The sequence below is a fragment of the Fundulus heteroclitus genome, chromosome 4, assembly GCF_011125445.2.
Source record: "Fundulus heteroclitus isolate FHET01 chromosome 4, MU-UCD_Fhet_4.1, whole genome shotgun sequence".
Classification (NCBI taxonomy): Eukaryota; Metazoa; Chordata; class Actinopteri; order Cyprinodontiformes; family Fundulidae; genus Fundulus; species Fundulus heteroclitus.
The window spans coordinates 37,350,345-37,927,060 of record NC_046364.1 but is presented as its reverse complement, the minus strand read 5'-3'; the positions used below and the strand labels follow the sequence as shown (position 1 = coordinate 37,927,060).

Genomic DNA, 576,716 nt, shown 5'->3' with positions numbered 1-576,716 from the left:
GGCCCAGGGATTGGGGTAAGCAAAGACGGAGACGGCGAGGCAGTCGAGGAGGTCTGCTGACTCCACTAAAAGCTAACCCATACAGACCAATACTTCGGAGCCTCATTGTAGCCAACGTAAGATCCCTTGCTAACAAACTTGATGAGATCCAGTTAAGAATTGCAGCGCGTAAGCTGGACAGCTGTTTAGCCATTTTTACAGAATCGTGGTTAGATGGGAGCGTCCCCGACGAAGTGGTAGGATTGGAGGAGTGCACAGTGTTCCGGGCCAATTGAATGGCAGATGCTAATAAAAACAAGGGAGGAGGTCTGGCTATTTACACCCATAACTCCTGGTACACTTCGGCAAAAGTCGTCTGAACTTTCTACTTACCTGACCTGGAATACCTTGCGGTTAAGTGCAGACCATTTAAAATGGCTAGAGAGCTCAGGTCTGTGATAATCATCGCAGTATACATCCAGCCGAAAACTAAGGCTAAGCTAGCTCTGGGGCAGCTCTACTGCTTTGTTAGCGGCCTAATGAACAATAACCCAGAGGCCGCTGTGATCATTGCTGGGGACTTTAATCATGTTTATTTAAAGGCTGTTCTCCCCAAGTTCCACAAATTCATTAAGTTCCCGACCAGAGACAATAACACATTAGATTAAGTTCACTGTAACATTCCAGGACCATACAAAGCTGCCACAGCCCCTCACTTCGGTTCATCAGATCACATCTGACCCCTGGCTACAAGCCATTGATCTACAGAACCAGACCGGCGATATAAACCGTTCAGGTTTGGACAGAAGAGGCCTGCTCAGCTCTGCCGGACTGTTTTGGAAACACTCACTGGGGTGTATTTAAAGAGGGCGATGACTTAGAAAGCTAGACGTCATCTGTGCTTTCTTATCGAGGACCACTTCCGCAGTGTAAACTTTATAGAGTTTTGGGGAGCGGGCTCTGACCTACAGTCAAACCTTTGATTCAGGAGGAGCAATTGTTTTTTATCCTGGCCGTAGAACAGACAACCAGATCTTTATCCCCATGGAATTGCTTCGGGCATCGTAGGAGTATGCTTCTTGGGTTTACAAGTGTTTCGTATATCTGCAGAAGGCTTACGACTATGCCCCCTGTGGTATTTTATTTTTTACGGGGTGATGTGGATGTGTGGGGTGTCTGGGTGGCTTTTAAAGGCAATCCGATCCTTGTTTGTCTAACATAGGAGCTGTGTTGGCATTCTCAACACAAAGTCCAAGCTGTTCCTGGTGCACGTTGGACTTTACCTGAGCTGCCACTTGTCGCCAGTCCTGATTGTGCTGTTCCTGAACAGGATCTCTGGGCATGCTTGTGAAGAGGAAAATGTTTGGTTGGGAAAGCTCTTTGGTTTTTGCAGATGGTGTGGTTCTGTTGGTTTCTTCAGGCCATGACCTCCAGCATGCATTGGAGTGGTTCCCTGCTGATTTTAAAGCGGCCAGGATGAAAGTCAGCTACTCTCAGTTTGAGGCCATGGTTCTTATGGTGGATTGTTCCCTTTGGGTTGGGGATTGAAGCTTTGTCTGCAGTTATGCGGGCACTGCTCCTGTCTGTTGTGAAGAAAGAGCTGAGCCAAAAAGCAAACAGGTTTTACAGCATTTACAGGTCTATGTCATGACCCTCACCGATGGTCGTAAGATATGGATCGTGACCGAAAGCGCAGCATCGGTGATATGAGCAGCCAAAAAGGCTTTCTCTTGAGAGTGGCTGGATTCAGTCTTGGAGATAGGTAAGCAGTTCCGTCATACTGGGGAGCTCAAAGCAAAGCCGCTCCTTTTCCGGATCGGAAGGACTCCATCCAGAACCAAAGCACAGTCTGCTGTTGTAAACTAACCTAAAAGGAAAAGAGACATATTCAATGCTTTCAAGTGAAATGTCATAAGGTAATGAATCTCAAATTCATAAAACTCAAATGAAGCAGGGATACTGGCCAAAGGAAAGGAAAACTAAATTATATGTAGACTGTTTAATACAAGTGGTACTAACCCACCCACATGCTCACCTCCCATTGCTAAAGCCGTCATTTGTACGGCACACTGTGTCCTGTACTGAAATATGGTGACTTTGAAAAGGCATTTAAAATCTAAGACACAAGCTCAAGGTGATTCCTTTAATCACTTACTTTGTTCTTAGGCTGGTGTTGCCATCCACACATTTATAGAGGAAGGTGTATAATAACACACAGATCAAAAGAAGGCATGTGCACAGCAGTGACATCCACACCAAAACCGCAAAGACCACTGAAACTTATTTATCCATTCCTTTTCTCTCACCACTTTATTCTACTCAGAGTTATAGCGTAAGGGCTGAATGCTAATAAACACTGGACAACTCACCAGCCTTAACAGGGCCAACGCAAACATATAAGTCATGGGATGTTGTCAAAAGCCCAAACAGGCATCTGGAGAAAATCCATGCTTCCAAGAAAAAGTCTGCACTCTTGAGAAATGCCTTCATTCTGATATTTTACCTACGTCCTAATATTTAAACTGCGATACAATATAATACAGCCTTTGCAGGGCACAGTAAAACAAAGACATTTTGGCCATTTCTCTGTATTTTTATTTTACATAGATGCTCAGTTAAGTAAACTAAAACAGAACCCTTTCTTGGTATCTGTCTTCTTCTAACTACCTGTGGTATGCAGTTCTCCTTTTCATCAGCAGTCGGATTTCCGAGTTCTGACTGCAAATGGAATGCAACATAAGAAGGGGAGGATGAGCCTTCACCCCGTCTGCATTTAATAAGGCGACACACACCAACTCAACACCACACACACATAGTCACTGTAACCTTGGCTTCGTAGTCTTTTTCATTTCACTACCTCACCGCAGTGGTTAAAAGGGAACCCGCCACACTTTCCTGCTCCCATGCAAGTGAAAGGTTAAACACTTGTAGTGAACTCCAAAGCAGGGGTCTCAAAGGAAACATGTTTTTTTTTTACCTGTTTCCTTTGAGATTTTATATTAAACAAAAACAAATAGACTCTAAAAAGAAAATAAAAGGGGCACATATTGTAAGAAAATGCCTTTTCACCAAATGACATCACCTGCTACATGTAGGAAAATAGGTTTTGATCATCATCTTAATTTGTATGGAATTACATAGCAGATGTGACAAAGAATAATTGCGCACTTTGTCATAATCCTGGTGCTTCTATGAGCCTTTGAGTGTGAGTGAGAGCTCCTACCCTTAGGGGATCTCCGCTGGAGAGCTGGGCTGTGGCCTGCAGGTGTTCCACCTGTGGAGAATTTCCTCATCAAGCTTCTAAGGATTTTGTCTATGAAGCCAGCATTATATTGTGTTCAAATGATGGGGTTAGCAGTAGTGTTTCTCTGGCTCCATCCGAATTCACTTAATAATAGCTTCTAGCACCTGTTTCTAGCCCCTGTTCCTTGACCTTTCACGGGGTCAACAATAAGAACTCTATCATGGGGAGGAAAGGAGCTTCGGACTGCTGTGCCAAATTCGGACTGCCTTTTCCTCCAGCGTCATGACGTGATGGAAACGCACATGGATGATGCGAGTCAAATCTGGACCTACAGCCTTCTGAAAATGGTCTACGAAGTGCGAGATCGCTTCTCTCTGGTCATTTTCATTGATGTCTGGGAGGGAGCTGTGCTGATACGTCGTGTCACGCAAAGGATTGTGGGATACCATAAGGCTTTTTTTTCATTACTTGTTGATAACTGGATTAGTTAAGAGAATATAGTGTTTTCCTTTGAGCATGCTTATCTTGATCTACACTTCTTACTGGTCCTAAGTGGGCTTGAGAATTAGCCATTTCCTGAAGACTGCACTCCACACTGAGTCTCATCCTCCCAAGGCTTTAGGGTTACATAAAATTAAATTCACAACTTCATTAAGTCTCTGTGTGTTGTTTGTTTCAAATGCTTAAAAAGATATTTTTAGATGCAGCCAGAGCAGTGGTGATATGAAACGTGCATAGCAGCAGCAGTGGTAAGAGTGTAACAAATTTTTTTGAGCCATGCCAGTATGATGGTGATGTAATGGTAGCCTAAAAATTAAACTAGCAGGGCCCAACCCTGGTTCAAATTCTGCTTACGCTTCCACACTGCCGTGGGCAGGCAACACATTTTGGATTAACATATTTTTCTGACTATAAGTCGCTCCGGAATGTAAGTCGCATCAGTCAAAAAATTTGTCAAAAGAGGAAAAAAAAACATATATGCTGTACGTGACAATACGTATTTATTTAGACATTTACTTCACACAATCCAATACTAAAAATAGACATTTAATCTTGTCAGCCAATTTATTAAATTACACAGCTGCATTTCAGTGTAATGGCCCGTTACGCTAAAAGTTATCAAAAGTATGTCTAAATTAGACCACGTTCGTAGCGGTGCTACGTGCTAACCTAACAGTACGACATGATGTTTCAGAGCAATATAAAGCTCACGTACATCAGCGAAGTTGTAACCCGCCTAGACAACAGACCTTTATGCTAGCACCAGTTGTTATTAGATTCACAGACAGCCCAATAACAGGGTTCTGTTGTGGTCTGGGTCCTTTGAGCTGCACCACGCAACACTCCCCTGCGTGAATCCATACTGAAACAGCGAAACAACATACAAGCATGTGTTCAGTCTTTGTTGTATATAAGTTAATGTTTCAATGAATTTTTAAGTTACGGTGACCAGATTTCTCTAACGAAAACTGGGGATGTCTGATGTTGTTGAGAATTTCTGTCTGGGGGATGGTTTGTTTTGCCTGATCTGCAAAGCTAACAGGGTGGGGAAGGCGTGTTCGGCTGAGCTGTTCTACTACGTCGTAGTGGCAGGACTGGGTAAATACCTCTTGTTGGGTTAAACGTTTTTATTCCATCATGATACAGTGAAATTGGGGACAGCTTTTGCCAGGGACAGGTCATTAAAAAATGGGACAGTCCCAAAGAATCGGGAACGTCTGGTCACCCTATTTTAAGTGGTACAGGAGCAGGATAGTATTTACAAGCTTAGCGAGCCCTCTTGTGGCTATAGATGGTAACGTTTACTCCTTGGTTCAATCCAGATGAATTACCATTTAAATTTGATATATAAGTCACACCTGAATATAAGTCGCAGGATCAGTCAAACTATGAAAAAAGTGTGACTTATAGTCCGAAAAAAAGGTAGTTGCTACTGCTGTCACCAGACACCTCCAGGTTTCACACACATTCTATGTGAACGCCATTTAATTTTATTACACCTGGTCACCTAGAGCTTTGAAGAAGAGAGTTATGGTATAGCAGTCAACCTTAAAAACTGTTACTACTACCTGTTTTTTAGGTTATTCCTTCATTGGCCAAGACAAGCTGATGACCCTAACCATACACAGATGCGTTTTCTGCTCACCTTACTGATATGTTTGGCAAAGGCTGTTCATTTTTTAAGCTCTAATAGATTATAATTATCTAGTCTAATAGTTTAAAAGTATTTAAAAAGTCCCTTAAGTTCCCAAAATAAGTTGTGAAATTTTTTTACAGTGTTCTGAATCTATCTTCTTGTTTTTGCGTTTGGATTTGGGTTTTTCACGTTACTTCATTGCAGTAGAAGAGGTCAGGACTACATTAGCTGAAATATATCTACTGTCAGAATATGAGAGGAGGAAGGAGAGAGAGGGACCCTAGCTGGCAGCAGCGCAGACTTTTCACCCCTAATTTTTTCCACCTTGTTAGGCACTCAGCCGTGGGCTGGGAAAATATAAACACCCTGGCAGGATGGACAGGGATGGAGGGAGGGAGTCAGAGGGAGGGAAACATATATCTGAGCCATAAAAGAAAAAGGAGTAAGAGAAAAAAAAGAATTCAAATAAGGTTCAAAGATTAAGTGATAGAGGGGTATTGATATTAAAAGCTGCACTTCCAAACCAAGGATGGAAGGAAGAATTATTATACAGGAAACAAAGAACCACAAAAGGACTTTTAGACATCCGTTCCCTTTAGTCTGATCTTGTTTTCCCTGTCTTGTCTTTTGCCCATGACTGGTAGAGACAAGAAGTTTAAATAAGCATAGAAAATGTTTGTAAAAATGGGTGATTCTTTTTCCAATTAACACATACATATGTCATGCTATGATCACTGCTTGAAGTTAAATAAATCGTATCTGATCTCCTGGTGATTGAAATAACGTGTGACAACTTTTCATCACAAGAGGCTGTGAGTAAAATGTTGAAAAGTACTCAAAATAGTCAGCTCTCAACTGTTTTTTACACCTGAAAAAAAACAGGTACAAAGGAAAAACTGCAAAGGTATGATATGGTGAAGGGCAGAACTGACCAGCACCCTTTTAACATACAATTCAGATGCATTTATTCATAAGTTGTGCCACCTTCTTGCCAGAAATTGTGTCTCAAAATGTACTTGACAATGGTCAACATACTGTTGGTTAAAGATACAGTATCAAGGAGGAATTTAGCAAGAATCTGTCATATGTTTCATTGAATGATAATGAAATGCCTGAGGCTAACTTTGGAGACATTTCACTCTCCCTGTTTTGAGCACCTGGCTGCTTGGCTTAACTTCTACACCCCTTCATTCTCAGTGTCCACAAATGCAGATTGTTTGGACCTGAAATGTATGGATTTACTCTAACATGAACTTCATAGTATCACACTTAAAACACACACACACACACACACACACACACACACACACACACACACACAAAACATCCAGAAATATTTATGTAATATCAATATAATTGTTGATGTGATAATGAATGATGGTGCAGAGAAACATACAGCAGAATCACATGTTTTTTATTTAACATAAATACAAGAAGTTTTCCCAGCACAATCCAGGCAAGCCAAATTAAAGAGCTATAAATGAACAGTTCATCTTTTAAAATATGCGTATTTGTAACATTGCTTGTCTATCTCTCCCCCTTTCTTATTATTTTTCCTTGTGCCACCCGTGGTTGCCCCCTGGTCGTTTGCTGGTTGTCTGGCAGACTTCAGCAGTATTGCCGTGGCGACAGAGACAGGAGCAGATGTGACTCTGGTTGCCGGGCGTTTGGCAGGAGCACTCATCGTCACAGTGATGAAAATGCAGCTGGACGGCACATCATCTGTAGCTTGGTGAAGAGATGGGTGCGTGCTTGTGTGTGAGTCCCTCTGTGTGCATGTGTGGGGATCATAGGGGAATCGAGGGGGTGGGGGAAGTTGGCATTGGGTAAACTCCCCTCACCGACCAGCAAACACAGATACATAAACACATATGCACACGCGCACAAACTCAGAGTGACCCCATACAGCCTAGGGGGACTGCAAGTGCACAGCCAGTAACCAGACAAGGCAGGGGGTGACGAGTGTGTGTGTGTGTGTGCGTGTGTGTGTGTGTGTGCCCTAACCAGGCAGCAAAAAGTGCTGTCAAACATACAAGATGTTTATTTTTTCACACACTATTCTTTGTTTCTTGAGGTATTTTCTTCTATTTCGGTCTGGCCGTCTGGTAAGTTGGAGACAAACGGGTGTTTGGGGGGCTAAATGTTTGAACTTGAACAAGGAGACCCAAATTGACACTCTTAAGGAAAACTGAGTCCTCAGGATAGTAGAGAGAGAAAAAAAGAGGGAGGGAGGGAGAGAGAGAGAGATTACAGATGGAAACATTACTCAAGACATCTGTAATGTGTACACACCAACAAAGAAAACAAACATAAGAACTGGCCAGTGGACATGAGCGCCTGCTGTGCCCACTCCTCCTTGAACATCTTTCTTTTTTTCCTGGTTGAACTTTCGTTATCACCTTAAATACTGCCACTCTGTACTGATAACTCCATACAAGGCCTTCTATCTGGGTTATAAATAATTTTTTTTTTCCAAAATGATGTGAAACTTTAAGTTTAATCAAATAACCCTTTGGAGCTAGGTTGTGTATACCGTTTACTGTTCACTGCTGTATTTCAGGGAGATTGCATTTCAGTACCATAAAATTTGGTCTTGTGTTGTTGCGTCCACCTAAAAGGGAATTTATGTCAACATTAAGTATGCGTTGTTCATGTGAATTTACTGTGTGTGTGTGTGTGTGTGTGTGTGTGTGTGTGTGTGTGTGTGTGTGTGGATGCCTGTCAGTGGTGTGCAGAACAGCGCTTTGGCAGTGGTCTGACATTTCCTGCTCTGACATCTTGTCTCAGTTCATCTCCCCCGCCACTGAATGGACAGAAGCCCTGGAGGGACACACTAGCACCAGCAACGCAAACTTGTCTTTTTGTCAGCATCCGTGAAGAGCTCTCCAGTACATTAGTCACAGACACACATACACACATATGCACACATACATAAGTTTCTTTCTTTTCTCCATACTCCTCCTTTTTGATGTGAAATGACACAGTGACTGTCAAGTGCAAACTGTCAGCTTTCATTTGAGACAATTTCCTAACAATTTTGAAGAACAGATAAGAACTGTAGTGAATTCTTCCCGAAGTCAATGACAGCTGAATATTTCAAGACATAAAAGGGAAGCCTTAACTTCAATCTAACATACAACTGAAATCAGATATTTCTTTACACTGTATATAAACGGTACATAACCTTTTTTTGTACTTTCTGACATAATGTCAGACTTAACTTTCCCTTTTTTGAGTAAGGATTATGAAAATATTTTATTTCTTCCAGAATAATAAAGTTCACAGTAAACTTTATTGAACGAGTGGATGGTGCTTCAAACAATAACCTACTGTGTGAATTCTATGATGTTTCTCTTTGTTGCTGTTGTTGTTTTTAGTAGGAATGAATTTCAACCTCATCCAGCCTCTGATCCCAGCAGCGCTATTGGCAAATGTTTCCTTGGCTTGATGTTAGCTGAAACTGCTGCAATTTTCTCTGTAGCCTTAATAAATTGTTGTTGTTGTGAACATTAAAGTCCTAACATCAGTCATCGTCTTTAATACATCTATGACTAAAAGACAATGCGAATCCACAAAACATGAAACACAAAATTTGTTCCTTGGGAAATTAATAAATCTCTGTCATGCAGGGATTTTTGAAGTGTTTTTTTTTTTAAAGATTTTCTATGATAAATAAAAAAACAACAACAACAATAATATTAATAATAATAATCATCATCACTGCAAGTAGCCTACAACTTACGTGATAGGGGGCGGTAAAAGACCTGGATAATGATGGGGGGGCACTGGCCCAAAAAAGGTTGAGAACCACTGGTTTAGAGCTAAACCCTATTCCTAATTAATGTGGCTTACTTCTCTTCCTCCATACTTGCAGAACAAGGTTTAAATATGATGGCTGATGAGAGCTCCTATGCATGGTGAAGCAAGGAAACACAATGCAGTCCTCTTCACATTGTTTGTTCTACAGCTATTATAGTTCACATAATCTGCTCGGTCTGAAAATCAACATTCAAAGTTTAATGTTCCTTAAGTCAGCAGCGGCACCAGCGTTTTTAATTTGAAGTTCAAAGAAAATATGAACATGGTTCTTACTCCACAATGGAAGTAAGTCATGAATAAGTTACAGAAGGCTGTTTCGGTAGCCATCAGTGAAGTAAAGTGAAAGATAAAACAATAAATAACTTTATAGTCCCACAACAGGGAAATTCAGGACACCATGAAAGATCATGGCTTGGGTTGCAGTTTGACCTATATTGTTAGGAGTTTTTTTTAAATATAAAAGAAACTATGTTTATGAAACACCAAGATGAGCTTTAAGTTGACCAGAAATTTACAAAAATAAACCCTGTAACCCTGAGGTGAGGGCTACAACTGTCCTAGTTAACTGAATCACCACTTTTTTGTTCTATTTTCTATATATATTTTATTCATACTTGCTTTTATTCTGTTTTATTTTGCTATATTTTAATCATGTAAAGCACTTTGCATTGTCTCTGTACTGAATTGTGCTATATAAATAAATTTGCCTTGCCTTGCCTTACAACCTTATTAAACAATTATGCAATAACACTGGCAGAAAAAAAAACTTAAAGTTTATCTAAACTATCTACATATCTAGTAGCACATGTCCATGGGAGCTATGCCCCTAGGTAACTTTTGTTATTGGTTTGTTTGTTTCCATGGTATTTTTTGTTGAATAGGATTCACTTATTAAGGTTAATTAAGGAAAGTCCACCAAGGATCTGCAAAATTTTCTGTTCATTACTTATGGACACAAATTAAACAGAAGGCTGATCAGCTAACACTGTTGATCCAAGAATTGTTCTGTTGTTGTATCCAGTGAAAATAACTGAGGTAGATGTAGACATAATATAAAAAAAGTCGCAAGTCCAAGAGCAAATTCTAAATCTTGTTTCCCAACCATATTCCCAAAGTTAAATCCAATGTCTGAATGGAAGAACTGCTCAATCTCAGCAGGCCTGCCATCTTTACTTATCTAATCTCCCAGGCTCTCGCATCTCCACCTCTTTTTCCCCATCTCTAGAATCTCCAACAGTCTTTACGATGCTCAGGAGAGCTTTGACATTTCTAAATGAAAAGGCTCTCTTTCCAGGGCTGCAACAGCTGATGATTTATGACAACAAGGCCTCACTGGAATCTTAGCTGCTGTCAGCCAGCATAATGATGTTTTGATATAAAGATGATTGGTGGGACTACATGCGCTGTACTGTGTATCAGGTCTGCACGTGTTTACGCCTCTATGTGATTGGGTGATTTAAGGCAGACACTTGAGTCGTTTACTTGTTATTGTTTATTGCTCAACCGTTTTCTATGTAGGAAGCTGTTTTTGTAATTTTTCTTTTTATATTTTAACCTGACATTTAGTGTACCCTTCAACCAGGCATTCCTTTTTGTCTTGCCCCTGACTTTTGCCTCTCATTGATATTTTTGTTTTCATTTTTAAGGGCTTCTTTTCTCTTTTTTTGTAGCCACATCTGTGAGTTTAATGAATTTCTAAACTTCCATTCTTTTTCTTGTCTTGTCTCTTGCTACATCTCCAGACACACATACTCACCCCTAACTTCCTTGAACCAGTCACTGGTGACAGGCATATAGTTTGCTATAGTTTCTATTAGAGGATCATTGCATGCTTGAGGGCCCCCACAGATTGGTTACATTTTGTTCAGCAGGGCATTAGTGGGGCCTGTCGAAGGGCCCCATCATCATCAGTGTGTCTGCCATCTTCCGGCGGTGATCTATGATTCAGCCATCAGACATACATAAATCAGAGTGCTAAAAGGATTTCTACTCTACCCCACAACCCCCCTCCTATTAAATTTATGCCGCTGTAAAAGAAAGGAAAATTAGTCATTGAGGTCCCCCCACCCCATCCTTGAGTCTTTCTCTTTCACTTTGTTGCTGTCTCCATGCAATGTGTAGCAGTAAAAAAATAATAATAAAAGAGGAAAGACAGGGTGAACAATCACATTCAGAGCCCATCATTTTTTTTCTGTCCTTCCTCCTCCCCCTCTTCTTTTCTCTAATATCATCATTATCAGAATCGTAAAGCGAAAAATAACATGCCAGAGGGGAAGAAAAAGGTGAAGGAAGAGGGTTTGGAGAGGGGTAAGTGTATTCCCTTCAGCCACTAGTCCCTCTTCTTTCCTCATCCTCTCTCTAATCATCTCTTCTCTTCCACACATGAAGACATACTTCCATTTGAGAGCAGTTCATAATTAGTCCAAAAACGTCTGTACCCACTCATGCGTCAATGCATGCTTGTAGCTACTTACAAGTTTTTTTTGTATATTATATTTTTTATTTTTCATTGCATGTGTGCTTTGAGACAGTGCTTGTTGGTGTATGTGTATGTGTGTCTTCACTGTTGAATGCAAATCACTGAATCGCCCAAGCAGAACGCCTTTCAAATCCCACCGCCGCTCCACTCTGCCCTTCCACTACCAGAACGCAGCACAGTAAGGCAAGCAGGTATGGAGTATGGGCAGTGCGTTGTTGTGGGTGACTGGTTATGTTATTGGCCCACAATCTACCCATTAACTTCTTGCTTTCCTCTCTGTCTATCATCACACTCTTTCCAAGTGAGGCTTTTCTGTTACTATGTTGTGTTATGTATGTAAATATATCTGCCTGCCCACCAGTTTACGGGTTTCTGGTCCAGGCTAGAATACACTGGAAACAGAATGCAAGAAATAAGTCATAAACTAAACCTAAAATAATTAACTAGTGAATCAACATCAAAAGAACATAAACAAATCCAAAAATTCAATCACCTATGGCTCACAGAAATCATCCTGTTGAGGCACAGAGTTCAGCTGGGCAACCTGGAGACCATCCCAAGGAAAAACAGAGTTCGGGCCGATGACCTGGAGCTTGCCTTGAGGAGGCACGGGTTCAGGCGGGTGACCCAGAGGTAAGCAAAAGGTTTTTTGGATACATTGATTACACTTTATGACAGTCACTGTCCTCTTAAATGTATAACTAAAACCAAATTTGGTCAGCCATGGATTACCAACGGCATAGTAAATGCTTGTAAAAAAGAAAAATCTACTTTATTGTATATGTTTAAAGTACAGAACTACAGAAACAGAACAAAGACATAAAACATATAAAAACAAACTGATACTTATTATGATATCAGCTAATAAGTATTATTATCATAGATTATTAGAACAGCAGAAAAATAATATTCAAGGAACTTGAAAGATATTAAACAGTATAATTAATGATGGAAAGAAAAGACACGAATTCCCAAATTATTTTGTAAAGGAATGACACAATGAATGACACAAGGGAAATAGCAAATGCCTTTAATGATTACATTTTCAATGTTGGACCATTATTAGCGAACAAAATACAATTAAAAGATACACAGGAATTAGCTGAAAAGAACATTCGACATTGTTATGGAACTACTAAAGATATTGAAAATATTTTAACACCATTTGTATATATTTGTAATCAATTCTTTTTAACTGGTATTTTAAAATGAAAATTGCAAAGGTAAATCCAATATTCAAAAGCGTTGATAGAAATTAATTTACAAACTATATGCCCATATCTCTTTTGCCACAACTTTCTAAAATCTTAAAAAAAGTTATTTGTAATTAGACTAGACAACTTTACTGATAAATACAATCTGCTATGTGCCCATCAGTACGGCTTCAGATCCATAAGGTCCACTTGAATGGCTATAATGGATATAATAGATTTGAATAATTTGTAGCTAACATATCCACAGCAACAAACAAAAAAAGAATATACAGCTGGTGTTTCTTTGGATCTCAGTAAAAGCCTTTGAAACCATTGACGATGAACTACTTTTAAGGAAAATGGAAAAATATGGTGTCAGAGGAACAGCGTTTGCGTGGCTGAAAATCAACTTGGTGGAAAGAGATCAGTATGTGCAGATACAGGATATAAACTCTGAGAGTAAGGTCCTCACACATGGTGTTCCATGATGCTCTGTTTTGGGGCCCACTGTGATAGATCTTCTTCCATCATTTGTCCTGCTCAGCACTCCTTTCCACAGCTGTCCAACATTGCTTTGACCAAGCTCACCTGGATCCACAACCATTCACCACCCGTCCTTCAGTACATACACTGCATGGTTTTCACTGTTCTTTACTGGTTCCTTCCTTTATTCTCCCCCTGCTTCATGTCTTATTCTCCTTTAGATCTTCCTGTAGGTTTTTCAGTTATCTTTTCATTGAATTTGCTACCATGCTGAGCTCTAAGTTTCTTCTGTATTTTGGCCCTTCTCCTAATTTGAAAAGGTTGACAGAAGGGACCTGGTATAACTTGGGCCAAGCAGACAATTGTTTTCTCATTTGTTCTCTTCTAATTTCTTGTTAGCTTTATATCTAAGTCTATTGGTGCTTTTCTGTGGGCATATATATCAATTATCTCTTATGTAAATCAACTAACTTTATAAGTCACAGTTCCATTATAAATGACAAAATGATTTACACACTACATATAGTTTCATTTAGTATGACCATCATATTAAAATTAATAGACAGAAAAATCTATTAATTCTAAAGAAAAAGTTTTTGTTTAACCAGAAACATATAGGTTAAACAAGAGAGTCTCTCTCTCTCTCTCTCCACATTGGTGTTTTAATTTTTTTTAAATATATGAATCAATAAAGAGGTAAAAGTTGTACATTTTTGTTTTGGTAGCTGTACCAAGGAGTGAGTAAGAGAATGGTGTTAACCCATGTCAAAGTTCTTAAAATCAAGACAAGGAGAACGACACAGTGAGAGGGAAAAGCAGCTTCTCAATGACTAGCAGTAATCCTGTCTTTGTATGACGCTAATCATATGTAAATCCGCGTTGTAAAGTGATTTGGTTTTCCTCGTGTTTGAAATAATTATACAGGCTGTGCTTACGGAGGAAAACCTCTTCAGTTTCAATTGGTACATGGCTTTCTGTTGTTTCAGCAGAGGAGTGTGATGACTGGTGTCTTAATCCACCAGACTGGCTTGTTTACCAGCAACGAGGGAATAATATGATTGTCATTGTCAATTACACTTATGGTTCATTTTACTCAACCAGTTTTGGGAAGGTTACTTTAAAGCAATATTTTTTTAACAGAATACTAATGGGGGGCTTAGGAGCATATTGTTTTTACCCCACTCTTGGAGCTTATCAACATCGAAGGTTTTCCTTAATGTATACAATATTTTCAAGAAATTCATTCAAAATTGTTTCAGTAAATCTACCAGTGAAAATATTCCAAGACAAACATATGAATAACTTAAAATTTATAACACAAAACAATTGAAAAATTAAATCAACAAAATTCTAGTTTATATGTTATGCCAGTATGAAGGTCAAACACACCTACCTAAAGGTTTCAGTTTCAATTTCATATAATTATTGATTATGTAACAATGTTAAATATTTGCTGTAAAAATATCTTCCAAAAATGATTACATTTTATTTCCTTTTGTTTACAATTAACTTTTTTTTTTACATGCATTTATTTTAAAACAAATAGCAAATTTATCATGGGACATGCTGAGATTGCACCTTGAATTTATAACTACACGTTTCCCCCATTGCTTTGAACAGCAGGTTTCCTCAGTGTCTCTTTATTCACAATCCATGCAGATAAAGCGCCTATCCTGCATGTCAAACAGGATAGGCGCATTAACAGAGTTATCAGTCTCCTTCAAAATAAAAGTCTTATCCAGCCCTATTTTCAAACATCAGAACAGACACCCGTCATAGAGTTAGTCATAATTTGCTGCAAATGACACCAGTCATCTTCGGCACATGTGTGTCACTTTAGGACCATAGTAATTTCACACTGGAGTCTGATGGCGGTCGCTATAAACCTATAATGTAATCCATGCAAAAGACATAAATAAAACTGATCTCAGCTGCAAAACATTGAAACTGGGCATTAAGTTAGACCTGAGTTTGGATTTGCAGACTGCCTCCCATTCTACTTATAACTCAAGGAACCTGAGGTCTGTAAACCTGCAGTGTGGGAGTGAAATGCTCTGTCAGGAACATATGGAACAATCAGATATAGAATGTATGATGGAAATTGATTATTAACCACTTAAACCCAGAGGGTTCCAGGAACAATTGTCACCTGAATTTACATATGTGATTTAAATCAAATACAACTGAAAAGTCATAAAGTGCAAATGTAAATGTTAGTTTTTGTATGACATTAGTTTTTTGTATGAATGCATTAAGAAATATTTTTTCATGTGGAACAACTATTGCAAATATCGGCATGTCCAATTTATAGGTGATGAAACAAAGAAAAAAATCTTGAAAAAGACAAAGGTTTTGCCGAAGAAGCAGGGGTCAGGGTCTGTTATGTTCCAAATGGTCCTGCAACGTCCTCCTAGTGAATATATAGAAAGGTAGTTCATTACAAAGTTTTCTGATTATAACAAAGTAAATTATATATTATAGCCAGATAACATTAAAGGCATACTATGCAACATTTTTCAGTTAATTAATATGTTCCATACCGTTTTGGATGATTAAATGAGTCATTTCAGGTTGAACTAAGGTTTTCTCGGCCGCCCTGGTGGTCTGTGGGGGAAATACCGCACTTGCAATTGCAGGAGCAGTCGGCCCGCACTCACAGGCTCAGTAGTCTCGTGTGCATCGCAAGAGTCGGTCTTGCTTTACGGCGAGAACTGCTACACGCCTGCAGTGAAAGGCATGCTTGTTGGTAGCGCAGTGGCGATATTTGTGCAGTTATCATGGCGGAACCAGCGACAAAACAGCGAAAGCCCATGTTGGAGCAGGCAAGAAAGAGGAAAAGGGCTCTGGACAGAGAGAGGAGTCGTACACGGGTGAACATCGAAGGCTGCAAGGCTGACGCGGACCTCGCGTTTCTGCTGATGCGATTGTAAGTAACATTGTAGGGTTTCCCTCACGCTACCGCCTCGCCGACATTCCAAAAAAATAATAATAAAAAAATAAAACTAACTCGATATGCGCGCCGCTCCGCTCAGCCGGTCAGCGTTGCAAAGTTTGTCTCCCCCCCGCTCCGCTCAGCCGCTCAGCGGCGAAAACGTTGTCTCCCCCCGCTCCGCTCAGCCGCAAACTTTGTCTCCCCCCCCCGCCCCCCCGCTCCGCACAGCGGCGCAAAGCTTGTCTCCCCCCGCTCCGCCGGTCGTCCCAAATTCCTAGGGGAAACACTGCATTGGAATGGTTTCTCTCTCTCTGGGTGCATGTTCATACCTTCACTGTGTTAGTCATTGTTTGTACTGCCGTTTTTTCCACTTTTGTATTTGTTGTGTTCACCTGTCTGCTAAGCTCAAAACAACCGCGCCTGGCTTGACGGACAAACCAGGAGAACAGCTGAGCGTATTTACGACAGTGCACTTTTACTTTCGCCCTCTGGGGGGAGCCTCGCTGGAAAATCAACGCCGGTTGCATAGTATACCTTTAAATGTTGTAATGCTGTGGACAATGTAAAAGCTGTATAACATATACTTATATCAAGGCCATTTAAGTATATGTGGTTCCTTTGTTCTGGAGGTGGGGGTTGGTGTAGGAGGGAATTCATGGTAGAGTTTTCTGATTACAAGATACTCTTTCTAACTGTACCACAAAAATAGCCAGAACAACCTAAAACAATCTATGTTGTTATGCTGTAACAGTAACAAGTATTGGTAAAGTGTGGATATGGAAAAGCTTTCTAAAGTTCCTTGAATCAATTCTATATATGCTGCATGTGCTTCGTTTGCTCCAGGGGTGAGGGTGGGTGGGTGAGTGAAGGAATCCATTGCATAGTTTTCTGCTTACAAGATCAGCATTATTTCCTGCTGTATTCATGTGCCCTCTTTCTGAAATAGCAGACACGTAATGTAAAGATGCTGGAAATAAAGAGTTACTGTGCAACTTACTCGTGAACCAGGTCTCTCAGAAGCATTTCCTCATTGTCAGGGTGCAGTTTTTCCTGCTGCACCCTGAACATTTCCTGGTTCCTTCCTCGTCCAGTGTAGCCCTGATTATCTTCACCTGCCGTCTCAGCTCACCTGTCAACTCTCCTTTATAAGCCTCCCTCAGTCTTCTCTTTGCCTCTGAATCGTCGTCTCCACTCAGCCAAGAACTCTCTCTCTGCTGCGCTGCTGAATCTACTGCAGCCCCTGCGTTCTATGGACTCTCTCTCTCTGCTGCTCTCCTGGTCGCTCTGCAGTCCCACGTCCAAAGAACTCTCTCTGCTGCACCTCTGGTTCTACAGCAGCCCCAGCGCCTCCAGGAACTCTCTCTGTTGCGCTGCTGGATCTACTGCAGCCCCTGCGTTCTATGGACGCTCTCCCTGCTGCTCTCATGGTCGTTCTTCTGTCCCACGTCCAAAGAACTCTCGCTGCACCTCTCTCCCATCAGCTCCAATCTGGTAACAGACTCTGGTTTTCTACCCCACAATCCATCATCCTTAAATAAAACTCTCAAACGAGCTCTGCGTGTGTGTGCTTCTGTTCGGGTTCATCAAGACAAATCATGACACTCATCTTCTTCCCTGGCTCAAGCAATCAGCAGTTCCCTTTTCATTTCCCTTTAATAAGCTGTTCCTTTAAGATGGTTTGGTTAAACACAAAACAAACAAATAAACAAACAGTGCAGTTAGTGTTCTTATCAAGCTCCTTATTAATTCATAATTTATTCCAAAACTTCCTTCAAGCATTTTCACAACCAGGTATTCCTGTTAACAATTACTTAGCTCTTAACTTAAAAATCCTGCACTGTAATCATTACATGCAAATGATCTGACATAAATAATAATAAATAAATGTATACTCAGCAGTATTTCTTAATCATCCAAGGTATGTCTTACCTTTCAATGCCTGGCAGACGGAGGTTATTTCAAACATAATTTTATGCTTCTACTAATTCCATGGATATTTCTACTCATTACGTATGTGTAAAGGCTCAAATTATTTCATTCAATGCACAGTTAGTCTCTATAAAGAATTATACTGAAGACATTATTTGGAAATTTTTGCATATAAATACTTTAAATGTGGGTTTTTAAGGACCGAAACAGTAAAATTCGTTTTTAAAGAGCTACTTTATAGATTTCCAGACATGTATTTTAAGTTAATCAGAAGCATTTCTACATATTTTGTCTTATTTTGAAAAGCTCAGCTAAGGGTAAGGAAGTGGTTGTTAAGAGCTGTACTGAGCCGTGATTGGTTGATATTCAAGAAGTGGGCGTAGCCTAGGGAGGAGAACGGAAGTAGCTGGGTGACTGGGTTAAAGCTTGACCATGCATCAAAACGAAGTGAGTTCTAATTGAAAGAAGAGGATACTTTTTATGGCTAAAGTGTACTGCAATTCTAGCCCCATTAATTGCACATTTTAATAGTCTCTGTTGGATTTTATGCTGGTGAAGATTCTCAGTCATCCAGGTCATGGTCATTCCAAAAAAAGGTAAAAAACAAAGCAACTGGACTTGTTTTCCGTAGTTGAAGACGTTTCGCTTCCTCTCCCGGAAGCTTTCTCAATTCAAAAAGTCTGGAGTAATGATGAGTAACAAGCTTTATACCATACCAAACAAAGGCCTGTAATGGCTTAGATAACATGCAAATTCAACCATGTTATGCAAATTTGCATAACATGGTTATGCAAATATTATAATATTATATTATAATATAATATAGGGTTATATTCCGTATAACCCTATACGGAATCATTACGTTAATTTTACAGTTTTATCCTGTAATATTTATAGTGATGTATTGATGTCTGCCGGTGTGACAGATTTAAGTGGAATCCTAACTTCGTGAAACTCTTGTGGATCTACCTACTTCAAGATTCAAAGCAAATGTAGCTTCTGCAATATCCTCTTTGCAGAAGCTGGTAGTGTAAATGGGTAAAGTTTCAGATTTTAGTGTGTTTATATTAGTGTTGCGGCGATGCCATTTTTTGGCCCCGATACCGATACCCGATACCTGGCTGTGCAGTATCGGCCGATACCGATACCATACCGATACCATTACTTTAAAATTTATGTGTGTGTGTATATATGAAGAACAGCATACTACTTGGATGCAAAATAATTGCTATCATGACTTTGTCAAGCTGCGACCTTATTAAAGCAGGAAAAAGACTAATACAAAGTGAATCCAGTAGAACTAGTGAGTATCGGGAGAGAGAAGGCTGCGTTCAAGTGACATACAAACATCAAAATGGTATCTGTGACCTATTTGTTGGTACTGGCCGATACCGATACCACCATTTTAGTGTGGTATCGGCGCCCCGGCCGATACTGGTATCGGTATCGGTGCAACACCAGTTTATATTGAAATGTCCATTTTATTTATTAATTTTTTATTTCCTGTTGAAGTCAACTCACTACAACTTCTTCACCCACAAGTTTTTTGTCTCATTTATTATTTATTGAATTATTTATATTTTGCTCTCATAGCTTCTGCATTACATTTATTTTTCTTGCTAATTTTCTTTTAAAGCTCCTAGCTGTATTTATACTACTGCATTCTGTCTAGATTTCCTCTATCAAACCAGTCCCATAAATTAATCTGATTAAATCAAACTTGTAATTGCTAAAATTAAAAGGGTAAAAAGTAAAACAAAGTCTGTAGTTATTGTCTATACTGCCCCTTGTGGATATGGTGTTTGCTCTATCACAAGCATTTTAGGATGAATTAATCTATGTTCAAAGTAATTTTATATATTCACCTCTATCTTGATGCCATAATTACTGATATTTTAACATTATCAACCCTGGTTATTGTCATATTATTTATGAAGATGCTCTATGCCTCTGTCAAATAGATAAATACTGTGGGAAATAGACAATCTTATCTGTTTCCCCCATTTTCATGTGTCAAGTGTTTGTTTTGTAACGCTTATTTTACTGTCATATGTTTTACATTTCTCATTCATCAATGTGTTTTGTGTGCATTCAAATCTAAAGTGAAGCTTGAGGGTATGATTTTGCTGAACTTATCTTTTTTGTGGCTGACAGGTCAGCTGAAGTTCATTCATCACCCCATGTTAGCCCTAACTGTTTCTGTTCATTTTCAGGGTCCATCTTGTTGCCTCCTCCATGTCTCTATTCTGGTCAGCTGCAGACTACCTTCTCCATGGATGCAGAATGCAAGTGGCCAGCAATTTTTGCAATGTCTAATTTAACCATTTCAATCTTCATCCATAATGTAGTGCTAATTAGTACAAACAATATTAAAGTAAAAAAGTCACAAACAAACATTTTACCTAAAAAATGAGTCATGAAAAGTTTTTTTCACATCTCCCAGGGGGAATCCCTTCAAAACCCAAATAAACTGAATTATTTTACAGTGATCTTGTTTTATATATATATCTATATATATCTATATCTATCTATATCTAAATCTATATCTATCTATATATATATATATATATATATATATATATATATATATATATATATATATATATATATCTATCTATCTATCTATCTATATATATATATATATATATATATATATATATATATATATATATATATACTGTCAAGAATTAGGCAGAATTTCTCTTTATAACTTTGTAGCCTCAGTTGTCCACCCGTAAACCTTTTTTTTTTTACAGCTTTTAGGCCATGGGCCAGAATCTGTAGGATGACTTTTCGTATGAACTGTTTAGGGGCAACTTTCTTCCACTTGGATCAGTTGCTACAGATGGCAGTGATCAAAAAAAATAAAAACAATACGCCCGCCTTTTCACTTCCACATTAAGTTACAGCCAATACAAAATATAAACTGTTCTGCTCCGGTTCAAGAGGTCACGTTAGTCGAGTTTTGCTGCTCAGCCAACCAGATTGCTGTATTGTCAGCTATGCGAGTTCAACCAGTTCATCGTGGCTGTGCCTATAAGGTGTTGCATACATCTGTTTCCGGACGAAGAAAGACCAGTAATGCTATTTTCAGGTTCCAGTTGGCAGAGATCTTCATGGCAAGGAAAAAATCCGGAAAGCTGCTGCTCGTGATCTCCCTAAAATCAGGAAGATAGAGCACATCACACCAGTTCTAAAGTCCTTACACTGGCTCCCTGTAGCTTAGAGAATAGACTTTAAAACACTTATGTGAGTTTATAAATTATTGAAAGGCTTAGCACCAAAATACATTACAGACCTTCCAGACCACTCAGATAGTCTGGTTCTGGTCTACTCTGCACACCCCGAACAAGAATCAGACATGAAGAAGCAGCATTTAACTTCTATGCTCCACAAATCTAGAACAAACTCCCAGAAAACTGCAAAACAACCAAAACACAGAGTTCCTTTAAATAAAGACTGAAAACCCACCTGTTTAGAGTTGCTTTCCACCCATAACAGGAACATTGATCGACAGTTTTGAGGTGTATTGAGTTTTTCACTTTTTCACTATAGTGTTTGTTACTGGTCGCACAACCAGTGGACGTTTCGATGTGTTTTTATGTTTTTATGATGTAAAGCAATTTGAACCACTTTGCTGCTCAAATGTATTATACAAATAAATTTGACCTGACAAATAAACCTGGAGTGTGGAGACTTAATATTTAAGTCCCCACCATTGAGACTGTGGAGTCTTTCCTCTTCCTGGGAACTAAACTAAACATCTGAAGAAATTAAACCTGCTAAGACCAATGATGGTGCAATTCTACTCCTCCATTGAGTCCTTCCTCTCCTCCTCCATCACCATCCCGTAAGCTGGTGCCACCGCTAAGGACATGGGCAGACTGCAGCGTGTCATCTGGTCTGCAGAGAAGGTGATTGGCTGCAATCTTCCATCTCTCCAGGACCTGTACGCCTCCAGGACTCGGAGGCGTGCAGGGAAGATTGTGGCTGATCCCTCGCACCCCAGTCACAGACACTTCCCTCTGGCAGGAGGCTGCGGTCCATCAGGACCAAAACCTCGCGCCACAAGAACAGTTTTTTACCATCTGCTACCAGCCTTATGAACAAGGCCAAGACCCACACGTGAATCTGGACACTGTCTCTCTCCCCCGCTCAGGACTCACAAGCTTCTGCGTTACATTGACGCACAGTCTGCTGAGTGTATACAGCTTCCGTGTATATATCCTTTTACTTCTTATTTCACTGTATTCTTATTTTTTGTCTGCACCATCAATACCAAGTCAAATTCCTTGTAAGTGCAAACCTACTTGCCGATTATACTTGATTCTGACATGAATAAACAGGGATCTGTTGGACAAAAAAGACTATGGTCCTGAAATTCAAGCCAGACACAGAGCTGGATTTAAAACCAGAAACCTGGAAGCAGTGAGGGAATCTCTGCAGGAAAAGCCAGTTTTTACCTGGCAGTAGCAAGAGCAGACTTTACTCATTGTAGACAATTCAGGCAAAATGACAGATATCAGTTCATAATCCAAGGGGTAGGTGAAGGTCATACACAGATAATCACAGGTACGTAGGCAATCAAATCAAAATATTAGGCAAGTTTGTAGGTCAGGGCAGAGAAACAATGGTTTTGTCCAGTGATTAAAAGCTTGGTAGAGGTCCGACGAGTACAAACCAAGGCAGGGAAATCCAGGAAACAAAATCGTGCTCGAAACAATCAGTCAAGGAAATTGAAATAATGCTGGACATCTACAGACGGAAGCTTTTAATAATCTGCTGCTGGCTCAGTGGTTGTGGAGTAGTGCGGGAAACAGGTGCAATGCATGAGACTGATTACAGCAGAGCAGGTGGGAATGACAGAATGCTGATGACAGACAAACTCAAATCATGATACTGTGGGTAACATTTTCAAGATCGTGTATTTGAACATGATGATTACTTTGAGTATATCACCATTTATTAGCTTATAAAGATAAACCCCAGGTCAAAAGTAGCAGGCAGGGACACATTTTGTCAGAAAGAAAGCAAGCAGAAAGATCAACATCACAACAAAGCAATTAGAGAAAAAAGAACAAATTGTGAAGATGAAGGATGAGTTGGAGGATAACTTCAAAGAACATGATTACAGGGGAATAAATAATTATATGGACTATAGATAAAATGTTGTGCGAAAACAATTTCACAATTCATTAGGACATTTAATTTGTATATAAATGTGATAACAAATGGATAGAAAAGCAAGTCTGACAAAAAATAAATAAAAAAGAAGTGACAAAATTTTATCCCGGTTGTCTAGACAAGGACAAATTTGGATGACCACCTCCAAACATACACGTTCTGTGGGGCACACACTCTATGCCCCAGTGCTCTCACACACACAGACACACACAAAGGCAAAACAATAAAAAGGGGGTAGTGTAAAACATGTGCTATAAAAACTGGGAGAGAAGATTGTGCATGGGGTTGTGTCAGTGGCACAGAAATCACAGGTGACGGAATTACATTTATACACATTTTCTATCACATACAGGGTGTGGCTTTTATTTACTTGTGAGAAAAAGGCTTATCCTGCCCACAACTGTGAGGCTAAAGAGAGGTCTGACCTCAGCTCCTCTCTGCTCCTTTCCACACCTTCTCCTCTCATCCTCCCTTCACCTGAAACCTTCCCCTGTGGATCAAGTGTGCACTTTGGCTAAGTAACGCAACAAGGGCTCTAACCTGCGACCTGGTGCACATGGCACGTAGAAATGATTCACAATCTTCTCAGTGTGGCACTGCTGAAATGTTTTTTTTTGTCTTTTAGAACTTTGTTGAAGGAGAAAAGATTTTTATCCTCTTTGAGCGCCAAACAGGAGAAACACTGATTTTCTCATTCTGCGAAACAATTTCCTGGATTCATAACCCACTATGCACTGTAACAGTAAGTTCTCTCTGTAATTTGAATGTTGGTAAACATGGGAACAACCCTGGACTGTTGTGTTGGTATTCTTTTCTTTTAACTCTGTTCCCTATCTTTAAGAGTCTGGTTTGCTCTCTCTCTCTCTCTCTCTCCCTTGCTCTCTCTCTCTCTCGCTCTCTTTCTCTCTCTCTCTCTCTTTCAGAGTGACTGTAGGAGCAATTCCTGGCCCGGCAGTGACAGATGTGCTGTATCACTGCTTCTCTTCATGAAAGGGGAAAAAGAAATCTTGTCTTGTCCTCCACATGTCTGCTCTCTTTTTAGAGCTACCGAGGTCCTGGCCCCATTACACTGATTTACACACACTCTCTCCCTTTTTGTCCCCGTCTCTCTGTGTCTCTCCAAGTTAATAGCAGAATGCAGATGAGCACTTTTTCACAAGGAGCTCGCTAACTGTGTTGGGCATACACGTGTGTGCATGTGCATATGTTTGTGTGTGTGAGTGTGTGCAAATGAGTTCCTCTGGCCAAGGGGATGAGAGGGTTGTGACAGGGGTCTTGACATGCTAAAGAGGCAGAGTAAATGGGTTTTTCTAAAGCAGTGGAAGAAATATCCCCGTTTTATACCAGGCCAATTTATGTCCCCTTATCTCTTCCTCAAACATGTCACTTTAGGTACTTCTGAATGGTAATTACCGCTCTTTCAACACTCAGTCATTCTTTAACGCACACTTACAAACCTGTAGTTGAGAACAACTTGAGTACAAACACGTGGCCGAGATGTTAAAGTGTACTCATGCGCAGTGTGTCTTAGACAAATTTCTGTACACATGACACACACAGAAGTGTACTTTAGTCCTTACACTGATCCTAACCCTGTCATCAAGAGAAGAAAACATGTTTTTCAGCAGATTGTAATGCTTTCATGTTTATCTCCTGTGGTCCAGCAAAAGCTCTTCTCCAAAATATTTGCGGCATACTGTGAGGTCTGCTTCATTTGTTTAGGAGGGCCTTACCAATCTACTAATCCACATATGTAGTGAAAAAAAACTAGAGGGATACACACACAGACACACTATGGGCATAAATAGGCATTTATACTCATCTCATTCAAATTCTGATAGCCATACCCACCCCATAAACTGTTTCAAGAATTGCATCACCTTCTGCAGCTTATGATTATGATAACATTGAAGATTGTCTCTGCTTCTCTTTCCCTAATTGTATGAAACCTTCACTGATGACCAAAGGAAGATATGACCGATTTGACCACCATGCAGTCAGAAGTAGAAAGATTCTTCATTTGAAGAATTGTGATATTTTAATAAAAGGCTTTTGTTCATGTCTGGTGTAATATTCTCATCTTAAGTGGTGTTTTAATTGACTGTTGCCTAAGTGGAAAACAAACATATTTAAAACAATTAAAAGCTTTTATAACATCAGTCTATGCATAATTAATCCATATATATTCCATTTAGTGAAATTAGCTGAACTTTTCAATAATAAATTAACTTTTCAATAATATTCTAATTTACTGAATATACCTTAGTATAGATTTTACATGTTCTTCACACTTTCCTTTTGTTAATTAATGTATTTTACTCCCACCTTTTTTTTGGTAATATTTACATGAAACAAGCCACAAGGCCAATGGCAATCACTTTCAGTGTCAGCTCCTCAACTTTAACCATGCCTTTTTTCTTGATGTTTTTCCACCACCATTAAAAACAGCAATTTTGTGACCAGTCTGTGTTCTAACTTATAAACACCCGCTTTCAACGACACATTCAAAGTTGCTCATGTTTGTGGGTAAACACTCGTTCTGTTAGCTGGCGTGAGGGCTGTCTTGCTTAAAGATATGTCTGTTTAACAATACACAAAGTATGCAATATCAAGGCAATCAATACCTAAAGAACCCAGCAAATATCAAATGATTTTCCCCCCAATTAATTAATTAAGCTGACTTTAACTAGAGTATTATTCTTTTCTAGGAGCCACATGGATTTTGGTCAGATCACCTATCAAATCTAGCTGTTTAACCTTTCAGGCATTTTTTTCATCAAAATGGTTCAAATGCTAAATTGGTGCTGCTACTTGCTTTGCAACAGTTCTTTGTGTTTCCACCGCTGCCACCTCTGGCTCTACTGATAAAATGGTACTTTCATCAAAAGCACGAGGTAGGCCTTTGGAGAACAACAGCCAATTGCAATGTTCTTAACACCATGTTTAATGGTTTGGAGTTAGTTTACTATTTGACCTAATTTCTAACAAAAAGAAAAAAAAATTCAGCATTCAATAAATGTATATTAACATCAAAATAAAATATGCTCACTGTGATCTTCTTTTAAGTTAGACAAAATTTCTCATGGAGTATAAGCAATGCATTTTCAGCTGTATTTCACAGTCAATCCATAAACACCACAGTCTGTCTTTAACAATTTTTATCAACACCTAAATACTGGAGATTGCTTTGTTGGGATTGTAAAATCTTTCCACACACAGCACTTGTTGTTTAAAACAGCTTTAATAAATTGTGGTGGTGATTTTATGTAATCTGTTTGCTGGTATTCAGAAATGTAGCATATAATTTGTGCATTTAAACTGTATTCATGTATTGTGATCCTTCACAAAAACAAGAAGGATCAAACATTTGTTGGAGGAGGTGTTTTTTGTGATACAATTATGTAGCTCCAAATCGGTTATCAGGATGTGGAACACCAAAAGGATTCTAAGAACTGGCTCTAGAACTAGTTCTGGCTAAGCACTGGAACCACCTTGGTGGTAAAGCCCTATCAGTACTGCAGCTCGTTTTCAGTTTTAAGCTTGTGTTGATTATGTATAAGTGTGCATGCTTAAGCACCTAATATTTAATACCATTATTGTTCAAAGTAATAAGTGTAAGCTTTACACTTAATGCACTTAATACAAAATTGTCACTTTATCTCTGACATAGGAAAATAAATATGGAAAAAATATAAAAGGAGAAAAAGGAAGTGCATACCCCATTATGCTTTACTTTCCTATTGACACAGACTACACCTGTCCCTGTTGACCCCTTTTTAATATGACAGCATAAGCCTAGTTATTGTACCCATGGATATGCCATGTTGCATGGCATATCCTTTGTTAATATCCTGTAATAGGGATAACATGCAAAGGAACACAATAACAATCTGGCAAACTCTGTCAAAACGTACACATAAGTCCTCCAGACCGCTAAGACAATATTATATAACTAGTTTACAGTGGTTTATTTAAAATAGGAGAACAGTAACCAAATATTTTTATAACAACTTCAAAATAACACAAGACATGATCACTTGCTAATAGTACTGGAAAGCAGGTGTCCGTAAATCTTGAGTTTTATTCTGAGACTGTCACAGCATGCATTATTTATAATGAACAAATGTTTGTCCTATGTGTTACCATGTACTCTGTTCTGTACTATTTAAACTTGTAATCTCAAAGATCTGTCTTTGTAAAAACAAGGAGCCCTCTAACTAGTAGCTTTTGCTAGTTCTTAAAGAGCGCTGTATAAGAATGTTGTGCACAGCCTGTCTGTGATGATTGTGTGTGTGTGTGTGTGTGTGTGTGTGTGTGTGTGTGTGTGTGTGTGTGTGTGTGTAGTCATGGCCCGTGGTAGTGAGTGCCCTACCTGACCTTGAGAACAGAGCACCACGTTGTCAGTCTGAGAGCTATAGCTAATGCTAATGCAGAGAGAATAGCCACAAAGAGAAGCCCTCTCATGCACTGGAGTTTTAAGTCTTTCACTCACGGAAAGGAAAAACTGCTCACTGTCTCTTTTTGTTTCTTTCAATATCTTTCTCTCATTTTTTTGTCTCCCTATTCTTAATTATCAACTTTGCCATACATCTCCTTTCCTCTCTTCATTTTCAATCCGTTCCTCTTTGTAATCTCTCTTTTGTCTTTTTGTCAGTTTCTGCCTTTGGTTTCCTGTCCTCTCTTGACTTGGTGTTCAGCCTTTCTTGTTACAAGTAATGCCTTATTTCTAAGATATGTCTTTATCATATTTAACTACAGGTATTTGAAAAGCAATATGTTTGATAATATTCTATTCATTTGTCAGAGTTTGTCACTTTTTCTTTCAGGAAGAAACTGACACAAAACCTTTCATTTTTTTTTACTCAAAGGTTAATACTTTCTCAGAATACCAACACTCTGAGGACATTTCTACACCATAGTCTTTGCAAAAAATATTTCAATTCTGTTCTTGTCTTTCTTCACTTATTTGTCTCCATCGTAGCAATGCCTGACACTAAAGCTGTAATTGGCCTTTTCTACATTGTGGTCTTTTACACTGTTTGACACATGGAGACTCATTGCTGGCTATATAATGGAAGAACTGTAGAATTAAACTGCAGCTATAGATGTACTGAAACTTGAACTGAGGATAAGACAGCCTGAGTAATAGAATCAGGGAGAAAGATGCTATATTGTGAGTAAGTACGCCAAGCAATCCTGTTAGAGACTGCGTCTACATTCCCATTCTTCTTTATTGTATTTTCAGAGCAGCCAGAGTGTCTTTCACTGAGAAATTCAAAATTTAATTTGGGCCTATTGTTTAGTCTGCTTCAAATCCACAATCCTTAATTGTATGAAATGTGGTAAAGCTGTGATCCATGATTGTGCCTGTGACTCAAATTATCTTCTCTGACCTGGCTTGGTTTTGTAGGGGCTGAACTCCATCTGCAGACATAAAAAGGGGACTTGAGGCGCATGGGTATATCAATAAATGCAGCTATTATGTGAGATAATACCACCGGATTCCATGTGGTGTCTGCATATTGTAAATTGCCATGAGCCTGTAACCGAGGCTCCGTAAAGTGCTGATAACTTAGAGGTGACATTGAGCAGAATCTGTTTAAAACTTAGAAAACTGTCTGTTGGTTTTTGATTTGCTATTGAATCTGATATTATTAATTAATTTAGAATATTGTTTTCTATAGATGATTTTGAGTATTTCTGTTGTGACAGATAGGAATGAGTGGAGAGGCTAGAAATACAGGGAGGAGATAGGGTGTGGCATGATCCTAAAAGCTGAAGGCATAGAAACTTGATGTTCTTTATTTTTTATTTTATTTATTTTTTACATCCAGGCCTCTTTTAGAAAATCTCATGTTTTTCACAAGAATTAATTTTGTATCATTTGTTCCCATTTATTAGGACCTGATATTTATTTTCTGACAAACTAAGTCAAGCAGAATGTATTTTCGGTCTGAGGTTATAAGTTAACTTTCCTCCATGTGCGTTATTGATTTTTTTCTTTTTTGGTATTATAAGGTTACAGTTCTGTTTCCTTTGAAAGTTCTGCTTGCACACAGGAATTTTACTTCAGATGTTTGTGTTTTGTGTGCAAAAATGCTTGCTGTGTTCTCTTGAATAAACCATCAAATTTCACAACAGTGGCCCATTTGGGCATTATTACTTCATGTGGCCATGAGAGTGTGTGCATCTATGTTTATGTGTGTGTTTCTTGATGTGATGATAGTGGACAAAGTGCTGGGAGCGTCAGCTGTCATCCTGTCACATAATGACAGATATGCTACTCCTACACCATCTAGGCAATGCTACACGGATGTGCACATTGTCTGTGTATGTGCATCAGTGCCCATGCGAGTTGGTCATATGCAGTCTGGGCATTGCCAGAGTACCCGTGCACATACTTTACCCTCAAACTCCTGGCATTGTTGAAGTAAGAAAAAACAATGACAGAGGTCTTAGATTTTTATTCTTTTTAGAAAATTTTTACCAGGAAAAAGAAAGAACGAGAGTACAAGAAACTTCAGAATTATTACGAAGGTAAATTAGAAAAGTCATTTATCATGAGTATTGTACTTTGATTGTTTACCTGTGGAATGACTTAGAGATGTTTTCTGTTGTGATATTTTCTGCAACATGTTACACTAACAACCCCAATATAAAAATGACAGTACAAAACTATAAATTAAAATTTCTTACTTAAAAGTATAGTGGACGATTTTGCCAGAAATGTAGATAAGAAACCCCCATGTCCCTTTTGAATAACTCGGTACATACATAAGACCATCTTACCTGCCGTTCCACTCCTCAGGGGAATCTTCCAAAAACTTATTCTTATTTCTTTCCTCTGAGCCCTTCCTCTTCTTCTTATACAATTGTAAGATAGTTTGCTTTTTGCAACTCTCAGCCATTTTCAAACTATACGGTGAGAACAGCTAAAACAGAAGCTAACACCAAAGCTAGTTGGATACATAAACACTAGAAGTGTGCATGTGTAGACAGCAAGCGGAAAACTAACAAGCAGTGTGCATGCAGATTACCCTTACGTTAGCCTGTCACAATGATTGACATGTGGGACAACGAGTACATAAGGTGATCCCCCGGAACGCAAAACCAAAAAAGATCATCCACTACACCAGTGGTCCCCAATCCTGGTCCTCGAGGGCCGGTGTCCCTGCAGGTTTTACATGTGTCCCTGATCCAACACACCTGACTTACTTCCCCAGTGTGCTGTCAAGTTCTCCAGAGTCCTCATAATGACCTTATTATTTGACTCAGGTGTGTTGAAGCAGAGTAACAAATAAAAGTTGCAGGACACCGGCCCTCGAGGACCAGGATTGGGGACCACTGCACTACACCTTTAAATTTAGATCAGTGATCACATTTTATGAAAAGCTGGTGGTCATTATTACCCCTTTACCCTTCTGTTGCAAGCCACATATCACAGAACTTTTTGCACTGTCTATCCATTAATTCATACCCACCTTGGGGGTGTTTCATATCGCTTTCATAACACATGGTTAACAAAAAATTTTTTTTAGGTCTGACTAAGAGATATATCTTGCATATTCCCTATTCCAGGCTCCCCTGACCTAAGTCCAGCAGAACATTTTTGGAACATCATGTTTAGGGCCATCTGAAACAACCAGATTGCACCTCAACCTGTCCAAGGGTCACTGTACAGACGCTCAGTTACACCCTGGGCAGGAAATCCCAGGAAACCAACTGTTACCTCATAAGGAGCATGCCCCAAAGTTGGCAGGCATGCATTCAAGCATGAGGGGGTCATCACAACTACCGAGGACAATTTTGAATTGCTGCAATGACATTTCAGCATATTACACTAGCCTACCATTTCAGTTTTTAGTTTCACCTTCTCTGTGACTTCAGAATAGGCCCTCTGTGGGTTGATAGCTTTCATTTTTATCAAATAATTTGTCATACTTTTGTTCCTAACACTTCATCCATTCCATATCTGGCTATCCAGCAAGATGTTTTTGCCTCTGAAGTTCTGATGCTTTTTCAAAGTGTACATTTCCAGTGTATCCATTAGGATACAACATCCTATACACTTTCCCCTACATGTTGCTGTGTACATGTGGGATCCATAATGTATATCTGTGCATGTGAAAAAACATGTGTGTTTGCGCTGAAAGAACAGAAAGCTTAAATGAGATGTCCAATGTGAATGGAGACATCCACCATTGAACCCTGCTTTACACACACATTTACAAAGATCCATCATTAATATCATTATCATAATGTTCTCAGTATGACACAGCCTGCCTGTCACAAATATGACCACTCCTATCATTCTCACCGTTATGCTGTAAAAATTTAACTAGCTTTGTGTAAGTAATCATTGCTGCGATCGTCTGTCGCTGTCACACCACTGTAAAAATCTGATTCAAATCTATCAGCAATTTGGTATAACTGATCAAATCTATTAAAGGTGTAACCCTAATTTAAGTTTGTTTTCCCATAATCTGCATAATTAAACTTGATGCAATATGTTATATTTCTGAAATATCGTTTGTAATTTTTGATAAGCTTGCATTTAAAGGGGATGACAGAGACCCAATTGTTCAGTACTTCAAGCAAAAAAGAATACAACATTGTATTTCTCTGACATCTAAGCTATTGTGACCCCAAAGGATAAAGTAAATAGATACATCTTAATCTTTAATTAAACAGATATCAAAATACCTTCAAATGCCTTTCAAAACTTGTCTTAAAACCAGTTTGTTATCAGAGCTTTGCATGTTTCTGAGTATTGGAACAGTGAGGTAAATTTCTTTATTTAGTTTTTTTGTTGTAGACATTAGGTATTTGGGTTACAGGTACCCAAAGTCATCAACATATGATCATTAGGAGAGAACTAAATATTTCAACTTTTATTTCAGGTTTTTACATCTACAACATGTGACTAGCAATGGGTAACCTTACCATATTGCATTGATTATCAAAACAATAAATAGTGGGGATTGGGTTTTGCCCATAAATTACATTTAAAGTAAGAGGTGTAACCAAAAGTAATACTAGTTAGCTGTGGAAGGGTATAAAACAAACAATGGCAAAACTGACGAAACAGTTTGGATAGATTGGACAGCACGGGTAGTCCAAGAGAAATATCCACAGTTGACAAAATAAATACACTGTTTAAAGGTAAAGTGTACGATTATTCCAGAAATGTAGGTGAGAAATGTCCAAGTCACTTTTTAAATAACTACTCATACGCAAGACCATCCTACCTGCTCCCCTTTGCTAGATAAACACTACAAGTGTGCAGCCAGTAAGAGGAGACTAGAAGAGAACGAGCACAGACATTTGGCATTAAGTGAGCATGTCATTGGCATGTGGGACAACCAAAAGTCAAAAAATATCATCCACACTTTTTAATGATGGTACAATATCAAGTCAGTTAATCTTCAGGACTGTTGATCTGGTTAGTTCAGTAGTAAAGGGGTTTGTTAATCGATGTCCGTTGTTTTAAAGGCAGAACAATGGGACATCCCTAAAAACAGAAATGATTTTGCATGTGGGGGTCACATACATTTTTACCTCTCTTTATTCAATGCTTTTCAGGGTTTTCCATTTGAGAAAGGTCAGTATTGCTGCTGGTAGCATACCTGATACTTGGACCCTACAGAGGTTGCACAGACTGTCCAACCCCACCAGATCAATACATGTCATTGCCAGAAGGTTTGCTTTTTCTCCCAGCACAGTTTCAAGAGCATGGAGGAGATTCCAAGAGACAAACAGTTACTCTAGGAAACTTGGACATGGCCGTTGAAGGTCCTTAACTCATCCGCAGAACTGGTACCTGCTCCCTTTGTGCAAGGAGACATAGAAAGACTACTACCAGAGCCCCACAAAGTGACCCACAGCAGGCCATTGGCATTAATGTCTCTGATAGAACCATTAGTAACAGACTTCATTAGGCTTGAGTACAAGGCATCCTCTAGTAGGCCCTGTGCTCACTGCTCTGCTTTGTGGAGCAAGACCGGCATTTGCTAGAGATCACTGGAATCAGCACTTACAGCCATGGAGCATGTTATGTTTCATGAGAGCAGGTTTACTCTGAGCTCACTTGACAGACGTGAAAGGGTCTGGAGAAGCTGTGGTAAATGTTATGGTGCCTGCAACACTAATCAGCATGATCAGTTTGGAGGCATATCCATAAAGGGATGCACAGACCTTTACAGAATAAACGATAGCACCCTGACTGATATGAAATCCTGATGAAATCATTAGAAGCATTTTTAGACCGTTCAACTGGTGCAGTTGGTCTTGGAATCATCATGTGCATGATAATGTTCAGCATCATGTGGAGGACTCAACCTGGAGGATGAAGGAATTTATTTAATTGACTAGCCTCTACGCTACCCTGACCTAAATCTAACAGAACATCTCTGGAACATATAGATGCCACCAGGTTGCACCTCAGACTGTCCAGTAGTTCAGCGATGCCCTGGTCAGGAGCTGGGAGGAAAATGTCCCATGTCACCATCCGTCATCTCAGAAGGAGCATGCTCGACATTCTCCGGCATGCATACAAGCACGTGGGGGCCATGCAGGGGCCCATGCAAACTACTGAGTAGCATTTTGAGTTGGTGCAATGTGATTTCAGCAAATTGGATTAGCCTGCAGCATTAGTGTGTCAATGTAACTTTCTCTGTGACTTTGGAATAAGACAGTTGCATATCTGCCTTGCGTTTCAGCGGCAGTTTATGCTAAAGTAAATTCAAAACTCCTCTTTGCTTTTCAAAAAGACTGAGTTGGAAAACATCAAGCTTTTATGATCATTAAGGAGGCTTCCTTGTTGTCTATAAGTATCTATAAATATCAAAATAATACCTTTGTAACATCTGCTTTTCACCAAGTATGTTCTTGTATTTTAACCCCTTAAGCTCAGCCATACTGGTACCAATATGGACAGCTAGGAGTGGGGCCACGACCCTGTTTTGTCCAGCTTTAAGGTTAGGTAAAAAAGTATCACTTTTTTTTCTAAATATTTTTAAAAATGATGCTTTAAAGTTTCTAAAACAAGTCAGCTTATAAAAGCATTCCATAAAGTGACAATATAATTCATACCTTTCCAATACAACTTCTGTTTAAAACATTGTTGGTTTATGACATTGCGCTAATTTTGGAGAGTTGTAGGTAAGGTTAGCTTCACCCTTCCCTCTCCCCACTGCTGCAGCAAAAAACTAGCATTACTTTTACTGTTGGTTAGGTTATCTAAAAAGCATATGAAATGGTAATATCATTTATACCTTTCCACTACAGCTGCAATTTTACAACAGTGTTGTGTTATGGTATTTTGCTATTTTTGGAGAGCTGTAGGTAATAATTTATGGTGTTGTGATCAGAAAGTTTAGCCCCCCCCCCCCCATCCCCTCCGATCCTGCAGACCAATGGGATATTTACCTGTGTTGCATTTTGGATGATCAAAAAAGCATTTTATGAGGTGGTAATATCATTTACACCTTTCCAAAACAACTGCTGTTTTACAGTAGTGTTGGTTTATGATATTTTGCTATTTTTCGAGAGCTGTAGGTAATACTTTCCCATGTTGTAAACAGAAAGTTTAGCATCTCCTCCAACACCAGCAGCACAATAGAAGTTCTACTTTTATTGTAAGTTGGTTGGTCTAAAAAGCCTTATAGGAAGTGTTTATATCATTTACACTTTGCTAATACAATGCTGTTTTACAACAGTGTTGTTTAATGTTATCTTGTTATTTTTTGGAGCAGTAAGAAATAAGTAATTGTGTTGTTATCAGAAAGTTCAGTTACTGCCCCTCCTCCTGCTCCTGCAGATCAAAGACTGACTGAAAAACCTTTTATGAAGCAGTTATATGATTTACACGTTTACAATTCACTGTTGTTCTACAACTCTTATTTTGTTGTTTTTTGGGGAACATCCATCCATCCATCCATCGTCTTCCGCTTATCCGGGGTTGGGTCGCAGGTGTAGCAGCATCAGTAGGGAGGCCCAGACGTCCCTCTCCCCAGCCACTTGGGCCAGCACCTCCGGGGGAATCCCAAGGCGTTCCCAGGCCAGCCAAGAGACATAGTCCCTTCAGCGTGTCCTGGGTCTCCCCCTGGGTCTCCTCCCAGTGGGACGTGCCCGGAACACCTCACCAGGAAGGCGTCCAGGAGGAATCCTAAGCAAATGCCCGAGCCACCTCAACTGGCTCCTCTCGACGTGGAGGAGCAGCAGCTCTACTCTGAGTCCTCCCCGGATGACTGAGCTCCTCACCCTATCTCTAAGGGAGAGCCCAGACAGACTACGGACAAAACTCATTCCGGCCGCTTGTATCCGGGTTCTCGCTCTTTCGGACACGACCCAAAGCTCATGACCATAGATGAGGGTAGGAACGTAGATCAACGGGTAAATCAAGAGCTTCGCCTTTTTGGCTCAGCTCTCTCTTCACCACAACGGACCGGTACAGCTCCCGCTTCACAGCAGACGCTGCACCAATCTGCCTGTCGATCTCCCGCTCCATCTTCCTCTCATTCGTGAACAAGACCCCAAGATACTTAAACTCCTCCACTAGGAGTAGCACATCCTCTCCAACCTGGAAAAAGCACTGTACCCTTTTCCGGCTCAAGACCATGGTCTCAGGTTTGGAGGCACTGATTCTCATCCCGGCCGCTTCACACACTGCTGCGAACCGCCCCAGTGAGAGCTGTAGGTCATGCCCTGATGAAGCCAATAGGACGACCGCGAATAGCAGAGACGCAATCCTAAGGCCACCAAAATGGATCCCCTCAACACCTTGGCTGCGCCTAGAAATTCTGTCCATAAAATTTATGAACAGAATCGGTGACAAAGGGCAACCTTGGCAGAGTCCAACTCTCACCGGAAACGAGTCCGACTTACTGCCGGCAATGCGGACCAGACTCTGACACCAGTCATACAGAGACCTAACAGCCCTTACTAAAGGTCCCGGTACTCCATACTTCCAGAGTACCCCCCACAGGACCCTTAGAGGCACACGGTCGAATGCCTTCTCCAGATCCACAAAGCACATGTAGACTGGTGGGGCAAACTCTCATGCCCTCTCCAGGATCCTGCTGAGGGTGTAAAGCGGATCCAGTGTTCCACGGCCAGGATGAAAACCACACTGCTCTTCCTGAATCTGAGATTCAACTATCCGACGGACCCTCCTTTCAAGAACCCCAGAATAGACCTTACCAGGGAGGCTTAAGAGTGTGATTCCTCTGTAGCTGGAACACACTCTCCGGTCCCCCTTTTTAAATAGGGGGACCACCACCCCAGTCTGCCAATCCAGGGAACTGCCCCCGATGTCCACGCAATGCTGCATAGCTGGGTTAACCAACACAGCCCCACAATACCCAGAGCCTTCAGTTATTCAGGGCGAATCTCATCCAGCCCGGGGTCTTGCCACCAAGGAGCTTTTTAACAACTTCAGCGACCTTAGCACCAGAGATGGGAGAACCCGACCCAGAGTCCTCAGACTGCCTCCGCAATGGATGACGTGTTGGCGGGATTAAGGAGGTCTTTGAAGTATTCCGCCCACCGACTCACAATGTCCTGAGTCGAGGTCAGCAGCACCCCCCACCCCCCACCCCCCACTATAAACAGTTTTGGTACTGCACTGCTTTCCACTCCTGAAACACCGGATAGTGGACCAGAATCACTTCGAAGCCGTATGGAAGTCTTTCTCCATGGCCTCTCCGAACTCTTCCCATGCCCGAGTTTTTGCCTCGGCGACCAGCCGAGCTGCCTACCGCTTTGACTGCCAGTACATATCAGCTGCTTCCGGAGTCCCACAGGCCAGTAAAGCATGATAGGACTCCTTCTTCATCTTGACGGCTTCCCTCACTGCTGGTGTCCATTAGCGTGTTCGAGGGTTGCACCAACAGCCTTGCGGCCACAGCTCCGACTAGCCGCCTCAACAATAGAGGCACGGATCATGGTCCACTCAAACTCAGTGTCCCCTGCCTCCCTCGGGACGTGTTCAAAGCTCTTTCGGAGGTGGGAGTTAAAGCTTTGTCTCACGGGGGACTCTGATCGTGCCGGACAAACCCTCAAAATATGTGTGGGCCTGCCAGGTCTGACCGGCTTCCTCCCCCACCATTGGAGCCAACTCACCACCAGGTAGTGGTCAGTGGAGAGCTCCGCCCCTCTCTTCACCCGAGTGTCCAAGACATACGGCTGCAGGTCAGATCAAACGACAACAAAGTCGATCATTGAACTACAGCCTAGGTTGCCCTGGTGGCAGGAGCACATATGGACACCCTTATGCTTGAACATGGTGTTTGTTATGGACAATCCATGACGGGAACAGAAGTCCCACAACAGAACACCACTCGAGTTCAGATCAGGTGGGCCATTCCTCCCAACCACGCCCCTCCAGGTCTCACTTTCAGTGCTAACATCAGCATTGAAGTCCCCCAGAAGAACGAGGGGGTCCCCAGGAGGGGCACTCTCCAGTTCCCCCTATAAGGACTCCAAAAAGGGTGGGTAATCTGTGCTGCCGTTTGGCGCGTAAGCACACACAACAGTCAGAGTCCGTCACCCCACACGTATGCGGAGGGAGGCCATCCTCTCATTCACCGGGGTGAACCCCAATGTACAGGCACCGAGATAAGGGGCAACAAGTATTCCCACCCCAGCTCGGTGCCTCTCACCAGGGGCAACTCCAGAGTGGAAGAATGTCCAACCCCTCACAAGGAGACTGGTTCCAGAGCCATGTGTCGAGGTGAGTCCGACAATCTCTAGTCGGAACCTCTCAACCTTGCGCACTAGCTCAGGCTCCTTTCCCACCAGAGAGGTGACATTCCATGTCCCAAGAGCTAGCTTCTGCAGCTGAGGATCGGAACGCCAAGGTCCCCGCCCTCGACTGGCACCCATTGTACAGTCCACCCGACCCCTTTGGCCCCTCCAATAGGTGGTGAGCCCATTGGAAGGGGGACCCATGTGTCCTCTTTGGGCTGAGCCCAGCCAGGCTCCATGGGCAAAAGCCCAGCCACCAGGCACTAGCCAACATGCCCCACCTCAAGGCCTGGCTCCAGAGTGGGGCCCCGGTGAGCCCCCCAACCCCCCGAGTCTGGGCGGGTGAACACAATGCTCATATATCTTACTCATCATACGGGGGGTTTTGGGCTGCTCTTTGTCTGGTCCCTCACCCAGGACCCGTCTGCCTCTGGTGACCCTACTAGGAGCATAAATCCCCTGACAGCATAGCTCCTAGGGTCATTGGGACTCTCAAACCCCTCCACCACGGTAAGGTGGCAGCCCAGAGAGGGTTTTTTTTGGAGAACAGTAGGAAATAATTTATCATCTTATTATCTCAAAACTTTGCAGTGAACTAAACTGTTATTATTAGGGAGAAAGCAGGATAATCTGGTACAGAAAGAGCTGTGCATCCAACCACTTTGGTTGAGGCCTCATGTTCTTCTTCAATGTGAGAAATCTAGCCTGCATACTATTGTGGTTCCAAATAAATAAAGCATTACGGTATTAGCATTGCATTCCTATGCTTATTATAAATCAGCGTCAGATGTGTCTTTAATTTTAGCCTGGCATTTTGAGAAACAGTGAAATCTAATCTAAAATATGTCTTTGTTTCCCCTGAGAGAACAGCGCAGCAGAAAATGAGTATCAGCCACTTACCTGTTGGCTACGGACTGCCCCAAGGCCCTTGCAGATTATGGTTGTCTCTGCCACAAGAGAAAGAGCAGTTCAACCTGGCTAATCCCCAGGCAGTTGAGTCAAACTACAGCTCCATCTATTGATGACAAGGAGGACGTGTGGCACTCTCCAGGTGAACCAGACACTGAGCCACAGACACCTATATGTTTATTAAGGCATCCACCTGGTCTCAGAATTGACGCCACAAAATCATGATCTCTTCTAAGCATTCCCAAACGTTTTTTTTATATATATATAATTTTGTTTTGCTCATGATGCTGATTTTTTTTTAATGGCCAAGCCTTTTTAAATTCTTCTTGTTTGAGACAAAAGGACACAATTGAGCTCACTTTCCCTCCATTTTATTGATATTATGCGGTGCACAACGGTATATTTTGATGAAACAGGGGGTACATCCTATGAAGAAATACATTGTCATATGAAGAAGGTGTATATGAGGCTATTATACAAGAGTCCTACAATGGAAATCAGTACTTTTGTTATGAATTTGGATGGATCCAAAAGACAACCCGAAAACAGGTCAGTGACGCTTTGATATTTTATTAAAAGAAGGGGTTGCACGGCCCTTGCTGCGTGCGGCTCACGCTCGGCGGCTGGCAGCTCCTGGAGACGAGACGACAGGTTAGTGATCAGCGGAGCCAGATAGAAAGGAGGACTAGAAGCTGGATCACTAACCTGGTGGAGAGTGGGCTTGTCGGGGTTTCTTCTGGCCCCTGAGGGCGGCAGAGTCCGTGCAGGATTATCCAAGGTCCTTTGTCCGAGTCCAGTCCGGGTCCGATATCGTGAGGGCGATTGATTAGGCAGAGGTTTCCAAGGGCAAATCCGAAAGAGGGTTCCAGGTCTAGGTCCGCGTCAGAATCCAAAGAACAGACAGTTTAGGGGGACAGGCAATCTCAGGTACTCACAGGCTGATAAGGTCGGTACACGGGTGAGCAATCCAAATCCAGAGACTGACAGGCAGAACTCAGGGCGGGCAGACAGGATCCGAAAAGGGCAGAGCTGGCTCAAAAAACAGGGCAAAAACAGGTCGGGCTTCAGACTGACAGACAGGTTATTCAGAAGGCTGGAAGTTCTCACCGGGTTGGCTCGAGACGTTCTGGCAATGGAGGCTGAAAGGCAGGGAACCTTTATAGTGGAGAGGTGGAGCCGGAACAGGTGACAGCAATTAACAGCCCCAGTACCAGGAACGTTACAACTTTTATTTGACCAGATTCCCTTTTATGAGGTGAAAAACCTATTTAGCACAGTTTTGGCCCATTTGCCAAAATCACATGTCTGCCTGCCAAACTGCTCACTAAAACCTTTGTGTAACAAATATGGTTTAACTGATTCAGTCCAGATTTATTGCAGTAATAGTCTGGATGTGGATCTATAAAGTCTTAGGTTTCTCCTATATTTTTTTGGGGGGGGGGATTTTTCACAGCTCTAGTGGCTCACTCTTTATGAAAGTAGGCTGACAGGAAGGGGGTGGAAGAGGGGGAGAGACATGTGGCAAAGGACCACGGGCAGGATTCAAACCCGGGTCAACTGCATCGAGAACTAAGGCCTCCACATATGGGTTGCGCTACCCGCTGCGCCACGAGCGCACCCAAACTTCTCCCATATTTTTTAACATGGTTTTCATGGTGTTTTACTGTGTATATTTTGCAAAAAAATTGTGATTTATTTTCCTTTGTTTAATCACCTATAAATTAAACATAGTGACATTTGCAATAGTGGTTCCATCTTAAAAATGTTCTTTAATGCCTCTGTGTCACACAGCTACTAAAATTTACATGTACACTTTATAATTTTGGAGCTGTACTTGATTTATATCAGATATGCTATTTCATATGGAAATTGCTCCTAAAACCCTCTCTTAAGGGGTAAACCTAGTAAAAATATAAGAACATGCTATTTTTCAGGAGCACAATCTTCTACACAGTTTTCGTCAAGTGACCTTGTTCCAGCAATAATTTGAAGAACTACTATCTGGTGGATTGACTGCTTGTATAATTTAAAAAGCTTGCAATAGGTGTTTGTTGGGATGACTGACTGGCCAACTGTTTCACCAGCAGAATGGTTTACATTCATGTGGATGCATACGTTCATTCTGCCTTCAAATGGGCCATAAAAGACAAATAACACACACACACAGATTTTGCTGTCCATTTAATTTAAATGGTGGTTAATATGTGGTTATGTGCTAAGGATATACAATAAAGCTATAGAAACAGAAGATATTACACTTTTGCCAACAGAGAAATACATCCTAGTGATACAATTTGTTGGACATTACTCTTTATTTGTTTAGTTGTAATGGTCTTGTTGTATGTGTGGACTGATTGCTAGTGTCTGTGAAAGTGTGTGTATGAAATATATGGATGTGTGCCTGTAACAGTGTTTTACTCATTTAGCTAGCTGGCACTCTTCTGTCTTTAAATGATCCTCTCAGCTCTCACAGTTTAAATGGTAATTAAACAGTAGTTCTGCTGTCAACATCCCACACACACAAACACACACATACAGGCAGATATACAGGCAGGCTCACAGCCCCTGCTGTTTAAATGGTAATTAAAGAGCCATTTCACTATCAACATCTGGGCATACTTATAAAGAATGACATTAAATGACACACATACACACACACACACACACACACCAAGCTGCTTTTGTGCAGGTCTTACCGAATTCTCTGTCACACAAAATTTAACCTCACAAGACTGCACAAATACAACTAAAAGTGCAGCAGAGACACATATAAGTCATTTATCTAAAAGTCTGGACAAGTCAGGACAGTTACCTAACTTTCTGGCCATGTCCAGAGATGCTTTCATGACCCTGACATACTCACACATACACACAATATTAAACATAGTCATGGTTGAGAGTTGCTCCACTGGATCTTATTAGGGAGCACTACCACATGGACATGTCTTCATTAATCACTAAATCAGACAGAAGGAGTCACAGACTCTCACATTGTGGAGGTGTTACTCAGGTGCTTGCCAGCCCTTGGGCTCCCTGCTGAACACTCAGGTTCCCCTTGTCATTCTGCTGTTTATCATCTTTCTTCTGAAGTATTCATCTATTGTTTTCTATGTAATCTTTTCTGCTAATCATTCTTATCTTCCTCATTATCTTCCGCTTTGTCACTTTCCCTGTCTTTTTTTCTAACCTTTGTTCGATCTTTGCAGAGGCATTAGATCCATATCTAGAATTTTAGAAATCTCCTATGAGGTAATATGTCACCATGGCCTCAAACCTAGATTGGTTTGCCATGATGAAACTCTACAAGTTGATCTCCTGATTCCAACTGTCAATGTTAATGTGATGAAAAAAGTTTGTTATATACCTCTCCCACCCTAATTTGGATGTGCCTTGCTTTTAAATGGCAAATAAAGACCCATGCTGTAAGTAAGATCTGATCTAGTATGGCCTTGCAACACATGTGATATGGTAGCATAGTCAGTTTGTTTGTCAGATGAAGCTATAGAAACAGTACACAAGTTTCAGTCTTCACAGACTTTGAAAAGTCTTGTAGTACACACAAACTGAGTTTGATGGCAGGGGTTGCAGCAGAACCAGAGGTGCAGTGGAGATAGTTATGGAAACACGGGGGCTGCATTAAATACAGCAGGGCAGCAGAGATAGTTTTGGAGCACTGGGGTAGCAGGAGATCCAGCAGCAAAGCAGAGATTTTATTTGGAGCACTAGGGTAGCAGGAGATCCAGCAGCAAAGCAGAGAGCTTACTTGGAGCCCTGGGGTAGCAGGAGCTCCAGCAGCAAAGCAGAGAGCTTGCTAGGAGCACGGGGGTAGCAGGAGATCCAGTAGCATAGCAGAGAGCGTTCTTGGCTGACAGACGTGGTGTGAGAGGAGAGAGCAGAGGTGAGCAATAATGAGCAGACGATCCGACAGGGAAGAGCTGACTGAGGGAGGTTTAAGTAGGAGTGATGACAGGTGGAATGAATCCTGGCTTAATTGGGCATGACAGGTGTAACTGATTATAAAGGTGGAGTGGAGAACTGGGGTGCATGGAGGGTGGAGAGTGGCAACAATATGTCCATGGTGCAGAAGGCAAAGCTGAACCATGATATTCAGATCATAAGGTCTGATTTAATGATTGTATAGATCGTAGCTGTATGGAGGAATACTACTTAGTAATTTCCCAGCATTCATGAAAATTCCTTCTGATAAGATGGAAACATATTTTGTACTTTTAAAGGTATTGTTTAAAAGCATGTATATTAAATTAACTGCAAATTATCACATGCACAACGCCTCTGTGTCACGCTCTAATTGATTTAACTTATAAAACTGAAGGGTTGTGACTAGTGGGGTTAGTTATATTTGCTGACAAAACATTTAATTTATGTACGGAAACACCCTGAATACTACTCCCCTGCTCTTTTATTCACCTAAATTATCCTTAGACTGTATACATGAAATTAAGCCTGGTTACAGTAGGCATAAAGCTTAAGAGAACCTGTGGAAATGTGGTCAAGCTCCGCTGGTATGTTTCTCCTGTATGTTCTAAAGCTTATTTTTTATCTTGTTTTTACTTATTGGTTCTTCATTGTTGCTTAAAGCCGTCTGCAATTTGTTCAGGTCCCGTATAACTAGACAATAGGTAACTCTGTTAAATTATTATTAGGCAGGTATTTCTAAGTATATATGTTTTTGACATCTTCAGTTCGTATACCATGACTGATGAAGAACTGTGTTTTTGAGACTGAAGCTACATGTCTTTCTCAATTTTACATGTACATTGTTTTTACTGTGTTTGTGCCTTCTGTGTCCCCATTCCTGCATATTTTGTAATTTCCTTTCTGACTTGCGTTAAGGGAACAATAAAGATAAAGCAGATGCCAGCAGATGCCCTGTTTAAAGATTATCAGCCTGTCTCTCCATACTGTTAAAACTCACAAGGGACAGTGCAGCATTTAACACAGGCCATTTACATCACAAGACACATGGCAATGTGGCTCCTAAAGACAAAGTAAAACAAGGAGACTAGAATAGGGACGGGGGTCGGTGAACGAGGAGATTATTAAATCAAAAATATACAGACAAATTACAGATGAGAATAAGGCTGCATGAAAAATATGCTTATTACCCTGTTGTCAGTGGAGCACTAAACCTTATTACCCTTCAAGATTACATCTTGAGGAACTACATCTATAAATTCAATTACTCGAGTCAGAATGGACATTGTGCAGATTTTACCCTGCAAGAGCTTTAGAATATTTAAATTTACACTGGAAAAGTACTTCCATGGTGTCTGAAATGTTAGCTGATTGTTTGGTAACATTTAAGTTCCTATCCTGGAGCTTATTAACAGTTTGAGTCACATGTATCATTACCACTTTGTTAAAGAAAATTATTAAATCATGCAAATGAGCTGTTAGACAAACACTAACAGCAGTCAGTGTTTTTTGACTCTAGCCAATAAAATGTTATTATACGTATGTCATGTCCTCAAGTCTGTGTGCAGGGTGCCGTTTGCATGTGTGTCTCTCCTTCCTCATACTTGCAGGACTCAGCTGCAGAGCTTCAGGACTAATCAGGAGGAATTTAAAGAGGAGCATATCCCCTGATGCAGATGCCAGATTGTTTTTGCTCACAATTTAGTGTTCCAGTCGACCTTCTATTGTTTTGCTCTAGTTCTCAATAATATTTTCCTAATCTGAGTTTGTCCTCCCTTTTGCAGGAACTATCCCCACTCATGCTTGAGTTTCTACATTGCTGTACTCTCCTTCCTAGTTCCTTCAGTTTCCGGAGAAATCCTCTCACATTCACCTGCCTGCTCAGCCTCTAACACACTTTCTTTCTTAGAGCCAAATTAGGAACCTGCTAAAACCCAGAAGACCCACTTCCCACATATTACTGTCAATACATTTAAAAAAAAAAAATCTATTGTGTCTGTAAATGTTGCCAACTCTAGTCTTTATTACTTAAATATGACAAGATTACCTCCTATAATAGTCTCATATACAACATTTTTTAGTTTTATGCTTAATAAAAACTATACAGAACCTTAATGGTATCACCGTATTTTCAAGTCTCCAAGACCAGGTTACATACAGAAATTAGTATCTACTGATTCATTCATTCACAGACATTTTTAGTTCTTTCAGCCTATTCCACTGTTCAAAAGACATCAAAGTGTCTGTCTGCCTCCTTTTCTGTCTACGCAGGCTCCCTGAGAGAGCGTAATTATAGTATAGAATGATAAAACCATTAATAACTGTGCACACAGTCAGGATGAGACAATTCCCAGTGCAAGACTCATTTCATGCTTTGACAATTCCTCCAGGAATCATGCCACACAAAGAAGCAAAGACCACTTCAGGATTTCTTAAATTCTTACGGCAGTCTGAAAAAAGTTCACAACGTTTCTGTTCACTTCTGTTACTTTTTTCTTTACTTTTTGGTTCTTTTCTTCTCTTTCTATCACTGCCTAGACCTGCCATTATTCAAACTTTCAATCTGACCATCCATTAATTCACTCTCTGATTTTATTCTAGATAATGTATCCTTCTTTTCCTTTAACTCCACCTTAACCATCTCACCACCTGTCTGTTTCTCCACATACTATATATATATATATATATATATATATATATATATATATATATATATATATATATATATATATATATATATATATATATATATATATATATACACACACACACACACACACATTTTGCTCTCCTATTATCTTACTCCTAAATCTTTTCTGCCATCATGTTTTTGTCCTTCTGTCCTTCCATCTTTCAACCGCCGTCTTAATTCTCTCATATTTTCCTGTTTTGCCCTTCCATTGATCCATTCCTCTATCCATCCATATGTCCATCTTCTAGTTTACAGGTCGTAAATCTGCAGAGCTTGTATAACACAGCACCGTCCTCTCTGTCCCTAAACAGGCCACACCACTATGAGAGTCAACTGATTGTTTGTCTGCATAAACTGTGTGTGGGCGCTCATACGTTCATCCCATCTCTCCCATTTAGGCTACCATGCTGTTAATAGTGTTCCATTCACTCCTACCACGTAGGACTTTATTCTTGGAATATTTCTGCAAATCATTTTGGCATTTTAAACAGGTACCGGCATTCTGTATACAACAGATTTTGATGAGGATTTCATTTTGTTTTATATGATTTCTTTTAATAAATGGACTTATAAGAAGTGAACTTTAAATTCACACACAATGTGAACACTTACCCACATAAATGTGTTTCCACATAAACATATGCCACACACAGCACATCCCCCCTTTGTACTATGACATGGCCATAACTCAACCTATGCTACCAGGTACTGTGAAATATGACAGCCTTACACTGCTGGAGAAGAGAGTGCGTGTACATGTGTGCATGAAAAAAAATAGAGAGTGAATGTATGTATGTGTTTACGGCAATGACAAGCGTCCACCCCAATGTCCTTGTCCGTCTCTTAGTAAACTTTTCATTGGGTCAGACATTAGCATAGGCGGCTAACTATAACCCACATGATGGATGGAGCCACAACTCTATCTGTGATGTGACCCATGTACAGAGCCTCAATGGATAGAAAGGGCACTTCTGGGTGGATCATGCTAATGCCTCTGGTGCAGCTGGGATGGCTGATGCAGAATTTCAATAATGTTGTCACTGACTCTATCTGGAAACGATGCATAATAATTCTGTCATCCAGAAATCAGGAATCCAATAAATAAAACCTAAAATAATTTAGGTGATAACATTTATGAAATCAAATATGCAATAATTTGAGGAATCTGTTAAATGTAGAATTGAGTTGGTAAAGAGTATTTTTTGCATTTTTATCTACCCATTTTCTGTACCTGCTTCTTCCTGTTCTGGGATGAGAATGAGAGGTGAGTGGCCATCACAGGGCAGACAATATTCTTGCCCGCACATACACCTCAGGGCAACATGGGATGAAACTGGAGAAAAACATGCATGTATGTAAGAACATGCACAAGAATGCAAATTCCACATAGAAAGATGCAGGCATGTTTAAAAATCTTGGACCATCTTACTGTGAGGTAACAATAAAAACCCCTGTGCTACCACATAGCCCTTCTCATACTCGGTTACTAAAAAAAAAATATTCAAAGTCATGTATGTGCACCAAAGCAAATTTTTGTTAAAAAAATAAACATTTGTTTAATTAGATATTCATGTTACCTATTTGTGAACTTTTCTATCTATTAGGTAAGACATTTGCACCTTAAAAACTAAATCAATCGATAAAGTGTGGTTTCAACTATTCATTCCCATGCAACAAATAATTTAACATAGCGTTAATCTCTGTCACTTATTTTGTATGTTTTCTCAGGCCTCAAGTTGGCTTCTACTGTCACCACATGTTTGGTCAGCTGGATGGATTGCACCAAAGTCAATGGCTCAGCATAAGTTTCTTCAAATAGATATTGTTTTACTATTTAGTATTATAAATTGGCTAAATAAATGAGAAAATTCACTGTCGTATGGCTATGTATGTGAACAGACATTTTCAGTGATAAAGTAAAAAAAATCTAGATACATACTGTTTATATTTCATAATCACTTCACAGTGCACTTCTTCAATCCCAAGGTCTGGATCTTTCCAACTAAACAAGTGAAACAGAATAACCACACTGCAACGCCCCTATTCATGATTGGTATGTGAGGACCAACATGTTAGAAATAAAATCACATGAAGCTCTGATGTATTGGCCATTTTTGTTTTTACTGTTCATTAGATCTATATGAGTCTATTCTATTAGATCTACAAAACAATTTCATGCACTTATATAAATACTGACATATTATTCTTATTCTTCTGATTATCGGCAACGGCTAATTAAAATCGGAATCAGACTGAGCTTTATTGCCAAGTAGCATTTTACACATGAGGATTTTTTTTTTTCCCCAGTGTCCTGTCTAGCAATGTGGCAATAAGAATTGATGTCTTAATGCCAAATAAAGCTCGACAGATTTTGCTTTCACAAGTGGAGCAAACAGCTTTCGCCATAATGCTCCGCTTGATTTGTGCATGTAAATAGCTTGTGATTCCTGCAGGAAGAATTTCAAATTATATGGACACTACAATGGGAAAGTGGGAGAGTAAAGGAAGAACAAGAAGAGAGAAAAAAAAGAAAGAGAAGAGGTGAAAGAAAGAAGAGATAAAATGAAGAGAATGATAAAACGTCCTCTGTCTGCTCCATCACCTGGAAAGAGACGCAAAAAGAACAGCACAACCAACAGACATAAAGCAACAGATACAATCGAGTAACACCTTGATACCATTGCTACATGTATTATTATTTAAGCTGACATGTGTAATGTGATACCTTAAAAAAGAAAGTGAAAGAAAATAAATAAATAAATTATAAGCTTTCTGTATATAAGTGAACATTTAATACCTGGGACCCAGCACCTGTGGGAGTTTGTGAGAGTGCACTAGTTTAAGTGAAAATTATACAGAAGGATATAGCTCGATAATGGTTGTGGAGAACCGAAGACCCACCTTCCCCGAGCACAGAGGCAGGGGTCAGGGGACCCATAACCCCGGACTCCCAAAGGGGCCCCCAAAGCAGTGCGCCCGAGAGGGGCCACCACAGGAAATCTGCAACCCCCCCCCCCCAAGGAAAGAGGAGAGACGACCCCGAGGAAATCCCCCAGCCACCGCAATGCCGACGCCCCCAAGAGCCACGGGGACGAGCCCGAGGTCCTGGCCATGGGCCCTGGGGGCCAGAGGCCCCAGGGGCGCCCCGCCCCCGCGGCAGGGGCCCCGGCCGCCCCCCGGGGGGCCAGGCCCCGCGAAGCCGCCCCCGGGAATGGCCCGGAGCCCACCCGGGAACCCGCCCCAAACCCGAGGACCGTCAATGCGCCAGAGGGCCAAGGCGCCTGCCAACGCAGCGGAGGAGGGCAGGACGTGGGGGGATGGGCTCAACACCTAGTGGAGACTTAATGTGTTCTTGGGAGCGCCCATACCTGGGAAAAATAAAAAAATAAAAAATTAAGACGCTGTACACACATTCCCACATAACACTCGCATCCAACACTGACGAGAGGGGGGGGGGTCACCCCAAATCGACTATACGACTGCTTGTGCCCGACCCCCGGCCCGGCCCCGCCCCCAGACCAGACGCCCCCCGGACCGGGCCCCCTAAAGAGGGCGGGCCAACATGACCCGTACGAGCCCCCCCCCCACAAAACCCCCCCCCCCCCCCCCCCCCCCACCCCCTAAATACCTAATAAACCCCCTCCCTCCCCCACCTTACCCCAGCCACCCCTGCCCCCCGCCCCTCCTTGGGGGAGCGGAGGCGTCAGCCCCAGACCTGGCAAGCCACTGACTACCCGTTGCAGCCCCCCGCCAAGACCCCGGACACAGTGGCCCGCACCTCCTCCAGGCCCCAGACTCCTTGCCGCCATCGGAGAACGGGGGTGTGCAGAAGACCCCAATCCTCCCTACGCCCGCTCAGATGTTGTATTGTTGCATGTTGTTCTCAAGTGCGTTTAAAAACTGGGAGTGCCGAAGGGGGTGCATGGCACAGCCCACCCCCCCTCTGGAAGGAAGCTGGTGCCAGCACCCCCCCTCCAAGCAACTTCCCAGAACCCTCAATGTCTAAATGCAAGAGGGAGTGAAGGGAGCCGTCCGAAGAGAGGCTCACACAACATAAGCCCCCCCCCCCAGACGTCTTCCCCCCACCCCCCCATATCTTGGCCTACATGAATGTGCGTTGTGAAAATGTTTGAAGTGAAAGTGTCTAAAATGCATGATAAAATTGGGGAGAGGGTCGTCACCAGAAAGTGGCAACCTCCAGTAACGCCCCCTCCCCAAGGACCTACATGCGTGGCGGTGTGATGGAGCAGGCAGAGGGAGGAGTCCTGGGATGGGGAGCAAATGACTGGGGAGCCAACCCAGGGAGCCAGCTCCCCTACTCACTCCAATAGGCACCCCCATGTGAGGAATTTACTTTGGTGATAAGGTGGTACACATAGACAAACATAAAGTTGATATAAGTAAATGTAGAAATATATAATTAACAAATGCAAGTGACATAAGACTGCGACAGACTGGCGACCTGTCCAGGGTACACCCCGCCTCTCGCCCAGTGAATGCCGGAGATAGGCACCAGCAACCCCCGCGACCCCATGAGGGACTAAGCGGGTTAGAACATGGATGGATGGCAGTTATATAAGAATAGAAAAACAATAAAGAAGAAGAATACAAACACACATACTTACTGCTTCTAACAATGGCAGAAAATTCATATTGACCAGAATAAAGTTCAAGTCATTGTTGGTTTGCCCCTCCAACATAGCTTGGGTTTATCATGTTACCGATTGTAAAAAATAAAAGAAAAAAATTGCCCACCCCTGCTCTACATGGTCCCTTGGTCTGGGTTAGTATCCCTCACAATCATGCAGAACACTGCTGACTTGACAGATGTCCAGAGGACAGTCATCATTAACACCCTCCACAAGGAGGGTAAACCACAAAATGTTAAGACAAAAGAAGCTGGATTTTCACATCATGGTATATCTAAACTTAATTATGGAAAGCTGAGTGGAAGGAAAAAATGTGGTAGGAAAAGGTGCGCCAGCAACAGAGATAACCGTAGCCTTGAGAGGATTGTCAAGCTAAACCCAAGCTTCATTGAGTCTGGAATCAGTACATAATGAGCTACTATGCACAGATAAATCCTACATATGGACTACAAGGGTCTTAACTGGGCTAAGGAGAAAAATAAATAGACTGTTGTTCAGGAGTCCTAAGTCCTCTTTTCAGTTGGATGTAAAGTTTGCATTTTATTTGGAAATTGTGGTCTGGAGAAAGACTGGAGAAGCACTGAATATATTTTACTAACAAAAATATTTAACTTTTCTCTATACCTGCAGCATACAGTATATACTTTGTAGACATCTGTGTATGTATTACTGATCATTGCTTTTTAGTATGCAGAGATCGTATTTATTCAGTTCTACATTTAAACGTATTTACTTTAATTTAGTGTATATTATTCATGGTGTAGAAGATGAAATGCATTCATGATCAAGACATTTACTCCTTAACCAGACCATCTGCCATTTGCAATCGTTTCATGTCGCACCTGCCGATTGCTGCTCTCCAACCATTCAATCATCCATCCAGCCTCCTGCGGGCTTCATCTCTTTCTGTATGGTCAGGGCCAATCATGGTCAGCTGTGTGGTTAAGGGATTAGTGACAGCCCAATTGGACAGCCTCCTTCAGGTTCTATCCCCTAACTCACCAGGGAACAAATAAAGACACATAGGGACACAAACCCTCATCACTGGTGGAAGCCAAATAGCAGAGGAAGTTCAAAACATTCTCAACAGGAATAAGGGCCATATTGAGGGCTTAGCTTTGAGACATAATGATGGCCTGGCTTATAGGTTTCACTGTGTGCATCTGCTGTCAGTTTGCTTTGTCATTATCAGAGCAAACAATCATATTTCCCCCCCAATGATGTGTATGCATGTGTTTATTTCACATTTTACACTGGGCATTGTAGGAGGGAGATCACTGAAGTGATGTGGAGATGAAAAACAAATAAGGACAGCAGCACTTGAAACTATATTGATTCTAGTCTTCTCATGGTAAAAAGGTTCCTATTCCACATGGTCTTCTGTGTAAGAATGATGAGTTTGTGTATGAAAAAGAGCATAGGGAAGAGTCTGTTACAAGAGTGTACTAATTTCATGCAGCTATTTAACGCCCCCCCCCCTCCCTTATTTGCTGTCATACACAATCATGCATGCCATGTCTGGTTCTCCGCAAAACCATACAACACACAAGCACCAGCATAACATCTATCTCTACACAAAGACACAAAGGTCAGACACAAAACACATACATGTTAATCAGCATGTAAAGCAAACATGGAAAAAGTAGCTAATACAAAACTAATTACATACAGTTTAGCTCTTAAAAATAAATTGTACATGCACACATACAAAAGTGTGATGACAGTGAACATAATTACCCTGTTATCAACGAGACTGCGCTTCTGCCATTCTCTGGACCACTGGAGTGTGTCATTGCATTTCTTCACAACTTCATCAGTCTCACAGAGACACACACACACTTGCACATTTACACACGCAGACTGGCACACACACACCTTTTCACCCAACTATCCATGTTAAAAATCCCGATGTAACCATGGACACAAATGATAATGGTAAACGTTAACTCCAGGATCACCAACCACAACAACTGTCCCCTGATATCTTGTATCATGATTTTGGCCATGACTAAGAAAATAAAATCCAAGTATAACATTCAAGAGTCTGTATATTTCAAGACTGAAATGACTACTTTTGTCAGAGTTGAGTAATAAAGTGTTCATGACACACACCTTGCCCCAGCAGAAGATTATTAGTGTGTTGGAAGTGTCAGGACAACATGGTGTTTCATATGGTTTTCTAATTGTTTACTTCTGCTCTCTGATGACTACTTGATTAATGAACCAAATTTACAAGGTGACATAAAATGTATTTTTAGGTTTTAAACATGTTAACATTTATATCACAATATTGTATTCATAAGACACAATATTGTGACTTTCATCTTTTGACAAAATGTGTTACTGATAAAAAAAAAGTTATTTTTTTTTTTTTTTGCAGTTTGTACTGTGTTGCTTAAGTGGAAACAGCATAAAACTATATTTTTAGTTCCAACTACATAAGCTACCTTTCTAAACACCTGCTGCAATGAGTCAAGTTCTGTTTCAGGTGGCTGCAATATTACCATTAGTGATATTGCAGCTGTACAGCTATTACAATGGCTGAGTTCAGTCAGTTTGGTTTATTTTTATCAAGGGAGCCTCAATAAGGCTGTACTTCCCTTTGCTTTGACTTTCTTCCTTTCTTCTGACAATCTCTCTCTCTCTGTCTCTGTCTCTCTCTCTTTTTTTACTGTGTTGGATCTCAAATTCTAAGTTTCTTTCAGAAGATTATGTAGGTATCTTTTGTCTTACTGTGAGTATTGAGAGTGTGTGTGTCTCTTTATGTGTGCTTGGATGTCTGTGGTCCATCCGGTAGTTTGGTGTACATTTCAGCTTTTAGTGACCTACTGAAATAGAGAGAGGCTTAGAGAGAATACATTAATATTGGATGCATTTTTACCTGATAAAAACCTTACATTCAAATACCTACATCCAGTTATTTCTTAACGTCACTGATTTTTCTACCTTAGACAAATCACCAGTAGATTTTTGCCTACCAGCCAAGGGAAGGAATTTAGCTCTTTATTTATCAGATTTTGTCTCTGCTGCTGAAGTTGTTAAAATTTTGGTTTTATATTTTCCCTTTTCTTGTTTATAGAATAAGCCTACTAGCTGCTACAGGTTAGACCAAAATTATTGACAACATAACAATGAGCTTCAATACTAAAGAGCTAGACAAAAACTAAACTTGAAATCATTTTCATTCTTGCATTCATGTGATTTTAGTTTTATGGCAGTCACTTGCACATTTATTTCTTGGATTTTACATAGGCTATATTCCCTAGCATACATAATAACTACAATTCTTGAGGTGTCGCACACTTTGGATTTTAACTTTTACGTACAGAACTTCTATTTTTCTAGATCACTTTAAATAGCTTAATCAAGTGACCCATTTACTTGTGTTTTTCATCTGAGGGTGTCTTTACATTTTGAATGTCTTTTATTCTATAAGCGTTTTTAATTTGTGTCCGCATATTACATGTACATTCTGAGCTGGTGTCTCACAAAAAAAAAAAAAAAAATCATTATGGTTACAGAATCTTGATCTTCCAGCATTTTGAATTGTCTTGTTACTGAAATGTGCTATACAAATAAAATTGCCTTGCCTTTCCTTGATTCTTGATTCTTAACTGTAAACTTGTTTATGTATCAAACTTTTGAGAAACTGTGTTTTGTTCAAAATAATCATTGCATGTCTAAACCCAATTGATGCAGCCTCTGTAATGAAATTGCTAATGTGATAGATTGTCATGTTTATCTATTTTTGTGTAGGTTTACTGCAACTTTTTATTTTGTTTTTGGTTTTTTTTTTTTTTTTTTTTTTTTGTGCACAGAGGAGAACCTGTAGGGAAGTTTCCAGTTGTCATTTTAATAAATTGTAACTTCTGAATATGAAAACATCTGAATATGAACTTTTCCCTAAGTGTTGCATGACTAGCTTTTGTCTTACTGTGAGTATTGAGAGTGTGTGTGTCTCTTTATGTGTGCTTGGATGTCTGTGGTCCATCCGGTAGTTAAGACATTCTTCCAAGTAAGAATGTCTTAACCTGACCCTAGCCAACTGAATTTCGCTCCGCCTAGCTCCACTTATATCCATCTGGGACCTCTCCCATAGAGAGTGATTTCTCCAACCAATTTTATTGTCCAGCCAATCAGGACGCAGGGCTGGAGTTTCATAGATTTGACGAAGTGGAGAAGCGGCCGTGAGACTGTTTTGATTTAGACAATGGCGGCTCGCATCGAGGAAGCAAGCGTTAACATTGATGCTGCTATTTCTTCCGTGTTGTCAAATCTACCTAATATTGTTTTATTAAACGCGAACCATATTAGGAGGGCTTTAGTCCTCGACGCAGTCGGCCCGGGATTGACTCCAACCCGTGGCGCTTTGCCGCCTGTCTTACCCCCTCTTCCCCCAACTTCCTGTCAGCTCACTGTCAATAAAACGCGTGCCACTGGAGCCGCAAACACATTTAAACTGTTTTTTCCTGCGTCGCTCTCATCAGCGTCACGGGTTAGCTTCGGTGTGAGTGGTTGAAATAGCACATCGATAAAGATGACAGACAAGTGGCTTTTCCAATCATATGCAAGGATTTTTGATAGGCCCAGCCTTCAAAAAAGGCCATTCCTATGGATCTGTCCTAGGTGGATGTGAGTGGAGCTAGGCGGAGCGAGATCCATATGGCTATAGGGTCAGGTTAAGAATGTCTAGAATGTCTGGGAGACTGTTAGCTAGCCCACCGCACACCTCTCATGTTCCTTTCCTTGTTGTGTCATGTCCTGCTACTCTTCAGTGTTTTTCCCTGTTTCTCCTGTGCCCAGCACATTAAGCAGCAGACAGTAAAGGTGCTCACTTCTAAAGCCACCAAAGAAGTGCATTCAATATCTGAGTGCAATGCTTCTCTGCACACCATTACCCAAACAAATGTGTCTATTTTACAGAAGATAATTGTGTACAATTAAAAAAAAATATGCAGGACTTGTTCCAACATTTTGAAGCAGAGATGATAAGTCAGTGAACTCAATTCTTTTTAATTGCAAGCATAAATATAGTGACTCAAGTTCTGCCAGTTTTATGGAATTCCAGGTATGCCAAAGATTCATTCTCTTCTGTTTAAATTTGGGCTTGACACTGAATGCCCTAGAATGCACAAGATGATGTCTTAAGTCTGAATGGATGCTGTTTGTCCTTTAAAAAATAAAAAAATGTATCATGTTAAAGGGAATGTCCCCCAGAGAACCGTTATTCATCAGTAATTAATTTTGATCATTATTTGACCATACAGTGGTCCCATTCATGTTATAGTATAAGATGGATTACTCATTTATGCTGTAAAGCACTGTGATTTTGAATGCTGTACATGTTTTGGTGGGTGTGTGTGGTTCAAACATTAGAATGCTTCCAACTGGTTTTGTTTTAGATGTCGCCCTCAGCCAATATGAGAAAGAAGGTTTTTCTGAACTACACACCTGCTGGTAGCTAGCCAGCTTCACAGTGATAGGACAGGTCAATTTGTACCAAAGGAAGGCGCTCAATTCTTCCTATTGTAGCTCTTTTGTGATGTTAGAAATTAAATGATCCTAAACCTTCCAACACATTTTCTGTCCTACTAGACAATAAAATAAATTATCCTTTTGATTGATCTTTGATAGATTAAGAGGATGACTTATAAACAATCACATGATTTAACACAGACTAATGCTGCAACACACAACCTATAAACAAGGAGCAGCAGACTGACCAGAACAAATTAAAGGAAACAGCACCTTCCCTTATATCAGTCTCATGTCTCAAATTTTCAGTTGAAAAAAAACATCTGATGGGACATAATCACTGTTATGTGAGATACTCCAAAAATTACAGGGGAGACCCAATTACCATCTAAAATATTGACTACCTGACAGGCAGACTGGGGTTTTATGACCAAGGGTTCATTTATGATCACATGCAACCCTCTGCATCAATGTCACCCTTCACACAATGAAGGATGTTGTGTGTTCAGCTAATTCCAATGAACTTGAGTAGAATAGAATACAAATATTTTTTATGATCCCACAGTGGGAAAATGAAGGTGTATCACCAGTAAAGTGAAACACAAATGGAAGCTTGAAGATAAACACATGGGTACAATCTAACGTCTAAAAACAAAAAGTAAATATAGGAGAAAGGGCAGTAAGGCAAATTTATACTGCAAGAAAAATACTGTACAATTCATGAAATTAGAATACTGTAAAAATTAAAGACATGTGCAACTGTATATTCATACAAAAAACACACCGACAGACTATTAATAAGAATAAAACACTGTTCAAAAAAAGATGGGAGATGAACACCTATTGTGTGTGTTAAGAGTTGTGATGGTTATAAGGCCTAACAGCTGCTGGGAGGAAGGATCAACAATCACGCGACTTTGTGCATTTAGGATACAGTAGTCAGTGAGTCACTAACAGAGCTCTCCAGCTCTACAGTAGGTTCATAAATGGGGTGGGAAACATTGTCCAATAATGATGCTACCTTTACCAAAGTTGTTCTGTCTCTGAGTCCCTGAACTGGTTCTCTCAGGCATCCTAGAACAGAGCCGGCCTTCCTGATGAACTTTTTCTTTTAGATAAGCTGTTACTCCAAAAAACTACAACTACAGAACATGGTCAAAAAAGTATTCAGGATAAGCCCTGCTCTCCAAAAGATATCAGTCTTCTCAGCAGAGTCTCTTCTGACCCTTCCTGTAAAGAGCATGTGTTGTGACATCAGTTCAATTTATTGATCAGATAAACACGCAAGTCAAGTCAAGTTTATTTGAATAGCACATTTCATCAGCATAGCAGTTCAAAGTGTTTTACATTATGAAAACATAAAAACATCCTAAGCGCATGGAAAAAGTCACTGGTTGTGAGACCAGTGACAACCATTAAATTGTATCAAGTGAAAACATCAATACACATCAAATATGTTGGTCAGTAGTACTGCATACTTATAGGACTTCACTATTCCAATGTCATGTTCACCGCTGTCAGTGTGGTGGGTCTACATCCGTGGAAATTCACAACCAGCCCGTTGGTTTTACTTTTGTTGATCAAGATACACCAAATTAGGAGGCTCTACTTGGAACCAATTCAAAAAGTCCTGTGCCATCTGTCTGTACATTGTATTGTCCTCATCTGTGATGAGACTGGCTATAGCAGACTCGTCAGAGAACATTTGTTGATGACAGCATGGGGGTTGATGGAAAAGTCTGTAGCATAGACGGTGTACAAATGACTCCAGCAGATCTCTTTCCAGGGCTCCCATACTGCAGACCAGCCTGTCAGAGACTCACCCATGTGTCCTCACACACTGTGGGGTTCCAGTGGGATAGTCCAGTAACCATTAAGACAGGTGGTCCACTAACAGCTTCAGCTTGTCCCTCGGAAGTTCTGGTTGGATGCTATCAAAAGCAGAGGAGAAATTAAGACCTTATTCTAAATCTAAGAACATGATCCTCACAGTGCAACCAAAACAAGAGCATGAAAATAGGAGCACAGAAACAGCAACAACAGGACGACGCAACAGCAGAAGAACAAAACCTCAAATACAATGGGAAATCAGTAGAAAAAATGTTCTGGAATCCCCAAGGACAAATTCCAGATGCCCACTAGTTTCCAAACAAAAAGCAACACGACCAGGGTGGGAAAAGGGGGCCTCCAAAGGATGGAAAGAGTTCATTTAAAAATAGAGTTCTGGCGAACGACCTGGAGATAGCTAAGAGCTGACCATGTGTTCCAGAGGCCGCAGCAGCAACAGAGGAACCGTGGAGGCCGGTGATGGAGACCACTGGGAATCTCCTCTGAATAACTCTGGAGACCACTGGGAACCACCTCTGAAGAACACTGGAAATCACTGGAAACCTCCTCCGAAGAACACTGGAGACCACTGGGGCCATCTTCTGGAGGCTGGAGACCCTTAAGAACTGTACAGTTGTAACAAAGCAGAAAGGCAGGGAGGCTGAGATAGACAGACAGTTCCAAAGAGCTTGGTAAGGCTTGTAGTGATGAAAGCAATCTAAGTTGTCATCCAGAAGAGAGAAGCTCAGGCAGATGTCCAACAAAGACTTGGCAAGACAGGGAAATCTGTAGAATGTGTCATGGTGAAAACATGGTAAAAAAGCATTACAAACCACTGGACCTCTGCTTAGTGAAACTTTTAATAATCTGGCACTGTTTTGCTGTCTGAATAGAGCTTATACAGAACATGAAACAGGTGTGTGGAATGAGGTTGCTTGCAGAGCAGTGGAGAAGCAGGTTCACAGGTCATGAGGCTAACAACAGAGTTCTGAAGAGTGGCAGGATGAAGACAGCAGAAATTCACTGTTACTATATGATCTCTTTTTCTCATTTTTCTTTTTTATATGTTTACCCTTGTGAATATGTGCATGCTTCCACTTGCCTGTCTCTTTGCTGCTGTTACGCCTGAATTTCCCCACTGTGGGGTAATAAAGGTTATTGTATTCTACAAGCTTGAATTCAAAAACTCAGGGTCAGTTAGTTGTAATGTGTAATAGCTAGGGCTGGGCAACGATTAAAATATTTAATCGCGATTAATCGCCCTGATTAATCGTGATTGATCGCGATTAATCGCATTGTATTTACAAATTCCAAGAATGAATTCAAAAGTAGTGTAAAGAGCACTTTTATTTTAATGTTCTGCTGCCATATGAACAAAAGTGTTGTAACATTTGTAGCACTTATCAGTAACACATATTTAGTGTAAAGCTCAACTCAAACATGTAAAACAAAAAATAGCAATAATAATAAATTAAAGCTTATTGCCACTGACAGGGAATTCTCTTTATGGGGAAAAAATCTGCCAAAAACAGGCAATTTCTGAGGTAACAGCAGGGAGCAGCATTACCATTTTATGTTCAATACCAAAGTTTAACTTGGCAGTGGTTACAACTAACTTGTTTCTGTCATATTCCATGCTGGAAGAACTTTAAACTGAAATGCTTGCTAACTCGATATGCTTGCGTTGCTTGCGTTTATTTGACGTTGACACGCGGTTTTTTGTTGTTGCTTTCTCGCGTGCATATAGTGAATGGCAGGGAAAAACAGGCAAAAACACATGGATACTTTGAAACGCGAAGCGACTTCACCGACGGCGTCTAAGCAGCCCCCCCCCCCCCCCGCTCCGCTCCGGACAAAACTTGTTCCGTTCGCCAACCCACCGCCTCGCCTAAGCAAATAGTGTACCGCAAGCGAGCTATTTTTAGAAAAGTAACGTCACATCACGTGGTACGCAGTAGGGCAAGCTTGCGTAGTCCGTCGCTGTTTCGCTGTAAAAGAGACGTACGTTACCCTTGGTTTTACTCGGCAAATGACTGCTTTTTCCAAATCTAAGACCATGGTTTTTAAACATTGTTGCTATGGAACGGGCAACAGCGACTCGAGGTACGCTGATCGGCCGCATATGAAGGATGTTTTCTTCAAGACTGCCAAGGAGAAATGTGTGCGCTGGGTACACCGGTGCGGTCAGCCTACACAACAGTTCAACCCGGAAAAAGTTACCAAATTCAAGTACATATGTAGCAAGCATTTTGTTGGAGGAAAGGGCCCAACCGAAGAACATCCTGACCCAATTCCAGCGACATCAAGTAGTGAACAGGTAAGAGTATTTTGGTGGCCGACATGTTAATAATGAAGCGCCTGCTACCATGATAGCATATAGGCTATCATGGTAGCAGGCGCTAACTTGATACCCTGCTACCAGGATAGCTTACTCAAAAACATTTCAAATATGACAAACATTAAACATATACCGATCCCTGGACGGACGCCATGATCGCCGCGCAGGAAAAAAAAAAAGCTTACCGTTCGATCAAGTCGGCCCGTTTTCCGTTTTTTTAAGCCCTCGACACTCAAGCCATCGTTTGAGCTGAAGGTTGGTGTGTTCTTCGACAGTGCGGCCAGTAATCCGTGCGCCTGGGACATCGTCTTGGGAAAGTTTAACAGCTATAAAGTCGGTCATATCGCTGTTTCTGTTGCGCGTGTAATGGCTGGTTGCTACGGGCGTTCTCTACCTGTATGCCCTACCTAGGCGGCAAAAGGGGCGTTGCTCTTGAGACGGTGACATCACGTGCGCGGTACGCTATTCCTGCGGGAAACACCGCCTTCCGCATGTCGGCTTTGTTTTTTTCCGGCCAGCACCTTTCTTACTCTGAATCCGAGGCTTGGCTGACAGTTAGGTTATTGGCGCATTATCGCCACCTACTGTTCTGATTCAAACCCCTACACCGCAGCAACAGACCTTCACAAAATAAAAGCATGTGAGCAACATGCGTTAACGCGCGTTAAAGAAAATATCGCCGTTAATAGTCTAATGAGTTAACGCTAAATTAACGCGTTAACTTGCCCAGCCCTAGTAATAGCTAAGAGTTTATGTTTCTTGATGACAATGACATTCCCCACCCAGGTGGTGAATTGATACAGTATCATGAAACCACAAAAAAGAAAACTTATTTTATTAGAAGCTCTTCTTCATATCATAATTTGTCATGGGTCCTTTAGAAGACTACCCAACCCTTAGTGGATTCAGAAAGTCTTTGCTTTACATTACAATGGCATTGCTTTACCATTCATTTATTTGTTGTTTTATTGCAGTGCTGCATGACTCATGCCTGAAGTATTCACATGGAGAGGGTCAGAATTTGTTGAGGATAAAATTAGACATTAATACTATGTATCATTCTCATGCTTAGAAATAAAGAAAACCAATCAGACATACAGATTGTGCACACTAAGTAATGACAGATGAAGTAACTGGGCTAAACAAAAACATAATACAAAAAAACCCACCAGTTTGTCTGGTATTATGTGAAGTGACAGTAGCCTTACAGATGTATATCGGCCTACAACCTGTAGGGTCTACAGACAGAGTTTCACAGATCCAGGCCAGAGTCACCAGCCAACCAGGGGCCTCATCGCATGACGAAACTCTCCTCACTGGGTTGACTGTCTCTCTGGTTTGGCCCCGAGAACTACCAGCCCTCACCTCTCTTTCTGCCACATATCGGCTTGGAGGCGTATGAACACACTCAGAAACACAGGGTAAGAGGGGTGACCTGACAGTGGAATCAGGGGGTGAGAACAAAATCTACCCAAACTGAACTGACCTCTAATTAGTGCTGCTGGCAAAGTGGCCAATCCCAAACACACTGACACATAGACCCTAGACATTCATACACATACGTTTACACACACACACACACACGTGCATACACACCACATGCTGGAGGCTGTAATGCTGAGTGTGTGATGTGCACACAAATTGGCCATGTGAACAGTCTACACACTGCTTTTTCTTATTTATCCAGCTAATATACACAGAGAAGGATGCTTGTGGATATTCAATTTAATTTAATTAATCATAATAAATACCAATTATATATATATATATATATATATATATATATATATATATATATATATATATATATATATATATATATATGTGTGTACCGTATGTTTCGGACTATAAGTCACTCCGGAATATATGCTGCATAAGTCATCGAGAGAGCACTCGGGACAGTAACCCCCACTCTGGAAGAAGTGGCTCCGAACAATACTTGGAGAGACTTTAGACATCTCAGTCCAGAAGAGCGCTATCTTAGGAACAGCTAAGATCCTAAGATGAACCCTCAAGCCCCCAGGCCTCTGGTAGCAGACCTGAACTTGAGAGATGGAGAACCACCCACCCTGCTCTGGAGTATGAGGGATTGTTGAGACAGTAGTTTTAAACACACACACACACACACACACATATATATATATATATATATATATATATATATATATATATATATATATATATATATATATATATATATATAGACACTATTGAAATTGAAAACAAGGACTGTAAATGTATCAGATAATTTCCTGTCCAATAACACCTACCAATACATTTGTGGATGCCTGATGGCTTAGAACAAACAATGGCTTATTTCTCAAACATCCCTTAAATAAATTAATAATAGTGTAAGATATGTTTTATAACTTCATTTTGTAATTATATATTTCAACTGAGTGCCATTGCTCTGTTGCAAAAAAAACTGCATTTTCCCTCCACTCTTCCGTTCTGCTCTTCTCTACTCTCTCTCAATTTTCTTCTTATTTTCAGAGACCATCTAATCTCTCACAGAGACAGGACCTGTCTTGGCTGCTCAAGCACTGACCATGTTGGATATTCATTGAAAAAACAGATCTTAAAAAAGAAATTGTGTTTATGGTGAAAACTTGAGATTGTTTATTGATTTTTATTTTGTGTTGTTGAATAAGTCTGTCTGACCGTGCTGTCCCAAAAGGGGCTTTGCTTGGGACATGGCATTAGACACACACACACACACACACACACACAAACACACAAGCCCAATAACATGTGCATGGACAGCCACAGGATGATCCAAACACAGAAATAAAACAGAGAGTTTGCTAGAGGTATTTATTATGCAAAGATCTTGAAACTTCAATAAGCTTTATGTTTTTGTTTTGTCTAGACAGGTCAAGTTTTTTTTATAGCACATTTCAGCAACAAGGCGGTTCAAAATGCTTTACACCATGAAAACATAAAGACATGAAAAACACATTGAAACAATCTCTGGTTGTGACCAGTAACAAACATTATATTTGAATAATCAGAATCAGAATCAGAAACAAGTTTATTGCCAAGTAGGTTTGCACTTACAAGGAATTTGACTTGGTGTTGATGGTGCAGACAAAATAGATATAAATACAGAGTCTATAGCTATGTACACAGTAGACTGTGCATTAATGTAACTCAGAAGGTCTGGAGATGCTACGTTGGTGTAACTTGTAGGTCCTAAATGGGAGAGGGAGAGAGGCAGTGTCAAGGCTCTTGGCCTTGTTGATAAGGCTGGTAGTGGATGGGGAAAAACTGTTCTTGTGGCATGAGGTTTTGGTCCTGTTGGACCGCAGCCTCCTGCCAGAGGGAAGTGGCTGAAATAGTTTGTGACTGGAGTGCGAGGGATTAGCCACAATCTTCCCTGCAGAGATGGAAGATTGCAGCCAATCAGCTTCTCTGCAGACCAGATGACACGCTGCAGTCTGCTCTTGTCCTTGGCGGTGGCACCAGTGTACCAGATGGTGATAGAGGAGGTGAGGATGGATTCAATGATGGAGGAGTAGACGTGCGCCTTCACTGTCCTTGTCAGGTTGAATTTCTTCAGCTGGCGCAGGAAGTACATCCTCTGTTGGGCTTTCCTGGTGAGGGAGTTGATGTTCAGCTCCCACTTTAGGTCCTGTGAGATGATAGTTCCCAGGAAGTGGAAAGACTCAACAGTGTCGATTGTGGAGTCACAGAGGGTGATGGGGATAACTGGGGCTGAGTTCTTCCTGAAGTCCGCAACCATCTCCACTGTTTTTAGAGCGTTGAGCTCCAGGTTGTTCTCCCTGCACCTGGTCGCCAGAGTGAGACTCATCAGAGATAAGTCCGATGAGAGTGGTGTCGTCTGCAAACTTCAGAAGCTTGACAAACTGATGACTGGAGGTGCAGCTGTTGGTGTACAGGGAGAAAGGACAAAGCCCTGGGGGGAACCAGTGCTGATGAGCTGTGAGTCAGAGTCATGTTTTTAGCAGCTTCACGTGCTGCTTCCTGTCAGACAGGAAGTCTGTAATCCACCTGCAGGTGGAGTCAGGCACGCTCAGATGGGAGAGCTTCTCCTTAAGCAGAGCTGGGATGATTGTGTTGAACTTAGAGCTGAAATCCACAAACAGGATCCTGGCATAGGTACCTGTGGAATCCAGGTGCTGGAGGATGTAGTGAAGGGCCAGGTTGACAGCGTCATCTGCCAACCTGTTGGCTCTGTAGGAAAACTGTAAGGTGTCCAGAAGGGGATCAGTGATCTCTTTCAGGTGTGAAAGCACAAGGCGCTCAAAGGACTTCATAACCACAGAGGTCAGGGCGACAGGTCTAAAGTCATTAAGTCCTGTGGACCTTGGCTTCTTGGGAAAAGGGATAATGATGGAGGATTTGAAGCAGGTTAGCAAGTAACATGTCGCCAGTTAATGTCTGTGAACACTGGAGACAGCAGATCAGCACAGTGCATTAGGGTTGCATCTGACAGTTTATGACTTTTAAGTATGATTGTTTATTCCAGTTTGTTATCCTTTTAGCTTTCCTTATTTCTGCCACGTATCATCACAGATATATCACAGCTATCTTCGACAAAAGGCCCAAGCTGATGCTGGAAATTGTCACATCTGATAAGGTTATGGCTAAGGTCTGGTGTGTATCACAGAGAGGTCATATGAAGGCCCTGAACACAGTTATGTTCTTTGATACGTAGAAGAGGATCAGGGGCTCTGCAGCCTTTGAAAGATGCTGGTTTAGTCACAGAGCAAGAATGGCTGTGCGGAGAGGATGTCAGATCAGTCTTAAATACCTCTTTCTTGTTTTTGGTGAAATCCAGAAACGGGACATCTTGGCTTGGTGGAGAAAAAGGGGAGGTGGGTGTGGTCAGGACAGGTGCCCATGGGGATTGAGACCTTAGGTTTTCTGTATGAGTTAAAGGGGAGTCCGCTTTTTTTCCTGTTGAGACCTGGGGTGAATCCTCCTGTAATTCTGATGTAGTCTCTTTCTATGCCATCTTTCTTGCTATCTTTATTTTGGGACAAAGCTGATGGTGTATGGTTCACAGAATAGAAAATGTTGGAAATCAGGTATTTTGCACCTGACTTATTTAGAAAGAAACCATCTCTGTTGAGCCGATGTCTCATCTCCCAAATTATGTTAATGTTGTCCATGATGGTTATAGTTGTTTATTTGCATTTTTCAGCCATTTGTTAAGCGTCAGAACTCTTGAAAATATCTCATCTCCACAATCAATTGGCACATGAGGGCCACTGAGAAACACTTTGACATTAAGGTCATCAACTAAATTTAGCAAGCGAATGTAATTCTTCTTCAATCTTTCTGATTTTGTTTTTATCCAGACAACGTTGCCCAAGGCTTCAGCTTATACTATGAGTTTTTCCAGTGTTGGGCATTCTTTTATGATCCTTGAAAGGGTTGTTTGATTTCAATATGCCCCTTTTACATCTGAATTCACTTCAAGTTGGCAGGTTTTCAGCTCCATAAGAGTTATTTTCTGTAGAAGCCTGTCAAAGTTCTCTGTGGTGAAGGGAGGTATCTTGTGCTGGTTTGGTGGAATAGGGTGGTTCCTCTCTATATCCACTTCATGTTGAATTCTTTCCCTGAGAAGTCTTTGTAACTCCATTGGGATGTAAAGAGATAAAAAGTTAAAGGCAGGATAATCCAAGCAAGCAAGAAGCAGAGGAAAAAAATGCACCCAAGCGGGCGGAGAGGCAGATAAGGCAATAACTGCTGTGATGATCATTTAGATAGTAATAGAGGTTGGGCAGACTCTAAAGATGGTGAGGGTAAAATTCTGATGAATATCCAAGGATGCTTGGAGGAGGGATACTCTTGAGAAGATGCTGATGAAGCTCCTGATTCTGAAGAAGTCAAATGCTTAAACCATGTAGAAATTGTATTCTGCAGCTCGGAAAAGTAACATGCTGTTAATCTGGAGAACTTTTGCATGATGCAACTCTGAAGAAATAGATGATTGCGGTAACATCGGTAACATCCGAGCAGTGCGCTTGCAGTCAGAGAAGGATGCAAGTATTCGGTTCGATCCTCGGTGCCGACACTCTGGGTCCCTGATCAAGACACTTAACCCCCGATTGCTCCCAGGGGCGCCGCACATGGCAGCCCACTGCTCCCCAAGGGGATGGGTTAAAAGCAGAGAACACATTTCGTTGCTTGTACTTGTGCAATGACAATAAAATTTAATTATATTCTATTCTTCTATTCTAACATCTATAGCCCCTGACTCAGGGCTCATGCTATGAAGGGTGGCACTGGGGTGGAAGAATATAGTACAACTCTTGAGATAAACATGGAGTGATACAAGATTTAGGACAGTAAGATAGGATGGAAGTTGGAAATTGAGGCACTGAGAGACAATGACTGACACTAGCAAAATACTAGCAAAAGAATGGGAATATACTGATTAACAGCGACACGGAGACAGGGTAAAGAGAGACAATGACAGGAGCTGTTTAAGTGGAAGTAATATGTTAGATAGAATTACAGCTTATAACCATTCCCAAAATGTAGTTTATTTATTTCTGTGTGTGTGTGTGTGTGTGTGTGTGTGTGTGTGTGTGTGTGTGTGTGTGCGTGTGCGTGTGTGTGTGCGCACGCACCTTCGTGCATGTGTTTAAAAAGTGAGATCAAGACATATATGGATTTGCACGGTTTCCCTGATACATCTGTTTATTTGCATATGTGCCCAGTTTAGGTAGATCTTTCGGTTCTGTTCCACGTGTTTGTTTGTGTGGGTATGTGTACAAATGTTGCTACTGTACGTGCTGTAATTTACATTCGCAGCTTGGTGCCCTGGTAATTATTCAGACACTGCCTTTTGCTCCAACATAAAAAGCTTTCATCAGGCAAACATGAAACAGCAGAAAACCCGATAAGGCTTCAAACACTGCCTGCTATCCAAAGAGGAGCGGAAAGGTGAAGAGATGCATAGAGGGATAGATGGGATTTTTTCCCCTAAGATTTGTTCTTACATTGGAATTTCTATTTCATACAACATATCTATGATTATTGGAATCTTTAGGAATATATGTCTTTATTCATCTATTTATTTATGTTTACATTTCAGTAATAAAGTAATATTACAGTAATAAATTAATTTTCACTCCTAGAACTTCACACCTGTCTCAGAAATTTCTCAAGATTTATGCTGTTTGTTAGATTGAACTAAACCATGAACTCTGAATCTGCTACAGTCAAATGTGCAAAGGTGTTGCAAATGGCAGCAACATTTCTGTAATATTTGTATGTAATATTAACAGTCGGACTAAAATTACCAAAATGAATTTAAGCTCCAACATACAACCAAATGTTTTGAGGCAAGCCAAATGAATTTATTTAGAAGACAAAGTACATTGGTCAAAACACAACAAATAGAGAGGCAAAGACTCTTGATTGTTTCCTTCAGGAGAGTTCTGGTTTCTCCTATAGTTATAGCTGCAAAAACAGTATATCACATGTTATTGCATTATTATATAAGAAAGCACATTGTGGGCATTGTGCAATGGAGAGTAAAATTCCTTGTATGTGTATACATCTTGGAAATGAAGTACATTCTGATTCTGATTTAGAGGATACTATTATAAACAAGTGATGCAATATTTAAGCTAAAGAACAAACAAATTATATAAAAATGGAGTTGTAGAAACTGGAATATTTGACTGATATAAATGTACATGGAGAGATATAAAGGTATCCTTACATGCCAAAGCCCGTAGAAGACTATTCTTCACTAAAAAATATATAAAACTGCTAGGAAAGAATTTTGCTGTTTTATGAGATTCAATTGATACAATTAAGCAAAGCAAATATTTAGCTGTTTACAAGTTATAAATATTTTTATTGGTTTAATTTAAAGAGGAGTATGATACATATCATGGTTAAAGCTGTAACACTAGGGTGCTAATATTTCTGGAAAGTTTGTCTCACAAAATTCCATTCATGGATGTAAGGGGTCAAATCCCAGCTGCCAGGCTAACAAAGAAGCAGTCTTTTCTGACCATGGCAGAACATGAAACCTTGTAGAACATGCAACTTGAGATTTTTCTTTCCTTAATCATTGACTATATTGCATATTTGATTTATTTAAAAGCCACTCTGTGACACTAAATAAAACATGCATCTCACAAATGTAGCCGTCTGGTAATAAAATGCCCTTGAGTTTTATTAAAACCAGGCGTAGACAGCAGTAGAAACAATACACTATTGCAATTTCCATTTTCGAGAACCCCTTATTTAAATTATTAAAACACCAAACAACGGGAACAAAACACAGAAATCTGTTCAAGAAATGCAGGCAAAATTTTACAAGGTACTGTTTTCTGTGTTCCCATATTTTTACTTGTTATTGTCATGTTGTCTATACATCCATATTCATTATTTGCCATTCTATGAATATTAATTGTGCCTTAAAGAGGACCATGTGAAAAGCATATGAAAATAAACGAGGGGAAAGAGTATAACAGTGAATGTGAGATGCTGAATTCATGTTCATTTCAAAGCCATCATGTCTCTATTCCTGTGGCTGACTTGTACCAACATGCTAATCAGTTTTTTCGCTGTGTCCTGTTTTAGCTAATTGTCGACAAATTATCTCAACTCCAGAATAATATATGCATAGGGCTTCACTGCTTGACACAGACAAGCTAGTCAGCTGTTTTTGTTTTAACAAGCAGCTCAATGGTAGCATTTCAAAATAGAACAAAGGTTTTACTAAGCACATTTCTGTCCCTAATTTGTTTTCACACCGCTTCTGTTTTCTCATGGTTCCTGCACATATTTGTCCACTTTAACTTTTTTTTCAACTGTCATATTTTTCATCTGCAACTTTGTGTCTGACTTTAATTATGCTAAAGGCTTGGCGCTTCTTCCAATGTCACCAACTGGTGACCCTGCATGGGTAAAGAGAAAACACATTTAGTCATTTATATTGACCCCAGAAAGTTTTGCCTGGTTTACATATTTTGGAGTAGATTTGCTGAACAACCCTCTCCAGGTCCAATCAGAGGAACAATCAAAGTATCAAAATCAATTGATATCTATCAGGATAAACTTCCATGACTTGACACTCTGAGTCTTAATATAAAAAAGAGATTTCACTGCAGACTAAAAATAACACTCTTCCTGGTTGGTGATGCCTGTTTCTTCATAGCTGCAATCCCATATTAGAGAACCGATTCAGGAAAATAATGGTCTATACGCTCTATCAGCTAAGCTATTTCAAGTTTAAGCTTTATATAAATGTGTATGTATACATATGTAATACGTGAAGGAAGAGGATGGAGGTCAGTAGCTGTGTCCAAATTCAAGGGCTGCTTCCAATGAAAGACCTGGCCTTTGCAGACCGGGTGACATGAAGCTTAAAGCTTTGAATTCAATTCAATTCAATTTTATTAATATAGCGCCAATTCATGAAACATGTCATCTCGAGGAACTTTACAAAGAGGTATAAATGGAGTCTAAACTGTTTATTAATAGAGGAACTCCAACAGTTGTTCCATGATCACAGATATGTGTTAAATATGAGCACATTATTCATTTCAGATATACACCAAACTGACAAAGATTAAATGCTGCTACATTATGAGAGCATACATGTGTGTGTGTGTGTGTGTGTGTGTGTGTGTGTGTGTGTGTGTGTGTGTGTGTGTGTGTGTGTGTGTGTGTGTGTGTGTGTGTGTGTGTGTGTGTGTGTGTGTGTGTGTGTGTGTGTGTGTGTGTTAACATGCAAACTATGTGGTATGGTCCGGAATTGTACTCACTGATGGGTGCAGACAACCACCACCATCCTCCCTCCAGGTATCAGAAGCAAGCAGAGAGGACTCAGAGACCCAGGAAACCAGCAGCCCCATGGAGCCATGAATTTCAGCACAGGGGCACCAAGCATCCAATCAGACGAGAGCCTGAGACAGAGCCATTACGGCCATGGAGCAGGGGTACCCTAGGATCCAGGAGTGACAGCCTACCACCCTCACCAGGCCCCGGTCACTCAACCATGATTCAGTTATTATTTTTTTAAATCAATTATCCTGTAATAAAGCTTAACTTCTGAACCAAAGCTGATTTACTTATTGACAAAAGAAACTCTGAAATAAACCAAACATTAACCATAAGATATCATCAAAATGAATTATTTCTGTGTTGAACTTCTGCCCATCCTTTAGATCTATATTCAAATTGATATTACACACATATGTTCTTACAAACCTGTTCTGACAAATTTTATTAATAGCCTATGCTATACTATTTTTACTCATATCTGACGTCTTTGTGGCAATAGCAATGACAACATTGGACAAACCTAAAGTTTATTTTTTTTTTTATTACAGAAATATTTAGAAGAATATTGCTGTGATTTTCATCTTAGAGAAAATTATCCAATCCATAACAGAGCATACAAGATTTGTGTAGCTCCACAAAGCAGCAGATTTATTAAATCATTTCTTACATCATTCTGCCACTCCTTCAGCAACTGTTTTTTTGACAGACAAGTAGGTGAAGCATGAGCTACTTAATACATGTTGTATGAATAAACAATGAACAGAGATTTAATTACATAAATTGTTTCTTCATGCTCTTGTTGATGGTCTGTCCATGGGCTTGTCACATGTTACTTGCAGAATTATAACAGAGTGGAAGTATCTAATAAATATGCCATGATGAGTGCAACAAATCAACTCTTACTTTAGAGGTATAGCTAGATTTGGAATAATGCTGACACTTGCTCTTTCCAGACTGAACGCAACTGAATGTTGTAAGTAAAATAGAAGCACAAACAACTGTTTTTCTTCCTTGTTTCATCTCTGACATTCTCACAGTGCCTTTCTTCATGCCCTTTATGAAACTTCAGCATCAGTATTAGTGTGTCTTCCGCTCATGAAAGCCTCTTTCTCTTGCCCTCTTTTTGAGTGGGAACCATCCAGCAGATCTCTTTTAGGTATTAGTTTATGGGCCATGACATGAGCTATGAATGAGAAACAATGAGAAAGACCTGAGAACATTAATCACAGAGCAACATAAGGTAATAGACGGTTATCAATTCCCTTACTCTCTGTGATTAAGAGTAGAGGGAGAAATTAGGTGACAAAAAAGGGAGAGAATTTAGAAATAAAAAGTGGTTGGTTACGTAGAAAGGACAAATGAGAGATACTATAACCAAGGGAAGTACTCTTTGTCAAATATGTTGAGAGAAAATGAGAGCAAGGCAACAAAATACAATTTTGTGAAAAATTACGGAAGCTGGAAACATCCAAACCAATGAAGCAGAAAAGAAAAACAAAAGTATTGTTTTATTTATTTATTTACATTGCTTGGTTTAGAGTCAGTTGATCAGAGAAATTGTGCTGGCTGTCCAAGCACAGGTTCATGGTCAAAAGGTCAAGTTTTAAATAAGTTATAGTAGTAGACTGTTTTGATTGATGTACTGTTACCTATTAGGCAAATGGACCTGACTATTCTTCTCATACCAACCACTCAAATCGCTTGAGTGTGGCATTCACCCAGCTGAAATCACAAAGTGCATAGATTTATACGCTAGATTACAGACTGGTGAGTATCCAAAGTTACATACCATGCCCAAGGGCACAGTGACATGTGTAAGGGGACAAAGGGGGTATTGCATGTCCTGACTGCTAGACGCCCCACATTTGTTTTATTCTGTTTGTGAAATTCAAACAATCTTGCTTTGGAAATGTTGTGATCTCTGGGACTTTGAGTTATAAAGGTTGTTGAGCTTTCTCTCTGTAGTTTAATTGTTTTTTTTTTCTTTTCCAGTCACATTTGTGCTTACTCAGATTCTGATTAAGTATTGTTTCTATGATCCCCTTTGTGTTTTTTTCATTGGGTGAATGCCATTTAAACCTTGACAAAGGAAATCAATGTTTACCAGATCATGTCTTGGATGTTAAGATCAGATCCACCAGTGAGAGCAGGATATGTCCTCCTCGATATGACCGATATAAGACCAACTGTGTTGCTTTGGGGCCAATATAAAACTGTCTGAAATTTAGAAATAATAATAATTGGTGTCAATATAATTTTATGAATTTCAGGGTGTGTGTGAACCCATCTATGTTTAATTACTGTATGATGTCAGCAGATGTCAATTTAAAGTCTGATCCTTATCCGTATTTCTGACCTCATTGCCTGGCATTTGCTTTGTATTTGATAGAAAAACTCCTCCCACAGCCCCTCATCAACCATTCCTCCAGGGTGATCTGTTGTATCACTGTTAAGAAATGCATGGACTCATCCTTAAAGCCAGCCTCTCTCAGCTGCTTCTAGCCTCTTGCCACCCAGGTACTTCCTCAATCAGTCTCACCTATTGCTTGTTCCACTAATAATCCCCTGAGCTTTAATACTTCACAGATTGGATAATCTGAAATGACTGAACTGTGGAGTATTATATATAGGTGGGTTCACACTTTCTGCCTCCTGTCTGCATTTTGGTCCTCCACCACCACACAATAACAGGTAAAGACTATGGTTGTGCTTCAAGTCCAACCTATCATGCGATATATTCTGTCATGATTTCGGCACTGCTGTCTGGTCTAATTTCTCATGTCACAGACCTGCTTAGCTCCACCCATTCCTCATCACCTCAGATCTGTTCCACCTGCTCCCACTAGTATATAACCAGCTCTTTGACAAGACAGCAGTGTCAGTTTATTTCAAGCAAGTGGTGAGATCTATTCCAGCATTCTTTGTTCTGATTACTTGGTCACTAACCTGCAGTCTCTGTTCCCAGAGGTCCCTGCTGTAAACGCCGACACTGCTTGCTACATTTCAGTTTTGAATAAACTTTTTTGTAGTTCTAACTGTCTGATTTGAACACTGGGTCCATCTGTTCCGATTGTAACAATATTCTAGATTTAATTATTATGCATACATACATTCAAATTAAACATGAGAAACTTATTTTTTGATGCACCTTGTCTGCGTGGAGTCAGTAACTTTTGGCCAAAATATAAAAGAAAATGGGAATTTTCTCAGATATACTCAGGACAACTTCCACACACAAAGCCACAGGAGCAGAGTGTGGCTTACCTATTATACTGTACATCATTACAGCAAATGGGCTTAGAGATTATCTGCTGCCTGACTCATCTTAAGTGGGTTTTATCCAGCTCAAACATATATACTTTGACCCCACCTGTTAAATGTGCATCAAGAAAATCTGAATCTGAACCATGCTGTGGTTTCATCTCAATAGCCAGAAAAAACCCGTCGCTATCCTGCATGATGTGTAAATATACAAAGTCTGACTGGTTTCTGAAACATAATTGTCACTCAAATATGTACATAATTTACCAGATTTCCAGGAAATGTTGAGGAAAGTGACACATTTTACCTATGATGTTTTATTTAGGTCTTTAAAGAAATTGAGAACCTATAAACAAAGCTTAAAGAGCTTTGACTGATTTGCATCGGTCATACAATCTATGGTGCATGCAATCACAGGTAAAATTAATTTGATACATATTTTTGTGATCCTTTAAAAATGGCTAGAATCGTGCTTTGCACCCTTATGCATCTGTGGAGTTGAGAATTCCTGCACCGTTCTTGAACATTTTGGTGAAGATTTTATAGACCCTTTCTTCCATCATCATATCACAAGTCAGCTGAACTGTCATTGCTCATATCAATATATCAATTACATTTGATTTAATTTTCATAAGTCTTAAAGGGAACCATTGTTAGAACTAAAAGCATTCATTGTGTGAGCAAAGTCTAATAACGGGATATGTTCACAGAGCTGTTGGCATTTTTTTATCTACAAAATCTGCTTCCATCCATCTGTTTTTTTTCCATTTACTTTTCTCTGTACCTTCTCTCACTCCCTAACTTGCTCAAGGAATTTCGATGAAGTGATTAGATCGTTTCAAAAGTAAACGAAGGAAGAGGAGGAGTTGACAAAAATGAATAAATTAGCATATCACAAATGCCTCATGCATTGTCAACCCTAGAAAACAAAATCCCCTAGCCATCTAACCCCTGCCGCAGTGCTGAAGAGCCTGGGAGAAATGAGTGCATTTGAAACCCCAGTCGACATGATAAAGAAATTCAAAGCCTGAGCTGGAGACAAAGTAAGAGTAAAGCCTTCTGAGCCATGGAGGTGGTGTGTTTGGTATCTGCAATAGGTGGCAGCAAAGATACAGTCCTCCGCTGCATCTCTGCCCATAGTGGTGCTCCGAACAGGGATTTTTTTTTTCTTCTTTTTTGGGGTCTCCAGTTGTTAAAAAGAAAAAAACAAAATGCAGTAGGGTAGTTTTTGTTTTCTAATAGACAAAATTAAACAGCAATTCTTCTATAATCATTTTTTTTCCTTTTTTTTTTTTTTTTTTAGAAAAAAAGATTCTTAAAAAAAATAACTATTTTTTATTATTTTGAATCGTCACACATCTGATCAATGTTCCCAAAATAATTTAAAAAATCAAAAAAACTCAGATTATTAAAACCTATTAATCATGTTTACTTTTCTCATGAGAGGTAGGCTCTTTCTTGTTTTAAAATGGGTTCCAATTCATAGTTTCCATTGTAAAGTATGTTAGATTTTTTTCCCCACAGATGTATCAATTACATCATGCCAAAATATGAATACCTTTGTATGTTACACTGAACCTTTAAGAATCAATAAGTGGTAATATCAGTTAAGATTTTGGTTTTGTCAAAAAAAAAAAAAAAAAATAGTTGGACATCATAGTCATTTGGTAGCACTATTATATGCTTCGTTTTTTTTGCAGTGTTCAGCAATTAACCAAGAGGCACACAAGAGATTAAAAAAATTCCTTCACTGACTCAGCCATTGTTAAATAGTGCATGAATGCTGACGGTCAAACTTTACTGGATGAAAAACAAGTTATGTGAAAACGTAAAAAAATATTCCTTTGTGGATTTCGTCATTCATGAGAAAAAATTTAACCCAAGATATACTGCAACAGCTGGCTGGAGCTGTAAGGTAACCTGTGAAAGCTCTAGGTGTAGATGAGCCAAGGAAAGTACAGCTGTTAATTTATATTTAATTCACACAGACAGACAGGTAGATGAGAGATGGACAGCTTCTTTTAAAGATGCCTGGTGAGAATAAATATTGTCTTCTGTCTTGCTTTTCTTGTCTTTTTTTGATTTTGCAATGCCAGCAGTGCAGCACATAGTTATGGTTTTGTTAGTCTGCCCTGAAGTGCACAGAAATGGTAAATGCTATAAGCTCTATTGTAGGAGGAAATCATTTTTGTGTGTGGATTGACAGAAAACCCCTATGATCAAATATATACTGTATTCTGTCTGCAGATTTTTTCTCTTTGAGGTGTTTTGGTTTTTTGTTGGGTCGGAATATGAGGCAGTTCTTTTTGTACTTTTTGATCAATAGCGGTTTTGGCATTTGATCTCTCCAACGGATGCCATTTTTGCTGAGTGGTTTTGGTGTTGTTGACTCATGAATGCAATTTAAACTAAGGTGTGGGGTCCACAGTTCTTTCAATACTGTTCTTGGTACTTTTGCAGCAATCTTGGATTAATTTTGGAAGGCTGGCCTTCCCTGGAAAGTTTCACCACTGTTCCATGAAGACTTTGAATAAAGTTTTGGATAAATCAGACTTAGCTTTACACACCAAGTTTGTGCACATAAACAAGGAATTTGACTTTGATTCAATTTTGCTCTTGTAAAAACATTTTAGGCATACATACAGGAAAAAGCCTAGATGGTTTAGTTTTGTAACACTGACTTGAAGGCAAAAGTCAAAACAGCTTTTCTCCAGGGTATGTGGAGTCTGCAGAGATTTGCAAAGGCCTTTTCCTGATCCTAGACCTGTACAAGTCCTGGTTGGTGGAAAGGCCAACCCAGATGATGCCCTCAGTAGGTCCAGTTGTTTGTTGTAGTTTGAACCTGCCTGGTTCTGTGGATGAGCCAAACCACAAAGTGATGAATGAAAACACACTGAATGATGACAGTGTAGAAGATGAACTGCAACTCCTATTCTTCTTGAGTTGCAGCAGGAAGTACAGTCTTTGTTGGACCTTCTTCCAAACAGCGTCTATGCATAAGAACTGCCTCGGGTCTTGAGAAAGAGTAGTTTCTGGGAACCAGAAATTAGCCACAGCAAACATTTTTTCTTGAGTATGGTTTGGGGAGTCAGTGTGGGAGTGTTCTTTGGATATCCAGCATCATCTAAACAGTGTTAAGTGGGTTTAACTCTAGGTAGGTTTGACTGCATCAGTTGAGTGGCCAATCCACCTACTGTCTGTGTGCAGCCTCAACACTGTCCTGAATCGTACATACAACAGTAGTGACATCTGGGAATTTCAGGAGTTTCACTGATGGGTTTGCCAATGTGCGGTTCCTTTTGTTCAGAGAGGAGTGGGGAGGAAAGGCTTCCCTCTCTCACCTCCTGCACCCAGCCAGTCATGAAGCTGTCAAAGACAGGTGGAGGCACTGTGCACTGAGTGAGCTGTCTGGGTTGATGTTTTGAAGGCCGAGCTGAAGTCCACAAACCGAATCCTGAAGTACATTCCTTGGTGGTCGAGGGTGAAGTGTAGTCCCAGCTTAACTGCATCTATTATTTTTCCATTAAATAAAATTATCATGCTTTATGTGTTTCCTCAGGTTATCTTTGTCTGATGTGAATGTTTGTTTGATATAAAATATTTGTGAGAAAGCAAGAAGAGCATAATTTCTTTTGAAGTACAAAGACAATTTCATTGCACTAGAATGCTTTTCAGGGTCCTGTGCATTTGCTGAACCCTTCCTTAGCAATCTGCAGGCAAGAGGAGGCAGTAATCCCCGGACAGGTGGCCAGACAATTGCAGGGTTAATGCAGACACACTAGAAAAACATTTGTACATGTGTGTCATGTATGCAGTTCAGGGCAGCAGAGTTGTGTTTTTTTTTTTTTTTTACCTTTCTCCTGCAGAGTGTGAGAGGTGGACACCAGCAGCAGGTGTTTTCCATCATCACCAATCACAAGAAGCATTTAAACCAGCAGGAGACAGAAGGAAGGTGTCAGAGCATTACCTTACCTAAGTGGTACCAGACCTGAACCTCGATCCGTGTTGTTCCTAGTTCCATGCTGTTACTCTCATTTAATTCTTCTTCTTACCACATTAGATCCAGCCCTGTTCTTGCACCTTCAGTCAAGTCTTTCTCCAGTCATCTTCACTGCAGGCCTCTGAAAGTTCTGAATCACTTGAGCCTTCCTGGAACTCCGGTTGAACTGAAGCTAATCCTACTTGCTAGCGTCTAGCCGAACTCCTGGCCTGTCCACCCTCCGACCAAGAACTATCCATCAGACCTGGAACCGCATCTTGGCCTGCCACTGATCACCACAGCCAGACTAACTTCTCCCGATTCGTCACTCTAGAACCAACCCCGTAATTCAGCCTCTTAGCAACCTCATTTCTGTCTTTGTTGTCAGTGCTCGCCATCTCTTCTCCCTCTCTCTCACAGTCCGACAACAGAGCCTTCCCAGCCGGCCACTATTCCCATCACATCCATGTGCCTTCTGTCCTTAGTCACTGTAATAAAAATCCTTACCCATTATCTGTCTTCGTGTTTGTTGCTTCCAGGTCACGATGGAAAACAAAGTTATGACAACGTTAAGTTCTGGAGTCATTTTGGAAGTTTGGACAGTAGTAGGGAGTAGTAGTAGGAAACTGTAGCAGTGCATGAACAAGGAAAACATGCTTGTCAATATTTATGAGATCAGACACACAATAGTAGTGACATCAGGAGTCAATATATATATATATATATATATATATATATATATATATATATATATATATATATATATTGTTTATTAGACATGCTCAAAGTAATGTCTGTACAGCTTGTGTACAATGGAGTTGCAAAGGAAGTTTTTTTTTTTTTTTTTTTTTAAATGCCAGTTCTGTATCCAATCCAGTGTCTCCAGCCAGAATCCCACTGGCGGAGCAAAGGAAAACCCTGTGCACAATGAGCTAATGAAATCAAACATGCGGTGCAGTTTTGCATGTTAATGCTGGCAGTGGGTGTCAATAGCATTTAAAGATGTCAGCAGGTGGATACCGAGATGGATGGCCCTCTGCCTGCCTTTCACTTCCCACCCCAAGGAAGTTAAACAGCATATGCCTTAAATAGAAAACTTCAATATCTATTTAGAAAGAGAGAAGGAAGACTGTTAGGGAAATATAGGAGGGAGAGCTGAAAGCGAGAGCAAGACAAGAAAAAACAGAAAGAAGGAAAGAAAAGAGAGTTGGAAAAAAGGCAATAATTCCCTGACCTCAAGTGCACATTGCACCACATTGACGCTGTTGTCATTTGTTAATCAATAGAAGCGCTATGCCAGCTTTACATTTAATGGCATGGGAGATAGCTAAACCTGCAACAAAATTAATGGAAGACTAAGAGCACAGTCTGTATTTCTGTTCAGGTTATTTACAACCTTGATGAACACAGCAGTGTCAAAAGACACATGACTTTGAATCTTAGAGCATTTGTAGTGAAACATATTCCTTCACGTTTGCTTACACTTCTTCATTTTTAAGAATATGTACTTTAAAAAAACTACTGGTAGTATGGGGTCAAGCTTAACAACAACAAACAACAAAAACAAAAACTTTGGTGCAAAACTAATCAATAAGGGCATAGGAAAACAATGGACACAGAAATGGAAAGGTAAAAGAGAAAAAAGGAGAAAAAAGATGAGGCAAAACATTAAAAGGGAGAAAAAGTGACCAAAAATAGAGTAGAGCAAAAAGATGGTACAAAATAACATCCTTGGAGTCACCTGCACCTGCAGAGAGGGAGGGAACAGCAAAACCAACCAAAAAAGTATCACAGGTACAAACAACCAATGCTTTGATAACCATCCATCCATCCATTTTCTAACATGCTTATCCCTATTGGGGTGATGAGGGGTGCTGGTGCCTATCTCCAGCTGTCAATGGGTGAGATGCGGTACACCCTGGACAGGTCGTCAGTCTATCGCTGATACCATAACTGAAAAATATGCAGTTTAATATTATAATCAGAAATACTTTAATAATCCCAGAGGGAAATTATTTTCATTACACGCTCCAGATATACAAACAATATATATATAAACAATCCACACAAAAATTATATATTTATAGTTAAATATTTAAATATATCTTTAGATCTATTTACAGATCTAAAGATGTATTTAGTGGCAGGCAAAACTAATTATATGGTTTATCTGTATAGAAGTGTATCTGTAAACAACTGGATCTACACACCTGTGGAAGTTAATCAGAGTGAGCTTTTATGTGTAAGGTTTGTCCGTAAGAAAAATACTCAATAGTGGTTGTGAGGAGCCGAAGACCTGCTCCCCAGGGTGTCGAGGCAGACACCCTGGAGACCAGAGACCCAAATGTCGGAAAGGGCCCCAAGAGCACAGCAGCCCAAGAAGGAACAACAAAGGGATAGCTGTCTCCCCATCTCAGGGAACAGCAGAGGAGAGCCCCAGGAATCCCCCAGCAGCCACATGCGGAAGACCCCAGGTCTGCAGCAGTGAGTCTGCAGGCTTTGCTGTCAGCAAGGAACGCCAGAGCAGATCATGCCATGGGCCTAGAGACCCGAGGTCCCAGACCACCACCCCCCCCCCCCCCCCCCTCAAAGTAGTGTCCTGACAGGCCCTGCAAAGCAGCCGGCAGGATAGCCCCGGACACTGACCAAAGCACCAGTGGGTCAAGGCGCTGATGGAGGGTATGTGCTCCACACTTAGTGGAGACCTGCGATGTTCCAAGAGAACGGCAGCCCAAAACCCACCCTGAGAAATAGACAAGCACATAAACACAGGTATGCCATCACGTTCAGACGTTCCCACCCTAATGCCAATACATGCAAACGCTCATAACCATATACAGGAATACATGCTGTACACACACTTGCACTCTCCACACACATCCTATACTCCCAGGTCCAGGAAACCAAAATCCCAGAGCGGCATCCAGCCCCCAGACCCAAGAGGTTATCCCTCCTGGGTTGGAAATTCCATTCTAAATTAAATTAAGCACCATTGGCAGTATGTCTGGGAATATATCTGTGCGTACGTGTATTTCTTTGTGTAACTTGCTCCCATTATGCTTCTTCTTCATTAATAACAGTGATGCTTTTTAATTTCTTTTGCAGGGCCCAAATTAAATGTGTCATCCCTCAGAATAAATAGTCTAGGCGAGATCTCACATGTCCTCTCCACCGCTCTCTTTCTCTGTCTGATCCTGCCATATATACACAAACATCCAGGCGCAAAGGGAATAATTTACAGGATAAATAAAGCATTGCTCCAATTAGTTATAAGTCAAATAAATTAGTCATAAATTTAATCCACTCAATTTTATGGCTTTAAGATTCATGATCTATGTCGCTGCAGAAATATTTGCTCGGGGTGAACTTTGTTATCTTGATATAAGGAAGTAAAGGCAATGAGATGCATGATAATCAATGCTGTGATATTACATCTACTGAATCTCTCTCCTCCACAATGTATTTCTGCGCTAAATTAACGTAAAGTTAATAAATCAAGCATGCTATGTGTGTGGTAATTTATTGAGTCTTTTACTTCAGCACCTATGAAAATGAAATCTTCAAAAGATGACAGGATAATATCACTGGTCACAAGCTTACTAATATGCTAAGTAACTTCTTCCTATATATCTTTCCTCTAGTCAATTTTGTCACCTTTTCTCCCCCTTAACATTTGCCTCATCTTTTTCTCTTCCTACCTTTTTCTTAAACCTTTATGTTTCTGTGTTTCTTGAAATAATCTCAAAATAATATCCAATAAAGTTTTTTTGTATATATATCAAGCAGCACACTATGGCAAAAGCAGTAATGCTAAACTTGTGAAAGTAAATCCGTTGGGCTCTCCTCTGCATTAAGACAGCAGTTCTTAATGCTACACAGCCAGACAGGACACACAATAAAACAAAAACAATTTGTTTTTGTTTTTTTTTACATTTAAAAAATATTAAATCAACAAGTTAACAACAAACACTACATGTAACACAAAATATTTGTATCACTACATCCTACTCAATTGTAAAAAGATTTTAAAGAGAATGCCAAATACAGGTAAGTTTGCTAAGCAATCGATAACCTGTAGCAAATCATATTGAAATACAGAAACAAAAAGTATCATGATTAGTATCATGTTTACTGAAAACTCAATATGAAGGATGAATCTTCTTTTTATCAATGAGCTAATTCATCACATATAAAAAAGGAATGAGGAGCACATTCATTGCAATGCTTGTTGAAGCAGTCATATTATATGACTACACTCATTTATTTCAGTGAACAGTTTTCATTCTCAAAGGTGCCATACCATTGCTTCCTTTTATTCAGAGGTGGGTTTGTTTAGTATTTTTCCATTCATAACCTGAGTATAACAACAAATATTTAGGAGTGAGAGGGCATGAACTGTCAAAATAAGGGAGCAAAAGAGAGTGAAGACTATGAAGCATAAATAAAGAGTGACTTAGAGAATTGTATTTTAACATTTTAGCAACGCAAACTTAAAAAGTAGGTTATCTCTTATCAGAGGTGGGTAGTAACTAATTACATTTGCTCAGCTACATTTACCTGAGCAAGTTTTTGAACAAAATGTACTTTTGGAGTAGTTTTACTACACTGCACTTTTTACTTTTACTTTAGTAATATTATTAAAAAGTATTAGTACTCTTACTTGAGTAAAATTTCTGGCTACTCTTCCCACTGTGAGTAACTTAAAGGTAGGGTCGGCGATTTTTCCAGAAGTTTACCCCAGTCCCTCTTTGAATAACTGCGCACACACAAGACTCCTTGGGGTGATCGTGTGAAAAAAAATCTCCCAAATCCACTCTGGTCTTATTCTTTTCCACTCAGGCCTTCCTCTTCTCATAAACTTGTACATGGTTTGTGTCATGCGACTCTCTGCAATGCTCAAAGTATACAGTGTGAGCAGCAGAGCTGCAATGAACAGCTAACGCCGAAGTTAACTGTTAAACTAACCACTGAGCTAACCGGATACAAAATCACTAGAAGTACGCATGAGCAGCTGCAAGCGGAAACTAACAAGGAACGAGCACACACACCGACATTACATGTGCGTGTCAGAATGATTGGCACGTGCGACAAACAATAGATAAGGTGACATCCCCAGAACTTGAGGGACAGAGGGGGTGAGAGCAGGAACAAAACTCTGACAAATCACTGCACTTCGGTGCAGATGCTAGTGATTGAGTGTTTATGGGCCTGCAGTTCCCACAGAGACTGTTTTTTTAACCTCTGTTCTCTGAAACTATTCAGAAACACTTTTTGTTAGACTGGGTAAAACGCTCCTCCCACCTTGAAAGTAGTCAATATATTATGCACCTACTGCAGGTTTAAAAAGAAGCTGTTCACCCCCTAAACCAACTTGTCCACATCTCACTCTGACACAAAGCCGACGTTGTAGAGCTTTGCCGAATCTCACCAAAGATCCCCTACTTAGATTTAAGATGTCCGTGGAAGATGTTAATAGGCTATTTCAGCGCCAGAAGACCAGGAAAGCTCCAAGACCTGACAATGTCTTTCCCTCATGCCTGAGAGCCTTTGCTGACCAATTGGTCCCCATCTTCACTTAGATCTTCAATTGGCCTTCAGGCCTGTAGCCATGATTGCTCTAGTCATTAAATACTTTGAGTGACTGGTGCGATCCCAGCGAGCCAGACAAACAGGTTGGTTGCATCATCTGCCAGCCTGTTTGCCTGGTAAGGCTGAATAACTGAATAAGGCTATACTTCATCCTGCACCACCTAGATAACCAAGTGATGTATGCAAAGTTATTGTTTGAGGACTCCTGCCCCGCTTTCATACAATTAACCCAGATATCCTCCACCAGAAGCTCCTCCAGCTCACAGGGCCGGACTTAATCTGACAATGGGTCACCAGCTTCCTGACTGACCGGGAGCTGCAGTTAAGGTTGGGGTGCACCTTCTTGTACACTAAAACCATGAGGACCTCCCCCCCCCTCACACACACACACACACACACACACACACACACACACACACACACACACACACACACACACACACCTCCCAGTGATGTGCTCTCTCCCAACTCCTCTTCTTTCCATACAAAAACAACTGCACATGTCATTGACACTCCTGCCGCTTGCAGATGACACCACTGTCAGTCTGATCGAGGACAATGATAACTCTGTATACAGATATGAGGTGGCTTGGCTGGTCTTCCTGTGTGTTGAGAACCACCTGGTGCTTAACCCTCTCACAACTGAGTAGATGATGGTGGACTTCCAGGGAACATCCCCCAGATTGCTTCCCCTCCCCATCCTTATCAACACTGTGTCTGCCATGGATCACCTCTGGTTCCTAGGAACCACCCTTTGATGACCTGAGATGGTCCTCTTACCTACTGATGGCCCTGCTGCCTGCGGCAACTAAAAAAAAAAAAAAAAAAAAAAAAATCACTGAAGATGCTGGTCAAATTTGCATTTATCACTGTATCAGGTTAGCTGCAGGATCTTCTTCAGGTTTATAAGACTTGTGTGACCTCTAAAGGATGGAGAGAAGACAGAACCTATTAGAGTGGAAGAATAAATCATGTCTTTATAGTCTGTATTCCTTGCAAAAATTATAGTTGATCTATTTATATATTTTTATTTTTGTTCTTTTATTTTTCAGGAGAATTAATATTTGTCTCTGAGGACATCCTAGGTTGGGATAACTTTGTTTCCCTATTTTTCTGCAATGTGCTCTTAGTTTCTTTCTCCTGCTCACCTCCTACTGATGGTGTTACCTCAGCTCTCTCAGCCTTTCTTCCTCAACCTTCTGCTCTCTCACTCCTGTTCTGCTCCCCCTGTGCTTGTTGTGTCTCATGGGCCCTGACCTCCTACTGTAGCCCCACACAGCCACAATGACTTTGGTGCACAATACAGTCTGCTTGGTAGAAGTCAGTGCAAAGGCTGCAGATATGAGCTGCAAACTTTTTCTCTCTTGTCAGCATAAAAGTGTGTGTGTGTGTGTGTGTGTGTGTGTGTGTGTGTGTGTGTGTGTGTGTGTGTGTGTGTGTGTGTGTGTGTGTGTGTGTGTGTGTGTGTGAATATATCCTGTTGCATGCAAGTCCTCCTTCTCCCTCAGAGTGTGTGTTTGTGTTTGTGCATCTGTGTGTGTGCATGCACGAATATGGTGGATCCTGTTGCATGGTAGTCCTCTATCAGTGTCTGCCTCCTGATCCAATTGATTGTTCTGGGTAAATTAGGACTGAGCGCTGGTGATGGGGACAGGAGTGAGTTACACTCTTCCACCCGTCCTTGTCCTCCACCATTTCCTTCTTTCCCTCTGTATACCTGTAATCTTGTTTCCAGAAGTGTTTACTTATCCAATCGGTTGTTTCAGTACTTCCTCTTTCTTCTGTAACTTTTAACGTTCTGTCTGCTCTACATTCTTTACCACCCCTACCCCCCTTCTCTTTTCTCAACATTACAAATATTCAAGCCAGATTCTTGAAGAAACCCAAATATACATGTACTGGGATTCATTTAAATATCTTCTTATGCACATTATGACTACAATATTAGTGTCTTCTTCATCTTTTGGCTTATTCCTTTCAGTGGTTGTCACATCGAGTCTTCGGTCTCCATTCAATTCAATTAAATTTTATTTATATAGCGCCAATTCATGATACATGTCATCTCAAGGCACTTTACATATATTAGTATATGTTATAAATACCTAAAGTGCTACTGGTGGGATTTGTTCAGTTTTTTTTTATTTACAGGAAATTATACACATTGCACATGTTCAGTGCAGTTATGACTGTCAGGGTATACCCATTCTAACTTTTGTCTGTAGCCTATTTGTGTCACAAACTTTTAAGAAAATGTCTAAATGCATGAAACTCCAGAACAATAGGAGAACCATGTTTATTTTAAAATATATAAAGCAACCCAGGTGATGCTTACTCTTTAACTAATACTAGCCTGATTGATCCCCTGTGTGAAAAGCCACAGCTCATGCATTGCATGTCCATTGCAAATCAATTGCTCCTTCTTCATCAGTACATTAGTAACAAGGCTTTCCTGGAACCTTGGGGCAGCATACTCTTAAATCAAACAGTGCTAATTACATTTTCAGTTATGAGATTGGCATTTCCTTGTTTTATATATAAATATATATTTTAAATGTCATGTTACTATTCATCTATTTTTGTAAATTTATTTCAAAAAGTCAGTAACATAAACTGACAATCTAATAGATTTTTCCAGCATCATATATATCTAATTTTATAATATATATATATATATATATATATATATATATATATATATATATCAGTATTCAGTATTAGTTCAAGATAATATTAAATAAAATGTACATGTTTACAAATATACAGTACACAGCTGGTTTAATCATATACCCAAGAGAAGAAAAAGAAAAAGAAAGTACATACTGCAAGCTCTATGCCAAGGTCTTAAAATGTGAAGCATTTGGTATTTTCCAGGTCTTCAAATTAGAAATAGATCCCCAAATGAACAACATGATATGGTTTGTTATATACTAATTAGAAAAAAAATAATTCTGAAGCATTAGGAGAAAACTTGAGCCCACCCCAATGTTCAGTAATTTACAGAATCTCCCTAAGTAGCAAGGACTTGTGCTGTTCTGCATTCCATACTAAACATGTAACAATTCCTCCACACCTCCTGGTTACTTTGAACTTGCCATGTGGATATTATACCTGCATATGTCATACCTGTGCATAGTGCCATACTTATAAGGTTCCTAAACTAAATCCGAAGTTACTTCAGTCAACCACAAATCCTGCTTTGTTGTACAAGCCCTAGTTCATGTAGCTGGCAAACAAGCTTATCATCACCCCTCCTCCTCTATAATTGACAAGTTAGTTAGGCAAAAATAATGTCTCTGATTTCCTCCAAAAGATTGTTTTGCTTTACAGCATAACTGATCCTGCTATACTCAGGGACAATTTCATTATCTGACCTAGAGATCATCATGAAAGACTGGAAACAGTTTTCAATGTTTATTTGCTATGGATAATTGTTTGATAGCCACAATAGCTTTTCTCACTGGGGATCACCTCCCAGTTACAGTGCGCAGACATGACGCCCGCCAAGTGAACTCCACCAAATAACTGAGAGTCCATATTGATAATGACCTCAGCTGGCGAACACAAGTAAACAGTGCTTGTGCTTGGATCCATGAGCGTCTACACTTTAATTCCAGACCCAGGTTGTTTGGTGTTTGTACAGATGTACTGATGATTTTTACGGAGCATCATTCAAGTCAATTTTAAATTATAGCATTGCATGCTAGTTTGGTAACATGACAGTAAAATCACTTTCTCAGATTTTAACTTCGATTAAGACAGAAGGAAAAGTTAAGGGTATGACAGCTCCTCTAACTCCTCAACAACTATTTGAACAGACCATCCTCAGGTAGACTGTATTATAACAGATCCCTCCCACGTTCTGTACTCTGATTATGTTCTGCTAAGCTTAAAAGTACAGAGTTCTTCTAGAGTTCTTCCCTGTAAGCTTAACCAGTACAAGCATTCCTTCCTTCATTTATCAGTTAGTTATTAATGAACACAAGATGAACATGTCAGGAAGAATGGAAAGCTACCTGGATAGCTTATTCCTTCATAGGTTGGAGGAGCATTCCTTCTTTTTATGGTAGCATGGATTTATTCAGGGTTTTTTCATGTCATCAGAAGATGGCATTGTTTTAAGTAACTTTTTTTTTTTTACTTTCAATTTTAATAAAAAAAATTAAAAATTTAATAAAACCCTGTTATTTGTGTGTTGTTTAATTAGTTGTGTTTTAAAATATTGATTTTATTATTTTTTTATGTATTTACGTAAGTTATGGAAGAGTGGCTTCTGTTACAGGTAGTGATTGTTTATTTGAATTGTTTCTGCATTGTACTTTCTTTTTTATCTAAAAACTATTTGTTTGGTGATTTGTAATGACCCTGATGAATCCCACAAGCCGAAACATGTTGCCTTGTCAAGAATGTTGGTTCCAAGTACTTGTTAATGTAAATGTAAATGTTGCTGATTTTTTTACCTCACCAAACAAATTCCCTCTAGGGAGACAAATAAAGAGACTTTGACTATTTGATATTGCCTCTGGCTTTGTTTGAACTCCTACTGATAATTAGAATAAATGCACTTGCCTGCTACTTAACTTAGAGGGAGATTAGGTTTTTCTATTACAACTTTTAACATTTTTATGAATAAAAATAGTTTTCTGCAAAAGACCCTGCTGTTTTTTCTGTTTGTTTTTTTTCTGTTTTGTTTTCTATCTGAGGTTGTCTCAATTCAAAAATTTTATTGTGTGTGACTTGGGTGCAAATCTTAGAATTGAGTGTAGGTGTATTTATCTTACCATAACTACATGCATTGTTCATGTTTTATAGTCATATTTGATAGATTGCATACAAGAAGCTTGGTTCTACTGGAGGTTCCCTGCTGTTAAAATAGAGTAACTGTCGCCACATATATCTTCAGTTAGAGGAACTGCTGCAAGTTCACATCTTGATGCAATACGTCTCCACATACTAACTAAAGAGAAAGTGCTGGTGCAAAGTCAATGATTGAATGTAATTGACTTGTTATAGCAATTGTTATTATAAATTAAATTTAACAGAATTGTGTTAACACCAGAAATTGGAACATATCTGACTTTAAATCTGTTTTTAGGCATGCATGCCAGTCCAAATCTAAAGGAATGGACCTTATCAGTCTCAGAAGAGCTTTAAATGGGCTCCATAAGTTTTGCTTCTCTTGTGCTTTTCTCTCGTTTCCTTCTTAAACACAGTTGTTATCCTTAAAGTGCTGAATAGGTAAAAGCAGCAAGCAAATGTGGTTGGGAAACTGGACCCCCTGCTGCATAAATAGATGTTTGTTTCTGCTTCCCGTGTTTGTTTGTGTTGCCTCTTTCTAGATCTGTCCCACTGGGACCATTTTTCAGAAAAGACGAGCAGTTTAGGGAGGGCTTATTTTCTGTCTTTCCTGGTCTTTCCTCCACATTTTGCCTCCAGTCTTGTCAAACCATTACTCCACACTTCTTATGTCTTTTCTCTATACTTTTGTATTGTTCAACAACATTCTCCAGTGTTCTTTTTAAATGAATGGCGAATGTTCTCCAGTTTGGCTTTTTTGAATAGTTTGTGCCTTTATTTTCTGCAAATATTGTTAAAGTTGATGTAAATCTTTTAGTTTTATTCATAGGCCACTTCTTTAACAGCTAGACTCAATCTGGTCTGAAGTGGCACATGGTCTGTTTGCTCAACATCCCCCCCCCCCCAGTCCTCTCGCTTCCTCATTCTTATACTGTCCAGCACTTGAAAAAAGAGGGAAGGTCTGCTTCATGGCAGACTATGAGCTCTGCTGCAGGTGAAAAGTAGCGAAGTGCTGAGAGCGAAGGGGAAAGAGGAAAAGGGATGAAAAATGGAGGAGAGAAAATGCAGCGACACACTTGCATCTGCTGTCGTGCAACCAAGAGGCAAATGAGAGATTGTGAGAGTCAAGGAGAGTGTGCCAGTGTAAGAAGAGAGAGAGAAAAAGAGGATCTCAGAAAGCTGTGTCCTTGAGAACTGCATCACAACTCTTTGAAGAGAGCCTGGAGAAGGTGTGAGTACCCTGCATCTCAGTGGGACATGTGTGTTTCCTGTGCTTCATGGACGTTAAAGCACAGTACTGTGTGTGTGTGTGTGTGTGTGTGTGTGTGTGTGTGTGTGTGTGTGTGTGTGTGTGTGTCTGTGTGTGTGTGTGTGTGTGTGTGTGTGTGTGTGTGTGTGTGTGTGTGTGTGTGTGTGTGTGTGTGTGTGTGTGTGTGTGTGTGTGTGTGTGTGTGTGTGTGTGTGTGTGTGTGTGTGTGTGTGTGTAAAACATGCTGCTTGGATGCTGACCTGCCAAGCTCAGAGTGAAGCGGGTTTGGCTGTCGATCTTCTCTGCTATTGTCTGCCTGCCTAAGTGTTGCTGACAGGGGATTATGGCAAATACAAAACACCGTATGGACCAAAGAAAGACAGAGCCAAACTTCACAGACACGTGCATGCATGCATGAAGCTTCATGTTGAGAACTCAGTTTGACTGCTTTTTGGTGTGTGTATGTGTGTGTGTGAGAGAGAGAGAATGAGAGAGAGAGAGAGAGAGAGAATCTGTCTTAGCATGTTTAAGTGTCTGATTTAGGTTTATCTTAAAAGGAGTTGAAAGAAATGTTCTATTACATTATTTTGCAAAAGTCTGTATGCAACAAACGTTGTTTTCTGTTTGTTTGTTTGTTGTTGTTGTTGTTTTTGGGAGGGGGGGGGCTGATGCATGGCTTTTAATATCTGAAAAATGTATTTGCAACAACACTCAAGCCATTATGTGTTGCCCCAGCTGCAAAGCTGTTATCCTGCCTGAAGGTGAGTATCCTCCAGTTAAGTCTTTTGCAGCCAAAATGTTCAACTTGAGTGTCATCTGGCTGGAGCAAATTCCTGCACATGTCTGCAGTTTGCCCTGCATGGCTTGTGGCAAACCTAAATTGGCTTTCTTTCAACCAGGTCTTTTTTCTTCCCACTCTTCTGCAAATGCAAAATTTTTGAATTGATTCTCCCGCCTGACCTGTGGATCTCTGCAGCTCCTTCATAGTTACACGAGCCTCTTGATTCCTTGTCTGATGAGTACTTTGCATCCGCAGCCTGTCACTTTAGGTGGATGTCCATGACTTGTTGGGTTTGTGCCATGCTCTGTCCATTTTCAGATGATTGGCTGAACAGTGCTCAGTGAGACGATCAAAAGTTTGGGATATGAATGTTCAACTTAACCCCGCTTTATACATATCCTTGCCCTGTCTGGGGCTATAAGTAGTCTTGCTGTTTGTTTACTATTGTCTAATATCCTCTAACAAATCTCTGAGGTCTTCACAGAACAACTGTACTGTTCACCTTTCCTGGTCACCTCTGTGCATCTGCAAATAAGTGAACCCTAGTTACTAATTACTCCAGGGTAATAAATTAAGTTGAGAGATACAGTATTTAGGGGTGCTAGAGAAAAGGGGGCACAATGCAAATCCAAACTACACATTTAAGTTTGTATCGGTGAAAACTGTCCTTTCCTTTCCTTTCTTGGTTGGCAACAGTGGCACAAGAGATAGGAAGTTTGCCCTGTAACTGGTGGGTTGCCGGTTTGATCCCTTCACTCTGACTGTCTCAGTCATTGTGTCCTTGAGCAACACACTTCACCCGCATTGCCTTCTGCTGGTGGTCTGATGGTCCAGTGGTGCCGTTGTATGGCAGCATCACTTCTGTCATTCTGCCCCAGGGCAGCAGTGGATACTAACAGAGCTCACCACAGTCTGGGTCTGAATGTGTAGGTGAATGACTGACAGTAGTGTAAAGAGCTGTGGTGTCATTGGACTATGCAAGTATAATCCATTTACCATTCATTGCCAAATTGTGTGCAATCTGTTTAGTTATTGTAGATACAATCATAATAAATTTCTCTCAACTTTGTGGTTATGCTTTTGCAAGACACAAATGTGAATCCACATAAACACACGGCCACTAATTGATAGTTCAACACTCTGCTGCTTCTTTGCTGAGTTTATTTCTTCGTTCTGTTGATCTATTTCCAACATTTGTTTAATTTTTTTACAGGCCAAAAATTTTAAAAGCCAAAAAGTATGAAACCCCATAAACACGTTTCCAAGTGAAAGTGATATTAGTACTAGTGTTGCGCCGATGCCAGTTTTTGCCCCCGATACCGATACCTGATACCTGGCTGTGCAGTATTAGCCGATACCGATACCATACTGACACCATCTGTTTGAAATTGTTGTCTGTGTGTGTGTATATATGAAGAACTGCATACTACTTAGGGTAGTATAACTTTTTATTGCCTACATGGAATGGGTGACAATAGTTGAATAAACTTTTGGCTCTCAAAGTCCAAAATAGTGCAACATTCGGGAAATTATAACATGTACAATAGTAGTGCAACAGTAACACAGTAAAATTACATTAATAATTGAATAATCTCTTTTAAACCCTGAGTTTTGGCTCTCCAATGCCAAAATAGTGCAACTTTCATGAACTTATATAACATGTATAATACTAGTCAGGAGAGAGAAGGCTGCGCCCAAGTGACATACAAACATCAAAATGGTATCGGTGCCCTATTTGTTGGTACTTGCCGATTCCAATACCACCATTTTAGTGCTGGATCGGGGCCCTGTCCGATACTGGTATTGGTATCGGTACAACACTAATTAGTACTAAATTTATTTTATCCTTATTTTAACATTACCTATATACATAATTTGTTAAAAATAAAACAATCCAAATTCATAGCTAAACAAAAAACATGTTTTACATTAAGTTATACAATAAGCTTTTCCATCTGGGGGGGGGGGGGGGGGTTATCTTAAAATATGAATATGAACAACATGGCAGATATGGAGAATCCATGAAGTTTCTAAAATGTAAATTGCTATTACTTTGCTATTTGTTTAGCTGTCTTCTTGTTTAATGTTGTTGTATCAGAATATTATAAATGGTTGAAGCATTTATTGCAAACAGACGTTTTTAACTAGTTCCAGCTAAAGAAAAATGGGTAGAAGAATTTTACAGTAGAAGAATTTCCATGATGGGTCAGAGCCAAGAAAACAATATGATGGTCTGGAAAACTTCAAATCGTTTCAGAATGAAGGTCAAGCAGGTACTGAAATATGCATTATATCGTTGCTTTTAAGTGGTTATTTGTCTGTGGAAAGTCAAACCAACCACTGTCAAATTTTTTCAGTAGGAGCCCATAACATGTGCTACAATTTCATGGGTTTAAAAAAGGGGTGAATGTTTAACAATCGTACTTTAGACAATTATTTTATGTAATTTTCTTAAGTAAGAAAATAGTATTGTGCTTCTGTATAACCAGTAAGCTTGTGGTTTGGAGGTTGTGTGTCCGAACTCTGAGGTCTCGGGATCACAGCCAAATAGTGTGACCCATTGAACTATTTGTAACTAATCATAGGCCACAAGCCACACAGCGTGCAATAGAGCCCAGTTGGGTTACACTCATCAAAATATAATGAGAGTCAACATGTCACTCATGTTTCTGAGGATAGTGTTGAAATGAATGTCATTGCTGAAGACCTGCACCATTTTTGTTGCATTTGACATGATGACTTTGGTTGGGACTGAGGGTAAAAAAAAAAAAAAGGAAAAAAAGCTTGCCTCTTACTTGAATCAGACCCTGGCAAAAAGTATCTAATGTACCAGATATCCTGATCTATAAATGCTCTGGTAGTACCATGAGATCTTTGGTATCATGTATCTTGTATCATCTACTATGTTTGATCATTTGTAACAGGACAAGTGGGACCACAGATCATTCTTTCCAGAATATATTTGGATATGAAATTAAAGCATCTGTAAATCATACATAGCATACCTAAAGATATAAATCATTTTCTTCCCTGCAACACAGATATGAACGGATATAGCGTGAGTCATGGTTCCAGTTGACTGTATCATGTTGTATCAAGACTCATATTTCATACTTTTCTTACTCTAAAGGAAACTCAACTATGACTTAATTTAGCATTTGTTTACAAGGAAGCTCTTAACTAATATTATTATACCTGGTAGACCTATTGACTTAAAATCATACTTGAATCAAATACCAGTCTAATTCATTTCTGATGCATGACATAATGCATATCATATATTCTGGTTTGAGTGGGTTGTTGTTGTGGTATACAGAGGGCCTTTATCAGAGCCATTTTCTGTTGTAAAACAACAGTAATAACACCAAACAAATTTTGTAAATTGCTTTTAATATTTTATGTTTATTTATACTACTCCAAAATATTTAGAAACTATACAAATCTGTTCTGTGGACTGAACATTTTAGCTTAACTTGCTTTCCCTGCTGTCTGTCTTTTTGACTCGAATAGGAATCTTATGAGATGCTAAGAACTAGTTGTATGCTTTAAGCTTTTTAGAAAGTGTTGATGATGCATTCAACTAATTTCTTTTAAAAAAACAAAGTGAAAGCATTATGTCTTGTTGAGTGTCCATGTTATGTGCGATCTATGTGCATTCTGAGCCAGTGTCTCACCAAAATGTTAATATGGTAACACACAATGACAATAAAGGTTCTTGATTCTTATCCAGTATCTGTGTAGTACTGTATTTAGTGTCTTAGCACATTCAGTAGTGTCATAGTGCATGTGTTTGAAAGAACTGAGAAGAGCAATGGGAAACGCTGACAGTCTGTTGTATGTATATAAAAATATTTAGACTTCAGAAATCATACCCAAGTCAAACCTAGTCAATGTTTTAAGTTACCATGGTGATGAAATGCATGGACTTGTGTATAGTAGTAATGTGTTTCTGAATCGTGCAATGTGTTTTGGTCTGCTGTAGCCAACCGATTGAGGTCAGCCGTTCAATAATTAAAGCATGTCACTGGTTAGTGCACAAGTTGGGTCAGCCAGTCAGAGGGACGGACTGATGTCTGATCAGAGTGACAGAAGTCATGGAGCCTGTGAAAAGACCATAAGGAATAAGGAATATGTGGATATGAGAGAGAGCTGAAGAAGTGAAACGAGAGAGATGTAAAGTTTATAGACTCTGTTTGCTGAGTGATATTTTGTTTTGGCGTTAACATATCAGTTTAGCTGCAGTATTTGTCTTTTTTATTTCAGTATTTCAGGAGGGAGCACAGCCCGCAGCAGACACCCGACAAGAAAAATATCAGGTAAGAGGAGCAGTGCTACACCTTTTTCGAGTGATTGTCAGATGAGGGGTTGTATGAGGAATAGGATTTATTTACTCACACATATGGAAAAGCAAAGTCTGGTTGTATATTTGTCAGATAGCAGGATTAACCAAAGACTACAAGAGCAAATTGATAAGAAATAATATTTAGAAAATATATGAATGCTGATAATCTTCCTGAAATCTATAAACATGTAACTGTATAGGCATAGGGCTGCAATATATGGAAGTATTCCTGTTTCCTTAAGCATGTGCTGGAAATAACTGGAAAAGGGGAAAGTTATCCTGTCTGCTTGAGCTCGGTTACAGCAAATACTTACAATGCTGAATCTTTAATCAGTAAGACATATGAAATACTGGGTGAATTTAATGTCTTTAAAGAAAAGTGAATTCAATTCTATGAACAGGTTAATGCACTGCCGGTGTAGCATAAGCTTCTTACAGTGCATGTATTGTATATTACAGCATAATTGCATATTATGGCTACAACGTCACATTATCATTGAGGCAATGCCAGATAAACTCTAAAAACAGGCTGTTTGCTCAGTTCTGTATGATGCAATGTTGCAAGATGCTGTTTGTGCAGCAACTGGCTTTGCAAGTTTTTTAACTAGTCAAAGACTCATGAAGACTAATACAGGATTTGTAAATGATACATGTGTACAACAGTTTTGCTGGACATCTAAAGAATCATGGTTGCTTCTCTGCTGCTGAGTCCTGACACAGCGTTGTTTTAGCTGTAAACTATGCATCATATTTTTCTGTTTCTCTTCCATAGCTCTCATTTACCTTTGATAAATCAATGTAAAAAAATTATTCGACAGATTCTTTAGATTTTAAAATGTTTGTTTGTTTTTTCTTCTATTTTCTTGTTACCGTACATTATAATTTTTATACAGTTACATTTTTGAAAAAATTTGATTACCATAACAACCTGCATGAAAGTTGTAATGTTTTTATGGCCCAGGTCTGATTGGAACTTTCTTGTCCCTAGAATTTTTCCAGACGATTTCGGTTTCTATTAATACTGTGCAGCAGTTTCTGCCTGGCAGGCTGCTTAGATTCACACAGATGCAAACACACAAAGAAACATGCACGTACGCACAGATTGGTAACTGGAGACTTGAGGCTTTTTCAGGCGCTTTAGACTGCACTCTACTTTTGGCCAAGATGATGTCACTGGGCCACCAAATCATCAGCAACATCACAGCAAACAGGAAATTATTTCTTCTGGTAATGCTGAAGACTGTATTTCTCTGTTGTCTCTTATTAATCGTGGTGTTTTTTTTTTTTAAAGGAAAGGCCTTGGTGTTTTCTTTTGCATTTCCCTTTTGTCATTTATATAATTTCAGCTCAGGTCCGGTATTTTTTTTTTTATGTTTAAATTCCACATGCTCAGTTTCTTCTTCCTCTTGAGATTTGAAGTTGTTGAGTCCATGCACCGAGGGTTCTCTGTTCTCTAGACGGTTTCTGTATTCACTGTTAATCCTTTTTATGCTTTTCTCAGCCAGAAACCCCTGTGAGATCCTGTAGATTTAGCCGGAGGTTGATCTCATGATTAGTATTCAGCTGTCAGAATGTGTCAGTCAACTTTTGGAGGCTTCTTTCAGTCTTAACATGCCCACCATCCAAATTATCTCGAAATACATGAATACATGGCCTTCTACCATGAAGATGTGTGTGTGCAAATGTATGTACCGGTGAACATGCATCGAGACGTACAGCTGCGTGTTGCTGAAGAGGACTGCATGCACTAATGTAGATACATATCCCCTCCTCCACCCACTCACCCCCTCCATTTCCCAGGAATTTGCCCTCCATCATATTAAATGACATGAAAAGAGCCTAAGACAGACATATGCATGAATTAATTGGCTTGAATAGAAGTATTTAGAAGTTTAATCCACAGAGATTAATGGAAGCAGCCCTCTCTGGATTTAAGCTGCTGTGCAGTTTTAGCCGAGGATTGTTTTATTTCAGTTTGTCCTCCTCATTCTCACACGCTGCCACCTTTAGTTCTTAGTGATTGAGCCACTAAAAAGCTGCCAAGTGCAGGATTAACAAAGTAGAAGACCACTAGATGGCTATTTGCCTTTCTAAATATGAAATATGAAATACATGAAGAAATTCCTCTGGACGTACTGTTTGATCTTCAGGTGATGTGCCTTTTTTAATTTTGCATTTGTGTTTTACTATCAGTACACAGTGTTATTGTAGGATTATTGCAAGAAGCATATATTTATTCCAGTCATGTAGTATATGTACCGTCGGGATGTGAAAAGTATGGTTCCTTGTTAGTGCTCTTGCTTGCAAAGGAGTTTATCAGATGATAACTCAGCTTTTAATGAGTAGCCAAACCCAGTATTTGCAGGTCACAAGAACAAAAATATAGAAATGCTGTTAACTAAAAGCTGTTGTTGGGCTATTTTTAATACAGTTCTGAAATATGGACGGAAATCTATTTTCAAATAGAGGGGAAGAGCGCTTTTTGGAAAGAAAGGCTGTTTTTCAGGTGGATTGATTTATCAATCTTTCAAAATGGGATAATTGGTCGTTGACAATCACTCCTTTTTTATGATCACATTTAAACTCAAAATTCACTGAAAAAATTACCTCTGGAAACCTGTCTAGTCACTTTATAAGAGTATATATCTAAAAAAAAAAGTCAGTTATCTTCCCTTAGACACCTTAAAGTTTTGGAAATCACTATTGTTTTTAATAAAAGATTATAATCCATTTTTTATCACTGATACCAATAAAGCTTATGTCTGGAAAACTTGTTGTACTTTGGTGAACAACAGTAAATGAATGCTGTTGCATCAATGTTTAGTATAAGGTATTTAAACAATACCGAATGCAAAAACAGGACTCTTCAAAATAAAGTAATCATGAATTATAGTGAAGGACCAAGTCACAATCAGGAGGCCGACAAGGTCACACTAAAGTGAGAGAAGTTAATACAAAATACAATAAACTTTGAACAAAGAAGGAAACCTGAAAGAAGCACAACTGCAGGCAAACCAAGATAAAAAAAAGAACAGGGCAAAGAGCAAGAAACAGCTGAGGGAGACTGACTTAGAGGGAATGAGAAAGACCAAAGGCAAGCACAAGAAACTTGGAAACCAAAGTAAAATAAGGTAAAAAGAATATATTTGTGTTAAACCTAAATATTAAATTGTATACAAGAAAACCACAATAAGATAACAATTAATGAATGATAAAGTAAACAGAATATCAAAGTATAATCCACTTAAATATGCAAAATTTCAAAGTGCTGTTCTCCACTCATTATTCTTCTTTCTTTATTACTACAATCCTTGCCCAAGCTTCCACTTGCCATCAGATCTTACTCTCTGCTCTTCTTTTTGCTTAGTTTTTTCTATTTAAATGTGTACCTATCCTGCTTTTTCTTTCCTTTTTCCTCTGCATTCCTTCATTTATAGGCTGTAAACTGTGAGTCTATGAGATACTGAACAGATCGATGCCTATAGATTGGCTCATTGGAAGCCATTAGTTATGGGTTTTTATAAAGCTAGTCATTACTGTGCTTAATCTTGCAGAAAATTAAATTTAGAGTTGTGTACAGTGTTTTGGTTAAAAGTTGTTGATGTATTTTTTTTCTCATTTTCCTACCAGCTGCTATTTTTTCACTGTTTTGCATTTAAAACGGTGTGTGTGTGTGTGTGTATCCTTGTCCGATGCGTGTGTTTTTGTGTGTGTAATGCGTTATAGTGCCTCCGTCAATAAGCCGCCAAGCTTCCTGGTCATGCCAAAAAAACCCTCAAGAAAACTGCCCATACAACAACATGGCTTGGCCACAGTACTGCATACCTACTGCATTTTTTTCCCTCGGGGTTGGCAAATTTCTCCATTGTTAGAGCTTTTATATTCAATATATCCACTGGTTTTAATAACTTTGAAAGTGATGAAAGGGTGTCATTTTTTTTCTTCCTGACACTTTGCTTTTGTTGCTCAAAGTGCATGATGGCTCCATCCAGGTCCAGTTTCAATTTCCAGAATTGGTCATGAAGTCCTGGACAACAATCAACTTATTCCTCCCCTCTGACTTGCCAAACATCCCCTCCCTATTTCCATTACTTTTTCCCATCAATCCAGGCCTCAACCTCCGTCTGCCATGTTGTTTGAGTTTCCCATTCGTCGAACCCTCTTTTCTTCCAGCACTCCTTGTTATTCCCAGTCCAAATTAACCCACCCTTTTTAATGCACCTTCTTCACTCCCTCATATTCATTTCCTACTTTCCTCACCTAGGGCCCTCAGCCAGGGTTTCCCCTGGCTCTTTCTTCATTCCCAGTTCTCTTGTCTACACAACCTAGTCCCCTTTTGTCCCAAAACCTTCCCCCAACGCACACCCACATCCTCTATAACTAAACAATAGGTGCCTTGAGCGCTGAAAGATCGCTTCCCATCCCAGCCCAACCCCATCAGCTCTGCCCACCCTCCTCCTCCTCCTCCAGCTCATGATGATATGCAGAGTAGGGCAGCAGTCTCCTTTTGTTAAGCTTAGCGCAAATGAAAATTGCTAATCAATTTTTACCCCCTCTTATTTCATGGCATGTAGTTCCTGCCCCTCCCCTGCCAGCTGTCGTTGTGTGGTTGTGGTGCAGTGCTGAAAGCTTCATTAGCAGGAGGACAGCATATTTTGCCCCTTAGCACTGTATTCACAGAATTGCTAAAGATAGGACATCACCCGGTGTGAGTCATTGCGTTTGTGAAAACAGACATTTTCTCATGGCTTATAATGTTTTTTTGTTTCCTAATAAGACCAGGTCATTTTATTTTGGGGGTACTTTATTCCGTTTATACCAATGGTTCCTGAAGTCTCAATTTACTTGGAGCCAAATTATTGCATTCATTTATTATGGAAAGTCAATTCTCTTGATTTCTTTTGGCCTAACTAAGTTGCTGAATGTTGAGAAATGTAAGGCAATTTTAAAGGAACATGGAAGGGGTCAGTTAAACTTTTTGCAACTATTTGATCTGGTATCTGAACTTTGGTTCTTAGAACAGATCAGATGTGTTATTAATGAGTGTATGTTTGACTGTATATTTTATTTTACTGCCGTTTTGGAATTCTGCTGCTGTCTTACCAAATCCCACTTGGAAAAGAGATTTTGATCTCAAAGAGGATTTACCTTTTTAAATAGAGATATAATTTTATCTGAGTATAAAGAAGATATTACATTTTGAGAAAAAAAAATACAGATACATGAATCATCCACTTCGAGCTGCTTTATGAGCTGATTTTGTTTGCTAACATACTGCAAGACTTCCATGGTTTTACATGTAAAACATATTTAAACTTAGACTTACACTACTGCTCAAAGGTTTAGGGTCACTTAGAAATGTCATTTTAATGAAAAGCAGCCTTTTCTTCAATTAAAATAACAATTAATTAATCAGAAATACAGTCTAGACACTGTGAATGTGCTATTCTGTCAAAAATGGAGTAAGCAGCACATTCACCAGATTTCAGCCCTATTAAGTTGTTGTGGGAGCACTGTATGGTGTGTAAGAATTGTCCATCAAGTCATTCCAACTTGTGGGAGGTGTTTCAAGAAGCATGGGATGACATAACCTCAGGTTACCTCAACAAGGTGACAGCTAGAATGCCAAAGGTATGTAAGCGCGTAATTGTTGCAAACAGAGGATTCTTTGATGAAAGCAAAGTTTGAAGGACAAAATTATTATTTCAAGTACAAATCATTACTTCTAACCTTTTCAGTGTCTTAACAATATTTTGTACTCATTTTGCAACTCATTTGATCAGCAAATTGTGAGTTTTCTTCGAAAAACATAACTTGATATCGGTGACACCAAACTTTTGAGCTGTAGTATATATACTACAGGTAAATATTAATTAAAATTCTAAAAGTTGCAAAATGTTATGTCATGTGTGGGGGCTCATCTTAGCCTCTCTTGTCTCAGACCCAGGCAAGGGTGTCATCTGGCATGTTATTAATTATTATTAAGTTTAATATCATTATTAGTAGTATATTTTCCACCTGTATGTTCACTTTGTAAAAATAAAATCTCTGGAATTGTTTTGTTTAATAACCTTTAATCTTCTTCTTGATCTCTATATACAGTTTGGACTGAGGTTTTTTTTTTTTTCCATCCCCTGCTATAATTAACACAAGCATCTATTTGTCACCCTTCTTTTCTATGTGTGGTTGCATCTTGGGTGCTATTATTAACACCAGTGATTATAAATACATCCAGGGATGGGAACACTTGAATGGTTTAGTTTAATCAAACTTCCTTGTAAACGTCTCTGTCTCTGAAAACAAAATAACTTGTGGTGTCTGCTCAGACATCGGTGTGTGTGTGAGTAGTAGTCCAAGGCAGTGACAGTCACTTGTGACTTTTTTCCTCAGGAGTATCATGTGCCAGCCTTAGTGTTTTTGTTGAAACCAGATCATCCTCGCCAATCACATGGATCACTATATGCCTAAAGAAGTAATGTCAAGCATATCCTAGAGGGAACATTAGAATGGCAATGTTTTATAATGTCATTCCAACATGTACTTTTGACAAATGTTTATGATTTTATTTTTAAATTTCGGCCAGCTTAGATGTTCTGACTTTTTTTTTTCCACATGCCTCCTCTGTCTTTTGATGTGACCACTAGATAAGACAGAATTGTGACACAAACCATGATTAGTTGCTTTTTTTACTCCATAGACTTTAATGCTACAGTACACTGCAACTGTACTCATATACAGTAATGCTGCAAAAAAATGTTTTGTGTTTTCTTCTTAAGAGCTTGCAGTTTTCAAACTGACTTTATAGCTAATTTTATATAAAAAACGTTCAATTCTTATTAATCATTAAACTTAAATGTGTTCTGTTAAAGAACTGTCAGAGATACTATTCCACCTAATAAGGATTACATTTAACATTTAATTCCCTTTTTTTCCCTCCTAAAAATCATGGTGTGTTTGATTTGTCCCAGATATCTGAATTAGGAATGGTGTCACACTCAAGTTGATCATCTTCATTTTGAAGATTGGAAAAACAAATGGTAATTGTTGTGGTGGTAACTACTATTAGCAACAGCAAACAGGCTTAAACCAGAGGCAACCGGAATTTCGCTCAGTTCTTTCTGAAAACAATTGAACACCTATCCAGGAGTCTGTTTGCTGTTGCAATGACCCGGATAATTGAGAATTTGCACATGCAAGTTATTAGCAATTTAACAAATAACAGTATGTTCTTAGTTTTTTGGGATTCAAACATGAAAGGAATGTGTTCTCAATAGAGCATGTTCAGTATTCTCATTTAATGCAATATAAACAGTAGGAAATGCAAAAGTTTGACTATGTTTTACACCCACAGCAGCCGTTATGGATATTCAACACAGAGTGGTTGGAAGTACACCAGCTCTCCAAAACAAAATTCCAACTTCAGAGACATTTTAATTATTTTTGGACATGAATCTTTAAACTTAATGTATGTATACTTTATGAACACATCAATAGGGCTCTTTAAATGCCACAGGTGGCTTGAACTAGTCCCCTGGACATACTAAATGTCTAATGTTTAATTCAACTATTGTCGTTTCTTCACCAGATCATGTCCACTTAAGAGCAAGACCATTTCTGAATATAACTTCAAAACCTTTAGCACAGAAAAGTCCAAAACATGGGGTCTGTGGACTGATTAAAAGGGAAGTTTAATGCTAAGGATAATATAAAATTGAGTTGCTGCAGATTCTGTAATTGAAACATGAATTTTATGAACAACACAACTGGTGATGATTGGTTAAATATAACTACACCGTTACGCCATCTTTCACAATGATCACCCTTAACACGTTGGAACAGGGGGAAAAAAGTTAAATCTAAAGTTATTTTTGTCATTCTTTTTGTGTGTGTAGCTATTATAAGCCTCAGCACCTTTTGTCCAGTGTGTATGAATGTGGAGGTTTGAGTTAAACTAGGAGACAATTTGTGTATCAGAGAGTGACTGAGAGAGAGAAACTGAGACCGAGAGAGAGAGAGAGAGAGAGGTGCCATGTGGTTTGAGTGTAGTGGAAAAGCTGTGAGAGCTGCTAATCCACGTGGCTGGCCGAGCAGAAAGGCCATTCATATTTATAGCTGACTGAATCACATTCTGTCAAACAGATGTCCAATACTTAGAGCAGGACCAAGAATAACCCTTGAACGAGACTGAAATAGGGCTTTAAACAGAAACTCATTTTAGAATTGTATTTGCTGCTGCTGAGTCACTATTCACAGGACCAAAAGAACCAGAGGAGGATAATTTACACCTCAGTTCAAACATTGCATGCCATTTGCCAGCCTGGATGAATTGCTGAGTCATTAGTGCATTGAAGTACAATCGCTCATAAAATAAGATTGTATGTATGGGGGAAAAAATCCTGTAATGTATATAATTATATAATTATTAATTTACACAATATAGGATATTGCACCGACAACATGAAAACGTGTAGAAAAAGGAAAGCATCTAGGAGCCCTGTTGTTGACATCCTAATGAATACATTTAATAATGATCATTATACTAATACCAATAGCAGCCCAACATTTAAAATGATAATGGTGTCCCTAAAATACACAATAAAGTTCATTATTTGCAGTGTGGGAAGGTATGCATTTCTTTACTTAAATACTCCTACATTTTGCTACAGACTAAAGTCAATCAAAGCTTTAAAAAACAAACAATGTCTTTTTTTCAAATTAGCTTTTCTTCTGAGAACTTGATACGTCACAGAAAAAGTGACTGTTTCTGAGTTTGGGACTTGTTTTCACTCACATGAATGATAAGCCCGAGTGTAAGGATATAATGTCATTGTTGGGTCCATCCAGCCCTCCAAAAAGTTCAAGGGATAAATTTAACCTCACTCATCGTGAGGTATGACAGGAATAACTGGAGCGGGAGCACTGTGTAAGGTCTGAAAGGCAGCAGGTGGCTATTGAAAGTGCAATGGGTCAAATTATCTCAACATCACAGAACATACGCGTGTGTCAGGATCCCCAGGGGTGTGATTATTTATGTTAGCTCCCTAGGGATCCTGCAGTCTGTTCGTCTGTACTTTTGTGTTGTCTATCCTTGGATCCTCATTTGTGTCACCTGTTGAGTTTTTTCTTTGAGGTTTAGATTAATGATATTCCGATATATACTAGATTCCGTTTCTGTTAGCTTATGTTGTTATTATTCTACTGGTGTACTGTTAGAATTAGTTAGCTTATGGTCCTTTATTTCTGTAGTTCTGTTATATCTTGTTCCCTTTTTGGTTCTATTATTCTCTGTACCTGCCAGTTCATTGCTCCTCCTGTACCTCAGACTACTTGTATTACCGTATTTTCCGGACAATAAGTCGCTCCGGAGTACAAGTCGCACCAGCCATATAATGCATGATAAAGAAGGAAAAAACATATATAAGTCGCACTGGATTATATGTCGCATTTTTGGGGGAAATTTATATGATAATATGCAACATCAAGAGCAGACATGTCATCTTGAAAGGCAATTTTAAATAAAAATAGAACGGAGGCAACAACAGGCTGAATAATTGTACGGTTAGCTTACGCTACATGACACAACTGAGAACGTGCCTGGTATGTTAACATAACATATTAAAAGCTATTCAGATAACTATAGCATAAATAACATGGGAAGAAGTTAACCAAAGTGCCCGTTTCACTCCAAATAACTAAAATCCAGTGAAATTGTCATCCTCTGTGTCACTTTCAAATAACTCTGTTAACTCCGGAGGTAGAAGTTGCGGCACTTCCGCTTCTACGTCGCTTACGTCTGATTCAACACAGGCCTAGAGCGCCCTCTTGTGGTTTGGTGTGAAAATAACTGGTGTAATGATATACCGGTAAAAATGTGTAATAATTTCACACATAAGTCGCTCCAGCGTATAAGTCGCACCCCCGGCCAAACTATGAAAAAAACTGTGACTTATACCTGCATAAAATACGGTACTCAGTTTACCTGTACACCCAATTGTTTCCCTCAGTTTTGGATCCATTTAAGTTCAGCCCACTCTGTCAAACACATTAGCTAAATTCACACTTCAGATATTGATGCTCAATTCCGATTTTCTGCTGAAATCTGATATTTTTGGGGTGGCCGTTCATACTACTATTAAATGCGACTGCCATCATAGTGAACGATTCAAGGGCGCAAAGCGGCCAGCGTGCACAGATAACAGAAGAAGACGTCACACAGCAGCACACTGTTTACGGAAGTAATGGTGAATGTAACTGTTTCTTTATGTGTTCCAAAACATTTAATTTAAAATAAAGTATTTGAACTGCGAATATCGGCTAGTGTCTCTCCTTGTTACTATTAGAAATCTGTTGAACAATGGGAGCCGACAATATTAAGACCACATCATAGCAAGACGAAATAAGGCAAGAAGAATGTAGCAAAGCTATTAACAATGGTCTTTTATGGAGTGCTAACTGCTACTACTGTGTGGATGTGTATTGAGAGCCAGGATAGTGATGTAAAAGATGGATAAAATACAACATGGCCATTTCAGACAACAGATGCAATTAGAGATATCCGATACTTTCTTTGAGGGGAAGCTAATTTTTTAAGGGGGGGGGGGGGGGGGGGGGAGAGATCGGAATTGGGCCATTCTCACTGCCATGAGAGAGAAGGAAATGGGTCGCATATGGGTAAAAAAATAAAATAAAAAGTATTAAAAATCGGGTTTGGGTCACATTTCCCTGTTGTGTGAACATAACCGATGTCAGTTCGTCTGTCTTCTTCGGACATCCTACCCTGTTCTGGTCACTTCCCTGTCATGTTTGTGGTTCATGTCATGCTGTAAGCCCATATTTATAATTAAAACCTCAATCATCTTCTAAATGCGACTCCGGAGCTCTTGTTTGTGTTTTGGTCCAACCTCCACAAACATGACAACAGAAAATATAATTTGTCTCCTTATTTACTCCCCATATGTAAAGATAAAGTATTGAAATGCATGCTTGGATTGTTCATTGGTATCTGTATGTGTTTGTTTGTGTGTATTATTATTCAGATAAGGTATACTCCATTCCTGTGTGAATCTAGTGTGCTATTAGATAATTTTCTGTTTTCCATTACTGCAAATGAAATTTTAAATGACATTAGAGGATAAAAACAGCTCTACATTAGCAGTCTCCTTTTTCTGTCTATTAAGACAGCAGTTGCAAGTCAGGGTTAGATAAAAGCTTTACAATGGATGCATAAAATGTATTTATATTGAGCTATTTAAAAATAGATTTCACTCAAAACTCCTCAGCATTTTCACCATCTGACACAGAAACTGGATGTAAAATGCCTCTTCTTAAGACATACAATGAGACAAGCTGTCATCAACTTTATTGGATATACTATGGTTTCAAAAGTGTATGTGGCATTATAATAACATAAAACAATGTTGTGAAAATATAATTTCTTTACAACAAGGCAGAGTTAACTCTATCACACAAGTTAAAGCTGTGGGTGCTCTGTTGAAAAAAGGTAATATTGAGCAAATAAAAAGATTAGTTGAGAATTTTTGATGAAAGCAAATATGCATTAAGTTTTGACTAAGTACATTTCATCATAGTTAGGATATTTTTAACTTAATGCAATTTAATGGTCATAGATCATATTAAACTGTATTAATAACGCAGAAAGAATCCATACAGGGAACATTTGTCTCAGCACAGAGACAAGTCTCACAAGTTATATGTCTCAATCAGTAAACGTTAGTGGTGCCTTTGGGATACATTTCAGCCCTAAAAGCATTTTCTTTATATCAAATGAATTAGGAAAACTTTTACAGAATTGGTTTAACTTGTGAAGTAAAGTCAAATGAGTACAAATCAACAATGGACTTTTTTAATTGTGCAAGTTAAATTGTGTAAGTAAGAACACTTAAAAAACTATTTCCATGGTTGCATCAGCATGATCAGAAAATAATACATTTTGTCTGGTAATATCTGTGTGATGGTCTATGCCTGGTTTGTGTTATTTTAGTAATGTTCCTGCGCTATTTACCAGAGTTTTTGTGATATCCGTTTTATGTGATCCTGTTGTTCATTTGATAAGCCGTGTTGCTTTTCTGTTGTCATGTTTAAGATACATTTTTTCATTCAGGTTGATTGTCGACACTTGATTTGAGTTTGAGTTACTTTTTAACAGACCTTCTCCTGGTTTTGCTTCTGCTCTAGGTTTTCAGATGTCCTTTTGTCTTTCATGTCCCTTTGTTCTCCAATTCCATGCTTTCATTCGACTTCCTGCTGGTCCTAACCTGTGTTTTGCTTAAATTAAATAAATTGAATTGGCTTCATAGCCTAAAATAGCCTTGTTCAAAGTATTAGATTATGATTATTCCACTGAAAGCAACTTTAAGCACTGTGCAACTTTTAGAGACAGAAGGAAAAAAAAACCACAAACACACAAGTGTTTACATTTTTGATTGTGAGAAACACAAGAAACTGTACTAAAGACTGCAATGCCTGTAGATTTTGAAGCAGGGAATTATATTTGAATCAATGTGATATATATTATCATTGAAAGCATGAAGCATCTGGATTAAAACGAAAATAGAATACAAATACACTAATTGCACACTTGAGGAACAGTAAAGACAGATTTAATCTCTTTCATTTGTCAATGTTTAACAGATCATAATCATATACCTGTTTGTCATACAATAAGTTGAAATAAATCTTCAAAAATGTTTTTTTGACAAGCATAATTCATATAATCGAAAGTTGTTCAAGAGAACAACAATCTAGAGAGAGAGACATACATCCGCTCAGTTTATCTTTCTCGATCAGCATCTTTATGTTGCCGTGTCTCTGGAGACAAATAAAAGTACATGCATGCATAAACACAAGCCTACAACAACAATACAACTTTGAGACACTACGTAGATAAAAATACACTTACAATCAACTCCAGTATATTATCGCCTGTGACAGGAGCTATACACATAGACTATATACTCCACAACTATTTCATGTGTTTTTGTGTGTCCCGTATTCCTCTCTCTCCCTTGAGTATTTTTACCTTCTCACCCTCTCAACCTTTCCACCTTTGCACATTCCCCTCTTGGCTGAAACTAGGGCTTCCTTTTCTTTCTTTTCCTCTCATTCTGCCTTTACTCTGTCTCCTGTTCTTGTTCACTCCACTTTTTTTCTCATATAGATATTCTCTAACCTCCCCCTGTATTGAGATACCCTACTCACAGCACTCCCAGTGACCCTGTCTGTGACCAATGACCTCAGGGGTAAATGCAGGGTCCCTCCTCTCCAGGAAATAAAGACATTAGCTTCCTCCAACCGTCTGACCCTGTCTCACCTAACCTCGTCTTCCTTCACCCCTACCTCCACATCCTTCTCTCTCTAAATCCCCTCTACACCACCTCCTGTTAGTTTTTTTTTTCTTATGCTACCTTGTAACCATCTCCAAAAACACAGCTTTTACACTATATTTCACTCATGTCCTTTCAAATTCCCAGTATTTCTACATTGTATCTTTAGGCGTTTATTTTGCTTTGATTAGAATTGTTTCAGTCGCCATAGACAGTAACAGCAGACATAAATTGTATGCAGGAATGTGTTCCTGATGAAATTCAAAAGCAAAGAAATTATAATTAAATATGAGGAAGGTTATAATCACTGGAAGACCAAAAGTGATGTTTTAATTGCTTACAGCTTAAACCAGATAGTTACATACACTACATAACAAAGTCGTAACTTTTTCCTCATTCTTGACACAAAAAAAATTATGTGGGTCAGTAAGGATTCCCAAAATTACTTATTTTAGCTAAATGCGAGAAGAATGAGTAATACCTTGCCTTTGAATATATATTGCATTGTAATTTACTGGGATTTATGTTTGTATGATATGAGTTATCTCCTTTGGAAAACCCTTTTTGTGCCTACAAGCCAACCTCTTGCTGTAGCGAAACATGCACACTTCGTGATGTTGTCATCCTTCTGCTCGTCCTTCGGCGATGTTAGGATATCAACTGATGGTGATGTCAAACAGCGATGGTGTACTCAAGCTTGCAAGCTCCCCTTTGGAACAATGTTTATTATGATCAAACACATCAATTTTAGTTTCATTAAGCATCAGACATGTCTTTCAATAAATAAGGTCTTTGTCTATGGCTGCATTTGCAAACTAATATTTGGCTTTTTGGTGTTTTTCTTGCCTCTTGCCCATTGACAGCTGGAGATTGGCACCAGCACCCCTCGCGACCCCGACATTATTAAGCATGTAGGAAAATGGATGGATGGATGGATGGATGGATGGATGGATGGATGGATGGATGGATGGATGGATGGATGGATGGATGGTGTTTTTCTTTCAGACAGGCCTTTTGGTCCATGTCTGTACAAGAATTGTTTCACTGTGCATTATGGCCCTCCTACCAGCTTCATCCAGTGTCTTCACAAGGTTTTATTTTCATTCTGAGGTTGATACAAACATTCTGAACCAAATGCGTTCATCCATGGGATACAGCACTTGTCTCCTTCTTGAACAACATCTTGGGTGGATATTTCCATGTCAAAGCCCACAAACTATCATGATCTTATAAGGCCATTGCATTATCAACTCTTTAAAGGCAGAGTAATCATAGTGCATGAAAACTTCTGAGGGGGTAATTGTGCCTTTTGATGCATTTTATGTAAATGTCTGGTTTCAATGTGTCCTAATTTTGTCATTAATTTGTACAGAACATAATGAGGACAAAATGTATAGATTTTAATGTGTAAATTTGTGACACAAATTTGTTTGGTTGGGGTGCATTTTGGTGTAAAATTGGACTCTTGATGTTTTCCCACAAGAGATACTCTGCCCCAGTTTTCTCCTTTCTCAGGCTGAGGTTGAAAATCAGATTTTAACTTCTGTGTATGTTCCCTTATATTAGAGTTGAAGTGAAGAATGTTTTTTTTTTTGTTGTTGTTTCTTTTTGTACATTTGAAATGTCTAATTATCTAAAGTATCAGCAGATGATTTAGTTAGGGATTTTTCTTCAATATTATAATTTATATTGTTAAAATGATACTTATTGTTGTCAAAATATTATTAGAGAGACAATTGCATTATTAACTGAATTTTAAAATGGGAACAACATTGTATCTGAAAACATACAAAGCAGCTGAAGACATGAAAAGCAAAATATTTTTAATCATATTTCCATAATGAAATAAAACCGTGTACACTATAGAAACTGCAGTTAACATGTCAGTTTTTTGATGTAAGAAAATGTTTGTGATGTAAGAAAAAAAACTGAAAAGCAAATATCTCAATGGGGAAAGCTGCAATACTCTGGTAGCATACACACATTTCCATGACCTTAAACATTTTTATAATATACATAGTGCCTTGCAAAATTATTTATTCTCCTTGAACTTTTTGGATAAAGCAAGCAGTAAATCCAGTATATTTTACCTGTATTTTATATTACAGACAAACACAAAGTTGCACTCAATTGTGACAACTTGTAAATAAAACTTCTCCAATTATTTGCCTTCAAAAGTCACATCAATTATAAATAGATTACACCTGGGGATACTTTCAATCTATGTATAAATATATTTTTTCTGTAAAGGCTCAGAAGTTTGTTAGAGTATGTAAGGCCACAAACAGCATCATGAAGACCAAGGGACACAACAGACATGTCAGGGATAGAGTTGTGGAAAAGGTTAAAGTCGGGTTAGGTTGTGAAAGAAAACTCAAAATTTTCAATGTTTCACATAGCAAAAGCCATGATGTGAATGGAAATTGTGTGGCACCATGGTTGTCCACCTTGACTACCGGAAAACATTTGTCACTGAAGTATGGTGACAGTGGAGGAGCTAGAAAGATTCACTGCAAATGTAGGGAAATCTGTCAATAGAATAACTTAATAGTTACACATTATAAATTCAGACATTATTGAAGAATAAAAAGACTAAAGCCACTGTAAGAAAAAATCTATAAGAATTCCTGTTTAAAGTTTGTGTGGGAAAAAACAATGTGAAAGAAGGTGCTATGGTCTGATGAAATCAAAACTAAAGTAAAATGTAATTTATGTGGAGAAAACAAGTAACGGTTTTAGGGTTATCAGTGCTCTTGCAATGTCATATAGATGGCATCAAAGAAGTTACATGTTTTTAACTGATTCATCTCGGTTTCGGTTTCTAAACCACAACAATCTGGCACTTTAACTATGGTGTGCAGAATTTATCTCCACTGTAGATGCAGAGCAATATTCCAAAAATAATCAGAATGAGAAGAAAAGAAGGCAACATCACTTGGATGTACCATTTAAAGAGAAACCGATTCTATGAGGTGTAATGTGTGCGAGTGTGTATGCATATGCAAGTCGTATATAAGCTCCCATCCCATTCTGCTTTCTTGGATGTGTTTTAGCATCATTAGTGTGCTGGTTTTTCATTTACAGAGTGAAAGGATTCCCCTGAGATTACTGTTCTTCTCTCCCCCATTGTCTTGCTCCCAAAGGAAAGAGAGTTGGCGAAAACATTTGTCTACTTTTGTGTTTTGCTGCAGCAACACAAGTCAACTATGTCACCTGTATGTAGCGCTTTGCTTTATGCATATTCATTTCCATTCTCATTTCAGAATATAGAATATAAAGATAGAAAACATCTTACTTACTTCAACTTGCCTCTTGAAGTTTACAGAGAACAGGAGAGATTTATTTTCGCTGCTGCGTGATCAAAGGTTATTGTTAAGCATTTGCAAAAATATGAGGAAGAATTTTTTTATTTTTTTCTATTGTCAGCAGCCTGTTGGAAATAACGATACAAAATAGCATCACAGCTTATCTTTGGTATTATTAGTGCACCAGAGAGTGCAACAAGCTCATCTAACTACTTGGAAAGGCATAATTAAACAATTCTAAAATAATTATAAAATGTTTTGGTTCCAGTCCTCCTCAATAATTTAGATGTACCTCAGGCATGGTTAACCAAAGATAAAACTACATGTCATGTTCGGTATTTGTATTAATTTTTCTTGCTCAGGTAAATTATTATCAAATAAACATAAATATGTCCTCCTAAAAACAGGTTACCACAAAAACATGCTTCTGGTGACATCACATACTGTAAAGCAGCCCTTCTTAATGTCCGGACATTGATACAGAACCGGACAGAAGGACACGTCAGTCCGGACCCAGGCCATAGTTCACACACAGGGGTTGAATTGCAGAATTTGTCATATAAAACATGAAATGGCTTAGAAATTGGTAATTTGTCCATTTGATGTATCAAACCTTTAAAGATTCAGGAATCATATAAGTGTAATTTAACACTGATGGTCATTAAATGCTCATTAAGAACATTAAAGGAAGTATATCTTGTCTGCTGCTATCTCTGTCTATTCTGTGACCCACTCAGCTTGGTCCTCCCTCAGTCCAAAAAGCCATCTGATACAGACCTGACTGCTCCGTAGCACTAATTATTAATAATCATGACTTCTAAAGAAAAGTGCTTCATTTCTGAAGCAGGAAAAGAGCTCTGATGGTAAGTTTTGTCCACATACCATTATTTGTCGCTGCAAAAAGAATGTTCCGATCCAATTTATAAACCCTAACTTATCATTACAGGACAGTTTTAGCCAGCCGTTTCCATAAACTCTTCCCTCAACAGAGGGTTGTGCCATGTCAGGTCGTCATTTAGCAATAAAAGGAGAAAACTACTTATGTTTTAGGTGATGTGTTTTGGAATATTATTGCAGCGTTGTGAAACCAAGCTCTATGCTCTGACACAAGTTCTGTTTTGGAGCAAAGAATGGTGTCCAGAAACTTTCAAGGGACAGATAGTGGTTACTTATAAACAGTGCAATATTGTTATCTTCATTATTGGTTCTCAAGTTTGGACACAATTATAAAACTTATGTGGGTAGTAGTATACTGAAGTTGTGAAATTTAAGTTTATATTTAAATACAATTTATTTATTTATTTTAACAAAAACAAGCATTTATTAATAGGAACACAGAATCACCCTAATGCCCACACATGCAGACACTCATAACCATACACTTAATGTAATAATACACAAGAATGGATGCTGTACACACACTTGCACTCCCACACCCACACACACCCTATACTCACACATCCAGGTATTAATACCCCAGAGGGGCGACCAGCCCCGGACTCAGGAGGTGAGCCCCTCCAACAGGATGGAGGTTGACCGAAAATGACATGGAATACAATTTTTTTGCGTAGATTTTGTCTTTTAAAGGCTATGGTCTTTATCTTTTAATCAGCTGATGAACAGCCTATTTCACTTAAATTATTGTTTAAAAAATAGTTTTTGTCTCTTGCTCCTATCTCTTTTTTTAGCACTGTGAGGCTCTACTTATAATCTTTTGAAATTGCAAAAAATTGTCCCTTAATGCATATAAACATACCGGGCAGTTATATTTACTGTATGATGTGTATGGATTGTGCTCTTACATAGATTCAGCACCATGGACAGGGCCCACCTTTACAATTTTGAGCTCCACCTTAAACATCTTTTGCTACTTCCTGCTTTTAGGTCCAACTCCACCACAATAAAACACGACGGTTACACTGAAACCAATGGGAACAACACAAATAAAAACTTTATATGTTTGTATAGCGCAAGCGCGCATGTGTGCAAGCATGTGTGCGTACATGGGTAAGAGAGTGAGAGAGTTAGGTTTCCTTCACTTTGTTTGATTTGGTTTGGTTTATAGCAGATGGGCCTACTGAGACCCACAGGCAACTCACTCACCCTTCTTAACACACATCATCACAGAGATACATACAGGAATTTAACGTATGTGAGGTGTTTCAACCGTGTTTATTTTGTGGTTACCTACAGTCTAAATGTCATTATTATAAGTGTTTATTTTACTGCATAATTATCAACATCCAGTATAATAATTCTATTGGGCTATTTCTGCTATGCTTTTTTTATGAGTTGAATTTACAAATTTGTTCTGTATGCTTCTTCATATTCACATTGCTGATCATCAACTGTTCATGATTACGTTGCATCATGGAGTTTCCATGAAGTTGGGAATGATATTTTACAGTACGTTTTAGAGAAATAATGTGGATTTGATGCTTTTTATTGAAAATAATTTCGGCTGAAATTGTTAGAATCAAAAACACCCTCAGAAACTATTATTTGGAAACTGGCTTGATCAATTATTTCAAACCAGTTTTGCATTGATGTAGCACCCAATAGCACCCTCCATAGCTGTGTTCTAAATATTAAACATGCAATAAATACCCACATTATGTCGATTTTAAAGGGTAAAAATGTTGTTATTCTCATAAATACCCACATGCATTATAGTTGATAAGTTAGTGACTGATTATGTAGGGAATGAATTAGTAAACCTTACAAACACACCACTACTATATGACAGCGATTCTCAAAGTCTGGGCTTTTGTCCAGGTTCAAAGTGAACAGCAAGTCAATCTGAACCAAGCCCACAATTTATTTATAGGGCACATTCAGCAGAGGCTTAGCTGGCAGCTGTGTGGAAGAGACCAAAGCACAGCACAACATACTGCTGTAACACTAGTTATAAAAAATTACAACATTTAAAGCAAAGCATTTAGTACATAAAGACAAAGGACACTTTAAGTTTTCACCACACAGTAACTGAGATTACTAACCTTTAAAAGCTGATTTATCAATAGGTGATAACAAAAAAGAGAGGAGGGGAGCTAGATTAAGTTTCCTGTTCCTCCAAACTCCTCTGTCAGTAAAGGTATAAACCCTGTCAGCGAAGAGTTGGAGCAGGAACTCAGATGGGACAAAATATTTGTCTTTATTCGTATTGGAAATATTAATTCAATTCAATTCAATTCAATTTTATTTATATAGCGCCAATTCATGAAACATGTCATCTCAAGGTTACCTGACTCCGCCAGATAGATTTGCTCCGCATATCCATCTGGAAACCTTCCGTTGAAGTAATTTTGGGAAGGGGCGAAAATACTGGTTAGCTGATTGGCCTATGTTGGTGATAGACGGGCCAAATGAACCAATCGGATTCGTCGTCGCACGTAACAGAGCGACGACGAAAACACAACCACAAGCCAAGCTGCTCTTGCTGCTGCAGGTAAAGGCTCGTTAGCTAGTTTCATCGGCTGAAGCCGCCATGTTCTTTAGACTGAACTGTCGCGCTTCCCGTTGCGTCACACCTCAACCCGCCTCAAAGCCAACGCTGATTGGACGTTCGTTTGGTGAACGGCTCCAAATTTTCTTTAACGGAGAGTAGCCAGACTGATCTGCGAGTGAAACCTTGAAAGCTCGCGAGATCAGGATGGTCTCACGAGGCTAATCTCAAGGCACTTTCCAAAGTCAAATTCAATATTATTACGTTTAAAATTATTTTCTTTTAGTGTGGGACTTTTCTAGTTACAAAATCAAATACCAAAATATTATTGGCTGGTGGCTATTTCCAGCTGTCATCAGGCGAGAGAGGGAATAAACTCTAGGCAGGTAGCTAGTCCATTAAACAGAAACACATATGCAAACAGGACAAGCAACCATGCATGCACACACGTACCTAACAGTCCAGTTTTTGGACTGTGGAAGGAAGCCAGTGTACCTTGGGAGCATTCATGCATAAACAGGGAGAACACACAAACTCCATACAGAAACAGCCCAGGCTGGGGTGACCTTCTAGGCAACTTCGCTACCATGTAGCCCAGTACTGGATGTTTATCCAAAAAGTTTGAAATATGAGAAAAAAATTAACTTCCATACCATCTCTTTGCGATTAAACCAGTAACTCCCTTACAATTTTAAAATGATGTTGGATGACAGTGGCAATTTACATATTAAGGTACAACCACGTCAGTTCAAGCTGCTCATACACTTTGGATTCTGTGTCTCTAAAACCAAACACAATAAACAATTGTACAAACCACAGATAAACAATTAAGATGCTGGATAAGTCTTTTAACAAGAAAACACATGTACACATTATACCACTATTGCCCTCATTCTGTTAGATTACTGTTTCCAATATAACAAACTTTAAGATGTTACAGATAATTTGTATCATCCGCCCACAGTTTGAAGAAAATGTCAAATTACTGACAATTTCCAATCAGTAGTTTTCTGTGGTTTTGTTGTAAAACAATTTCACTATAAAATAACTTTAACAGAACAACTTCTAAAATTGTGGCTTGTTTTATGTTTTACATCTGCATTTTATTTGATCCCTGCTAAATTGTTTTATTGACTTAATTTTTCAGTTACTTTTATTAATTTTAACCTTATTGTCTTCCTTGATATTTTTGGCTTGCTTCATTTTCATTTTTGCAGAGGACATGGTACAACTTGTGTGACAATGACATTAAATCTTCCCTTTTTCAGTCTTACTCTTATACAAACAGTCATGTATTAACTTTTGTCTTCCCATCCTCCTTCATCTAGCCTGCCCACATTCAGCAGTAAACAAGAACGTATTAGAAAAAAGGAGAGAACGAAAGAATGATGGGAGGTGAAGGCAAAAGAACAGAGTGTAAAGAAATACAATGCAAAGTTTGCTTGTCAGAATTTGTGTGTGTGTGTGTGTGTGTGTGTGTGTGTGTGTGTGTGTGTGTGTGCGTGTGTGTGTGTGTGTGTGTGTGTGTGTGTGTGTGTGTGTGTGTGAGAGAGAGAGAGAGAGAGAGAGAGAGAGAGAGAGAGAGAGAGAGAGAGAGAGATTTTTGCTTGTCAGACAAGAAGAGGATCTCTTACAATAGCATTCTGACGTCTCCCTTCTCTAATTTGGAAAACTGTTTAGATCCCTATTCCAGATATCACATGCGCGCGCACACGCACAGACACACACACACACACACACCACACAGACACGTCACAGAGATGAAGAAAAAGATGCAGCTGCCGAGTTGGAGACAGAGCTGCTGACTCAGCCATATGCATTCACAGACTTAAGACAATTATGAATCCACACTAACCAAAAAAAGCACAGGCACAGACACAAAGCTTGCACAATTTTACATGAGACTTACACTACTTCCAGTTTCATATTTGATATTCAGCTGATGTTTCAAATACAATTATATTCACACATAACATAGAGCCAGAGATGATAAACAGACAGAGAAAGAAATTAGCTTTTTTCAGCTGGAGAAGAAGACTATATGAATAAAGGGGAAGCAAAGTTTGGTTAGCCACAGACAAGAGAGGGATCAACTAATGGCTTGTGGAGGGTCTTGGGTAAATCACAAGCAGTTACCAATTAATCCGTGGCTTTGATGGGGGGGGGGACCCTGGTTTGAATCCTGGTTGTGTCAGGCAGTCCCAATGTCTGCAAGCTGAAAACTCACGGTATTGGTAAATTCACACAAACACACAAGAATCCATCTTGTCTTGCTCCCGCCTCAACCGTTCGAGGCCGACCCATTTTGGGTGACGTTGCAGTATTATGGCTTAAGACGGGACATGCAGCTGTGACGAAAGCAAGAAAACCAACCTTTTGATGGCAGAAACTAGAATGTCCCTCCTTTCCTGGAACGGCGCATCAAGCGTAAAACTCTGCCAAGTCTGCGTGTAAGTTGTAATTGTTTGCTGTGGTGACTCCTGAATGAGGGACCACCCGAAAGGACCCAGACACACAGAAACGGTTGTTGATGAACCATTGTATTGGTTAGATTTTAATATTGATTAGTAAATAATGTTTGTGTTATAATCCTTAATATAATATTAAATCATACAGAAATAAGTAAATTGGATTTAGCTTATTTTGAGCAGTAATTTATTTTAATTGCTTTTTTCTGTTCCTTTAATGTATTTTGTCTGATTTCCAATTAAGTGTTCCCAACTTAGATTTACCATTTTGCATTAACATGTATACGTCCTTAAAGGTGATTACTCTCAAGCTGTTGTGACACAGTTTCCTATTTTACCATGAATCTTTTCATGTTCCAAAAAATCTGACCCTGATTTTGAAGAAATAAAGATGATTTTACAGAGCATGAAGTCCCATCAACTCTTATATGGGTCACTTTTGATGTACCACTGCTTTGAATGGTGAGTGTATATTGCGATTATGGAGTGAGATTAATTGTTCAATTGCACCAGGAAAGGTAGCATTACTTTTGCACCTAATTTAATCATCAACTTACCATCTAGCACTTCAAAAGTTCATTGGTCTTTGAGAACCTTAACTGATGAAATAATTACCAAGTTAAGTAATCAGAGACTAAGTCAAGTTGCGGTCAGTTCAACAGTTTAGCATGCAGAGGAGAGTGAGTGAATCTTCATAGCTGCAGACAGAATGTTTACATAGCATAGCACAAGATTAAGTAATGGTATTATAGAGTCATCGGTATGACATTTGCAGAGCTTTTATGTAAATTATGTAGCAGTGGAGTACAGGTGGGGTATTTATTACATGTCAGAGTTGCAGGCTTTTTCAACAAGTCTCAAAAAATGCTTCCAGCCTGTTATAGCTGATGATCAACTTGTCTATACCAGTATCAAATGTGGATGAAATTTGTTTCTACAAAAATCAAATTAAAAGCATATCTTCCTATGCTTTTAAAAAGGAAAGCAGACATGCAAAAGTGTGAGATGGGCATAAATAATATGTCTTTGTAAAACGTTAGAGGAACACAGCTTTATCAAAATTTCTACATCTGTGAATTGCAAAAAAGGTAAACGTTTGACCTTCCATCTTCTCATCATTTGAAGATAATAGTAAAGGTTAACTTTTAACTTTAGGTATGGAAGCTATTGGAATGTAGGTTCAATGCATAGTACAATCTCCTTTGGCCTTAGCCAAGTACTGCATTTCTTTCTTTGGTGTGTTTAACATAATCTTATCACAAGTATTTTTCTGGACCCAAACAGTTTAGCAATCATTTTAGCTGCAAACTAGCAGGGGGGTTTCACAGTAGCAACAGACAGTTGCGGAAATGGCATAGACTATTGTCAGTTATGCATATGCTGTTCAGATTTGATACACTAGATGTCATTATTACTTATTCCCCATTTGAGAAAAAAAAACATATTTATGCCTTTGCAAATTCTGCAGATATTGAGGTAATTCCTTTGATACCATCTTTCTTGTAATCAAAAAGCAAAAACTCTTTCTTAGATTGTTAGCAGTATTTACAAAGCCCAGACTTTAGCAGTGGTCAAAATAGTTGTGATGAGTCTCCATAAATCTTGGTTTTCATTGTACTTTGTAATAAATGCCAGATATTGCATCTCCAAATACAATGAAAGGGGTTCCTATTAAATAAACAATTTACTAATATATCTATTTCCAATGGCAGAAATATAACTAGGAAAAAAAAATCAAAGGTTAGAGTGAACTGGAGCAATTTACCTACAGACATCTTGTAGAGCTGGGATTGAACAGTGCTTCCTTTTAACCATGATGAAAGAGGGATCAGATTTTGGTATGTACCACAGCAGGGTCAACTATTGTCTGACTGATGAACAAACAGTGGGGCGATGCCTAAATCCCAGTTGGAGTTTACACACAGACGCACGCTCTCGCAATAAAATCCCATAGTGTGTGTGAACAAACAGAGGATGAAAGGCAAGACAGCGAGGGGAAGAGCACATATAAAGAGCTGCTGTTTTATTAATGAACCTGGAAACAGGCTTGGGATTCTCAGGATGAGTGTTTGTGAGGGTGTGGATGTGTGAGGGTCTTTGGCAATGCAGGCACACAGCATCAGAAACCAAGGTGGCTGCCTGGACTGTATCGGTACTTGCACACATTCTCACACACACACTCACACAGATGCACACTCAAAGTCTCTAATAAATTCACCCTAATTCATTCTCTCTTTTCTCTGGGGAAGAGCTAGCAGTTTGCCTGATCCAAGGAAGCTTCACGTTACCTTCACTAAATAATTGATGCTCTGTCTCCGAGTTGCACTCACTTGCTCCTCTTTTTGCTTTCTGTATATCTATATGTTTTACTCTTATTTCTATACCACTGTATCTTTTCCATACTTTGTCCAACTCTGTTTTATTGTGAATTGTGAAAACTTACACAAATGTTCCCAGCTTTTTGTAATTTTATTGGAACAGCCATTTGGGAGAGTTGGTATAAACTGGTGTTTTTCATATTTTTTAAAACTCCAAGACTGCTACGTATCTTTGCGGGAAAATGAACAAGGATGAAGAGGTGAGAAGGGGACGTTTTGGATGAGAAACATTTTCAGATCCAAATGTCTCCCTGAAGGATTCAAAGATATGAAAGGGCCTGCATTTTGATGCATGGTGGGCATGGAGATTTTTTTTTTAATATATATATTTATAGAAGCTACTGTAGTGTGTATTTTGTGTAGGTGTTGTACACATCAGTATATGTATAAATATATATGTATATATGTAAATATATATATATATATATATATATATATATATATATATATATATATATATATATATATATATGCGCAGACCTTCTTCCCCCACTCCCACAGGGACCTAACCCCACTAACCAGGGGTTAAGTGCTGCCTTTGCCTTCCTCTAACATTCATCTTGTCTTCTTTCTCTCATATCTTAATGTTACTTCAATTTATAGTTTTCCAGCCTTAGGTTGGATCATTTATATTTATAAATTGATATATATGTATATATATATATATATATATATATATATATATATATATATATATATATATATATATATATATATATATATATATATATGTGTGTGTGTGTGTATATATATATATATATATATATATATATCTATATATATATATATATATATATATATATATATACAGAGAGAGAGAGAGAGAGAGAGAGAGAGAGAGAGAGAGAGAGAGAGAGAGAGAGATATGTTGGGTGCTAATTTCAGCCATTTTGTTTGTACTTGCGTTGGTGCTATGACGTGTATAGGAAGATAGATATATAAATATGTGTTTAGACATAGACAGATAGTTTTAGGCAAGACAGTATTGTATTTTGTTTTTTTTTTCTTCTGTCAAATAAATCTTGGAGAAAGGAGTTAAGTGAAATTCAAAGCATCATTTCAGGTCATGTAAGTGTGTGTGTGTGTGTGTGTGTGTGTGTGTGTGTGTGTGTGTGTGTGTGTGTGTGTGTGTGTGCGAGGGGTGAAAGGGAGAGGGGAACATGTTTATGCTGATTGGTTCTTTGCAGAGAGACTGTCAAGAGTCAAGAGTCCCTAATCCTTGCCATCAGAGACTTCTCAGCACACACATACATGTATGCACTAACAGATTCACACACATTCTTATCGGGTTGCCCAGTGAACCATTATGATGCGTGGTGTATGAGTGTGTGTGTGCTCTGATGAGGGGATACCAGTCCTCCCATGACAGAAGTAATCCTGTTCCGTGGAAGCTCTGGATATTCTGGTTTATGTGTGTGTTGATGTGTTTCTCTGCGTGTTTCCCCCATGTAGCAAGTCATGGAGTCCAAATTCACTGCCTGTTTTCATCACTGCCACTCTAGCTGGATCTTGTTCTCCAAGAAATGACTGGTAATAACAATGTTCTTAAAAAACAATTAAATATTTAACATAAATCTATATGAAGTGCAATTTGTTGTCCAATAATGTGTAACTCATTTATTTAAACTAAAGGACATTAACATTTAGTCAGAGGCAATTTTTGATTTTCACTTATTAGACACTTTATCTCCAAGAGATTAATTATAATGTAAAGAGTTGGTGATTATTAAAAGACAACTGAGGATTTCTAACATCCTTAATCCACATGCCACACTACTGCAACTCAGCTTTGCTTTTCAGTGAAAGTAAATTATGCTACAGGATCATCTTTACATGTATTTGACACTGTGGCATACACAGTTTGATTATCAGCTAAGCCAGACTGACTATGCTTTTGTTCCTGGGACTTGCTGAAATATTTTGTGGCATAACCTTTGCCACCCTAGGAAGCCATATATACCACATTTGTAGCAGTGCTACGGAATCTCGATGGCTAGTGGTTATAGCAGCACACTTGTGTTCTGAGAAGGCCACAAGAACCCAATTCGAACCTTGCAGACTGCCATTATGGGTCTCGCAGCAAGACCCTTAGCCCTAGATTGCTCCCTGGGTGCTGTAAATCCCAGTCGCACATCCCAGTGCTCCCAAAAAGGGATGGGTTAAATGCAGAAGACCAATTTTGTTGGAATATACAATTGTGATGACAAAGATTTATTTCTAAAAAAAAAAAATGTATGCAAGTTTTACTGAAATGTCACTCCACAGATTCAATATTGTTTATTCTCATTCTAAGGTATTCAGATATGCTGCATGTGGTGTTGAGGATTCTCTAACATTGGGATGTTGAAGGGTAAGGATGGCAATGTCTGACACTCTCTGACCTTCTTTCCAATTTATCCAGCTAATAATTATTTAACCCCTCGGTGGCCACACAATATATCGCAAACACATTGTCATCGCAATATCAGTGTTCGCAATATTCATATTCCAAAGGACTATCGCAATAATTGTTGGCTAATAAAGTCCAAGGGTATGTCCAAATTCAGGGGCTGCATCTTTCGAAGGACCCGGTCTATGTGGGCCAGGTCTTTTGTCTGCCGCAAAAATATGAATGCCAGAGGAGATCGGCTGTGAAATTGAATGGTCTATTTTTCATCAGAAGTACCCCCTTACCTCAGCGTAACTTATGTTATGTCCTTAAATCAGTATAATTTAGATAAAAAGCAACAACAGGTTAGGACTACAGACCTGATTAGCACAATGGGTGAGCTAATAATCTGACATCAGAGAGAGGGAGAGAGAAAGAGAGAGAGAGAGAGAGAGAGGGAGAGAGAGAGAGAGAGAGAGAGAGAGAGAGAGAGAGAGAGAAAGAGAGAGAGAGAGAGAGAGAGAGATATGCATTAACCTCCACAATTCTTACTGGAGTCACAAAGAAAGTAACGTAACCTATTCTGAAGCAGTATGACACTTTAAAGTTTATTCTCTTTATCCCAGTATGCAAACACTATACAAATTGTTGAAAGCAACAAATTTCATAGATGTGCCGGGGTGATGATTGACAAACTGGTCTTCCTTTCTTTACTTTTAGATCTTGTAAAATGCATTTTAAATATGTCAATATGCATGGCAAGTGAGGAAAACAAAACGGAAGGTAGAAAATACACTGTCATTTGAGATTTGTTATAAATATACACTGTCAACTATAGATCAGATGATTTGTATTTGTCTCTACCTGGGTACTAATAATGAACAATAATGATGTTAGATCAAATAAACTAAAGGAAGTAAGACAAACTATCATTTCTGAAAAACAACAATAACAACAAAATGAGTGTACTAAAATGCTTACATTTTCATGCATACCACATCATTCATGCGTATCACAAACAAATAAGTTGCCATTTACTTGCCTTAGAGTCACTGAAACCCAAACACAAATTAGAACTGAAGAAAATGTTACAATTGTTTATTGGTGCATATAGATATTTTTTCTGCTGCTGACTTACTTGTATAATTTGATTGTTTCAGTTAGTTTCCTCTGGAACCGTGAACGTTTAGCCGTGGACTCTGGTGTGCTTTGGGAGCATCACAGTGTCTTGTTTTCAGGACATCAGCGGGGGGCTAATGGAACGGCTTTGTTGGTTTAAAAGAATTACCAGCCTTGTTTGCCAAAATCAACACATAATCTGCTTTACTGGCACCAATACGCTCATGCTCACACCACTGACAATACCTACTAACACAAAGCACGCACTCAAATGATGGTCAGCCATACAGCAAGACGAGCTGGAAAACTCTCTTGTGAAAACGGACGTGATGAAAATAGGGAGTGATGAAAGGGTGCAGAAGAGAGAAAACCCCAGTAAGACAATAAGTAAGCGATAAGAATGAAGGGAGGTAAGAGGTGAAGCAACAGAGAGACAGGAGGACAACAATTGAAGATTGAGGATGAGACACATGGAGGGACAGCAAGAGATGACATGCTGCAGGGTTATCAGTGATTAACAGTTCCACCCTATAGAATGTTGTTGGAGATAAAAAAGAGACCTTTTGTTTCCGGGCCCTGAGTGTAACCTTGTTGGGAATGGGATGGTATTAAACATGTACATACAAGTAGAGGAAGCATCCCTTGGTAGATAGCAGGAACTGGAGTCTGTCTGTGTGGAATAATGATTTCAATAGCAGTGATGAAATAGAGGAGGAAAACTACAAAAGCACAGTAGAGATGAAAGAAAGTAATGCCATCAGAAAAAATAAATAAATTCCTAACTTTTGGTACAATAACAGCTGTCTGAATTATTTACTGCATATTTGTTGTTGTTGATTCTTTTGTTGACAAGTCAAGCTACTCTTACAATCTATTTTGTCAGAAAACCTCAGAAGTATTTTATTTGCTTAGAGTATTGTGCTCTCTAGCTTAAATGGGTCTGTTTTCTAAAATGGTGGCAGTCTCTGTATCATCTGTCATTTAAGGCCCAGCGATGAAATGCAATTAACTCCTGTTAGGCCACCACTTTCCATTTAGGTGGAATGATGTATCAGATGTAGCTATGAGGTCGCCAATGTTGCAGTTTTTATTGAAAATCTCACGAGGTCTACAAAATGTTGTCCACAGATGGAATGAGGCTTCATCTGCTGTAATCTGGACACTGCTCCAGTCTGTTATAAAGAAAGAGCTGCGCCAAAAAGCAAGGCTCTCAAATTACCGGTCAGTTCATTTTCTTATCCTTTAACTATGGTCATGAGATATGGATCGTGACCGTAATAATGAGATCCTGAATACCAATAAAATGAGCGTTCTCCAGAGGGTGGCCAGGCCCAGCCTTGGGGACAGGGTCAGGAGCAGTGGTGCAGGGGTAGAGCATAAGACCCTTGTTCTAAGGCCTTAGTCCTCGATGTGGCTGTCCCAGGTTCAAATTCCAGTCACACATCTTCCCACAACCCTAATGTCCTGTCAGCATACTACCAAATAAAGGTCACTTATGGCAAATACATTCAAAAGTATATCTGCTGCTTCTTCCCATTGAAAGGAGTCAGACCAAAGCACCTCAACTGGTGGTTTGGTAATCTGATCAGGGTGTCCCATGAACGCCTCCTCTTGGGGGTTTTCAGGGCATGTCCCACTGGAAGGGAGACTACAAGGAAGACCCAGAACTCACTGGAGGAACTATATATCCTATCTCACCTGGGAAAACCTTGGGATCCCACAGAAAGAGCTGGAAAATGTCACTGGGGAGAGGGATGTCATGGTTTCTGTTCTGAAACTTTTGCCTCCAATCTTGGATAAGTGGAAGACAAACAACAATATGTGTGTACAAAGAGTAGATTCTTTGTCAGGAACCTAAATCACAAACTCGATGAAAAAATAATAAATACATTTTGAAAACAGATTTATTACCAGAATCACAACTTTTGCACTTTGATTAGAACATGCATAGTCATTTTTGATTCTGTCACTTAAATGATCTGTTCCTAAACTATTATTGACTCAAATATATTTTAATTTAAATAAAAAACACAAACATAAATTTAACTGCTTAAAATGGCATTTTCAAATGTAATGGGTTTTCTTTAGCTAACAAACATTTAGAAAATATGAACAACAGATCACTTTCTCCCTGGAAGGGCAAGTTTTTTGCAATCACACCTATTTTGGATTTTTTGTCTGAGGGAAAGTTTAGAAAATGAATGAAGAATTTAAGAGGGGAGAGGTTCTGAAACGTGCCTTATCATATGAAAAAGTACCTTCAGCTTTAAGTCTGTTTGCTTTATAAGGACCTGCTTGGGCTTTTGCTACAGGTTCCACCAGTTATCTTTCCACAAAAGATCATCAGCACGGGGACACAACTGTTCTGTCCACCAGAGGAGTTTACTCTTTGGTTGGAAGCTTATTGGATGTCAGATGGTCGTTTCTCTCTTTGCAATTTAAAATCTTCTTGGTCCTGTGTATAGCCTGGTCAGTCCATTGTTGTGTCTTTTCATCACTTTGCTTCACTATCTCTTTGCATTCTCAAAGTGATGGTATACCAAGTTCAATAGAGAATTTATATTTTTTTAAACATGTTTGTGTTCTTTCCCAGAGACAAAGAATCCCCAAAACCTGCCTAAGAAAAACAAATCATAATCTGAAGGACTACATGAAATGTGTGCTCAGAAACAATAAATCATAGAGCTACCATTTACTTTGAAGACCATTACACCCACAGACATGCACATCCATCAATGTATCCATGTATGGAAACAAACATTACAACTGGTTCTGGTGCTTACAAACAGTGGTTCCTATTTCATTAATCAGGCCTGTCTACTTTGATGCCAGATGTAATCTTGATTTAAAGCAGAGCTGCGTAACGTTTAGCCACTAGGGGCGCTAGATGTGTAGCTTCCAGGTTTAGCCCCCACGAAGTCCACTGGCAACACTGCACTGTCGCAAAATTGAACCGTCTCCCTCCACGTTTTTTAATCTGATAAACACGAAAAATTTATTTATAATAAAAAATTTAAAGACCATTACTTTTTAGATATATTCACATGCATTCAAATGTTGCTAAACATTCTAAACATTTTATCACAATACCTTGTTTTTTTACAAGGTATTGTATTGATGAACACTGTATCTAGTGCATAGAAGATCATGGTCAATAAAATGTCATTATTTCAACAGCCTTTGTCAGAACAGAAAACAGTTTACATTTCTGTATCATGGAGTTTGTTAAAGGTCCATTTGTGTCTTTTCTTAGCATTGCAAATGTTAAAATGAAGCCTCCCACAAATGATGCCAACCACAATGAGTGGCACGCCTAGGTACAGTCTGTAAGAAACATAAAAATAAATTAATCTGCTAGTGCAGTAACATATTGTGAAAAGGAAATTAGAACATGTTTAATCTCAGCATATTTTGTCAACAGGAAAAGATCCGGTATTAAGAAATATATATTTTTTTTTTAACAAATCACTATGGACAACCTTTTTGGCACCCCTGCAGCCAATGATTTGTACAACTTCTTTTGCTAACAGGACAGCAATTAGTCTTCTGTAACATTTCCTGTGATTGGGGCATTTTGAGAGAAGGATGTTCATCCCAAGCCCTGGGTCCTTAGATATGCACTCTTCTCCTCCATTCACACATCAGGTTTTCTAAATGATTTAGGTCTGGGGATAGAGAAGCCTATAGAAGCAGTTTTGTTTCTATGAAGGTTGTTTCTGGTTTTCTGTGTTATATTAGTCATTTATCTGAGAGCATTATCCTGATAAAAGATCCTGTTATAACACATTTTTGGTTTTGTGATAAAGTCCAAGAGTTTTTTTTTATTTCTCCAGGTATTTAATAGGCAGTATAATATGCCATGAATCCTAAAGGGTTTCCAGGGTCTTTGGAAGAGAAAAAAGCCCACAGCATCACAGATCCTTCATCATAGTTAATAATGGGTATTAGGGGTGTTTCAGCATGTTATTTCTTTGTCTCATGGCTAACCAACATGGACTGTTGCCGAAATGCTCAATCTTAGTCTAATCTGACCGAAACACACAGTTCAAGTTCCAGTTTGAGTACCGTTTGGCAAACTCAGCATTTATTTTTGCAGTGGTGATAAAGAAGCAGCCTTTTTCTGACATCACTCCCAAGTAACCATTTGCCATGTAGTTGGCATGTAAAGAGTTTTATTTAGATTTAGCTTTGAATTTTTTTTATTACTGTCTTCAAATACTCCTCTTTATTCATAATAATAAGATAAACATTGGTTTTCTGGCTAGCTGCTAGCTGTGTTTAGTCATGCCACTGCATTCAAAATTATATATAGCTAATTACTAAGCGGTTGTTATACATCTTCACTGGGGGCATTAATAAATGGGGCCAGAACTGTATTATGAACAAATACTCTTGGATAAGTAAATGCCCCATCTAAGTTCAAAAAGGTAGACAAGGCTGGCCAGAAAAAGAAAGGGGGAGAGGTCTAAGATCCAAAGAAGAGAAGAACAGAACAATGACTTCATGTCTTGACAAACACTTAACGGAGGCCTTTAGACTAAAACTTTGGAGCAGACATGTCTGCCTGCATACCAATAGAAAGTGCTGTCATTCTCTATCTAAGTCAGAGTCTTTTGATGTTGCGTTCACACAGATAGAGAAAAGGGAGATAAAGGAGGGAATGGAGGTAGAGTGAGTGGGGAGAAAGAAACATGAACTTTAAATAAAAAGCCTAGGGAAAAGGGGCAAAAAGGGAAATTTAGAGTAAAGAGTTGAACCCTTAATTTCTTCAGCAAGGTTTGTCATTCTTTATTACATGGATTCTTTGCGTTTTATTTCTTTTTTTTTTGGGCTCTGTGCCTCCAACAATATATAGGTTACCACAGGAAAAGGGGATCCCCTTTCAATCATGCTGTCCAGTAAATAAACCACAAAAATAAGAGCCAATAGCAGAAGAAGCTGCATTGGCAAAGATGATCTGGCAAGTTTTTCATGGTTGTAGTCCCTTTGCTCCGCTGCTCAACCCACAAATGCATCTTCCTTGCATATGAAAATGCATATTGCATGAAGTATTGTTAAAACAAACAAATAATTGATCAAACACAATTACCCTTATGTTTTGTGCTAAGTTTATGTATGAATGTGTACATTTTATTTTATTGTCCTCCAAATTGTTTAAACCACCGTTTGCATGCACACACAGTACACATACTACCTCCCATAGAGTACAAGCATTGGCAAACACAAACAGACAAATGCACCCCATGCACTTTTAAATGCAGCACACATACACTCTCCTCTGCTTGTTGATAAGTGTGTTAGGAGGCAGGGAGAAATTATTAATTATCAGGCTAATGGGCACCAGGCTGAGTTCTGCTTCATTAGGCTCTAACTGTTTGTGAGAATCCTTGTTTGTGTGCTTGTGTATCAGAGGACTTTGGGACCTCTGAGTAACACACAAACAATAAAAGGGGTGTGTGTTGGGGTAAGAGTTAGTTAACAGCACACATGCACTTATGCAAACACAGACATGCATGAAAAATATGACAGTCGGGCTTTACAACTAAAATTTTAATGTAGTAAATGGACAACAAAGCTGTTTGTTTTCAACACATCATAAAAGCAATTTTGTTAACTATAAGACCACTGCATTAATAATGTGCAATGTTTTTTTATTTTTTTATTGCATATTTTGTGTAATGCTCTGACATGTTGATTCTGATGTTTCAAAGACACATGGGGCTTTAAAAAGTTGGGGGAAAAAAACAGAATTGTGTAGAAAAATTGTACCAACAGCATGTGTTGCTTTGTACATTCTTAAAATTGCGTTTCCACCCTGCAATGAATGGCTTTGCAGTTTGCTCCCATTCTATCGCTTGGAGGGTTGAGCTGGCTACAGTATGATAAGTAAAACCAGCATTGACTTTAATCTGTCTCACTCCCACTAGAAAAGACAGATAAGGGGGGGGGGGGGCAAACAGAGGGAGGGGGAGACATTGAAGGAAATCAAAGAAAAAAAGGCACATTTGTTTTAATCTTTTGTATTTTGATAGAATCCCAACATAATTCTAACAAATATTTTGGAAAAAAATCTGAGGGAACTGCAAAGCCTAACTTTAACTTTATATTTTCTAAATTTGAGCTACTTGGCTTACATAAATTGTTTAACATGGAAACATCACATGTTTAAGATAATAATGATAGTTTCTATTCACAGCTCTCTAGAATTTTCTTCTGAAAAAAAAAGTCTATTTTGAGAATGAAGCTGACTCTGAATGCTCCGGCGTGCATGTGCGCGAACATGTGCATTTCTATATAAATAGCTCTGATAGTAACATAAGCAGGGGCCCAGGCTCAGTGGTTTTTCCCACTGATTAGATGACCAGCTAATGCACAATCATCCCAATCATTCATGCACACGTGGACACATACACAGAAACTACAGCTCTGACCTAATGAGTTGGTCAAGACCCCCTAGGAGCAACCAATTGCCTCTTTGCTCCAAACAGGACCGTTGGTTAAGCTAGAGACAAGAGGACAATGAAATGGTGGTACAGCGGAAGAGGAAGTGGAGTATTAAAATTATGATGTAAAGACAGTTAAAGAGCAAGCAATATCCAATTGGAATATACCTTGGAAAAAAGAGTTTTATATGAAGCATAATATTATAGGTGAATGTGAAAAACAGATGATACTCCACTTAATTTTTTGTGTAAATGCACCTGTATGTGGTTAAGATGTCCCTGAGGGGTGTCTTCTTGCTGTCGATATGTGTATCCCCATGTCTGGGTGTACGTGTGTGCTAGAATTACCCTGAATGCTTTAGCGATTGACTGCCTGGCTAATGGCAGTCTCTGTTTTCCTCTGATGGTCATTGACTAGGCCTTCTCATCAATACCTGTTTTTACAGCTATTCTAGAGGTGTGTGTGTGTGTGTGTGTGTGTGTGTGTGTGTGTGTGTGTGTGTGTGTGTGTGTGTGTGTGTGTACCTGCACGCTAATAGTACTAGTGATATTATGCGTTTGTGTCTTCTATCTGTCAAAGAAGTTAACTCAGATACATTTTTAGTATGTCAGTATAATTTTACTGTACTGTGTTTTTTTTTTTTTTTTTTTTACTGAAAGAATGTTAAAACAATTATAAGATCAGCCCTAGTTTCCATTTTGCAAAAGAGCCGCTACTTGAAGATTTTTAAAAATGACCTCAATCTCCTCTTAGAGTCTTTTTCTTTTCTAATTCTTCTTATAATTTCTGTTCTCTCTCCATTATTCTTCTACCTCCACTATCACCTGAGTTTGGGAAGGACTTTGTCGCACAGACACAGAGCAAGACTATCACCACTCCACCCAGGAGACCACTCATCTCTCACTTCTCCAACCTCCCTTCCTCCTTCTATGCATCCAGCTACCCATCCATCGATTGCCACTATTCTTGGACTTCTGTCATCCCTCTTCTGGTCAGGCTCGGGTTTCCCTTTCCACCTCTCAGCTGTGTGTGAGAGCTAACCTCCATATATCTTTGCCTGTCACATTTGATTAAGTATCAAATCTGCTTCAGAATAGTTTGTTTTTTTATGCAATAGTATAAAACTTTAAAAAGCTGATAACATTTTCACTTGTTAAAACAATTAATTGAATTAACTACACCAACAGAGGAAATGGTTATTCTGCGCAGGATTTTTGTAGAATCACATAAATCTTTGAAAAAGAACTGGGCAAAACCGAAAAGGTGGCACATCACAAAGATCCCTGGCCAAACAAACAAACAACAATGAAAACTTAAAGCAAGCATGTTTTTCCTCCATACCTCTCTTCAGTACTATATATTATTTTGTAAGTTTGCAATTGAACATCTACAAAAACTTGCAGAAAATAAAATAAGTTTCTCATTAAGGAAGTTTTAAACTGTACACAAAGCACAATTATTATTATTATTGTTAATATTATTATGATTAAACATGTAAGTATGTAAATATTTTTTCACAACCAGATTGACCTTTACCTAAAAGCATAACAGAAATCATATTACACACAGTTGAATATGTCCTTCAAGAATTTAGATGCCTTTGCAGCTATACATATATATGTATATATATATATATATATATATATATATATATATATATATATATATATATATATATATATAGCAACATTCAAAAATATTTGTTTCACTTACTCACTCCCACTAGAGAAGGCAGATAAGGCAGGGGAAATCAAAACAAAGGGAAAGGGACAGATTGAAGGAAGTCAAAGGAAAAAACTTGGTAACTGAAACAATGTGTGAACCTAAAAAGAAGATGGATGGTTTCTAGATTGTGTTTCTATAGAAGATATATTTAAGTCTCCTAAGAGAAAAAACGAGAAACAGTTTCATTGCTCTACTTTTGGCTGTGCATTTGTGTGTGTCTGAAATTACATTTAAGGTTATTTAGGTGCATGTCCTCTAGATAAAATACAAAATTGTGACTTTGATGGTAGTCAGCATGGGATTGTGAGGTGGTTGACTAAAGCAGAGAAGCAGTGTCAGCTGTGTGGTTATTTTTTTCACGGTCTCAAAAGTGTGGGGAAATGGTATATGGTATTGGTTAACAACAGTTATTGGCCATAACAGCAGTATTAACATTGGCCTGATTTTAATTTTTTATTTTCAGATCTTATAAAAATTGACCATTTTCTGCAACTTGCAACATCATTAGAATAAAATTTGGTTTTCATTTTATTTTTAAAAAAATATTGCTGAATCATATTGCAAAATAATGCACTGAGGATTTTAAGACATGGGTAAAATCCCATGTATGGGATTATATCAAGATATGTTGGATAAAAAAAAAAAACAGGGTACACCCAGGAGTTCTTTGCAGGACCAACATGCAAGCTGTATGTACCGTAATCTTATTTATTTATTTATTTTCTTGAATATCCAATACCCATAGACTTCCTCATGCTCAGATGTTTTTTGGTTGTCGGAGGACATCAGACGGGCTGGAGAAAATCTAGATGCATAGAGTCTCTATAAATACATTCACTCTGTAATAGAAAGGACATGCAAACTGTTTAGAAAAAGGTTCCAGCTGAGATTAAGGGATTTTTTTAATGTGAGTTAGTGGTGCTTACAATTCCACTACCATGGTGCTTTAACTTCCGAGAATACATATTCTGTTAAATATAAGTTTTATCTTCCAAAAGATTAAAAAAAAATTGTTAAAAATAAAATTTGCAGTGATTAATGTTTTGAAATATGCTTTACTTCACAATTATAGGACAAATATACTGTCATTTACCAACTGTGATGTAAAACCTAAAAAAAGGACATTAATGTTTTAATATTCTGTGTCATTGGATGAAGTCCTCTGTGCCTGTATTAATGTTCATGTCTTTATTCGAGCACTAGATTGAATGCACTTCCACATACCTCTATGGAAATGAAGTCTCACACACACACACACACACACACACACACACACACACACACACACACACACACACACACACACACACACACACACACACACACAGTGGGACAATCAGGTCATTCCAAGGTAAAAGGACTTAGATATAGTGAAATATTCATACTTTAAGGGTGCTGTGTGTGTGTGTACTTGCATGTGAGCTGGTGTGACTGTGTATGTGTTGAGCTCATGACTGCTACAAGCCGTTCTGTTTAATTGAGGTCCTGACGCCTCAAGCAAAAAATGCTCAGGAGAAGGATAGAACCTGCATTGAGGTAGGTCCATGTGTGCCGCACACAAATGTTAAACTAACACAATACTGACCTTAAGAACTATTCTAATCAAATCTGGGTGTCACTAGTGACTATAGCTGTGGATCGGAGTTTCTGCTGATTATTAGTGGTGTATCAATTTAGTAGATTATTTGTATTTCACTTTTCTGACCCACACAAACATTTTCTAAAAGGTTCTATGGGTTATGAGAACCAGTTGCAAACTTATGTCCTTCAACTCAGGTTTCTGAGGTGTGTGTGTGGTAAATGGTAACCTGACAGAATTTATAGCGCTTTTCTAGTCATACCGATCACTCAAAGCTCTTTACAACAGAACCACATTCACCGGATCGGACTCACAGACACACACATTCATACACCAGTACGCAGATCGGCAGGCAACTTGAGGTTAAGTGCCTTGCCCCGGGGGCACATTGACATGTGACAGGAGGAAGCTCTAATTGAACCCACAACCTTCCCATTGCAAGACAACTATTCTAACCATGAGCTCCCGTCATGTGTGCATTGTATGTTTCATTTGTTGATTTTTAAATTTTGTATTCCCAAAAAAGTCAGCATTTTATTGCTGACTTATTAGGTTTATATCATCTCATATTTACTGTAGTGAATTAACTACAATATATTGGTCTAATTGTGCCTTTACATATTGTCTCATGTCATTCCTTCACAAATCTCACTTTTAATTTTGCCGTGCATTGCGTTACATAAGTCTAAACATTAAAAAAAATCTGTGCCTTTTGTGGATGATGAAGTCATGTCTTGTTAATGGTGTGTGTGTGTTTTTGGTGTGCCCCCATTTTGTACACTGTGTGTATACTGGGATCAGGGGGTAAAATGGGCTCACTGTGTTCTAATGTCCCAGGACCGGGTAAATTACTTTAGCTTTGAACTCACTATCTTATCTTTTGCCCTATACTTACAGATCAGACAAGGAATGCCCACCCAGTCTATACATGTCCTCTAGAGCTATAAGAAATATTAGCTGAAATATTCAGAAAGTAAGTCAGGGTGACCGTTTTTAGGATTCTGAGTTGAGCGAATCATTATCATCATTATCATTCCAGACCTAGCATCAATACAGCATAGCACACTATTAAATAATGTTACATTTGGTTCAATGCTGCAAAGTTTAAGTAGCACCTGTGTAAATTATCTTTTAGTGATGGATATTTGGGATGGTATTTACTGTGTTTCAGACTTTTGATGCTAATGTCGCAGAAATGTTCTACATTTCCAAAAAAATCAATGGAGCCTGGCCTAGCTAGAGATTAAATAGGGAATGCAACAGTGTCAAATCAAGGGCAATACTAGAGTGTTTAACTAAAGCTATGCAGATTCCTATACCACAGAAACACAAGGCAGATTTGCAAAAAATATGATAAAGGCTTTAGTAGAATATTTTAAAGAGCATCTTAACTCCTGAAATGTTCATGGAAGAGGATTGACAAAAGGCTATTCAAATACCACATACAAAGCTAAAATAATACACTATTTTAAACATCTTTAATGTCCAACTTACACAATAAATTACATCTATACACTAGATGCAAACAGTAGTTAGGAGATGCATGACATGGTCATCTTTAAAACCAAAGCTCCGAAGCATTAGAGCTAAACTAATGAAATGATAGTCACCTCATCACCTTATTTCTCTACTTATTTATCTTTGTCTCATCTGCTTTTGTATCTTTTGGGAAGGGCTAAGTCAACAAGAAGAGATGTAGAAGAGAGGAATCGTGGAGTTACTCTTTGTAAAATGAGAAAAGTGGAAGGTGTTGGGATATCCAGGTCTTATATCAGGTATCTGACCAGCGTCTCAATCAAGGATATTTTGATTGATATAGGAGCCACTGATTACATCTCAGCCATGTCGTAATGTCTGCAATTTGAGCATCTTGGGAGGCAGTCATGGCAAAGCTGAATTCAAGACTATCATGTTGAATAAGTATCCAATGAAACACTTCATCTGAAGATGAGGATTCACGTTAATTTTTAGCAAAAACATATATGCTTCATATAGAAGAGTGCTTTTTGAAGGAATGAAATAAGGTAAAATTATTACATTAGGTTATAAAACTAGTTACTCTGCCCTGATCCATCAGGCACCCTTCCGGAGCCGGCCCATGACATAAGCTAACTTAGCAGCTGCTAAGGACCTCCAACCCAGTAAGGGCTTCCATTAATCCTTGAATTTGATCACAGACCATGGATCTAAAATTTGTATCTTTGTTTTATTGAAAATGACAACACTATTCAATTTGATTTGAAGGTTTCAGCGCAGATACAAATAGTTTGTTTAGTATTTACATTTAATATTTAAAAAATTACTTTGTAAAAGTATAATCTTAATTGTTTGATTGTTTTTACCATAGTTACAATCTGATGTTATAAGTTTAATCTTTCCTTTGTGACACAGCTTGGTTTACTCACAAATATCTTAGTAAAGATTTATCAATTATACCTGATTCATTTTAATTTCAGTCAATGAGACAGGACCCCCTCTTCCAGATTCCACCAAATCGATGTTGAAACTCTGTTTGAGGGGCCTAAATCTAATTCTGCTTATGGCCCCATACAACTTTGGCCCGACCCCATACCCTCCCCTGCAAGTTTCACATATTCAGCTTTTGCACATCTTGTTGATGAGCTGCAAATTCATTCATTTTAATTAAATTTGTTGGCCAGGGATGTGTCTAAAACATTTAGGGCAATGAGCCTAAAAACTAAGGTGTAGAAAACTTTATGTATATTTCTGTGTGGTTGAAAAATGTCAGTGTTGACACTTAGGACTTACAGTAAGTCTTGAACTCCTGATTGTAGAAACCTGAATGCATTCCTCAGCTCTAAAAACATTATGCCACCCAAACGCTGTGAATTACATTTTTGACAATGAACCTTTTGCACGCTTACTCAAATTTAAAAGAAAGGGAGTTTGATCCAGTGGTTCTTAAACATTTCGTACCAAGCCCAGCTTCAGAGGAACAAACTCTCCCAACCAAGTTAGTTTTAAATGCATTTTTGGGATCTGTCTTAATTGTGTTCAAATTAGTATGGTTGAAATGACTTGGTCTTATTATTGGTGCCCATTATGAAGTACTTTGGGGGGGGGTTATTTGTAAAATGTGCTATATATAGAAGAAAAAAATCTTCCTTAATTACCCTACTGACACATAAAGTGCATGCTTATGTGCTAATTTAGCTCAGTTGCGCCACAGTATTCTACTATGAGATATCAAACTTCCCTTGCAGAGCACTTTTCATACAGTCAGGTGTGACAAAAATTTCTTTACATATGTTAAAAAAAGGACAGAAATTAAACCACTAGAGAAGAACACATTAACATGACTGAACACTGTATAGAAATAGAAACAGACTGTTAAATTGACTGTAAAATGATGAAGAGAAAATCAATCAAAGAGGATGAGGAATGGTTTGACAAGCAATCAAGAATATATATATATATATACACTGTATTTATATATACTGTGTATGTATATATATATATATATATATATATATATATATATATATATATATATATATATATATATATATATATATATATATATATATAACATATATGTATGTATATATTTCAATAAAGTCACACTGGAGAAATTACTATAAACTTCAGCTAAATCCCAAACTGAATATATTTATCTTAATATCTCAACTGTTCTCATGTCTTCAGGAAGGCTGTCCCACAGCTGAGGGCTGTATATAGGAGAAAGATACCTCACCACATGTTCTGGTTCTCATTCTATGTACCAACATAATACCTTTTTCTGATGATCTAGGGGGCCTAGAAGGGCCGAATAACAGAAGCAATTCTAATAGGGCCATTAACAGTTATAGTAAGAGTACCTTAAAATAAATTTTTGAATGGACAGGTAGCCATGCAGTGACTAAGGTCGGGAAGTTTGCTTCCTGGTTCTTGACAGCATCCTTGGAGATGAAATCTAAATTAGCAGCACAAGAGCTGTTGTTCTTTTAGAAAGACCAGAAATGAACACATTACTATCTTACATGTTAGTACTACCAGTCTCTTCTCTGGACTTGTGGTAAACCAGTTGTATCCTAGCAATGTTTTTCAGTTGCTAAAATGCATTTTTGTACCATTATTAAAGTGTTTTTTGAGAACTACTGTAAGTTTACATCTGCTTGAAGTCTCCATGGAGACTCCTAGTAGACCCTAGTGGGCAGGAACAACTGACACACAGGCTTTTAGGCTGAGTGGACACTAGGGGTGTGCAAAATAATCGTCATCACGATGCATCGCGATTCTAATATTCGCGATCCAATGCATCGATTCTTGACGCCAAGAATCGATTATTCATTTAAAAAATGAATAAATAAAATTTCATGAATGGTTGGCGAACATCAGCCAAAAACAAGTGGAATACAACTTCCAGTCCAGTAGATGTCGCTGCAGATGTGTTGACGCCCGCTGCCTTGTGTCAGAAGCATTTCCGGCCACGGGATACTGCGACGAGTCATTCATAAACAAAACATGGAGGAGACTGAGAACATTCGCCCGGCTCCATCACATGTCAAGTCAAATGTTTGGATGCATTTTGGCTTTAAAAACATAGAAGGTAAAAACAAAATTGATATGATGCACGTAATTTGCAAACACTGTTACATCGTGATGAAATACTGTGGGAACACAACAAACTTAAAGGCACATGCTGAGGCACCATCCAGAAAAACAAGAGCCGCGAGTGCCGCAAGCACTGATTAAACAAACATTCGATTGCAAGCTAGCCCCAATTTCTACACACGCAAACATTTGAATGTTTTCATTTCATTGGTTTAAAGGACCACTGAGGCCATGTAAACAGCACTGATTATCCTTATTTTGTTATTTTAAGTTTTATAAATCCTAAACACTTTTTGTCAGTGTGTCCACTCCAGTAATAGTAATATTTGTGTCCAGTTACAGTAATGTTTATTTTCACAGCAATACCTCCAAAAGTCATTTCAATAAATACAGCTATGTATGAATTCAGTTGCTTTCAGTTACAGTATGTATCAATTGAAGACACTATCCAGATCATACACAGCCAGTCAGCCACTGGTCTACATTGTTCAGTGAAAATATTACAATGCATTGCGGTGCATCGCAATAATTCAAGTATCGTGATGCATCGTGATAAAATCGCATCGTGGCATGTGAATCGTGATTCAAATCGAATCGTGACTTCTTTGGCAATACCCACCACTAGTGGACACCAGAGCACCTCTGAAGGAATAAATTAAATGTTACATTGAAAGCCTGATTTTTCTAACCATAGTTTAGTCATAGCCATTGTGTGTTCTGAACTGGCAGACAGTCATGACAGACTTGGATTGGTATCACTGGCAGTAAATGCCCTCTGGGACATTCCTGGTCGTGTGTTTGTAGTTAGAGATCAAACCTTTAATCAGTAGACTGCCACTCTATCACTGAGAAAGAATCAGCACATCTGAAAGAGTCACTGGACAAGACACTACCCTCCCCATTGCCTAAAAAGTATGTTTTTCAGAGTGTAAAGTGTGCAGCTGGCAGGTCGCTTTGGATAAAAGCATCAGTCTACAGTGTTATGTATTGTTTTAGTATATCGAAATAAATTATTCTGTATAGTACAACTTTCGAAAATCTGTACTTTAGATGTTCTTACATAAAGATAAGGTTTATTTTGTCATAGTAACCCAAAATTTCCCGCTTAAACTCTGAGACATAATTTTCGGTCAAACAATGCTTCTGCTTCCTCTCCATGTTACATCTCCATCCTTTCCTTCAACTGTCATCTCTGAGTCACCTAAGATACCTTCCACTCTCATAATTCTCTTTTGTTTCCTAAGACTAACACCTTTTGTATGAAAATGTTACCCATTCAGTAACTGTTTTGGCAAAGGGGCAAAGAAATGTGATGCCAATTAAGAGGTATTGTGGTGCTCCAGTCTCAGCAGCAACACCAAGATTGGAGAGAGAGGAGCTACATTCCCCTCCCTCCCTACGTTCCAACCACCTTCTAATCCTCTAAAAGCACTTAGGAGATTGGCGCTGTCCGTCTGCCTCTGCCTGCTCATCTACCCTGTTGGTCGCCACAGTAGCTGATTGGAGGAGTTGCGGCTCCTAATTGGATCATGAGAGTGTGATGCAGGCGACAGCAACCACATTATGGGAAGCTGACTTTGTGCAGAGTAACCCTGCCAGGATGACCCTTTCCCTGAGTGTGCAGGTGTGTGTGTGTTTATACTGGCTGACCCCAATGTGACTAAGAGCCTCCGTTTATCAAGGCATGTTGGCTCAGGCTGAGGCAGAGGATAGATTGATGAACAGAGCAAAGAAAATTGAGAAGAGTAAAAAGATAAGAAAGCTATGGGAAAAAAATAAAAGTTTATTAAAAATAGAGATGAGAAAAGGAAATTATGTTTAATATTCACATTTTTCCTAAAACTCTTCACTTCCTTTGCAACCGTAGGGGGTAGGGTAGGATTGATGACATGATGCAGTGAATTAATCCTCCTGAATCCTGTGTGTGTGTACGTGTGTGTGTGTGTGTGTGTGGGGGGGGGGCATCTTTCACTTTGGTGCAAAGTGACTGTGTTGTCCGTTACGGTGTAAACTGATAGCGTCACTGCTCTTTGCCGCATTATGTGGCGTGTGGATCTGTACATTCAGTTTCCTTACTGCAATCTATATCACACCATCATGAACACCTGATCCCACAGAACTAACAGGTACACCAGCAAGGGCTATTTCTAATCGTTTTAACTTGAAACCTTGATGTCATTCCAGATAAATGCACATTATTCTGTTTGAAAGACACGGGGGAAACTGGGGATTTACACAAGATTTAGTTTGCTTATAAAACTTTAATTGTCCAAATAAATTCAGAAAAAAGTATCTCGAGTGAAAATATTTTTGCTGGCAAAAGAGAAATGTGTCTGTGTTATTTGTTGATCATTTATTATTTTTTATGATATCTAATTGGGCAGCCGACAGACTTTAAGGGAAGAAAGATGTTATAAGGGTAGTTTATTTATTTTACTATTTAGAGCTAAATAATTGCAGATGACAGAGACTACGTTTTCAAATAATGCAGAGAATACAAGGGTTTGCGCATTGTCTTCCTCACCCAATTGATGAGAATTCACTGGTTGTTGAGTGTGATAGCTTTGACTCCATCCAGCTCATTGTAGGTAATAAATAGCGCCTTGGAAAAGTATTAATCTGAACTCTTTCACATTTTAGCACAAATCAATTAAATACTTTTATGTGTTTCATTGTGATTGCATGTGAGGATACCAAAGCAACATAGTGTCATGTTAGCTGAGGTGATAGCTGGACCAAAGTGCAGACAGGAACTAGGGAGCCGCATGGTGAGATTGAATATTTAATGAAAAAGGTAGACTTACAAGAATCACCGGAGGACAAGGCACAGAGAACACACAATGAACTGGGGACCATAGAGAAGATTGCATAATTGAGGATCTGACAAATGGAGAGTGTGACCAGGTGCCTTATAAACAGGAGAGGAGATGTGAGCGAAGCATGAAGAACAGGTGAGGGTAATCAGATGTGTAGTATGTGAAACAGCTGAGAACTAAGACAGAAAGAACTGAAGGAGAATGAAAGCAGAGGAAGACAGTGAGGAAACACAGGAAGAAAATATAAGTTAATAAACAAGAAAGGATAAAGAACTACCTTCCAGCTGAACTGACAAACCAGGTAAGGAGAGCATTAATCAGTGGAGTAGCCAAGAAGCCTGTGGCAAATCAGACAGAGCTGCAGAGATCCATAGCTCAGGTGGGAGCATTTGTTGACATAACAGAAAGCATTTCTGTACTCTACAGGCCTGGCATTTATGAGGGAAGGAGAAGAAGCCATTGTTTAAAAAAAGCATTAAAAAATCCCATTTGCAGTTGCAGGAGAAACGGAAAACATGTAGAAAATGTTGTAGTATTGCCTCTATATATATATATATATATATATAATATATATATATATATATATATATCATTTTGTTGATCATATATATATATATATATATATATATATATATATATATATATATATATATATATATATACACAACAGACTGGCGACCTGTCCAGGGTGTACCCCGCCTCTTGCCCAGTGTACGCTGGAGATAGGCACCAGCACCCCGCGACCCCATGAGGGATAAAGCGGATCAGAAAATGGATGGATGTATATATATATATATATATATACACAGTATATACTGGGAACACTTAAGCAACACAATGTAACTCCAAGTAAATCACAATTCTGTGAAATTGAACTTAAGAAGCAACACCGATTGTCAATCAATTACACATGCTGTTGTGCAACTGGAATACACATGTGGAAACTAGAGGCAATTAGCAAGACCCCCCAATAAAGGAGTGGTTCTGCAGGTGGTGACCATAGACCACTTCTCAATTCCTTTGCTTTCTGAGTGATGTTTTGGTTACTTTTGAATGCACTTTTGATGTGACAGAGCCTAGAGACGCCGAGGAGAACGTTCTGCTGCCTGCAACATTCACCAGCATGACCGGTTTGGCTGTGAGTCAGTAATGGTGTAGGGTGGTATTTCTTTGGGGGGCTGCAAAGCCCTCCATGTACTCGCCAGAGGTAGTCTGACTGCCATTAGGTACAGAGATGAGATCCTCAGACCCAATGTGAGACCATATGCTGGTGCTGTTGGTCCTGGGTTCCTCCTTATGCAAGACAATGCTAGACCTCATGTGGCTGGAGTGTGTCAGCAGTTCCTGTAAGATAAAGCCATTGATGCTATGGACCGGCCCGCCTGTTCCCCAGACCTGAATCCAACTGAGCACATCTGGGACATCATGTCTCGCTTCATCCACCAGCACCACATTGCACCACAGACTGTTCAGGAGTTGACGGATGCGTTAGTCCAGGTCTGGGAGGAGATCCCTAAGGAGACCATCCGCCACCTCATCAGGAGCATGCCAAGGCGTTGAGGGGAGGTCATACAGGGACACGGACGCCACTCACACTACTGAGCCTTTGTAATGTCTCATTAAGGACATTACAAAGTTGGATCCGCCTGTAGTGTGTTTTTCCATGTTAATATTGAGTTTTGGCTCTAAAACCAGACCTTCTTGGTTTAATAAACTGAATAATTTTCATTGATAATGTTTGTGTAATTATGTGGTCAGCACATTCAGTAAAGAACAAAGTATTTAAGAATATTTCATTCATTCAGATCTAGGATGCATTATTTTAGTGTTCCTTTTTTTTTGAGCAGTGCATATATATATAATTCAAATGCATTGATGTTTTGTTTGTAATATGACAAAATGTGTATACCTGAAAAGGTGGGGATACTTTTACAACCCAACCTGTGTCTAGACCCTGAAAACAGTGTATGTGTGGCAGCATTTGAATCCTTCCAGTTATGTGGGTTTCTGACCAAGCAATGAGAATGTGCATGCTTGTAGACAAGTGGTTTGAATTTTTTTATGTGCTTGTCCATGTGTGTTTGTAATACTGTGAATGTGTGTGTGTGTGTGTGTGTGTGTGTGTGTGTGTGTGTGTGTGTGTGTGTGTGTGTGTGTGTGTGTGCGTGCGCACGCGTTGTGCATGCAGTGTGTCAAGTGCGACAGTACAGCAGGGGCGTCTGATCCCTCCACCTTTTAAGAACATCAGAGGGTGTGAAAAGCACTGATTGCCCTAACCGCTCTCATTGGGACTCAAACCCCCGGCTTAGTTGTGCTTGAGCGAGTTTGAAGAGACAAGACAGAGAGAGCGAGATGTGTGCACTCGTGAGTGAGAGAGTGAGGATGAGGTAGAGAGGGAACCGAGAGAGACAGCGGGACAGAAGAGAGGGTTGGAAGGAATTAGTCATGAGATGTAGTGGAGGCACAGACAGGAAATCAAAGTTAGCAAGGGAAACATGGAGTAAACTAACAAACTGGAGTAAGATGAGTATGACATGGAAAGAAAAGGCAATGGAAGGCTGATAAAGGACAAGGAAAAGATGGAATGGAATTAGTGAACTAAGTGAAGGAAATTTTGAGAGGAATACTTAAAAACAAAATTACATTGCATTTATTTATTCATTTAGTTGATTATTTATCTTTAAGCTTTTTCTTTGGATAAAGGTCAAAGACCTATCTAAAAATGCTTTATTTTCAAAGAAACAAAGACAGGTCTATTTGTGTTGTACATTTCAGTAACAGGACAATTCAAAGTGCTCTACATAAACATAAGAAAATAAAACGGAATAAAGCACACCATGGGCGTAGGTTTGATTTCAACTTTGGTAGGGACACTACTGGTCTCAAGTTTCATTGGTTTGATGTCATTGGTCCTACGCAGTATGCATGCCCCTATTTTTTTATACTTGACATGAGCATCAGGGGACATTTCGTTTAAAGAGAAAAGCAGTATTTTTTGCTACATTAATACAAATTTTATAAGCACTATATATATATTGTATATAAATAAAAAGCTGCTCCTTAATTTGTAATTAAAATAAATTAGACATCACCTGAAGCACTGAAGGGCCAGCTGCTTCACATCCAAGCTGCCCTGCATCATTATTACTGGATATCTGTGTTTCCTATAATCATATAATGTTACTATTATACAAGTGTGTTTTTAGTATTAAAGGATTAAATGTAACACAACCTTTTATATCATCCTATGATACTTACTGTCTGAGTGTTAAAATAGCTCCTTATGTCTCTTTTCATTTTTGGTGGCATCATCTACAATCACAACACTAAGCATGAGCCTAAGTTTATTCAAATATAAAATCGCTTTTAACAATTATTAAAAGAAAATATAACACTATCTTATCCGTAATGTAATAATCTCCAAAATAAACAGCCAGATTCAAGCATTTTTACCGGACACTAATATTTGTACTAATTTACTTATGGACTGTGTGGAAATCTATGTAAAATCAAACCAATGTGTTCCTCTGTTTGTACTTTATCCTATTTCCAAAAGTAGAAATAATTAAATAGCACTATTATTATGTTGAACCCTAATTATGCTTTCTAAACAAAAAATAGCAATGTTTAGGCACCATCTCGTATTGTTATACTCTATAAAACAAATAACACCTGCTATTTATATCTGAACCGCCTTAAAGGGATTTTTTGAAAGCTTACATTCTTTGCTTGTCGATTTTTCCAGCAGTCTTCAGAACTCCTGCCTGACACTGAATATTTTTGTTGATAAAATGTATTATACTTCAGAATTAAATATTATTTTAAGATGCTAACATTGGTTACTTACATTTCTTAAGTTCCACAAATGAAAACTACTCTCTCCTGCTTCTTCTATCGCGTGTTATAGCGTGGATAATATATTTTTTTTAATCGTTGTAGTAACCGCAGTATTCTAGTGTGAATTAAATTTAAATTTCGCGCTGCAAGCATGCACGCATATGCACGCACTAGAAAACAACCAACCAGGGAGAGAGAAGGCGGGACTTAAGGCAAAACAACCAATGAGAGTGGAGTTAAACAGCACACAGCACATTTACGTGCATAGACATAATATAAGAGTCTTATATTACTTTTAGGACTTTAAGACTACTTTTTTATATATTTCTTTGTGGCCAGATACTAGGAGTGTAAAAGCACACAAAAGTACATATGCTGGTTTTAAAATCACAGTTAAGTATGATTTTAGTATGCTTCAACCAACATTAAATAAAAATGTATGATTGTTGTTGTTTTTGGTTACTTCAGTAAGAAAAGTCCCTTTTTCATTTTTTTTCAGTCCCTGAAATTAATTAAAAGAGTTTAGATCGAGTGTATATCTGTATATTTTTTCAATTGATAAAGTAGTTCAAGAAGCAACAGGGTCCCTCTGGGTTTAGTGGCTCGCCATCGATTTACCAAACTTGGTGCTCCTACCCAATTCAATGCCAAATCCCAGCATTCCACAATGCCAGATGGCCTCCAAAAATAGCGCTTCAGGTGAGTATATATATATATATATATATATATATATATATATATATATATATATATATATATATATATATATATATATATATATATATATATATATTTTTTTTTTTTTTTTTTTTTTTTTTTTTTTTATTACGGCCCAAGGCCTTTCCTCTGAGTCCCTGTGTAGAGCTTCTAATTGGTGCTGATTGGAAGTGGAGGCAGCTGGCCAGACTGACGTCGGTTTGCTCACCTGACAGTGCAAGCTCCGCTCCAGCCCAAGCACCAGATGATCAACCCCAGCTGGGAGCAGCTCAGATCAGACCAGCTCGGAGGAATTCAGCTCATTCTTTCTCTCTCTCTGCCACCTACTTCTTTCTTTCCCTCTCCTCTCCAACCAGTTATGATTTTTGTTAAATAAATCCCATTGTAAGTTATCCCATGCGGGGCTTCCCTTTGATTAGATAGATCTCTCTCATTCATATATATATATATATATATATATATATATATATATATTAAAAAAAATATTCACCAATGTCTATAGCTCTGCCTCACGGAGTAGATGCAATTTTGGAGAGACTAAGTCACAAAAACTTGGACATGTAGACATGTGTCTCTCTATCTAATATTAGAAAAATTACATTCTAATATAGACAATATCTTTTAATCTTACTTGTGAAAAGTTATCCCTCGAGCCCTGACGTCAATAGTCCGTCGATTTAAACAAAAATACGCCGCACAGTGCTGAGGTATCATTAGTGTGTTCATCTTGAATCAGCAGGTTAGGGTAGCAGGTCGACCGCCCCAAGATGGCGGCCGTAATTCCTGCGCCGCGACAGTCAATGCGGGGTCTACTCTTATATTATGTCTATGGCTGCGACAGATAGCGGGTTTGGACGTCAGCCATTTTTTCTCCAGTCGTCTTTCTGTGACGTTTACATACGTCTTGAAGTTGCTTCAGGTGAGTTATTTATTAGGTTCCGTTACAGCTACTGTACGCAGCCTATAGCCTACTTGTTGAAAATGCGCATGTCCTCTCTGTTTAGTTTTGGTGTTACTTTAAAAAGTTAAGTTAGAACGCTGTTTCCCATTTGTTTTGCATAAAACATAAACGTCCTGCATGTGTTCAGGTACTGGGTACTGAACCGACTGTACAGGTCATTTTTGGTACCACTGTACCTACCATTACACCCCTAGATATAAGGTCCATTGACTAAAACTGTTAATTAGAGTAGACGAGAATTTATCAAAGTTATTACAGTGAGAGGGGAGAGATTCATTTTTAATATTTATTTAATTTGTTTAATATTATTTAACAAGCCAATAACAACCTTCAGTCTGAACAGGTGCTTTAAAAGTATACATTTTCTGCCGCACAAACGGACAACAAAAATATATAGAGCAAAATGCATGAAAGGAATATAATTGTTGTTTAAACCACGTCTTTATAGTCAATAGCTTGACTGCATTTTTGTTTTTTAAATTATCTTTCCACTAAGAAATAAGCAAGCTGGTTTAACCTTCATATGATTTGATCAGTGTTTGCAAGCTTTACAACTCACCAGTTGTAAGTTTTGCTGGATCAGCAGAAAGTTTACCCAGCCTTTTCGTGTTACCAGCGCATACACTTTTCTCCATTGTTATTTTATTTTAACTGTTTTCAACTGTTTTAAGCACCTTCTTTCAGTATTAAAACGTGCTCTACATTTAGGTCCTCCAGCTATAAAATAGTAAAAAATTGACCACCAATCCAAAGTTTTCGCTATTCAACCATGCGCAAGCCTTTTATTGTTAAAAGCACTCTGCAAATCAGCTGTTTTAAAAACGTCCTGTCCTGAAAGATTCTAAGTCATGAGTGTTAATCTAAGTGGACCCAGTCAACACCCTATTGTTTGGGGCTTGCTCAACTGAGTCTCAACTAGCAGCATTTTGGGTGAGACCTGAGGGTGCTGCTGTAACACAGGACGATACAAATAACATCCAGTAGAAATGGCTTACTTTATGAAATGGCATAACAATTCATTAATAGGAACTGCAGGAATAAAGTAGAGTAAAATTATTAACGGTCATCAACACAGAGAGGAAGCAGATTAACGTTAGCCTAGGACCTCAGCAAACATTTTCCTGTGGAACGATCTTTATCAAAGAGCATTTTCTGAGGAGATTTTGTCATCATACGTGCTCAGCCAAATAGTTGGATGTGTGGGCATCTGAAAAACGTTTTGTTTTTTGTAAATAGGCATACCAGCATGTTGGCGTTTGCTGGTTTGAGCATGGGATGCAGTAAGTTGGTGAACTTTCCAGCTGAAGATCCAATGCATAGGTGAGTTTTTTTTTTTTTTGCGCACATTTGAAAAAGTGAGACATCCATCAAACCAGGAACACTTTTTAGCTTATTTTACCAAAACCCTAGGTGTTCCCTGGACAGAATGGATGCAAAGTCCCTTAAGCTAGTTTTGGGTCTGCCTTGGGGTCTCTTCAATTGGTAGATACTAGTGAAATATATAAAGGGAAGAATCAAGAAAGAATCATCATCAGATACTTGAAACCCCTTAACTGGCAAATTTATTTCAAAAGGAGTACAGACGACAGCAGCATTAGGAGAAATGGAGGGAGAGCTTCTTACATTATCACTGAGGTCATCTGCCACTCTACCCTCTGATATTTAAAGAGGCTAAAAATCTGGTCAACTGTTTAAGAGCCAGGGGGAAAGGCATACTGCTCCTCTGGTCGAACAACTGCTCCAAGCCTCTTTTCCAGCCCGCTATAAGCTTTCCTAGGGAGAGAAGTGTAGTCCCTTGATAAGTGGCACACATTCTCTGGTCTACTTTCTTAAAAAATGTGGAAACCACCTGACACTCCAAATGTGTTGTCCCAATCTTCAGCACAACAGTGAGGAGGCATGCTTACCACGACAGCCACATAATGTCCAGAACCTTCACCATTTTGGAACAAATCCAATCCACACTTGGGATCTTTTAGGCTGCGTTCACACTGCAAGTATTGATGCTCAATTCCGATTTTTTTTTTTGCTGATATCAGATTTTTTTAAAGGTGGCCGTTCATACTACTATTAATTGTGGCCGTCATCATACTTCTGTCTGAATGGTTCAAGACTGCAAAGCATCCCACATGCGCAGATAACAGAAGGAGACGTCAGTCACTAAGCAGCACACTGTTTGCAGAAGTAATGGTGAATGTAATTGTTTCTAGATGTGTTCAATTAAATTTTGTAAAAAAAAAAAAAAAAAAAAAAACAATTCATTGAAAAAAAGTTTGTATATCGGCCGGCATCTCTCCTTATTATTAGAAAGCTGTTGTGCAATGAGAGCCAACAATATTAAGACCACATCATAGCAAGATGAAGTAAGGTAGGAAAAAAAACGGGCGGAGATATTAATAATGATCTTTTGTGGAGCACTAACTGCTACTACTGTGTGTGGATGTGTAGTGAGAGACATGATAGTGATGTGAAAGACGGATAAAATGCAACATGACTGTTCTGACTGAGGACAAATATGCTAAATGTATTCCAATTTAGTACCACATAGGGAAATGGTACAAATCAGATTTTTTTGGGGTGAAAACATTGGAATTGGGGCATTCACACTGCCATGAAAAAGACGGATATAGGTTGCATAAGGGCAAAAAGTTCGGATTTGTCATATTTTCCTGCATTGTGAATGTAGCCTTTGACCCCTCCTTTTCCACATAGTGACTGGATTAAGGAGATTGTCTATGTGTTCCCTCCTGTGTTTGGAGTCCCAATCAAAACAAACACTAACTGGGATGGTTATTATTTCCCTTTCTGAGTCATGGAAAGTTTTTCCAGATCTTCCTACTGGCTAATTGAAGGTCCATTTCAAAACTGATCTGAATTATGAGAGCTCCAGAAAAGGAGAATCCAACAAAGGTTAAAAAAAAAAAAAAACAACAACTTGAATTGATTTCTTGTATTTAAAAACATTTCCCTCTAAAGGGCTTTCTCAATTCAAAGCTAGTGAGTGAGTATTTTCAACCTTTTCCCTGCTCCTTTATTTGCTTTGAATTGAGAACGCCCTCCTGATGAAGAGCCAAATGTTTTCAACTACAAGAACTGAAGTCCAGGGGCTCGTTCTTCGTACGTTGCTTAAAACATCCGAGATCAAATGAGACATCCAGGATAATATCGTCGTACTAATCATGATCCAGCTAATTGGGTTCTTCGAACACACCTGTTGTTTATGATTACCATCGCTGGATTCAGTTATCTGAGATAACTGCGCATTCATGCGTTGGTTTAAAAGGGGAAATGTGTCGATAGTAGAAACAATGATCAGCAACGCTGCTATTGGCTGTTCAGCATGGCCAAAGAACGCGTACAGTTTTTCTCCCAAGCAGAGCAAGAGCTTTTAATGGAAGGTTATACCGAATTTGAGTCATTAATTAAAGCAACAGGGGATTTACACAGTTGTCACAGAAAAATTACTGGAATATTACAAGCAATAGTGAATCAAAGAGTTTTAAACAACTTCAAGATAACTATAACCTGGAAAAATGTGATTTCTTTAGATACCTTCAGCTAAGATACCATTACAATAAAAATATAAAATTTTTGGAGGAGGATGAGACAGGTATACTTAAAATCTTATTAGATTCCAGCAACAGACCTCCCAAAAAAAAACAATATCCAAACTATACTCATGTCTACGAACAGAGAGAAAATGTAATACAACATATCTTAATGTTAAATGGGAAAAAGAAGCTAAAATAACAATAACTGATGATGTTTTGTTAAATATTTGTAATTCTGTGATCCACGTCAAGTTCTGACCTATGGAGGGAATTTTCCAGTATATGAATGGTGCGTTTTTTGTTACACCTAACATTAAAAGTAAACATTGTAACGACACTGAGAAGGCAAAATGTTGGAGGAACTGTGGGAATGTGTCTGCAGGACATTTTCATGTTCTTCTGGGAATGTACTAAGATTGCATCCTACTGGTCAGGAGTGATAAAATAAATCAATACTAAAATGGACTTAAATTTACGCTGTGATTTTACTACGGTTTTCCTGGGTAGTTTACCCCAAGAGCTGAGGAAGTCCGATAGACATCTCCTACTAATATTAACTCGCAGGTGGCTTGATGCGGAACCACCATCATGTTCGGACTGGAAGGATATAATTGAGGAAATTCACACAATGCATGACTTTTTAAGACTTGCCACTTATAAATACAATAAATACTGGAAAAAATTTAACATTTATGGGAACTTGACACCAACTGTATAAGTAATGTAATTACTTTTTTTCCTTTATTATTATTATTATTATTATTATTATTATTAGTCAACTGCTCCTGTCAAACTAGTTGGTCTGTAATTTTTGTTGGAGGGGTGTGCAATTGTTCTATGTATGTATGTATGTATGTATGTATGTATGTATGTATGTATGTATGTATGTATGTATGTATGTATGTATGTATGTGTATTTCTAAAACTACTAAAATGACAAAATAAAGTATTAAAAAAAACACGACAGGGAACACCTCAAAGTCTGCTAAAGCCAGGAGAGAGAGCTGGCAACAAGTAGCAGACAAATTAAATGTGTAAGTATTGTCCATGGTAGATGTTTCTATCACTTTCTACAGTGTGTATTTTTGCATTTTAATAATTTAATATTTACTTTGTTCTTTTATGTCAGAGCCTCCACGGGACCCACTAGAACATGGGGACAAGTAAAAGTGAAGTACAAGAATATTCTACAAAATGATAGCCTTTATTTATTATACTATATTTTGAAAAGCCACTTTTTCCTCTTTTTAAAAGCCACTGTTAAATGACGTGTTTGTCTGTTTATAACAGCCACCCAAAAAAATCTCTCTACAATTACACTGTTGCGCTGCGCTGAATGATCCTGTCTATCTCGCAATACGCGATTAATTTGAAAATTATTCTTGCACTTCCGCAACAGGTTGCTGTCGCAAAAATGGACAAGACATGGCTACAACAGACTTCCCTATCTCCTCCGCTTATAAAGTTGCGATCTAAACCTGTTTACATGAAATAAGCCTGCGAGCGAGCAGGCTTAAGTTTGCGCACATGTTGCTATGACAGCAAGTCCAGGATGAATTTGGAAGAACCAAATAATCCAAGATCATGCCAAATCATCAACAATTAAATCCAGCTAACTGAGTTAGCAATGTATGTATCCCCTGGTCACTGGAGTTGTTTTGTTTTTTAACCTTTTTGTGGATTTGTCATGTCCTGGATAACTGAGAATCTTTACCAGCATCTAGAAAAGGAAACTTGAGTTTCTGCTTCCACAAGCACTAAGATTATCTCCCTCTTCAGGGCTTGGTTGAAGTTGGGGTTTAGGGTGATTGCTTCCATCAATGCTGGTGTCCACCAACAGGCCCTATGGTGTGGCAAATTCAATTAAATTGTATTTGATTAGTGCCAATTCTCAACTCATGTAATCTCAAGGCACTTTACAAAGTCCATTCAATCAAATAATTTTCTATTTCTATCTAAGGAAACCAAGCAGATTGCATCAAGTCATTGACTAGCAACATTCACTCCTCCTGAAAGAGTGTGTAGCCACGGTAGACAGTCGTCTGCATTGTCATTGGCTGTGTTTGGTATTACATAATTCCCACACAAAGTTACATAAGCTCCTGATGCTGATTATAAATACCTCAAACTTTAACAAACATCATAAAATGTTTGATAAAAATAAATGAGTAAGGAAAAGGAAACTGGCCAAAAAAAATAGGAGTTATCTTCTCTATTGTCCCTCTTTGCGCAAACCTAAAAATATGTGAACATTTTTTTTTGGTGTTAATCTAATTTAACACACAAGCAACCTTGATAGAATTAACTGTAGCAAGTTTCAGAATGGCCAGAGATACTATCCCTAACTAAAAAAAAATGTCCGATACTAGACCTAATGCAAAAAGAAGAAACTGACTTTCTCACTCACACACACACACACACACACACACACACACACACACACACACACACACACACACACACTCTAGGGTGGGGGTCAGGTGTGGGGTTAGCCTGTGAGGGTCTCTAATAGGCTCCCCTGACACATGAGGTGTCAACAGTGGAGACAGAGATGTCAACACTCTCACACGTGGACATGCTTAAATAAAACCAACACACACAACCAGACACGCCCAAGTCTCCAGATGTAATTCTCATGGTATAAAGATGTAAGACAAAAAATAAAAAAAATATATAATGTGCTTATATTTAAGATCAAACTGTTTTTGTTTGTTTAATTCAACTTTTTCACACTTTCTTTGAATCTTTCTCCTCCACTGAGCTACAACAGGACAGATAATCTCTTTCATAATGCACCACACTTGCATTTTTTTAATGTGTTTGTTTAGATTTTGTGCCTGCTTGTGCTTGATCATTCCTCATATGAAGTACGTTTTCTGCATGTGTAGCATAAAACATGTGAAATGATGTGTCCAGTCTGCATGTGAGTGAGTGCGCGCTTGCGTGTGTCGTTATGGATTGCCACATTGTGGACCTGACAGGATCATAATTACGAGCAGTGATGAAATCTACCAAGTGTTTTCTCCCTGCATGGCTGCGTGTGCGTGCGTGTGTGTAATATTTGTCATCCATGGCAGCCCGCTCCCTGTTAGCACACAGTAACCATGATCACACTTCCATCTTCCGCTAATAGGACCTCTAGATAGATAGATAGATAGATAGATAGATAGATAGATAAAGTTGCTTTATGGATCAACTGCTTTGCTACACTTACTTGATGTCATGTATTGCAGTGAGTGAGACGTCTGAGTGGGTGTCAGACTCGGACCCATTCAGCACATGAAGGCATTTTACCTGTAGTAAAATCACAGCGAGGGGAAACCGTCTTGAGGTGTCAGGGTGGGGGTGGGGGGGGGGGGTCGTGGATGGAGGAAAGATGAGAGGAGTCAACAGAGAGAGGGCGAGTGAGAGAGGGAGAGAGATGGGAGGCGCTCAATTTGCCATCACGGGTGCAACGGGGCAGAAAGTATGTTAAAAAAAAAAGGGAGAGAGTATCCTTGTGTTTGTGTGCATGCATGAGAAAGGGAAAAGGGAGAGAGAAACAAAGACAGTGAAAGTGTGTGTGTGTGTGTGTGTGTGTGTGTGTGTGTGTGTGTGTGTGTGTGTGTGTGTGTGTGTGTGTGTCTAACAAGGGAGAAAAGACAACTCATTTGAATGTCAGATACAGGGAAGCGTGGCGTGCAGGGCAGGAGGAATGAGGCGAGGAGGGATGAGAAGAATGAATATGGATTACTGGGATGAAGATTCTATTATTTTCTGCCCGTTTCTCTGATCTCTTTGTCGCAATGCTATAGGCCTATGTGTGGAAATGTGTGTGTGTGTGTGAGAGAGAGTGAAGGTGTTTGTATGCATTCAAAATATGTTAGAAAAAGTACAGGTTTGCAACAGAGAAACCATATTTTGCTTATGTGATGTCTGTATGATTTTGTAACAGTGCTTGTGGGTGAAGATGTTTGACATGTCTAGTTACTTTCAGCATCTGTTTAATTTAACAAAGAAATCTAAAACACCAAGTTTTGTTAAAATTATCTTTTCAAAACTTTAAAAAAAATCAGAAAAAAATCATATCTAAATATTGAGTGACTAAAACATCTGTAAGCAAACCTCAAAATGAGGTGGCAAATAAAAAAATAAAATATTAAAGTTTGAGGTGAGTAAACGTACCTAATCAATCAGCATTTACATTACATTCTAATTTTATGATTTACAAGTCAAGGTTAATTTTAGTTCTATGGTTTATTTTATTTAATATGGAGAAAATGTCAGTACATAGCACAAATAGTGCTATGTACTGACATAAATAGATCATTTTTGCTCATTAAGAAACTTTCCCTGTCCTTTACAAATCACCTAAAGCTGTCATATTGCATTGGGAGAGTCTATAAACACACAATTTAAGTGTTGCTACAAATCCTTCATTAGATTTAGGTCTAGGCCATTCTAGCACATTAGAATTCTTTAATATAAAGCATATCATTGTGGCTCTGGCTGTATGTTTAGGGTTGTATTCCTGGTGAAAGGTGAAACTCTACCACAGTCTCAAATCTATTGCTGCATTGAACAGGTTTTCATCCAGAATTGTCTTGTACTGATTGCTATTTCTTTTAAAGGTATCCTATGCAACCGGGGTTGATTTTCCAGCGAGGCTCCCCCCAGAGGGCGAAAGTAAAAGTGCACTGTCGTAAAGATGCTCAGCTGTTCTCCCGGTTTCTCCGTCAAGCCAGGCGCTGTTGTTTTGAGCTTAGCAGACAGGCGAACGCAACGAAAAGTGGAAAAAACGGCAGTACAAACAATGACTAACACAGTGAAAGTATAAACATGCACAGAGAGAGAGAGAAACCATTCCAGTGTTACTTACAATCTCATCAGCAGAAACGCGAGGTCCGCGTCAGCCTTGCAGCCTTCTTTTTCTTTTAGCTCTCGCCATTCAGAAAAAGCTTGCCCCATGTTCACCCGTGTACGACTCCTCTCTCTGTCCAGAGCCCTTTTTCCTCTTTCTTGCCTGCTCCGACAAGGGCTTTTGCTGTTTTCTTGCTGGTTCCGCCATGATAACTGCACAAATATCGCCAATGCGCTAGCAACGAGCATGCCTTTTTACATTTTTTTGATACCGTAATTGGCTAAAACCAAATGTTGGTAGGAGGACACTGTCACTAAACTCAATTAGCTCAGAAAGCTCTGCTGAATGTCCCTCCTTTCCCTGAACAGATTCGATGGGAGCAGGCCCAGATTGATAATGTGTTGAACTAAACTGAGAGTGCTATACATGAGCAATAAAGCTTGCCAGGTTAGTGGATCACTGCAGATCCTCCAGAGTTGCCGTGGGCCTCCTGCTTCTTCTCTAATTTAATGCTCTCCTTTCCTACTCTCAGTTTACATGGGCAGCTGTGTCTTTGTAGATTTCTATGTGTGTCATACTCATTACATTTTCAGGAGATATATTAAACAGGACTCTTGAAAAACATCCACAACGTTGTCTCCCTGACCTCTCTAAGTTGTTGCTCGGGCTTCAAAAGGCTGATTGTTCTATATTGTTCTCTGTGGCCATCACACAGCAGCTGCTAAAGTATCTATACTGAAATTAAATTCTAAACAAATAGCCTCTATTTACTATGAAGGCAACTTTTGAAGACAACAAATTTTAATGGATTTTATTAGAAAAATATTTTTAAATCCTTTTCATTTTGGAATTCTGCGTTATTTTGGTCCTTCATCTAGCTCATAAAATCCCATAAAAATACCTTAATGATGTCATAGCTGGTTTATAACAAAAAGTGGAACGGTTTGAAAAATATTTTATACAGTTTGAGCCAGAAGTAGGCACATCTCTTTTGCAAAATTAGGTCATCATTTGTGTTAAGAATATCTCAGTTTGGAAGTTTGGAATTTTAAGTGAGTTGAAGTTCCTTATATAGATTTAATAATACATTTACATATACTGTACAAAAACACACAAAAAAGGTTCCCTACAACCAAGTAATAAGTGACATTAAATTAACCTTACCTGTTTTAGATAAATTAAGAACAGCAAAGTTATGTGTGCATAAAGTCAGAATAATAGGAGATAATTTTCTCTCAAATTGTTTAGATGTAGTCATTTTAGTGCATTTAGAGTTATGAATTTGAAGAAAGTAATAAAACATTTGAATTTTCATACTGCGTATGTAAATATCTAGTTTCAGCAGTATAGCTTTACTTAATCAACTATTTCCCTTATTTGTGACCAAGAAACCTCCATTGAGTCCTGGTGTCTCAAACAACAAAAACGTCCTAAGGCCCTGCCTTGTTTGTTTTTCAATTATATCTTCATTCTTACAATTTGTGTCGTTCCTCTTCTGCATTTTGTTTCTCCTGCCTCACTTTTGGTATTATTTGTTCTTTTTTTGTGGTACCTCTCTTCGGTTGAGTGGTGAGAAGACAAAAGAAGAGAGAAAAAGATGTGAATCTCAGCCAATTTGTCTTGACGCAGAGATGCTCAGGTGGGAAAGAGGTGTCAAATAACTAAGAGAGGGTGAAGCAAGTTTGTAGCTCTGTGAGAGCTGATATAAGAACGAAGGAAGATGACTAAAGAAGGCTAGAGAGTAGTAGAAGCAAAGAGATGAGCAGGACAAAGCTAACCCAATTTACAGAATTTTGAACTAAATAAAAAAAATATACAATATTAAGAAATGTTTTAATTGGATAAAGAGAATATTTTTTATAGTTGCACACTTACCAAAATCTTCAACAGGTATATCAGTATTCCCAGAAACTTTAGAAAAATAAATAAATAAATCCACTAATCTGACAGTGACCTTGCCTGGAAAGCCAGATTGATAATGTGATAAACCACAATAAGTAAAGCTAGTCAATGCACTACTTGCTCTTCTTCTTTTAAAGATGAAATTGTGGATTCTTACTAAACAGATGTGATAGCAGCAGCTACTTGTGCGTCCTCTTGCATTCCCATGTTTATGCTGGTTCGGCTGTGGACTCAACAGCTGTTGCTTTCGTCACAGGGTTGTCCTGCCTTAAATCCTAATTCTGCAACGTGAATAGCCCAAACCGCTTTTGGTTTGGTCACAAACGGTTGAAGCAGGAGCAGTACAAGATGGATACCATGATAATTCAGCTAACAGGCAAAGTTAGCAGTGACCACTCTTGGGTTTACTCTGTCTCTCACCAAATGACCGTCGGAAATGCATTTTTTTATTTAAGATACAGACAGAATGAATTAGTTGACACATGCCCCGGCAATTTTGTAAAGATTTTCCCATGATAACTTATTAATTATGGCACTTTTGGTTTTCCAAACATGATCCAAATAATGTGTATTTTAGGCATCGGCTTGTGTGACATGTTTAGATTTGAGCCCCAAATGCTATGGGCCAAACTTTCCTTTAGCAGCTGAGGTTCTAGAGTTGAATCTTTATTTCATTAAGGCCACTTAATGGCTCACTAGAATGAAACGCACTGCCTTGGCAATTCTACGAGTTGCTCCTCGTTAGTTTGACTCCATTTCACACGTACCGCCGCCATGCTTCTCTCCACTCGTATTTTTTCGTTTGAGAAAACGATGAAGAATTTCCTTTTTTGCACATGCTCAGTGCGAGAGGTTGGGCAAAATCGGCTCGTAGATACATATTCTTGACCATAATAGAAAGGCTGGAGGGCCCAGTACTGTGCCCTGTCCTCTACCCTGGACCCGACAGGTGACCCATTTAGAATGATTTTATTTTTTTATTTTAACACTAGTTCCCCATTCACTCAATCACACTGACAAGCGAACACACACATTCATACATACATCTATACACAGATCGGTAGGTAATTTCAGATTAAAGGCTCCCACATACTTGGGCGTACTGTGCGCATACTGTGAGCCGCGCAGACTCCGCGCAGACTCAGTCCGCGCTGACTCTCAATGGACATTTACCCTTCACAGTTGAGCGTACCTATTGCCTACATGTCTTGTGACAAATTTCTACAATTCCCACTCTTTCTGCCAGAGGAACAAAGCGGCGGAACGGATGGGAAAATGTTTGATTAGCTAGCTGAGCACCCTGAGTCATTTATTTTCCAGCAGGCTCCCACCGCACATCTGTCAGTGCAGACAGAGAGAGGGACTGTGATGCCGCACGTCGAAGCTTGGTGTCGCATATAAAAAAGTTTGACGTCAAGACAGTTTATAGTGTGACACGTCCAGTGGTCTATTTGTGATGAAATTACATTTCTGCTGGTTTTATATAATATGCAAATTTTCTCAGAAAATAAATATTAGGTCTTCATTAGCTGGTAGCCACAATCTAAATTAACACAAATAAATGCTTCAAAAAATCTTTTTGTAATGAGTAATTAACTGAGTTTGAATTTCTGAATTGTATTACATTGCCCCTTATTTGCTGAGCTGTCCCTGTTTGTTTTATTTTACTTTTTAAGGGTACTTTCTGTAGTTGTAAAAAAGGTTTACAGGGTAACAAAAGTTTCAGTGTTATCAATTCAAATCTTACAGAGTGGCCTGTTGCATCTATGTACACCAGGGGTGTCAAACATACAGCCCGCGGGCCGGATCCTGCCCGCCGAACAATTTGGTCCGGCCCTGTGGCTTAATGCATTATCATTATATAAAACAATTATTGAAAATAACATGTACTTCGCTTAATTGAAAATATGCAGTTCCTATATTGTCCACGAGGGGCGCTGTGTTTTAATTAGCAGATTAAGCTTCAGGTGTGGAAAAATTTAAATAATTTCTTAATTTGTATCTGTTTGATGTATTTTGTCATGTAGGACAGTGTTTTTAAGTACCAAAAAATGTGAATAAATGTTTTTCAACATTGTCCAATCACTGTGATCAGTTCTTATGCATAATGCACAAGTAAATGTTTAACTGAGTAAAAGTTTTGTTGAAATTGTACATACTTTTCTTAAAAACGCTGAGGTTATTCATAAGGCAGCGCCTGTAAACTCCGTTTAGGCGGGGTCTGGGCAGTTTGGAGGAATGTGGCCTTGACAGCTGCGCTAGCAGCGGCTGGCTGGCTGCGTTCCTTGGCAACGCAAGGCCTCAGTCAATCGTTCCGATGGACGGTTGTACTGGAACTGACTTTTCGATTGCAATGCAAATTGTAATTGACAAATAAAATTTGATTGATTGATTGATTGATATATTGTGTAAAAGTGAAATGAATTTAATATAAAAATCAACAATAAGTCCACTTTTATTAGTTCTATTTAATCTTGCAATGAGTTTACTCGTGTGGCCCTCTTGAGACCAGATAAAGCTGAATGCGGCCCCTCAACAAAAATTAGTTTGACACCCCTGATCTACACTGTCTTGTATAGTAATAAATTTATGTCTTTGGTTCTCACAGTTAAGAATCCCACAGTTTCAATTGGCAAGTAAGAAATATCATTCCTAATTAATGATGATCATTTAGGCATAACTGGTATGGAGGCTGTGTGGAAATATGGTATGTCCATACTGCACAGCCTTTTGAAACATCTGATGAAGTTAAAGTTGAACACTGACTCCGGACTTCATGTCATTACTGTCATTTTCTGTGCTGTTTATATGACATCGAGAGCCTTACAACTAACTAAACTTCAATCTACAGACATGAACAAAATTGTTTGTACCCCTCTGTTAATCAAAGGAAATCCCACAATGGTCACTAAACTAACTTGAAACTGAAAAAAGTAATAATACATAAAAATCTACTGAAAATTAACCAATAAGACATTGCTCTTCAAAAACAAACTAATAAAACAGGCCTGGACAAAAATGATGGCACCCCTACAAAAGATTGAAAATATTTTTTTTTTTTTTTTTTTTTTTTTTTTTTTTTTTTTTTTTCCAGTGTCCTGTCTAGCAATATGGCAATAGGAATTGATATCTCAATGCCAGATAGAGCTCGACAGATTTTGCTTTTACAAGTGGAGCAAACAGCTGCCGCCATAGTGCTCCACTTGATTTATGCTTGTAAATAGCTTTATTATGATTCCTGCAAGGAGAATTTCAAATTATATGGACATGACAATGGGAGAGTAAAGGAAGAACAAAAAGTGAAAGAAAAGAAAAGAAAGAGTAGAGGTGAAAGAAAGAGGAGATAAAAGGAAGAGAATGATAAAACGTCCTCTGTCTGCTCCATCACCTGGAAAGAGACACAAAAAGAACAGCACAACCAACAGACATAAAGCAACAGATACACTCGAATAACACATAGATGCCATTGCTAAATCATATATATTATTATGTAAGCTGACATGTGTAATGTGATATTTGAAAAAAGAAAGTGAAAAAACATAAATAAATAAATAAATAGATTATAAGATTACTGTATATAAGTGAACACTTAATACCTGGGACCCAGCACCTGTGGGAGATGTGAAAGTGCACTAGTTTAGGTGAAGATTATCCAGAAATAGCTTGATAGTGATTGTGGAGAACCGAAGACCCACCTTCCCCGAGCACAGAGGCAGGCGTCAGGGGACCCGTAACCCCGGACTCCCAAAGGGGTCCCTAAAGCAGGTCGCCCAGGAGGGGCCGACACAGGATATCTGCAACCCCCCCCCCCCCCCCCCAAGGAAGGAGCAGAGACGACCCCGAGGAAATCCCCCAGCCACCGCAATGCCGACGCCCTCAAGAGCCGCGGAGACGAGCCCGTGGGCTCCGCCGGCAGCTAGCCCCGCTGAAGTGGTCCCGGCTATGGGCCCTGGGGGCCAGAGGCCCCAGGGGCGCCCCGCCCCCGCGACGAGGGCCCCGGCCGCCCCCCGGGGGGCCAGGCCCCGCGAAGAGGCCGCCGGGAGTGGGCCGGCGCACGCCCGGGAACCCGCCCCAAACCCGAAGCCAACCAATGCGCCAGGGGGCCAAGGCGCCCGCCAACGAAGTGGAGGAGGGCAGGACGTGGGGGGATGGGCTCCGCACCTATCGGAGACTTGAGATGTTCTTGGGAGAGGGAGCGGACCACACCCATACCTGGGGAAAAAAATAAAAAAAATAAAAATTATTTTCAATCTTTATTCAAAAGATTGAAAATAATTTGACTATAGGGACATGTTAACCTGAGATTTGTCCTTTAAATATTCATATTATTGATAATCATAAAAAGCAAGACTGGAATTTGCCACAGTGCGTATCGTAAAGCCACAAAGCTTCTGGGATAATAACCCTTTGGACAGATGAGATAAAGCTGGAGTTTTAAAACTAAATAGTTGAGCATTGAAGTGAGATGCACTGGTTTGTTTCGTTGCTTTACTATTCATTAGCCGGCTGAGCCGTCAGCTAATTAACATTTCCCTGTGTTGATTTGTACTGCAGTACAATGGAGCATTGTGTGGTTCAGAACTGCACATTTGGGAAGAACATCTCCAAAGGGGAGCTCAGACCAACAGAGTTGTGTCATTAAGCTGTCCTTGTCCATGAAGTTAACGTTACCTTACGTTGTAGGGAGGTTTACTGCTTCACTGTTGCAGATACAGGAGTGAATTCACTGACCTTTTTAAGTTGCTCTCAAACATCAACGTTGTAGAGTTAGCATGTGTGAATTAGTGAATTTCTCCAATGTGAGATCAATAAAGCTTATCTTATCTTAGCATTCGCTTGTAGATGCATGCAGCATCATTCAGCATTTAATTTTTTCTTGTCTGTCTTGCCTCAGTTTTTCTCTTTGTCATGTTGATAAAGAAGGTGACGTATGTTTTGTTGGCTGTACTCAACATGTTAACAGAGTTTGCTGCTGGAAGAAGTGCAATAATTTGGACACATGTGAATGGGCCAGTTTGTTGATTTTGATGCAAATGTGTATCTTGATTATTCTGACAATTGTACTCTCTACATAAATAAATCTATGACAACCCTTAGCCACACTTAGACTGAGCTTAATTTAGACTAGATTGAGATTTACTGATGATTAGGTGGACCTCTTTTGTCAGTGAATCATTTAAACATCCATAACTTGTGTGTACAGAACCCCAGCCTTCTTGTATGATTTGCGTCTGCAGAGAATCATGTTGGGATGTTAAATTAAGCTAATAAAAGACTAGAACAGCAAACAAAAAGAGAAGAAAGTAAATGTCTGCAATGAGCAAAAAGCAAGGATTTGGATCAGCCAAGAGAGGGAGAGGCAGAGTTGATTCCCAGGGTGTCCCCCTCATGATAGTGGCATGTTCCCCTTGTGTCGCTACAAGAGAGAGAGTGGAATTGACGGAGGGAGAGGTGTCTAATCTTTGAGGGTAAGATAGCGGAGTCTCCTTGGGGCTTGTCGTGCTCAACACCTTATTAACCAGAAATCTCTCTTTCCATCTCAATTTCTAGCTGTCTTTTCTCTTTGCTTTCGCTTCTACATCTCTTTCTACTCATCTATGTATATGAAAAGGCAAAAATAAATCAGACATCATTCCAGATGTCTTTCTTGGCCACATTGTTTCCAGGTGATCTAGCTATCTGTTGAGCCGTCTGTCTGTTTAATGGTGCTTGAATGTTTTTTTTTTTTTTTATTATTTAATCATTTCCAGAGTTGGGCACGTTACTTTGAAAAAGTAATTAGTTGTAGTTACTAGTTACTTCTCCCAAAAAGTAACTGAGTTACTCACTGAGTTACTCCACTATAAAAGTAACTAGTTACCAGTAAAAGTAACTATTTAAGTAACTAGTTATTTCTTTACAATTTTTTTGCTGCCATGTCCTTTAATGCAACCCCCCCCCACACACACACACACACACATACACACATACTCCCCCTTTTGTGTTGAACAGTGAAGTGTGGTGAAAACAGCTTTAATTCTCCATCACATAACTTTTATATCGCGCATGCATTGACTTTTTCAACAATTTTCTCTTGCGGGTTTCAGCAGCGACAGCATTGTTTCTTATGGTTTAATATTGTCCATATATAGTTCTGACATAGCGAACATTTACCTCACATGACTGATCAGCTGTTTCTGCTGTCGGCATCCTTACGGATATTCCCATAACGGCCATAGAATTGCATTGTCCCGATCTGCATGTAACATTGGCAATACAAGTTGATATGACAGGACAACTGAAACTTATCCAATAGCAACACTGCTGGTTTGCAACCTCTACTTCCTATTTATTACAGCCAGGCATAATGTCAATTTTAGATGGCATTAGACTTTGCATAGCCTGGTTAATTTGCTCCAAACCAGTAGATTTGAACATGCCTAATTTGCATTTCCGTTTTTAAGATAAGATAGGCTTTATTGATCTCACAGTGGAGAAATTCACTTGTCACACATCAGCTTAATAAACAAAAGAAGGTGCCAAAAGGAGGAAAAGGTGCATAAGGTATATAGAGTGTGTCCACATATATGCAGTGTATCAAAAAAATAAGATAAAATAAAAAGTACAAAGGAAATAAAGCAGATATTTAGGATGACTTATGTACATTCCAGGTGACTTATATACAAGTCGATCTACGTTGTACATTAAGTGGCACCAGATAAAGAACAACAGTGAGGTAGTGAGATAACTACACAGCTGTAGTCGCTTATTTAACAGGATTATTTAACTGTATTATTGCACAGGTTATTGCACAGTGTATTAAATAGAATTGCACAGTAGTTTGCGACATTTTAAAAGTTTGGTCAAAAGTTGTATGACATTTGGATGTAAACATGGCTAGTGCCTTGCAAAAGCATTCACATTTATTGCACCTTTTTAAAAAAAATAAACTTTAATGTTTTTATTAGTACTTTAAGAGACAGACCAACACGGGTGAATATTTGTTTTAAATAATCAAAAAAGAAACTTATAAGTGTGCCATGCTTTTTTGTTCAGCCACCTTTGGTGAAAAGAGTGGAAAATATACCATATAACATCATCCTGGACTTTCTTTGGACACTAACTTTTTGTCTTATCAATATTAATATTTCCGTTACTAAAATAGTATCTATATTTTATTTTGAATAAAACTGTGTCTTTGTTTAATTTGTTTCTATATTATACATATTGTTCAGAAAAATAAAGGAATTATTTAATCTGTGATAGTTATTTGCATTTATGATCAATTGCTATGGTTCATTTCTTTTTATTACTACACCTTTGAACAACCCAGAGCTGTATGTTTTGAATTCAAACAGAAAATGTGGTAGAGAAGAGGCTCACTTTTGCACTTACTGTGTAGATGTGTTTTATTTTCACAGTTTATTGCGCGAAACCTTTTTATCCAAGCAGAGAATTGGAGTGGCTGCAGGAATGAAAAGTAATATGGTTATCCAAATCACGTTTTAATGCTTTTAGCTACTCCAAGAATCAATGCTTAGGTTTTCACCAAACCATATAATACACCTTTGTTGATTCTGACTCCGGAATAGGTGTTGAAACTTTTTCAGAAAGAACTGAGTGAAAGTCCAGTTGCTTCCGATTTAAGCCTGTTTGCACTTATCGTGCTTGTTTATATTGAGTCTTGTCTTATGTGTTGCTTTTTTGTGTTCCTAACCACTACCATAAAACTAATTTCCCCCTTAGGACATTAAAGGTCTGAACATAAAGTATAGTCATCTGTTAGAATGCCCTAACTCCAATTGAGAATCTTTTGCAAGTTATTGTTTGATTGGAACTTTGAAGGCAGCTAGTTGCACTAAAGTTTAAGGGGGAGAACAGGGGGCTAGACGTAAATGTGTGCCACACTTTCAGGTTATTATCTGGAAAAAATTATACAACATTTAAAAAGTGATTGTTAATGTATTTTTAAATGTTTATGCCTTACAAAAGCAATTGTTCAACAGTGACATAAATGCTGTCAAAACTGTCTTAAATGCCATCATGCCTTTATTTAACCGACAAATTAGTTATATTTTTGTTCTTAAATCTGTTTGTCAGGCTCATAAAAGTGTACCACTTGGAAACCACTGCTTTGGAGAACCCTAAGTGACTACTTGAGCTATTCTCTCTTCTGTATGATCATAGGGAAATTAGCTTATGGCATCCAACACATTGGTTTTTTAATTTGGTGGATACCAATTTTTCCTTATACTAATTTGTTCTTGAACGGCCTAATCTGTATAGTGCAACGGGTCCAGCTTATGAACCATTTTGTGGAAAGAGAGTTCTACACGAAGGCATCAGTGTGGGACAACAGGGTATTATACTGCTTAGTGCTGAGCTCTGAGGTTTCAGGATGCTGTAAAACAATGTGAGAAGCACTTTCTACACATTCAGACACTGCTGTAATGAGAAAATACTCTTAATCCATCTCACACATACACACGCAAAGGCGTATTTCTGCTGCCGAGTCGTTTCTTGGTGAAAGCATATTGCGAGAGAAGCAGTTTAAGGACGGGCAATTATAGTTTTGGACAACGTCATTGATTTAAACTCCTGATTAGAGGAAAGGTGACAGAGGTGGTACACACAATAGAGAGTGTTGGAGCGAGGTGAGGATGAGGAAAATCACGTATACAAACACACACACACACACACACACACACACACACACACACACACACACACACACGGCCTTAGTCTTTCTGTCAGTCATGGGAATGCCTCTGTATGGCAGGGGTCCCCCTCTCATTGCTGCTTTCATGTTCCTCACTCTGTCTCCCCCTTTCTCTGTCTCGACACACCTGACTGAAATATTGATGTCTCCCAAGCGCTGCTGTTCATGCCTAAGTGGTTGTTTTTGTTTCAAAGAACGGGTGACCGTTTCACACATTCAGACAATTAAAGACACAGAGCCATGCAGTCAAGAGTGGAGGCAAATGCATACTTTGTTTCAACTCAATTGGGTACAAATTCAGATTGAAGGCAATTACGGACTGAGAGCAATAATGGTCTGATCCACTACACTGATTCTGATTTTCTTTTTTAGGATATGCTGGACCTTCAATTAGGATCTTTCTACTTTTTTCAATTTAAGACAAATAGATGATGAAAATAATTATAATTTATTTAAGTTTTAAAGCTACAAAATAAAACAAATACTGTACATTACTAGTAATAATAAATAATGTATTTGTTATTGATTTCAAAAAGTTTCAGAGACACTTTCCTCATCTTAGTTCTGCCGATTGACATGTCCTATTGATATTAAGAAGGATTATTTGTATCTGCACCATTAACTTTAGCATATGTATATGTCTGCACACGCAAAGACCTTCTCTTAGAACCTGTAGCTGTTCATGTTCTAGAATTAGGCAAATAAATACATATTTTAAATTTTAAGAAGAATAACAATAGAAGGACAGGCTTCACATTTCTTCAGAAACCCAGAGAAACAATCTACCTATCAGGCTGCTGTTTAAACTACTAAAGCCAAGTTTATTTTTAAGTTTGTATCTTATAACAGTGTCAAGCCTCAAGCTCTTTTTCACTCACTGATTTCTATCCTGGGTCCTTGTGTTTCATCTTACCTGCTTCCTTCTTTTTCACTTTGTGAAACTTTTTTTTTTCCTCCAGTGTCCTGTCTAGCAATGTGGCAATAGGAATTGATGTCTCAATGCCAGATAGAGCTCGACAGATTTTGCTTTCACAAGTGGAGCGAACAGCTTTCGCCACAGTGCTCCGCTTGATTTATGCATGTAAATAGCTTTATTGTGATTCCTGCAGGGAGAATTTCAAATTATATGGACACTACAATGGGAGAGTAAAGGAATAACAAGAAGAGAAAAAAAGAAAGAGAAGAGGTGAAAGAAAAAAAGAGATAAAAGGGAGAGAGTGATAAATCGTTCTACGTCTGCTCCATCACCTGGAAAGAGAGATGCGAAATGAACAGCACAACCAACAGACATAAAGCAACAGATACAATCGAATAACACCTAGATGCCATTGCTAAATCATATGTACTATTATTGAAGCTGACATGTGTAAAGTGAAACCTGAAAAAAGAAAGTGAAAGAACATAAAAAATAAATAAATTACAGGCTTTCTGTATATAAGTGAACACTGAATACCTGGAACCCTGCTCCTGCGGGAGTTTGTGAGAGTGCACTAGTTTAGGTAAAAATTATCCAGAAGGAAATAGCTCGATAGCGGTTGTGGAGAACCAAAGGCCCGCCTTCCCCGAGCACAGAGGCAGGAGTCAGGGGACCCATGGTCAGGGGACCCATAGCAGGGCGCCCAGGAGGGGCCGATACCCCTCCTGGGCCCCGCCCCGGACCAGATGCCCCCTGGACCAGGCCCCCCCTGTTGTGCTGAAACAGCAAGTTCCCTCTGGGATTATTAAAGTATTTCTGATTCTGATTGTGATTTATGCTGGGTTAGATTATTCTCTGCTCCCCATCTGCTAACTAGTAACAAGCAATGTGAGCACACTATCCCCTGAACTTTTTGTCTGTACGTTTTAGGATTAATTTAAAAATGTTTATTTTGTTTTTTAAATGTTGAAGCAGTCAGGCATGTCCTTATTTAAGAGAGCTTTTACACAAGCATGTTCCCATAAGTTTGATTTGAGAGCTACCTTTCCTTTTTAGATGTTCCTGTCAGGTAGTGATCAGGTGAACACCAGAATTGGCTTTTTAAGGGGGAGCTACCTACCTGTTTTCTGTTCAGACACTGATTCCTCATGTCACAAGCTTGGATTTTTCCCGATGTTTACTCTGTTCATCCCAGTAACTGTGAGTGTTGCCTTCTCTCTGCTCCCAATCCGGTTGTGCTCTAAGCCTTCTTGTAACACTAACCTCAGTTATTAATCGGCGCTTAGTGTTACTAGATCAAAGCGTGTGCCACATCCACCCACCGCCAGCTCTCCACCGCGTCTGGGTCTAATCTGCACGCTACACTAACGCATATTTCATTCTATGTGCGTTCCATCGTCAAACTGACAGGATGTCTGAGCCTAAGGTAAACCCAGCAGAATTTGAGTGTTTGAAATCCGAGGTTCTGTATCTCCGCAGGGTAGTTGACCATCAGAGCACCAAACTGGAATCTCTTACGAAGATACCTTTTCAGCTTTCCGCCTTTGTCACAGCGCTGAGGTGAGCGATAAACCCTGGAATGGATTACCGAACAAGTGGATTGGAATTGATGGTCAGCCCAATGGTTGGCTTGTGACTCTGGACATGCTTTTTGAGTGTCAACCTTCCAAATACTTTTCTTCCCGCTCCATGGTTGCCCTGTTGACTTCTCTCTTATCTGGTTGTGCACAGGAGTGGGCAGCAGCCCTTTAACGTGCCAAATTTCCGTCATTTAATAAAATAAGACATTTGTTCCTTGTAGCAGTGAAGTAGACGTGGAAACACAACTGCTTAATTTACATCGGGGGTATAAGCTGGTATGCCATTTTGTTTCTGAGTTTCGCACATTAGCTGCTAAACTTAACTGGGAGATGCTGCTCTCCGCTCTATCTTCTTGGAGGGGTTAACTGATTACATTCGCAATGAGATGGTGGGTCGTGAGGCTCCTAAAATCTTGGATGAGACCGCAGATCTTGCTTTAAAAACTGATTGTGTTCTGTCCCAACCTCTTCCTGCCTCTTCCTGCTTCTCGCACCTTCAGTCCACTACAATTTCAGTGATCCACAACTTCTTCGTCCTCCTCTCCCCAGCTGCCACAAGCTTCTACTTTGTTAAGAACAAGGATGGGGGGGCTTTACCCCTGCATTGATTATGGGGGTTTAAATAATATCACCATTAAGAACTGCCACCTCTTCCCCTTCTTTCAACAGCCATGGACTCTTTCCCAGGTCACCATGTTTACCAACCTGGATCTGCGCAATGCATACAGTACAATCTGGCACCTTTATCACACCTAATGGTCGTTGGGAGTATTTGGTCATGCCTTTTGTATTGTGCAACAGTCATGCTTTATTTCAATACCTTGTCAATGGCGTCCTCCGTGACATGCTCGGGCGATGGGTGATTGTGTACCTGGATGACATCTTGATCTATTCTTGTTCGGAAAAATGTTCATCATGTGGGGTTGGTGTTGAAGAGGCTACTAGAAAATCGGCTATTTTGTAAGATAGAAAAGTCTGCCTTCCACCAGCACTTCGCCTCTTTCCTTGGGTTTGCCATTACTTCAGAAGGTGTTGCTATGGATTCACAAAAAGTCCAAGCTGTGGCTCACTGGCTTCTTGGGTTTTGCAAATTTCTATCACCGTTTTAAACTTTAGCTCTGTGGTTTCTTCCCTGACTTCTCTCACCGAGCTTGCCAACTATTCTAGACCTCTTAGACTGTCCCCTGAGGAAGTACAAGCATTTCATCAACTCAACTGCACCCATCTTGGTTCACCCCGATGCTGTGGTAGAAGGGGATGCCTCGGATGTGGGCACTAGGGCCATCTTTTCACAGCAGGGTCCTAACCAGAAACTCCATCCCTGCTGCTATTTCTCAAAGAAGTTCACCCCAACACAGCAGATATACAGTGTTGGAGATCAAGAACTGCTGGCCATGAAGTGGGCCCTGAAGGAGCAAATGAACCATTCCTGATCTCGATGGACCATCAAAATCTGATACACATTCAGAACTCCAAGCAACTCAATCCAAAACAGGCTCCTCCAGCTCCTCCATCTGGTGGCCCTCCGTGAGCCAGGATGTTCATGAAATAATTTCTGATTGTGACATCTGTGCCCAGGCCAAGTCTTTTACCCACCTTTCTGTTGCGGATCTTCAACCCCTCCCTGTCCCTGAACATCCCTGTTTACATGTTGGACTTGACATTGTTACCGGTCTCCATGCTGTGGATGGTCTTGACACTGTCCTCACCATTCTGGATCGTTTTCTAATGTGGTGCACCTGCTGGCTTTAAGTTGTCTTCCCTCTGCAAAATGGCCAGTGGAACTCCTGCTGGAACACGTTGTCAGGCTTTATGGTTTCCCTAAGGACATTGTTTCTTACTGGGGTCCCCAGTTCACCGCCCGGTTCTGGAAGGCTTTCTGCCGTCTTATTGGGGCCTTGTCTAGTCTCTCCTCTGGTTACCACCCGCAAAAGAACAGTCAGGCAGAAAGAGCTAACCAACAACTATGGTACTTCTTGAGATGCTTTTCCTCCACCCAACCATCCCTTTGGCCCCAGTACCTGCTCTGGGCAGAGCTGTCTCACAATCTCCACATCTCCTCCTCCACGGGTCTCTCTCCTTTTGAAGTCTTTCATGCTATTCACCCTCCCATCTTTTACCACCAGGAGACTGAGGTGGAAGTATCAGCCACTCAGATGTTTGTTCGCCAATGTTGCCTGACTAGGATTAAAGATAGAGCTGCCATTTCCCGATCTAATGCCAATTACTTTAAGCAACATAGCCACAACAGAGCTCATGGCCTTCGTTCCAGTGTACAGAAACTAGGAAGCTCACTCCAAGCCTATACTAGATTGTCGGCAGGATCAATCCCGTCACATTCCACTCATCTCTATTAGTGCCGCCTATCAGCGTGTACTCACTTTAAGTCATTCAATGTGTCAAGCTCAATTTTCAGACTCCCAGAATTGTATTTCTGCAATAATATATTTTTGTACCAATAACATATTAAACATTTTACAACTGCTAATGGAATTGTTCAAATAGTAAAACATAATTTGTAAGTTTAAGTTTGAATATTGTTCAATGAAACACTCACGTTAGCTTTGGAATAAAAAAAAATATTCTACAGAGGTGTACTAGAACCATGTAATTCACTTCTTCATAATCTGGTGATTGTCATGATTTTTAGGTGTTTGGCCCACATGCAGACACTGACGGAAACAGGAACAGTTTAAAGGATGTTTATTTAAGGCTCAACAAAGGAAAAGCACACAATGTGTGCGACAGGCGAGGTCGGAACGTCAGAGCTGGAATGACTGCGGAAAGAAAGAGGATATATCAATAAGGATCGAACCAGGAGAAAATCTTCCAGAAGCAGTGCCGCTTAATGTTTGGTTGGGAATATCTGTCCGGGGGAAATGAGTGAAAAAGGAACTATGTGACCGTAACTCTCTGATGGAAGGAGGTGGCTGAATGACAGGAGGGCTGGCAGATGTAACACATGCGGGGAGCCCGAACAGCACCACTGCGGCGGCAGGCAGGAGGAGCAGCTGGAAGAACCGGAGTGTGTCAAGACGAACCAGGTGAATCCTGGAAGGGGGTTCCCTCGCCCGGCTTGGTAACACCAAGTGAGTAGGAGTGGAGATGCCAGAGCAAAACTTGAGCGGGCTGGGATTCAGGAAACTGGTCCTCAGTGTACAGAACCAACACAGGTGAGTAAATCCAAAACACGACGAACTGGAGAAGACAGGAGACAAGATTAATCCAAAAACAGGGTTTCCAAAACTGACAGGTACGAAGCACTGGAGACAGATCTGTGGCCTAGGCATACCATGATGGGGTAACACTCTGGCGTCTTCCAGCTGTCTGTACACTCCTTTTAAACCAGAGATGAGAGTTCTAAAATGAGCCGCAGGTGCGGGCCACGCCCACCCGTCAACTGCTGCCACCTGTGGAGCAGAGTTAGAGAGCGCGGAAACACAGAACCCTGACAGTGATCATCCAGTCTACAGTAAACTATACAACAAAATAGTTTTTTCCAAATGCCTCAAAATATTTCACAATACCCATAGCCATTAGTCATATACTATGCAGGGAACATTGAGACACTTGCTATCCAGGTAAGTAAAATATCTCATGTGGGTCTACTTATGTTTAATTGGTGTTCCAATATTTTTTGCACTCCATCTAAAGCACACCAGTCAGGTTTTTAAATGTATTGGTGCCATTCAAGTGTAGAACATGACACCAACATGTACATTTGTGTTATAATTGTAATATTCTCAGTATGAGCTGAAGCTGATCGGTGCAAACAGCTTAATTCCTGGGAGCAGATGCCATTCTCCATTCTAGCTGCAAATTCATGGCAATCAAAACTAGCTACACTAGCTAGAATTATTTTTTTTTTTTTACATATTTGAGCTTTTTTGTTCAACGGTTAAATATTATTATTTGTCTTCCCCCTAGGTGCCCTTTCAATTGCCCCAAATTTAAAATAAGTTTTCAAAATCAGAATCAGAATACTTTATACACAGGTTCACATTACAGTTCACATTACACATAAAGAAGGCAAAACAAACTGACATAAACATGCAATTACCAAAAGTTACATTTAATATATATATATTTTTTTAAGCGTTCAAGTTTTTTTTGCGTTTTCCTCTATTTACTGCAGTTGCTTCTATAGACTCCTTTAGGCAGTTTATGAGAGTGATTCGGGCTGAATCCTCTTGAATGTACATGTGGGTGTGACGCACTGTGCACTTTCGTTCAACTGGCTACATTGTTGAGATTCTGACATAATTGATAACCTGAATCTCGCCAGATTTGTTCCCCAGAGCTCCACACATCCATCTGGGATTGCTCCTTTGGAGATGTATTTGAGAGCGAGGGGCCTTATCAAAAATCCTTGCATATGATTGGATAAACCAGTTGTCCGTTTATTGATGTGCTACTTCAACCACCATCAAAACCAACACGTGACACTGGCGAAAGCAACACAAAGAAAACCGAAACAGAACAGCCACCATCATGTATATATCGCACAAACTGTGTTGTTTTAAAGAATTGCCCGTTTTTCGGACCATAAGGCACACCAGATTATAAGGCGCATTAAATATTCTTTCCATATCACTCAGCTTCTCCACAGACACATACACTACCTACCTGAGCGGGAGAGCTATCTGTCTATCGGGAGTACAATATTGCAGACTTTTGATCACAGCAACATAGTTTTTATGTAGGTTAAAGCCAGGCTATAAGCGCTGAGCAGTTCTCTCCTCCTCTTTCTCTGCCACGGAAAACGAGCCTGCTCCACACACACACAAACACACACACACAAAAATAGGCGAAAGAGTTTAAAATGAACTCAAAACACCGAAAACATCCAGGCAAAATTTTACCTTTCAATATCTGTTATGCGCAAATATCACCCACTAACTTAGTAAACCCTTTATGGTGACTTTTCAGCTGCGGCAAACATGATCCAGTAAGCGGGAAATCACAGACTGTCTGGCTGAGTAATTACGCAGCCACAGCGGCCGTAACACTGCAGTCTCCCCGGCCAGGCTTGCCTGTCAGCGGGTCTCTGCTGCTCCTGACAAGTCCGAGCAGAATTAAAATTGGCTCATAATCCTGATAAATCAACTGCGCAGATGAAGTTTGGAGGTGTACTTTCTCGCCTAAAATCATCTTAAAACAACTTTTTGTGATGAAGGTTATAAAATTGATAAGATATGTTTGTAAACTCTTCATCTTCTTACTCCACCTTTGTTACTGCACACAAACCCGCTCCCTCAACGGGCCTAAGAAAGCAGAGCAAAGTACTGGATTGGCTAGGGGACCAAAGCCCAGGGAAAGCCGAGAAGTACTGGGTTGTTTGGGGGACCAAAGCCCCGGGAAAGTTAAGAGCGGGTAAATGAAATTAGTCGAACAAATGTATATGGAAATGCTACCTGCGATTTGCAAAGTCCCGCTTTTGAGTGCCAATGGAAAAGGGGTTATTGTTGCCACTTGGTTCCTCGCTGAGAGCCGCCATTGTTTTCTGAATCAAAGCAGTCGCTTCTCTGATACGTCACATCTACGAAAATCCCGCCTGGCGTTCCTGATTGGCTTGTCCATTTTATGTGGTATTGAAACGCCTCCCAATGGCAGCGAATCCTCATGGATGTGTGGAGCTCAACTGAGCTACATCCATCTGGCGAGAGTTATGTTATTAATTTATGCAATAGCAAGAGAACATGGGCTAACTTCAATATTTATTACTTTCTGACCTCAGAAGACATTATGCATCTAAACAAAAGACCTGTGCATTCCCAGCGTACCATGAACGTGTACAACACAGGTGTCATTTCAAGTTGTTTCCAGAGGGGGGCATACTTTTGCAAAGTCTCTGGAACTTGGGAAATTCAGTATACTGTATACAGTATTGATATGGTTCCATCTGTGCATTTGATATCATTACATTTCACTGTACCTTTGCACCCCCCCCCCAAAAAAAAAAACACAAAAATTGCTCCTGATAAAACTCTGTTTATGGTCCTCCCCAAAAATGAAACTGTTTATTCGCTATTGCATTGAGCCCCACAATGCACTATAGTCAATTTCTGTAGGACATAGTTCCAGGGATTAAATGTCTTGTTCAGCGGTAGTGTAGCAAGTCTTAGTTGTGGTGCAATATTATTTTTAGAATAAAAAGGTTATCCCCTGACCATTTTTTAAACAATATTTAATGCTAAGTATTTTTATAATTGTATTGTAATGACCTGGCAAATGTGTCTGGATGCCCACTCCAGGAAACATTGGCAGTGGTCCTTAATGTTTTCCAGTTGTGTACAGTCGGTAACGGCATAAAACGAAGGACTTCAGATTATTTCTAAATGGCTGTATAACCCTTCTCAGATTGATGGGCAACAACAACTGTTTCGCTGAGGTCAAACATGATATCTGTTCCCTCTAGCATTGGACTAGCACACACATCTAGACTGGTCTAGACCAGGGATTCCCAAAGCTGCTGCTAGGGGGTGCGCATGATGAAAAATTTAATGGCGGTCTGACAGTGTATACCATACCATAAATAAGTCTAAATAAACATTTAATTTCAATTCCATTCAATTTTATTTATATAGTGCCAATTCATGAAACATGTCATCTCAAGGCACTTTACAAAGTCAAGTTCAATCATATTATACAGATTGGGTCAGATTATACAGATTTGGTCAAAAATGTTCCTATATAAGGAAACCAGTTGATTGCATCAAAGTCCCGACAAGCAGCATTCACTCCTTGAGAAGCGTAGAGCCACAGGGAGAGTCGTCTGCACTGTACAAGACTTTGCTGCAATCCCTCATACTGAGCAAGCATGACGCGACAGTGGGAAGAAAAACTCCCCATTAACGGGAAGGAAAACCTCCGGCAGAACCGGGCTCAGTATGAACGGTCATCTGCCTCGACCGACTGGGGGTTACAGAAGACAGAGCAGAGACACAACAAGAGAGACAAAAAAGCACAGAAGCACACATTGATCCAGTAATCTGTTCTACATTAGATAGTAATAGCGGGTGAGCCGTCTTCTCTGGATGATGTCACAGTTAACAGAACGCCAGACCAGGTGTACCTACTATGAAGATAAAAGAGAGACAACAGAAAGTTAAAGCAGAAATGACAACACGTAATGCATAATTGAAGAACAGTAGAACTCTATAGAGTGAGAAAATTAGATCCTGATGTCCTCCAGTAGCCTAAGCCTATAGAAGTAAAACTATAAAGGTAGCTCAGAGTAACATGAGCCACTCTAGTTATAAGCTTTGTCGAAAAGGAAGGTTTTAAGATTAGTCTTAAAAGTAGACAGGGTGTCTGCCTCACGGACCAAAACTGGGAGTTGGTTCCACAGGAGAGGAGCCTGATAACTAAAGGATCTGCCTCCCATTCTACTTTTAGAGACTCTAGGAACCACCAGCAGAGCTGCAGTCTGAGAGCGAAGTGCTCTGTTAGGAACATAAGGGGTAATCAGAGCTCTGATATATGATGGAGCTTGATTATTAAGGGCTTTATATGTTAGAAGAAGAATTTTAAATTCTATTCTTGATTTACCAGGAAGCCAATGAAGGGAAGCTAAAATTGGAGAAATATGATCCTGCATATTGATTTTCATCAGAACTCTTGCTGCAGCATTTTGGATAAGCTGAAGGCTTTGAACTGCATTTTGTGGACTTCCTGATAGTAAAGAATTACAATAGCCCAGCCTTGAAGCAACAAATGCATGGACTAGTTTTTCAGCATCATTCCTGGACAGAATGTTTCTAATTTTGGCGATATTCCAGAGGTGAAAAATGGAAACTCTGGAAACCTGTTTAATATGGGATTTAAATGACATGTCTTGGTCAAAAATAACACCAAGATTTTTTACTTTATTACCAGAGGCCAAGTTAATACCACCTAGATTAAGTGATTGGTTAAGAAGTTTATTTTTTGAGGACTTTGGCCCAAAGATTAAAACTTCGGTCTTGTCCTTTGTAAAAATTAAAATCAAAAACGGTAAATTTAATAAATTTAGTAAATTTAATAAATAAAAATGTGTTATTTATAAGAAGTCTTCTTCTATGCTTCATTCTTATACGCTTCATTTTAAGATGAATATAGAGGAAATTATCTTCTATGCACTGTGCTGTATATGCGCACCTAGCTTTTGGCCTCTACTTCATTAATTCTCGCGAATATGCTCAATTGGCTGAAATCGGGAACTAAAAGAGAGAGAGGGGAATCAGAGGCAACAGACGAGAGAATTGCAACAGATCCGGGAGAACAAAGAAAAGCGGCAGTCCGAGTTTTGTGCAATTATACACTGTTTAAAGTTATTTAATGTTTCATAAATAACTCTCTGTCTGTTAGGTATTGTCTGGTGATGATCAGCTCTTAAGCTGATATCAAGACAATGGTTGAAAGGGATGAATTCAAGCACTAGCCATCTTTTAACAGCAAAACCTGCACACACATAGAATAAAGGAGTGACAACTTCTTTTCAAGTTCAAGAATTTAATAACATAAATAAAATGAACATCCAGAGAACATCCCTATGTAATGCTGTTTACCTGAATTAACACAATATTTACTTCCTGGCTTATATTTTATGTTGGCAGCAATGCTGGACTTATTGATCCAATCTATATTTTTTTCATTCATTTTGATATGAAAACTGTATTTTTGTGCTGTTTAGGTTAGATTTAGATATTTAGTTATTCTTTAGATAAGACAATTTTTATTATCTTATCTAAGATTTATCATTTAACACCCTGCACTGGAAGAAACACCTGAACTGGGGAGTAGTGTGGAACTTTAAAACATAATTTGAATGTGCAAAAATAACTGAGTCCTGTGGTTGTAATTTTTATACACAATTGAACAATGTCTAATTGTTATTTAAGGTTTTGCTAGGAAATTGGTGGATGTAGTGAATTTGTCACTGTGCTTTATTGCCTGTTTAGTTAATTTTAATGATTGTTTTGACATTTATGTTTCCTGTCATGTTGCAGAGTTATGTGATCACACAATGAAATATGACATGGAGTTAAACACAGTTCCTTGTTGAAAGGTTTACCACTATCTCCACATTATATATTACATTTATGTATTTTCTTCTGAAATGCAAATTATTTTCAATTGACTTTTTTCTAGCATTAGGAGTACCTTAAATAAGCAAAACAAAAATAAATATTTAAGGGTTAAAATGAACTTAAATGTTAAGCTTCCAGTTGTCAGGCTAGAAATGTACTGGTCAACAGATTAGGTATGTTTTGAATTGTGTGTATATGTGTTTATATATGCCGCCAACATGTCCTCTTTGCCCCTGTATTGTTCCTCACATTCGTTTTCTTCTCAAAAAGTCATGGCTTGACAAGGTGCTGTGCTCTGTAAAAATTATGTCTTGTTTATACGTATTTATTTCCCCTTGACAGTTTAATTATTTCTGGCCCCATTGGAGAAAACCACATAAAAAAAACTCCCCATGTTCAAACAGATTCTAATTAGGAATGCTGGAAAATTAAAACAGAGTTGTTTCAAAATGCTGTCATTTTTCCAGGACCTCGTTTGGAATTATGTCTCAATCAGCACAAGCGGAAATAATTACTTGTATACCTTCTAACTGCCAGCATTTACCAAATGGCAAAGCAATTTACAGCCATCATGGCCTGAGAAGCAATCATTGGGCCAACTATAAATTCACAGGCCGACGGTTTGGAGAGCTAGATTGGAAGGAAGAGTTTTAGTGGAGAATTAGAGAGATGAAGAGGAAGGGTGTGTCTTCCTCCAGAGGTTCTCCCTCATTGTCTATCCAGTGTTTTGTCTTCTGTTTTTCTTTTCATCAATTTGAGTCCTTTTTTAATGCCCTTAAACCAGTCATTTTCACTGTTTCACTTCTGCCTTTTTCAGAACTCCTCGCTCATCATGGCATCTTCCATCTTTTTTACATTGAGACCATAACACCAAGAATGGCACACATTAACACCTACACACACCTTTCGAATGGAGGAAGCGGCGATTAAGTGATTATTTTCACACACACCATTAAACATTCTCATTGCTCACACAGACAGAGCCGAAAGCCTAGATAAAAACATACATGAGCAGAGACACTTAAGCGGCCGCACACATTGGACTTAAAGTAATTACTCACACACGTCATTAGACACAGACGCAGATGAAGTGGAGTGTGTTTATGGTTTGTGTATCTTTGAGCATGGACTGTTGTAGCCCCTTTTTACTTATTGGTGCAATAATACCATCAATACAATACAACAAATCAACCTAACCTCTTTTTTTACTATGTCACACCATAAGTTCCCCCAAGTAAACACAATTTTGCTCTGACATATGTTAAGCTTTAAACTTTTTTTGGGGGGAGGGGGTTACATAAGGTTGTCCTACACGTCATGGTAGTAGAAAGGGAAAGCTAAGTCAGACTATTGTGCTTTTTCTTGACTGTCCTCCTCACTATGGAATGTTTGGCATCCATATCTCTTTATGAGCTAAATCAAAAATCATTTACAGTGATTGATCTGATGAAAGGACAAGGTTAATTGTGACAGCGGTGCACTTCCCTTAGGTGCACCAGCAGGACATAATTTTACCGGGACTTGCTCAAGAAGGCGTCATAAATGCTTGCCAATTTATTTTTTTGCTATTTAAATTTCTGCTGTTGGCCATGTTGAACAACTTGCAGATGTATCCTGTTTGTGCTTTTTCTCGCACTTAAAAAAATCTGTCAAAAACAGATTGTGTATATAGAAAAAAAATGTTCTCAAATGAAAGAAACTACTAACATCAATATGGCCTTATGTGAAAAAGGGATTTTCCCCTAAACCTAGTATGTTGCCCTTTGAGGTAACAGTTGCCATTGGCTGTTTGCAAAAACTTTTAATTCTGCCACATTGGATTATTTTATTAGTTTGTTTTTTACATAAATGGTATGTTAAAATTCAAGCCACAGCATTTCAATCAGATTTACGTATTAACTTTGACTTAAAATCCCTTTTTTTTTTTTACCCATTTAGAGGTGGACTTGCTGGTGTGATTTGCATCATTATACTGCAAGCATGCTTGAGTTATGCTGCATCAAGTACCAATGTTGGGCTCTACTCAGACAGTAACATTTATACTTGCTGATTGAGTTGTAAGTAGACAAGCCTAACAACTATCATTCACATCTGGTGTTAAAATCCATTCTGAATGTGTGGATCTCAGTTATCAACTTCTCATTGAAATAGACTAGTAGTCAACCCACCCAGCGTAGGGCTGTTCAACTCAGATATATGTGGCTGTCATGTGTTTAGTTGTTGTTGGTGGACCAAAGTGCAGGTAAGAGCTTGGGAGTTGCATGATGAGGTGAAAGGTGATTTATTAAGTAAAGAAAACCACAAAACTTAGGCAAAGCAGGAAACAGGAACACAGGAAGGCACAGACCAGAACAGGGGGTGGCATAACAGAGGACCTGACGATGAGAGTGAATGATCTGGCTGAATAAATGCAAGAGGAGACAGAGAGGAAGGAGGGAGAAGCAATTAGCACAGGTGAAAGGTGTAATGGTAATTAAGCTGAGGGAGAAAAAGAGCAATGATTTGACAGAGACAGGAGAAGAGCAGAATCTAACAAGAATATAAAGCCATGGTGAATGGATAGACCATGAGCAAATAAACTCATTTTAATACAACTGAAGACAGAGGCAGGAAAATAAGGCTTTAACTGAAACAAGCATAGCTAACCGAATCCAAAACGCACAGAATAAATGACTGGTAACACGAAGAAAGGACCAAAATCTACAGACTGACAAATACTGAAAGGTGAAAAACATAAACAGAGCTGTACAATCCCCAGGATTTGTAGCGTACCACATTAGTATCTGAATGAATGAGTGTATTGTAAAGCACTTTGGGGTCATCAGGGCTTGATAAAGCGCTATAAAAGAACAGACTATTTACCATTGACTTATTTTTAAATGCAATGACAACATTGGGTTCAATCAGCTCCGAAATGTTTTTTTTAAAAAAAGAAACAAATGGTGAGAAATGTACTCAGTGTTTTGATGTCATCTGACCAATAAAATCCCAACCAGTGAGAAAATTTATTTCTTCTAGAATACCGACAAGGAAAATCCCTAGTGTGTAAGATTTTCACACTGGCACACACACACTGGTGTGCTAAATGAATTACAATTGGCCTCGCCGTTTAGCAAGTAAGAACTACTACAGAAGCGGTGGGGTATCATAATGTGACATTGTAAACATGTCCTCAATGTATTTGGTACCAAGCTACAGTGGTCATTGTGTGAAATGGTTTTTGGCACTGTTGTTTTTTTTCTAAAGTTGCTTGTAAATTCCGTTAATCATGGCTTTTTGGGATTGTTTTTGTACGTGAAGTTGCTTATTTGGGGTCTACTTTAAGTGACTATAAACACCAGTAAAGAGATCCGCTTCTACTGTTGCACTACAGACAGTGAACAGGTCGGCTGATATCCTGCAGCATACACGCATATCTCTGTTCGTCTCCCTCACAAGCCATCTCTACAGGGAGGACAGAGTGGTTGTTGGACTACAGTGCCCTTTCTCTAACATAAAGTCAAAGTAAACATCACCATTTTATTGCATGAACTTACCTGCTGTCCAGCAGAATGCCAGCAACCTCCGCATCCGTTTTAAATCCCTGCTCCCTCATGAATTGTCTCCACCTGGTAGTAATAGCTGCGCCAATCTAGCCTCTTGTTTTCTTCCAGTTTTCACTTCTTTTACTTTTCTTGGTTACTTTCTCTTCCCTCTTGCTGGGCAAAAAGTATTGATGGTCCTCCATTTGAACACAAAATGACAAATTGAATGATCTGCAATCGTCTTTGCTTGTTTATACTACTTCTCCACCAACAGCACATTCACATATAGGACACAGGTAGGGAAAATGCATATAGCTGACAAGTTTGGCCCCTTTCAACTGCTGTAATCAGAAATAGCGAAGCAACATGGGGCCTCCCAGTGGGTGCACCAACAAACTAAGTTATGAGAATGTTTTCATTTTTGATGTAAGGTTATTCGATTTTGTCAGAATATGTATTTATAAAAGCACCACTTGATTTTTGCTAATTAAGAGCCACATTTGTTACACACTGTCCCATTAAAGGAACTATAATTGAAATTTTACCACCAGGTGGGCTGTTGAGCACTGTTTTTAGACCAAAAGAAGATGTGTGACAATTACCTGACTCCGCCAGATAGATTTGCTCCGCATATCCATCTGGAAACCTTCCGTTGAAGTAATTTTGGGAAGGGGCGAAAATACTGGTTAGCTGATTGGCCTATGTTGGTGATAGACGGGCCAAATAAACCAATCAGATTCGTCGTCGCTCGTAACAGAGCGATGACGAAAACACAACCACAAGCCAAGCTACTCTTGCTGCTGCAGGTAAAGGCTTGTTAGCTCAGCAGAGAAATACTCTGTAATTCAGATAAAACTTACTCGATAGCCACGCTAACGCTAGTTTCATCGGCTGAAGCCGCCATGTTCTTTAGACTGAACTGTCGCGCTTCCCGTTGCGTCACACCTCAACCCGCCTCAAAGCCAACGCTGATTGGACGTTCGTTTGGTGAACGGCTCCAAATTTTCTTTAACGGAGAGTAGCCAGACTGATCTGCGAGTGAAACCTTGAAAGCTTGCGAGATCAGGATGGTCTCACGAGGCTAGTGTGACAAGCAACGCCTCTCTCTACCTCCAAAATCTAAGCACTAGTTATACATTTAAGTTAAATTTTTTTTGTCAAAGAATTAAATAAATGCCCTGAATGTAAACGAGGATCACAGTGGGCAGCCCACAAGCCCACCGGGCTGCATTAAACACTACTAATTCTGTTAGCTGGGCTACCAGCTGCTCGCTTCACATAACAGTGACACCTGGCCTATTGCTGGTCAAACTCCAACAATTAACCCACATGACACAACTGTAGCATTGCGTTGAATGACATGTGAATGACAACTTGACAACTTTGCCAAAGACTGTCCTGATTGTCTTCAGGTGAACGTTTCGATCTGCTGGATGTGGTCTCCGCCATTTTTCTCCTATGCCACGCTGCTCTGGCGGTGGCCTTTTATCGGCCTAGCTTGTAAACAAGAGACTGGAGAACAGCACAGAGTGACGTCATACCATATTCCATCTAAGAAGATACCTTTAGTTCTTCACATCACTATTTTTCAGTTATTACCTAAAATAATGAATAGTTGCTTATTCCTCTATTAAATAATATTTGAAGAAATCTAGATAGCTTTTTATTCCTGTTTTGTTTGCTGACAGCCATGTACAGTTTTGCAGTTGCTGTTTACAGAAGTTTTTGTTAGTCTGTTTTAATCTGGGATGCAAAGTAACTCATGTTTTGAGTGACATTTTCTCAAGGATGCCCTTGCAGTGTCCTGGGGCACATTGCATCCAGACTGCAAAACTAATACACACTGGTGTTTTGAAGAAATTTGTTGTCAGAAATCCTCTTGAGTGCCGTTTTGCACTGTCCAGACACAATTGGACTACTAAAGATGATTGTTGTTACGAGCTCAAAATTGGGTCCTAGTTCAGAGTGACACAACCATAACTGTAACGACTAGGCATGCAATGAAATTAAACATTGGTATTGAGATTGTTGTGCACAATTTTATCCGGTTGTCAAAAGTTGTTATGGCTTTGTTAAAATGAGCAAAAAGCTGAAGATTATTCATTAAGAGCAAATGCAATGGAAGAAATGTTTTTATCAAATTGTCACTTTTATTCGTCTTATTAGCGAAATGAAAAATACATGCTTGCTTCCAAATCTAAATTCAAACTGTTTAGTCAAAGCCGCATGCTCTTTTGTTACTTTTAACTGAAATGTGTCTATGAAATCCCAGACATATGTGAATGATAATCAGTAGAGCAGATTTTCACAAGAGACCAAAAATGACTAAGAATTGAGTAATGTAATCATTCAAACCAACAATCATTTAGTTCCAGATAACAATACTGGATTTACTTCATTCCTTAATTTTGTATCAATCCTTGCAGTCATCTTGATTAAGGGTTGAAAATGTCTCCTGAAATTTTCATTCAGTAGAATTGACACCAGAATTGTATGTTTACTGAACAATAACAGTGTAACACTAATAAAGTAAAATTTCCATCTTGTGATGGCATTGCTATTTGTAGTTAGAACTGGACCAGCAGACCAGAAGTTTTTAATACACTTTTAAGTACTCTGTCATAGCTTACAAGGGCCATGTTCAAGAGCTTATGATGATATTCATTGTTAATGGAACATGTTTTACCAACAAATGTTGAAATTTTAAACAGGTTATTTAAATGAGGAACTGGTGTAAAAATGTGTATTTTTGAACTTTATCACTTTTCTTCTAAAGGTTTAGTTTTACTTTGAAGACTTTGCTCCTTCTTTGCTGTTTTATCATCCCTTTCCCCAGTTCTTGTCTGTGCAAATGCCGTCTCTTACCGTCTTTATTAGTAGTGGAATTATTCACTTGGCATGCACCTCAGTTGAATAAATTGAGTGTTGTACCATTGGAGAGACAGGCTTTTTTGGCAGGTATTCATTTATGTCTGGGAGTACGTGTGTGTGTGTGTGTGTGTGTGTGTGTGTGTGTGTGTGTGTGTGTGTGTGTGTACATGTGTGTGTCTGTGTTGTGTTAACAGAGAGACTGCATTGAGAGTCAAGTAATCCCAGTGGAATATCCCACTCATGTTCTGTTTGAGAGCGGCGTAATTAAAGGAGCGCACCTCTCCGAAGTCACCCATTTCAATACAAAACGCTACTTCATACAGGCTCACAGGCTGCTAGAAAAATACACAAAAGAAGCACACACAAACTCAGTGCTTTCTTACCCATGGAAAACTCATTCTGTGTATAATTACATCCCAGTGCTAATTTATCCCTGAGAATATATGAATACTACAGGATGAAAAGGAGGACAAAGTGGAACTACATAGCAGTGTGGTAGCCGTCCAATTTAGACAAAATTTTAAGTAAAAAAAAAAGTAAAAAATAAGATAAAATGGTATTCATGTTATCTTATTAGCTGAGACCCCTTGTTCCATCTGCTGAACATTTGTCCCCATTCTAATATCTTTTTACTCAATTTATCTGCATTTAAAGCGTGATTTTTTTTTTTTTTTACCCACATAAAGAAGATTCTTTCAGACAGAGGGTTAATGCCCAGCTGCAACTGCAGAACCCCTCAATTTAAAGTGGGAATCTGAGGTTTTGCTTGTACGGGAATGTCTGTTTTCTCACAGTATTTGTTGCATCTGGTAGTATATAGTAAATGGTCTGAGCAAGTACATCAACATAGCTTCAATGGAAACAATGTGCATGCACAGACACACTGACACACATTTTCAATGTTGACATCTATCATGTCTGCCCCGTCTGTCCCCATTTGATGAGGTCACAACCTCGGTCAAGCCCAAAGCCTATTCCTTTTGCCTGTCCCCACTTGATGAGGTCACACCTTTCACTCAGTGATGAGGTGCAGTCCAGCTAACCTTCAGTCTGACCACTGACAGCAAGGTTGAGCTGATATGACATGCTGTGCATGTATCTGTGGCAGTATGTGACTGTTTTAAGAGGGTAAAAGTCTCTATCCTTTTGCTTTTATCCAACAAATTTAATTCAAATTATGAACTCAGACAAGCTTAAACTTGAATAAAATACAATGCTGAACAGTCACCTGTGGTGTTATTAATTTTTATTTGTGGTTAATATTCTGTTTTTATAAGTGGTAAAGTCGCATTGTACACATGGCTCGTTTACTCATCTAAATATATGTGCTTTACTTGTACTGTCTGTGTATGCCACAATTAAACTTCCACGCAAACTCACACCTCATTCCTCTTAGCTGCAAAACCTACCTGACCTTTGTGCAGGATAACAGGGGGCTCTGTTCCAGAGAAGTCAGTCACAAGGTTTGTCAGCAGATATCTGTGTGGATGTGTGACAGAACTGTGTGTGTGTGTGTGTGTGTGTGTTAGGTCTTCAAACTAAATACATATCTGCAAACAAACATAGTTACTGTACTGTAGCAGTGTCTATTGGAATGAGGGGTAATTGTGATGTGTGCAGTCTGATTGCTTAGGCTGTAATGTGTTTCATGCATGTGTGCCTCCTTGTACCATGCTGTTGCAAAGGTTAACCAAACACAGTTTTGGTGACAGGCTCCAGAAAGCCCCCTAAACCCAGCAGCTTTTCCAAACAGCTGGTGCTCTCTCCTTGGCCTTGATCAGCATCTATTTCCTGCTTGGAAGTACTATACCTTGATGCTCACAGACACACATATCTGTGCACACACATAGACACATCAGGAACATTTTGCTAAATTGTTTGTTCAATTGAATTGTTGAAAGATTCATAATTCCAAAGCTGATAATCTTTTGAAGTGTTGCTGACTGAATATACATAGCCAGAACTACTGATCTTGCTGAACATGCTTAATTATATACATATGGGTTCAAATCTTTGTGAGGACCAAATATTTTCACATTGAGCAAAACAATTCTAAAAAGTCAGAAAATTTCCAGTTCGAGGACTACAATACTTGCGTTTTGTTTGTTGTTTTCCTGCACTGAATGTTTGGAACTAAGTTTTTATGAATATTTTAAATTGTTAGGTTTAGGTCAAATGATATATGATAAGACATCATAAGTAATCAAATACATAATAAGTAATCAAATATATTTGATTTTATTAATAAACAGTAAAAGCAACTGTAAAGAATGACACAAAAATACGTTTTGCTGGTTAATATTTCAATAGTACTGCTAATGTTTCTTAATACCTCTTAATGAGAATTGTTAATAATTCACATTATTTAAGGCTGTAGAAGTCCATGGCAGTGTTGCTTAAACAAGCAAAGGTAAACATGCAAAAGCGCACTAAAATAAAATAGAATTGAATCAAGTAAATTTACATTGGAGTAGAAAAAAAGCTCTGAATGTTGTCATCAGTTCTTTTACAAAAAATCTAAATCCCTCTTTTACCACCTTTTTAAAAGAATTTTTTTTTCTCTTCTTACCCTTTTCTCCTTTGAGGTTTAGAAGTTGGTGGAAGGAATTCTGGCAGACAAAAATCTAATTTAAAAAATGTGTTATCTAAAGAAGACTTGGGCAAAACTCCAATAGCTGCCTTTTCTGCTGCACTTCATGAAAACAGCAATCTAAAGACTGAACTCAGTTTCTCCTGTCCCTCATGTATCTGTGATTTTTAACGTGTGTGTGTCTGGGTTGTACTTTGTTTTGTTTTTCAATGCTTTTTTGTTAACATATTGGAACAGTTGATGATTTATTCAGATATATTTTATGCTCAAATAAGTAAAACACAAACACTCATTCACACTTAATTCAGAGGCTCCTTTGGCTGTGCATAAAAGGACCAGAGTCCACAGCTCCCTCTGTTGGCCAATAGTGAAGTACAATCAAAAGCTCTCCGTGTCATCTGTTCCTTTCCCCTTCCCTCAGAAAAAGCAAATTAAGATATTGTGTTTGCAAAACGCCATATCTATGCTTTACACTCAGACAGGAGAACAGCAAAGTACTTATGTATCCTCTATATTCGGGATGGAAGTAGTAACAACTTTATCCAACCTAATTATTGTTGAATATAAATGAGACTTGGATCTGTTTAAGACTGGCACATTTATGTCACTGGGCCAGCGGTCTTAAGTGGCCACCTCCATGAATCTGTTAAAGATCGCGTTAACCAGCAGACACCCACATACGCACACACAGGCATTGCTCTTAGTGAGCTTGCTGTGGCCTATTGAGTGCAGTGATTGATGTCAGTAAGTGTTGCAAAGGATATTTTTTCCATAGATGTCAACAGGCTGCCACCACAGGGTCAAAACACACAACCCACACAGGCTCATGCACACAATCACAGATAAAAGAGCAGAGTGGGACGTCAGCGGTGTTGCACAGTACAGCTGAAATGTACAGATGGTGCAAGCACACAATTACACATGCTTACAATTATTGGCTATGTGACAAGTTGATTAGGTCAGGTGAGATTTTATATTGCAATATCCACTGTGTTGTTAACAACTGGCTAAAGTGTTCCTAGGAATTGCACTCGTGTGAAGACTCCTTGTATTTTTACAGGGAATTGGTCTAAAGGGGTCACTGTCAACATACACACAGAGTCAGAGGCAGTCGATAGCTTTGCAGGGGTGAGCTGGGGTGGATTGGGGTCAAACAGGAGAATATATAGTAAGAGAACATTTACTTAGAGACTCAAATTATTTTTGTGACAGAAGCTTTTTTGCTATTGTGATTTAACTCTGTTTATTATTGCATGTCCTCAATATACTTTTTTGTGTTTTGTTATTGTAATTAATTTATTATTTAAATGATTAGATGGCTTTTCCCCCCCAACTGTTGTTTATTGAGAGGTTCTGGCAGTTTTCTAGATATTCTCTCTTCCTGTCACTCACTTTAGTTAATTTTAATATTTCTAAATCACTTGCAGTAAGACTGTTTCACATTTAACTGGTATGTATGTTAATTGCAACATTAGTTTAGTGTTCCTACATCCTAATCTGTCTCCACAGACTAAAGAGTGATAGATGTGCACGTGTGTGTGGGATTCCCAGCACATGTGCTTCAGAGGTTTCAGTAAAAGATTTGTTTGTGCAGCGGTGGCGGCAGCATTGATTCACACTCATCTTTGTCGATGCTTATAAGCCTCTGGATACATCATAACTGTGTGTGTGTGTGTGAGTTTGTGTGTATGAGCCTCAGAGCGTCTATGAATGTGCTTGGATTCATCTCCCTCCGTCCTCATGGAAAGCAGCGTCTGTGTGTGTTTGTGAGTTGCTTTCCTTTTGGATGCTTTCTGTGTTTTGTTACTTATAAAGTGGTTACTTATCGATGTAGTAATTAAAAATGTTTTGTGCAGATAATCACTTTTAAACTGTGTTTGGGTTTGTTTCAGTGTTGGGTGTTTGGGTTCCAAGAGTTAAACCTGCCTTTATACATGTTTGTGGCTGGAAACAATGCATGTCATAAACTCACAGAGTAACTAATAATAAATATGCATTTGATTTCTTCACTTAAATGTTAGAAGTTCTTTTTTAACCAGTAGAAATGTCAGCAATTTCAAATGTCAAGTATATAATGTAAAAAAAAAAAGGCTGAGTTTGTTGTTGGTCTACTAACAACACAAAACACACTTTCACACAAACATACTTCAAAGTAGAGATTAGTTTCAGGAAATGTTTTATTATCTGTTCTCTTCCAAATTTGCTAATTACAACCACTCCCTTTCATCTCTGCATTCCCCCCTCCCCACCCTTCTGATTCTCTTCTCAGTATCTGCCTCTTTTCAGCACACACCTCCATCTTTTGTGTTGGGGTACCAGAGCGTTGGAAAAGTCAAATGGGAGTCTGGAAAACATTAGCTAAAAAGACGTAAAGTGTGGTGTGTACCATTTTGGCAAAGAACACCCAAGTCTCAGTTGGGCTCCGATTTTCCTTTCCCTCTCTCCTCGCGTTCCCTGCTCACCATTCCCCTGTTGGCCACCCGTTTTAACTCCGAGGAGCTGTGCACTGATTCTCTTGGAGTTTCCATCTCGACGTATTTCAGTGTGTTTGCAGGCATTGGAACAAACGGCACGCTGCTGAGGAGATGTAGAAGGGTTTGACAGAAACAGCAAGCAGCAGGGAGAACCTTGTCCCAATCATGCCCAAATCATTCCACAACAAAGGACAAGCACTCTGGAATTGCCATAATCTCGTATTTTACTGCTGGGCTGTGATGGGCTCCGCTGCGCTCTGCCTGTCTGTGTGCATTTGCAGTGTGACATGTTAGTCAGGCTTTGGGTTTAGGGTCAAGCTTGCACTCGTTCCTTTGATCTAGCGATTTTCTGGATTTGATTAGGTCAATTTTGTGTCCTGCAGCCAAGCAAGCTCAAATCCATATTTTCTACCAGAAAGATTTCTTCAGACTGATTTTAGACTTATTTCTTCAATGTGGGATGTGCAAAAGCCTAAAAATCGTCTGTGTTAAAACTTTTTTAACAAAGTTTAAAGAAAGCAGAAAGAAATGTCATTTTTATGGTCGTCTTTATTTGTAGATGTGCGAGGTTTTTGTGAGTGTTTATATGCCAACATGGCCACGTAATAAGAGTGGTAGAGACCAGAAGAGGTTTTGGAATTTACTAAGTCTTAAGATGGATTAAGACAGATAAACTAACAGAAGAGAGCAGGTTGTTTTAATTTAAACCTTCTCTCACCTGTTCCTTTTTCTGTTTCCTTCTTTCCCCTTCTTCTCTACTGCGCTCTTTGTCCGATCCCTCCTTCTCCACCTGCAGCACTCCCTCTCTCTCTTCTTCCACCCCCCTTTTTCTCCACCCCTTTCTCCACCCATCCCTGCAGCCATTGGTCAGCTGTCCACCAATCACAGCAGAACCAGGACCTGAGGGACTGCATATGCAAAGTCCCGCTTAATATTCATGAGCAGCTATCGGGGCTTTAAGTCGTTGATTAGGACAGCAGCACAGTTTTCTGTCCCAACTGCCCGGCTGGCTGGCTGGCTGCGTGTGCGTCTACAGCCCCCCTCTCCCCCGGCTCTCACATGCACACAGCACACACGCACTCCCTCGCATCTATACACACTCGCAGAGCCGATCAGTGCAGCCGGCGCAGAGCCTGGTAATTGTATTGCTCCCTCCAAGTGGAAGGAAGGACTGAGAGAGAGAGAGTGAGAGTGAGAGAAAGTGGAAGATCAGAGAAAGAAGAGGAGAAAGGGGAAACATATCAAAACTTTGATATTTTTTTTTTCAAACCTTTTTGCTGTTCTTCAGAGGAGGTTGATGTGACGATGACCCGGTATCGCTGATGGAGTCGGTAGGACACCCCTTATCCGAGTGTTTTTTAATGCACTCTGAACAAGAGTAGGTAAATTTTACCTTTTAATCTTACCTTTCTGTGCATCAACCAACTTATCATCTTCATTGTCTTCCACTGTGATTGACCGCATGTGTGTTGGTGTGCTGGAATGCTGTGAAGGTGGCCGGCACGGTGTCAAGGTTGTTTCTGCTGTCAGGTAGCACGCGATCCCTGCCTCAGAGTGTGTGAGAGTGTGTGTGTGCGTGTTTGTGTGCATCTTTGTGCGGTTGCAGTATCGGGGACAGCAGTTCTTACTCTGTTTGTTAGGAGAGCCTAATTTCTGCCACCTGAAAGCCACACACACCTGGACACTCTCACACATTCAGAGGTCCAGTCTTTACTTCACTTTCTCTGTCTTCGGAAGATTGTTTTACTTTCGCTCGGATTGTTCTGAGAGCCAAACACCAAGTCAGTCAGGACCATTGTGTTGTGCATGCTCATCCAAGCAGAGAATCTGTAAGGTAGCGGGGCACTGGGGTTACAGGAATAACGTGGACAGAAGAGAGGAGAGCGGGCCATCAGAATGGAAAGAGGAGGCAAACCAGTGGGGAAGAGCTGCGCTCTTAAATGCCAGAGGAGGTTGAATTTCAGACGGGCAGCTCAGCGTGTGGCCCCGCGCAGGATTTAGAGACAGTTACACACTCCCTCACACACACATAGTGGCTCTAGCTCAGCTGCTCCTTTAGCCAACACTTTGCTCTTTTAGGTGTAAATAAAAGGCTGTTTTAAATGCAGATTAACTGATTGCGCCAGCTGACCGCAGCTTGTGCTCATTCTTTATTATTTATAGCAATCAAAATTTTAAGTTGAAAAGTATTACGTTTGAAAACAAAAATAACAACTCACTTTAATTTGAACAATTTACACTTTTCAATAAAAAAGAGGAAGCAACTTTGAAATGATGCCTTGAAGTGTGTGATCAGCCTGTGGAAAGAATTCACTTTTTACATGAATTTAAGCGATAATCAGACAAGAGACAAAGTTGTAGGGTGAGTTTGTTTGAGTTCAGGCTTTAGGGAAATACATTTATTGAAACGGGTCAGGAGTCTTTATGAGAGAAAGTCTAAGCAGAGACATAAAGGAAAAAATCAAGTGAAGTTGAGCCCTGATGTTTTACTGATGTGTGTGCCAAATATATATTCCTAAATATTTAAATGAAAGGGGGCACTTTTTGCATGTTTCAGTCGCGTGTCTGTGTGTGTATGTGTGTGTGTGTGTAGTGCGTGGACACGCTCATCTATTGGCTCATCTTACCTGCGAAACGTATCTAATGGTCAGAGGCCGATGACAGAAATTAACAGAAATATAAATTTAACCTTCAGTTTATTATTGAATACGCCTCTGTTTGACCTGCAAAGAAGTTTTGTTAAACTTAATGTGTTCTTAAATCTTTTCATTTAGTTAGGTTTTATATGTAAAGCAGCAAAGATCTGATGAATAACTTATTTTCAGCGACTTCAATATAAACTTCAGTTATGATTCCAGCACAGCTTTACAACTGAAGTTAAAAATATGTTTTTACTGTGACTTCAATTATTACAATTTGTAAATTAGTCGACTCGATGTCCAGAACTCTCTGGCATTACGGTGTTTCCGACTGCAGAAACGCAGCCCTGCACAGTGTGTCCGCACAGCTTTGGTCTGCCAGACCCACATTGGCTTTTAGTTTGAAGAATCTACACTGGCTCCTGCTGTAAAAACTTTGAATTAGATTAGAATACATATATATATATATATTTTTAAACTAGAATACTTTCCTTTTCCATGTTTTTATTTGTGTACATAGGTGTGCTATGGAATAAATAGTGAACACTGAAAAAGACACCTTAACGTCCTAAAATCAGCAGTGGAAGGCATCTAATTTGAGCTGTTTGTTTTTTTTTGCCTGGATGTGCCCTGTTCCCTCTCGCCTATTTCAGAGGACCCTCTGGTCCAGTCACCCGTCTGTCCGCTCCTTCATCCTTCCATCGATCCATCTGTCCAGTGCTCTCTCTTCTCCACTCAGGCTTTGCCTTCTTTGCTTTGAGGCACCGCTTTCCTAATTAAAATATTAAGTATAATGATGATCATACCAATAATAATAACAAGTGCCGCTTAAGCTGTTAACATAATTACAATCCCCCCATGTCACCATATACATACAATTTGCATATGATTAAAATATATTTTTCCTACCATGACTTTAGTGAATTTGATGAATCTTTGTCCGTGTATGCAACGAGGACAGACCTGTGGAGAGAACTGCACAGCGGCCGGGAAAAAATTTTCAGGCAAAAGTTTGCAGGGCGATTGAGATGAGAAACACAACAGTGCATAGATTTCATTCAGAGCTGATAAGCAAGATCTTTCTACATGTTCTTTCTTTAGTAATTTGAAAATTTTATTAAAATCCTTTTCTGATTAGTGGGTAAATCCATATTTTTTCTGTGAAATAAAGTCACTATTCGTGTTTGAGAAAATTAATGCATTTTTAATCACACAAAAAAGATACGGAATAATAACAAGGTTTTACTAAAGTGTGAAGGGATTCAATGATTTATCTGCCATGCCTGGCCATTCTGAATATTTTTACATGTGGAAGTTGTTGAATATTATTGTGCATTGAGAAAATTACTTTGAGAAGAAAACATTTTGGAAATATTTTTAAATTATTAACTTATTTTCCTGGTGAAAATCAAGCTTGAAGGCCGAACGTATTGCAAACACTAAATCTGATCATCAGCTGTTGTTATATTTCACGGTAAAGAAAAGGGAAGGGAAGGGTACCGGATGGATGAAACCTTTTTTTATGGCCCTTTTCTTTTTGCTCTTGCGGGGGTTATTTTTCCAGGCCATGAGGAAAAAAGAAGCAATACTGACAGAGAGGTAAAGCTAAATGCTGGGAGGGATGGGAGGGAGACCAAAGAGAGATTGCGTAAATTAAAATCCTTTTAATCTCCTTATAAAATCATTTACTTAATTCATCTGTCAAAGCATGTCAATATGTGCCGCGATGATTTGCAGGCAGTGTGCACGTCTGTGAGCGGGTGTGCGCACGTTTGCATCTTTTTCTTTTTTACCAAGCATGAGTTTGTGTCTGCTTGCCTGTGTGTATGTGTGTGTGTGTGTGTGTGTGTGTGTGCGCGCGCGTGACGTATTAAAGGCCTGTATGAGGAAGAGTTGTTTGTCTTTTTCTGTGTCTATATGGAATCTGTTGAAAATTCTTGCATTGTATAACCCTTCGTGGACACACGTACAGACACACACACACACACAGGCTCAGGCTCAGGCTCAAGGCGGGCCTTTCTCTCATCTGAAGAGTCCGGGCTTTCCAGCGGTAAATTTGTCCCGTAAAGAGGAAGATGCAATGAGTGAGACGGATAGAGCGAGAGGTGCGAAGTGAGGGGGGTAGGGGGTTCTGCTTTTGTCTGACACCAGCACTCAGGAGGTCCGACGGACACGCTTCTATGCATGAGCGCACACACGTGTGCACAGAAAAGAAAATTCTCATACACACACACACACACACACACAAAGAGCAGTAAGCTCTTTCTTTTAAGGAGTTGCAATTAAAACATAAACATGCATTCACCTTCCAGCATCAACAATTAAATTAAGTGCACCTATAACAACTGGTTTTAGTGAATAAAAAAACAAAAAACAGATTCAAATAAAAGGAAAGACCTTGATGATGGGAATTTCTCAGATTTATATCCAATCCATCATTGCTGCGAGTGCGTTACGGGTCAGTGCATGCCTTTATGTGTTGAAAGAGCAGTAAGAGAGACTTTCCCAGCTGTGACACTCACACACACAAACACCCACACATATATATATATATATATATATACTCTGCAATTAGCCATTACACCACACTGGCTTTGAAGCAATGTGTGCGTGTTTGTGTGATTGAATGCCAAAGTGCTGATTGAAAGGAGAGAGAGAGAGATGGTAGAAGGCGATGCAGCTCATCTCGCCCGTCCCCTCCTAGCCCCCACCCTTCTCTCTGCTGCGCTCATCAGCTCATTCCACGCGTTCCATCATCCATATATCCCCGTCATCCATATATCAAAATGTGCATTCAATTATTGTTCCTATTATGATGATCTATCAAATCATTTATGCTCCCTCTAAGAATTACTCACCACACAGCCGCTTCTGACTTTTGCCTCATTCAAGCGAGAGGTTAGGAAATCACTCTTTTTGGCCACATCAATGTAGACACAGATTTCTCTCTGCAGATTTGGAAAAGAAAGGGATTAAGATGAGCGAGCTGTTTTAAGCATGTGTACGTGTGAAGCCATTGTGCTGTGTTGAAAGCTTCCAAAGCCCTTAACCACTGCTAATACAAGGAGACAGCGAAGACTTGGCTACAATAGAGAAGAATCCGATGGAAAGAAGGTGTGCAAGCCCGTGTGCGTGTGGAAAAGTGTGTTCCGGCACGGTGTCTGCCTTGTTCCACTTTTATCCTTTTTTGTGCAGTCCGTGGGTAGAACCTATAGATTGCCTGTTTGGGTAGTCGTCGTCTTTTACGTGCTCAAGCTGAGAGTCTGATTAAAAAAAAAATTTTTGACACAGTCTCAGAGGTTCGAAAAGACAAAAAATAATGATAAAGTGGAACAGGAAAGAGATGAATACAAGGGGGAAAAAATGAATATTGAGGAAAAGAAATGAATGACCATGCCGCCTTTCGGCTGACAGTGAAATATTCCTCCTCTCATCCAACCATCATGCTTCATGTGTGTGCCTGATGAGGAGAGAATGACAGACCAGCCCACCATCCCGACACAATCTTTAGTCTTTTTTTTCTTTCTCCATTTTTTCCTCCTTCCTGACACTCAAGTGTAAATTTCCTTTATTAAACGCGCTACCTAAATTATTGTAACTTGCGAATACATCCTTTCATTGAATGAATGAATCTGATATTCATTACGTACTTCCATTTTTTTTAGACATTCAAACGTGTTGGTGCTTAACATTTTTCTCCTCAAACAGACAGTTATAAACTAACAAGACTTTTGCTCCCCCCCCTCCGTTTGTCAAAGACATACATTTCTTACAGAAAATACAAAGAAAGGACAGCTTTGCATTTACTGTTTTATCTTCAAAGTTATTTTTTTTTATATTTCTAAAGTTGTTTGTTCTCTTTCAGTTTTACATAAGACTAAACCAGCTGTATAAATGTAAATGCCAATCCATGTACCAGTTAATAAAAATTCAGGGGTGCATTATGTTCAGGGTACAATGCAGCTGTTCTTTAACTTATTTAAAATCTGCAATGCAGAACTGTGAGGGTCTGCAAACAAGTTCTATATCTGAGCATGACTCTGAAAAGACAAAACGCATCAGCAGCCAGGGTCCTGGATAACTCGGTGAACCCCTCAAATAAAGTTTTTGTAATTTTATAGTATTCAACCAAGCTTTAATGAACTCACAAACATATGAAAATATGCAATTGGCTCTATCTTTCTCATGCATGAATTTAATCCTTTCACATCTGCTGTATTGCGGTTTGAATTTACCTATTGACGCGCTATTTACTTATAATTCTGCAGTTATTATTAGAAATAATGGAATAAGTTTAGTTTAAGAAGTTGATGCTTAATGAGTGTAGCATAATATAGCGTAGTTTTATGGCAAAACTCTTCAGACTGTGAAAACATTTAAAAATAGAAATATATAAGTACATCACTAAGGCAGTAAAAAATTATAAAGTGGGCGAAACAGTTCTTGCCCTAAGGAGGTGCATTCCTTTACGCAGCTGATCCGCTCTTTTCCTCGCCCCTGCTGATAAGTCATTTTTCCTTTTATCTCTGTCTTCCTTCACGATTCCTCCCCACCACAGCCACACGCACGCTCTCTCTCTCTCCACACGCCCCTCCCTTGTGAAGCTGTCACCTTTCTGCACCCGCTCAGTCCCTATTAAGGCCGACAGCCCATCTGCCGCCTGCCCCGCTAACAGCTCCCGTCGCTAACGCTAACGTGCGCACACACACATCCGCTCAGACACACACACACACACACCCACACACACACACACACACACACAGGGCTTCATCCAACCCCACCTGCCCTGATGTGCCTGTGGTCACGCGCAGAGCAACAGAGACAACATTCAGAGCAGAATATGCTCATCCGCCCTCTCGTTTTAATGTGTCTAGACTAAAAACGTAAATGTAGATACAGGACTTCACCAATTCCCAGCTTCTGTCCAGTTATGTGGAATAAATGGCAAAGTATTTCTCTTATCAATGGAGGAAGTTTCAGAGGAGCTTAAAAAGAAACACATTTCAGTGGCCATAATTGTACTGTTAAAAAGCGCTTAATTTGGTTCCCTTTTTTTAGCAGGACACATTTTCTCTTTGCTTCTCAGGAGATCTACTGAATCTGCTTGTTGTTTTTCAGAACATTGTCACATATTCTTTATTTTTAGCGATTCTTCCAGTGTTCAGCTTCTTATATGTCAACAGTCCAAATTAGTTTGAAAACTATCTTTAAGCACATTTACGGAAGCACATCCTGGATGTGCCTGTAAGACACTGGGCTGGCCTGACTAGAAGGGGTAATTAGGTAGGGCAGTTGCAGCTCTGCGTGCGCATGTGTGCGCGCTGTGGCATTTGCTCCCTTCAGAGATATATATGTGTGTTGCATTAGCAAGACTGGTAACTGTCTCATCAATCACCGCATCACCATGTCTCACACACACAGAAACGCACTCACACACACACACACACACACACACATGCACGCATCGACTCACACAAACCTTCTTGTGGTCATTCTGTTCACAGATGGACCAGCAACACATGACTGAGTCACTGAGCATCAGAAAGACACCCTCAATCTCCCCACCTCCCAACTTTAACTCACGTACACACTCGGTGTGCGCGTGCGTTATGGCTGCGTCTGCTCACTGACAGTAGTGTGAATAAGGTTAGGAAGAATCACAGAGGTTAATGCTTTCTTTTATTCCCAGTTTTAACTTTACATTCACGATAATTGTGATCATATTTTTTTACACGGGTTACTACATTTGAACGATAATTTGCTGAATTTCAAATACTAATTGTGAATAATTGAATGAATAAGAAAAGAAAGAATATCCTATTGTTTTTGTAATAACTAATAAAGCACTGAAATAGTAACCCACTGTAGTTTTAGGTTAATGGCAGTAACGAGGAGGGGGAGAAAAATCATTGGGGTGCCAAAATTTTGTAGCAGTGACTTATCTCGGGACATTGTAAACATAGGCTTTCTTTTTAACTCGCCGTGTCTGTATTTGCGGTACTTTTGATATGAAAATTGCTTTCTTTTATCTTTTTAATCCTCTTTTTCATCTCTTTACTTTATACTGGCTTAAAGGATAAACAGTTCTCTTCATAGTAATTATGAGATAGAGAAAGGCCCTTCATACTGTAACTATCATATTGCTTTTGGTACTGACTATACTTCAGTCTGGTTACACCAAGATACACTCCGGTAAGAAGAAAAAAAAAACTGCAGTATTAAGTGTTGCCTGTCTATATAGCATTTTGACACCACAACCAAAGCCAATAAGCATCTCTAGCAGCAGTGGCAGCAGAAAGATATTGATTTGTCCTATTCACCAGAGTGGAACTAAAACCTACATATTACACACTCTGGCTTCTACCTCGCTCTGCACCAATCCTGCTCTGTGGGTGGATGGAGGGATGGCTGTCAGACATGTCATTGGTCTGTCTACTTGTCTGTCCACCTGGTTTGCTTGAACAAGTGCCAACATCCCACAACTAGACACACAATCTAATATTGGTGTGGCAGATCTTTGAAAAGAAAACAGATGTACCAACATCTAGTACTGTTTGTGTTCTATTTATTGTCATGAAAAGTGTGCAAACTAGTGGTGTTATGATAGGAAAAAATAGGCAAAACTGTAAAACCAAGATGAAAAGTATATAAATAATATATAGTGGATGGGCAGATGGTAGTAGGCCCACCATCCTTTCTACGGACAGATAAATATTTTGCTGTTTTGGCATAATGATACAAGATCAAATAAGTTATCTAATAAATTGATATAAATGGAAATTTTTCATCATCATACAAAAAATTAAAATAAAACTAAAATTAAATGTAGCAAATACTGGAAAGAAACACATGCACAGCCCATTTATATCTGCAAAAAAACACATATAAATGCACGCACACACACACACACGCACGCATGCACAAATCCATTAATATTTAAAAAACAGCATTTAAAAGGCAGTATCTCTCGATGTGCTGCGTGGAAAAACAAACATTTGTTCAGTCTTTCGCAATTTGGAAAAAAATAAGTTTTCTCATTTTTTCCCCAAAAACATTGTTGGTCAACTTGCTGTCTCGACATTTATTCAGAAATCCTGCAAGGAATAGAAACTATTTCAAGAAAAGACATGTCATTGTTCCTTACTCTTCTCTTTTTTGACGTTTAACTAAGGACATGCACTTTTTCTGCCTCATTATGTGTGATTTAATGTCTGGGTGTTTTTCTTTTGATTCTGTTGTACACCATCGACCTTATCACCCTTGCAACAGTTCTTCACCTGACATCGGGGCAGGGATTGATTGATGGATGGTAGTCCCTCCTCTGGTGCTTTAACGCTTCTCTGGCCTCATTCTGAAAGCATTATCGAAAGCTAAAACTAGTAAAACTCATCCGATGTCAAACTCAGCTGGAAGGTTCTCCGGTTAACATTCATAGATGCATATATGCTCCGACTGATTTGTCTGATTGAAGTGTGTTAACACAACAAGACAAAAGCCTCTGCTGGTTTAAAATTACAACCTGTCCTCTCCGCAGCTCTGAAGGCAGTCTGTGCATCTGCCTGTTGGCCCAGCATGTCAGTCTTTGTGTCAGTTGTGTTGTTCTGTGTGCGCATGTGTGTCTGTGAGCCTTTTTCGTTTTATGGCCTGCATCTCTACATCCAAACTGTGCAGAGCGGTTTCACACTGAGGCCAAACAAATAAGCAGAATTAGCACGTGGGATGTGGTTGTCTGCATGTTGTGTCTATTAAATACATTTCAACCCACATCCATTTGTCTCTCATTGCATTTATTGTACTGGTGTCCTTGTGAGTTGAGGTGTGTTGAACAGAAAATGATTTGTTAAAAATATTTGTACAGTTGATACATTTTTTTTTAAGTATTAACAGATTTTTGTTTAAACTGTTTGATAAAAAGCTTCGCTATACCTTCTGCCATTTTCTGTTTTTTTTTTCTCTTCCCCATTGGCTGTTTTTTCACTGCTATCATTCTCTTTCTCCCCTTGTGAAATGTCCCACCGCACAGAATGAACTTATCGAAGGGGCCTTTGGTGAACAGCAGCAGCGAAGAAAACTCCAAGTCAACATATGTTAAATGCGGCGCTGGCGCCTGGAGGATGCACCAGAGCTACGATTCACTAGAAGCCAACCACATGAGAGACGCACATGCCCTCTACAACCCCAGGTAAGACAGAATTACAAAAGATGCAAGTGATGGCAAATCAATGAGCCTGTCCTGTTTAAGTTTTACACAAAAGTCACTGTGTAGCTGACACGAGAGGGAAAAGAAAAGGCAAGCATACCTATGCAGTAGTGAGAAAAGTAAAGCCTTCAGTTGCCGAAATGACTGGATGCTCATTCTGGGCGTGTAGATGATCTCGTTAATACTATCCTGCTGTATTTCCTGCAATGCAACTTCAGCACAGAAACTTTGAATCATTCAATCTCGTTGGATGAGTTTTTTATTTATTTTTCTCCAGTGCAGTTATCCTTCTGTTGCTGCAAGCAAGTTTTATCAAGCGCATCATGGGTGTATTTTTAGAAACGTAACTGTAAATAAGCGGATTGTTTCATGTTAAAACACAGGACACGGGTGGCGAGTGAAGTAAAGTCAGACATTCTCCGTCTTCATGCTCGTCCTTACAGTCTTCCACTTTTTTATCCGTCTTTTGAAAGTTCAATATTTCTGTGGATAAGAAACGGTGAAAAATGCTCAGATTTCAAAATTGTAATAGTAAGTATAAGTTTTATTTTTTATTACAGTAAATACAGTGCGAAATATACTAATGGAAATTATCTACATGTTCAGTATTTCTGTTATATCTGTTGTAATTTGTTAGATCTGAATGCATTTTCCTCTAATACATTAAGATTTTGTAAACTTTATTGATGCATCCCACATGAAAAGAAAATTATTTCAACTAAAAATTGTCAATTTTTTAGGCAATTTTTTTTTTTTTTTTTTTGCGTGTGATCTTATGTGATTACCTGATTAAGTATCGCAGTCATTTATAATGCTGATATTGTACGGTTTTCAACAACTTATTAGAACACAATTGATTAGCTCATTGTTAAGCTTTCACAAAGCTTTCAAATGTTAAGTGTGTGTGTGTATATTACAGTGTGTACCATAGACTGGAAAGTCTTAGTTCAATAGGATTTTAGGGTTAGTCTGGGTCAAGCCAATTAGAGGTCTGGCAAGCCATTCTCACGCCGACCCCTGGCCAATCAGCGCAGCGTTGGTGTGTTTGAGCATATTCGTGCAGTATGCAGTTGGGGTGAGAGGTCCAAAGTTTTGCCTTGAGGTCACTTGCCTTATTTAACCATAAATAAGTTAAATATGCCTTCTCACTGAGGAGCAAAGCATCAGGTTTTAGTCGTAAGTGTCGGTCGATCAGTTACAAATGGTAACCAGTCATGCCTAAAACTTTGGGATAATGACGCCATTTAAACTGCTTCGAACCATGAGTCAGATTTTAGTTCCAGACTCAGTGTGTGTCGGTCATATTTATACAAAAACCACTTTTTTCTTTTTTTCTTTTTTTGCTCAAATGCACATGGAAACTTGCCGTGTAAGATCACTTGAGTACTTCCACAGGATATCCGACCTCCAACTGTGTTGATGCGATTTGGACAATTATATACTCACTTTCTTATAAACACACACACACACACACACACACACACATTCTAAAATGTCTGGTTGTTGTGGTAAATTGTTGAAGTACACATTGTTAAATATAGTATTCAAAGCAAAAATTAGCAGTACTTAATTCATATTAAATTAATTTTGTTCCAGTTTTATCCATGTAGTTGCTGGATACACAAAAGCATTAAATAAAAGAAGAAGAAAAACCATAATGTTTTATTTTATAAAAGCTTTTCTCAGGCCTTTTCTCGAGGCACACACAATATTATAACCTTTTTTATATTTAGGCCATCAAGCCATGGGAATGTGATTAATGTCAACCAGCTACTGTGTGCATGAACACACACACACACACACACACACACACACACACACACACACACAGACGCCCGCCACCACATCATTGTATACTGAGCCCAATGTAATCATAATGATAAAGCAGATTGCCTTAACACACAGATGGGCCTCCCAACAGCTTGTGTATATGTGTTTGCGAGTCTGTGTGTGTGCGTGTTAGTGTAGACAACACTGATTGGATTGCAGATTTATAGAAGAGGATTACTGCAGAAGCAGCGAGAGAACGAGAGAGAGAAAGAGGGAGATGGTTTCAGACACTCACCTCTCATTAACTTCCACCCCACTTCACCTCGGCTCCCCTTATTCTCAATTATGGACGAGAACTCGCATATGCACACTTATAAACGTACACATTTAGGATCGGATGTGGATCTGGTGCTTAATAATTTTAATGCAGTGTAACCATTACAACATTCATGAAGTACTTGCAGGTCTTTTTCCTTTATGGAATAATAACTTGAGTTGAAAAGTTTAGAACAATATTAAAATTGTTGACAAATATGAGGAAAAACAGCAAAGAAAAGTAATTTTATGTTGCTGTGAAGTGCTCCAAGCAGACATGGCGCAAAAGTTTAATGGGAATGACAGGAAGATGTCGATGACTTGTGCAGGCACACAACATATTTTCAAGGTAGAAGGGCGAGAGCCCTGTGAAAAAGAGGCAAGGGGGATTTTTTTTTTTATTATATATTTTTAGTTAAAACTGACAAAAATGGGCTGTGAAATAGATAGCAAAGAATTCAGGCAGAGATAGACAGAGCGACAGAGATGGGCAGAGACAGTGGGCACTCCAGCAAACCTGATTATGACTGGATGTGAATTAGATTCCCTAACAGATGGTCCAGGAGCGAGGCTGTAAGGTGCATGAGCCAGGAGTGAGGGGAGGGGGCGAGGCGGAGGAAGGAGGCCATGGGGGAAAGATAGGCAAAATCAGGCGAGTAAACTGAAGAGACAAGTGTCAACTGCAGCTTGTGGCAGGGTGAAAATGTGCAACTGTGAAATGTGTACATTTTCAGTGGTTTGGAGCTAGTTTGCACAATATTAATGAATAGATATTTATGACGCGAGATGGTATTAGGTTTACTGTAAAGTGATTCACTCACGCATTTCAGCTTTAACTTTCTCTTTTTTACCTGAAGCAGTTCATTACATAAATGTAACAAACTGATCTGATCTCTACAAATATGTGGACCCTTGATACAGAGAAGAAAGATGCAGCTAAATTGAATAAGATTTTCTAGTTCTTTAAAACCGTTGTTTGTAGAATGCTGTAGAGAAAATTGAGAAGTAAGGGCCGCATGCTGCCTGTTAAGGATGGATTTCTTCCATTTTTCCAGCTGCTGTGCATTATTCTGCTACTCTTCCTCTTACAGTGATGGATAGGTGTAAATCATCACAGTCCTGTAGTGACAGCCCAATTTCCCCAAATCTGATCTGCTTAAAGAATGCAGCTTTGACGCTCCATTCACTCCTGCACCCTTTCCTTTCCTCTTGTCTCTTCCGCCCTCCTTTCCAACATTCCTTTTCCTGTTATATTTCACTTTTCCCCCCTCGTTCTCTATGATCAAATACCATTTAGCTCTTCACACTTTCTCCTTCTTTCTTTATCTTTTTTTCCTTCCCTCTTCCTTCCCCTCCTCCCCTCTATCTCCTCCTCCCATGTCACATTTGAAAGCCCTGCCATATTTACTAGAATGAAAATCCCCTTTCACCATCTGCTTAATAAAATGTGCTTTTAATCCGATGGAGGGATATTTTGTTCCTAAACACTTTATTATTTTTATTTCCTCATGGTTTCATTGGATGTGGCACCTTGCCCAGGTTGCTGTCCTTCTCTGTATAAGAGGCAGAAGTGGGAGAAGTAAACAATATATTCTAGACAAAATGATGAGTTTGTGTATGTGTGTGCTTTTATGTGCACTGCACTGACAGTGTAAGAATTTGCAGTCTTTTGCACACCTAATGCTAAGCGGTGCCACTTTTCAGCCGCACAATTTCACACAACCTTCATCAATGACCTTTCTTTTATGAAGGAGTGAGCTCAGCCTTTATATCCCTGATATCACGTCACAAACAGATTCCACCAAAATCGTGTAAATAAGCAGTATCAGTTTGTATCTGTTGTAGTTGTCTCAATTTTGCATATAATTTCAACAAATAGAATAAGGAATTTGTGATCAGTATCTTTCTTTTAAAAGAATGATTTGTGGCCGGCCACATCCAGCATCTTCTATAAAGGTTTACATAACAGGAGGATGCCTGGAGTAATTTAATTGATTTTCGCTCTGCAGTCTCTCCAGTAAAATGCTGGAGGTCACTGCAAGTACATAGCATGCGATTTAGGCGGCTCAAGTGTTAAAGCGCAGCTGGTTTAAATTTTTGTATGTATTTATTTTGCAAATAAACATTTTCATGTAAATCACAGATTCCTTGTTTTGACCAAAATGCTTGTCTTTGGATAGACTTGAGCTGTTCTTTTTTTTTTTTTTTTTTGCCTCATTTGTTTTGTTTTATTTGAAGCACTGTTCGCACACTAGACAACCACCACAATGACACGAAACAGATAAAGGAGACAGAGAGAGAGAAGGAGAGGAAAGGAAAAAGAGACACGGTGACAAAGATAGTGCCTGGCAGCAGCGCACTTATCAGGAACTGTTCCGCAAGAAAATGACCTAAATCATCAAGATTCCCATCGGAAACACACACGCACAAAGCCGCACGCTTTAGCCCTAAATATCTTCATTGTATTAGCTTTTTACTTCAATAACTACACTAATACCCATTAGACTTTCAAATCTGAACCATCTGTTCTGTAGATCACACAGGAGCATGAAAGAACAACAGGGAAAGGTTGTCACCAGACACAACATGAGATCCCTAAGCAGTTCTCAAAATGAAAAGCACAAATCTTTTAATATATACGGGGAAATCTAGATTTTCCCGGTGTCTAGAGTGCCTTTCTGCTATCAGTGTAAATCTGTGGCATTCGCTTTGTCAGGTTATTTCACAGTTTTCTTGTATAAAGATTCACACTCACTGTATCACGAGTCATGAGTTTGCACACACACAATCTGACATACTATTCAATACCTAGAAATATAGTACGCAAACACTGATATTTCCTCTCCTTTCCGCAGTCTTTACAACCCATAAGCCCATTTGGCAAAATGTGTTTTAGCCATTATCACATTGATTGTATGTAATCAGGGGTTTATTCTGCAGCCAATGAAGTGAATTACAGGTTTCCTGCCCAACTAACACTGTTGCAATTGATCTGCTGCTCCCTGGTGTGTGTGTGTGTGTGTGTGTGTGTGTGTGTGTGTGTGTGTGTGTGTGTGTGTGGGTGTGTGTGTGGGTGTGGGTGTGTGTGTAAGGTGGTCTTTGAGGGGGTGTGGATGCACCAACAAGAAAGAGAGGGAATGATAGGGGGTGTTTGTATGTGAGAAGTAGAAATGATGACAGCGAAGGATTGAGACCCAAAGAGAGAAGGAAGGAGAGGGAAAAAGAGAGCTCGGTAGGTGGGAGAGTGCTTCAGATTGACTGTCACAGTTGGAGTCATTTCTTCCCTTTGTATTCATTTTTATCTTTGAAAACAACTATAATCACTGACTCACTGTGATTCTGTGCAGCAAACCCAAACCACATGCATAAACCCGCACCAATAATTCAGTGTATTAGACCTCCAGTTCACTGTCTATAAGTTGGTTAGCCACTGTAGTTTTTTAGTTTTCTGCACTGGATTCACAGAGGAGGTCACACTAAATCCAGTAGATGTGAGACATTTTCTCCATTTAACCACAAACCCAGCTAATGCAGAAGTAGTGAGAAACATAAAGAAATGTCCTACTTTTTTTATAATAATTTTAATTAACATATAATTCCAGGTTCTAACCTGACAAGACATTACTTGTGACTTTTAGAAAAACATGTAACTGGAGAAATCACATCAGAACGTTGTTTCTAAAACAAAAAATCTCCCCACACCCTGTGTGCCTCCACATGGTTGGTTATACTCCTCACCCATGTCACACAATGCACACAGATCTTTTTTTTTTATTTGAGTTCTGCTAATTATTCTTCCTTTTCACATCAGTAGAAAGGTTTCAGTCCTACGTAATATTTAACAGCATTAGGTTAAACACAATTTAGACAATATATTTAATTAGAATGTATCAATAAAAATATTGAGCACACGTCATTAGGAGAGAGGATAATTTCACATTTTCTGGCATCCTTGACCCGTCTTTTGTGAATCCAGCTGCTTCCAGGTTACTCTTTTATTCTCCTTATCCGGTGCAGAAATTACCAGCAGCAGACCGCATTTTTTCTGCACAAGCTGCGTAATGCAAATAGCTCTTCTCTTTGAGAATGTGATGTTTTTTGCTCTGGCTGCATTTTTATATAAATATACATACATACCGTATAGGTGGACTTTTCCCAAAATGCACGTACCATGCCTAAATAAAACCTGGGCTAACCTCATCAGCACCGACAGATTGTCGGTTGTCAATGTAATATTTTAGGAGCAGATCTTCCCCAGTGTCTAGCACTCATAAATATATTTGTTGATTTATCCTACACAGAGCAGTCTTGCTTTAATTGTTTGATTACACAATATCATTTGATAAACAGTTGACTAACAGCTCAACAACTGTCCATACATTATACAGTCCCTAAAACAGAGTGAAATAAAGCTAAGATGGTTTAAAAAAAAGATGTGTAAGGACTGAAAAGGCAATTTAGTCCATTGATGAAATCACCTGTATTCACTAGACTATGGAGATGTAAATGCATTTTGGTTCTTTTCCTCCTTACTCAGTTCTTTAATTCAATGTATTTTCTTTCATGTTGCCTATGCTTCCCTTTATTTTCTTCCCTCACTGAGCATTGCGAGTATTATCTAGATAAAATTGTGTAAGGTCTTTTCTTTCTTTTTTTTTTTTTTCTTTTTGCTTATTGGACTGTGCGTTCTTATCAGCATTGAAAGCACAATGCTAGGTGTGATGGAAAGGTATTAACAGACCCGTTGTAGCTACACTGTCAGCACTTCTCCCCTCTCCGTCTCAGCTGCCACCCTTTATGCTTCCTCTCTGTTTTCTGTTTTACACGCCTAATTTTTTACCCCCATAGGAAGTAACTTTAAACAAAACAAATGGTAAAGGTTGTAAAAGGCTTTATCCTGCTGCACCCCATGGCACTAAAGTTCATCGGGGATGTTTCTGCTTGCTAAATGTAATGGGGTTTTTATAACAATAATTTTAAGTACATTCATCAACTGGTAGACTACATCTATTACACTTAGTAAAATATAAATAAGACAAGCAGATTTTGTAGAAACATTTATCTCTGTTTTGGTATACATATTATTTCCTTTCTAAAACAGAAAGGCTGAATAAAACCTGTCTGGAGTTATGTGAGCATCAGTGAGTGTTTATTGCTGCTTTCTAGGGAGACAGTTTTACAAAGATTGTATATAATAAAGAAGCAATAGCACAGATGCAGACTAAAGGAGCTCATAGCAAACTGCACAGAACAGACAAACACAATTTAAGGCAGCCATCCCTCTAATACGATGATTGCATGTTTGTCCTGGCCAATTCTCAGTCCACCCCTCTTATGATAGATGTCCAACTAAAGGTGGCCTAGCTTCTCTTTAAAACAGGCTATGTACATCTCGATATGCTTCCCTCAACCTTTCTTCTTTTCTGTGTCCCTGGGAGTTCTTTCATGAAATGGGATATCAAAAAAAATGGAACTGGGACTGAGGAGAAAACAGGAAATGACAAGGATTGTCTGAAATGAAGTCGAGAGAAAGTAGCAGTCTCTCAGTGCGTGTTTGTGTATGATCCCAGTGAGAGATGCGTTTGTTGAATATTAGATTTCTGAAAGTACTAAATCATAACATCAAGTTGAATGGGGCATCACAAACATTATACTTGAGACCACTTGGTTCTTTTTTTTTAGGTTATCAAAACTAACCCATCATTTCTTACTTTTAGAAATATATTTTCCCAACTTTTATTTATACAGGATTTTTTTTTATGCAGCACATTTTTAAAAAGTTATTACTGACAAGTTTAGTGACATTTCCAAATGTTACCGGAGTCTCACCTGAAGTGCTTATCGTAGTATTCTCAGCGAGCCTCGGGAACAGTTCCAAAGCCTTCGCTAATGTACACTGCATCAACAATGCACTGATGTGAAAAACAAAAATTAGCTGTGTCTACGGACCTTTAGGACTTCCTTTAGTGAGGAGTTGGCAGCAGTGGCACCCACAGTTATACAGCCTTCTTTGAGTGTGCTATTGTAAGCAGCTCTGCATGGCCAAACAGGGAGCGATTGAAGCCACTGTAAGAAAAAGAAAGATTGTTACAGAATGTGGAGTTTTGGACATGGTATGAGCTAAGGAATACCTACAGAAGTCAACATTAAAGCGGGGCCCTTGGTTTGTGAACAATAGGATAAAGACGTATTCTGGGGAAGAATGACCCGAATTTAAATGATCAGACTAAACATGCAATGAAATGCAATACCTTGCACATGTTTGTAAAAGATCATTATGTCTACTAATAAAGTTTGAGTTGGTTGGCTAACATTTGTTGTTCAGTTGCAATGGCTATTGTTGCCAGTAGAAGTGTATATATATATATATATATATATATATATATATATATATATATATATATATATATATATATATATATATATATATATATATATATATATATATATACATACTTGGGGTAATTGTGATAAGTCAATGGTTTGGCCATGAAGAAACTTTGGAAAAAGGTACATGCAGAAAAGCCAATAAGCACTCAACCATGTGGGTTAATGCATTTATTCAGTAAAATAAGGTAAAATAACACTTTTACTTTTTTATAAATGCCTCAATTGAAATGTCAAAACTGCTGAAATTATAATTTTTGGTAAGAAACACTTTTAAGTCCCTTTTAGTTTCAAAGAATAGTTTTCATGGTATTTACACATTTAGTTAATTTTGACCTTTGAAGATTATAAAAAAAAATACTTATTTAATTATATTTGCTTTATTTTTTCCCAAACTAAGTATATTTTGTGGATCTAGGAAATAACCTTAATCAACCCATCTGTTAAAAACACTGCTATCAATTACATTACATATGTTGTTCAGTTCTTTCAAATGATTAGTATGTCAAAAAACTGACATAAAGGTGCAATTACTCCTATTTACTTTATCATCGATATACCTTACATATTTATATATTATAAGAAAAGGAAACATTAAATAATTTTTTCCCACTTTTTATACATTTCATGGAGCACAGGAAAACAGGAAGAACTAAGTGAGCCCCGGCCCTTATGTTCTCTCTTCACACTCATCTGAAGAGCAGAAAGGTACAATAGGACTGCTCTTTCAGCACTGAGCCGTCGCTACATTGCGCCGTAATTATACTGATAACATACATACATAAATGCATTCAACCTCTTACTTGGCACAGCGCACTAGCTGTGATTTCTTAATCTTCTTTCCTCCACGCCTCTCCTCTGCACGCATGTCTTCTTTTTTATTCTTTTTTATTTCTCCCCGTGCGATGGCAATTATTTTTCATTCATAAGCAGAGTAAGAGTGAGTAAGGGAGCAGGAGTAAGACACGATAGAGGAAAAGAGAGACTCGGATGGAGAATGGAAAGAGATCTTTTGGCACTTAAACTCTCTTGCTTAATGGTACTCAGAGGGATTGACAGTGGAAAAGGAAGGGGGACAAAAGCGCATAAAGACGGGAAAAGGAGAGATTAAATCATCACCACCACATCATCTACTTAAATGAGTCTGGTCGCTTTTTCCTGCCACTGCTGTTTTCAGTCACCCCGCTGGAGCACAGACAACTTCATGTCATTGCTTTTCTTCCCGTCACTCGTTTCCACATACACTGTGTCTCTCTTCTGTCTTATACTAGCACTTTATGTCCTCGTGTCCTCACAAGCTCTCTTTCCTGTGTCTTTCAGCTACTTTTCACAGGCTTGATTTGTTTCCACACCTTTTTCACAATGCTCACCACCACCCCACCCCATCTTGAACCAAAGGCCTGCCTTAGTATCAGATAAATGGATTTATAGACATTGGTGTATGCCACAAAGGCACAAATAATGGGATCCCTTAATTAGACTTGCAGGGATGGAGTGGAATAAAATGCATGATGAAAAGGGTGAAAGGGCCCAGGTACCAGACAACATAAATGTCATAGCACTTCATGAAAATAAAAAAAAACCTTTTTAAAAAAATCACAGAAGTTTTTTTTGTTGTTTTTGTGTAGATTTAGCACATTAAATCTCAGCTAGAAATAAACAAAAACTGCTTTGAGTCAATCAACTATCATGAGGTTCTGCAAGTCCAGCAATTCCTCTTTTTTTCCCCCTATTCTGCCCATCTTCTTCATTTGCCTGTCTCTCTTCCTGTCTGTATTCATTGGCCATTCCCCCACCTGAGCAGCTCTCCATTTTCCGTCGGAGCGCTGTCTGTGTTTTATGGGTCCCAGTGGGATGGGGATCTTTTACAGGCCGACTGGACTTTAGAAGTCCCTCGTTTAGCAGCATCCTGCCTTAATTAAAAACCCCTTTTGTGCTTTCTGCCTTTAACAATGAAAGAGAGTGAAGGGAGGGAGGGCAGGGTTAGAGGGACAGAGACTAGTAATGTGAAGAGAAAGAGAAGGCGAGAGAGAGAGGGCAGAGAATAAGAGATGGTGCTGAATGGGAAGTGATAGGGAGACAGACAGATAGATAGTAAGGTAGACAAAGGGACGGAGGGAAAGATATGGACAGAGAAACGATAGCTTTTAATTACAACTGCCATTAACAAGACACCAGTCCGCCTCCTTAGGGAGAGAAGGAAGGAAAACCAAGAGAAGGGAGAGAAATAAGAGAGACACTGAACAAAAGATGAGGAGAGGACTACAATCACAAAGTGGTGCTGATCAACCTGCTCCTTTTTTTCTTCCAAATGCACACTTTTTCTGTTTGACCTGCGGTTTTTAAACCTGTATGTGAGTGTGCCTCCGTATAACTATGTATGTATCTGTGTCTGTGTGTGTATGGTGTGTCTCTGGGATGACTGAGTGTCAGAGGGGCTGCTTACTGATTACCTTCATGTTGAACAAGCTGCTATTGACTTGAGAGTGACGGATGACCTCACCCCCAAGCATGTGAAAGTGGCTGTGTGACGCTGTGCTGCTATAAACATACCTCTCTGCTCTCCAACCAAGGATGTTTCTGATGATCCCCGATAGGTTTTTGCTTTTGGTGTGACTTAAAGTTTTTTTTTTTCAAATGTCTGTATTTGCAGATCTGAATATTAACATTTAAATTTATATTTTAACGTTTTCTTCCTACTTTTAGAAAAAGCAAGTACAGTAATATCAGTTCTTTTCATCACTTTCTTGTACCTTTCGCCTATCTCTTTCTTTAGGCTTCTCTGCAGAATGTCCAGTAAGGAGCGCCACCTAGAGTCGAATTGTCCGTCCTCTTACATAAAGACTGAACCATCGAGTCCTGCCTCTCTGACTGACAGTCTAAACCATCACTCCCCTGGTGGCTCCAGTGACGCCTCTGGCTCATACTCGTCCACTATGAACGGCCACCCCAATGGCTTGGACTCCCCAAGCCTTTACGGTTCCAACGCAGGACCCCTGGGACCTGCTGGAGGCCCCGGATCAAAACGTTACGAGGACTGTTCATCAACTATTGGGGAAGATTCACAAATTAAGTGCGAGTACATGTTAAATTCCATGCCGAAGAGGTTGTGTCTGGTGTGTGGGGACATCGCGTCAGGGTACCACTATGGAGTCGCATCGTGTGAGGCCTGCAAGGCTTTTTTCAAGCGCACCATCCAAGGTGGGCTTCCATTTTTTTAATTCAAACTGTCTCTCTATTTGTGGTCAAACCATTGTATTTTTTTTCTGTTTTGTCTTCTGCATTTTACCCTCAAGTAGTTTTATCTCAATTCACTCGTGCTGGTGTTATTATGTGACTGCTTGCGAGGCAGTTGTAAAGACTTTGCAACACTTTTTATATTTTTATCAAGTTTATTTGCTTTTTAAATTAACATTTAAAATTTCAAAATGGGTAAAAAAGCAGAGGCAGGCTACATTGATGAAATTTTTTGTGATATAAAGGTAAACGTCTAGAGTATTCAACGTCTGTCTAATATGAAAAAATACCAACCAGTCAAAAAATACATACCCTATTTAAATCTTGATTAGGTTATTTGTTCTTTTAATAAATTTACCAGAAACTTGGAATTTGAAATTCACTTACGTACACATGCACCTACCATCGTGCAAATCAAGGATACATAATGAAAGACCCAAGATTAGATGTAAACCCATATTCTTTGTAGCTATATTCCCTGCAAAGTGAGCCACCATGACTTTCTTCCTCTCACACCATTTCTGTTTTGATCATTTAATGCACCATCACACACACACACACACACACACACACACACACACACACACACACACAAACACACAGTCACCTAGGGCAGTAATATACACATCGGCGGTTTAACATCACTTCCTAGTTTCACCCACAACCTTGACCATTTATTCGTCAACACCAAAAAATCAATTTCCTGGGAGTGTTTGCATTCCCAGATCTAGCTGCTCATGGCCGGAGACTGTTTGGTATAAGTCTGTTTTCTAGGAGATAACACAGTGTCAGAGCAAGGGCAGAGGTCACGTATACGGGTCAGGAGTCCACGCAAGGGGGTTGAGTAAAGAGAGAATCGAGCAATAATCCACATGATGAAAAGAGCATCAGGAATTAGGCTCTGTAATCCTTTGCTTATGTCTTGTTAGGGCTCCTATGATTGCAGAACGTGTACAGGTATTTAGACTGTACTCTACAAATTGTACAGTTATTCAATAGTCAGCTCCCAGCTTGATCACCATTACACCTTTTATATTCCCCATGAAGGCTCAGCGTGACCTTAAATTCAGCCTATGTGAGGCATGTTCATGTAATTCATTCATTAACTTAAAACAACCTATGTTGCACTAAAGTGATGTAAAAGTAATTTATAAAGTAATCTAGCCTAAGAGAAGGAGCTAGTAAATAGTAAAACAGTGTAGAAAACCAACCAGTAAGGAAAAAAATATCAACATTTTTAAACCAATTAGAAACCAGCATATCATAAGGGTCTCCCTAGCATGTGTTGCAGTTATATCATTTTGTAAAATGTATCGCAAAGATTTACACTAGGTTAACATTTTGTTTTAATTTTCAGTCTAAGAGTAATTCTATATATAGAGAGCATTAAATATTCTCAAGGGCAACATAAAATGCTTTTCAACAGGTGAAAGCATGAGACAGTGGAAAAGAAACAATAGGAATAAAGACAACAACATTAAAACTGACATGAAAAAAGTAAAAAAAAAAAAAAAGTAAAAATGTACAGAGATGTGAGTTTAACAGAAGTGAGGTTGGTTTGGAGGACTAAAAAAAAATCCTTGTTTTTTTATATAGCATAGACTCTAAAAATCCAGATACAATTGTCAAGACCAGCATTACAAAGGATTAAAATACAAATAAAATTGATAAGTGATAGTAATTTAATACATAACATTAGAAATTGTTAAGAAATAGTATAAAATAAAACATTTAATTCCATCAATTAGTATAAATTAAATTAAATAATTGATAAATCATAAAAGAAAATATAATTAAGCCTCAAATTATGTATAGCTCTGAGTGGTTTAGTTTTAGAGTCCCCCGTGTTAATTTGACCACCATTTATCTTCTCCCTGGATGTAATACTAGGGTTCTAAAGCAGACCGGCAAGAGTCCTGACTTAAATCTGATATAGAATTGGTGGAAGCAGCTGGAAATTAGGTGATTGCAATGTAGGCCTCGAAAACTAAAGGTATCGGAGCTCATCACCAAAGAAAAATCGTCAAAAGAAAATACACTGTTCAGCAACCAGAAGCCGAGTTTGATTTCTGTAATGCTAATAAAGAATTTTCCACAGACTATTCAGAAGGGTGTGAATGATTTTTGGCTCCCCGGTTTGTAGTAAAATGTACATAAAAATCAATACTTTTTTCTTTAAAATTGAAGCTCCTTTTCACAACCATATTATCAAGGTTAAATATTAAGTAAGACGTTTGATATAAAAACAAATAAATCAAATTAAAGCATCAGAGTAACTTATTAATCAGTCAAACTTTTGCTATATATACTTGTCAGTGATCATCAGTCTGTTTTAAACTGGTTGCAAGTGTCAAGATAGATGATTTATATGAACTCTTGAATAATTTTTTCATATCTAGGAGATCCAGGTTATATGATCCTGTCGTTCAGGACAGTTTGATATAGACCTCACACTAAACAGGTATGGTAAGTAGGACTCTTTTTAACAAATAAACAGACATGCTTTAAACGACCTTTAGCCAGATGTTCAGAGAGCCTGCTAAGGTATGTTTAGTTAAAATAGCCCCACCACATTTAATATTGCAGGAAAACTAGTTTACAAGGAAGAAAACATGGGGTGTGAAGGTTGTTTAAAAAACAACTTGAATGCTTGTCTTGGTTAACAAGCTACCAGCCAGATATTATTGATCCATTCAGTCAGTCATCTCTGGCAGGATTCATCTATCTGCTTTTTCATCCTTTTAACTATCTGTACTTCCCTTCCTTTGCCTCTGATAAGCAGCTTTCCCAGTAAAGCCCAAGAGAACAAGGGAAAGAGTGAAATGTGGGTGGGAAGTAGTCTCACATTCCTACATGGTCACCACCACCTGGAGATGACCTGTATGTGTTTATTATGGGATGACATAATGGCACAGTGAAATCCCGATTAGATCTCAGCACACACACACACACTCACATACCGCAATAAAGGCAGACACACAGATGTACACACTGCATATACGTGAATAGACAGTCACACACATAACCTTGTCGTGACTCTATAGGTTTAACCCGTCATTGTTGCGGGGTCAAATGTTCAACCACTTTCACTTGTTTCATTTTATTTAGAAGGCTTGTTAAAGATTACATGTATGGTAGGTCAGGACACAGCTGCAAAGGAAATACAATATCTGCAGTAGCTGTGTTGACAGCAAATCTTTTTGAGCATGAACGTGAAAAGCCGTGAATAACGGAACATTGCTGGACTTTCAAAATGTATTTTTCTCTGGGCTTGTAATCTACCCTTCTGAAATATAGTCTTTGTTTTACCAACACATGAGGAAACGTTTCATTTTTAGAACAGTTGTTAAAGTTTGTAAAGAATATTATTGTCAAAGAAGATGGTGATATAATAGTTTAATGATGCAAATGATAGGAGTTCATATTGAACATTAACTTAGCGTTACATTTTTTTAAAGAAAATTGCATAAAGATTTTAGTTCAAGTGGTATTAATGTTTCTTGCACCATTTACTTTGAATAATTGTTCAAAAAAGACAGAAAGCATTCTTGGACCCACTAAAAAAGTGGACTGTGACACTATATTTGGCTACTCAATGCAGACAGAGTGGATCTTGTGTCTCTGTGTGGGCTCCACGTCTGAGTGTTCATCCAAATGTAAATGAGCGAAGGTTTATGTGCACGTCTGGGCACATGTTCCTGCTGCGTGTGTGTTGGTTTGTTTGTCCTGGCAGGAAAGCAGGGCCAGCCTCAGATGGGTAGTGGCAGACATATTGGTGTGTTTCAACCCATTAGCCAATAAAACCACAGGTAATCACCAAAAAAACACCTCCAGCTGGACGGGGAGGAGAGCATGGGGTAGGAGAGGAGAGGAGGGTTAGGGGCAGATAAACAATAAAACGGGGAAAGGAATGTGGGCAAGGAAGGAGAAGGGGGAGGATGGACTGGGCACATAGATGTAGGAAGGAATTAGTGCTATGTGTGGGCTGGCGTGCTTTTGCACGTGTGTGTCGCAGTGTGGAGGAAGTGGCTCTGGCAGCTGCTGTTTCTGTGGCTTTAGTCCAGTAACACCTGACAACCTGCATCTATCACTCCCTTATTGAGAAAGAGGGATAAAGAGGAAAGTAGAGGAGGGCAAAGTATGGGAGATAGGGGTGTGGGGCTATGAAATGGCAAGAGAAAGTCAAACACTTGGACACAAAAGATGAACGAGGGCTGGAAAAGTGAATCTGAGGCATAAAGTGAGGGAACCACTGAGACAAATATTAATGGCATTCTAAAAAACTCCTAAATGGCATTCTAAAAAACTCCTTATAAAAAAGTATTCATAAAACTTAAAAGATTCTAGGATAAATTCTTGAGTAGTAAATCGTTTTTTTTCTATTTACTCAAATGGTTACTTATATTTTCATTTAGTGAGGTGAGTTAATGATTATATCTTTTGGCTCTAGTCATATCATTATAGTACATTTCCTTTTTGTTTCTCACCAGTTTAAGGTAAGAATCAGAAAAGATCATCAATTTCCGTTATCAGGGCAAAAGAACTGTGATTTATAATGTGAATCTCTATCAGAGTACCAAAAACTGGTTTGGATAGTTGCTTTAGCTCTGAGCTGTTTTTTTCCCCCTCCCGACTCCATGACATCATTGGTAAATATGAGTGTATTTAAAAACATGACTAAATGCAGTTATTGTGTGCTGCTTTGTGATGCAATTGCACAACTTAATGCAACTGATGTAGTGAAGTAGTTTCTTTAAGAAAAGAGTACAATACATTGTCAGAGAAACATTGGAGTTCCAGGGTTTGTGACTGCATGCAGTAACAGAAATATTATCAATCTCTTACCGTCACTTTTACTGGCATCACAGTGAATACCACTAAATATCATGATAAAATGTCAGCTCAGTTGTGGTACAAACATCACACATTGGAGGTGCACAGAAACTGTAAGACTTGGATATAAAGCATAGTATTTCAAATCCGAACTAATACTCTGTCATACTGAGAGACATTATTGCATACATTCAGTGTGCTATGTGACGAAGTAGTTAAATATTCACATCTCAGACATGAGATGCACTTTAGGGTAACATGACCCTTTTTATTTACAGGCACAGTCAAATCAAGGTTCACTGCAGTTTCAGCACCTCTTATACCACTGGCCTGTAAGCTGGAGATTAACAGTTCTGCATAGATGTTACATTAATTAAAATATAAAATCTGTTACTATGATTGCCTCTAATATTTTCTGCCATTCTATTGAAATATTACCCTGTTTTTCTTTTTGTATAAATATGATTTTTCTGGATTCTAGGTTTTCACATCTTGTATTAAGTCTCTACGCTGCAAGCTTTAAAAGTGGCTTTTGGTGTACAGCCCGTGCAGCTCATCTGTTTCTTTGAAATTACAAGGCCTTTTACTCAGTGCCCATTAGGCCGCGCGGATTCCATGTCATTAGCACATTTAGCCTTACTGCACAGGAAGCATCCTGCTTAACTGCAGAATTAATCTAGTCGTCCTGTAACATCAGCAAATAAAGGCTGGGTGTGGGCTAACTAGTCCCATTAGCAGCATCTATTAGGATGTAAAAGTTCCTTCAGCATTTAGAGTGTTTAGCCTTTAACTAACAGGGCCAATTAATGGGTGTCTTGTTACCCATTAGGAAGTGTTTGGGCATTTAGCCTTTTCCCAAGCTAACTAGCTTCTTAATCAGTCCAGTAATGAGAAAACATCCTCTCTGCTGCAGCAGTCAATAGTAATCACTGTTTACTCTGTTTCAGTGGGAGATGTATGGGCCTGCCGGAGTACTGTAGTTGTCAGGCGGGTATGGGAGGAGAAGATAACTTTATTCTGTTTAATATACTAACTTGCCCAATGCTGCAGATACATAGAAACAAGGTGAATATGTTTCAGTTTATTCCAACAAATCCAAAGCTGTGGATATTATTACTAAAGTTAGCTACGATTTGAAGGCTCTGCCTTGATGGGCATAGGTGCAGCTCAATTGATTAGAATATAATGTGAATTGTATTTTTTTTAACAACTCAGTTCAAAAAGTAGAACTCTTATTGCTTAACAAAACAAAATATCTCTACTATTATGTAATAGTAAGATCTTTCTGACCAAAAAAACCTGATGTTGGGCTTTTTATTGGCTGGAATCCATCGTCATCACACTTGCCAGATATAAATGAGTTTCCATTGTTAATTTAAATTACCCTTTAAACGATTTTTAAATGTATTGAGAAGCACTGGTATGTTTATAAAATTGGTGATACAGGTGCCACAGTCAAAGTCTTAATATCTCATGATACAAGACACGAGACTGCATTTTTTTTAAAGATGTATGGTGAAAGAGAGTAGAAAAATATTTGCTGTAGGGTGTTTAGCCAAGTTAAAAAGGTTGGTTAGAAAAAAGTAACATAGGGAGGAGAACAAATATAAAGTAGGAAAACATTTTCAACATAGACAATACTGATTTTAGATTGGTCCTCAGTGTGTGATTTTCATTGCCTAAGGTTGTGACATCAAAGGTCACAGTTCTTGATTTGTGTGTCAAATCCTGTTCTACCTTCACACAGCCTTAACTGATCCACATATAAACAAGATGTATTTTAAATGAATAGCCTATATGCATTTTATCTTCGTAGAGAAATGCTATACACTGATACACCTAACTGTTTTTAAAAAAGGATATGCAAAATAACCTGATAACAAAATAAAAACGCCTACAAGAGAACTAATTTGCTGTGGTGATATGTTTAAAAGACTTTGGTTTTGGTTCTTCTTTTGAAATAACCATTACCCCAACGGTGACCTTATTTCAGTTTCAAAGTCTAATTTTACAGTTCAATTTTGCAAATGTTTAGTTTTATTTATGCCCTTGTTCATCTACAACTTATCTTTAAGCTTTTTGCTTTTATTCATCTTCATGCCGTGGGTTTCTGTTGTCTCTCAGCTAGTCTGCCTGTCTAGCTGACTGTTGACGTACTCTATCTGCAATTAAACATCTCCTTCTGTCTTTCTATATCATGTCTGCATGCCACAGGCAACATTGAGTACAGCTGTCCCGCCACCAACGAGTGTGAGATCACCAAGAGGAGACGCAAGTCGTGCCAGGCCTGCCGATTTATGAAGTGTCTGACTGTGGGCATGCTGAGGGAGGGTAAGGGAAAAGGTCTCTTCTTACCATTTTTTGTTAACTTGTTTACTTTTGGCATTTTTAAGTGTGTTCAGACATACTAAGGCTAAATTTAAGAAAACAATGGGCAAATGCATTTTAATTTATTGTCGGTTTAATCTAAAAACCATAGCGGCTCAAACATACACCCCGACTATGTTGGGTCAAATGTCCCTTAGCAAGTTCCACTTTGACCACACACTTTCTGTAGCCATCAACACGCTTCTGGCATAATTGTGGCTGAATATTTGACCACTCTTCATGGCATTACTGGTGCCGTTCAATTAAATTGGTAGGTTTCCCTATTGGCTTTTAAACTTTGTATAGTTGAAGTGAGGGCTTTCCATAGTTCCGTTAACCTGCTTTTCCATTCCCAAAGCAGTTTTTATTTATGTGTGAGATGTTTGAGATAGTTAGAACTTCCACCTGTGTCCAAGTTTCAAAGCTCTAGATGGTTCTAGGTTTAACACACTGATCATGATTCCTCTTAACATGCTTGACCCTGTATAGCTCAACCACTTACTTTTCTGACCATAACATTTTTCGCTTGTAGGCCAGAATGATGGTTAGGAGGGTTTCCATTTAAGTCTCATGGCTGAAATGTGGACATAACTGGAATGGGGAAACCATCAAAACATACTTAAAAACAGGTTTTAGATTGTATAAAGTGAGCTTTAAAGGCAACATTATCCTTCTGGACAAGCCATGACCTCAATCCTGACGAAAACATGACTATGCGAAAAGGTGGGTCTGTGCCAGGAAAATATAATCATGCCTATCCTGAGTGTAGATATACAAGGTGTATAACCATCCCTTAATGATTTAGCTATAGAATTTAAGTATTATTTGTAGTGAAACCCTGATATATAAAGAGATCGGCTTGTATAGCTAATATGAAACAATCTTGCAGTGAACATACACATAAATGGCTTTAAACCTCTAAAAATAGGAGTTGCCGTTTGCTTTCCAGATTCATTTTCCATTGTTTAGTGTTTATTTACTTTTATTGGTTTATATTTTAACGCCTTGTCTAACACAACGTACAAGAAAAGCTGTGACCATGTTTAGAGAACAAGACACTTAATCACAGGTCTTAAATGATGAAGATTAGGCTGCATAAATGTTAATTATTCAACCTATCTGCACAAGAAACAAAAATAATTTACCCAAAAAAGGTAAAACGGAAAGTAAAACATCAACCAAGACTTTTGCCCAGAAATGGATAAAGCCAAAAAACAATAGATTGTATCTGCCCCAACACCACTTTGATTAAATACACTCACTCTCTCATTTTTACATTCCCTTGTTGCCTTTTGCCTCTTTCACTCTCTCCTGTATGCCCACCTTTGACCTTTCTACTCCCACTGCACTTCCAGCGATGAAAACAGGCAGAAGAGTGGGGAGGGATGACAACGAGGGTAGATAGAAAAGAAAAAAGGGAGAGCGGGAGGGTGAAGGTGGGAGAAGCCTTGGGGATGGGATGGAGGGACAGGGGGGAGGGAGGGAAAGAGATTGATTTATAGGAGCACAGGAGGGGGACCTAGGGAGGATGAGAGGCAGGGGGAGGATGGTTGAATGAGGCAGAAAGTGTGTGAGAGACGGCAAGAAAGGAGAGGAGAGAAGGGTCAAGGTTGTAATTGATGGGAGACCTGGCCTACGCCCCATTCCTTACAGTGGTCAGGGAGCGTGCCTGCGCCGACACCATGCCAGCCCTCCCCTTCATTCCTCTCTTCTTCTCTCCTTATGCTTCTTACCACTCAGAATTATTTCACTCTCTCTGATCCTGTTTTGTCTGTCATCCATTTATTGTTCTTCTTATTCCCTGTCAAAAAAAAGTGTGCATACTCAGCTCTGACTTATTAGTTCAGATGTGACCATATTAGAGTGTTGTAGCAAAAACAAAAGTTGAACATCCAGATCCAGGTGACGAAAGAACTAAATATTCAGTATTATAAAATATTGTCTTCCTGCACAATTAGCTAGATAGTAACTACTAAATTTTAATTTAAATAAATATTAGAAACCAGTGTCATTTACTTTTGATAATGATGAAATTGCAATAACTGCGGGGCAACTAAGTTTGCTCTGTCTCTCTCCACCCCCTTTTTTTGCAGACACACACACACACATTTTTCTCTAACAAGCTGCTGTCGTAGCATTTGTCCTCCCAGTTGATCTGACATAGCAGAACCCATGTCTCATCTCTAGAGTTTTTTATCTTGTGCATGTGGCCACACACGCGCACACATACACACACACTGACGACATCAACAGGTCCTTTCACTCGGCACAGAAACGACATGGCTCTTGTCTATGTTGCTTATAAAGTCCCATTCTTTATTCACAAGTGTTAGTTGGGAACATGACGGTTAAAGAAAGCAAATCTTGTCACTTTCATGAACCTTCATGTTGAAAAAAAAATGTCACATTTCCTGCCCACTAAAATAAAGCTGCATGATCCTCAGAAATTACATGTTTTTTTACTTAATTCCAGATTCTTGTAGACCTTGTAGTTCTAGTTTTCTGTCTCAGTTCCTCTGCTCATAGTTAAAACTGACATTTCCAGAGAAATGTTGTTAAGTCACTGCTACCCTAAAATCAGCTGCAAGCAAGTCACTGTAAAAGACTAAATGAGCTTCAGTCATGTAATCTTGTTTTTGTTTGACCAAACCATGTTACGTAGATGATTTTAAAACCTGAAGATTTTGTGTCAAATTGTACTGGTAATACAGGGAGGAACTACAGAAATAAAAGTAACAGTCACAAAATAAAATGACCTCTTTTTCCATTGGAAAAAGAGGGAATGTAACTGAGGGACATATGTTTGTGCGTTTCTGTCCAGAGCAGGCAAACAAATAGCTGCCTTTTGTTACAACTGCCCCCCTGCTCTACACACATATATCATGCACATACACATGAGGCCGCATATCTATACATCAACATGACAGACCACAGCCACCCCATTTGTTGAGCAGAGTGTGAATTTAATACAAGGGGTTCCACTCTCCATATGAATAAGGCTCATTTGGAAACCCGAAATATCCATTTTCTGTTTGGTAATCTTAATTCTTCTTAGACCTTTGGGAAATACCAATAGATTCATTGTAAAGCAGAGCTAAATAGTTTTTCCACTTTTTAATGTCTGCTGTGTTAGCATCCACTAGCATAGAAACCATTCAGCTATGACATTAGGACCACTAATGTAATAAATTGGGGACTCATTTTGTTACAGAGCAATGTTCTTCTGGGAAAACCTTTATCTTTCATCCAAGGTCTGCAATAGCCTAAAACTTTTAGATTTATAACCTCTTATGCTACCATTTGTAAGACAAAGTCTGCCCTTGTCGGCAAAACAGCTGCAAAAACTGTTAAGGAAAGGCTCAAAACTCATCTATATTAAACGGGTTTAATGTGTGTAAATAATTTGTTTGAGGGTTGAAACTTTTTACCTAACCCAGGGCTTTATTACATAAAACATATAAAGAAGTTAGGAGATTTAGGATTTTGATTTTAGATATATTTTTCAACCAATTAATTACACTTAATAATGGATTTTGTCTATCAAATGCATTGACTTTTGAAAGATTAATTTAAATAGAAACAAGATAAAGCAAAGCTGCTAACACTAATTCTATGCTAACACTTCCACGCTCTCAAAGGGGTTTAAATCAAGGGTTTCTCGGCCTAAAACTCAATTTTGAGGGGGAAAGTTTGAGAGAGAGAAAATGTTTTGCTTACATCTGGGCAAAAAGCAATTCCCAGCCTCAGAAAATCGGCCATGCAATGCTATATTGTCGTATGAACCTTGCTCTGTTACCCCTTAATGAACTGGTCTGTGTCTCTTGTTTTCTGTGTGTTCCTCTGTGGTTTGGTCTCAGAACTCAGCTGCTGTGTGTTTTTTGGCTGACTATAAGAGTCCAACCTCTCCATTGTCAAGAAACTTGGAGGAGAGCAGTTCTTACTGGTGATATGTGACAGCTAGGATGTTTGTCATCACTACAGTGTTGGCTTCTAATCCTTACATATTTCAATCCAGTGAAAGCCTCTTTTACAACCTACTGTTGGAGTTTGACCATGTTATGACTAGTAAGCATATATTAAATTGTATTTTTTGTGTTTGTAACAAATCCAAATTTATTTTTAGATTTTATGTTTATTCTTCTAGTCTATAGCTTATGAAATTATATCTTATATTTTATTATAAAATATATATTTTTTATAACCTACATCTTGAAGCCCTAACTTAATTTTACATAGCTAAAAATTTTACTATATTGGTCAAGACGTCCTTAATACGCTCATTTGTGAACTTTACTTAGTATGTTTCAGTCTTCTCTTCTTGGTGTCAACAGTGCTGCTGCAAAATTGCATAGATGATGATGGTAAGTGGCTAGATCAGTTAGCGTCAGTGCTAACTGTGGATGTCAGGGGGTAGCTCACGGCAGAAAGGTGAAGATAAAGTGGTCAGGGTGGAGTGGGGAGGAGGACATGGAGGCATGTGTGTGTGGATGCTGCAGTTTACCCCTTAGGGCAAGATCTGCCTCAAATTAGCTTTGTCGCCCTGGGAGACAGAGAGGGTGAGATGAAGAGCAAGTGAGGCAGTAAGGAACAGTATGTGAGTGTGTGTTTGTGTGTACCTGAAGAACAATGGGCCAGGGGGTCAGGAAACCAACTCAGAACAGATATCTTTCTTTATATGTTCTCCTAAACACATTACCTGATCTATGAATGACACAGCTCCGTCTTGCATGTACACATCCACTACTTTCAGGCAAAAGAGAAGAGCAAAGCAGTACATGAACAAACAAGGGGTCAATCATGAAGGAACAAACTGTAGGAACCCACCCACAAATATGTAGCAGCTAATTTCTGGAGCGAGACAATTAAAATACGTTCTTATTATATTATGAGAACTGCCCCTCTGGCAATGGCTGGCTGTCCATTTTTAATGGGGCCATAATGATGCGTCAGCTGAAGACCAAAAGGTCATTGGGGTGGGGCTTAAATCTACTGAGAGATGGTAAGGGGGGATGAGAGAAGAGTGACATCACAGGTAAGAGCCATACAAGCAAGATTAGTGATGTCAATTAAAATTAACTCTGCAAACATTGCATAGAAGACAGACATGACATGTTTAACATCAGTTGTGATTTGTAGAATTATCATGATTAGAAAACACAGATTAGACATGTACATATGAAAGGAATTGGCAGAGTCACACAGCGAGGCAGCCAACAGCATTCAGCAGACATATATACAGTACATATGCTCAAACTGACAAATTTCCCACCATCCAGCAGCGACTTTGATGATCAATCCTGAATAAGCAGGCAGAATCCATTGCCTCCATCTTTATAAAGTCATAAACGGCCAGCTGGATTTAGATGGTGACGCTTCTAGAGGGACAAGTCCTCAGATTGCAGATATAAACCTTGGCGCCGTGCCCCACACACGCACGTATGCACACACAAATTAACACCTTGTGCCAGCGTTGGCCCTGCTCCCCATAGCCTCTAAGACCTAATGAGTGAGATCAGGTGGAAGGCCCCAGTCTGTGTGAGTGTTGCTAGTTGTGTATGTATACAGCTGGTAGTGTGCATGTGTAACTCTTCTCAAAGCTTAGTGATCTTTATTACTGGCATCCACTGTCATTGCCCTGCATACATGTAGACAGTCGCAAGACTGAAATGGGTGAAGAAAAGCAGAATCATATCAACTAAGTAAAGCACAGAAATTTGACTTAAGTATATGTTGCCCATTATTCATTTAGGTATGTGATGATGCAGAAAAAAATAAAGAAAAGATGTGTTATTAAATAGACTAAAGGTGAGAACAATTTAAAGATCACTGGAGAGGTGGACTGGGGTGGTAGAGAGATGCAAGGAGGCAAGAATTGAGGAAAAACAAAAGAAGGGAGCGCTAGACAACTGGTGGCGTCTGGTGTTTCCCTCTTGGGAGCTTGTATCTAAATCTGGCCCTGGAGTGTCTGTCCTGCATGAGTGTGTGTGATTGTGCAACGGGCATCTGGTTGCATCCCTGCTAGAAAGAAGTGATAATGGAAATGGAGTGACGACCTAAGTGGTCCGCTCTTTTTCGCAAACACTTTCTTTCTGAGGAGAGAAGAAGGGAGGTATTTTAGCTGGCCAAACACCAACCAGAAATGCTCTCACACAATGAATAGACAGAGAAGGATGAAGGTGGACTAGTTTTGAATATCTTTTATCTCAATCACAATGTCATGCTTTTGTCTTGCGTTTCATTGACATTGGAAGATTCGCTACCTTCTAACCCATCTAATATTGTATCCTATGAAATTTGATTTGACCTCTATAGCTTGACTGTCTCAACTTTAAGACATGGTATAAACCTGCGACGTATGTGAAAATTCTGCAAATGTGATTAAAATGTTGCAGCAATGACCTGCTGATAAAATTGTGTAATCTCATGCTACATCATGCTGATGCTCTGTCAACACTGATGAAAGGTTACTCATCTCACCTTGCCCATTAGTACAACTGGTGACATTGGAACTTGCTTTTTTACTAATTTAGCTTATAATTATTTGACAATTTTGGCCCTCATAGACTGTGAAAAGAGTACAGAATTATCATCAGGTGATAGAGTGTGGTAAAATGGAGATGATAACTTTAGGCAAAAGAACCATACACTATTCTGACACAATAAAAACATGGGAATTGTCCAGCCTTCACCTCAATACATATATAGATTATATAAAACAAGGGTATGTCATAAACAACACATACTACATAGCAATGACAGGACTTTATAAATTATTGCAGTTGCAGTTGTTTTTAATAATTTAGACCTGCTTTTAGACAATGCTGATTTACTATTAGTTCTATAAAGGTATTTTTTAGCCTGTCTTATCTTAGATAGAATATTTAGACTATAGTTTCATTGTGTTACATAAGCAACAACCATAGCAAAGGAAGATCAGGCTTATTCTGGTACTTTACTCGATCTCACTCACACACAGTCACAAATTCACACTCCAGTGACAGCCACCTGCCCACTGCCTTAGGCACGGCTGTTCAGATCTGTTCTGGTCTAAACAAACATCACTGCATGACACCACGCACATTGTCCTCTCAACCTCTCTCATACCTTCTTCATTTTTTTCTTGCATTGGATTACACAATCAGAGCCTTCTAAAAATGTTTGTTGTACATAAAAAAATTATTTTCACTGGTTTGTATCTTTCTTTGCATTCCACTGATGTTTATTCATGCATTAGATCTTTATATAATTTCTCAATATTAACCTTTAAACTTTAGGAGTTAGGCTCAATGAGGTATGCATTTTACTGTTTTATTCATGCTGGAAAGTTTTACGCTTTGCAGCAAAAAGGACATGTTAATATTGCTGGCACTCGAGTGCCAGCAATATTAACATGTCAGCAGATTTATGTCCTCAGACAAGAGTAATACAAGTAGCAGATACACACACTAGATTTAAATGGGACTCTTGTCTTTCCCCTTGCACTCACCCATCAGTCCATAAAGCCACACAGGAAAAACTGTAATTTTATAACATCCACACTACAGCTTAACACACATATTAACAACATCTAAGTCTATGTGTCTAAAACTAGTTTAAGGTGGGAGAAAGACTTTAACATGGTTACTGCTCTGAAAGAATATGTGGTCTCTCAATTCTCTGTTTGCCTCTGTCTCCCACAATTTGCCTTTTTAGTGTCTATCTAGAGTTCCCTTTGGCTGAGATCTACCAAATTCATTCATTTTACTTGTCTATCCACTCCCCCCTCTGCTCCTTCCCACGACTCTCACTCTTATTTATCCCCCAATTCTCTCACCATCTTCATTGACCATCAGAAATCAATCTGTGTTGTTTTTCTTTCCATCCCCTTCTGTCTTTTCCTCTTCCCTCTGTCTTTTCCTGCATGTGCATTCAGGTGTCAAAGGCATTTCGCTGGCAATCCTTCATCTTTCCTCAAACACACACACACACACGTTTGCTGATACAGAGTGACGCCAGCGCAGTGTAAAAAAAATCTATCCTGATGCGATCAGTGGAGATCGGGGCTATTGACAGACAGCAATATTCCCACGATAGAAATGATCCACCTTCATCACTGTCACAGTGTTTGCGGGCACACTTTGCTGGATGTGCACACATAACTGCATGTATTAAAAATAACAAAAGTAGCACGATATTGCTAAATGAACAAAAAAACATGACAAAACCCACCAGTAACAGTAATACAGCTGTGTAGATTTATTTATTTTTCATTTGTGAGCCTGAGGGTAGAACGTAAGTTAAAGTCTATTGTTAGTTAAAGTTGTGTTCTTTTAGACATTACTTTGATTTAAACGCCTCTGGTCTCTGTCATTTCTACAGTCCTGTACAAAAGTCTTCTTTTTTCATTTAAAAAAATGTCTCTTTTTTTACAATAAAACTACAAATTTACAAAAATGGGGAAGTGCAAAGAGACATCATCACATAACCTTCATATAATCAAATTGGTTTGGTTTGGTTTTCTGTATAATGCTGTGCATGGTTATGCAGTGTTACTTCTTTGTCACTCATGGCTTTTTGCATGAGCCACAAACCTTGGTCTCATCTGAGAAGAAGACATTTATATTATGTTTTCTGTGTCCCTTACATATTTTGTGGCAAACTGTAAAGATAAATGAATCAGGGTTTTCAGTTATTTTCTTTTTCAACTAATTGGTGTCCTGTTAACTATAGACAAATGGACTCTTTACTAGTAAGGTGATTTGTAAAGGGTAATTGGTTGCACTGGATTTCATTTAGGGTTTTCAGATTAATAGTGCCAAATCCATACATGCACACCAAACCTTTTAGATTTTTCCATATCAAAAAGATGAAACAATGTATATTTTTCTTCGCTTCATAGTACTGTACTGCTTTGAGTTGATCTGACACATAAAATCCCAAATAAAAAACACTGAAGGTTGTGGTTGTACGGTAACCAAATGTCAAAATGTATTCCTTTGTTATTTTAGCACATATGGTTTTCTCTTTTCTACACTTTCTTTCCTGACATTGCATGATTTACAATGCAATCTTTTTTTATTTATTTTTTGGTTGTTTATTTCCCTCTTCATTCACATTCAGTTTTGTGCTCATTCTTTGTCCTGTTGGCTTGTATTTTTCCTCTTACATTTCAATATTTCTTAGTTTCACATTTACTCCCCCATGCCCCTCTTTCCTCTTGTCTTTCCCCCCTCTCATCCCCTCTCCTCGTTCCCTCCTCTGTCGCCCATTCTTTACGATTTGAAGGCTCATTTGTTAAGAGGAGGTAACGCACTCTCACTCTCCTACGAGCTTCCTCCTGTCTCTTTTTTGTGAGCTTTGGAAATATAATTTTCAATTTTTAATTTGATTCATTTAGATTTGACCATTAATCAGTGCTGAGAGAGAGTTAATTTGGTGGAAAATAGATGAGGTAGTTAGAAGGAACTCTTTATGAAGTGAATTCAGGGTCTTTTAGGTGTATGAAAAAAGAGAAAGAAGAAAGTGCAAATGTAAAAGAAAGCAATTTAAAGATGATGCGAGTTTAAATTTAGAGTTTTGCTGAAACACTGACTTTTTATGAGAGCTAGTTGTTGAAGTCAGCTTCTACTCTAACTGAAGGCTTCTCTTCTGGTTTATCACAACAACACTATGTGGTTTACAGCAAATGGAGTACCGTCTAGATACCTTAAAGAAAAAGTTATGCAAAACTAAACATTTACGGTACTCTGAAAAATGACAAACAATATGATATTCCAACCACTTCTTTGCAGAATGTAAAACTATACATATTTTATTAAAATGATGAATGGACATTGCTGATTAAGAAAGACAAAGTTCAGCACAAAAATTGTTTGAGATTTCTCCATCTGAATTACTGATATATCTGTTACATTAAATTATCAACTATCCATTTAAATTACCATTTTGCTAAAAAGTAAAGTATTGAAATAAGAGTCCATATCATTTCAATTGTTGATAGATTATTTTATTAAACAGTTTTATTCAATAATTTTCTTACCAGAAAGTCAGGTGTTAGGAGAGTGTACATGTACTACATAATCTAGTAATTGATAAATAAAGCACTTTGGTCTGGTTTTTGTGCTGGACTAAGAAGGTAGGAACTTCAGGTGAATAGGTTTATTTGTAGACACTTGCATTAATTTGGCTTCCTTCCTCCGATAAATAACTTTACAGCAGATGCTCTCAGTGTTTTTGATTCTATTTCTGTTTTTGATGTCATGCTGCCTTTTAATTTTGTGGCCACGCTGGTGGTGTCACGACTGTGTTTTACGGTTCCCTGCCGTTTTTCATGCAGATTTTAGACCGATAATTTTTCTTCAGATCAATGTTGGTTTAATATTAGCTAGAAACAGAAACTCTAACTGCACCTACTTTTGCTGTCTCTCTCCATTGTAAACCATCACTAAGTCGGTTTTTCTATTTGCTCACCCTTCTTCTCCAAATAACCGGTGACCCAAGTGCCGTACGAGCATGCTGCTTGTCACGGCTTACAAACACAACAGGGGAGTGTGGGTTAGAGAAATATATATGTAGTTTTAGTGTGTATGTGAGAGGAAAAGGTAAAGACGAAGTGTATGTGTTGGTTTGTACCTCCTGATGTTAAGAGTCTCTTGACCGTTTGTTGACACTGGGCACCCCACTGTACCTGGACTGTCAGTCCGTCTGTCTCGCTATCTCTGCCTCAAGCAGTTGCACACATGAATGCACACACACACATAGTTGAGGTAATGTTCTTTTCTGAGTTGTTTTAATTTTCCATAGGAAAAACCTCTCTTTATATAATTACACTGTATACTGTGCATCTATGTGTGCAACTCCTTGAAGCAGAGATAGCGGGACATACAGTATATGTATACCATCATATGCAAAGCGTGGTGCACTGTTTAAATACACCAGATATAAGGCACATTCATAAGTACTCACCGGTTTAGTTTATTGCAGGAAAATCCTCTCTGGCATCTTTCTTTGCTGGCAATAGAAATCTTCATGTTGAATCTCCGTGTTTTCTTGAATGTGGTCAGCATATTCCACATGATTTCAATCTCTGAGAGTGAGCAAATCTCTTTCTTGCTTTCACATCCTTATTGGTCTCCTTTGCTTCTCTTTCTCTGTGTGGATTTATAAAACAGTGGAACATTTTAAATTGTCAATGTGTCAAAAAGCATTTCAAACTACATTTGTTTAATAAAAACTAATAAACCTATCATATAACTAATTTCATGCCTTTTTTCAACATATTTTACAGAGCACTTGATTGAAATTGCTTTCCACTGCATGACAAAAACAACAAAAAAACAAAGGAGCTTTTTGTGTCAATACACTGTATGCACAATATTAGACAGTTTTATTTTTTTAGGATTAATTTTATTATTGAACAACTACATTAAAGACAATAATTCACTTTGTCTTTGACTTTGTACAAGTTAAACATACCTGTCACCATTTGATGCACTGTACCAGATGACAGCTTTTACCTAATTCACATCTGCAGTAACTTGTCAGGTCAAGATCAGAAGAGAGAGCCTCAGAGTCATTAGGATTCGAGATAGCAATGGACAATAAAATATATAAGACAAATATAATGCACAATGACAAACCTTAGGCCAGAACTTTTTGGAAAGTAAAAGTGAAGTTTAAGCAACTGTGGTGTACAGAATTATTAAGCAACTAAATGAAAAATGTCCTACCTCAGTTGTTTATTTTTACCAGTAGAAGTAAGAATAACCTCTTAAAGTTTGCAAATAAGCATTTCTGACATGTCAAACAAAAACATCAATGACCAATATACCTAAACGTCTTTCATATCAATAGTATATTAAACAACCACAAGATTCCATGAATGGAGTCTCTCAGTTACTTGACCTGTTAACGTCCCTTTTGTTTGTGGCACAGTTGCCTCTCAGTCCACCTCAGAGAGGTTTCCTTCAGTTTGAAATCTCCTGTTTATGGAGAGTCCTCAATGTCTTTGTGGACTTTAGGTCAGGTGAGGAAGGCGGCCATGTTATTATTCTTTCATCTTTAAGTGTTGTACTTCTATGTGCATGATGGAGGGTTGTCCTGCATAAAAATCAATGTGTTGTTGAAGAATGTAGGCTTTTTCCTGAAGAACTGTTTGTATAAAGTTTCTGTTAAAAATTGCCATGAACCCATCCTTGTGTACAACCAAGATTCTCCCTCATCTCACGTGTCGATAAAACTTTGTCTTTTGTTACTTCTTCAGATGTTTCCACTTATGCATCTTGTTCAGTGCTAGTCGGGTCTCAGCTTTCCTTGACACCACTGAAGGAGAATGGCTTCCTGGTAGCTTCATGTTTGCTTCTTCTCAGATTCTTGGCAGTTAATTTTCCCATTTGTTTTCAGTGACAAAAGCTGCCCTGTAATCACGCACACCTTGATACAAGACAATGATCTCTGTAGGCCACACCCTCCCTTATTGCACAAATACACATTACAGTACCTGTTACGACTAAATTCATTATATTTTTATATTTGTTTTAAATTTAGATATTTAACTTTTTAAAGGGTTGCATCTCTAGCTATGGGGTAGGTAATGCTCCAAAAAATATCATCTTATTCAAAAAGATGTGCTTGTTAGCTATCATTTAGTTTGTATTTCTTTCAAGAAAATTCCTGCTGATTCAGTCGGAAATACAAAATGTAACACTTGTTGTAGTTTTCTTATCTAATAGGAACTACAGGTTTCATCTCATCCACTGGGTTTACTCAAAGATTTATGTATGTGTTCTAACACGTTCTCTGTAATGGCCATTTTTACAGTGCCATGAACCCTTGCACATTTGCTTAGCATAAAGCAACATTTTGAGGCATTAGGAATAAACATATTTTGGACTCATCTCTGCAACCCTTCTATACAAGTATTTTGGCATTCCCAAGTTACATGTTTTCTTTCTAAATTGTACAAAAAAATACAAAATAATTCTGTGCTTTAAAAACTTTCAGAGCTTTTTAGGCCCTCTTCTTCTTTCTTCTCTCCTCTTTTTGTCTCCTGTCCGTTTCTTTCTTCCTCTAAAGCACATAACACCTCTGTCTTCTTCATCCACCTTTAAGTGGTAACCACGGTAACATCCAATCCCTTGAGGGATAGTCCTAATTCAATTAGGACTCCTTTGTGTCAATTAATTAACAAGACAGAGAGGGAGACAGCAATCGGGAGGCAGAGATTGGGCAACATGGAGCCAGAAAACCGGTGAAAGAATTTGGAAAAGACTGAAACTTAAATGCTGTCTCTAGATTTCTGTGAAATATAGAAGTCTAAAAGTTTAGAAAATGGTGATAGGTAAGAAGTATACATTGCTTTACATTATACTTTACTTAAGACATCTTTTCTCATCTGTTTATGCTTGAGTCAGTCTGCTTCTGTTTCAGAGTATAGCCTACCATATTTATTTTCTTTTGTTATCAGTGTCCCTTTTATATTAATAAAAATAACACTTATGTCCTTTATTTGATATTTCTTCCAGGTGTTCGTCTGGACAGGGTTCGTGGTGGAAGACAGAAATACAAACGCAGGATAGATGCAGACAACAGCCCGTACCTGAACCCACAGCTGGCTTTGCCCCCAAAAAAGCCATGTAAGAACACAAACTTTCAGAATCATTTCAGATTTGACTCTGGGGTAAAACTATGAAAAGCTTGTGTGAGTATGTTTCATTATCCTTCATCCTAACAGAGACAATTGGAAAATAAAAAATGTTTTAAGTGAGAACTCGCACACAAATACACAAACATGGGTTGTAGAGAAACCCATTTGCTGGAAACCATGTTTATCTTTCTTGTTTTCTACTGCTACCAGTTTGGGATCATAACATAATATTCTACCATAAAGGTATTCATTTAGCTTTTGCTGGATTGGCTGCTATTTTCAAAGAATGAAAAGTAAAGCATGATGACTGAACACCTAACAAGGGAGAGTGGGCGAGAGTGACGGAGACAGGTAGAGACCTGGAGGGATTAAACCTAAATGAGTGTGTTTCTCAGACAGAGAGAGGAGGAACAGGGAGGGTGGGCAGGAGAACAGCCGTAACCCTAATCCGGATTAAATCCAATCTGGCAACCACATAAAACTAGAGTTAGCTCTCTAGCTAACTGCCTGCTTGTACACGCAACATACACACACAGGCAGTACAGATTGAGCAGTGTTTAGCAGCTTGCTCCCAGAAGCCCATTTTGCTTAAAGCTGAAGCATATTCTGCTGTGGGCCAATATGCTGAATGGCTGCATGACAGCTTACTGGGACGTCTGCAACACTAATTACTGAAATGATGGGATAAACTGAAATTGTGTATAGTGTTTATGTTGGCATACTGAGTGCGTAAATGTGTATTATCTTAGTGAGCATTTCAATGTAAAGTTTTATCTTTGGCACTTTTAATATAAGAAATAGGAAAAGGTTGTCCTTTTGTAATAGAGGACAAGTCAAATGTTCCTTTTTTCATTGTTTTCTACATTTGTTTCTGTTAAATATCTACTTTTATTTCTGTCTTACACACAAAATCCTCTTGCGCCTCTGTCATCTGTACACTCACACAACCTATCTGTCTGTAGTCCAATCCCTAGCCTCACCGTCCCAATTGATTGTTTGAGAACAGAACAATAGCCCAGGGTTTGGAAATGGGCTTCCATTGATTCTAATTAGGGAAACATTAAATAAGATTTACTCTCAGATACAGCAGTGTGACTCGGAGTGGTGAGGCTCAAATGACCCCGGAATTGGACAATGCGTGTGTGGATACATACATTTCATTTGTGTGAATATAAAAGATTTGGGGGTGGTGGACTGTGTTAAATCAATACACAGCTTATCCTCACAACTCTGTTTCATTCCCTCTTGTTTATATCTACCTAGTTATCACGTCTCTGGGCGCTTCCTGTCCGTCTTTTACAATCTGTCCATGGCTCTTTTCTACCCGTCTGTCTTTGCCAGTTTTTCCTTTGCTAATCTCCTCCCACTCTTTTTCAATCTTTCACTCTGCTCTTGCTCTTCTATCCTTCACCAACATCCCCATGCTTGATTAGTCTGTGGATTAATTTGGAAGTAGGATATCAGTCTGTTACTAATGGGCCATAGAGGTCTCATCACCACATGTCACTTTGGCCAGTAGAGCTGTTTAGCTTTCAGGGTTATCCTTTCTTTCTGTATGCACCCGCAAAGCCTTTCAAGGCACGAGTGCAAAAACAAACATTTCAGGTAATTTAAATGTTTTTTTGTTGTACTTGGAAATCTTTCAATGAATGTTTTGATTTTTGGTACCTGCATTTTTTCTGTTTGACATCAATGACATTTTTTCAAAGGATACAATATGAATCTGCTCTGATATAATTTTTTTAATCCATTTCTTTTCTTGTGTTTTATGCTGAATCATTTGTTGCTACATGAAAATACTACAATATACAATATTGGGAAGAAATATGTGCATGCCTAAAGAGTCCTTCTGTTATTTATTGTCACATTTCAAATGTGTTGGATCAAACAAATTCTGGCACTAGACAAGAATAATCTTAGTGAATACAAAAAAACAGCTTTTTAAGTTATAATTTGATTTATTAGTGGACAAAACCTATCCAAACCAATCTAACCCTATGTAAAAATATAGTTTCCCCTTCTGTTAAATCATAAATAAGATGTGAGTTACCATGTTTCTGCTTAGATTTCACTAACCACATCCAGGTGTGATTACTATCTGAATTGTAGAAACAAGAACTTTCCTAAATAGAACCTGACTGACAACGTGAAGGAGGCTAAAATATTTCAAAAAGCAAGATATCATGCCCTGCTCAAAAGCGATCGCAAAAAGAATTTAATTGACCATAACCACTTCTGAAAGACTTCCAAACCTATTCTTGAGGCTGCTTTGGGATTCCAGTAAATGACACTGAGAGCCATGCTCCACAAATGGAGAAAACATGGAAAAAGTGGTGTTTTTTCCCAAGAGTGGTCAGCCTAATGACATTATACTGCCAAGGCTGCTCCCTAAAGTTAGGTGTCAATTATTCAACTATAAGAAAGGGGTGAGACATAATTGGCATCTATTAGAGTTGATGTTGAGCCAGGTGTGGCTCTTCCAGTTCTTTTTGGTTTAACTATGACTTACTTGTTCTCACTGGGCCAGGGTAGTTTGGATAGTTTTTTGTCCAATTAGGTGAAATCCTCGTCTGAAAACTGCATATTTTATTTATGAAGATTAATAATATAAGACATTTAGATTTCAGTTAAAAAGAAAAACAAGAACAGAAGAAATCTGCTAGGTGGTAAATAGCCGTGTTTAGTGACAGCAGATGTTTCATTCAGGACTGTGCCTATGACCTTTCACATTTTTGCACCTGAATGGTGTGGAACACTTTGTACCCTATCGAGACAAAAATTTCACTATCTCTCTGTCTCTGTGTCTGTCTCCTTGTCTGGTGGTCATGTCAGTTGCCTTTGGCTGCCTTGCAGATAACAAAATCGTCTCTCACCTGCTGGTGGCTGAGCCAGAAAAGATTTACGCCATGCCTGACCCAACAGTACCAGACAGCGACATCAAGGCCCTCACCACACTGTGTGATCTGGCGGACAGAGAGCTGGTGGTCAACATTGGTTGGGCCAAACACATCCCAGGTAGGAATTCCAGTTCAGTTGCAAGTTTGATTCAATCCACTTTTTTAACACAGTCAGCACCCAGAGATGCAAAAACACACATCCAAACCTAATCTGCAACTCTTTCCTTTTAGGTTTGTATGTACATTTCTGCTCATTTGATGTTCCTAATGCAATATTTACCGGCAGTTATTACCTTCTTTGATTAAGATTTAAAGATCTATTTTATTTAACATAGATAGATAGATAGATAGATAGATAGATAGATAGATAGATAGATAGATAGATAGATAGATAGATAGATAGATAGATAGATAGATAGATAGATAGATAGATAGATAGATAGATAGATAGATAGATAGATAGATAGATAGATAGATAGATAGATAGATAGATAGATAGATAGATAGATAGATAGATAGATAGATAGATAGATAGATAGATAGATAGATAGATAGATAGATAGATAGATAGATAGATAGATAGATAGATAGATAGATAGATAGATAGATAGATAGATAGATAGATAGATAGATAGATAGATAGATAGATAGATAGATAGATCCACAGAGAAAAGTACAACCCCTAACCTCTTTTCTCTCTTAATCTCTCTTGATCTGCAATACAAGATGAAAATAATTACCATAATGGCACAAGCAAAAAATTGATGTTAAAAAAAAAGCCAAGAGTGAGACAGTAAATAAGAAAAAAGTGATAAAGTGGCCAAACGGATTTTGGCATTTGTGAGAGATCCTACAGCGAAGAGCAGAATATCAGATTAACAAATTCACAGAACACGTTGACCTTTTTGTCAGGGAAAAATAATTACACAATATAAGAAAAGAAAATACTGTTGTGCTTTGCTTCAGCAAAAACAGCATAGCGGGGGCTGTAAAGCACGGGGGGAGAAACCAGATTAGAGACATAAATATTATTTAGTCATGCTGCGTAAATCTATACCAATAAAGTTGGTGGCGTTGGATAACAGGGTCCATGAATGATGCGTATATGATATCAATAATGTGAAAATAACGGTAAGAAGGAGAGATCGAGATGAATTGAGTGAGTGAGATAGGAATACACATTGCCCCTAGTAAGTGTATTGATCTCTGTGCTGCCAAATGGACAATAAGCAGACATACATATTGATCCATAAACTAAGAATAACACTAAAAATGGGTTTTTCCCTTTTCAGGACAATATACCCTATTTCCCATACTTTGCTATACTTATCTCTTTTCCGATGTTTCTCACGATTTCCTGTCTTCCTGTGGGGTCTTTTTAAGTCTGTATTCCCATCCTTCAGAGTTTGTAACATGCTTACATGTCTAAAGCCACACCAGGTATAGTGCCTTAGTAAAACCTTTCATACTGCCTTTTCACATCATTTCACATTACAATAGCAAACATAAAAATATGTTTTGGGACAATGGCTCAGTCAAAGTGCACACCTGAATCAAATACAGTACTCTCCATCCGATTTGACCGTGCTGAGCTATCAAGCAAAAATCCCAGTCTCTAAACGTATAAAGCTGGAAGAGATGTGTCCGAAAAAGATTTGCAGCTGTAACTGCAGCGAAAGGTTGTTCTTCAAAGTATTGAGTGTTAGAGTATTGCCCACCCCACTTTTCATATTTTTATTTGTAAATATCTTTGAAAACCATCTATTGTCTTCAATCCATTTCCAAATATGCACTACTTTGTGTTGATCCTTTACCAGGGTTTCCCCCAGCGCCTTATAAGCCTGGTGGGCCGCGTTATTTGTGCATTCGAACTGTCTCCATATTTGAGACCGACATTAAAGTTCCCGCCTGGGACAAAACCTCCTGGTGCATATAGGCTAACGCGCTAGCCTTTATTAGCTCGACACACTACGTTCACGCTCTCGCTTCCCCGTTCCGCTACCCCATTTTATGGGGGAACCCCTGCTTTAATAAACCTCAAATAAAATATATCAAACTTGTTTTTATTGTGGTTGTAAGGTGTCAAAATGTGAAAGAGTTCAATACTTTTTGGAAACACTGAAACACCTCCACGTGTTGTCCATGTAATATACTTGTTTTGCACCGCAACTGCTGTTTCTTTTCTTTACTGTTCTTACAAGTAAGCAGGCAAAGTTAGACAGGTTATCTGCTGAGTGTAGTAACTGTGTGTATGTGTGTGTGTGTGTGTGTGTGTGTGTGTGTGTGTATGTGTGTGTGTGTGTGTGCGCGCAGCTTTCTGTAGAAAAAGCGAGTGAAGCGCAACGATTGCTTGGAGGAGGAGAGAAGATGGTGTGATTAGATGAACGAGGAAGGCAATCCACTGCTCAGAGAGAAAGATAGAACTCTTCATCTTCCAAGCGTGTGTGTGTGTTTGTGTTTGTGTGATATGAGCACCCTATGAAATCCTCACTGTTTACAGCACTGAACAGTGATGTCCTCACAGAGCATGATCTACTGTTCACTCACAGTGGAGAGGATTGTCAGAAAGAAATACACCTCTTCAACATTCTTTATCAGCTCCTGACATGCACACACACACACACACACACACATACGCTCACACCAAGAACAGCGGATAGACCTGTTAACCTGTTAGCAGCCATCTTGTTTCACATCTTGTTGGGCGCGCGTGCATGCTAGAGACGACTGTGTTCTGAGTGGGCGCACATACACAAGCCTTTGCTCGCCATGGTACAGTAATTTTTTTAATCAAATTGATGGAGAGAGACAGAGAGACAAAGGCAAAAAAAAAAGACAGAGGCAGAGAGAGGGGAGGCGAAGCCAATTTATGTTTCATGATATGGCTGCGCAGCGCTGCACATACACACATGCACATCCACGGCGCACGCACACAAAGGCTCCTAACAGTGGTAACAACGTGTCAAGGCGAGCGCCATGCAGCTAATTTGAAGTCATTAGATGTCTGCCGTACTGGCAACAATTTGTTACGCTCTCACACGCGCAAACACACAGGGAAAAAAAACACATCACAAACACACACTGAGTTAAGAGCCGTCTGCGGATAGCGAGGAGCCTAAATTGTAAACTAATTTAAACATCACTCAGCGTTAGAGAGGCTGCCTGCAAGACAGGCCCCCGGATAACAAGACTAGGGCTCTTGTGTGTGTGTCTGTGTTGCTGGCCATGTTTGACACACAGAATCACCTCATCTAAGACACTTTTGACATTATACAAACACACATATCTCTCTGATTGGTTCTTAGATTCTAAGATATAAGCATGTGTGTTCATTTTCACACTGATATTGCCCTGTGCAAAAACATTTGATATGTCATTAGGAAAGGAAAATGGGGTTTCAGCAGCAGTGTGCCTCTTGTTGTCCCAAAAGGAACCATATGCCTGTACTTTTAACACAAATACATAGGCACAGGTGAGGCTTTTGCTAATTCAAACTGAGAGCAGATCCCCCCGCCCCACACACACACACACACACACCTGTTCACAGTGCATGGAGCATGAAGAGTAAGCCGTCACACTCTGGGAACTGTGCTTATGTGGAAATATCAGAAGTTATTATTCAAAGGGCATGAAAGGCCTTACCGTCCAATAATATGGATTAGTGACGAGAAGATCTCATTTTAATAGCTCTCAAAGAGGCAACTCCAGATGCATATTAGACTGCATGTCATGGTTATGCGTGCATTTGTGTGTGTGTGCGCGTTTGTGTGTGTGTGTGTGAGGACCAGCGTGCAGTCAGGTGGGAAGAGGGAGGAGGAGAACAGCAAATATTTGAACAGAGAAGAATAAGGGAGTGAATTAAAGAAAGGAAAGGCCATTCAGAATGAGCCGTTTATCTGTCAGTAGAATTAGTCTTTTCATCCTCTTTTCTCTCCTCTTACTCACTCTTTCTCTCTGCTTCCATAATAACTAAATGGCTACCAGGCAGTCATACTAGCAGCTCTTATCTAGACTTGTGGGCACAAAAGAGAAAGACAGACAGGGCGAGCACTTGACTTGACGAAAGACCCAGGAACGAACAAATGAATGAATCAACCAATGAGAGCCAGAACCTATAACACAGTCTTTTTTTCTTTTTTTTTTTTCTTTTTTTTTTTTTTACCAGAACCAGGGGCCTTGCCATTAGTATGTTTTTTACAACCCCCTCCCATTTTCTTTCTTATTCAAGAAGAAATTGCTCTTGGGCCTCCCCCTATTCTTTTGCCTCCCTATCTCCTTTTACTTGTTCTGTCTTTTCTTACCGTCTTTCTCCCTCGCTGTTCCCCTTTCAATTTTGACACTCAGGATAAGCGGTCTATGTGTCGGCTGTAACGTGGCATGATTGAGTTGTAAAAATGGGGGATGGGAGGGGGAGGGGCGTCGCCATTGGTCCAGCCATTTGATCAGTCTCTGTGGAGATATGGGGGTACGGGTTTGAGTGCTGGAGGTGGTGATGGGATAAGGAGACAGGGAGGAAGTCCACCATGTTGTCTGCTCACATCATGCATTACCGTTTAGAAATTTAACTACAGAGCATTAGACGGTAGTTGGATTCAGAAAAGTTACTTCTACCCAGTTTAGGGTAGAGTTTAGGTTTATGCTAAATTTACTAGTGTTATAGAGCACCAGATCTGAATTTTGAGGGAGTCACTCTTTCTACACTGTTCCACTTTGACATCAAACAAACCATTTTTGCTCTTAAATTGTCATGAGAGCTTTGAAATTAAGACATTCCTAAACATATGTGCTCTTCCTTAAAATCTTTTTAATTAGAGTTGTCTGTTTTTAATGTTTTATATCTTGCAACTATTTTTGTATTCTCTATCTTTGTGAAGCCCTTTGTGATTTTATCTGTGAAAGGTGCTGTATAAATAAAATGCAGTTACTTGGATAAATATAAAGTCAAGTACCCTAGTCCGTCAGTTACCTTAAAGCTCACTACACAGCCTTCAAGACAGGAAATATTATGAATGATAATAAACTAAATTTCCTCTGACTCATATGTGACTTTATTCTCCATCCCGCCCTTTCTATGTCTCTGTCTTATGTTCGTTCATAGTCTGAAATAACCTTCCACCTGCTCTAACTCCATGGTATCCTTAACCTCTTCATTATCCACTTCAGCTCTCAACCTCTGTCTCCTCCCACATGCTTGCTGTCACATTGTCCCTGTCAACTAGCTTTTTTTTCTTTATCTTTGCTTAAATGGGTTTGTTTCTTTCACTGCAGAAACAAGACTCTTGAATGTGGAGCAATGAGGTGAACTTCTTAGACCAATAAAATAAATGTATTTCTCTGCCCCAACAATGAAACTTTGCACACAGACTTTTGTATTTAGACCTCCTTTACCCTTTGCGATTTTTTATTTTTCAAATAGAGAATTTAATATCAGTCAGTCAGTCGGTCAAGCCTATTAAACATTTCTAAAAGCAGACAGTAGTGGGCAAATATTGAATAAAAGAAGTACTGCTCATTTTACCAAATCAGATGTAGAGACTGACTAGCCCAGCTAGACTTCTAGTCACACACAAACTGGTGCGTGTATCCATGACTTTGATTGTTTAGCTCACAAGATTAACACTAGAATATACTTTACAAGACGTCACAATAAGCTGCATATGATACTTTCAATGAGCTTGTGCAGCAAAAGATGAATGCTTGAACCGGCGGCATCACCTCATACTCCACAGCAGAAGGTCAGCAGAAAGGTTTGTTATTCCATTTAATTTAACAAATATGTGAACTCTGTTTGAAGGAAACTTCTGAAACCACACAGTTATTTCTTTCTTCAAGTCATAATTGATTCCCTTCCTTTATTCATTTGTATTGCTTTTTTTAATCCATCTTGTTATGTGCCCCCCTTTCAACGCTATTAGGTAGTTTAATAAAATGTCAAGAAAACACATAGGGTTAAATATGTCAACATACGTAGACTCAGACTCATACTGACACCGACACATTTGCCCTCATTCTGTCTGTGAACACTGGCTCACTTCGACAGTGACAGCATGCTAGGTGCCTTCTTGACCCACAAGAAAACTGACAAAAATACTGAAAAAGTTCAGATTTACACAGTAAGCTACATACATACACTGTATAAAAACAGGATTTTTTTCATCACTGTCTCTTATATATGATTAAACCTCTTCTGTTTTAAGTCAAGATCACCAAAACTATTATTTTGCAAAAGACCAAAAATAATGATGGAGACATTTTTTTAGAGGTTTTATTTTGTTTCATCAAAACATTTATAAGAACTATGGGCAATCATGTGGGTGTATTATTCAAACAAAGTCTTGTATGTCTTCATTAAGAATCAAGAAGCTTTATTGACATTATGTGTTACCATAATGACATTTTTGGTGAGGCAGACACCGGCTCAGAATGCACATAGTTACACATAACTTGCAGACACAACAAAACATAATCTTCCATTTTTCTTTTTTTCTTTTTTTTTTCTTTTGATTGTTGTAAAAAAAAGTTGAACTTGATCTTTACACACAAAGATTTCTAACAAATTAACAATATTCCAGCAAAAAGACAGCAAAGTCAATGTTTGGGAGTGGCCGTTACAAAGTTCAATCTCAGTGCCATAAAACATTTTGTGGGCATGGTATTTGCCAAAAGTCCTGCAAACTATTGTGGGAAGCTTGTGGAAATATTGTCAAAATGTTTCACCTAAGTCACTTAGTTTAATGTTAAGTCTACTAAATACTGGAGGAATGTAGTTAAGCATCTGATTTCATATTCAAAAACAGATAAACATAAACAATTCTGTCCTTCATTATTGTGGCATCTAGCAAGCATAAATAATTTTTGTAAGTCAGATTATAGTGTCAGAGGGGAAAGTGGTCTTGTCCTCATTATTAAAGTGTGTTTGAATATCTGGTTTCAACTGCATATATAAATAAAAAAGCTCAGATAACCAAGATCACAATATTTATTGAGAAACTCACATTATACCAATAAAAACCTCCAAGGTTTCAAAGAATATAACTTTTTTGAACGACACCATGGTTTGAGTGGGGTTCACTTTCTTTGATGTGATATTATCGACTACCATTCCCATACTGTAATGATGTCTAGCTTAATCTGACTTTATTGGAATCTGATTTGCATTTAGAATCCCAATCTGATTTAGTTAATGGGCCTTGGTAGATTTCGATGGCTATCTGCAAGCGTGTGCTTCAAGTCTCTGTTGATTTTCCTTCAGCGCTGTTCACCGTGTTTGATTTCCATTTCTGCTCATCCCCGAGGTTTAATATGTGTCTGTTTGCTTGTGTGAGAGAGTGTGTTTGTCTGTTTTATTGTCCACATCCATGCAAAAAAGATATCTTATTTTCCATTGCACCTCCACCACCATGAATTTCGCTTGCCGTACAAACAAACACATCCTTGTTTGCAGATGAAAACAAATATTGATGAAATCAAATTAGGAAAATAATATTTGATATCTGATTCTAATGTTTGGATTAAGTGGGGCTTCTCTTATTGTATTAAGCCCATGAGAGGCAGAAGCATATCACCATTATGAGAAAACAGAACAGTTTTCTTGACTGTGCTTATTCATATTGTTTTTATCATTCAACAACAGCAAGCCACACCTTTTTTACCTTTTTAAAAAATGCATGTTAAGCATATTTGTTGAATTTTTGCATGTTACTTTTCTCATTTTATTTTTATCAACATACTCTTGAGATTGAAAACATACTGTATCTGCAGTGACTTCCAAAAGTATTCATAATCCTTTATATAATAGTATATAATACTTTTTCACATTACAAACGTCATTGTATTTTTTTATTGCAATTTTGAACTGGAAGGAAAATGATTCATAGCTTTGAAATTGTTCTTACAATTAAACAATTTGATAAGTGTGGCATGCACTTGAGTTCACCTCCCTTTACTATGATGCCACTTAACAAATTACCTTGGAACTAAAAGGCTACAAAAGCCACTTCATTTCTAAAAAGTCCCCCTGTGTGTTGTTTAATCCCACTATGATACCAGTTGTTCTGTGAAGGTTTCAGAAGTTTTTTTAGAGAACAAACAGTACAATGAAGTTGCAGCGAAGTTGAAAGCCTGTAAATAATATCCCAAACTTTGAACATTTCAGTCAGCTTTGTTCAGTTGATCATTTAAAAAATGGAAAGGTACTACCTCACACCTACCAATTAAAATTATAGGGCGGGCAAGAAGAGCATTAATTTTCAAAGAAAATAAAAAAATTCTGGCTCGGGATCCAGATCTCCGACTGTGTTGGAGATTCACGTTAGAGCAGGTCAACAATACCAAAAATACAACCAGAGCTGCAATAGAATGGTTTAGACCAGGGGTCGGCAACCTGCGGCTCCGGAGCCGCATGCGGCTCTTTGATCGCTCTGATGCGGCTCAGGTGTTGAAAATAATTATGTCGCGGAGCCACAGGCAGTCGTCAATGCTGGCTGACCAACACTCCTCCTCACCAGTTAGTGGTGGTAATGCACACTGAAAAGACTCACTGTCAAACTCAAAAAGAAGAAGAAGAACTGGTAGTTCACTGGCTGCAGTGACATAAACACAGCGAGGCGGAGTTGAGGCGGCATTTTCAAATGCTGCTTTTTTTTTTTTTATAAATTGTTCAAATGACAAACACGGTGACCTAAAAAAACATGGAGTCATTGATGAGGGTGAAGAGAGCTGAGCAGCAGGGTAAGAGTCGTTACTATCTCTGACATTTGTTCATTTTCAAAGTGAGGAAAACGAACTGCGCTTGGCTCGAGGCTGTGAGCGGAGTCCTGCGTAGAACGTCTGATAGCTCGTCTAATGCAGCTGTTAGCTGGTTAGCTGGTTAATGACAGGAGCTCGTTCACTTTCGCAGATGTCATTAAAATGTGTTCGGATTAAAAGGACAATGAACCATTTATATGGGCTGAAAATAAAATAATCCGACCATGATGTACGTTTACTCGCACCAAGCTTTATTCAAAATAAAAACTCTGACATTAGCAGAGTTGATGATTTCCATAAAACAACAGTAGAAGTACAAACGCATTGGTTCTGGTGCGGGTCCATTTTGTTGCAAAAAAGCCCTTATGTGCAGCGTTATTTCATTTAAAATTTGAAAAGGATTTTGTGGCTCCCAGTGTTTTCTTTACTGTCTGAAATGGGTCCAATTGGCTCTTTCAGTGGTAAAGGTTGCCGACCCCTGGTTTAGACTGAACCATGTCTGTTAGTATAGAGAATGTGTGGCACAACATGACAAAGGAACAGTTTAAAAACATACACATTTCTGGAGAAGCAGCTGTACGCACATACGGAGGCTCACAGGTTTATAATACGTAAAAACCAGACAAGCAGTAACAAATAAATCAGCAGACCATCTGAGCCCATCATCATCTAAGTCATTACTAGCAAACAGTCAGCTTTTACTACTTTCAATTTGCTTCTGTGTTTGTGAGTTTGTGTCTGTGTGTGTGTGTGTAGTTGTGCAGTTGTCTTAGGCGGAATAAGAGAGAAATGATATGATGTGATATGATATGCTGGCGGGGCATAAAGATAGATGATCATAATTACGCACAGGCCAAACTCCATTTCAAATCATCATCATCCTGTTCTATCTGTTGGAGAGCACACATGCAGATACATACACACACCAAGTGCTCATACAGGGATTCATCCACCTCAACACACACACACACACACACACACACATATCACACAACTAAGGTATGCATACTGCAAATCTAGCGGAAGGAGGGACAGGCTTGTCATGGCTTCACATTATTTTATCTCGGTTCATGCAAAGTTCAGAGACAGGCATGAAATGGTTATTCTTTCCCTGCCTCGCTCCTTCTATCTATTCCTTTCTCGCTTTTTATTCCTCCTTAGTCCGCTTCATTTTACTCTCCTCTAGCTTCTCCTTCTTGCTCATCTTTTCTGTTCTACCTTTATTTTCTCTTGTCTCATTTTTTGCTAGTCAACCTTTTTAAACAGCATAAACGAGGGTTTCCATCAAGTTCTAAGCAGATGGGAAAATGGATTTGAAGTATGACAGCCACCAGCTGTAAACGATGCAACAAGTGCAAACGTTCTAGGGATGTGCAAATGAAAGCATCCACAAGCGAACAGCAGGACTAAATACAGATGTAGTTGACTCTTTGCTTTTGCACACGTGATGTAATTCCGGCAAAGGTTTGCAACTTTCCATCTGGTGTGTAGGGAAGGGCTAAGTCTTGTCCTCTCATTGGTTTACAGGGCACCCAAAAGTAAATACAAATACAGACACACACAGCAGTAATAATGTGTATCTCTGTGTCTGCTTAATCTTGATTGGATGTTTCATCTGCAGGCTGCTATCCCAGCTGGCTGCCTTATTGTCTGGGTCAGACTGATGGGCCTGTGTTAAGTGCCTATGAGTGTGTGACTGTGTTTGTGTGTGTCAGCTGTTCATTATATATATATTATTATTATTATTATTTTATTTTAGTCTACATATATCCTTGTACATTAGTGCACAGCTACTTGTTCTGTAGTATAAAATATAGTGCTTCCCTAGTTGTTTGACCACTATATTAACACATTGTTTGTGTGTGTGTGTGTGTGTGTGTGTGTGTGTGTGTGTGTGTGTGTGTGTGTGTGTGTGTGTGTTGTCTTTCAAGCCACACACACAGCCGAACCAAACCATTGGCTTGGTTGCTGATGATGACATATGAGTTCCTGGCCTTGGTAATGGCTGTTAAATCTCATAATTACACGCTTCTTTATTGCAATGCATAATGACCCCACAGCACTATTGGACAATTAATTAAGATTTTCAGCCCAGGCTTTTTAAGGCCTAGATGAGGAGCTGGAATGAGGTCTAATGTTCTTGTCTTCAAGCTACGACATTAAGACATGGTGCTTCAGGAAAGGAGGCTCCGTGTGGATCCCTTTTTATCTTTGCCGCTGTATCCGTCTGTTTATGTCTTTCTTTCCCTCTCCTTCCTTTTTTATGCATTGCATTAGTGGTTGAAGCCTATCCTCCAGCTGACTGGGTGCTCGGTGGTGATTTTGGCAACCATATCTCTAATCTATGAACGGTAAATTAATCCCTGTGGAGTTTCAGTGGTGCTTCCTTTATGGAAGCTACGGGGGATTAGGCAGATAGAATCAACACACCCGCATAATCTCATATAGAGACACCAGGCCTGGATGACGACCACTGAGTTTGTTTTAAAGCCACAATCAGCAAGATTCTGCTGATACTCCAATTATCCCGTGCAGAGCATCCTGTGGTGTTATTTTTTTATTACTTTTAATACATTTGTAATCAGAAAAGTAATATTAGATCTTTTTTTTTTTTAAAGAAAAGTTGTCCTGTATTAGTAAAAAGGCACACATATAGATAATCTACAAATCACTTATGAAATGTCACAGTCATACCTGTTAGGCAAACCATTATGACCACTGACAGGTGAAGTGAAGAACATGTTTTTTTCATTATGGCACCTCTTACTGGGTGGGATAAATTGGGCGACAGGAGAATGTTTTGTCATCCAAGTTGATGCAAAAATTTAAACAATTCCACAAGGGCCATACTATGATGGCCAGACAATAGGGTCAGCACATCCCCACAAATTAAGCTCCTTTCGGGTTTTCTTGAACTACAGCAGTCTGTACCTACTGAAATAGATCCGAAAAAGGAACAGTCAAAGCTCAATGATGCTTGTGGAGAGCAAAGTTTAGCCTGTGAAGTCCAAACAGACAGATGAACAGACAGCTGTTGCTAAAATTGCTGAAGTATTGAATCTTAGTTCTGATAGAAACAAATCCAATTGTTATGGTTTGTGTGTATAGGGCAGCAAACAAGCAGACCAATCAGGGTTCCTATGACATCCCTGAGTGTTGATTTGGGCTCCCCTTCCCAAGATCTCAGGTAAATCAATGAGGTGCTGCACAAACAAGTCCAATCTATGAAGGCCTAAAATCGCAACCTACAGGATTTAAAGGATCCGCTGCTAGCATCTTTGTGCCAGATAGCACAGCACAACTCAGGGATCTGGTAGAGTTTAAGCCTTGAACGGTTAGGACTATATTGGCAGCAAAAGGTGGCCCAACACCATATTAGGTAATCAGTCATAAGGCTATATCCAATAGGTGTGTTATTAGAATGGCTGTGACTCAGTGGAATGTGTGTGAAGATCATTAGATGCTGATGTTGAGTGTTGATTTTTTTATGAATTAACCTTTTTTTCTTTTTATGGTATTTATTGGACATTTTAACATTTTATTCTGTGGATTATTATGACAGCTTTCCCATGTCCAGAAATAATTTCCCAAGGGAGACTAATAAAGAAATCCTGAATCTTGAATCATCAACAACTACTTTTCTGTTGTTACGTTTTAAGTTTGTAACCATTAATAATTGCCAGCAGCATTACACATGTTTATGTATTTGTCAGAAAGAGACAGACAGGAAGAGTTACTTTTTAAGCCGCTCAGCTGTGTCTATACACAGTTAATTCCCAGGACAGATCTGTGCACACATGCACATGCTCCCACACTCAGAGTGGTCAATCCGGCCTGCGTCAGCGTTATATTGATGGAGGCAATGGCAGGATGCACAGGTGGAGGATGAGGGAAAAGAAGGATGATCTAAGTAAAGGAAAAAAGTGAAAGAGTATCAGTAGTAAGAGGCTGAAAAATAAAATGTGGACAGTTGCATTATATTTAGTTCAGTAAAAAGTATTAAGTAGAACTGAAGGTTATCCCTTGAGCAAGTCTCTTGTCTCTATATGGAGTCAAGAACATTTGGCCTCAGTGGAGCTTGCAGTGCTCCTACTCTTAATCACACACATACACACACTCCTTGACTCTGCCCTGGTGGAGCTAGAAGTGGGTAATTAAAATGTAAATATTGATATTTTATTATTTGAAATGGCTCCACTGCGATGCTCTTAATGTCACTCCATCTGTCGTCTCCACGGAGACTTGGGGTTGCCCTCGACGACCTCAACGACCAGCTGCCCCCACCCAAGCAACCCCGCTACGGCAACAGCTAAAGCGCTAGACAACGCCTTCGTGTTGAGACAATATCATTTTGGGTCTAATTAAGTGTTAAATATTAGCACCCGCAACCACAGAGATGGCACACATACCAAAAAAAAAAAAAAAAAACCACACACACACACACTGTGCCTCTTCTCTTCTGCGTCTGTGTCTTTCACACACACACACAGAGCACTCATCTTCACTACAGCAATGGGAAGATTTTAAGTGTTAATCTTGCAGTGCTGCTGATGGTGTCTAATGTATGCAATTAACAGTCAGGCAGGGCTGAGGGTTTGGTAATTAGCTGGCTGTTCACACTGATTAGAGGCTACCACAGCCCTATGACTACTCTGCTCTCCCCCAGGCCACATGGAGAAAAGGGGGGTTGGTGAAGGAAAGGGAGCACAAGGGGGGAAGGGGGAAGAAAGGGAAGAAGATATTTTAACCAAGAATCTTAGAGAGGATGAGGATCCAGGCGTATAATTGTGTGCAATATATCTTAGGTAAATAGGACTAAAATGGAAATCAAATACAGTTTTTAACTTGGATGTCCGAGTCTTTGTATGAAGCATTGTTAAGGAAGAGTGTTAAAATCAACGTTGGTTTCTTTTGCTGTGGTTTACTATTTAAAATCAGCAGACTAATAATAAAAAGAGATTCTTCAATGGTCTTTAGCTAAACTTAGAAAAATCCCAATTTTTTCCACTTTACACTAAGGCCAATGCTTGTTTAAAAATGTATTCATCACCGTAGTTTTTTTAAATTATTTGTTTGTATCTTGAACTAAAGCTGGACATTGTTGTAGAAGAGGTCAGACGCTCCTTTATTTAATAAGATTTGATAAAAGTAGCTTATAGTTCAGAGAAGAAACTTTTCCAGCTTAGAATAACCATGTGTCACAAACTTTGAGGGTATAAATCACCTACGGTCGGTCTATGGTTAAAAATATGTCATGGTGGGACGACAACAACCACAACTGAATCATGGAAATATTGTATTTGACCTCTGGTTAAATATAGTATTTCTAACCTTGATCGTCGTGCCTGGATAATATTTTACCGTATTTTAAATTAATTCACAGCAGTTCATTTGTTTCTACATGTTGAACTAAAATATTCTGAAAAAGGTAAAGATGTTAAAAGATTTATGTGTTAAACTAGACCTTAAATGATAATGATTTAAATTATTAACCTATAGACTAGATGGTGTGTATTCATTGTGATTTCAGTGACTAGAAACTTTAGACACCACAAGGACATAAGAATTAAGTTGACTTGAGAAGAAACTCGCTCAAGGCTGGGACTTGTCCTTCACTGACTCAAAAGGGAAAATTGACTTTTTTAGATCTCCATAAATCAAATGTGAATATAGATATTATATGCTTTTATTTATTTTCAGCAGAGATGCATTAATAAATTAACACGTGATCCGTATCTGCAGGTTAGATTTGCAGGTCAAATCTGAAAAATACAATTTTATTCCCTAATCGTTAAATATTTTCAATACTTATAACTCCCACAATTTTCAGTCTTTGCTGCACTTTCTTTTGAGTTCAGTCAAACTCAGTTAAAGATTAGGGGCATTAGGCTTAACTGAGGACATGTTTGGTAATTATTTCTTCATTTTCTTTTGGATTCAGAACCATTACCTCTATCAAAGAACTTGCAGAACTCTTTTACAGTCTGTCAGGAAGAATCTCCAGATCAGACCTCGAATAAAACCGAGAATTGGTGTTAACCATGAGAAGCCTAAATGTTGGCACTCTAACTCTAAAGGGACATTGACCATGAAGGCAGAAACTTAGCTTATGATTTAGAGGTCTATGTTGAGTCAACTCCAAACACAATGTGTGTCGACTCAGAGGCCACAATGTGTACACATGGATGTGTGTGTAGGGAGGAGAATGTGCTTCCTGTGTGTGTCTTTAAGCTCTTTTAAATTAACTGGTTTTCTGGGTAGCTTTGTTTCCATCTTGTTGCGCATCTCTGTGTAATTGGGTCAGCTGGTGGATGTGCGTGTGTGAGAGTGCAAGACAGTTTGCGTTCTGCATATTTCGTGTGTGTATTGTTTCAGCCTGGCCAAAGCCATCACAGGGGGCCCATGTTCATTTTGGTTGTCGTCTGTCCGTATGGTACGGAACAGTTTGAGATGCTGGCACACAAACATAAACAAGCGCGCACATTCAGAAAGCACCACAAGGGAGCATTTGCATTGCCTTGCATGAAACAATTTGCGCACATTTAAACACAAACACATACAGAAAAGACAGCGAGAACGAGCACTGGAGGTTCATGCAGTCGCACAGTGTGCACGCATAACAAAAACACACACTGAGATACACACAGGGCAGCGATGAGCTGGTAACTGTTGGAAACTTCACGCGTCCTCGTGCAATCTCGGTCTCAGTGGGCCAGTAGACTTAAATCTGTCCCCTGCAGGACACAGTGCATGCACATGCTGAACATAGACTATCCACTGTTCTCAGATGAACAATGAGAAACTTGACAAGCAAAAAAAAAAATCTCCACTATCCTCATTTTCTCTTGTAAGATGTCTCCTTATAAAAACAGATCTGACACAGGGAGTGACTGGTTGTTCGGGTTGTTTTTCGGAAAGAAACCTCTGAACCACGTAAGAAATAAAAATTGTGTTTGTTTGTAATAATAATATTTTTCCTTCCATTTATTTTTCCATGAATATGCTAGTGCACGGTATGAACATAGGACAATCTAGAAGGTAAAGCATCTTTAAAAATGTTTTTATTCAATTCAGTTTATTTATATAGTGCCATTTAACTACACATGTAGTTTCAAGGCACATAACAAAGTCAATTCAAAACTTTCTTTTTTGTGGCTCATCAGTGGCTCCATCAGCCAAACAGGCAGGGCACTTGTGCCACTGCAGTTCTTAACAAGACATTAAAATGTGTCCACATCTCTGTTTTTTGTCCGCTAACTTGAGTTTTTTTCCATACTTTAGACCACTTTGAAAACACTTATAATCCATCACATTTAGCAGTAATCAGACCCTTTATTTGCCATGTTTGTTAGAAAATGATAGTCCAGAATGAGCAAACCTTGTGCCAAACTTTGATGACAAGTGCTGCATTCCCACACACTCAGACGCACATGTACCACTGTAGGCAGGAGCCAGGGGGCACCCCTCACACACAGCAATTTGGAGGGACATTTGTGGTTTTTGCTAAAAAGTATTAGAATCAAAAAACAAAACACATTCATAAATAATATATGTCATCTAAGAACATTGATGTCAACATATTAGCTTAAGCAAATCATGGCAACACTTCACTTTGTTGGGAATATAAAAATACTAGGTACCACAAAGCTTTCTACTATTAAAGTTGAAAGTAAACTTTACAGATTGTTAACAACCCACTGCTATCCTCGGGATCGAAAGAAAAGAAAAATATTTTTTAAAGTTTTAAATGTTCATATCCCAATAACCCATATGGCACAGAGCTTGCCTCAGTGATGTTGGCCTATTTTATCTAACCTACAGTCTCACACTGGGATTAAGTTGGAAGTTGGCTCATTTTGATTAGATGTAGCCCAGCAGCGCTGATTTGACCCGCGGCTCTCTTGGCAGCACACCGGCCATGTGCACACAATTTCACAAAATGTATAATATCCTTTTAGAGTTGTTATCCACTGTGAAATACCCTGAATACACTATTGTAAAAACCGTTTGGGGAAAAAAAACTGTCCTACTGATGGGAAACAGTCAAACAGTCTTGTAAAAAAATCTGACACTATGTTAAAGCCTGTGTATTTTTCCAGGATATTTAGACGGATGGCTATTTGATATCAGTTTTTTTTACAATTCTGAAAAAAGTTTCCTTAATATTATTCCCATTTAAAATGGCTAAAGTTGCATACAGTTGTATTGTATTGTTACGATATAAAGAAAACATTACTCTGTTTAAACTTAAAATTTTGTTTGGTGTGCTTCTGGTCCATGAAATTAGAATAAACACCACCATAAGATCAAGAAGGTTTTTGATGGCCCCTACAAAGATTGATGTATCACGTTATGACTTTGGTAAGGAATTTAAAGAGGTCTCCAAAAACCCTAAATGTCCTCCGGGGACTTACAGCAGGTTGATGCTGTTATTGATGTAAAAGTGCATGCCTCTACAAACAGAAAGAGATAAGTTTAACTTTCATGGGAAGTGTGCAAGGAAGAAAGTTTAGCTGTCTAGGAAAATGATACAACCAGACGAAAGTTTGCCAGAGCGAATGTAGACAAAGACCAGGAACTTTGGAATAATGTTCTTTGGAAAGACTATTTTAAATTTGCCACCAGAACAGAGGAGATGGTAAACCAAGGTCATGAAAACAATTTCAAACCAAATGTGAAGCATGGGGATGGAAGTGCCATTATTTGTGGATTCTTTGCTGCAGCAGAACCTGACCAGCTATAATTATCATAGGATCCACCATGAATCCTACTGTGTTCAAGAGGTTGCTTGAGCAACAAGTGTGACCATCTGCAAAAAAAAAAAAAGAGAAGAAAATTAAAAGTTGAGGCAGAGGTGGGCCCTGCAATATGACAATGACCCTGAACATATCAGTAAATTAACTAACAGTGTGAAAACTAAGAAATGGAAAGCCCTGAGCTGAGAAAAAGCCCAGATCCTGAAATGCTCTTTGGGACTTTAAACAGGCTGTGCATACAAGAAACTCCTCAAACATCAGCTGACAGCTGAAAGTGAGTACAGTGAAAATTTCCCCAGGCCAGTGTCAGAAACATCAGTTTCTAAAAGATGGCTACAAGAAGCGTTGCACTGCAAGTTACTATAACTTTTGAAGAGGGTAAGACTAGGCTCTCTTTTCATCAGCTAAAAACACATTTTGCTGACATTTACCTTCGTAATTTAAACAAAACCAGTTTTTGTTGGAATTAAGTCACTTCCTTTCGCACATATAAATAATCTTAAGTTATCATTGAGATGTGAACATTTCTTAATAAAGAGCTAGATATCACCTGGGTGTAGACATCAACATCCTCTTGTTTATGTTCTATGAAAAATAAAGGTCCAAATGCAACCCAGAAATTTGCTGGTTGTATTACGGCAGGGTCATCATGTGTTAATAATGGGGATCTGATCATCATCATAACACCTTTATCATTAAACTACACACACACACACACACACACTTATACAAATACACAAAACAAGTGTCTTTGCTTGATGCAACAGTTATCAAAAACACAAGCAAAGTATGATCATACATACACTATATCGCGTTTACATGCTCATAAGCGCCAATCGTTTCTCACACTGACCATTTGCCCTGTAACCACACAAAAACAAATATAGGGCTCCGAGACGTGTGTTTGTGTGCATCTGCGCGGCAACTGGAGCATGAGAGAGGGCTATCCTGTAGGTGTGTGTGTGTGTGTGTGTGTGTGTGTGTGTGTGTGTGTGTGTGTGTGTGTGTGTGTGTGTGTGTGTGTGTGTGTGTGTGTGTGTCTGAGCCAGGCTGTTGTGCGGTCTCCGGTGTAAACGTGCAGTCAGGACTCATTTGGCAGACAAACAGGCCGCAGGGTGGCTGGGGAATCGACGTGTGTTTCTTTGTGTGTGTGCGTGTTTGTTTTCATGTGGCTATCTGATGGAGAAAAGTGAAAAGAAAAGAGAAAGAGAGCACAAGAGCAAGCAGAGGAGGTTAAGTTTGCATGACTGCACCATAGCCTCTTTCTGTCAGGCGCGTGGCACATACACAGAGAAACACACACACACACCGGTGAGCACTTGTGGTAAAAAAAATACACTAAAACTCAAGAAATGGCATAAAACAAAAAACAAATTTATGCTCACAGGTAGAACCATATTTGCCTCCTCTTACCAAGCACCTACATAAACTAATGTTCATGCTTCTGAGCAAATGTTTAAAGTCATCATGATGTACATCGGTCCACACACACCTAAGCCAACATAACTTCAAACCAGCTTGCAGCATACGTTACAACATCCTTACAACCCGCTCACACCTCCTCACTCAGTAAGAGATGCCTTATCAACAATGGGCAGAAAGGAAATGTAATTAGAGTCAAATAGGAAACCTTCTTTTTTCAATTGAAATCACAGGTATGAAAGAAAGGTCTCCACCCCTCCCACCTCCACCATCAGCTCTCCTCTTACCACCTCTCCCCCTCTTTACTTTCTTCTCTCCTCCATCTCTCTCTCTCTTATACTTTCTCTCCCTCCATCAATACCCCTCTCTCTCCATCATCAGCACTAAATTCCCATTGATGTTTCTTTTCTTCTGCTGTATCGATCGCTCCATGAGAAGGAGTGGAGGAAGGGTGGAAGAGAAGAAGGGAGAGATGGTGTTATCTGTTAATTAATTTGTCCTGAAGCTGGCCGCCTATTAATCAGACAGATAAGAGGCATTGGATGGCTGAACGGCGCAGACAGGCCGGTGAGGCGGAGGGAGGGAGAGGCACACACACAAACACACAGATAGGTGTTCACATGCAAAGACTCATGCATGGGAATTTTGTGTATAAGACAGAATATAGAGTAAATCATAACAAGCCAGCACCCTGACAGTGCAGTTTTGTTTATTACATACTACTTCTGATACTTGTTCACACAACTACACAGAACGGTCCCAGACAAGACAAAGGGACCTAATTCTGATAAAAATCACTGATGCGCCTCCAAAAGAAAAGCTGCACTTTCAGCTCAATAAATTAATTACAGGGTTTTAATTATTGGTCTTTATTTGCATGCTGTGTGTGCGTGACTTCGTACATGTGTACACGTTATTTGTAATTAGGAGGGATGTGTTTGTCAATGACCGCATTCACAAACCCACTTATCATGTCGATATTTTTTGATGATGTACACAATTTTTGTTCCTAGCATAGCTGTGTTTACTTGACTTTGTGCTCCAAGTTGTTTTGACAGGGGGGGTGGAGGGTGGGGGGCTGCTAATACCGCACTTTGGGTAAAAGCTTTTCAGTGATGGGTAAATATCACAAGTTGGCTTTGAATTCTTCAAATTCAAAAAAACTGTGACCTACTGCATTAGAGTTGGTGATACATGATGCTTTCTGGACACGTGTGTGAACATGTTTACCAAATCATTACATGAGATGGTCTCAAAATCCTCTTTGCCACACTATCGATATTATAAATCTGCACACAGACAAGTTAAACAGACAACAGCTGACAGAGAATCATTTTAACTCTTAGTTTACATCATCTGTTGACTTCATTTTAGGACGAAACACATTCAGTTTAAATTTCTCCTGATCAGAATGATTAAAATAATAAATGTTGTGAAGACGTCTGCTCCGGTGAATGTGTGCATGTTTAAATACACAGGGAAAAAAAGTAGCTGATCTATTGCTTCCTGATGATTTTTTAATGAGTCAAAAGACACTTCTGGTTACAAACAGTAATGCTCCCTTTGCAATTTGTTTTGCATGTCGTAAACATTTGGAGGAATTCTTGTGTATTCCTGTGCATTCATGCACATTTTTAAATTTTGCCTTCCAAAATTATGAATACCTTGTTGAACCTTTTCACATTTTATTATCTAATATCCACAAAATGGTTGTATATATTATTGTTCTTTGTGTCTGCATCCAAGATGCTCTAAGGAGCACTTCCGCAGGTGGTTCCTCCCAGCTGCTCTTAGACTTTATAATCTCTGCTTCTCACAACAGAGTCAATAACTGTTTACAACATGCTAATAGTTGCACAGGTTCTGGTCTTATCAAGAGTCAGATACACTGTCCCCGAGATACTAAGGTAAACTTACACACGCCTTAGCTACTTCGAGATACTGCTGTGCTATCATGAATATTGCATACTATCTCAAGTTCTGCAAATAGGCTGGAGTTTTCTACTCTTTAACATGAATATTTAATCTGTTTTATCTGAGTATGCCATATTATCAATAATTGTGCAATATTTACTCTAGTATTTATTTTATACTTTTACTCTTGGCATTTCTGATTAAGATCATCCGCTGTTGCTTTAGAACTAACTTTAGATTACATTAGCTTTTTTTTCATTACTAGAAACTGTCATGCCCAAATTTCCACATTGTGGGACAATAAAGAAATGTCTTTTCTTATCTTGTCTTAAAACAAAAAAAAAAAAAAAAAAATTAGTGTATAAATATGTTGTTGAACGAAAATTATATCAGTTGCAACAACAACTTGCAACAATCCCCCGCAAGGCTGGGTGTCTTTCTTGTAAGTCAAAGAGTTCATCATTGGTCTGATCTTACCCGATCACCTTCTTCCACGTTTGCTATGTCCCCTAAATTGCTTATAAGAAATTCCAGGGTGACCTGATTATGGTTTCTTTCAGCAAGTCATCTCTTCTATAAAGGCCAGATTTCTAAAATGCACAACTTATAGTGTATTGTTAATAGATTTCCCACATATTCCATTGGCATTTTTGCTGCTTCACTGATTGTTTGTTGTCAGTTTAAGGGGACCATCCTATCTTGCTAGGTATTTCAGTTTAGCCACATTGTTCCACTCTTAAATTAATCTAGCAGATATTGTTTTATTACATAAACCCACTTCAAACATCTCCACATGTCTGGTGCATTTCTTGGTCCTCATGATGCAGTTTGTTTACTAATGTTTTCTAACCTTCACAGAATGGCAGGATTTATAATGGCATTAAATCACACATAGGGAGACTCTATTTATTAACTAGGAGTTTCCTAAAGCCAATGGGTTGCACTGGATTTATTAAGGGGTAAAAGAGTTCAAGGAACTGAATACACTGATATTTTTTTTAAACTTTTAACAGATTTTGAACAACATACATCTTTGTACTTTAACTTTGCAATGTTGTAATACTTTGTGTTGGTTTATCAGTAACAAATCGTAATTTGAGAACATCCAAAATGTCATTTTTTGCTATGCACTGTAAGTTAAAATCACCATGTTTGTACAGAAATGTATGTATGTCGTTTTTAAGTATTTTTGTTTAAGATTCTAGTAATTCAAGGATACACAAAATCAAAGCACATTACAATCAACCATAGCTTACAACATTCTCTTAATGGGCCGCCTGTCCCTAATACACATTCACAAACTGTGCCTCATATATCCAGCATCTCAAGAGGAGGCCCATTGCAGCAGATGTTGCTAAAAGTTATATCTGCCTTCTCATCTGCCTGTTTTCTTGGCAGGATGCTCTATTCCAACACACACACACACACACGCACGCACGCACACAAATGAACAAACTGGGGGAAGTGGCTTTGCAATGAGGTCTGACAGGTGTGCTCTCATGATTCGCTGTTGCTGCATTCTCTATGAAGGTTTGCACTCATAAAAACGCAGTCATGTAGGCAGACAGGCAGGTGTGAATGGACAGGTGTGTGAGGAAGGGACAGCTGTTAGAAGAGGTGTGAGTGGGCAGGTGTTCCATTAAAGAGAAAATAGAAAGGAAAGACATAACTATGAGCTTGTCACACTAAAGTAAGACAATTATTAAAAAGATGTAAACACGTAATAATCAAAACACAACTGGGAGAAAAAAAAAAGTGTGAAGCTTTTAAATGGGCAAGATGCCTCAAGATTGTGCAAGAAAAAGACAAACAAGACGACCGGTCATAGAAAGACAGATTCAGACATAAAGGCACGGGCCGTGGAGAGAAAGACCGATCTCCAAATGAAAGGACATGGATTGACCACTAAAGAAACCAGCAGTTTTAAGGCCGTCGCAGCAATTAGTGTGTGTTTTGAGCAGCGCCGCAGCGATGGCCAGCATTGATCCATGGAGGCTGTGGCAGGCTGAGATAAGGCTTAGCATCCCCCAGGGAAAAGCCCTGAGCGAAGGGGACAGAGGAAGTGGAGGAGGAGAACTAGGTGGAGGATTCTGGTCAAGTTAATGGATGAAGGGTAAAACAGAAGGATAGGAGGCAGTTGAGCTTTAATCTTTTATCTTGTCTTTTGATTACCTTCCTTTGTGGTTTATCTTTTGATTACTTATTAATGTAAGCTATGGGTCTGATTACTCACTATTAAAGTATTACTAATAAGTAATAGATAGTCCAGTCTTAGACCAGTTTTTAATGTCCTGAAAAAGCGTTCTTTTCTAAAAGTTGCTTTACAATATATTTTTATTTTCTCCTTCCTAAGATGTTTATTTCGCCAAAGTAATTTGCTATAATTAGAAGAGGAGCAGGAATTGCTTGAATTTTAATAGGCATTTGCACTGCATTTGGTTATGTTAAGAGATGACCCATCCTTATGTTCTTCTTTAACCTGTCTAATTTTTCTACAGGTTTCTCCACACTATCTTTGGCAGACCAGATGAGTCTACTGCAGAGTGCATGGATGGAGATCCTGATTTTGCGCGTTGTGTATCGCTCACTCTCCTTTGAAGACAAAGTAGGAGGCAACATTGTTTTCTTCTTGCTCTCAAGAAATGTACCGATTCACATCTAAGTTGAAGTTGTGTCTATTTTCTTTGCTTCTTTTTAGCTGGTGTATGCTGAGGACTACATAATGGATGAGGACCAGTCCAAACTAGCTGGCCTTCTGGAGCTGAACAACGCTATTCTTCAGCTGGTCAAGAAATATAAGTCTATGAAGCTAGAGAAGGAAGAATTTGTCACTCTCAAAGCCATTGCTCTGGCTAACTCAGGTTTGAAGCTGTTTTTCTCTTTCTGCACACTAGTGTCTATCTCCTGAAAGAGAGTTAATCCCAGGAATCTAGTCTATTCCCGTGGGGCTCATTTAGGAGGAAACACCAGAGCCTGATTTCAATACCATGCATACAAACACACAACCCTCCTGTGCATGTTTGATGAAGTATGCTTACACATAAAGGGTATTTTTTTTTTGTTCTCAAGTTTACCACTTCCACTGTTACTGCCACGCACATTTGTCTTGTTATACTCCAATTGTCAAAAGTGTAGCAAATGCCCACACATATTTTATGCATGCACACTCACATGGGGTGTAGTACAAACATGCACAGACATGTTCAATCTGAATTCAACCCCCAGACAAAGTGGCAATCCCTTTTATAATTAGCATAGTCGTCCTTTCAGATGCCTGTTAAATAAAGTAAAATCATTAGGCTCCCGAATCTGTCAATAAAGGCCCGTCTCTGATGTGTCCAGCTGCATCGACAGCTGACTGACGCACATGCACTCCCTCACACACACACCTTCTTCCTCTCATGACCTGTCTTTTGAACTTTGTCTTGGAAGCCGGCCAGCTCCTCAGTACTCTTTAATTACAAGGGGGAAGCTGTCAATACGATGTGTTTAAATGGGAGAATGTACTGCAAGGGCTTTAAATGGGTGAGGAGGGGCCTTTTTGGTGGCAGTCATCGTCTGCAGCATAAACAAACCAACATCTTACACACAAATGTACGCGCCGATGTGTTTTCACTGATTTACCTTTGTGATACTAAAATAGAACATAATATTTAAAATCAGGGACACACATTTAAAAGTAATTTAAAATAGTTTTGATAGACTTGCCAGGTTTGCATAAGCAAATATCATGGATATCTAAGGGGATCAAACCAATACAATCCAAGTCTACTCTTTTACTTGTGAGTGTACCTAATGTCAAAATAAGTCAAAATAAGTCAAAATCCACTAAATGTATTTCCATATGATCTTAGTTAGAATGCAATTCCATCAAATTAGTTGATCCCTCCTCCTAAGCAAGCGTATAGTAACATTGACAGTAACCGAGTTGATTTAAACAGCCTTTATGTTATCAGCTATGACCCAACTTTAAAAAAGATCAAATCAATGCACCATTTCACCATAATAATAAAAAACAGAAAAGGGCAGTATATAACAGCTTAGTAAAGCATAGCCATATATTTTACATAATAGAAATTAAAATAATATTTTAAAATGGCAACACAGGTTTAAAGGCTTCATATGCATAATTTTGTGTGATTTAGGAATTTGGTCCTGCGGCAAGCCAAAAGACCATGACTTAATTGATTTCACCAATGTAAAATGGATACTTTTTGGTTTTCTGTAACATGAAACCAAAATCCAAAGTTAGCTAATTTACAATCACCATTTAAAAGCCGCAGATCGTACAACATATGATTTGTTGGTTTGTGAAATCACAATTTTGAACAAAACTATATTATGTTAATTTGAACTATATATATTTTTATTGCCAGTTACAGTAAGATTTAGTCTCATTAAACATCTGATTATCATCTTCTTGTGATACTATGCCACATAAGTCAGTAAATAAGTAATCAAAAGAGCAAATTCAGATTGAAAATCTCCTGGATAAGCACCTCCTGCTGAAGTCCAGTTGTACCTTTGGGAGATTGTAATGACAGGCTTCTAAACTCCACGGGAAGTTCTTTAAATTGACATGACTGGCGTCCATTTACAGTAAGAACTTTGTATCTTTGCCCAGACTCTAACTGCTCTCCAAGACAACAGAATGCTAGCATTAGCATTTTGAAGGGCACTGACACTAATTAATTCACAGGATGCTAATCGTCTGCATTAATGAAGCCAAGCCTTAAGAAATGTTAGCAAACGTGCCCCACATGTAAAGAAAGCTAAACCGGCCACAGGAAACAAGAGACACATGTGTGTAGTAGTGTAGGTGTGTGTGCACTCAGTTGTGTTTTCCCTCATTTATATGTGTATTAGTTCCATGTTAACATGTACACTTTAACAGCCTTATGTGCCTATGCTCATTAAAGTCTGCTGTTTTACTTGTGAGTGTACAGCAGGTCATAGTACAGGCAGAAGCCATGTCTAGCAGCTTAAACTCTACACTAATAAAAATAATGTGAAACTCATTAAATTTCCATATAACTTCAGTACTGGTTGCACATCATGAGGGTCCTTACTTTCAATTAAAGAATAAAGAAAAATACAATTGCTTTTTTAATGGTTTATGTGAATAGTTTCTTAACAACTTGTCACCAGAAGCTATGACATGTTAATTCAATAAGAAGAACATTTACTTAATATTTGAGCTAAAATTATCATCAAAAATAAACTAACATTTTCTGGGCAGTTTTATATGTAAAGAAAGTTATGTGTATGAATTAACACCACTGCTTTTCTTTTTGAGAAACTCATTCTTCTTCTTTCTTTACATCCACCTGTCCTGCAAACAATCATTAATCTACAAAGAATAGAAATACAAACAAACAAACACAACAGCTGATCTAAACCCAAAAATATGATAGACTGAGCTTTCTATTGATCCCCCAGAATACATCCTGACCGCTCTCGTCCTGCATACTGATATTTGTATTACCCTCTATAGATTCAGGGAGGTGTATTTGATTGTGTCTGTGTGTGTGTTAATGTACAAATCTTTGTGTAAATGTTGACTTGTTTTGTCTGTCTGGACATTATAATTTTTGTGCGTTTCCTCTGTTTTTTAATTTCTTGGCCCAGGTTCCTTTGGTTTTATTTACCTCTCAGAAAGTGTGGCAATCTGGAAGATGTTTGAATTTAGAAAGCATCAAATGAGGAGGCTTTGGTTAATGAGTTTCCACTCCTAAATGTTATACGCTGGCCTTTTTCCAGACACTAGTACCAAAAAAACAACTCAAAGTCTTTACTGCGATATGTTAAGTTTTTTTTTTTTTTTTACCTCATGCATGCATCTTCATGTGCAACATGAAAGACATAACATTATGTGGAGGAAGGTGGGTGTAGCAATAGTGAAGTCGAGGTGGCCATTGATAGTTGGCTTGTGATTATTATTTAACATGCATGTAATCATTGATTGGTGACATTGATCGGAGGTTGGGAGCTAAAGGCCAGCACACATTAGGACTTTGCCTCCCTGAGGGGCAATAGGCAGCATTATTACTGAGAGAGATTCTCATCCTTTACTTCTACATGCAGAAACATGCCAAGTGAAGGAGAGACTACAGATGTGTTCAGATACAGAGTTTTGTGCACGCACAGATACTGTGTTTGATGTTATTGCGTCTCTTCATCGTTCTAAGAATATATCTATTTTTTTCTCCTCCCACTCGTCTTTACACCTGTCCATTCATCACACCCACAGATGCACCCTTTGGAGACATTGAGAAGAGTAGTGTCTGAATTTGTGTGGCTATAAAACTACATCCATGCTTTTAGTTTTAGCAAGATTTGAGACATATAAATGCTGCTTTTAAAACTAAATCATTATCCTAGTGATTATCTTTGATTTTACTACCACTAAAATATGCTGTTTGACTAAATGCATGCATGCTAAATCACATGTTTTATAATAAATGTTCTTTCAGTTTACTCTTTCCTGCAGACAATAATATCGCTAGAAATTCATTAGAATTTGTACCTATTAGATTTTGAATTCTGATGTATAAATCTCAGGTTTTAGGATCTTTCTGGTGAGCAGACTCACTGACAAAGAAAGAAGACAGACTACTGTTACCGAGATTTAAAAATATCTCAAAATTTTTGTTATCCTGCACTTTAAAGCCTTTTGAATGAAATACCAGAGGAAGCATCGGAGTATCTAAAGGTGTCTACAAATGCCTTGAGCATATGTAGTGTTTCCTATCCCAGAACTTTTGCTGCACACTGGCGGTTAGCTAGCTAAACAAAGGCTACTGTCACCATCCCACACTTGCAAAGAGGACATATTTATTTTAAGTTCCTGTGGTGACACCATAATACAATTAAACCCTGATTAATTGTACTCAGGTATACTGGGAGCATCTAATACTAGCACATGCTGAGTTCAGACCAAAACTTGTACAGTACCTTCAACACATCATCAAGTTAGTGGGAAATTTCTAAAACACTAAACCCATTTTAAAATGTTTTCTGTCTTATAAACCACATTATATTGGTGCTATATTTACTATTGGATGATGGGTTGAATTTCATATGTGCAGTGCTTTAAAATAAGTATTTGCCCTCTTACTGATTTCTTCTGTTTTTGCTTTTGTTGATATTTAATGTAATTTATCAAATTTAAACAGGAGATAACCCATATAAATAACAAAAAAAAATGTTTTCCATTTTATTCATCCAGATACAAAAAACTATCCAAACCAACCTGACCGTATGTGAAGAGATGTGGATGTGAATAAAACCACATCTAAAGTGCTGCAGATCACATTTGTAAAATGTTCCGCGTTCTTGATTCAACAAAACCAAAATGAAAATGGCATGGGAGATGTCAAAGAGAAAGACCCCTATTTCACACCTACGAAGAAACTGATAAATTACTTGACTTTTGCTAAATATTCTGTGGACTGATGAGACAAACTTGGAACTTTGTGAACTTTATGTATCCATTTAAATATGATGTTAAATTAATGCTGCATTTTGGGAAAATATTATATCAGTCAAACCACGGTGGTGATAAGGGGCTGCTGCTTATTAAGAACCTGAACAATTGCCGTAATTTATGGAACGATGAGTTTTGCTCTCTCCAGAAAATCATGAAAGGGCATGTCCAGCCAGAAAAGGACTCAATGCGAGTTTTTACAAATATCTGATGGCGGATGTTGCCCCCCCCCCAAAAAAAAAAAAAAAACAGTTATTCTGTTTAACTAAAATTCGTTTTTCATGGCTCCAGGTTTATTTTGAAAGCATTTTCCATTAATAAATAAATCATCATGAAATGAGAAGGTATTATAGCTTTAATTTTATCCTGACATTGACTTTCCTCTCTGTCCAGACTCCATGCATATTGAGGATGTAGATGCAGTACAGAAGCTCCAAGATGTGCTCCACGAGGCACTGCAGGACTATGAGGCTTCCCAGCACCAGGAGGATCCTCGCCGGGCTGGCAAGCTGCTTATGACTCTCCCCTTACTCCGTCAGACCTCCACCAAGGCTGTGCAGCATTTCTACAGCATCAAGCAGGATGGGAAGGTCCCAATGCACAAACTCTTCTTGGAGCTGCTGGAAGCCAAGGTCTGAGGGCTGGGACTGGATCGAATGACAGATAAACGCCAGTCTGAACGACTTAAGCTTCATGTCATGTCAAACTTTGATTAACAACTTTAAATGACCTCTTGTTCTTTTACATGCAGACACTCCTATACTTGCATACACAGACGCAGATATGTTCTTAAGGGTCATTGGCTGACCTATCCCCTACAGAATTGATCAAATCCTTATACCTGAACCCTAAAGCACTAGTTGTTAAATAAAGAGCTTTCGCTGGAATCGGTTTTGATGAAGACAGGGACAGGAGTACTCAACCCTTACCCATGACCAATGACAGAAGACTTGTCAGAACAGGTATTTAATGACAGCTATTTGACAATTACAACAGAAATCCAGATTTTGACAGAACACTTATGTATCTAGTTACATTTAAAATGTTAATGAACGACAATTGAGGACACATTGCAAACAATAAAACTCTCCATATTAGTTCTGAAAGACTCTAAGACTGTACCAACACTTTCTTTCCCCACTCCTATTTGATTTTAAATTTTTTTTGTTTAATTCAAGACGAACTGAGTGGGGAAAAAAATCAACATTTAGAAAATATCATTAACATTTGTTTTGAGTGTACATGTACAGAGAAGTTTGGATGGATTAACTGGAAGAAAAGAAGAGGAGATTTGCCCTGCCAAAGAATGGAAACACCCATTCAGAGGATGCCAGCAAACCTCACAGTCAAAACCTCAATCAGTTTCAGTTTTAGCTGGTTTCCAGCCCTGGACCTAAGAAGGAATGGTTGTTCTCTGATCTGTCAGTAAATCTTACAGTCGTTGCTGGGTTAGAGCACCTAGGACCAGGAAAGGAAGTACCAACGTAACCATTTTCCGGTTCCCTGGTTTCCCATGACTCCCCTTTTTCAGTAACACCCGCATAGTTGCTTCTGTTTCCTGAAGACGATTGATTCTGGTCAACCAAAAATTGTCTGCTGTGTTTGTACTGTTGATTAAGCTAAACATTATTTAAAAAAGAGCAGCTAGACAACACTTGTGTGTGCTGGTCTGTAAGACTGCGTTTCAGCCTAAACACTTGAGTTGTGTTGGTATTCAATAACAATCAGATTGGCAAAAAAAAGTCTGTCTTCCTAAAAATCACCCTTTTTTAAATAGTTCACACTGATTTTGGAGTTATATACGCTGTCATTCACTCCTCTTGTGTTTGGATACGTGTTTAAAACATTTTTACCTGTTTAACAGCCAGGGTTGCAGCTCTGCCCACATACAATATTAGTTGCAGTTTCACGCTCTCAGTGTGCCATTTGAAATGATCTGACACAACATCGTCTTCCTCACTCCGAAGTCTCACCTCAGTACTACGCTCGTCACCCCAAAGTGTTCACAACTTCCAGCTCATTTCTTGCGGCGGTGCAGAGAATTTTGTTGTGACTCACTCAGGAAATGTAGCAGGAGATTCAGTCACTGGACAAGCTACAAATCAGAAGGAAAGGTTTGCTGACTAAACTAACTTAAGAACAGCTATTGTTGATTTAAAATTCCTTGTTTTTTTCTTTATTTTCACTTAAGAAAAGAATCATAATAAGAATGCCAATTTAAGTGTTGTAAATATTGTCATCCTGTATATGACATATAACCCAGCTTTGGTTTAGATTTTAAAATTGTCTTCTTAAAAGTGAATAAGTCGATGTCTTTTCTTTTTTTCCTCCATCAGCCTAACCACTTTCAACATTATCACACATATGTAGCAAATATCACAAGTAACCTATTAACAAATCAGTTTCCCTTAGAAACTCTGAGCAATAGTGGTGTTCAATGGAGGGATTTAGGAATTTGGACAGAGCCTGCAATATTAAGATTTGTGCCAGTCATAAATTTGGAAAAAAGATGTATTCAAAGATAAAAATGCTGCTTTCTCTTTTTCTCTGTATAACTTGTTATAAGCTGTGGGAAGAAACTCAACACTGAATTTGATAAAGACTGTTAGTCACAGGCAATGTGTAGCAGGAACTCCTGGACAAGGAGCTACTTTTCGTTTCAGGATCATTGATTTTAAAGTCACAGCATGCACTGTTCTTGTCATGTTTGTGGATGAAGTCAATCAGAATCAGCCAAGGCAGGTTGTTCGTAACCAAGAAATACATCCGGCTTACCCGATTTGAACCCATTTCTTTGGAGTCAGCTGAGAAACCTCATTATATCAAAGCTTGTTTGGAAACATAATGGTGCAAAAACAAACCATCACTTTGGTATAACGGCATAATCATGTACCCTATCTTTATGATTACGTCGTTGGGGGGGGGGGGGTATTGGCTTAAAGGGCTCTTGTGTGTTTTAAACCTTTAAGTTTATCATATTAGATGCTGCTAAATATCCTGCTCTGGTAGTCATTTCAATCTAAATTGAAGCATAGTTCAATCAATGTTGAATATGTTAAACTATAGAATTTCAATGGGAACATTACATGAAACAATGTTTTCTGAGGTTAACAATATGGTGAAATGCAATGGCATTTTGGCGCTGGAAAGTAGCTTTCCTTAGCTTTAACTTTGAATTGGAAACTATAGTTTCTTTCTTGTAATTGGCCAGTTAAATAAAGAAAAAAATCTAAATCATAATACATCAGAAAGGGTACAGATGAATGAAAATATGCCTACAGACAAAAGGGGATCGAAGAGTTTATCAAATGCATTTTTACTAATATTCATTAACGTGCCTCCTGTCTGGCTAACTACCTAATTAGCTTGTGACACGTCCTTTAAATCTCCCTCTTTAGCTTGTGTATACTGGACTGTTAAGGCCTTGCAGAATAGTAGTTTAAGATGTGAGTTTTATCTAACTAAGCTACACTGTAGCTTTAAATGGCTGAAAACAAATTTAAAAAATGTATGACGGTAATCCTGACAGTATTTTGTTTACCGTAAAGAACATGTCTTGTTTGAATTCACACAGTTTCTCTAGAAGAAAGAATTGGAAAGGCTAGGGTGAAAGACAGTTGGGATTTATTATAAACCGAGATGAAAAAATAAAAAAAGTCTGTTATATCACAGTTGTACCAAGATGCATACGGTGTGGCTAACTGATCACAGCTTTAACAGGTAGACAGTTGACATTTACTTCATTTTTTTTATTTTATTTTTTAACTATATGTAATTCTTAAAGCCAAATAAGAATGCCAAAATATGTATTGTAGATGACACTGTAATCTAATGTAAAACAGCAACATTTCAGAGCTGAGGAGCAGTTTAAGCGTAGTTGACCTCTAACAACACATGTCCTGTATCAACCATCAGTATTTTTAGTAAGGGGGCTTTCCTCTACCTTCTTTAACCCTGCTGTATATTGTAAATTATGCAGATTATAATTCTTGCATTATACATTTTATAGTAAAGAAAAATTCAGAAAAAAATATTTAAAAAAAAAACGTAGTTCAGCTTGTGTGTTTCATGTTTGCTGTTTTTTCTGTCAAGAAAAAAAAGCTCTCTCTATGATTTAATCAGTTTTCGTTGGTAAGACGTCTCTAATTTCATTCTTTCCTCCTGCGTTGAGTCTTCTTAAGACGGTGCTGTGTACTTTATCTTGTGGTGATTTGTGCCGTGTGCTTCTTCTTTAGACAACAGAGTAGAGTAGGGGCCATGTTGTTTGTCTTTCTGTCAATCAGTCCTTTGGGGTCTGGGCACTGGAGTTGCTCATAATGAACCAAACATGACATAATGCTCTTTAACTAGGCTAACAGGATCAAATTACAGCATTCATCTCTGCCAAACTATACATAATTAAATATCAAGTATCTAAATGAAGAAATACCTTAACAAATATTTAAAAAACTGATAATTTGTGTAACATTCCTGTAGAATAAAATATACTGTATATCTTAGGAAAATAAAGTTGAAATGAAATGACATTTGAGTAATTCATAGGTGACACTTTTTTGATAAACTCACTGTACATATCTACCCTCTGTAAAGCTCAGCTCAGTCATTATTTTTGCTGTTTCAAAAGAAGAAAATAACAACAACAAAAAAATCAGGATGTTTTATGTTTTGTTTGTTTTTTTCCTGATGAAGAAACATCCATGACATTGTGGAAACATGGTACAGTCCAGTAAAATTAAGCAGACAAATCCAAAAATACATAATTAAAACCACACCATCACCCACATTATCATATGTTGTTTTAAGAGAGTAAAATTTGCAAAACACAGACAAAAGATTTGTAAGCAAAGTTATATAATAAAAGAGTTGACTTTCCTGTTTTGGTTGTAAATTCTAATGCGCCTGACCACTGACCGGTTGTCAGGTAAATTGTGTTAAATACTGTCCACTGTACATTATTCCACACAGAGCTTTTGGAAGAATGGTGCTCTCTTCTGACTGTTCTTTGTCTTTTGTTACTGTCTTTATTTATTTGTCAATTGTCTAAGCAGCCCTGTGAACTCCTGACCTGTTCAACACACTGAAGGGTGTTTAAACGCTCTCCGAGATGATTAACGCTGAACTGAATCTGTGTGCTTGTCACTGGAAATGGTTTACACAGGTGACTCTTATTCTGGCCAAGGCTGTTTGGGATAACTGAAGAAAACTATTCTCTGTACGCCGATGCTTTGTCCAGGTCTTGATCTAACTTAAAGCCACAATTTGTGTGGAGGGAAGCATTTTACCTATTGCACTTTTTTTCTCATTAGGATTATTCTGAAGACAATGCAAGATGATGAAGCTAAAGTTGCACTTTTTTTTTGTTACGTTGTAGAGCCAAATGGTAACATCTCTGTTATTAGGATCCTGCAGTTAGGATTAATCCGCATTTATTACAACCACCAAAACTGGCATTTCCACAAAGAGCAGTGGAAGATAGACTATCTAGGTTTCTGTTGAGCCTCTGATACCAAGATATTGGCCAGTTTGCACTTCAGGCATCCTATTGCCCTCATTCGATGCTTAGACCTTCAAATACTTCATTTTAGAAGACGTTAACTGGAGCAAAGGGAAAAACGGATTGACCCATGGTAGCAAACCTGGACTGATGGCTCCGCCTAAAGTCTACAAAGACCAAAATTTAGCAAACCTACAGCTCTACAATATTTGCAATTTAGTTGTATTTAATCCCAAAATGTAACTGGCACTTATGCTGCAGCCTATTTCCAGTCTGAATTAGCAAAAGTGAGACTATTTAAGGGAGCGAGAAACTTTGGGAACTTTGGGGAAAAAAATGGATAACAAGACGCTTGAGTGGTGGAGAAGAATTCCTGACGAGAGAAGACCTTCTAGTATTACTGAAAACATGTCCGTAGATTTTAGATGTGCTTCACATCAATAAATAGAAGGAAAAAAAAAAAGAAAAACAATAACCTGTATATTTTTGTGATGTGTATCATACAAGTGTGCTCCAACAATAATGTCCATTTGTGTAAATGTATTTATTTCACATTGTATATATTGTTCATTGCAAAAAGAGAGACCTATGATTCTGTAACTTAAACTATTATGGGTTAAAACATTACATGTGTTACTCCAAACTATGCCTTTCAGGATTATTACTGTAGAGCAATATCAATTAAAACCAGGCTTCCAGTTTTGAAATCAGCGTCCTGTCTCTGATTTTTTTTTTTTTTAAAGCAACTATCTGCTAGTTATCCTGATAGTTATCTTTAATGTTCTGCATTGTTACCTTGCTCTTCTGGATGGGTAACTGCTGTCCAATCTATATGACCAGGTTTCAAGCAAAAAATAAATACATACATAGATTGCGTTTCTTTTATGAAAATACACCTACAGACGAAATGTACACAATGAGAAAAAAAAAGTTAAATCATGACTATAAAACAGAGGAGTAAAGGGTTGGAGCCTTTTCCACCAGATGAGAGGTGGGGTACCCGACAGGATGTTAATTCGTCATCAAGTGCATACTCTGAAAAAAAAAACAAAGAAAGTCAGATCCATTATCTCATGGTAGTTTGGATAACTAACATACCTATGTTTAAAAAAGAAGTGGTTCACCTTATCTTTCTGTTCCTTATATCTTAGTCTTTCATTTAAGATCACATCTTTTTGAACCAATGGCTCGCCACCCTCATACCCCGTCCTCTCCTTCCCAATGCCCTGCAACAGTAAATGGGATGCAGAGGGCAGACATTTAATGTGGCATATAGCCGTGAAGGGTTTTAAGAAGCTTTCGCTCTAACAGGGGGGAGCCCTGACCTGCAGGCAAATATTTTTCAACCAGATGACATAAGAAGATATTAGTCGTGCGAATCATTTTTTATAGCCTTCTTGCACACTTTCTCCTCACTCTTCTGTTTAAGTTTCTACCCGCTCACTCAGCCCTCTGCACAGATGTTTTATTTTACTTGGTTGCCTTTTGGAGTTCATTTGTTTTATTTTATTTTTGATTGATTATTATGATATAATAAAAGCTACTTGAGCATTTCAGCTGCTACAGGGCTCTTATCGTTAACCTTGTGGAACATATGTTAGAGTGGTTTCCACATGCTGCATCGCTAATGCCCACTTTAACTCTTTTATTTCTTCTCCTCTCCGCCCTCTGGCTTCATCTGGATTTCTCCTTGCATCTCTGCTTCTCTAAGTATCTTTCGTGTCTTTTGCCTGTTCTTGCGCAGTCTCCTCTCGCCACTCGTCTCTCCCTACCGTATTTATGTTTACTTTTTTATTACATGACTCATGGCTTTATTACACGAGGCACACTGTACAGATGGACACACCACCTCAAGTGACTCCTTTTGATGCAAAGTCCAGCCACCCAACGGAGAAAGAGAAACGAGTTCAAGGGACTAACACACCTGAGCTCCTTTGCTTGAGGCAGTAACTGCTCCAGAGCAGAAGCAACTGGTGCACTATACTTCCAGGTACACATTTTCTAGAGTGTCTTCATTCTTCATGCTGTTTCATACAACATGCAGTACCAAAGCCGAGTTAATAGGGCCACTTTCTCCAGAAATACTGAACTATTTATTTTATTCGATGTCCAAACAAGTAAGAGTAAGTTGGATGGCAACGTGAAAAACTTTACGTTTTCTTTTTAGAGGGCTCCTTACTGGGTTGAATAAAAAGTCTGGGTCAGAGTTCTCACCTCCTAATCCAGTGTGAAGAAGATGAGTCGCAAAAAACATTTTTTTTTTCTTTGGCTATGTGACCTGCAAAGTGGTATTGTGTGGCAGTTTTATGCTGATAATACAGCTGATATTTTAGTTGGCTGTTTTGAAGCTATTTAATCCCCCTTATTCTTTTTTTTAATCCCCCTTATTCAACAGAGACACGAATAGAAACTTTCAAATATCTAGATCTACATATTTGTGTAACAGCAACAGCTTTGTGTGTGTTTGTGTGTGTGTGTGTGTGTGTGTGTGTGTGTGTGTGTGTGTGTGTGTGTGTGTGTGTGTGTGTGTGTGTGTGTGTGTGTGTGTGTGTGTGTGTGTGTGTGTGTTTTCTGCATATTCCCTAATATCAGTGGTGGAATTCCCTTGGGTTTCACAGGCCTACTGACTTAGTCTAACGGTGGTAATGGCCTTTCATAGCATCCAGCTCCCCTGGTACATACTCGGTGCAACCTGGATAAGACGAGTAACACCACAAAGGGACAAATGCACAAACAGGACACAGATTGGGGGGCGAAAATATAAATGTGCCATATATATACACTGGAGGGAAATTAACATGATGGAAATCTAATTTTTAGTTCTGAAAAAATGTTTTGATGACATGGACTACTTTAAATATTCGAATCTGCTGACATTGATATAATATTAGCTTCAGTTTGGTGTCTGAGAAAGAGTGTCCATTACATATTAAACCTCCCATCTATCTAGTAGTCACTGTTGGGGGATTTAAAGTGCCACTAATTCACTGGCCAGTGACACGTCAGACTATTTATTAAAGTACACTAACCTAATAAATGGCCCATAGAATGGAGAGTTAAAACATTTACTGTCCTGAGAGAGAGATAGAGAGCAATCTATACAGAGGGAAATAAGAGGAACGTGAAGAGAGAAGAGATAGAGAAAGGGGAGAATGAGAATAAATGACCCATCGTATAGACTTAAGACATTAAAAGTGCAAATAGACAGCTGACCCTCATATATAGCTTGCGCATGCAGCACAAATGCATGCCGTCACCAAAGCCATTTACACCTTGTGTAATAGAGGGATGGGGGAGAGGATGAAGAATATGATGACAGTAGAACATGGGATTTTTGTGAAATAAAAAAAAGGCAACCAATAGTAGGGAGATCACTGAATATGGATGAATTGCAGTAGTAGGGGAGAAAAACAAATGGATGGAAAAACAAAGGTTACTAGAAGAATCAGAAATGAATAACAGTAGAAGAAAAGATAAAAGGAATAACAAAAGAAAAAGGAATTTCTAAATGAAGGTAAATAAAAACTACAAAATCTACATAAATCTTACTCTACAGATACATTGCTACTACTGGGGATTTTCTGTACTGTAGAAAGTACCAAAGTACCCCCAGGCTGGTGCATCTGTGTTTCTGTGTCTTCTCTGCTCTCTCATACTCAAGTCAGTCAAAGTTGATGGTGGTTTTCACTGAGATTGATTCTGCCAGAGATTTCTTACTGTTAAAAGGGAGTCATTCATATCCTCTATGGCTACATGCTTGCTCAGGAGGCTCCGTACAAATTTAGCATTGCTAACAGAATTTTAGCAAATTGTACTATCACTATGATCAAATTGAAAAGCATTTTGTTGGATATGATTCTGTTGCATGACTGGATAATTTTCTAATGATTTGATTGTATGGAATGTCTTCTAAAGAGCCACAAAATGACATTTGTTTGAGTTTGTTCATTATAAACTAACTCAATTGAAGTACTTAATACTTTTTCAAACTGGAATATTTGCACAAAGAAATTCAAAAGCTACACAATAAAAACTAAATAATTGAAAATTGCACAAAAAAGAAACAAACCCCAATATTTTACCCAATTTAAATATTAAATCACGTCATCAATTAAATTGGTTATGTTGATATAATACACTTCCTTTTGTGTTACTTTCATTGATTTGAGAACTAAAATGTTAAAAGTAGTTTTAGATTTGTACTTATTGATTCAATACTGTGATTGTTTCTGTTTATTCAAATTCTGTCTTGTTATTTTCAGAAGACTGTAAAATATCTACCCAGCAAAACCTTATTTAGCTTTCGTTGCTTGCTGGTCATGGTGCATCCCCAGATGTGGTGCTCAGTCTTTGTTTCAGTGTAGTATAAATCAAGATTTCTGTAACCATTTAATGGGCCAATTGTCAGGGGAGAATTTAAGTGGAGATAGTTTTCAAAGTGCCCCGAGCTACTACTGCAGCCTTGACAGGGGAAAGGTGATTGGCATAGACAAAGTATATGTATGTGTTTCTGAATTTGCTGCTGGATGATGATATGTGTATGTGCATTGTCAAGAGAGGCAGGAGGTTAATTCAATCCTATAGAAAAGCTGCATGGAGGTGATTGAACAGCACAGCCCTGGGGGTGTCACTGGCCTCAACCCCAATAGGGGGCAGAAAGCGTGCCCACACACACACACACACACACACACGTGTGTGCATACACAAACTCACAATATGGACCATATGTCTTCAGGGTGTAAAGTCTGGAGCGTTAAGGAAATGCCAAATTGTTTTTATATCTGGGTTCTGGTGCATCTTATTTGGAGCCGAGAAGGATAAACGATGAACACGGATTAAAAAAAAGATATACCTTTAAAGGAAAGGCTGCATAAAACAAGGACAAGAAAGAAAAGAACATTCAAAGAGATTCAGTGATAGAGGACAGTAAACGGGTTTCAGGGCAAAGAAAGAGGAGACAGAAATGGAGTGCATAAAAAAGGAGTGGTACTTGTGGAGAGAGGGATGCGTGGGATAGTTCAATAATTATGGGACAAAAATGCCTGAAATGGAAAGTATGTAGACAACAGTGTCACATGGTGTTCAGAGGGGAAAATGAAGACACAGACTAAAAATAAAACTGACATCAGCACAGCAAAATACGTGATGACTCAAAATGGCACATTTGCCAACCATGCATGTTGTGTGTTTCCTAGGTCTGATGGATGAGCCTGTTTTAAGACAGCTCCTGCAACGTGTATATGAAAGTTCATAAAACCACAAATTAGATTTCCCAACACAGTCCTGACTCAGACAGATATCTCACATATCGACCATTTGACGATAACAATTCACACATGCATGTAGGTATAAAAGAGAAAAAAGTCCATAAATAAAACTGACCTTGATTGTGTTGAATATTTTTATGGCTTTGTAGTCATACTGAGTGTATGGCCAAGCTATTCGTAAAATTAAACCTAAATGTAAAGGTGACATTTTCTGTCTTCTTTAGGTGTTTGTTTGTGAGCCTTTGCCAGTACAATCCATGCCGGAGGAATCTTAATTCAAGACATGACAATGACAGAATGTGCCAAAAGATTAAAACATTACCAGTAAATCTACAGTGCATTGTGCGGACAAAAGGCTCAGCACACAATGATGCCTAATAAGCCAGGATTTTGAAATGTTGAGGTTTTTTTCTTTGTTTGAAAAACCTTCATCTCATTGGAATTTTATCAGGCCTAAACATTATCCTTTTTATGCATCAGATCAAATCTAAGTCCACTGCCAGCCAGAGGTTTACATAAATTCATCATCTGCATAAATGTCATTAATTTTGGGGGGTTTAATTATATGTTGGAGTTATTTCTTCTACAGCTTGTGTGATGCAAGAGACGATTTCAAAGAAATTAAAAAATGAATTTGGTGTATACATTTGAATCAACTTTAAGAAGTTATACATACAGACTCAAACATTATACATATACCCCACCAGTATTTTTGTTAAATGTCTATAGCAAGTTGTAAAAATAAACCATGGGCTTTTTTGTGGAAATCAACAATGTTTTTTATCAGAAATGGCAAAACTCTATTCGAGTTTGCTGGTTTCTCAGCATGGACCTAGCCTTTAGGCATACACCATCAATTTTCAACAGGGTTAAGGATCATTCTGAAAGGACCATTTCAGAAACTAAATATCAGCCTGCTTTATCCATCCCAAAACCAGTTTTGGGTGCTTTTAAACTCACAACCAATTTGAAACATCCAATTCTAAGCTTCAAACATTTAGTTGTTGCTTTAAAGTGAGGTTCTGTGTATTTCTCCAGATCAGCACTCTCTTTAAACACTTCCCAGCCTGTGTTTTCAAAACAGTCTTGTAAAGCTGAGCAGACCTCCTCAGTCCAAACCTGAATGGTTCTGATGATGGAGTCTGGTTCTGCAGATCAGTGGTTTGTCGGCAGGGATCAGGCCCACAGAGATGTGCCGCCTTATATGATCCTGGGGTATTGCATTAAACCCGGTCTAATATATTTTTGTCTGTGATTGGAAACTTTATGAATATGTGGTATTTGAGGAGCACAGCTCTTAATTCAACATGCTAATTCAACATGTTTAAACTCCCTAGCTATGATCACAGCTACTTCTGGATTAGTGATAAAACAATGGATCTTTTCTAGGGCTAATTTAGCTCTTGGCTGTATGTAGGCTGCAAAAATAATCCCAGAACTGAGCTCTCTAACCAGTTAAATGGTTTGCACTTAACTGGCAGATATTCCAGATTGGGGGAGCAGAAGGTTCTAATAGTTTTTGTAGCTGTGCACCAAGAGTTACGAATATATATATTGCCAGACCTCCACCTTTGCTCTTCTCTGCCGCTTTAGTCCCATCGGCTCTAAAGAAAGAGTGGCCTCCTAGCTCCACTGCAGTGTTGGGGATGTTGTTGTCCAGCTACATCTCCATGAAGATTGCTACACAGCCGTCCATCTTACCTTGTCCGTTTTGTTAGCTAGTAATCTAATATTGGCCTGGAGGACACAGGGGAGAAGTGTTCTGTGTGGGTTCATGTTGGTCCGCACTCTGCTTCGGCTACCTCAACTTCTTTTTCCTGCAGGTCTATGCCTCAGAAGAGGGTTGATCACAACCTCTGTTGTCTATTGCAGTTCGGGCAGAATAAAGTGTGGTTTCGGTGGTCGGCAGGAACTTTTCCCCTAGTTGTAGCAGCTCGGCTTTTCCATACCGGATTAAAGCTTGGAATTGTTATAATATGAACAAGACATACCAACGTACCTCCGAGATGGTTATGGAATGGATGGATCAGGCTAACGTTGAGATTCTGGAATGGCCCCTTCTCTATTGGTAACATATGGACCATGCTTGAAGCTGAGTGCATGGCAGAAACCTAACCAAATTTAACATGCTTTATTTCCCCCCTGAAGGGTGTTCAACTATGCAGCCTGAAATATACCAGGATTGCATCTCTACTTTTTGCAGATGATGTGGTTATTTTGGCTTCTTTGAGCTATGATCCCCAGCGTGCACTGGAGCGGTTGGAACGGCTGCTGAGTGTGAAGTGGCCAGCATGAGCGTCAGCTCCTCTAAGTCTAAGGTCATTGTCTTCAACCAGAAAAAGGTGGATTGCTCCCTCTGGGTTGGGGGTCAGTCTCTGCCTCAAGCAGAGTTTAGGTATCTTGGTTGTCCATCCTACCATCCCTTGTTCACGAGTGACAGTAGGATGGGACAAGAGATGGACAGACGGTGTGGTAAAGAAAGAGCTAAACCAAAAAGCAAAGCTCTCATTTTACTGGTCCGTCTACGTTCGAACCTTACCTATGGTCATGAGGTATGGATCATGACCAAAACAATGCAATCACAGAAAAAAGTGGGTCAAATGAGCTTCCCTTGGAGAGTAGCCGAGCTCAGCCTTAGTGATAGGGTAAGGAGCTCTGTTATCCAGGGGGAGTTCAACGTACCGCTGCTGCTTCTCCTCATCAAAAGGATCCAGCTGAGGTGGTTTGGACATCTAATCAGGATGCCCCCTGGGTGCCTCTTTTTAGGGTTTTTCTTGACGCGTCCAGCTGGGAGGAGACCCGGAGGAAGACCCAGAATTCACTGGAGGAACTGTATATGGTGTCTGTCCCAGGAACGCTTTGGGGTCCCCCAGAATGAGCTCGAGGATGTTGCTGGAGTGAGGAATCTCTGAGTTTCTCTCCTGGACCAGTTCCAATCTCGGATTAGCGCAAGACAATGGACAAATGGATGGATGCATCAATGGAAAAGTAACAGAGACTTAGTGATGGGTAAAACTTGCTAAGGGGCATTTATACAAATATTAGAGGAGTGTTATGGGAGTTTTGGGTGGAATTCTAAGCAATAGTAACTGAGTTTCCATCTTTACTAAATGACGAGACGGTGGTATAACGTTCCAGCACTTTTATCGAGAAACAGAGCAGAGATTTTTTACTTTTACTACCTTTTAGGTTTACAGTTTTAAATTTTAAAATTTCTTGAGGTATACTTTAAAATGGGGTTTAAAATTTAAAAGCTTGCAAGCATTTTTGACCAATTGCGTTTGTTTTTAAAAGAGCTGGAAAATAATCCCCTTACCGTCTCATGAAAAAAAGATTCGGATCTTCGCGCCGACGCCCACAGACGCTCCGAGACCAGGAGCTCCTCCACATCCTTTGAAAATCCATTCGGGGTACCAGAGGCCGGATAACCTCTCCGGGCCAGCCAAAGCAGCTCCTGTCCTCGGACTCCCTCGCTCGTCGGTCGGAGATCTTGTTCGTTTACGCCAAATTGTTATGGGAGTTTTGGGTGGAATTCTAAGCAATAATAACTGAGTTCCCATCTTTACTAAATGACGAGACGGTGGTATAACGTTCCAGCACTTTTATTGAGAAACAGAGCAGAGATTCACATAGTTGGAAAGTAATCGCACCCCACGGTTCCGCTGCAGTCTCTCACAGTTTTTCTGTGTCGCTTTTCGGGCTTCCCCTAATACTGCACCGTGGCCTTCCCATGAGACAAAACAAAGACAGTCTATCGTAAACAATCAGTATCCCTCAGCAGCTGCAGCATTTGGCCTTGCAATCAGAAAACAGTGGATCTTATACACAGACATCAGGTCTCCAGGCCTCCTCTGTCCGAGTGGTGTGAGGCCATAGTGACTTCAGAATAATAATTCTTATAACAAGGAGCTATATGGATATATTTAACCCCTGTATGTATAATTCTGATCTTGAGTTGTGTAGAGAAAATTAATTGTAAACCTTAACCTTTTCACCCTGTAATCCAAAGAATCAGTGCATTCTATCATTGTTTTTTGCTGCAAAAAGAACTGTACAAAGGCAACATCAAACCCCAAAATGTAGGTATGTGAGGAGTGTATGTAAACTTCTGACCACCTCTACATGAATGGGCATGTGTGCTAACGTCTCTCTCTGTGTAACATTTTCATGTATTAAATCTAATCTAAAAACAACACAAAAAAGCAGGGGTGCACCAATTTATTCCACTTTTTCTAATCAGCAGCAGGGGCAAAGATGTCGCCATACATATGCATGCCACTCTAAAGACGTGGAGGCACATTACATTTACAGCCCAACATTTACTATATTAGTCTTAATGTTATTAGACTAGATAACGTAATACAGGGAAATATAAATCATACGCAAGTAATCCAGAAAGTCAAGTAATATTAATGGTGAGATCGAGTTTTAAACTGTTTCTTTGATAGCTCTTCAATCTGTGGAACTGACTGTGCTTGGCTGAATAAATTAGCACAATCAATGTATGACTAGATTCTTTGTCTTGTGGACACACTTCTTACAAATCTATGCAAATGTCTTGTGAAGAGTGGATAAGAGGAACTCTTCTTGGATAACAAAGCTCTTGATGATCATAGCCTGACGCCATGGTGTAATATTTTCACCCACTCAGAAAACAGAGAAGGAAAAAGATCGGAAAACGTGATGAAAGTTTTAATACGGAACAGCTTCCTGATGATTACCTAGTGAAATTCCAAGTTATTTATTTGCTTGTTTGCTTTTGTATTAGTGAAAAGAAATCCTCTACAAAAAACTTTGCCTTGGTTTAATTTTGGCATGGCCACGCTTTTGGATACATGGGAAACCCTGGAAGAATAATCAGTTTCCTTTAGAATATGGATCAATTGATTAACTTGTTTCAAGTGGGAAAAAAATTATACTAACTGATCAGTCACATTCTGATTTTTAAATACCTTCTTTCCACTCTCCATTTTCTTTCTACATCAATTTAGCTTTCATGGGATTCCTCCACTACCTTGTTTTTTTCCACACCTCCTTTCTCCCCACCTCTATCCTAGCCCCTAGCCACCACCCTTCTCCTTCATTCCCCTCCCTCTGCTACTCTCTGCCTGGTATTGATTAGAAGGCAAACCTCTAATCTCCTTAAGGTCATTAGGAACACTTAATTAAAACCTAGTTAGAATGCCTTTGTTCGACCAAAGCAAATTGCAGCTGTTCAAACGAGATTAGTATGATAACGTTAAAAATAAAACTGTCTTACTAGTAGAAATGTTTGCATAATAAAAATACAGAGAATCTTAACACACATTGGAATCTGCACTTATGTGTACTTCTGCCTGTGTTTCTGCTTGTTTGTGTGTTTAGATGCACAAAAATTTGAATTATTACATGCAACTCTGAAAGAAAGTGTAAGACTGTTATCTAGAGATATTTATTTGGGGTTGAGTGTGAGGAAAAAACTTTAAAGAGGACAGAGTTCAAGAAGGTATAATTTATTGCTTACGTTCAGTCATTACTTTACAAAACAGAAATCAGTCTTCAAAAAGACATGGGCTTTTGCTGTTTTAATTAAGGAATTTAAAAAAACCTGCATGGAATAGCACATTTTACCCTGTAAACATATGCCTTACAAAGACTGAATTTGTTGCGTTAATCCTAATTGTAAAAAAAAATATTTTGCAGCATATGTGACCCTCAAGATGTAATATTTCAGACAGATATTTAGGTTCAGTCTAAAAACCCACATAACCATCTTCCTCATGTCTTACATTATATCAGACAAAATAATTTCCTGTTTCAGTAACAATTACCAAGGTTACTTCTACATGTTAAATGCCGTAATATATATATATATAAAACTGTCTCTGAAGTCAGAAGTCCAGAGGTGCGGGTGTTTTTTGTTGGCAATAAATTGGCCTCCTGTAATAATGTAGAGATATTTGGTATGATATGTGACCAGGACATGACATTTAAGTCAGATATTAAACTGGTCTCTGAGATTTTTTTTTCACCTCCAGAATATTGTCAAAATTAGAAATATCCTGTCTATGGGTAACGCTCAAAAACTAGTACATGCATTTGTTAGTTCAAGAGCCGATCCAAAATGCTGCAGCAAGAGTTTTGATGAATATTAAACAAGATCATATTTCTTATGTTTTAGCTTGCTTTCAATGGGTCCCTGTTAAAGTAGAAATTAAAATGCTTCTTCTAAAGCTCTTAATAATCAAGCTCCATCATACATCAGAGATCTGATTGCTCCATATGTTGCTAACAGAGCTCTTTGCTCGCTTACTGCAGGTTTACTAGTAGTTCCCAGAGTCTCTAAAAGTAGAATGGGAGGCAGTTATTTTAGTTATCAGGATCCTCTCCTGTCAGACCAACTCCTAGTTTTAGTCTGTGAGGCAGACACCCTGTCTACTTTTAAGACCAGGCTTAAAACTTTCCTTTTTGATACATTTAACAGAGTGGCTTAGGTTATCCTGAGCTATCTCTGTAGTTATACGGTAGGCTTGGCCTGCTGGCAGACATAATGACCACTTTTCCTCACTCTGATACATTCTCCTACATGACATATATATGTCTGTGTATATGTATGTGTGCATGTGTCTGCATATACATATTAATTAGCTTTTGTTTGTTGATTTGTTTTATTTTATCTATATATCTGCTTCTTTCTTAATTTTGTTCTCTGTTTCCTAACTAGTTTCACTAGAGCTGATGTAACAGATGTCAGATCGCAATCATTTCTGCTCAAAACTCAGATGAAGTGGCTCTTTTAGCACCTAATCTGCACAGCAACTGCTCTTTTGCCTATAGTTGATTTTGGAAGGTTTAAAAAAGCCTGATATAGAATCTTTAAACAGGGGTTTTACTTTCAGCTGTTCATCATGCTGCCAATCAAAGCCTCAATGCAATCTGCCAGGTTTCCTTAGACAAAAAACTTTTGAAACAATGCTTTGTTGATAACTTTTATCTTTCCGAGGAAGAGTTTTCCTTAAATGACGCCACTAAGAGCTAATTGTAGTTTTAGGATTCTTTGTGTATATGGGCACTGTAGACTAAGGACATGGATTACTGGAGCAATGTCTTGTGGTCTAACTAGACCAAGGTAATGTTATTTGGTGTAGATGACATCAAGTCACAGAGGTTAAAACGGCATCCACCTAATTTAAAGAAATATGTGTAAACTTCAACATTTTGTGAAAGGAAAATAAAATCTTAAAAAAAAACATCTCTTTTCTCACTACCTTTAGAAACTATAGTTAATTTTGGCAATCTTGGCTGATCTAAAGCAGGAAATGTTTGGTCTAATCTGGTATCCCTTATACAGCACATGTAGACGCCTGGTTTAAACTGTATTTTGTTTTCATCTCAATTCACGGACAAGATGTTATTTCCTGTGGTCTAGTGGGGAGCAGATTGATTCAGGAATAAAATCAAAGACCTTGTGTTTCTCCAACCTGTAGGCCAGAGTTTCTGTGTCCTGCACACATACAGTCTCTTCCTGTAAATAAGAAATGTAGGCAATTTGAACTATTTAAAGATTAGCTGTAGCTTTAATGATCATTTGATACCGTTTAAATGAAGTTGTTTATTTAATGATGTGAGCTTATGCTTGACAGTCATTTCAATCATACTTCATGTTTAAAAGTATTGTTGAGCTGCTATTTTTGTGGTTTAAGCACCATAGATTTTCTAGGGCCTTGAGAGACTATTTTTGGAAAATAATTGATTCATGTTGTCATTTTGTGGCATGTGTGTATCTGCTTGTGCAAGTCTTGAAAATGTTTCTTAACCTCCACGCTTTCCCGGTAGACACTACCTGGCATCTGTTTGAAAAATGTAGCTGCTGGCCATTATCTGTTTCCAGAAAAAGATCCTAGGGTGTAAGTGAGGGGTAAAACAAGGGTAAACACAAGATGAAAATGCACAAATATGAATAAAAACAGCAAGATAATATTTTTTTCAAAGCTTTTGCTCATCATTGTTTTAACACTTGTTGCATGTATAAATGGTGTGGGACTTTCTTTAGGGACTGCATATCAACAATTAATCATTATAGGTAGCAAATAGGTGCTGATCATTTTACACTAAAACCATAATTAGTAACATTTGTGCCATTAAAAATATTTCTATTGCTTTTGTGTGTATGCATATGTAGCGCATTTTGTCCTATCCCAGAAATTAGATGATTGCCACATTTTGACTGGTTGGAAAGCCACTGGTCTTCTGTAAGGAAATGTGATTATATGACTTCAACAAAAGACACCAGCTAGAGGTCTCCTTGGGTTATTTTAGTATGATCAGGAGGTCATATTCTGGTGGAGGATCAAACCCATAATAATTAAAACTATTGTGTAATTTAATGCTTTTAGATAAGAATAATCAATTAAATTGTAAAAGAAGATAATTGCTCTTGCAGTTACTGACCACAGAGTTGTTTCCGACTTCCTCACAAAATGCAGCATGTTACCTAAATAAAATAATACTACAACAAACTGCTAAGGCAGCCTCAAATTGCTTAAAGGGGAGCTCCAGTCTGGCTGTGAGGACCAGGCTGGAGCTCCTAGGGAAAACATTAATCATGTTGGAATGGCCTAGTCAAAGTCCAGACCTTAATCCAATTGAGAGTCTTTGTTAGACTTGCTTGTTTCACAAGCAAAAACCAAGGTGGCTTAATAAATTACTAAACTACTGGAGTGAACAGTTGTTTGTGCCATAATAAACATAAATCTTCAAAGTTCATTGCATGTTCTGTAAGATAAGATAAGATAAGATAAGATAAGATAAGATAAGATAAGATAAGATAAGATATGCTTTATTGATCTCACGTTGGAGAAATACACTTGTCACATCGGCTCAGTAATCAATAATCAAAAGAAGGTGCCAAAAGTAGGAAAAGGTGCATCGGGTATATACAGTGTGTCCCTATATATACAGTGGATCACAAATGAAGGAAAATAAAAATACAAAAAGGAAATACAGCAGAGATTTAGGATACCTTATGTACATTCATGGTGACTATATACATATGTATTGACGTACATTAAAATGTGGTAATAACAGCAGAAGTCACTTCTATTCAGGATTATTGCACAGGTTATTGCACACCATGTCTTGTAAAAGAAATGGTTAAAATCCTCAAACAATCCGTTTTATTTCCAGGTTGTGAGGCAAGGGGAAAAAAATAAAACATGCTTAGGGGGAGAATACTTTTTGCAAGCGCTGCAGTTTATTTGATGGATGCATGCTGGTTTGATCAAGGATGTGCATTAATTGCATTCCTGAAGGATGATAAAGTGTTTGCATTGTTACTGATACATAATTAAATGATTTTCTCCAACGCTTTCTCAGTGGCTGCTGCTGATCACCGTTGCTTAGAGACGGAAGTAGCTTTCGTCTTTAGTCCTGAGAGCCACTTGTCTGAAACCCAGACGCGTCCCACGTAGGTGGGGGGTAAAGCATTACAAACCGCGCAGGGAGGGGGTCATTATTTCAATCCCATGCTTATGTCTCGCAGTTTCAAAACAATCTTTGGTCTTCTGGTTCTGGTGCGAAATGGATCTGTCGCACAGCTTTCCCTCATTCTGCTTGCAGGGTTCTCAAGTTTCCGTTACTCGGTTCCAGTCAGTGTAACGTTGCAGCGGCGTTACTTTGTGGCCGGTATCCTGCCGCCACGAGCGCTGCTGGGCAGATGGCAGCACGAGGTAATCTTCTTTAATGCCGCGCGCCTCATGTTCTGAATGAGAGAGGTAAGAGAGAGAGAGAGAGAGAGAGAGAGACAAAAAAAAAGAGCAGCTTCAACAAGTTCAGTTGTGCTGTCATTCATTCCTCTCCTCCCGGTAAACCCGGGGCTTTTTTAAACGACGGGTGAAGTAATTAAGTCATGTTCTTAGCGGACTACTTTTTGGGGAGCGGTATTTGTTAACGGTGACGGACAGGTGTGCGGGGCAACCTGTTGGGGACCTGCTTTCTTTGACTCACGCCAGAACAACAGGTTGAAAGCATGTCGACGCCGCACTTGTGATGGGGAGAGAGGCTTGTGCGGGTGGTCCACAGCAGGTAAATATCCCACTACATATTTAGAATGTTTTAGTATCTGCATAGATTTATAAATTTGCTCGGCGTAGAGAGGAGTATGCGTTATTAGATACAGAGGAGGCTTTTCTATTTTCTAACGGACTATACAGCCAAGAGCCAGGGCCATGTAATATAACACTTGAGATGACTACACGGCTGGCCCCTTTTTTTGTGTGTGTCAAAATGTGAAATTGAAGCTGCAAAGTATTGTAATAAAGAGAGCTTTGGCCTAAGCCTCAATTTCCAACAAACTTATTTGAGAACCTGTTTAGTTGGATAAAACCTGGGGGCCAGATGCCAGAGGAAAAAGGGCATGTTTAATTCAATGGAAAATGAAGAAAAGCGAGAGGCAATGTAGCAGTATCAGTTGAGCTGTGCCTCCATCAAGCTGTACATGATAGTGTGGGCTTTGGCCGGGGAATAGCCTGCATGGCATTTCACTCTCCTCAGATTTGTCTGATGTTGGATTTTGGTCTGACCAGTTCTCTCTTTTTTTTTTTTCCCCTCTTCTTCCAGATTGTGAAATCCTACCTATCATGTGAAGGCTTTGGTTGTGGTTTGCCTGAGTGTGCGGGTGAGGGACAGAGACTGTGCAACAGAGGACTAATCTTGGTAGCTTCCCCCTAGGGGCCCTGGCCTGTAAAAATATCCCCGTAACCCTGGAATCATGGAACCATGACAGTCATCACTTATTCAAACGGTGTGGGGAGGCTTCAGAACCAAATTCTGGTTCTTGAACACCCCTCAGCCTGCGGGAATGTTCCCGAACCTGTGTCTGGGTTTCTAGAACCTGAAACCAATCTGGACTCCTTGGAGATTCAAGAACGCTATGGGATCAAACACATAAAGGCGACTGAGGAGAAGAACCGTAATAAAGAACAAAGCATTCGAAGGAAGCTCCAAAGACCGGGCCGAGAGGTCAACAGCGACAGAAAAGAACATAGAAAAGATGTAAAAGGATGTCCAAAGTTGGAAAAAGGAGATGACAAGAATGGGACAGATCTCACAGTGACGTGTTCATTTAGAGAAAATGGGAGTGAAATCCTGCGAAGAGAAAAAATGACGCAGAACAAGCACCTCAGGCTTGTGTTTGCATTTCCCCATCAAAGCTTCGATGAAGAAAAAACTGTGATGAATTTCATGGGACTGAGGTGGCATAAAGTCTTGCTCTGGTTACCTCTTCTCCTATTAAGCCTCTGTCCTAAACCTGCTTCATCACAGGTAGGAGTGTTTTTTTCAGAGCCGTGCCTATACTGTGATTTAGTCCTTGATAACGGTACACACTATTAGACTGAAACATCTGGAGGAGAAGGACAGTTGTCCTATTTAGGTGTCCAGCATGTCATGGCTGGGATTGTTTATTGGTAGTTATTTCATTATAAGTTTAGTTTATGCTTTTCTTAACACTGGTTTGTTTTTGCTACAAATTCTCTAAAATTACACTTTAGGAAATGTTATTAAATGAAATGTGTTTTGTGTAGAAAATATAGATAACTAAACAACAACAACAAAATCATTGGAAGTTATTTTCCATAGCAGTTTGTTTTAATTGTATCCGCCTGATACTCATCAGCTCTCCATGCTCACTGATATCATAAACAAAGTATTAGCTTAAAGAGCTGTCCTCACACCTTCTACATCTTTCACAGGGACATTTCCCACGAATGGAGAATATTGCAGCCTTCAAGCCTGTGTCCACCTCGCCTCCACGGTCCACCTGTGGCGTTCCGGAGCAGAGCAGCTACTGCCAGTCACCTTCCTCACGGGATGAACTTAATTTGTGTTTTCAAGCCATGTGTGTCCAGGAGTGCCCTTACAGATCCTCCACACCACCTTATGCCCCACTGCTGTTTGCTGCTCACAGGTAGCTGGTTGAGGTTTTTTTGTTTTGCTTTGTTTTCTTTGGATGTTATTACAGTGTCAAAATTTGTATATTTATTTACTACTTGTGTATTTGACTTGTTTACTTTTACTATGTAGAACCAAGGCTTTAGTTACTGGCACTATATTTAAAATGTGTTGTGTACTTTTCAATTAAGTAATGTAGAACATATACGTTAAAAGATCTCTTAAAAGAAGAGAATAAAAGGGGATTATAAGAAAAAAATAACATGGTCCGTTCAACAAAATTGTCAGAAAAAAAGCCTGCCTAAACAACAACTACAAAAAAATGTTTTGGTTACTTGAGGAAATATAACACTCTTAAGGTCCCTGTATTGACACATATAAACTTGATTCTACCAGGGGTAACTGCGTAACTGAAGACACGGTCGACACTCGTCCTGGGACCCAGACAGAGGCTGGAAGCACAACAAGTTCAGGGGGACTGTCTGCTGGACCTGACAGTATACTGTTTCAGCCAGGCAAAAATGGATGTCTGGTCACGCCTCCTTCACAGGCAGTGGGACCACGTGGGTCCCTCACCTTGGCAGTGTGGTTAAACCCAAGCTCCACTGGAGAGATGTGAGTTTTATGTTCAGAATTTCTAGGTACCCTGAAAATTTGTTCAGCTGTATAGTTGAATGTCTTAGGCTTGTTTTTTTTTTGTTTTTTTTTTTGGAAGGATGGATTTGAACGTTTGCTGCCGCTTATTAGAAACTTAAAATCTACATGTATTGATATTTATAAATTACGTATTAGCTGAGGTTCTTTTGTTCTCAAACAAAAAGTAGCTGAATCCTTGTTATATTTTACACATACATAGAAAATGTTGTGAAAACTTATTGTATAGATCTAACAAATACAACATATTTTAAGCCACTTTATTCAGAGAAGTGTTCAAAAGCTTTAAAAGAATGTCTATTGATAGTTACGTTAGCATTGCCAAGGGACATTGTTTCAAACAAGCTGGATTTCAGAGGATTGGTGTTGGGGGATACACAACTTTTAAGTACCCCCCCCCCCCCCTCTCTGAACTGACTAATCAGTGTGGCACTTTAACACAAAGGAAGGATTTGTTGAAAGGTAAACCGCATCAGTTGACATTTTGAGTCAGCGATCAGGTAGCTAGACAGTGCGATAATTAAGGCCAGAGCTGTTGTCCAATAAAACCCTATCCCTTACTGGGAAATGGAATACATAGAAATGTAAATGGGTCACCAGAAAATACAAAAAATATAAATCATTTGCAACATGAAACTATGGGAAGCTCATGTGACGTAACAAAAAAAAATCCTCATCCTTATATTGGGGAATTATACAAACTTGTTGGCTGGATTTACCAACAAGGACACAAAATATTATTTTCACTTAGCTTGTCGGTTCATATGAAGCTTTATCATTAAGGAAAAAAACAGCTTTTGTAATACAAAACACAACAGATGTGTTTGGGTAATTTATTAGGTTTTAACATGCCTACCTTTCTGCCTGTTTGCCTGCTTATTTTACAGCTGTAAAGATTTAGCAACAAGCTAGATAACAGTTTTAAAAATAGGTTTGAGCCAAATCAGAGCTACAGAGTAAAAAGAAGCAGAAATATAGCAGCCAGATGAAAGGACAGTTCAGATATTTTTAACTGGGGTTATGTTGAGTGGTTATGAATTTTCACCACCTGTGCGCTGGTTGGTTATCCTTAAAGAAGACATATCATGCATATTTATTTTAGATTTTAGATACGTTTTGTTATGTATTTGGACTCTAAAAATGCAGAATTTTTTAATATAGTCTGTCCAGGTACTAGATATTATATTACATAGATATTTCCTATTATGTTTTTTGAACAATTACATCAAATTTTTTTCTACAGAACTGCTAAACAAGGTCATGGACCTCTAAATTTACCACTTTTGCATATCCACCATTTTTATTTTATTTTTTTCACTGCAATTCTGTAGCCCAAGTTGAAGGATGCAGAAGCTACAAGTGGATCAGTGAAAATGTTTGGTTGTTGGGTGTATTAACCCACACAAAAAATGGCCACACGAGGTGGAGTGGAATGCTCTGCGACCTGCTGGCGGCGGGGTGTGTGGTGCCTCCTTTGCTGTGGGGCAGCAATAACAATCAGACCAAAGTATTGCGATTGCACTTTATATAGACCGTGATTGAATTATTTAAATGTGAAAAGGAAGACATTAAAAAGCATATGTCTTCTTTCAAAGGTTTTGTCTTTTTATTTGTTGTTTGGAAAGTATCTATGACAGACATTGACATACCATTTGTTGTAAATACCTTTTCAGGTTTAAAGTGTAATTTTGTAATGGTTGAGATATTGTAAAGTGGGTTAAGTCTGCTATGATTCTGGCCTTGCTCTAAAAAGATGTGGGCTGGGAGACTTATTTTAGTTTCAAAGTGAAGACTGAGATGGTTATCTGCTGCAGGTAAATGCCTTATCACAGTATTACATAATCTGATATGCATTTCAATGGCATTTAAAGATATGCAGCTTTTAGTAAATGATGCTTCAACCGTGCCATATACTGTACATATATGCCTCTTGTATGAAATTGACACTATTGTGACAGAAATGTCCCAGCGATGTACCACTAATAACACTCAAACTTATTCTATGTTGTTCAGATGCAGTTTCTTCAACAATGATGATTTAATCACCTCTGCATATTTAATAATTTAACGGAGTCAGAGAACACTGTGAATTCTAAAAAAATTATCAGACACTAAATTAGGGTGCATTAAAAGTGACACTCAAACTTAAAGGATATGATGCTCCACAAATGTTCATATTTTGTTCCTGTTTAGACCCACGTAATACACATTTTTTTAATTTGACAGCACACATAGCAAGGTGGGACACAATGTCAGAGAAGCTTAGGATACTGACAGGTCAGAATCTATAAACAGATTAACTGCTTCAAACAATTTATACATATTAGTCATATCAAGTATTGTGTTGTAAGCTGCACCCAATATTCTTTGTTATCAAAATAGCACCCTGCAGTTTTTTTAAATTGAAAACGGTCTAAACTGATGTCATATTGAGCATTTTTCTTTTGGAAAAACCTTACATAAACAAGCACACTCTCACAAACACCTACAGGTCCTTGGATTCAGGTGTTTACAGATTCACTTCTATACAGAACACCCCTGTTATTATCTTTAGCTTTCACTTTATACATCTCGTATTAAATAATACTGTATATTCATTGATGGTATCAAGGCGTTGGTTGTTTGTACCTGTAATACATTATTGGTTGGTTCTTCTGTTCTTTTTATATCTCTCTTTGCAGAGGTAGAAGCAGACTCAGCGGATGTTATATTGCTCTCTCCCTTTCGTCTCCTCTTTCTCTTTCACCTTTCCCCCTTTTAGCATTTTGTCTCATCAGTTTCTCTCTTGTTTCCCCTTCTACCGTCCTGTTTCAATGTCCATTGAACATGAATAGTCCCAGCGTAAAATCTAATAAAGCTTCTTGCATATATTAATCAAGGGGAGTACTATGGCAAAAGCAGTAAGGCTCCACTTGAGATAGTAAAATCTGTTGGGCTCTTTTTGGCATTAAGACAGCAATTCTTAATGCCACACTGCCATACAGGACACAAAAACCCCATAAAACTGATGTCATAAGGAACATGTCATGCCTGTTGAGGTCAGTTTCACCATCAGAAACAACAAGCTGCCATGTCCTACTTAGACTCCTTGAGTGTTAGAGAAAGGGAGAGGGTGTACTGGTATGTTCCAGGCCTTGCCAGTGTGGTGCAAGGTTACAGAGGCTCATATCAGCTTTCAATCACATACACCGGTGTATAAACAAGGGGAAGGCATGTACAAAAAAGATCTGTTGACTTATTTTGGCAACTCTATAATTTTTTCTTAGAGGAATCTGATATATTAACAAGTATTTATTTTCTGAGTCAAGTCTTTGAGAGGCAAGTCTAAGCAGAGTCTTAAGTCTTTTGCCCCAAGTTGGTTGAAATTGACATTTTCTCATCAAATCCTGGATGTCTATTGCACATCCAACCTTGTTTTGCTGTAGCAAAGGATTCTAAACCTGCACTGTTTTTGTCTAGGCCAAAAATTGACACATAACATTTATAGATTATTTTTTAATATTAAGTTATGTTTTAATAATTGTACATACATCATCAAAAAACAGCTTGAAGTTGCCTCATCATTTTAAAAAATCGAGTTTAAAATGTGCAAAGAAATATAAATAGGCATCTATGCTCTAAAAAAATACTAAAGGAGATTGGTCCCTGGTAATGTTCAATTTTGGAGTAATCAAAAATAATGTGCTTTTTGGTCTTTGTAATGATAATATATCCAATAACACGTTTTTACAATCTTCCTCCACTCCTTCACCATATATTGTACTAAATAGAGTTGGGGGGTTTCTCTCCTCACTCTGTGCTGTAGACTTTAATATTCATAAACCTCTGTTCTCAGTTCTGAGAAACTCTAGTAAGGAGGTATAAATGACATGAAAATGAGAAACAGTGTAGTAATTGAGTGTTCTGAATAAATGGATCAGGAAATGCTTTTATTTTAGCAGAAAGTGTCTTTGTAATCTCACAGCTACCTTAAAAGTGAGAGGTAGGTTATGTTTTTAGTGTTCTGAAATGATCCAATCGAGAGATGGTCATGTGGTGATTACTGTAAAGCTAACACGAACAGATTATTATTATTATTATTATTATTATTATTATTATTATTATTATTATTATTATTATTATTATTATTATTATTATTATTATTATTATTATTATTATTATCAGCCATTAATTAATTATTAACCCATAATCCACAAAAGTCACTTGCTACTAATCAAAATGATCTTTTAACAGTAAAACATGTCTGTAACTCACACACTGACTTATTTCACTCATAATTTAATGAGAATTTTTTTTATTAAGACTTAACGACTTGAGACTTGAAGTTGACTCCTGGTCTGAGACTTGAGGTACAAGTCTAAATTAAGTGCCCTATACAAATAAAGCTGGTTCTGATGCATTTTATTTTTGCAACTTGACTTGCCATATCCGACAGCAACACTAAGGTTGAGTTTCTCGAACAGCTTTGGATGATGGCAGTTTTAAAATATTTTTGTTTTAGTATTTCTGAATGAAATTGCCATTTGAAACTAGATTTTGTTAAATGTTTTGTGACAATTTTTTTTTTTTTATTTAGATCACTGGAAGTTTTGTTTTGGTTCTACGTTACAAACCACTTTTATAAACAAGTTGAATTACAGGGCATAAAAATGTTTAGAGGTTTATTCATCATGTTTTTAATTTTTCTTTTTGCAACAAAGTTATTCTATAGAACTTTCATGATTTTTATTAATATTTTTCTTAAGATAAATATTAGATTTAAATTTATTAGATTTATTAGTTATACAGCTTTCTCACTTATGTAGATTTAATGAAAAATGTAGCTGAAGTATCTATGGTTTGATGAAGTTGGTAAAGTAATTTTATTGCCAATTTAGCTTAAAACAAAGTGTAAGATGTGGTCAAACAACGACACCCATCTGTGTTAATTTGATGTTCTTTTTATTTAAGCTGTCTTTTCACTTCAATTGTATTTCATGGTTTATAATTATTTATATTAGCATTTGTTCTGCTGAAAATATCAGCTGGTATGACTTTAGGCATCAGGTTTGGGGAAAGCTTGGGCACAACACATCAATATTCTGGTAATGCATCAGATGTTATTGCTGTTAGTAACATTTAAATGGGATTGTCAGATTGTTAGCTATTTCTCCATGTATTTATGAAGTCGTCTATCTGGGGAGTCAGATGATGGAAAACTCTTGTTGTCTCGGCCTGCCGAACATGACACCTGTACGGCTGAATGCGTCTCAATAGAGTCATATCTCCCCCTCTCACTCACTCACTTTCCCTGCCTCTGTTATTCTTGCTCGTGTTCCCCATCATTCTTTTGTTGTACTGATGATCATGGCTGCCATCAAAGAAGCCAGATGAAAGGAGGTCTCTGTCTTCAACTCTGTCCATCGCTCCTCACCCCATGTCTTTGTCTCTCCCTTGCTCTCTGTGATTTCACATCCCTCCCCTCATTTTGAACAATGGACAGAGCTAACCACCTGTTCTTACAACCCATACTATTTTGTTACATCCAAACTGAACTCCCAGAGTCTGATTATGCCATATTTAAAAAAAAAAAATCTTCTTAAAGCATTTTACACTCTCTACTAGTATCAATCATTTCACCGCTATCTTGGTTTGTCCTGCTGTTACAGTCAAATTGTTCTTCAGTTTTTTTGCGTCTGGTCAACGACTCCAAAAATGAAACAATTATGGGAACAAAGAGATGTCTTCAGAGCTCCTTAATTTGTTATTTTATATTCTTTTACATTCTCATTAGGTTAAAGTTAGCAGGACCAGCAGGGAAAAATCAGCTCAAGAGGGAAATCACACCATCATAATATTATGATGTGGGTTTAAAGCACTAAAAAGTTGCTAAAAATATGTTAAAAGGAAACATCCGTACTTATGTTGTATAATGCAGGGCTCTTTTGATATTGCATACTTGCAACATATATCAAATTAAACAGGAGTTGGTTGTTTAGAAAAGTACATCTAAAAAATGTATTTGAATATTGTGAAAAAGTTAAATATTAGAAAGTAATGTCAGCTAATTAAACAAAATGCCCATAAAGGTTTCCTGATCCCCTAAATGGTCTCTAAATCTGGGTCACTATGCAACACAATGGAGGGTAAGCCACAAAAAAGTCAGAGCTAAAGAAGCTGGTTTTTCACAGGGTGCTGTATCCAAGCATATTCATAAGAAATGTGTGGTAGGAATAGGTGCACAAAGATCAGCGGCAACAGCACCCTAGAGATTATCAAGCAAATATATTCTAAAGAATTTGGTGGAGCTTTACAGAGAGTGGGCTGAAGCTTGAGTTAGCTCATCAAGAGCCACCACGCACAGACCAATCCTACACATGGTCTACAGAAGTCACATTCATTGTGTGTAATCACTTCTGAACCATAGACGACTTCAAAAAAATCTTACCTGGGGAAAAGGAGAAACAGTACACAGTGGTCCAATGTCTTCTTTTAAGACTGAACTGCAATTTAAATTTTTCATTTAGAAATCAAGGTCCCAGAGTCTGGAGAAAGAGTGGAATCTTTGCTGTTTTAAATCTTGTGTGAAGTTTCCACAGTCAGTCAGTGATGGTTAGATGTGCCATGTCAAGTGTTGGTTTTCTGAAGTTCACTCTCAATGCAGCATCTACCAGAACATTTTTGGGCACTTCAAGCTTCCTTCTGCTGACCAGATTTATGGAGATCCTAATATAATTTCTTAATAGATTCTCTATGGAGTCTTGCCATCATTGGGTCACCAGACCCGGCAACGCAGGTGAACTGAAAGATGCTGTCAAAGCAACCTGGGCTTCTATTACACCTCAGCAGTGCTACAGGGTGGTTGCCTCCATGCCACACTGTAATTAACACAGTAATTCACCAAAAACGAGGCCCAACCATGTATTGAATGCATAGCAATTAACACAAGTTTCAGGACTCTGACATTTCCATTTAACATATAATTTTCCTATTGCTCTTATGTAATTTTCAATTTTTCTTTGACATATTCTAATAATGTTTTTAGATGTATACCTGTTTATAATTCAAGTTCATCAAACAATGTTCAGACCCTTTCCTAAGATGATAAACCTGTGGGCCCAAGACCAACACAACAAACAGGCTAAGAAAAATGTGACAGGAAAACAAAATGTGAATTTTAAACAACAAAATCAAACAGACACACACAAAAAACAGATCAACAGGTACTTTACAGAACAAAGGGACAGTAGAAAAACAAAAATATTACAAATCTCTATGATTATGAAAAGATTAATTCCAGATTAACAGTTGGATTATAATTTGTTCTTCACCCATCCTACTTTAAGGAACTGAAACAACTGGCTTTTACTTTTGGAGAAATATAATACTGATCCTTTGGTATTTGGTGCTCAAATATTTGATTGTATTCATTAAAGCTGCCTTTCAATTTATTTCAATTTCACGTTATTTTAATATATATATATGCATGTGCTCACTGTCTACTGTGAATTTAAAAGCTCCTTTTCTCATGAATCCATCTACAATATTGTGTGATTTATTGGGTGTGTTGCCCTGGGTTCATAAAAGCCATGATTTCCCATAAAATGTTAATATGACACATGGCAGCCATGCACAGTGCAACATCCAAACCCTCACAGTCATGTAAAATACTGAGATTCAATGGGAAAATGTCAAAATGATGGGCTATACGCAGTGGTGCTCAAAACCAGTGGTCTTGTGTCTTTCTGGTTTTAGTCATGAATAATTATTCTCTGCAGAATTTTAAGCAGCTGTTCGTAGACTGTTAAAATATTTAAAATTATTTATTCTTTATTGTGTCTGCTTTTTTTTTAAGGATGCTACTGGAGAAGAGCTCAGAGGAGGGCTTGGTTTTTTCTTTGACAGTGTCGGAGCGGGGTGTAACCTTCCGACATGGTCAGACCAACAGTCTAACCTCCCTGACTGTAAGCTTCAGAACAGAAGGCCGGCTGCAGCTGGACAAGTGGACACATCTTACATTGCAGGTAAGAAATATCAATAGTTTTAGGATCAATATTAAGACACTAGATTACAGTGCTCAGACTCTCAGGTTTAATTGTTGCATTTTAACTATGCAGTATTTTATTTCACTTAAGGAGTTGTTTATTCCAGTTTATCTTTCTGGTTTGACTAGAAAAATAAAGATTTTAGATGAATTGGCATTAAATTTTTTTGCAATTCAGGAAAAAAAAAACAAATGAGCTGAAAAAAGAGCATAGCATTAGGCCTACCTTTAAAACCAGCAGTTAGGAGAGGGAAATAATTAGTGAAATTGTTATCATCTTGTAAAGCCATAGTTTTTCCTTAGTGTGAATATTTTGTTTTTGTACTATTTTGTGGGATTTTGTTAAAGCTCGCCTTATAAATTGCATATCTATTATCCATTTTAGGCAAATAGAAGAAGATCCAGACCGGTTATGCCATCTAATTTTATTTTAGCTGTTTCGTGTTGATTTGACTGATTACCATTATATTAATCAAAATCAAAACAGACCAAAAATTTGCTGAAAAACGTCAACTGATAATAATAATAGCAATAATGATAATGTGGATGTTTGATTTTTTTGGTCAAATATAGTAATTCCTCTACGTCATATGCATAATGCCTTCTAATTACAGCTCATTTGTACATTTCAAATATTTTTATTAATGTCTTCTTTTTCTTCAAATACCTCACCTAAAGGTAGAGTTTGTGATCTTTCCAGATGTTTTCCCAAGTCCTTTTTGAATAGCTGCGCATGTGCAAGACAGTCTTACCTGCTCTTCCACTCCTCAGGGGATCGCATGAAATACATTTCTGAAATCGAGTCTGGTCTTATTTCTCTCTACTGAGGCCTTCCGCTTATTCTTGTAAACATGAACGTGGTTTGCTTCCTGCGACTCTTAGCCATGTTCAAAGTAGAGATGCACCGATCGAGTTTTTTCCAATCCGATACCGATACCTGGGCTAAGCCTATCGGCCGATACCCGATACAGTCCAGAACTACTGTTGAATGAATAAACCGTGTACCTTGCCATGTGAGTGAAGTTATCAGACTTGAAATAAACATTGTTAAAAATGTTCTGTATGTTCATTAGCATGGTGCTTTTGGAGGTGCTTATTTAAGTGTGTGGTGTTTATTTTTCCAACTTCATAACCCCCCTCGCAAGTTATGCATTGCAGATGCTGCATGTTGTAGTTGGACTTGTTGGTATACCAAGTTTGAAATGTTTCCAAATAGCAGACTTGGCTCGGTCCGGCACTTGCTCTATGTTGCTCTGTGTTTGCTCATCGCTAGGTGCTGATGCAAACATAGAATAGAAGGGACTTTAATGCTGTAACTATATTGGTGTGTATGATATTAATAAAAAAAAAAATGACTAGATAAGAATGCTGGGTCAGTATCAATCATATGATATCAGATCTGCGTATTGAATCAGTGCATCTCTAGTTCAAAGTATACAGTGAGCGCTACAATGAACGGTTAGCACCTAAGCTAACCGGATACATAAATACAGCCAGCAAACGGAAACTAACAAGGCATGTGCACGCTCACTGGTGTTACGTGAGTGCATCAGAATGATTGGCATGTGGGACAACCAATAGAAAAGGTGATACACCCGGAACTTGAAGGACCGAGGGTGGTGAGAGTAGGAACAAAACAGTGACCATTCCTTGCCATGGTCAAAGTTTTTACTGGCCTCCAGCTCCCACAAAGATACATTTTTTTACCTCCTTTTTCTGAAGACATAATGTATCTCTGAATAGATTGTGCATTTACAACTTTCATGATGGAAGGATAATTTTACCCAGAATAACAAAAAGTGTTTCTGAGCAGGATTACCAACTATTGCTTTAAGTGGTGTATATTAACTCGAAATGTTGTAGATTGTTGGAAGTCAGTAATACATGGCCTTCATGGACAAAGACGTCTTTCACAAGCCCTCATCACTCTTAAATGGCAGCTAGTGAAGTGGAGAGCATCTTGAGGCCTAAATGAATCCCTGTGTGTGTTGTTCTGGTCTTGGGCGATGTGGATCATTTTACAGATTTTTCCACAGGACAGTCTCGCTCTTTTCGTCATCATGAATACCAACAAAGATACTACTAGCCTTGTCATTTTAGATGTTTGTAGTCTAAGTAAGCTGCTTGCTTAAATTTTTTTTGAACTGACACAATTTTTAATAGACTTTTCTTGCACTTTGTGTAAAACTCTTTGATCCTGTTACATAACCAGTGATCACACTAAATAATATAATAGTACAATAATATTTTAGCATTCCAGTCTGCCGTCTAAACTTAAACTTGTGTTTGCAACATTTATTATTCTTAAATAATGTGCCCTGCGTAGGTTTAGAAAGATACACAGATCTTTGAGAGCATGAACCAGTGCTTTTGTGATTCATTTAAAAATTGAGCTGCTGTATGAAAAGTCAGCAATTTGAAGCATCATTTCATCTCTCTGCAACATCATTTTGCCAGAGCAGAGAATCTATCTTGACACCTTAGTTTACAGTTTGCTGATGGGTGTTGATGTTGGAAAAATGTGTCAGCCCAACCTGTTGTTGGCTAAGTGTAGTGTTGCTGATGGCTCAGATTGTAGACAGTGCATGTACAGTATGCAGAATCCCTTCTAGGGATAAAGTTGTCATATGTGTCTAAGCACAGCACACTGCTCAATGTGCCAATTCAGACAAGACATGCAATGAGGCTTTTAGGCATTTTACTTGAAGTGCATTGTATTTGTGTAGCTATGGGGTGTTTTGATGCTTTGTGTGGTTGTGCCTTTCTGTAAATCAGTCTGCCTACTTGTGTAATAATATGGTGATGTGATCTGTTTTGACCATTCAGGAAAAGATCATAATTACCCTCGACACGCAAACACTATTCGCATACTCATGTTCTCACTCATGCATGCACACGCACTTATGTAGTCGCTCTGTCACATAAAAACACTGACACAAACTCACCACTCAGTGGTAATTTGTAGCAGTCTGTCAACCACAATGCAGATATTACTCTAGAAAAAGTGAAGTAGGAACCCCTCCTATCCACATATAGACACACACACAAACTTACACACATGCACACACCAGTCATCTGTCAGTTTGTACAGATCAAAACACAAAAAAAGACAGTCAAAAGGAATACCGATTTCCAAGTGCCAGGAGCATTACACACACACACACACACACACACACACACACACACACACACACGCACACACACACACATTCAAGGTGCCAGAAGCAAGGTGCTGTAGGGATGCTGGTGCTCCCTAGGTAGTTGTCTTATCTGATTATGGTAACGATGTAGAGAACAACGGAGGAAAACGCAGCCTGAGGGAGGAAGGACTGACAGAGAAGGAAAGATGGGGGAAGTGAGGGAGTACGCTCAGTGCAGTTAACTGCAGTCAGCTAACACAGGTCTAATCCTTCAGTACATTTTTCTCAAAAGCATTAGTTAGCAGTGAATGTTTGCAAAAACAATTTTTTAATCTATCCACTCTTGTACTGATGAACTCCATTCATATTATAAATATAAAAATGTGTAAGCTATTCGTTAAATTAACAAAGAAAGAAGTCTGGACCGTACATAGTTACATTTTTACTGTATGAAGTTTTTTTTTACTAGTAATCTATCCACAAACTTAAGAAAACACATAAGGGCCGAAGTGTTTGCCATGTTGAAGATTGGGTGGGTTACATGTATGTCAGACAGCCGGTAATCTAGTTGATTGTTGTTGCTACTGCTAGCTACAGCATAGAGGTACAAGGTTCAACCATTTGTTTTGTATTTTTCTTGATAACCTCTCTGTAAAAGCTCAAGATGGCTACATACAGGTGTCTCCCCACCCCGCTCTGATCCATGACAGCCACAGCTCCTCCCCCACAACGGAGCCTACTGTGCTGCTCCTCGTTTCATTTCGGGTTCGGTCTAATTCTTTCCTTTCAGCTTGCTTTTTTCTGTCTGTCTTTGTTTTCAGAGCAGTTTCTCCCTCATTTCTCCACACAGCTGCAGAACACCAGCAATCTTGAGCTTCAACAATGGTACACGCTGTGCAGGCTGAGACATTCCTCCTGGCACTGATTGGTTGTTTCTGACCGGGAGTGGTGTGTTCCTGCAAATGGCTGTAGCCAGAGTAGCTTTATTTTTTTCACTGATTATCTCTCTCATATTTTACTGTCAGGACATAGTGATGGGGTTTGTTGTTTTTTGTAATTTTTTGTGTGGCACCAGTGGACTTTTAATAAAATTAGGCTGACAGGAAGGTGTGCTGAGAGAGAGGGGGAAGACATGCAGCAAAGGTTCAAGGGCCGGAGTCGAACCGTGGACAGCTGCGTTGAGAACTAAGGCCTCTGTGGGTATGTTTATGTGAATCACGTACTACCCCTGTGCCACCCAATAGGGACAGTTTTAATAAATCTTAACTAAAGGCGTGGAAAAGGAAATTTAATCCCAGCATACATAATGCATAATGTTTACCCTAGAATGATTCAAGGATGTGTCATCAGTATCAAAAACTCTGTTACCAAATCCTATCTGAAATCTGATTGTGTCGGTAGTTAACATAATGGACACAAATGTAAAAAAAAAAATAAAAAATCAAATTACAGGGATTGAAAGGAAATGAGTTTTAGATTTAAACTTTACTCTGTAGTACCAGCTTTGTGCTCGGCAGAGATCTGGGGTGGGGGAGCGGGGGTTGTGTCTGTTAGCGCATTAACGTTAATGTAAGTGGCAGCGATAGGAACAACCAGTCACACCCGTCACATCACAACCCAAGATGTCAAGATGAATGTTTAACACTTGCATGCCTACGCACCCTTCCCTTCTCTTAATATTAAACACACAAATATGTAAATTATGCATTACATCCATAGGGGTTTATTACACACCAACCTGTTGGTTTTTCAAAGAGCTTGTTTTTTCTTTCTTTGTTTTTTAAGAAGTGGTTGGAACAAATGTTGAAAATAAATTTTCCTTTTGGTTAAGGCGGTTAATTGTATTATAGTGACTGAAAGGTAAAAGTCAGGGGAAGGTAATGGATGTGCTCATATTACACCTAATGTTTCTTCTTGCAGGTAATTATTTGTTCCCTACTATCTCAGTGTCATAGTCTGTCTTTTTGTGGTTCTCTGCTAGGCTTTATTGCAATCGCCTTTGATTCCTCTTATTTGCTTTTTCTCATTTATTTTCTTTTGCTTTGCTTTCTTGCTTGCTTTGAGCTTTTTACATGCTTGATAACTTGACCTGTCATGTGTTATTTCTTGCATCCCTTAGTGTACTTTTTACCTGTTAACTGTTATTTGTTTTTTTTTTCATATTGTTTTGTTGGCTTCAATCAAGAAATATTTTACTTTGTTTTGAGTTATTGAGTCCAATGGGAACTATTTCTGTTCTGGATTCTGTATATATTAGTGAAAGCCTCACCTTCCACTAATTTATATACACTTAAGTTCAGCTTTATAATTTTGCGAAATTTGCTCCACATGAAATTTGAAATTAGCAAATGAAAATGCTGAAAAATATACAAAGTAAAATTATATAATCTGAGATTAAATTAGAATAAGATCTTAAATTACTGTTTATATGTTTTATAATTCTGTAGTTTGTGACTATATTGGTTTTACTTTACTGCTCTTATATTAAAATTGCTAAATGTGAATTAAATGAAAAGGAAAATCAGAATGTTGCATCAAAGATTTTTCTTTCAATATGTTGTGCAGAAATGGTTCAAATTGACCTTGTTACTAGATGATTAATATTTTGTGAACAAAAGGGAATTTACTTTTTACTTTTACTATACTTGAACCTAAAATAGAAAACTTGAGGGAAATAAAACTTACTCAAAGTATCTTTGTGGAAACTATTATACCTTGTTGTAAACACTTGACTTCCATATGATTAATAATTCAGTATTAATACTTAAGCAATTGCGGAACCTGTAATTTCAAAAATGCTTTTTATATATCATACAGCCATGTGAAGCATGTAATGAATATCTTCTTCTGTTAAAATCTATTAAAAAAGACAACAAAAGAATAGAGAATGGATTCATCTGAAAGATAATATTTCCCAAAGACTTCTGTGTGAATAAAAGTTGCGATTAACTGATGTCTCAGTGCAAATTGGTCGTTTGCCTCCGGCAGAAGATTTAATTCATGTTCAGATTCAAACATATCTGGAAACAAGAAGCTTAAATACAAAGCTCAGGCATTCTGTCAAAATCTATTTCATACCTTTTTAAACTGACTGCTTTACAATGAAGATGTAAATAAAGGAGAGTGATGTTTATCTTATCCTGTGGTATTTCAACAAAAGAAAAAATTAACAACAGGTTGTAAAAACTGTTCTTAATTATTTTGCGTGATTTTAAATACGATAGCCTTTATTCTATGTTAATGTTATTTAAAAAGAAAATTATGATAAACTGCAATGTACTATTTCTTACACTGTGTTGCTATTTGTCATACAGAATCTCAGCCAAAATACAGATACATTTTTAAACACCAACTACACCCTTGCTTTTCTTAAATACGTTGTGTTTGCATGAGTGTATGTGTAGTTATGCGCACGTGTGTGTGTGTGAAGGTGAAGCAAGGTTGTTAGGTAGGGGTGTAGTGGACACCTCTATGGTATACCTCTGCCTGCTGACATCAGAGGCAAAAGGGCACAACACTGGCATCAATTACATGGTGAGAGATGTATAGACATGTCCGTGTGCATGTCCACTAAATATTTTTTTGCATGTATGAATTTATTCGACACCATCCTGATGTCTATCTGCACCTGATCCATCTTAGCTCAGAAAAAAGGGGCACTGATTAAAACATGTCAACATATTGTGCCACATTATTGATATTTAACCTGAAATTTATTATTTAACCTTCAATTTTGGGGTGGCAGAGGGCTTATTTTCTTATGTACTTTGCCGTGTGACTCACATGTCTACCCTTCTTTTATTGTTATATTTTTATGGGAACCCTTTGTGTTTTTAACTCTAGACTTATGATTATTGTTAAAAAGGTTGCTTTGACACCTTATATAGTCCCCATCCTTTTTCTGTTATGTTTTATTTTCTCTTGTTTTACAACAAAATAATTTTCTTCCATTCTGTTTGTCTTTTTCTTGTTACGTCATCTATCTCTCATTCTTTCCCTTTTTACAGCCCCTGTGCATCCACCTTCTTTGTCCTTCCCTCTTTCCCTCTCATTTTCCTCACACCCAGCTCTCCCTCTCTCCCTCTCCATCTCCCAGGGGACAATTTCCTTTTCTTAAATAAACTGTCATAGCTAGTGTTAAAATATGGGCCTTACATGGGGTAAGCGTGGCAAGGCAAAGGCATAGGGCCCTGGGCTGGTATAAAACATGGATAATATGCTGTGAGAGGTAATTGTATCTTTTAGCACTGAGATGAGTAGAACAAATGTGTCTCCTCTCTGTAGACTCTCTCTCTTTATCCTTTCCCACCTCACGTCCCCTTTCTATCTCTTCCTTCACACACTGCAGTTGTGTTAATATGATACAGAGAATATTGGCTGTACATCAGAGCTGCTAACAGTTCATTGTGGGTTAAGGCGAGCACTGGGGGGGTGAAGTATGACTAGACAGGCAGGGAGAGGCCTGAAGTCAGAATAACTAGCGGCAGGGCAATAGCAGGAGAGAAATAAATATAAAATGAAAAGTGACAATGTGTCCAACAACACAAAAGTGATAATCTGTTTACTCATTAAGACAATTTTAAGTTTCAAATCTCAGTCATTTTGATTCACTAAGGGGAAGAACAAAATCTCAAATTATCCACTAGCCATTTTTTCTTCAAAGAAATGCCATAACATTCTGGTCAGAGATGTCTTAAGATGAGGAGAATGGCTTTAATTACACCCACTGGAATATATGCATTTTAAAGAATGAATTCACACTTTAAAAAAAGCACACAAACTTTGGATGTGAACTTTAAGATTATTTAGCTAGAACGTTTACACTGAATCACAACTGTTATTGAACAGGAGCACGTAAAGTTTTGACAAAGCTAAATCCACATTTTTATTCACAGTTTAAGCCAGATTGTGAAAAAGGTCATCCCTCCCATATATGACAAAAAATGTTGTGGGAGATCACGACTGTCATGTTTCAGTTTGTCAGGGACTTAAATGCAGAGATTGACTGAAGTGAACATACACTGCCTGGCCAACAAAAGAACTCACCACCTGGATTTAACTAAGCAAAAAGGTACGAGCCTCCCATTGCATGCATTACTGCATGGTGATTTAGTTTCAGCAGGCAACAAGTTATTTAACCCCAACTTGTGCATTGAGTTGGTTCTCATTTCTTAAAACAACCATGTTGAACAACACATCCTGTAGTTGTGTAAAAGATGTCAGTCTGTTTCAGAAGGTGTCACATCATCAGCATGCATCAAGCAGAGAAAACATCTAAGGAGATTTCAGAAACTACCAAAATTAGATTAAGAACTGTCCAACGTATTGTTAAAAACTGGAAGGATAGTGGGGTCTCAAAAATCCTGAATGATCATGATCGGCGATCATTTAAACGTTTGGTGAAATCAAATTGTAGAAAAACAACAGTAGAACTCCGGCCTATGTTTAATAGTGAAAGAGCATTTCCACATGCACAATGCAAAGGGAACTCGAGGGATCGGGCCTTAACAGCTGTGTAGCCTCAAGAAAACCACTAATCAGTGAGGCTAACCGGATAAAAAAAGGCTTCAATTTGCTAGGGAGCATAAAGATTGGACTCTTGAGCAATGGAAGAAGGTCATATGGTCTGATGAGTCCCGATTTACCTTGTGATGGGTGCATCAGGGTAAGAAGAGAGGCAGGTGGAGTGATTCACCTATCAAGCTTAGTGCCTACTGTCTAAGCCTGTGGGGGCAGTGCTATGATCTGGGGTTGCTGCTGTTGGTCAGGTCCAGGTTCTCAACAATGGTATGTGCTCAAAGAATGAGGTCAGCTGACTACCTGAATATACTGAATGACCAGGTTATTCCATCCAAGATAACAATGCCAGGATTCATCAGGCTTGAATTGTGAAACAGTGGTTCAGGGAGCATTAGAAATCATTTTCACACATGGATTGGCCACCACAGAGTCCAGACCTTAACCCCATTGAGAATCTTTGGGATGTGCCGGAGAAGGTTTTGCTTGGCGGGCAAACTCACAAGATTTATTTTGTTTAAATAAATCTTGTGACATTGCAGAAGCTTATCGAAACAATTCCACAGTGAATGTGTGCTGTAATCAAAGCTAGAGGCAGGTCCAACGAGTGTGTGACCTGTTTTTTGGTGCTGACTTTTTTGCCAGGCAGTGTAGTTCATTAATAATAAGATAAGGAGAACGTACAAGTTAGTCTTGGTCTTGAGCTTATATATTGAGGGCCAAGTGGAGAATGGCTTGATGAGTGGCATCTTGCACTTCATCCTTTAGATAATTACAAGGGATGGGAGACCAACATTTGTTGAAGATGGAGGAGGAATTAAAAGCAGGGGAGAAGAAATAAATAGGAATAGTTTATGACAATAAACATGTTGCATCTGATTACAACAAAACTCATCATTTCATCATTTCATTTTCACGAAAAGGTAAATACGCAGAAAGGTGGGTAATGAGCTGAGGGATAACAGTATCTAGCAGGGAACATGAGAATGGCCAGACACCAGGGAAAAAAACTAACTAAACTAAGAGAGAGCATACAGGAAGTAAAGATCTAACAGAACTACTGAAATCATAAAGAACAGAAGTTAACTAAAACAGGATTCAAATCTATTAGATAGGAGAATGCACTATTAACGTAAATACTGAACAGAAACTAAACTAATGGCAGAAACAAGGATCTAAGGAGAATACTAAAAGTGTAAACCATAAATACTAGGGAGCTGTAAGAAGTAATCAAACCACTGGGGATCGTGACAGTTTTGGCTTCTTTTCTTTAACTCATAAACAGTAATCTATACTTTTCCTGATCAAATGAGGAAATATTTTTAAACCAAGTCATTATGTCTGCCATAGTTTCTATGAAGCGATACATAGAAATACTTATGGTTAGCTGGGTATTTTTTGATTAAATAATTAAATTTAATACAAAAATGGCATCAAGGCTAAAAGAGCTTATCTACTTGTTTTTTAATGTATTTTTATTGAAAATTATACTGTCAAAATCATTTTATGTTCATGTCCTTAATGTTGCAATCCATGCATTCTGACTCACTTAAACTCGGGTTGTGTGGGTGATTGATGCAAGACAGAATCCTGTGTCATAGTTTGAGATGACCAACTTCTCCATCAACTATGCTTTGAGATTATGTCCATTTAAACAACAAATGTTCATTATGGAAGTGGAAGTCCTCATGGCATCCAACTAGGGCTGCAACTAACGATTATTTTAATAATCAATTAATCGGTCAATTATTTTTACAATTAATTGATGAATCGGACAAGAAAACATTTCCTTCCTTTTTTCCTAAATACAACATTTGGACTGACGGAGCTAATAAGTGCACAAAAAGTTGCTACTTAGGTGTTCTGAGTAGCAACTTTGTTGTTTCATGGAAATTCAACAACCCTGCTAATGTCAGAGTATTTACTTTGAATAAAACTTGGTGCAAGTAAAAGCATGTCAAGATTGGATTATTTTATTTTTAGCCCATATAAAGGGTGCATTCAAAATACTTTATTTTATTTTAATCTGAACACATTTCTACCTGAGTAAGGAATGTTGCACATGTAAACAAGCTCCTTTCATTAACAGGCTAACAAGCTAACAGCCGCATTAGACGAGGTACCAAACTGACATTGAGTTGGCACCCAGAAGCACGACTCCAGACGTGCAAGACTCCATTCACAGGCCACGAGCCAAGCGCTGTTGGCGTTTCCACACTTCGAAATGGAAATATCAGATATTGTAATGACCTATCCTGCTGTTGAGATCCCATCGCCCTCATCAATGACTCCGTGTTGTCTCAGATCCTGTATCACTGTGGTGCTCTTGTGCGATATCAAATCTCACATGTTACTTATTTTTTGGTTTTGTTAAGCGCAACATGCTCCCTATCTTTTGAGGACATGGTTCGAGCTGTGTTTTCTGTGTCGTCATTTGTAGAATTTACTACAAAAAAAGCATTATATGAAAAAGCCGCCTCCACTCTGCCTCCGCTTGGCTTTGTTTATGTAAGTATGCAGCCAGTCAGCTGGCTAGCATTGACGATCGCCTCCAGGTGAGGTTAACAGCTGTGCAACATGGTGAGGGACGCATTATTAGTGTGAAAAAACAAGTGAATGATGAAATTTGTTGTCAGTGCTTTTAATTGTCGATTTGAAAATACATTTTTTAGCAATTTTATTGATTGGTTGTTGCAGTCCTACATCCAACCATAGAAAATTAACAAAAGATTCTGCCAAGGTTATGGACACAGGTCTTGTTTTGGTTATACAGGAACAATATACCAACAGAATAGACTCAGCCACTCCACATCCCTGCACCCCAAAAGAATTGACTCCCCTGACCAGCTCAAAAATTGCAAGGGTAAACCCAGTTTGATACTGATATTGCACCACTTCCACATCACCCTACAATAATCTTTCTGAAGAAGAGCAGCATGTTTACAATAGTGGCAGAACACAGTGTGGTCCTGTGTTGTTGTTGTTGTTTTTTTTTGTTTTTTTTAAATTGGAACCATCACTCTACAAGTGTTTCCTCAGAGTATTAGCTGCTGCAGCAACCCAAAAAAAGCAACCAGACCCTTTAAAACTTAGCCCAAATCTCATCCAGCAATGGACTCCTGCAATCAGAGAGCTTATCATAAAACTAATATATTTAAGCTTTACAATTAACTTTCAACCTCAAAGACAAACAATTCTAAGAAAAAAAAAACACAGCTTTGGATAATATATAAATAGAACAACAGTGCTTTGATGATTTTTTTATCTCCATTTTTTCTGTGTCCTACAGCTACCAATATAATTTTGGAGGAAAGACTGTTGTCAACAAGATGTACCAAGCCATGGCTTGGCAGGATAAGGAAAATTGAGAGGAGCTTTAGTCAAAATGCCAGTCTACTGATCACTAAAAGCTTTCCATTCACAGTTTTCTGGGGCTTTTAGAATGGCTTAGGTGCATTGCCAGGGGGTTAGTTTGCACACCAGAAAGTAACAGACTTAAACAAGGTCTGTGAAGAAAACATAAAAATACACATGAAGCCAAGGCGGTTGTATTTGTATTGCGTTGTTTATGTACACACCAACTCATAGTAATAGCTTTTTGATTGTCATATGCCATATGCAACAAAATTACAGGAATTACTCCTTTGTTGCAATAAAATTAACAAAAGAAAGAGAGAATGAATGAAAAATAGATCATTAATGAGGAATGATTAAAAACAGAAACAAATCAGTTATCCTTCAAAACACATTATTGCAGTAGTTTTTTTTTTTATATTGGACTTACAGTGCAAGCGTATGTGAATGTTTGTGTGTGGTGTATATAAATAAATAAATAAATATTAGATTGCACATGATCTCCAGGGAGGGCAGTCAATGTTCTGGAAGACCAGGAGTGTTTAAGAATCTAATGGCCCAAGGATAAAAACTGTTCTTTAGTGTGGTGGTGTGAACCTGCATCGACCTGTAGCGTTTGCCAAAAGGCATCAGTGCAAACAGGTGATGTGCTGGGTGGAAGGGGTCTTTGAATATGTCTTAAGGACCTCCTTTGGCATCTGGTGGTCTCCTCCAGGGATGTCAGAGGGCAGCCGACAATTTTCTGGGCCGTTTTTATAACCCTCTGCAGGACCTTCTTGTCAAAGCCTTTTAAAGAAAAATAAAGGAATGGAGGTAAAGCAAATAATACAACAAGAAAAACATTAGAACTTGAAAGGGTTAGGGTTTGCCCCTCTCTATGGGCCACACAAAGTTTGAAAGCAATACATTCATTTGGACCTTTAAAAATATCTAAAGTGTTTTTTTTTTAAACATATCATAATAAACTTATCAATCTGTAAGTTGGAAATTGTTCTTTGAAAGCTGCACGTTTGTGTGAATTTATGGGTTTGTATGTACACATAATCAGTTGGAACCAGCAGCTTAAACAAGTTTCTACTAAACTTAATGTAAGTAAAAGTTTAGGTATTACTCCATAATAAACTTTACCAGATTAATGGACAAGGTAAGCTGGCCGTTGCAGAACTAATACTTTGTAAAGTAAAGTAAGTACAATAGTCAGGGTATTATTGCAAATTGTTTTTGCAATGTAGACACATTGCATTGTTTTTAAATTTTCTGAATTACTGCGCAGCCGCAGGGGTTGGCAGAATCCAGAAGATGACTGTGAAATCAGCACTAACAAAGAAATGTATCGTTTTTTTTTTGTTATGTTTCCCAAAACCATAGTCAAATGTAGTAGTGGTATCATATGTCAGCAAGTGGACACACGTTTTCATCACTTTGCACACTATCCACAACTTTATACACAGGACACTCTAAAAACATACATGTTGGTGAACCTTACATTTATTATTCCTCTGGGCATGTTCAGGAGTTATGTTTTCATGCATCAGACAACACACTTTGTCATGAAAGTGAGCCTCATTTTGGTGGCCTTAGGAGGGAGAGCCAGGACACGCTGGAGGGACTATGTCTCCCGGCTGGCCTGGGAACGCCTTGGGAATCCCCTGAAGGAGATGGCCCAAGTGGCCGGGGAGAGGGACGTCTGGGCCTCCCTACTGAAGCTGCTACCCCATTTCTTATAATATATATTATAATGTATTTTATATAGAGATTGTAATATTTTTTAAATATATTCTAGCGACTAATTTTATTTGGGTTTCTGCCTATAAAACATGGCAGAGGTCCAACAACATTTAAGTCAGACTCTGGCTGAGATTGGTAGCATGTACATTTGAGTTATTTAAAATGATCATCAAGCCACACTGTCCCTCTTAAGCAAATAACAATAAACCATAAATTACTTGAAAAAAAGGAGCTTTAATAATTTCCACACCCTAAAAATATGGAAGGCTTTTGCTATACATACGTAAAGCTTTACTAGCCATTTCTCACTAAAGTTGACGGGTCTTTATTGCTGTTCCTCCCATCTGAAAACTTTGAAAATGTGATTTTAGGATGAGCTTAGGTCAGCTAATGCTTAAGTTTTCTGTTTTGAATGCCTGAGTTAGGTTTGGTAAATTAAGCTCTTTTAAGAGCCCTGACAAAAAAAGTCCTGACATTTTTTTTTATTTCTGATTGGTCTCTTTTGTACCTGATAAATACTTGATTTTCTGAACTTTCCCAGACGTGGTGGACACAGTTGAAATGAGACTTAATTGCCAGCAGCAAAATGGCTTTTTTTCTTTAAAAAAAACTTGGCAAATGAAACAGAGAATTAGAGAAAAGTAAAAAAAAGAAAACAAATACTGGACAGAAGAAAAGAGAGAGAAAATGGAAGGAAAATGGTTGTGAACACTAACAAAGGAGATTTTCAAAGGGTGCGTGGTGGCTAAGAAAGATGGAGTGCTTCAGGACTCATTTACATCAAGCCTGACAAGTCCCTCACATCTCCCCAAGAGTCACGTTGCTCTGGCTCAGAGATTCCTAAAGAGGGCTTCGTCTTCGAGCTCCTTCTCTGTGCTCTGACTTTTCTTTTTCTCCCTCCTGTCTTCCTTCTCTTCCATTTTTTTAATATTCACTCCCGCATGCTTTCTTGTGCTCTTATGCGCTTGCCAGTCTTCAATCAGCTATCATGAAAGTGTCTGTCAGGGCGTCTTAACTATCCTCTGAGAGGCAGACACTTGTCTGGGCCTGCCTTCATCCCCTAAAGGCGTTTTTTGACTTGGACTTATTTCCCTCCTCACACCTTTTCAACTCCCCTAAAGAGCTGACAACAAGTGAGAACGACAGGGCAAGATAAACATGAGGGAAAAAGACAAGAACGAAGATGAGAAGAGGAAGTAGTGCACTGAGAGTGGAGAGGATATAAAATGGAGATAAAAAACAGGAAGAAAACTGAATACGGCAAAAAGAGTGGAATAAACTAAAAAAACAGTAAAAAGGTGAGGGAAGCAAGTAACCTCCTGATGAGGAGAAAGGACAAAGCAAGGTGGACTACAGCAGAAGAAAGGAGAAGATGATGAGGGAGAAGAAGGGGATTCCAGTAAAACAGGGGGAGTTACATTTATCAGTGCTCCCACAGTGTGTTTCTCAAGTACAGGATTTGGAAATTGGAGTAAAGGAACTGATGGCTTGAGCACATTTAAGTTTTTTGGGGGTGCGGGGGGATTGGAGGTAGTAGGACGATGTGTGCATGGATGGTGGGTGTCCCTCTCATAGAAGTATCTTCCCTTTGTCCTCAGTTTGATGTGAAAGGAAGCTGCTGCTGCTTTGACAGTGTTCTCTACCATGCACATTTTTTTATATTCATAGAGCCAATCTAGAAGGGAAAGGAAAAGAGGAACGGGGTGGAGAGGAGAATTTTGGTCAAACAGGAAGCTAATTTGCAGCTCTTGCAGCAGAGCCTGCGGCTTTTTTGCTACCTGGAAAATGAGCTGGAAGATTAGCTGAATGTATAATTCACATGTTGCCACACACACAATCATAAATGTGTACACAAAGTGTGCAGAAACCTTTTGAAAAAGCACCTACACACAAACACTTGAGTTGAATTATAGAAGTAACTCATGTTCTTGGTTCATTTTTTCCCAGGTTATTTTCGACAGCTTAGTCATCTCAATGAAATATTTCCGTAATTTGAAAGGCACTCAATAATAGAGCACTTTATTGTTTTGTAGTTTGGTCATTATAATTTGTATTTCCTAATAAAGGCACATTTTTAACACATTTTAAAATCTTTGCCACTGTGTTTTATGTTATCTACAGATCTATGACCAAAGTGCAAGTCTTTTCCTGGATGGTCTTGAGGAGGATGGGACACCCTTTGACACAAAACATCTGATCAGCACACTTTCTGATATCAGCGAGTATGGCGCCATGTGGGTGGGACTTAGCTCCAATGGTAAGAATGTGTTTTTTTTTTATGAATGTAATGATTAATGGTATTCCCACTGGAAATGGTTAATTTTTAGGTTAAATGGCTCAACTTTTTGTAAAATAGTCGCAGAAAATTTGAAAATATTTTTAGTCACATATACATGGAGTGCCAACATGTCTTCAGTGTTCCAAAAAGTGTAACACATTTGTGCACACATCTCTTATCGAGATAGAGATTCAACAACTTCCATTGTCATGCATTTGTTTATGAGGGATGATAAGGAGAATGACTCACCTGTTGCGGTGCAGGTGGTTTTGCTCGAGGGATACAGGTTGCGCTGATTCCTCTTCCCGGCACTGGCTCGAGACGCTGCCACGAACAGCCACCGAGGAGGCCGGCTCCCATCTTCATGTTCCAGTCCCCATCTCTTCCACCTGTCACCGCTCCACAGCCCGCTCCTGCTCGAGAGGAGCTTCCTGGCCAAATCTTTTTCAGTATCTGTCTCGTGAAGCAGAGAAGTAGCTGCATTGCTCAGCAGACTTGCTGGAGGACCACTCCTCTCAACCACTGAACTTGGCTGCTGTGGATACTAGCTCGTCATCCCCTTGTCACAGGAGACGCCTAAGTCAGCTTGCCGGTTCCTATCCTGTTCCTTTGGCTGTGCACCTAATTCATTTGGCTCAGCCTGAGCCTGTCCCCACATAGGTTCCACCTGTTTCTGCCTCTTCTTGCTTGGGTCAACGCTGTCAGGAAGAGGCTCTCCAGTCCCTGCCTGCTCCCACGGTCTAAGCTGCTACTTCCTTGTCTTCTCCCAGTCCCGCAGGATTCGCCTCTTTTCCTGCTGCCGTTGATCCAACCTGGACTCCTTCCGCACGTCTCTCTGCTGCCACCCCTGATGAGATTTTTTTAGGACTTAAGCTCACGTCATCAGGAGGCTCAAAGAATGCACTTCTCAGAATTCACCACAATATTTGGAGGAGAAGATTAGGGACCTGGAGGAAAATTATAGAGCAGCATTAAGAGCTTTTTATTGCAGCCCATCATGTCCTGTTTCCCAGCATTCTGTCGCTGATTTCAAAGTTTCTGGTAATGCCACAGGGGGTCTAGAAGAGGTCTTGCTCCCGTTCTCACCACAGGGGCTCCAGAGGACACCTCAGATCCTGCTCTCGTCTTGGAGGGTCCGGAGGATACCTCAATTCCTGTTCTCATCTCTGAGGGCCTGGAGGACACCTAAGCTTCTGCTCACATTACTGTGTATCTGGAGGACGCCTCAGCTTCTGTCCACGTTTTTGTTTTCTGTGGAGAGATAGTCCGGTTGGACCTGCAGCAGTCCACCTTCCCTGGGTTTGGTGAGTGGGGTGTCTAGCTTGATCCACTTCCTACCCAAGCTCCTGAGTACTTTGACAACGGAACCCAAGTTGAATTACCTTCTGTTGCTGAGGACTGTCTTGAACCCATCCAATGACCTCAACACCAAGGGCCTTATCATGACTCCAAGCACACTGGCCCCTGCTGTGATTGTAAGTACCGTAAGTTGCTATGCGGGTTCCCATTTCCTGAGTTGCTGTGTGGTTTTCCGTCACCAGAGCTGCTGTATGGATTCCCATCTGCCAAGCTTCAGGTTACACCAGACGCTAAGCCTCAGGTTACGCCAGATGCCAATCTATGTCCAAAGACCAAGCCCGCCAAGCTTAAATCAGTCAGGCTCAAGCCAGCGGTCAGGGTTGGGGACAACCTCTGGGTCGTCCGAACTCTTTCCCTCCTTCAAAGGCCCCCTCCATCTGCCTGGTTTGCATAGATTTTGGTTATGTTTTTCGGGAGCGAGGTAATCCACCATTGAGGGGGGAGTGTGGGTTCTGTCATCTACTACTTTTTTGGCTGGCTGTTTGCCACTCTGTCTACTCACTCTGCTAATTAGAGTGAGTAGATTCACCTGTCATTCTCCTGATTACTTTCACTAGTTTCACCCGATAGCCTCTTTATATACCTGCCTGCCTCTCACAGCCAGTAGCTGCCAGATTATCGAAAGCCATTTAGTAAGTTGCTGTCCACTGTTCTTGTCTGCACCCTTTGAACTTGACCCTATTTTCTCATTTGGGGATTCTCCTGTCTCACCTTACCCTTGCTCAGACACGTCATCGGTGCTATGACAGCTGGACATAACTTTGAACTATTTTGATCCCAGCCCTTTGTTCTTGTCTGCTTTCCCATGCCTGCCTACCCTTGTATGACCCTTGCTCATCTCAAGGACCTATCTGCCTCCAGCCTAATCAACCTGTCATCTCCCGCTGTGAGCAGCCTGCCGTCATCAGTACTCCCTGTCTCCTCCTCACCCTGGACTCTTACCTGCCACCACCACTTTTTTTATTTATTTGTTTTATTTTTCAGTAAGTTTTTTAAATGCAACTCTGTGTCTAGCTCTAGTTGAATTATCAGATTTTCGGTTCTGGTGGATTACAGCAATGTCTCAATGATATTAAAGACCACCCAGTCTCTGTATAACCTAAGCAAAAGCTGTTTCCACATACTCAGCTCAATGTTGAGCTTATTTGGTAGGAGTAGGTCTCCTACCAAATAACAGGGCTGCACCTTGTCTTTAGGCATATCGGTGATGTTCACAGGGAGGATCTCAATGTCTTCTCATGGAGAGGAGGGTGTCGGATTTGGAAACTTAAGCTTTTCAGCTTTACTTTTTGTGGATAATTTGGTTTAAGTGTCCTCAAACGTGCACTGAAGAGGTTCACAGCCAGATGTAAAGCAGCTAGGAAGAGACTCCACTTCTCTAAATCCAACTATATGATTCTCAACCAGAAAATTATTGATTGTTTCCTTTGGGCTTTAAATTAGTCTGTCTCAAATTGAGGAGTTTAAGTATCTTGGTGTTATGTTCACAGGTTATGTTAGGTTAGAATGGAGAGGGAGGTGGATAGAAAGATTGGGGCTTTGCTGTGCTATAATGTGGGCCTCATTCAGGTCTGTGGGGAAGAATCATAAAATAAATGCTCCGATTGTATCTGGTGGTCTAGGATCCAGCTTTTAACTCTGACTATGAGATATGAATAATGACTCAATTAATGAGGTGGAAGTGGCTTAGGCAAGCTTCCTTGAAAGGTGGCCAAGCTTAGCCTTAGAGATAAGGTGAGGAACTCTGTCATCTAAGGGGAGTTTGGAGTAGAGCTTCTGCATTTGAGGTTTTGTGTGCATCTGAGCATAATACTTCCTGGGCAATTCACTTGGAGGTTTCCCATTGGAATACCCCAGAATGAGTTGGATAATGTGGATTATGATTACATCCAGAACTTTCAGTTCAGTTGTTTTTTCAATAAAACTAATGATCACAGGCCCCACATTCTGGCAGACAGAGTTCCACTCTGTTTATTCATCTCGCACTCCATCCTCAGATCCAACAAGACACTTGACATCATTGACTTGATCAAATAATCACCCCTGATACGGTCCTGCCTTTTCTAGATGAGATTCATGACCTTAGACATAGAGGAACTTCACAGTCTCACCTCTCCTGGTTTTCAAAGTGGAGATATTTAACAACTACATGGTGAATACATATGGACAAAATATCTAAAAACGTTTACAAGCTATTATAGAGTCCCACTTTGCACATAATCACTCTCACAAACCACAGCAACAAGAAACTGCTGTTATGTTTTCTTCACAGAGCTGTCTTGCTTGTCCTAACTGTTTTCAATAAACTTCAAATTAATGGTGAAGACTAACTAGTAGGGAAAAGGTAAACTTTGTAGAAAAAATACAGGGGCTACAGCTGTTCTGGGAGAATCCCTAGCCAAGTACTTATGTCATTGCTCAAGTTATTCTTTTGAACTTAATGTTGACTGTAGTTATGGTAAAAGCTTAGTTAATTTTAATTGCACTGCCAGTATTGAACCCCCCCCCCCCCCCCCGTTATTTCACCTAAACACAATGCACACAAGACCTTGAGGATTCCATACTTTGCTTATGATGAGGCAAGTTCCTCTTCATACTTGAGACAGCTAAAAGTCAGCTGTGGATTAATTGTTTGTTTACACTCGTGAGGGCCTCCATCCACATCAAAGGCTGACGGCTATTATGATGGTGGTGCTAGGTCTCTGACCTCCAACCCTGTGCTGTCAGCTGGGATTTCAGGTTACCTTTGTGTTAGTAATAAACAATATGTATTTTTGACAAACATAATGTTTAGCAGCTTAAAGCATAATGCCAATATAAATTGGTTTGTAAAAAAATGCATCGATTGTAACTGATGCTGTCATTAATATGTTACAGTAACTACAGGTCTCATAAAGCATATAAAAAGATTGTGACTTCTATTTCCATGGTTTTATTTTATATGAAACAAATAGTTTTATAGCTGATAATGGCTCTCATACTTTTTGAATGTATAATTAGAATTTTATCTGATCTCTAGAAATTGTCTTGTGTAGAACATTTAATGTTTTGAGATCCTATCTTCTCTGTTGTTACAAAGTTGCAGAACAACACAATGTATTAAATATGTTTTTATGCAATAGGGTAATACAACGGGTATTCTTAAGACACATTCTTCTTAATAATAGTGTTAGAACATTAGATTAAATATGTAATTATTTCTACAGTCACACTCTTTGAAAGACACTAACTTCCTTTTTCCTGCTTTGTAGTCCTAAAAGAGAAAAATACTTAAGGGTTTATCAAATCTGTTCATCTTAATATGGTGTCAATTATTACTTCACCTCTGTTTTCTTTCTGGCCTTCATCTTCTTTTAACCACATATCTGTGATTGATTCATGGGGCCTATGAGCCATTTCAAAGTCAATAGCAGAGAAACGGAGAGAAAAATGATATCCGTTTAACTCTAGAGTGATAAACGAGTGTTTTTGTTCTCGTTTATCAGCCATTGATTCCTAGTTCACAGCAGGTAGCATCTGATCAGCTGAAGATCACATAAGAAAGGTTGATCAATGAGAGTGATTGGCTCAGTGCACTGCAAGTGTGTGTGTGTGTGTGTGTGTGTGTGTGTGTGTGTGTGTGTGTGTGTGTGTGTGTGTGTGTGTGTGTGTGTGTGTGTGAAAAGAAGGTTGTTGAACCCAGGGGGAGTGCCTGGAATTCTGATCTGAAGATTAATTATGCAAATACTGATCAGCTGTATCGATTAACAACAATGTCTGTTTTTAGTTTTGTACCTATTTATTGGAATTTCAAAATACAAGTACTCAGGAGAGGAGCTTTAAATGTCCATGACAGCCTTTTACAGTGTGTAGGATGCAGTGAAAACTAATGGCTGAAAATTGCAACTGGGGATAGCTCAACATTGTTGCTGTTGTACTTGCATCAAAATGTATATCATCAAAATGACAAAGGGCTCCTTGGATGCAATATTTTGTAGGCTATCATATTTAAAGTGACATGCAATAATTGTAATTATTAGTCTAATATAGTTATTAGTCTGACGTGAATTATTTTACTTTTAACATGTTTACAGAAAAATAAAAGAGGAGTGTATCTGTTAATAATATCAAAGATAACACATCACCCAAGGCCCAAGAGAAAAATCCCAATATATGCTGCTTGAATCTAAGAATACATTTGTAATTCATCAAACTTATTGTGAATTAAACTAATTCATATTCACAGGTATTTACTGATGAGAAACATAAAAAAAACCAAAGACGATACATTTAAAACAGAACCCACAGAGTTAGTGTGTGTCGCTGACAGCCAGTCAAAGGAGAGTGTAGGACATAGGATCATCTGCAAGACTCCAAACCCTTAACATGAGAACTTCAAAAAAGCACAGTAAACACTGTCCCAAAAAATCACATTTGAGAAGTTCACTTGTGAGATAAATACTATTAAGTATTTTAATTGTAGGGGAGCACAAAAAACAAATCTAACCTGTCCAACTTTTGAGAATATCTTGTTTTAACTCCTCGAACTGGTATCTTTGTTTACCCTTTAAATTGTCACCTTCATGAGAGTTTCTTTGACAGATTGGTGTGTTCTGGTGGCTAAAGTTTTTGTGTAGTCTGTGATACTTGCACCAGGTACTTTAGGTCAGCATTGGGGATCAATCGTCAGAGGGTCATCCACAGTTTATCACTCTCTTATAAGAGAGTGATAAACTGTGGATGACACTGCAGGCCACGTTTGGGCTGACGTGGCAAAAAGGTAGGATGTTGTAGTTAGGTGTCCCCATGTTAGAAAACAAAAGACATAAAGACTTCTTCAGTATGACTGGAATATAGCAAAAGGAAGGACAAACACAAATAGCAACTGATGAGCAAGTCCCACTCACCACATTGTTGTGGAAGCCAGAATAAGAAAAACAATCTGTTGACCATCAACCAATGACAAGTTCAAATATTGACATTGTCATAGCAAAGAAATATTTTGGATTATTGATTCATGCAGTGCTGACTCACATCATAAAATTGAGCATTACTGTGATTTACAATGTAATCAATACTTAAGCTTGTTATACAAGTAATCTACATTCTAAATGAGTGAGTTAGCTAAACTCTATCTCTTCATGGTCTGAGTCTGTAGCAAAATCAAAGTTAGTCTGTTGCCAAACACATTAGACTGCAGGTAATACTGTGGATGCCTGACAAGGGAATAATGTAACAATTGATGGTACTTCTATGCAATACCTGAAACTGAAATGATTGCTTTTTAAACCCCTAGGACCCTAAATTAATGATTTTTTTAATTGCTAAATTTCATCAGAGTAACAAAGAGTGTCCTTAATATTAATTATTAGTGAAACATTTAATGACTGAGAGGCAAAATATGTAAAAAATATGCAATTGTTTTTTTATTAATAAATACATTTACTTACATACATACAACTTTAATAGCTGTTATATCCATCCATTGTAGCTGCCTTGATTTCTAACAATATAAAACCAAATATGAAGAGACAATTGAATACCAAAAATTAAAACAGAAAGAGGAGACCTACACAGAGTAGGGAATTAGGGCTTATACCTTGCATCATCCCAGTAACAATAGGGAGAGTGCTTTTCAGTGGAAGGTATAATCCCATTTCCACACGATAAAGAAATCCTGAGCCAAAGCCTAAGGCTGCACACTTACATCCCACAGCACTCGCTCACACTCTCCCTGTTTTCCATGCACATGCCACACTGTAAACATTACCCGAAACACACACACTCATACAGTGGTTGGGCAGAAGCACCAAAGCCTCTCTCAAGTGTAAATACAGACACACACTAACAAACTACACACATTTGTTTGCTAAAGCAAGGATAATTTTTGGAATCCACAAGGTAAAGCCACTAACAGAGAAATGCACACTTTCACAGACTTAACATGGCAGGGGTTCTGTCGGCGCTTAGAGACGTTATCCATCTTCTAAGACTTAGTCAAACTAGAAAGAAGTTGGTTGAACAGAAAGGGGCTTTGTTCTACTTTGGGCCAGCATCATCAACATCATCTCCCTGGGTCTCTTATTTACAGTCCAGTGCTATCACATCTACATTGTGTTTGGAGATGTTTTAGAGAGTTGACTGTACTTGTTTTGTTTGACAGTGTTTCTGGTGTTCAGGCCAGTGTCTCCATGTGTGTCTAGACATTTGACCATTATGTGTGAGGTATTCCAGCATTTTAAAGCTTGTTAAACAGACATTTGAAGCTTTAGTGTTTGAAGTTATTACAGTAGCACATTATTCATACTTTTGCAGCAGTTTTTCAGACAAAGAGAACCTTCATGTCCACAGTTATAGTTCTGAAAGCTATTTATAAAACATTAAAGTTTTAGGATGAATAAAGAGTTATCTTCATCTTTTGTTGTGATTTGGATAAAATTGGTGATATTTATTCTGACTGAATTACCTATAATAAATGCATCTGCTCTTTTGGTGTATATCAACTTTATAGATACAAAGATTTGTTTTATATGTATTTGTCTATGTAGAGCTTTGAATAGTTGATAATCACAAACAAATGAAACTTCTTTTCAGCTAGAAGATGGGTTCAGAAAAAAGTTTGATATACCTCATGGTCCTCAGATCATCTTGAATTGGACTTTCATCATTAGACCGAGTTTGCCTCTAAAGCCCCGCTGCTCTCTAGTGGAGACAAATGATGTCTGTGGTTGATTCTGCGTGGCTTTGTGTTGACATCCTGGCCATTATAGGCAGCTGTTGGCAGCCGCACTTAGTGGGTTTCAAGAAACTGATAAGATAATCTACTAAATACTGTGAAATCCTCTCACTTACGGCTTTCAGTACAAACCCATTAACACCTTCTTTATGTTCTTTTCAACTCTGCTCTGCTTCTCTCCAGGGTCTAATCAGTTCATTGGCCGCATGTGGGACTTTAGATTTTATCCCGCTACATTGACCAACAGGTGAGTTGGATAGAAAGAAGGAAATGTAATAAACAACTGCTTGAAAAGAAGACGGTAGAAACCTCAGTATGTGTATAAGCATATCTACATAACTACATCTAAATATCTATCTATATATATATATATATATATATATATATATAGATATATATGTACATCCATCTAGATTCTAGATAGATATACATATATAGATAAATATGTAACAAAAGCAGAGATGTGATTAAAAAGAAAATAATTTTAAAAATGGAGCCAATTAAGTTAGACATTCAATATTTAGATCTGTGCTTCTTTAAAGAATTCATCACAATGACCAATTAACAGGTGCTCTTAGATTTTGTCAGATGATTGAGGTCGACAGCCGTTTTCAGGCAACATTTCAAAATGAGCCAAAGATGCAATTTATGTTGCTGATTTACAGCTAAAAAGCCTCTAAGCAGACAAGAAAGGTAGTAATGGAGGCAAGCTGGCAAATAGTGTGATATGTGTGATGGTGCATACAGTTCTACTGCAACCCAACAAAAGCCAGTTTTCAGATTATATCTTCATGGTTCTCTCCTGATTTGGAAGTTTTGTATGTGAATGACTAGTTCTGCATTAAAGAGATGGATGTTTTTGTAGCTGTGTGACAAAATTAAGGGGTAAAATGTGAGGCTACAATGTTTATTTCTTTACAAAAGAGAATGTGAATAAGTCCATTTAATTTCCCCCGTAAAAGTGAATAGAGTTTCTCCTTTGTAGAGACGCTGTACTAAAGTTTGATGTGGTGTTTGCTTTGGTAACAGGGAAATAGTCCAGTTGTACTCTGGAGTCTTGCCGAAGCTCCATGTCCAATCTGAGTGTCGCTGTCCTCCCAGCCACCCCAGAGTACACCCGTTAGTTGAGAGGTGAAGTACCATGATATTTAATGTATTTAGACACAGTCTAGTGCTGTCAGAATCAGCTGTTTATGATTAAATGTAATAAAATGTTTAATTTCAAGGCTCAAAAGGCAAAGCTTAGTCAGTAACCAAGTTTTTAGTAAGAGCAGCTTAAAAAAAAAAATTGTTTTGGAACAAATTTCCAAGTAAATTAAATATGCAATTAATTTGCCAATGCGACAAATAGTCTAACTTATTGTAAATGTAATTTTTTATTAAAATATAGAACTGCAATAAAGTTTGTTTAGTTGGGTAAAATGTTATTTTAAGAGTTAATTATTTTTGGCATGCTTTAAGTTCTAAACTGAAGAAATAATGTGGTAAAAATACCATAACATTTTCTGCCATACACTGTGTACAGGTACTGCATTCCTAATGCTGTTGAAGACACCACTAATGACAGGGTCTTGAGACTGAACCTCAATGCTCATCCACTTAGTTACATCAATGACCAGGACATGGGCACCATGTGGCTGTCTAAAGTCATGAGTTTACAAGAACTGGATGAAGGAGTCACGGTTACAGTGGATTTGGCTAATGGACAATACCAGGTAATGCAACTCATACACGACAATTTTATGCGATCAGAAACTTTAATACTATTACTTTTGTCTTGGCTAGAGACCATCCATAAAACCATGCAGTTTGTTTTCTTGGGCTGTTTCATGTTGGGTGAATTAGGTCACTGATTTAATTAACTCTGTGTATCCTTAAAATCAGCTCACATCTAACATCTAACCCAGGGATGAATACACTTTATGTTGCTTTTTTTTTTTGCTATCATATAATATGAGCTTTTATTGTTGCACATTATCATTGTCATTATCATCATGAAAACCAGGACAATACTCATTAGTTCCTCCTTTGTACACAATTTATAATCTGTTTGTAATTCTCTTTACAGTTTTGAGCATTTCCATACACCAGAAATGTCATGCATAAATATAATTTGCATGCAATTAGGTAATTATTTATTACAATGTATTAAACAATGTTAATGTGTTTGGATCACTGTGAACATTTGAACCTGTAACTTATGCAATAGTGATGATTAGAGTTCACTTGATAGTCAATAGTGTTGTTATAAAGTTTACAGTTGAAATATTAATTGCATTAAATGCAACTATTTGGGTTTGTTAATGTAATAAATAGTTCCATATAAGACTGTAAGGACAGAGACTAACAGAAAGGCAAACAAAAGATATAAACTGTTGGATTTAGGTATTGTTGTGATTGGAAGTCTGCTACTGCCTATATGTGTGCAGGATTTTAGGAGCTGTCCTCATGTGGCTGTTCAACTCAAGTCCCAACATAAAAGACACTTTCTGAAGTCAGGGGTATTTGAGTTTGTATGTGAGTAGGTTATTGCAGCCTTGGTGGCTTAATGCACTCCCTGCTGCGTAACCCAGAGTCTTGGCCCACTGGAGTGGCAGATAAGACTCATACACACGAACATGCACACATGGGTTATGTGATGTAAACCTACTCCACTGTAAGTGATGTGGCAGTGTATTATTTTTTCTCAATAATAAACCTTAATGTAGAGCTGGACAATATGATTTAATTGATTAATTCAAATTTACAATTTATTTAGATATAATTTTTGGGAAATCTGGATTTTATTTTGCCAATTCACTCATTGGGCTTCCATGAATAGCATGCACTGCTGAATATATGTGTAGTAAAATTTACTGCCAAAATATTGTAAAGATGAAACATTTTTACCATAATATGAGGCACTTTCATGTACTCATTTACTTTTTTAAGTTAGTTTAAATTTACACAAGTGAAGTGAAGTGAAGTGTTATATTTTCATAGTTTTATAACGGCAGGGCCGTCATCTTGTTTTACAAGCATTTTTCACAGCTTGTGTTTAGTTGCACTTTAAATTGAGGTCAACTACCAGATGAAATGCTTGAATTTAAAGCACTTTTAAAAAAAATAATCTGTAATTTATTTTTTGTGAAACAAAAAGGAGGGGGAAATCGATTTATCAGATTTGGTATAATAAAATCTGAGATTTTATTTTTAAGAAATATCACCCAGCTCTACTTAATTGGCAGCCAAGAAGTAACATTTAAAATAAAATGCCATTTCATACAAACAGTAGGCTTTTAACAGTTAAATTTTCAATTTTAGGACACAGATTTATTTTCTTCTTCTTTCCTCTGGACCACTTGAAATACAGCGTGCATGCACAGGGAGACCATACAAACTGCAACGCTGTTACGTTTTTCAGTAACGAGTAAACTAACTAATTACTTTGACTGTCACTATAACGCCGTTATCATTGCCGACACCCCGTTACTGCACCTTACTCAAGTCGCACAATGAACTTTTTTTTTTTTCACTTCATGATAGGACTCGTGCGCATGTTGTCATGAGAGAAGGGAGGATGAGATAACCTCTCAGCAATTATTGGCTGATGTATAGTGAGCCAATCAGAGAAATTGGGTAGGTGGGTGTTTCCACATTCACAGTGGCGAGCGACTGTTGCGGCGCAGGAATTACACCCGCCATCTTGGGGCGGTCGACCTGCTACCCTAACCTGCTGATTCAAGCTGAACACACTAATGATACCTCAGCACTGTGCGGTGTATTTTTGTTTAAATCGACGGACTATTGGCGTCAGGGCTAGAGGGATAACTTTTCACAAGTAAGATTAAAAGATACTGTTAATATTAGAATGTGATTTTTCTAAAATTAGATAGAGAGATACAGGTCTACATGTCCAAGTTTTTGTGACTTAGTCTCTCCAAAATTGCATCTACTCCGTGAGGGCATCAGAGCTTTAGACATTGGTGAATAATATATATATATATATATATATATATATATATATATATATATATATATATATATATATATATATATATATATATATATATATATATATATATAGAGGACTGAGGACGAGGTAATCATGTTTGGGAGGATGCCAATTATTTAATTTTTAATGGAATCAATTTTATTTATGAAGAATCCCATAAAGTCATTACTGCAAAGAGCTAAAGGAATGGATGGATCAACAGAGCTGTGACTCTGAGTAAGTTTGGCAACTGTACTGAAGAGAAATCTATGATTATTTTTATTCTCCTCAATTAATGATGAAAAATATGATGCTCTAACTCTGCAAAGGGTCTTTTTATACAATAGACTGTCTTTCCAGATTAGGTAGGATTCCTCTTGGTGTGTAGAGCGCCATTTTCTCTCCAATTTCCTAACATTGTGCTCCAAGGAACGCAGCTCTGAATTAAACCAGGGAGCCAGCTTCCTGTGAATAATCACCTTCTTTTTCAAGGGAGCTACATTGACGAATGCAGAATGCAATGACGAAGTCACACCATTAACAAAGACATCTATTTGTGAATGGGAAGAAATAACGTTGCTGCCATCTGGAGGGCATTTCTGCAATACTGAAGATATAAAAGGGGGACAGACTCTTTGAGTTTTGATGCAGCATTACCCGATAACGATCTAATATAATGGAACCCTTTTTTGGGGGTGGAGAACTCAGTTAGATTAAACTCAAATGTTGTTGAAAAATTATCAGATAGGACAGGGTTGTGAGGAAATACTGTTAATTCTTCACAATCAATGGCATATGTCAGCACAAGGTCTAAAGTATGGAGCCAAGAGTGCGTCGGTTTATGCACATAAGGAGCAAAACCAATTGAATCTAGGATAATTTTATGATATGATATGAAATTTGTGCCTCAATTCTCTTTATACATGCTCTAATATGGTGTTCCTGTTAACATTTGTCCCTTTTTATTTCAGGTCTTCTACGTTATAGTTCAGTTCAGGGGACCTTTGCCTGAGTCGATTTTGATCCAGAGAAGAAAGCTCGACTTTTCATTGCTTGAGACTGGTATTATGACAGAACAACCGTGGTTGGACTGGCAGTATATGGCCAAAAACTGCAATGTGTTTGATATGCAGAACAGCGGACCACTACCAAGACCAGACTCGGTCAACTGTCTGCAGATGCCCAGGTTGGGAAGACTATAATGACTAACATTTGAAGAATCCCATGTCTTTTGACAGTCTTTAAAAACCATTGGGCATTATTTAGTTTTTACAACACCTTGATAGATAAAGGCTTATAATCTAACAGTTTCAATTGCATATTCTTGCTATAAGCCTAGCATAATTGAAACTGTCATCAAGACATAAACTTGTCAGTTGTATAATGTCATAATATGTTGTAATACTAATGCAATAACATTAAACCTTTGAGAATTTGTAGTGGAAAACATTCAGTGATGATTAAGACACCTGTCCCATGTGTAAAACTTTGAACAACAGTTTGTTCTTTGCCATATTGTTAGTGTGAAGTACTCACCATAGTTATTACAAATCTATCCATCCATTATCTATACCATTTACCCATGCAGTTTCACTGGGGGGGCTGGTGCTTATCTCCAGCCCTCAATGGGCGAGAGTTGTGGTACACCCCTGACAGGTCACAAGGCAACACAGACGTACAGGACAAACAACCATGCATGCACACATTCAGACGTCAATTTAGAGAGACCAATTAACCTAACCATCAGGCTTTTGGACTGTGAGAGGAAGCATGAGTATCCACAGAGAACCTGTGCATACAGAAAAAGCAAATTAAATGAATTAATATCTTGTCTTGTACAATTTTTATAGACCTTTACCACTTTGCATGATGAGGTCTTTTTCTGAGAAATATTTGAAAATAATATCATGCAATATCAAATAAATACAAAAAGCTTGGGTCAAATGTAATCAGAGGAATCATATGTATATATATATATATATATATATATATATATATATATATATATATATATATATATATATATATATATATATATATATACCCCCTGACACAATCACTATAAGTATTGTCAAGCCAACCACCTACTGTGTATTTTTGGCAAATATGCAGCAATAGGCTTTGAATTGGCAACAGATACAATACTGGAGCTGGAAAAAAAGCACTGCCACAATTTCACTCACTGATTCTTGGCAGAATTCCTTGCATCAAGTGCCTGGTTGGCAATGGATGGAACAGGTATGAATAGATTGCAGATTATGCAGTCATTGTTAATTTTTCACTTGACTGACAGATGATCCCACAAACAACCTTTCTTGGCTCAGAACACATTAGTAAAATTGGCATGAGAGCCTCTTAACCTCACATTGTCAACAAAATAAGGTATTTATTTCTTTATAATTGCATCAACATATCAATTTGCTTCATTTTCTCACTGGGGATTTATTGAATATTACCTAAATAAATTGTTTCTCCTGATCTTACAGGTGTATTTTTTAAAGATTGAAGCAGACTTTATACCTGTGTCTCTGTTTTATAGCCTTGTTTTTGTTGTACGTTGATGTTATGTTAGCAAACTGAAATGGAATTGCAAATAAATTTGCATACATAACATTTTACATTCGGGATAGATGATTTCTCCAAATATGTTTAATACTTGCAGCCCTAAACAAGTATGATAATTATGTTTAAAATGTCAAACAAGATTTTGCAGTGTAGATCATACAGTGCAGATTATGACACACCTGCCTATTGTATGTAACTTACAATAGGCAGTCACACATTTAAGTCTGATGTATATTTTATATAATGTACTGTTTGACATGTTGTTGTCATTGTCTTTCTCCACTGCTGACCCTCTGCCACAGTTCTGTAATGTAACTTGAGAAAAAAGGAATTACATGCACATTCATTAATAATAATGATGTAGGATAAATTGATAAAAAAATAAAAAATGCACTAAATAGATGGTCTGAGTTCGTAATAAAAAAAACCCAGAATCAGCATGTTTGACCTGAAAGTTGGCATTAGTCAGGATAACCATGATCAGCGTGTCTCTAAATTAAGCTTAGATTCTGTTTTTATTCAAAGATAATTGGGTTTCAATACTGCGATTTATAAACATTGAGTGATTTTTTTTAAATGTTTTTTGACTGATATCTTGTTTCTTTTCCTGGCCCTCAGTGATTTGCCACTTTCAGGAGGTAACATCACCTTTAGTCTGCTGACCGCACAGCCACATCTGAGACCGGGATATAACGACTTCTACAAAACTCCTGCCCTGCAAGAGATGGTACTAGCTGCACAGGTCAGAATTCACATGAAATGGCAATACCATACCGGAGCAGTCGGGGTCAACCAGCTACACAGACACTTTGCCATCAGTGAAATCACAATCAGTGGCAGGTGGGAACTTAACATTTTTTCAGAGATATATTGTCTTTCATTGTACGTTGTTGAAGGAGTCTGATTTCCAGTTAAAATTAAGCTTTTGATATGTAGATCTACTGAAGACAAGACCTAGATACTGGAGCTGACAAACCTCAAATATAAACAAGGCTTTTACTTTTTATGACATTTTTTGGTAGACATACTACAAACTCCTACTCTGTTTGAAAACAAATGATTTAAAATTAAAAAAAACATTTTGGCAAGTTTTTATAAGCTGCACACTTTATATCTGTTAACAGACACTCTTCTCCAACCAAAGCTACTCTAAGTGTCATAATTGGTTAAATGAAATATTGAAGTGTCTCCTCAGAACCGATTTGTTAGAACTGAATGAGCACAGTTGAGAAAAAATATTCCACACTGACTGTTGGGTTTCAGCAGAGCTTTTTGAGAGTAATTGTGAACACATCTTTTCATTAGACTGACATTGTGACTGACATAGTGACTGTCTTTTATGACTGTGGTAATTATAGGATTATGCAGGAGGCAATCATCTCTCTTTCTCTCCTTCTCCCTCCCTCTAAGCTGTTTTAATTAGTAGCTTGTTACAGTGAAGTAGGAGAAACAGAGATTTAATGCTGCTGAAACCTCATCTGTGCGATCTTCATCCATCCGTGTCACTTCTTTCTGTTTTATTCCTCTGTCTTTTCTTGACTCTTTATAATGCATGTAAACATAAATATAGGAGGAGAAATAAACACTTTTTATTAGGGATGCTCAGATATCAAAATTTAAGTTGATATTAATATCAGATATTAAAATTGGTTAAATGGGCATTAACCAATATTTACTTATATTTATTATGTATATTTCCCTCCCTTTTTGGCACTATGAAAAACAAGCACACCACTGACATTGCTTCTCTCCTTCAGTTAAACAACCCTCAATTCTGTGCTGCATCACTATCGCTGTCACATTCCCAAATAAATACCACTTGGCCAACCCTCTCCCTCTTCTGAAACACATACACAGATGGCAATAAGCATCCTCTGTTAAGATTATCCCAGTTTTACTTATCATCCGATACTGATATGATGACAAAATGGTCGGCTGTTGATGACAACAAACAACACAAATTTTCTATTGCCAATGTCCTTCAGCTGGATTTTTCTTTTCTACGTTGATTGATGCACATCAGTTGCCCCTTCCATGTATACAGTGTGTTTTTTTGCCAGAATATCTCCTTCACTACTTTAAGATTTGTAATAGAATTTGAGGGATTAAATAAAATAAATTGCTTAAGTTCTGGTGTCATGTCACCTGATCTCTTGCTGGACCGAGTATTCTTACTTTGATTGATGTTGCTGTGGATTAAAATTATTAAAACTATGTTAGTTGTCTTTTGGCTTTACAGAAATACTGTAAAACATTGTTGCTGTGTGCTTCTAAGTCAGGGATCTGCACCCTATAGTTTCAGGTCCACATGTGGCAATTGAAGTCCTACAAATTTTACTTTATAATTAGAACTTGAAAAATAGCTCTATGAATTGCATGGTTTGCAGCCCCGCTTGTTATTGGTGTGTTCACATCGGAGGAAGTGGGTTCACGAAAAAGTGGTCAACAAAAACAATAAAGGAATGCTGTGGGAACACTGAAAACAATAACTGAATCTCAGAGTAAACAAGACATTTTGTGTTAGTGTGAAATGTTAGCATGTGTTTTAATCAGAGAACGGTCATATGTTAATGCTTGTAGTGGCATTTATTATTGTGAATGACCTCTTTTCATTTGAACTGATAATGTATTACGCAATAAATCAGAACAGTAATTGTAAGGAAGGGCATTTTTCTCAGTTCTGTCATTTTGATAAAAAAATGTTTTACTTGTTTTTTTAAATAAGTTTTAAACTCCTCTAACATACGTTTAAAGATCTGTGTCTGTATTTGTTATAACTTTTATTTTCATACCACACTGTCTCCTAAACAGATGTGAGTGTCACGGCCATGCAGACCAGTGTGACACCAGTGTGACCCCGTACCGCTGCCTGTGTCTACCTGAGAGCCACACAGTCGGAAATAACGTGAGTAACAAATGTGTCATAATCACACAGAGGGCACAGACCTTACAGCCACTGACAATGTTTTACAAAACAAAGTGTAGCGCATAAATTCAAAGTTTATGTTGACAAGTCCCACCTATTTAAATCCAGATCAAAAACACTTGTTTGCTTTCGTGGGGGGTTTCAGAAGCGTATATAAATCCAGTTATTCATCATATATCCTGAAGCACGAATGGCAAATATATAGATCTGGTGATGCTCAAACAGAGAGATTGATGGAGGAAGAGAGAGAGGGTGGTAGAGAGAAAATCCCTGTGGGCAAAATCTTCTCATGGTCTTAATTAAGCACTTTTCTCTTTAATGTCAGAGGGAGTTTTAATGAATTACAACAACATACATACATAGACCCATGCTTAAACAAAGACAACTTTTTAAAATGTAAAACATGTTTATCACATTTCTTATGGAACATCATTTTATTCTTTATTTGCTGAAAAATATTTGGGCTATTGACTGTCTTTTTGTTTAAATGTTGACTGCAATGTAAGGTTGCTCTCTTTGATTGTTCGGAGTAAATGTATGTTATTAGTGGTTCGCGATCCATAAGATGACAGTGATGGGATAATATCAGGGGAACATTTGAAACTGATCATTATTTTTGGGGGGATTTTTGTGCCACTAGTGGGCCTTTTAGTGAAAGTAGGCTGACAGGAAAGGGAGGCTGAAAGAGAAGGAAGATATGCAGCAAAGGTCACAGGCTGGTGCTGGACCTGGGTCAGCAGCATCGGCCCGTGCAAGGCCTCCTTGCACAGGCCGTACGCGCTAACCCTGCGCCATCGGCATGTTCTACAGACCATGTACAAAAAAAAAATATCTGTTTTATTACTTTTATATGTCTAACTGAAGTACAACTCAAAAATGTCGAAAAACATACAAAGATAGCTGTGAGGTACAGTATTATCTAGATTCTGTTGTTGCTTGAAATTAATAAAGTTGTTTCTAAAAACTATGAGTTTAGTTTTACTAAGATACACAATGCATCCACACAATGTATTCACACAATGTTGTATAATAATCTACACTCCTGCACTTTAGGTACACCAGGAGGGAAAAATATGCGGTCAGGGGTAAAATATTTTCTAATTCTCTGTGTTCTGTTTTAAATTTGGCCCCCATGAACAGACTTTAGCTAAAATTTAAGGAGTACATTGCTAAGTTTAGCACACTATATCGACTTAATAGTATTACTAATGACTAATGCTGTCAAACGATTAAAAGTTTTAATCGTGGTTAATCGCATTATTTCAGTAGATAACTTGAGATTATTTGCAAATTAATCGCATATTTTATTTCTGACAGTGTAAAAGCCTATTTGGGAATTTTAATATGCAATCTTGCAATAAATGACACTAGTAAAAAAAACATGCTTGTACAAAAAATATTTTAATTTTTTTATTTTCAAGCTCTTTTCAGAATTGGAATGAAAAGGGTGCCCTAAAATGTTAAACTCTGGCCAATAATGGCTAAATCGCTAATCATAACGTCCCGATGTTTACACAATGTGTAAACAAATGTGTAAATAAATAAATATTTCATGCCAAAAAAATGTTTTTGCCTCTTAAACAAAGATAGACAGGGTATTAAGCATTCACATATAAAGTAATACTAATTTTACATTTTAATAAGTTTTCACTCTCTCACACACACATCTAATCCTGAGCTTTCACACCAACAACAATATTTTATTGGTATATTTTTGCATTCTGTTTATATCCACATTCATACAGTTTAAATCCTGGAAAAGGGTTTAAATTTCCCAGGTCATTCCAGAGACTTACACTTTGCTTGCAACTGGGCCCGGAGCTTAATACCCTTGAAAAATAACTCTTTAGCACAGCTTCATGTGCTGACGCTATAACTCCAGGATACTTCGTTTGGCAATGTGACTCAGCCTTAGTTTGTCAAATACAAAGACAACTAATTAATCAGCATTAAAGTACAGTTTATGGGCTGGGTTTCTGCAATGTTATCAGCATGTATAACTTCTTCATCTTCAGACCCAATCTGAAAATGGTGATCTGCACTGCGTAATCTACTTTGAGCAGGTATCACCGGTTATTGCAACTGTAAACTGCAAAAAAATACAGACAACATTGCTCTCTCTGCCTATATTCCCCCGGCTCCTATGTCAGGATGCGCTCCAGCGTGTAATGAGGTGGAGGGATATTTCAGCTGGTTATACACACTGTGTTTGTAGTGCGGCGACGCCACTTATTTTAAAGCCCAAATAAGTGACTTCACTTTCAGAAACAAAAAACTGCCACCTACAACTCATGAAATTTACAAGCGACTTTAAAAAAAAGAAGCCCAAACACACATGACATGGACTTGGCAACAGTGAGCGCGGGTCTGTTTTGCTAGAGTCTCTAGCATTCTTGGAACTATGGAAACGCCAAGGGTAAAAAAACATAGTCCGGAGAGCGCTGCGGGGAAAAAAAAAACATTGACGTGATTAATGCGCATAAAAATTTTTTTTGCCGTTATGGTCTAACAAAGTTAACGCGTAAATAAGGTGTTCAAACTGACAGCCCTACTAATAACATATTAGTTTATCTAAAACCATTAACAGAAACTCCCTACATTAATTTTAAAAAAATGTTAGGAAATACATTTGTGACTCAGTACGCCGTCAGAATGCACAGTTTGTAGAACACAGAGGCCAAAGAAATAAATAAAAGCAATTCTCTGTCATTGGGTGAATATCGCTCTAGTGTAATGCGCTTTGATTAATTTCATTACCGTTCATTTGAAAATGTTGTAGCGTGCATTCCTGTTGACTGAGCCCCTTCGTTGGAGCTGTGATGAATGGGTTTTCCAACAGGAGAACAATGGAATTCATAAAACTTGTCTGACAGAGAACTCCATGCAGAAGAATACCATCTCTGTTTTTTAGACCGCTCTAAAATTTCTCTTGATCTAAAGCCCATTAAAGACATTCAATGATGGGTGGCAAGGGAAGTACACAATAATGAACTGATGTTCAACATTGTAGATTCCCTTTATGAAGCCACTTTTACTATATCAGAATCAGACACAATTTATTCAGTTACTACAAAAAAAAAAAGATTTACTGGACTAGGACAATTATGTGGTGGATGGTGCAAAAAACACATAGTAAACAAATAATTAAAAGGTGCAAAAGTGAAAAGAAGTTATATTTATGGACTGTTTACATATGTGCAGATATCTAGCAATGTTCCGACCAGCATCCCTCATATTAAATATGTCTAAACAACTTTTGAAGTAATCAATTAGTGCAAGTTTTGTAGTTCCTGAAACTGCAAGACAAGCCGAAATTATTACCTGACCACCACTATGCCTGACCAATAGGCATAGATCGTTTGTACTGATATGCTGTTTGGATTTCCCCAAACATTGCATGAAATTGTATGACCAAACATTTATGTTAGTCTTAGCTAACCAAAGGAAATTCTTCCACAATTTTCGTTGTTTATTCAGATACTGATATGCAATTTTCCAAACATAAGCTTCAAGTTGCTTCAAGTTATTGTTTTAAGAGAACATCAAGTTTCTAATAGCAAGAAATTCATACTTGTCCAATTTTACTTACATATTAATTGTAAGGTTTAATATGCTAAGGAAAACATGGATTTTGGAGGTACTTTTGCAGTTTCTCTGAATATTACAAAGTCTTGCATATTGGTGAGGTTCCTGGAATGCACACTCCTTTGAAGACAGCCAGTTATCCTAGATGTTTTCTACTTGTCAACAATCTGTCTCGCTTTAGAATTGGGTTCTACAAATTGGAAATGCGCTATAAATCTGGATTTATCCATGATTTATTTTTTTTACATATAGTATTGGTCCCATTAGTAAAACTGGGCCGATATGAATAACTGATGCTTATATCCATCTTTTTGTCATACATGCATGTACTTCAGGAGGGTTAGGGGTAGGCCCTATTGAATATCGATATCTCAGGTTGAGGAAAAAAAATCTCAATAAAATCCCCATATCTAATAAACAAAGCAAAAAGAACAATAGTGTAGTCAGTGTTTCCAAATTTGGCTCCTTTTGAACGCATTGAAGCGTGAAAATTAACTTATGGGTGGGTTGTAAAAAATTGGGATCCTTTTCACAATATTTGATGGGTTTTTAGAAAAAATGACAAAATATATCAAAAATGATTGTCATTGTGTGACAGAAAAGTAAATACTTCTACATTTTAATAAGATTCCATGTCCTTGCACTCATTTTAATAGCTAATCTATTTTTAAATGTGTAGAATCTGTCAAACCTGACATCAATGAATAATAGTCTCTGGTTAATCAAGTGACACTATGGGTGTGTACAGCATTGGCCAGTACAATTTCAAAGTGGGGTTGAGTTCTACTCATCAACTTAAAAATGTGTTATTTGGTTGCCCGATTGCACATTTTGTGGGCAGGCTGTATGTGTGACAAATTTTTCTTTGCAGATGTTTGCTAATGGTGTGTTTTTTTATTATGTGTTTAATAGCTGGACACTTTTAACATGAGTCTAAGAGAGGTTAGGATGTGGGCTGTTTGGCTTAGTGGGGCGGGTTTTACTCTGTGTTTTGGTTTGGAAACTGTCAGTCAGCTCTGGCAACCCTGACTGTGGGTAACTCAAGTTTTCACCTTTTTTGGTGAGTTGCTGCTCGGTTGTGCTCCTTGTGTTCCCTAGCTGCCTTAGCTAACCCTCCTAGCATGAATGTTTACTCCAGTCCAGTGTTGACTTCAGCACTTACATTTGAAACAGAAATTAATGGTGCCGCTTCCTACTCGCTCTCATTTGCTCCGTTGTCACTTTTTATTTTTATCCAGGAAATATCCATACCATTGGATATTGGATGAAATATGAATAATAGAAAGTTGGCCACTCCGAGGTAAACAAACAAAAACAAAACCAAGCTTCCAGTCCAGGGTGGGCTTGGGTAGCTAAGCAGGATGACACAGGCCCCCCAATGTCTTTCCTGTGCCCTGTTCACTCAGCCTTTCTATTTTTGTTGTGTTTTTATATTGACAATGGTGTACGGTTGTGTGTTTTTGTATGTGATTTTAATAATTGTAGAACAAGAGAAAATAGTTTCTTAGAAAAAATATAGCCGGTTATGTCAGTAACTGCTGTTAGCATCCCAACAATAGTTTCTACTGATTGTGGCCAATATGGTCCCACGCTTCGTCCTGATCACAAGGGGGAGCAAGCAACTCAAAAATCCAAACAGCGAAACAATGCAGTTCAAGATGTTTTATTCCAAAGAAAAGTCACAGTAATAGTAGCACAATAAAACAGTCCTTTTCTTCTTCCTTTAAAATCCAAAATTCACTAATTGTCTTAAACGTCACCAGTTAGGGGCCAGGAGTTGAGCTCAGCTTATCCTGCTGCTTCTGGTGGAGGCCGATCCACAGCTGACTCTGCAGCGTTCCAGCACTGTTCTGCTCTCCGGCGTGCCACGCCCCCTTTTCAGGCGGATCTAGCTAAAAGAAAGAAGCAGGAAGACGCCAGCATCCCCGTACCAAGACTTTGTCGAAGGACGTTCGTCCGGCCGATACTCTGGTCGAAAATGGAGTGCTACTTACAAGCAGAGGTTCCCTCTGCCCTGATCCTCTGTACTGGGTCATCTGTTCTCTTGATATTCCATGCCTGGCGTGCGGATGCCACCTTCCCCCAGCTCAGCAGCATGTCCGTTTCTGTCACCTGCAAGGTCAGCTCTCTCTGTCCTTCCATCCAAGCTCCTTTTATCTTAGCTTCAATCAGCCTCTGCTGACACCTGAGCACAGCAGCGCAATTAGTGCGCTCCGCCCCCTTAGCCAACCGGCTTCAGCCCAGTGTTTAAATTGTTAAATGGAAAAACAGAAAAAAAAACAATCCAAACATGCAAAACACAACAAACAATTAAAAATAAAAATGAACCACCATCATATTTTCCCCTGTGTAACATCCCCCCACACTTTTACAGTGACAGTCCCTGTCACTAGTCTTCTGATCTATAGCGAAAAGGAGGTTGTCCTTGGTTTGCTCTTGCAGAGCGCCGAAGTCCTAAAACCTCTTCCTGAAATGGGGCTCAGAGGGTGAGCTTAACACTGTAAAATGGGGGAGCTTCGCTAGTCTCTACCACACTCTCCCCATTAACTACTGGCTGGGGTTCTGACTTTAAAGGAGTAATACAAAGTTTCAGTGCGTGGCAGTGTACTCTCTTTTCACAGCCTCCCTTTTCTGGTTGCACTTTGTACACCATCCCTGCACCTACTTGCTCCAGGATAACATGAGGTTCGTCATTCCATCCTGGATGCAGTTTACCTTGTCCTTTCCTATTTATGTCTCTCACCCACACCCTCTAACCAGGTGCCAAAGGCAGAGCCTGCATTTTCTTGTCATATTGCTTTTTGCTATGACAAGCAGCTTTTGCCATGTGCTCTTTACCAAGTTCGTAAGCATAGGATAACTTTGCATGTTGGTCTTTGACCCATCCTCCCATGTCAAGCTGAGAGTGGGATGGTCCCACTCCTAAACCCACATCCACTGGTTGCCTCAAGTGTCTACCAAACATAAAAAATGAAGGGGCATAACCTGTAGACCCATGGATAGTGTTGTTATAAGTCTGCAACAGGTAAGTACTCTGGCCACCTGTGTTGTCTCTCTGCTCCAAGAGACCGCAACATATTCAAGAGAGTTTGATTCATCCTCTCCACACTTCCGTTCCCTGAGGGGTGATATGGAGTAGTCCTGCTTTTAGTGATACCGGAGCACTTACAAAGCTCTTGCATTACAGCAGACTCAAAATTTAGCCCTCCGTCTGTATGAAATCTAGCTGAGCAACCAAATGTCTGTATCACATGTGACCATAGCACCTGAACTGTTGTCTGGGCAGTTTGATCCTTCGTTGGAATGGCCCAAGAATAGCGTGTGAACCAATCGGTCATGAGCAAAATATTCTGGTACCTATCGGTAGGTCTACCCTGAGAAAAAATCTAGGCCTATAACCTTAAAGGGTAAGACACAGATATGGGGTGCAGTGGGGCCTTAGGCTCCACCCTGTTCTACAAGCTACAGGCAACAGCCCAACTGAAACTGATGCACCTCCTTCTCCATATTGGGCCAATAGAAGAACTGACGGATTCTGGACAAAGTCCTCTCCACTCCTGCATGGGCAGTTGCTTGATGGTACTTCTCCCATACCTCTCTGCACTTCCTTGTGGGGCATACAATTTGGAAAATATTTTTATCAGTTTGACAGTCTGTTATTTTCCGACGAACATCATCCCGGAGTACGAGTTTCCCCCACTGCTTCAAAATTTTGCATGTGGTGACTGACAAGTCCTTCCTGGTTTGTGCTTCAGGTAAAGTCCCCTGTCTCACATACTTTTGCACAACTCTCAGGTCCATATCTGACTCTTGAACAGTCTTCCGATCCTGTGTCTGTAGTCCAGGTTCCTGAGGATCTGGAGAAGCTACATCAGTCACATAGGCAGCTTGGACCTCTGGTGATGTGTCTGCGGGAAATCTGGACAAGGCATCAGCATTAATGTTTTTCTTCTTTATTTTACAATAAAATTGAAACAGGCTAACTGCGCTACCCAGCGTTGTTCTGTTGCCCCCAGGTAAGCAGTTTGAAGGTTTGCCACTGGATTGTTATCTGTAAAAACTGTAAACTTGGCTCCTGTCAGGTAGTCTTTAAACTTTTCGGTGATAGCCCACTTTAAGGCCAAAAACTCCAGCTTGGAAGAGCTGTAATTTGCATCGTTCCTTTCAGCAGGATGCAAACTTCAACTAGCATAGGCAATCACATGTTCTCCCCCACTTTACACCTGGGCTAGGATGGCACCCAAACCTTGTTTACTTGCATCAGTATAAAGCACATATGGTAGGGAGAAATCGGCATAACCCTGAACAGGGGCTTGTGCAAGTGCAGTCTTTAACTGTTCAAATGCTTTCTGACAGTCAGCTGTCCAAGTAATCTTTATTTCAGGCCTCTTATTAGTAGGTATCCCAGTCAGCAAGGAGTTCAAAGGGCGGGCCATTTTGGCAAAACCAGGGTCAAACCTTCTGTAGTACTCAGCCAGGCCTAGAAAAGTGCTGACCTGGCGAATGGTATTTGGAAAAGGGTGATTCTTGACAGCACTAAATTTTTTGGGATCGGGTCTCACCCCATTCTGGTCAACAAGGTGGCCAAGAAACCTTACCTGTGACTGGAACAACTTGCATTTGTCCAATCTAAGTTTCAGACCATGGAGCCAAAGTCTCTGAAAGACAGTTTTGAGGTGTTGCAGATGGGAGGAAAAGTCTGGTGAATATATAATGATGTCATCCAAATAGACCAAGGCAAAATCTGTAAGTTGGCCACTTAAGCATTGCTGCATTAAATGCTGAAATGTGGCAGGAACCTTTCCAGAGCCCAAACGGCATGCGTTAAAACCATTCAGCCTTTGTTAAAGATGTCAAGGTCTCCTCGATCCTAGGTAGGGGAAAGGCATCCTTATGAGTGACAGCATTAAGCTTCCTGTAGTCTACACAAAACCTCAGACTCCCTCCCATCTTTCTTCCTCACCAGAACAATAGGTGCGGCCCATTGGCTCTTGCTCTCATGGATAATTCCTTTAGTCAGCATATCTGCCAGCAGTGTCCTCATTTCTTTGTACATTAAAGGAGGCAAGGGTCAAGACCTCTCTTAGATAGGTGCTGCATTTCCTGTGTGTATGCTATGCTGGACCAAGTCTGTCAACATCTTCCTCATCCACCGAGAACACCTTTTTCCACCTCTGCAGAAAGGTCTGGAGCTCCACCTTCTGCTGTGGGGGTAAATCCACAGAGGTTAGGAATGTGTTCACCTCTTCACATCTGTTGGGTTCTTCCATTTCTACATCCTCTGTTACACTGACTTCGACCACCCCATTGGATCCCATAGTTAGACTTAGGTCACCAGCACCCTGGATTTCCGTCTCTTCCACTTGATACAAACGGCCCAACTTCTCGTAGGGCCCTATTTTTATTGGATGTGGATGAGGGTTGCAGACTCTGACAGGAAGCTTACCCTGACCAACCATTGACAAAGTTCTTGCCACTCCCCATTGTTCTGATCTAGACGTTGCCTCCACCAACACCAACCCATTTCTGGACCTCATCTTTTTACAAGCAAGGCCCCAAATCATTATTTCACAATTAGGGGGTACCTGCATTCCCCGGCGGCAGGCAGGTCGGGAATCCCCTTCCGTCCTAGTGGCAGAAAACCTCTGGCAGATGGCAAATGCCTCTTGCCAGGCCTGGTGAGACTTCCACTTCTGAGGGGAGAGAGCTGACGTTCCACCTTTAAAAACAGTGTCCCAACAAGCACCAATAACAGAACAGTGATCTTTTATAATCACAACCCCTTTTTCAGGTATTTTAAATCCTTCCACCTCAAAGTCCATAATAGAATACCCAGAGTGTGAGATGACGAGGCCATTGGCAGCTTTTAATGTGAACACCAAAGATTTATCACTTTTCATTTGAGGGAAATAAGAGTCCATTACTTGCTGTTGGACCAAAGTCGCTTGAGAACCAGTATCCAGCAAAGCTGTCATTCTTACTCCACCCATAGATAACTCTATGGTACGGCATTTCCCAATTAATGGTGTTGTGGCCCTTTGGTCGTTAGTTATGCACCCCACCCCAACTGTTTGGGCCTCAGTAGTAGGGTGACCTAGTTTAAAGCTGACTGTTCCCCATCAGGTGCTTGGCAAAACCTGGCAATAAGACCTACCTGCTTACACTGCCTGCAGATAGGTTGTCCAGCCATGGGAATACCCAGGCCGTCTTTGTGGTGGTCTTGACGCCCCTTTTTCAGGCCAGCTAAAGGAAAGAGGCAGAAAGACGCCAGCATCCCCGTACCTAGACTCCGTCGAAGGACATTTGTCCGGCCGATACTCTGATTGAAAACGGAGCGCTACTTACAAGCGCGATCCTCTGTACAGGGTCGTCTGTTCTCGTCTCGATATTTCGTGGATGGCGTGCGGATCCCACCTGCCCCTAGCTCAGCAGCGCGTCCGTCTCTGTCACCTGCAGGGTCAGCTCTCTCTCCATCCAAGCTCCTTTTATCAGCCTGTGCCGATACCTGAGCGCAGCAGCGCAATTAGTGCGCTCCGCCCCTTAGCCAACCGGCTTCAGCCCAGTGTGTTTAGATTGTTAAAGGGGAAAACAGAAAAAAAAAATCCAAACATGCAAAACACAACAAACAATTAAAAATAAAAATTAAACACCATCATATTTTCCCATGTGTAACATGGTCAGCAGTGAAATATTCAGGTATGACTGATTTAATACACTGTCACACAGGACAACCTACATTATTTACTACTTCTGCATCATTCATGTGTGTCTGTGCATTAGTTCAGCTTTTAGTGTTTTATAGAAGAACCAGAAAACAACAGCATCTATTTATACTTTTCCATTAAGAACAAGTTAAAAGTTGTCAGATAATTTATAAGCAAAACAAATATTATTTTCCATTTATCTGCTTAAATAAAAGAAAATATACAAAAGAAAATGTATCATGGATAATGCTTCCAGACATACTACAGGTGCCTATGTATTAATATAAAAAAGTGTTTCATACTTTGTTTTTCATCTTTTTATAGACCGCAGTTGTCTTTGTGCTTTCCAGGTCCCTGTACAACCTTTATCCTCTTTTCTTTACTGATAACTCTGTGTCTCTCATAGTCTGTCGTTCTCTCCTGAGTCGCTGTTCAAATAATGTCTCAAATCGACTAGAACAATGACATTCCCCCAGCATGCATCTCTAATCAGCCCTTTTTTCCCTCTGTTTGTCTTTTGCTTCATTTCACTCAACCGTTTTCTATAACCCCCACCCTGTACCACTCTTTATGTCTGCACTTTCTAAGTATCTAATTCTTTTCTGTTTGATGCTTTTTCTCTTCTTTTTTCTCTTCCATATATTTATGAGTCTCAGATTAACCCATCCTCCCAAGCTCTTTCTTTCATTTATTCGTAGTATATCACTTCTTTCGTTGAGTTGGGAGATGCACCAGCTATAGGCAATACGGAAGTGTTTTAATGTGACCTATTCTCTGTAGGAGCTTTGATTATTTGAAACCCACCACTGTATAATATGTACATTTGTCTATAAAGAGTTATTTTGTTTTGGTGCCTGTGTGCACTTTTCTTTCAACCTGTCCATGCCATCTCGCCAAGTGAATATTCAAGACCTTTCCTCTGTCTTTGTAACACTGGAGCATAAAAGGCTATGGGGAATATTAGTGTTTAATATTGCATGCATTCTGTTGATTTGGATCGGCCTAGCACCATGAAGGATGTTGTACTAATCTGTAGAATTTCCAGAGTGACATTAAAGTGACAGAAATGCTCAGACATGTGTCAAAATGATCAACAGGGGCCTTAGAAGACACACACTTTAACCGGCTCTCTCGCTCACACACACTCGCACATGCCGAAGCCCAAATATGCAGAAATGTATGCTCACACTCTCCCACTTTCGCCGTCTGTCTTTTGATTCTTTCTTATGTGCACTCTGTGTCAGACCTGATCTTTCATTCTGTCACTCTGTCGCTGCATCTTGCTACAACCACTGGATTCAGTCAAGGCTGATAGATATATCATATTATGAATTTTACATTATAGTACTCTATCTTAATCATAAAATGTATTATAATTATACTTAATAGTATGTTTCATTTTACTAACAGTAGAACTGTAGCATTTATTTTGTGTTTTAAAAAAGAGATTTAAAACTTACTCTTTTTAAACCTTCCCTTTTGTCTGCACCCTAAAGGTTTATGTTTGATTATTGCATCAGATTTTATTGCAAACTTGCCAACAGTGATAGAATGTGTGTTTGTGTGGAAGTGTCTGTATATGTGTCAAATAGAAGCCACTCTGTAAAGTCAGGTTTGGTAAAAGATTAAATTGGAGATTAGTAAGGTTTTTACCAAGATCCAAGCAAATTCAGTTAATAACTTTAAGACTGTCTATTACAAGTATTGCTGTTTTCAAAGCGAAAACTAGCTGTTTATTTGAGTTTGCATCTATGTGTGAGACTGACTCTGATAGCTATTGACGTTAAGTGGTGTTGCCCAGAATCTCTCTTGCTTAAGGCTGCATCAGCAGCAGATTTTCACCTGCACTCGGGTTAACCAGGTTAACTTTTCTGTAGATACACAAGAAATAGATGTATACACAAAAACATTCCCACACACATACAAGCCAGTGACATGACCTTTGCCGCAAGAGCGTGAAATTGGTCATGGCATTTAGGATAAGATGAGCGTTCTCAGGGGATTTACACTCACACACGCACGCACAGATGCTTATGACAGGCCATCTGAATGTCCACATATCCATTAGAGTAGTTTCCTCACTCAGCAGGTTTTGTCACAACAGTCAGAGTGAAAATAAGATGTTATTCCTTCCTGTGGTTCACAGTCCAAAATACTTTGATTCACACACACAAACAGCCACATGCACGCACACACACTAATACACACAGTCTTTACTGCAATAGGAACAATATAGACAGCTCTCTTATAAAAGATGTGCATCACTAAATACTAATTTAATGCTAATTTAATTAGACTAGAATATTATTGAAACGTTTTTTTTTTTTATTTCAGTAACTCAATACACTACGTGATACCAGTGTTTCCCATAGGTTGGGAATTTACTTGTGGTGGTGGGCAGTACGGACTGGGCAGTACGGACTGGCTTTGAACAGTACAGCGTAGCATGGTGCTTGATGAGCAGGTTCAGAATAAACTAGTCAAAGGATTATGAACTCTATTTATTGCAGAAATCCTCAATATCAACATGACTTAGAAATAATGTTGGTATTTACATTTTAAACAAATGACTATGAGCATGAACAACATTTTGTTTTATTTCTTTGTAAATCTATTTACAAAGTTGAGCAGTTTATGTCAGAGGAAAAAATATATGGCCTACATGTATGGAAAGACTTCAGGGACAGAGAAATCTTGTTCACAATTTACTTTTAACACAGGGATGACTAGTGCTGCTGCAGCCAGTTAACTTAGGCAAGGGTAGCTGTCTGCCGATTCATCAAATCCACTGGCCAGGTGTTCCAGAATTGATCCTTAGTTTTTGTCCTACCAGGATAGAAAAGAGTTGACACAAAATAAAAATGTCATCTTGGAATCCTGATTTCCAGAGAAATTATAAAATTTTTAAGTGGGGTTTAAGACTTTTTAAACCAATAAAGAGAACACAAAAATTACAAATTAGGTAAGCTAAATAAAATACAACTACTAAAAGAATACCTGACAACACATCTAAATACAAAATACCCTGCAGTTATAACTTCAGCCATACACAAATTAAATGACACTATAGCATATTAGCAACCTACACAGTTTTATAGTATTAGGTACAATTGCGTACATTTTAAAGTGCAACTCAATTCTTCCATCAAGTAGAATGAAAGGGAAGAGGTAAAGGCATAAGACCCTGTTTATATTGAGGAGTCCCCTTCTTTTATACTGTCCATAAATAAATAAAAATGTTCACCATACTGGAAATCAGGTGATAAATACTAAATATTTTAAATTATAATTTTAAATATTTGACTGGAGCTCATATCTTGCTTCTGCCTAGGCTAGGCTCCCACATACTCAGGCGTACTATGCACATACTGTGAGCTGCGGGGACTGTCCACGTATATTTTACCCTTCATAGTTGGGTGTACCAATTCCTCAACTTTCTTGTGACAAATCCCTACATTTCCAAAACTTTCTGCTAGTGGGATGAAATGTGGGAGTGGATAGTAGCATGTCTGTTAACCCTCCTGTGGTCCTCATACTCATTATACACCCCATGTCCTCTGGGTCATAACTACACAGCTTCACTAAACCCCCCAATACAAAGCAGTTTAAATTAATTTCAAACACCCAATGCATTTCGCCTGAAAGAACAACTTTCCATTCACCACAAATTGAGTCTTTCTGCGATGCCAAGGCATCGCAGAAAGACTGCACTCCCTTCTATGACAATGTTAATTGTATTATTTTATGTATAGAGGACTATTTTTTAAGCTATTAGGGTGTGAATGACTGATTGTAGTGTGAAGCACTTTGGGGTCATCAAACAAGTCAAAGTGCTGTACAAGTACAAGCCATTTTCCATTTTACTAAGGAGAAAAGGAACTTAAATGTTGCTCAATGGTCCAAAGTCCTGTTGTCAGATGAAAGTAAAATCTGCATTTCATGTGGAAATCAAGGTCCAAGAGTCTGGGGGAAGTGTGGAGAGGCACATCATCCACATTGCTTAAGATCCAGTGTAAAGTTTTCACAGTCACTGATGGTTTGGGGAGCCATGTCATCCGCTGGTGTTGGTCCAATTTGTCTACTGAAGTCCACAGTCAATTCAGCCGTCTACCAGGGAAATTACAGAGCACTTCATGTGTCCCTCTGCAGACAAGCTTTTTGGAGATGCCCGTTTTATTTTCCAGCAGGACTTGGCACCTGCCCTCACTGGCACACGTACCAAAAACTGGTTCAATGACCACGGTGTTCCTGTTCTTGAATGACCAGCAAACTCCCCTGACCTGAACCCCATACAAAATCTATTAGCTGTTGTCAAGAGGAAGCTGAAAGACACCAGACCCAACCAGGCAGATAACCTGAAGGCACCTATCAAGCACAGCATTTCAGAAAAGAGCATCATACCAACAGTTTAACCTGTTGGTGTTAGTTTTATGGTTTGGGGCTGCTTTGCTGTTTCAGGTTTTGGATGACTTGCTGTAATTAATGGGAAAATAACTTTTGCTCTCTATCGGAAAATCCTGAAGGTAAATCTGTTCAGTTCATATCAATAATCTCAAGGGTATGTAGGCTATGCAGCAAGACAGTAATTTGTATTTCCCAAGTAACTCTACCTCTGAGGGAGAAAAAGGCTTTGTAGTGGCCTAGTCAAAGCCCTGACCTAAACAGGTCATTCATGCTTAAAGTACCCAGAGTGGCAGAAAAACATTTGCAAAGAAGAGTCAAATGTATTCCATGGTCAGTTAAAAGGCTTAATGGCAACTATCACAAAATGCTTGATGCTGACAACAATTGCTAGGATGCAGGGGAAGTTTCTTTTTCAGATAGGATCTGGCTGAATTGGATAGTGTTTCCCTTAATAAATCCTTATTTGAAACCTGCATTTTATTTTGTTTAATTTTGTTATTGTTGTCTGAAATATAATTGATTTGATGATCTGAAACACTTGATTTTGACAATAAATGCCGAAAAAAATCTGTTTATAGATTTAGGAATGAGCTTGGAATTATATTTCAGCATTGATACAGCTGTTCTTGCACCAACACAAAAAATGCTCTTTTATCTCTTGATATGGCTTATACTGACCAAGTGCAAATAAGAGGGAGCAAGAAAAACCAAATTAAAACTGCACAGACTCAATCTTTTTTATGTCCTTCTTTTTGCTCTGTTGCAGCATGTAGATGATGAAGCACCATCAAAACCTTTTGTATGAGTAGAATTAACGTGCACGCTCTTCTTTTAACTCCCAAACACCAGTCCCTCGACTAATTAGCAGGCAGGGAGGGAGGGAAGGTAAAGCAATGTTGAATGAAAAGAAAAGAGAAGAAAGAAAAAAAACCTCTGTCTTTCATTTGGTATGGTAATATTTTCAGCTCACATAGTCACTGTGACTATGAGAACAGGCAGTTGAGGGACAGTGGAGACAGGAGGGGGATGAGGAATGGGAGAGATGGAAAGATGGGAGAGATGTACAGAATGATTTGTTTTTCAGAAAGAGGTGTTGTGGAAAAAAGGGAAAGGCTGGAGAAATGTAGGGTACCAAAAGAGTTTTCCTCTGAGTCTTTTTTTCCTCTATGCGGAAAACTATTTTGCGTCAACCCAACTATAACCGACGCATTGAGCAGTGAGGTATGGGGAGAGCTTTTTGCCCAGAAAGGCTGAAAGAAGTAGCTTTGAAATGTGACATGTCAGAATACAGAGCAAAAAAAGTAAAGACATTTTGCGCAAAAACAAAAATGCATGTTTACTGTCACTGGCCTACCTGTCACTGTCAGGTAGGCCAGGAGATGGACTTTTCAGTCCATCTCTTGGCCTGAAATGTTTAGTCCATCACTTTTCTAAACATTTCAGATGGTGCAAACATGAACATACAGACAGTAGTCTTTCAGAATCGCCGGACCCAGGATTATTTTGGTACTCTCATTGATGTAGGTCTTTATATATCTTAGTGTTTCTGTGTTTTATTTTTTGACAGTATGTACAAATGTAATCCATTCTGAATCCTCTGCTGCTTTGCAGCACTGTTTATAATCAATTAGCTGTGAACAGGGCACAAGTTGTATTCATTTCTTTTAACCGGATTTACACCAGTCAGGCTTAACATTAAGACCACTGACAGGTAAAGTTTATAACCATGATTACATCATCATCTCATCAGATGGTGTGTGGGATATATTATCCACCAAGTAACCTTTTTGTCCTCAAAGTTGAAGTTTTAGAGGCAAGAAAAATTAGCAGCCATACTGGGTTTGAAATAGTTTAACATTTTATGATGGATAAGCAACTAGATCAGAGCATCCCCCAAACTCCAGCTTGCCAGTCTACAGTGGTCAGTGTTTATCAATTGTGATTCTATAGAAATTAACATTGGCTAACCAGTGACAAGATCATGGGCGGTCAAGGCTTATCGATGCCCAACAGGGGCGTAGGCAGGTGCATGGAGTTCTATCCAACAGTGGAGCTACTGTAGTGATTTACGAGTACACAGTCCATCACAATGTGATGCCTATGGGGATTTAGACTAGTCATGTCAAGGAACAATGGTAGAAGTTTGCATGGTCTGACAAATATTGTTTTCTTTTACATCAGGTGGATGAAAATTTGTCCAAGATGCAATAAGTAAGTCCAGCAGAGGCTGTGTAATTATTTTGCTGATGTTCAGCTTGGACACCTTAGGTCCAGCTTCTCCTCCTCTTTCCCCTGTACCTCCTCATCTGTCTCCTCACTCCTATGACTGGCATTATTCTGTTCCTCTGTATCAATTCCATGACCACAACTGAAAATGGCCTCCTCAGCTACAACTAACAATAACAGCAACAATAATAGTAACAATAAATATGTATTTTATAATGTTTATTATATAAATTATATATATATATATATATATATATATATATATATATATATATATATATATATATATATATATATATATATATATAACACAAATATAAAAAAATAATAAATAAGGAAAGAGCTAAACACACAAAGACAGTAAGTTAATTACCAAGCTTGGCCTTGTAAAAATTTTCTTATTCTGTTGAACATTTGCACTGTTGAGTGGATGCCACGCACGCAGCCCTGTTTCCCGGTCCATTTGAGAGATCCAGCCAGAGGTGAACTGACCCTCCTCATGGCCTTTCCTCGTCTCATTTAGCCTACAGCCTCTCACAGCAAGCAGGGCACCTGCAGCTGCAAGGGGTGCCAATTCCTCACACAGTGATATGATAGATGATGGGAAACCACTTTTGGGGCGCATATTATTTTTAATTTCTTTTTTTTTTCCTTTTTTTTTCAAACTGCTCATGCCGACCCTATGTGGCATTGAAAAAAGTGCTGCCCCAGTCGGATGCCCAGTTCACCTGTGCCAAAAACCACTGCTGGTCCTGCCATCCGTGTCAATGTTTCCTTGACACACACCTCATGCGCGTTGTTACTGTGTACACCCTTTCATGGTAATGGTATTTGCTAATGGCTGTGGCCTTGTGTAATGGGATAATAAACGCAAACATGTTTCAGAAATAGTCTGAAGAGCACAAGAAGGCGTTAATCTAATCAAGCATCTGTACTTGACAAACAAATCCAATACATGAATTACGTACCTTACAACTTACAGGAGTTAAAATATCTGCTTCTAAAGTCACATACCACCACACAGCTTCGGGGGTCTAGTTTAGTCCGAGTCTCAACGAATAAGGGTGGCTTTGGAAGGAAAAAGTGGAACACCAAAGTATTGCCCAAGCGGTCAAAGCACTAAGCCTTATGTATACAAAAACTAAGCAACTCCAAATGATTTGTTCCTATAACTTTGTTTTTGTTTTATATATTTTTGGAAGATTAAGCTCTGTTGGTGGAAGTTATACACCTATTCCAAATACCTGTATATGTTCAACCAGTTGAATAATGTAAGTTTATATTGATGATTTTATTTATCTTGTTGTTTCATTGTATATTCCCTTGTCTTTTTTATCCTCACAACACAGGTAAATATTCTTATAATACTGCTGTGTTTCATTTACCCTATTTATTTTTACTTTGAACAAAATTGTCTACACGTTTTCCTACTTTCTTTCCACTCTCTGAAATACAAAATTGTATCTCCTTCTCCCAGTCCTCATCAACCCTCTCCCCCTCCTCTTTTTTACCTCCTGAGCACCCTCTTGTCTGTGTCATACATAATAGGCCAAGTATATGCACATGTCACACATGGGAGGAACTCCTGTGTTTTTTAATACATTTTTAATCCTGCCATTTGATGCCCCCCTTGTCCACCGTAATTTGTACTGACTGCTGAACAAAATCAAAGGACTTGTACTCGCTGGTTCTCGCCTTTGCTGTTTTCTGCTACAAAAAATGCTTTTTTATGTCACTTTTTCCTCCTGTTGTCCCTCCCTCCACACATACCTTATGTTTATTTTGACATGAAAGTGGGACTATAAAAGTGGTCACCGTAGCAAGTCTCTCCTCATTAAATGTCAGTTAGTTTTGCTATATGTGTGTGTGTGTGTGTGTGTGTGTGTGTGTGTGTGTGTGTGTGTGCGTGCGTGTGTGCGTGCGTGCGTGTGTGTGTACTGGCTCATGATAACATGGTGAATATTGTGTTTTCTACTGAGACCCATATTGTTCTCTTTAAATTGAGATTTACACAACACATTGATTTTGTTCCCTCTTGCCTAACATTTCCCCCTGTTCCTTATTAAATCCAATCTTCTAGCATGTTTATATAGACCCTGGGGTATCCGGAAAGGTGGTTAAACAAACTCTGAGTCTATGTACCCAGAGTTGACTTCCCCTGAGTGGAAATTTTATGAAGCAGTGCAGTTTTATTTCGCAATTGTTTTAGTCTCACATTTTACCTTATTTCCGCATTATGGACGCTGTATGAATTACACATATGCAAAAGCAATGCTGCCTACCAAGTATTGCAGATGGGATCAGTCCGTCCCATTTTTTCTTCAACATGTTGCAATTTTTTTCTCTGCAGCCACAAACACAATAGATGCAACAGAAGTGACAGATACAAATAGTGCACTTGTGTTTGTTTTTTAATTTACCATCATGGTACCCTTCATGGGCTGCACAGTGGCGCAGTGGGTAGCGCTGTTGCCTTGCAGCAAGAAGGTTAAGGTGTGGCTTCCTCCCACAGTCCAAAAAACATGACTGTTAGGTTAATTAGTCTCTCTAAATTGTCCTTAGGTGTGTGTGTGAATGGTTGTTTGTCTCTGTGTTGCCCTGCGACAGACCCGCGACCTGTCCAGGGGGTACCCCGCCTCTCACCCAGTGAGCACTGGAGATAGGCACCAGCCATCCCCGCGACCCCATGATGGAATAAGCGGATCAGAAGATGGATGGATGGAACCGTTCATATTTTTTTTAGTTTTATTGTTGTGCAACTATGGCTGTGTTTATACATATAGCCTAAAACTTTGCCAGGTTGTGCATAGTTTGATTTTATTTATTTAGTCAGGTTTTTTTGTCTTTTGTCTTTGAATAGGGGCCTGGTAACTTACTCTGACCATAAAAAACACACACACACAAAAATTAAATTAATCTTCAAGTGAATCTGATTTTTCAATTGCAATGCAAATTGTAATTGACAATAAAATTTGATTGATTGATTGATTGATTGAAGTAAAACAATATACACAAAGCCTTCGTCTTGATGGTGTTTACTTAGTCCATTTTGAGCCTGACAAGAATTTTGAACCGGGCGCAATCAGCAGACATAAATATTATTGTGCCATCTGCCAGCAAGTACCAACAACTGGCATACCTACTGACAAGAGGCAGCAGACTGTCCTGTAATGCCTCAAAGTAAAGTGGCAGCTCGTTATGGTTGAAGACCAACCTGATCTATAGGGTAAGGGTTACTTAACCCACTAACATAAGTCTTAAGCCTATAGGAAATGCCGATATAGGAAATAGCACTTTTATTTATGTATTATAACGCCAAATTCTATGAGTAAAGGCGCAGGTCTTTTGGCTCTGTGCTTCTGACCACTGCTGCACTTTATATTGTAATGCTGCCTATTCCACCTGCAATCCCTTTACACTGTTGTATGCTGTATGCAACGAAATTTTGTTCTGTATGCACTCTGTACATACAAAATGACGATAAAGTTGTGTAAGTCTAAGTCTTCAATGTGTCTTACTTTTCTACACAGCCTCGATGGCTATAGAAAAACAGTAAGCTATTTGGGAACTGGTTGCCCAAAAAGGAACGTTTTAAGCCTACTCCTGATTTTTCTTTTCAGTTATGCTCTGTGTACAAAGAATAAACATAGTGGGGGAAATGCATGAATACAGACTGTAAAGCGCTCCATTTAAGAAGGCAGGAACAAGAATGAGGGATCTGGGCTGATGCTCTAAATGTTACAAGACCCTAAAAATGTCATGATCTCGGCACTGTTGTCTGGTCTAATTTCTCATGTCACACACGTTTCTCATGTCATGTTCCACCTGCTCCCATTAGTATTTAATCAACTTCTAGACCAGATTTCAGTGCCAGATTCTTTCAAGCCATTGGTAAGACTTATTCCAGCGTTATTTGTTCTGATAACCTGATCCTGACCTGTCTGCCTCTCGACTTCTGAGCCTGTCTGTTCCCATCTGATTCTGATTGCCTGACCTGTCTTTCGACTTCTGCCTGACCTGACTACCCGCCTTATCTCTGCCCATTGTGTACCGACTGGATTCGTTTCCTGACTACCGAGCCTGCCTGCCCTCGTTGAGTCTGTCTGCTGATCGTGTACCTAACCTGGAACTGTGTCCTGACCTCGTCCTGGATCTCCCTCTGGCACCTCATCTGACATCTGACCAACTGGCTCTGACCTCGGATTTCGTCCTCGACATCGGCTTCTGGTTTATTCTATGGATCGTCCTGCTCATGTCTGTCTTCACGGTTCTGACCTCCTGCCTGTCCTCCGACCTCCGTTCCCTCTCCATCTGGAACTCACTGAGCAGCAAACGCTGCGCCGGGTTGGCGCTGTCAGCCGATGTTCGGGGGTTTATGGCAGCCTGCCCCCGGTGTAATCAGGCTAAGACCTCCAGAACTCCCCCATCCGGCTTGCTCCGACCTTTACCTGTTCCATCTCGACCATGGTCCAACATTGCCATGGATTCATTACCGGCTTACAGTGTTCAGAAGGCAATTCTGTCATTCTCACCATCATCGATCGGTTTTCCAATATGGTCCATTTGGTTCTGCTTCCCAAACTCCCATCTGCTAAGGAGATGGGGAAGATTTTGGGATTTTGGTCCGAGAGGTTTTCCGTCTTCATGGAATCCCGACAGACATTGTGTCAGACAGGGGTCCTCAGTTTGCGGCGCAGTACTGGAAGAAGTTCTGCACCATGCGGGGGGTCTCTGTCAGTTTGTCATCAGGTTTCCTACCCCATGAAAATACATCGCTGGTGAAGATTCTCAGTCATCCAGGTCATGGTCATTCCAAAAAAAGTAAAAAACAAAGCAACTGGACTTGTTTTCCGTAGTTGAAGATTCAAAAGGTCTAGAGTAATGAGGAGTACCAAGCTTTATACTAAAGCTTAAGCAAAGGCCTTGTAATGGCTTAGATAACATGCAAATTCAACCGAAACAGGTCCACCCCTTAGTAATGGGCGGTTGTTAAAGATATTAAGCCAGCAGATTGAACCGAAACTGGTCCACTCCTCTGTAACGAGGAGTCGTTAGGGTTGTTATTGGCTTGGGTTAAAGGAGCGATGTTTTGATCACCCATATGAGGGTGAGAATTGAGGTGATAATTGGCCGGAATTAATTCTATAGCTGTATTGTAAGTTTTTTGAGAGTTGGAACCTAAGGCCTTCTCCTCTGTTTAAGGTTGGTTTTTCTCTCTTAACGTAGATGACTTCCTTCACACCCCTTTCAAACCATCTGTCTTCTTTGTCCAAAATGTGAACATTTTGGTCCAGAATCTTTATATTGTTCTGATCTTTATATTGGAGAAACCAAACAACCTCTCCACAGACGCATGGCTCAACACAGGAGAGCTACCTCCTCAGGTCCACCTACACCTTAAGGACACTCTTTTGAGGACCAAAATGTTCACGTTTGGATATCCAATATCACCTATACATTGTGAGAGTTTATCAAAAATATTGTGTTTTCCAACATCTACAATATAGTCCCGTGGTTCCTAGGCACATGACTTTCTCTGTTCAGCTGGTTTACAGGGTCAACATGAGTCTTGCTGACTTCATGTTTGGGACAAGCTTCATTTAAATTTAATCCTGCTTAATTTTCTTTTATTGTATGATGACTTTTAAGATGACTTTAAGTGACACCCTCAAAAAAATATATATACTTATTTTTTAAGGAAAGCCACTTAATTGGGTGGGCCCTGATAAAAAGTGGGTGGGCCTAGGTCCATCCAGGGCCACCCATAGCCACGCCACAGCTTTAAACTTGTTCAATGCTCCTTTAAATGCTGTGTCTAACTAAAAGTAATCCAAGTGTGAAATTGTAAAGGGTATTCCCAAACTTATAAATTAGAGTTCTTTCTCAATAAATTAAGTCTTTCTCAAAATGCAAAATCTTCTAATGACTGTTTCAAGATTTTGTTTGGACTGATGCCACACATGCCACACACTTACTGATGTCTTTGAGACAGTCCAGGAGAGGCGTATAGAGGATCCATCTGTACACTTCAGTGGAAAGTACACCTGCGAATAGTCAGCAACCAAAAAAAAAAGATTTGTTTAAAATAAATTATTCATTCAAATCTTTTGTTTTAGTGATGTTAGTAGATCTCTGTAATTTTTATTAAAATGAGATTGCCTTGTTAGTGCTCAGATAGTTCACAACCAGAAGTTATTTTGCCTCTGGATTTTCATACTAATTTGTAAACCCTAAGAAATCTGACCCCAGATTATGTGAGATGATGAATTTATTACTCCATTTGTTAATTAGTTAATTTATTCATTCACTCATTGAAAGTTTGTAACATAACAACTGTATCTTTTGCAATTTTGGAAATTGCAACACGATGTATCTTGATAATGCTGATTTTAACAAAATCTATTTTGTTTGTTTTGTTTTTCAGTGCGAGTATTGTGCACCACTCTATAATGACAAGCCCTTCAGGGCAGGTGATCAGCTCCAGCCTATGAACTGCCGACTTTGTCAGTGTTATGGGCATGCCGTCTCTTGTCATTATGATGTCCTAGCTGATGAGCATCCAGATGAGCACTATCGAGGAGGAGGGGGAGTCTGTGACCACTGCATGCACAACACTACAGGTGCTCTCTTATAGGCATAAGTTAATGACCCACATAATAAACTTTTAATTAGTCATATTTTTTGTTAAAAGATTTGGAACAGACATGAATGAGAGCCTGGTGCATATATCTATTCAAAGATTTTTGATGGAATCAATTATGCACAACCACAAATAAGTAGTAAAATATGGACAAATTAGATTCAGGTCTTGTTTCACCAGACTATGTTTTGCTTTAGTCCTAGGCTAGTAATAACCTACTGTCTGTTTTGATTTGACTTGTGGATAATTTAACTTGTAACATAATATTTCCATGTGTTGTTTGATCCATACTCTCCGGTCTAAAACAGACCGGACCAATCACAGCGCAGGAGGCGGGGCTTTACGATGCGTCACAATTTACAAGAAATTGTCCGATGTAGGACTTCCCAAACTCACCTGCCCCTAGACTACCAGCTTCCTGACCAACATCCCACAGGCTCTCAAACTCTGATTTGATCCTACCTCCATTGTGCATAGGCTCCCCACAAGGGTGTGCGTTAAGGTCGCTACTCCACAGCCTCTCCACCACAGAGTAACAATCCAGTGAATTTCACAGAAAGTAAAGTGGTGGAGCTGATAACAAGGGGAGATGAAACTGCTGACTAGAACAAGGTATTGAATCTGTCTGAGTGGCGTTTAGCTAATAATTTAGCTCTGAAAACCACAAAGAAAAAGGACATTATATTGGATTCAAGGAAGCACAGAGCTGACCCCCTACCTTCTACATAAATAGCAAATGTATGGAGAGAGTTTCACATTGGGCACTGTTGTCTCTGCTAACCTAATGTGGCAGCAAACACCTCCACCGTCTTCAGGAAGGCACAGCACGGTCACTGTGTTAAACTTACTTGTCTACAACTTTTACAAGCATCCTTGTCAAAAGCCTTTGAGTGAGTAGCTGGTCAATGTTCATTGTGTGCAGCGTGTATTATCTTGAACAGGTTTGTCATTTTTGGATATCCCTGTCTCGCCTTGCCCTTGCTTGGACTATTCATCTGGTCTCTTATTCTGGACACAACTTAGACTGTTTTTAACCACAATTCGAGATCAGCCTTGTGGACCTGTCTGCCATCCCCTGCCTGCATGCCTGCCTACTCCGTGTATTACCCAAGCCTGTCTCACAGATCTTACCTCCAGCTTGTTCAAACCTGACAGTGTGCTGCTCACAGCATTTACTGTGAATGTCAATGTAAATAATGCTTAGTTTGAGTGGTGAAAAACATAAAAAGAAATTCTGGCAATGATTGCTAAAAACTAATAAGATGTATTAGGAGTCAGGTTTTATCATGTACTCCCACTATTGATTATTTTAAATATTCCAGATTCTAACTGGGGCATGTCTGACAGCAAATACTTTTGTATTTGATTTGTGACCCCTTAATTTTTCTAATTTATGCCATTTGTCATTCTTATTTTAAGGAAAGAACTGTGAGTACTGTACAAGTGGATTCTTCAGGCAGCAGGACTCTGATCCAAGCTCAGCTCATGTGTGTCAGCCCTGCAAATGCAATGCTGCTGGAACCGTCAAAGGTAACACAGAGTGTGCTCAGGTAAATATTGACACATGCTGCACTTTAAAGTACATTTATAACGGCTTGTTGATTTGGATGCTTTTGCAACTGAATGCCTTACAACAGTTTCTCCATCGTATCTCTTCGTTGTGTGTCTTCCTTATAGGTTGGAGGACAGTGTAACTGCAAGGCTGCAGTAACAGGCCGTGAATGTGCTCACTGTTTGCCTGGTTGGTATGGTCTCAATGCTACAAATCCACATGGCTGCACATCCTGTAACTGTAGTGACCAAGGCACTGTGAGCACCTTCACAGGAGCAGTTTCCATTTGCAACCAGTACACAGGGCAGTGTCAGTGCAAACAACATGTCACAGGTAAATCTTTGAAATCTTTGACGAAGGGCTTCATTCAAGACAGATGAGGGTTTTCCGACTTTGAACTCATGTCCTGAGAAAGCCATTTTAGGAACCTGAGTTGAGATAAAGAAAAATGACATTATAGTGAAGTGAAGAACATTTAACTCTTAATATTTTACCAGTTCAGTCTTCTGAAATTGAAACTATGTGCTTATAAAAGTACTTTGTTTGTTCTTTAGAAATTTTACCTCGGGAGATTAGCTCAAATTCCAACCATAAACGATGGACTGTAGAGTTCGGAGGATTAGGTTCTACAGCTAGACGGATCTACCAGCAAGAACAAAACTGGCTTGTTTCAGCAATGTTCAAATCAGTTTACTTAACAGAGTGGGAAATATAACAATCGTAAAGAGATGGTGACTATCCTCCATGGCTACAGATAAACCTATATGTCTGTACACTTGTTGCCAAGAGAAGTGAAGGGGCAAATGATATTCCAGTCACAGGAGTGAGGCCAGCCCAAGGTCCTATGGGGCCTTAAGCTGAAATTTAATTTGGGCCCCTCTTCCTGTAATGAACAGCACTGCCACTAACTGGTGGGATGCTGGGAGAGGGGCCCAGGTTTATTTAGATGAGCATAAACACAATCATGTATAGACCTAAATGTGTTTTTTTTTCTGCTGAGATGTATTTGTGAATAAACCAAGGTCAAACACACACAAAAGATTAAACACATGGCATCAGATTGTAACTATGTTACCAGAACAGTCAAACAATGGAGATCATTCTTTGCACTTCTATGTAAAATTGCTAATTAAACGGTCAAACCAAATTGTATAGTGTTGTAATTAAACAAATAAGACCGTTTTTGTTCAAATATAAGTATTTATATAAGCCCCTGATGTTTTTGGGTGTCTCAGCAACAACTTAGTTTGTGTAAGCCTTGTATAGAGAAAAACAAAAACATAAGTATCTTGAAAATGGTTTGGTAAATTTGGTTCGACCTTGTTTATTCTAGTTTTCTATGGTGATGTTGCCAGATATATTTAACTGTAATATGTTTTGAATATGTTTTTTTTTTTTTTTATCTGGTACACTGTGACCAGATTAAGGCGATCCTCAAAGTGCTCTTTCCAATGTCTCACAATATCCATAGTTTAGATCTGAAGTTTCATCTCTCCAATGAGCAGTTTGGAATGTCCCATGTTTAGTCTTTCTAAGTCACCAAACGTTTTTTCATAACTTCCTTCAGGATTGCCGAAAGTCTTTCCCAACAGCCTTTTTGAATGCTTCCCATGCCAAAGTGTTTGAATCTGCAGCCACAGTTATCCCGGTACCTGTCAGCTGCTTCACGAGTCTCCAAGGATAACCAAGCTGAAGAGTGGCTAAAGCAGAAGGCCTTAAAGGTGTTCTTCTTCAGCTGGACAGCTTCCATCACTACTGGTTGCCACCAGAGGGTCTTCTGTTTACCACCATGATAGGCACAGATGGCAATTGGGATTCAATATGCATGTTACATTTTATTATAATTTTTTGACACAATTGTTCTTCTACTTCAGTTATTGACGATGTAAGCTGGTCTATCACATAAAATGTTTGTAAAAGACATAATAACCCCATTAAGGGTTGTTGTTGTAATATGACCAAATGGCAGCTAACTTACCACTGCATCTCCTTAGTAAATCTGAACTTTTTAGTGTCCAACAAGGTTTGATGCTAAGCACAAAACAATAGTAAATTTCTCGGTTACTCTACTTAATTGTCCAACAAGTTTGCCCTAATTAATCCATATGGGTTTTCACCAAAGTGCGCACAAGCTAAAATCTATACACTGGGTGCATATTATAAAGCAGGCATAGTGCACACTGATGAACACACATCTCTAAGCCAAAATAAACAGGCTTTTCTGCTGTGGTGCTTCTAGCTGTTGTGCCTCTCTTCTTGATAAATGGTTTCACTCTATCCCCTGTGTGTCTTTGAAGACCAGGCTCGTATGAAATGCAAAACTGGCCAGCGCTTCTCAACTCACCGCATCATGCTTATTGCTAAGCCTTGCTATCAGGGGCCCATGTTGTGCATGTGAGTGTGTGCATGTGCATCGTTGGTGTGTTTTTGTAAGAGATAGATGTGACCATTTGTTAAAGTTTATTTATTTTTCTCTAACTCTGTGTTGTATGTTGTGGGGATGTTTGTACAGAAAAGTGTCTGTGTGTCTGTGTGTGTGCATGCACATGTATGTGCATGTATGCCATCAAGGACTTAGCTGGTATTTAATTCTCTAATTCAGTGCCAAGTTGATTAAAACAAACTGCTGCAGCCCCTTGTATTTCTTCACACTTCTTCTTACAAGAGCCATTTTTTTCGGTCCTTGTTTGTTTGGTTGCTCCCACAGGTATTTTTCAGAAATGAGATTTGATTATGGCAATTTATTACCGCCAAGCTGATACTTTGTGTAGAGCAATGGCAGGCACGCTTCTGAAGGATGGGATTGAAATGTGTGCGCACAGACGCAGATACACACATGCAGAAAACTGTGTACGCTCATAACAAGGTGCCAGAGTGCAGTGTGTTCATAATAGTGTTTGAAATGGTGATGCATGAGCCTGTTAACCAGCTGGCTCCTGATAAAAAGCTTGGCCATGCTGCTAAAAAAAAAAAAAAAACATGTATGCAAACACACGTGTTCACAGGGGCATCTTGAGACAAAATACATTGTTCTTTTCTCATCTAATATCATTTAACACACATTCACACACCGTCTTTTAACTTATTACCTTTGGAGTTTATTTCATTATATGTAGTCCAGTTCCAAAAATGGAGCTCAGCATGGTACATTTTTAACTATGTAAAAATGAAAGTAATTATTATACAAATTCTGGTAATAGTTTAAATTATGTTTTTTAGTTACTTAGTTACTCCTTTTTATTGATTAAAAATCACATCCAAGTACAATCTGTCAAGCATCAGTCTACATATTTACCACATATAAACTAAGCTGTGCATTTGGATTTCACAAAAGACAGATGTATATCTTTATTGAACTATTATTAAATATGACCCATTGAGAAAAATACATCCATATCTATAAAATCATTTAAGTGGGTGGGTCAGAAAAATACAAGTGTTGGACACATGCACTAACACAGATGTTCTGGTATGTTTCCATTAATCTCTGTGTGCACCCACACATCCATAGCCACCCACATATGAACACATGCTCCCTCATAAACGACTGTGGTGACTGCGTTGCCCCCAGGCATCCATTTAGGGACAGATTGCCTGTCATAGAATACGTATGGCATATTCAAATAAGCCCTGTACACACTCATGCTGCATTTCATAGTTTAACAAGCCTTAAAGCGTCACACTGCTTTCACAGCTATCAAACCTCCTTTGGCACGATATTGATTTTTATTACTTTTTGATTACTAAATATAATGATGAGAGGAACAAACATAGTTAAATAATCTAAGTTTATTTATTAATTAAATGCCTACACTAAAATATACTTTCAAATGTTTTTGTATAGCTCTAGGTTTGCCCTTTGAAATATTATGAAGTCATTAAATGATTGGGAGGTGAATCTAATGCATATTTTACTGTTGGCATAGAAATAACTTTATTTTTATATTTCAGCCTCTCATCTCTCTATTCCCTCTTTCTTTTTCTCAATCCTTTTCTTGTACAAGCACTTAATTCATTTATTTATTTATTTATTGCTCGGTAAAATTAAGTGTTTGGCCTGAGGTGAGTGATCCATCATGAGCAGAGGGCCTGGCCCTAATGATGGCAGTTTTATTCACTCACCCACCATTTCTCTTGCTCCCTGAATTACACACACACACACATACACACAGGTCTGCACAAAGCGAGGGGCTATTCAATAGTTGCTAAATGAGCAACAACAGAAGCTGTTATTTTGATTCTTTCTAAATATCTTGTTCACTTGTGCTTTCCATCCAGGTTTGTCATGTGACCGCTGTGAGTTTGGATATTGGAACCTTTCCCACCCAGATGGCTGCATCCCATGTGACTGTGACCCCTTAGGTTCCCTCAGTTCATTTTGTGAGCCCGATGGGGGGCAGTGCGAGTGTAAGCCTGGGGTGGGAGGCCGGCAATGTGATTCATGCGGCAGGGGCTTGTATGGATTAAGGCTCGAGGGATCCTGTGCCCCCTGCAACTGCTCACGTGACGGTACGGTACCTGGGACAAACTGTGATCCGTACACGGGCCAGTGTGTGTGTAAGGTATGTACAGGTGCATCACAGTAAATTAGATTTTAATCAAAAATGTATACTGCTTAAAAAAATAAATAAAGGGAACACTTTCAAACGTCGTTTCAAACAACGTTTTGGGATTAAGTCTTAAAATACATTTATACAATTTAAGAAACTGCAAATATAAAATTGATTATTTCAAATTTACAAAAAAAAAATTGAAAATAAAGATGTTTACACAACTCTGGTTAAATATAAGTTTAAAACAATGACATAATTTGAGACAATACATCAGAGTAAAGGGACAGCAATAGTCTAAAATGCATTAAATTGACTTTCTTCGAAGTAGCAGATTTAGTGTACTTGATCATTTTATTTTACAGCAGTTCAAATATAACATTTTTTCCTTCATATTCTAATAAATATTTCTAGATCTATATTCAGTTTTACTTGATCCTCAACTCATCTTTCTTTCCCTAACCTTGCTTTTTTAGGAACATGTAGAGGGCCACCATTGTGATTCATGCCGTCATGGTTATCACACCCTGGAGCAGCGCAACAGCCTGGGCTGCCTGCCGTGTGTGTGTGACATAAGTGGAACTGTGTCACAGGGTGTGTGTGATATGAAGACTGGACAATGCCCCTGCAAGGAAGGAGTGGAGGGTGCCCACTGTACCAGCTGTGTTCAAAACTACTACAACAGCAGTTTAGACATGGAGAGTAAGAAAATACAAAACTAAAAACATGATTCTCTGCAACATTGGTTACTCCTTTATCATTCAACAATGTCTTAGAAGCTAAATGTTGTTGCAGAAGTTGTTGGAGAAGTTGTTGGATAAGTTCTTACCAGTCACATAAAACAGTTTGTTTTTATCTTTGTCAGGAGGGTTGTCTCAGGGCTGTGTGCCATGTATCTGCGACCCCAGGGGAACGGTGACAGGGTCAACGTGTGACAGCACCACGGGGCAATGTGTTTGTATCCCATCACGACATGGGAAGGACTGCAGTAGCTGCCGACCTGGTGAGTTAAAATAACTGACTGAGATGATGAATGGGCTATTAACAAAAAGAAACAAAAACATTACTTCTGAGATGTTAAGGTTAAAGTATGAAATTAATTCTTAAAGTTCTTTGTCAGAAATAAAGATCAAAACTTTTTCCATATTTGGGTTTTTGTGATATTGGACATGAGAAGGAAAGATACAACTAACAATAAAAGAACAGCTGGATGGAAATACGCAAATACATAATTTGAATAAAATAGTGATATCGTACCTTCAATGAAAATTTTTTTCGCTTAAATTTACATAAATTTTATGTCATACTTATCTAGTTAAATTCATACATGTAAAAGTCATTTGTCAGAAATTATATTTTAGGTGCACAAAAGGCCTAAATGTTATGTTAACCATGTTGGTTTGTCAGTTCTACTTTTATTTTAAAAATGTTACTCTTGTTGTATCTTTTTCTCCTGCAACTCTGACTGAATAATAGGATCTACCTACTGCTTTTCTCGATTAGCCAACCTCTACCAATTGTATGAACTGTATGAGATGAAAAAGATCACATGCCTACATTTTACTGAGACAATTAGAATTACAATTAGTATGACACAGTCTTACTAATAATAGACCGATATCTTTGCTTTCACAATTTTCTAAGGTTTTGGAAAAAAATATTTTTAGAAAAACTTGATTCTTTTATTGAAAAACTTACTTTGGTAAGTGACAATCAGTTTGGGTTTCGAAGCAAACGTTCTACAGATTTAGCATTGATAAGAGTGACTGAAGATATTACTACACAAATGGAAAATAAAAATTATACAGTAGGAGATTTTATTGATCTTAAGAAGGCCTTTGATGCCATTGATCATGGTATTTTAATATCTAAGTTACAGGCTTATGGAATCAGAGAAAATAGAGAACAAGATGTAGAGTTTGCAAGGTATGTGTCTGAATGTAGGAAAATATTATGTGGAGGTCCACAAGGCTATGTGTTAGGACCTAAATTATTTATTTTATCCATTATTGATCTGTGTGAGGTGTCACAAAAATTACGCTTTGCCCTTTTAGCATTTTTTTTTTTTTTGTTCAGCAAAGGATTTAAACCCCCTATTAAATAGCATTGAACCAGAAGTGGTCCTACTTCAAAGTTGGTTTAAGGATGAACTGTCACTGGACTTAAGTAATAGTAAGTTTATGCTATTTATGAATGAAAAATATGGTGAAAGAGTTACATTATTTTTCAATGGAATTGATATTGCAAGAGGTCCAGAATTAAAAATTTTGGGAGTAATAGTAGATGAGAAATTAAGATGGAAATATATATTGAAAAGAAACTTTGTAAAAATATTTTAGGTTTTAGTAAAGCTAAGTACAGTATGTGTTGAATTATGAGTCAATGGGAACTTTGTATTGTTTTCTGATTTTGCCATATTTTCTTTATTGTTAGAAGTATGGGGTAATTCAAATAGCTACAACCTAATTCCATTGGTTGTATCACAAAAAAGAGCAATAAGCATTATAAATAGAGCTGCCCCAAGAAAACACACCACTAAACTGTTTTTCAAGTCTGGACCTTTAAAAATTAAGGTTTGTTTACTCTGAATGAGGATAGTAGCAGAAGACGATTGGATTTTAAACAACCATCTGCTAGAACCGCACTTAAACAAATTACCATTTTTGTTCCTGGAGTAAAACAGTGGAACTTACAGGAACATGACCTTAAAGACTGTTCAAGCATTTGACTATTCAAATTTAAGTAGAAGGAAAAAAAATATCAAAAGGTATGAAATGGAATGTAAAAGTATATAGAATGTATAATTATATTTGTCAAACACATGCTCAGGGCATGATGTACCATTTTTTGTTTATTATGAACTGAGAAGGGGTAGGGTTGATAAGATGTGTTCTTCAACCTACTCCTGTTCTTACATGGAATGGCATGTTTTTGTATACAACTTAGACCATGTTTTGTGTAATGATAATTTTTATGCATTACCATGAAAAGAACAAATACAATGAATGAATGAATAAAACATTTCTGTTACACCTGAATGGAATAAGTGTTGTATATTCATGTTTATATTTTGATTATAATCTCTCATAATATGTTTATTTTTAGATATTTAAACAGTAATATTTCAGTAGATCTAATAGGTGATGTCTGCGTGAGTGGCTAACAGAATATATAATGTATTTATTAGCTCACAGGCATTGAGAAAAAATAATCTCAATTGATTTATGCCTTGAAAGCTGGTGAGCGTTATGTAACCTAAGACACTTTTATTGGTTTTGTATTAAATTTTATTACAGATAAATGGCAACGAACACATTTTATTAACTATGACTAAAGGCATAAATGGTTGTTTTAGAATGTGTTAAACTGCATTAAAAATAATTTACCCTTGTATTAATATAAGCCTTGTTGTGTTGAGTGACACAGCTATTTTAAAAGCAATGTGCTTTTATTTTTTCAAAATACTGCACTGCATGTTTGATTGCAAGATCAATTTAGTTACTTTTACGTTTATTTCTACCCAGGCTTCTACCTCACTCCAGATTACAGCATGTGTTTGGAGTGTGACTGCCATCCTATGGGAGCAATGCAGCTTAGTTGTGAGAGCCAGGATGGACAGTGTGTCTGTGCTCATCCCTCAGTGGGAGGAAGACGCTGTGACCAATGCCATGAGATGTTCTTTGGATTTAATCCTGGTCTGGGAAGGTAGGTTCAACAAAATCTCTCTCACACTGTTAGGAGCAAAAACAGGTTAGTTTTACATCTTTGAAGCTTTTTTTCCCCTTTTTGTTTGTTTTACAATTAATTAAATCTGCATTAAAAAACATCATGGATTACAAAATTGTTAAAAATTAAACTCTTGGTTTGGTCCTTACAGACATCTAGGTTTAAATCTGCTAAAACACACTACATTTAGAGAGTGGACAGAAAAGAGAGTAAAAGCCGCTGTATATTTACTTGCATTTAAGACATGTTTGCATCTCTGAGATCAAGAACAAATTATCACTAGAAGGATCTGAGTTAATGGATTTTTCAGCTGCATATAAAACAATACCAACCAAGATCATTTTAAAGCTGTATAAGAGTTTAAAACAGCTTAATGGCAATAATACACTGTATGTCAAATCGAAATGGGATTTAGAATTGACTATAACCCTGTCAAAGAGTGACTGGCTTTCTGTGTGCAAAACCCAACAGTCTTCCACGATGGAAAGAGTTTGGCTGAAAATATTGGATGCACTTTTTTGTTAATCCTTAACTACAAAACAAATTACTGGGCACACAACTGCAATGTGGCAGGGTGTGTGGAGATGGGAATAACAGTTTTTCTTAAAATGTTTTTTGGAAATGGACAAAACTAAAAACCTTCTGGACATTTTAGGTAATAAGATCCTCATGGACCTCAATATTGTGTACCTGGGTCTGATTAACGATGACGTTATAAAAAGAAGGACATCTATCTATACAGAATCCTTAAAAAGGCCATCACAAGAAAGTGGTTAAACATTGACCCCTCAAGTCCAGCACAATGATGGAAAATGATTACCTGCTGTTCAAGGAGCAGAGCTTGGTTATTTGAGCAACACTGGAGAAAATGGGCTTAAAATGTAAGAAATAAAGGCTCTTTTTTACTGTTGTATGGATGTTATTGTGTAAGAATTTGTTAACAAAAAAAACAGCATGGATTTATAGAGCTATTCATAGTGTGCATGCCTCCAGGTGCATTCCCTATAAAGAGAGTTTGTCGGAAGGTGAGTAGACAGATGACTTACAGGAGTTAAGAACTGCTTTGACCTTTGCTGCTCATGTTGCTACCTGCAGGCCATCTCACATGCTCACACAGCTTATAACGCTCATCCACAAATAACTGTTCACTTTAGACACAGTATTAAACTTGTCCATACACACACACACTCAACAAGGTTTCATAGTAGATGGATTGACCACAAACTGTTTGACCAGTTGTCCACTCTGTGTGTGTACATTGGTATATTGATGTGTATTTTAGCTGACCTTGTCTGATAGCCTTAGTTTCTAGTGTGGCTTCATTAGAGATGACATCAGGCTGTGGCCCGAGACCTCTCAGCTCTGAAGAGGGATGAAGATGGGTTAGAATAAGATATTGGAAAACATTGGATTGGATTTCTCAATATTTTTTAACCTAAAAAAAACAAAAACATATTTTAACTATTGGAAAAAAAGAGCAAAATTTCAGTACTTGAACGTTTGATAGCTTTGTCATTATTAATTAGCCCATGTAGTTTTATTTTTACAATTGAATGAATATCTTTATCCTTTATCTTTAACTGCCTCCACTTAAAAATGGCAAATATTTATAAGTTATAGTTGCCTGGTTGATAGTTCAATGCCTTGCTCCTCAGGTCTGAAAAGTTTCCTCACACTGAATCTGAAAAGGAAATCCTCATTCAGTGTTGATAAGTAGGAATGATACAGAGCAGCAGAAACCAACACATAGCTGGGTGTTTTTGGAGGATAGACTGAATTGTGCTCTCTTAATAAATGGTCAAAACATATTGTTTTACAACTTAGCCCTGCTCTAAATTTCTCCACAACCTTATCCCCGAGCTGTCTGCAGTGATCCTTGGTCTTCATGATGCTGTATTTCTACTGCTGTTCTACAACCAAACCTCCTTAACCTTCACAGAACAGCTTTATTTATACTGAGATGAAATTATACACGGGTGGACTCTACCATTCACTTCTCTATTATTCACTACTTTGCGTTGACCCATGTACATCCAAAGGGTACACATACTTTTAAAAGATAATGTATATGTTTTTACTGTTATATAAAGAATTGTGTATTGTTAAAATAGATGTTCTAAAAACACTTATATCTTGCAATGTATTTAATTTAATATGTTAACCCAACATTTTTTGTTGAAATGTGCTTAATTTCACATCAATGGCTCTCTTTAGTTGCATGAAAAAACATGAAAACAAAAACTACACTTTTAGGCTCAATGATAAAAGGAAGACTGGGTGCGATGTTGGTATTTCTCCTTGGAAAGGGGAGTGAAGGTCGAGTCACTGTGGCATTTTCTGTATCAGAGTGTGTATGCGTGTTGGTGCACCAGTTGACAGGACAAATTTGCGCCTCTTTACGAGGCTGTGGCTTTTCACACAGCAATAAAGAAGGTGTATTGGTGTGTGTGAGTAAGAGAGAGAGAGAGACATGTAACATGTGAGTACAGTATACAGCAGAATAGAAACACACATCAGTAATGTGTGTGTATAGGTGGCAGTAACTTGGATTTTACCGTGTCAGTTTGCCAGACCGGTCTGTTTGAGTGTGTGCTAAGCATTCTCCAGCACACAGACTGCACCACACGTTTTGGTGTGTTTGTAAAGGTGTAAGGTGGGTGGCCGTTTGCTCACCCACTGTCCTGCCCCTGTGGGGGTAACACTAAACCAGTGACCTAGACACAGACACCGTTGGACAAATACATGCAGTCACACAAATGGACACACTCTTTGGCAACTCTGATGGGGTATGAAGTTAATTTCACAGCTATAGGGTGGGATAGATTGTGGTTAGGATTTCCCTTCTCAGTGTTAAGCAGATAACCCAGCACTTCTCACTTTCAAGCACACACACACACACACACACACACGCGTGCACACACACGCGCACACACACACACACACACACAATTTCAAGTAATCTTTAAAAATGTAAACATTCTGGAAGGTACATTTTAAAATGTATTTATTTTGATCTCTAAAGTGATGCCAGTAAATATATATCTTAATAATGAATAATATTTATGACTCCAACAAGCATTACATGAAGTTTTGATCCTTAAATCTTCTTAGACTGATAGACTTTATCCAGATAGCCTCATCAATATTTTTCAGATGACAAACTTTCCAACTGGTACAGGTTTCAGTGTTACTACACTTGTGGACCAAACATTTGGTGGATTCTATTTATAATACCATGCTTTCAAGTTTTGTTTATTATGCTAATTGGTTAAAAATATTTTCTATCCCAGGAAGTCTAACCAATCGTGCAAGTTATGCACTTAGCAGCATCCTTCTTTCTCAGCATGCATTAGTGGCAGGGGAACAGATTGGCAATTTTGTACAGAAAATGTTTTTTTTCATATATTAATTCATTATGTTGCTATACCTAAATCCGATTGACTGCTTCAGGCTAAATGTCAATGGAATATATTTCAGTGAAGATCCGATTGATCACAGGAGATGTGGATACACCTAGACTAACAGAAAATGCTTTATACTAGTGTTCCATTGGGCACAATGTACAAAAACCGCAGCAGCGCTCTTGTCACTGTAAAGGAGGCTGTTAAGGGTGCTTTCACACCAAAACTGATTGGGCTGCTTTAAGCTGAGCACAGTTGTTGCCTAAGATCATCTTCCTTGTAGGGGTAGGTTTGAGAGCTCCTCCAAACTTTGGGGTGAACCAAACAAGTGAACTTTGGTCAGTCTGAAAACATAGCTCCCAGTTCTACTTTAATTACAACTTCCTCCGGTTCACCTACTGTGGGGAATGCAATAGTCTATTTGGCAAGTCCAGTAGAGAAAGTGAACCTAAAGGAGAAGGTGACATATGATTTACTGAATTATGTGGGATCTGAACATTTTAAATACTTGCAATACAGTACCTTACTCTTTGTCCATGTAACCCTAGTCTCTTACTTTCCGCCATCTTTTTTCCGCCATCATTTGTGTCATAGACAGAGGAACATACCGGATAACCTGTGCGCTGCTTCTTTTGACACCTCCTCAAACTAGCATCTTCTTTAAGTGCATGTCTTTATCTGGATGTTTTGGTCCACTTTCTAGAGCGCAGTGTGGAAGTGAACCAATCCAAATAATATTGTGACATTTTTCAACATTCCCTGCTGAGTGAAACTAGTTACCCTGGACTATCCTGGTGTAAAAGCACCCCAAGTTTAACCAACTGATTGGCAAAGGTGTTCCAGAAAATCAAACAATTTTTTTCTGTAGATATGGGTGTGAAGTGTTTTTTATGAACGAAGAAACATTTCTTAACCTTATGTCCGGGAAGTGCTCAGGGAGATGAAACTGTTTGTTTGAGTATTGCATGGCAAATACCTATTCTTCCCATTTTGTCATGAACAGATGCCAGCCTTGTGCATGTGACCCAGTGGGCAGTGTCAATAGTTTATGTCATCCAGACACAGGAGTATGCATGTGTAAGCTGCTGGTAACTGGAGACAAGTGTGATTCATGCCAGCCTGGAGCAAGTCATTTTGATCCTGAAAACCCTTTTGGATGCAGCAAAGGTGGGGGTTACCATTTTGTGACTAATACAGTTCCAAGCCTTTAGGATTATTGGGGGAAACAAATCCTGTTTATGTGTCTCTGGTTCCATTTTTCTGTTTTTGTTTCTTTGTACAGCCCCCTCCCAGCAGCCTGCACCAATTGGTTTGGCTCTTAGTTACTCCTCAATCCATCTTTCATGGTATCCACCTGATTCCCCAAATTCGCACAGACTCAACTACACCCTCCTAAGGGATGGACAGCCAGTTCATACCATCCAGAGACAATTTCCTTTCAGTATGTACCAACCCAGCCTTTAAAATGTTTCATTTTCCCTAATTTTATATATATATATACAGTATATGACATAAACGTTGTTTTCTGACATAATGCTATTTTCTTTTGTTAAGGTCTTGAGTCCTTTGAGGACAGGGGTTTGTTTCCCTTTACTAACTTCTCCTACTGGCTCATAACAGCTAATGTAGCTGGTGAGACAATAAGTGCGTCAGCCTCCTACCAAACTTTAGGAGCACCACCCTTTGCAGAACAGCTTCATTTAAACCTCCTTGGACGACCAGGTCCAACCAGTGCAAGCTTTAACTGGAGCATACCAACAAATGATATAGGCCCAGTCGAGAGGTAAGGACTGCAAGAAAAGGCAAGTATAAGGTTGAGTGTTTAAAGACAGAGCACTTTACTTGGACTGCTGTTAGAAACACAGGAAAAAAAGATTGATTCAGACGTAAAGTGCAAATGACATGTTAAAGATCAGTATGTTCTGTTGTGAAGTATTGCAGAGATAAAAAAAAAAAGAAAAAATCTTCTTAGTCAGAAAGATGTTCTGATTTTTAAGATATTAATGTAGAAAAGCACTGATAAATATTTCAGTCTGAAATATTTTAGAATTGTTAACTTATTTGAATTGTTTTTATTGCTTTATGTTTTCTTAATACCTGTCAGTAATTCAGTAAAACTTTGTTCACATCAGATGAGAGGTACTGCAATGCTGAGACCACTTGCATCATTTCAAACAAGTTTGTTTTGGTTTGCCTAAATTTCTCCGATAAAAGGAAAATAGCAATCTGAAAGCATCTCTCAAAATGATTCTGACAGCAAAATGGGGGTCTTTTTTTTGTAAGCAGTTTTCATAGATGAAATTCTCAGTGGGAGATTTCTTCAAGTTGTGCCACGCAGCTAGATGTAAGACGGAGGAGGTCCAGAGTAAACATGGAAGAAACAGGACACTCACTAAAAATAGTGAGCAATGAGTTGGAAACAACAAGTCAGCTGAAAAGACATTTAAGTAGCAGATTTTACCTGCGTACACACGTGCATTTTTGTGATAATGTCTAAACCCACATGCAGACTCCTCAACAGGACACAGATGGCAAATGCAAAGTGAGTTCATTACAAAGATGACAAGGAATCTTAGCAGCACAAGGAAAGATTCAGGGTATGGGTGCAGCAGTGTGGTTTCTGACTTGGAAGACATCGCTGAGGGAAAAGAGGGGATCCTGGGTGCTCATTTTGAAGGCGGTGAAGGAGGAGTGGTTTGACGGCTCCAAAGGGTTTTGGTGGAGGACAACAAAATCACTGAGACTTTGGAGGTGGGAGAACGGGCAGGCAGGAGAGAGAAGGAGTGAAAAGAGCTGCAGTGGACTACCGTGAAGAAAATTAGGTTCTGGGAGAGAATTATCACAAAGTGTGGCCAAAAAGACCTAGGACAAAGTGATGACTAAACCACATAGGTTGATAATCAGATGAAGAGTGCTCCTTATAGCCCTGCAGTAGATAACAGTGATAGCTGTTATGTGTGCATGTTTGCTACCGGACATGCTCATGTAACAGGGATCACGTCAGTGACTGTTATGGACATTTGAGGATGCTCTATTTTCAGAGAAGTGGATTTAATGTGACAATGAAATTGGTTGAATTGCAGTTGTGGTATGAAAGTTAGGTGAATATCCAAAAAGGACAATTTTAGCTGATGGGACAGTCCAAGGATGAAAATATTGTAGCAATAATTTATTCAATCTGCTGCGTTTGAAATCAGCATTTAAATGTGTAGTTATGTATTAAGTGTTTTGAACTACATGGAATAAGATTTATATTAGGAAGGTTATCAAGCTTTGATCAAAACAACAATGACTGGTTTAAAGAGTAATAAAATAATAGTTTATCCCTTAATCATGTAAGAGTAGCAAGCATTAGGAAATGAGACTGTGGAATAATGTTAAACAAAAGTGTGGTTATATACCAAAGGTATTGTCCACATTTTAACCGGTGTCTGTGGAGCTTATATATCTTGGATATTTTCTGAGTGCCCCATTTGGCCACCACTGAACTAGACTTTAACTGTATACAAGTGCAGTAGGTGAAAAAACTTGATTATCTCTTCTTGAATTGTCCTTTTTAGGTTTGTGTTATCATCAGTGGAGTCACCCAGTGAAGCAGAGCCGGTTATTCACTACACAGGTTTATCTACAGAGGCTGTGGCAAGCGGTTTAAAGTCCTTCACACAGTACTCTGTAACACTGGAGGTAGGTATGCCCAGGAAGTTAGTAACAGACCACGTACACTTTTTTAAATGAAGGCACAACTTGAGAATTTATGTCCTAAACCTAATATTAGAAATTGTTTTCCTAATCTACAGGCATGTGCTTCTGGGGGCTGCACCTCAAGCCCTCCACTGTCTCTTCTGACAGCTGCTGCACCTCCACAGAACCAGTCTGTGCCCAGCATCACTGCTACAGGACCTCATACACTGCATGCTTCTTGGGAGCCCCCCAGCCAACCCAATGGTATACCTGTACACACACACACACACACACACACACACACACACACACACACACACACACACACACACACACAATACAGAGCTTTGTGATTGCTTAGTCTGTGAAAGGAGCTTAAAAAATACACTTTACTTACTTTACTTACTTACAATCAACAAACTGTCAACACATAGGTTTAATATACTGAATTCTGGACTTTTTATAGCATTACAAATTCAGAATGATCAAATGGATTAATGTCTGACAATATAAGTAAATGTAAATAAATCCAATCTAGATCATTTCAACAAACACATACCCAATAGTAGTGCTTTTGGCCTGTGTCATCCAAGCTGAATAGGAATGACATAACATTGCACACAAACGTAAACTCCCACACACTCACAACATACACACTGAACTGGAAGTGCCTTTGGTAAATCCAGAGAGCTTTGTAATAGCTCTAAGGCTCAGTGTCAAACAAAGCTGTACAACCTGAGTTTCCCCGGTTTTCATCTCTCGTCTTTTTGCTCTTATTGATCATTTTCCCTCCCGGCTGCGCTCTGAACTCACATTAGTCACACTCACACTTTTTTTCCAATATTGGTTTAAACATGTCTTTCCCCTTATGATTTTATTTCTCTAAGCTGAACTTAGACTTGGTGTCTTTTCATGACTCTGCCAAGCTTGAATTTTGAATGGTTAAGATAGTTTGGATGGAGAAGAGATTCGGTTCTCATTGATATAATTTCTTTAGTGAAATTAAGGAAGAAATTTGCTGAAGATATTTCTTAAATGCTCTACCAATGTGGACTTTCTGTAGTCTTTTTGCTGCTGTGGGCTTGGACTGTATATTTGATTATATTCCTTCAGAAATGTACCTGTAATTTACTGATTTACCAGGATACAGATGTTCACGACATATTGGATAACACAAACATTTAAAAAGAATTGTCATTCAAGCAGCATAATATCTCAGCTTCTTATTCAATAAATCACTATAAAGAGAAATAAAAACACAGCTTTTCTATATTAAAGCATAAATTGTCTCAAAGTACAACTGTGCGCTTTATAAATTTAAATTAGTTTAGAGAATGCTGAAACATAAAAAACTGATAAAGAAATATTTAAACATTTTAATAAAAAATCTCTTAGAATGTATACATAATTACCCTGAAATTATGCTAGATTGAAAATGTGAATTAGGCTAATTTCCTTCAAATATATAGACACAATGAAACACCTTGACATTATGTAATCACGGACATTTAACTTATTTATTCCTCATACATCCTCAGCAAAATTTAAGCAAAATTTTCCAACAAACTTGTAGAATGATGCCAAAACATTTCATCCAAGTCATAAAGTGTAAATGACAATTCTAATAAATATTAAGGAAATGTATGTAAACTTCTCAATTAGAAACAATGGAATAAAATATTTTCTGATTTTCTCCTTGTTTAAGCATTTAACAAATATAAATAATTCTGGTAAATCACCTCCTACAGGAAAGGTTTTGTCTGATACAATGTGGACAGGGTTGCAGAAAAAAGATTGTCTGTGTATACATCTGGCTTCAACATCAGCTGTCATACATTATACAAATATGCATACAGAGACTTATTTGTTTCCCACACCATTGTCTGCAGCTTCACAACTTATTAACTTTTGTTTAAAGAAAATACAGTCTTTGCTGTTGTCATCATTACAAATAATTCACATACTGGTTTGATATGATTTTTTTATTTTTTGGCTCAGGTGTTATCACAAAGTATGAGGTCTTTCTCCGTGGACCACTGGAAGCAAACAATGTATCCGCTTTTAATTCCGAGAAGAAAGTTTTCTCCAGCTCCGGATGGCTGGATCCAAGTGTCTTTCCAGAAGGAAATCCAACTAAAAGGAGTATGTTGTCCCCTCCTGAAAGTAGTGCCATCATAGAGGGTCTTCATGCATTTTCAGCATATCAGCTGAGAGTCGTAAGCATCAACAGAGCCGGAAATGCCACATCAGAATGGACCACAGCACACACCTTGGAGGGAGGTTAGTATTTACTGCTATAACTTTGGGGTCTAATTTTCTGCTGTGCTTTTCTAAACACAGCAGAGCAATGTATGAAATACAAAGCATAACAAATAATCATTGTTAGTATGTGGACAGAAAGTAAAAAACATTTAGAATCAGTTTTTATTTGCTTTCCCTATAAAATAAGGTAAAGATTAGGAAAATTAACAAAAACTGCAAAAAAAAAAAAAAATAGAAACAAGGGTAACTGTCAGGTCGATTGAAATTGTTTTAAAGGGAAATAGAAAGTGCATGTGGGGGAGGGGAAACTCATTATGGTATTTGAATTTCAAAGAGATGATATGGCTCATTAGGACTAAATGATTGCCTCCAACATCACTCTCAGCTATGTGTCTGGATAACAAGCGTATGATAACATGATTTTAGATGGGAAATGTGTGCCAGGGTTTTGGCACGTACATCCATGCAGTGTGGATGGTAAAAATATAACAGTGGTTATGTTGACCATAAATCACATTTCATAGCATATTTCACAGTTTGATGCCACCAATGGTGAAATAAAGAATCTCCCTCTCTAATCTGTCGTGTAATTGTGGCTATCACAACCATAGGATTTTGCAACACTCAAAACCATTAAGTCCACATAACAATGACAGCCTTTTGATTTGTCATTGTTATATTTGCCAGAGACTTCTCATATCATACAAATAATGACATTTGTTGAATTTTCTGTTTAAAAAGCTGATGATGTGATAGCATATTCAAACCCTGGGGTAGTTTAAACCTTAAAATACTGACAAAACAAAGTGTATATTTCAGAGAGAGAGAGAATATGACATGCTTGGTTAGTGTGTTTTTCCTGTTAACTCTTGCTTGCTATTTTGCTGCAGCTTATAGTTGAAATATTGCGGTGTCCTTTTCCAGTCCCAGAGTTTGTCGCTCCTCCAGATGTTTCTGCGCTGTCACCCACCAGCCTCAACGTTACGTGGAACTCTACTGAGGGCCACGGCATCATCGCCAGAGGACCAGTCACAGAGTACAGAGTCAACTTACTAACTGAGCAAACCACCAATCCCTATGCTCCTCCGGTTGTTAGTCAGGTGAGATCTTGCACACATTTAATGAGATATATTGGACATCAATACTTAAAAAAATTATTTTGAACCCTAAACGTAAAATAATATATTTTTGGTATATTTGTCAGAGTAGAGTCAGTATTTAATATTTTATTCACTCCGCTGACATTATGTAGAAAATGTTCATGTTCTTCTGATTGGCTCATACCTGTATGAATTCTCTAAATATCTATCTTGTTTCCAGGTTTTGCATAGGATGGGAGGCTCATCACTGCCTGTTCACATAGTCGAAGGACTGGAGCCCTACCACGTTTACAACTTCACTGTCACACTGTGCACAAGAATGGGTTGCATTACGAGTCTGCCAAGCACAGGTCGCACCTTACCAGCAGGTATAACAAAAACATGCACCTAGTCAAACTCACTAATTTATTCCCTATCCTTAATCAAGGGATCAGGTCTTTCCACACACAGATAAATTTTGATTCATAAGAACTGGACCCATCTTAGCTGAAATGTTGTCAGGCAATGTGGATGGGCTCTGCATTGCCATGTTTCTATGGCAAACATCTCAAAGGTTTCAATTATTAAAGATTTGTGGATTGTTGCAAACCTCCACTCAGTTAAAATTGTTTTAAATTCTGTTTCAAAGCTTAAAGGTGACCTATTATGCTTCCTTTCAAACATTTAGTATTGCTCTATAGGCTATGCTAAACATGTTCATTAAATTTTTTTGCACAAATCCGTCTCTACCCAGTTCCACCTATTTTGAGCTCCTTTCAGAATGAGCTGTTTTAGGGCTCTGTCACCTTTTTGCAAATAAGTTGTAGCTGACCGTGGCCCCAACTCTATGTTTACACTCACACTTTGCATAGGTGGAAATGTCTGCAAACAGATACATTCAACAATACATCTTTAGCCCTACTAGGTGAGGCCAGTGCCCACCAATTGAGACGTAATAATCAGGAGGTTTTTGAAATGGCTTGTTTCCCAGACACCATCAAAACATTTCCTGATTGCCAAAAAACTGCTGTTTTTTTAGCGCCTGGACTGTTTCTGGAATCAATAGCGACCCAACTGGAAGTACAAAAATGTGCAATAAAAGAAGTTTTCATAATAGCTCCTCTTTAAAGGAGTAATAAGTAGTAATGACACCTAGTGTCTCAAATTGGAGCAACACACAACCCCACCCACCTCCTCCTCCGATCCTAGGGAGAGTGTTGCACAGGTTGCCAAGTCAAGACAGACGCTGTGTAACTAAATTCAAGATGTCGAGTGAACATAATTCAGCCAAAGTAAACTGTTATTGTTGAATAAACAGCTTGTCCACAGAGACGCGGAGATCCAAAAAGGGCCAGCAGCCTGCCACTGACAGCAGCCTCTGCCGTTTCCTCAACGGTCCGCTGCTGTGAGCCACAGCCAAATAGACTTCCCACCGACCCCACTGAATTTTTACTTACACCGGACAGGCATATGCTGTTGTATTCTGGTCTATTTTTTGGTCCGCTTCTCATACTGGCTTCCATGTTTGCAGGCTGCTTCTCTCTTGCCAACATAAAATACGAAATGTTACCCTGTGTTTTGGGAACCTTGGGAACTCTCATATAATTGGCTGAGGAACCAGGAAGTTAACACAGGATACACACTGCACCGAAGTAGATCAGCACCATACTTATAATATTCAAAGGAGAAAACTGGAGCAATTGTTTATAGAGAATGTTACTGTCATCCCAGGAGACAAATGAGAATACTTTTGGTTAATTTTACAGTAACTTTCTTACTTTAACTACTTTGAAATTGTCATAAACTATATTTGTATGTTATATATGAGTCTTTAATACCAATCAAAGCTCTCCTTTTTTACTTTCACTCACAGTCGGGATTCTGTGGGTAACTTGACTCATTCATTACAGTACAGTTTGAAGAGTTAATCTATGGCTTTTAAAATATATAATCACTGTTAAACTATCTGAGATAAATCTGCTTTGGTATGATTTCGCTGTTTTAATGACATTATGGACCTCACTATTGCAGAGGGTGGAGATCTATGGTCCCAGATCACAGGTGCCCTCCTACATGAAGGGCCACTCATAATCAGGGGAGGTTATCTTCATAAACAGCCTGGTTTTAGTTGAAACAGCCTTGGCAGATCAAAAGGTTCTTGGAAGATGGGTTCTGGGGGGGAAACTTGGAGCACATCATCAAAGACAAATGATTCAAATAGAACAGGAAATATTAAGCAGTTAGAAGAAGGGTTTGTTTCTGTAGTGCCAATAAAGATGTTTTCTGATGATTGCTTAGAAGGGTATAAATACTTTTTGACATGCCATTTTTATTAACATGTTACGTTTTTTTTTCTCAAAATGTATGCCTTCTTAAATCTTATTTCCTATCAGAAACAAAGTTCTTGATTGAATGGACATAGTTTTAAATGTAAATCTGACGGTGTGTGTGAATTATAAAAGTTGATATAAAAGTTGGATTAGCAATGGAACAACGCCAGCTCACTGACCTTTTCTACTACTTTTAAATTTAATATTATTTTTCACAGAGTTTTAGTATGTCAAAGTGCCTCAAAGAAATATGCTTATAGCTGATATTTTTATCAATCTACAATTGACTCAGTTCCTAAACATTTTTGGCCATTTAGGATGTTCAGATGTCATCAGTGAGTCCTGTTTTCAACATAATGAGTCGCTTATTCTGGCAAATCACTTAAACGGGACATATCATGCAAAATTTAATTTTTTAGCCCTTAAATACATTTAGCCCTTAAATACACATTGTGTACTTGGAGTCTGCAGTAGTGCGGAAAATCTGAATTTATATTAATCTTTATATTTTGTTTGGGTCGTATTTTTCAAGCTTTTTTTCAGTTTTCTCTATTCTCTGTGAGGATATCTGAACAATTACATCACATAAGTTGCTGTGAATAAGGTCTTGGACTTACAACTAATCAATTTCAGAATCTGCCATTTTAATGTTTTTCATCACGTTTTTCAGTGCAAGTTTAAGGATGCCGAAGTTACAAGTGGATAAGTCAAAATTTTCGTTTGTTGGGTGTATTAATTGTACCACAAAAATCACCTAATGGGGTGGAGCGGAACGATTTGCAACCGGGAGGGAAGCGGAATGTGAAGTGCCCCCTTTGCATTTAAAAAGGTACCATCAAACTGAGTTGTTCTCAGAAGAACCTCAGAACTGGGGCAAAAGACAAGCTGTGGGGCAACAATAACGAGGAATTCAGAACAAAGGATAGACATACCACTTTATATAGACCACAACTGAATAATTTAAATTGAGGGAAAGGAAGGCAATAAAAAGCATATGTCCCCTTTAAGGCTGTCTTAAAACTGTGGGAGGAACTTGAGACAGGATTGCAAACTCCCAAGAATGAGTGTAACTAGGGTTCACACAAATATTTTATAATGCAAATATAAATGCTAGTATATAGTACCTCAAAAAGTAAATATTGATATTGTGAATAATGACAAAAAATATTTCCTGTAATATAGTAATGATATATTGTACTATGATTTAAGCTCTTTATCTGCACACATCCACAAAAGCACATTAGGAAGCGCAGTCAGTCATTGCATGCTTGAGTGGTGACAGCATTGGTCATGCTAACCAGAGGGGATATTATGGTGCCAGCAGTAAAAACAATTTACTGTTAATTACAAAGAGAAAAATGTGGCGTAGCACACACTTCCTGCTGCTCATGAATCAGACACACACAGAGTTAGAGAAACACACATGCTTTGTCTCTCTGGTTCTTCTCTGTATATTAATAACATGTATAGGATTTAGATGAACTTCCCTTCCCAAAGCAACCCAGGCAAACATAAGATTATTAGGATTAATAAGGTAATTTAACAGCCTTATTTGATGGTCTGTTATCTGCAGCAAGCTTCCATTTTTATATAGTTCACACTTAAATTCTGTCTTTACTTGTCTTATTCACAAATAAAGATTGGTTCACACGGCAAGATTTTAAAATAGTCGTCTGATTTTCAAAACCTGAGGGACACCACAATTAATGATACAAATTCGGGAATAAAACAGGTTTGCTCATACAGTGTGTGGTGTCCGGTCAGACAGCAAGCGCGAAACCTCTTAAGATTAAGAGGTGAGTTCAGAGTAAATAATCACGAATGACGAAGGCAATGGCGAAGGTTTTTACCAAGCGGACCACATCACTCTTAACACACCACACACAGCAGAATATCTCTTAAGATTACCTTATGAGCCACCTTGATAGTCGGGGCCTGTCGGAAGTCGAAAATTAGGGCAAAAATCGGGCTAATTATCCTGCCATGTGAACCAGTCTTTACACATAGCAGCACAGGAGTATAAAACCAGTGCTTAAATACACACTTGCCCCAACAACAAACGTTTTCATCAGTTATCTCAGGATCTGCGCTTTCTGCTTGTACTGTATTTTTATATGCTTTTTCCAATGCAAAGGTATTAGGTAAACAGACGGTAGTTGCAAAAATTATTAAAGAAAGTGTTTCATCCAAAAAATACTTGCTCTGAGATTTCAGCCTTTGAACAAGCTTTAAAGAGCTACATGGGAAATATTTCTGTGTTGCTCCAGTAGTCATTCCTCATGTGTATAGCAATGAAAGATGTCCTGCAATGTAATCGGTCGGCTGTTTAAATGTATTTTTAATGGCTACATCTGTTGACACAGTGACAGTGTTTATTTCAAGTGATTCTAAAGACTTCTCTTGACTTTAACACTGTACAATTCAATATGGCATATTGTACCCAGTTGCCTCATTCAATGTATTTTTAACAGCCACATCTGTTGCCACAGTTTTCTTTCATCTTACTCGAAAGATTTCCCTTGGTTCCACTGTAAGAAATGATAATGGCATGCTGTTCAGTAGAGTTTGCTTTCTTATTCGTTAGTATGTCTTATTTCACAATAGTCTGCATAGTATGTGGTTCTCCTCTGAGTATACAGCCTTTGTTACAACAGATGTCATACTTCCTTATATCTTACATTTTAACTATTTTAGCTCCTATATTTTAACTAAATCATTCAGCAACTTATTTTGTTACTGATAGAAGTATTGTAATATAAAATGTTAATCTACAGAGTCTTACATTTGTGTGATATTGAGGTTTTTATATGCAACTGTAAGTAGCTTGACAATTCTGTAATTTTAGCATTGGGAGTTCTCCTGAATGAAACTCTTGTTCTAGTGAAATTTATTGTCACATGGGTTGAGTGTCTGGTAAGACGTACTTGAGCATGCTACAGATGCACTGATAAATGTCCCTTACATAAGCCTGGACCATTAGAGTCAGCTACCATCTGCTGTAAGTGAGGAGACAACATCTGTGAAACCACTGGAATTACACCGAAGCACACGACTAAATGTTTGAGCACACATGGTGGCAGACATAATGAGACAAGGAAGGAGATCTGTGTTGATGTGTGTAGATGCATTTGCCATGGCTTCTATGGTGTGTCTCCCTACAAAGTTATTGATCACATTGTAAAGTAAGTGGCTAATCAGGGACTGATTGTGATGTTTTATGTATCCTACATCCATAACTGCTTGTTCTACAAGACATACACACAGAGAGACATGTACACATACACGCTTATGCTGTAACACCACTCAACAGAACAGGAACTTTATTGATTTATGCATAATTGGCCTGAGGCCCTTCCTGAGAAAAGAAATATGCAAGGCAAGGGATCCCAATGTCAATAAGTGCCGTATTTATGGTGCATGTTGTGGCTGTGTGCTAAGAGACATGTTGGTCACTGTAAAACAGGAAACACACCAACATGCCTGGAATATTGCTTATGGGAACTGACCCGTGATTTAGCTAGTTCATTACCATGTCAGCAGCTAGAATTAAGCTTATGTTGTTTATTGTTTAACTTATGGTAAGACACCTTGGTTTCATTAAACTGTGTCATAGTCTGAGGAACGTTTTAGTTAAACCAACAAGCAGATTAAAAGACACCCTAAATGACTACTTGACTTGTAAAGTTTTAATGTTAATATATTACAACCATAGTTGTCAATAAGGCAGAAATATTACTTACTAAAATGGCTCAAACATAGCATGACGAACATGGTGAAATCTTTTACTAGCATTTTGTGGGTTTGAGTTAAAAGGAAAAATTATAAACGCAACATTGACTGAAAATCAGGCTTGTCTTTATAAAAGTCTTTATAAAAGATAACATAATAGATCCATGATTTTCTATGGTACTTTTCTACAAACTTGTCATTAGCTGAATAGGAATTTACAGGAAAAATCAACATTTTCTGCCTTCAAACTTCAATGTATCCATTTAATCGAGTGTACATAAAACTCAGGAAATCACCCAGTATCCTTGCTCAGAAATGTCAGACAAAGACTTGTGATATTCAGATATTTAGAGGAACATAAATTCTTCACCAGAATTATATACATACTGTCAGGATCCTCAGAGTTGTGTTCTTGTTTGTTGATTGGACTCACCTGCGTTTTATTATCCCCATTGTGTATTTAAGTTGCCTCAGTTTATTTCCCCGTTGTCGGGCCATTCTGGTCCTCCTGCGTTTCTGTGTTCTGCTTCCCTGTGTGCTTCAGTCTCCTGTGCTCCCGTGAAACTTGTAAGTTTAGCTTCATTAAAATATATTTTGTTTAAGCCCATGTGCCTGCCTCTGCCTCGTTGCCGCCTAGGTCTTTGCCTCCCCAATCATGACACATACACAGCAACTTACTTTTGACTCAGTGCACATTTGGTTTCTTGATGCTAAATGCTGGGTTCATTGACATGAAAAAAAAAGCTAAATTTGGATCTGAAGGTCATCAAACCTGATACAATCCAGTGAGAGTCATAATCTAATGCTTAGGGAGCCAGGCGTTTGCGTCTTAGAGAGGCTGCAAAGGTCGCTAGTTCGAAACTCGGTAAGTCACTCTGGGTCGCTGAGCAAGACCCTCGACCACTAGACTGCTCCTGTGTGCCACTCAGTGTTGGCAGCACACTGCTCCCTCGGGGATGGGTTAAAGGCAGAGACACATTTTGCCTCTGTGGGACAATAAAGGGACGAGATAACAGAACTGTGAAAAAGACCAGCATAGGTTGCTCTGTTTATCAGTCCAACAGCAACTTAAGGGTTTCTGCCTAAAATTAGTTTTGGTTGTAAGATTTCTGTATGAGTTGTTTAAACTGATTGTTTTCATTAAGCAGGGTCTTCTGCCTTCTGTTGCATCAGTTGTCCAGCTGATGAGAATATTCTCATAATATAGCCGTAACTAAAGAAAGTGAGGCAGAATTTGAAAAGTGGTCAAACTGTTCTTCTTGTTTAAGCTTCCCTTGTAAATTCTTCATTTGTGTTGTGAAGAAGCATTACCTCCATGATTACTGACTTTTTGTGCCTTTGGCAGGCTTCTTGAATTTCAGTCAGTGTTGCTCACTAAGGACAACCACATTTGATCTAAAAGCCTCTAGACTGAGGGTTTCACAAAAAAATAATGCAGTAAATAGCCTGTACTGTCTCATTTACAAAGACTGCTGGTTTTAATTCCTCGAAACACTAACATCCGTTTTTTTAACAACATTACAAAAATGTTTTAGCTTTACAAAACGAAAATAAAACTGATCTCTTCTGTTATAAGCAAGTTGCTTTTTGTCACATCCATATTGTCTTATTGCTCTAGCTCCATATCAATAGACTGGTTCGCTATTGGTTTGCAGTAATTTATAGTTGGATGTGCCTAGATGAGCTGTCTAAACAGAGCTATCCACTTCCCTTTTAAGTGCTCTATTACCACTCACACCAAAGGTGGTCCACATGTGTCACAGAGAGCTAATTTACTTCCACCACAGGCCATTTAAACAATTACTGAAACGAACACTGAAACACAGTGATGGAATGACACTTAATGTACACACATCTATCCCATCCCTGTACCAGTCCATGACATGACATGTTTCTCTCTCTCCATTATTCTACCTCTTCCTATATCAGTCAGTCTGCAGCTGATTTATTTATGATACACAATAAAATTATGGCTTGAGTACCGGCTGCTATGTTTCAAAGGGACATTTAAATTAACATTTAAAGAGAAGGAGGGAAATTAAATGGGTTTTTCATACATGAAAGTAGGATTTTTGTTAATGCTGGATGGTGTGAGGGAGATAAAAACAATTTAAAAAGGGAAATATTTTTGGTTGTGTCAGGTGTGTCATAAGAAATGTTGGCAGAATGTTTTTGAATTTGAATAAAATAATATTAAAGAAAAAAAGTTGGTGTTTCAGGAAAACCAAGAAACTCAAATGTCAGAACATAACGGAAAATTAACTGAAATTATTGAATTTCTAAGTTTTTATGGTTTATATTTTATCTCACTTCTTTTTCAGTGCCTGCAGGATTGTCTTCACCTCGATTACATTCTGTAAATGAAACCACTATTCAGATAGACTGGGATCCTCCAGATCAACTTAATGGACCAAGTCCACTTTATCAGGTAGGATGGCTGGTTTATGGTTTAATCAAGTTATTAGTTGGCTTTTTTATTTCATTATTTGTTAATAAAAATGTATATGAATTTTATATATCCTAGCATTTACTTTCTTCACCTCCCTGGTCTACAATTACATATTTGATATAGTTCTTATACAGATTGTCATATGATTTCTTTTCTTATTTGTTTTTAAGTTGTATACCTCAAATAACTTGGGTGATAATCAAAATTTTACTCTAATGCCAACATTAGGGATACATTTATTGTTTTTAGTGACATGTTTTACATCTGAATGCTGAAATGCTGCAAATGGTATTAAATGCTTTCAAGGAAACATTTTCTCTGATAACACCTTGGTTGTTTCACAAACCACGGTACTGTAACTGGGATAACTTATATAAAATCACTGCAAACTTCCTGTAAAGGGGTTACTTTATAGGGTTTTAAAGGAATTTTGCTGATTCAGACTTCCTTGTTCTGTAGATTCAGAGGCGGGAGAAGAGGTGAGATGGCTGCAGTCATGATTAAAGCCCAGTGCAGTAGCCACAAACTTGTGATCATTTTTATGGCATTTAGACTGGGAAATGTATTAATCACTTTAAAGTCATAGGAAATATTTGTAACATCCACATGTATTTTGATGTTAGTTCTTGGAAAAGTTACCTGAAGTGGAAACGTGCCTTTTGAGTTCTCATCTGCCAAATCTGCTTATGACAATTTTTCTAAGAAGTATAAAAAATAGGACAAGAAATTTGCAACAGTATCGTTGATGAATCCAATTGAAAATAAAAAAATAAAGGAATTACAAGGTTTTTCCTATTTATACATCTAAACAGCCTTAATCTCATTTATGGTAAACTGAAAAAAACTGCATTAAAGTAGATGTTGTTGGTTGGTGTGTTTAGCAAAGGTGAGAGTTGTTATTTTTGATTAATTCAATTAATAGAAAATTGTAATTGGATCTTTCAATGTTATATAACACCAATCGATCCCTGATCAGAGTCTGTTAAAGGAAATTTGGTCGATTCCAACCACTTGGTTAATTGATTGATTCTTCTACTATAAACATCACTTGGCCTTTTATCACTCTTAAATGTATCAAATCATCAAGATTTTTTTTATATTATAAAGCTAATCTAAGTAAATATTTTTTCAATTACAAATTTAAAATGATGATTTTATTTATTGAGAGAAAAAAACCTATTCAAACCAACCTAGTTGTGAAAAGTAAGCATCCCCTCAACATAATAACTGGTTCTGGGGCTTTTCTCGACAGCAGCTGCCATTACATCCTTTGCAAGAAATAACATGGATTATTTTACATCACTGTTAAGAAATTTTGTACCACTTTTCTTTACAGAATTGTCTTAATTTAACCTAATTTAATGTTTTTAATATTTAAAGCAAGATTATGAACCAAGTGGCAGATGTTGTCATTCAGGATTTTCTGATGGAGAGCACAATTCATGGTTCCATCCAGCTGTTGAGGTTTTAAATTAGCAAATCAGTCCCAGGCCATTACATTACCACCACCATGGTCGACTACTAGAATGATGTTATTCTGAAATGCTTTCGTTTTTTATTGGATGTAACAGGACACATGCCTTCCAAAAAAGTAGAAAAATTAAAAAGGTATTTCCAAAAGTCTTGGAAATGTTTATTATTATTATTATTATTATTATTATTATTGCATTTATTTATTATTAATTATTTGTTTATTTTTGCAAATGTGAGATGTGGGTTTTTAACTTTGCCCCACAGTTGGTTTGGCATTATCCCACGGAGTCCATTTTCTTCCAGTCTCTTTTTATTTTTGAGTCATAAGCACTGACCTTAACTGAGGCAAGTGATGTCTGAAGTGCCTTAGATAATGACCTGGGTTCTTTTGTGACCCTGTGGAGCATCACCACAGCACAGGGGTTTCCCTATTTGTGGACAGAGGATCTCCCTGTGGTTCACTGAAATCCCAAAGCCTTGGAAATTACTTTTTAACCTTTTCCCCACCAGCTGTGAGTGCGGGTGCTAAACAACTCTGGCAACATCTCTTGGAACACTGATTTATGGCTATGTTCACACTGCAGATCTTGATGCTCAATTCCATTTTTTTGCTGAAATCAGACTGCAGTTAACAGAAGGAGAGGTCACAGAGCAGTACGCTGTTTGCAGTAGTATTGGTGAATATAATTGTTTCTAGAAGTTTTCAATAAAGTTTTGTTAAAAAAAACATAGAAAATGTAGATACCGTCTGGCATTTCTCCTTGTTATTATTAGAAAGCTGTTAAACAATGGGAGCCAACAATATAAAGACCACATCATAGCAAGACCGAGTAAGGTAAGAAGAAGCAGCACAGCTATTACCATCGGTCTTTTGTGGAGCGCTAAATGCTACTGCTGTGTGTGGATGTGTAGTGAGAGTCAGGAGAGTCACGTGAAAGACAGATAAAATGCGACATGACCGTTCATAAAACAGACGCTTTGAAAAAAATCCGATACGTATCCGAAGTAGTACCACATATGGAAGTGGCACAAATCAGATTTTATGGGGGTGAAAATATCGGAATTGGACTAACACTGCTGTGAAAAAGACAGACATAGGTCACATATGGGCAAAAAGATCAGATTTGGGACAGATTTACATGTAGTGTGAACGTAGCCTAAGTGTGACCAAAAAACAAAAAAAAAAAAAAAAGGAATCAATAAGTGGGCACATACTTTTCTTTACAGAACTGTACATAATAAAACCTGCATCATGTAACATATGATACAGAGTTGAACCATTGACTCTAAAAATGTTTTAGGAAATGGCTTAATCTCAATATTCTGCCATTTATCAAGTAGACATTATTTTGGCTATATTAACTGACCAGAGAAAAAGTTTAATTTCATTTAATATAGGACTGTAATTCTTAAACCATTTAGTTCAAAATATAAAAAATAAAAGATGGATAATTTTGGTGAGCATTAAACAGAAGATTGCATAAGTGCTTGTATCTGCACTGTAAGATAATTAACAACTATAAGTTAATTAATTATCAGGTAATTAACAACCACAGTTTTTGTAATACATCTGATGCAATATGATATAGTGTTAATACTTACGTATATATACACACACAAACGTACATTATGTTTTACAGGTAGAGAGGACAGACGTATCACTCTCTGACCCACAAGAACCAGTTGTTAGAGGAACCAGATTTCCAGGGAATGGTTATTACGAGTTTCCCAGTAACACTCTACCCAGCAACACTGATTTTACAGGTAAGAATTTATGTCTTGATAAATTTGTTTAAAAATAAATCTCACTAAAACAGTTTTAAGAGGATCTAAAAATATGTATGGATGCCCTTCTTTGCTTTGATATATTGCACATCTACACATGTATTGGCAGAATAAATGCACTGTACTTTTTGGACCATAAGGCACACTGGATTATAAAACACACTGTGAATTATGTTCACAGTACACCTTATGTCTATGGTCACACATAAACTGCACTGGATTATAAGGTGCATTAAATATTCTTCCCAAGTGTGTACGGTAATATCACTCCGCCCATCTGAGTATACACATACTACCTGAGAGGAAGAGCCATTCGTCTCTTTCGGGAGGACAGAGTAATTGGACTGCATTGCTCTGGATTAACTTACTTGGTTTATTGTTGTTAACTCCGGGCACAGGCTGCCTTACATGAATGCACTTCTAGTTTAGACATTACTGTCAGACAGTCCTGTAGCCTACTCAGGGGTCCTATTACACGGTAGATCAGGTAATGACACAATGTACCGTAATGCTCCGAATATCCATTAAGAGGAGCGGCTTTGTTGCTTACCAAAGTAGTACTTACACATTTTGACAGATTTTGAGTGCATTGTACCACATAAAATTGGTCAGTAAGCACAGGTATAGTAATCATACATAAGGCGCTCTGGATTATAAACCGCAATATCAATTTTTGAGAAACTTAAGGATTTTAAGCGCGTCTTATAGTCCGAAAAATCCAGGAAGACAATAATTTACTTTTCTGCACTGACTGAATGCGTGTCCTTAATTTCTCTTTGTGTTTTCTGCCCAGTATTTTGTCTTGGATGATTAGAAATCAGCAGCCTTTTTAGTGCCGCTTTACATTCTGCGGGTACACTTGCATACACATTCATGCGTATATACAAAAAACAGATACATGTATTTTTGTGTTCGGGGTTTACACCACACCCTCTGTTGTATAGCAACATTCCTTTAGAATGACTTCCCCAGTCAATCCTAAAGGACAATTATCTTTCTGTTTACCAGCATCATTAGAGGGTTGAGCTGCACAGCCAAACATGTTCTGCTTCATCTGAGAACATCACCCAGTCTGACGATCATAATTAATGACTGCTGATACTAATCAGTAGGATTTGAGCATGCAAAGCTCTTTGATGCAACTTGAGATTGCTTCACTTTTTAGTACAAGCTAAGTATCAGCAGTGATGGTTGTCTGTGAAGACAAATGCCAAATACATTTTAAGGTTTAAGTAATGTGAAAATGTTAAAAGCATCTTAAAAATGTGAAAAAACTTTGTTGCATCTTTGGGCAAGTGGGTTTTTGAAAACTGGTCACAATTTCTTTGTTTTGTTAATAAATGTTGAATATTTATTTACATTTAACCCTTACAACATGGCAAAGAACCTCTATTAAACAAATAACATTCTTGTTCACAGACATATAATCATGTCTAAAACATAATATATTTTTGATAAACGCATTGTCTATATTTAATTGTAAACATAACTTATAATTTGCACGGTCCACAAACAATTTTAATACCTGTTTTGTATTACGGAACCCTTAATTAAATATAAATCATAGACATATTGTGTTTTTCTTTTAAATTCATTTGTCTACTAGAAGTATATTTCTTTTCTATTTTAAATAGTAGAAACAGCTTTTCTTCTGTGTTTCTCCACATCACTCATTTATCAAGGTTCTTGTTCAGTACTCTCAGATCAACAAATAACATTTTCGAACTCTCCCTGGTCCTGATGGGACCAAAGTAAAAAGTATCTTTGAACACAACAAATAGATGAGTGTTTTTGTTATTGAGACATGCTTCTTTGCCCCAACCAGTCTCCTCCTTCATAAAGGGTAATGGATCAGACAATCACTTTCAGACCGGATCTATTCTGGACCATCAATGTGTCGGCAGTCCTCAAACCGTCGCCCTTTTACAACCGTCAATACTAATAGCATCATCTGCAGACAATTATTCCCATAGAAGCGCACGGAAGAGCGAACAAATCAAAGCCAAATTGGATTATGAATGTAATGCAGTGTAATGCCCCCTTGAGAGTCAATTGATCACAGAGGAGAGACTCGTCAATCGTTCATATCTTGTGGAAACCTTGTAACTCAAGCAATGATAACTGTACAACTGTAACTTTTTTTATAATTACTCAATTGTTGTAGTTTTGTGTCTTTTATTTTGACCTTCCATGAAATTATTAACCTTTATGAGTTAAACATTTTTAGAACATTTTCTAATTTAGTTGTGTTATTTTAAGTCTTAAAAAATGTGTCCATTGGTCTCATCTGTCCCTTTTGTGTTATCTTGTGGAGCAGAAAATCTTCACATGTCTGTTATTCATCTGTTGTTTCTACTGATTTTTAACACAGGTAGTTTTATTTCCTAAACAAGGGAGCATCCTTCAGCAGGGTCAATACTGTGCACGGTAAAACCTATTTAAGGTAAAACAAATTTTACCATCCGAAATTTAATAATATTTACCCTTTCACCTGTTGTTTAATGGTCACTTTGCTAGAATTATTTTTGGTCAAATAGGTTCTTTTCCATGCGCAATTACTGTGACCAGAGTGCATGATTCCATAAATTAAATTGGTTCACTTATGTTTGAAAATGTTTCTTAGTGCCTAATAAAGATACTTGAGGTCAGCATTGGCCACACTGAATCTTACTTTAGATGAAACTGGCTCAGAACACTATGTAACCATGCTGTGATATGAATAACCCCTAAGTGCCTGTTTCCATAAATGCTTGTTAGTTCATTCATCCTACCTATAATGTTTCTGTATTACTTCCTGCTCTTCATGTTTACATTTGAATTAACGACCTTGTGTGTCTCGCTTAAGAGTGACATATGTTGTTCTTTGTAAAATAATGTATTTAAATGGAAATGGGTCTCTCTCTTCCTCTTTGTAATTCTTCACATTTTAGGCATGAAGTGGGTTAATTGAAATGGGTAAGATGTCCTGCTTATATTTTTTGCTAATCCAGATGTATTTCTTCTATCAGCAGTTAATGAAGTTAGATGAAACATTACACAAATAGTTCAGAAAAAAAGGCAAAATAAATAAATGCAAGAACAAATAGACTTGGATTATTTCCAGACACGTCTAATACAGTGCACTGCACTGCAGCAAGTGAGCAGGAAAGAGGGAAATGTTAAATGATACAAATTATTTTTCCTTAATTAATATGATTGATTGCTATGCACTGACGTTGAGAGGAGAGGGGGAGAAACGTGTGAAGGGAAAGTTTGCACAGACATCATTAGTTTTTCCCCATTTAAAGATTAATCAGAAGAGGCTGGGCTCTTTAATTCTGTCATTTGTATATTTAATGGGCTGCTGCAGAATCTATGGGTGTAATTAGCTAGCTGCCGCGCTCTCATTAATACGCCAGGCTCTGATTAATGCCAGCAGAGAGCTAACATGACTGGAGTTATTCAGGTTATGTTGTGTTGTGTAGATGATTACACACAACCTCCACTGTTTACCAAGACAGAGAAAGGGGGAAACAATGAGCGTGAAACAATATGAACTAATAAATAAAACTCTAAATTGCAAATTGCTCAATATTTCTACCTCTCAATTCTGCAAATCATGGAACTTGACAAAAACCTATCATTTTCTCCATTGACAAAGTTAAAGCAGAACTCCATCTTGGATACCCCACAGCTTTAAAGCTGAAATGAATGAACAATACAAATGATGTCTTTAAAATTATTTTACTGTTGTATTTTACTTTTCATCTTTAAGATGAGCTGTCTTCAAAACTATTGTTTGATCAACTTGAATTCTTTCTTTCCCAGATGGTGTTATAAAATGTATAACACCATCAATATTGATTCATTTAGGTTTTTATATTTTCAATAAGAGTTAAACAAATTACTATTTTTACAAAAGTTACAGTTTGGGTTTAAAGACTCGGCGGCAGCTACAGATTTGCCACATAAAAGAATCTACAAGGACTTTCAAAATCAAGAATCAAAAAGCGTTATTGTCATTATGTGCCACCAAAAGGCCATCTTTGATAAGGCAGACACTGACTTAGGATGCAAACACAACAAGACATAATATTTTCTTTTTTTACAGTTGATTGCACTGGCCAAAAACAATACTCCCTGGGGGCTTTTGTGTGTGTATATAGTCATTAGCGTTGAATGGACTCATTTTCAAGTCAAAAAGTCGGCCAGGAGACTTCAATACTGTGCAATACATTTTGTTGCAGAATTTTGCAACTTACATGGATGTCTAACCAGACATCAATGGCCTGAGAGATACACATTTGCAAGTGAGAGACAGTATAAATTACTTTTATCACATCTGAAACCTTTGTAATCAACAGTATTTTTGTAACATGTAACAGATTATGAATTGGGGGTGATGGTTTGTTGATTTTCCGCAGGGGGCAATTGCCCTTATAGCTTTTAGAATCAAGCTGTTTTTAAGTCTGTTGGTTTTTGATCTAATGCAGCCGTCGCGGTAGCGGTCCTTGTGTTCTGTGACAAGGCGGCCTCTCAATCTTCCTGTCTCATTCACTGAGGCCTGCCTCACCCGGTCAGTAAATTCGTCAGGAAAGGAAGAAAACAATCATCAGAGACAAAACACTTGGTATATACATATATTTAATTACAACTGGAATTCCAATGGGAGACACGCACTTACAATTGTATCCTAAAGCCCCCCATGTAGTAGAATGCGGAGTCTGCCTTCTTGGGTTGGGCTGTATGCGCGTGTCTGAGGTGCAGCCCTGGGGCGCATCTATTAATAGCAGGACCCTCACTGAGTAAGTGGATAAATGATGTTGGGGTGAGGGGGGGGGGCTGCATACACACTTATTGTATCTGTGTTTGTCTCCCCACAAACAAAATACAGTCTCATTCCAGTGTCACATAAGGAGTTGGCTTCTTGATACATTTGCTAGATGTTTCTAGGAGTCTACCAAGATAAACATTCTAAAACAATGTAAAGCTTTTAAACGATAAACCTTGGTGAAGCTTACTAACCACAAAACATCATGTGACCCTCACTTGCCCTGGTATCCCACAAGAATGTTGGGTGAATTTATAGCCGGTCAGTGACCCTGCAGACTCCATACTATGTGCACTGCCAGGCCACAAGGTTAAACAATAGTTGTTAAAATTTAGGTAACTCTTACTGCTTAATAAGAATACATGATTAATGCAAAAACTGATTATATATTTCCATAGCATCTGCTTGGTAAAAGCAGAACTATGGAGAACTTCTTTCTTTTCTCATTGAGGTTGTGTGCTTCAATGTAATTAAAGTCCGGACCTCCTTTGTCAATCCCACGACAGAGGCGTAAAGGGAGACCTAGCAGAGTTGTCTAGTCTTGCTCCAAGTTTAAAGGCTCTCCTTCAAAGGGTAAAAGGTGATGTGCGGCTTTTGTCCAGCAAAAACGTTGATCAAACTTGCTGCCGAGTTGTATGCTGCGGGTCAAAGTTCAAGCTGTGTTGCATGCTGGAAGCCGTAGTCCGAGCAAACATATTATTACATAACAAAGTAGATATTATCTGTTAATCGAATGGAGCAAACTTTAATCAAATTAACCATTAATCAAAAATTAATCGTAAGTCAATTATTTGTTTGCATCCCTAATCTCATTTCTTAAGTCTTAAAAGCATGTTTTTAACAGGGGTGTGTACACTTTTGACTGTATAACCTTATTTATGAAATCACAGATTTGATCAGAAATGTAAACAGTTAAAGCAGAACTACAGAAAACTGAGATATCAAATTCACTGCTCCAGTTCAAACATGATGAGAACTGGTGGATGTTGATACTCAATGCTAGGGACCAATACATACACTTCCTAACTCTTGTCTGCAAACACTCTGTAATGAAATTGCTAATGTCATGGTTTAGGTTTTTTTTTTTTTTTTTTGAATTTTCTTGGATCAACCTTCACCTCTTAACCACTGGCCAATTACTCTCCTTCCAGCTAATACCTTGCTATTAATCAGACCCACCTGCTGCATTAAGTAGTAAACTCTGGTCACCTGTTCACCAGCCTACATATACCTGCCTCAGCCTGCTCATGCTTGCCAGAACGTCTCTTCTGGTTTTGTCTGGTGTAATGTGCCCTGCCATTACCATATCCTGTGTGCTCAGCCAGCTGGATTCTTCAGTTCAAAGTGTCAGTGTCTGCCTGCTGCAGTTCTGCCTGTTTTCTCCGTCAGTTCCAGCTGCTTGCTCTGCCCGTTCTGAGGGTTCCCCGGTTTACATTGTCTGTTCTGGTCTTTACTACCTGCAACCTCTGGTCTTTTCGTTCATCCCTGCCTGTCTGCACCTTCAGCCAAAATCCATCTGCCTAGTCTTGTTCTGTTTGCCTGCCTCACCTCTCATTACTCATCATCTTCACAATAAACCTTTTTTTAACGTAACTCTTTGTCCGGCTGAATATCGGGTTCACCAGCAGTAACGATCACAGCTGAAGAGCAACAGTTCAAATAAGACGGTGGATTAATAAAATGGTTGTGTTGTAACATTTAGTTAATATACTCCATTGGTAGTTGACTGTTTTTTTTTTTTTTTTTTTTGGACCAGCATTTTGAATTGGTTATATAATAAAACACCACAAAACATTTTAGGACGTAATCAGACTTAATTATTATTGCTATAGTAGTAAATTTGTTTAAGCCTATGAATTACCATATTTAGCTTATTTGTGTATAAATATGAATGTAAGTACATCCTTGGGCATGTGTTTCTGTGAGGATTTACTGTGTACAAGAACATAATGTTTTGTTCTTGTGTAGGGGCACTGTGTTAGTGCACATGAGTGTATGTTTGTATTTGAAAAGTGTTTTTAATGGTACTGAGTGTGCAACACAGTCACCTGTCATGGTGTATGCTCAGGTTTGTCTGCTGATGGCTCCAAAGTGGTTGTCAGTGTGAAGTAGCACAAGTCCTGTGGGAAAATCTGAAGGAAATCATGCTGAGCATGAGCAGTGTCACTAGATGCTGTACATTTGACATGCTTGGCCAACATCTTTTCTAGCACAAGGAGTCGCACATGCACCAACCTTACACAGCTTATTATATGCAATTATAAACACTTAATTATAATATTTTTTAGTCCAATGAAATATGCATGTGGATCTGTGAAAATGTTTTTAATGATTTTCTTCTGTTTTCTTCTTTTCCTATAAATATTGTAGATTATTTAACAAATTTTAATGATAGATGAGAATAACCTGATGAAATACACAATTTAGTATTAAATGATGATTTCATTTATTAAAGGGAAGAAGCTATCTCTGTGTTTCCCCCTTGTTAAATCACAGTCTAAATATGATAACCCAATTTTTTGAAAACTGAGTTGAATTTTACTAGCCACACCAAGCTTGATTGCTGTCAACCCTGAAGAAATAAGAAATCACTTAAATAAGCTAAAAGACCTCAAAAAGAGGCATACCCTTTTCAAAGGCTTCAGGACTTAAGCAAGCCAATGGAGGAACTGTTAAACACAAATGGAGAAAGGATTGAACAGCGCCGAACCTTTCAAAGAATGACTGGCCTACCAAACTTACTTTAAGAGAGCATCAACCATTTATCCAGGAGATCACAAAAGATTACAGAACAACATCTGCAACACTGCAGGCCTCACTTGCCTCAGTTGAGGTCACTGTTTATTTAACAATAGGAAAGAGAGTGGGCAAAAATAACACCCTGAGTTCCCAGACCAAAACCACTCCTGACCGAAAAGAACACAAAGGTCCTTCTCATATTTGCCAAAACATCTTAAAACTTCCCAAGACGTTTGGCGTTTTTTTTCTAAGATGCGTTACCATGATCTTAAAGTGTCTCTTATGTTTAAAAACCTTCCTAAGAGTGTTCCTCCACAGTTGAGATAAATGTTTCATTGCCAGTTATGTCAAACACTTGAAGGCAATTTTTCCCACCAAACACAGCACAAACAGGTATTTGGTTTTGGGTCAGTTACTTTTCTCAGAGGACTGGGTTGGTGCGGAAAGCTTTTTTTCTTGCTTAATAAAGGAGCATCATTTCAAAATTACTTTTTGTATTCACTCACATTATTTTTGTTTATTTTAAAGCAGGACTGTGTAATCTTAAGTCAGTAGGGGCGCTAGACTTGTAAGTTTCAGTTTTAGCACCCATTACGGCCACTGGCAACAACACCGGAGGTGGTAAGTTGACTAAAGTACAGCTAATACCTTTCAGTTCCAAAATAGCATGTTTGCTTTTAGTAACTTTTTTCAATAAAAACTTGTTGAGATGAAAATAATGCATAAACATTTTCTTCCAGTAGCTAAATAGACTACTTATTTTCTACGGACTATTTTTGTTATGAATCTGTAGCAGAAATTGCACAGTTTTAATCAGTCTGCTTTGTTTGCTTTTACAACATTCAACACTATTATCATCTTTTTTTTTCCCTAATGTGCAGCACTACTGTCAATCCTTCACAGAGGCATTGTGTCATCTCTGGTTTGCTGCAGCACAAGCGCCGGGGGTTATGATTTTCATCCTGCCTGTCTTGTAGTTTACAAATAAAACAAGCTTGACTTCAGTGCTTTCATGGTCACTTTAAATTTAGATTATTTTGATCAGCTTGTTTTATTTTGGTTATATTGACCACAGAAAAGTCTATTGGTCCACTTGTTTGCTTTGGACGAAAAGTGGACTTTATTGTTCTTAGTTTGGTGTGGTTTCCTTTCATATTATACTTTTTCCAAGCGAACTATAACTTGTGACAAAGCCACAGGGGGTGACGATAGTTTCTCCCCATAGAATTTATTGACTAAGGCGGGGAGTAGCACAGACCTGGAAATTAAAGAAAGCTATTATGCAAGTCCTCTCTTTTGCAGAAGGGTGCAGTCCTTGAGATTTCACCCAAGCTCAGTGGTTTTGGTTGCTATGAGCAACTTTCCTTTTTTACCCGACTCCAGTTTTAACTCGGCACCAAAGGCCTGAGCAGGCGTAATGTATAAGTCTATATGTGGGTGATTAATTTACTAATAAACTCGTACAATCTGGTTATTAATCTGGGTATTGGTATTCACTAGCATTGAAATGGTGAAATGGAGGGGAAGTTTGTACCTGAACTAGAAGAGAAAACTGGATTACAATAAAGGAAAAAATTGAAGACACCCAAAGGAAAGCTTATTCAGAGGATAGAGAAGGTACAGGAAGAGGAGAATGAAAAGGTCACAAGAAAGATGAGTAAGGTTAAAAGCAAAGGGATGAAAGATAGGAAGGATTGAAAGATCAGGAAGGTGTGATGAAGAGAGAGAGATGGTTAAAGGGGGGTAATGTAATGTCAAGTATCTGTCATGACTTCACTCTTCTCTGTTGTGACAAGGTCATGAATGTAAATGACACATACCTGCTTAAAATACAGAATGCAAGTTCAATGCAAAGAACATTTTATGACCTTTGCTGTATTCTACTGTCACTGTCACATGTATAGAATTTATATAACAAACAGAGATTATTTATTTTGGGAAGCTGATATTTAATAATTGTGAAAAGTAATATTATATATATATATATATATATATATATATATATATATATATATATATATATATATATATATATATATATATATATATATATATATATATATATATATATATATATATAGTGCCTGTATCCTATATGTTAAATTAAATGGTATTAAAATGCTGCACCTGTGTTGGGTAAATTGAGAAGAAAGTTAAAGTCTGACTTAAGTTATTTCATGACACTGACATTGACAACCCAATGCTATATACAAGGCGAGTCAAGGGTGTAAAACAAATAAGAATAAAAACATAGTTTTTACCATTTCAGTAGAGATCCTATTTATGTGATGTCAAAAGTGATTTTTACTGTGAGGAGATGCCAGACAGTTGATAGGATTTCACTAGGATTTCTCAAGGAGAGAACATGATAACATACTCAGAGTCTGCTTCCACACTTCCAAAGAGAGAAATAAAAGAACAGCAAAACAAACCAATAAAGTATTACAGGTACAAACAACCAACGCCTTGATGATATAACTGAAGAATACACAGTATCCTTTAATACGAGATGTGTAAAGTGACAAACAAAGCTAATAATAGGTGTTTTCTGTATATAAGTGAATCTGTAAGCACCTGAATATAAGCACCTGTGTTTGCAAGTGTTCTGAGGTTTATCCATAATAAAGATGTTCAATAGTGGTTTTATCTTGCTAAGGCTAATCTCTCTCTCTAGATTCTCCTCCACCTGTTCCCTGCTCTCACCACAGATCCCAATGTCATCTGCAAATATCATATGCCATGGATATTTCTATCTAGCCTCATCTGTCAGCCTGCCCGTCATCAAGTGATTTTAGTTATGTGGTCCAGAGATCAATGCTCTATTGTCAGATTTTGCTGGATTTTTATCTACTTCGGATAAACTTCCTGGTCTTTATTAGCTGTTGTTTGTGGCAGTAAACAAGCACCATTCAGGGGCAGAATAGCACACATCAGAAGACATAATAGACCTTTGAGGTCTGAGGTGAGATAGATACCAGACTAGGTCATAAATGAATGTAAAAAGCTTCTAAAAAATTTATTTTTGTGATATTTTCAAGAAGGGTCTGTTCAAAAGTCATCTTTTGTTTTATGTTTGATGCACCTTGCTTGTAGTCTAGGATTTTCAGACCTTATTCTGTGATATCATCATGACCCATATATTAATAATCATCTTTGTCATTGCAAGTTTGTTACGTTACAATTAAATTTGTCCTCTGCATTTAACTTTCTGGGACTAAGGGTCTTGCTTACTGACCCAGAGGGGCAGGCTGTGGATTTTAGCTGAGGAACTTGTGGCCTTCATTCGAAAAATAGATGAAGAATTAGCACATTTACTTTTTACTATACAGCAAATAAAGTGACACTGTTTATACTGAAAATAAATAAAAAAATAATTTGGTTTTGATTTTATATATTTCCCTATATTTCACAGTTGCTTGATTCTCTTATATATTAAGTTGTGTCATTTATGTTTTATTCTTAGATTTTCAAAAAAATATTCATGATTTTGTTTTTTTGAATTATTTTGGCATAATCATCTATTTTTAGTTAACAACACTAAAGACCTGTACAGTATCTTAAAATGGCACAGAAATAATGTTGCTAAATTGCTAAATGTTTTTTAACATAGATTTAGTGGGACATTTCAATGGTATCCTGAAGGTTTCAGCTTTCTTTTTAACCTCTATTTTCTTCTTTACTAGTTATCTTGTTCCAGTTTCATGAATGTGCAAAATCTAGCTCTTTTTGATCTTACAATGTACACAGGGAAGGCTCTGTCTTCAGGAGATAAAAGAAAGAGTGAGTGGTGGTAAAAGTGTGAAAGTAGACATGTCTGCTAAGACTAGTTTCCTCATGTGTATTTTTGTGGTAGGATTATCTAAGGCGGCTGTCTTACAGTTAAAATAGTCAGTTTAGAGCTTTTCTCTTCACATGGCTCTTTTTCTTTCTTTTTAACTTAAAATCAAATATAATAGCGTATTAAACATTGTGTAAAACTTTATTTCTTAACATTTTGCTATCGGGACTTTTTGATATTTAAAAAATAATAATGAAATAACCCATACGTGGCTGACAATTGTCAGGAGTCTATATGTGTGTACACCTTAAAGAAAATCTTTACTTGATAATTATTTCCAACTGCAGAGTTTTATAAGCTGTTTAAAAAAAAGTATTTGGGGGGAAATAGGTATGACATTATTTTGTTGACTTATTTTTTTTTTTTTAAATGTTGTCTTTCTTTTGAGGTTAGATCTGAAACACTGTCACAACTGTTACCAAAACATGCGTACCTTTAGCAGAGTTTGGGGTCTTAAAGTGAAACACATCATTCCTATGTTTCATTGCACTGAATATTTATTGTAATAACAATTTATTGTTTAGATGTTTAATGTATGAAATAATTTTCTTTCCTTTGTTCTCTCTGTTTTCTTATTCCTGATTTAATTTTGCATTAGGTGTTAAACTGAGTTTCAGGACTTGGTCTCCAGATGGTCTCCTGCTTTGTGCCTTCTCTCCAGATCAGGAGGAGTTTTTGGCCATCCAAATAAAAAATGGACGACCATACTTTTTGTTTGATCCTCAGGTACTGTAAAGTATCGTACTTTTTTATTACCGCACAATAACTAGAAGACAGAACCAAGCATATTTACCACAGACTGGACTTTTGTTTCAAAGCATTGAGAAAGACTAAAAGTGAGATTAAGTGTGTTTGTTTGTTTTTTGTATATGCTTACAAACAGTGGGGTGCAGTTTGTAGCACATATCCCTTGGAGCAGGACGGTCCTAGGGTCACATCCCAGCCTGGGGTCTTTTTGCATGTTCTCTCTGTGTGTCTGTGGGTTCTCTCTTGGTACTCCAGCTTCCTCACAGTCCAAAAACATAGTTGTTAGTGTGTACTGAGTGTGTATGTATGGTTATTTGCCATGAGTCTCTTTGTCGCCCTGTGATGGACTGGCAACATGTAGTGTATCATTTCACTCTTCCAATGACCACTAGAGGTTGGCATCAGCACCACCCTCAAACACCCCAGCTTCCAGACACTACATGGTTAAGCTGTTGCGGACGATGGATGGATATACAAATATTATCTATTCCTTGTAAAAATGTGTTCACGTTTTCTGTCTGTCATTTAGGCTAATGAAAACAGCAGTTATATTGTGATGGTCAAACATAAAAACTAACATTAAAGTTCCATTAAATAAGCATTACATTGATATACTATGTTAATATATCCATATTATATTTGGAATATCATTTAGATTTAGTAGCAGCTTTTTCTAGTATACAAGTCTTGACAGAAATGGACTTGAACAAATAAGGTAAGTTCGTTGGAGACATGCAACAAGATATTAATTAGGCCCGAGCAGCGAAGCGCTGCGAAGGCCTATTGTTTCTGTGTTGTTTCTTATTATTATTATTATTATTATTATTATTATTATTTTTATTCTGCCCCCCTAAAGAGGGGCCTTTTTGGGGGCTTTATCATACTCAAAAACTCACCAAACTTTGCAGATGCATGGTGACTGTTTAAAAATTTTGTATTTTAAGGTCGTCACAAAAATCTAAAGAAAAATGCCTCAACGGCGCCACCTAGCAATTTTCAAAGGACCCTTTGCTATTCACTTACTTCGTCGTAGAGACATGAGATTTGGTACAGTGGTAGAGCTCACCAAGACGCTCAGAATTTACAATTAATGTCACAGTGCAAATATCACAGGAAGTCGGCCATTTTAGATTGAAGGTCTGATTTTGACCCGATTTTTGACGTTTACAGCATTGGTATTTGATCGAACTCCTCCTAGGGATTTTGAGCGAGCGGCTTGAAACTCGGTCAGTCTGATCATAAGGCATGGCCAATTAAAAGTTATCAAAACGGTGAGTTTTTGAGCATGCTGAAGGGGCGTTGGCAGGGGTCAAAGTTCACCTACTCGCCATGAAACACAAAACTGTTATATTTCATACACAAAAACTCACAGAGCCACCAAACTTTCAGTAGTTGATCACCACTAGGTCTTCTTTAATATCCAATGGTCAAATGATGACATTGCTTAGGCCACGCCCCCTGACAACAGGAAGTGTCATGTTTTGTTGTAAGCGGTCGCTATGTTACCCCTCTGAGCTAATCAACATGAAACTGTGTCAAGAGACAGAAGACATATTGGTGTGTTGTGGATTCCAGCCCCAAGTGGATTCCATGGAGCAGGGCGGCGTGGTGGCGTGGGGAAGTCACATCAAACCATATATTTTTAATCTTTTGACAGCATTATTTGCTCAAACCTGTCCACCAGGTGGCAGCAAGAGACCACAAATAAACCACAAACCAAGTTGTCTTGTTCAGTAAGGCAAGGTAAGGCAAATTTATTTATATAGCACAATTCAGTACAAAGACAATGCAAAGTGCTTTACATGATTAAAATATAGCAAAATAAAACAGAATAAAAGCAAGTAGGGATAAAATGTAGATAGAAAAAAGAACAAAAAAGTGGTGATTCAGTTAACTAGAACAGTTGAAGGCAATCCCAAACAAATGTGTTTTTAATCTTGATTTAAAGGAACTCAGGCTTTCCGCACCTTTACAATTTTCTGGAAGTTTGTTCCAGATCAGTGGAGCATAGGAACTAAATGCTGCTTCTCCTTGTTTAGTTCTGGTTCTAGGTATGCAGAGTAGGCTAGAGCCAGAAGACCTTAATGGTCTGGATGGTTAATACACTAATAACAAGTCTGATGTATTTAGGTGCTAAGCCATTCAGGGATTTATAGACAAACAGAAGGATTTTAAAGTCTATTCTCTGATATACAGGTAGCCATGGAAGGACTTTAGAACTGGGCTGATGTGCTCTACTTTCTTAGTCTTAGTGAGGACGCGGGCAGCAGCGTTCTGGATCAGCTGCAGCTGTCTGATCCACTTTTTAGGCAGGCCTGTGAAAACACTGTTGCAGTAATCAATTCTACTAAATATAAACGCATGGATTAGTTTTTCCAGATCCTGCTGAGACATTAGTCCTTTAATCCTGGAAATGTTTTTCAGGTGATAGAAAGCTGACCTTGTAACTTTCTTTAGATGCTTTTGGAGGTTCAGGTCTGAGACCATTACTACTCCAAGATTTCGGGCCTGATCAGTGGTTCCTAGCTGAAGCGACTGAAGCTGTGTGCTAACCTTTGATCTCTCCTCTATTGGTCCAAAAATTATTACTTCTGTTTTGTTTTTATTCAACTGAAGAAAATTTTGGCACATCTACGTATTGATTTCTTCTAGGCATTTACTTAGTGCTTGAACTGGTTCATAGTCACCTGGTGACATGGTGATGTAGAGCTGTGTGTCGTCTGCATAGTTATGGTAGCTGATGTTGTTGTTTTTTATGATCTGAGCTAGAGGGAGCATGTAGATATTGAAGAGGAGGGGACCCAGGATGGACCCTTGGGGAACCCCACATGTGATTTTTGTCATCTCTGATGTAAAGTTACCTACTGATACAAAAAAGTCCCTGTCCTTTAAGTAGGATTTAAACCAGTGGAGAGCTGTACCACAGAGGCCGACCCAGTTCTCCAGGCGTTCTAACAGGATGGAGTGATCAACAGTATCAAATGCTGCACTGAGGTCCAATAGAACCAGCACAGTGGTTCTTCCACAGTCTGTATTTATATGGATGTCATTAAACACCTTGATAAGGGCGGTCTCTGTACTGTGGTGAGCACGGAAGCCTGACTGGAAAACGTCAAAGCGGCTGGTCGTTGTTAAGAAGGTGTTTAATTGTTGAAATACAGCTTTTTCTATAATCTACTGATAAAGGGGAGGTTTGAGATGGGCCTGAAGTTCTGGAGTAGAAGTTTGTCTAAATTGTTCTTTTTCAGCAGTGGTTTGATAATTGCTGTTTTTAGGGACTGGGGGGAAACACCTGACAGGAGGGACGTGTTTATTATCTGAGTCAAATCAGACGCTATGACAGGCAAAACTTTCTTAAGGAAAACTGTGGGTAGAGCATCAAGACAGCATGAGGAGGAACTTAGCTGCTGAATGATCTCCTCTAAGCTTTTGGAGTTTATTTGGCTGAATTGGGACATTTTGTCAGGATAAGTTCCAGCTGAATACGGCTTTGGTTCTAGAGTTGGTGTGGATGTACAAACTGATCTTCTAATTAACAGTTTATTTATTTTTTAGACTAGTTCCATATGAGAGGTTGCAAGAAAACTTGTAACTTTACTGAATTTGCAGCTTAAGAAGATTGGGTTTGACAGACAACACCAACTGTCCCCTCAATCCAGTGCACACAATACCACAACAGACCTCATCACGCTCTACAGTACATCAAGAAAACTAAATCAACTAAAACAAGTTCACGAGTGCACATGAAATGAAGTTAATACATATTTGTGTGTCAGGGTGTCTAAGCACTCTCCAGAATTTGACATCTCAGCAGAACCTGTAATAATTATAGAAAGTAACGTTATAGTTGTTCTGCCTTTTGTTAAGACAGCAAGGAATTCATGTCGTGAATACATTACATAAATAAGATATAAATTAATTATTAGTCAGAGGGAATCCATGGTAAAAACAGTTAGAAACGTTTTGGGTTCATATTTAATCAGAGTGAGACATCACAACTTTGTTAGATCTCTATGTGAATTACGTGAGATAGTGAGTGCTCTCACCTTAAATAAAAAATCTTTGACGTATTTTGCTCTGGTAAAAGCTGCTTTTTAGCGATGAAGCTAGGGAAACTGCTAATGTTGAAGTTGAATTTGTTCTACACGCTTCTGCCTTGGAAAATATTCGTCTTTTTACAAAAAGAATGTTTAAAGCCAGATCTGTGAATAAAGGTTATTCAGAGAACGTAAGAAAAGGAAGCTTTGTGTGGGGAACTTTTGTCCTAGCTGTCTAGCTGCATATGACCCCAGGACAGCACAATAGTTTTCTTGAAGTATAATTTTGGAGAAGTAGAAACAAGTATTAATTTCAAAAGGTAGGTAAAAGAGGAAAAAAGTTTTTACAAAATCTTAAAATGTTGGATAGTTGTTATTTCCATCTTGCTGTGAAAATTGGTGAAATATTATCATTTTTAATGCTTAGATATAAAATTGCAAGGCAATTACTAAAATTGCCTTTTGTTGAAAATGTTTTTTGGCATGCCATACTTTATATTTATAGGTAGCCTAGATGTGCATAATAAAAGAGTGGAACTAAAAGCTGGTCTAAAATTTTTATGGAGCTTTAACTTGCTAAGAGTAATAACGTTAGATGATTATATCTTTAAAATGAGATAACTGTCTCATAAAATGTGATAGTTTACTTGGTCTAAAGAGATGATTCAATTCAATGTTATTTATATAGCGCCAATTCATGAAATATGTCATCTCAAGGCACTTTACAAAGTCAAAATCAATCAGATTATACAAATTGGGTCAGATTATACACATTGGTCAAAAAAAACCCTATATAAGGGAACCAGTTTATTGCATCAAAGTCTTGACAAGTAGCATTCTCTCTTAAAGAAGTGTAGAGCCACAGGGAGAGTCGTCTACATTGTCCATGGCTTTGCAGCAATCCTACCTACTGAGCAAGCATGAAGCAACAGCGGGAAAAAAAACTCCCCATTAACGGGAAGGAAAACCTCCAGCAGAACCGGGCTCAGTATGAACGGTCATCTGCCTCGACAGACTGGGGGTTACAGAAGACAGAGCAGAGACACAACAAGACAGACAAAAAAGCACAGAAGTTCTACATTAGATGGTAGTAGCGGGTGATCTGTCTTCCCTGGATGATGCCACAGCTAACAGAACGCCGGACCAGGTGTACCTACTATGAAGAAAAAAGAAAAATCAAAAAGTTAAAAGCTGAAATGACAACAGTCATTCAAAATTGAAGAACAATAGACCCTGATGTCCTGCAGTAGCCTAAACGTATAGCAGCATAACTATAGAGGTAGCTCAGGGTAACATGAGCCACTCTAACTATAAGCTTTTTTTAAAAAAGGAAAGTCCAAAGAGCCAGCTTCTAGTGGAGAAGTTCAAGTATCTTGGGGTCTTGTTCATGAATGAGGGGAAGATAGAGCGGGAGATCGACAGGCGGATTGGTACAGCATCTGCTGTGAAGCGGGCGCTGTACCGATCCGTTGTGGTGAAGAGAGAGCTGAGCCAAAAGGCGAAGCTCTCGATTTACCGGTCGATCTACGTTCCTACCCTCATCTATGGTCACGAGCTTTGGGTCGTGACCGAAAGAACGAGATCCCGGATACAAGATCCCGAAATGAGTTTTCTCCATAGTGTGTCTGAGCTCACCCTTAGAGATAAGGTGAGGAGCTCAGTCATCTGGGGAGGACTCAGAGTAGAGCCACTGCTTCTTCATGTCGAGAGGAGCCAGTTGAGGTGGCTTGTGCATCTGGTTAGGATGCCTCCCGGGTGAGGTGTTCTGGGCACGTCCCACCGGGAGGAGGCCCAGGGGAAGACCCAGGACACGCTGGAGGGACTATGTCTCCCTGCTGGCCTGGGAGCGCTTTGGGATTCCCCCAGAGAAGCTGGCCCAAGTGGCTGGGGAGAGGAATGTCTGGGCCTCCTTTATAAAGCTGCTACCCCCGCGATATTGCTAAAGTGTTCCTTTGGCAATAGTCCAATTGCTAAAGTGTTACTTTTGCATTACTTTTGGGTGTGTATCCACCAATTTAGATGTTAAACTTTCATAAAAGCTGTCTTAATGCAAGAAACAAAACCCTTAGACACATGAAATAGCAAGTAACTTTAAAAAACCAAAATGGTTTTGTTAACTTTTCACATTAAGCTGGATTAACAGCTAGTAAGATACCTTTGATTAAATTGGTATACTAATGTTTAAACTAGGGGTGTCAAAGATACGGCCCGCGGGCCGAATTCGGCCCGCCGAACGATTTAGTCCGGTCCGATGGCCAAATGCATTATCATTATTCAACGGCTGTATCTCCTCGCTGCATCGAGCGATCTGCACCAGATTTTTTGTGAGTCGTGGGGGAGCGCTGCCGAACACGTTCGTGTGAATCGCCCAGTGGACGGGCGGGCAAAATGCGTGACAGCATCTGCGGTGGCGGGCGGCCGGCGGTGCGCAAATCCCAGCGGTGGCCAATAGGCCAGAGCGGCGCTTTGCTGCGAGGGCCGCTCATCACCGCTTGCGGTTTTAATTATTAGGCCCGAGCAGCGAAGCGCTGCGAAGGCCTATTGTTTCTGTGTTGTTTCTTATTATTTTTATTCTGCCCCCCTAAAGAGGGGCCTTTTTGGGGGCTTTATCATACTCAAAAACTCACCAAACTTTGCAGGTGCATGGTGACTTTTTAAAAATTTTGTATTTTAAGGTCGTTCCAAAAATCAAAAGAAAAATGCCTCAACGGCGCCACCTAGCAATTTTCAAAGGACCCTTTGCTATTCACTTACTTCATCGTAGAGACATGAGATTTGGAACAGTGGTAGAGCTCACCAAGACGCTCAGAATTTACAATTAATGTCATAGTGCAAATATCACAGGAAGTCGGCCATTTTAGATTGAAAGTCTGATTTTGACCCCATTTTTGACGTGTACAGCAGTGGTATTTGATCGAACTCCTCCTAGGGATTTCGAGCGAGCGGCTTGAAACTCGGTCAGTCTGATCATAAGGCATGGCCAATTAAAAGTTATCAAAACGGTGAGTTTTTGAGCTTGTTGAAGGGGCATTCGCAGGGGTCAAAGTTCACCTACTCGCCACAAAAAATAAAACTGTTATATCTCCTACACAGAAACACACAGAGGCACCAAACTTTCTGTGATTGATCATCATCGTGTCTTCTTTAATATCCAATGGTCAAATGATGACATCACTTAGGCCACGCCCCCTGACAACAGGAAGTGTCATGTTTTATTGTTAACAGTCGCTATGTTACCCCTCTGAGCTAATCAACATGAAACTGTGTCCACAGACAGAAGACATGTTGCTGTGTTGTGGATTCCAGGCCCAACTGGATTTCATGTAGCAGTGCGGCGTGGTGGCGTGGCGAAGTCACCTGAAACGCTGCTGCCATATGTCCAGACTTCCATAAGATATTGACAAATTTAATAAAAAGTAACTTAAAATTACCTTAAAAGGACAACATTTTTAAAAGTCAAAAGGCTTATTTAATGCTTTGAGAACATCTCTTCTATTCGGCTACAAAACCAACCAAAACAGGATGATCTTTTAAGCTATAAGACCATTTTTAAGATGTCAATACATAGATTTTAAGCTGGTGGGTCGCCACTGCCTCCGGTGGCCAAATGCATCGCTGCATCAACTGATCTGCACCAGTTTAATCTCGTCATGGCAAAATTATTTTTTCTCTTCATGTGTGGCCCTAATACTCCATCGTAAGAACACCGCTGTCGTTACCGCGGGTCCTGGGGAAAAAAAAAACCGCTGCTCCTGGGGGGAATTTTTGATTATGCTCACGCATAGATGTGTAAAACTTCACATTGCAATTCAGACAGGCGCAGACTGAACCGTGCAGTTCATTTTAAAGAGGCAGTTTTGGCACATATTCCGATAGAAACGGGCTGCGGGGAGCCTAAGTGTGTTGTCGTGGGCGTGTTTACCCGCTGCAGGTAACCGCTGTGAAACAATCAGAAAGATTTCCCTGATTAATAACATCTTTATGGCGCTCATCTTTATTGTTACTATGTGCTGCTTTACCAGTTGTCTCTCTCTCGCTCGCTCGCTCGTCATCGGACAAAAATCAAACTGCTTCGTGTTTGTATTTGAAATTGTGCGTCAGACTCAGATTTAGAAGTGTTGTTACGACGTTTGAGCTGTAACTGCAACCGTTTTTTATATATATATATATATATATATATATATATATATATATCTGGTAACTTTACTGAATTTGCAGCTTAAGAAGATTGGGTTTGACAAACAACACCAACTGTCCCCTCAATCCAGTGCACACAATACCACAACAGACCTCATCACGCTCTACAGTACATCAAGAAAACTAAATCAACTAAAACAAGTTCACGAGTGCACATGAAATGAAGTTAATCCATATTTGTGTGTCAGGGTGTCTAAGCATTCTCCAGAATTTGACATCTCAGCAGAGCCTGTAATAATTATAGAAAGTAACATTATAGTTGTTCTGCCTTTTGTTAAGACAGCAAGGAATTCATGTCGTGAATACATTACATAAATAAGATAATAATTCTTAGTCAGAGGAAATCCAAGGCAAAAACAGTTAGAAAAGTTTTGGGTTCATATTTAATCAGAGTGAGACATCACAACTTTGTTAGATCTCTATGTGAATTACGTGAGATAGTGAGTGCTCTCACCTTAAAAAAAGATCTTTGACGTATTTTGCTCCGGTTAAAAGCTGCTTTTCAGCGATGAAGCTAGGGAAACTGCTAATGTTGAAGTTGAATTTGTTCTACACGCTTCTGCCTTGGAAAAATATTCGTCTTTTTACAAAAAGAATGTTTAAAGCCAGATTTGGGAACAAAGGTTATTCAGTGAATGCAAGAAAAGGAAGCTTTTGTGGGGAACTTTTGTCCTAGCTGTCTAGCTGCATATGGCCCCAGGACAGCACAATAGTTTTCTTGAAGTTTAATTTTGGAGAAGTAGAAACAAGTATTAATTTCAAAAGGTAGGTAAAAAAGGAAAAAAGTTTTTACAAAATCTTAAAATGTTGGATAGTCGTTATTTCCATCTTGCTGTGAAAATTGGTGAAATATTATCATTTTTAATGCTTAGATATAAAATCGCAAGGCCATTACTAAAATTGCCTTTTGTTGAAAATGTTTTTTGGCATGCCATACTTTATATTTATAGGTAGCCTAGATGTGCATAATAAAAGAGTGGAACTAAAACCTGGTCTAAAATTATTATGGAGCTTTAACTTGCTAAGAGTAATACTGTTAGATGATTATATCTTTAAAATGAGATAACTGTCTCAAAAAATGTGATAGTTTATTTGGTCTGAAGAGATGATGCAATTCAATGTTATTTATATAGTGACAATTCATGAAATATGTCATCTCAAGGCACTTTACAACGTCAAAATCAATCAGATTATACAGATTGGGTCAGATTATACACATTGGTCAAAAAATTCCTATATAAGGGAACCAGTTCATTGCATCAAAGTCTTGACAAGTAGCATTCTCTCTTGAAGAAGCGTAGAGCCACAGGGAGAGTCGTCTGCATTGTCCATGGCTTTGCAGCAATCCTACCTACTGAGCAAGCATGAAGCAACAGCGGGGAAAAAAACTCCCCATTAACGGGAAGGAAAAACCTCCAGCAGAACCGGGCTCAGTATGAACGGTCATCTGCCTCGACAGACTGGGGGTTACAGAAGACAGAGCAGAGACACAACAAGACAGACAAAAAAGCACAGAAGTTCTACATTAGATGGTAGTAGCGGGTGATCTGTCTTCCCTGGATGAAGCCACAGCTAACAGAACGCCAGACCAGGTGTGCCTACTATGAAGAAAAAAGAAAAATCAAAAAGTTAAAAGCTGAAATTACAACAGTCATTCAAAATTGAAGAACAATAGACCCTGATGTCCTGCAGTAGCCTAAACCTATAGCAGCATAACTATAGAGGTAGCTCAGGGTAACATGAGCCACTCTAACTATAAGCTTTTTAAAAAAGGAAAGTCCCAAGGGCCAGCTTCTAGTGGAGAAGTTTAAGTATCTTGGGGTCTTGTTCACGAATGAGGGGAAGATGGAGCGGGAGATCGACAGGCGGATTGGTGCGGCGTCTGCTGTGAAGCGGGGGCTATACCGGTCCGTTGTGGTGAATCTGCACCAGATTTTTTGTGAGTCGTGGGGGAGCGCTGCCGAACACGTTCGTGTAAATCGCCCAGTGGACGGGCGGGCAAAATGCGTGACAGCATCTGCGGTGGCGGGCGGCCGGCGGTGCGCAAATCCCAGCGGTGGCCAAGGCCGGAGCGGCGCTTTGCTGCGAGGGCCGCTCATCACCGCTTGCGGTTTTAATTTTAGTTTTGGTATTTGATCTAGTTTTAAGTATCCTTTAATTACATCTTTAAATGATAAGTAGTGATAAGATTGAATGAAAGTATTTATTATGGCCTTCATGGAAACAACTGAGAAAAATAGTTTTAACAGCCAAGGTTTGTGAAAATGTGGAAAGTCTCTTTGAAACAGACATATTCAGATTGCTAAATGCAAGTTTAGAGTAAACACATGCTACAATATATTTCTTAACTATACAATTGAAAGTGCTGGTATGTCCTTTGGCTCGTTAACCCTTTTTTCTGTAATGGTCTGTTTTTTGTATGCCTGTTTTCTTAATTCTTGTTTTCTTTCTACTAATTTTAATTTTTACTCTTTTGTCTAATCTAATCCTCCCGCTATGTGTTTTTCTTTTCTTCTCTTCAGCTACCTCCCCTATTTTCTCTCTTACTGGCTCTCATCTAGTAAATGCGATCTGTAGCCCCTCATTGGTTTCTGTCAGGGAGACGGGGAGAGAAAACTTTGAAAGTGTGTCAACGTTTGAATTGGACTGCAATTAACTCATTCCCTGCAGTCACCATGCGTGAATACCAATTGCAAACTAATTAAGCTTTGCACCCTAGCACTTACACATACAGGCAATCACACACACACCAGCACACACTAGCATACATGCAGATCACCGTTTTCCTAATCCATCCATACAGCTACTTGTAGTAGGGTTAAGAGTCAGTCACTTTGATGATGAAAGTGATAGTGAGAGAGGATTACGCATACATTCATAAGGCCACTAACCGATGGCACAAGCACACTTGCATATACATACATGCACATTGGTTCCTTATCAGTGTCACTTTGGAATATGTCAGCAAAATGTCTTTATCAGTGGGTAAAGATATAAATGTGTATGTGTGTGGTTGTATTACAAGATGTGTGATGGACTGTCTGTCTGTGTGTCTTCTCCAGCTGGGTTGATTCCTTTGTTTAGGTTAGTTTGGGGTAATTAACAGTAGGAGTGGTGTCACGGCTTATTAGTGTTCCCCTAGATACATATAGCTGGGCCCATTACTTTCCCCTATTAGCCTGTTGAGCTAGCCTAATGGGATTAGCAGTGCAGGGGGGTAATTTAGCATGACACAGGAAAGTGATATGCTCATAAATAAGTGCATGTGTGAGCTGCCACACACATGCACATGTAAAAGCACAAGAACACCTTTACAAAACAAAGAACGAAATTACATTTCTCCAGTTAGAAATAAACCAATGTACTTAAGTAGAGATTAGTGTAAGAGGATATGAGAAAGTGTTGAAACAGACAAAAATAGTGCATTGCTTTAAAGTACCTTTGCATGGTGCTGGTGCACTGGAGACAACAAATAACACATGGCTTTTGTGTGAAATTGAGTAAAAAAAAAAGGAGCTAAAGTTATACTAAAAATACTTCAGAACACACACAATTCCCCAGGTTGTGATAAATGTTACAAAGAATGTCTATTCTTGATAATGCCAAAAAGAGACAAGTTCCTCAAAACGATTTATGCATTTTTTAGAGCTGCAGCATAACTTATGAAATGTGTCCACTTGTTGCTTCGGCTTTTTTAGTCATCTTACCAATGTCGTTAAAGTCTGTACACAAACTGAGTTGCGTTGTTTTCCAGTGTCTCCCTGACTGACTGGATAGGAATAAGTACAAAGACACCAATCATTCTACAGGGAAATAAAATATTCTTTTATAGGAGAAGCTGGAGGTTGTTTAAAGATGCTAAACACTGTCAACCACCTAAAAGTCTGCAACAAAACCAAAATCTGAGCAATTTCTAAAAATATTGAAAAGCCTGGCCCAATGCACAGATAATAATCTCTAGCTTTATGTAAATGCAAATAGAATTCAAATGGAATACAGATTACTATAACTGTCTTATTTTAGGCCCTGGAAAACTTAAGTATATCCTTAAATGGTATGCTTTTTAAGAATTTACCCTTTTTTATTTCTAAACAATGTCCATTTAATCCATTTTGACTACTGAAATAGTTTTAAAATGTAAATGTTTTACAAAAATTACTTTTGGAAGTGTTTAATAAAGTGTTTTAATAAAGATATTCAATGACAGGTGAAAATAATCCAAATTAGTATTAGTTTTAAAAGTACAAAGTCTTCATTCATGTTCTCTCTCTACTTTGTGTTTGTTGTGTTTAAAGAAATTTGGATTTTTAGTCCATTCTCTTTCTTCCAGATAGAGTACACTATACAGTATATGCACAGATGCTTGAAACCGGATATTTATGTTTGCTGTATAAAAATACATTAAATCAGCCCAAAACCTTCCTGATTTAGGTCAGTTTGGGTTACCAAATTCATTTGTATTTCCACGTTATGTCTTTATTTCCACATTAGGTCTTTCCTCATTATGCTATTTATTTTGTAAAGTCCACCGTTCCATCTTGAGGCACAAAACTTACACAGCATGATGCTGCCGCCTCCTATTTCACAGTTGGCATGGTATTCTTATACTTTTAAGCTTGGCACTCTTTCCTCTAAGTCCAGACACTTCAGTTTTAGTTTCGTTAGACCACAGGTCAGGTTTCCAAAAGCATTACATTTTTGTCCCTGAGTGAATTTACAAGCTTTCACCTGCCTTTTTAAGTTGCTTTAGAAGTAATGTATTTTTCCTCTCTAATTGGCCTTTAAACATGTTTGGGGTTATTTCACATTAGATAATAACACCCTTTTAACAGTATCAGCCACCATCTTTCTGAGGTCTTTTTTTTTTCTTGTTTGGTTGGACACAGAACATGTCTCTTTCTGGAGCAGTATGACAGCTGGGCATTTCAATGGTACTTATATGTGCATTTAATAATCTTTTAACAAATACAGAACTTTGTCGCGTCTGTAAGTAGTTCCCAAGGATGAACTGGACTTGCAGAAGTTCACAATTCTCTCCCTGATATCTTGGCTGGTTTCTTTAACTTGTTCCATGATTCTGCAAAAGGACACCATGTCTAAACTGAAGTGTTACCTTAAAATGTACCTCCATTTACCTCAGATGTTCTGAATTAACAGGTCCCTCTTATAAATGACAACTCAGACCTGTATAAATAAAGGTTTAATTTGTTCGAACTTTACAAGGCATCATCTGGACTTTCCTGGATTGTTTAAAGTCATACTAATTTTAGTGTATGTAAACCTTAGAATGTGAAAAAAGTTGTAAAGTAATTATCTAAAAAGTATTCAAAAGTTTAGACTGTAAAGTCTTATTTTTATATGATGTATGTAAATATCTGGTCTTCCGTTATATGCCTGCATTTTGAGGGGTAAAAAAGTCAGAAAAGCCACAGGAGCGGTAACTTGGATTTCCATGCTTTTTCTGTGTTCATGTGTGACCGCCAGCTTGTGGGACGGCTGTATATTAAAGAGATTGGGACTGGGGCATCCAACAACAAACACACATATCAGTCAAGTGCTGCAGCACTCCGGGAATGACACCAACCCACACATGGGTTTTCCTAAATTGAGTTGTGTTTTATCCAGCTATTTACTCAAAACACACATAATGTCTTCCGCTGATAGTGTACATTGCCTGACAAAATGAAAGTGACCGCCAAGGTTTGCTTCTGCGGTACTTCCCGGTAAAACCACCATCAATCTTTAGGCTATTGAACAAAACCACTTTAGTGGCAGTTATACTCTAAATGTCTTGCTCAAGGGCACCTCAGCAGCCGTTTCTGGGAGGTTCTAGTGTATAATTTCACAGCTAGTAGTTCCTATTCAAGTAATTAAACCAGTGTTTTTGCATATTTGTGAGAGGTGAGCAAAAAGAGATAGACTCCTATGTTGTCTCGTTAAGTAGAGCTGGCTAGCAATAGCAGTAAAGATGTCGGAGGCTGATATAGTCTGGCATTCATACATTTATTGATCTCCTCATTAAATGTTCATCACTGTGTGTTTGTCTGGGTGTGTGAGTGTATTATGTTATTTCTTGTTTTACAATATTGCTCCTAGCCTACTTACTACTAAAAGCTGATCAGAAGAATGATGTCATACAATTCTTAATTCTTAGTCTTAAACAAGTGTTTTGTTTTTGTTCTAATGGTTGCAGATTTACTTCGCTAATTGCTCTAAAAACATCGACCTTCGGTCGATGTTGACAAATACATTTGTGTTAAGATTCTTGCCTATCTTGTGGATTTATTTTGACCTTCTTTTTTTCTTTTTTTGTAGGGCTCAGCAGTGGCTGTAGGTGTACAGGGGGACAGGGAACGGCGCTACAATGATGGCCAGTGGCACAGTATAGTAGCAACCAGGCAAAGGGCCGTGGGAACAATCGTCATAAACCATCAGTATAGCGGTAACTATTATTATACTCGTACCAACCATTCTGTGTGTCTGCTTCTTGCGTGGCTCGGTTGAGTGCTTTATAGGATGTAAATACAAGTTTTAATGCAGATAGTGTGAATAATTGTGTGTGCATTTTGTAATAAAATCCCAAATCACTCTTATGTCCTGAGGAGCTAAAAAGATTAGTTTGTTTCGTTTATGTGTGTTTGGTTGTTTGTTTTTTTCCAGCTGCTTTTTTTTCACCAAGGGAATTTTGACACTAAAATTTAATTTATGATTAAATATTTAATTTATTCAGTTCTTTACAGAAAACTGAGATGCTTTACTGACAAATGTAGGGTTCAATAAAATACTGAAAAAAAAAGGAATAAGCGGAAACTCAGTTAAACACTGAAATCCCCTTTGAGAAGTTATTTTGACGTGTGTAGTTCTGTTCAGTCTCTGATGGATTGTGGAAGAAACTTTCAGCTTAAAGGGGGTGTTCTGCGTCCATAGGCACACAATCTATCTTCCTACCTTTTGCACCTAGTTCTGAATGGGAGATTTAAGAGAATTGTAGGCAGCAGGAGAGCGTGTACTGTTGATTTCTAAGATATTTGTGGGCCTGGCTATGAAGTGAATTAAAACTAAGGAGAATTTCTTCCAATTTAACATCTTGAGGAATAAGAAGCTAGAGAAAGTTTTTTGGAGCAGGGGTGATATATCTGGTGTGGTACTGGGGTAAACTGGAGTTTATTGAGAGGTTTTGAGTGATGAAGGATAGAGGATGATGTTGCAGTAATCAAGTCAGAGGGTTATTAAAGTGCCAGTTGAGGTTTCAATGTTCTTGAGATTGAAGGAGGTAGTTCTGAAAATGTTGTGGATCTGGTTCTCAAATGTGAGGTGGCTGGTGAACATGATTCCAAAGTTTCAAATTGAAGTTGGGTTGACATACAGTGGTTGAGAATGACACAGAAGTTTTGAGGTGATTTGGGGAAAGATTTTAAGATACAGTTACAAAGATTTGTCAAAAATATTTTTGATAGGTTGGAGAAATCTGACCTGCATCCTAGAATTTAAAGACAATTTATATAATTGATAATTGGAGTGGGTTTTGGCAATATTACTTGACTGGGGGTTGTAGATCTGGGTGTCAGCATTGCAGTGGACATGGAGTCTAGGATGGCAAATAGCAATAGCAAGAATGTAGACAGAAAGCAGAGAGTCAAGCATAGAACCCAGGAGAACACCATGGATCAGGGGTGCAGTTGTTGACCTAATGTTGTCAGAGAGATCGGATCCGAACCACGGAAGAGTGATGTTGAGAGAGGATTTGTTGTGGGTAAGAAAAGTGGCTGTCGAAGGGTCTCATGCTGAAGTCAGACAAGAAAAGGAAATCTTACAGAGGGCTGCTCATTAGAGATTAAAGCAAAATATTACATTATTACATTGCAATTGTAGAGTTTGAGTTAGCAAGTTTACAAATGTATATGTTGGCCTTCAACTTAGCCAGATAAAATGCATGAAATTTTCTGTTAATGGGCATTTGCTGTCTTTTAGTTAGAATTTCCGTAGGCCGTGCAAAGAAACTTTTTTTAATCATTGAGATGTCGGGTTGAACTGGTAGGATTGAAACGTAGAGAAGAGCTCGGGAGTCACATCTTGAAGATAAGGATGGTTTATTAAAGAAAACAGTCTTACAGGATGACAAAAACCAGCAACACGACAGGACAGTGACCAGAACAGGGTAGGATGACGAATGAAGACGGAGGACCTGACAATGTGAATGATAGAGCTAGCTGAACTTATACAGAAGGAACAGGTGGAGCAATGAGACTCGTGAACTGGGTGACAATTAGGCTGCAGGAGAAGGGGGCAATGAACTAGCAGGTGCAGGGGAAATAGCAGAATCTATCAGGGAACAGGAGAAAGGCCAGAATGGGGGAAAATCCTAATTGAACTGAGGACAGATAACAGAACTACATAAATAATAAAGACCATAAGCTAACTAATTTTAACAGTACACTTATAGCATACATAAAGAACAGAAAGTGACCTAAAGAAAGGCAAACATAAAATAAAGATCTAACAGAACTACTAAAATAATAAGAACATCAGCTAACCAGACAGAAACCAAATCCAACAGATACCAGAATATATATTAACAAATACTGAACCAACGCTAAGCCAATACCTTAAATAAGGATCTCAGGATAAAAAATATTGATAACATAAACAAAGCTATCATAAACAATCAAACCCCTGGGGAACCCCTGGAATGACCTTCTATTGTGCATTAAAGAGGCTACATTTAAATCTCTACTTAAAACTGATCTCTTTGCCTTTGCAATTGACTTGATGTGAAAAGTTGATTTTAACCTGTGAGGTTAAGTTATTTTTATTACTGACTTTTAAATTCATATTTTATGCTTGTGTGTTACACTTTTATTGTTTTATCTAAATTATGTCTTGTGTCTATGTTTACCCTGTTGTTTACTTTACAGCACTATGGTCTTTGTGAAATTTTAAAGTGCTTTACAAATACAGTTGGATTGTAAAGCACCCCCCGCCCCCGTTTTTGCTAAAAAATAAACAAATTGGATCACTCCTTGCAATCAGACAACTACATAGTCTTTGTTAATTATTTATCATTTTGCATTTCAGTTAATAAACTAAAATGAAAATGTAAAATAAAAGTCTCGTCCTAACATGCTTCTACCTTTGATTATGTTTATTTTGGTTCACCATTGGCTCTGCTTTGGAAATAAGTCTCTTCCTCTTAACATTATCGCTTCAGGAAGACAAACTGAATCTAAACATGTTTATAAAATAGGTTTAACAATTGTTCTTTTTAATGCTAAAATTAGCTTAAAAGTTTATGAAATATATTTGTTGTACGGTTCTGCTCTTTTGCTTTTCCATTGACCCCCCCCCCCCCCCCCCCCTCCCCATAACCATTCCCAGGAAGTGCATCAGCTTCCAGCGGGAACAGCATTATTGGTGAAAACATGGGATTGTTCATTGGAGGCCTGCCAGAAGATTTTACTCTTGTAAGAGATGATTCAGGTAAATCTCAAGTCATTATTAATGTGACATTATATTGATCGTCTGTCTGACAATTTAAATATTGTTTTGAGTTAACGATACCACATAGAAAACTGTCTCTGTTTAAATCTCCAACAAAATAGCTGGAAAGAAAATCAGTCAAAGAGCTGCAGTGGTCCAGTCAAAGTCTAGACCTCATGATGTTTTTGTTGTTGTTATTGTTGTTGTTGTTGTTGTTGTTGTGATAAGCAAAACCTTTTTATCTTTTTACAGTGACTATATACAGTTACAACCATAAGTTTACATCTACTCACCATTAGTATGAATGCCATATGTTGATTTTGTGTTATTTTATAATAATGATTATGTACAGTATGTAAACCATTCAGTTTCTAGGGTAGAATAATTTCACTATAAAAAAACAAAATTATTTACCCACATTTCTAACAAGTATTGAGAGCACAAGTTTAATATATTGTGGATTTTCTCTGCACAGGGTCAAAATTATTTCTTTGGCAATACTAAAATGATTTGTTTGACGGCGCTTACTGGATTGACCAATACCTGAAACAATAAATTTTTAAGCTTGACTACAATTTACAAAAATGTACTTAAAGCTGTGGGACTGCTTTGACACCAGTGGTAATGATAAATTGTTGTATTAATTATTTAGGAGGACTGCCTCTAAATTCACCAACTTCACCTTAAATAGGCAATCAAATTATTCAAACTTTGGACACAGTTGGGTGTTAATAGGTCAAAATCACAACATGTTTTAGAGTCAATAAGACATGGTTTAGCCCCTGAAATCAGCTTCCCAGAGCACTGACCCTAACCCTGTTAAAAATGTGTAGACTATGCTTTTGTGAAGCTGCTTCAATGATGCCATAAGCTTGTTAGTTGTTATCTTGTGCACCCAATTCATTCTCTGACAAATGGTTGAAGTTGTATGTTATATAATCAATCCACTAGGGAATATAACCTTCCAAATAATTATTAAAAGAACCAAAAATAATGAAGAAATTTATAACCATGAGGAGTCCATCCAAAATTGTATTTTATAATTTTCTTTTGACCAAAGAATGAACTTTGAATGGAGCTTGAATCACAGAACGTATTTTAATTAAATGATTTAGAAAAAGAAAATTTCTGCTGACAACTTTAGATTCTTTCTCACCAGGGGATACCCAACTGGTGCAGAGGGGCTTCTCTGGCTGCCTCAGAGACATAAGTGTTAAGATGACTGACAGCCCTTTAGAGAAATGGAAATTACTGGATTGGAAAAAAGCTACAAAGAAGGTGGAAGTGTATGAAAGCTGGGAAGGATGTCCTCTTCAAACTGTGGAAGGAGTCCATTTTCTGGGTGATGGTAGGATTGTGCTTTTGATTTCTTTGTTACTTTACCTTTGTTTTTTGTTTTTTCTTTGTCTTTTCCACAAGGCACACCAGATAAGTGTAAAACTGAAACTAAAGCACATAACATATGCTGTGATGTAGAAACATATCAAACAGGTTTTTGGAATTTTCCGGAAACAAATAACTTTGTGGACCATCAAATTGTGTTTATAACTATCTTAAGATTTAGTGTCCTAATACACAGCTGCAGTTATCTGCTTATCTAGTCTCAACATGATAAAATCTCTTATACCTAAAATAAATACCATATCTATTATGTAACTCCTTTTATTGAAATAAAAATGCATGTTGACACTAATTATGTCCTTGTTATACTTGCAGGCTACCTGGAGTTAAACACAGATGTGTTCAGTGGAGGACACAACTTTGACATTTCAATAGATTTCAGAACTGACCAGCTCAGTGCACTGTTGCTGTTTACATACAGCACACAAACGGAAGATTACATGCTTGTGAGTTCATGGACTCATTTGAAGCCACTATTTTAAGAGCAAGGACATACTTTGATGTAATCAATCTTACTAGTGTTTTTTTTTTCAGGTGGAACTGGAAGCTGGTCTTTTGTCCTTTATTCTTGCGTTTGGTGGCCACACAACTGAACTCCGCATGTGGGTTGGACTTAGCTACTGTGACGGTGGCTGGAAACAGTTGTCACTGGCAAAACAGGGCTCTCTCATCTCTGCTGCAGTGGATGAGTGGGCCGAGGAAATGAGGGGAATGGGAGGGGCAGCAAGCTTGAGAGTTGATTCACCGTTGTACTTGGGTGGTGTTCCGACTGAACTCTTGCATCCTGCTCTGAATGTTCAAAGTCACAAACATGGTGAGATGCATAACAATTTCTGGTGTTCAAGGAAGAATATTTTTTGAGAAGAGCAGTTTATTATAGATATCCTTGATAGTTTTAGTTCTGTTTTCTAGAATCTCCTAATACTTTTAAATAGTTTTCATTTGCCAAGGAGCCACTTGGTTTTCGTTTTATTTCTGTGAACTTGCACAGCTATACAGAAAAGGGTTTTTTGTTATAAACTCCTTATAAACACCATCCCTACCTCCTAGTAAGAGGTCATGCGCAATGTTTTGCCTTTTCACAAGCGTACAAACAGGTTCCTGGGAGGGTTGAAGTCTTGTGTACGCTTAAATGATGACTTGTTGAATATGACATGAATGTGGTATATTAGCACATTTTGCTCTTCTCCTGCACAAACGTAATAGACAGAGCTGTCAAGTCTCACGCAACACATGGCATTCTTCATGCAGAGAAATAACAAAGCCTATCAAGGGCTACGAGTGATTCTTGCCCATTCAGAGAGCAACCTAATCCCCTCTTTCCGTGAACCTGCTTCGACTGCTTTTCAGAGGGGTTTGGTCCAAAGAAGAGAATGTTTTAGACACTTTTTGAAAATGTTGAGAATTGTGAACAACCCTTGGCTTATGGAGTTATTGCAAGTTTACTGATTCTGAGTTCAGTTTACAGCTCCAGATACAGTATCTAGAGCTGAGTGAATACCACTACTACTCAAATCAAAACAAATATCTAATGGAATTATCCTTGTAAGTCCAGAACTCCTGACACATTTTCCTGGCTTTGTTTTTATTTTCTTTCACAGGGCTTGGAGGATGTGTACGCCGTCTAACTGTTCGCAGTGATGCACGAACCCCTTCTGTCAGTCGCAGTATTAATCTCTCAGTTACTTACTGCCGCTCGGTGAGGGTCAACTTAGATGGCTGTCCTACCAGTGAAAGCCGGTTTAACTGCAGAGGAAACGATTCAGTGCTTGTGTACACTGGGAGACAGACACAAGCTACAGATTATGGCTTGCAGCCTTTTACAGGTAACAATGTGCAATTTGCATGCAGATGTATTGCAATACATTAAAAATGTAATCAATGAAAAGGTAATTGATTCCAGTAATTTATTCAAAGAAATGAAACTTTGTGTACAAAGTTATAAAAGTTTCTGCAAGATCATATCTCCAAAACCAATAGGTTTGGGGTGAGATTCAGTGGCAGCTGGTGGAAAAGATTACTGGTTGTGCTCATGTGATAAGACACAGATAAACTCAGACTAGATGAAATTTGTTCTTATGTTCTTATTTTCAATAAGACTTGAAATATTTGTCATCTTATTAAAACAACTTCTTTTAATTAGATGACACACATTTCAGGTTACACAGAATCCATGCAAACGGAATAACAATTATTTTAGGCTACATATTAATGCATTTAGCCTACCTGATAGTCTGTATGCGGTTCATGAATGCAGTTTTCCTTGTGAAATCTTGATCTCTCATGTTTCTTGAAGCATTCAGAGAGGTGCTTTAAGTCAATTTGTCTTGACTCTGTCCACATCAAATCACACCTGCCAATTTTGAAAAGGATGCAAGGGAAACAAAAAAGTGCATCGGTTGTTCCACAGGCTGTCAGCCATGACTTCTGTTTGAACCAACTCCTGCAAAAAGTCCTATTGCTTGTTTTATCTTTCTAATTGTTTTGCTGGGTGTCGGTTATATCGGGCTTGTCGGGTCCCATGTCTTTAACTCAGATTTTTTCCACCATTGTTCTTGTCGTAAAAGGATACTTCAGCCATTACATTAGAGAATTGGGTGGAAACGGCAACTCGGCTGACGTTGACACCATCTTGTCTCTCACTGATTGAGATTCAAAACTCGTAGGCTTTCACAATTTCTGTAGCAGGAGCGAAATTTCCAGTGCTCCAAAACCATGAAATTCAGCAAAGCTATATTGATTAATATCAGCAATATTGATTAATTTCACCTAGTAACTGCACGTGATTGGCTATTTGTCTGCACTTATGGGGCGGTGGAAGAATTCACTGAGAGTTAGTCGATGGAAATATTGTTTAAAAATTCTAATTGTGTGTAGACACACACTGTTAAGATAGACATTGATAATATTTGTTAAATATATTTTTTTATAATATTTATCCCCTCCACATAAGGCCCCCTATGGGCCAGCTGGCACCGGTGAGTTTTGAAAATGTGACCTGTACACTTTTTCCAAAGCATTGCCTCTAATTGTAATCAATATGTGCTTCTTCTGTCTCATGTGCCCCCCCCCCCCTCCCAAACCCCTTGTGTGTACAAAATCACACTTGTTTTAAGAATACTTGTACAGGTTTGTCACCTTGGCTCCAGGAGGTTTGGCAGCATCACCGTGGCAGAGAGCTCGGAGCTGTGGTAAAGGTATGACATCTCTTTAGCAGTAGGTGCCATGCTTTGGTATAACATTAGATGTTATGATGTACGAAGATTCTGATTGTATGGCATACACAATTTTTATCCATTGGTCCATTTTGCATAAAATATTGCACTTCCATAGAGGTTGTCAATTCCTTGAGTTTCTTAATTATGCTATGTTTTGAAATTTGTAATTTTTCTTTAACCGTAAAATATTTTTCAGGTGAAACCAGCATTACCTTGTACAGTATGTTAGCCTTATTGAAGGCCATTGATATTACCAGTGTCTGACGGTATAAGAGATTGATAAGGCCTCTATAAAGGGCATCCCAGTAAAAGGCTGTTAACCCAGAATGGCCTATCTGGTCCCTTGTGTAATATAAAGCTGCTCATTAGTAGTGAACGATACACTAGTAGGTTTCAGAACGCCATCCTATGACTAGAGAGAGAGAGAGAGAGAGAGAGACAAATTGAAAAGAGGGAAAAAGTGCTAAAAACGGGAAGAAATAAAGGAGGACGAGGCATTGGGGAGGTAAGAACAGAGAAAATGTAGGTGGGAAAGATTGCAAAGAATCAGAGTAGTACTTGAATAAAACTTAAAATACGTAAAAAAAGGAATGTATGAGGGGATAAAGAAATGTACAAGCCAATTGAGAAATACAGGAAGGAAAAACAATAATTACAGACAACAAGCTATTGTAATGAACATAACTAAATAGTTTAGAAAGCAGAAAGCACAATTTTAAAAGAATTTAAAGATTAATGGATGAAAAAAAAAATAGCACGACAAACAAAGTAGATAATTAAGAATGTAAACAGCTGTAAACAAAAGTTAAAAAAAGACAAAAAACATGTGTGACAAAGATCGTATAGAGTAGAAAAGGGAGACAAGGATGAACTCCCTTAGTGGCTGATGATGATCGAAAAAAAAGGCAACAGGGAAAGGTGGGAGGCTGGATTCTGTGAAATATAGCTGTGAATGAATAGCTGGCTGTATTAAATCAGTGCTGAAAAAGTTACTACTCTCATAAATACTATTTATGCTAATGGTTAGGTCTGATTTACTGAGCCTATTAAATACGGAGAGATGGGGAAAGCTTTTTCTTTGATCTCATGTGCCATCTACCTGTTGTTTCTGATCTTTTTGTATGTATATACTTTTGTCTTTAGGTTGCGCTGGACTTTAGCTTGTCGTAAAAGTGTTAATTTATCTGTTGTATTATCTGAGTACTTTTAGATGATCACAATAAGCTAGAATATCATCTGAATATTACAAACATAAGTATTTTTGTAATTTAGTTCAAAAAGTGACAGTTGTTTATCTGTGCTAATATTGATGATTCAGGTTTACATCTAATGGAAGCAAAAAACACTTCTCAGAAATGTGAATATTATATAAAGCCAATAGAAAATGGGATTTTAGTCGATGGGATTTTATGGTACTGTTGGTTAAAATTAAAGTGGAATAAAAACATGTGGTAGAAAAAGACATACAAGCAACCAGGCTAACCTTAACCCTGAAAGGATTGTACAGACATCTCATTGAAGAGTCTGGGGAAGATTCAAACGGTGTGGACTGCAGCTGGAGTCAGTGCTTCAGGATCCAGGACACATAGAAGCATCCAGGAGATGAACCACAACTGTTGGGTTCCTTCTGTTATGCTACTCCTTAACCAGAGACAATGTCATAAGCATCTTAACAGGACTGAGAAGAAAATTGAATGGTCTGTTGCTCAGTGGTCTAGAGCCCTCTTTTCAGAAGAAATAATTTTTGCATTTCATTTTAAATTCAAAATATCGGAATGTTGAAGAAGAATGCAGAAAGATGGCATCCAGGTTGCTGAAGTGTGAGTTTCCCGTTTCATGAAGTTAATGATGATTTGTGTTCCATCATCTGATGTTGTAGCCACTGTCCCCTGGAGGTTGTAGCAGAATGCAATGTTCCGAGACTAAAGCAGCAGATTAACTGTGTTACATGTCACTTGGTGATCATCGAGGGGAGGAATGTGATGGTAGAAAACCAAGATGAAGTGTTCACTGCAAAAACGGAACTAGAAGTAAGTAAAATGTTCTTAAAATTTGTGTATTTGTCCTTGATTTGAGCAGGTAAATAAGATGAGTTGCCAATGGAATAAGAATTTTGCACTTAAAATAGGAACAATTCATCTCAATCGTCTTATTTCAAGTGCAGGATGTCTAATTATCTTATTTTAGGGGTAAAAATGCTCATTCCATTGGCAGATAAGCTTATTTACCTGCTCAAATCTAGGATAAATACACAAACTTTAAGAATATTTTACTTATTTTTAGATCCATTTTTGCAGTGTTGTGCAGGCTTTTGTAACACTTAAGATAGCTTATGGCCATTTTTTATTTGAAAGGTCCCTAGGGGTTTTGAATGCTTACAATAAAGTCGATCTAGGACTAAAGTGTGATATGGAGTGAAATTGAATGTCTGAAATTTAGATGCATTCAGTTTGTTTATTTAGCATTCACTTATCTGGTTGTAGTAGCCCAGCCCATGCCCACCCTTCACCCCTGCATGTCCCCTGGTCCACTGGACACCATGTCCTTTACAAACATTAACTGTAGGAGAGTAAATTCTGAAACGAGCTTTGAGGTAAATGTTTACGATTTCTCAGCTCTGGGCTTTATGCTGTCATGGTTGGTAGGCGATGACATTTACGCTGAGATATCAGTGAGAACAGCTGGTGATGTCATTGGTCTCTTATTACCCCCACCCGCTGGACTGGAGGTGTAGTGCAGTTTTCTTTACAACTTCCCTATGCATCATTGGGCTGATTTAAATCAATTTTCCTTTCTGAGAAGAAAGCAGTAAGTGGAAAAAAATCCCAGGTATTTAAATCACAGGACTTTTAGTGGAAAAGAGGCTTAGTTTAATTACTTTATTGAATTTTTTTTTTTGCTTTTTAAAGAAACTGAAATGTGGGTTTTATTTAAGACTCACACATACTCGGGCGTGTTGTGTGCATACTGTGAGCCACGCGGACTCTCTGTGGACTCTCCATGAACATTTTATCCTTCATAGTTGTACCTATTGCCTACATTTCTCGTGACAAATTCCAACATTTCTCACACTTTCTGCCAGTGGGACGAAGGGGGGTAAGGATAATAACATGTTTGATGAACTAGCTGAGCACCTAGAGCCATTCCTTTTCCAACAGGCACCCACCGCACACCGGTCAGTGGGGCACAGACAGGGATGGTTACAGAATTCGATACTTTAATTGGCACCAACTAAATCCCATCGATAGTACCAGGTACCGATTCACATAAAATCAACCATGTTTCGGTACATAAACACATCACTGTGACACTGAGAGAGTGGAAGAGTGGGCAATTTTCTGTGCTGAACATGAACACGGCATTGCATGCACCACAGAGTAATGACGTCAGTAGCCGCTGGTACAGTCAACAAAGCGGCTGACAGAAAGCGCACTTCCACTTTCCAAAATGCGATGCAAATTCCGCTCGCTGCAATATTTGTGATATGTGAAGAAGCACCGGGTCACTGTTGCCAATCTAGCGAATTTGCCGTTATATTTAGCGACTTTCCAGACCCTTCTAGTGACTTTTTTTTTTTTTTTAAAAAGCAACTAGCAACAAGTCTATTGACTCTCTTCTTTTATTGGTAACTTCCCATGAAAGTAACAATCAGTTATTGTCGTGAGGCAGTGCTGTGTCTTGTCTTGAGTGCTGCTGTGATCCCATTTGCACTTCTCCAAGGGCTGTCGCTCAGACAGACAGACAGACAGCTGCTGCTGCTTTGTCCTGAAACTCGCTGACAGTCAGAGCCAAGAGTGCAGAGAGGAGGGCCTCTGTTCCCTCATTGCAAATGTATCCCACCCTGATTTACAAAGCAAGATAAAATATAATGTTTACATTTTTCTCATATCTGAAACTGTTGCACTAAAGCAATTCCCTGGATTTTATTCACACACAGCTTCTGTCCCATAATGCCCTCTTTCACTCTATGTGCCACGGATAATTGTTTTGGTAAAAATTTGTTTTATGGGCTGTGGATTCAGGCAATGTATTAAAATTCATAAATGATTAAATAAGGTTCATTTCTAGATCCAAACAAGTTTATATATTAAGAATTAAATATGGTCAATTGAAAATTTTTAATTTTTTTTTAATAAACTAACATTTATTACCTCATAAATACACATATTTATCAAAAATAGGTACTTTTAAGTACCGGTATTGCTACCCAGGTACCGGGTATCTGTACCGTATCTCTTCAAATGTGAAAGGTACCCATCCCTAGGCACAGAGAGGGACCGTGATGCAGTGCGTCCTTGCAACCGCCTGTTTGGAGCGGCACACTGTATCAAGCTTGGTGTCACATATAAAACAGTTTGATGTGAATACTTCTTGATGCCAAGCAGTTTATAGTGTGACACCACATATGCGGTAAAGATTGAGCTATGCGCGTACCTGTCAGCGCAGAGTCCGCGCACACTCAAGGCGGACTGTGCACCGACGTCCACGAACTCACGTCCGCTGAATTATATGTAGGAGCCTTTAGTTGTAGATCATAAAAATTTGCAGAAATAGACATATATGACTTTGTGTCATATATGTAAATTCAAATCGATTTGTTGAAATAAGTTAATTTGAAACTCATTCATTGAAATCCATCTTTGCAGAATGTAATGCATTTTTAAGAGGAAAAATATTTCATTAACACTAATTTACTTCTTACAGTCTTTTTTAATTGCTTGTTCTTCTTTGACTTTTTCTAGTACCTACATTTGTACAACCTCCAGCCACAGTGCAAAGTATCAGTGGCTTCAGGGCCCAGGTGAGCTGGTTGCCACCCACAGGCGACATCAGAGGGCTTATTGACAGATATGTGCTTAAAGCCTACAATAAGGACCATCCAGAAGTACCACCTATCACAGCCACATTTCTAGCTAATGGAAATTTCACAGGTAAAACACAATTATTTTCAACTCACCCTCTAAATTGTTCATGTGGTACATTTAGGTCATATCCTAATGCAATTTTTAGTTGTTTTTTTTTTGTTTGTTTCTTTTTGCACACAGCTATACATTTAGTCATTTTTTACATCTTTTATTCTAAACGTTATACAAATCTATAATGCTTATTAAAGATTATTCCTTATCTTGTGTTGCTCTGCCGATCAATCAGTTATTTGATTTAACCTATTTTTAACTAGACAGAATAGGGAACCATTTCCTATTTATAGTTGTGGCCTGGCAAAAGGCAGGATCTCTTGCGGTTGAGAGGAAAACAGGGCTGTAAAAACTCACTAAATTAGAATAAAAGGCAAACGAGAAAAGTGTAAACATGCCTTATGTTAGCATATTAACAAAGACATGTATAAATACATGGCTGAATCAAACGCGCAGGCAACAGTCAAACAAAACATGATGAGCTTGTTTCATTTATCTTAAAAAAGCTTCATGATAAAATATTTAAATATTGTTCTAAGATGTGGTTTTGGATCCATCAACAAAATCAACCATTTGTTTAAATGATGAAAGAAAACATGCATGGGGAAATTATGTAAGTTTTAACGTGTGCTCACAGTTCTGTTGAACCTGTTGCAGATAATTTCCTGTGATTTCTCATACACCTTTTGACCTAAAACGAAAAGTCATTAAGACACCCTTTTTTATTCTCTCTGTTCTTGTCTTTCATGATGACACACATACATCCACAATGTTCCAGTTAAACCTGTTAATGTCCCATTGGCGTGAATCCAGCTTTAGGAGACTGTCTCCATTTGGAATAAGACACTCAGGACTACCCCAATGATCTCATTCCCTGGCATCACTCCTTTTTGTCCCCCTCTCTTGCTGTTGCTCGCTCTTCTATCTTTCCCCGCTTCGTCTTTTATGATGAAGATGATGTCTGCGTCCACTCCTGCTATTCGTCCCTCCTCTCATCCACACTGCTATGTCTCTAGGCAAATATGATGATGAGCTTGCTGCCTCTGTCTTCTCCAGTGTCTCTTTCGCTGGTCCTCATTCCCTCCCTCTTTCTTTTGCAGACATTTAGTCCACTGTGATAAGGCTTCTTAATTTATGATAGCCTCGACACCTGACTGCAGAATTACACCGATGGCTAAAAAAACACAGAAAGCAAATGAGGGTGTAATAGCGGTAGAGTGGGGCCCTGGCCCCCTAATTGAATTAAAAGACATGGGTAAGACTGAGAGAGAGTGAGAGAAAGAGACGAGTACAGGGTGATTGAGCACAGAAGGCAGAAAGGGGAGTGGGGAGGAGTGGAAGAGAAAACAGACGATGTAAAAAAAGTGACTTTGGAAACGCATAAAGGAGTGAAGGAGGCCAAGACGGCTAAATCAAAAACATCAGAGAGAGACGAGTAAAGCTTAACAATTAGAATAGACCGGGTCTGTTTGCCAAGCACTGCAAGTTTGCTTAGCAACAGTAGCACACAAGAAAAAAAAAGTTTTTAAGACACACTTTTAAGCCATTTGTTTACAGATGTTGGTTATGCTAAGTATGGAATAAAGCCTGTTAGTTAATGCATATATTGTACAAAGGGGTCCTAAGGCATTTAGTCCATTTGAAGTTAATTGTCCTTGAACGGTACCACTGTTTAACCTCTGTGGGCCACCTTGATTGATTTGTAGTGCATCAATCAAAATGGAAATGAAATGTAGACATCAAGTCAGATTCCATTGATTCAGCTAGAAAAGTCCCAACTATTTAGGTTTTAGGTGCTTTTTTTTCCTACTATAGTCTTGCAAACTATTCCATCCATCCATCCATCCATCCATCCATCCATCCATCCATCCATCCATCCATCCATCTATACATTGTATGTACTTGCTCATCCTAGCAGGGTTGTTGGGGGCCCTGTGCCTGTCTCCAAACTCACTACTAAGGCCAATTTAGAGTTCCCAATGATTCGACATATATGTTTTTGGACTGGGAGGAAGAGGAGTACCTGGAGAAAACCCATGCATTAATTGTAGGAACATCCAAACACCTTGCAGAAGAACCTTGATCCGGGATTTACTTCAGGGCAACAGTGCTGAGAACTGCTGCACCGTTCCACCCAAAATTAATCAGAAAAATTATTGCTGTATAATTGAGCAGGTTATTTTATAGTATTTATGCAACAGAGGTCAAGTGACTAGTTTTGACTGGAAAGGTTTATTTCCTGAAACTGTAATTTTTATCTTTAACCAATGAAAAATATTCTCCATTGAGACGAGATCAGATGAGTTCTGCTTTAACTCAACTTGAGCTATTCAACCTGAGAATGTTTTATGCTTTAAAGCTTTCTATTATTTGTAAATAGAATAACAGATAATATTTATTTCTATCTGATAAAATCCTGATTTAATAGTAACATGGGATAACATTTTAACCACTGCCTGCATAGGTATTATTAATTCACAAGGTATTCTTATATTTGGTAAAATCTGTCTTCTTATGTAGAGCTGTGTTAATGAAATCAGCTTTGTTGTTTTTTTTTGTTTTTTTCTGTAGTTAGAATTGTTTGTAGATAACATTCCTTGTCTATGCTCTTTACCTGACTATTTTTGCGATTCTTTTCAGGTGTGATGACTGGTCTCACTCCATCAACCCATTACATTGTCACCGTAAGTGCATGTAGCCCTGCTGGCTGCACTGAGAGTCCTGTTGGTAACAGTGGTGGTGACAATGATGTAAGATCAAGCTTCAAAACCCCAGAAGAAGGTAACAAATACACAAATACACCTTTTTCTGTGAACAACTTTTTCCATTTCTTATCTTTAGTACTCGTGTGACTTTTTTTGCACCTTGACAAAGAAACACACTTCTTATCACACTAATATTTTATGTTTAGAGAGAGTTATGGATTTTTGGAGGGATAAAAAGGAGGCACATTATAAAAAGAGTAGACAAATTAGAACCAGGAGGGAATGATTGTAAATGTAAGGTGGAAAATGTGAAAAGAATGGAGCACTTGGAGAGCTTATAACAGCTTGACAAAAGATGACATATTATAGATTATAAAAAGTATAAAGAAATATAAACTTGACTGAAAAGGGAAATATTTTTCTTCATTTTCTTTTTAGTTACAACATTAATCTGTGTTGGAGTAACCAGCCTTGTTGGGGAGATAATGTGACGGCAGGGGTCAGTACAGAGACAGCAAAAATCAATCTGACACTAAGGGGAAGAAACAGATTACTGTATTGATTTCTACAGAGCACAGAGTTAAAACACTGAAACATGTCAGAGAGACACCAGGAAAGAAAATGTATTTAAAACACATTTTTTTCAGTTATGCATACTGTCCAGGCACAACTTTTACTCCCCCATGAAAACCTTTTCCTTACCTCTGGTTTATACACATAAGAGATGAAGGTTCTTCTGTTCTACAGGTTCAAGTCATAGGACACAGATGCTACAGAACAGGCTTTCTGATTTATTTATTTTTTTATTTTTCTTCTTTGTTGAATGTAGAAAAAGATCAGTTCCCCTTTTCAATAACATACGCTGATCTTAAATCAGGTAACTTATTTTTACCACAGAAGAGCAACAGAACAACTTTCAAGAGAAAACCTCCAAGATGATATTGATATAGGAAGTTTTTGTAACCACCTTAAGTTGCCCCTTTCAGTGTGGTGGAGTGGTGGCTATTTTCCAATGAGGCTTTTTCTCATCCTGTCTTTGCAGTTTATAACCATAAAATCTTCCAGAACTCCTTGAATAAAATATTGGGGATAAAAAATATGCCTATTAATAATGTGTATCACATGTGTATACATACAAAGTGGCCACATTCTTTCGTTTTTTTAACCACTATGTTTGTAGATGCACATATTGAGGTACATTTTCATTTGACTACAATTTCAGTTCCAGATGCGGTCTATCCTCCATTTGTAATCTCATCTCCTTCAGCTTTGTTTTTAACCTGGGAGCCTCCAGCAAGGTAAGGTACATTCTCGTCTCCCCAAACCTAGCAGCATAGGATGTTAGACATGAATAATTTGTAAATAACTAATATTCTTGTCTAGAGTTTTTCTATGTCATATTATCTTGATGTTTCTCCTTTCTGGTCCGCTTATTTGTCAGATGATACATAAGTTATGTGTTTTTTCCCAACTCAATGCACTCTTAACATAATGCTGCATAACAAAGAAGCAAAGGCTTCTGTTTAACACTTTGCTGTAGAATAACTTTACCTTACAGTTTCATAGATACTGGCTAACATAGTGCAGTCACAAGATATGGGAGTGACGTAAATATTGTGTTTTCAAACTTTGGCCCCGTCCACACGAAGATGAGATTAGGCTTATCCACAAAGGCATTGTGTCGTTTAGACTGTGTGTCCACTTGGATCCGGTGTTTTCGGAGACCGTAAACGCAAATTTTTGAAACCGGGTTCCAATGTGGATATATTTCAAAATGCTGATAACATTTTTCTCTGGTTAGAGGCGAGCTGCATTTTCTCTTAAAGATAGTGTCTTACCTTGCTCTTTCACTTTTCAGGAGGTTTGTGTGAAATAAGTCTCCCAAATCCACTCTGGTCTTATGTCTTTCTACTGAGGCCTTCCTCTTCTTCTCATAAACTTGAACCCGGTTTACTTCTTGCGACTCTCAGCCATGTTCAAAGTATATGGTGAGAGCAGCAGAGCTACAATAAACGGCTAATCGCTAACCTAGCCGCTAAGCTAACCAGCTACATAAACACTAGAAGTGTGCATGCATAGCCAGCAAGCGGAAACTAAGAAGGAAAGAGCACGGACACTGCTGTTACGTGAGTGCGTCAGAATGATTGGCATGTGGGACAACCAATAGATATGGCAACACCCCCGGAACTTGAGGGACAGAGGGGGTGAGTATATTACGTCTATGGATTAGAGCAGGAACAAGACTTTGACAAATCCATGCTCTTCAGACCGAACAGCACAGATTGGTTAGAGTTTTTACAGGCCAGCAGCTCCCACAGAAAAGGATTTTTTAAGCCTCCTTTTTGTGAATATATAATGTATTAACTATTTTCAGGTTGGAAGGATGATTTTACCCAGTATATTACAAAAAGTGTTTCTGAACAGGATTACCAACTATAGCTTTAAACGATGATATCGTAGCTTCGTATCTCTCTGCAACCTGCACACACTTCACTCTCACAAATAAGAACAAAGATGGCACCATCCAGTGTTGCAGCTTTGCTATGGTTGTTAGTCATGTCCTCGGAATATTTTTTTCTAACAAGCCCACTCTAGACCATGTGTCCCCTGCCAACCCACATAAAGATCACGTTGAACATGTGTAAATGTTTGTCTGATCCCCCCGCCATGGTGCTGTGCTTACTTCACATGAGTTGTCTGCACATGCCCAATGTTTTCTTCGTCTTTCATTTGCAGTATCACAGCACTACCAAAGGACCCAGCATACCTTTTACAGGTGTTTGAGTTGTGCTGCGACCTCTTGTGTGAAAGCAAATTAATTGTTGCTTAATTGCCTTTTTCTTTGTTTTTAGTTTGATACTGGCCAGATTGTTTAGATGCACATGATTTTTTTTTTTTACAGATAATTAAAAGGTTTACTTTAAAGCAAAAAAAAGACAAGTCTGTTGTATCTCTGGCACAAACTTGTCAGCGTGCTTCATTTCACTGTAGTTATATCATGGACATAGGTGAATCTGGGAGAGAGTAGAGGTGAAATAACTCCTACGAATGCTGTTAGCAGAATGACTGTCATAAAACATGACAGATGTGCTTGAAATCATTGTCTTCAAGTAGGGCAATGATTTCCTTCAATTAATTGCATGCAGTCATCACTGCTTTGGATCAAAATGATAAAAATGCAAGAAAATACTGCTTAAAAAATTGCACCAAAAAGAACATTTTAAGAACTTAATAAGTGAAACTTTCAGCTTTGACGAAGAAGGCTTTAGGATTTCCATTAGTGTGCACCAAGCTTTTGTACTGTTTACTTCTGAGGAGCATGCTACCAATGTGGAGGGTGTTCAACATAGGTAGCAGGTGCATGTGAAAAGAGCTTACCACAGTTTATATTAAATGTATCTGCTTTAATTTGATGGTTGTCAAAGATTTACCTTGTTTTCAGTATATCTTAGAAATGCACAAAAACCTTAAATATTTTGATGTCTCAAAATGCATTTACCACCAAATGGTTTTCCAGTAAATTGTCTAATACTCCATAATAGTGTCCGCATTAATTTTTTGTTTCCATTGGTAGGCCAAATGGAGACATTACTGAGTACCTACTTTATCACAACAGTGAAATGGTCTACAGAGGAAGAAACAGGCAGCATAACATCACTGGTAAAGAAATGTGTTTGTTTGTGTGTGCTGTAGCTAGGACTGTGGAGAGATGAGGCTTCAGTGAAAAGAGGGGGGGGTGTATAAAAAAGCAAAATGGGGGATTAGCATTTGAAAGAGGAAAGAGTCTCAGTCTTTACCGAGGGGGATAGCACTTTGAAAAAGAAAGCTAAACATACACATGAAAATGGAATGGCACAGAAACAAAGAAAACTAAACAGTATCACACTACCATGCACACAATTTGCCCCTACAGCTTTCATTGAAGAGACCTAAAGAGGGTATGAAACACATGTCACACCAATGAGAAGGGGTACTCCAAAATTATGCAAATTAATGCGCATAGAGACACACAGGTACAGGAAACACCCAAAGCATCATACACAGGTAGGCATGGATGCACACAAACTCTGTTGCAGGCAGATACACTAAAGTCCTCTTATATACTATTTCTGAGCTAATAGACCGCTTATTTTAGATTTACCTGCCCGCTTATACGATTAACAAACCATCTTACTGCTTAAAAGTCTAAGTATGCATTTTTTAAAGCTAATGAAAGAGTTAGAGCACATCTTATCCATGCTGAGTTATTAATGCAGAGTGTCTGATTTTCACTATGATTGGGAGGATTATGGCCATTGTAATTACGTGGTATGTGCAAGAATAGATTGTGTTTCAGGGTGAGATTCCAACAGCGGGCCAGATGGTGAGTGGTTTTGAAACAGAAAGACAAAAAGTAGTCTGAACAGAGTAGGGCTGACAGAAAGAAAAAGAGCTAAATGAACCGCTAGTTTATCTTGTCTGTGTTGTCAGGGAGTGTTGTCTTTTCTTTCTCTGTAACTTTTAGTGAATGTGTGTTTTTGTTTTAGGTCTGGGTGTGTACTCAACTAACTTCTTGGTACTGAGTGCTTGCACTAAAGTGGGCTGTGCCAACAGTTCACAAGTTACAGCTCTGACCTCTCAGCTTCCACCTGGACCTCTACGTGCACCAGGTCTTACGTTGCTGGACTCTCGAACTATATTTGTGGAGTAAGCACAACAAAAGCACACCCACACCCACTGAATGCTTCGCATATGTAAGTACAGATACTCTCTCAGCTCAAAGCAGACAGGTGAAAGGCACATAAAGCACGGTAAATAATAGGATATGCTCATTTTCACTTAGAGATTTTTGAACATTTCTACACAACATGCAGACATTTATAAGCTAAACGAATATACTTAAACAGCGTTTGATTGATTTATGGATAAGGGGTAGAAATCTGTCAACACTTGTTCAGCCTTTTTAGCTATGTTTTGTAAAAGCTGTCTAGATAAAACAAAATGGTGAAAAACATAGTGCCAGTGATCTGCACTTGTGTTTACAAGGCAAAATCATTTTTTGTTAGTCTCTCTCCCTCAATTTCCCTGCTTTCATCCTCCCACAATTACTCCACGTTTCCTCTGATTAGCTCCTCTGGTTTCTTTGTCATCCTCCATCCATGACTCAGTGTTTAAGCTCCTTGCTTCTCATTGTTCCCCACTGGATTCTTCTGTTACCTTGTACATGTGACTGTCCTTACCATGCCTGCTTTTCTGTCCATGCTCCATGACCTGTTCTCCCTGTGCAAGACCAACCCTTTGCATTTTTCTGTTTCATTATTAAGGACTTATATTTTCTTTAGTTTCTGCACTTGGGTCCTCACCAAACCAAAACAATGACAATTACAATAATAGAGGCCATCAATATATTGATAACCTGCTGTTCTCCATGAGCACACCTCTAGCTCCTGACAAAAGCTGCTTTCTCGTTTAGAACAAGGGTAAGCTGTTGCTGGGATAAAAAAAAAATCCTTTTTAGTGCTAGGGCCAGAATTTGGGTGGTGGAAGCAAAAACATTTGATGCTTTGGTGAAAAAGGTCCTTTTCATCGTCAGTGTTTGATGTAGCTACTGAGAGTCTCAGAGCATATTTTGCACAAAACTGCAAACAACATATATTTTGTTGCTCAGCAGTATTGCAGAGTATAGAAATTAATATCTTTGATATCGTCATGCCCCTGATGGCATTTTCAGTGTCCCTGAATGTCTTATGAGTCTCACATCTGTTTCTTACAAAAAAAGAATCATCATGTGGTTAGATCAAACGCCTTTGACCACTAAAGAAAATGCCCTCTGACTGTAAATCAAACTAGGCTTTGGCTGATCAGGATGGCTCTCAGTATATGTACGCTGTCATTTAGTTTAGGGCTTAAGGTGTTCTAACAAAAGTTAGATTCCTAATTTTACCACTGACTGTAGCAGCGACAGACACAATGCTCTAATGTCACAAAATTGATTTAACAAAACCAGTGACTGCACTGAATATATCTGATGGAGAAATCCACAGGTGAAAAAAACATGAAAATAAATAAACATTTGGAATCTACTGTGTGCGGAAATAGCAGTTTGTTGTAAATGTTTAGAGCAGGTCACAATCTCACCAGGTGTGGGAAGGCTGTGTATTGCCTTGTTCACACATTAGTAATAGGTAGAGGTTGAGAGATCATACTTGATCAATACCACTCTGTGGAAAAATGGAGAGAGGGAAAAAATAGCAAGACAGACAGTTAAAATAGGGAAGAAAGGGATGTAGGGAAAAATCAGAAGAAAAGAAAAATAGGTAAATATGCATGTTGAGTGATGGTAAAAGAATGAAAAGAAACATATTGCGAACAGTTATTTTCTTACCTTCTCTTAAGACCTCCTGACACCAACAGTTTACAGCAAGTAAGACACATTCACCACCTCTTGCATGCGCAGCCGTTCTTGCAAAACCTCTTACCGTTTATTTATTTAAATATTTGATACTTTAATGCATTAAAAGTAAAGCTCCTGTTTCTTGCCTGTCTGTAATCTCTAACCTGTCAGGTCATTCTCCTAACCTTTGCAAAAAACATTTTCTGTCATGTGATGGTGAAGTGTGGGGATCCAAAGGCAACCGGGGGAAAATGGGGTGGGGAAAACTGCATCTACTAAAAAAACAACAACACAAAACTAGACTCCAAGGAAATCCAAAGCAGTTACGGGGGTAGACAAGAACACAGGCGGCTGGTAGTAACACAAATGTCTGACACCAACTCAAAAAAGTCTGGGTATAGTATTTGTGCTGGGGATCTTGATTACTGGAATGCAAGAAGGGTGCGCTAATGAGCAGATGAGACAGCTTGGGAGTGCAGAGCGCCGAGACACACAGAGGAAAGGTTCTGGTTAAAACAGGGAACACACCCTCACGACCTAGGTCCAGCGTGTTTGCAATTAAGGGTTCCCTGGGGTTGTGCATGGGTGTGTTACTTTTGGTTTTCCTCCATGGGACTTGGACCTTTGGGGGCTGGGGCTTGCCTGCTGTTGTAGGCCAGTGTGCGTTCCTGGCAGAAAATTGCTCAATGTGGTGTGACCTGTGTTGGGGGGAGTGGTTGCAGACATGGGTTTGACTTCTCTTTTGGGGGACTGGGGTTGATTCGGTCCAGGTAGTGGCAGACTCCTTTATTCAGCCGTGGGGGGTGTTGCATTTTGTTAATCCTGATACTTAAGGGGCAGGGGCAGCCAGTTTGAGCAGTTCACTTTGTTTGGCCCGTGTCCTCTCATGGTCTGTACAGTGTCCTGGGCCCCCAGCAAGCCTGTGTTGTAGTATATCTTGATGTCAGTAGACACTGGGAGGCTGTTCCCGCAGAATATTCATTGTGTTCGTGAATATGCATAATGGACACAGGAACAAACACACAATTATATGCGCAGACAAGAAAAGCTTGCTGTAGCTAAGAAACTCAGAATTACAATAGCTACGTTTTTATGCCTCAGAGTATAACAATTTCGTATGTATTTATGTAAAAATACCCTCTCACCACCACTTGCGCACACACATACGCAAACCTGTCTGCTCTTTCTCTGGCCCTGTGGTCTATGTCTATTTATACTTGTTGTAGCTTGTCTGTTGTGCCTTTCACTGAGTTAGGACTATTAAGCAATAATTTCATTCTTCCTTTTTGTAGAATAACACTGCTCTGACGCAGTAGGGCAACCAGACCCACTATATTGTTTTGTTAAACTGTCGAGAGCAAAAGCATGCTGGATTTTTACTTTGACATAGTAAACATGGGCAGTTTAAACACACACACACACACACACACACACACACACACACAAAACAAATAGACCACGAAACAGAGTAAGATCAGATGACACTATATATTTTTGTTCCCTTGAAGCCACAAAGTTGAAGTTTGAAATTAACTGGACCATCTTATTTGTTAATGTAGCAGCACTGAAAATGTGAATACATGGGTGTTATCCCAAACAATAACACTTATATATATAACGTATATTATAACTTATTTAAATCAAGCTGTTTATCATTTTCTTTTAGTTTTTGCTTTTGCTTTCCTCTTTGTCCAGGTGGTCACGTCCCTCTCAAATAAATGGTGTTTTGAAGTTCTATTCCATCTTCCTGTCACATGATGGTTCAGAGCCCATGCTGACCTATAACAGCTCAGAGCTGACTGAGGAACACACTCTCCGCAACCTAACTCCAGGAACATTTTACTCCGTCACAGTGGCCGTGAGTCCTCCTGATAGTTATTTATTTTCAAACATATTTGTAGTTTTACATTTGTGGGTCCATATACGTGTTTTTGTGCTTGACAGGCCTGCACAGGAGGTGGGTGCACCATAAGCCCTCCGAGCCATGTCCAGACAGAGGAGAGTACACCGGAGAATGTTCCTGCACCGCTGGTCATCCCTCTGTCCCCGCATTCACTCAACATCAGCTGGACTCCTCCTGAGACTCCAAATGGTGAGAAGACATACAAACACCCAGTTATACCTACGATAGACAGCTTCAGATGAAACATTCAGATTTTTTGGCAGAGGAATGAAGATGATCATGGAAGACAGATTGAGCTCAATACTGTTCTCACAAAAGTTTTCCGTCATTCACAATATATTACTGTTGCTTAGACACATAAAAGTGATTTAAAACTTGAGACAAAGAAGGGAGCGAAGGAGTCTAAACGCAAGGCTAAAAGGAGAACAGGGACCTTCTGTGTTAGGAATTACCTTGAATAAAGAAATAATGGGTAGAGGGGAAAAAAGGGAAATTGGGAGGGGCTTTGCCCTCTTTTTGGGAAAACTGAAGAGGGGGCAAAGACAGAGATAGTTTAAGAAAACGAAGCAGTTTGAAATTAGACTTAAAAGGGACCAGGAGCGAGAGGACAGCGCTTCACCAAGATCCTTTAAGTGGATGGAAAGTGCTCTCTTTTGACTGAACAGAGAACTGCAGGCTGGAAGCCCTAAACCTCACACTGTCTGGCATCCTCTTTTTACATTTTACCATTCTCCTTGGATTCAGTAAATTTATTTGAAAATAATTAAATCACTAACAACAAAAATGTTTATTTGATTTTATTTAGGCTTAAAGCATAGGTTTTTTTTTAATCATGTTTCTTGTTTAGTTGGAACTTGGTTGGATTTTCTCGATTCCAAGTTGTCAAAAGCAAAGAAAGCAGATTTGTAGACTTTAAGTAAAGTCTAAATCAACACTGTTTCTGTGTGAAAGAGCAGTAAGTGATAATGAAGCAATATTGGTTTTGTAGAGTAGAAAGAAAAAATGGAGTAAATGTTATGCTCCTTTTGGAATAAGGCTCTTTTTGTGTCTGAATAAGATCCATTTGAAGCATTCGTACTTCACAGCAGTCATTAAAAGTTAGGGTCAAATGATATTCTTCATGATAACAATATCATAAAATCAAAGGTTTTATTAACAATATTGTCACTCAGTAAATATGATTAATGGTTAAAAACCATCTAAGCATTTAACCATCTTTTCCATTCAATTTAACAGACTCTAAACATAAACTTTGTGAAGGTGCTACAAATTATCAAATGCTAATGTCATGCTTGTTGTGCAATTTAGTAATGTGTGTGCATGAGTTCTGTGTCTTTTTAGCCTAATCCCACATTAGGGTATTTTGCACCATAAACCCAGTGATGTGTGTGCATATTAACCTGGATAAATTGCTTAAAGCTTTTCTGATGTGATGAGAAAAATTTATAACAAGCAAGATGATTACCGTATTATCCTGTACTTAAAAAGCTTTATGTTTTCCTTATAAAAAAGGCAGAAATGCTCAGTTCCATTTTCAAATGACTTTTTTATTAAATAAATGGCATGATGATGGGTTACAGAGTGATATCCTGTGTTATTTTCTCGCTGTCTCTCTCTTCCCCCCCACCCTTCTCCGCAATTCTGCAGGGATTTGTGGGGGATAATCCTCTCGGGGATTAGGTCGGGGCAACACGCAGACAAAGAGGGGAAATAAGCCTGTTATGCATTCGCTGCTTCATTTCCCAACCTGTCTTTATTACAGCCTACACTGATATGGGCTTATTCACGCACACAAGCGAACACAGTGCTCCGCACACATTCACACACGCACTCTCACATGCATGTGATTGGACACATTAAGTGCTTCCCAGATAACTTGCATCCGTAGGGTTTTTGTGTCTTCATTTTCGTGATAGGTGTGTATATCTGTATTGAGCAATAATAAAATCCACACATGATTAAAGTAGAATAGACCCTTAGTTCTTAGCACTGATCTTTTGAGCCTCCTGTATGCATTTTTATTAAGAAAATCACATTTGGCACCGTACTGTTTCATTTTTTTATTAGGGGGATGTAATGTCACGTAATTATTGTGTGTTTGAGGTATGGGTTGTTATTAAATGTGTGGATCTTTGGCAACCTGCGTGGTGTATTGATGTGTGTCTGTGAATGTGTTCACGTCTTCACACCTATATGCTCATTTGTGTGTGTGCCTGTTCATTTTTGTACCACTGTCCTTCTTTGGGCCTTCATCCCGTGTAATGCCTATGGTTACAATTGTCATTTCAGTACTGTTTTCATCTGTAGGACACACTGACTGGCTGGCCTGGAGCCCCTAAATCAGTTTTCATTTGCATATACAGTGAACCAGGATGCATTGCAACATTGCAAAGCAATGAGCTTATTTCTTACAGTCTGGACACTGTCATAGAGTATGAGTGACCAATAGAACTAGAAAAAATGCATCTGGATGCATTTTATCCACAGTCCCAACAAAACAAATGTAAAGCCTTTAAATTAAAACTAATGATGGTAAATAAGATAAAGTTTTAGATGCACGATGAAGACGGGGGTGTGAGGAGGAGAAGATGCAGGCAATTGATTAAGATGAGTTTGTAAAATAAAAAGTGGTATACAGAGATAGACATTTAAGAATAAACATATTTGGATGCATTAAACACTAAAATATGTTTGAATTTGGTCAGACTGCTTATAATGAGGGGAGTGTTGCAAGTTTTTGAGGTATGGAGGAGGCTTTAAAGAACTATCTGGTTTTTGTGTGCCCGAAGCTGCCTTCTTAGCACAAAATCAAGATTGTTCCTGGTGCCACTTTAACTCTGCCATGTTTGTCACTAGTCCTGTTTTTAGTGTCCACGAAGAAGATCTCTTGGAATAGTCATTGGGAGAAGACCTATTTTTTTTGGAGACCTCAGGGTCTCTTCTTTGCTTCTTGCAGATGATGTGGTTGTGTTGCTGTCTTTGGGTCATGACTTTCAGCATGAGCTGGAGCTGTTCACAGCCAAGTACTGAAGCAGCCTGGATGACAGTTAGCTACAATGAATAACACCTTGGTTTGTTACCAGAAAATGTAAACAATTCCCTTTTGATGTCTGGTTGATAAGAGGTGGTATTTTGGAAGACAGATTGAGGCTTAATTTACAGTAATCTAGTATAATTCTGCGGCGTGTTATTGTGAAGTTAGAGCTGAGCCAAAAAGTAACTTAATTTGTTAGTCGGTCTACGTTTTAACCTTCACCCACAGTCATAAGATATGGATCTTGACCAAAAGATCAAAATCCCGAGCAGAAGAGGCGGTCATTTGCTTCTTCCATAAGGCTTCTAGCAGAGCCACTGCTCCTCCACATTTAAAGGAGTCAGTTAAGATATTTCAGCCATTTACAAAGGATTCCACCTGGTCATATCCCTTATGAAGTTTTCCATGCATGTATGGATGGATGGAACTCATAATAAACTTCTGTTGAAATCTTAAAAACTAAACCTCATCTAAACTTGATCACCCTACTTACATGGTCCATTTTGGTGGCAATAAATGTTTGCTGATTTTTTTTCCTCTTGCATTTCATAATTAGATATTGTCTTTTTACAGGTGTAATAACAAGCTACGGTCTCTGGATGGATGGAGTGCTTGTTTTCAACACGAGTTCCTCTCAGAGTTTCTTCATAGTGGAAGGACTTTCTCCATGGAGCCGACATGTAGTTAGACTGCAAGCATGCACAGCACAGGGCTGTGGCAAAGGACCAATGGTCAGTGAATCACTTACTAATAAACTCGTTAAGGGCCTAAAATTACAAAAAAAAATAATTTCTGTAAGTAATTACAATAAGTTTATAAATAGTCTTTTTAAATTATTTTAAGTGTTTAGGGTGTTTTTCTTTGCCAGACTCAGTGTTCATAAACGTCCACTTCTACAAGATTCATACAACCAGTGTTTAAAGTAGTGAAGGCTTCATAAAGCCGTTTATTTGCTTAATAATTTTCCTGCACATAGTGAAGTAAAACTGCTAACACAGCAGAGCAGATTTTCAGAGAGCCAAATATTGCTGTAAGAGAAATAAAAACATGGATACACCATGGAGGAATCCACTTAGACATCTACAAAGTGAATGTGTGTGCGACTGCGTCACTATGCCTCATAAAGGTGATCGATTCTCTCAGCTCAATAACGAGGGTTGCGTGGCGACAGTGACATTTGGTGGGAAATGCCACTCCATTCTCAGCAACGTCTCAGACGACAGGCCAAGTTTTAGGGCATATTTCCAATACGCACGCCACGATTTGTCAAACACCAGAAGAAATGGCTGACACTGCAGAACAGAAGGAGAGGAGGATGGGAATGGATAATTCAGAAAAGGGGAATCTACAAGACTGTGACAAGAAAAAGAGAATGAAGGTGTTGAGATGTAAATGAGAAAGATTGAACAAGTAGTCAGAATGGTGAGAGAGGAGGAGGGATTGCAAAATATATATATATATATATATATATATATATATATATATATATATATATATATATATATATATATATATATATATATATATATATATATAAAAACACAGACTGAGTTAATCCAGGCCAGTTTTTCTGGGCATTTTGATTTTAGAGGATTCATGTCAGATCATTTCAAGTGAACCAATTCCTAAAGCATTTTATTTTGGTTGTGACCTGTATCTGTATGGTTTGCATGTTCGTATAATTTATACCTTTGGTCTTTGTATAACTGTGCTTTTGTTTTTTTTTTCTTTTAAATTTAGGTGGAGTCACATACATTAGAGATGGCCCCAGAAGGCCCTATACTGCTAGAGTTGACCAATCAGAGTTCTAGACATCTCCGAGCCCGCTGGACCGCCCCTCCTAGAGCAAATGGGAACCTCCACTACACACTGTACTACAAAAGCAAAGGTGACACATGGAATCATTCTGTCTCCCTCTTCTCTCACAGAGAAGCACAGTGATGCCTCAGTCTGAGATCCATTTTGCATATTTTATATTCTCACAGACATATTAACTGAAGAGTTAACTATTTAAACATTGGTCGTATTTTTAGCTTTTTAATGTTACAAATTATCCATAAAACACTTTGTAATGTTTCACAAAATATTTAAACAGGCTTTATTCAATTTATAAACCTGGCATGCTTCCTAAATATCCCATCATTGTTACAGTCTCATTATGTCTTTGTTTCTACCATGATATACCACATGTGTTGCCAAAATCAACCCATTGCTTTTTTCCTGTGGGTCATGAACTTTATTTCAGAACAAAGCAAAGCCTTTCACATGTTTTCTGTGGCCCCCACATAGCTTGCATCAAACTGCAAACTTCCAACAGCTTTCTTTCAACAATTGGATTTCTTCTTCCCACTCTTTGATAAAGCCTAGATTTGTTATGTTTTGTCCTGTTAACAGAATATCTCCTGAGCTGTGGATCTCTGTAGCTCCTCCAGCTTTGCCTCAGGCCTCTTGGCTGCTTCTCTCATTAATGCTAGCCTTTTCTGGCCTTTCAGTTTAGGTGGTTGGTCATCTCTTGGTAGGCTTGCAATTGTGCTTTATTCAAATGATCTATTTTGCAGTGCTCTTAAAGATGTACAAAGCTTGTGATGTGTTATAATCTAACCCTACTTCACTTGTCTATAAATTTATCCCTGACTTATCTGGTGTGTCCCAAACCTCTGAAACCTTCACAGAATAGCTTTATTACATTGAGACTAAAGACTAAAGAAGGAGTCTATTAAATATCTGACTCATGAATTGAATTGTAAGTTATTTAGGGATATTAGCAAAGCAGACCGAACACAAATTCTATTACGTATTCCACCCCACCCCCCCACCCCCCCACACACACACACACGTACACACGTATGTGTTATTTTGTGTTGGTCTATAATTTAAAAATATTTTTATGCACATTGAGGTTTGTAGCAATAACCTAACAAAATGTGAAAAAGTTCAAGGTGTTTGAATACTTTGTCAAGCCACTGTATATGACCTTTGCAAAAGCAACAACTGACAGATGCTCTTTCTCTGTAGAGATATGGAGCTACAGTATTTGCTGATTTCCTGTGAGAACACTGTTATTTCCAGTTTCAAAAGCACTGAGTGTTTTTGTCATAGGTTTTCAAAGATGAGCAGTATGCATTGAGATGCACTAAAACGTACACACACACACTCTCGACCAACAAAGGAAACTAAAGCCAGGCAAGAAATAGGATGGTGTAAGAAGAGGTAATCAAACCAGACTAGTATCGGAAAGTATTTTGAAGTATCTTGATATAGCTTGTGACTTTAGGTCAGAGATGATCTAGGAACATAGTGAAAAACCACATCTGGTAAAAGCAACAAAGTCAGGTCGCAATTGTTATATCACTATAAATATATGCATGATATAAGAAAAGACATTGTGATTGCATGTAAAGTATGAACTATTAGAAATAACAAATTCAAGGTGATAAACTGAAAAAATAACAAAGAACAAGAATTTTCTCCAGCTTGTAGAAACATTTTACACCTCTGAAGCACGGAGACAGTATTTTCGGTTAGTGCCTCACAGAAGAAGCAATAGTAGTAAATGGAGAAAAACATAAAGGTCTGTGAAAGGAAAAGAGCAATGTTTTGTTTTAGCTGCTGTTAATGTGAAGTAAACTTCATCCACTGGGTCACATAGAGTTAAACATTGACTATGTGTGTCCACTCTGGTATTTTGAAGAGATTTATAATGTTTTGTTTTAGTTTTTTTACATTTCGTTAAGGATCTCACACATCATTTTTGTTTGAATTACTCTCATTTTCGTCCTGTTTATATGGCATTGTATTGCATGATATTTTATTACATGGCTATGCATTTTGAGGTTTAAAAAATATATATGATGGAAATATCCAAAATGGACAATGTTGTGGTTTCTCTCTTCATTTGATATAGATATCTTTTGTTTGTGTGTTTTTCACCTGTTAGATGGTCATGGTGTGCTGGACGGAGGATCAGCCGCGGGTGTTTGGTTGTCTGTGTCTGACCTACAGCCTTACACAAACTACAGTTTCTGGATCAGAGGATGTAACACACAGGGTTGTGTTGAAAGCCTGCCACTCATTGTTACTACACCCCCAGCAGGTACAGTACAACATCTTCCCTTCACCAGCAGTGTGCATTATATGAATTTGAATCTTTACCAGACAGTGTGAATGGAGCAGTCATCTTAATATTTGTGGTTTAATTGTTGTGTACATTGTTTAATATTTATGTAGGCACTCTTTCATTAATGAATATACTCAGATTGTTTTAAATTCTCATGGTATTAGAAAATAAAGAATTGTCTTTACAGTAATTCAACATAATTAATTGTTTTCAGTATCTTTTTCTGAAGGATATACTTCAGTATTGTGCTTTAAAATAACCAAATATAACCTTGTTGCTGGACACTTGGAAACATTAAATGGCAATGCCAGTTTTATTCCTGCTGCACTTTAGAACGGTATCAAAAGTTTCATCGCCTTACTATGCAACAAAATATAGCAAAACCAAGAGCGATAAAACAATATTGATCTAAGTGACAAAATGGGGTGAAAAAAATAAAGCAAAGTCTACAGACCTTCTTAGGTCTATTTTTGTTCAATGACAAGATTTTTTGCAGTATCCTCAACATTAATGGGGTATCCTGACTACCATCCTCTTCTTCTTAACTAATATATATGACAAGATATATAATATATAAAATGAAGACAATCATTACCATGTCTCCCCCACGCCACTCCTAATCTCTGCCATGTTGAAGCATTGCTAAGTTTAATACAAAAACAAACTTTCATGCTATTACTCATCTGTCTGGATAGCTAGCTCTGCATCAAATTGGAGCTGCTTTTGTTCACGAAATGCTCTCTACCTTGGAAACATGAGGCCAATGTTAATCCTCATTTTTTCTCTTTCCTTATTTGACAACTTATTTGCCAAAGACCGTCTTTTTTTGTTGTAATATTGGGTCCTGATTATCTTCAGGTGAACACAGGGGTGGCATTTTATGGGTAGGGAGAGGCTAAGCCCTGAGTGGCAGCTGTTCACACGGACGAACTGTACGTGCACATACGACCTACCCGGTTTTGTTAACAACAGACTGGAGAACACAGAGAGATGGTGTGTGACATCATGACATATTCCATCTAAAAAGATACCTTTAGTTCTTAACAAAACAATTTTTCTTTGCTATTTCTGTCTAAAATAATGAATTTTCACTTATTGCGCCTTTAAACGCTTAAATAACACTTATTTTATAACACGTTTTTTAAGAGCAAAAGTTGTGGGAGCAGAGTTTTTTTTATTATTATTTTTTCCTAACATAAGGGTTTCTGCGTCTCTAAATAAATAAATTAAATTCCTAAGGATTTTTTTTTTGTAAGTTTTCAATTTGAAAACATTAAGTTATTTTAAGGCTCTTAATACTTTTGTGAACTGCAATGTGCTGGATCTGTGCTGGATTTTTATTCTGCAGAGTAAATATACTGTATGAATCTATGGTGTCAGGAAAAAAAATGTTTTAAGGTCTTTTGGACAAAAATAGAGCTAATACTCATAGACAAGAAAAATATATTTGAAAACTAAAGCATACATTGACTAATTTGTTTATCAGAATGAATTAAAATTAGATCATCAAGAAAGAACAAAAGTCAAAATCTACAGCAAGATCTTTTCACAGAGGCTTGAGTATATAAAGTCAAAAACCCATTAAAACTAGATGGATTATCTATCAAATCAATTTTTTCTAAATAAGACAAATTCAGTCATGCTTTAGTCAGCAAAGGCCATATGGATGCTGGTTGTACTTCGAAAATGTTCCCTTTTCTTTTGTTGTTTTAAGCTTAAGATGCAGAATTCTCAACCAGGGGAAATTATTTATTAACTTGAAACCACATTTGATACATCAAATTCCTAAATCTTTAAAAAATATAACATTTGAAACAATCTCGTTAGAAGTAGTTATATATCTGATTAGTATACTGAGATACAAGTTCATAATGAGATGCTAAAAAGTTTGAGACACTTGGTCTTAAAAATTAAGACACCTTATCCTTGAGATAGGGCTATTACAAGATTCATGCAGAGTGACACAGAAGGCATAAACGAATGTGCAGACTGATAAATGTTTATTTCAGCAGTCTGGAAAAGATGCTAATCAAACTGAAGCCCTCAAATCTTTAAATACAGAGTTAGCAACCCTGGTGAGCACATTGAATTCATTCTTTATTTCCCTCCCATGTCTTAGTCAGGAAACAACAAAAGACAGACTTAGGAAAGTTCTACTGTTCAAGTTCAAAACAAAGGCATAAGAAAGTATAAATTTTAAATACAAGACGTTTCCTCTCTTTCCATCTCTCTTTTTACCTCTGTGCCTCTGGCATCTCTTTAGACTTCTTTAAGGCAAACTGTCTTGATGCGTCCTTGTTTCATGAAAGAACAGAGAGAAGATAGCCGAGCAAGAGACAGAAGAGCAGAGTAGGAGGAGAGCAGAGAGAAAGAAGTGAACATAAAAGTGCATAGTTTAAAACGATTAGTGACACCTCTGATATTGTACCTGCTAACACAGCATGAGAGAGACACAGGCTCAACAGTATGTGTGTGTGCATGTGTGTGTCTGGGATTTGTGTGTTATACGTGCAGATTGTGTGCGTATGAGGGAAGGCAAGAAACATATCTTGTCATGAATTAAAGGTGAACAGTGAGGGAATGAACATTCATCTGCATGTGGATCCCTCTGGAAAGGACAAGGAGAACTGAAAGGAATACATTGGAAATATCAAATACTTCTTCAGCTGTAAAAACATGTTAAAAAGAACAACCTGGACAAAGATATAGTACGTTTAAAGGCACTAAGCTTGCAAAACAGCAGTTATTCTTTACAAGTCAACTGTCAGCAAAAGCAAAAATTATGTCTGATGCCCAATTTCTTGTAAAGATAAAATAATTAAAAAGTTTAATATTTCTAAATACAAAGTTAGCATTTCTTTTCAATTAATTGCTTTCTGTTTTCTTTTTCCTCTGAGGCAGTTGATGTACAAATAGGCTTTTGTATTTGGTGGCCCCTAGTCTTGTCTTGGTTTTTCTGTAGTTTTGTCGCTATATTATTGCAATTAAATTACAGTTCATATTGGTTAACTACCACCATTACTGGATTTTTAGGTATTGTTTTTGTGTGTACATGTGTGATCTATCTTTGTAATTGAACTTTAGCAATAAGATGTCTTACCCCTGTTGTAGCAGGAGAGTCATGTTTGATTGAAGGGTCACTCTACATATCAGAGGACCTGCTCTCATTTCACATGGTCAATAGTCTGGTCAGGTGCTGCTTGCCCTTATCACTGATGTTTTCTTCATTGTGTGGTTAAAACGAAAATCAGCTTTCACCTAAAAAAATGTGTTTCTTCATAGCCCCAGATGGATTGTCGCCTCTGACTTTAGTTAATGCAACCAGTACCAGTCTAAATGTATCGTGGTCTGCACCAGTCAGCCCCAACGCACCGGGCCCACTCCTATACAGCTTGCAGATGAGAACATCTCCACAGGGCTCTATCATAAGGTAACAGAAAACATAATATTCACTGAAACCGATGAATAAGTAAACAAATTTAGAGATATACTTAACCCCAGGATGGAAATGATTAATAAAAAATATATATTATCCACTAGATGGCAAAGTGTTTTCAACACTGCAAAAACGGACCTAAAAATAAGTAAAATGTTCTTAAAATTTGTGTTTTTGTCCTTGATTTGAGCAGGTAAATAAGATTATCTGCCAATGGAATAAGTATTGTGACCCCTAAAATAAGATAATTAGACATCCTGCACTTGAAATAAGATAATGGATATGAGTTGTTCCTCTTTTAAGTGCAAAAATCTGCCCTTCATTCCTTCCATCCATCTGATAGTAAATGGTCAACGGTGTCTCATTTATGACAGTTTTCTTTTACTTTGTCCTACATTCTTTTGTGTGACTGTACTCTATGGGATCAAGCATGCAATCTCTTATATTGCCAGATTTCTTAACATGCTCTTTGTGAAGTGGTCATTTTATACATAACATAAAAATGTGTACAAAATATAAAGATCAATTTAGAAAGTATTAACTGAATGATGCTGTAGAAATAGGACTCTTAGCTCTAACCTGGTGTTCAGTCTCAATTCGAAGACACTAAAGTGTATCATAATTCATATTATGCTGTTTAGTAATTTTGTACTCAATGAGACATGTTCTTGAGTATTGATAATCAGCAAAAATCTCATTCCATTGGCAGATAATCTTATTTACCTGCTCAAATTAAGGACATATACACTCATTTTAAGAAAATTTTACTCATTTTTAGATCCGTTTTTGCAGTGAATATGATCCCTGATATGTGTTAAATATGCATCCACAGACATTAGAGACTGTGTGGCTTATTTCGATGCTTTGATTTGAACTTCAGCAAGTAATCCTCACCATATCTAGGTGCCTAATGCACCTAGATAGCAATACTAAATTACTATTTCATTTAGTAATGGACCTAGATAGCAATACTAAATTACTATTTCATAGAGTTAACAAGCAATGGATGAGGTGTACCTTACAAAGCTGCTGGTGAATATACGTATATAACAATATCAAAAGAGTATTTTCTGTTGTACTAGCTACCCTACTCTAAGTTGTAGGTAGGACACGCAACTCTTTCAAATGTATGTCACATAATTATCTTTCTAAAATGTAAATCTATACATATGCATGCACATAAAAAGAGGTAGATTATACCCCTAAGCAGAACATGTCATATCAATAAGAACAACAAGGAGAGCCAAAAGACAAAAAAGAAAGACACTGGAGGAGGAAGAGTGAGGTTGAGAAATTGGGACAGAATAAAGAGAGAGAAGGTGTGAATCTGATATGTATTCATTACATGCTTCCTGACAACAAATTGCAATTTAATCCAAGAAGAGGAGGCTCTCATTCTGTGGTAATAAATAAATGACTAGCTACATGTATTATATATCAGACAGTCATGCCCTCCTCCTCCTCCTCTGCTATGGAAATCTCATTGTTACCTGATTTATTCATTCATTCATTCCTTCCATCCATCTGATGGTAAATGGTCAACGGTGTCTCATTTATGACAGTTTTCTTTTACTTTGTCCTACATTCTTTTGTGTGACTGTACTCTATGGGATCAAGCATGCAATCTCTTATATTGCCAGATTTCTTAACCTGCTCTGTGTGAAGTGGTCATTTTATACATAACATAAAAATTTGTACAAAATATAAAGATCAATTTAAAAAGTATTAACTGAATGATGCTCTAACCTGGTGTTCAGTCTCAATTAGAAGACACTAAAGTGTATCATGAATCACATTATGCTGTTTAGTAATTTTGTACTCAATGAGACATGTTCTTGAGTATTGATAATCAGCAGGGATGATTTTAAATGATGTTGTGCTTCATTAGATCATCAGTGCAGACCGGTCAGAGCAGTCTTGACTTTTTGGAAGACTTACGGTATAAGCATTACATTTTGTTATCTGGTACAAATGTTAGAGAAAATTAAGAAATAATATCATCAAAGTGTTGTTAAATCCTCTTAATCCTTTTATGTTAACAGGATTGTACTGCATGTGGGTAAATGTCTTATTTGTGGGCATCCTTTCTTAGGCTTTTGGAAAATGCAACAGACAACCACTCCTATTATGTTGAGGGTTTGTCACCATTCACAAACTACCTGTTCAGAGTGGTTGCTTCACATACTCATGGGCAGACAGTGGGGCCTTGGGCAACCCTTCGCACAGCAGAGGATCGTAAGTACTGATACACAGTCGTAAATGTCAAATTTTGTGCAATTGTTTCCAAAGATGAATGTAGTTACAGATTCAACTGAAGTGTAAAAACAGGCTATGCAAAAACAGGTGTTGTAAAAAGAATGAATATTTAGGTGTTGGGGTCAAACTCACCACATTGGCGTTGCTTTCTGGGTTGTCTTTTAGCAGTAGTCGCTAGAAACAGTTTAGGTTAGTTTGTTTAATGTCTTAGAAATAACATAAATCCCGACACATTGAGAAGTAGACTCAGCAACTGGTTGATAGCTCATTTAGTTAGTTTGTCCACAGTGTTGCTAAGTCCCCGTCCACACAGACAAGATTAGCTGTATCTGCAAAAGGTATTTTGTCATTTAGGCTGTGCGTCCACATGGATCTGGCATTTTGGGACACTGTAAATTATCATTTTTTGAAACCGGGTTCTAGAGTGGATATATTTCAAAATGCCAGTTTCATTTTTCCGTGTGTACATGCAAGCCGCATCTTTTCTTAAATTATGACGTCGTAGCTTCACCTCTCTCTGTAACCCGCATGCGCTTCACTCTCACAAAAAAAAACTGGTGCTTAGTTCATGCTGAGGCAGATATGGGCTTTGTTATGGTTGTTAGTAGCATCCTCTGACTTTTTATTTCTAATTAACCCATTCTACACGGTGTTCCCCTGTGAACTTGAAGTTGAATGGTAAATGTTTGTGTCAGAAAATGTATTGACATGAGCTGATCGGGCAAACAAGAGGCAATTGTAAGACTCTTTACCAGGGTGTGAGCAGCTGAGTGAGAAAACCAAAAAAACGGAACTTAGTGAATGAATGATAGAACAGGAACTAAACAGAGGCCATAAACAAGAAAAAAGGACTAAATACTATGACAAAGGACAAAGACAAAATAAGAAGAGTAAGAAAACAGGAAGTAAAGACAGACAACAAAGTCCAACATTTAAAAACGCAGAGCATGCCATCAGTTTACGAACAATAAAACAGCCCAAAGTTGTGTATAACTTCTTTAAGTTATTCTAAGTGGTTACGGTTGCAAAAAGAAAATGTAAAAGGAAATGAGGTGATGGAAACATGGCCAAAGGCTGGATTAGGTGGAACACACCGACAGGGTTAGACTTGCTTACTGTAAGGTGTGTCTCTGTGTGTGAGTGACCTAGCCAGTGTCATTGTGGGCTAATTGCTGTAATAGAATCATATTAGCCACTGGAAGAGCCTCCTCAGTGCAAAGTTATAAATTAATTAACACCAAGCTATTATCACATACATTATCATTAAGCAGCTGAGTTTTGCATACATTGATACATGCGTACCTACACATGCATTGTATCCATTTCCACATGTAGCTACACATTTACATGTGCACACATGCATTTTCTTACATTGCATTGCATGTACACACACACTTGCAGACATTTAGGATGCATTAAATTACAGCTCTGTGCTTTTCTCATTGTTATGCAAATTTAATTTCCTTCCAGCAAACACACCAACTTAGACGCACATGCACACACCAACAAACACATCTACATTCACACTAACTCTCAAGCATATAGAGTTTCTATGAGACATTTAAACACGCCATTACTTGCTCCAGGGTCATAATACCAGTCACACTGCTTGTCAGACTTTTCAGGAGTATATGGTGGCTCTTTGCAATGCCAAGTCTCCGATGTACAACAATGCAGTGCTTGGAGCAGCACTGGCATAAGGTTTTTTCCACCTCTTGTGGAGTTTGAGGAAGAAGCCCTTTCTCAATACCAAGACCAATTGGTCATGATTGGAAAACATACTTTATTTATCTTCAGTTTTTGTTTATTTTACCATTTAGTGAAACAGCTCAAAATAAGTGTTTATTGCATGTGGTTTCACTATCTATATATTACAACATTGGTGTAAGTGTAAGTTTTAATGACAAATATTTGCTAGAAAGACAACAAAAATGTGTTTGTATGGTGAGAAAAAACGACTTCGGCAATGCCAGACCAAAATAAACAAGAGACTCGTTCTTAAACAACAGACATTATTTATGAAGCCTTAATATTTAGATCCTCACATCAAAACATCAGAGAATGATATTTAGTGACAAACATCTGGTAAAAATTAAATAAAATAACTTTCTGCACTACCGTCTTCATACCTTGCTGCCCAAAGCCCCCACAAGGATCCATCAACACATTCTAGAGAGAATGGGTAACTCAATATACAATGGTTGGACAACATGCACTTGGTGCATTCTTGCCTTGATGTGTCCTTTGAATTCTAAAAATGCTTGTGCCACTGCTGATAATGTTTATGAAGTACTCAAGAACAGAACAAAACACATTTTGAGAAGCAACAACAGACCCAACTGTTCCATTTTTGTCAAAGACCTTGAGGGGTGTGGCAATATGCTGCCGATCCATAGAGACTCGTTGCAAAGGTTTCTTTTCAGGAATCTTTCCATACCATTTATTTTAGGAGGGGTTTGCTGTTCACATTTCTATTAAGGCAGCGAGCTGAAGTCTAACCCTTGACCACCTGACAAGGGCTGTGTGGGGCTCGGGAGAGGTATGAAAGTCTTGCCTTGTGATTCACACTGATGCTGCCTAGAGGCCCTGGTCTTGACAAACTGCACTCAACTCTTAGGCTACCCACGTCTTGCTCATCACTGCCTTTTCTTTTCAGAAAAGGCAGTGATGTCCCTTCTAAGGACTTTCTGGAAAGAGACACTGGGGTACGTGTGGGTGTGTGCGACACCAGTGCCCATGATACCAATAGTGAAAATCTGCTCTCCACAGAGACTCCACAACTTCTTGTTGTCCGTTATTGGGCTTCACCCACACAGGACTGGATTTTATTATAATACCCATTAGAGCAGATGACAAGGAACATATACACATCATTACAGACAGATTACTACACTTAGCAGCTTTATCTTGTCTCCCCTCAATCAAGACCACTGGACAACTGGTTTAGGAACGCATAGTCCATTTGCCTGGTGTTTCAAAGGACTCACTTGACCAATCCCTTCCCCATTATCTTTTTGGGTCCACATTGTTGATTTGGCAACACTACCAATGGAAATCTAGTCTCTGAGAGTTGTTGGGAGTGTTTAAAGAGTAAAAGCATGCGTGTCCCAGCTTTGTGTCAAATCCCTACACTGTCACTGAGTTTTACATTAGTGACAGTAAATCTTAAATGCAAAGGGAGGAGAATATTACAACTGGAGTAAATATATCTTTAAAAATTCAATGTCAGAGATTTGAGTTTGAAATAAGTATTAAAACACAAGCAATGAGATCTAGTTATGTGAGAAACTTATCAAAGGACAGATTGAATAATGGGAATGTACAACATGACCAGCAGCGCCTGTGGAAGGTTGTGCTTTGGTGCAAGAATTACGGGACTGCTAAAATAAATTAACAATTGCTTCTCCATAGTTCCCAAGAAAGCTTGACATTCACAATATTAAACTGAATGTTGTGGTATCTTAGAATGAATATGTTCAACATTTTTACCTTATTGGTGAAAAAACATTTATTCGGTTGTGTCCACATTTAGTCACATCAAATAGGGTCTACAGTATCAGACCACTATGACTGAGAAAAGCTGAACAAATGTTTTCTTTAAAAAGAATATTCTGTGTGGTATGATGCTTTTTTAGTGACTCACAAAAATAACTGCGAAATTCATCAATGGATGAGTTGTTATCAAATCAGAATAACCATCCATCTGTACCTGCTTATCCCTTTAGGGTCGCGGGGGGACTATCTCCGTTTGTCATTGAGCGAGACCCTGCGTAGGTTGCCAGTCCAATCAGGATAGCCATTTGATGTTGAAAAGCCCTTCATAATTTGCCACACTTGTTTTTGTTTTTTTGTTTTTTTAAACATGTGCAGTTATTTTTTATCTGAAAGGTAACTAATGACGGACACCATTTAACAGATTTTTTTCCCCATAAAATATTGTGGCTTAGGATACACCCCCAGTTTTCAGATTTGCACACCATTTTTCATTTCTTTCTTTCACACTGATAAAATAAAGGATGTGTGCCATCCAGCTGGGTGGCCTTGTGTACGGTTTATTATTAGGAATAAAATATTAGTAATCTTCCGTGTGTCATTATGTGTAAAACAGTAGTTGCAGATTTATTGCAAAAATCCTTTTGCTGATTAATCCAAGTCCATAAAGTGCTTGAAATTTAATTGAAGGTACTGTGCAAAATTCCGATTTTGCCAACTGTTTAGATTTTAAATCCTTCAGGTGGTTGGTTGCACTTATACCTAAATGTCACTTCATCACGCACTTGTGCCACTTTGGCTCTGTTACACACAGATACCCTTTTGACATTGTTACTACCTCCCTACCACCTCAGAGATGTTTTGAATATTGGTCAATTTGAAATTGTGTAAACACTAAACCTTCAAACTTGGAATTCTAACATTTATATGATCTACATTTGCTAAATACAGCTTTTTAAATTTCTTAAGATGATTCTGTTTAACTAGATTAACTAGTAAAGGACATAGAAGGATTATGGTTACATTTATGTGTTTTTTTTTTCTTTAATTTTTACAACAGCAAAAAGATATGCAGGATAAAAATAAGGTAAAAAAGTTAAAAATACAGATGAAAAGGAGTAAAATGAGGAACAGAAAAAGAAAAAGGAAAAGAAATGAAGAGTGGACTAATGAAAGAACAGAGGGAGAGAGAGACCCCCGCTCCTTCCTTTCCTTTTTATCATTCCATTAAAGTTTTATATCCATCTTTTTAATGTAATTTGGTCCCTATGAATTCCTGTCGCTACTGAACAGACAGACGGCTCCTGTGAACATAAACTCTAGCCGTGTTGGACAGCTCCCTTTCCTCTGTCTACTCCCATGTTCACACCAGCTAAATGATCTAAGAGCTTGTATCTGTGTGTGTAAATGTGCGCCTGTGCACGCACTGGAAGAGAGGTGCGTATTTCAGAGTGCTATGAACAATATGAATAAAGAGTATGAATAAAGCTCCACTTGAACAAAATGATCTTTGCAAAGTGGTCTTAGAAAGTTAAAGTGTGGGAGTATGTGTGTAAGAACATTAAATAACATTAAAAACATGAAAGAATAATCCCTTGTCACCCAAACTAAACCGTAGCATGGTGAGATAGAGGAGCTGTACAGGTGAAATAAGCTACAGAGACAAGGTTAAAGGTAATGACAGAGCACAACGAATTTGTGTTAATTAATTAATTATTGGCTACATTAATAAAACATTGTCTTTTTTCCTTGCATTTTAGACAGGCATTCCCAGAGGAATGATGTATTTAAAAAGCATAATCCAAAACTTTACCTTTGTCAAAGACATATAATTGCAGTAATTAACTGGACTTGGCCATTTCTTTTCACAGTTTACAAATCACTAACTTTAAAAACGCACTACATTCTGTAAAGAAAATTGCCTCAGGAAGTAATACTGTTTTTTTTTATTGATGATAACAGGAAAGATTTTTATTTTCTGGTTAGCACACTTTATATATCACAAAAGAGCAGAGATCACTTAAGCAACATTAAATAACGCTTACCAGGACAATATCTTTTCTGGTTAGATTAACTTAATGCAAAACCTGTGTTTGGTTCCTCTGTGTTTTTGTTAGCAGTATATTTAGCACACAATAATATCAATCTCTGGTAGACCTGGACTTCACAACTTATTTAAAGAGGTCATAAGAATTTTACCTTAATCTGAGGCTGCAGGAAAACCATTATTATTTGAGTACATTTTCTTTCCCTCTTAGATTTTCTACCTTCTTAATCTGTCTCTTCTACACCTTTCTGGAATGCCTCAGCCTTACTTCCCAATCTACGTATATCACGTTAAGAGCCTTAAGCCATAATAGACTCCACCTTAGGATTTCTTTCCTATTGTCCATCAGTCGCATAGTCCTTTCTCACCTTAAAAATATGAACTTCTCTGTTTTTTTTAATCTGGCCTGTGTCATATAATTTTAAATTTTTTATCAAATTTGAGGCTATTTTGTCTTAGCTTTAGTTTTAACTACAGCTATATTTAAGACATTTGAATTTTTAAATGTAGTAGATAAATGCTGTGTTAATTTGAATCTGCACTTGTGGGATCACAACACTCTCAGTAACCAATGTCAAAATAAGTAATTTGAGATGTCAACATTGTTTTCTGTAGATATATTTCTACTAATCCTGTAAGCATGAAGCTTACACCAGATGTTGATAACAACTCATTCTCAAATATAGAAGGAATTCAACAGAAATTGTGCCACAGATTTGGTGTATTAACGTAACACACCAACTTGAATATGTCAAATACTTGTGACAAAGCAATTTTTTGAATTTATGTGAAGTGTTTTTTCTTCAGCAGGGGAGTCTTGCCCGATTAATCAAAGGCCAGGACATTAAACGAAATACTTACTACATTCATGGTAAAACCGTAGCTGCTTCCAGGTCATCCTGATGATTTTCAATAAAATGCTTTAATAACCCTTCAGAGGTTTAGAAATATTTCTTTAGCCAATGTTTACAGGCTGTTTTGTAACAATTATTTTTAATTATTTATTTTTACATAAGATCTTTGTTTTTACTCGTCAAGGAAAGCCGTACAAGACAGCGGTGAGACCAACGATGTTGTATGTTTTAGAGATAGTAGCACTGAGGAAGATACAGGAGGCAGAGCAGAAGGTAGCAGGACTGGCCTAAATTTGTAAGGACTGGCTGATACTTTGAATATTTAGATGTAATTTAATTGATAGGATATTTCCATTGAATCGGAAATTAGATCAAAACGTTTGAAAAATATTTTAGGCGGAAAATCCTACTGTTTATTGGCACTAATGGATGGTTAAAATGTATTAAAACTCAGACATTGAATGACAAAATAGATGCCTGTAACTTTTCTGAGTATATGGTTTTCCAGACTTTTCAAATAGGTTTGCAATGACAAAGTGCAGTATCTCATATCAGGTACCAATGGTCACTACGTATATAATCTAAAACAAAAAAAATCCTAATTTTAGAAGCCACCTCTTAGTTTCTGTCTTCTTATACGCTCTCTTTTGGTCAAAAGGTGGCTTATATAGAACTAAATAGATCATACTAAATTGTTAGTGCCTCCAAAGGATATTAGTGTGTTTGATTGATTGACATTTTAAAACTATTACGGTAGTTGTAGTTACTTAAAGGCTCATGTGCATCTCATATACTCGGGATATGTTAGCTTATGACCTTGGTCATACCTTATCCTCTTTCTGACCGCCTCTTCAGAGAATCCTAAAGCTGAAATGACTTTAAATAATCTGCAGCAAAGTAAAGATATGAAATGCAATGTAAATTCCTCCTGTATTACTTGTCACGTTTTGACACCTCGTGGTAAGTATCTTGATAACAGTAAAGCTCAGCATTTGTTCTCATTATGACTCCTAGGAGCCTCGAATCACCTTCAAAAGCCCAGTCACCCCCTCACACACAAAACACATGCCCACAACCGCACACACATGCTTGTGACCCTGTGCACGGCTAAAAATAATACCCTTCTTCTTTTCCCTCACATGGACATGCATAGATATACGCACATAAACGTACACAGACTGTTAAATACACACGTGTACAATGCATGCACAAGGATGAATGAGAAGCTACACCCACAAATACACATCTACACACACACACACATTCTCCCTCACCTCCTCCCCCTTTCCAAGCCCTTGTCAGTTGATTGTGTTATTACTATGCTAACCAAATCCTTATAAATGTGATTTAAGGCTTGGCAGCCCAGCAATCCTGTTTTAGCCTTCTGCTACTGTGTTTTTTTTTACTGGAGAGAGGAGGAGTAAAGGTGGGAGATGCAGATGGTGGGATGAAGGGACAGGGGTAAGGAAAGGAGACAAGAAGAGCCTGGAGAGATTCAAAAGGGGTCTGAATGTGCAGGACACTTTGAAATTCTAGGATGAGTGATGTAAAAACAGATGAGGTGAGAAGAAGAGGAGGACATATGAGTCACAAAAACTAGATTGAGCTAATGCAATCCAAAACTTGCTTCGTTCTGTCCAGAAACCAGTAAAGCGTTAGCATCCACCCTCTACTCCACCTCTCCCAGCTTACCCCCTTCAAAAAAAAAGCATCAAGTGCATCTTAAATGAAAATTTCAATTGAAAAACTTAACAGCCCTTCAAATTGCAGAATTTTACACGCGTCAGTAAAGCCTAAATAACACTCAACACTTAGAGAGAAAGGAGAGGGTGAGGAGGCAGGAGAGAGGGAGGGAAGATTGGAAGAGTAGGGGCAGCAACAAGGGTTCTTTTGAGAGGTGGATGAGAACCGGATCAAGGTGACTTAAATCAATGTTGTTTTAAAATTGTTTAGCATTTTCTGTTGGATTCCTCCATTCTTTGCATGTTTGTGAGGAATCCTAATAGGGCAATGGCACAAAAAAACTGCTAAATAAATGTGTTGTCTGATTAAACATTCAACGTACAGCCAGGAACTCAACCATCCACAACAATATGCAAGCGTGCAGGGAAGCACTCCTGCATGGACATGGAGAGACAGGGAGATGGGCTACTTGGTTATTCGTTGGGTTCAGTGGACCTTTGGTGGTAATTGAATCAGTGTGAGTGCTGAGTAGAGCTAGCATAAAAACCTGTTAACCTAAAAGGTCAGCTTCCTGCATTGTTTATGTAGTATGGAGACCAGAGAGAGGGAGAAAAAGAGACCCGATACAAAGTACAAATGGGAGCCAGAGAAAGGAATAATATGGGTGAAGTGGTAAGAAGAGGACAAATAATGATTGTATCAGAAACAGAAAAAGAAAGAGAAACCATGAAAAAAGCACAACAATAATGTTTCTACTTTTGTTAAGGGGTATGATGGGGTTAAGTATTGCTAAATGTGAATCACTGTTACATGATGTAAACAAACACAGTTCAATCATACAGATGATTTTATTTAAAGAATTTGACCGAATTCCAAAGTATTAACAAAATGAAAAATATTATTTTAGACTCCATAGTGAAATGAAAGTAAAATATTAAAAGCTGATTAAATAATCACAAAAAAAAAATACCATGTATTTATTTATTTATTTATTTTATCTTTTTTGAGACACCATGCCAATCATGCAGTTAAAGCTTTTTAGCCAAGTATAGTACATATAAACATGGTGGGGATTTCATAATGAACTTATAGCATGGCATTATATCCTACCTGTGCTTGCTAAATTTATGTGGATGAAGGCTAAGCAGTTGTCATCTTCATTATTGGTGGTTCTTGTGGTAGAGCCTTTCTGTGTCAACATTATGCTGTGGATATTGCACAATAAATGAGGTTGTTTTATTGTCGTTTTTGGCTATAAAATAAAAGGAATATACTATTTTCATAAGGTTCAATTCAAGAGAAGGTCTTATTTTTTGTGTCAAACTACATAAAAGCGTCATACGCAAACTACCTGAATGCTACATAGAGACTGAGAACAGGAACTTAATGTGTTTTAAATCTTTAAATTAAATTACAAGGCATTAGTTAGCACATCATTCTTAGTATTCAGGCTCACGAATTAGTTGATAATGTGGAAAAAGTGCATACTGTTTGCTGTTTAGATGGATGCATGCACATAGACATGCACGTATGCCTAATCTCGCATGAATTTATGCTCTCATACAACTGCTAATCTTATTTCACTGTCTTCCTTTATGCCTATCCCTCAGAAACACACACACACACATATCACCATCTGGGAAAGCTGTTAGCGGTTAGCGGTAGCACTTAGCAGCGCAGCATGCTCCCTCAGTCCGCTCAGTCACCTTGATCTGCTTGCCCTTCACACAGCACCATTACTGCTATACTGCATCTCTGTGGGTGTGGGCATGTGAGTTAATGTGTGAGTTAGGAAGAGTGTGCATCTCTGTGTATGTCCATTATAGAGCAGTACAGTGGGATGTAAATGCCAGGGGAGGAGGAGGGTGTGGGATTACCTTCAAACAGGCTTCCGTGAAGTGAAATTTCCCTCTCCCTGGTCTCATGTTCATTTTTACCCTTGCATAGCCATGTGATAGTCATGTGACTTTTTGCCCATGGCTTTCTGATGCACTTCTCTGCCTCTTTCTAAAAGGATTATTTTTCGTTTTAAGTTAGAAGACTTTAAGAAACACTTTCACACACTGAAAACTGCACAAGAAGCATAGGCCGGTTACTGGTGTCGAGGCATATCAGAAAGCTTTTACTTTTTTTTTCTAACTGTCCCTACAGTTTAAATACAGTGCCAGAGAAATGGAGTGACCTGAGTTTTCTCTAGTTGTATGAACCACAGAATGAAACAACACTCTCCCTCTGCCACATGTTTCTACACACTGCTGGTCAGCTGGCCTAAACATGGCTACTATAGATTTCTTCCTTGACTACAACAATGACAAATTATGCTATTAGGAAATATTTATTCTCACACAAAAATGCTGACAGTCATAGTGTAAACTAAAGCTGCACCACAACGTTCACTGTTGTTTTAAAACTACAGCTGGCAAGTTGGGTGCTGCATGTCTGTTAAGCGTCAGGCTGGCTGACTGAGCAGATTGCCCGATTTATCAGCTAATCTCAGTTTGATATACTCAGTGTGTTACAATATCAACTGTGAGAGCAGAACCCCAAAAGTGTAATACTGTGCACAATAAGCAAGGATTACTACTAGATTTAGCCAGTGTTTCTAGTATTCCCACATAACACACACAACCAACAATCCCAAGTGGGGGGGGCTGTGTTTTTTTCTCTTTACAGCGACTAAAATGTGAATCTTTTAAATGTCTTTTTTATGTTTGAGTATGTCTTGATTGTTGTCAGAAAGACAGTGTTCTTTGTGGTCTAATCAGCCTAGATTTAGGTTTGAGAAAACATGCTTACCGTCATTTCATCATAAGTGTCAACAAACGCTAAACGCGACATGTACATTACTTTAGTGGAAGAATGTAAAAAAGTGAAAGAGTCAAAATAGTTTTTTGGCCTTTTGGTGGGTTTTGTTATGCTACTTTTATATGTTGTAATTCATTCAAAATAATCATGCTCCTTGTTCTTTTTTCTCTTTCTTTCCTTTTCTTCTCTTCTCATTTATAATTATTTTTCTGCAGGTCCAGGACCAATAGACACACCAGCCATTATGGGACTTCATTCTCGGAGTGCATTAGTTACCTGGGATCCTCCAGCACAAACAAATGGAATTATTGCAAATTATACCCTTTATCTTTACTCAGGCTCCATCACTTCTTCAGATTATAAACCTAATTCAGTCACCAGCACCAGCTCTACCTACAGCTCCGATGTATCATCTAAATCAAGTCTGACATCAAGCATTGATGGAACACTCCATAATTCAGATTTTAACTTGTTGACATTGTCAAATCCTAGTAGACCTAGGGGCCCAAGCCACAACTCTGTGTCTTCTGCAAATTATAACAACTCAAGCACAATCAAAGAAAATGCACACATCATCCATTTCTCCACCACAAGGCCTGTTATTGTTGAAAAGAATCAGACGGAGTCATTTAGTGAGAACACTGGAAGTCATGACCATAGTATTATGTTATTCAAACCTGCTGAGCCCAACACCAGCAGTGTAAATCCAGACTTCTCACTGTCATCGCCAAATTATATCACAAGCAGCTTTAATCCTGATAATTTTGTTACACAAGAGCCACTCACCAGCCCCATCTCCAGTTCTTTTGCCTCAGCATCAAGATCTCCTCCACTGTCCATCACTGTTCCTGGAAACACCACCTGTTACACTTTCCCCAACCTACTTCCCTACGAAACGTTCAGCCTCCAGGTACACCAGTGAAGTTCTGAATATAGCGTTAGAATTGAAGACTGTACTGTACTGTATACATTTCAAAATATTAATTAGAATTTCATGATATATAAATTTCTTTTTTTCTTATTTTTCCTGCTGACTTTGTTTCCAGAAAGAAGTATTAATAATTGCCATAGTGATAAAATATCAATGTATAATTTTAGTTACATGTTAGACTACATTACAGATTGGTGTTGCATCTTTTTTTTATTTTAGCTTTCCCAATAATGGTTGCAGTAAACTGTAACTATAGTTGAGAATAACTGTTGTCTGATTTCTGATAGCAAGTATCATATAAAACGTATTACACGGTGATGGTAAAAAGTTGTTTTCTTTCATCCAGGTGAGAGCATGCACAAATGTTGGTTGCTCAGTGTCTGGGATGTCTCAGTATTTCCAGACCCTCCCAGCTCCACCTGAAGGGGTGCCAGCACCTCACCTTCACTCTGACACACCAACCTCTGTTCTCTTGTCCTGGGGTGCACCAGAACGAAGTAATGGACCACTAGAACGGTAAGAAATAGTAACACAGTCTTCAGTCCGGCCTTTACGTTTTAGTTTTTATGGCATTCTGTGCGACTGTGTGGCTAAACCCCATGTTTGCTGTAGCTGGGAGATTGAGCGCAGAGTTGCTGGAACCAAACAAATCTCCACAGTAGGCCATCTTCTGCCAGTTCCTCCCCCTCTTTCGTTTGTCGACTCCTCATCAGCTCTCAGTCCTTGGACGGGCTACCAGTATCGGCTTGTGCTTCATAACGAGGCAGGAAAGGCGACAGGTTAGACTGGGGGGAAAAAAAGCCTGACTTAGTTGCTGTTTCCAGTCCAAATTACATGTTTCACGTTTGTGCCTGCTTTTAATACATGCAGGGCCCTGGGTCAGTGTCACCACCAGACCTTCTCGGCCAGCTGGACTGAGTCCCCCAAGAGTGAAAGTTCTTGGATCACAGTCGCTTCAAGTGAGATTTTTCTTGTTATCTTTCTTTCCTAATTTCCTACATGCTGATATACTCATGTGCATGGGTATTTATTAACATATTTATTAGATCAGTTTTATCTTATAAGAAATTTTGCAGTTTTAAAGTATTCCAATCACAAACTAATCCTATAGTGACTTTTAGAGTGTTTATATTTATATATATATAAAAAAAAGAAATAATAAAAGTAGAGCTTGATTGAGAATCTCCTTCATTCACACTGGGTTTGACAGAGTAAAAAAGACAAAGCAATGTCACACAGATTCTTCTGTCTTTCCCTTTTCGGATTTAATGAGAGAGAAGAGCATTCAACTCAAGGTCCCCTTCAGAAATGGGAGGGGCTGTGACCCTGTCTGTTGCAGCTTCCTTCCTGTCGGCCATTTTGGAGGAGTGACTGGAGTGGATTTCCACCAGTGGCTAATCTCTCATCAAGGCCTATCTTTGAAAGCTACTGAAACAATATTGCATGCATCCACACACAAAGAGAGGCACACACACTTGCACTCACAGCCCTACACTAATGCTAACTGCAGAAAAATGCTAATGCCTGTCATCATTTCAGAACCGCCCCTGTCATTGCTGCAGCAGCAGAGCTTTAAGGGTCACGGGTCAAAGAAGAAACGCATTCCTTCCTGGTCGTTGCTAATTGGGCAAACAGGAAGCTGCTTCCAGGTTATCAGCTGACCTTGACAACACAATGGAGGATTTTGAACATCTTCCTCACATCTAATCCATATATAGCTTCTTCTTCTCTGCTAAAAAAACATTTCTATCCTAAAAAGGGAGAGCCTATTTAAAGGCTTCTACAGTGGTTTAGAGGAACTAATAGTGTAATCGGAGCTGTTTAAGTAATACATGGTAAAATACTTACAAATGGACAGATTTTCTGTTTTCATTTTAAACAAAATAGAAAAAAAGTATAAAATGTATTTAATTTCCTGCTTTTAAATCTGAAAAAATGTTAGTTATATTCATAGGTACATTGTGCTACAGACCTTCACTAGCGGTACAGTCTCTTGGTAGAGTATTCACACACCCTGAATATTTTCACATTTCTTTGTTACAACCACAAATTTCCATGTATTTATCAGGATTCTATTTGACCGACTCACCCAGAGTAACACATACTCATGAAATGGATGGAAATGGATATGTGGTTTTCAAACTTTTTAACAAATAAAAATTTAAAATGTGGGTTTATGTATTCAGCCCTCTTGACACTGAATAGAGTCTAGTACAACCAGTGACGCCTCAGTCATTCACATCCAATAATAGTAGGTAACAACAATCTTAAGTTTTTATTTGAAGCATTTGTTGTCAAGTCTGAATAGTAAAGATGTTATAGATGTTATCAACTATAACAAGCAATGTACACTGCAGTGGGTAAATGAGAGTGAGTACCACACTTCTGAATGAACAGAACCAGTAGGGCTTTTATTTTGATATTTTCAGCCAGAATTATGTAGTTGTAACAGCAGGATAATGGTAGAAGTAGTTTAAGTTGGATTTTGTTGCATCAAGAAGACCAAAGAGCACACCCAACACATCTGGGATAGAGTTGAGGTGAATTTTTAGCAGGGTAGGTTACAAAACAATATTTTTAGCTTTAGATATCTTACAAAGCCATGTTCAGTTCATCACTTGAAAATGGAGAGAAGATGGCACAACTACAACATTCAGCTAAGCAGTGAAAAAGTCCATGGTGACTCTGAAAAGGTTGGAGAAATGCACAGCTCAGGTTGGAGAATCTGTTGACAGGAGAACTATTAGCCATGTGCTCCACAAATCGATCCTTTAAATGTGAGATATCAGTAAATCCAATTCAAGGTAATACACAGACTTCATTATTCTAAAACTAAATTACAGAAAATATACCCCATCATTTCTCCTTTATGTGATTGATGTAAGTCTGCTCAAGGCTTTCAGGTCCAACTTTCTGGACATGTCTAAAGTTGCACATTTCTGGTGTGACATATTTAACTAGTTTTCAAAAATGTATGGTTTTGAATTTAAGGCAGATCCCAATATTGCTCTGTTTGGACACTCTCGGTCTCTTGCTAAATGTAGTCTTTCAATTAAAAAGCACTTTTAAATGTGGAGTGATAATTGCCGAGAGACTGATTTTAAGGTTGTGGAAAGCAGAAGTTGTGTCTACATTTAAGGAATGGCTCTCAGAGTTGACAGTGGTTTTACACGTGGAGAGACTCAGATATGATATAATGGACAAGTCCAAGTCTTTTCAAAGGATCAGGCAACAATTTCTTGCTCAACAGGACCGGAGTCCCTCCTGATTCTGGATACATGACTTTATAACTTGCTACTCTTCTCGCTCTTAGAAAATCATACTGAAATGTTGGTAAAAGAGAAGCACCAGGGCTTTGAATAAAGGCACATGCCCATCTCATTTTCCTTATTTTCCTTTCTCCTTTTCTTTCCTTTTATGTAAATTAAATGTTCATGTCCTTGTTTGTTGTTATTTATAGAACTGAAAAATCTGAATAAACAAACAAGATTAAAAAAATCTATCCTTTAAGGAAGGGTGGGAAGATGTAAACCATTGTTTAAATAAAGACACAAAAAGCCCCGTTTACGGTTTGCTTTCAGGGTGAACTTGCTCTGACCATCAGACCAGGACATGTTGGTGGTGGTTTTAAGTGAGCTGCGCCAGTGAAGTATTTTCAGTGGAATGGCGGATTTCAAATAATTTAGTAAATTCACTATCATACTCATAAGTTTCAACAACCTTTCTTTTTGAAGGCATCTGGGAGCTCTGTTGATATTACCAGGACTTCCGCTGACTTCAACAGCCAGGGCCACACCAGACTAAATATTTGAGGTGTCTAATTGATTCATAACCAGAATTACATGTTGCTATCACAAAATGAAACCAAAGATACACCAACACACACATTTTCCTACAACACTTTTTTCCTCAGTTTTCAGATTTTTCCTGTCCTATTTGTAAATACCCCCGACCCCCCCTCCACACCCACACACACACACACACACAGAATTCTGGCCTTAGCCCCAGTGCTCTATGTCAGGGTCTCTGGTGTCTTCACCATCACCAGATTACATCAAGCTATTCAATCTGTAAATGACTTCCAACACAGAGCACACTCAACACGCACTTTGGGAAATGAGCTACCTAACTCAAAATGACCCTCCCCAGTTGAGGTGTTGGTGCACCTTTGAGTGTGTGATTGTCTTTTTGTAGTTAGAAGGTATTACTCATGTGTACGCCTCTGTGTGTGTCCTGTATCACCTCTCAGTGTCGCTTGTTAAAATATCAAGGTTGCATGATAAATAATTAGTCTTGACGTTCATTCATAATGTTCTCATCAACATTGACCACTTAATCACCTGCACTTGTATTAACAAGCTGTTTACTAAGTCATTTCATAACAGTTTGTTTTCCTAAGTGAGTGCATGTGTCTGAGTATGTGTCATTTCAAAACTTTCTTGTATCGATGTATTAGTGTGAAAAGGGTTTATTTGTGTGTGTGTATGTGTGTGTGTGTGTGTGTAGGGGGGGGGGGTAAAACCTTCATGTTCTTGTAAATACCATCTATTGTATTTTTGTGCTATCATTTATGATAGATTTAAATGCTGACAGACTAAACAGATTCCAAACAGATAGCGCTTAGCTTTGGTTTTTGCATGGTGCAATTCCATTACGAGCTGCTTTCATTATTTTAGCATGGTGTCAGTGTGTGTGAGAGAGAGAGAGAAGGAGTGCCTGTTTGTGTGCCCTGTTTTAAATGTGATGAAAGAAACCTTCTACTTAAGTCAAAGTCAGGGTATGTTTTCCGATAAGACAGTGTTGAGGACACACACAGTGACCATCCTCCCCTTTCCAGGTAGCTGGTGCCACTCTAATCTGACAATACAATGCATTATAATTTAACGTTATACATTTAACTTAATACATAGTTATTTTTGTATAACCTGTATAGGACAACCCTCTAAATGTATGCAGCAACAGCATTAATATCTAAATATTAAGCCATGTGTAAACATTAAGCATTTGCTGTGCCTTGCAGAAGTATTTAAAAAAAATTCAACATTTCTATGTTACAAACGCAATCTTTATTAAATTGTGTTGGGCTTTTATATAATAGTCCAACAAAAAGTAGTATAAATGTTTAGTGAGAAGGCAGTGGTTCTGAATTTTCAAAGTTTTTACAGTTAAAAATCTGTAACTTTGTTTGAAGTCAGCATCATTTAATCTGATACCAATAAATAAAACCAATGTCTTTAGAGGTAACCTAATTAGTAAATAGAGTCAGCCTGTGTTTAATTAATATTGGTATAAATACAGCTGTCGTGTAAAAGCCTTACAGGTTTGTTAGAGAACTTCAGTCAACAAACAGCATTATGAAGACCATTGAATGCGCCGAACGTGTCAAAGACGAGGTTGGGGAGTGGTTTAAAGCAGGCTTACATTCCAAAAATGGGAAGCATGTTCCACTACTGCACACCTTCCAAGGCAAGCCCTTTTCCTGACCCCTCAGGTCTGGGGTGGGTCGGGAAAAGGGCTTGTCTTGAAAGGTTTGCAGTGGCTAACATCTCTGCAGAACCCACACATCCTGAACACAAACTGTTTAGGCTTTTACCTTCAGGTTATGTTGTATTTTAACAAAATGCATTAATCCCTCTATCTCAAATGTTTGTCTCAGGTTACATGGTCGCCTCCTTTGATTCCCAATGGAGAGATTCATGGATATGAAATCCGTCTCCCGGATCCTCGAATTTTTCATGACACCATCAAATCCTCTGAGCTCAATGTCACCGTAACGGACCTTGTTCCGTACACAAATTACACTATCACTGTGCTGGCATGTTCAAATGGTGGAGGATATGTTGGTGGATGCACGGAAAGCCCTCCAACTCCTGCTTCCACATTACCTACGAAACCTGAAGGCCTTGCACCTCTTTCAATCGTGCCAGTCAGTGAATCGTTTCTGGCAATTTCCTGGCAACCACCAAGTCGCCCAAATGGACCCAACATCAGGTAAAACTCATAATAGGCATAAAAAAATCTAATTATGTTTTTTTTCTTCTATTTGTTACTTATGTATTCTTACAAAATACTCTTCCCCATCTTTTTCAAGCAGGACTGTTACTATCTCAATGCTTATTGTGTTTGCTAGATTAACTTGCATGTGACTATTATCAACAGAGCAAAATAATCTTAAAATACTGAACAAGTATCAGCATTAATGTAATGTATTGACCTTGTTCTCTCCACTAGCTGCTTGTGCTCATTGTTTTCAAGTTTTAATGTAGCGCATATTGTAAAATGTAATTGTTAGTACATTTCACCACAATGTGAAAGGCGCAAACATCTGTGATATGTTGAGACACCATGCTAAAGAAGAGTTTGGCAGCTACATGATGAGGTGAATAAATTATTGGCGCACAAACAACAAACCTTACAGACAAGGCAGGCGATGACACAGACCAGGAACCAAAACAGAAGCAGACCAGACATAGGGGTAGCACAACGGAGGATCCAACAAAGAAGAACCAGTGGTTTAAATTGGAAGGGAAGGACAGAGAAGAAAGCAGGAGAGCAGGTAAAAGTAATTAGGGAAACAATCCTAAGCAACAGGTTACTGACAAAAAAGTGATGAGCTGAGGGGAGAGAGAGCAAAGATAAGGTGGAAACATAAATATGAAAACCACAAAGAATAAACTAACTAAATAACTGAACTGAAGATAGGTGGGCACGGAAACAAATATCTAACAGAAACAAGATATAACTAACTAAATCCACAATCTGCAGAAATCTAAACGACAAAAAGAAACAGGAAGAAATAAACAGGATCTGTACAATAATGAACAGCACAATCCCCGGGAACCTAGAACTAATAATACTCAATGACCTGGGGATCATGACATTAAGGTTGGCCACTTCTTGTGAAAATGTGTGCTTATATAAGTAAAGTCGGCATTGCAGATTAGAGCAGTGACAGTAGCTCCACTGCTGACAGTGGGGCAGTGCACCCATCACCCCACGTTTCACATCTACTCACCATTTACCTTCCTTTCAGGTTCAATGGTGTATTTAACATTTAATATTCTCAATTGTCCTCTTGAGCAAAATTTTATTTCAGAGATAACCACAGTAAATATACAAAAAATGTTAAATAATTGTATTTATTGAAAATTAAACCACCATTCATTTTCAACAAATAACCCATTATCCATTTCATATCAGTGTGGATATCCAGCAGAATTGTTTTCTAGTTGAAAACAGTTGTTTTCCAGTCTTTTTTATGTTGCTTCTGTGTCTTGAACAGTCAAGTTGCAGCTGAAAAGAAATGATTCCTATGCCGAGAGATTTTAGTCCTGGTGAAACACTGCCTCTGTTATGAATCAGCATCTCTAGTCTGGGAACGTTATTCTCATACAGATTATAGATTCTTACTCATTTAGTCTTTTGAGGTAAATTCACTCTTTTACCAATTGGTACACCAATATCATACCTATGTTTTGCCACTGTACCCCTTCTTTGTTTTGTCCCTGCAAATAATCCATTTCACACATTAAGCATTTACAAAGGAAAACAATAATTTCTAACACTTCATGGGAATTTATGATTTTGTACAGTCTTTTAAAGTATACAGTTTAAAACCATTGCTGTCTTTTGACTGGTGATATTTAGTTGTAAAAATTAATGTAAAAAGCCCTATCAATTCTGTCAAAGCTAATTATCATCATAGCTTCCAGATGTAAGAAGCAGAGTTTTAGAACCATCAGAAATGTTCATATTATCAATAAGCATTGTTTTTCATTCATTAGAAAAATCTCAAAGTTACAAACCAGACAGACCAGACTGATATCATGTCAATTTTGGAAGACACATTTTGGAGATGTTCATTTGCTGTTGAAGAACACCGTCCTAAAAAGATATGAATGCATTAGCAAGCTACTAACAAAAGTGCCCCGCTAATGAGCTAAGTGTTGCGCATTTATAATCAGTGTTTTCACAGTACTAATGCACATTCTGGTCCACTTTGTTCACGTCCTGTTCGACTCTCCCTGCGATTAGGCCTAAAATAAAGGTCCATTTTCTTAGCAGGTGATTAAAATGCATGAGGCTCTCTCTCGCTCTCTGTTCTGTGCTGCTCAGCTCTGTATGTTTGTCTAAGTGGGTTGGTTAAAAGGCGGCGTTAAGCCCTTCTCTTCTGATTACAGCAGAAATTAGCATCACTGTAGGGAAAGGAAAACACAAAACCCACAGAAAAACAACGGCTGGAGGGGCGTTGGGAGGGATGAGATACAGGGGAGGGAAAAGAATGGAGATGATGAAAAGCGGCACAAGAGGAGGAAATGAGTGATAAGAGTCAGCTAAAACTCTGTGTGGAAGTTTGAGTCTGTGCATATGTGTGCAGCACCGTGAGTAAAGTCTTTGTGTGTTGATGGATTCCTTAACAACAAACTGTGTGTGTTTGTTTTCTTCTATTCAAATTTTCCCCGTCAGATACAAGTTGCTCAGACGTAAAATCCACCAGCCCCTGGCCGTCGCCATGGTCCCCACATTAGCAGCCACTTTCCCACCCCCCACTGAAGATCTCCATCGCTGGTTCCATGTTTACTCCGGCACCAAATTGTTCTATGAAGATAAAGGCCTAAGCAGGTGAGATTACTGGAATGAGCTCTAGAGCAAATGGCTGCGCTGCAGCAAACAGTGTGTGCAGAGCCGATCGGAGAGTGACTGCTGATGCCGATCTTTTAATGCCGCTCAAAGATACATTAAGCAAATAACCCAAAGAATTAAATTGTTTTTGTTTCACACGGCGTTCCTTAATCTCAGTCTGCCACTTGGTAGCAGCTTTTTTTCTTCAACCGTGCTGGACTGCTCTGGGTCCATGCATCTTCTGGGCCTTTTTTCAAAATCAGCTGACCAACATTCAGATGTGTCAGCTCTTCTTTTGTGTGGGATTTTTTCATCGGAATGTATTTGTCAAATTGAAGAACAGTTTTCACTTCCAGGATTATATCTGCAATCTGTCTCAGAACTGTTTCCGGAGAGTATTACCCTCCTCTATCATTAATTGTGGGTTAAGATCAACTGACATTATTTCTTTTAAGTTGTTGTATAATTCTCATATGAATTCATATACATTTTGTGTAATTCTGTCTTTGGACTTTAAACTATTCTTTTCATATTTAGGCTGAAGTCTCACAGTTTTTTTTTAAATCTCACTTATTTTTTTGTTATTTAAAATAAAGGTGAGAGAAATTAGAACCATTATTATTAAAGGAGAAATAAGCTTATCTATGATTCAGATATTTATCCCAGTGGGTTATTTTATTCTTAAAACTATTCAAGGTTTTAGAATTGTATTATTGCATATATAATGATACAAACATTATATGTATTCTTAATTTTTTTTTAATTAAGCACCGCTGGAATATCCTACCTGCTGTGCTCTTGAGACTGCTGGGAGAGACAGCAAACATTCTGGCAATGGCACATATTGATGTGCCATCCTGGTGGACTGACTGTGCAACCTCTGTTGGGTCCAGTTATTGCCTCATGCTTCTATTAGTGACACTGACCCTGATCAAATGCAAAAGTACTGAGAAGCGCTCAAAAAATAAATAACTTTGGTAAAATGTGCAGTCCTTACGGCAACTCTGACCCATGCGTACACTCATTTTGGACACAAGGGAAACTGGCGCTGCAGATGGTGAAGTGGTGAATTGCAGCCAAACTGCCGGATGATTCCTCTCAGACATTCAGTTTCACTCCATGTCAGACTTTAATCGTAGATCAACTTTATTATAAGCATTCAAAATCCCAGTGTTATTCCAGTGTGCACTGGTGACGCATAATTATAAATAAGAACCTTTCTTATTCTGTCTTCTTCTTCAGATAAATAAGTCATCTTAAATCTTAAATAAAAGTCCATGCAACATTTCATGAGGCTTTGTTCCACAAATGAACAGATAAATTGTGACAAGGTGTGAGGGAATTACTTTAGTTGCTGTAAACGGTCAAAAACAGTTGTGCGTAGTGCTACACAGTGGATGCTTTAGCACTGCTGGAAGACCTTGCAAATGGGAGAATTAGGAGGGAACACGGTTTCTTGCAGTGTGATGAGGCTGGGGCTGGGGGTTTGGGGTGGGCGTTGATTCTTCATCATTTAGGGAAACCTCTCATTCCTCCTGGTCTCAGCCTCAGGACACAGTCATAAAATGAATTTCAACACGGAGCTAGACTATATGAGGCTGCCATTTAAAACTGCAATCAACTTCACTTTTTAACAAGTCCTTTTAATATAAATTTTAAACTGAACGAACAAATAAATAGTGTTTTAAAATCGTGTTTTTATCATCTCCGTCTTTTATCAAAGGTAAAACTGTTTTTAACTTTTAACGTCTTTGAGCAGGTTTTACACTCTTTTATTTCTAGGCGTCTGGACTACTGCAATGCACATTATTCAGGCATTAGCCAACGAGCTCTCTCCCGTCTGCAGTTAGTCCAAAATGCAGCGGCTCGTCTTTTAACGGGGACCAGAAAACATCAACATATTAAACCAATTATTGCGTCTTTGCACTGGCTCCCTGTTCGTTTTAAAATTGATTTTGGTTGCCATTTCACCATGACAAAAAATGATCAGCTGACGTGTTTTTAATACACATTAAAATTCATAAGGTGCTTTGCATTGACCATTTCTGGTTGAATGTGGGTGTGTAGAGGGCAGAACATTAGGCGGAAACATGTACACAATGTACAGTTGTACCTGAATAAAAGAAATTGCGCGCTGGTGGGCGTGTGCATGGTATTATAAATCACAATTTGTTTGGCATATGCCATCTTCGTTGTTTTGTCATATGTACACGTTTAGTATAGATTCTACGCAAAGTTTTATGAATGAGACTCCGGATTATTATTCCACAGGTTTAACTGACTTGATAATATGACCTGATTAAACAGTGTTCTTTTACTTTTACGGAGCAGTGTCGATAAATTAGCCCGTCTGAAGTCGACCTTTGTTGTAATTTGAGTTGCTGAGTTAAATTGAACAGAAACTGAATCGGGAAGACAAATGTACCATTACAATTTACACTTGCACCAAGAGCATCCATTTTTCTCTTCACAGATTCACCTGTTACCAGTACCAGCTCGTGGTTTATAATGACGTGGGCTACACTTCAGGAGATGTTGTTACTGCAGTTACAATGGCAGGGGTTCCCCTCAAACCTCCTACATTGTCTGCTCATGCTATCAATCACACAGCTGTTCAAGTCAACTGGAATAAACCTTGTAAGATTACCCTCTCTGTTCACAACACATTCTCTCAAACACAAACGTTAAATGCAGTCTTTCTTCATAAATAATTGAACTCTCAGTATTTTACTGCAGATCAGCTCACAAACACATATGAACAAACAGAAGTACAGATTTGTTTGTATGTTTGTTAAACCAAAACCTCTTTCATTTTTACTAAAATATTACCAGATACAAAATAATTCCCATGCAAGATCTATTTAATCCAGAATAAGCAATAAAAATAAAGTGTTTCCCTAAACAGAGCTGTCAGTCAATATGAAAGAGGCCTTTAATGGCTTACATCTCAGATTCCTTTGTAAACTCAAAGAGCTCGACATGCTCTCTATGATTTGTTGTTCAATCACTACTTGATCTACAAGTTGTTCACTCTGGTTGTAAATTGTGGGAGTCTACGTTTGTTTAGGACTCCTACTAACAGCTTTTCACAAGGAGTATTATTTTGGTTTATTTTTTAGCCAAATAAGCTTTTTATAGCGTGCCTAAAAAAATGTCAAAACCTATATACTCTAAGACTCAATATAGTATGAAGTAGGTTTACACCTGTCAGGTTCAGCATGACCATAGAATATATTCTTTGTTACCGGCTTTAAAAATTAGCATGTTGTGAATATGATAAGACTGAACTGCAAATAAACAAAATGGGGCTAATTTCAGTCATGCCTGCAACTCCAAAGGGAAAAAAATGGTTCTAGATAAACCCTTCAAAACCCTATTAAAATGTTAAAATGCAATCTTAATATTTTCATGTGACATACATGTCAATTGTATGTCACATTGGTGTGGTTTGACAGGTTTAAATGTTATTCATAACAATAATAATATTATCAACACATTGTGTGTTGTTTATTGTGATTACCACATGCAGAAGCAAAATGTATACAGCTGCATAGGATTTACAACTTAACACGTGTAGGCAAAGTGATAATGAATCAAATGTAGGTCCAGATTTTTGTTAAATGTTCACTTAAATGTTTAGTTATTGAAAAATTAGCAGACAGGTATTGTGTTTCACTTTATAGAGAGCAATCAGTATTTTAAAAAAAAGTTATGATGGCTTTCTTTTTTCTGTCAGCTCATTTCTGGCATATGATGTTCACACCTTGCCCTAATTGACTTACTGTTTATGTTTAACCAATTAACCTTTCTGAGCTTCCAAACCCTCCATATATTTTCACTGAATTTTAAGTACCTCCAAAGTTTTAACCACTGTGGTCTCCAGAAACCCCAAAAAAACTTGATCTGGCCAATCCTTCTCTGACACGTTATCCAGCATGAATGTTCTGGTTGTACAGTTTTGATGGAACAGACCTCGACTGAAATACGTGAACCCATGCATGCATGCACACACACACACACACACACACACACACACACACACACACACACACACACACACACACACACACACACAACCTTATCAGATTGGAGCAAGCAATTACTCTTCACTTGTTTATGAAATGAAAAAAGATAAATTCATAAAAATGATGTCTAAAAAATATATGATTTTTTTTATCTGAATTATTATCACCAACATCATTATTTAGTTTTAAACTAGTTGTGGCTGCCCAGTTCATGTTGCCTTTTTAAGCTGAGTTAGGGTCAGAGTTTGTTCAAGTAAAACTGAAGTGTGTTTTGCCCTGATTAAATGTATATATTACATATATTAAACTAACAACTGTTTTTAGAACCTAAAATGCAATGCATACAGTGTTCTCTGCTACATGTCCTGTCAGAATAATTGGTATCAAAAAGTTTCATGCATCACTTTAACAGTAAAATGTTTTAATAATTTCTTCCTTAAGCTCTCAAAAGTGATGTTGGTGATACAAAAAAAAAAAAAAAAAAAAAAACGACATTTAATTTACCCAAAGCCTTATATATATATACATATCTTCTTTTATATTTCAGCTCTACAAGACCTGCAGGGAGAGGTGGACTCATTCTTTCTCACAGTAAACTCTTCCAAGTCAGGTCTGGTGATGGCTTATGGACCTAAGGTGATGTCGGCTGTGATAGAAGACCTTAAGCCGAGTACAACATATCTGATATCACTACAGGTGTTCAATGGTGCACATAACACAACTAAAGCAGTGGTTAACGTCACCACATCTGATGGAGGTATGAGAAAATACAACTATAAATATAGACTGACAACCCACTGCTTTGAAATGTTTAGTATTTATATCTGGTGGTGTAATCATGGCATTGTGTGGGTATATACAGTATATTAATGTAATGAATGATAACGCTTGCACTTTACATCCATGAAAGGTGTTAGGTTTAGCAGGCATTTCTCTACAACAGTGTGCTTCATAGGGGATGTTAAACACATCATGTAGTGAGGCATGAAATCAATACAAAGTGTGTGTGAGGCTGATTCAAGGTGCTGTAAATTGCTTGTTGGCACCATGCACAAACACACACAAACTCCATTCATGCTATCTGTTCAAGCAAGCTATATTCTACGGTGGGGCAAAAAAGGATTTAGTCAGCCACTGATTGTGCAAGTTGTCCTACTTAGAAAGATGAGAGAAGTCTGTAATTTTCATCAAAGGTACACTACAACTATGTGAGACAAAATGAGAAAAGAAATTGCAGATTTTTAAACAATTTATTTGTAAATTATGGTCGAAAATAAGTATTTGGTCAATGACAAAAGTTCAACTCAATACTTGGAAGCATAACCTGTTTTGGCAATGACAGAGGTCAAACATTTCCTGTAAGTCTTCACCAGGTTTGCACACATTGTAGCTGGGTTATTGGACCTTTCCTCCATGAAGTTTTGGAGCTGTCGCTGGGCAACACGCCCTTTCAACTCCCTCCACCAATTCTCTGTGGGGTTAAAGTCTGGAGACTGGCTACGCCACTCCAGGTCAACATTAAAAGCTTTTTACGGAGCCGCTCCTTCATGGCGCAAGTGGTGTGTTTGGGATCATTGTCATGCTGGAAGACCCAGTCATGTTCCATCTTCAATGCTCTCACTAATGGAAGGTGGTGTTGTCTTAAAATCACACAATACGTGGCCCTGATCATTCTTCCCTTAACATGGATCAGTCGTCCTGTCCCCATTGCAGAAAAACAGCCCCAAAGCATGATGTTTCCACCCCTATGCTTCACAGTAGGTGTTCTTGGGATGCAACTCAGCGTTCTTCTTCCTCCAAACACAACTTGAGTTTGTGCCCAAAAAGTTATATTTTGGTTTCATCTGACCATATGATATTCTCCCAATCCTCTTCTGGATCACCCATATGCTTTCTGGCAAACTTCAGACAGGCCTTGACATGTAGTGGCTTAAGCACGGGTCACGCCTGGCACTGCGGTATTTGAGTCCTCTCGGTGTATTGTGTTACTGATGGTAGCCTTTGTTACTTTGGTCCAGCTCTCAGTAGGTCACTCATCAGATCCCTGCTGGTGGTCAGAGGGCCCGGTGGCGCCGGTGCATGGCAGCCTCGCCTCTGTCAGCCTGCCCCAGGGCAGCTGTAGCTACTAACATAGAATCAGAATCAGACATACTTTAATAATCCCAGAGGGAAATTAGACTTAGACAACTTTATTTGTCATTTTGTATGCACAGAGTGCGTACAGAACAAAATTTAATTTGCATACATCTTGAAAATTTCAGTGAATTGCAGTAGATTTCAGAATAAAGTAAATTACAGGATAAAATTACAGGATAAAGTGCAGCAGTGATTTCACAGTACAGCAATTGAAATGTAAACAATGCAGGACAAAGAGACAGTGTGCGATCACAATGTACAGGTGAGTATATCTTAAAAACCATTTGTATGTGCAGAAATGATTTGTGCAAGAATGCATTTTAAAGACTGAGAGTTCAGCAGCATTTGTAATGCTAGATAAGGATGCAATGATGCAAATGTGCAGATGTGCGATTGTGGTACACAGTCCAGTTATAGCTTCAGCAGTTCAACTGTGTGATGGCAACAGGGAAAAAGCTTTTGCAGAACCTGGTGGACCTGCAGCGGATGCTGCGGAACCTCTTCCCAGAGGGCAGCAGGGAGAACAGTCCATGGTGGGGGTGTGTGGAGTCCCCGATGATGTTACGGGCTCGGGCCACGCAGCACTCAGATGAAATGTTGTTAATGGAGGGAAGAGGAGCCTCGATGATCTCTTCTACTGTCCTCACCACACTCCTCACATTTTTCCAGTCGGTGGCATTGCAGCCTCCACACCACACAGAGAGACAGCTGGTCAGAATGCTCTCTATGCTGCTTCTGTAGAAGGTCTTGAGGATGGGCGGGGGCAGGTGGGCTCTCCTCATCCTCCGCAGGAAGTACAGTCGCTTCTGTGACCTCTTCACCGGTGATGTGGTGTTCAAAGACCAAGTGAGGTTGTCCGTGATGTGCACCACCAGGAACTTGTTGCTGCTGATCACCTCCACAGCTGAGCTGTTGATGAGCAGTGGAGTGTGGCGAGGCCGGTTCTTCCTGAAGTCGACGATGATGTCCTTCGTCTTCTCCACGTTCAGGATCAGGCTGTTGTCTCTGCACCAGCCCACCAGCTGCTCCACCTCCTCTCTGTAGTACTGGTCGTTGTCATCCCTGATGAGGCCCACCACCGTTGTGTCGTCAGCAAACTTCACGATGTGATTGGTGGAGAACTTGAGGACGCCGTCGTGTGTCATCAGGGTGAACAGCAGGGGGCTCAGGACGCAGCCCTGAGGGGAGCCCGTGCTGAGGGTGATGACATCAGAAGTGTTCTGTCCGACCCGGACCGACAGAGGTCAGGAGATGAGGGAGTCTAGCAGCCAGTTGCGAAGGGGTGTGCTGAAGCCCAGATGTTCCAGTTTTCCCACCAGATGCTGTGGGATGATGGTGTTAAACGCTGAACTGAAGTCCAGGAACAGCATCCGCACGTGCGTGTTCTTCTCCTCCAGATGTGCCAGGCTCAGATGAAGAGCGGAGGAGATGGTGTCCTCAGTGGAGCGGTTCTGTCAGTAGGCAAACTGGAACAGGTCGAGTGTTGGGGGGAGACTGGAGATGATGTGTTCCTTTACCAGCCTTTCAAAGCACTTCATCATGATGGAAATCAGTGCAGCAACGGAATTACTTTTGTCACATACTCCAGATATACACACATTTTTCAATATATATTTACAACATTCCACACCACCACCAGGGTATGAATGTGTGTGTGAATGGGTGAATGACTAAACTGTAGTGTGCAGCGCTTTGGAGGTCGCCAGACTGGTTAAAAGCGCTATACAAGTACAAGCCATTTAGCATTTAGCATTCCTCAGTTTTTGGATTTTTTCCTCATCATTCTCATGATCATTTTGACCCCACAGGATTAGATCTTGCGTGGGGCCACAGATCGAGGAAGATTATGAATGGTCTTGTATAACTTCCATTTTCTTACAATTGCTCCCACAGTTGATTTATTCACACTGACCTGCTTGCCTATTTTAGATTCACTCTTGCAAGCCTGATACAGTTCTACAAATGTATTCCTGCTGTCTTTTGACAGCGCTTTGGTCTCGGCCATGGTTGAGTTTGGAGTCTCACAGTTTGAGGCTCTGGACAGGTATCATTATACAGATAACAAGTTCTAACAGGTGCCATTAATACTCAATAATCAATGTGATTTCATAGAATTATTTTTCATTTTGTCTTTCATAGTTGTAGTGTATCTAGGATAAAAATTACACACCTCTCTCACCTTTCTAAGTAGCAGAATTTACACAATCAGTGGTTGACTAAATAATTTTTGCCCCGCTGTACCTCTGAGGCAAAATGGCACAAAAAATAATACATTTCTTATGATTTTTTTTCTCTATTGTCAGCTGAAAAGCCTATTCCAGAATATATGAATATATCCAGAATATGCAATTTTTAGTTAATAGTGAACCAGAATTAGCAATTTATGCTGTATGATTCAAAATAGTTTACAAATGATTGAGATGTAAAATCAATAACTTTGTCAAAGCATATTGATTGTAATATGAATCAAAAATATAATTTATCAGATATATTGATATTTTGTGATAACGCTTGCAAGATTTAATAGTTATTCGTACTTTTAATTTTCATTTCTCTTTATTACTTTTCCAACCCTGCCACAAGTTGCCTACATATGATCATAAATCTGTGTTATGTTTATGTGTTCACGTGTCTTTCAGTAAATCTACACAGGCATCTGTCTTATTTACCCATCACACTAACTTTCCTGTCTAGGTACGTCATACGTCAAAGGCACCCTTTTTTTCTCTAATCTGAGCTGTATAATAAAAAGTGCATTAAAAACATTAGGAAATCATTAGGTGCTAAAGGCAAAGCATGGCTCATTTAACTGATAGGGCTCTTGAGGTAATTTCATTATTTTACAGCTATGAGTATGCACACACACACACATACATCTAAGAGGCCTAATATATTTTAACTAATGTAGCTCAACCCTACCAACCATCATAACATGGCCTGCAATCTATAGGGCAATGCTAATATCAGGGCTAATTGGCAAGAAAAATACATGTACATGTCTGTGTATGCAGAGAAGGAAGCTCAGTGCTCACCATTGCACAGATAATGCCATTCTGCAGTAAATTGAATGCAGGGCGGTAGTTTAGGTTTTGGTAAGTACATTGGCAGCAAATGAATTGGGTTAACTTTTCATAGCCGACTACATTTTCTCTTGGAATAATACATAAAGTCTGTATGATTATCCTTTTCACACCAACCGTCCTCACAGATCATTCACTTCCTTTGTTTGAGCTCTCCTTCACTTATGTTTTTTTTTTTCCGTACAGCTTGATTTCTGCCCATGATTGCACCATAAAAGACACAACATTTTTTTCAACCAGTAAAATTTTATTCTTTCTTCTTTTAAGTTGCATGATGGTGAAATATGATACACAGTGCCTTGCAAAAGTATTTATACCACTCATATTTGGCTTTTATGTGACTATTTAATACAAAGTAGGTTTAAATTGGAAGGAAACCAATGCATGATTTTAAAAATACTTTACAAATAAAAATTGGTGGTGTGCATTTCTGTTCAGCTTCTATGAGTAAATTTTTAGTAGAACCATCTTTTACTGCAGTTAAAGGCGGAGCTTTTCTTCACTGTTACACATGTAGAAACTTAATTACTTTGGCCATTCTTCAAGACTTACCACAGATTCTCAATTAAATTTTAGGATTGGACTTTGACTGGGCCATTCTGAATTAATGAACATTGCTCTTAACCAATCCATTTTACATTTCGTCTGCAATAATATATAAGTCATGGTGCTTCTGGAAGGTTAACTTGAGTCGGAATCTAAAGTCTTTTCCGGCTTGTAATGAGTTTTATATCTGGTATTGTACTGTATTGAGGTCCATCCATCTTTTCATCCACTTTGACCTGCTACCCTCTAGCTAATGAATAAATTCATACCACAGGGGCACAGTGGTGGTACAGGGGTAGTTCGCGCGACCCATTTATGGAGGCTTCGATCCTTGTCGCAGCTGCACTGGGTTCGACTCCTGGCCCATGGACCCAAGCCGCAAATCTTCCTCCTCTCTCTCAACCTTATATACAGTCGATCCACTTTTGAATAAAAGCCACTTGTGTCACAAAAAAGAAAAAAGCATACCACACTTTGATGCTGCCACCATCATATATCCCCACTGGCATGATGTGTTCAGTGTGAGGAGCATTGTGCAGTTTAAATTTTCTGCCACAAATAGTATTCTGCAATTAGGCCAACAAGTTCTGCTTTGGATGTATTGAACAGTGCTCTGTGAGATTTTCAAAACTGTTTTTATGTTGAAATTAAAATACATACAGTTGGACTCTATTTACTTATCCAATGAGCTCTGCAGCAGAAATTAAATGGATACCTCACTTCTAAGATTTTTATGTATTAAAATGTTGAAAACCTTTAATCGTTTTTCCTGCCATTTTACAGCTATGCACTACTTAGTGCATTTCTGTCACACATCCCAATAAAGTATATTGTAGTTCATGGTTGTATCTTGATAAAAAAAAAGGTTGAATGGGTATTAATGATTTTGCAAGACCCTGTACAATCAGTGAATCCTAACCCTTTCAATGGTGTGTCTGCTGGTTTAGACCAGAACTGGTGGATTTAACATTCTACACATCTCACCAGAACATTTTTGTGACAGTTACTTTTCATTTATTGGAACCTCTTTATGTCTGTTTTAGAGCCAGAAGGGATGTCTGCCCCAGAAGTGGTTCCGGTAAACGGCAGCATGGCACGTGTCCTTTGGTTCCCCCCTCATCGACCCAATGGAGCAGTTACTGGTTACAGCATCTACGTTAATGATCACCTTCATGGCAGTGTAGACAACAGCTCCGGTTCATACCTTCTGGGGGACCTGCTGCCTTTTACAGTCTACAATATACAAGTATTCAATCAAGAGCAATATAAAAGTGAAAATTTCTACAATATACTTTTTATGTCATTGAGTACTATGTATGTTTCAGGTGGAGGTGTGCACAGAGTATGCATGTACTCGTAGTAATATTACCAAAACAACCACTGTAGAAGACATGCCAGCTGACCTGGACAGTCCTCATGTACAAGTAATCAGTCCCAGGTAATCAGATATGCATTTTAAGCCTTACAATTATTTTACTTTTAAATTCAAGCCCAGGTTTTTAATGGTAATTCACTATTATTTTTGGTTATTGTGTAAAAATTCTAGTCAATAATTTGTGAGTGAATTTTGATAGATGTCATATAGTAATAGAAGTATTGGTGTAAAGTGTTTTCTTGTAGGTCCAGTGATGCAAAATACTCTGTGGCTGCTATTTAGCAACTCATTATTGGTAGTATGTATAATAGTGTGCAAATAATTTATCATTCAAAGTAAAAATGTGTGTTTCTTTGCACAGAGCAATGTGTAAAGGAACACTTGATAATCCACTGATTACAGAATGAAAGCACATTCATTATGTAGCTACCAAGCCATATATTATCTAACCCTAACCACTGATAGACAGTTTGTATTGTTTTTTATTCAAATAACATTTATTTTTACTTCTTTGTATTGTTATTTAAAGTAATCTATGAAGAGTGATTTATGTGATGTAAAAAGATAAAAAGTTGAATGTTTACAACAAAAGAAAGAACTGCACAAAAAATGACAGAATGTAAATGTTTTTTTGAGTTTGTTGGGAGCAGTGATGATTATAAAGTCTGAAAGTTGCTGGGAAAAAGGATCTGCGCCAATGCTTCTTTGTGCACTTAGGATGCAGCAGTCTGTCATTGAAGGAGCTCTCTAGCTCCGCAGGGAGACACATTGGCAGACATTGTCCAACCATGATGTTATTTTTGTCCCTCCAAGAGTCCTTCCGTCTCTCGCCACCTGCACTCTGTCGAGGGAACATCCTAGGACAGAACTTGGCTTCCTCATGAGCTTATCTAACCTTTTCATCTCAGCTGTAGATAAGCTGAAACTCAAATGAACTAAACTATAGAAGATGGCTGATGCCACCACAGAGTCAAAAAAGGTCTTCAGGACCACCCACTGCACTCCAAAAGATTTCATCCTCCTTAGCAGATTGAGTCTGCTCTGGCCCTTCCTGTAAAGAGCATCATTGTTGTGACTGCAGTCCATTTTTATTCTTCAGATGAACACCCAGGTATTTATGAGTCAACAATCCCAATGTTAGTTCCCTGGACGTTTATCACTGTCACTGTGGTGGATCTGCAGAAATTCACCACCAGCTCCAGGCTTATAAGAACAGCCCAGTAAATCACCGGGGTCCAAATACCAAACCTCCCAAGACCTCTTCATTAGAAGTTGTCTGAGGACAACCAGGAGAACTATAAAGGACTCCACCAAGCCAAGCCAATGAGTTATCTCAGTTCCCAATCAGAAGTAGGATCATGTCAAAAACCAACCAGTTCTATGACAGCTTCTTTCCACAGGCCATTTGGTTGCTGAACAATGGCAAGCAAACTACTATAAATGAATACATTAATAATTCCACTACCAACCTCATACAACTCTCTTTGCATTCTGCAATTTATTCCCTCGAGCTTCCACAAAGATGCATGATTAATATCTTATGCATTACCTTGACAAATCACTACATAACTAAAACCTTGTGCAATATCATGTATATTAATATTTGTACTGCCAGTACATCTTGATCTCAGAAGAACTTTGAGTACATATTTTCATGCTGCTATCTCCGTTTTTACTCTTGTGCCCTTTCCAATTTTGCATATCTATGCATGAATAGCCTCAGTAGATATACGTACAGTTTTTATTAATATGCATCAAACTGTAATGGTCTTTACACCTAAGCTTTTCATACTTTTCACACACGTGTTTGTTAACAAAGTGAGTTGATTGGGATTAGAATATTTGGTTTTCCATGCATTGATCAGGAGATGGGCACCAGTCTGGCACCAGTCCAGAAAGTCCTGATTCCAATATCTGTACTCTTAGTTGTACTCGCCTGTGGCACAATTGACCGCTGTCAACATTTCACAATGTAATTCAACATAGCGAGCCACAGTTGAGCATAGACAACAGTGAATGATTCTTTTAAATCAGAAGAAAGCGCACTAGCAAACGATTCCTCTGTAGCGGCGGCCATCTTATTTGTTTTGGCTCAGGGATTCTCGGGCGTTGCACATCACTCAACATATGAAGCACGCCCATGCCTGTGATTGGTCGGTATCAGGAAAGAGAGCTCTATGGGAGCAGTTCCAGACTCAGTTCACTGTTTAGCAAAGCGAAAGCGAAACTGAATCTGACTGGCCAGGGTAGTACAAAGTGACAGCTAAGCTAATAATTGTTTTTTTTTGTATAAAGGTGAGTCTGTAAGCACCTGAATCCAAGCAGCTGTAGGTGTTTGCAAGAGTGTGCTTGTATATAAAGTTTATCCATAAGAAAAATTAACAAAAGTGGTTGTGAGGAGCCAAAGACCTGCCTCCCCAGAGCAGCGAGGCAGACTCTGGGGAAACTAGAACCCCAGATACCTGAAAGAGTCCCCAGAGCCCCGAGAGCAAAGGTGCCCAAGAGGGACAAACACAGGGATAGCTGCCTCCCCCATCCCAGGGAAGAGCAGATGCATACACTCTCACCCAAAAAAAGGGATGCAGTACACACACTTGCACCCATCACACACATCAGAGGGTTTTCCAGACCTGGGAGGTGAACCCCATCATTGGGATGGGTGGAACCACCATCAAACTCTGACCTACCTGGTCCATACTCCACCCCTTATTTTAGGTGTATTTTACACCTAAAATAAGATAATTAGATAAACTGCACTAGAAATAAGATGATGGAGATGAGTTGTTCCTATTTTAAGCGCATAAATCTTATTCCATTGGCAGATTATTTAAATTTACTTCTCAAATCAAGGATGAATACATTAATTTTAATAAAACTTTACTTATTTTTAGTCATGTTTTTGCAGTGTATAGCTTCTCTGATGCCAGGTAAGAGCCATCAATTAATCCACTATGTTGGAAAGAGATGTCACACTTCCCATGATGATGGGTCTGTGCCTTCTCAATGTTGCCATGGGTTCTGCATCTCCTCCTTCTCAGCTTGTGAGGGAATATCAGGTTGCTCGGTGGGATATAGCACAGCAGAGCTACCAAGAACAAACAGCTGATCTTGGGTGTAAAAATTGGGTGCCGGGCTGTAAAAAAGGAAAAGAGAAACAAAGTTGTCCGTAAAACAGTCAGCCCCATAACAAGTTCAAGCAAGGTAAAAAGACACCTAAAAACTAGATTTAAACATAAAACCTCAGGGCTGCACAGGAGCTACTGAAATAGGGTGGCTGCTAGTCAGGCGCCGGAAGTATCTGACCTAATCTCTGCAATTTTCACCCATGTACCTAGAATTGTTTGTGCCCATGTACATTTTTATAGACTTTTACACCTGTCTGTAGCAAAGGATAAAATTCAGATCAGAGAAATGTAAAGTTTCTTAAAGTCATGTAATTGTTTATAGCATTTATAATGCTCTGCCTCACACGTAAAACAAGATCTGGCTGTGCTGGAAACCTTTTTTTTTTCTCTTTTCGTTTATCTTCAGGTTTAGCCTAGGACATCTGGATTTTGTAACTGCGTGTTAGAACATAGATCTAACTGCCAAAAATGTCAAAGTTAGAGAAGGAACAAAATCAATACTGTAAAGTGTATAAAAGTACACACACCCTGGCACTGTAGCTGAACTTTGTCAGGCATCAACAATGCATGAATGCATTTGTGCTTGAAAGTGTGTATGACTGCATGTGTACATTCGTGAAAATGGAGTGTGAAGGAGACACTTACTCCTGCCTATCACTTTCACTTTGTTTTTGCTACCCTCCACCTCTCCTCTTTCAGAGTGGTGAGATTACATTGGGCCGTTCCGGGCAAACCCAATGGGATCATGCTGGGCTACGAGGTTTTAAGACGGACCCTTAGATCATGCTCTGATGAGTCAACAGGGGTAACACCCTCCTCAGATGGTGCCCTTGGTTCAACGCTGAAATGTTCCTACCTGGAGTGTCCTGCCGGTCAAAGCGTGTGCGGGACATCCTGCTTTCATCCTGAAACACAGGTATACATTTTGTTTTTACCTTCTACTCATGAATTTTATTAGATTTTGTTTTTATTAGAAACAATAAAATAATGAAGATTATTATTGTGAATTAAAGAATAATATCAAGCAATCAAGATCTAGTGAGATGTAAAACTAAATGACAAAGTGAAAATTCAAATGTGACCAATGCTGTTGTTACAAAGCACTGCCTTTTCTAACATGTTAGTTCAATTCAAAGTATGTAGATACTTACATGTTGGTGTGAACCACAGATATCACAGTGGTGGCTGTGGCTCAGTGGATAGCGTAGTTGCCTTGCAATCGGAAGGTTGTGGTTTTGATTCCAGCTTCCTGCTATTTTGATATGCCTATGGGCAAAGCACCTAACCCAGAGGTCTATTCCGATGTATGAGTGAGTGCAACTGGGTGAATGTGGTTCGAGCTTAAATGCCTTGAGTTGTTGAAATTACTGGACAACCATTATATAAATTCACTCCATTTACTATTGCAATTTTAGTATACCTGAATCTCTTGCAAACATTACTAGTCTCACACAAAGACACAATCAAACAAGTATAGAGTAAGAGCAGCACGGCTAAAATATTACCTGTAGTTGTTGACATATTACTAAGTCATGGCTACCACATTTTTTGGGGCTATAAGGTGCACCTATAACCCTTAAATATTCTCAAAAATAGATAGTGTGACTTATATATGAATAAAGTTATGCTTACTGACCGATTTTATGTGGTGAAATGCGCTCAAAAATCTGTTAAAATGTGTATGTACGATCATACAATTTACCATCCGTTCTGCCGCTTCATCCCTCTGGCAGAAAGTGTGGGAGTTTGCCACAAGAAATGTAGGCAACAGTACGCTTAACTATGAAGGGTAAAACGTCCACGGAGAGTCAGCGTGGAGTCCGCCAAGCTCACAGTATGCGCACAGTATGCCCAAGTATGTGAGAGCCTTTAGGCAGCCATAGCCCGGAGTACGCGCTAGCAACAATAAACCTAGTAAGTTAATTCAGTATAAAAGTGACACTGATTTTGCCCTTATGTTAGAAACAGGGCAGTGTAATCCAACTACTCTGTCTTCCCGACAGAGATGGATATCTCTCTCTTTCTCTCTCTCTCTCTCTCTCTCTCTCTCTCTCAGGAGAGAGCTGTGTACATGAAGGAGTGGAGGGATATTACACACTTGGGAAGAATATTTAGGGCGCCTTATAATCCAGTGCGCCTCATGGTTCAAAATATTGTAATATGGTAATCCATTCATCATGAAAGGCATCAACAGCGAAGCCTTGTAAGATGCATGCACGCCTCATGAGGCTGGTTTGATACCATTTGAGATCATTTTCTCAGTTCTCTGATGCCTCAAAATCTGACCATGTGTCTGTTTTCAAAGCCTCGTTTAAATAAATTCGTCAATAGACGATAACGCAATGAAATATTTAATACAAAACTTTGGTACGCTTCCTAAGTACGTGTTCCCAGCACTTGCTCAGGTTTTATTGTGCATCTGGAAAAATACAACACATAAACAATTATGCTATTTTTATGAAGCTGTGTTTTTCAATTCAGTTCAATTAAATTTTATTTATATAGCGCCAATTTCCTACAAATGTCATCTCAGGCCCTTTGCAGAGCGAATTCAATCAAATCATAGACAAAATGGCAAAAAAGTTTTATATCTAAGGAAACTCAACAGATTGCATTAAGTCATTGACTTGCAGCTTTCGCTCCTCTTGGATGAGCACGTAGCGACAGTGGAGAGGAAAACCCTGTAACAGAAAGAAGCCTCCAGCAAAACCAGACTCGGTGTGAATGGGGGTTAGAGAAGACAGAGCAGAGAAGCAAAAATAACACAGCAGCACTGATCCTGGAATACTTATGTTAGAGAGGGTAATGGCATACTAGCTCCATATGTGGCTGTGTCTTGGAAAGAAACACAGTTAAGTAGAAAAGCTTTGAGCCACTTTTTTGGTCAAGAGGATTAAAGAAGCACATACTGTTAGTTGCAGTAAAAGCTCAGCCAATAACTGTCTATAATCATGTGATATTTATTTAAATTTTTTTAGCACTTATTCTCCAGTCATCTCCTAGTTTCTGGCAACAAGCTGTGCACATGCACCTAAATACAGAAACCAAACATAAACATGCAGTGGTGCTATATAATAGTATGGGAAACACTGTTCTCACCATCATGCATGTATGATCATTCCCTGTCAGAGGTATGAAAATGTGTTGTATTGAATTTAAAAGATACTAAGTATTACTTTTGTTGATCTTGCATGCACACTGGCATGAAGGTGGGAAGGGTTGGTTTAGGTTGTTTTTGCCATTACAAGAAGGGCTTGTATCAATCTCCTAGTTGAGAACTCTGACGTACACCACAAATTATACTGCAATAGATGTGTAGATATGGTTACCACTTTGAAGAAGGCGAGTAAAATTTGCATTTTTTCATAGAAACACATTTTTAATGTTCCGCATACACGTGGGTTTAAAACAGATTTAGTTTTTCTTTATGATGCAGTGTATTTCCTTAATGATGAAACCACAGTGGTGTAGATCCTTAATAAATGCAGTAATCTAATGTTAACAAATAAATGCCTTAAAAAGCAGATTTTTCTACATAGTTCGTTGATGTTCAGAAATTATTTTTTTTATCTCAATGATGTAAGAATTATAGTTATTGATTTGTTTTTTTAACCAACTCTCTCATATTTTTGCACTTGTGTGTTGAGCAGATATGCTGCAGTGGAATACTGCATGCAAGAAAGCCACATCATCATTGCTGTGATGAACATTATTTTAGTTGGAATGATTCGTTCAATCCTGTTTGCTGCAATGGCAAACTCGTCCCATTTCGCCCCAATCACCAGTGCTGTGGAGGATACTATGTAGTCGTAAAAAACAGTATGTTTCTTTACTCTTTGTTTGTACCAACATCAGTTTAATTATCCCTCTCTTGATTTGAGTCTAGTCTTCTCAATGTTGCTCAAGTCTTTCCTTCATCTGTCCTTGTCTTTCTAGATGAATACTGCTGTCCTGACCACTTGCAGGGCCGGGTCTCCGTGGGGCCTGGTGACAGCTGCTGTGGGGGGGTTCCTTATTCCATGACAGGCGGCCAGCTTTGCTGCAGTGGGAGGCTGCATGATGGCTATGGGTTCCAGTGCTGCGGAGGCCGCATAGTAGATGCCATCTTGGTTTGCTGCGATGATGCTGTACATACATATAAACCAGGTGCGTGGCAAAGACAACCACACGTGTAGCGATAATAAAGCATCAAAAAGTTGCATAATGGGGAAGGTTTCCACCTAATATGCTGCTAGCCATAATCACTACAAAAAAAAGTTCTGCTGGTAAAGTCCTTAATTCTTAAGTGGTGGGCTCAAAAAACTCTGTTTAAAAATACTAGTTATTCTGAAGCAAAAAGAGGTTTGTCAGGGTCAAATCCCTGGTGATATCCTTGTGTTTATCAGAGTGGGTGGATGGGAGAATTAGGAACAAGTTGACAAACGACAGAAGAGAGGATAAGAACGGGTTGAGGGTTAGACACATGGTGCAGGAACGCGGGGTCGTTTCCCTGTCCTCCTCTCCCGCAGTGTCCCAAAGCACCCGGCTACCACAGCACAGATGGGACTGTGCGTGTGTTTATGTGTCGGTGTCAACGTATGTGTGTGTCATTAGACATCTTTGTCATGGCAGATGATGATGAAACGCGCTCAGGATGGCACCATTGAGGGCACTGCCAAGCACACAGCGGGAGAAATACACACTCATTCTTTGTTTCTCTCTCACACACACATAGTCACACAGTCACACACATTGATATATTAAACACACAGTCACACACACACGCAGAGTCAACAGGGTGCCCTCTGCAGGGTTCGCCTTGTGTTGAATGCCAGATAAAGACACGTGGACTCTATTCATCACCTATAAACAATGGCCCCATATGGGCAGGCTTATAGTATTCCATTAGCCTATCAACCATAGCTCATGCTTGCACACACACAATTAAAATGCACACACAAGATATCTGCTTCATCTTTTGACTTATCATAAAATAATTGCATAATCAGACAAGATTTTCTTTTTTAAATTCCTCTCGCTCGATTTTCCCGCTTAGTCTCTTGATTGACCGTAGGTGAATCACTATCCTGGAGGTTTCCAGCCTTCTCTTTCTAAGTAACAGTGTACATTTTAGACAGTTATACTTCTTTGACCCTTTCATATTATTACAAACATGGTTTTGTTGTTCTTTTCTTCTTCTCAACTACATCCTCTTTTCTTTCTTCCAACTGAGCAGTCTTTATGGTCATCCTTCATTTGAAGAGGCCTCCCAAGGAGTGCATATGCTCCCCACCTTCTCAACCTCTTAGTCTTCCCCTTTAGCTTATTTTTCCATCTGATTTTTTTGAATTATTATTTTACCTTTTATTTTGTCAATTTAATCAACCTGTTTCCCCAAACTCTTGTTCTTTGCTTGGCCTCTTACTCTTTTTTTCCTTCTTCCATATTATCTACTTTCTTGTCACCCTCCCTCCTTCGTATTCACTCATCAGTCATTAGCGTTAGCTTCCCCATTGAGAGCATATGGTATGATGGATCGTAGAGCTAGGAGTGCTAGCAAGGCTAAGGGCCATTTGCCGGGTGCTATGCACAGTCGGGGAGCGCTGTGGCCGGCTATGCAACCTCAACCCAACTCATCGGTTTCTAAAGAGTTACACACATATAATGCATGCAGCCACGTTATTGCAGTATAGTTTATTTAACCTTGGCACCAATTGCACTGATTACAATGTCTGGAGTTTCATCTGGAGTTAAATTTGTCTTTCTGTTTTGTTATAGTGAAATAAAAATTTTGAGCCAAGAAAGCTGCACAAAGTGAATACTTAGTGATAGTTACATTGTGAAAAAATATTAATAATGGAATTATTATAAATTCAAAGAACACCAATGGGAAATAGTTTTAGCTAGTAAATATTTAAAATACTTCAGAAAAGGAGGGTTAAATTCAGTTGGGGTGAAAGCTGGAAAGAACAGAATTATTGTGAAGAGGTAGATGGAGCAGATTAAAGGAGGAGTGAAGGGTATCCCATTGTGCCCAGCTGATAGACTAGGTTAGGCTGATGTGATTATGGGGTCCCTGAAGTGCGATCTATCACACATTACCGTCCACACTGTCAACAACCATACACACACACTGCAGGGGAACAGCAATGCCAGGAGACAGCTGTCTGGCAACAGATACGCATACCGGCTTGTGTGCACATGTGCACACATACACAAACACGCCAGTATTCATATCAACACAAAACCACAGTTGCATATAACATACACACACGAAGGGGAAACATTGATGTGGAAAACACACAAGCAAAAATCTCTTTTGTTGTGTTACATGTTTATTTCTCAGAAGTTATGTTACTTTAATATACCGCCTATGACTACACTGCCTTAATAGATTCTTCACACCGCTTAAAGTTTCTGTGATGTTCCATCTCTGAATCTAAATTGGTTTTATTTCATGTGATAGACCAACACAAAATGGTGTATAACTTGATGTTAAGAGAAAATGATTGTCTTTCAAATTTCCTTATACATAAATAAAAATGTTTGGCAGCCCCTTTTCTTTTGGTACACATAAATAAAATCCAGTTAAACAAGTTGTCTTCAGAAGTTGATTACCAAATAGAGTACAACTGTGTTTTACTTAATCTGAATATTAATGCAGATGTTCTCTGAAGGCCTTGGAGCTTTGTTAGAGAGCATTAGTGAACAAAACACTGCACGAAGACCAGGGAAAATTTTGAGACATGTCAGGAATAAAGTTCTGGAGAAGTTTGAAACTAAATTATGTTGTAAAAGAACTTCCCAAGATTTATTATCCTCACAGAGCAATGTTTAATTCACACTGTGGGAATTGAAAAACCTAAAATTACAGGCCATAGACAGCATTAAGACCCCCACATACTTGCGCGGACAAGAGTCCGCAGACATCCACACGGAGTCCACGCATACTCAAGGCGGGCATGACAGGTACATGCAGAGCTTAATTTTCACAAATGCGTACGCGGTGTTACACTATAAACTGCTCGACGGCAAGAAGTCTTCACATCAAACTGTTTAAAATGTGACACCGAGCTTGATGCACTGAGCTGTGCGGCATCACACTCCTTCTCTGTTCGCACTGACAGGTGTGCGGTGGGAGCATGCTGGAAAAGAAACGTACGTTCGACTATGAAGAGGAAAACCTCTGCAGAGAGTCAGCGTGGATTCCGCGCAGCTCGCAATATGCACACAGTACGCCTGAGTATGTCGGAGCCTTTAGTCAGACAGAGGCCAAGAGACCATTGGTAACTCTGCAGGTGCTATAGAGTTAATCAGCTTAATCAGGAGAATCTGGAAAGGAAAGCAATTAATCTCACAATATTCTTTTTAGGAAGAAATATGAAAAGAATAGCCAATGTTGAAAGAAAACCATTACAAGTCATGCTTGCAGTTTGCCACAAGCTACATTTTGTTGGTGATAGAGCAAACATGTAGAAGAAGATGTTCATATTGGACCACAATTGACCTTATCCTTCATGCAAATTAATACCTTTGCATCTCTCTGAACACAGCATTGCCTCTGATTAACAGAGATCTTTAATTTCTAAATTTTTAAATAGGTAATAGCACCAGATACATGAATGAACTGCTCTACTTTTTATTAGATTCAGTGAATAACTCAGTTGCCTTTAGTTTGTATCAATATGACTTTACTACAAAAACGTGCTCTGTTCATGCCTAAATTAAAAAAGGAAATGGGTGCAAATAGTTTTTGATTCCACTCAAGTCAGACTAAGTACAGTCCAATTGAATTTGTTCCTTCCAACCCATTGCAGCCCTGGTGAAATCACAGCTATTTACAGAACCAGTCAGAACTACATTAAAGCTATAGTTGGTCATCCTGTTCAGAAACACGTTTATTATACTGGGTTAAAAAAAAAATACTTCCACCCTGACAGTAACCAATACATTATGTATTAAAAAAAGGAGGTTAAGAAATTAGATCCCCGTAGGAGCTGTGGGCCTGTGAAAGCTCTGACCAATCCCTGCCGTTCGGTCCGAATGGCAGGGATTGGTCAGAGTTTTGGTCCTGCTCTCATCCCCCTATGTCTCTGGAGCTGCGGGGGTATCACCTTATCTATTGGCTGTCCCACATGCCAATCATTGTGACGCACTTACGTAACGCGTGCTCGTTCCTTGTTTCCTCTTGCTGGCTGCCGACTTCTAGTGTTATGTATCTGGTTAGCTTAGCAGTTATCTTCGGGGCTAGCCGTTCATTGTAGCTCTGCTGCTCTCACGTATATTTTGAACATGGCAGAGAGCCACAAAAGAGCAAACTGCGTGCAAGTTTATGAGAAGAAGGTGAAGGCCTCAGTATAAAGAAATAAGACCAGAATGGATTTGGGAGATTTCTTTTCATGCGATTCCCCCTGAGGAGTGGAAGAGCAGGTAAGACGGTCTCAGTTATCCACAAAGGGACTTCTGGAAAAATTGCAGACTCTTTAAGCTGCCCTTATTTGACAGCAAGCTCACAGGAAAGGGGATGACATATAGCAAAGGTCCACGGCCTGGGACACGAACCCGGGAGGCCACGGCGAGGAATAAGGCCGAAATTGGGTTGGTGTGCACTACCCCTGCACCATCTTTGCACCCAGCCAAACGGTTCTGATCTTTTCACATGTGGACAGACATCTGAAGGTGTTGTTGATGCTGTATTCGGCATGTCCTTCACCCATAAACCGTTGTAGATAAGTCACAAGAATCAAAATTGCCATCAATGTAAAAGCCAAGGATCACTGCTTCTTCTACCTCTAAGTGGTTATAATGTTGTGGCTGATTAGAGTAAATGTCATCAGTAATATTGTCCTAACTTCCCCATTGCCCACGTGTCTATTTCTGTTGCATTTTGAGATGCGCTCTAATCCTTCCCTCAGTCTCTCCAGTTGTTACACAATAACACAAAGTCTCTGTGCTAAATCCTTTCCTTTCAAATATGCCTGTTTGTTTAAACAGCTTTGATTACACTTTCAAGTATATTCAACTCTGTTTGTGTTCTAATAACAGTCACAGTTTTCCTGCAGTATTCCCTCATATGCTGCAGGTTCACCACCAACTTTTAATCACTTTATTTAATTCTCTTTTCTTTGGTGTCTTAGTTAGTATCTAAGATATGCTGCTAAGACTTTAGTGAGATTAGATGGTGTTTAAAGGAACTCGTGGGATGCCTTCGGCCTCCCATTGCGTCCCAACTCTCTCGCTGCACTGTGTGCTTCACTAATCATTTCCCTTTACACTTTTTCTTCCTAGTGTCCAGGTCTCAACTCTTCGATCTGCCCTTCAACCCCACTGACCCCATTTCTCACTATGGGTGCTACCATAAATGCTCACCCCACCTCACTTTTTCCTGAAAGTGAGTAAATCTTAAAATTGTGAGGATTCCTTTAACTCCTTCCCTTACCAACTCCCTCTCTGTCCCAGCCCAGCAGGCCCTATCCAAACGTTCAAGGACAAATCTGAATATCCCTTTTCACCGTTTAAGTGTTAAAAGCCTGGCGGTGCCGGGGTGTTATCTTAACGCGCCTTGCCGTGCCATCATCAGAGCGCGTGATGAAAATGGCTGTGATGATGCTAAAAGAAGAAAAAAAAGGAGGGGGAGAAAAAGTAATAATCAAATATGTTTTTCAAGGGCACAGTGACCATTTGCTGGAGGGAAATTATCCCAGTAGTTAAGCTAGCTCACTCAGAGACTGGCTGCATAGAGAGAATATATGCATCTGTGTGTAGAAGTAAATCTGCATAGAGTTCTTATTTAAACTTGCACCGTACATTCAACAACGTTTTTATACAAGCATCTGTGATCACATGTCTAAATGTATCTGCAGTTTAGATGGATCTCCTCAGGTCCTTTACTTGGTTTTGCCTGTAGGTTTCATCAGTTTCTCAGTGTGTAAATATCTGTGTGTATGTTAATCATTGCCAAAAGCCTCTCATCATTGATGGGAAGCAAATGTCCAACACTAGTGCATTCCAAACAGCTGCGTCTGGCTGCTTTAGAAGATAAAGTACTCCCTTAACTCAGGAAGACATTTCTCTCTCTGTTAATGTATTTATGATGATGACTTTTCTATTAGGTTTACTTTAATGACTGGGAAGCATTAAAGCACAGGCTCTCAAAGGCACATAGAGGAGTACAGTCAGTTCACATTGTAATTGTATTTATCATATTCTTAGTGTTGCTGTAACACATAGTAGATCAGTTAAGTTATCATGAACCTGTGTCGATTTTTGTCACTTGGATGTCAATAATGTTTTAAACGTAGAAAAGTATACTTCTGTTATCTTTACAAAAATCTATTTTTACATCAGCATTAGGGATGCTGCACCTTACAAGTTTTTTCATTACATGTATTGACTTTTTAATTATTATTTATAGGTATTTATAAATCATAACTTTTTTCCTCCTAAGATATAATTTTTTAAACAGGAAAGGTTTTTTGTATATCACAAAATATAATTTTAACAAAGTTTTACATTTTAACATATTAATCATTCATATAAAGTGCCAGTTCCAGGATGTTTGAGTTTAGATAATGACAACATTTACACAATTAAATTAAGTAAAAGTAATTTGGGTTCTTCTTTACAAAGTCTTAATAGTAACACACACAGGCAGAACCCAGAACCCAGCAGACAACCCGTTGAACATGTGGGGTGGACAATCAAGAATATTTATTGTCACTAGGTGTTACCATAATAAAACATTTTTGGATGAGACATTGGCTCAGAATAACACACAGAGACCAGACTTTTTATCCCATGAACTCAGTTGATTGCACTGACCAATAACACTCCCTGAGAAGCATAAAGGTTGTAAATAGTAGTATCTAAAAAGACTCATGTTCAAGTGAAAAGAGAAATAGCAGTCCCGTTACAAAAGATATCAATTACTGTGCAGTTGCATGAGTGTCTCAAATGAATGCTCCATCTTTTGATACGCTCATTCACACAGCAAAATATTGTGCAATAAATGTAAATCTTCAACTCATAGAACTGTGCAATTGGATGTCCAACAGACATTCCCTTAGAAACTGAAGTGAATAGACATTAGAATCTGAGAGACATATTCTTGATCCCAATGACATCATGGGATCAAGAATATGTGGAACCAGTTGTATGTTTGTAACATGTAACCAACTATGACTTGGCTGGTGGTTTATTGGTTTTCAGCATGGGGTGATAGCCCTAATAGTTTTGGAAAAGAAGCTGTTTTTAAGTCTATTAGTGTTTGTTTTACTGTTTTACCTGATAGAAGTGGGACCCTATGAATTGCCCGGGATGGTGGAATCTGTAGCTATATGTCTGGCCCTTTTCTGGACTCTTGCAGCATAAACCGTGTCTAGGTCCTGTAGACGGCATCCCACAATCCCCTGTGCTTACCTCAACACCGGTGCTAATTCCTTACTTTCCTGTGTCATGCAGCTCCCATACCACACTGTCACGCTGAGACACAAAATCCTTTCCAAAGTAGTGCCGTAAAAGTTTATGAGCAGCTGAGTAGAAAGTTAAGTCTATTTCAGTTTCCTAAGAAAGAAGAGCTGTTGTTGGGCCTTCTTCACCAGCTGGGAGGTGTTCACAGTCCAGGAGAGGTCAGAGGAGATATTAATGCCCAGCAACTTTATGCTGCAAAGTAGACAAAGCAAAGCATACAAAGTGGTAGACAGGTCACCTAGTACAACCTGCAGACTGCATGATAGATTTAGTAAGTTAAGTAACACGAGTTTGCAAAATGCCTGCAAAAAAAAGAACAAACTATATCGAGATTTTATAAAGCATAGATCCTTGGACGTTGAGAATAAATATAAGAAATATAAGAATAAATTGACTGCTATTCTGCGCATAGCCAAACAGGATTACTTTAATAAATTATTAGATAGAAATAAGAAAAACATCAAAGGGATTTGGAATGTATTAAATAATATTATCAAGCAAAACAGAGGAAAAAATAGTTTTCCACAGTTTTTTATAAATAATGATGACAATTTTGAGGACATTAATGACATTGTCCATAATTTCAATACATTTTTTGTGAGTGTGGGACCAACTCTGGCAGAAAAAATCCATGATCCTACAACAACTGGAGCTCTGAACGAAACATTAATTAGCAGAAATCCGTATTCAATGTTTCTCACTGCAGTGGGAGAACAGGAAATTATAGATGTTGTCAATAAATGTAAAAACAAAAGGTCAACTGACTGTGATGGCATTGATATGTCAATTATTAAGAGGGTAATTGATGAAATCATTGAGCCTCTGACTTACATATGTAATTTGTCATTTCAATCAGGTAAATTTCCTGAAAACATGAAAATTGCCAAAGTTATTCCACTTTATAAATCTGGGGACAGACACCATTTTACAAATTATAGGCCTGTTTCTCTACTTCCACAGTTTTCTAAAATTTTGGAGAAATTGTTTGTGAGTAGATTAGATTCATTTATTAATAAACATAAACTGCTTTCTGAAAGTCAATATGGATTCCGATCACAAAGATCTACAGCAATGGCAGTCATTGAATTGATAGAGGAAGTCACCAGCGCCTTAGATAATAAGAAATCTGCAGTCGGTGTATTTATTGATCTCAAAAAAGCTTTTGACACAATAAATCATGAAATATTAATTAATAAATTGGAGCGCTATGGCATCCGGGGAGTAGCCCTGCATTGGATGAAAAGTTATTTAAGTAACAGGCAACAATTTGTGCAAATGGGTGACTGCCAGTCATCGTGCTCGGACATTGTTTGTGGTGTCCCCCAGGGGTCAGTATTGGGGCCAAAATTGTTTATTCTATATATAAATGACATCTGCAAAGTTTCGAAAATACTTAAGTTTTTCTAAATTATGCTGCTCTTTATATTCTGTATTGCTCACTTATCTTACCTTACTTGAGTTACTGTGTGGACATATGGGGTAACACCTACAAAACCTCACTGCGGCCATTATGCACGTTACAAAAAAGGGCCATCAGAATGATTCACAAGGCAGGATTCCATGACCATACTAACACACTATTTATAAAGTCCTGCCTCCTCAAACTCCCCGATCTGGTAGAATTTCAAACAGCTCAGCTGATGTACAAAGCTAGAAATAAACAACTACCAGATAATATTCAAAAGCTGTTCACTGATAGAGAGGGGGGATATGACTTCAGGGAAAATCTTAACTTCAGAATTTTGAGGGTTCGAACCACCATGAAGAGAAAGTGCCTTTCAGTCTGTGGTGTAAAGGTCTGGAATAAACTCCAGAAAGAGCTGAAGCAATGTCCATCCATGAGCCTGTTTAAAAAAAGGCTTAAACTGATGTTTTTCAACAGGTATTGTAATGAGGAGAGATGAATTATATATCTGAGCACTGTGTATGTGTGTGTATGTTGTGTGCATTTATGTGTATGTATGTAGATGCATATATTCATATGTGTATATGCATATATTCATATATTTTTATTTTATATTTATTTTTATTATTATGTGGTACTTTCTGAAATTGATTTATTTAATATTTGTTAAATGTGTGTTAAATTTGTTAAATTGTCTGAAATAAATTCATTCATTCATTCAACTTTTGTTACTTAAGTTACTTTTTTTTAAGGCAATATAAAAAGACAAAATTTTAAAGGTTATGCGTCGACCAGAAATATTGATTTTGCCAGATTTTTATAATGACAGTTTTTAATCTGAATTTCTACCATTTTAGTAATATCCAAAAATATATAATATTTCACTTTACAATCCCACAAGAAGGGAAATTTGCTCCGCATTTAACCCATAAGGGAGAAGTGGGCTGCTGTCACGATTTGTTTGCTGATGAACTCAGAACACACAGGACTAAAAATGAGTTTTTATTGAAAGGATGGTGGATGGGGTAACCAGAGAGGAAGAACTGCAGAGGGTCGGGGTGCAGATGATGGCAGGAGCTGACGGCCCAGAGAGAGAATTCATGGAGCCAGAGACAGGCAGCAGTGTCCACAGCTTCTCAGAGGCAAAGCAGCAGTGTCTACAGCTTCTCAGAGACAGAGCAGCTCTATGGAGACACCAAGCCAAGTTCAGAGCTTCTCAGAGACAGCTGGCAGGACTAACATTTTACGAAAAAATAGAAGGCATGGTTTCGAAGGCACACAGATGACTGGCATGGAGAGGGTGACGAATGATGACGGACCAGCGAGGAAATGAGAAGAGAGGGAGGTTTAAATAGGGTAACTAACAGGTGGAAAGAGTCTGGCTGATTGATTAGTAAATAGCTAACAGGTGCGACTGACTGCAGAGGGAGTGAAGTAAAGGTTGAGTGAAACAGGATAATAAAACTGAAAACTAACAATAAATAAAGTCCAAAACATAACTAAAAACCCAAACAAGGAAGAAAAATTAAAACTAAAGGAAAACTGAAGCCAAAGCAAAACTCAGCCATGACAGCTGCCACACTGAGTGGTGCCTGAGGAGCAACCTGGGGCTAAGGGTGTTGCTCAGGGACACATGTTTGCTGTCTCAGGGTTCGAACTGGGTTCTTTCAGCCTTCTTAGGACACAAGTGAGCTGCTCTAACCACGAGGCCACCACTCCTCCCAAAAGATAACTACCTCAATAAAATATTAATGAGAGCTGACCACCAATTAAATCAAGAGTCAAGTTTATTATCTGTCAACCAATATTTGTTGACTACTTAAGTAAGACAAAAGAAAAATGTGCATTTATGCAACTAAATTAAAGTAACACTAATTCTAACTTCCACACTACAGAATAAAGACATAATACCCTTTGGGACCAAGCAAAAACTAATATTTGTTGATTAAAAATGTATGCATTTCCAAGAGCTTATCTGCTTCTCCAAATGAAAGGGGTTTTAGGACCTGATACTGACTCCAATGCATAATTTTAACTCCATAGAAAAAGACCATTTTGAAAATCCTGCCGCTTGCTGTTGGCCTCTCAACAGCCTTCTTGGCCACGTTTTTCAAAGATTACCATCTTTATTGTCCATGATATATAAATAATGCTGTTGAACTTTGTGCACCTCTCTTCTTACTGATATAGTTGTACAATGAAATAATGTTCATCCCTTGTAACCTCTGTAAACTCTAGCTTTACCTAAAGGGTGTAAATGATCCAATGTCAGGAAATCCTACCAGGACATACATACATAGCAGTTTCAGTAGGGAGGCCCAGACGTCCCTCTCCCCAGCTACTTGGGCCAGCTCCTCTGGGGGAATCCCAAGGCGTTTCCAGGCCAGCCGAGAAACATAGTCCCTCCAGCGTGTCCTGGGTCTTCCCCTGGGTCTCCTCCCGGTGGGACGTGCCCAGAACACCTCACCAAGGAGGCAACCTAACCAGATGCCCGAGCCACCTCAACTGGCTCCTCTCGACGTGGAGGAGCAGCGGCTCTACTCTGAGTCCTCCCCGGATGACTGAGCTCCTCACCCTATCTCTAAGGGAGAGCCCAGACACACTATGGAGAAAACTCATTTCGGTCGCTTGTATCCGGGATCTCGTTCTTTCGGTCACGACCCAAAGCTCATGACCATAGATGAGGGTAAGAACGTAGATCGACCGGTAAATCGAGAGCTTCGCCTTTTGGCTCAGCTCTCTCATCACATTACATTACAGCGCTTCACAGCAGACGCAGCACCCTGTCGATCTCCCGCTCCATCTTCCCGTGATTCATGAACAAGACCCCAAGATACTTAAACTCCTCCTCTAGGGGTAGCGCATCCTCACCAACCCGGAGAAGGCACTCTACCCTTTTCCAGCTCAAGACCATGGTCTCAGATCTGGAGGCACTGATCTTTATCCGCTTCACACTCGGCTGCGAACCGCTCTAGTGAGAGCTGTAGATCACGCCCTGATGAAGCCAATAGGACCACGTCATCCGCGAATAGCAGAGACGCAATCCTAAGGCCACCAAAACGGATCCCCTCAACACCTTGGCTGCGCCTAGAAATTCTGTCCATAAAAGTTATGAACAGAAACGGTGACAAAGGACAACCTTGGCGGAGTCCAACTCTCACTGGAAACGAACCCGACTTAAAGCTAGCAATGCAGACCAAGCTCTGACACCGGTCATACAGAGACCTGACAGCCCTTAGTACTCCATACTCCCAGAGTACCCCCCACAGGACCCTTCAAGAGACATGGTCGAATGCCTTCTCCAGATCCACAAAGCAGATGACGATTGGTTGGGCAAACTCCCACGCACCCTCCAGGATCCTGTTGAGGGTATAGAGCTGATCTACCAGGACAGCTGAACTTTATTTTAGGCTAATGTGTGTCACTATATATATATATATATATATATATATATATATATATATATATATATATATATATATATATATATAGATATATATATATATAGATAGATAGATAGATAGATATATATATATATATATATATATATATATATATATATATATATATATATATATATATATATATATATATATTTATAAAGTGTGGAAAGAATTTATCAGTGTTTTACGTGGCAAAACCCTGTTCGCATACCTTTGAGACCCACTGTGTACCATGTACACACTTTCATGTGCTGTCCCACACAAGTCCAGCTGGTAATGTTGCTGTAATAAAAATGTTAAAAAAACACAAAGACAATAGGACAACTGCTCTTCTGGGACAAACGTGTGTATCTTCTTTTATTATGCGAGTGTGATTGCTGCTTCATCATCCATATGTGTGTCTTCACAGGGGAACACCGTGCATTATGTGAGCAAGTCAATCCTCTGTGATTTCATCTCTTGACATGACATGTAGTCATGACTCGGTGGAGCACAGACTGCATGCATGTGTACACACACTTTTCCCGAGCAGTGTACACACAGACAAAATTAATTTTCAAGTGAATAGAATTAATGAGAACAACACTTTTGGTGTCTTTTCTTGTTAAAGTCTTTCAAAAAAATTGTTAATCAACACATGTCTGTAAAAAAAAGCAGGAGGTCTGTTGTTATGCCTAAATAAAATGCTGTGAATGCGTGTACTTGCTGTGCACTTGGTTCCACACCCCTTGTAATATATTCAGGTAGTTAAAAGTGTTTGGTTTGTTCAAAGTTGTGGAGGGGCTTTGGTCTCCTAGAGAGCTCGGATTTACTAATCCACAACACACATTTTTATCTTTAGTTCATTGGCGGGTCTAAATATTGACTTATCATTAAGTGGAATGACTGAAACCCTAATAATAATTCACATTGTCTAAGCACCTTGTGTTGACGCTGCGCTCCTGATGTTATTAACGAATGTATGCAAATCCTGCGTAAATCTGAAGATTAGGGCTGAAGCTTTCAGTGATGCAAAAGAGAAAACAAGAGGTGTGTATTAAAATGTTGTCAACCCCATAGACAGTCACTAGAAGAACACAGCTTATAGAGTAGTGGAGAAAGTGTGTGTGTGTGTGTGTGTGTGTGTGTGTGTGTGTGTGTGTGTGTGTGTGTGTGTGTGTGTGTGTGTGTGTGTGTGTGTGTGTGTGTGTGTGTGTGTGTGTGTGTGTGTGTGTGTGTGTTACAGAATGTTAACACAAATGTTCAGGCATGTCAGATAACGTTCACAAAGACAGGGATTGGATTTCTGCTGAATGGATGATAATGCAATAATAACGAAAGCTGCAATACTGTAAACAAACAGACTGCATTGTAAAGTTGCAAAGCGACAGAAAGAAAATTCCATTTTGACACAAACCTGGATAAAATAAAGATTGAGACAGGAGAACACCATCAAGATGTTGCGAAGAGAGGAAGTTGCAAAAGAAGCCAGCGGTAAAAATGTACAGTACAGAAAAAAATTTCAAACTGAAGTGAGAGCTTTTATCTTCAAAATGGTTAACTAGGCTGCTGCAAATTAAAAATGTTATGAGAAAGGATGGCGATAGAGACCACGTCAAAGAAAAGACACCATAAAAATGACTAGAGATGAGAATTAAGTAAAGAGAACGGGTAATGAAGAAACAGTAAAGCATGGAAACCTTTAAGCCTTCAAAAAATGTGACAATGAAGAGTAGGGCTCTGGGTTTGGTTTGCTAGAGGATACACATGAATACCATTGGCTTGGTGCAGTTTAAATTGAAAGCTGATAGTTGTTTTAAGCTTTTTGTTTAAATAGAACAAAGGAGTAGGGGTAAGGATGGTGAGAGTACGAGGATCAGTAAAGGGAAGCTATTTTGGAAAAGTGTTGAGCTGTTTATTTGCACGTCATTGAAGCTGAAGTAAGGCGCAGTGGGAATTGGCCACCAAGACCCCGCTCCGCTCCGCAACATCTGCCGCTGCTAAGTGAGTTAGTAGCCGTCAGGCTGCCTATATGTCACACAATCACGTACACATGCGTATTCCTGTCGTTTGGAGCCTGTGATGGATGTGTTGAGGATATAATGCTCTGCAACAACGAGTATAAAATATGTGTCATCCTCAACTTTTGGCCTTAAAGTGAAGTGATTGCTTAAATTAACAACATTTAATGTGCTTTAAGTGTGAATGCTGATTGGTGCATGAAACAATAAGTTATCACTTTATAACTAGCCGCAGACCCATTAAAGGGCAGTGACACAGAGCTACGACTTAGAGTTTAATGTCTGTTGTTAGATAAAATAATCAATGCAAGCGAGTGTAGATGATGCCACAGGGAGGAATATTATCAGTTAAATACATTTCCTTCACAACTTTTAAGCATATCAATATTTTCTTTTTGTAACCAGCTACACATATACATTGTTCTGTAAACACAGACATATCTAATTTACTGTAAAACACTTTTATTGTAAACTCTCACAATGAGACTTTTTTTTCCATTCTGTCATCATTGCAGCACATTTTTAGTATAACGCTTCTACCCTCGTTTGTACTTCTAATGTACCATCACAGCAGGGAGCTGCTGACTCAATAACACATTATATTCTAACCTTAATTGAATGCACCACCAAAGCCTGGAAGCAGTGGTGGATTTAAGGATCGCCAAAGTGGGCCGCCACCCAGGGTGGCATCTTGCAGAGCACAGCATGGATTATTTACACAAAATAATTCATGATGGTGACATTTGGCTTTCTTTTTCCCATTTTAATAAAGCAACATTAGTCATATCTTGTCACTCTGCAGGTCAAATATTCTCTCAGTGTAATTACAGATTATGCAAAGACTTATCCCAGACTTATCAATCAGGATGTTACAAAAGAGAATGTGTTTTAATTGGTTTGAGTGTCATGTCTTATGATTTTAGATTTTTGGTCTAATCTTAAACGAAGATGATGAAAAAATATATTTTGATTGAAAGAAGCTGCCAGCTTGATTTAGCTTGATTATTATTAGATTGACAAATTAAAAATGATTTCAGGCACAACATCTTCCATTTGTTTTATATAAATGACCTTACACAGCTTCAGAAATATCTAACCACGTCTTCATAGGAAACTTTACGGCAGACATGTGGACTTAAATGAGGTAGAACCCATTAAATAGTTAGACACTGAATTGTATGGATTTCAGAGAGAAAATCAAAAATGGGTGTAGATGATGGTTTCCTTGTTCATTGGTGGATTTGTCTGTTGCTGTCACCATGATTCAATTTCCTGTATTCCTCATACCATTATGGTAGCTTTTCTAATTGTTAAATTATTTTGAATTTCATATTAATTCTCCGTACCCCTGCCACTATCATCTCTGCAACAACACTACATGACCACATTATGTTGTTGATCCTCTGCGTTCTATTTTTTACCCTCTACTCTTCATCTGATCTATTCAGGAACAGTATTTAGGCTGAGCTTAATATTTTTTTCTTATCATTCTCATATCCATCCACCTATCCTATTCTCTCTTTCTCTCTTTGCAACCCTGCATATCTCTGTTCCTCTGGTATATTTACGTCTCAGTAGCAATATTCAGGCTCCACTGTTGAAAAAGTGTAAAGGAAGAGGAAGTGTGTTTGTCTGAGAGCTGCCATCTCTGACAGTGATAGGTGATGTCTGTCTGCCACTGCATCACCTTCAGCAGCAAGGTGACATTTAGAATACATGCTATTCCTCTATTTGTCTGTATATGTTTTGCAGCTGAATATCAAATTTAAAGGATGTTTTCCCCCAACATTCTCTAGATATTCCCTTTCCAGATTCAAGTAACTTGAGTTGTTATGTAGGGCTGACATAGGGAAACTGCAGAAGCGGCTGCAGGTTTAAGGTAAAGATCATTGGTGGGTTTGGAAGTGGGAGAAATGTTAGAAGCTTTTAACATTTGATTCCCATATACATGTAGTGGTGTGAAAAAGTGTGTGCCCCCTTTCTGATTTATTATTTTTTGCATGTTTGTCACACTTAAGTGTTTCAGAGCTTCAAACTAATTTAAATATCAATCAAAGACAACAAAAGTAAACACAAAATGGACTTATTAAATTAAGTTTGCTGTTGTTAAGTGATAAAAGAATGCAAACCAACATGGCCTTGTGTGAAAAAGTGATTGTCCACTAAACCTAATACCAGTTTTTCACACAAGGCCGTGTAAGTTTGGATTTTTTTCCCTTGACAATAATATCAGAATAGCATTTGCATCCTTTAACTAGTTTACAAAGGATCAAAAGGAACCCTTTGTAAAACTCTATCAGTCAAGAGAAGAACAGAAACAATTCCACAGTATTACATACAATATAATATATTAGTGGGGGACACAAATGTGTTAACAAGAGCTACATTTCATTACTACGTAGGTTCGATGTGTATAAATGTAGAACCTTGTTTCAACTTTAACACAACCCTTGTTCCAAGGGCTGTTTTTCCCTACCAGCTGTAGAGCACTTATAGCATGCATTTACTTGTAGGAATGAGTAATTATACTGTGTATGGTCATTGTGGGGAAAAAAGTTATTGTGATGAGACTTCTGATTTATCCAGACAACAGTAAACTTTAAAGGATGACTTTTGCATACCTCCGAAACATATGGTGTGATTAGAATTGTTACTTTTCCTTATTGGTCATCTTTCATCTTTATTTCCTAATCTTGGTTTCATAACCAAGATCGGCTGCTTTTAAGTCTGGGGCCCTGCGGGCGTACGGAGAAGCTGGAGAAGAGAATCAGAGAGGCAAAATGCAAGTATTAGCAGCACATAGAATAACACTTTTCTAAAATAAAATAACACAAAGAGCATGTGGCAGGGTATCAAATCTCTGAATGGATACAAAGACGTTTTAAGTGACACCAGCACAACAGACAGGACCCTCAAGTACACTGTGGACCACCTCTTATCTCGCTTCAATGGAAAAGGCACAGTGATCCACACTAAACCAGCAAAGACAGAGGAGGAGGAGCTGATACAGCTGAACCAACACCAGGTCAGATCCAGCCCACAGGGTCAGCGTAAAGAAGGCTGTTGGTCTGGATGGCATCAGAGGAGGAATACTGAGAAACTTTACATCCAAGCTAACAGCATATTTACCACTATTTTTCAACCTGTCCCTGTTTCACTTCATTGTTCTTGCATGACTGAACTATCCTACAATAATTCCAGTACAGAATAAGAGCACAGTTAACTGTCTGAAGGACTATCACCCAGTTCCTCTCACCCCATTCCTCACCAAATGTCCTAAAAGACTCACACCTTAAAATGCTCTTCCTGCTGACCACCACCAAAATCTGTTTGAATACTGAGAAAAGAAGTCAACTGAGGATGCAGTAATAACAGCCCTCCACACAGCCCTGACCAACCTGGAGAAGAACAACGCCTACGTCAGGATGCTGTTTGTGGACTTCAGTTCTGCCTTTAACATAATCCCATAAACTGGTTAATAAACTGAGCAGCGTAAGCCTGGGCAGTTGACTATGCAGGTGGATTCTGGATTTTCCCAAGGACAGAATACTGACCATTCGGATGAGTAAGCACACATCAACAACCTTCATCCTAAATATAGGGATACCGCAGGGGTGTGTCCTCAGCCCCGTTCTCTATTTGATATCAGTCATAACTGCTCCCCAATTCACTCCACCAACACCAAAGTCAAGTTTGCAAACGACCACACACACTTTTCTTTTGATACACAGCAAGGACGTTAAGAGATTTGACAACCGCAAGTTCCTGGGTGTCCACATATATGCCAACCTCATCTGGAACACACATATCTAATGTGAGGTGAAGAAAGCCCAAAAAATACTTTATTTCCTCAAGAAGTAAAAATATGTTCACCTCCTTTATTAGTAGCTTATGAACTGCAGGTCTAAATGATACAGCAGCTGTGATCTGATAATGCATTCCACTGAACTCCCCACCCGCTGCAGGTTCTTCCTGTTTGTCTCAGAGCACCTGGAGAACCACACAGTGCAGTAATCCACCAGGAGGCAGTGCTTTACTGACCTGTAGTTCATAAGCTACTAATAAAGGAGGTGAACACATTTTTACTTCTTGAGGAAATAAAGGAAAGGAAAGCCAGTGTCTGTACTCACCCTGTTCAAATTTAGTTTTCTCCATTCCCGTTTCGAAAAAAGTTCAGGAATTTTAAAACAAAAAAAAAAAGAAAACTTTTCTCAACAGCGGTCAAATTAATCACCCAGTCACTAAAGGACACCTTATGGCCAGAATCCACTAATTGTCATGATTGCTGCTAACCTCTGTTTTGTTTATAATTTTATGTATTATTATTTGTGTGTGTGTGTGTGTGTGTGTGTGTGTGCGATATTCGCACGAGAAAAACGGTCGCACCTCCAAACGTCACTTTACAGTATTTTTGGGGGGATGTGCATTGCTTGTTGACCTCCAATCATTGTGTGTTTTTTATGCATCCAATGAGTTCAGTTTTGGTTTCCTCTGACTAGAGAAAACCAAAACCTTTAACACATACTTACTGAAAGTATTTAGGCAATGTCATGACTTTCCATGCCAATATCTTTATGAAAACATTTTATTATAATATATGGTTCATTTTCTTTGCATTTATGTGCTGGATGGATTGTAAACAGCATCCGGTGATAATTTCATGTCAATAGCCCCATTAGAAAATATATTTACTTTTGAAAATTGGTGATTTGTTAAATGCTTATTCTCTCCCATGTGTTTTTGTTTTTAAACAGAAGTGCCATATGACCTGACAAAATAAGGTAAAGAATGATGCACTACAACAGGCACTACATCAAGCTTATGTCTTGTCTTTAGGTTTTGTCTGCTGCGGAAAAGAGTATATAAACTCTTCAACATCTCTTTGCTGTGTGAACAACAACGGATCTCCCACAATTCACCCTTCTGGCAATGCCACAGTGACGCTGCAATGCTGTGGGTCAAAGGTCATACATCTGGATGAAGAATGCTGCAATGGAGTTGGCTTTGACCCCCAAAGACACGTTTGTGCCGATCGAGCCACGGCTGGACTGCTGATACCGGTGTGTTTCAAGTTGTCAAATCCTTTTCAAAGTGGAATCAGTTTTTGTTGTCACCATTTACCCAATTCTCCACAGATACCTTACAATGACAGACTGTTTTGTTTGAAACTTGCTTGCTTTGCCTATGAGAACCTCTGACTTTAATTGAAGACCATGTCTCCATCAGCTAAGTGGACATCAGGATAGATAGAGTTTGTTTTAGCGTCCTTTTTGTCACATCAGGAGTCGGAGAATGTGCTATCCACCATTTATCACCTGGGGTCATGTGGTGTTTGTGTATTCCTAAGTCAGCATGAGATGGTTCACGCAAGCACCCATACACACACATACACAAAGAGTGGGAGCACTCATTAGCTCTAATGATGTCATTAAGGTCCACGTAAAGCACACACACATATGCATAAGTGCATGTTATAGATGTGCAGGCTTTTGTTCAAGAGAAAAATCTGCTCAAAGCTACAAAAAAATGTATACATGAAAATACTAAAGATACTGTCTGTATTTTTCCTGATGCTAATGAATCTTCTGTACTCTATTTTCTTGGTCTCCGTTCTGTGACCAGCACCAGTGTTTTCAGGGTGCCGTGTGTCCTGTGGCGGCTGCAGCTACCGCTTACTGTGGCTCCTGTGACCTTGATCCATCTCTGACTGCCTGCACTTGGGTCCTGACTGCACACCCACACCCCGACACACAATCTGCAACACAACTGCCATTCATCAGCGGCTCCCTGGAACCCCTCACCACTGTCCTTTCAGGACATAGAAACAGAAGTAAAAACAATAACAAAATAGTTGACAGAAACAGTCACACAAAATCTGAGAAAACAGAAACAGGAGGAAATCTTTGCCAGACACATGAAGAGGTGGTGTACAGCGGTGATGCCAATGTTTACACATATACAGGTAAATAAATACATTTTTGTATTAGTACTCTTGTTGCTTTTGAAAGTACAGAGACCATGTCATTCCACTTGAACATATTTGCATTTTGTCACAATTACAAACTTTATTTTTTGGGGATTTTTTTGTGACAGACCAATACAAAGTACTATAGTGAATAGTAGTGCAATGGAAGGAAAAAAAAAAAAAAAAAAAAAAAAAATATATATATATATATATATATATATATATATATATATATATATATATATATATTTATATATATATAAAAATATATAGTTTAACAAATGATTTGCAAATATAATTTTGAAAAGTATGGCGCAGATATGTATTCCACTGCCCTGAGTCAATACTTTCTAGGACCACCATTCATTGCAGTACAGCTACAACGTTATATTAAACTTTGACCCATTTGTCTTAGCAAAATAACACGATTGGATCGAGGGATTCTGTGGACTTCACTTTTTAATTCTTGCCGCAGATTCTCAGTTGGATTTATGTCTTCAGTACCACTAGGACATTCTGACTTTTTTTTTATCTTTTATCTTACTTATCCATTGTAGGTATGTCTGTTTGTTTAAGGTTGTCTAGAAAGGTACATTTCTTACATCCCTTTCCATTTATAACTGAAGGATTGTCCCATGTTTAGCTCCATCTATGGCCCTGTCAACTCTGACTACTTTTCCTTTCTCTGCTGAAGAAAACCATCTCCTCACCATGATGATGCCCTCACTAAATTTCACTCTGGGGCAGTGAGTTGTGTTGATGTTTTGCTTCACAAAGTTTTGGTCCTATCTGACCAGAGTACCTTCTTCCAACTGTTGTGGACGTCTTCACTTGTCTCCTGAAGACATTTCAATACACAACAGAAAGGCTTCTTCAGACTAGTTTTGGATGAGAGATGAAAAGTCTTTAAGAAACATAGAAAGAAGTCCACTTGCTTTCTGCTCGAAGCACTTAGTGTAGGGGCTGCTGGCTGCAGCTCCTCTTGCATGTATGTCTGCATCCAGCTGCAGCTCTCCAAAAAACACATGGCTATCTTTGTAGGTAATATGTGAGGGAAGAAGAGATGGCAGCATAGATCACAAGTCATTAAAATTATGCCGCTCAAAAGCGGCATAATCTTCAAAAGTTTGAAATTTACAGAGTAGGATAACAGTGTAGGATAACAGTGTAGGATAACAACAAAACTATAGTTTTATCTGCACGCTATAGACTGGAACCACAGAGAAATATGTTACAAGCTGAACATAAGACATGACATTCTATACATTAAGACTGAAATAAGGAACATTGGGGAAAACATATGTAGAAAAGACTATCACAACTAGAATATAACATGTATGAAGTGCACAAGTTTTAAACAATTTTGTACAGATTAAAATTGAGAAAATGTTATATTTATATGTAAGGTAATATTATTTGTAAATAAGAAAAACTAATAAGATAAGATAAGATAGGCTTTATTGATGTCACATTGGAGAAATTCACTTGTCACATAGGCTCAGTAGTCAATAATCAGAAGAAGGTGCCAAAAGCAGGAATACAGAATAGATAAATGAAGAGAACAGAATTGAGTTAAATTATGACCCTGTAAACGTCTATGTTTCAGTGTGTCTGTTGCTAAAATCACCTGGCTTTACAGAGAGATCATTACCCCTGCAGAATCAAACACATACCATTAAACACTTAAAACAGCTGTTGCAGTAAAAGGTAGTCAGCGGTACTGGCTCACCCTCTCCGTGATGTAAACCTGTGTGTAGTTAAAGTAAGATGGGCATTTAGATGCTGTTTCAAAATTATCCAGTGTTTATTAGCCCAAAGGGAGTAAATTCATGTCTGGTTGTGTTTTTTTGCGTCTTTATTTTTGGTCCATCCACACATTTTTCATTTGGGTCGTTAATGTTTTTTTGCTAAGTATTAAAGGGGGTCAAGAGGGTTTATTGTATGCTTTGTCCTATAGCTATAATTTCACATATTCACCGGTGTTTTAATTCTGTTAGTTACAGTTTAAGAGTATCTCTGTAGGTCTATGTATGTGCTATGATGACTTGGTGTGTGTGGCATGGGGCGGTTAGGATAAGAGTTTCAATGCGATGCTGTGACACCATCTGGGCAGAGGCACATAAAGCTGTCGCCACCCACCATACACCAGATGTTTCTCATGCGCACACAGACACACTTACACACAAAGTATTATAATATACAAAGATCAAACCCTGGCAGCTTTGTATTTACCGAGAGTCATAAAAACGTACTACTTGGTCAACACAATCTATATTCATAAAAGATCATAAACAAAGTACTGTGATTTTTCTTTGGGCAAACATGTTTGATGTTTATTTACATCTGTGTGTTTAGCAACTTAAGGTATGACAGCAGTAAAGACAAGAGCCCCAGACTGGCCATTTAAACAGCCATTTACAGCAGCAGTCCCTTTACACTCCTAAAGTCAATGTCCATGTATATGTGCAAGTGTGTTTGTACGTATATATGTTCCTGTAGAGTAACACCTCATCACCAGAAGGGTTGTAACAATCTGAGTGTCAGGGGACTGCCATCTTGGCTTCTTGTTTACAACTTTGCACCAGTGGTAGTGCATATTTCTGGGATTTCTTGTAGCTTACAGCATGATAGTAAAAAAGCTTGAAAGATGAATCTTTAATTTATGCTTTGGACAAAAAATTTCCGTTGTGTGTTGTTGACGCTTCATATGTGATAAGACCAGGAAGAGGTGGAAAATCCACCAAAATATTTTCCATTTACTGCACGTGATCTTCCAGATGTGTGTGTGTGTGGATGGATGGATGGATGGATGGATGGATGGATGGAGGGAGCGATGGATGGAGGGAGCGATGGATGGATGGATGGATGGATGGATGGATGGATGGATGGATGGATGGATGGATGGATGGATGGATGGATGGATGGATGGATGGATGGATGGATGGATGGAGGGAGCGATGGATGGAGGGAGCAATGGATGGAGGGAGCGATGGATGGATGGACCTTTTTTTGATGTGTGTATTTTTCTTGCTCTATTGTATTTTGAAGCATTTATAATGACAAAATGTATCAAAACGTAGTAAAAAACAAAACATCGGATACTAATAACAAACAAAAGTTTATTGTAATAAGAGACTTAGATTGTTATTTCTTTAGACTTTGTGTTATGATGATTCTTCTTTTTGAAACATTCTGGCCTGCATCTAGTTTTGTTCAACCCCATCCAGACCTGGCATTAACAGGCGTAGTGACTAATGCAGATGCAAGCGGACATCTGTAGGCTTAGCTGTTCACACGTGGTATTAAAATTCAGCCTGAATGATCAGACATCTCCTTTATCTGCTTTACATTTACATGAGCTGTTATGATGTTGTTGGCTGACAAAAACACCTACAGCAGGTCAGTTTATATTTGCGTGAAACCGCCAGAGTTCAGTCTCCCGCAGTATATTATTTTTCAATCACTTACACAGTTCAGATTTGCCTATGTTGAATTATTTCAACTGTAAAACCTGTGATATGCTTGACTATATACATCATCACACTTGATATGAGAGGGGTAATGAAGCACAAATTATTTTTGACCTTACAGAATAAACCTCCACTCCAGTAAAACAGGTGATAGCTTGCTGGCAGCTGTCACCTGTTTTTACACAACTTTCTTGCACACATAGCCTAATCATAAATGTGTAAACTGATAACGCTGGAATACTTGTACACTATTTTGAACACCACAGATAAAGCTCAATTAGTGAATAAAACAAACTTTACACCACAGATTAAACTCCTCATTCATAAACCTTACTGTGCACATATTGAAGAATTGTTCTCACTTGCAATTGCATTGATGGGAGATGTGGGCCCAGCCCAGTAATAGAAAGCAAAGGCCTTTTTTTGTCTATTAAGTGAAAATAAAAGATGGATTTACAAGGGTTTTTTATCTGTGAATTAATTGGTTAGAGGGGTGCACGTTTTGCATGATTCAGAAAGCCCATTCTAATGTGTTTCTTTAAGTCCAATTCTGTTTTTAAAGTTTTGAGAACCTGGAGTTCTATATAAATTAAACTAATTATAAAAAAAAGGCAAAAATAGGTCAAAATCAAGATTCCTTCTGCATCTGCTGTGTGTGTGGTGGAGGAAAGGAAACCTGCAATCAGACACAAAAGTAGGTTCAAGTTGATCCTGGACTTGATGACTGTGTTAATATCTGCATGTGTTTATTCCCCATTGCTTCAGAAATTAAATGTGCAGAAATAAGGCCTATAAAGGACGCAAAGCTGCAGTCAAATGTGGACGAGATTGCACTGCTTTGTGCAGACTGAAAAGGTCTCATGCCACTTCTGAAAGTAACAAGCCATCCTCAATCTCTTTTGAGCATGTTCAAGTCACTATCCTAGCAAGTTCAAACCATTTATGAGAGCTGTTAGTGGCAGGTCTGAATGGATCTTTGAGGTCAACATGCCAAATATAACTTGCATTTTTTTAGGGAAAAAATATTTATTTGCTTGTATGCATTCTTCTCTTCCTTGTTTGGATTTAGATACTGATCTTGAGCCCTTTACAAAGTATGAGTATCGAGTGAGGGGCTGGAACAGCTTCGGCCCGGGCTCCAGTGATGTTACGACAGTGACGACCAGTGAAGACAAACCTTGGGGAGTGGCCCCACCCCGCTGGAGTCGCCTAGACGAACGAGATGACATCATCCAGCTGCAATGGCAAGCTCCTGCTAGACCTAACGGTTAGTATACGTGTTTACATGATTAACAAATGTTGTTCTCAGAAAAGTTATGCAGCCTTTTAAAAAGCTCTGCAGCTGTTGCTGAATCTAGTTACAACTATATGTGAGTGCACTCAAATCTTGAAAATACCTCTTTTCATTTTATTAGGCATCATAACCCATTATCTCGTGCTGCGAGATGGACAGGAACGTTACCGTGGAGATGAAAAAACATTTACTGATGTCAGAGGGATCAGGCCTTTTCAGGAGTTCATCTATCAATTAAGGGCCTGTAACCAGGCTGGCTGTACTGATAGCACTAAGGTAAGGTAAAAGTATTCAGTAAATGTTTTAAAACTATAATATATGCAGCATGCATAGAGCTTCAGAAAACCTACCTCCCTTGCACCTGTTTATTTCTAACCAAAATTAAACAAAACCCTGCTTGAATTTGGACTAATGGGTGTCAAATCCCCATCCCTGAGACAAGATGTGTAGTGTAAATGTTATAGTAATTTGGTCATTAATGTTTCAGTACTAAGATGTTTTAATTGCATATATTGCAATAAACTTACAGCTTTACATAATGAGAATGTGTTAGAAAAAACAGTTTTTTTACGTGTTCTTAAGGCTTGAAATTTCCAGTTATCAAAAGAACAAAATGTAAGATATTAAGAAGGACGTGTTATGCAGCAACAGTAAATCTTTGATTTTTATTGCAAAAACCATTACTGGTTACATAAAAACATAAATATGTCCTGTATTTATGTGGTTTCATTCTCCTTACTAGCTGATTTTAAAAAATTACCCAGCATTTACGCATTTCATGGCAATATTTCAGTACATGGTTATCTATCTTGAAACACGTAGGCTTACACTTATTTATGACTGCACTTAATGAATTATAAATGTTTAAATTTTGCTTCTTTCCTTTTGAGCAAATTTCAAAGCTTGTCTTTTTGAAGTCAGCATTTTATATGATAATTTCATGTTATGTTTTCCAACCTACATTGAAGCAAAATATTGAATTGGGAAACTGTTTACATCAAAGCTCAGTAGCATCCCGTAATTATGATTTAGGCATCCGTTTGCCTCACCTGTGATGTCATGAAAGTACAAAGAAAAAGATGTTTCCACTTGAAAACCAGTGTGTTCTGCAGAAACAAATTATTATAGGATTATTTTTGCTCTGCTTCTCAATGCAGGACTCTGGATTTGCTGAGTCTTGCTGATGTTTGTGATAGTGGACAAAATGCATCCAGAACTCTCCCTTGCTATCTCTCTGGCTGTAGCTGAGCTAATATCACCTCAACAATTACTGTCATTACTTAGCAGCAATGAAAGCTAGTGCTGAAAAGCGTCTTTAACAATTCTGGGGAGCTTGTTTATTAGTAAAGAGGAATCCTGGAGTTAATGAAGTTGTATTTATGGGAATATTTTTAACCTGTTAATTTGTGTTGGATTAGTTATTGTAGAAAATAGATTCAGCTTCTCAGCCACCTTCATTTTCTATTTTAAATGGTAAATGGCTTGTACTTGTATAGCGCTTTAACTAGTCTTGACGACCTCCAAAGAGCTTCACACTACAGTTTAGTCATTCACCCATTCACACACACATACACTGGTGCCACCGGGCCCTCTGACCACCACCAACTTTCTCTGAAAACTACCATTTTAGTGGTAGTTTTCAGAGAACTTTTCAGAAAACTTAGTGGTAGTTTGGACAAAACTATTTTAGATCAGTGACTCCCAAGGATTTACTAGTTTTATCTCTATTTCTTTGAATGTTAGTGTTGAAGTTTGTTACTTGATTTTTATCTGGAGAATTAAATTAATTTTATTTTCATTATAATATTCAGCATTTCCACTACTAAATTGAAGTGTTGTACAATTTTTGACAGTAATTGTCTATCAGGTCAGTATTTGTTCTTCTGAGGCTCTTGCTCTATGCAGTAATTGATTTATCACCATAAAAACTGTGATTATTTTTTTAATACACCTTATCACTTGTCATCATCATGATACGTAGCACAAAATGTTGTGATTAAAATTAAAAGCCTATGTTGTCTATCCCAGCTGTACAGCACAATCCAGGTTTAGCATGCCTTAAAAGGGAAGCATTTGTTTTAATTAACAAATTTGTAGATGATTGAATCGTAAAGCATAATACCACTTTCACACATGATAGCTGTGAGGTCTTTGAGCAAGACAGCCAGACTCTAACTATTCTGATTTCTATTCTCAATTTTTTATCCAATGTATGCTTGGAGTCGTCTTAATCTTGGAATCCAAGATTCCTCTGTGTTAAAATTCATAGTTTTTGATCTGGTTGAATACTTTATAAGTGTGTGCATTCACATACTCGCATACCTCCAACTCAGTCTCTGCCATCCATTTTTTCATCTCAGTCTATCTCACAAACACAAACATATGGTCACACCACACTCGAACACTCTCCCTGCAGTGGATGGAGGAGGAGTGAGTTGAATTAGTTTGTACAACAGTGAAAATTGGCCAAACAGTCCCAATTATGGGATAACTTGAACTAACCTAATACACCATTGCAATTACCTGGCATCAGCTCCTTCTCACAAACACACACACACTCACAGGTGCCGGCATACAAACAGACACTCACATGCACACACCTACTGTGACAACAGAAGGTGCTGATCTAATACGGTTGGTCACTTAGAGCGCGAGGAAGAGCGATTGGTTCTTCTGTGTCTCACAATCCTTTTGCCCTGTTCTCTCTGCCATTTGTCTCCTGTCCTTCGTCTGATCTAAGAGTCACAGTTCCCAGTTTCTCTTAACACTTATCTCCTTACTTTAACCTCTTTCATCTTCAACACCATTACGCTATCTAAGCAGCTGCTTTGCTTTTACGACTGCCATCTAGTCGGTTTTATCTGCGTTTTACAGTCCTATTGTGTTAGAGTATCCATACTTTCTCTACACAAACATTTTCTAATTATCTGTACTCTTTGATGAGATGCAGCTGATTCATGCGTTTGAAATTTTAACCGGACTGACTAGTTTTGATCAAATAAAGATCTACCTTGAACTTTAGACCACTATTATTTTCAATGATGTGAAACTCATATATGCAGTTAAAATCAGATATTTACTGTTGAGCACAAAATCCTTAATTTAGATTCTAAATGTTTGTTTCTGAGAAAAAGAAAGTGACAGACATGTGTCCCATTTTAAAACAGTCTAAAAGTGTAAAGTCCTAGGAATCACCCTTTCCGCGGCAGACAGTGTTGTTAAGAATATTGAGGGGAGGCAGTGTGTGGGGTGTCCTCCAAAGTCCATCATCATCATCTCCACTGTCTTGAGTGGGTTAATCTTTAGGTGGTTCTGACCGCACCAGTGAACTAGCCAATCGACCACCTTCCTGTAGACTGATCTGCTGACTTGTCATTATCCTGGATTAGACTAATAACAGTGGTGTCATCTACAAACTTCAGGAGTTTCACAGATGGGTCTGCTGAGGTTTGGCCATTTGTGTACAGAGACAAGAGGAGTAGGCAGATAACTCTTCTCTGGGGGGGCTGATGCTCCCCTATATCACCTGCTGCTATGGGTCAATCATAAAGCTGGTGATCCACTGAAAGGTGGACTGAAAGCAAGTGTAATGTCTCTATTTCTGAAGATGCACAAGTGTGCCTGCCTGTTCATCTCGCATGTGTCTCATAGAGTGCGGCTGCACAACTAACCAAGACTATCTAGTTGAAGTTGGGGTTGATGAAAAATTTGCAAAAAAAACAACCTAAAAATAGCTAAAGACAACTGTCATATGTTTAGGAATTCCTCTGTAGCAAAAGTGGAGCAGAATAAACACACAAAATACAAGAGAGGAAAGTTCCAAGGCTGCCATCTGCTGCACCATCTTGACTTAAGTTGAATATATGGGATATTGTCCAGAGGAAAACGAGAGACACGATACCTACAATGGAAACAAGTTGAAAGTCCAATTAGCAAAGTGGGCTTTCCTAACCCCTCAGCAGAGCCACAAACTCACTGCCTCCATACCACGCTGCTTTTAAACAGATGGAATATGGACCAAGCATTACGTACATATAAGCCACAGGATGTGGCCATACTTTTTCGTATCAAAAATACTTTTATTTGTCTTATATAATATTTTAATTTTCAGAGTTTGAATGTTGAGTTTTCATTAGCTGTAAGCCATAATTGTTCACATACATAGAAATAGACACTTAAAATTAATTTCATTGTGTGTAATAAGTCTATATATGTTTTCTGTTTTGAATTAGATTACTTCTGGCGTGAGTGGTGGCCTAGTGGTTAGAGCATTGTTCCCAGAGGTCCTGGGTTCAACTCCCGCAGACTGCCACTCTGGGTCCCAAGGGGATGAGTTAATTGCAAGTGGAGCATTACCGCTTTCACTATAGTGCTCCGCTATATATATATATATATATATATATATATATATATATATATATATATATATATATATATATATATATATATATATATATATATATATATATATATATAAATATATATATATATATATATATATATATATATATATATATATATGAGACAGCCAATGCTAATTTTAGGGTTTACACCTATCTATATAGTAAATAGTATAGTAAAGTGCATCTGTAAGCAGCTGGACCCGAGCACCTGTAGGTGTTTGTGAGAGTGTGCTTGTATATGTTAGGTTTATCCACCCCCCAGAGCGCTAAGGTAGATATCGGGGAGATCAGAACCCTAGAGCCCCGAAAGGGCCCCCAGAGCACATGAGCCCAAGAAAGACCAACAAATGGATAGCTGCCTCCCCATCCCAGAGAAGAGCAGAGGAGAGCCCCAGGAAATCCCCAAGCAGCCACAGCATCCAGCAGCCACCCCAAACCAGGCACACCCAGCCTGGATTCATAGCTCAGCCCTAACCCCCCGCCTCGATCCCAGCCCTGCCGATCCACGAGCCCATTCATCCAGACAAGGAGCTGACACAGTCCAAAGGAGCCAGCCAACCAGAGCCTACCCCATGAATCTGGAGTTGCCTTGACCGACCCATAATGCCTCCCCCACACCCTAACCTCAATACTTGAACCCCACACCCTATTCCCAGGGAGAAAAGGGTGCCAGCCCCAGCCAACCCCAAGGACTCAATGCCCATTCCCTGCCCATCGCCCATCTAGGTGGTCCACTCCTCCTCCAGACCTCAAGCTCCGGTTAGCAATTGAAGAACAAGGGTATGAAAAAGAGCCCAAGCCTGCCTCCGCCTGCTCTAATGTCATGTTTTTGCATGTTGTTGTTGTGCATTTCAAACTGGGAGGGTTAAAAGGGGGTGCCCATTAAATGACAATATCTAAGTTGTACAACAAAATTGGGGCCCAGGTCTGCACTTGCTTAGTGCAATAAAAGTGTATATGTGCTCACCAAAATTAACTGAAGATGCTTGAGAACCTTATGGAACTACTACTACTTTCTACTAAAGTAGTGACCTTATAGTGTACATGTTCACAAATCTCTAGCTTAAAAAGGAAACCTTCAGAATAGAATAAGGCAGTAAGATGAATATTGTATATTTCTGCATGTAGCTAGTGTGATTTGACAGAAATTATTCTAAGAGAGTCCCGATTAATTAGATTAACTACAAGTCCTAAAAACTGATAACAAGATGTCTCCTAATATTATCTACATGTTAAAATACTCTGATCTTCACATCATAATTTTACACACAGAAATAGAACACACAACCTCATTAGGTAGATCTACATGACCCACTTTTACCTAACAGAACTTTATTAAAAATAGTTTTAATGATGCATGAATTGTAATTTTACCCAGCTCATTTGGCCTTATGTATAGATTTAAATTAAATGTTTCAAAGACAGAGGTTACTTGTCTGCTGTATTTGCAATAAAAAGACATGAGAAATAGAAGCGATCAGGGACCATTATAGCAAATGTAAAAAGCACCTCATCTATGAGATGCATTTGAATTTATTTTTCTTCTAATTTAATCTAAAAGCTATATTTTAAACATTCTCCTGGCACCCCTCTACATCATAAAAGACATAGAGGGGAAGGTTATGCCATTGATTGGTCTGCACTGTTTAGATATAATTGAGGCAAGTGATGTTTTAACTTTTTCATCTGAGGTTTAGGAGGCAAATAGGCTACCCTTGTTTTATTTGTTACCTGAATGGTTAGCGAGCCCGTCACCAGGGCAGGCCTCTTTCAGACGATGGAGGAGGAGAGAAGAGGATATGGGCTGTGCAGCGCATGTCCACCTGTTGTTCACTAGTAGTCTTGTCAGGGAAATTTACAAAAATGTAGAGGACTGGTAATAAATACTTTTAAAATCCATACCTTGAGCTGCAAACTACCTACTGTGAAAAAAAAAACCATCTAAAAAAAAAAGACAGTTTTCAGGAGGGCACTTTTTTGTCTGGTCGAAAAAGGGCAGGGGCTCTAGCACCACCCTGTGTCTAACTGTGCATGTCCCTGCCCCTTAACCTCCGAGACAGGAGCAGAACCCAAAGAATCCACTGGACCCTCAGAGACAGGAAAAGCACCATATGTGTTCTCAGGTGATGCAGTACCACCGACATTCTCAGAGATGCAGGGTCACATACCCTCTCAAACCAGGCTGGATGGACCACAGACGTTTTGAGACGAGGTGAGATCACAGACATTCTCAGATGAGACAGGATTTGCTGAAGACCTTTGGCGAGACAGGGTCTCTGAAGACCTCAGACAAGATGGGATCACTGAGGATGACTCACAGAGAGTGTCATGCTGCTGGGAACTTCAGTGTTATTACAATTGTAGTACTTTTTTATGGCAAGAAGTCAGATTTTGACTCTTTGCCACACCCACATTCTTTCATGCATCAAAATGCTTTTGATAACTTTTGATCCCCAGTGCCTTAATACTGTTCTGATTTTGAAGTGACTAAGTCAAAAGCTCTAGTTTTGTTCAGATATAACATGGGTAAAAGAGACAAAATGGATGACTTCATGCTGCGCTTGGACCATTGCTCCTAGAGACTTTTTTGTAGGTCCTGAGAAGTTACTTATGTGTACCAAATTGCATAATCCTCAGTCATGCTTGGTGCTGATAGTTTTAGTGGTGCTAGGTGGTGCTGTGGAGAAATTAGGCCACACCCATTCAATTCTTTCACCACATATCTCTCAGGTCCTGGACTAAGGTCAATCATACCGAATTTTGTGGAGATCAGATGGAAAATGTGAAGATTAGAGCCAAATGTATGGTCATGGCGTGACGCCACACTTTGCCTTGCTGTCACGAACTCATCCTCCAGTAAAAACGGTTTGTGCTCCAAAGGACCTGAGACTAGCATGTTATCTGTCTTCTGTGACAGTTTGAAGTTGATTCGTTCAAAGAGGTCAGAGAAGCATCTTTCCAAGCAGAAAAAGTGACTTCCTGTTCTGAGGGGGTGGGGAGATGGCTTTGATCATGTCAGACTTAGACCACAAAGGATTGTCGGAAACTTGAGAGGGTTTGATCATACCAAGATTTGTTTAATTCAACCTTTCCATGTGGGAATTAAAGTTTTTTGAATGTTTTGGCGAGCACGTAAAGTTTGTGCTGCGGTCATACACCTAGACATTGTCATCCCTCCGCCATTTTTATAACTGTTAATCCCCCATCCCTTATCTGCATTCTGAGTGAATTTGAAGACAATAGCACAAAATCCCTAGGACAAGTTGGTTAAAGTTTCGTCCTTCCGTCCGTCCGTCCATCCGTCCGTCCGTCCGTCCGTCCGTCTTCTTCCGCTTATCCGAGGTCGGGTCGCGGGGGTAGCAGCTTCAGTAGGGAGGCCCAGACGTCCCTCTCCCCGGCCACTTGGGCCAGCTCCTCAGGAGGAATCCCAAGGCGTTCCCAGGCCAGCCGGGAGACATAGTCCCTCCAGCGTGTCCTGGGTCTTCTCCTGGGCCTCCTCCCAGTGGGACGTGCCCGTAACACCTCACCAGGGAGGCGTCCAGGAGGCATCCTGACCAGATGCCCGAGCCACCTCAACTGGCTCCTCTCGACGTGGAGGAGCAGCGGCTCTACTCTGAGTCCTCCCCGGATGACTGAGCTCCTCAACTTATCTCTAAGGGAGAGCCCAGACACACTACGGAGAAAACTCATTTCAGCCGCTTGTATCCGGGATCTCGTTCTTTCGGTCACGACCCAAAGCTCGTGACCATAGATGAGGGTAGGAACGTAGATCGACCGGTAAATCGAGAGCTTCGCCTTTTGGCTCAGCTCTCTCTTCACCACAACGGATCGGTACAGCGCCCGCTTCACAGCAGATGCTGCACCAATCCGCCTGTCGATCTCCCGCTCCATCCTCCCCTCATTCGTGAACAAGACCCCAAGATACTTGAACTCCTCCACTAGGGTCAGCACATCCTCCCCAACCCGGAGAAGGCACTCTACCCTTTTCCGGTTCAAGACCATGGTCTCGGATTTGGAGGCACTGATTTTCATCCCGGCCGCTTCGCACTCTGCTGCGAACCGCTCCAGTGAGAGCTGTAGATCACACCCTGATGAAGCCAATCACACAATGCACCCGACCCCTTTGGCCCCTCCGACAGGTGGTGAGCCCGTCGGAAGGGGGACCCATGTCACCTTTCCGGGCTGAGCCCGGCCGGGCTCCATGGGCAAAAGCCCGGCCACCAGACGCTCGCCAACGTGCCCCACCTCCAGGCCTGGCTCCAGAGTGGGGCCCCGGTGACCCGCGTCCGGGCGAGGGAACACGAGGTCCAATAATCGTACTCATCAAAAGGGCATTTGGGCTGCGCTTTGTCTGGTCCCTCACCTAGGACCTGTCTGCCTTGGGTGACCCTACTAGGGGCTTAAAGCCCCTGACAGCATAGCTCCTAGGATAATTGGGACACTCAAACCCCTCCACCACGGTAAGGTGGCAGCCCAGGGAGGGGTGGTTAAAGTTTGAGAGGTGTAAATGTCAAAAACAGCAAAAAATTACCCTTTAACCCAAAATGGCTGACTTGATTTTGGCTTTGCATGATTTTGAGTGATCTACCTATATACCAAATTTCAAATATGTACAACATATGGTTTGCCCCAACTCACTCTAGGTGGCGTTGTAGAGTGGTTTAGCCAGGCCACGCTTAGCTGTTAACAGGAAGCCAATGAATGGAAGCTATAATTTGAGAAATATGATTTATCTTGTTGATTTTCATCAGAAAATTAAAAGCCTATGTTGTCTATCCTAGCTGTACAGCACAATCCAAGTTTAGCATGTTTTAAAAGGGAAGCATTTGTTTTAATTCACAAATTTGTAGATGATTGAATTGTAAAGCCTAATACCACTACAATTCGAGAAATATGATTTCTCTTGTTGTTTTCATCAGAACTCTTGCTACAGCATTTTGGATCAGCTGAAGGCTTTGAACTGCATTTTATGGGCTTCCTGATAGTACAGAATTACAATAGTCTAGCTTTGTAGTAACAAATGCATGGACTAGTGTTTCAGCATCACTCCTGTGCAGAATATTTTGGTAATATTCTAGAGGTGAAAAAAGGAAACCCTGGAAACCTGTTTAATATGGGATTTAAATGACAATGATGATGTCTTGGTCAAAAATAACACAAAGGTTTTTTACCTTATTACCAGAGGCCAATTTAATGCTTTTCAAATTAGGTGTTTGATCAAGAAGTTTAGTTTTAAGGACTTTGGACCAAAGATGACAACTGCCTTTTTTTTTAGGTTTTTACAGCACTACTGGCTAGATTTTCATACAGTGTGCTGACAGGAAAAGGGGAGAGACGTGCGGCAAATGACCACAGGTCAGAGTCAAACCCAGGTTGGCCACATCGAGGACTAAGGCCTCTGTACATGGGTCGTGCGTGCTAACCACTGCGCCACCAAAGCACACCCCAAAGATGACAACTTCTGTCATGTCAGAATTTAAAAGCAGAACATTTAACGTAATCCAGGTTTTGATGTCATCAAAACATTCCTATAGTTCAAGTAATTGATTAGATTGTTCAGGATTTATGGATAAATATAGCTGAGTATTATCAGCATAACAGTGGAAATTAATCCCATACTGTCTGATAATTTTACCAATCGGAAGCAGGACAGTACCCTGTGGTATTCTACAAAGAACCCTGGAGTTTAAAGAAGATTTATTAGTAACATGAACAAACTGTAATCTGTCAGACCAATACAATTTAAACCAGATCAATGCTTTTCCCTTAATCCCTACAGTATGTTAAAGTATTTCTAGGGGAATATTGTAATCAACTGTATCAAATGCAGTACTGAGATTTCACAGGACAAGTATAGACACAAGTCCATTATCTGAGGCCATGATAATATCATTAGTGACCTTCACCAGAGCTGTTTCAGTACTATGATGAGCTCTGAAGCCTGACTAAAACTCTTCAAATAGTAATGAACGCTGACATCAACATACCGATATTGGAATACTTTAGAATATTAGAATGATAATGCCAAATGTTTTGTCAGACTAAATACAACTGAGGTTGAAGAGTGGATATCCAATTTGCCATTAGGTACATCCTTAAATTAGCAGTTTTATATTCAGATGCTTCTCTAGCAATATTCCCAAATGTTGTTGTAGTCAAGAATTATGTTGTTCCAATCAGAGCAAAGATGGATGAACTTCAACAGTGTATTTTAAGGTCGCTTACATACTGTGCTTTTTAATTTCCTAACCTTTGAACAGTCTTGACTGACAATTAAACGTCTAACACACTGAAGCCTTCCTGAATGATACCACACCTCCCTCCATTTTCCTTAACGATGTGTGCTCTTTCACTTTTGCTGTTTCCCCCTCTTCTTCTTCTCTGTACTTGAATGCATATACTCACACATACCTGCGCGTGTTTATCTTTGCGCGTGTGCTTGGATGTCGCTTTAGTTGTTGTAGCGGCGATCTAATTGCATAGCATTGTGTGGGACAGCTGGTGGAAGTGCTAGTGACAGTCTATTAAGGAAGGATATCCCTGTTGCCTCTAGCAGCAGATTGCCCTGTGATTCTGAGATCTCTGCATTTCCCACCACTCACCAAGGCCTACAGACACAATACCAGGAATCTGCAATAGGATGGTCACCCTCGTCATGACACTAAGCAACAGTACTTTTTTTAAGCAAGAGTTGAAATTACCAACAGATTCTGCTTTTATTGTTGTATCTGCAGAGGTAATAGGTAATAGTGCTTTTGCTTAGCAACAGGTTGAACTAAGGCCTTGCTCTGTTGTTTGAACAAGATACGTTTTATTTTATTGCAGTTTTATCCTAGTGTGGTTGATTTTCCTTAACTGAAGAGCTGATTTAACAACTTTTTTCCTTTTTTGTACCCTGTTCATCTTTAGAAATGTTGAATTTTAGACAATTGTGTATATAATTATCATTTGTGCCTCTTTGTGTATTTTTGGTTGTCTGTGTTTAGGTGGTGGCAGTGACGGCCCAGGGAGTCCCACAGGACATGAAGGCTCCAGTGGTAACCGCTGTTAGTTCCTCCTCTCTCAAGGTGAACTGGTCTGTCCCTTCTCGTCCAAATGGAGTCATCCGGAGGTACCATCTGAATCAGACTGGTGTGGGAACCATATTCACACACAGTGGTGGACTTAGAAATTATACTGTGACAGGTAGGACTTAAATCACTCTGTTGCTGCTGTCTGTTTTCTGTTATTTTGTTCTTCGCTTTTACATTAACTATTCTTTAATCTACTCTTTTCTTCATATCCAATATTATCCTGATATGTATTCCTTCTCTGGGTCCTCAATATTCCTTATAATCCAGTCTTTTAAACTTTCTTTTTGCTTTGATTTATTTCGCTTCTCTGTTCTTTTTTCTTTAGATCTATTTCCTTTCTCTTATATTGACACAATTGTTCTGCTGCGGATCTCCTGTTTTGCTCCTTCTTCCCTGTTTTCCTTTTTAAGTTTAATATTCCTTGCAGGTTTGTATACACAATATATGTTTCCTCAAAGAAGTAGAAAGAAGTTAATAAGAAGTTAAAAAAACGCTTGAGGAAACATTTAAAATATTAAGGTTAGGGCTGGGCAAGTTAACGCGTTAATTTCGCGTTAATTCATTAGACTATTAACGGCGATATTTATTTTATCGCGCATTAACGCATGTTGCTCAAATGCTTTCAGTCAGTGTCAGTCAGCACTCACGGCAGCACTCTGGTGCTCCCCCTCCCCTCTCGTACATGGCTCAGCAGCGCCAGCCAATCAGCACGCAGGCTCAGCCTGGCCCGCCCACTCAGCTTTCACACAAACTTAACACACAAACAGCGGAGAGAGACCGCAGCAGCGGAAAAACATGAACAGAGGATGTAGCACCGTTTGGCTTTATTTTAATACCGTAAATGAAATCAAGCTGTATGTTTTGTAAAAAGCCGGTTCATTTCAGTGGAAACACAACAAATTTATCTAAGCACGTGAAAAAACATGAAAACGTCGAGCCCCAGAAACGGAGAGAGGAGACGAAACTTCTCTCATTGCCCCGACAGACCCACAGACGTCTCTGACTGAGGCGTTTCAGTCCTCCAGGGAACATCCAGGTAGATCAGTGGATGGATGGATGGATGGATGGATGGATGGATGGATGTTACTGGAGCCCACACATAACATGTAATTAAGACCTTGAAAGAACCCAGTACATATATTAAAAAGTGTTATTTAAGATAAGATAACATTAGCTAATCCTTTTTTTATCCCACAACGGGGAAATGTATAGGATTAAAGCAACAGGCAGGTGCACACAACACAGACAAAATTACATAAGGATTGAAATATATAAGAGGTGGATTAGCGAAAAAACACTGAACATAACATTATTATTATTATTATTATTATTATTTAATTGTAATAATAAAATAAAAACCACAAAACCCAAAAGGTCAACAGTTTCATGATACATCAAGCTTAGGGACTGGCTAATATACAGCAGGTCAAAAAAGGCCATATTTTGGCTGCAGTGCTTGCTGTTCTCTTATGAAGAAAAGATCAACTAGTGCACTAAATTCAATAGATGGGTTGAAAATATCCAGTATAAAATAAGTGCTACAAATGTTACAACACTTTGGTTCATATGGCAGCAGAACATTAAAATAAAAGTGCTCTTTACACTACTTTTGAATTCATTCTTGGAGTTTGTAAATACAATGCGATTAATCGCGATTAATCGCGATTAATCAGGGCGATTAATCGCGATTAAATATTTTAATCGTTGCCCAGCCCTAATTAAGGTATAGTTAAAGATTTAACGTCCGTGGGAGCCCATCCATCTGTGTAATAACAATTAAAAGACTATAAATCCTGCTGCCCACTTTATCATCTTTTGAGACGTGAATAAATCAATCTAAAATGTTCAGTGCTCCTGACTTGACTTGGTTATCCCCCAATTTTTCTTTATTCTGAGAGTCCAAAGGTGACATTTTTTAAAGCAGAAATTCAGAGGCATTTACCCGCTTGACAGCTTTTTATGCTGCTCAATCTTGGATCCAGACCAGGTATCAGCTTTGCCAGTAGTCAACTGACAATTCCCATGGTGTCTGTGGTTGGCTTGTATGGTCAGGGGTTGTGAGCATGTGTTTGTATGTGTAGGCATGAGGCAAAGCAAACAATGTCAAATAAAGATGTTAATGTCCTGCTGCAATACTGTACCAGCCACAAGTGCCAGTATAAGCAACCAACGTGTGTGTGTGTGTGTGTGTGTGTGTGTGTGTGTGTGTGTGTGTGTGTGTGTGTGTGTGTGTGTGTGTGTGTGTGTGTGTGTGTGTGTGTGTGCGTGTGCGTGTGTGCGTGTGCGTGTGTGTGAAATTTTCATAAACCCTAGTGAGACCCGGGAAAACTGTGAAATTAAGCCAAAACCACTTCTGGGACTGTCCCTTTTCCCTTTTATCCCTTCTTCTCTTTTTTAACTGTCTGCTTTGCAGCTCCGTGTCACAGCATGTACTTATTTTGTGATGTTATACAAAAAGTAGTTGTGGTAAAGCAGACTCATCAGTGCTAAATATCATTTTGTTCCACATCAGATGTATTGTCCGTTTCTATTTTACTTTTAATTTTTTTTTGTTGAAAGACTATATCTACTATAAGATTATTGATTTTATTTAAATATCTCTAAATTTTTACAGCATACAAGTAGATTACCTTTATCTCCTTTAGAATTTACATTGTAGACTTCCTGTAAGGTGGTCATTAGAGTGATAGCATAATGTTGAGGCTCCCCGTAGCTGGCTGCAAAATACTGAGAGTTTTCAAGGTTTAGATTGATTAAAGCTACCAAAATTCATAGGACTCAGATATCGTGCCAAGATGGAAATCATCTTGGCACCATGCAAACATTTGTGTGTTAAAGAAAAAACTATGCAAGCCAGATAAAGTAAGCCTGCAAATGAGGAAAAAAGTGGCAGCCATCTTCAGGTAGGGAGGCTAACAATATGGCCAATTGGAAAATAATTTTACAAGAACTGCGTTTTATAGGAAAAGCTGTGATAATTTTTGCAAAATAAAAGAGGACAAGAAGAGCAAGAAACAGTAGGCAGAGCTGACGTGGGAGGAAAAAAAGGATTTATACGTCAGGATTGATTATTTTGTATGTACGGTAATGATATCCATATAATGAGTTTTAAAATAGGAACAACGCGCCTATCAGATCATGGACCTGGCAATATGGATCTGGACCTCACCAACAGAATAAATAACCTCAACCCAAATATACTGAAAGATCCTATGAAACAAGAACTACAGACAGAAATACAGATTTCTTTAAGTAAATTATAATGAAGAAATGTCTTCTCCAATGCTGTGGAATGCCAGTATGAAGGAAAGTAAGAAGGAAAACAGTTATAGCAAAAGTTCTTCTAAAGAAAGTTAGTACAGAAAAAATGAGAAGCAAAATTTAACATTAGAAAAAATAATGCAACCCATACTCATAAGAAATCAAAACAAACAATATACATTCATTGGAAATTCAAAAAACTTTCTGTTTTTACAACAAACATACTATGAAATAGTAAAGAAATCCACTAAATATTTGGCTTCTAAACTAAAGGCACAACAGAGTAATATAAATTAGAGAGCCTAAAACTGAACAAGTTAAACATAGGCTTACATCAAGACATTTTTCACCCTAATCTTACCTCCCATACTAGAAAAAGTTCTTCATTCACTTTGACCAGGCAGGTTTTGTTAGCCAAAGACGGATTAAATATGACAATGGACCTACTTCATATATATAACTCACCATGTAATAAAACAAAATAAGGATGCTGCTATCTGTTATATAGTTAAATGCCAAGCAAAAACGTTGATTTAACCTATTTAAGGGTTTTATTCAGATTTAATTTTTACAAATCAATTCATTAAAACAATAAAAGCTATCGTCAACATACCCACATCCAAAATCAGTATTATCGGCAGACTGTCAAAACCCTTTGAACGACAATTGCTGGCTAAACTGGGCTATGTCTGTGCTTTTATTTGCAGTCAATATAGAACCACTGACTCTGGATGAGACAGAATGAAAAACTAAAAAGATTCATGATTGCAGATGATATCTTAATATGTTTAGGAAGTGCAAAAATGTATTTTACATAAACACGTCTTTGGTGGAGTTTGGAGAAATGTCAGGTTATATGTCAGTCAGTACAAGAAGGACCAATTCAAGATAAACTGGGGAAAAAAACATTTATGAGTGACAATACTAAAAAGAATTGAAATAATTATCCAAATAAACTATATGCCTTCAATGGAATCTATAACCATTCTTATCAATTGTACAAAGAATTGAAGCAATAAAAAATAAATATATTACCATGACTTCTATTTTTTTGTTTTTTTGTTTTGTCAAACCAGCCGAGCTCTCGAATGAAACATTTCTGAATCAGAAACAGTTTCATTTGGCCATGATTGCCTGCACAAGCAATAAATTTGCCTTCAGTTACAGCACACCAAGCAAACATTGGGTATAAATATATAAACTGTGTGTTTTTTGTTTGTTTGTTTGTTTATAATATGTAAAGAAAGAAAAAAGGGAAGTTGTAATAGTGCAAATATATGTATTTTGTTCCACAGCAGATTAGCTGACTATTCAGGCTGTGAAGTGTTCATTGTGTTCATCAGATTGACACCCTAAAGCCTGCTTTATGCTTGACGCATCTGCAAGGTCAGCATGGCCATATTACATCATTTTGGTTTCCACGGCCCTTCACGCAGCCAAATGTTACCGCTCCGCACACTTAGAAAACTCCCTAACTACGTGAACAGTCCCATCTGGAATATCAGAGGTTCATAAATATAGACATCTTTATGATTCAGTCACTGTGATCAACAAATTGGTAACAATTCCTGCAATAACCACAGTCACTCTTGGAAGAACGCTAGCGGCTTTAAAATGTTATAAACAACTGTTTTATCTACTTCTGCATGTAGTGGAGTGTAGTACAATTGCCGTAGGAGCACAACGCTGCCCTCTAGAGTGTAATTGAAAAGTGCTACTACGCCATAGCTCTCAACTCTCACGCATTGACCGTGTGACACACGCATTTCATCAATTGCACACGCTCACACGCATTACTTTGAAAATCTCAATCTTACAATGAAAGTCTCACTCTTGAAACGCACGCGTACGGACGCTTCGCGTCATGGCGGAACCAATTTGCGGTACAATGGTTTCCGCACGTCCAGTAGTAGAGGTAACACAGCTGCAAGGACTGCCGCCGCGCAAACAAGTTTCCCTCATCCAAAGTGAAACACTTGTACGGTCCGTGTTGTGTGCGAATTAAATGGTAAGTCGTCATGTGTTATTACAAACTGTAACATGAAAGCAAAGTCCGTCTAAAATAGTGACCGTCTTGAATCGAACAACAGCACCCCCCCCCCCCCCCCCCCCGTTGGACAGTGTTGATAACAGCACCCCCCCCCCCCCCCCCACAACAATCTCACTCTCAACAGTCGTCAAAAGTTGAGAGGTATGTACTACGCTGTGACCTCTCTGCATATGGGGCCAGTGGGGCCTGGCCCCACCAGATGTCACTGTGGAGCTCTATTTTCGTAATAATCAGTGGGACTTGATTGTTCTTTATAGCGCAATATTGTAAAAAAAGACTGATTCCCTTACCAATACAATTCTGTTTAAGGGAAGAGGCTGTCTCAGTGGTGGCTGGTTTGTACAAATAGCACTCTGTAGCACCAATCTGAAGGTATAAGTCTTAACAGTTTGTGTGCGCGCTTTTCCAGTGATGTTAGCTCTTAGAACCTATTTCAAAAACTAGACAGAATGATCTCAAGACTTATTTGGCAAGGAATGAGTCAAACAATGCTTAAGACCCTACAGCTACCTGAGGAAAAAGATGCCCTCAACCTTCCAAATATGAAGAATTATTACAGAGCAACACAAATAAGAACAACTGTCCACCTATGCAGAATATAAAATAATATATCTATACAAACGGTACTATGTCATCCAATACGCAAATATATAAAAGAAGCTAACCCATGGATAAACCTATTTCTCAGCATATGGGTTCAGGTAGTCAAAGAACAACAGACCAAAGAACCATACCAGATGCTCAAATGAAAAGCCTACTACTCAGACTTTGTACTAAACAGAGCAGACACTAACTTCATTACCTCAGGTGAGAATGGGCCTGTCTTTTAGTGGTTAATCCTGGCTCTCTTCTAGACGCAGCTATTGGCTGAGCTTTTACTACGACTAATTGTATGTGCTTCTCTTTCATCCTACATACTTGAAAACTGGCTCAGAGCTATCTAACCGGGTTTCTCTCTTAGATGAAACCACTAAAGGAGCTAGTACAGTCAATAACATTTTACTTTTTTTAACAGAGAGTGTACTCTTGGATCAATGCTTCTGAATTGTGTGTATGCTCTGTCTTCTCAAATCTCCAGTCGTGGCAGATGGCCATTCATCCTGAGCTTGGTTCTGCTGGAGTTTTCTTCCCGTTAAAGGGGAGTTTTCCTCTCCGCTGTCACTACATGTATGCCCGGTATGAGGGATTGCTGCAAAGTCAACATCACAATGTACAATCGCTGCTTCCAAAATGAGTGTACGCACGAGTTACCGTGAGGACTGCACATTTTTCCATCAAGTTTTTTTTTTTTTATAGATCCCAACTTTGACGTAAAAAGTGACTTACACAAGTTTCAGGCCCCATTTTGGGTGTACGCGAGCTTTACAAATGAGGCTCCTGGTCTCTTCTAGAACTGAGTTTTTTATGTCTGTGTTCCTGACTGTGGATTCAGAAACGAGTTTCTTGCTTAAAGAGACACTGAATGTTTTCAAGGTGGATAGAGCAAAGTTGGAATTTCATACAACTATACACAAAAACAGAAACACTTGGTTTATATGATAAAACAATAATATATATTTATATAATTCTTACTCTGCTTGGAACAAACTTGATCGTTTTTGAGGTTCCTTAGTAAAACAAGCGTCTGCTTTGTCCAGAAGCATGCACTTCTGGGTTAGGGGGTGTCATAAGAAGGTGATCAACCAATCACATGTGGAATTGAGGTAACATGAATGATACATCACATTACTATGAAAATAATGTATTGTTTAATTGTGAATTCAAAACACATTATTTAGACTGAGAAAAAAACAAAAGTGTCAATAATCTCTTTAGACAGAGTGCTATCTCATGACATGGACTTTTTCACATTCATATAATAATTTCAGGGAATACAAATACAGACGTATCTTGAAGGATAATGCTTTAATAGAATAAATTATAACTAATCATGTAATATTTTTCAAAAGATGTCCCATATGGGAAAAGAATTTGACATGTGTGGACAAGCATTTGTACCAGACCTTTTTAATTTTTCTGAGTGCCAAGGTCATAAAATTATGTACGCATTGAGGTTCTGACATGGAAAAGGGTATTTTGGCTAGACGAATAATTCTGATGAGGACATTTTCAACTGCAGTTAAAACTGTAAAAAGGACAAACTATAGGTATTTGGCTACTGAAAGCATATTATGAGACAGTTTGTTCCCATTCCTTTAATCTACTCTATGAAAAAAGCATATGACACTTTTGACACTTGTTGAAGCACCAACAAGAGGATTCCCAAAAATGATCTAAAAAATTTGGCATACAGAAGATGGCAAATTTCTCTCTCAGGTCTTTGCTGGATTTATTTCACTTTTTTCTTTTAATACATGACTTTCAAAGACTTTTAAGCAAGCGTTACATAGATTTTCTTGTTCCAGTATGTTTTTTGTCATCCTCTACCTTTTTGCATATGTGTCCCATTTGGTACAATGTACAATTTGCGGTCAGGTTCAGTTACAAGGACTGGACAGAAAATGCTTGAAAATGCAGCCAAAGCCCAAAGAAAAGCTTTGAAAGACCTTGAAAAAGTCTGAATAACTATCAATCAAGAAAACATTAAGAGGTTACAAAGCGTCTGGATTTATGGAAACAAAGTATACAGAAGTAAAGGGAGGAAGAACACAAACTTGAGAGCAAAAAGTGAACTGAAGGGTACATTTCAACAGTGAGCAAAGGAGAAACAGAGGAAGAAAGAAGACAGATAAAAAGATGGATGAATGAATCTAAGTGTTTTCAATGAAATATGAACAGAAATAATAGCTGTGCTATTCTCTCATCCTTAATGTTTAATATGCCATTATTCATCTTCCTCTGCGTCTCTCCAGTGGTTCTCTGTCAGAGACAGATGCTCAAAGACCTCTCATCCACACACTCATTTAAACCACACAGAGTGGTGGAATTAACTTTTATTAGGAGAAAGAAATGTTGATTTCATATTGCTCATTTACGTGTTGTTAAAATTTATTGAATTAGGGAAAATGTTTGTCTGACAAAATATCCCACCTGATTGAATATTCTTCTTGTAAAAACGTTGAAAGAAATATTTGCATCATACAACTAACACCCTATAACACACTAAACGTATGAACTGTGTATTTAGATGGTTGGCTTTCCACATCCGTTCTACGATCATTTGTTTCCTTCCTGGAAATTAAAGTTTTTCTATCTCAGAAATGGTGTCACTCCAAAAAACTCTCATGGGTGTATTTTACCACAAAACTATTAGAAAGAGTGTGGTAGTTTTAGCCTGGTGTGGATTGTTTAAATAAAAAACAGACATGTCTCTAAAAATACAAAACGCAATTTATGTTGTCTACTATTTTCTCTTTATCTGCTCATTGCCTTAGGAAAAAGACTCTAATGGCTTTTTTACCCGTTTTTAAAAAGTGACACTGCATAGAGAGAATTAAGCACTACTGTACAGCAACACCCCATGTGAATCAATATTAAGTATTGCTATCATTAGCTCCCAATGAAATATTGCCTGCAATTATATAGATTATGGCATTAATCATGTGTTTAATTGGTCTTTTGCAGCGTCGTTATTAATTCAGAACAGCAGGGAATTGAGTATGTTCCTTTATTTATTAATGCAACTCCACTAGACCCGCAGACTCAAAACTCAAAACTAAACAAAAATGGTATCAAGAAGCCAAAATTTACCTGCAATTAAAGACATTAAAGCAGGAAGACATTAAACCTTTCCATGACAAAGATGGGTATATTATAATCTGTGCATATGTGTATGCAGTTGTGGCCAGAGGTTCACATGCAGTCGTCATTGGTAGGTTTGTCAGAATAATGTGGGGCTTTTAATGAGGCATTCTAACTGTTTTTTTTTTAATATATTACTTCATTGCTTTTTAAGAACAAGATTTCAGTTCAAAAGTTTAAATTCCCCAATCCATTCTTAGTCAAAGTTTTACATTGTATATTCAAATATATTCATCCAATCCCACTAATACTTGGGTAAATGTCATAAAAAGTTGCATCTCTTCCATTTATTTCTTGAGCCATGAACACGTTTTTGCAATAATCGTAAGTGAATATTTGACCACTATGCTTCTTTAAAAATAAATGGTAAAGTGCATTGTAATTAGTTGGTTTCCTGACACCGGATAAACTTTTTGCCAGTCATGACAGCCCATCAGCTGTCATTAAAGTTGAGGTCAGAGCTTTGAAGAAGCCATTCAGAAAGTTCAATATAAGTCTTCCTACAGCTGATTAGAGTTGTATGATAACAGTAAAACGTGGAATATTCAATAATGTTGGTGAATGCTGTTAAAACGATGATTTGCGATAAATAATTTTTCTATTGTTTTTAATGTCTTTCTGCTTTTGTTTCATCGCATTCATACAATATGCACATTTTAGTTTTTATATCTTAATGACTTTAGCACTATATCACCTTTTTACCTTCTAAAATATTTTTATGCTGCATTAAACAACAAGCGTCATCAGGTATATTACTTGCCTGGGGTGCCTCAATACTGGGTTTTTAATTATTATGCTAATATTTATCACTATCTAAACAGTTCATACTACATTGATATTGTGTTCAGTAAAATGGAAATAACTATAAATTTGCAATACATTGTGCATCCCAAGCAGATTCACCAGGGATACAGCCTATTTTTCATAAATTGAAAAATGCTGGAACACCAACTTCCAATGTCCACCATGGACTGAGAACATGGTGACAGACACCTTCAAGCTTGACAAAAATATTCTCAGTTACCTAAATATTCTGGCCAAATGCTTTAAAGGGGCCACGTCATGTTCTATGCCTTTCTATGTTTCTTTGCCGGTAGTTCACTCTGGTTCCAAACAATGTTTTCCTATTAAATTATCGCACCCTGTTGGCCTTATTACATTTTTAAAAAAAGGTTAAAAATATAACAGCTGGACTTCTATTCTGAAGCTAAAGACGTCTCGCTTTCCACTCAGGAAGCTTGGTCAATTGAAAATATCTGGAGTAGTGATCGCCCGATCAGTTCCAGGTGAATCTACATGCGAATCCAAGCTCTAACAAGGCCTTTCAAGTGGGTCTATAAAGCTCATAACACCACTGCTACTCCAGACATTTTGGACTGAGAAAGCTTCCCGTATTGTAAGCGAAATGTCTTCAGTTTCAGAATAGAAGTCCTTTTTAACCTTTTTTTGTCTTGATCGTGACCTGGATGACTGAGAATCTTAAACAACTTCCATCAATCTATTACATCTATCCATCCCTTTTCTAACATGTTTATCCCTTGTTGGGTCACGAGGGGTGCTGTTGTCTATCTCCAGCTGTCAATGGGCGGGAGGCCCATTATCTTTGTGTGTCTTTCACCTTGTTTTAGTTAGTAAACAAAGTGGTTTTGTGTATATTTACCATAACAAGACCACTTGTTCGAAAATACGATTTTGCCCATGCGCACAATGAGTAAACAAGGAGAAGTAGTGGAGCCGAGTGAGTCTGCAACGACCAGCGGAGGTGAGAAAAGAAACTGAAAAAGTTTAATATAAAGTGTGAGTAAAAGTACATTTGTGGAAGGTCCAAAGAGCCACTTGCAGCTCTTGAATCACAAGTTGCAGACCTCAGGCCTAAACAAACAATTGTTCAAGTTTTTTAAAGGAAAAATATAAATGAATCTGCCTGACAATGTGAAGCACACAAAGAGATCTAAAAAAGAAACACATCTAAAGAGATTCAAAAACAGCTGAAAAACAAAGTCAATGACATCTATTAGTCTGGAAAGGATTATGAAATAATTTCGAAAGATTTGAGACTCCAGCAAATCAGAATGAGAGCCATTATCAACAAATCAAGGAAATATGCAACAGTGGTGAACCTTGACAGGAATTGTCAGCTAACCAAACCTACAGCAAGAGCACATAGACAACTCATCCAGAAATTCACAAAGCAACCCTGAGCCTCACTTGCCTCCATTGATGCCGGTGTACAAGATTTAAAAATAACAAATGTGCTGGGTAAAAACTGCATCTGTTGGGAAGTTCCAAGAAGAAAAGCACTGCTGAGCGAAAAGAACAAGGCACACGTCTTACATTTGCCAAAAAATCATCTTGACGATGTCCAAGTTATTATGTTGGAATATATTCTGTGGACTAATAAGACAAAATTAAATAGTTTGGAAGATGGGAGTCTTCCTTTTACATTTTTACAGTATTTCAGAAAAAGAGCATCCCGTTTACATTAAATTATGGTGCTGGAAGTGTGATGAATTGGGGATGCTTTGCTGCTTCAGAATCTGTACCAGAAAATCCTGAAGGAGAATGTTGGACTTGAGTTGTGGTGCAAGCCGTTGATCAAAAAGCACAATAGCAGGTCCACCTCTGCACGGTTAAACAAAAAACAATGAAGGCATGGGAGAGGCATAGTCAATGTCTGTACTAAAATCTAGTTGATCTGTTGTGGCACAACCTTAAACAGGAAGTTAAGGTTAGTTTTTCACATAGAGCACTCTTTAATCATTATTTCTTTTTCCCTTAATAATTCAAACCTTCATTTGAAAACAGCTTATGGTATTTACTCGTGTTATATTTGGCTCATATTAACATTTGTGTATTGAAACACTCAGATGTGACAAAAGAAAGGAAATCTGTAAGCAGGAAAATACTTTTTAAAAGCACCTGAAACATATATTTGAGCTTGTAATATTTAGACTTCGAAAAAGAATCTGCATTAAAGCCATACCTCTACACCTAGTTCTGCTTTTTAAAATTCATTGAGTTTATGTCATAAAATCAGTCCAGCACAACAAACAAATATGTTGAATTTATTATTAAACATCCAGATATAGTTTTACATTTAGGCCCAGAAGAACGTAATACTCTGTATTGAGTAAATGTTACGTGAACAGTTTGAGTACATCTTTCAGGCACTTCTTTGTGTGTGTGTGTGTGTGTGTGTGTGTAAACCTGAACTTATTGTTGCAGCTCAGAGCCCCTGCATCAAGGAGGGACAGACAGGAAGGCAAACTTTTAATTATTTAGGAGAGGTGTTATCAAAGCTCTCTTCTCCTCCGCCCTCATTTGTTTTGTCTTCTCTCTTTTGTTTTTGATGCTTTTCAGCTGGATAAAGTTTGTTTTTTCTTCTTTTTTATCCTGTCCTGTGCTTATTGTACCAACTTCTCCTTCCTGTTTCTCTGCCTTCTTGTATTTTCCTTGATTTGACTTTTTTTGACGTTCTCCTCCTCCTGCCTATCTCCTGACAGTCTCTCACTTTGAAGTAGCTGGTATGATTATGGTGGTATTCTTCTGTCACTCTCACGTTCACTAATGCAAACAGGGTATGGCAACCTGTCAATTGAACAGCATTTAAAATCAGTTAAACTCCAACATGGACTAAACAAATCTGTAAGAGAAAATCTGCATTGTATCACTTGTTTGTTCTCTTCTTCATCTTCTCTGACACTTCACTTAGATGCAAGAAGTTGTTCCTCTTTCCCCTGCCAGAGTCCTTCTGTCTCTGTTGCGCTATGTCTAACACCATCACACACAGATGTCCGCTGTGTCCAGATCTCACGATGACAGTGGCAACCTTGTCTCACTTTGTGTCAGTGAGGTTCCTCACATCTGAAGGCCCCTCCACCGTTTTTTAAACTTTCTAGTGATCACTGTTAAAATGAATGAATATTTCCCTGTCTTTTCATAAGCAAACGTGTAAGCTTACAGATGCAAAGACACGTTTTGTTTTTGTTTTTGTTTTTTTCGCGCTTGCATACACACACACACACACACACACACACACACACACACACTCAGAGTCGAAGGTGTCGTTTCTCATTTCTCCTGCAGAGCAACACTGCCCTCTTTAGGGTGGATGTTTAAGGTAATTGGGATCTCTTTAAGGAACTTTGAAAGTTGTGTTTTCATGTGGGCACTTGCATCTATTGAACCAGGAAAAATATTTGGGCCTGTTTTAGCTCTTTATTTAAACTTATTGAATTAGGTGATACTATTACAATTTCATTCAGGGAGGAATTAATGAAAATGGCTTTTTGAAATCTAACAAACACACAGGCTGGAATTACTTCATGATTAATTCATCACTTTATTTTTTACATAAAAATTCAATTTAATTTCATAATTTTGACAAACCAGAAATCTCTACCTCGTTTTTTTTTTATTATTATTGTTGTAGCTTGAAGGTTAAAGCTCTCATCTGTTTTAAATTTAGCTACATTCGGACTCCTGCATGGAGACTTTCAGGGCAAGAACATCTAGTGACGGCTTGCTGCCTCATTCAGTGTTGGAACAAATGACATTACTTGCTGTGTGGATACATTTACTACGGTAGATCACACCCACACACACTAATACACACACTTAGTTTGACAGTTAAACAGTGTAACACAGCCTTATGCCTCAACCTTAGCGCTTTTGTATGGCTGGCAGATTTCTTTTATTAATCCAAATACAGAACAGCATGGTGGGCACATTTGCGCACGCACACACACACACACACAAACACACACACACACACACACACACACATTTGTTGATGCATTGATCAGAGGTTGGGCTAAGCGTGGCAGACTGTGAGGTACGTTAAGCAGGCCAAGCAGCAGAAAGAGACGTGATGAAGATGCGGTGAAGCTTTCCGCTGTGGTTTGAACTTTATGTCTGTGTGTGCATGAGTGCTGAGATGAGTTGTTGCACATGTGCGTTTCTGCATAACATAGGGAGATTTGGGCTTGCCCTAATTGGCTGAGACAACGTTTGTTTGTCTCCAGGCCTCCCGGCATTAATACCTAAAGACTATTATGTGCATGTTTAAATAATACAATATATGACGAACTGTTTTCTTTTTTATTTTTTTTTTTTTTACTCTGGTTTGATTATTTCATTTAAGTTTGGTGTAGGTGATAATATTTTCAAAGCTTTAAAATAAATCAGAATTAAAAAAATATTTCTTTTCTGTTACTAAAAAATATACATTACATTTTAGACTATTGAAAGTTAAATTTTAATAAATAAATAAATGTATTGTAAAGTTCATGGATTATCATAATTCATTCACTACATCTCTACAAAGATTTATTTTCATGTAAGTCATTATTAGTGTGAAACATTAGCTCAGTGCCTTTATAATGTGAGAATAAAGCAGAAATAAAGAAGTCAACACACTATATTATGCAGTCATCCTTTTGAAATGTCAATTGAGTTCTTTCATTTCTCCTTTGAATTTGATTTGCAAACTGTTGTATGCTGTCAGTTAAGTGAATGACCATAAAATACCCAGTCAACCCTCGTGGCAGCACTAAGAATTTGCATTCCTCCTCACGGATCCCCCTTACATCAAAAGCCAGGCATGAAATATACATCTGCATGAAAAAGTTGTTTCCAGTACGAATAGATCTTTTGCTGTATTGAATTTTTAGCAACTTATGGTGTTAAAATATACAGAAAATGCCTGTTTTTATGTTGTTGGACTTAGAGTACCTTTCAGAGGCTCTATTGCTTTTCTTTTTTTAGTCCACATAGCTGGTGCCTATAAATAAATCATGTCTGGACAATGTAGCCTAAATGCATACAGAGGTATCATAATTATCATAGATCAAAAGCTGATGACATTACAGCGTTAGACCAGTCCTATCCCATGTCAGTTCCACGGCTGCCCATCTTTACGTTGTTTCATTATTGAGTTATGGCATGCATAATTTAACACCGACAGATATGGATCCATCCGTTGAGAGTGTGGAAAGAGCTCAGGGAGAGAGAAAGACAGGACAAGCCCCCTGTTTTTTCTGAACATTTATGGTTTCTCTTGCTCTGTCAGTAGAATAAAAAAAAGAAAAAAAATTATATATATATATATATATATATATATATATATATATATATATATATATATATATATATATATATATATATATATATATACATGATAGTGTAAAAAAGTAGAACTATGTTTCAGAAAGGTTTGTATGTGCTTATATACTCATGAGGGTTACCCATTTTCATTGAGTTCTTGCTTATCCCTATCCGTGTGCTACAGGTTTGCAGCCATACACAGACTACACCTTTGTGGTGGCAGCCTGTACGGCTGTAGGATGTGCAGCCAGCGAACCATCCACCGGACGCACCCTGCAAGCCTCGCCCCTTGGTATGCACCCTCACACACAGTCATACTTAACCCACACCTTTTGTAGAAATCTATTTACTTTTTTCCCTGGTTTAATGTGAAAACGATTTTTTTCTTGTAAATATAAAATTGATGATAAGTGACAATATTATTTCTTTTTTAATTTTGGTGTTCAAAAATTGTGGCTTTTATTGAAGAAATTCTCCAACACATTTTTTTTGTATTTCCTTTCATTGTTTTTTTGTCTCCTTGCTATGTTAACATCTAGGTTTTTATTTTACAAGTATTTTAAAATCCTATCCAAAGTCTGTGTGATTTATAAGTTTATTTTATTTTTATGACGTTTAAAGAACTTAGATCTTAAGAATTCCACAGTATTCTCAGCAATCTCTCTAATAATACTGTTTATATTATTTTTAAACCACATTTTTTTTTATTTATAAATGTTTTCATTTCACACCAAAATTTTCTTTTGGTGTTTTATTCTGCTTCTTTTTATTTTTTATCTTAACAGAAGATTTTTTTAGAAACTTCTCTTTTATTTACGTTTTCAGATGACAGATGACAGAAACTTTGTTTAAACAAATAAGTGACTAAATAATTATAGACATTAATTACAATTAACCACAGTGGAAACGCTTCTTCTCCCTCTTCTCCTAAATTCTGCCTTACTCCAGGTGTGTGGTCAAGCCCCAGACACCTGATAATAAACACCTCCACTGTGGAACTGTTCTGGGATCAGCCGTCTCAGCCTAATGGACACATCTTCCGGTACAGGCTTATAAGAGACGGTCGCACGGTTTTTACCGGGGATCACAGGGACCAGAATTATACCGACACTGGACTCCTGCCAAAACACAGGTTAAGCATGGACACACATAAAGACGTGCTTGAAAAGTTTGTGCATATGTGGATCAATGCTAACTTTTAGTGCCTGTATCTTAGTTTGTATCTATGTTTATGTTGAGGTCACCCTCGATTTAAAATCTTTCCCATCATTCCAACCATGTCTCTCTCGGGGCTGTGCTCTGTACATGTCTGTTTGCGTCATTTAATGAGCAAATATTTGACATACCACTGACAGATACAAACATTATCCTGCCTGCGAATTAAAATCATGAATCAGATTTGGCTTTTGCTTGCAGACGGCAGCAGAGCGTAGATTTTATTTATCTCTTCATTTTCATTTAACCTTTATTAATCCTTTTTCTCTTTTTTATTTCAAATTGATTGTGTGCATTAATTATAGAAGTGTGAAATGGTACTTTTTCTCCTTCCTCCTAACCCTTCCCTCTTATGAGACAATTTCTATCTACCCCAAATAGAAAAGTTGGGATACCATCCCACTGTAGCTCCATCTCACCCATGTGTGAACGTAAGAGAAAAGGAAGGAATCAAGGAGATAGGACTGTATGTGTGTGTGACGTTTAATTTTCCCTAATTCCAGATAGTCTGCCAGAAGGCATTCCTGTCCAGACCCTTCGCTTCTCATCACTTGTCTTGCCTCCCGTTCCCCCCAGCCCCCGGCCTCTTTCCCTCCCTTCCCTGCTATCATTTCCCTCTTACCTCATTCTCTTCCTCTTTCCCTTCTTTTCCCAATTTAACCCTGCGCCAAGAATTACACAGGGAGCACCGGCCCCATTATCCGAGTTGACTCGTGTGTGCGCGTGCAAGTGTGCAGTGCAGTGCTTCTTTGTGTGCGCGCGTGGGACAGCTCAAAGTGGCCATTGATTATTTATGACAATGTTGATTAGCTGTCACTTTGCTTGGGCAGCCCAGGAAGTGTCTAAGATGACGAGAGAATTAACCTATTCCCTCTGGCTGGCCCCGCAGGACTCACACACACACACACTCGGATTTCCATCCAAACAGATGCAAATGCTCCACTCTCTGATTACCTAATATGCACTCTCACACACACACAATTTTACTTTTGATATCCCAAGGCGGTGTTTACATTTAGGTAAATATCTTCCAATGATGAAGTGTTGAACTTCATTCTCCCACTGAAACCGTATGCCATGATAAAATTCTTCCTCTCCATCACACTCGGTCTCTTCTTCAGCCCCTCCCTCCCACGATGCCTGTCCCTCTCTCTCTTTCCTCGCCTCGGCTGGTGCGTCCCACTGATGTGTATTTATTTATGTTTTTCTGTGGGTCTCTGCTTATGTGCGAAAGTAACGTATGAGTAGTTTTAATATGTTTTCGTGAGTGCGTTCTAACCCAGTGCTGAGGCGCTAATGGCCTCCTGTTTAAAACGCTCGGCACATGAACAATAACCCAACATCGGCGTCTATTAATGCATGTGTGCTGGAGTTTATAGCAAATTAAAGGCTTTTAATGTTAAATGGTGGCCCACTTACACAGTTAATGTAGGACTCGGCACCAAGCAGCCACATGCTCTTAAAAGGGAAATCTATCTTATGATGTCATGAACAGGAGAGGCGGAGAAGGGGTCGAGAGAGGCACTGAGAAACATGAAAGAGAGAGAGAGAGTTGCACCTTAGAGACAAAGAGGGAAGAAAAAATAAAACTGCACAATAGTTTCTGTTTTAGCATCCACACACGTGTGTCATGTGAAATTATTAAATGTTCTCCCAAAATTGTTAGAGGTTATTTGAAAGCAATGTCATTCTCTAAAAGTGGCATCATAGTTTATCAGTTTAGAGAGATAATGGTTTTTATAGATACTTTTGCACACGTTTCTTTTATCAAATATCGATGTGGCCATATTTGTTAGTATTCCTTTTTATTATGTGTAAAAAAAAAAAAAAAAACTAAAATCCCCTTTTGTTAGTCTCGTAATCTTACACAGATTTAGTTTATTAAGCAAACACTTATAATAATAACAATAATGGGGACAAAAACAATGTTAAGATTTATTTATGACTGAATCTCGTTTATGCTTTATTTTTTTTAAGTTGATCAGAGTTTTATAGGAGTGGTAATCCATGACTTCCGGGCCACTAGACTAGACAAGGATTAATACCTTTCCACTGCTCAAAGCTAGCAGGATGTTAAGGGACAAAAAAAATTTCCAAACCTCTCTCCGTTCGACTACCGCAGCAAAGCTCAGCATCTTAGGATCACCAAATATCCACAACAATCATTGCATGATATCTACATCTCAAACGGTTATTTGGGAGTGACCAAGATGAGGTAAAAAATGTGCTATATAAGTGTGGACCATTTACTATTTTGTCTATGAACAAGTAATGCTTATTACAACAGCCTGATCATACATGCACTTACTGACCTTTTACACTTTGGAGTGACCAGAAAGTTCACCGTTCTCCTTTAAAGGAGCAATAAGAGATTTTTTTTCCATTAGAGTACTATCTGTAGACCAAAACAAGGTGTGTATCAAGCCACGCCTCTCACCCAACGGCTTGTATGAACCTATTTGCAAAGAATAAAAATACAGAAAAACAGAGGAGCATGTCTAGTGAAGAAGTAAGTAATTCATAACTTTATAATGCTGTTAGCAAGAGAACGTTTTGCCGGCCTGGCTATGTAAACAAGAGATCGGAGAACAACACAGAGAGATAGTGTGTGACGTTTAACCATAGGCCGTCTAAAAAGACACCTTTAGTTCTTCTCAAAACTATCTTTCTATCTAAAATACTGACATTTCGCTTATTGCCCTTTTAACAATAACCATCAGATAAGCCAGAAAAAAAAAGTTTCCAACCAATATAGCTAGGCACAATTTTAAATAAATTTGGAATTGCATTTATAACATTCGTCTAAACTGATACTGAATCACCTTTTAAGTAGACATTCATAGTGTTTGAACATTTTCTCTTTTCATTTAATTACGTTTGAGCCAAAAACTTTAGAGTATTTCATTGGATTCTATATGATAAACAAAGTAGTGAAGAAAGTAGTAATTAAAGAACCACTCTTCACTGCAATTATAGCAAGTCTTTTTGAGATATGCCTCTATCAGCTTTACACATATAGAGACTGAAATGTTTATGCAGTCTTCTTTACGTAACAACTCAACCTTAGTCGGATTGAGAGCATTTGTGAGCTACAATATTTGGGTCTTGCAACCAGTTTTCAATTAGACTTAGATCAATTAGATTTAGATCATTCTGCTGTAACTTCGGCTGCATGTTTGGTGTCATCATTGTCCTCCTGAAACGTGACAAGCCAGTAAGTTGTGATACTGAGAATAAATTAAAGACTGGTGGGCTAATCAGTTGACTTCTGAAGACAATGACTCACATTGGGTTTTATTTAGGGCTGTAAGAGTAAAGAGGCTTTTTTATATGAAAACCATGTATCCTTTTCTTTACACTTCACATGTGTGTGCTACACTGTGTACTACATTCGGTGTACCAAAGACAAATTTCAGAGAGATTACAGATTACATTTGACACATAATAGTAAAACTGTCTGGTATGGTATTAACTGATAAGCAAGGACAAATAAATGTGGTTTTACAGTTTTCATTGAAACAGAACCTCTAACAAACACTTTTGTGTCACCTCTCTGCTTCTCCTGTCTCCCTTTCTCATCTTCATCCCACTGCTCTTTACCTAATTTTGTCTTCAGGTATTTCTATGAGCTGGAGGCTAGTACAGCAGGTGGCATTGGTTTGAGTGACAAATATGCTATACAGATGCCAGTGTCCTGCCCCAGTGGGATCCCACCCCCCTACAACATGACAGTTTTAGGGCCTTACTCCATATCACTTACCTGGTCCCACCCTGGTGAGTAGCCATCTTTATAAAGCACATGTAGGAATAACTGAAAGGATTAATAGACAGATTGATATGAAGTAATTCTTTCTTTCTCAGTCCCTGGTCAGACTCCAAGTCCCTGTGTTCCTCAGCTTTCTGTTGTTTTTATTTTTTTATTTCAAAAATTCACATTAATTTATCTAAAAATTGTAATTTAAATTCTAATAGTGTGTTTATGTGTTTGGTGAAATGTATAGGAATATATATATTTCCTTAGAGTGGAACAAAAGATGCGCATAGTTTTCCATTCACCTTCTGGCCTCTCAAGACCTGAACAGACACTGGCATACAGGAGCATGCACTGGAGGCTGAGTTTCATGCTTATCGGGCAGTGATTGTCTGCCCTAACCCATCTATCATTGACTATTACTCTCTCATTAGGCTGATTTCCCATCTCAGAACCACTTAAAAGGACCAACTAGCAAAGACACTCCACTTACCTCCCTCTGTGTGTGTGTTTTCTTTCTGTATATTTGTGGCAGTGTTTATGTATGCGTTTGTGTACATGCGTGTGTATGTGAGTGCCTGCACATCACTGTGAGATATTTCCATAGGCAGGCCTATTCTATCGTCATTATGGGTTGATTTTAAAGGTGAGGAAATATTGGCTGGGTTCTCACGCTTGGTTAACTCCCCGAGTCCAGAGTCTGGAGTGTTTTGATCTTTTGTGTGCACATGTGTGTGTGTCTACACCTCTACCGGTGTGTCTGCCTGTGTGTGTGTAAATGCACATTTTTCTGTGTCTTCATATGCATGTGCTGACTGATAGAGCACTGACATATGGCTGTTAAAAATATTTAGGTTAGGTTTTAAAGTTTAGGTCCATTCCTACATGCTGTTGGTTGTGGCTATCTGTGGATGTATGTGTGTCTCAGGGGTACAAAACTATGTCACATTTGTCTTTTAGTGTCTCACACTATATGCTAGCATTTGTAATTATTTCATATTTTTCATATAGACATTGGCAAAGCCACTGAGTAGTTGTAAATACTAGAATTTAAACATCAAATTTATGATTAAAACCTCTGTGACATTATCACCGCTGTGTATATTCATTCTTATAAATCCTTATTTGTGTGTGTGTGTGTGTGTGTGTGTGTGTGTGTGTTATGTGGAACAGCACGCTCCATATGAAAAGCTCTATATGCTGAAGTCACAGGTATGTGTGTCTGTGCGTGTGTATGTTTTTAGGTGCTTGTGTGGAAATGTGAGTTGGGGGTGAATAATTGAAGTCTTTCATTTGTCTAGTAATCAGTTCGTTCTCGAGATATCTAGAGTTCATGAATGTTGAATAACCCATCACAATACAGTTGGCCTGAATTATGGAAAAACCCTCCTGTGAGAATATTAACAAAGTCTCAGTGTGTGTGTGTGTGTGTGTGTGTGTGTGTGTGTGTGTGTGTGTGTGTGTGTGTGGCGTCTCTATACGTTTGTGAGCATTTGTCTGGTTCCAGGCCAGACTATCTGCATTGTAAAGCCAAAATATCTACGATCGACATGATTATGAGATGGGTTTTATTTTTTCACTGCAGAAATTAAACAACTGTAGCTCATTGAAACCTTGAAAATCCCTATATGGATCTAATATACAAGAGAGCTTATTTTAAGACATTGAAGAAAGAAAGTTTCGTTCAAATCAAGTTTAAATTCATCAAAACTAGTCAATAATTTGACTAATCAATAACTCGATTTTTATAAAAAAATTATTAGTTTGATTTCATCAAACTATTTTTAGTAAGGAAAATCTTAGCCTGTTGAAAATACCTGGTCAAGTCTGCTTTTGCGTGAATTAATGAGACGGGCCATGAAGGCTGTCAGCCCGAGGCTCTGCTGAGGTGTTAAGGAAGCCCCGGTTGCGTTAAAAGTTGCCTTCATCTTCTGTCTATTATTGTGTAGTTCCCTCACAAATTTTTTTGGCAATTCTCCTGAAGAGGTCATGGGAGCTTGCGTCCAATCAAGCATGGTTATACACTGGTCAATAAACGACGTATTAGAAGCTCACCCAGCTCACAGTGTCTCCCTTCACCTGTTGGTGGATAACCATCAGCTTCCTGATGGACCCCCAGCAGCAGGTGAGGCTAAGGAGCATCTTCTCCTCTTCTTCTCCTCCCACCCCAGATTAATCAACACCGGCGACCCCAAGTGTGTGTTCTCTCCCCTCTCCTCTTCCCACTGTATAATAAAGGCTGCACATCTGCAAAACTCTTGGGATGGTCCAGGACGGTGATGAGTCTGCATACAGACAGGAAGTGTATTGGCTGATCCACTGGTGCGTCCAGAACCAGTGGTGGGGACAGTCGCAATAATACAAAAACAGATAATTTCAGGCCTAACTCTTTCTTCATCGCAATATCATTCAAGCTAAGTTTAAAAATTGCTTGTGGACTGGTGATCGTCCATTTTATTGAGTTTCGATAACTGTAAGTAACGTTCACAACAGAATATTCATCCGCCATTTACGTCACTTTCAGGCTCGCAATACCCATCCACACAGATTTCTCTACAGCAGGAAGAGTGACGGCTCCACAAAAAAAATCCATTGTTAATAGTCGAGCTGTTTCCACCTTACCTTTCTTCTTCTATGATACAGTCGGCTCCCATTGCCCAAGAACAGATATGCCGGTATCCACCTTTTTTTCTGTAAACAACGTGACGCTGTGTGATTTTAATCCTTTTAATTAGTAGTGTAACCAAGCTTTCTGGGATTGTGACCGGCACTGCTTGAGGTGGAAGGAGACTGGACTCTGAGCTGGGCTTCTGGGTCGCTGCATGGCTCTGTGGAACTCTGTTTTTTTCCAACACTTCTTTACAAAACACCGGCCAGTTCATTGCCCTATGGCAACCCTCGATTGCTAATATTTTTGTTTGCGGTACATGAGTTTGCGAAGCTAACTTTTTAATAAGCTGTGTCCACCACTGCCCAAAACCACCTGGAGCTAAAACTGCTAAAGACTATGGAGTTGCCAGTGGACTTCAGGAGATCCTGTGCTCGTTCCTTGCTAGTTTCCTCTTGCTGTTGTCCTCGTTTTTGTTTTTGGACTTTTCACTCTCACTCCATGTCACCTTTCCTACCACCATTCAGCATTTAATCAGCTCCACTTGCTGCTGCCACAAATTACTTCAAGTTATTCCACCTGGTTCTCTCCCTACATGTACCTGCTTCAGTCTAGCTTCCAGTGCCAGAACGTCTCATCTGATCCTGCTGCCAATGTATGATCTTTCCCAGTGCCTCTTCGCTCTGCCTGCTATTCCTCCATTCCTGTCTGTGTTCCCTGTCACCTTATTCCTTATAATAATAAACATTTAGCACACAGACATCTGTGTTTGGCTTGAATATCGGGTTCCCAGCATACAAGATCATTACAGTTTAAGCCACTCATTGTAGCTTCACTGCGCTCACCATATACTCTGAAAATGGCTGAGAGTTGCTGGAAGAAAACTGTCTTACATGTTTATGAGAAGAAGAGGAAGGCCTCAGAAGAAAGAAATAAGACCAGAGCACATTTGGGAGATGAACGCATATGATTGATTCTTTCCATTCAGACCGAATGACAGAATTGGTTAGAGTTTTTACAGGCCTGCAGCTTTCACAGAGCTCTAACTTTTTTTTTAACCTCCTTCTTCTGAATACATAATGTACTTACTATTGTACTATATATATATATATATATATATATATATATATATATATATATATATATATATATATATATATATATATATGTGTATGTATGTATGTATGTATGTATGTGTGTGTGTGTGTATCAAGATTAAAAGAGCAATAAATCCACTTAAGTGGAGGTACATCTGTTTTTTTACGGCAGGTTGTGAGGTGAAAATATGTTTATTTTGTTCCATATCGGACCCAGTAGCTGACTACTCTGGCTGTAGGGTTTTCATTGTGTTCATCAGAGCAACATGTTCCCTCAAGTTGAGGCCTTGGGATTAATTACTGAAAATTCAGTCTTTCTAACTTGTTTAGTAATTAACTTTGTAATCTTTAAAAAGCATCTAAATTAGCTTAAAACTCATAAGAGTTAAGCATTGGTTTCTTTAATCCTCTTAATGGAACTGTTGATATCCTAACTTCAGTTTATTTACTAATGATCAGGCTGATGGTTGATTGTTGAATTGAAGAGATTAGAATTGTGCTTCATTTATTTATTTCTGTTATAAAGTTTCCAAACAAAAAATCTTCCTGAAGCTAATCACATCATGTCTTTTTCACAGCTCAGCTAAACAGCAGCCAGCCTGTGTTCTACAGTGTCCTGTTAAATCCAGGAAGTCGCAATGCCATAAGTCGGTATGCTGGGGAAGACTTGCACCTCTCTGTGACGGATCTAGAGCCTTTCACCACTTACTACATAAGAGTGCAGGCCTGTCAAGATGGCAAGTATCTATTGATTTAAAACAGCGTCTCTCTTTTAAACTAAAATCTGAAAAAAACAAAAAGGTAATACACAGAGGAATTAGCAAGCATAGCAGAGAAGAGAGAATCCTTCACCTAGACTGTAAATTGTATTAGATTAATTTATATGATGCAATGTCAATAAACTCTGAAAGTTGTGTTATGACATTTGATCTCTGTTTTGGTCATTTTAGAGGGATGTGGAGTCGGAGAGGGTGTCTACCTCCGTACTTTAGAGAAAACCCCAGAAGGTCTGCAGCCCCCTACAGCAAAGGCACTAGGGTCTAGTGTTTTGGAGATCCAGTGGACACCTCCAAAGAAACCGAATGGGCTCATCACTTCCTACCATATATACAGGTGACATACATACAGAACAAAAAAAATTAAGATGAATGAGAGGTGTCAGAATGACATTATTTTTTACTGATGCTAAAGTATTCATATGCTTTAGTTTACCCACAATGTACTTTTTAACTAAGCTATATAAACATGAGGTATAAAAAAACACATACACAGTATTTGTTATAATTAGTCATAATAATATGTGCATATGTCTATGTGTATATGTACAGAAAGTTTATTAATGTTTCCTCAGGTAAAAGTTTACTCACCAGCTTCCACTCTGTGTGTGATTGTGCATCTGTATGTGTATATAAAGCATGCTGAAGGTCGTGGTCAGCTTGTTGACCAAAGAGTGTGTGATCTGTATGCAGGGTCAGACCAGACTAAGCCCTTTAAGTCCTCAGGAAACAAGCATTAGCATAGCAGCACACACACGCCCCCTCTGACACATCTGGAATCCTCCGACTCAGGCAGACAGGGACTTGGATAAAACGGGAAAATGTCTCTCTTTCTCTGTGTCACACACCTGAAAGCCTGCACAATCAAAGACCAGTGGTCTTACCAAGGTATCAGGATGCTTGCATCAGCCAGGAACACAATGTTTAAGACGTGGTGCTACATTTTTTATTGCAATTCCCCAGAAACTAAGGGTGTTTATCTCCAAGGCTCTAAAAGGGCATCGAACTATACTGAAATCCTTTAAGAAAGCTAACAGGTTTAACATTGTATTTGAGGTAAACTACTTAACTGCTGCATACAGGTAGAACTGTGTAGCTGATAATATGCTTAGGTAGAAATAGGGATGTGTTTTGTCAGTCCATAAATCATATTAAAAATAAGTTATATGGTTATCTTTGATTAGGAGCTACAGGTATATAATTTTAACCACAGCTCTTATTACATTTCACTTCTTATGTGTGTTCACAATTTTTTTGTGCATGCCTGTTTGGCCATTTGAAATTATGCATTGTTTTGACATGGTCTTATTCTTCTATGCTCATGACCATTCACCAACATAATTTCTTTCCTCTGGAGATCACTTCAAATATTTATTTTTTTATGGTCAATCATATGTTCACTATTCAAAAAAAATCTGAAAGCTTTGAAATAGTCCAACTTTAAAAATTATTTACATTTTTGAAACTTTGAATGTGAAAATGGCCCTACACGTGATATAGTATTTTGGCTATGATAGTAGATTGGTAACATGTCGGGCCTCTGTCTAGTCCGGGGGTTTTATAACTGGATGGGGCTCTTTGGGCGCTAAACAATGGTCCTTACCGTTTGCCAAAAATGTTGTAAAACCAATCAATCTTCTAAGATTTAAAGTTTACAAAGATTATAAATTAAGCAGATTTCAATGTGCTTCCCAAAAATATCTCCTTTGACTCTTCAAAACAGAGTATCAGTAATGGTACAACAAGAAAAAAAAATATTTTTCTTTAGGCCACAAAATATTTTCTACAAATATTGAAATGCCCCAAGAAATAAAGAAATAGTAATTCTGTTATAAGAAAGATGTAGTTATTTTGTTCTAAATCCTAGAATAAGAAGAAGAATGTTATTCTTTAATGTCACCTTTTAAAAAATCTCCTACAGTCTTTTTTTATATTACTTAGTATGTTTTTGGGACAAGGGGCCATTTAGGTTTTGCAGCTTTAGAAAAACAAAAATGATTTAAACAAAAAGTGTGAAATGGTTTCTTGGCTGAACTTACGCTTCCTTCTGAAGCTTCCACTGAGAAGCAGATCTTGGTCATAGAAAGGAGAAAAACAGCAAATGTGCATTTTTATGTGAAACTTTGCAAGATAATAATTTTACCTCTACACCTTAGCAGTGCTCAGCATCTTGTGAACTGGATTTAGTAACTTTCATTAAGAGACATCCAGGGCCCTGGGCTTGAGCAAAAGTTTCCAGTTTCCAAGGGACCTCTAAGCAGAAAGAAACACATTGATTGTCCCTCCATCTTACAGAAGGAAAGAGATGAAGGTAACAGAATCATCAGAGCAAAAATCAAATTGATTAATTGAATGAAAACAGCAACTTCTGACCAACAGTAAGGGACTCCTTCAAGTTCAATCCCTGGTTGTTTAAGAGTCTAAAGCTGACAGTTCAAAGGTGGCTCTACACTTATCATCCTAAATAATCTCTAATCTTACAGAAATACAAAGAAATCTCCTGCTTATACTTTAAATGAATAAGGGGTTATTGCAGGGGTAATGAATTTATCCCTCAGGTTGAATATTGAGAGAACCTGAGTTTATCAACCTTGATGTCGTTTAAAGTAGCCTAATCAAACTACACCCGTTGGCCATAACATTGAAATATAGTTCTTCATTGGTGCTTTTGTGTTAGAACATAGACACCTGACTGTCCACATTTGACAGCAACCAGGAAAAATAAACAGTTTTGAAAAGAAAGTCTCATATCTTTTATTTCAGACGACCATTAGGAACAGAGGAGGAGCTGCTGGTTTTTATTTGGTCTACCGGGCCACTTGAATTTGTTGATGCCAGCCCCACCCTGCAACCATTCAGCTTCTTCCAGTACAAGGTTCGCGCTCACAATTCCAAAGGCTCAGTTGTGAGTGAGTGGGCTCTAGCCCAAACTTTACAGGCAAAGCCACAAGAACTGGCACCCCCTGTTGTCAAACCCACTGGTAAGTTTTAAATGATAATGCAAATCAGACATTTACATATTTCTGTATTTAGTCCATGAGATACATGCTTTGTACTTTGACAGGCGCATATTCCGTCTACATGAGATGGAGTGAACCAGGAAAGCCCAATGGTCTTATTTCCCATTATAGACTGGTTTACATGAAGCACCAGCAAGACCCAACTCTCAACTCAACTATTTTTACAGCTCTCACCGTAGAGGTAAAAAACGCACATCATGATTCGCAATTGGTCATAATAAATTTGATTTTATTTATTGGTATAGATCCTCAAACATGCTAAATCACAGTTTTCACTAACTTTAAAAACTTAATGGTAAAAAGGCACAAAGGTCTGTGCCAAGAACACATTATATAATTTGTGATTGTGTGTCATTGTCATCTGCGATGCATGTGAAGAAATTTAGACTCTACCTGTGGTGCTTTTGCCATCTGTTTGCCAGCGAGAGGTCTGAAGACACACTCACACAGACTCACAACCCGTCACCTGCTATCCTCCAGGGTCCTTACCTCAGTTCTGTGCCATGCCTCATGTTCTAACAGTGAATAAGTAAAGTAGAAGTAACACACACCTACAAATACCCTGACACACTCATACACTCTAGCACAGATATTTCTGTTAACACCTGACATCTACGCTCAATATGAGCTTGCAGCTAAGTTTACCCACATTCGGCCTCTTGGCAGCCTCAGTTGGCAACGTCTCAGTGCACAATGTGCATCTGCATTAATACCTGAACTCTGTTGTATAATCTACTAACATCTGGTCATCTGAAAAAGAGAGAACATAGGAAGAAACTATTTAAATAAGATGGGAAAAAAGTCCAATGTTGCTGGAAAAAAAGGAATAGTTAAAACTACCTGTACTTACAATGTGATAAAAAGTTCAGTTAAAGAACAAGGTTTTAAACTATCAAACCAAAGAAAAGGGGGATTGCTAGAAAAGTTTAGAAAATTAAACACTGCTCAGAATGGGTAGGAGGAGAACCGGAAGGAGGATTAAAAAGAAGAGTGAATCACCAAGTGGGGGGTTGAGACAGGCATGATAGATAAGGGACTGAGAGGGACGAGAGGTAGAAGTATAGATCTATATTCTGTCCATACGTGTGGCCTCTTCTTCCTCTGTGACCTTTGGCTTGTCACTCATAATTAATACAAGATGTAAATGGAGACCTTTCACCTTCTCATTGATATGGGCCACTCTGTGTTTGTGTGTGCGAGAGAGGCTCATTGACATGGCATAGACTCATTTTGGGGGTGGTCATTTGTCACGGAGCAGCCTTCAAGACATTCACTCCATTTTCCAAGAATATACAAAGAAGGTAGAAGAAACAACAAGGTTCCCATTCCGCTGGCTAAAAGTGGCCTTAGCTGCTCTGGTAAATGAAGATATTGCATTAAAATAACTGTGTGAAATAAGCAGGTGTATTTAAAAAAAGATATACTGATACATCTATTGACATTCCTTATAAAGATTTATAACAACATGTAAATAAACATTTTATTATAGAAGAACAACCTTTTGCTGATATTTTTAGAAAGACTACACCCTGTTTGTTTGAGAAAATGTAATCAAGAAAAAAAATCCTCTACTAGAATTTTTTTAACAAAGTAACATGTGAGACATTTATTATTAAAATTATCGCGATACATTATTTTTTTTACTTTGACACGATAAAATGAATTAGTGCAAAGATTTATTTGAAAAGTAGCTCTTCTGCATTGACGTACACTTCTGTTTGCTCAGTCAAGCTTGCTATTGAAAAAAGAACTCTGCTTATCATTTACCTGAGAGGCTAACAGTAATGTCCAGAACAGAGATGTCGTACAAAAACCAGAAAGCAACGGAGCAAAACCTGTTAGAGAAAGGCTTTGCTTCATATGTTGCTCTCACATGTGATCATTGGACATCTGCTTTTGCAATGATAACATGTTGCGGCTCTTTGTATTTATGACACCTGGTGCCTGCACTCTTTTGTGTTAACTATAAGTAAGTGTACAGAGCACCACTATGCAGAGGCATGTGCATGCTGTCGGTCTTATCAAGAACAGCCCATGTAATGTTCTGATTTCAGAGCTTTTTAGAAATATGTCAAGGTAAAGAAATGTATAAAAGTAACTTTGCTGAACTGATGATTGTTGCTGTTGGAATATATATATATATTTATATGTGTATATATATATATATATATATATATATATATATATATATATATAGAGAGAGAGAGAGAGAGAGAGAGAGAGAGAGAGAGAGAGAGAGAGAGAGAGAGAGAGAGAATATAGTTTGGACAAAGAAAAGAATAACACACAAGAGGAAGGCCTTTAAAGTCGGACAAGTTCTGATGCACAAAAACAGCCTGAGATAAACTGATGACACATCTTGGGCCTTGTGTCAACTCTCAGCGATCCGGACTGGGTCCCTTGACATGCTCTAAAAATACCATTCCTCAGCTCAGTGCATGGAGAATATCTGAACAATATTTGTCAAACCCGGCCTCAAGGTTGTCTCACCATGGAGCCATTGACTTTTTTTCATGTTGGCACAGTTGTTGGAGGTTCAGCAGTTCCTCTATATGAATTCAGAAGCACATCTTAAACGTTTTTGAAAAGATATTTTGCTAAAATATTAAAGAATGATTACATAGAATAAGAACAACAATTCTAAACATGTGGACTTAACTTATTTTGTAGACTTGACTGGAAACAGCTTCTTGCTTCTGTGTGTGACTGGTCAGATCATCATGGTCCATCACTGTTTCCCCTCCATATATTTTTCACGCTCTCTCAGCTTTCACCTCACACAGAAGTCAGCATAGTTTTGGGGACATACTTGCATAACATTTAGGAAAAATATAGTCTATTTTTTCCAAATCCCATTGTGTACGTAGCAGAGGACACATCATTTTGAATATCAGTTTTTGTACATTACTTAACACTACAAACATAGTAGGTGAACTCAGGATGACACTCTTTGCTGAAGTTCTCTGAGAGTGGTGTTGGACATTTTATTTTACCCATCTTAAAATCCTGGTGGCCAGATAAGCATGGATCCCCATTCAACAAAATGGCTGTGGCTAAAAGCCTTACATCATATTTAAATCCCAATGAAACAGAAAATCATCAGTTAATAATTCAAAGCTACCCTAAAATGGACCAATCTTACATTTTTAAATTCAATTTCATTTATATAATGCCAAATCACAACACATGTCATTACAAAGTACTTTACAAATCTAAAGTATAAAGTAAATAAAATGCATTAGGTGCTCTTATTTCAAATGTACTGTTAAAGATTTCAACATATTGTGCCACTGGTGCCACAGGTGCCATGACATCACTGTATAAACCATTTCATGTAGTTGATATTGCTGCATAAGTAACTTCTCCAAAGAATTTCATTTAAAAAAATAATGTCAACTTTTTGTTTTGTCAGGTCAGATTTCCCTCCTCAGTAAAAGGGTTGGTTGCGGTAATGAAATGCAGCTCTACTAAACTGACTTCACTCTGATTGGCTACAACCATATTTGGAAAACCTGTCAACCGCGGCCCCCCACACCCCTTTCCTCCTCCATCCACACCTCTCTCCTCGGCGTAACACTCCGTTACAAAACCATTTATGCTTTTATGGCAGGTGGAAGTGTTTGTGTTACAGCTTGTCGGACAGTTTAAAACTTTTGGTTAGCCACACTGACAGCCAATATGACCAAAATGCTTTAACCTGGCGGTGCGACTCAACACAGTGGGACAGAAATAAATAGCCACACCTACTACCCAGTACCCTAGTGAGCTCTCCGCCACAGCTGGAATCCGGTTCTTACAAACATACCTTTCTTACACTTGACAGCATTTAGAAATTAAATAAACTTACGGGTAACGACTGGGTTGTGGTCGCCATATTCCGTGTTGGTACAGAAGGTTTTTTGTTGTTGTTTTTTTTAAAGCCGTTCGAAAATCCCGACTTGAATTCCCCCACGGGAAATAGATTTCAATAAAGTCCTCATAAACTCTTCTGAGATTCTCTTGTCTTTTGGGAGTAAGTGTAAACTTCATGCATTTTAGACCACCCTGAGACATATCAGCTCCCCTTTTTAGTAACCACTGTGAAGTTAGTTTGAGATTGGATAATGGGATATTTGTGCTCCGCGGCTTCAGTGGTGACTGCCTCCTGTTTAAGCCGATACAGGGAAGCTGATATGGGGCTGCTCGCTGCTCCTCCTTACTTACAGACAGTGTATTAGCTGGGAGAGGAGGGGAGGAGGTTTGCTTGATGGTGTGCTCTGATTGGAGAATATGTATTACATAGAAAGACAACACATTTTCTGATCAGACCGTTTTTTAACAAATTAACAAAGCTGACTGCCAAGCGCAGGTCCTTTGGTATTAAATTTAGACATTCACATGTCCTCATTAACAGATCATATTATACCGCCAAAACCTCAGAAAAATGAAATTTGTTGTCATGGCCCTTTTAACAACAGTCAATCCAGTTAATAAGTTACATTAATTTCTGACAAAGTGTTGTTTCAACAAGAGATGGTTTTATTTTAAAGCTACACAACTTTAACAAAGGTTTTAACAAATGTGCCCATTTTTGAACATTTTAGACCTTATTAACACCTTATATGTTTAAAAGGTCACAGTTTAGTGATCTTACTCACAGGCACACCTCCTTTCCTTCCGTTCCTCTCACACACTTCACTCTTAGCGTGTACCCATTTCTTCGTCAACATTTCCCCCTCTTTCTTTAAGTATTGTTTGAACATATGTGCATGTCCATTTGGTTTGTGTATATTTGCATGTGTATTGATCTCAGACTGGGCTGGAAACCCTGCTTTGTGCCAGCTTGGCTGATTAATGGGGTCGTCTTGGCAATCAGACGGAATGAGGGTATGAAACACAGGCAGCCTGGCTCGCTAGACCCGCACCCATGCACCTGCACACGCACACGCAAGCGCACACACACACACACACACACACACACACAAACACATTCACACACACCCACAAAGCTTCAAATAAAACTTAAATTTTCTTATAACCTTCTAGCTGTTATTCTCTAAACATGAGGGTTCTTATTTGATCACTGTGGTTCCCTTTCTTCTTGTTTGCTTCCTGGCTTTATTTTAACCATTTTGCTCTCACTCTTGTTGTTTGTTCCCTCTTAAACTCCCCACGATCTCTCATATTTTCCATGTTTCATCCTTTATCCTTCTCTCTTCCTACTCTTCTGTCTAGTGCCATGTATTTAGGTCTTTGAACTCACCTCCTTCTTAAGGTTTCTAGATCATTCATCTCAAACAATCTCTGCATACCTCTGAGCTTTCTTTTTCTTAGCCTTTCACCATCATCTGTGTTTTTCTCAGTCCAGTTGTACCATCTTTTTGCTTTTTCACCATTTAACAACTCTTATAAACCCACCATTATCTCTGATCCTGTCAGTTTCTGTGTATCTCATCTTCCTTTTTTTCCTCTCTTCCATTGGATATTTTGCTCTTTCTTTGTGTCTCCCATCCTTTCCTCCTCTCTCTATTTCCTCCTTTACTTTGCTGTCCTCTCCTCCCTCCCTTGGCTCTTCCAGATGTTACACTGTGGCCCTTGGGATCATTGGTGGAAGGAGACCGTTGGCATACATGTGTGTCTAAATGTGTGTTTGTTACATTGTGTGCATGCATATGTCTCAATATTGTTGCTCGTACCAGTGTTCATGAAAAGCATTGTTTGTGTGTGAATGTGCAACAGTGTGTGTTTGCATGCTGTATTAATACATCCCATTGATCAGAGCAGGACCCCTGACAGTCATCATCCCTGAGAACCATCTGGCCGACGCCTGACGCTCCCTCACCCAAACAGAAGCTGACACCCTATTAATCTGCTGCTGCCATGCATACATGCGTGCACATTTCTGTGTGTTAGCAACTGAATCATTGAGTGCATATGGAAAACACAATGTAAAGGATTTTGTGTTCCATGCACATTTTAAGCCATATCTATGTTTCCATGTAGCTGTTTCTGTGTTTATTAGTGCGCGTAAGTGCTTTAGATCCAAACCACGCGCACACGCACACCCCACTCTGCCATCCGCCAACAACAGCCGGCGCTGAAGGGAGCTGAAGGGTGCTTGGAAATTAAGGTTATTACACAAATTGAGCCATATGGTCTAAATATTTCAGAGCTGAAATTTACTAGGCAATAAAAATGGCCCCTACCTCGGTAATGGTGTAAATTACAGCTTAACCACCAGCGCTAATGATGTCCTTCTGTACGCCCCGTAACCAACCGTACATGAAGGACACATTGTTTAAAAAATACCCCAGGAAAAGCAAAAGAGAGAGAGGGAGAAAGAGCGGGGATTAGAAGAATGGATTGGAATAGACAGTGAATGTTGAAATAAATGGAGATGAGGAGGAATGAAAAGAAGTAAAGAAAGAGAAAAGTTGGGAAACTGTTAAAGGAAGAGGGAGCCTGATTGATAAAGGCAAGGGAGACATAGAGAGAGAAAAACCTGGCAGCATGTTTACAATCTGTTAGTTTACCATTAAGAAACCGTCAGAGAGTGTGAAACAGCAGGAGACAGCGGGAGAACTGTGTCTCAAAACCAATATGAGGTTTTGGAGCATTTGTGTGTCACTTACACAGTCAGAATGGGTGTATTTAAGCGTGAACAGTTTTATACAGATGATATGTTGTTAAAAAAGTCACTAACACATGCTGGTGGGAAATCAAAAAAACAGTGGTGTGCTTAGTCAGTCCTCCGTAAATACCTCATACAATTGCTTCAATTAAAGCTGCAAGGGTTTTCTACCACACAACACTGCATATTGATCAAAATGTTAAATGTGGGTTTCATGTGACTAGAGTACCATCTAAAACAGATTTACTGGGTCCTACTCGGATTATGCCAAACCCCCGAGAAGACTTTTTATGGATCTGTTTTAATAATGGTTTTCTACTTCTCACTTTCAGATAAAGGCCAGTGACCGTATTAAAAAAGAATCCTAAGACTACAAGTAGCTCTTAGTGACGTTGTTTTAGGAAGGATCTTCCTTGGTAAGATAAAAGTTTTTCACAAAGTATCCTAGGCCTTAATAGAGCTCCTAAAATGAAAAAAATATTTTAGTGAGCCTAAGAGTGTCTTAAGAAGGAAGATAGTGGAAACAGAGAGAGTCGTTTTGGCTGATCCACCACCTAAACAGCGGAGGAAATGGGCACATAAACTTCTTTAACAATCATGCAATTATTAATATGTAGATAAGATAAACTTTATAATCCTCATAGGGGGAAATTAATTCGTTTCAGAGGTCCAATGAGTTAAGGCACGACTCTAGTGATGCTATCTCCTTTCTGGCTTTAGACTGCTGCAGAGAACAATTAACTTTCCAGGCTGGTGAATAAAAGCAGAGAAAAAGATGCACTGATATGTGGGAATGTGCTTCATGCGCCATGATCCAGGGACTCATTTACCTTGCAACACTCCTCTATGCTCCTCCCAGAGTTGTGTGGCCAGAGGCGCTGCTCCTCTCTCTAGTTCGGTTTTCTCCACCTTTTTTCCTCCATTTTATGCTGGTTGTTTTGCCAAGTATCACAACTTTATACAAACAGGCAATCCCAGCTAAATACTGACAGGTGGACACATTAATTTCAAAAGATGAAGTAGTAAAATGACCAGAATAACAAGTAATGTTAAGAATGTAAATAAAGTACATTCAAATATATTGATGCTGTGTGATAATTACGTAGTGTTGCAAAATTTAATTATAAGATTAGATAAGAAACTCCTTTATTGCCCTAAAGTGGAGAAATTAGGGAGTGATAATGGCAAAAACACATAAATCTTAATCAGTAATTTAAAAAAACAAGCTGATCTAATCAAAGGTTAGTTCTAAAGCAACAAATAATGAAGTTATCAGACAGGCTAAAATAAAAGTCAAAAAAATAAAACCAGAGCAAGTATTGCACAATTATTAATAATATGATAATATTGCATATTCAGGTTAAAAAGAAAATATTCAAAATAAACAGCACTTGCACAAGTCAGTTTGGACAACAAAGTGAGAAAAATATGCAATATGCATTATTGTACAAGCAACATTTAGAGTAGCAAAAAAACATGTGCAAATAGACATCAGCACCTGTGAGAGACAGTGTAAATGATTTATGATCAGAACACGTAAAACCATTAGCATGTTGTAAACAGTTATTGAGTTTGTTCTGAGCAGCTGGGATGAAGGACCTGCGGAAGAGCTCCTTTGGGCATCTGGGATACAGCAGTCTACCACTGAAAAAGCTGCAACAGGTCCATGCATGGGGTGGGAGACATTGTCCATCAAATGGTTGCAGAAATGTGTATCATGTCTCCCACCATCAGTACACTTTATTTAGTATTTTATTTTTCATACATAATTTGTTCCTTCCATCTGTCCTTTCTTTAAGCTTTCATTCTTTCCTCTTTATTTTTTCTTCTGTTCTTCTTACTGTCCTTATTTTCTTCCTTAATTTCATCCATCCTTTTACACCTTTCCATTTTAGTGTCTTTCCTTTTATCTGTCTGTATCTCCCATCCTTTGTTTTTTCCATATTTTCTTATTTCTGAGATTCCTTGTTTGATTCATTCCTTTTTTTCATCCTTTCTTCTTTCTTTTCATTTTTCCTCTCTTCATTCCCTGCTTCATTCTAAGACCCTTTCCTTCATCTCTCTGCTCCTTCCTTCCCAGCTTCTATCCTTTCTTCTGTGCCGTGTTTCTTCCATCCTTTGTCCTTTTTGTCCTTTCTTTTCTATTTTATTTATAGTGCTTCAATCATTCTTTCCTTCCATCCTCCATGCCTTTCTTTCTTTCTGTACATTCTGGACATTTTTATGTTGAAAACCTAGCCATTATTGAAATATCTGCCATGTATTCATCATATATTTGTAATGAACTAACTTAGTTTAGTTTGACCCAATAACTGACAGTTGAGCAAGAGAAATGGTTACTGGAGGGTTAGAGTTAGAATCAGAATCAAGTTTATTGCCAAGTAGGTTTGCACTTACAAGGAATTTGACTTGGTGTTGATGGTGCAGACAAAATAGATATATATACAGAAGGGGTCGAATACAGTTTATTCCTTTCCCAAAACCTAACAGGAGTATAGAAAAATGTAAAAGATTGTTAAAGGCATGCGGCCGAACTCATGAGCAGTTGAACACAACAGTGATCAAATACATATTTGACATATTTGTCAGTACGAAGGTAACTGCAAGCAAATGTTTGCATGTTGCGACATTCTTCATTGTCATTGCTGACTAATGTTACTGCTACTTTTGTATCCTATGTTGGTTATTAGTTGAATTTTTAATAATTTTCAAACAGAAACACAAAACCATCCCGGCTGTCTTACAGCTAAGCCAGTCTAATGACGAAGTTGCTCAGGGTTGTCCATAATGTTCTTCATTTTATGAATAATTCTTCTTTGCAAATTCATCTCCAGAGGTCCTAGAAGAATCCCGAGAACAGAGACGGCCTTCTTTATAAGCTTGTTGATCTTCTTTAGTTCAGTTGCTCTGATGCTGCTCTCCCAACAGATGATGGCAGAAGAGATTACATTCTCCACAACAGACTAATAAAAGATCTGCAGAAAATTGCTGCAAACACTGAAGGACCTAAGCTACCTCTGTAAATCCAAACCCTTAACTTTTACCAATCCAAAAAGTTAAATGTATGTGTTTTTTTTCTACATCCAGTGCAAGTAATATAAAAAACACAAATTATTGATTGTACAAGTTGATAAAAGTTCTCATACCAGCTCTATGCTAAACTTTTCATTAGAAATTATTACTAATGCTTCAACTTTTACTGCACAAACTTTAATATACTATATATGATGCAAAAACATTTGCTATAACTGTGTATTGGGGCTTTCAAGTTGCTCCTGTTAAAAACTATGTGATACAGAGACCATTGCACAATAAACACACTTATACATTTTTTAAAACTGTTTCTAAGATTTTGATTTCATGAGAAGGTGTTGTGCTTTTAGACTTTTCATGTGCCCTTGCTCTTAAAAACACCTTTTGACAAGTAAGGGAGATAAAATGATTGGAGGGGATAGCAAAATTCAACACTGAGTTCACAGAGGTTGGAATCAGCAAGAAAGGACTGGGTGAGAAAATGAGAAGACTCATATATAGAATTTGTTTGGCCCTCGGTCTATGAAACCCCTTTTTTAGAGGTCTCCAACTCTGATTGGAGAGCTCTTAGTGTTCTGCATAAACAGCCAAATAATCAGGCTGCAACCCTTCTCCTTACAGCAAATCTTCTCTCTGCCTCCTTGTCTTTTGCAGAACTACTTCCAGTAGTATCTCTACTCCTTGAATCCAACACAACATTTCTGTCTGAGGCGTCTCTGCCTCTGTATTAAATTATAGTTTTTATGTTACACTCATCCATCGTGGTTTGCCCCCTTCTTTTCCTCTTCTTTTTCCTCTTTCAAGTGAGTTTCTATTTCCCTGCCACTGCCTTGCTCTCTCTCTCTCTCCTCCCTCTTGTTCCCTGACTCTCAAACACACAGTGTTTCTTGCAGTAATAACAGGCTGTGTGTTATTGTGTCTCTGTCTGTGAAGAGGCCACACCATCCACTGCAGTGCTCTCCACTTGTTCAAATGGCTGTTTAATGCTACAGCTGTGACAAAATGGGATCACTTCAGATGAAGGCTCGGAGTGAATGTGAGTGTAAAAGAGAGTGATTAAAAAAAGTGTTAGTGTGTTTCTGATCACTGAGCCCATTCAGCTCTAGAGGAGAAGATGTTTGGTGTGCTTCTGCATAAGCAACTTCTGTTTGTTTTGATTGATAGTAGGCATTACTTAGTTTTGAAGAGGCCCTTCTTGCCTCGGTGAGCTGTCTCACAGCGTGCATGTGAATGGATTGGGTTTGTGTTTGTAATGGACATTCAGTAAAATGTCTATTGTCTGGTGGTGAGAGTTATGCTAGATAAAGACTATTATATTGAGACCTGGCCTGTGTTATTAACGAAACCCCAAGTGTAATTTTAAAAGTTTGGGTTAAGTTTCATATTACCTTTGCTTATGCTATGCCTTGTAAAAGTAGTCATACCTGTTGAACTAAAGGCTGGGTCACACGGCGGGATTTTAAAAAGTCGGACGGTTTTCAAAGAGATACCACACGTAACGATAAAAAATCTTAGATTAAACATGTTTGTCCCTATAGTATGTGGTGTCCGATCAGACGGCAAGCTCAGCACACCACACACAAACAGATTTCGCTTAAGATCATTCAGATATCAGATGAGAAATCTTGTGAATCCTCTCAAGATCAAATGTGAGTTCAGAATAAATAAACATGGACGATTAGGAAGAACAATGCCGACCGTCTGTGGACTAATTTTAACAGAGAAAAAACATAACAAAAAGAAAAGGAGTTGGTTAAATAAGCGGAGACAACACAACCGGGGGGTTGGGGTCTGCTCTACGCTTGCTGCACTATAAAATGAAGGCGAGTTGGGGGGTTTTCTCTCTCTAGGAATCCCATACCTCACTTTCCGATTGGCTATGTTGTCACGTTCAACAGGCTGCACACTCTTTTGTCCTCAGGGGAGACCACAAACAGCAGGATATCGGGGTAAGACAATCCAACATGTTGAATATCCTCGATTTGAGGTTGGCACGGTCCCGACATTCCACCGAGCGGACCCGATCGCTCTTAACAGGGTCTGAACTTTGACTGGTCCATTCTAACTTATGAATATGCTTTGATCTAAACCATTCTATCATAGTTCTAGCTGTGTATTTAGGTGACTCTTTGCCCCAGCGGTAAGTTTTTCATGGCCTCTAAGATGCTTTCTTCCATTAATACATTTTCTTGATCTCCATCACATTCTCCATCAACAATACCATGAACGCACGGCTTCGCTCACTTATGAGTGTTTCAGGAGCAGTTTTTTTTTCAGGGCCAGCCCGGGTTTTTGCGGCTCTGCTGAGGAGTAAGGCCACTGCGAGCTGACTCGAGAGGAGTTTTGAGTGAATGTCCTTCTTTTCAGTGATAGGCTGTGGGTAGAGAAGAAATTAGAAGGTTTTCTCTGAAGAAGTCCAGAAAAACTGAAGAGCGACACATTAATATTAAGGACCACTATAAACAGACTGGGTCAAACCGAAACATTATTTTATTATTTTCAAACCATAAACCTTGCCTAAGGGAAAATAGAGAAAACACACTTCAGCTTTCTATACCAAGACAAGCTGTATCTAATCTGAGGATTTCTCGAAGCTTTCTCTCATTACACACTGAAGGCTCTGAAGTTTTGTCTCTGAAGTTTCCATCCATCCACGTCATGTGGTACAAGGCCGCGGCTGTCTGCCTTTACCTGCTGCCCGCCCGTCTTTCTGTATAAAGCACCCGGGGGGAGCAGTGAGGTACTTTCACAGAGGTGGCCGCTGAAAAGAGCTCAAATACGGTCAAACCTCACCCTCCTTTCACTGACAGGGCAGCCTGCTGTGAACCAGTGGTGTTCTTGGGAGCTCTGGCCGTTCTACAAATGCTCGATCCGAGAAAAGATTGAAGCAGGCTACGCTCCCCTGGTTTTGCAAAGGATTAAGCCCAGAAATCAAACCCATAAAAAACTCACTCCTCCCTCGCTCCCGCAATGGTTGAGGTAAATATTGACAACGTGTCTGAAATCCTCGAGACGAGGCAGCAATGTTCTTCAGGAGCTCTGGCCACTCTACAGATGCTTGATCCAGGGAAACATTCAAAGCAGGCTCCACTCCCCTGGATCAGCCGGGATTTAATCCCAAAAATCAGGCCAATAAAAAGAATTTAATTGCGGCTAAAAATCATTTTTATTGTGTTCTCCTCGCCTCGCAATAGCTGAAGTAATAGTTCTCAAATTGTAAATCAGTGGATAAAAACAGCCAGAGAAAGCAGCGGTATGGTTTGGTTATTGTGGGCGCTATTCAGAGCTTAGACACCAAAAGAAATAAAAAAAATAACACAAGCCCCACATAAAGTGGTCTGACTCCCACACAAAGTCCTGCAGTAGTCGCTGCTTGTCCTCCCGTCTTTTGTATTCCTTTTCTTCAGGGGTTCCCGCTCCAGTCAATGCTGACCATCCCACCCCCTCCCCCTTCCAGGTGATTATACTTTCACACCCAGAACGGGAGGCCATGGAGAAATACCTAAGTAACTCCCTGATTACGAATATTATTCACCCATCCTACTCCCAGTGGAAGCTGTTTTTTTCCTTGAAAAGTAAGATAAGACTCTCAGTGTATTAAATTCAGAAGATTCAATCAGATCACTGTAAAACAATATATATATATATATATATATATATATATATATATATATATATATATATATATATATATATATATATATATATATATATATATATATATATATATATATATATATATATATATACGTAAGGCAGGTCTTTCAAAGACTCCAAAAGAATCATCTATTTGTCAGGCAGAAACATGTACATTTTTGTGAACTCCATAGACTTCCCGGGCTTCGTTGGAAGATGCTTACTTATAGTCTGGTTGTCACAATGCTTACTGCACTCACCTCAACCAAAAGGGTTATTTCCTGGTCTACTGAAGTTGATAATGTATTCTTTGAGTTGAAGAAGAAGAAACGATTCTCTGCAGCACATATCCCGATTCATCCAGATCCATCCTCATAGTTCATCATGGAAGTGGATTCCTCGGTTCCTGGGGTTGGAGCTGCCCAATGTGGGCCTGCTCCCATCAAATCCATTTAGGCAAAGGAGGAACCTTAAGCAGAACTTTCCAAACTGATTGGGTGAAGCGACACCTAGTACCATCCTACCAAACATTGGTTTTAGCCAATCACATATCAAATGAAGATGTCGTAAGCAGCAGGCACCATGAGAAAGTGAAGTCGCGGGTTTGGGTTCTAAACTAAGTGACGCTGCCACACTACAAACACTCAGTATGACCAGCTGAAATATCCCTTCGCCTCATAACGCCCTGCAGCTCATCCTGACAGCAGCAGAGTAAACTCAGGAGGAGCCGCTCTGCCGTATTTTCTGCAGTTGACGCTGCAATAACTGATGATAACTGCTGAAAGTAGATTAGGCGGTGCTATTTTGAGATCGGTTCTAAAGATGAGTTTTTACTCCCTGATAACATTGCAGAAACATCCTGCAACGTGACGTCACAAACTGGGAGGTGGCAAGTACTGTTCTCGGCCAACATGGATGGCTCCAGTAAAGCACATTCAAATGAAAATTACTCTTAATTAAAGAAACTTATCATTTATTGAAAAGTATGTAATAATTTTATATTTAAAGTACTTTCAGCAGTTTGAATTCTGATTATGACCGGACTTCTCCTTTAAAACTTTTTGAAGTTGTGCTACGTTGGTTTGTGCCTTTAATTCTGCACATAAACCTTCTTTATGTATTCAGGTATAAAAAAAATGGTATTTGCTCGGTACACATGCATACCAAACTGTACCAGCTCTCTTTGGTTTGAATACTTCACTATGCCCCTAGTGAATGACCATGTATTAGCAGGTCAGGAGTCATGCTAAACCATTTTTATGATTAAACAGGGCATCAATAAATGCTTTAAACCTTTCCACAACCTTATCCTTGTCGTGCCTGATCTGTTACTTGGTTTTCATGGTGCATTTTGGTCACAAACAACTAGTTGTTAAACTAGCAGTTTATTTTTTTTACATCTAAAATTAGAGGACCAGTGGAGAACAAGCATATCCTCAGTTATTTTGATTTCAGAGGATGGCCTTTAAGTATATGTCCACTAGTCTACATCACACACTGGAACACACATACACACAACTTGATACTGTATATGCCCAACAAATTTGCTGCTCCTGGGGTCTTGAGCCGCCAAAGCCAATCATAGATGTCGGTGTGAAGTGGGTAAGCCTGCTCCAAGCCCCTACAGTCCCTCTCTACATCGGTGCTGGCCACAGACAAAATGCATGCCTAATGGCACTCTGTGTGTCAGTGGGTGTGTCTCCACATGCCTTTGTGTGTATGTATTGCACGGATGGCTGTATGTGTCAGGGTTTGTCTAACGCATCCTGACTAGCAGGGACACCCATGCAGGGCATTTGTAAACAGACAGGGCAATCGTTCCAGCAGCATTGAATTAGGTATGCACATATAAATATGCAGACACACACACATACAGATTTGGCTTTAGAGCTTGGCATGGGGTGCGATGGATCAGTGTGTGGTGACACTGGCTCACCTCAGAAACCTCCGAAAACAATTACTGCTCTCACAGGGCTGCTCAGGGCACAGCTTGGACTAATAGACTGGACTATTAAGGCAAAGAACTGAACTGCGCAAAATTTGTGAATCTACTGATGAACTGAAACTGGTTAAAATGAGTTTAGATAAAAGCATAAGGATACTGAAAAATTATGAAAAAGTGTGGTTTTGTATTTTCTGTCCCAAACTTTTTGGGATAGACTACTCAAAGCATTTGAAACTCATTCACATTTAAAGTATTTTTTTTCTTCCCATGAGTTGTCATTGGTTCTCATGTTATGTGCATGTGTGTGTTGGATCTGTGTGTAAATGAGAAACAAAGAGTATGCATGCTTCTGTTTCAATTCACATGCATATATGTGTGTTGCCATATGCTAATGCTGGTCTGGTCCTGAGTCTCTATCTCTCTGCGGGACCCAGTACTGGGGCCTGTGTGAGATAATCAGCATAATTCTTTTGACAAATACACATGGTTATTCTTAATTAGTATCACACACTGTCCCCCTGGCTTTACTATGCCTCCCCACCTGAACATCAGAACTCACACAAATGGCCAGTCCTCACATATAAATAAAGTATATTTGAATTGAATATAATTTTAGGCATCCAAGAGTCCGAGTAACAAAACAAAAGGCTTGCAGATACACACTTGTTAGTATATAAGCAACAAAAACTTGATGACACATCATGGTCCTAGGAGCTCCTTCTTTTGTACAGAAGTGCACACTGTCGGGTAGATTTAGAATTAGAAAAAAAGATTTAATGGATTGCTTCCTTGCACTCGTTGCTCAAAGTTGTGTTGAACCATGTTGGATCGGTGAAGGCTTTAATGTATAAATTAGCAAGACCTCTTCCTGTCTCCTCTTCTCTGTTCATATCACTCTCCTTTTTTCTCCCTCTTTCTTGTTTACACACCCCATCATCATCTATCCCCCGACCCCCACCCCTTTTCTCTTCACTCCTTGCTCCTTTCTGTTGCATTTTGTATGATTAACTAGTGACTTTGATCATCTCCATACAGATGCATACAGTTGAGTTCACTGAATTTGAGCTGACAAGAACCCTTTCCTTTCAAATCTTACTCTACAGCTCCTAACATGTCTTCATAAGCTCAGAAAAAAGGCATAAGAGAAAAAAAATCACTATTTACATAGATGTATTTTTTTAGTGTGAAGCAAGTTAGCAAGTCAGACAGTATATCAGAAAACTGCGTAACTGTTCCCCCCCTGAATTCAGAAGCTTGTAGAGCCATCTTTTGGAGGTGCTTTTTTAAGTTGTAGTGTTGAATTTACCAACTTCATCACCCCCCTCGCAACTTATGCATTGCAGATGCTCCATGTTGCAGTCGGACTTGTTGGCGTATCAAGTTTGAAATGTTTCCAAATAGCAGACTTGCCTCGGTCCGGCACTTGCTCCATGTTGCTCTGTGTTTGCTCATCGCTAACTGCTGTGCATACTCTGCGTATCCACCTTTGCAAACATAGAATAGAATTGACTAGATTGCTGTAACTGTAATGCTGTCTATGATATTAATAAAAAAAATGACTGGATCAGAATGCTGGATCGGCATCAATCATCCAATATCCAATCCAGTTAATTAGTCAATGCATCTATAGTTATTTTTCTGGCCACTCTTCCATAAAACCCAGCTCTGATGTGTACGACAGTGTGAACTGTAGCACATACTGTGCATTACATGGACATACTTTTCAGAAAGCTTGAACTTTTCTGTTTCTTTGTATGAGTTTTATGTAATGTTCTAATTTTTTGAAAAACTGAAATTTTGTTTTTATTAGCTGCATGCATCGAAATTAACAAAAATAATTGCACAAAATATATCACAGTGTATGTAATTAATCAACACTTTTTAAATGCTTCTGTGTATCATTTAAAGTGACTCATAAGATTTACACCACAGTCAAATATATAATGTTGACTAAAATTAGTTATATTTATGTACCATTAACTATAACTTACTTAATGTTAGATATTTTATGCACAAATGTTTAGACATGGTGTAGTTGAGGTCCTGGGTTCAATTTCCTAGCCTCGTGAGACCATCCTGATCTCGCGAGCTTTCAAGATTTCACTCGCAGATCAGTCTGGCTACTCTCCGTTAAAGAAAATTTGGAGCCGTTCACCAAACGAACGTCCAATCAGCGTTAGCTTTGAGGCGGGTTGAGGTGTGACGCAACGAGAAGCGCGACAGTTCAGTCTAAAGAACATGGCGGCTTCAGCCAGTGAAACTAGCGTTAGCATGGCTATCGAGCAAGTTTTATCGGAATTACAGAGTATTTCTTTGCTGAGCTAACGAGCCTTTACCTGCAGCAGCAAGACTAGCTTGGCTTGTGGTCGTGTTTTCATCGTCGCTCGTACCAAAGCGACGACGAAGCATGTTGACGAGTACGTCATATGCTTCGTTGATCTGATTGGTTTATTTGGCCTGTCTATCACCAATATAGGCCAATCAGCTAACCAGTATTTTCGCCCCTTCCCAAAATAACTTAAACGGAAGGTTTCCAGATGGATATGCGGAGCAAATCCATCTGGCGGAGTCAGGTTATCAATTTCCAGCCTCGGGCCATTCTCCATGTGCATGGATTTTCTCCAGGTACGCCTGCAAACTCCAAAAACATGACCTTCCATGGTGTACCCCCAACCCCCACTGATATAGACAATGGATGGATATTTTATACATGGATAACATAGGAGAGGTAGATATTAATAAAGAACAAAATAAAATTTAGACTTAAAGCTCAATAATATTAATATTACAAATGTCAGCTTGTGCTAAATGTGATAGATTTACAGATAGAATGTTAACCTCCCAGTGGTTAATCTTGGATTAAAGTCAGAGTTGGCGATATTTTCAGAAGTTCCCCCAAGTCCCTTTCTAAATAACTGCACATGCACAATACCGTCAAACCTGCTCTTCTGCTCTTCAGGGGGATCGCGTGAAAAAAAAAAAATCTCCCAAATCATCTCTTGTCTTATTTCTTTCTATTGAGGCCTTCCTCTTCTTCTCATAAACCTGTAGGCAGTTTGCTTCTTGCGACTGTTCAAAGTACACGGTGAGAGCAGCGGAGCTACAAAGAACGGCTAACACTGATGCTAACCGCTCAGTTATCAGATACATAAAGACTAAAAGTGTGCATGTGCAGCCAGCAAGCTGAAACTAACAAGGAACGTGCACGCACATTAGCATTATGTGAGCGCGTCAGAATGATTTGGCATGTGGGACAACCTATACATAAGGTGATACCCCTGTAACGTGAGGGACTGGGGGGAGTGAGAGCAGGAACAAAACTCTGTCAAATCCTTGTCATTTGGACCGAATGGCAAACATTGGTCAGAGTTTTTACAGGCCTGCAGCTCTCACAGAAATCCAATATTTTATCCTCCTTTTTCTGAATAGATAATGTATTTACTACTTTCAGGATGAAAGGACCATTTTACTTTTATTAGAACAAAAAGTGTTTCTGAACAGGATTACCTAATTAAGTAGGGTTATTGCTGAAAGAAATTATTTATATTTTTGCTTGCATGTGTTACCAACCAATTCCTTAAAATGCTTTCAGTATGAACACAGGTGTGTGTATGTATCAGAGTGAAATAGTTATTGGGGGAGCTGTTAATACAGTGTAATAGTTGTGTATTTCAGCAGCATTTAATAACAGTCTGTTCACCTGCGTGCGTGCGTGCGTGTGTGTGAGAGATAGAAAATTTCACGGTCAGACCTTGATTGTGTGTGTGTGTGTGTGTGTGTGTGTGTGTGTGTGTGTGTGTGTGTGTGTGTGTGTGTTGCAGAGAGCAGCCCGTTAATGCGGTGTGTTTCAGTGATAAAGTGTTTGAATGTATTGCCATCTAGAGGCATGTAGCAGAGTCTCCACGCTCCTATAAAATCTGCCAGCGCCAGATGCTGCTATTGACAATGTGCATATGTTAACCGCTTTATAGGCCACATGCCTCACATATTTCACTGGCTTTTAAGGTAGAGAGATCTCTCATTCTGGCTCACTTAATCTGTCTCTCCCTTTTGCCACATCTATCTTTTTTTCCCTCTACAGATTTAGCCTCCTCCACTCTTTCTTTACTTCACTCACTCACTCAGTTTCTCTCCCGCCATCCCCTTTTCCTTTTTTTATTTTCATCAGTTAACTAACTCACATCTTACTTTTTCTTAATAATCTTTCCTTTTTTCATTTTTTTACCTTCTTTTTTGCACTCCCTCCACTCCTTTCTCTTTTTTTCCCCACTCTTTCCCCACCCGTTGTCATTGTGGTCCTCCCTCCCTCTTTTAGAGAGAAGTGTTGTGATTTGCAGGAGGATTTAGCTTGTGTCTAGGTGTCTAGGGGCTTATTAATCCCGTTTTACTGTGAATGAAAAATATGTTGGCTTCCAGACATGAATATAGTGAGTACATGCGTTCTGGTTGTTGTTCAGACAGTTCAGTCTTGGTACCACGCCACGGTGATTTGTCGGGGATTTCATTTGATTCTGTGAAAATTTGAGCCTTTTTGATCCTGCTGCAGTTGCATTGAAGTGGGTTACCAGTTAATCTCTTTACATATGCTCGGTTATGTGCAAGCAAAATTTGATCTGCAGACTCAACACTTGAAAGAAGCCTACCCTCCTGTGTTATGCATTCACACAAATGTGTTCAAACACAGCGATATCACTCTAGAAGCTGCTTCAGAGCTCCCAGCTGTAAAGAAACACAAAGACAGGGTATAAATGCTACATCCTGGAGCCTAATGCTCCCGGACTTCCGTGTCATCACACGCCAGGGCCTTTTGAAACAACAGTGTGTCTCTTATCAATTAGTAAATGGTGTTTTCACTGTATCACGCACGCATACACACTTTTCCTGCATCTGCCAGGCTGTTGGGCCGGGTCCCACTGCCTAAAGCTACTGGCACACACCCTGGGTTTGTGTGTGTTTGTGTATATAATATGAAATGGTGCATGTGCGACATAAATACTTAATCTGGAAGCTTTGAATTCACCCGCCAGGGACAGCCGTTTGCCTGCTACGTTTCTCGCTCTGTCTCTGCCTCTCTGGCATGTGTTTCTTACTTGACCATGGCAGAGCCTGGATGTTGAAACATTGATATCACAAATCCCATGTTATGTCATCTCAGTTTCCATTGTTAATTTTCATTCCTCTTTTAATGGTTGATGCTCTGGTTTTATTCACACAGGATTTGAGTGTATAACTAATTTCCTCTGGCTGGCTATCAAGTTGGCATTTGACCCACTTCATCATCAGCTTCTCTCTATCGTCTTTTCATTCTTGCTCAATTATTCTTGTCTTAAAGCCAACTTTTCATATATATCCAAAGTAAAAACTATTTAAATCTAAAAAATTCTGAATATCACCATAATCAGACATGAGAAAATAGTAGTACAACAACATTTGAACTTTGTCTGTATGCTATAACATCATAAAAACTGTGGAAATTAGGGAAACAACGTATATGTATTGGCACTGCATACTGTGATGGACTGGCGACCTGCCCTGGGTGTACACCGCCTCTCGCCCAATGATCGCTGTAGATAGCCACCAGGCCCCCTGTAACCCTGCACGGACTAGCAGGTATAGACAATGGATGGATTGTTAAAATTGTGCTATAAAAATAAAGTGGATTAGATTGGATTGGATAGATGTCATTGGAAGATTGACAATTTATTTATGTTTTCCACTTTTGCTTAAAGGTTGACATTTCCAAGTTTCAAATTTGAAAAAGGAACAGGAAGGACCCTTGAAGTCAGTATTTCAAGTGACAAAATAAGACCCTTTTTACATTCCCTAACGTGATATCCAGGATGCCACAATCCAATATATCACAGTTTTTGCTCACACAATGTATGGTACAACCTGTCTTAGTGAAAACGTTGCTACAGCATTTTAGGAGATTTAGCATGTGTTGCTAATAAATAAATAAATACTTCTGGTTACTGAATGTATCAGTTGGCAATTCCACATTTTTTTAAATTTGGAGCTAAAATACAAGTCCTCATTCCCAGTTTGAAGTTTGAAGCACTGTCTGTTACTGTCATCACTTCGAGTTGAACAGAGAATTTTGAACAATTTGATTAGTGTACTTTTCTGATTGAGAGTTTTTTAAGTAGCAAAGATCAATGTTCTTCAATTCAAAAGCACTTTATTTATCCCAGAGGGAAATTAAATAACATCTTTTTGAGTTTTGGTGCTTTAGTTTTAGTATTTACCTTAAAAGTACATTGTGCCAAATATCATTCTGCGTGCCATCAAGTCAACCCAAGTAGCATTACTTGTAACTGCAGTTTGAGAATCAGGGTTCTGTAATATGTTTTCTGTTTCCCAGGGTTCAGTGCTGGAGGCAGCAGTCTTTGGTCTTGACCCCTACAGTCGGTACAGTCTCCGTGTGGAAGCTGTGAATGGGGCAGGTAGTTTGAAAAATGAAAAGAAGGAAAATTAAAACATGTGGCATGAATAACGAGATTACCCTGAGTAAGTCTGATTGTTTCGTACCACTTCAGGCAGTGTTTCCAGTCCATGGGTGGAGGTCATGACCCTGGAGGCTTCTCCGACTGGCCTGGGAAACATCACAGTGGAGCAGAGAGAGGAGGGCAGAGCGTTGCTGCTCAGCTGGGATGAGCCACGCACTCCAAATGGAGTAATCACGGTACTAATGCAAAACTAGAGTTGGCATGTGACTAAGATTTCATTTTTATGATTCCAGCAACCTTTTTTGAAACCATAGATTTTTTTTCTAATGCACAGTAAAAAAGACATATTGCCAATTGCACTGTGACAATATTTCATTGTATTAAATAGAACAAAAAGAGTAGTGCGAAAAAAAGATTTAGGAAAAAACTGTATAGCAAAACAATAAACAAAATGACATAATAAAAGTGGAAGTTTGTACTTTGGATTCAGTCCTGCAATTAGTTGGAGCACTGATTCTTTTAGTTTATGAACATGGATCATAGATCTGGACTAGATTTCACACTGTAATCAAGGCTCTTCCATAAAAAAAAGTTGTCTGCAGTGTACATAAGGGTCTGGTCATAAAGCAATTGTCTTTAAGATGCTTCGCCAGGGTTGTAGTGTTTTGTAGCCCCCGTTCTGTTGGATAGTATCTGCCTCACAGGCAAAGAACCTCTGGAGAGCGCTTTTGCATTTGTCTTTTCAACTAAAGAGGGTTGCAGAGGCTCTTCTCTGGATGTGCTTGCCAAATTAGTGATTTGAACTTAGGGATTTAAACTTCTAGCAGCAGCTCAGTGTCTGCAGCAGGGCTGTGTGAAGTTAGAGTGTCTTGAAAGAAAAAAAATTTTGTATTGATAGTACTGAATATTGATTATTTTTGACAACCCTGAAAAACGTGACAAAAATAATAGACTAAGGGCGAGGTTAAGGTCATTGTAGTGACAACATACAGATACTATATTGGTTCCCTCTTGTGGTTCATTACAGCTGTTATTTTTGACTTGCCTTTAGGCAATCTGCAAGTACTTTAACAATGCTGCACACACGCAGAGCGACCGTAAACAACTCATACAAAACCTTGTCTCTTCAGTGTCCTATCCTGACTGTTTTCTTTCCCATGCCTGTCCATCCAGATGTATAATTTGTACAGTGAGGGGAACCTGGAGTTCAGCGGGCTATTGCGGAGTTTCGTGTTCCGTCGTTTGGAGCCATGGACCGTTTACTCTCTGATTCTTGAAGCCTGTACCGCAGCAGGCTGCACGCACAGCCCTCCTCAGCACATCATCACAGCAGCGGCGCCACCTGCTTCCCAGCGGCCCCCCAGGCCTCTTTCAGTCGGCCCCGACCATGTGTCGCTTACTTGGTACCCTCCCTCACAACCCAATGGGCCGATTGGAGAATATTTTTTGCTTGGAAGGAATTTGGATGAGATGGGGAGGTTACGAAACAATGAAGAGGATACCGATGGGGGAAAGGTTGGAGAAATATTGATCCTATCAATTCAAATGTTTGCCTGAAAGAATAGGTTATGGCTTTGATTTCACTCATAACACGTTTTGCACAGTTTTTTATTTTTGTTTTGCATAAAAATGTAATTCTTAATTGAACCCCTCACCTTGATGAGCCATCGTGCCTCCCACAGGTGCTCTTCACAGAAACATCCCCGCAGAAAGCTGAGTCCTTCTCCTACACAGTAACTGATTTGCGCCCCTGGACCCAATACGAGTTCAGCATCTGTACTCACAACCCAGCCGGACACACCTGCAGCCCCTGGGTAAATGTAACAACTAAACAAGCCCCCCCTCGTGGCCTAGGCCCTCCAACTGTGAGTCACGTCCAGGGCCGGCCAAGTGAGGTGGTCATATCCTGGGCTCCTCCGTTGGAGGCAAACGGGGTTTTACAGTCCTACAGGATACAGAGAAACAATGTCAGTTTCTCATTCAGTTTTGACCCGAATGTCCTGACCTACACAGATGAAAACCTGCATCCATTTTCACTATATAGGTATTTAGTGTCTTTTGTTTCCATTTATTTGTGATCACTCATCGGCTTACAGATTTGTTTTTTAAATAAGCTCAAAAAGCCCCATATTTTTTTGTCTTTTTTATAGCTATTCAGTGACAGCCTGCACCTCTGAGGGGTGTATAACCAGCCCCCAGACCAACATCACAACGCTAGAAGCTCCACCTGCTGTGGTGGAAGCCCCCGCAGTGGACGCCATAACTTCTGATCATATAAACATTTCATGGAGTAAACCGCTGATGCTGAACGGAGAGGTGACAGAATATGTCCTGAAACTGAACAACAAGGAGGCTTATCGAGGGAGAGACCTCAAAACGGCGCTGTCAGGTCTGCAGCCATATACGTCCTATCAACTGGTTCTGTTGGCTTGTACCAGAGGTGGCTGCACTACCAGCAACACAATAACCGTAGTTACTGAGGAAGCTCCCCCAACTCACCTGGCTCCCCCAACTCTTAAGGTAGTTTTTATCTCTTACTTGGAGTTAAAACTTTTTTTTCCATTGTCAACATGAATATTTCATCTTTAAATTAGAACTTTAGATTTGCTTGGGTTATTTTCTCTACTACAAACAGTGTGTAACTGTCTTAGAAACTGTTCCCCATTGTGGGAAAGGATTTCTTATCTTATCTTGACTAATTTTAAAATCTGTGGTAAATCAGATTTATTAAATTTGAGTTATTCCATCTGTACTGTTAACAGTAACATTGTAAAATCAATTAAACAAGCATATGGTCTTTTGAAAGTTTGCCATTTGTACAATGTAAAAAGCTTTTTAAGTTTCATTGATGCTTTGTTATTACTTCTTGGCTGATTTTGTTGATGTGACCAAAACGTAGCACCTCCAGTTAACCAAATCATTACCCTGTTTAATGTATTTCCCCTTCAATTATATATTATAAGGTTACTGGCCCCGAGTCAGTTGAGATCACCTGGAGACCACCCAATCATCCTAATGGGATCATCACTGGGTATGAGCTCTCCAGAGATGGTGAAGTTATCTATGTTGGCACAGACACCCATTATCATGACTTCACTCTTCTGCCAAGCAAGGAGTACAGCTATATTGTCAGGGCCAACAACAGCAGAGGGGCTGTCAGCAGCAACGTAGCCACAGCAAAGACTCATTCATCAGCTCCGTCTGGTGTGGGCTTCCCAACACTAACATCACTGGAGGCAACCCAGGTGGGTCTGTTGTATCAAATGGACCTGAGTCCAGTGCTCTAGATGTTGTCAAAGTTGTCATTGAACAGTTTTGATGCTTTTATGTTCTTTTCCTTGTCAGGTTAGAGTAGAGTGGCAGACGCCAGCTAGACCTAATGGAGACATTGTGAGGTACACTGTGTATCTGAGAGATCCAGTCCAGTCTAACATCACCAGTGCTGTCTTCACTCCAGAGGACAAAGCCTTTTCTGACAAACAAATCATTCTGCGTGGGCTGGGTCCTTACCATAGGTCAGTCAGACGGATTTCTCTCACTAGCTATGTTTCATGATTGAATTAAAATGTATTTGATTGTACTGTTTTATATGGACACTCAATCAATTACTCCGATATGCTGGCTATATTCAGAATAGAACCACCGACATGTTGCCATATTTGATGAGGTTTAGTGTGGAATCAGCTGTAGTAGATTGAATTGCATACAGTGTGCAAAAGCACTCATAACCCTTTAACCTCTTAACATTTTGTCACATTGATTGCAACGACCAACTAATGTATTTTGGGGGAATTTCATGTGATCACAACATGTAACGAAGCAGTGCATAACTTTGAAGTGGAAGCAAAAGGATACTTGATTTTCACAAGTTTTTGCAATTAAATTGTGAATGCCGGTTGAAGAACGCAGCCCAAGCTCCTTCCCCACTGTCGTCCCGACATAAAAATCTGAAAGGCATGACATATATGTATGTATTTAGCCCCCGTAACTCTGATTACCACAGATAAAGTAGTGCAACCAATTGCCTTCAGAAGTCACCTAATAGGCACATAAAGTCCAACTGTAATTAAATCTCAGTATAAATCCAGCTGTCTGTGTGGGCTTCAGGGGTTTGCTAGAGAACTTCTGTGAAAAAATTGTATCAAGAATACCCAAAACCACACCAGACACAAAGCAGAGTTAGCTTATAAAACAATCCCTTGCTTTAAATACCTGATGGAGAATGGTATTATCCATTATCTGAGGATGGAGCATGACAAACTATGGCCACCCACCTAAACTGACAGGCCAGACATGGAAAACCTTGATTAGAGATGCAGCTATAATAATAACCTCTTTTTTTATCAGTCCCATAACCCTCAGGATCATGGCCTGGGCAGTGGTGGTTCTTTGCAAGAAGCCTTGCTTGTGCATATTTACAGTTCAGTCAAATTCATTGGCAGAAAGCCTTTTTGCTCTTGCCATCAGTGGGTGACTGGAGTGTGAATGCCAAACAGCTATCCACTTAAAAACCAGTTTATGCACAGATTCATAGTTTTCAGTCTTTTTTTTTTTTTTTTGGACCTTTCAGTCTTTTGTAATACATTGAGCTAGGCCAGATAAAATCCTAATGAAATTACATTTAAGTTACAAAATGTGGAAAAGTTTTAGTAGCATGAATACTTTTCAAGATACTATTAAACAAAGGATTTGTTTTCTAAATCAATGGGATAATGGTCAAGAAAAAGCAATTTTTTTGTGAATGTTTTGATGTAGTCTGTTATTTTTGGACATATTTGTTTTAAAGAAATGTCCCATGTACATTCCCAATAATTTCTTTTTTTAATCTGTGTAGGTATGAAGTAAGGGTAGAGGCTTGCACAGTGCTGGGCTGTTCCTCCAGTGACTGGTCCTCAGTACTCACGCTGGAGGCTCCCCCTACTGGTCAGCGGGCACCACTTTTAGATCTCACATCTGACCCTCATACCGGCCTGCAGACAAGCTTTCTTCTCACCTGGTCCCCCCCGGCCCAGGCGAATGGTAGGATCATTCATTACGTGGTCCACCGCAGGCTGAACGCCTCAGACAGAGACGAGACGGGTTCATCAACAGTTGTTTACAAGAATGTCTCTACATCATTCAAAGACAGCGGACTCCAGCCTTACACGGCATACCAGTACCAGGTAAAAAGTGTGTTTTGAGCAGTTCTTCTGTAAAGTACATAAATAAAAACACAGTTTTTGTGATTAACCTAAATCAGCACTAAAATAAATTATTTGCTCCTTTTATGTGCGCCGGGGGCCCATAATGGGTTCTCCCAATTAAAAAGGCCCCATCATCTCTGTTTTGAACCTGGATGTCAGGTTGTCAGGCAGTAATTTGTTTGTGGTCCTTTGGCTGGAGCATATTGGTGGAAAAGTAAAAGAAAAATTACATAAGATTTAAAAAATCTTGGCTGCAACAGAAACTTAAACAGCTTAATTTGATACAAAAAACGGGTTGTTTTACCGTGAACCTCTTTCAGAGACAGGACTAATGTTACTAACACATCAGAGGCTCTGCAATAAAATTTATCTTAAACACCTTGTCTGAACTACAAGAACATCACGCTACAGCACCGTGTCTTCCAGCACCCATTATCCCCAACAATCACAGACACACCAGCGCACATTCACATAACTAATCAGACAGGTGTTAAATGGAGCAGTCCATAATCATGCTGTTGTGCTTGTGCATTGGCCCGCTATTGACAGGTTAGCCCTTTGGAAGCAACAATAACATTAGCATTCCTGCCTGTCAGGCATATGAGCTGAGGCCAGAGAACGGATGTAATTGATTGAGTTTGCCTGATTGTGGTGCCGTCTTTATTTACGAGACTTCTAATTTATGACATGAGGAGGGAGGGAAGGAGGAGCTTTGGGAGATGACGAGCGGGCAACGGAGCCATTAATCACCGGGCCCTCTGAGCACCCCACTTCCTGATTACTAGCCAGCCAATCGAATTAACTGTTAGCCTGCTTGGTAACAGAGCTCGTATTGGAAAGACCTTTTAATGGTGACCGCTACATGTCCCTGGAGAATTCAGTAGTGGAGGGGGGACTGAGGTGGATTGACAACATGGTATGTGTGAGTTGGCGATAAGCACAGGTATACAGTTGTACCCTGATGTGGGGGTGTGTCGGGGAAGAACGGTCCGAATTTCTGTAATCAATTTATCTCCGTTTACTGTCACTTTGTCACGTTTTATGTGGTTCTTTACATTAACTTATCATGCTGTTCACTCACCCATCCACCTGTTATTATTCAGTGTTCATATCTGGCTACTGCACTTTCTCTGCATGCGTCTCAAGCATACACAAGGACGAGTTAGTTCAGTTTAGCACACCACAGCCCGTAGAGAGAAATCATATTAGGCTAATTACACTGGGTCATAAGCTCCTATTGACAGGTTTATGCGTGCTTTTAATTACTTGCCCACTTTCACACAACTTAGCCCCTCACCCCAAGTAGATGCAACCGCCAAGTTACTGTGTCGGCCTATCAGAGCACTAAACTCCTGCTCGCCGTACTGCTGTCCAATAAAATGCTCAAATCCTGCCTGGAAGTGTACTGAAGTCGTTTGTTGCCATGGCGGCTCTTTTGCTGCCGTGGCAGCTAACAGGATATATATTTTATTTTGTGTCTAACAAGCCAAATCATGGCCCAATAGGAGGCAAGAAGACAAGAGTGTAGAGAAGGCAGTAAAAAGTTTGTAGATGATATAAGGACGAAGGCATGAGTTGTACCTTTTTAACACTGGATCAAGGGCGAGGTGATGTGGGCTGACTTTAAATTTGAACATTTATTCCCTGTTCTGACTATATGGCACAAAGTTTTTATTATCACTCAAAGTAATACATCATGCTGTGGTCTTAACTTTGTTGCTATGGAGAGAAGGAACATAGATGTTGCTGGGTAAAAGTCTTTTATTCCTTATAAATTTGGTTTGTTGTGAATTGGCACTGCTTAGGAAAATCAAAACAGGTAAAAAAAAGGGTTTTAGTGCTTGTAGAGGTCATTTAAATAATTCCTTGTTTGTACTGTATGTGCAGTGTGATCTGATA

At 38.7% G+C, this 576,716-nt stretch overlaps 2 protein-coding genes and 1 long non-coding RNA gene across 9 annotated transcripts; 2 read left to right on the top strand and 1 right to left on the bottom strand.

Annotated features, from left to right (window-relative positions):
* Positions 1–39,587: 39,587 nt before the first annotated feature.
* On the bottom strand, positions 39,588–39,894 carry LOC110369322. The gene is made up of 2 exons (XR_002428923.2): positions 39,739–39,894; positions 39,588–39,666 (listed from the first exon to the last, which is right to left on the bottom strand). It is a non-coding gene; the product is annotated as an uncharacterized LOC110369322 (long non-coding RNA).
* Positions 39,895–146,025: 106,131 nt separating this feature from the next.
* Positions 146,026–267,618, top strand: esrrga (estrogen-related receptor gamma a). 7 transcript variants are annotated; one of them, XM_021308073.2, is made up of 9 exons: positions 146,026–146,125; positions 197,485–197,643; positions 208,910–209,334; positions 216,418–216,546; positions 230,073–230,183; positions 233,048–233,209; positions 256,430–256,536; positions 256,630–256,792; positions 261,811–267,618. In XM_021308073.2, the coding sequence occupies exons 1-9, from the start codon at positions 146,052–146,054 to the stop codon at positions 262,053–262,055; spliced, it is 1,575 nt and encodes a 524-aa protein (XP_021163748.2). In that variant the 5' UTR covers positions 146,026–146,051; the 3' UTR covers positions 262,056–267,618. The 7 variants fall into 7 exon arrangements, with proteins under 7 accessions (XP_021163748.2, XP_021163746.2, XP_021163749.2 ...); XM_021308071.2 differs by having other exon boundaries at positions 146,027–146,125; positions 233,027–233,209; XM_021308074.2 differs by having other exon boundaries at positions 146,028–146,125; positions 216,418–216,534.
* A 14,353-nt stretch (positions 267,619–281,971) lies between these two features.
* On the top strand, positions 281,972–574,814 carry ush2a (Usher syndrome 2A (autosomal recessive, mild)). Its single transcript, XM_036135732.1, has 82 exons — positions 281,972–282,240; positions 282,775–283,479; positions 283,908–284,122; positions 284,503–284,721; positions 292,595–292,763; positions 308,644–308,779; positions 317,058–317,121; positions 317,904–318,005; positions 318,400–318,589; positions 321,819–322,033; positions 324,031–324,252; positions 326,224–326,317; positions 349,682–349,877; positions 351,317–351,447; positions 351,575–351,782; positions 355,728–356,011; positions 356,476–356,701; positions 356,865–357,002; positions 359,524–359,704; positions 364,130–364,293; positions 364,409–364,567; positions 364,681–364,909; positions 366,687–366,810; positions 366,924–367,071; positions 368,806–369,087; positions 369,994–370,169; positions 370,390–370,537; positions 378,529–378,635; positions 381,770–381,893; positions 393,900–394,027; positions 408,598–408,724; positions 411,658–411,759; positions 412,919–413,107; positions 413,476–413,606; positions 413,695–413,974; positions 414,762–414,986; positions 416,277–416,357; positions 421,121–421,309; positions 423,935–424,075; positions 425,222–425,297; positions 427,574–427,659; positions 428,526–428,685; positions 432,068–432,230; positions 432,317–432,464; positions 435,883–436,040; positions 437,050–437,197; positions 439,247–439,402; positions 442,709–442,856; positions 444,955–445,097; positions 456,215–456,909; positions 457,277–457,446; positions 457,543–457,709; positions 457,801–457,889; positions 462,587–462,921; positions 465,397–465,552; positions 468,026–468,189; positions 470,125–470,334; positions 476,383–476,585; positions 476,665–476,777; positions 480,539–480,755; positions 483,490–483,658; positions 483,776–483,985; positions 502,972–503,195; positions 503,758–504,097; positions 508,640–508,837; positions 508,986–509,140; positions 520,254–520,452; positions 535,682–535,789; positions 536,446–536,629; positions 540,329–540,486; positions 544,747–544,905; positions 545,119–545,281; positions 547,708–547,925; positions 548,009–548,145; positions 569,550–569,631; positions 569,725–569,870; positions 570,808–571,149; positions 571,317–571,678; positions 571,785–572,154; positions 572,598–572,879; positions 572,980–573,149; positions 574,469–574,814. Exons 2-82 carry the CDS (start codon positions 282,934–282,936, stop codon positions 574,812–574,814), a joined length of 15,417 nt encoding a protein of 5,138 aa, XP_035991625.1. The 5' UTR covers positions 281,972–282,240; positions 282,775–282,933.
* The last annotated feature ends 1,902 nt before the right edge of the window (positions 574,815–576,716 follow it).

Coding starts and splice junctions, on each gene's coding strand:
- ush2a (XM_036135732.1), top strand. CDS start 282,934: ATGACAGTCATCACTTATTCAAACGGTGTGGGGAGGCTTCAGAACCAA. Junction 351,448..351,574: donor GTAACACAGAGTGTGCTCAG/GTAAATATTGAC, acceptor TCTTCCTTATAG/GTTGGAGGACAGTGTAACTG. Junction 427,660..428,525: donor CAGGCAGCATAACATCACTG/GTAAAGAAATGT, acceptor TTTTTGTTTTAG/GTCTGGGTGTGTACTCAACT.
- esrrga (XM_021308071.2), top strand. CDS start 146,052: ATGTTGGCGTTTGCTGGTTTGAGCATGGGATGCAGTAAGTTGGTGAAC. Junction 230,184..233,026: donor TTTGCCCCCAAAAAAGCCAT/GTAAGAACACAA, acceptor TGGTCATGTCAG/TTGCCTTTGGCTGCCTTGCA. Junction 256,793..261,810: donor CATTGCTCTGGCTAACTCAG/GTTTGAAGCTGT, acceptor CTCTCTGTCCAG/ACTCCATGCATATTGAGGAT.